Source organism: Tamandua tetradactyla, chromosome 20 (assembly GCF_023851605.1).
Source record: "Tamandua tetradactyla isolate mTamTet1 chromosome 20, mTamTet1.pri, whole genome shotgun sequence".
NCBI lineage: Eukaryota > Metazoa > Chordata > Mammalia > Pilosa > Myrmecophagidae > Tamandua > Tamandua tetradactyla.
The window spans coordinates 15,064,348-15,544,484 of NC_135346.1; the positions used below are offsets into that span (position 1 = coordinate 15,064,348).

Sequence of the window (480,137 nt, forward strand, 5' to 3'; positions counted from 1 at the left end):
CGACCCCATCTAACCTCTCTGAGCCTTGCGTCCTCACCTGGGAGATAGGTGTGTCCGACAGGGTTCTACCAGAGAAATGGGACCAGTAGGATATGCAACACATACATACACATATATCCTACTGGATGTGTACCCACACACGTGTGTGTGTGTGTGTGTGTGTGTGTGTGTGTGTATGTGTGTGTAGGGGGGTTGGCAAAGATTTGGCTTACACAGCTGTGGCAGGTAGCCAGGGCTAGTCAAGTCCAAAATCTGTAGATCAGGCCAGCAGGCCAGAAATTCTCAGGCAGGAGCTGACATTGCAATCTACCGATAGAATTTCTTCTTCCTCAGGGAACCCTCATTTTTGCTCCTAAGGCCTTCAGCGGATTGGGTGAGGCCCACCCACGTTCTCCAGGGCGCTCTCCTCTACTTAAAGTCAGTGGATAGGAGATGTTGGTTACATCTACACAATCCCTTCACGTAGCACCTAGATCTGCATTCGATTGAATAAGGAGGGACTATAACCCCGCCAGGGTGACACATGAACTGACATCACAACGAGGGGACTATAGAGCCCCGTGAGGAGGGAGAGGGACCTTGAGGGGTTAGCCCGTGGTACAGATTGATTTGTAGGTGTTTTCAGGCTAAAGCAACTCCAGCACCCACTTGCTCACTGGAACATGCCCAGCGAGGCATCTGCTGGGGGAGGGGAGTAAGGGGTGCTTCAGCCCAATGGGGAGCACAGGATTAGGGGCTTTCCTGCCTGCAGAGGAGAGAGGGCTGCCCCCAAAGAGCCTAGAGAGGGGGTGTCAGCGGACCTCACGCCCAGACAGCTGTCAGAGGAATTTTCCGGCCTGAAGACCTGGCCAGGAGCAGGCTGGGAGCTGTCAGTGCTTTGGAAATTCCCACCTGGCCAGGGGTGCCCTCGGCAGCGGGTGTCTGGTCAAGCTCTCCTCCGGGCCCTTTCCTGGGAGACCCAGGGCTTTGGGGATAACCATGAGACTCACAAACGCAAATCTGCCCTCAGACAGCAAAGCTTGTAACTCAGGAAATGACAATTTTCCAAATTTCTCCTAATTTCAGTCGGTTTTCTAAAAAGACTAAAGTTGTTATATATATATGACATATACATATATATTATATGCATCAAATATATCAGCGTTTTCCTCCTCTATGAAATGGGAATAATGGTATTTACTTCCCAGGGTTGTTATGAAGGCTAAGCTAGACACAGTGAGTGGGACACAAAATATTAATAGCTGATATTTATTTAGGACTGGGCTGGAGCCTAAGCCGAGGCTAGATGCTTTCCACACATTGTTTCAATTATTCATTAATAGAGCTCTTGACCTCAGTGGCACAGAAAGGCTTGGGGGTAGGTTGGGGGAAGAGTCCCTAAACTTTAAAACTAGTATGGAAAATTGTGTCTTGTGTGTATTTTATAGCAAAATTGTCCCATGATTTTCAGTCAGCCCCTCGAGTTGTTAAGAACTTCACATTTACGGTTGGACATTGTTAGAATAATTTCAGTGCTGTTTCAGCCTAATCAAGGACGTGTCACAGGTAAATAGTCACACCACAGAAAAACTTGGAGTTTCTAATAAAATATTCCTGACTTTGAACAAGGCCTGCCTCCCTACCTCTTGTAAGGAACTTTGCAAATATTCATTAGCTGAATTGGAAAAAACAAGAACAAAAACAAAAAAAAACCTGAAATAGTTTCCAGGGTCTGATAGGACAGAGACAAATGCAGCACTGGCTGACACTTCCACCTCCAATGCACTGGCCAAGGGAGAGAATGACAGAGAAAGGAGAGCTAAGGGAAGTCCACCTAGTGGTCCTTGCTTCTCCACCGCGCTGCGCCGAGGGCACCCTCGCCCTGCAGGGGTGCTGTGCCTTTAAGGTCCACAGGCTGCGTGATGTCAGCAGCCCGAGGGCACTTGGAGTGGCAGGCGCTGCAGCCCGCGCGGCGGGACACTTGGAGACTGGGGTTGGTGTAGGACCTGCGGCGTGCCCCGATTTCCCGCTTTCCTGCCTCGGGCGCCCTAGGGCCCCGCGGGCCATGCCCCGCAGACACTGAGAGGGCATTGGCCCAGCTCCGGGAGGACGAGGCGCCGCGCGGTACCGGCCATGGGCAGCTTCCAGCTGGAAGACTTTGTGGCAGGCTGGATCGGAGGTGAGTGTGCACAAGGGACCCGAGAGAGCCGGGACGAGCGTTGCGCGGGCCAAGTTTGCACGCCGAGCTCTCTGTCGGGAAGCTTTGCGCCCCGCGCGCTGCCCAGACACCCCCCAGCGTGCGCGCTGCTCACTGTGGGACGTCCCGGGGAACCACGCGCCCCCCCGGGGTGGCTTTTCTGCTCTTCGCGTGCTGCTGGAGCTGAACTCCACAGCGATTCACCCTGCGTTTACCATTTACCTGCAAGTTAGAGCCCAGAAAACTTGATCTGGTAATGATTAAACCGCCAGTCGGAGGCGACCGTCAATGGAACCTCCCAGTGTTCACACACCCTTAGGTGACCTGCGCAGCCGAGTTTGAGGATGTGGCTCCGGGGAACGTGCGTGCATGGACGGGGCTTGCCGTGGGTCCTCGGGAGGGGGGGGAGCCCAGCTTCGGGATCAGATGGACCCTAGAGGGTGCCCCGACCCGAGGGAGTGGAGCTCACAAAGCGGGCAGTGGACCTGCTAGACGCTGGGCTGCAAATGCAGACTGTCAAGAGAGGAACCCATCTGCCCTTCTTCAGACTCCGTCAGCCACCGCCTTTCTCCCAGGCCCCTCTTCAGGCCCCTCTTCTCCGCCTGCTGGGTCCCTTCCCACCACCCTGAGCCTTTCTCTAACGAGGCCTGGGACGGATTTGCTTGGGCAAAGAGTCGCATCCTTTCCCTCCCTTCTCCGTTCTTCTGTTTCTAGTTGGTCTCTCTCTCCTCCTTTCTCAGCTACTTGGGAGGGACAGGGGGTCGTTTGAGGGACTCCGCTTATTAATAAAAAAAAAGCATTCTTTCCTTTGGCCCCACCTAAGAGGCTCATCAGAAAAGGGATGCTGGCAAATGCAGCCCCTCCACAGAGAAAAAGTGAAATATAAAAACTGAGGTGCTGAGCCAGCTGCTGACACATTCATGCCCCCACCAAGTGTGGTAGGTTTGGGGGAAACAGAGAGATTCGTAGGAAAAAGAAAATAGGAACCAAAGGGTTCTTCTCCTCCTGGCACCCCCTCCCACCTAGCAGGGGTCTGCTCCCACAGGGGCTGCAGGGGCCCTCCTTCCCCTCCTGAGCAGAGCTGACTCCTGTGCCCGCAGGCATGCCTTGCTGGCATATGCACCCTTGTAATCTACTTTCTAGCTCTATACCTGTACCTTTTCTGGGCATTTCATGTGAATTGAACCATGTTTCAGGTAGTCTTTTGTGTCTGTGTATATCTCTTTAATTAGTACAACCCCCCTGGAGGAAGGTACTACTATTGCATTCCCATTTTACAGATGAGGAAATGGAGTCTGAGAAATTCAGCCAAGTGTCTAAGGCCGTGCATCCAGCAGCCCCTGGATTCCAGCCCAGGCCATCTGGGGCCAGGGTCTGCCATCCGAACCCTGAACCATCCCCAGCTCCTTAGTTGTTCTTTCTTTATGACCTTGCAGGGCAACATTTCACCACTATATCCTCCACGTTTGGTTTGAAATTCTATGGTTTTTTTGAAGTCCTGAGATCTGAAAACCACTAACCTGAAATTACCTGTTTTATCTCAAATGCCCTGCTCTGAGATGGACGGCCAACTGAGTGAGCAGGGAGGTACTTGACTTGAGGCTAGATCTGGGGCCACTGCCTGGGCTGAGGGATGCCCCCAGTGAGGGACACACCCACATGGCTGAGCGGCTGGGGCCCCAGTGACCAGAGCGCAGTCCTTCCCCTGCTGGGATGGGTCCCTTGAGTGTGAAGCTTCTCGCCAGCCGAATATATGGCTTCCCACTGCCCATCACCTGCTATGCCTCTGCCCAGTTCAGTGGGAAGCAGAGCGGGGCAGGGTCTAGAGGTTTTGGACAAAGGCACAGTTTGCTCTGGGATAGCTGTTTATTTGTCCCCTGTAAATATTTAATATTCCAGGATCGCTTAGCTGCCCTTACCTGCCTAAATCACCTCTGCCAGCAGACATTTCCTTCCTCATCAGCCTGAAAAGGAATTTGACTGAAGAATAGCTCTCCTTGCAATCTCTCTGTCACCAGGCTTCTATAACAAGGGTTTCTTAATTGGAGTGGCCTCAGGGCATCCTTGCCTCGCTCCAACATTGTACAGGATTTCTGAGTATGTGTGTGGATGGGCTTTTATCAGTGAGGGGAAACAGAGTGTCCATCATTTTCATTGGGATCTTCTTTACAAATAAATAAATAAAGACAATGCAATACTAATAGCATCTATTTGGGGGCATGCGCCAAGTGCCAGGCTCGCTGCTACGTACTTTGCGCTCATTATCTCATTTTATCCTCACAATGGAATAATGTTCTTATTATTTCCACCAAATGCATGCTCAAAGTGAGGCATAGACAGGTTAGTAAACTGTGGGTAACTGAAAAGTTTCTGGGTTTTCTCTTCAACTCCCTTCACTGGGGTGCTTGCTTCTTGTGGCAGGGCCAAGTGGTACTCAGTTTTCCTGCCCTCCCCTGGTCCTGGAGCAGCGCCGATCACATTGGGCTTCCCTGGCACTGGGCACTGACAGAGTCACTGTGTGTGCCTGAGCCCTCTGCCCCATTGCAAGAGCCCGCTGATGCATCTGGGGGCCAGGGGCTGAGTGACCAGGTGTTCCTCTCCTATCCACAGGTGCAGCCAGCGTCGTCGTTGGCCATCCTCTGGACACAGTCAAGGTACAGTAGCCATGTTTCTCCATTACCTCTTAGAAGGGGTCTGGAGCGGGACTGCCCAGGGAAATGCACCTGCTGTTTCTGATTCCCCAGAGAGTCTCCAGCCAGGGCAGGCTCTGTGCCACCAGCCTGAGTGGTGGGGGTGCCAGGCGGGCTGGTTTGGAATGGCCTTACCCTCATTGCTTGGCAGTGAATTTGTTTCTGTAACTGCCCTTACCCTCCCTCCAGTTTCTCATGAGCTGGTGGGGGAGGGGGCTGGGACACTGGTGAGTGTCCTCTCCACGTCCTCATGGAGCTGAGGAACTGAAAAGGCTTTGAGTATGACGTTGGCACTTGAGCCGTAACAGTTAAGGTTGGGTTTCAGGTGATAGAAAAGTTACTCTGGGCACAGAGAACAGCATGTGCGAAGGCACTGGGGTGGGGAAACTGGATGGGTCCATCCTTGGGAGAGACCCACTTGCCCGTTTTGCTGATGCATCAGGTTTCTGACAGCAGCTGTGGGATTAGAGTCCAGGAAAGATGGGCCAGACTCACTCCTCAGGGGTCACAAATGTGAGGTTGGGACTCTGGCTGTCAGGGAGCCATTACACCCTGATGAAGCACATGGTGTGTGAGGACTCTGGAGCTGGGAGGGCCATCTGGCTTGGGATCATCCAGCCCACTTGTCCTACAGATACAGAAGATGAGACCCAGAAAGGGATCACACAGCAAAGTACAACACTATGGAGTGAGATGCTACAAAGGGGCCTTCTTTGACACCCACCCCTCCCACCTGTACCCAGCAGGTGAGCAGAACTCTGAGCCACACACTGAGAGCATGGCACTGAGAACAGTGCCTCCTCGCCTGTGCCTTCCAGATCCAGCTCTAAGGCTCTGCTTGGATGGTGCACAAAGAGGAACCTCTGAGGCCCTTCTCACATGGCTGCTGCAGTTTTCTTTCTCCCCTGTCTCCCTCCCTCCATAGGTCAGAGCCCAGGCCCACCCTTCTCATAATGGGAAGATCAACCTACTGGTCTAAACTATATGAAGAAAGCCTTTGGGTGGTGAAGGGGTTATTTAAGGCGGTCCTGGCCCAAGGGGATGGTGGCAGGGCACAGTGCTGGAAGCCAGGACCACACAGCGTTGAGAGGAGCAGGCCCTCCTGGAGCTGGTATAATCCTTCCAGTTTACATGGGGGGAGTGTGAGGTGCAGACTTCAGGCACATGCCCAGACCTCACAGCCGGGATGGGATAGGTCCATGACTCAAAGCCCAGAATTGAGCCCGGCTCCCAGGCCAGCCCGCCTCACTGTCCAGTGCCTTCTCCCCAGGCACAGACTAGAGCCCAATAGATGTTCCCTGGATGAAGAAAGATGGCCACAGAGCCGGTTTCTCAAAGAAGAATGTCATGGCAGCACTGTTGACTTGGCCCCTGGGGACCAGCCCCCTGGATACTCCCAACCGCAGTGGACGGTACTAGGCTCTGCAGTGGCTTCCCTTTTTGGAAATCATTCTCTGGGCCACACCTTGCCCCAGGCTAGCAGAGCTCCGCCACTGTTTAAGGCTGCCAAGGACTGTGCCTTCTCCTTTGGCTGCCCGTGCCCAGGGGCTCGTTGGGAGTTCATGGAACTGCAAGAACAGAGGTACCCAGGCAGAATGTGGATTTGGGACACAGAAGGACGTCTCTGCCAGCAGGTGGCCCGGCGTGTGGGGAAGGGTGAGGGAGTGAGTTGAGCCAGGGGCTGCTGCAGATGCCAAGGCACAGTGCCATCACGTCAGGCCCTGCCTCCCAGCCAACCCAGCTCCTCTCCCCACAGCCAAAAGCAGTTGAGCGCTACGGTGCTGGGTCTGGTTCTCAGAAGGGCACTTGCAGAGAAAGAGAGGCTCTGAGACCCTCATCAGAGTAATGTTTAGTGGCCATTTCCATGAGACATGAAGACTTTAGAAAACTCATATGAACATTTGAGAGGAAGTGAGATGGGTCATTGATTTTTCCGATGTTAATATCACAGTCTTGATCATTAGACATGCAAGTGTTCACCATTTTTTGAGGATCTACCATCCAAGGCCACAGGCTGGTGGTCCTCAGACTTCATTGAGTATCAAGCTTCCTGGGGAGTCCCACCTTCCATTTCCCCCAAGAGATGCGGCTGCAAGGGGTCTGGGGAAAGGCTGCGAGTGCACTGAACACAAGCTTATGGGGGAGTCCAAGGCAGGGCTTCTAGGATGACAAAGGCTAGTCCAATCCCCCCATTTACTGATGGGCAAAAGGGCAAAGCCTTTGGGTCCATGAGCTGAGGTGGGGTAGCAACTAATTGAGGACTCCCGGGAGAGTGTGTGTGCTCCCAAAAGGGCCCAGGCTTCTGCTGCCCACGCTCAGGAGTAGGTGAGCCAGAGGCTCTTGGACTGGAAAGGTGAAGGATGAAGAATCTGTTTTGTCAGGAAGCACCCCAGTGCCCAGGGCCTGTTTGCATGCCTCAGAGGAGGTGGTAGAGGGAGGTGGGTGGGGCCACGGGGTAGAGGGGTGTTGGGCCAGAAGTCTCTCTATCGTGTTGTTGGAATTGGGGAAGGGGCCAGAGAGGGGAGAAGGTGCCAATGCAGCTAGCCCTGGAGACTCTGCAAGAGAGATGTCGGCACCCATCCATCCAGTACCTGTCCGCTAGGTACCATAAACACATCCAGGCTCTGAGGATTCAGCAGTGAGGGAGGTAAGGGGATAGATATTTTTTAGGAGTGATAGACAATAATTATGGAAGACAGTAAAGGCACAAGGCAGCTGCAGGCAGTGGTAGGTGCTGGGAAGAGTCACCAGGCTGTGAGAGAGGAGGTGACTAGGGCTTGTCTGTATCAGAGGGAGGGGAGGTAAGCTCTCTGCAGGGGAGGCAGGTAAACTGAGACCAAATGATAGGAAGAAGTCAGGTATACAGAGTTGGGGACACAGTGCTTGTGGCCAGGAGAATAGCTGGTGGCCCAGGGTGGGAACTGGCCTTGATATCTGTACTAAAGGAGAACAAAGAAGGCCAGTGTGCCTTTAGTGAGGTGAGCAAGGGTGCCTGAGAAACCCAGGAAGAACGGGTTTGGGGGGCAGGTTGATGTCATAGCCTTGATCCTCAGTAGTGTATTGATAGCTTGACTGATTGATCAGGAGGCGGCATGACTGAGCTGCAAAGAGCGTGGGCTTTTTTAGCACCACTTGACGGTGTGTTCTAGTGACTGTTCAACCCACTGGGCCTGGTTCAGAGGAAAGCAGAGGCAAAGAGACACATGGCTCTGGGGGATCTTACCATCAGAGACTGTGCGAACGGAGGTGGCGATGAGATAGGCTGGGAGTGGGTTTCCGGCTTCCTACCATTGAATGCATGTCCTCGCTACAGTTTCCAGGCCATATCCACTCAGCCTGAAACCCTAGTTCTCATGAAGCACCACAGATTCTCAATACTGGCTGTAACTTCAAATCCATTGGAAACTTTTGATGCCCAGGCCACAATCTAGAACATCTCCACTAGAATCCTTGCGGTGAGGGGGACCCAGGCATCAGTGTTTTTAAAGGTCTCGTGTGATTTCTCTGAAGTTGTACACCAATTCATTTCCTTGTCAATGCACATTCTCAGGAAAGAGAGTATTCAGAGACTTTGCCAGCTTTACATACAGAATGAAATCTGCTCCTCCATCTTGATCACCAACCTTGTAATGCTCCAATGCTCCCACTTTGATTAGTGCAATTTTACTGAGATACATTCACACACCATGCCATCCATCCAAAGTATATAATCAGCGGCTTGCTGGATCATTCCATAATTTCGTATTCTTCACATGATCATTTTTAGAACATTTTTATTGCTCCAGATAAAGAAATAAGAAGAAAAAACAAAACCCAGAACATCCCCTGCCCTTTCACCACTCCTATTATTGACCCCTACTTTTGCTGTGGTGTAATTTTTACTGTTGGTGAAAGAATATTAGGATGTTACTGTCAACTACAGTGCACAGATTGCATTAATTCTGTGTTTTCCTGTGTATGATAAACTCTGTAATGGACTCCTATATCTATACATTCTATAATAAATATCTCTAATAAGAGAGAGAGAAAAAAAAAAAGAGCGTGGGCTTTGGAACCATGCAGGCTCAGGGTTTGAATTCTGTCTGTGCCATTCCCTGCCTGTGTAGCCTTTTGCTAAACAGGTCTGAGTCCCTGCCTCCCAAGTTAGGTGTCAGATTGGAGGGGCCCTCCTGGAACCCCGCAGGCATTCAAAATTGGTAATTGCTGTCTTTCTCAATATCATCCTACATAAATTAAGTTATTCTTTGTTACCACTACCACGTGAAAAATGTATCTTAACCAAATTTGGAGAAGGCGTTTAAGTTCCCTGACTTAAATGGCGTAACTAAGTTTCCCTTCGGGGTTTCCCCGGGGGCACCTCCGAAGCCTGTGCTCATTGTCCAGTGGCATCTCTGCCGCCTGGCCGGAGGACCTGCCCCAGCACACGAGAGGATGCTGTTTGAAAGCTAATTTAAAAATGAAAAACTCTCTAAAAACTAATTGATTTGCTCAAAGGGAGTCGGTAATGAATTGTTGTTGAAATGGATATAGGAGATTTAACTGTAAACCATCGGGGGTATATTACTTTGCAGTGGCTGCCAAAAACAGATTGCCACAAACTTTGTGGCTTGAAACAACACAAACTTCTTCTCTCCTGGTTCTGGCGGCCAGAAGGGCAGCACTGAGGTGTGGGCCGGGTGGAGCCCTCGGGAGGCTCCGCGGGACAGACTGCCCCACGCCTCTCCTGGCCTCGGGTGGCCGATGCATTCGTGCTCCCCGGCTCAGGACACAGCTCCCCAGTGCCACCTGGCTGCACAGGGGCCTTTTCTCTGTCCCTGTATCTGCCCCTCTTCTAATGAGGACATGTCACTGGACCCACCCTAAATCCCGGATGATCTTATCTCAGTTTCCCTAACTTAACTACATTGGCAGTGACCCTTTTTTCCAAATGAGGTCACGTTCACAGGTTCCAGGTGGGCATATCTTTTATGGAGGCTCCCATTCAGTCCACCAGATGGAGGAATTCCTAAAATGTTTACTTAGAGCCTCTCTTTGGAGGGCTTCACAAGTGACAAATATCTTTACCATTCTTGCTGCTTCAAAGAAAAACTGAAATTGGACACTGTGGGCAATGCATCATGGGTATGTTTTAGTTTGCTAAACTGCCATAATGCAACACACCAGAGATGGATTGGCTTTTAATAAGGGAACTTATTTAGTTACAAATTTATAGTTCTTCAGAGAAAGGCAGCTGGCTTTCCTCTAGCTGCCTCTGCCCCATGGGAAGGCACACGGTGATGCCTGCTGGGCTTCCCCCCAGCTTCTGGGTTCTCACGGCTTTCCCAGGGTGACTCCGTTCTGCATTTCCAAACATCGGGTCTGAGCTCCGAATGCTGAGACAGGTATGCTGAGATGCTGAGCTTGCTTCTGGCCTCTACCTTTTAGGCCTCCAGCTAATTAAATTAAATGTCACTCCCTTTGGCCAACTGCAGATGCAGTCAGCCATAGACGAATTTCATGTGCTGATGATTTAAGTCCACAGCAACAGAACCAAGGGGCATCACCACCTGGCCAAGCTGACACCTGGACCTAACTATCACAGTGTGCTTTATGAATGAGCATAGCGTGATGTTTTCTAGAAATCATGTGAACCAGCAGAGTGGCCTAGCTGGTGGGAACTCTTGGCACAGGCCAGTGAAGGGTATTTCCTGGCTCCTTCACAGCCCTTATACAGAGCCCACCTTTCCCTCATATAACAAATGCCTACTGGGCACCTCCTCGGGACCAGGAACTGTATGGTGCTATGAAATCAGTGGTGGACAAGGCAAGCCCAATCCCTGCCTCCGTGGGTCTTACAGCTGTCTGACAAAGCCACCCTTTATCTCTTCCTGTTCAAGCGTCATTCCCTCTGTGCTAAGCCTGGGCAGGGGGCCAGTGGTGCCTGTTAGGGGCCCGTCCCCCTCTGCACCAGCAAGTCTCCCCCCATGGCCTGGCCACCTGTCCAAATGAGAGGCTGGGGCTCTCTTCTGTCTCTCCTGCTACCTGAACTCCTGGAGGGAACCCTTCTATCAAACTAAATCCAGTCTCTCTTCACCCCAAGAGCCTCCCCGCTGTGGGCACCAGCCTGGTGATGCCAACTGACAAGGCTGTGTCCAGCCCAGGGGCAAGGCCCAGAGTCCTTGCTGCCCCCAAGGACATCCTCCTGCTTTTCTTCTGGTCCACATTTCCTTCAGAGCCCCCGGCCACTGCGAAAGCCAAGGACAAGGGCTTCAGAGTCAGAACGGCCCAAAGACTGACCTCACCATTTACTCTCCCATGACCTAGGGCTCAGCACTTACCCTCTGTCAGCCACGATGCAATCATCTCTAAAGTGAGCAAGTAGCACCTACCTAGTGGGGCTGTTCTGAAGCTCAGTCCCTCAGTGTCTCCTTTGTGCAAGGCCCTGGGGAAAGAGCAACGGGCAAGGTGCTCCTGCCCTGGTGAACAGATGCAGGGGTGCAGGGAAGCCCCAGGACTAGCCCATGGGAGACCCAGGCTCAAAGGACTCTAACTCTGACCCAGGTCAGAGACTCCTCCCCTGCCCGCAGCTGCCTTGGCACAGGTGGGAGGCCCAGCTGCTGAGTTCCATGGCTGCTCGGTGGTTGTGGACTGGGAATGAGCTGCCCACCTGGCTCCTGCACAGCTGCGTATATGGGTTTATGCGTGGTGCAGCATGGCCATGTTCTCTAATCAGGCCTCAACTGCCTTTAAGACCAGCTGGATTGGGCGATTATAGGCTGGCTTCATGGGGTGTCTCCTCCCCCTCATGACCACCCTTGCTTTGGTCCAGCACAATCCCCACCATGGCAGTCTGCCCCCTCACCCATCCAGGCCAGCTACGGGCAGGCATAATGGGCCAGGACAGCCAGGGCATGGCCTGCTTCGTCCGGCCGATGGGGCTAGTGCCCAGCACTGAGGCAGCAGCCGCAACTCCTGCTCTCGCACTGGGCACCCATCCTTCTCTCCCTCTCGTTTTCTCCCTGGAGGTCCAGAGAGCTTCAAATGGGAAAGAGAGCCATCATCTAGAAGAGCATCAGCTCATAACGTCCTGGCTATAGAGTGCATAGTGACTGGGCAAATATTTCATTCATTTGGGGGATTCAAAGATAAGTTCTGTGAGCTGCCCAGCGCTTTCCCAGGCACACAGAAGTGCCCACTAAATGCCAGCTCCTGTTGTCATTGGGGGCCTGGAGCCTGGGCAGTGCTGCAGGACTCGGTGCCAGCTTGGTCGGCTTAGCTAGCGACCTTTGCTCTATCATCTGCTTGGCCATGATTCCAAGTTCCCTCGTGCATGGTCTGCTTGAGTGACTCAATCACTCAACCTTTTTAGTGGAAGCTTGATCCCACCTGGGGGGCAGTCAGCACCCAGAGAAAGTCCAGACAGAACTGGGACCAGCATCAAATGGGGCAGAGAGAGAGAAAGAGGTCCTCCCCACTCCCTGTGACCCACGTCCTTGTCCTGGTTGGGGGCATCCCACCCCAAGACAGCCGTCTGTGGCTCTGCTTAACAAGAAGGAAAGCCCAGTTTCCATTTTGCTACATCTTCCAGAGAATCTTCTCCACCATTCAGTTGAAATTTTAGTTCTTATCCCTCTTCCTTGGTTTATTTTCTCCATAGCACTTGTCGTCCTCAGACACATATTTACTTGAGAATTATTTTTTATCATCTCCGTCTCTCCACCCCACTAGGTTATAAGTTCCCTGCAGGGGCCTTTGTTTGATCATTGCTGAATTCCCTGACATTGGAACAGTGACTCTCAATAAACATTGGTTGAATGAAGGACCATACACATTTTTCTGATTATAAAAGTAGTACTTATGAACAGATACCCTTTATGCATTAGGCCTAAAAGACTACTATATATTTCCTATGGTTGTATGAACCGATAAAAATATGTAGGCAGATGCCTATCAAACTGTCCACTGTGCTGTTAGCCACGGTGTGCTCGGCAGGGGGGCAGAGGGGAGGGGCTTCAGGTTGGGTCAAGCTGGGATTTAGCCTTATATGTCATGCTGAAATGTTTTTATTAAGAGACTGTATTGCTTGTGCACTTAAAAGTTATTTTTTTAATTATGCAAGCTAAAAATTGTAACAAAAGTTATACCACCTTATAAGAAAGTTGAAAAATGCAGAACAGTTCAATGCGGAAAATCAAAATCACCCATGATGACCCCCTCAGAGACCATCGTTTTTGTGGTGTGAGCTCTCCCAGAGTCTTCTCCACTTCCCTGAGAGTCCAGCTCAGGTCTTTCTGTGACTTGCTGGCTGACTTCCCTGGGCCTTAGCACCCCACCAGGCACGGGGTTCGGGGTCCCGGGGTCAGGGCGTCTCCTCGTGCCTCTCGTGGCCCCTTCCTCCCCAGACACTGGCATGCCAGGGTGCTGAGGAAGTGTTCGGATGGACATCTAAGGAGGGATGGGGCCAGGGGGGTACCTGGGGCATTTTGTGGGCTCACTCAGACACTCTGCCAACTGCCGTCCTTGTCACCAAAGCTGGACTCCACCGGAGGGCTGCATCCCTTAACTTCCAGCCCCTCACTCAGCTGGTCACAGGGACCACTGCCAGCGGCTCACCAGGCCATGTGGTCAAGAGGAAGGACAGACAGACCATCTTGCACTACAGGAGTCCAACAAAAGTAAACGGAAAACAGATCATTGATGCTCAGACCCCAGAAGATGAGTGGGAGCTGGCGGCAGGGCCTTACAGGGGGAGCAGCAAGTGCAAAGGGCCAGAGGCAGCACAGAATTGGGGCTCCAGGGCCTGGGATGGTGCCGGTTTGGGGATTGCATAGGGCAGGGGGTGGAGACAGCAAGCAAGGCGGGGGAGAGAGAGGCTGGGGCTCCCAGTGCCTCCTGGGCTCTGGTAAAGAGTATGGGTTTTATTCCAAGTTTAACGGGAGGCCACGGGGGAGCTTTAAACAGATGCAATGTGATTTCATTGCTGTTTGGAAATAATCCCTGGGACTGTTGTATAGAAATAGACCAAGGGAGCGAGGGAGAAGCAGGGAGCAGCTGGGGAGACCTGAGAGCTGTTGTCCAGGTGGGGTGGGGCAGGGGGTGCAGAGAGCCGGTGGTCAGGCTGGAGGGGATGGACAGGAGCCGGACAGAGCTGAAGCTGCCTTGTGAGAGCCATGGTTTGGTTTTTGCACTGGATATCCCCAAGCCACCATCATTTTTTGCCCAACTAACTGATGTTTGTTCTTGCAAAGAGTGACTTCTGGTGCATTCGGCAAGGTCTGATCGGGTCGGATGAGGGCAGCAGGGTCTGTGCAGGGCAGAGCACCTGCCTGACCGGGACTGGCCCCAAGACGCCCTTGCTGGCCAGAGGCCCCGGGCAGGACTTCCCCTCCTGAGGCCCCTTGGGGGGGCAGTGGGTTCATGAAGGTGTCGGGCTGGGCCCTCACTGCCCTTGCTTCTCCCCACAGACTCGCCTGCAGGCGGGCACCGGCTATGGAAACACCCTCAACTGCATCCTCACGGTGTACAGGAGGGAAAGCGTAAGTGGCTGTGGCTGAGGGGGTGCCCGCCAGGGCTCCTATGAGAGATGGGGGGCAGGTGGGGGAGGCCCCAACACCCCCCATCACCGCAGCTCTTCTTTTCCCCAACCTTCTTGAGTATGGCGTGTTACCTAAACCTACCTGTCACCTAGTGCAGGAAATAACTGGTTTTGTGCAGCCTTTCTGGAAAAATTCTGAAAAACATAAAACCACAGTGTAGAAAATTCCAGGAAAAAAACCAAGGGACCTGTCAGTTTTTCAAAACTGAATGAACGGCTGGTAAGCCATGTGCGGATGGGCTTCCCTGAATTTGGCGAGGAATGGCTGATTCCAGACGCCGGGGAGCCAGCTTTGCACCAAGGCTGCTTGAGGCCATTCTTTTTCTTTTCAAAGGGAAGAAACGGAATATTTCTGTAGAAGTTGTATCCCATTCCCTTCTTGAGAATTCACCTGTGCATTTAGGAATACATTCTAAGGCCCCTCTTTAGGGAATTTGACATAAAATTAAAAATTTAGGACGTAATGACCTGTGGATTTAAAGAAATGGTCAGACTCAAACCCTGATGCAGACAGCTTGGACTTAAGTCACTGGAATTTTGGCCCCCCTGTGGGCTGTACCTATCAGGAATGCCCTAGAGCTCAGGAAACCTGCCTGTACCCTGAGGTTTTCCACGGGCAACATGGGTCTTGCTTCAGGTGTTGTTTTAATTCTTTCCATCACCTCCTTTAAGGTCAAGGAGGGGGAGCCCAGCAAACCGTGTCCTCGTTATTCCCAGGTAACGCTGTGGGCTTCCACGGTGCCCTGAAAGGCAGCTGTTGATCCTCTTTGCCCTTCCCAGCAGCATGTGCCCTGCTTCAGGGCTACTGGGGGGATCGGGCGTTTCTGTGGGACAGAGCAGCTCCTGGCTAAGCAGTGCCCTTAGTTATCTAAACGACCGTGTAACAGAGGAGGAGCCCGAAGCAGGGTGTGTGTGTGGGGGGGGGGGGGGCGTGCATGGGGACATGTGTGTGTGTGTTCACACAAGTGTGCATGTGCACATGTGTGTGATGTCCTGCCTCTGGCAAACAGGGTTACAGCCCACGCAGGTCAGCGTCAGCAGGTCTGAACAGCCTGGAGTCCGTCTTATGGCTTCTGGCTTTCTCGTATTTGACACAAGGGTTGAGGCGTGTGAACCGCCCTGACTCCTCCACGGGCCTGTGGAATTTCCCGTGAAGAACCCTGACCTCAGCACCCAGCACCCTTTTCTCAGCCTGCTGGGCCCCATGTGTGCCTAAGCCTCTTCTTAGGGGGCTACCGGGGGCTCCTCTCTCTAGCTACAAAAGTATCCTCTCCCAACCCCCTCGCCACAGACCTGCCCATTGTTTTGTAATTTGCCTGGCGGTTTGTCTGTACCCCCCTGGCCTCACCTGCCCCTAGAATTTGCGCTCAAGAGGGCAGAAACCGACTCCTTCCCGTTGCTGCCCAGCGCCTGGCATGTGGCAGGTGCCCGGAGACTGGTGGCAGGCCCGGGATCTGGGCACCACTGTACAGAAATCCAAACATCGTGCAGATGTCAAACTGACAAACTGCAAATCATATGCCACAATTGGTGCATGCATATCACTGAGGCTGGATAAGCCCATGTGCATATTGCATACCTGTGAAACGGCTAACACTACATATGTTACTTCCATAAGTAGTTTTACCCTGCATAAGTAGTTTTACCCTGCAGAAATCCCCTAGCCCATCTTGAATCAAACTGCAACCAGAACTTGCAAAGCAAAATACTTCATCGCAGACATTTGCTCAGGATTTTTAAAAATGCAAACATTATAATGCTTGGGGGACTTAAAGATTATTAAACATGAGATTAAAGTCAACACTGCTTGCAAAATACCTGACACGGAGAGAATATTCCACATATTCATGTAGATAGGACAGGAATGAATGTATATTACAGAGCCCTGGCTTCTTTCTGCTGTTTTATTCTAGCTTTACATGGTCTTGGATCCCTCAAACACGGAGATTTAATAAAATAATATTATATTAACTTTTTTCTATTCTAGTAAAAAACAAAAATAACAAAAAAAAAAACGGCATGCAGGACCCGGCTCCTCCCCGGGGCAGAGTCGCGAGCAGCCGGCAGCCCCTGCCCCCCACTGTCTCTCCCATCACATCTTCTTTTATTCTCCTCGCTGGCTTATTGGTTTATTTGTTCTGTGGCGTCTCCCCCACCAGACTGAAGGCTCCACGGGGCAAAAGGTCTTGGCGTGGTGACCTGCAGCCGGGCGAGGGGCAGCAGGGCGGAGCACCCTCCCCCTTTTGCCGCCCGTTTTGCCGCCTGGGTCCTCACGCTTCCCCCCCCCCCGCCCCCGCCGGGCTTCCCCGCAGGTGTTCGGCTTCTTCAAGGGCATGTCCTTCCCCCTCGCCAGCATCGCCGTCTACAACTCGGTGGTGTTCGGGGTCTTCCGGAGCACGCAGCGCCTGCTGAGCCGGCTCCGCGGCGAGGAGCTGGGGGCGGGCCCGGCGCGCAGCCTCGGCGACCTGGTGCTGGCCAGCATGGTGGTGGGCGTGGTCTCGGTAGGCCTGGGCGGGCCCGTGGACCTCGTCAAGATCCGGCTGCAGCTGCAGACGCACCCTTCTCGGGAAGGTAAGAGGCCGGGACTGGGCGCTGGTGTCCCCGGGCCCGTGACCCCTTCCGTGTTTGCTGGATCTAGCGAGTGGTTGCCACGTAGTAGTTTGTAACTATTATTATTTTATGATCTGTAGTAGTAGCTGTCATGGGTTAAGTATTTATTATGTGCCACACACCCTGCTAAGAGCAGGTGCTTTTATTGTCTCCATTTTACAGGTGAGAAAACTCCGGGCTCCCAAAACATTTAGTTATTTACTCAAGGACACACAATTAATGACTTGCAAGCCAGGACCAGCTACAGAACTTGCCTAATTTACATTCATAACATCAAATGGGAATGTGGTAGCTCCTTCTGGAAATGTTATTAAGCATATTAAAATGCAGCAGCAGAGCCTTAAGCCCACTGTGGGGTCCTGTGTGACTGCCAGATCTCATCCCTAGGAAGCTGGCCCTGAGAGCTGGGACTCAAACCCGCATCTCTCTTACTCCAAAGTTCGTGCTCCTAACCATTGATCTTTTACCTGGACTGGGCACAGAGGTGTGAAGGGGGCAGCTCCCGCCTCACCCTCGCCTGCTTATGAGCCCTTGACATTCCAGTTAGAACTTCATTTCTTGGTATGAGACGTGGGTACTCCTGAACAAAAAAACTGCATCTGTCATTTTCTCCTCCCTGGGAACGTGGGAATAGTTGTTTTGATATAGGATGTTACAATGAACAGGAGGGCACCTGCTGTATGAAGTGGACACTGCCAACTCTAGAGGGAGGAAAAGCTTGGGGTCTTAGAAGACATATTTCATTGCCTTAGATTCTAGGCTCTACCACTAATTTCACTCTGTATCCTTGGGCAAGAAACTGCCCCTTCCTGGACCCCAGTCTCCTAGTCTATATAATGGAAGAGCTGGGCCTATGCTCTCTAGGGCCACTTCTTGTCACTCAGGCATCCAGTCGGGGCTGACAGCCTCCCACATGCTTCTCAGCCCTCAGGATAAGCCCTTTCTTCCGAATGAGCCCCGTCTGTTCTCTCTGCCCACAGAGGCCGGGCTCAGCTGTGCCCCACACTGAAGCCCCTTCCCCTGGCCCAGCGCCCCTTCCCCCACTCAGCCCGGGTGTCTTGATTCAGGCTCCACCCCGTGCCCACCTCGGAGGTGCCAAGGACACACTGCGTACCCTCTGAGCACAATGCTGAGGCTCCCCAGGACCTGTGGAGGGGCTGGGACCCAGCTACCCTGAGGACCTGCTTCATGCCTGCTGGAGCACTCAGCACCCCCAGACCCGTGGTCACTGTCCGCCTGTGGGGAGGGGCCAGGCAACCAGCTGGTTGGCTCATCCAGGAGGTCACAGAGCATACGCTCTCAGGGGCGACCCAGGAAGATGAGGACAGGGGATCCCTGCCTTCCTCTACTGGACACATTGACTCGTGTCTGGGATAGTTGAGCTTGATCAAAGAGAGAAATATTTGACACTTGCTGATCTGGCCCCATCTCAGAGGCAAAAGCAAAACTGTAGAGGAATGAAGGACATCATGAGCAGGATTAGAACCCAGGAATCCTGGCCTCTAATCTTGGGCTCTTTGCTCTATTCTGTCTACTCCAGGAGCTCTTGTCTCAGTCTCAGGTGAAAAGGAAGGCTATACCCAAACCTTAAAACTCTTAGGGGGTGTTCTAGTTTGCTAGCTGCTAGAATGCGATAAACCAAAAGCAGAACGGCTTTTAAAAAGGGGAATTCCTTAAGTTGCTGGTTTTCAGTTCTAAGGCGAGGAACTGCCCCAATTAAAACAAGTCTATAAAAGTGTCCAAATTAAGGCACCAACAAGAGGTTACCTTCACTCATGACAGGCAATGAAGTTCAGGGTTTCCTCTCTCAACTGGAAAGGCACATGACGAACATGGTGACCTCTGCTAGCTTTCTCTCCAGGCTTCTTGTTTCACGAAGCTCTCCTCGAGGTGTTCTCCTTCTTCATCTCCAGAGGTCTCTGGCTGGGCAGGCTCTGTCGTGGCTCTAAAGGGACTTTCTCCAAAATGTTTCCTCTTTTAAAGAATTCCAGCCAAGGCCCACCTGGAATGGGTGGAGTCACATCTCCCTCTAATCAAGAGTCACCACCCACAATTGGGTGGGTCACATCCCCATGGATAATTGAAAAACTCCCACCCAGCAATACTGAATGAGGATTAAAGGACATGACTTTTCTGGGGTCCACCACAGATTCAGACTGGCACAGGAGGTCTTGATGTTGGAAGAGGCTCTGCAGTAAGGCAGCCTGTGCAGGTTCCTTGATTCCTGCAGGCAGCTCTGCCTCCTTCACTACCTGAGAGCTCTGTGCTTGGAAGGGGAGGAAATAGGGGTGGGCATGTGTGCATAGGATGTGTGTGTTATGGGAGGGTGGTCTCAGCCAACCTGGACCCTAAGGGAGGTGTTTCTTAAGAAATGCCTTCCTTTGCAAAACCTGGGACATTAAGAGCAAAATTAATTGCTGAGCTTTCTTGACAATGTTTGGCTCCATCCCAGCGTCCTGCCCACCCACCCACTCCCACCTTGGCCTTCAGGTGTTCGAATGGTGGCCAGCTTGGCACGCAGGAGCCTGAGCAGTAGGGAGTCCTGAGGCCAGGCTGGAAGCCCCTGGACACTGGCAGAAGCCTGGGTGGCAGCCAGGGAAGGGACCAGACCCAGGAAGGGCCCCAACTCTGGGTGTGCAGCTCTCTGCCATTTCAGAAAGCTGAGCTCCCCTCATTAGCAGCTGCCGCTGTTGTCACGTGCTTATTTTGGACCAGACTCTGTGTTAAGTGCTTTACACGTATCATCCCATTTAATGTCCACCATGACGGTGGGAGGAGGGAAGGATTACTATCCCTGTTTATTTATCCAGCAGATAATAGCTGTACAGCTGCTGTGTGCCAAGCCCAGGGCCAGGTGCTGGAGACCCAGAGGTGAATGAAAGATGCTGTCCTGTCTCTCTCCTAGAGCTCCATGCAGCTGAGCAACAGATGGGAATTGGGCCCCTACACACCGTGGTGTGTGGGAGGGAGAGGGAAGTGCTCTCAGCCTGGCGGAGGGTCAGGAAAGGCTTTGAGGAACAGGATGGAAGGAGAGCCTGGAGGTCAGGACCACGGGCCTGGGCAGGGCAGCCCTGAGGGTCACTCCCATGCCTGCCTCGCCGGGGGCCACAGGGGCCTGGGACATGGCCCGCCTGGGCCAGGGCTCTCTGGATCTGCCCATCTGAGAAGTCCAGGGCCTTCTAGGGTTTTGTCTCTTTGATAAGCCTTCGAGCGGTGAGAGCATGGGGACCATGCCTCTGCTGGGGGAGGCACCGACAGCATGGTGTCTCAGGAGGCACATGATACCCTGGCCCTCCTCGTGTGTTTAGCTTCCCATTGCCTCGGGTTGTCTGTTCATCTGTGGTGCCAGAAGAAAACCGGTTCTCTTGAATAAACTCCTTGAGGCAGCAAAAGAAAATGAACATGTGTTTGCTCTGTCCTTCCTTAGGGTACCAGGAAACTGGCCTTTGGGAGCGCACAGAAGATTCTTTGTAAAGGACAAAAGGAGTTTCTAGGGTGGAGACATTTCTCAGCCCTTCCAGAGCTCAAAGTCATTAGACCTTGTTTTAGTTTGCCGGCTGCCAGAATGCAATATACCAGAACTGGAATGGTGTTTAAAAAGGGGAATTTAACAAGTTACAAGTTTACATTTCTAAGGCCGTGAACATGTCCAAATTAAGGCAAGGCTATAAAAATGTCCAAATTAAGGCATCCAGGAAGAGATACCTTTGTTCAAGTAGGCCGATGACATTCGGGGTTTCCCTCTCAGCTGGAAAGGTATGTGGCGAACATGGCGGCATGTGCTGGCTTTCTCTCCAGGCCTCTTCAACAGCTTCACTGGGAGCATTTTCTTTCTTTATCTCCAGTGGTCTCTGGCTGTGTGGGCTCTGAAGCTTCTGTCATTTCAGGATCTTTCCAAAATGTTTCCTCTTTTAAAGGATTCCAGTAAACTAATCAAGCCCCACCTGAAATGGGTAGGGTCACCTCTCCATCCAGTCAAAGCTCACACCCGCAATTGGGCGTGCCACATCTCCATGGAGATAATCTAATCAAAGCTTTCCAACCTACAGTATTGAATCAGAGTTAAAGGAAACTGCTGCTCCTGCAAGACTGGTTCAGGATTAAAACATGGCTTTTCAATGTTTTCAAACTGGCACAGGCCTGGTCCCAGTGGCTTAACTGACAGACGGACACAAAGATATATTTACCTGAGTGAGTGGAGACTATGGCTAGAGGGTCCGCCACCAGCTGAGCCCCCACAAGCCTCTGCCCGGTACCCCCGCACCCACTGCCAAGTGGAGTGAGTTCAAAACCCGGCCATCTGCTCTGAGCCCACTGGTGACTGTTTTGCTTCTGCCCCGGGATTTGGTAGAAATGCAGACTGCAACAACTTTGGCAGCATTGGGCCACCTGGGCCTTTGCAGAAATCATCACACATGGAAGCAGCTTCAAACCGTGGGGGGGAGTGGGCTGGAGCACATCTCCAAGAAGTGTTCACGTCATGGGCATGGCTCATGGGTTCCCAGGTGTTCTTGTTTGCTAGCTCCCAGAATGCATATACTAGAAACAGAATGGCTTTAAAAAAGGGGAATTTAATAAGTTGCTAGTTTACAGTTCTAAGACCAAGAAAATGTCCCAATTACAACAGTCTATGGAAATGTCCAAGCTAAGGCATCCAGGAAAAGATACCTTGGTTCAAGAAGGCCGATGATCAGGGTTTCTTTCTCAAGTGGAAGGGCACATGGCAAATACAGTCAGAGTTTCTCTCTCATCTGGAAAGGCACATGGTGAACACAGTCAGGGTTCCTCTCTCATCTGGAAGGGCGCATGACGAACACGGAGTCATCTGCTAGCTTCATCTCCTGGCTTCCTGTTTCATGAAGCTCCCCGGGAGACATTTTCCTTCTTCATCTCCCAAGGTCGCTGGCTGCTGGACTCTGCTTCTTGTGGCTATGTCATTCTTCTCTGCTCTCACTGAATCGCTCTCATTCTCCAAAATGTTTCCTCTTTTCTAGAACTTCAGAAACTAATCAAGACCCACCCAAATGGGTGGAGATATGTCATCACCTAATCCAGCTTAACAACCACTCTTGACTAAATCACATCTCCAGGGAGATGATCTAATTACAGTTTCAAACATACAGTATTGAATAGGGATTATTCTACCTTTATGAAGTGGGATTTTGATTAAAACATGCTTTTCTAGGGACCATACATCCTTTCAAACCAGCATACCAGGGATGGGCCTGAATCCTTGGCTGACCTGGGCTGCCCCTCTGGCCATGGCCACTCTTCCTTACCTCCCTTGGGGGATGGTCTTGGTGACTCCAGATGCAGGGCAGGATGAGCTATTGAGGAAGGGGCAAGAGACGCAAGCAGAAGGTCACTGGGCAGTACTTTCTGCCTGGGAGCTCTTCAGAAAATAAGGAAGAATGTGATTTTTCTTTTATGTATTCCTCAGGAACCTTCTAAGCCAGAAGTGGCTTACTGGGATCAGGGAAGTAACATAAATGGGCAGAAGTGCCTGGAAAATGAAGCATCTCCCATTTTCCTTGACACCCACAACCCTTCTCATGTAAGCTTCATTTTTCCTCTTTTGCTTGAAATGTGTACACAGATTTTGTTTCACTTTCCCCACATAGCTCTAGCATTAGTAAATGAGCAGTGCAAATGCCTAAGTAGGTGGGAGGCACAAGGGAATGGTGGGGACTGTGGCAAGCTGGACCTGCATCTTCTCCAAGGGAGTGGCCACATCTCCGCTCCAGCTGACTGTTGCCAAGCGGCCTGACATGGCAGGACTTTTGATTTTCAAGAGAAAGCAGTAAGCTAGATTTTTTTTTTCCTGCAAGATCTTTCAATGGGAAATTATCAGGTGATTGAATTTAAAAAAGCAAATAAGCAAACGCAGCACTGTGCACCTAAAGCTCTGTGGACTGGATAGAACAGGTAGGAGCTGGGGCTTGTGCAGACCCATGAGCTCTCTGGTCTGGGTCAGGCCCCACTCTGGGTGGCAGATGTGCTGAGATCCGTGTTTCCACCCTTGGCCGGAACTTGCAGGATTGTTCGCTGCGTGTGGCTCTACCGCAAGATGGCCGGGGGCCACGTCCCGGGTGGTGGCCCCAGGAGGTGAGGCAAGCACCCTGAGCAAGGCACCAGAGGCCGCTGGCTTCTCTACTTGGGCTTGTGATGGGTGGGGCTGAGACCACGTTGAGGTGACAGTCCAGCTTACCTGGCGGAGGGACTCAGAAATAGAAGGCCAGTGAGTTCAACATGATTGTCAGCAGTAGTGACCCAAAGTTTGTGAGCTTTTATTCTAGGGGGATAAACAATATCTATGTATTTTTAATTTGCAAAACACAGAACATTGAAAGTATTACAGTGTTACCCACTGCTAACACCTTAATGCATTTCCTTGCCTATTCTATACTCGTAGGTTGGAGTTTAAAGGGGTTGTACCCATTTTATAGAAATGATCTCATAGCCTATTTTTAACTTAACAGTTAAAACACTATAACAGAAATATTTCCCGTGTTGTTAAAATAGCATAAAATTATTTAAAAGAGATGGAAAAGTAAGCTGGATATGCAGTATTCCATCAAATACACACACATCAAGAGAGTCAAGATACTGTAGTTGAGAACTCAGTTTCTGGAGTTGGAATGCCTGCTTTAAATCCTCCCTCCACTGCCGCTGAGGAATTTTGGAGAACTCACCTGCCATCGCCAAGCCTCAGCCTACTCATCTGTAAGGCAGGCACAGCAAAGTAGCCGTTTCACAGAGGGGGAGTATAAGAATGAAATATACACGGAGCCCTAAGCACAGTGCCTGGCACGTTGAACATGTGTTGCCGGCTATTATTATTATTAAATGCATCATTTAACAGTTTTCCTACTGGAAACATTTAGTTATTTACAATTTTCTACTCTTAAAAATAACAACGTGATCAGTAGCTGTGTCCATGAAGGGTTGCCTTCGTTTAGGGTAATTTCCTTAAATGTGCGGGCCTTTTGATTCATGAGTGGGTCAGAGGGTAGGGCCATTTTAAAGATTCTTGGTACTTATTATAATATCATTATCCGAAGGGTTTTACCAGATTACAGTGGGTACATTTAAAGAGAATTTCCATTTAGCAGAGGTTTTCTCCTGGGACCTCTGCCACTTGGCAAGAAGGAAGAGCTGGGTCCACAGGGAGACACCTGCGAGGAAACCCCTTTTACAATGGCCCTGTCCCTTTGTGGGGACCGGAGCCTCGCCAGCGCCATGCTGTGCCCACGTGGAGAGTTGGAGGTGGCCCGGCGTGGCCAGCGGTCCCTCCGCCGCCGCCTCTGCCAAGCCCCATCCTAGAGGCTGATGGCCGGTGCCGCTCCTCCCCCATCTGGGAGCTCTCAGGCCCGTGTTCTCATTAAGAGCTATTTAACGTGCAGATCACAACACCCACAGTGGGACAGGAGGGCAGAGTGTATGGCCTCAGAGGAGCATGCAGCGTTAACCCTGTGCTGGCCGTCCCCGTGGTTTCACAGGCCCCCCCATGCCCTCTCGTTCGTTCACACACATTTCTGGGGCCCCTGCTCTGAGCCAGGCGCTGAGTTGGCCCTGGGGGTAAAGCAGAGGTGTCTCAGGCACAGACCCTGCCTTCTGGTGTGATGGCGAGTCAGACGTAGACTGGGTGGGTAAGGCTCCCCTTGGGACTCAGGCTCTGTGGATCAGAAAGCACAGCGGAAGTGGCCGTTGATCGGGGTTTTGAGTGTTGGGTAGGATTTGGAAATAGGAACATGGGAATGGAGGGGTGTTTCAGGACAAGCAACAATGTAGGAGAAAAACCCAGTGGCAGGAAAATGCAGCCTATGGCCAGAAGTTGTGGCTTGGTTAGGGAAGACGTGCCTTGCAGGCAAGAAGACGCAGGTGAGCTGTGAAGAGCTGCGATGGTTTAGCTGAGGGTGGACTTGGAGTCTATCCAGGGGGCAGGGAAGAGTCTTGGACACCAGAATGTCACCCACCAAGCTGTATGTAGGAAGATGAATCCGGCCTTCAAGGAGCTGGAAGCTCGTGGGAATAGTCGAGTAGGTTGGTTTAGAAGCTGCTGCTGCAGTCCAGGTGAGAGGCCAGGATGGCCTGACCCAGGACAGTGGGTTTGGGAACAGAGAAGAAGGGCAGATGCGAGAGGCCTCGATGATAAAGAAACAACAGGCCAAGCATGAGGGGCAAACAGGGTGAGAAGAGTGTCTGAAGTGACCTCAGATTTCAAAGTTGGGCTCTCAGGGTGGTGGAACCAGCCACACAGGGAATTAAATGACAAATGAAGTTTAGGACAGAGCTGAGCATGGAGTAAGATCATTGCTTAGTGTCATCTCTGCTGCTGCTACTGCTGCTGCTGCTACTATTTTGGAACCTGGGTGGAGGTGCAGGCTTGGAGGAGAATATGATGTTTGACTTGTTTATGTTGTGTGAAGTGCCTGTGGGACTTGCGTTGCAAGTGTCAGGGCTTGGGGTAAAGACATGGGGTGATGGAAGTAAGAGTTGAAGTCATGGCTTTAGATGTGAATGTCAAAGTGAGCTGCAAAAAAAAAGGAGAGGTGGCCATCAATGAGAAGACCCAGGAAAGGAGTTTGGGAGGGAACAGAGAGTTAAAATTATTCTCGTATCTGTAGTTAATTATTGAGCACATACTATACACATTATACTAACATTCCATTATGTAACCACCACAGTAAATTTTATTATTATGTCCATTTGACAGGGAGAGAAACTGAGTCTTGGGTTACCTAACTTGTCCATGCTCCCACAATTATACAGTGAGGGAAGGAATTACCCCAGGGTGTCCAGATCCACAACTTCTGTTCACAGAGTCCTGAGAAACAAGTGTCACCAAAGTAGGATGCAGGAGAGTAAAGGAGAGAGAGCTGCTGAAGAGGCAAGGCTGAGGACAGAGACAAGGAATTGGAGAAGGGGAAAGCTGGGGGAGAGGAAGGAAAGAGAAAATGCAAAGAGATTTTTTGAGGGCAAGAGGAAGGAAGTTGAAGGAATTTACATCAGAAGGCATGAGTCCACCATATTCAAGATTATCTACATAGAATAAAGGGGACAAAAGCTTAGGTAGGGTTTGAGAAGTAACAGGTCCTCATTTCTGGACCTGCCAAGATGGGCCAAGCTGGACGGGATGGTGAGCAGCAGAGAGGGCCAGCTGGGGGTCCTCTGGACAGGGGATCATCTGAGCTGGTGAGACAAACAGACACACACAGTCCTTTTGATCCCAAATCTGGGTGGTAAGAAAATGGGGTAAAACCATATTTCTGGTTTTCCTGAATCCTCAGAGATGTCCAACTGGGAAGACCATTTGCTGGGCCTCACAGGCCCCGAATACATCAGTTTGTCTCTTTGGTAGTGTAGTCTTACTGCTACCGTAAAGATAAGTGCCGCCAAGAAAAATGTTCATCTCCAGGCAGGCTGGCCTTGTGGGTGAGGAGTCTTCAGGTATGGTGGATTTTACAAGACTTTCCTGGTACAGAGCAGGAATTATTGATGGTAAGTTCTCTGCAGGGGCACACATCTCTCCATTCAATTCCTGAAGAAGTTGTAAGGTAGAAACACTTGGAGCTTGACAAGAGGCACAAAACCTGGAGACAGCCCATGACTGTGCAAACTGGGCCTTCTTCTCAAGAAGACTGTGGGCTGCTAATGCGAAGGGAGGGCTGGAGCACCAGTAGACCAGAAATGCAGGGAGGGAGTGGAATGGAGAGGCCAGGCATAGAACCCTGCAGTACAAGAGGGGCCCCTGAGTTCTGGGCAGTTCACCCGAGTTCTTTCAAACAGTGGTCCCACGTAACTACCAGGGATTAATGAAGGTACACACAACATAACACACCACTGTACAAGTTATGTGCATTGATGACACATCTGTCTGTTCTCTAAATCAATTTACAAAAGCAGGTTATTGTCCTAATTTCAGGAGTTGACACCAATATCGGTAGTCCTCAGCCCCCGGTGGCATCACCTGTCTCTCACGGTAGACTTGGCTAAGGTCACAGCTGGCTGAGCTTGGCAGATCCAGCCCTTCAGGAATCTGGAGTCACATCAGCAGAGGGTAATGAAAATAGGAATGATGGCAATTGTCTTGAGTAAAGCAAATTTGCACACCACGCATTTTAGTACAGTACGTTTGCCAGCATTCTCATTTAGTTTTCACTAAAGCCAAGTGACAGGGACAGACCACTTGTTCTTTGATGATGAGCAAACTGAGGCCCAACAAGGTTGAATCCTTTGCACGGACTTGTACAATAAATAGCAACTGAGTAGAAACTCACATCCAGGGCTGCTTCTAATCTCGGGCTGTGTAGGCAGCAAAGTTCAATCTGCAACTGCAAAGGCTGCAGTAACTCAACCCAATTCAAATCTAACTCTACCTGGAGTTAGGCCACAGGTTGAGGGCCATCTTCTCTACAAGATTGTCCTTCAGGCACCAGTCACAAGTGAGGGGATGCATGCCATAGGCATGGGTGATCAATGCCCAGGGGTTGAACTCTATCTGCAGCCCACTCCCCTGAGGTCTGGGAGGTCTGGCTGAGGTGAAGTGGCCCAGGGCCCCAAACCCCTAGTCACATGGTTGGTCTTCCTGGTGTGGCCAGCCCCAGCCCCGTTGTCTCATTAGCCTTTGAACTGTCAGGTGTGGTCCTGGGCCCACCATGAATAACCAAAGACGCTCCTATCGCATGAAATTACAAAGATGTAGAGGTCACTTCTGCAGGAACTGGGGCAAAGACCAGCCAAGTTTTCATGATGCTACAGAGGCTCATTCTACTGAACTATCCTCCTCTCTTGGATTCTGAGGTCATGAAGAAACTGCTGACTCTTTAGAAACAAGAACTAGGCAAGTGCTTTCCAGTTGGTAATATCCTGGGGAAGTGAGCTGAAGGGTAGACCAGCCTGCTCAAACCCAACCCAAGGAAGGTAGGCCTGGCCTGCCCAGCTGGAGGACATGCACCCAGCGTTTCCATTTCCAGACAAACGTGGTAGATTCTTTTGCCTGTTGTGTTCAAATGGCTAATTCCTGAGACACCAAGGTTTCAAAGAGAGAAAAAGTTTATTACCATGCATGCAGCAGGAGATCGGATGGCCTATCAGCTCAGTTCCATCTCCCCTGAATTGCAGTAATTCTGATAGTTTTATAGAACTAAGGATGGGCAGGTTTTAGGATAATTGAGCACAGTGTCCCCAGCTGATATAATGAGAGGTGGTCTAATTATTCATCATGTGCAGATTGATTCCATGCTTAGTCACAGAACGGATGTAAGAAAATGGCACCCCTCATATGATGATGGGCGTGATTTTTAGTATTAGAATGAAATATAGGTGACCTGTAGGTTCAATTCTAATACTGCACAAGTCAGGAGGGCCTATTTTGATTAGATCCAGTCTTGGTTATCAAAATTACTTTGGACTTGGGGTGGATTCGTTCTAGGCTGACCTAAAAGCCTTCATTAATAAACATTAGGGGCTGTCTTTAGTGATTACAGGACTAAAAGTTGAAAAACTGGATAAATGGGTACAAGTGAAGATTAGTCACAAGGATTTTACAAGATAAGGGCTGTGCAATCGTAATCAGAGATCAAGGCAGCTGGATTACAATTTAGAGATTTCAGGTATTCCCTCTGTCTACTCCAGTACACCAGAAAGCAAAAAGGAACATCTGTATAATGATTCAGTAATAAAAATCATCCCTTAAATCCTAATTTCTGGGTTACATTACTGGACTCTTTGGGATGTCTTCTTAGCATCTTATATATGGAGCCATGTTTTGGGAATTTCTTTTTGTACCCCAAGTATTTGGCACAAGACTCGGGGCCAGCCTTTGATTGGTGCTGAGAATAGCAGGTGGCCTTTGAGAAGCCTCCGTGCCGACAGCTTCCGGGGGCAGACACTCAAATGTTCATTGGCTGGCTGCTGACACACACACACACACACGAGGCTCTGGCAGGGGCCCCCAGTGTGGGCCCTGCCATCAGGAGAGCCACTGCATCAGCAGGGGAAATCCGTGTGTTCAGAAAACAGCAAACCAAGAACAGGCTGTAGTTGACATGGGCCTCTGCCTTGGGCTGGGGACTCCTGGTTTTTCTAATGTTATGATGCCTTTTTAATATATAAAATGTGGTCCAGCCCATAGAATAGTAGCTGCATTTTAAATCTCTGTTAATAAAGAAAACAACTATGCCAAGAAGACCAATATGTTTAAGTAAATTTTTATTACAGCAGCACCTACACCTATGAGAGAAATGGTCAGACCTATCCCCTATCCATGTGGGATATTTTAGGAATTCTGTCGCCCCGCAACGTGCAGGGACTCTTGGCTTTCTGGAAGTGACTCCACGCTCGTGGCTTCCCGTCTGAGAGCCCCCCGGCCTGGGCCTGTTTGACCTCAGAGCACCTGCGGAACTGCAGGGCCTCACCTGTGGATGGCTGACTTGCCAGGATTTTCTGTAGAAAGTGACCCCTGGAGAAATGACGTTGTCTTCCCCCCTGCCCCCACCCCACCCCCACTTACACTTTTCCCTTCCCCCCGTGGCCAGGCCTTTGCATTCTCAAGGGCTGGGCTCTCAGAGCCTCGGGAATTAGCGCCCAGCCCTGTGTTGCAATGGCTTTTCTGTTTCCAAGATCCTGCCAGTTGAAGATGTTGGTTGAAGATATTGGCGGCATTGTCTGAGAAAGGGAGAGGCGTGAAATGCTTTGTGGCTGTGTTTGCAAGAGGCAAACACGGGGCGTGGCTAGGCCCCTGAGTTCTCAGAAGAGGGCAATGGTGGCAGATCCGCGGAGACCGCACCCCGAGGGCCAGCGGTTGCAGCCCCTGTTGGGGGGAGTGGCGGCGTGGGGACCTGTTAGGACTGGCCAGACCTGAAACTTCCGCACCTAAGGGGCCCCCTGCAGAGGCACCGGCCTGCGAAGGTGCAAACCGGTCCAGACGGAAGGCGGCAAGCAGGAGTGCCTGACAGCTACAGCTTGTGGGCTGAGGAGTGGTGGCAGACACTGAGCTGGACAGGGCTGGGGCTCCAGGGAGAGGCCACCCTCTACTCCCAGGGAAAAGTTGGGAGCAGGTGGGAGCCTCCTGCCAGTTTTGGTGTAGGGGACTTGACCTGGTTCTAACTGCGTCTGGAAAAACAAAGAAAACTACAGGCATCCCAAGTTTTGGGGAGATGGTACCTGCTACTCATAGTCAAAGGAAACACGCCCTTTGATTTAGAGAGAGCAGCAAACTGAGGCCTCAATGGCAAAGCACTCATGATAAGAAATATCAAAAAAAAAAAGGTTTTTGTTTTATTAGAGTGGTTGTAGGTTTACAGAAAAATCATGCAAAAAACAGAGTACTCACACACCACCTCCCCCCAAGGCACCCCGTTTTCCCTAGTATAATATTTTGCAATCGTGTGGTATCTTTGTTTCACTCGATGTTATTATAATTATACAATTAACCGTAGTTTACAGTAGGGTTAATTCTTTGTGTTGTACAGAGGAAATATCAAAATTTGTTTCCTACTTTTATCATCAAAGAACAAAAATTTCTAATTAATTGGATTTCACTCTAGAAGAAAATAGCTAGATTAATTCCATCACAGTCACATGTACCCCCTTAAGAACAAACACTGGCGTTTCAGGAACAATAGATTGGGAATCAGTGGAGTTCCTCGGGCAAATGACAGGCATGTCCACAGACTCCTATTGTGCATATGACCAAGAGCGACTTGCCAGTAACCTCCCTAGGTAGCTTATAAGGGCCACTGTTTTAGTTTCTGAGTTGCAGAATGCAATGTACCAGAAATGGAGTGACTTTTAAAAAGAGAATTTATTAAGTTGCACGTTTACAACTCTAAAGCCATGAAAATGTCCAAACTAAGGCACCAACAAGAGGTTACCTTCACTTAAGAAAAACTGTTGCCATCCAGAACAGCTCTGTCAGCTGGGAAGTCACGTGGCTGATGTCTGCTGGGGTCTTAGGGTTCTGGACACCTCTGTCAGCTGGGAAGGCGCAGGCGACATCTGCTAGCTTTCTCTCCCCCTTTCATAAGGCTTTCCCGGGGGTGCCTTCCTCCCCCATCTCCCAGGGTCTCTGGCTGCATGGGCTCTGGTAGCTCTCAAGCTTTTTCCAAAATGGTTCCCTCTTAAAGGGCTCCAGTAAGCAACGCCACCTTGAATGGGTGGAGACACATCTCCATGGAAACCATCTAATCAAAAGCTACCACCCACAATTGGGTGGGTCACATCTCCGTGGAAACAATCAAAAAGATCCCACCCGGCAATACTAAATGAGGATTATAATACTTCGCTTTGCTAGGGTACAGGACAGCTTCCAACTGGCACAGTCACCAACATTTAATTTCCATGAACTAAAATTAGTCCACTGCTGGATTTCCCAGGTCCGATGCGGTGCTCTCCGAAGGCGCCTGGCTGCCTGCCCCTGTACTGGGCCAAGCCGCAGAGCACTTCCTGGTACGTCTGAGCCCTGGTGGGAATTCCTGCTGTTTTCTGGAAGGAAGCTCTATTAGCCATTCAGTAGTGATGTCACCTTGCGCTGACCAGAGTTTGTCTTTGTTCCTGTTGTTGCTGTTTAGTTAGAAATATGTCTGAGTTCAAATTCGCCATTATTGTTTTAGGTTTTCGTGGCTTGGGGGATTAACCAATGGTGGCGTTGGATGCACATTTATATCATGTACATTGGGCTAGAATTGTCGTGACTGGCCTTTATGACATTCTACTTTTAGTCCCAGCATGAATCATCAGTGCCACTATTGTTAGTGCGGATGGGCCCTCAACAACCACCACCCAAAGGAAAGATTTACTTCTCAGTGAGTGTGAATCCCACTGATATCCCACAGTTCTTTTACCTTGAAAAGCAGGAGGGGGTGAGTAGACTGTGGACACTTTGCTCTGCCTCTATGGGCCATGATAAAAAAACAAAATTTTGCTTCAAGTATAAGACGCTGTGTTCTGGAGAAGATGCGGTCACACAGGTACATACAATTGTCAGAGCTCACTAACCATACACTTAAAAGCTGTATATTTTATTGGATGTAAATTATACATCAATTAAAAGCAAACTAAAAATAAAACAAGAATATAGGAGGTCAGAGAAGACTAGGGGCTCTTGTGACTGATTGATCTTCATGGAAGAGGAGGTGAGACTTAAGAAGCAGGAAGAGGCTGAGAGCGTATAATTCAACGTAATCACAAGGATACATCAGTCAAACCCGAATTGAGGAAAGTTCTGCGAAGAAGGAGGCAGTGTAATCTTAGAGAATGCCAGTGTCATAAAAGACAAAGAAAGGCTGTGGGGATGCTCCATAATAAAGAAGATCAAAGAGACAATCAGACTAAATGCATACTTAATTCTCACCTGGATCCTGAACTAAAAGAACATTCTGAGACCTAACGGCAATTGAATTGTCAACTGTAGGTTAGATGAAAATGCTGCCAGTGTAGATTTATGAAACTCATAACTGTACTACGATTATGTAAGACAGTAAATATCCCTGTTCTTAGGAAATGCACACTGAACTTTTCAAGTGTAAGGGCGCACGATATGTGTAACTCACTCTCAAAGGGCTCAGAAAATAAAATTATGCATGCATGTGGTGGGAAAAATGTGTGTGCGAGTGTGTGTCAAAGTATTTCCTTATTGCTTACTCGGGAACAAAGGAAAGCACAGGTCTGGTCCTGGTGGGGTCCCGGCTGACAAGGCTGCTTCAAGACTTGACCAGTGTTTTTCCACCTTCGGCACATCCCAGCGTGGAGGATGCTACCAGGACAGTCTGCGCCCATCAGTATCTCCTGAACGCCACGTCATAGCCACAGCCGATTCATGAAAATCTTGACTCCTGAGACACTGTTACCTGGAGATGAGCACAGCATAGATAAAGTTTATATGGGACAATGACATCTATTCTGTCTAGTTGCGAGCACATAATTGAGTGAGAAGGGAGTAGAGGGATAATAATAAAATAAAAAAGGTAAATGCTAGACCAGGTGAATCCAGGTAAAGGTCTATGATGGGTGTTTTTTGTACTGCTTTTCTTTTTCTTTCAGCAAATTCAAAATTATTTCCAAGTCAAAGTAAAGAAAAAAAAAATAGTGGGGATAAGGGGTAGAAGGAATTCCAAGAGCTTCATGGTATAAACTTGTGTCAAGAAGGCTGTGGCCTCCAGTTCAGACGCCTATCCGCATTCCAGGGGATGATAATCACCATGACAATTATATTGCTTTAATAGTTGTAAATGGGTAATTCTCAGCAATAAAAGCTAAATTGATTCTGTTACAAACCTGAGAGAGTGCAAGAGACTGTCCTTATTGCTTAACTTGGGTAGAAAAGAAAAACAAGGACAGTTTTGGTTCCTGTTGACAAGGCCAGTTTGAGGTTTGGCAAAAGTGTTTTTCCACCATCTGCACATTCAAGCCAGGAGGGTGTTATCAGGACATCCTCCTTCAATCAGTAACTCCTGCGAGCCAGCCCAGGGCTGATTCACGAAAACCTTGACTCCTGGGTCAGGCCTCTGTTTCCTGGAGATGACTGAGGCACAGGCAAAGGTTATATACGTTGGACAAAGACATCTATTCTGGCTAATGGCAATTCCCCACGAGGACCCAAGGAAGAAGAGGGACATCTGGTGACTTCTGGTGGGCCCTCGAAGGTCACAGTGTCTGGCCTTGCTCCGAACCCAGAGGAGCCTGGTGCTTTCAGAGGTGGCCAGCACCCCTGTGGGGTTCACTGAGGAATGAAATGAGCGCGCCTGGGTCTTCTGCACGCACTGCATTTGTACTAACGTGGACAACAGTGATTACTCTTTTCCTCCCACATGGATGGGAGGAGATACCAGATGAGTTCATTCAAGCACACTTCCCAGACAAGGGGCAACCTCATTCCTGACCTCAGTGACGTCTAGGATAGGTGAAAGTACAAGTTGCACTTTATGGCCAAATCTCTAGTTTGGACTGTAGGGTCATGAGCTGAGTGTCCTCTGATAAGGATGAGCCTGTCTTGGGGGACTTGGAAGTTCAACCACATAATGAAAGTGATTTGCCTGTTTGCCAGCACATATAAAATTGAGACCCTGTGTGTGGGAAATTAAGCCCAGGTGCCAAATGGGCTTGTACTCAAGACAGATTTAACCCCTTTCTTTCCTGATCATGCCCTATTAGTCTTTCAAGAAGGAAACATTGAGAACAAGAGTTTGCTTTATTTGCACTGGGATTGGGAGGTCTCCCTGGCCATGAGTCAAAGTTTTTCTGAAGGGCATGTAGCAGAGATGAAGAGGAAGGCGGCATCGAGAGGGAAGGGGGCGGCAGATGGGAGAACTAAGGAGGAAAAGACTAAGTCTCTGCTAGCCATGTGCAACCCTAGACTACGCCACAGGCATTGACCACATATGATCTGATAACATACACCTGGGGGCCAGAAGACAGCAGGCCTTGAGGTCCCTGAACTTTGAGACGCCAAACATTCTGGTGCAGCCCTACCAGCTGTTTCAAGGCACAGCCTAGCAAGGGCTGATGTGAGGCAGTGAGAGCCTGCCCAGCCCCCCAACTCAAAGTGCCCTCCTGTACCCGATTTATGCAGCCACCTCCTTCCCAGTAAAAATAGTCCTGTTATTACTTACTGAGTCTCTACAGCGTTCCAGGCGCCATGCTGCACTCTTTACATGTATTACCTTCTTTATACTCACAGCCTGTGTCCTCATTAAAGGAAACAGAGGCTCGGAAAGCTGACCTGCCATGGTCAAAAAGTTTGTAAATAGTAGAGCTGGGATTTTGGACCAGAAAAGTCTGGCTCCAGATCTTATATACATTTTTGTCACATTGTGCTCAGATAAACACACAGAGACCATGTGAGATTTTTCCAGCCTCTTCTTGGGATGCCTCTGGGCATCATAAGGCAACAGGTGTTTTGTCACCTGCCTGAGACTATCTCCAGTTTGGCTGTGCATGTTACCAGCAGCTCCTTGTTGTGACTTCAGAATGCTGGTTTGAGTTGCCAAGGTCAGGAGGTTTGATAAAAACGGATGAGTCCCATGAGTGAGAACTGTCAATGGACTGGGCGAGGCCGGTGTCCAGGGATGGCTCTCGCCCTGTGAGTCACTTGCAGCCTTCTCTCTTCTGTTCTGCAGCCAGCCTCTGCTCAAAGCCCAGGGCGGTGGCTCCCAGGGAGCAGCCCCTGTATCAGGGGCCTGTGCATTGCATCACCACCATCGTGCGGACGGAGGGCCTGGCGGGGCTGTACCGGGGGGCCAGCGCCATGCTGCTGAGGGACGTCCCCGGCTATTGCCTCTACTTCATCCCCTATGAGTTCCTGAACGAGTGGATCACCCCCGAGGCGTGCACAGGCCCCAGCCCCTGCGCCGTGTGGCTGGCAGGCGGCATAGCAGGTAAGGTGAGGTCCCAGCCCTGTGCCAGCCCCTGCCTTGGGGGCAGCTGGGGGGCCTGCCGTGCCCATCTCAGCCCTGAGTGGGGGGTAGGACTCATGCAGCCATACATCCAATAATTCTTCATCAAGTGGCTCCTACATGCCAGGCCTGAGCCAGGCCATGAGGGTGGGGATGGGAAATGTCCCCTCTTCCTTTGCCCACCCTCTTCCCTCTAGAGCTATGGAGATGACAAGTCCCTGCTTGATTCATTCAACTTTATGTCAACCAGTATATTTCGAGCACTTACTCTGTTTCAAGCACTGCTGCACTTTGAAAGAAAATCATGGTTTGCCTTTTTGGCTATCGGCACACGGCAAACCTTTCTAGTGTAAGGGTTTCATTCATTCAATAAGTAGGAATCAATCTCCCTATTTTTCAGATAAGGAAACTTCGGTTCAGAGAGATTAAGTAACCAACCCAAGGTCACACAGCTAGGGTGCAGACAGTATAGCAGGAGCTCTGCAGTCTGGAAAAATCCAAGTTCAAATCCTCACTTACTCATTTTGGGACCATGGAGTAGTCATTTAACCTCCCTGCGCTTTAGTTTTCTCATCCATAAAGTTGACATCATATTAGTAGCTTTGGGATGGGGTTGTGAGAATTCAAAAGACTGGGTATGATCAAGTACCAGGATCATTCATCAAAAAATATGTTTTGAGTCCCTCGTATGTGCCAGGCACTGTTCAAAACAGTGGGGATACCACAGAGAACAAATCAGACCAAGATCCCTGCTTTTGTGGACCTTATGTTAGAGAGGAGAGAGAGTTAGGTGGCGAGAAACGCTAAGGAGGCGAAGGGAGCAGGGAAGGGATGGGAGCGGTGCAGGGGCTGCCCTTTTAGACACAAGCCCTCCCTGAGAGAGCATTGTTTACAGACCTGGAGGGGTCTGGGCAGCGGGACTGGCTTGTACAAAGGCCCTGCAGTGAGGAGAGTGCCTGGCACGTTCGACTCATAGGAAAGAGTCCAGTGTGGATGAAGCAGAGTGAATTGGGGCAGAAAAAGAGGCTGGAGAGGTCATAGGGAGCCAGACCCTCAAGGGCCTTGAAAACCATTGAAGGACGGTGAAATTTCTCCCTAAGTGATGGGAATGCCATGCCCAGCTTAGAGTAGGACAGCAAGGTTTCAGGATTTAGTTGTTAAAGCGTTACTCTGGCTGTTGTGGGGAGAACTGATGGCAGGGGAACAAAGAGCCCTGGGGAGAAGGCTACTGCAATAATCCAAGCAAGAGAAGTTTGAGGTTTGGACCCAGGAGGTATCGGTGGAGGTGGTGGAAAAGCGGTGAAATTCTGGGAATATGTCAAAGGTAGAATCATCAGGACTTTGCAAAGGATTATACGTTGTTTGAAAGAGAGGAGCCAAGGATGCTTCCAAAACATAAGACCTTAGAAACAAGAAGGATGGATTTCCATTCATTGAGCTGGGAATGGAGGCGGGGCGGGGGTGGAGGGATGGGGGCTCGCAGCCAGTTAGCCAATTTGGGACATGCTGAGTGCGTGTTGCCTGTTTAACAATCCAGTGGCATTTCGAGGGGGACATGAGTCTGGAGTTGAAGAAAGGGGTCTGGGCTGGAGACATAACACTCGGGGGCCACCAGTATAATGTGGCGTTTAGTCACCCACTGAGTGAGGTCACCTGGGGGAATGGAGGGGGTGGGTCAGCGATGGAGCCCTGGCGCCCTCGGTCTTTAGAGGCCGGGCATGGGACAAGGACCCACGAAGGAGAGTGAAAAGGAGCCAGTGGAAAGGTAAGAAAGAAAGACAGGAAGGAAGGAAGGAATGAGGGAGGAAGCTTAGTGTGGCGTCCTCAAGCCAGGTGAAGAAAGTTTCGAGGAGGGAAGATGGCAACCACAGAGGTCAGGTGAGGTGCGACCTGAGAAGCAGCTATTGGGTTTACCCATGTGGAAGTCACGAGACTTCCTGAGAAGTCTTGCTGAGAGCCCTTTTGAAGGAGAGGAAGGTGGGAAAACCTAGTTAAAGAGGGATCAAGAGAGAATGGGGTGGAAGAAATTGGAGAAGCCAAGTACATAGAACGCTCCTGAGGCATTTTGCTATATAGGGGACAGAGACCTGAAGCCATGGCAGGAGGTCAGAGATGGGGGCTAAGAGAGGGTTGCTTCACGAGAAGGCGGCTGGCAGGGCACCTTTGATGCTCATGGGAAAGATCTGATAAGACGCTTGTTTGCTTTTATCCTCCTCCTCCTCATTAGCTAAGTTTTAAACTGATAACAAATACATGTCAAAGTCCGCATCTTTTTTTAATGTAATTTTATGGAGATATATTCACATCCCATATAATCATCCAGAGTGTACAATCATTGGTTCATTGTATCATCACATAGTTGTACATTCATCTCTACAATCAGTTTTTGAACATTTTCATTGCTCCAAAAAATAAAATGAAAATGAAAAGAACACCCAGAACATCCCATACCCCTGATCCTCCCTTCTATTTATTTATTTCTTATCTTTATTTTTCTTACTTATCTGCCATACCCTGGATAAAGGGAGTATCCGTCACAAGGTTTTCACAGTCACACGGTCACACCTTAAAAACTATATAGTTCTACAATCATCTTCAAGAATCAAGGCTACTGAAACGCAGCTCAGCAGTTTCAGATTTTCCTTCTAGCTATTCTAATACACTATGAACTAAAAAGGGATATCCATATACTGCCTGAGAATAACCTCCAGGATGACCTCACGACTCTGTTTGAAATCTCTCAGCCACTGAAATTTATTTTGTCTCATTTCTCTCTTCTCCCTTTTGGTCAAGAAGGCTTTCTCCATCCCATGATGCCGGGTCCCCTTATCTCGGGAGTCCTGTCCCACATTGCCAGGGAGATTTATACTCCTGGGAGTCATGTGCCCTGTAGTGGGGAGGGCAGTGACTTCACCTGCAGAGTTGAAAGCCCACGTCTTACCTACCAAACAACAGTGTCTTCCCTGAGCCCTCATGTTTCTGAGGCCCGTCTGTGCCTGGCTCCGGGTAAGTGCTCAGAAAGTGCTAGGCTTGGTAGGCAATCAACCCTCTGTTCTCATTTCAGGTGGGAGCAGGTGGGCGTGGCCTGGCAGGCAGCTCTCATTTTGTGGTGCCCACACCTGTGGGCTGAGGATGGGGAGCATGCAGGGGACCACTGGGACCCATGCCTGGGGAGGGCCCCCCTTTTATCCTGCAGGAGGGTGTAGAGTCCCAAGGGGCTCGCTGAGGGCTCTGGGCAGGAGACCCAGGGGGCTGGAGGCTGGGGTGGACAGAGGGCCCAGGGCAGGTGGAGGTCTCTTTTGAGAACCACAGGGCAGCAATTACAAAACCTTGCAACCCTGCTGCCCTGGACTTTAGCATCAGTTTGTTTTTCTCTCCGCACCCTAGAATGTGCCAGTTTCTGTGTTTACACAATAACCTGCTGTTATTTTCCTAGAGTCCTTTATAGTCACAAAAAGTACTCAAACCAGAATACCTGAGCTTATCCAGCAAGGCTGGCCCTATGGCTTCTATCTCACATATTTGGAAAAGAAAAGCGATTTTTAAGAATTAGCCCTGCTCTTTTTGCTAGGCTGGCCCTTCCTTGGGAAGCAGCCTCTCAGCAGTGTTTGCTTAGCTTTTCCATGTTCAGAGTAAATCCTGTCCCTGGAGTCACAGATTTTTCAGTCTCAGGCCTTGCCTGGGGCTCTGCCCTGGTGCCTGAAAAGGTGCTGCAGAGTATTTTATGGAGCCTGTTACTATTTCTCCAGTAAAAACTGTTGATAAAAGTTGCCATTTCTTCAGCCCCAGCTCTGTACCTGGCACTGTGCTAAATACTTTGCACGCCCCTGTTCATTTGGTCCTCACGGTAACCGAAGGCTTGGGGGAGGTAGGAGGGGGCGCCTCTGCACACCCCAACCCTGAGCCCTTTCCATGTCCCCCCACAGTCTTGTAACAGCTTATGAGGCCTCTCAGTGGTTCTCATTTCTGTCCTCAGGGAGCCAGGCTCCCTCCAGATCCCAACCGGTCAGCCCCTGACACCTGTTTGTCTCTCTCTTTACAGGAGCAATTTCTTGGGGGACAGCAACTCCTATGGATGTCGTGAAAAGTCGGCTCCAAGCTGATGGGGTTTATTTAAACAAATACAAAGGTGTCCTGGACTGTATCTCCCAGAGCTACCAGAAGGAAGGTCTTAAAGTAAGCGCGCCACAGCCCGCGTGGGAGTCCATTTCAGTCCCTGGAAGGCGGTTCAGGCATTTGGGGGATGTGAGATTATGGAGAAGGGCATAAGGAGATTGATTTGTCCGCGGTGGTCAGGCAGGCACTGCACCAAGCACCTCACCCCTGCTGTCCCGCCTCTTCCTCACCCCAGGCTGCCGCAGGAGGGGGTGTCCCCCACCTCACACAGGTTCGGGGAGCACTAGCAACCGGCCCTGGGTCACACCGCTGGTGCATGGCAGGGCCAGGACTTGCACCCATGTGTCTGTCACCAAAGCCTGCATTCTCATCGGGATAGGCTGGGAGACCTGCCCACTCACTGCTCGAGACTCACCCACCGCCTCCTCCAGGGGGCAAGGCCCAGAGCCCCTCCCACCCTTCCAGCCTGTGGGCATCACCCCCATCCCCTTCCTGCTCCCTGCTCCTGGCTCCTGCTCTCGGGCCCACCGGGGTCCAGATCGCCTCTCCTGCGGGCTCAGCTCTGGGACAGACTCCCCCCAGGTCCTGCCTTCTCTGTTCTCCCTGCAGCGAAGGGGCTGGTTCTAACCGCATGCCCCATCCCACCTTCAACCTGTCCCAGAACCGAGACCAGACTTCCACGCCTAGGCGCCAAGATTATAAACGAATTCAGTGCCATGCGCCTGGCTTCCCATGGCGTCTCCGAGCACCCTCTGGGAAACCATCGTGCTTGCTCTTCCTCCAGTGGGTCCCTCGCTTTCTTGTCGTTGCTCTCAGAGTCAGCGCGCTGAACAAGGCCTGGCTCCTGGCCGGCCAGCAAGGCCAGGGCCTCTTCTTCTCCGAGGATCACTTTTAGCAGGAAGCTCAGGGTTGCCTGTGGGTTAAATTAAATAATGCACATAAGAATGCTTTGCTTAATGCACGACACATAAGAAGCATTTAGAAGGATTTAACCGTCTGTCATTGGCATTAGCACCAGGGTGTTCAATATGTTTTGTTAGTGTTGCGCTCATCTCGGAGCCTTTTCTCCCATGGCTTCCTCACCCCCAGCCCCCCCAGGTAAATTCTACCCGTCCCGTGAGGCGAGGCCCTTGGCACAAAGCCTTCTGGTGCCTGTGCCCAGAACCCATGGCCTCCGCTGCGCTTCTCTGCCCTGCTCCTCACCCTTACAGCACTTCCTCACACCGGGGAGGGCACAGCTATTTCCGTACCTGCCTCCATCCCTTCTTAGAGCAGCTTTCCCGAGATCCTGCGTCCCTCCTCCCCCTAACTTGGGGAAAGACCCAGAGCTTCCAGGGCCCTGTGTTGAGGAGATAGCTGACATACGCACTCACGGGTGAAAGGACAACATTCAAAATACCCCTGAGGGCTGGATCGAAGGGCTAAGCCTAAAGGGCAGAAGTGCGTGGTAAGGAGGCCCCATAAAGCTGCCCTAGGGGCTCAGTGGTCACTCGCGCTGTAGAGGGGGGGCCATGGGCCAGCTGAGTTCACAACAGCTCCTGGGATGGGGGGTGGGGGAGGTTACCCGAGGGCTTCAGGTCTCCCAAGTTTGATATTAGTTTGACAGGCACTTATATTTAGAGTCCCTGGTGTGGACTAAGCATGGATCTAACAGTTGAGGACATAGCAGTAAACCACAGGGCAGAATCCATGCCCCCGTGAAGCCAGCACGCTAGTAGGGCCAGTGGTGGGACCTGGTCCCAAGGTGCCATTTATGGAAATAGGGCGGGCAGGGGGAGGGAGGGGGCAGGGGATCGGAGCGTGGCCAGACTAGCGCGACCACCTCTGCCTGCCACCCATGAAGGAGGCATCCACTGGCTGTGGTCCAGGGATGGAGACAGGCTGGGGTCTTGGAATTCTGCTTTGCATAAGTACAAGCGATGTCCATGGAACTTCGTTTCTATCTTTACACTTTCAGGATTAGAGTTTTTCCAGTTTCATTATTTTAAAAAGAGATTTTATATATAGATATTTTACAAGAGCTGTCCTGAAAGAAAGGTGGAGCCCAGGTTCAGCCTCGATTGTGTGTTGTCACTGCTGTTGAGTAGCAGAAGCAGTTTGCAATTTAACCAAGTACAGACGGACACAGCAAAGATGTGAAACTGAACGTTCTGTTTTTATTTGAGATGTTTTTGACTATTTCCCAAAATATTAACGTGCCATAAATCTAAGAAGTCTGTAGAAGCAAAATTTAACTGCTGCTATCTTTTCCTCCCCAAATTACTATGCTCTGTGAAAAAGCACAATTTGGGCTGGATGACCAGTTTCTTACTCCCGATGTGTTGGGTCCACAGTGCCTATTCAGGCACAGATTTAGAGACAGCCTTTCTCACCGTGATTAACTGCTGCATGCACCAGAGGCTTGCTTCTAAATTAATTTTTTGATTCTTTTTTATAAATTAGTTTCAAAGTAGATGAGAAATTTCACAAAGCACAAGAGTATATACTGTCTAAATGCCTCAAAGATAATCATTGAGATTCTTGTGGCATATTCCAAAATTAATCCCAGCCTGAGCAAGCAAGCATATGTGTGTGCATATGCAGTTTGTGTGTGTGAGCCTTTATATATGAGCATAAATAGTTACGTCTAAGAAACTGCCCCCCACCCCCCCCCCACGTAAAGTCCTGGAAAACTGGGTTGACTCAAAGGTAGAGTCTCAGCGGCAGCAGGAGGAACCGGACTCTTCCCTGAGCCCCAGAGGCAGCTCAGGTCCCAGCTGAACTAGACTCTGGCTCGATGCCACACCCGTTCTCACTTTTATTGTGGCTCCCTGAGGCATGAAACTCCGAGGCCGTCATCACCCAAGCTGGGCCCACTGTCCTGGGAAGAAGGACTCAGTGATACTAAAAAATTGTAAAGGAAGCAAATGGTGCCCAATTACGAAGGGAGTAAACCCTTCGTAACTCCCTTAATGGTGACCATGGAGCGGCCTTTATTATAGGGGACATTAAAAGTCCGTGGACTTGGGGATTATTCCCAAGTCAAAGGAGCAGAAAGGCCTGGTTGTTTGCAATGCTTTCTGGACGCTTCGTGGGGATCCCCTTGAAGCACACAGGCCGTGGGTCCCACTGGGAGGGTTGTTGTCTGAAATAAGGAGTCTCGGGGTGCGACCGTCGTAGCCCAGAGGTGGCTGCTGTGAAGGGGCTGGGATGATGGGAGGAGACAGACCCTCAGGAGTCCAGGAGGAGCATTTATAGGTGGAGAAGCTTCCTGAGGTGGCACCGGGCTCAGGGGTGGTCCTGTGGTGCTGCCCTCAGGGGTCCGGGGCCCTCTCCCAACTCTAGAAATCCCCCCCACCACCACCACCAGCTCAGAGACTTCCCGTTCAGGTCCGGGTGGAATTCTTTCATTCATCCGCTCGTCTGATTCATTTGGTCAATGTCTGTGGAAGGTCCAGTGTGGGACAAGCACTGGGCCAGGTGCTGGGGATTCAGAGGTGACCCACGTAGACAGCCCTGCTCTCAGCCACAACTGCTATTGGTGGGAAGACAGACAAGTCAGGGGTGATTGGAGGAAGGCGTGAGAAGTTCTGTGATGGGGAAGTACTAAGCGTGACAGGTCAGAGTGAAGCCAAAAGAAGCCCAGTGGTAGGAGAGAGCTGGAGCCTCAGAGGACGGACAGGACTTTTGTCTGCCTAGAGTGCCAGGACTGAGAGGCGTCCCAGAGAAGGGGCAGGGCTTGCAGACCGGAGAAGGGGTGTGGACCTGGCCGCTGAGGCCCATGGGGAGAGACTGGACTTAAGGCTTTAGGGATGAACCCGCAGGTCTGCTCTCAGTTTGCCTTCTCTGGACCTCGCAGCTGAGTAGAGCACAGCTGCTGGAAGGGGTCACAGCTGTCTGAGGGGCCCCCAGTTCTGCCAGGCTCAGTGCAGTGGGCAAGGAGGCTTGCACCCCAAGCTGGGTCTTGCCTGGCTCAGCCTTGCAGAGAGCAGTGGAGACCAGGGCCACAGGGAGCCTCTGTGGGCACCCCGCATGGAATTTTCCTCTAGGAGCCTAGTCCAGTTCCTTGCTGTTGTTTGGTCCCTCTGGGTGAGCCTGTGGAATTCCAGGAAGGTTAGATATGAGAGGAGGGCGCTCTGCCTAAGTCGCTTCAAGGTTTGGCTGAGCCACTTAGCTCACCCGGGAGCTCCAAGGCTCCCCCTCGGGTCCACCGAGGCCCTCTTCTCTCCCCTTCTCAACCAAGTTGCATCTCTGAGGCTGCTCCTGTGTCTCGAGGTGCAGGCACCTGTCCTGCAGGCTGGTCCCCGGCGTCCTGCCCTGACATCGCAGTGCCCAGCGGCTGCGGAAACCGGGCACACTTGAAGGGCTGGATGTCGAAGTGAAGAGTGCTAGCGCTTTCTTAGACTCAGTAAATCCTACAGGAGTCAGATAATATATGTCTGTTTCGCACAATTCATGGGTAGTTTATGAACAGATGGGCATTTGCTTTTACTAGTGTTGTTTCTCCCCAGAAAATAGAGTTTAGGGCATATGCCCCTACCCTCACCACCCCCCCTCCGCCCATCCCCCGCTGCTGCCACGGGGCTGGACCGGGAAGGCCAGGGGTGGCGGCTGGGCTGGGTGCTCGGTCTGCTGCGGCGATATGGGCGAGCAGCGGAGTTAGGGCCTCCAGCTTCCAGAGTGGGTCACTGGGTGAGAGTCGGTGGGTGTTGGTGGGACCGGGTTGCACTGTTTGCCTGTAGTGCAAGGACAGGTAAACCGGATTCTGGAAGCAGAAAGAAGGGCCACGGGTGACCGCGCTGCGCAGGGGCCGCGTGGGGGCGGCGCGGGGGCGACACCACCCACCCTCTGCCTACCCTCGGTGGTCCCCCCGCGGGGTGTGTCCCGGTAATAACCCGGCCCCTGCGCAAAGGTGTTTTTCAGGGGTATCACCGTGAACGCTGTGCGCGGCTTCCCCACGAGCGCGGCCATGTTCCTCGGGTACGAGCTGTCGCTGCAGGCCCTCCGCGGGGACCACGCGGTCGCCGCCCCCTGAGCGCCAGGTCAGTGCGCCCCTGCCCCGCCAGCCGGGCCTCCCAGGACTCCAGACGCTTTCCTTCCGCCATGAAAATGTTCGGCCTTCTGAAGCCTCCTCTGGCATCTGTTTCTGTCTGCTCTGGGTTAGTCTGGGGGGCTGGCACTGCCACCCTTCTCGTCGTCCAAGGCGCTTCCGACACGCCCCACCCCCACCCCGGTGCCGGGCGCCCCCCGAGTCCGCAGTGAGAGGCCAGCAAGGAACTTACCCGCTTACAGCAAACCGGCGATGTCCATTTTCCCATCCGGCAGCTTCGGTCTGTGCAGAGAGGCCTTTCCCGCTTCTCCTCCGAGGCTCGGCAGTGAGGACTTGAGCCAGGATGCCTGAGGGGGGCGCCGGCTCCCACCTCCCTGCTGTCCGCAGAAGCCATTGGGTTGACCCTAAAGCCTGGAGGGCAGGTCTCTGGCATCTGTCCCCACCTCCTGCATCCTTTCCTTTGCCCTTTCTCAGAAACACCACCACAGCCTGAGGGTTCTTCTGATCAAGTGACTCCCTTGCTGAAAGCCCCTCACTGGCTCCCTGTTGCCCTCCCGGTTTAACATCCGTCTTTCATACTTTCTCCAGACCCATCTTTCACTGCCATCCTAAGCATATTGTCTTCTCTCTCACCTCTAGAGCTTTGCTCATGCTTTTCCCTCTGCCTGACACAATTTTCTGACACCTCCCCTGCCCCCATACTTAGATTCATGGCTCCTCTGTCACTCAGGTCTTTATTTAGAAGCCTCCTCCTCCAGGCAGCCTCCCTGATGTCTCAGGGGGGGATGACTTGCGCCTGCTGTAGGCTCCCACCCACAGGTCCTGTGCATCCCCTACCACATCGCACTGTATAATCACTGCCTGCTTAGTTCCCTCACTCCACAGCGAGCGAGAAAGTTCCAGGAGCGCTGTAACTAGTTTTTTTCACTTCTGTGTCCCTGGTATGTAACGCAAAGCCTGGCACACAAGAGGCCATGCAGAAACCTCAAAAGACGGGTGGGTGATCAAACTCCAGTCCCCTCACTGCCTCCTCTTCTTCTCCTTGCTTTTCCTCCCTTGTTTCCCCTTCCCCAATCTCAAACTGGTTATCAGCCAAGCTCAGACAGCAAAGTGAGGCAAGTCACCGAATTTTCTAGTCAACTAAGAAACTGTTGTGCTTCCGCCTTCGTTACTGCAGATTCTTCCAAGAATTTTGGAGTGCACTTCCCTCCTTGGTCAGGGTATTCTAGAAGACCTCACTGCTGCCTCCCCTGCAGGCTGCAGAGGCATTTGTGGGGCAGCAGTCTTCCTCGGACTCGTGTACAGTGCGGGTGACAGATGTCGAGAAAGGACATGGTCCCTCGGGGTGACACTAGTGAGCCCAGGACAAGCCCTAGAAGTTGACTTTAAACAAAACGCTTTCAGCTTGTTACTAAAGCACCAAAATTGCAACTTTCCTGGCTTTTTGCCCTTTCTGATAAAAAGGAGAAGGGTAGCAACCCATTTTGTATAATTAAACATCTTGGGTAAAGTGTTATGGATTTGGGTTACATGCAGAACAGGGGAGAGAATAGGTTTTGTTCTTAAAACTGTGCTCAGCTATCAGCCCCTGCCTACACCCGCTATACCTGCCTCCTCGCCTTTTTAAAAATCCTGTAATAAAATCAATGTACTTTTATGTAGAAAAAAATAGAGAATACAAATAAACAGGAATAACCAAATTAAAATGCCCTGAATCCCAATACTTGCTATTTACTATGCCTCGAAGTATTTTTTCTGTATATCCCCCAAATGGGATCGTATTTTACACAGTATTTTATAATCCATTGTTCCCATTTAATAGTTCAGGACCCATTTTCTATATCATGAAATCTTCAGCTGCAAGCTGAAATCTCCAGGACCTCGCAGATCCCAGGACTGGCTGGACGCCGGCCCAGGTGATTTGCTGCTTCGGGAAGGAGGAGGAAGTTTCTAGCAAACCAAATCACTGTCACCCTGCCTTCCAGAGCAGTGACCGACCCAATTGGAAAGACTTTTTTTAGAAAGCGCTCCCGGAAAAGGGGTGAATGATGTGTCAAAAACTCTGCCCCCCTTTTCCTGCCCAGGGCAGGAGAGGAGGCTGGGGTCTCCCGGGGGCAGCAGGACATTTCCAGTGGGTCATCTGGAGCCTCGGCTTCACCAAGCGTCAGCCAAGGTCTTCCCACTCCCTGCCCTAACCCAAGAACACCATTTTTGCAAGTCCTGGGTTTGAATTTGCCGGGGAGCTCTGAGAATTTGGGCAGGTGGTGCTCCAGGCGGCAGTACCACCCACAGGGCCTCCCTCTCCGTCTAGACAAAGCGCGGTGCAGGGCTGTACCGGGAGCAGCGCCCAGGGAAGTGGGGGCCGGGGCCGGCTTAGGAGACCCTGAACGCAGGTGGCGGAAATTACGCAGAAACTGTTTCCAGGTGCCTGGAGGCTGTAGTCTCCAGCTCCAAGAAGCCTCCAGATTCCTTCCAACAAGCAGATCCAGAGCTCCCCCAACCTGCAGTCCCGGAAAGGACGAACCCTTCCATTCCCCTACTATGATTTCTCTCCGGGCCCGTACACATGAATGGCCCAAGGACAGCCGAGACCCCCGGTCCGTGCGGCCTGAGGGGGTTGCTTTGTTCTTGTGAATTTTTTTGTATTTACAGGGGAAAGCACAATCTGAGCACCCCGGAAAGCGGCCTTGGTGGCAGGGGCGGGTCCCAGCTCTTAGGCTGGTCTGAGGCCAGCAAATCCAAGTGCTCCAGCCCTGCCCGCCCACCAGGACTCCCTGTTCCCAGAACCTTCCTGGAATTCCGCTGCGCGCCCTCTGACCCGACGACACCCGTGTCCCCAATCTCACTGACCTACTTCCACGTTCAGGAAAATGCATGTTCAGGGAAAGAAGATACAAGCCTTCCGTGAGATGTTTTTTGAACTGTTATAAATCATCTCAGACGCTGCCTTGTGTTCAAGGCACTCCTTGGCCCATAGCTGCTTTGCAAAGACAAAGCTCCAAGCAGGTCTGGTCCCTGCATCCTGCTGGCCAGGAGGCGCCGCTGGGTGAGCTTCTCATCTCCCCCCCTCGCCCCGGGGCTCCGCTGCACCCACGCACCCGTGCGCACTGCAGCACCCAACCTGCAGGGCTGAGTTCACCGAAGCAGAGGGGGCGAAGGCTCCCCACTGCACCCCAGCTCTGTGCCAGGGGGCACCTTCGGCCGAGAGCACTGACTTTGAAGTCCTTTCTTTCACAACCGCCGCACTTTGTCCCTCCCCGCCCTGGCCGAGGCCTGGGAGGGGACCTTTGATGGGTCACCATGGATTTCCCAGGGGACTCGCGCCAGGTAAAGAGAGAGATAAGAGAGGCCAGGCCCCAGGTCCACCGTAAGTCTCCGGGAATTCCCTGAGGAACTGGGGTTGTATCTAAGTTTCCGAGTAAAAGCACTGAGGACCTCTCCAGGTGTTTTCTGTATCAGATGTCTGCCTTCCAAGAGACACCTAGCCGTCTTTGTGCCCACCTCTGCTCAGGCCTCGGTCCTGAGAGAAGCCCACCCGGGTACCAGGGCCCCGGGGAGCGAGGGGAGGGCCTGAGGCTGCAAGAACCGCCAATGGCTTGTGCTCCAACAATTTTACCCCATCCCATCATGGCCAAAAGGCAGGGGGCATTCAAATATTTGTTGAAGGAATAGTTGAGTTATTGGAGAAACCTCCCTGGACCAGCTGCTGTCTCCCAACCACCCTCCATCTTTCCTGCCTTTGTACTTTTCTTTAGCCTGGGAACCCTTACCCCCTTTTCCAGAAAAGGAAAGCACCCTGTTGTCCAAGACACAACTCAGATGCTACATCCTGGGGCTTCCTTGATTCTCTTCTTCCCCCAGCAACTTCCATGGTCCTTTCATGCATACGTCTCCTGGAGCACCGTGTCCCACCTATGCTGCAGTCACATCTACACCTTCTTTTTGCTACATGCTGTGCCCTCCCTGAGGACCAGGGCTGAGTCTTACTGTCTTTAGACCCAGTGAAGCAGCATTCAGTGCTTGGAATAAAGGAAACATGAATCAATGGGTAAAAACAGAAGTATAACAATGTTAATTAAGAATTGCTTATAATAAAAATATAGAAACTAATCTAAATGCCCATCAACAGAAGAGAGGATTAAATAACTTGAAGTGAACCCATCTCTGGAATGGTATAATGCAGGCACCAAAAAGAATGAGATAGATCTACATATATTGTCATGGAAGTATTATGTTGGTAATAAGTTAAGTGAAAAGAAGGAAGTTGCAGAAAAAGATGTATGGGGTTTTTCATTTTAATTTGTTATATGTGCATATTTCCCTATATGCATAATTATATAGGCGTTGAAACAGTCTGGAAGGATCCACACTAATTTGCTGATATTGAAGGCTTTCAATTTATAATTTGATGATTTCCTTGTGTCCCACTATAGTATTTCACGTTTTTTCCAGAGAGCATATACAGTTTTTATCATTTTTAAAAAATAAAAGCACATGTTTTTGCAGCGCTGGGGTTCCATGTTGGACACTTGATTTTCAGACTCTCAGCTGGCCCTGCTACCCAACCTCAGTACAGCTGAGCCGCAGCCCTTCTGCCCCCACCCTGCGTGCTGCCCCCTGCAGGTCACACACAGCCTCTGCACCCTTTGCACTTCCCCCCTCCAAGAGCATCTGTGCTGGAAAAGAAAGCACCCCAAGCTTCATGAAGAAGCTCACCCCCAGCCTAGCTAACCCCTGTGTGGGCACCAGTGACCGCCTCTGCCGTCTCTCAGGTTTTTCTGAAGAAGATAATCTGGTGGAATAGTTGGGACCAACAACTCGGGGGTTTCCCTCAATCAGTACATCATAGCCTTTCATTCAACCAAAAACAGTGGGTGCTGAGAGTGGCTCTGTGCTGGGTGCTGGGCTGACCATGGAGGGAGACTGCCTTCAGGTAGCTTGTAATGTGCATTGATTTCTGTGTCATTATCAGAAATGTTCTAAAATAAATAGAACACAATTTTTTAAAATGGCTGAAAACAGAATAATTCCAAGGCAGACATCGGTTTTGGCGTCTGCATTCAGTCTTGGCCATTTCGCCGTACTGAAAACAGCAAAAAGAGAACAGTGACCGTTACCCTCCAGTGGTAGTTCTCAAACATCTTGGTTTCAGGGTCCCTTTACACTCTTTAAAATTGCTGAGGGCCCCAAAGAAATTGTATGTGGATTTTATCTATCAACATTTACCAGAAATTAAAATTGAGACTGAGAAAAATCATTTGAGGTATTATAGTAAGCCATTAAATGTTAATATAAGTAACTTATTTTATGAAAGTAACTGTACTTTGCAAACAAAAAAATTAATGAGAAGAGTTGCAAATTTCTCAAATATCTGACTTCATAGAAGACAGTTGGATTCCCTTCTGTTATCCTTTAATCTGTTATGATATTACCTGTCATGTAGCCTTTGGAAAACCCCACTGCACACTCCAGAGCTAATGAGAGTGAAAAGGGCAGATAACATCTTTATTTGAAATTAGTTTTGACCTTGTAAGGCCCTCAGAGAATACGGAGCCTCCTGCACCCTCCACTGGAAATCTACAGAATCGCCACTTGGTGGCAGCAGAGGTCAGCTAAGCCCTTCCCTGGCACTTGTTCCTGGGTCTCACCGTCTCTCCACGGTGTTGGTGCCCTTTTCCTTCTCTATGGCGGAAAGACACTCAGAATAGGGAGACCCTCACCCTGTGTTTCAGTCCCAGGTCTGCCACCAGCCGTCTCCCTGCATGGCCTTGGCCAGCCTCTGCCCCGTCTGGCCCTCAGTTTGCTTGTCTGTGAAATGGTCACACTGGCTGTCCCCTTACCTACCGTCCAGGGCGCCCATGAGAATCAAGTGCACAAATGGTCTTATTAAATGTGAAGTGAAAAACGTACAGGTTGGGGGAAAAGAGGGCCATTTGTGATTTTTCTGATCTCTGTGAGTTTGGGTTGTTTGCATTTGGGGGGGGCGGTGGCTATTGGGCGTCTGCACATAGAGTCCTGCTCCCAGGTCAGTGGCCGTCTGATAAGCTTGCTTGGGGAGGGGCACAGGCAGATACTGGTGCCCCCAGTACCGGACAGGTTATTTGTTCAAGCCCTTAGAACTCTGAGCCCCAGGGCCCCACTCTGCTGTGATGGCATCAAAGAAGTTTCTGGCAAGCACTTAGTCCAGCAGAGGAAGACAATCCACAAAGACCAGGGAGCCAGAAAAGCCATTAGAGAAAGGCTGCTTCCCTCTTCTGGCTGAGAGCGGACGGGCCAGCCCGCCTCCTGCCTCCCATGAGCTCAACCAAGCATCTCCCCCTACCCAACACCTGTAGCCGCTCTGAAGACAGTAGCTGTGTCTTACTCACCTTTGCCTTGACTCCAGCACCTGGTACCCACTGAGTGCTTAATTAGTAAATACTAGTTAAGTTAAATAATTTAAATTTAAATAAATTAAACCACATCCTCAGGTATGCAAACAATACATGCATTTCCTTTGTGTTTCTCTCACTAAATTTGGTTTTATTTCAAGCCTCAGTTGTATCTGACAGCAGAAAAAGTAATTTTGCCATTTTAGGCTAAAACTCAGAAATTCTGAGTTAAACCCAGGCAGTTCAGGAGTTTCTCCTCCTCCCACCCTAGGACGGCTTTAGATTAGGGAGGGTTATTTATTGTAAAGTCTGAAATTTCAAGTGCTGCCTTTATGTCTCACAGGGGCCTCAGGCCTAGTGCCGAGCCCCCTCCCCCTTGCCAGCTATGTCCCCACCCAGCAGGAAAGGCCCCCCTGCCCCGCTCATTCCTCCGTCACTCAGACCAGCTGCACGTCACCTGGTCCTCAGCCTCGTGGTGTCAGTTTCCTGCCAGCACGAGGGATTATTCAGACAAACCCATCACATCCTCCTGCGGGAATCTGCGGCTACCCAGGCTCTCATCACCCTTTGTCCAGTGGCAGGTGTTACGCTTGGCCGCCTCATACTATTTATGGTTGGGTCTCGCTCCTTCACTGACAAGGTGAACAGGTGGTCACAACAGGTATAGAGGGAGGCTTCTGGCTTTGGGGAGGTCTTCTACCCTAACTGGGCATTCTTCTCTAGTCCATGGCAGCTTCTGCAGATGCACCTTCATTCTCATCGGGTCCCTGGCCCCAGCTTGCTGTATCTGCCACTCCTGAGGTCTCTTAGGTCTTGCAGTGCTCCATGACACACCCATACCCCTCTCTGTCCTGTGGGAAAAGCTTGGCTTCTCCATGGAGAACTGCAAGTGAGCTGCCTGGAACGGGAACATAACGTGGTGCCATCCCATGTGTCAGATGGTAGAGGCCATTCCCTCTGGGGACTGTCACCTCTCAGGACACCTGGATAGGACATGAGACTCAGGTGCCTGCCACCTCAGATCCTCAGCCCGACCCAGGGGCTCTGCCCCAGCACCCCGAGGCTCAGCTGGGGCCAGGCAGAGCCCCTGCTACCAGGCACTCATCTCCTCTGCCGTCATCTCCTCTCCGACTTCTCCTCCGCAGTGCAAAGAGCTTTTATGCCCTATATTTAGAATGAGAAGCTCCACTTTTGGAAATTCAAAAGTAAAAAATTAACGAATTTGATAAATAAAGGGAGAAATATGATTATCCCAATAGATGCAGAAAAAGCATTTGACAGAATCCTTACATGCTGAAAACTCTCGACAAACTAGGAAATGGAAAGAAATTTCCTCAAGTATCTGAAAAAGGCCAACTTCATACATAATGGTGAAAGAGCAAATATTTTACCACTCAGATCAGGGGCAAGATAAGTGTGTTGGTTCTTACCACTTCTGTTCAACAGTTTTGTGAGAAAATGAAAGAAAAGGCATTCACACTGGAAAGGGAGAAATAGGACAATTTGTATTTCCAGATGACATGCTCTTATATATAGAAAATCCAAAGGAATCCGTTTAAAAACTATTACACCCAATAAAGGGGGTCAGCACGATTTCAGGATACAAAATAATATGCAAAAATCCACTTAAGAAATTCCACTTAAAAAAATCCACTTAAAGAAAATTTCACTTAAAATAGAATTAAAAATAACAGTTATAATTTAACAAAAGAATTACAAGACTTGTACATGAAAACTACAAGACACCATTGATAGAAATTAAAGACAAATTAAGTAAATGGAAAGACAGTCCCTGTAGTGAAGCAGAAGACTTAATATAGGGAAGATGATGTTCTAGTTTGCTAGCAGGAAACCAGGAAATATGAACCCTCTGACTTTGTTCTTCCATTTCAAGATTGTTTTGGCTATTCTGGGTCCTCTGCATTTCCATCTGAATTTTAAGATCAGCCTGTCAATTTCTGTTAAAAAACCAGCTGGGATTTTGATAGGTGTTACATTGAATCTGTAGATCAATTTGGAGACTATTCCTGCAGTCACTTGAGACACTTTAATAAAATTTATATTTGCAAGTGTTCCCTGTTGATATTTCCTGGTTTCAAAATTACTAAAGATACAGTAATCAATACAGTGTGGTGCTGGTATGGGGACAGACAGAGAGACAGAGGAATAGAATTGAGAATCTAGAAGTAAACTCGTACATGGATGGCCAATTGATTTTTGACAAAGGTGCCAAGACCTCTGGGGGAAATAATCGTTTGTCTACAAATGATTCTGAGACAACTGGATAGCCACGTGCAAAAAGAGTAAAGCTGGACTCCCCCTCACACTCTATGCAAAAATTAACTCAAAATAGTTCAGAGGCCTAAATGTAGGATGTAAAAAAACTCTTAGAAGAAAACATAGGAGTAAATTTTCTTGGGTTAGGCAGATGTTTCTTAGATACAATACCAAAAACACAAGTGAGGAAATAAAAAATACATTAGATTATAATTTAAAAACTTCAGTGCTGCAAATGATACCATCAAGAATCTCACAGTATGGGGACACATTTTTCTTTTTTTTTCCCTAACATTTTTTATTGTTAAATATATATACAAAAGCAATACATTTCAAAGTACATTGTAACAAGTAGTTGTAGAACAGATTTCAGAGTTTGGTATGGGTTACAGCTCCACAATTTTAGGTTTTTCCTTCTAGCTGCTCCAAGACATTGGAGACTGAAAGAAATATCAATATAATGATTCAGTAGTCATACTCATTTGTGAAATCTTGCCTTCTCTGTTATAACTCGTCCTTCTCCTTTGATCCTTCTCCCTATCTTTAGGGGTATTTGGGCTATGCCCATTCTAACTTTTTCATGTTGGAAGGGGCTGTTGATAATATGGAATAGGGGGGTAGAACTATTTGATGTTCTTGGAGAGGCTGGGCCCTCTGGGTTTCAAGACTTATCTGGCCTAGAAACTCACTGGAGGCTGTAGGTTTCTGGAAAATAATCTTAGTGTGTGAAATTTTGTAGAATTTCAGATGAAGCCCTAGGTGTTTTTTAGGGTTGGTGGGAATAGTTTGGTTGGAGTTTGGCAAACCCTGGTAATTAGCAATATCTAGCTGACACTTGTGTAAGAGCAGCCACCAGCATAGCCTCTGGACTCAATTTGAACTCTCTCAGCCACTGATACCTAATTTTGTTACATTTATTTCCCACCTTTTAGTAAGGAAGGCATTGTCAGTCCCTTGGAGTCATGTCCCACGTGGCCAGGGAGACTTTCACCCCTGGATGTCATGTCCCACGTTGGGGGAGGGGGGAGGGTAATGATTTTACTCGCAGAGTTGGGCTTAGAGAAAGAGAGAGGTATTTTTGCAAACCATACCTGAATAAGGATTGTATCCAGTGTAAGAAATCTTAACAATTCAACAATAAAATGGCAAATAATCCAATGTATGAACAGGCAAAGGATTTGAGCAGAAATTTCTCCAAAGAAGATATACAAATGGAAAACAGGCACAAGATGTTCAATATCAGTTATTAGGGAAATATTAAAGTCACAATGAGATACCACTTAACATCCACACAGATGGCTATAATAAAAAAGATGGACAATAACAAATGTTGACAAAGATGTGGAGAAATTGAAACCCTTGTACATTGTTAGTGGGACTGTAATATAGTGCAGTCCCTTTGTAAAACAGTTTGGCAGTTCCTCAAAAAGTTAAACATAGAGTTACCATGTGACTCAGCAATTCTACTCCTGGGTATATATTCAAGAGAAATGAAAAGCATTCATTCTCACAATAACTTTCCCCTGAATGTGCATAGCAGTATTATACATAATAGCCTAAAAGAGGGGTCAATTCAGTGTTCATTAACTGACAAAATTAGGTATAGCCATACAACGGAATATTATCCATCAGTAAAAGGACGATAGGAAATGAAGGGCTGATGCGTGGTACAACATGTGCAATGTTGTATGCACCATGTTGAATCTTGAAAGCACCATGCTAAGTAAAAGAAGCCAGACACAAAAGATCACTATTCCATTTACATGGAACGTCCAGAATAGGCAAATTTGCAGAGACAGAACATATACTAGTAGTGCTTCAGGCTGGGGGTCGGAGGTGGGATGGGGAATGAGTGTTCATAGGTAGGGGATTTCTACTGGGGCTGATGAAAATATTCTGGCATTGGATAATGGTGATGGTCACACAGCCCTGTGAATATACTAAAAACCATTGGCCTGTACACTTTAAATGAGTGAATTGTGTGGTATGTGAATTATAGGTCAATAAAAAACTGTCGTGTTTTTTCTTTTTTTTTTTTAACATGGGCAGGCACTGGGAATCAAACCCGGGTCCTCTGGCACGGCAGGCAAGCAATCTTGCCTGTTGAGCTACCGTGGCCTGCCCTGTTGTGTTTTTTCAAAGTAATATTAGAAGAATTAACCTCTTTGAGTTATCTTTCCCTTTCTGCCGAGGTTTCCCTTTCAGAGGCAGGGAAGACACGTTTGGGGTGGATGAGGGGAGCAGGGTAGGGAGTGTAGCTCAGCAAACAAAGGAATAGCAGGGTTGAGACTTCATGATATTTTCCTCCCTCAGAATGGATAGGTGGATGGGCAGACGGGCCACTTTTCAGGCCAGATGTACCTGGGCTTGGCTTTGGTTAGCAGAAGGATGCACTGGTCGGGAATCTTTTGTAAAACTCTGCCAGGGCCTGGCAAGCTGGATGGGCCATCCTGTTTGTTGGATTTAAGAATGTGACTCTAGAGTCATTTACCTGAGCTGGAATCTTGGCTCCACTACTTGTGAGCTGTATGCCCCTGGCCAAGTTATGGAAACTGTCTGACCCTCAATTTCCTCATCTGTGACCTAATTACATCCAATACTTATATGCTTACATCATAGTATTGTAAGGACCTGTTTTAGTTTGCTAACTGCTGGAATGCAACACACCAGGGATGGATTGGCTTTTAATAAAAGGGGATTTATTTCTTTAGTTCTTCAGAAGAAAGGCAGCTAACTTTCAACTGAGGTTTCTTTCTTACGTGGGAAGGCACAGGGTGGGTGAACTCTGCTGACCTTCTCTCCAGGCCTCTGGGTTCCAACAACTCTCCCCAGGGTGATTCCTTTCTGCATCTCCAAAGGCCTGGGCTGAGCTGTGAGTGCTGAGATGAGGTATGCTGAGCTGCTCGGGCTGTGCTACGTTGAGTCTCTCATTTAAGCACCAGCCAATTAAATCAAACATCATTCATTGCAGCAGGCACGCCTCCTAGTCGACTGCAGATGTAAATCAGCAACAGATGAGGTTCACCTACCATTGGCTCATGTCCACAGCAACAGAACTAGGCACCTTCACCTGGGCAAGTTGACAACTGAATCTAACTACCAGGACCCAACTAGACAGTCTACAAAACAGGCTTAGTAGAGTGCCCGGTACAAAGAAAACCCTCAATAAGTGTCACTTATTCTTCTTCCCCTTTCTCATGACAAACAAAAGTGCCTCTTGATAAATGCCAACTCTCCCAGCACACGGGAAGAGTAATTACAGGGCACCTCATTGTGGCCCCACAGATCCTCTCTGAGCTTGCCTGCAGGGGTGTATCCTGTGGGCAAAGTGACTTTTGCAGAAAAGCTGAGGGAAACCACCAAGCTCTGCTGGTGATTAATCTGTGGCGGTGATTTTGCATCTCATCTCTCTGCCCGTCTCCAGCAGATCATGGTCCCAGGTCGTGTTCTCAAACAATCTGCTGTGATCTCCTGCTGGGGCTGAGCATTGCTGAGGTGGGTGTCTCCTGCTGCTGCAAGCGGTAAACCACATTGTGAAATGTGACTTGTCTGGGGCTTGTCGTTCAGAAAACTCAGAGGGAAGGGAAGAGAGGAGAGGGAAAGGCGCTGCAGCTGCCACCTGGACTCACCACGTGCCATGCCTCGCTGAGCTGTAAAAGGCTGGGCCCCGCCTGGAGACACCCAGCCTAGGAACTTTTCTTTCTTTCTTTCTTTTTTTTTTTTCTGTTTTAATATGTATTTATTTGATTTTAACAAGGAGATATATATATTTCATTTTTCCAATGTTACTTTCTTATGAAAACAAACACCCAAGACAAAAAAATCTACTCAGATTATTTTTTTTCATCGTTACCATTGCATACATATTCCGTTTTATATATTTACAACAATATCATGACCAGAAATTTGACTTCTACTTTTCACTTGTATACTATAAATAATTTATCATATGTTAATCTTTTTTTCATTCTCATCTTCTTTTACACTCTTGCAATGTATACCCTCTCTTTTTTTTTCATGTTTTAACAAGAAACATTTATTGTACATATTGCAGAAAATATAAACAAGGACATTAAAATTAATGATTAATTACACCTGTTATAAGAAAGTGCAGGCTTGAACTGAAAAAAAAGTTTTTAAATTTGACATTTTGGTCATTGTTTGGTTTGAATTTGAGGACCCCAGAAAAGCCATGTCTTTTAATCCTCATTTAGTATTGCTGGGTGGGAGTTATTTAATTGTTCCCATGGAGATGTGACTCACCCAATTGTGGGTAGTACCTTTTTTTAACTCTTTTATTGTATAGTATAACATATATACAAAGCAAATAAATAAAAAAGCAATAGTTTTCAAAGCATGCTTCAACAAGTAGTTACAGGACAGATCCCAGAGTTTGTCATGGGTTACCATACCATCCCCTCACATTTTTCCTGCTCCAGAATATAGGAGGCTAGAAGGCTTAAATATTTTTTAACATCACAATCGACTTTTTTCTTTCTTTTTTTTTGTGTGTGTATGAAAAATAACATATATACAAAAAAGCAATAAATTTCAAAGCACAGCACCACAATTAGTTATAGAACATATTTTAGCATTTGGTATGGGTTGCAATTCCACAATTTTAGGTTTTCACTTTGTGCTGGTTTGAAAAGATGTATGTCCCCTAGAAAAGCCATGTTTTAATCAAAATCCCATTTCGTAAAGGCAGAATAATCCCTATTCAATACTGTATGTTTGAAACTGTAATCAGATCATCTCCCTGGAGATGTGATTTAATCAAGAGTGGTTGTTAAATTGGATTAGGTGATGATGTGTCTCCACCCATTTGGAGGGATCTTGATAAGTTTCTAGAGTCCTATAAAAGAGGAAACATTCTGGAGAAAGAAAGAGATTCAGAGAGAGCAGAGCAGAACAACATAGCCATGAGAAGCAGAGTCCACCAGCCAGCAACCTTTGGAGGTGAAGAAGGAAAATGCCTCCCGAGGTGTTTCATGAAACAGGAAGCCAGGAGAAGAAGCTGGCAGATGACGCCGTGTTTGCCATGTGCCCTTCCAGATGAGAGAGAAACTGTGACTGTGCTCTCCATGTGCCCTTCCAGTTGACAGAGAAATCCCAACTTCATTGGCCATCTTGAGCCAAGGTATCTTTCCCTGGATGCCTGTGATTGGACATTTCTATAGATTTGTTTAATTGGACATTTTCTCTGCCTTAGAACTGTAAACTAGCAACTTATTAAATTCACATTTTAAATGCCATTCCGTTTCTGGTATATTGCATTCTGGCAGCTAGCAAACTAGAACACACTTCTAGTTGCCCTAAGATACTGGAGACTAAAAGAAATATCAATGTAATGATCCAGCATTCATATTCATTTGTTAAATCCTATCTCCTCTGTATAACTCCACCGTTACCTTTTATCTTTCTATCCCTCTCTTTAGGGGTGTTTAGGCTATGGCGATTCTAAAATTTTCATGTTGGTGGGGTCTGTCACTAATATGTAGTAGGGAGATGGAGCTATCTGATGTTATGGAGAGGCTGGGCCCTCTAAGTTTCAGGACTTATCTGGTCCAGGGACCCATCTGGAGGTTGTAGGTTTCTGGAAAGTTACTCTAGTGAATGGAGCCCTTGTGGAATCTTGTATGTTGCCCTAGGTGTTCTTTAGAATTGGCTGGAATGGTCCTGGTTGGAGGTTGGCAGGTTATGATAGGTAGCAAGGTCTAACTGAAGCTTGCCTAACAGTAATGTCCAGAGTAGCCTCTCAACTCGATTTGAACTCTCTCTGCCACTGATACTTTAAGTCCGGCTTCTTTTCCCTCTTTTGGTCAGGATGGAATTGCTGATCACACAATGCCAGGGCCAGATTCATCCCTAGGAGTCCTGTCCCACATCACCAGGGAGTCTTTCACCCCTGGATGCCACGTCCCACGTAGGGGGGAGGGCAATGATTTCACTTGCAGAGTTGCAGCCCTGGGAACTTTTAAAGAGTACCTCAGAGGATGTCCTCCCTCCAATTCTTTAATGGGGCTTGAACTAAAGAAAGAGAAATGCTGCTTTGTTAATGCAGGTCTGCAACCCCCATGGCAATTCTGATATCCAAACAGCTCTGAAAACTCAAGATTTTTGAGATTCATTTGGCTGCAAAATCTGATCACTTCACATGAATGTGCCTGTGTTTCGCTTCAGAATAGGAATGTGTTTAATTAGAGAATACTGCCCCAGGCTCTGCAACAGCAGCCAGATACTAGGTGTGCACGAACTTTCTAAAAGTTCAACTGTTTGAGTTCTGAAACCTACCTGGCCCCAAGGGTTCTGGATAAGGAAGCGTGAACCCATATTATCGGGTGAATCCATTTTACCCTCAGGCTATCACACTTGATATAAGCAGAAAAGGAAAAGAGCTAGATGGAAAGGGCAAGGATTTGGCACCTGCTCTAAGCCTTATCAGCTGTGGGATCTTGGAAAAGTCATTTAATTTTCTGAGCTTTGGTTTCCTCAACTTTAAAGCAAAGATAATAGTAACTGCGTTCTAGGGTTCTTAGGGGGTTAAGTGAGATAATGCATGCTTAGTACCTCCAGAGTAAGTGCTCAGTGCATATCATGCAGATTTTCTGATTCAATAGGACTTTTTCTCAGTACTTGCAATATGCCAGACCTGCAGTGGCCAGTGCTGGGGAGGGAAGGCCCCCGGTTCCTGGGAACCCACAGACCAATGAATTGTATGTTTGAAAATGGTTAAACAATGGGGAATTTTAGTTGTAAATGTATTACCAGAATAAAATTTTTAAAAGCAAGACAGAACTGTACAACACAGTGAACCCTAATGTAAACTATGGACTGTTATTAATAGTATAACTATAATAAAAGTTGTTTCATCAGTTATAATAAAAGCACCACACCAGTGCAAAATGTCAATAATAGGAAAAAGTGGGAGGGAGGTTGGAATATGGTAACTCCATACTTTCTGCATGATTTTTCTATAAACTTACAACTGTGATAAATTTTTTAAAAAATTATTTAAAAACAAAGCAAACAAACAAAAAAACCCCACTATGATTGGATGTCCCCATGCAGCCACAAAAAACCCCTCGTCCATCACCACTTTGCTAGGTGCCTCGGCTGCAGGCAGCAGGCAAAACTGTCATGCCCCATTGCTGAGGGATCCATGCAACTCCAGAGGCCAGGGCCATTCAGGTCATTGGACAATTCCACCTTTGGCCAAGGGCAGTTGGCAATGCTAGCCGCACCAAAATAATTGCTCAACATTAAAACTGATAGGAAAAAAAAAACCTGATAGAAAATAAAAGCCGAGCAATCATATTTTTATTTATTTATTATTTATTAACAAATATTAACATATTAACATAACAAATATTAACATATTTGTTAATAATAGGAAAAACTGGGGAGGGGGTTGGAATATAACTCCATACTTTCTGCGTGATTTTTCTATAAACCTACAACTGTGATAATTTTTTTAAAAAATTATTATAAAACAAAGCAAACAAACAAAAAAACCCCACTATGATTGGATGTCACCCTACAGAAAGTAGGGTTTAACAATGTAGTGTTTAATGATTCTGCTGAATCATTAAATTGATATTTCTTTTAGTCTCCAGTATCTTAGAGCAGCTAGAAGTAAAAACCTAAACTTGTGGAATTGTAACCCATACCAAACTCTGAAACCTGTTCTACAACTAATTGTGCTGCTTTTTGAAATCTATTGCTTTTTTTGAGTACAGGTTATTTTTCACACAAAAAGAAAATATTTAAAGAGTTGATTGTGATGATAAAAAAAATATTTATTTCTTCTAGCCTCCTATATTCTGGAGCAGCTAGAAGGAAAAATCTGAGAGAATGGTATGGTAGCCCATGACAAACTCTGTCCTATAACTAGTTGTTGAAGAGTGCCTTGAAAACTATTGCTGTTTTCTTTCTTTGCTTTGTATATATGTTATACAATTAAAAAAGTAAAAATTAAAAATTAAAAAAAAATTTTTTTAAGCTGAGCAAAGCCTTTTGAAGCACTGTATCTTTTTTGCGCTGAACTTCCCATGTTATTGTGATCAAAAGTATCCAAGTACAGTCTAGCCCAACAGGGAGGGGAAAGCAGTTCTGACCTTGACAATTCTTAAAAAGTAGATTGCTTCACAGTGGACTTTATCCGTTAAAAGCAGACAGCTGCTCTCAGGCTTCTAAGCCTTCAGGTGGAGGGGAGAAGGCCATTCAGATTATCACACCCCAGCCCCATCCCCATCCCCAGACCCTAACCTTCCCGCTGCTTCCAGCCCCGCCCATCGCACAGAGCCAGGGGAGCCAGTAGCTGGTGGCTGGCAGCTGCCCCCTCGGAGTGGCCAGGTCGCCTGCACCCAGACCTGGGCCCCGCCTGGAGGTATGTGCAAGAACAGCCCCTTTCTGAGTCTGGGTTGTGTTCCGGGCACCGCCTCTTCTCCAGGGGTGCACAGTCCCGTCCTAGACCCGAGTTTGTACTTTGCCTGTGCATCACAAAGCCTCCGCCATTCTGCCACCATTTACAGGGCGCCCGCTCGGTGCCAGGCTCGGTGCCAGGCTCGGTGCAGGCACGTAGGAGGCAGCAGTGAACAAAAAAAACACCGTTTGCCGCCCTCGGGGAGCTGGCACTGGTGGAGGAGAGGCAGTCAACAATTAACGCGCTCGAACAGCAAACGCTGGGGAGCCTTAGGGTGGGGGGCAGGCTGCGGTGTTGCGGCGAGAGGCCAGATGCGGCCCCAGCACCGCTCAGACCGCGAGGTTCACGCCTCCCTCAGTCTCCCCCATGGGAGCCGCGGCGGGCGTCTGTCTGCAGATGGCTCTCTGTGCGAGCCCTGCTTCGTGCCGTGCCCCCGAGGGGCTTCTCCACGGGGTTCTCTGGTTTAGCTTCAAGCACTTCCCTCCTCCTAAATTGGGCCGCGCCCACCTTCTTGAGTGGTCTGCACCTAGCAGACGCAGCGAGCAGCCGCCCGTCCCAGCGCAGGGGCGCGCTCGGGTTCTCAGGGCTCCGCACCCCTTGGCAGAGCCCGTGCTCCCCCCACCCCCGCGGACAGGTTCCCGTGTGCCTCGGCTCCCCGGACCCGATGGGCCACCCCGGCCGCGGGCACCCGCGGGACCGCGTTCCACCCGCCCAGCCCAGGCGCGTGTAACCGCAGGACGGTTTCCGGGACCAAGAGTCTGCGGATAATTTTTACGGGAGTCCTTGGCCCGCCTGCCTGCGCAGGGAAGTTGGAGCTCTCATGGCGCCGAGAGCTGCAAGCAAAGAGGAAGCACCTAGAGAACGGCTGACTTTTTTTTTTTTTCATATATATTTATTCCAAAATTAAAAAAATAAAACTTAAAGCACATGGTGCCATCGGCTCCCGATTTAGAGTAGCTACTTCACTTTTTAATTGCAACAATTTAAAGAGGAGGCGTCTTACATTCAATAAATACAATAAATAATATTTGGTCTTCATACTCTGCCACCCATCATTTCTTTCTGGAGAGCTTCCTGGAGACTCTTCAGAAAAGTCAGCGTGTTGCCTGCGGTGGTTTGATAGCATGGCTGGTCACAGGAAAAAAACTGTGGGAATAAGAATGGGCGAGGACAGAGTGACGAGAACCATGCTGCAGCCTCAGGGACCAGCCCTCCAGAGCACAGAGGGGTGCAGTGGGGTGGGGAGGGGGGTGGGGAGACTCTGGACTGGCATTCTGTGTGGATAGTGGCACTGGCTGGCTTCTGTGGCCCTGTCAGAAGACCTGAAATCTCCTCAGTAGAGGAGAGCTTTTCTTAGATTTCTTTGAGGCCTAAAATGGTGGCATTATCTCTTTTTGGTTGTCCTGCTAAGGCTAGCATAGCATACTGGCTGAATGGGTCCATTGGGGTCACACAGACCCAAGGTCAGATCTCAATTCTGCCCCTTATTAAATGTTGAGCCTTAGGCAAATATTTTGACCTCCCTGAACCTCAGTTTCATCCTCTATAAAGTGGGGGCAGTAAATCTAATAACTGTCCCCAAAGTAAGTATTCAATGAAACGGTGTATATTGAACATTTAGAACTGGCTGCTGTTGATGGTGGAAACGCAATGAGGTGAACATTTTTTATTTGACCTGCAGCTAAACATTTCTTATTTGACTTGCAACTAAACAGGGGCTTCCAGCCTTCTGTGGTCTCGTGGAGATGCTCAAGAAGCAGGTGCCCAGCAGAGGCCCCACACCTCCCCATCTGGCCGGGGACCAGGAGGGCGTTTAGGGCAAGCGGCAAGCCTCCACCTGAGCACGCTTCCCTTTAAGCAGCTTCTTTGCCAACTGAAAAAAATATGTCGTTTAACTTGTAGGCCACAACATCCATTCAGTTAGAAAATCGAATCTCTAGCATAATTTAGAATTGCGTGGCTTTGGTTTTGGCTTCTAATGATAACCAGGATGGATTCTTTCATTATTCAGTAAGTGAAGAGAAGTCAATGGTCGCATCAGTCTCAGCAGACTTTAAAATGCCCTTTACACCTAGGGGGGACGACGGGTCATCTGGAGCAGATCTCACTCCAGTTCCATGTTTCTGATGCAACTTCTTAGCTATCCCTTATCAATCTGGAACCACCAATTCCAACCTTATGATCCTGTCTCATTCTAACAGATATGGCATCAGCATTCGCATAAAAAGTCACTAATCATAGCATGTCACGTATAAAAACAAAATACACTCACGTGGCACTTTTTCTTCTGTAGGCGTTCAACCGTTCTTTTCACCCGATAGAAAATCAGGACGAATTTTGCTTCCACGGTGGTGTTGGTTATCCGTGACAGCCCCTCCTGGAAGCATGGTGTGGTGCAGTTGTCCTGGTAAATAATGAGGATTTATGAAAAGAAACACTCTGGACAGGCTTTGAGAACGAATTACAAAAAGAATGATTTCAGACACTGTTTTAACTTAACCAATGTAACCTAAATGTGCATTATTTTCAGGCTCCTTGCCAGTCTAGAAAATGATCTTCAATATTTCAAAGTGCGATCATTTTTTCCACAGTGTCACTCCCTGGAGATAGTTCCAGAATGTTCCATCCGGAGAACATGAGGCTGTGAACTCTGGAAAATAGCCCATCTTGCATCTTCTTTTCAACTTATGTCCACCTATGTTCCAAGTCTTGTAACTGTGGATTTGAAAATGCAGAGAAAGGAAGACCTTTCCACACCAGCCTGAAAGGAAGGGCCAACTCGGAATACAGCCGGACTTTCAGCAGCAACTCAAATCATGGATTGTGAACAGAGGAGCCAGGGGAGGTGGTAATAAATGTGTGGCATCTCCTACGAAGCCACCTTACTCTCATCTAAGACATGAATCCTGGTGGAGCACGATGTCTGGCTTCAGAGGGGGTGAGAAGCCTGACTCTCCTTGGCCTGGCTTCAGGACGAGGAGAGCACAGCAGGCTGGCTCAGTGCCTCCCTCCCCCAGCCACGTGCCTCCTGCTGTCCACATGACACCTGGGTTAGGAACGATGGCATCAAACCTTCTTGCAGAACCTTCTTGCTGCCCCTTCTTGCTGCCGAAGTGGAGAGTGACCTTCTTAGAGCCCTTTCCACTTCCTTTGATCTCAGAGGCTCCACCCTTCCAGCCTTAGAACCCTGAAATACCTATCCTCAATCAGCTAGATAAGATAGGAAGGGGGAGGGGGAGGGGGGGGAGGAAAAGGAGGTGGGGAGGAGAAGGGGGAGGAGAGGGGGGAGGAGAGGGGGGAGAAGATAGAGCACATAGATAAGCAGACTTTCAGGGAAAGTAATAGTCTATGCCAGATGAAAGATATTATTATTACTCGGTTTTTGAAAGAGACGATGTTAATGTGAGTGTTAGGCTCACGGTTAGGTTTGGGTTAATGTAGCGATGGCATTAGAGTTAGGTTGTGGGTTAGGGTTAGGCTTAGGCTAGGGTTAGGATCTGGATTATGCTTGGGGTGGGATCAAGTTGTCAGTTTATTTACAGTGTTCCCCAAACCTGGAGTTATAGGCAAATCCTAGAAAGCAGTGTGATGTGAACTCTATCATTGACTATACTCTTAGTTCCTGTTTGATTTCATTACGTGCATGGCCACTAAGCTAAAAGACATTCACGCTTCTTCTAAAAATGTTGAAAAATCATTCAAATTTCTCTAGGAGCAACCAGCTAACGAAATATAAAGAAACTTATATAGTATAGAATTTCAAGAGCCTGGTTTTAAAAGGAAATAGCAAACTGTAAAAATTGCAATTAAAACTTTCTTTCTTAAAAAAATTAAATAAAGCAATTTATGTTCATTTACGAACAAGATCAAGATTGCATGCTTTCATGGTACTTACAGAAGGGATGGGAAGACACAAACAGTCGGTCACCTGCAAGAGAGAATTTGCAGAGTGAAGATGGCAAACGTGAAACTTAAAACGAATTTTGAAAGTTCTTAGAAGAGCGTTCACTCACGTTGTCGCTGCAGTTGCATTTCGAAGGCGGATGTCCCTAGCAGGCAAAGAGACAGGAAACCTATTGAGCGGTGTGATTTTTCATCCTCCGGCCTTTCAAGACAGCAGCAGCTGTCTTTCCCTGCCCACGCCCACCTGTGGAGCGTACCTGCAGGTTTTGGAGGAGGTGGCTGACGTCTCTGATCCCCGGAGTGGTGTTGCACTGCTGGCTGCCCGTGGGGCTCAGGAGCAGGACTGCGAGCACTGCCACCAGGAGCATCTTTCCGCGGGGCTGGGGCTGGTCCTCAGATGCCTGTGAATCGGGTCGTATTTAAATCTCAAACATGGAAAAACCCTGACATCAAACTGATACCAAGGGCCCACTTTTTCTCTGTAAGTTTGGGTCATTCAAAATGGGGAGGAAAAAAGAAATCAAACTGAGTCACTTGACAGCTATCATTCCTCAGAAAAGATGCTCTTCAAAAGTTGGGCGTTGAAATGCTGGGGGGAAAGTTAAAGATCTTAAAAATCATAATTTTTTTTTCTAAGTCAGGGATTCTGGTTGTGAGAGTTAGAGAACTTTCCATGAAAGAGCAAGTCTGTAGTTTCCCTTTTTGCATTATTGGAAATACTGAGAGACGCGCCTGTCATGGGGGCTGTAGTACAGGGGGAATGAGTGATGCTGCAGGATAGTGTTTCTGTCTCGTGGGTTTTACTTTTAGCAATTGCAACCTTCTTTGAAATGGCTTTCAAGACTGGGGCCAGATTCCTCACCTCTTACAAGGGTATCTGGGAAGTATTCCTTTGTCCAAGCCTCTGGAGGAGGATTTCTTCAACTCTAAGCACTTAGAATGCAGCAATAGACACTCTTAAAAATAGCCTTAGGGATTCCTTAGTCTCTTTAGAGAATTTATGGAGCATAATGGGACATCAAATAGAAATTCAGGGCTTTATATGGGACAATAGCTAACATTTATTGAGCATTTACTATATACCATTCTTATCTCTTAATGTAACTCCCCCATGTAATCTGCACCTACTCCCTAATGGGGTAGGTACCAATTTGTCATCCCCATTGCTTATCTTTTAAAGCACTGTCTGTAGCTTAGCTCCCCAGCTCATTAGTGAGGCTGCAGGTATGGACCCAAAAGCCGACTAGGCACTGGACTGTATTACCCTCACTGTAACCCTATGGGAAATGTACTATCACCCTCAGTTTACAGATGAGAACACTGAAGCACAGAGAGGTAAGTAATTTTCCCTGGAGTCGCACAGTGGGGAAGCAGAAGAATCTGTATTTGACCTGTGAAGGCTGGCTCCCAGGTGCAGCGCTTTTTAAAAAAATTTATTTATTAATTAAAAAAAATTAAGAACAAACAAAAACATTAACATATAATTCTGTTCTATGTATATATTCAGTAATTCTCAATATCATCACATAGTTGCATATTCATCATTGCTTAGAACATTTGCATCAATTCAGATAAAGAAATAAAAAGACAACAGAAAAAGAAATAAAACAATAACAGAAAAAAAAAAGATTATACATACCATACCCCTTAACCCTCACTTTCATTTATCACTAGCATTTCAAACTAAATTTATTTTAACATTTGTTCCCCCTATTATTTATTTTTATTCCATATGTTCTACTCGTTTCTTGACAACGTAGATAAAAGGAGCATCAGACACAAGGTTTTCACAATCACACAGTCACATTGTGAAACTATATCATTATTCAATCATCCTCGAGAAACACGGCTACTGGAACCCAGCTCTGCATTTTCAGGCAGTTCCCTCCAGCCTCTCCATTACATCTTGAATAACAAGATGATATCTACTTGATGCATAAGAATAACCTCCAGGATAACCTCTCAACTCTGTTTGGAATCTCTCAGTCATTGACACTTTGTCTCATTTCACTCTTCCCCGTTTTGGTCAAGAAGGTTTTCTCAATCCCTTGATGCTGAGTCTCAGCTCATTCTAGGATTTCTGTCCCACATTGCCAGGAAGGTCCACACCCCTGGGAGTCATGTCCCACGTAGACAGGGGGTGGGTGGTGAGTCTGCTTGCTGTGTTGACTGGAGAGAGAGAGGCCACATCTGAGCAACAAAAGAGGCTCTCTTGGGGGTGACTCTTAGGCCTAAATTTTAAGTAGACTTGACCTATCCTTTGTGTGATTAAGTTTCATATGAACAAACCCCAACACTGGGGGCTTAGCCTATAGCTTTGGTTGTCCACACTGCTTGTGAGAATATCAAGAATTCAACTTGGGGAAGTTGCATTTCTCTCCGTTCTCACCATTCCCCGAAGGGGGCTTTGCAAATACTTTTCCACTCACTGATCGAATCACTCTGGGATTCATCGGGGCATCACTCTGGACAAACCAAAAAATCTCATGTCCTACCCAAGATTCCAAGTACTCATGGTGTTCAATCAAACTATCTAAGTAAGTTATATTAGGAAATGCACTAGTCAAAATATAAATTTTGTAACAAACATTTTTTGCTTTAGTCTCACACATAAGGTGACATTTTAAAATATTAATTACCATCTATTCTCAGCACACTGCAATAATGACATTCCTTTGTTCTTCCTCATGCAAAAATATTTTAAAAATCTGTACATTTAGTCACTATTATTATACACTGTAGGCATTCCTGGATTATACCATCTCAGTCTTTAACATCTATCTTTCTTTCTGATTTCATTTATGTCCCCGGCCCTCCTCCCTCTATCATTCTCACATGCAGCTTCATTCAGTGTTTTATCATAATTATATTACAGTTAGGTAGTATTGTGCTGTCCATTTCTGAGTTTTTGTATTCAGTCCTGTTGCACAGTCTGTGTCTCTTCAGCTCCAATTACCCAATATCTTACCCTGTTTGTATCTCCTGATGGTCTCTGTTACCAAGGAAATATTCCAAGTTTATTCACTAATGTCAATTCATATCAGTGAGACCATACAGTATTTGTCCTTTTGTTTTTGGCTAGTCTCACTCAGCATAATGTCCTCAAGGTCCATCCATGTTGTTACATACTTGATAAATTTATTCTGTCTTAAAGCTGCATAATATTCCATCATATGTATATACCACAATTTGTTTAGCCAACTGTCTGTTGATGGACATTTTGGCTGTTTCCATCTCTTTGCAATTGTAAATAATGCTGCTATAAATATTGGTGTGCAAATGTCCGTTTGTGTTTTTGCCCTTATGTCCTCTGAGCAGATAACTAGCAATGCTATTGCGGGGTCATATGGCAATTCTATATTCAGCTTTTTGAGGAACTGCCAAACTGCCTTCCACAGCGGTTGCACCATTTGACATTCCCACCAACAGTGAATAAGTGTGCCTCTTTCTCCACATCCTCTCCAGCACTTGTCATTTTCTGTTTTGTTGATAATGGCCATTCTGGTGGGTGTGAGACGATATCTCATTGTGGTTTTGATTTGCATTTCTCTAATCGCCAGAGACGTTGAGCATCTCTTCATGTGCCTTTTGGCCATTTGCATTTCCTCTTCTGAGAAGTGTCTGTTCAAGTCTTTTTCCCATTTTGTGATTGGATTGGCTGTCTTTTTGTTGTTGAGTTGAACAATCTCTTTGTAAATTCTGGATACTAGACCTTTATCTGATATGTCATTTCCAAATATTGTCTCCCATTGTGTGGTCTGGCTTTTTACTTTCTTGATGAAGTTCTTTGATGCACAAAAGTGTTTAATTTTGAGGAGTTCCCATTTATTTGTTTATTTCTTCAGTGCTCTTGCTTTGGGTGTAAGGTCTATAAAACTGCCTCCAATTATAAGATTTATAAGATATTTCCCTACATTTTCCTCTAACTGTTTTATGGTCTTAGACCTAATGTTTAGATCTTTGATCCATTTGAGTTAACTTTTGTACAGGGTGTGAGATAGGGGTCCTCTTTCATTCTTTTGCATATGGATATCCAGTTCTCTAGGCACCATTTATTGAAGAGACTGCTCTGTCCCAGGTGAGTTGGCTTGACTGCCTTATCAAAGATCAAATGTCCATAGATGAGAGGGTCTATATCTGAGCACTCTATTTGATTCCATTGGTTGATATATCTATCTTTATGCCAATACCATGCTGTTTTGACCACTGTGGCTTTATAATATGCCTTAAAGTCAGGCAGCGCGAGACCTCCAGCTTCGTTTTTTTTTCCTCAAGATGTTTTTAGCAATTCGGGGCACCCTGCCCTTCCAGATAAATTTGCTTATTGTTTTTTCTATTTCTGAAAAATAAGTTGTTGGGATTTTGATTGGTATTGCATTGAATCTGTAAATCAATTTAGGTAGGATTGACATCTTAACTATATTTAGTCTTCCAATCCATGAACATCTATTTAGGTCTTCTGTGATTTCTTTTAACAGTTTCTTGTAGTTTTCTTTGTATAGGTCTTTGTCTCTTTAGTTAATTTATTCCTAAGTATTTTATTCTTTTAGTTGCAAGTGTAAATGGAATTTGTTTCTTAATTTCCCCCTCAGATTGTTCATTACTAGTGTACAGAAACACTACAGATTTTTGAATGTTGATCTTGTAACCTGCCACTTTGCTGTACTCATTTATTAGCTCTAGTAGTTTTGCTGTGGATTTTTCAGGGTTTTCGACATATAGTATCATATCATCTGCAAACAGTGAGAGTTTTACTTCTTCCTTTCCAATTTTGATGCCTTGTATTTCTTTTTCTTGTGTAATTGCTCTGGCTAAACTTCCAACACAATGTTGAATAACAGCGGTGATAATGGACATCCTTGTCTGGTTCCTGATCTTAGGGGGAAAGTTTTCAGTTTTTCCACAGGGATGATATTAGCTGTGGGATTTTCATATATTCCCTTTATCATTTTAAGGAAATTCCCTTGTATTCCTATCCTAAAAGTTTTTTCAACAGGAAAGGATGTTAAATTTTGTCAAATGCGCCTTCTCTGCATCAATTGAGATGATCATGTGATTTTTCTGCTTTGATTTGTTGATATGGTGTATAACATTAATTGATTTTCGTATGTTGAACCATCCTTGCATACCTGGGATGAATCCTACTTGGTCATGATGTATAATTCTTTTAATATGTTGCTGGATTTGATTTGCTAGAATTTTGTTGAGGATTTTGCATCTATATTCATTAGAGAGATTGTCTGTAGTTTTCTTTTTTTGTAATATCTTTGTCTGGTTTTGATATGAGGGTGATGTTGGCTTCATAGAATGAATTATGTAGCTTTCCCTCCACTTCGATTTTTTTGAAGAGTTTGAGCAGGATTGGTACTAATTCTTTCTGGAATCTTTGGTAGAATTCACATGTGAAGCCGTCTGTTCCTGGACTTTTCTTTTTGGGAAGCTTTTTAATAACTGATTCAATTTCTTTTTGTGATTGGTTTGTTGAGGTCATCTATTTCTTCTCAAGTTAAAGTTGGTTGTTCGTGCCTTTCTAGGGAGTTGTCCATTTCATCTACATTGTTGTATTTATTAGCATAAAGTTGTTCATAGTATCCTATTACCTCCTTTATTTCTGTGGGGTCAGTGATTATGTCTTCTCTTCCATTTCTGATCTTATTTATTTGCATCCTCTCTCTTCTTCTTTTTGTCAATTTTGCTAAGGGCCCATCAATCTTATTGATTTTCTCATAGAACCAACTTCTGGTTTTATTGATTTTCTCAATTGTTTTCATGTTCTCAATTTCATTTATTTCTGCTCTAATCTTTGTTATTTCTTTCCTTTTGCTTGCTTTGGGGTTAGTTTGCTGTTCTTTCTCCAGTTCTTCCAAGTGGACAGTTAATTCCTGAATTTTTGCCCTTTCTTCTTTTTTGATATAGGCATTTAGGGCAATAAATTTCCCTCTTAGCACTGCCTTTGCTGCATCCCATAAGTTTTGACATGTTGTTTTTTCATTTTCATTTGCCTCGAGATAATTACTGATTTCTCTTGTAATTTCTTCATTGACCCACTGGTTGTTTAACAGTGTGTTGTTGAGCCTCCACATATTTGTGAATTTTCTGGCGCTTTGCCTATTATTGATTTCCAACTTCATTCCTTTATGATCTGAGGAAGTGTTTTGTATGATTTCAATCTTTTTAAATTTGTTGAGACTTGCTTTGTGACTCACCATATGGTCTATCTTTGAGAATGATCCATGAGCACTTGAGAAAAAGGTGTATCCTGCTGTTGTGGGGTGTAATGTCCTATAAATGTCTGTTAAGTCTAACTCATTTATTGTAATATTCAAATTCTCTGTTTCTTTATTGATCCTCTGTCTAGATGTTCTGTCCATTGATGAGAGTGGGGAATTGAAGTCTCCAACTATTATGGTAGATGTGTCTATTTCCCTTCTCAGTGTTTGCAGTGTTTGCCTCACGTATTTTGGGGCATTCTGGTTCAGTGCATAAATATTTATGATTGTTATGTCTTCATGTTGAATTGTTCCTTTTGTAGTATATAGTATCCTTCTTTGTCTCTTTTAACTGTTTTACATTTGAAGTCTAATTTGTTGGATATTAGTATAGCTACTCCTGCTCTTTTCTGGTTGTTATTTGCATGAAATATCTTTTCCCAACCTTTCACTTTCAACCTATGTTTATCTTTGGGTCTAAGATGTGTTTCCTGTAGACAGCATATAGAAGGATCCTGTTTTTTAATCCACTCTGCCAGTCTATGTCTTTTGATTGGGGAGTTCAATCCATTAACATTTGGTGTTATTACTGTACGGGTAGTACTTTCTTCTACCATTTTGCCTTTTGGATTTTATATGTCATATCTAATTTTCCTTCTTTCTACACTCTTCTCCACACCTCTCTCTTCTGTCTTTTTTTTTTAATTTTTTTAATTTTTTTATTTTTATTTTTTTATTAATTAAAAAAAGAATTAACAAAAAAATTAGAAATCATTCCAATCTACATGTACAATCAGTAATTCTTAATAACATCACATAGTTGCATATTCATCATTTCTTAGTACATTTGCATCGATTTAGAAAAAGAAATAAAAAGACAACAGAATAAGAATTAAAACAATAATAGAAAGAAAAAAAACAAAAAAAACAAAAAACTTATACCTCACATGCAGCTTCATTCAGTGTTTTAACATAATTGCATTACAATTGGGTAGTATTGTGCTGTCCATTTCTGAGTTTTTATATCCAGTCCCGTTGTACAGTCTGTATCCCTTCAGCTCCAATTACCCGTTCTCTTTTTTTTTTTTTTTTAATTAATGGAAAAAAAGAAATTAACCCAACATTTAGAGATCATACTATTCTACATATGCAATCAGTAATTCTTAACATCATCACATAGATGCATGATCATCATTTCTTAGTACATATGCATTGGTTTAGAAGAACTAGCAACATAACCAAAAAAGATATAGAATGTTAATATAGAGAAAAAAATAAAAGTAATAATAGTAAAATCAAAACAAAACAAAACAAAACAAAACAAAAACCTATAGCTCAGATGCAGCTTCATTCAGTGTTTTAACCTGATTACTTTACAATTAGGTATTATTGTGCTGTCCATTTTTGAGTTTTTGTATCTAGTCCTGTTACACCGTCTGTATCCCTTCAACTCCAATTGGCCATTATCTTACCCTGTTTCTACCTCCTGCTGGACTCTGATATCAAGGACATATTCCAAATTTATTCTCGAATGTCTGTTCACATCAGTGGGACCATACAGTATTTGTCCTTTAGTTTTTGGCTAGACTCACTCATCATAATGTTCTCTAGGTCCATCCATGTTATTACATGCTTCATAAGTTTATCCTGTCTTAAAGCTGCATAGTATTCCATCGTATGTATATACCACAGTTTGTTTAGCCACTCTTCTGTTGATGGAGATTTCGGCTGTTTCCATCTCTTTGCAATTGTAAATAACGCTGCTATAAACATTGGTGTGCAAATGTCCGTTTGTGTCTTTGCCCTTAAGTCCTTTGAGTAGATTCCCAGCAATGGTATTGCTGGGTCGTATGGCAATTCTATAGTCAGCTTTTTGAGGAACCGCCAAACTGCCTTCCACAGTGGTTGCACCATTTGACATTCCCACCAACAGTGGATAAGTGTGCCTCTTTCTCCGCATCCTCTCCAGCACTTGTCATTTTCTGTTTTGTTGATAATGGCCATTCTGGTGGGTGTGAGATGATATCTCATTGTGGTTTTGATTTGCATTTCTCTAATGGCCAGGGACATTGAGCATCTCTTCATGTGCCTTTTGGCCATTTGTATTTCCTCTTCTGATAGGTGTCTGTTCAAGTCTTTTTCCCATTTTGTAATTGGGTTGGCTGTCTTTTTGTTGTTGAGATGAACAATCTCTTTATAAATTCTGGATACTAGACCTTTATCTGATATATCATTTCCAAATATTGTCTCCCATTGTGTAGGCTGTCTTTCTACTTTCTTGATGAAGTTCTTTGATGCACAAAAGTGTTTAATTTTGAGGAGCTCCCATTTATTTATTTCCTTCTTCAGTGTTCTTGCTTTAGGTTTAAGGTCCATAAAACCGCCTCCAGTTGTAACATCCATAAGATATCTCCCAACATTTTCCTCTAACTGTTTTATGGTCTTAGACCTAATGTTTAGATCTTTGATCCATTTTGAGTTAACTTTTGTATAGGGTGTGAGAGATGGGTCTTCTTTCATTCTTTTGCATATGGATATCCAGTTCTCTAGGCACCATTTATTGAAGAGACTGCTCTGTCCCAGGTGAGTTGGCTTGACTGCCTTATCAAAGATCAAATGTCCATAGATGAGAGGGTCTATATCTGAGCACTCTATTCGATTCCATTGGTCAATATATCTATCTTTATGCCAATACCATGCTGTTTTGACCACTGTGGCTTCATAATATGCCTTAAAGTCAGGCAGCGCGAGACCTCCAGCTTCGTTTTTTTTCCTCAAGATGTTTTTAGCAATTCGGGGCACCCTGCCCTTCCAGATAAATTTGCTTATTGGTTTTTCTATTTCTGAAAAATAAGTTGTTGGGATTTTGATTGGTATTGCATTGAATCTGTAAATCAATTTAGGTAGGATTGGCATCTTAACTATATTTAGTCTTCCAATCCATGAACACGGTATGCCCTTCCATCTATTTAGGTCTTCTGTGATTTCTTTTAGCAGTTTTTTGTAGTTTTCTTTATATAGGTTTTTTGTCTCTTTAGTTAAATTTATTCCTAGGTATTTTATTCTTTTAGTTGCAATTGTAAATGGGATTTGTTTCTTGATTTCCCCCTCAGCTTGTTCATTACTAGTGTATAGAAATGCTACAGATTTTTGAATGTTGATCTTGTAACCTGCTACTTTTCTGTACTCATTTATTAGCTCTAGTAGTTTTTTGTGGATTTTTCCGGGTTTTCGACGTATAGTATCATATCGTCTGCAAACAGTGATAGTTTTACTTCTTCCTTTCCAATTTTGATGCCTTGTATTTCTTTTTCTTGCCTAATTGCTCTGGCTTGAACCTCCAACACGATGCTGAATAATAGTGGTGATAGTGGACATCCTTGTCTTGTTCCTGATCTTAGGGGGAAAGTTTTCAATTTTTCTCCATTGAGGATGATATTAGCTGTGGGTTTTTCATATATTCCCTCTATCATTTTAAGGAAGTTCCCTTGTATTCCTATCTTTTGAAGTGTTTTCAACAGGAAAGGATGTTGAATCTTGTCAAATGCCTTCTCTGCATCAATTGAGATGATCATGTGATTTTTCTGCTTTGATTTGTTGATATGGTGTATTACATTAATTGATTTTCTTATGTTGAACCATCCTTGCATACCTGGGATGAATCCTACTTGGTCATGATGTATAATTCTTTTAATGTGTTGTTGGATACGATTTGCTAGAATTTTATTGAGGATTTTTGCATCTATATTCATTAGAGAGATTGGTCTGTAGTTTTCTTTTTTTGTAATATCTTTGCCTGGTTTTGGTATGAGGGTGATGTTGGCTTCATAGAATGAATTAGGCAGTTTTCCCTCCACTTCGATTTTTTTGAAGAGTTTGAGGAGAATTGGTACTAATTCTTTCTGGAACGTTTGGTAGAATTCACATGTGAAGCCATCTGGTCCTGGACTTTTCTTTTTCGGAAGCTTTTGAATGACTAATTCAATTTCTTTACTTGTGATTGGTTTGTTGAGGTCATCTATGTCTTCTTGAGTCAAAGTTGGTTGTTCATGTCTTTCCAGGAACCCGTCCATTTCATCTAAATTGTTGTATTTATTAGCGTAAAGTTGTTCGTAGTATCCTGTTATTACCTCCTTTATTTCTGTGAGGTCAGTAGTTATGTCTCCTCTTCCATTTCTGATCTTATTTATTTGCATCCTCTCGCTTCTTCTTTTTGTCAATCTTGATAAGGGCCCATCAATCTTATTGATTTTCTCATAGAACCAACTTCTGGTCTTATTGATTTTCTCTATTGTTTTCATGTTTTCAATTTCATTTATTTCTGCTCTGATCTTTGTTATTTCTTTCCTTTTGCTTGCTTTGGGATTAGTTTGCTGTTCTTTCTCCAGTTCTTCCAAGTGAACAGTTAATTCCTGCATTTTTGCCTTTTCTTCTTTTCTGATATAGGCATTTAGGGCAATAAATTTCCCTCTTAGCACTGCCTTTGCTGCATCCCATAAGTTTTGATATGTTGTGTTTTCATTTTCATTTGCCTCGAGGTATTTACTAATTTCTCTTGCAATTTCTTCTTTGACCCACTCGTTGTTTAAGAGTGTGTTGTTGAGCCTCCAGGTATTTGTGAATTTTCTGGCATTCCGCCTATTATTGATTTCCATTTTCATTCCTTTATGATCCAAGAAAGTGTTGTGTATGATTTCAATCTTTTTAAATTTGTTAAGACTTGCTTTGTGACCCAGCATATGGTCTATCTTCGAGAATGATCCATGAGCACTTGAGAAAAAGGTATATCCTGCTGTTGTGGGATTTAATGTCCTATAAATGTCTGTTAAGTCTAGCTCCTTTATAGTAATATTCAAATTCTCTGTTTCTTTATTGATCCTCTGTCTAGATGTTCTGTCCATTGATGAGAGTGGGGAATTGAAGTCTCCAACTATTATGGTATTTGTGTCTATTTCCCTTTTCAGTGTTTGCAGTGTATTCCTCACGTATTTTGGGGCACTCTGGTTCGGTGCATAAATATTTATGATTGTTATGTCTTCTTGTTTAATTGTTCCTTTTATTAGTATATAGTGTCCTTCTTTGTCTCTTTTAACTGTTTTACATTTGAAGTCTAACTTGTTGGATATTAGTATAGCCACTCCTGCTATTTTCTGGTTGTTATTTGCATGAAATATCTTTTCCCAACCTTTCACTTTCAACCTATGTTTATCTTTGGGTCTAAGATGTGTTTCCTGTAGACAGCATATAGAAGGATCCTGTTTTTTAATCCATTCTGCCATTCTATGTCTTTTGATTGGGGAATTCAGTCCATTAACATTTAGTGTTATTACTGTTTGGATAATATTTTCCTCTGCCATTTTGCCTTTTGTATTATATATATCATATCTGACTTTCCTTCTTTCTACACTCTTCTCCATACCTCTCTCTTCTGTCTTTTCGGTTCTGACTCTAGTGCTCCCTTTAGTATTTCTTGCAGAGCTGGTCTCTTGGTCACAAATTCTCTCAGTGACTTTTTGTCTGAGAATGTTTTAATTTCTCCCTCATTTTTGAAGGACAATTTTGCTGGATATAGGAGTCTTGGTTGGCAGTTTTTCTCTTTTAGTAATTTAAATATATCATCCCACTGTCTTCTAGCCTCCATGGTTTCTGCTGAGAAATCTACACATAGCCTTATTGGGTTTCCCTTGTATGTGATGGATTGTTTTTCTCTTGCTGCTTTCAAGATCCTCTCTTTCTCTTTGACCTCTGACATTCTAACTAGTAAGTGTCTTGGAGAACGCCTATTTGGGTCTAATCTCTTTGGGGTGCGCTGCACTTCTTGGATCTGTAATTTTAGGTCTTTCATAAGAGTTGGGAAATTTTCAGTGAAAATTTCTTCCATTAGTTTTTCTCCTCCTTTTCCCTTCTCTTCTCCTTCTGGGACACCCACAACACGTATATTTGTGCGGTTCATATTGTCCTTGAGTTCCCTGATACCCTGTTCAAATTTTTCCATTCTTTTCCCGATAGTTTCTGTTTGTTTTTGGAATTCAGATGTTCCATCCTCCAAATCACTAATTCTATCTTCTGTCTCTTTGAATCTATCATTGTAGGTATCCATTGTTTTTTCTATCTTTTCTACTTTGTCCTTCACTTCCATAAGTTCTGTGATCTGTTTTTTCAGTTTTTCTATTTCTTCTTTATGTTCAGCCCATGTCTTCTTCATGTCCTCCCTCAATTTATCGATTTGGTTTTTGAAGAGGTTTTCCATTTCTGTTCGTATATTCAGCATTAGTTGTCTCAGCTCCTGTATCTCATTTGAACTATTGGTTTGTTCCTTTGACTGGGCCATATTTTCAATTATTTGAGCGTGATCCGTTATCTTCTGTTGGCCTCTGCGCATTTAGACAGATTTCCCTGGGTATTGGATCCAAAAGTTTGGAAGATTTTTCTGTGAAATCTCTGGGTTCTGTTTTTCTTATCCTGCCCAGTAGGTGGCGCTCGTGGCACACGTTTGTCTGCGGGTCCCACCAGTAAAAGGTGCTGTGGGACCTTTAACTTTGGAAAACTCTCGCCGTCCGGGAGGTTCGCTAGCCGAAGCGGCTTGAGCCGGCCCGGGGTCCGAACGCAGGGAGGGTTGCTGGCCGCCGCAGCCCGGGAAAGAGCCCGTCCAAATTTCCTAGTCGGCCCGGGGCGACAAGCGTGGAGGGAGGGCGCCAGCGGCAGTGGCCCGCCCGGGAGAGTGCACATTCCCGGAGAGTCATGGGTTTGGAAGGGGCCTCCCCCACCCGTCACCATTCTCCGCGGCCTGGGGATTTCCGATCCAATTCTCTCAGTTGGTCCGGGGGGCTGCGCGTGGTGTGGGCGCCAGCCGCCGCGGTTTCAGGGGACCGCCTGTCCAATTCTCCCAGCCGGCCCGGGAAGGGGGAAGGGAGTGACTCCGGCCACTTGCCGCCCCGCCCGGTGAGGCCCGTGCGCCTCGGTGATCTCACCTGAGCTGCTTCTCTCAGCCAGCCAGCCATTCCAGGATGGGGTACGCTGTCTTTTTTATCTCTGTTGTGGCTTTGGGCGCTTTCTGTATCGTTTCTACTCCCCTAGTAGCTGTCCTGGGGAAGAAACTAAGATCCGCGCGTCTTACTAAGCCGCCATCTTCTCCGGAAGTCTCTTCTGTCTTTTTGTATCTGTCTCTAGTGCTCCCTTTAGTATTTCTTGCAGAACTGGTCTCTTGGTCACAAATTCTCTCAGTGATTTTTTGTCTGAAAATGTTTTAATTTCTCCCTCATTTTTGAAGAACAATTTTGCTGGTTATAGACTTCTTGGTTGGCAGTTTTTCTCTTTTAGTAATTTAAATATATCATCCCACTGTCTTCTCGCCTCCATGGTTTCTGCTGAGAAATCTACACATAGTTTTATTGGGTTTCCCTTGTATGTGATGGATTGCTTTTCTCTTGCTGCTTTCAAGATCCTCTCTTTCTCTTTGATCTCTGACATTCTGACTAGTAAGTGTCTTAGAGAACGTCTATTTGGATCTGTTCTCTTTGGGGTACTCTGCACTTCTTGGATCTGTAATTTTAAGTCTATCATAAGAGTTGGGAAATTTTCAGTGATAATTTCCTCCTTTTCCCTTCTCTTCTCCTTCTGGGACACCCACAGCATGTATGTTCATGCGCTTCATATTATCATTCAATTCCCTGAGTCCCTTCTCATATTTTTCCATTCTTTTCCCTATTATTTCTGTTTCTTGTCGGATTTCAAATGTTCCATCCTCCAGTTCACTAATCCTATCCTCTGTCTCTCAAAATCTACCATTGTAGGTTTCCATGGTTTCTTTCATCTCTTCTACTGTGCCTTTCATTCCCATAAGTTCTGTGATTTGTGTTTTCAGACTTTCCATTTCTTCTTTTTGTTCATTCCTTGCCTTCTTCATATCCTCCCTCAATTCATTGATTTGTTTTTTGATGAAGTTTTCCATGTCTGTTCGTATATTCTGAATTAATTTTTTCAACTCTTGTATCTCATTTGAACTATTGGTTTGTTCCTTTGACTGGGCCATATCTTCAATTTTCCTGGTGTGATTTGTTATTTTTTGCTGGCATCTAGACATTTAATTACCTTAATTAGTTTATTCTAGAGATTGCTTTCACTTCTCTTACCTAGGGTTTTCTTGCTGGATGAATTTGTTGTCTATCTGTTCTTTGACATTCAGTTCAGCGTTTTCTGGACCTCTAGCTTAGGTTTTGTTTAACAGAGGATAATTTTTCGGTTCTTGTTTTCTTGTTACTTGCCCTGCTTGTATGGTGCCATTTCCCCCCGCCCCCCACCCTTAGGAGGGTCTATGTAGGTATTATAGACTCTAGCCAGGTTTTCCCGGACTAAACTGACCTCCTATCAGGGGGCAGGAGTCACCTGCGTCAGTTTTCCCTGAGGGTGAGACCCAGCGGGTTAAAAGACTTTCCTGTGAAGTCTCTGGGCTCTGTTTTTCTTATCCTGCCCAGTATGTGGTGCTTGTCTGACTGCAGGTCCCACCAGCATAAGATGATGCGGCTCCTTTAGCTTTGGCAGACTCTCCCTGCTGGGGGCATGGTGGAGACAGAGGAGAGGTTGTAGGCTGTTTTTTTTTTTTTTTTTTTTTTTTTTTTTTTTAACATTTTCTTGTTTTATTATATTTTGTTTTTCCGTTTTTTGTTACATGGGCTGGGGCCGGGAATCGAACCGAGGTCCTCCGGCATAGCAGGCAAGCACTTTGCCCGCTGAGCCACCGCGGCCCGCCCCTGTAGGCTGGTTTTAATGGCTTCAAATTGCCAAGCCCTGGGGTCTGACTTCCTTGATGGAGGGATTCCACCTGAGTTGGGCTTCACCCCTCCCCTGGGGAAGGCACATGTGGGGGACAAGCCCTGAGTGCAGCCTGTTTTTGCCTATGCCTGGGGCAGTTGCAGCCCGAGAAGTCCCACCACTGAATCCAGAGGCAGCTAAGCCTCCATAGAAACACAGCCACAAAAACCTCCGTTTGCTCCCCTTTGCTCTTTTTCCGTTAGCCCAATGAGCGACCTCCACTTTGACCAGGTTCATCTGAGCTGGGGGCCTATTTTTAGTAGTCAGAATTTGTTAATTAATTCCACAATTGGCGTTTGGTTGGGCTCAGCCCCTGCTGCTGGTAAAGTCTGTTTCCTTTCCCCTCTGGGAAGCTGCCTGTGGGAGAGGGGTGCCGGTCACTGAGGCTTGGGGATTTCATGGTTCTGCAGCGGCTCACAGCTGGTCCAACTGGTCCAGACTGGGGTACGCTGTGTGTCCAGTCACTGACGTGGCCCCAGGAGCTGTTCTGTACTGTTTCTGGTTATTTAGTGGTTGTTCTGTAGGATGAACTAAAACGTGCACATTGCTAGCCACCATCTTGGCCCCCCAGGTGCGGCCTTTAAACTCCCCACCCTCCTGCTTCTCTGTGTTTTGTGCCTGCCTCTCCCACAGGATATATACTCCACGGGCGCAGAAGCCCTGTGCATCAGGCACACCTTTATATTCTCGGCATTTAGGAAGGGGTCTGGGCAAACTGGGCTCTCACCAAATGGTGGTTGAATTGTAAAACATTAATTTGAAAAGTAGTTTGCGAAATAGTAAGAAAGGTACATATAAACTGGGGTTTTAAAAGGTCTCAAATGTGGTTTCAGGGGACATAGTTGGAGGTATATGCAGTAAGAAAATGCATCTTCCACTCATTGAAAACTGAAAGGTGGTGGGGGCGCGGTGGGGAGTTCTTACTGTAGTATTTTGAGACCTTCTCGCCAAAGGGACAAACTTAAGATTTTTTCACTGCTGTCATAAGTCTGCAGGCCAGTTGTTTTTCTCGTTGCATGTTGTTCCTTAGGAGTGGTGCAAGGTCAGCAGGGTTCAACTGCACCGTTGGAGATGCGGGTGGGGGCAGTGATGTCTTGGTGGCAGACAAGGTAAAGAAAAATTCTGATTGTCTTGTTTTTCCAAATTCCCAGAATTGCCCAGCAGCTCTGACTTCTATGCACGTTCACTGCAGACACTAAGGAGAAATGTCTCCCCGCCTTGGCAGACACTCTTCCAGAGCCCAAGATCTATGCCCAGTTCTTGCTAATAGAGCTGTGATTAATTCAGGGATGATAATGTATCCAGCTAAATACCTACTTTTTCAGCCTTTCTCACTGCTAAAGGTGGCCATGTGACATGTTCTAACCTATGCAATGTATGTAGACTTATTTTACTTTCCTGATAACAGGAGACAGAAGTGGCTGAAACCTGTCCTTTACATCTATTTTCAATTTGGACGTGGATGTGATGGCAGCAGCTTCAGCAGCAATCTTATAGCTATGAAGAAATAGACCAGTCAATTGCAGCCTTGGCAAGACTAACACTTTGCATAAATAGAAAATAATCATAAAACATTGAAAGAAACAATAAAAAGTAACAATAAGAAAACAAAAACGATGCTAACTTCCAGCTAGAAACCACTGCTTCCTGAAGACCCTGAGCTGTGAAACTTGATCTTCTTGTAAAAATGAAAAATAGGATGTGTTGGAGAAATGTTAAAGATATGATAGCATCAGCCTAGACATTTTTTCCTGATGTAATGGACTACTCGAAAGAGACTTGATAAGGTAATCATCTCTCTATGATGCATACTTAATGCTATATGTGTGAATGGCCTAACACATACCGTCAGGTATATACTTGTACACCTAGGTAAGCACTGATCAGCTTTACCTTCTTACTGTATAAGTGGGGCTGTGGCTCAGAAAGAGAAATCGGCTTGTCCTAAGCTGCCCCTCTAGGTATTGGTATAGCTACGATCAGGACCCGTGACCCTGGAAACAGACTGTTTAGGTTTGTATCCTCAGTCCTGAGGCCTTGGGCAGCTTGCTTGGCCTCTTCCATTTTCGGATTTTAAAATGAGATGGAGATGGGGGACATTGGGAATGGAGGATATCTGGGAGAGGGGACCTTGGGGAGCAATAAAATGTGACCTGCTACCATGCCCTAGGGTCAGATCAACAGTAGCACAGTGACACCAGGGGTAAATAATTGAATGGGGGTGGGGGCAAGAGTTAAGGGGAGGTTTGGGTTTTCTTGTTGGCGAGGGTGTGTTCATTGATTATTTTTCTCTTGGGAGCAATGAAAATTGTCTACCAATTGAGAGTGTTGATGATTATACCACTAAGTGAGGATAATGTGAGACCTGGACTGTTGACTTTGGACATTATCCATTATGTCCAGTGGATGGAGGTGGCTGAAAGATACACTGACTGAGAAGTAGAATGGTGAACTGTGGTTCTTACATATGATAGAATATTGTGCAGCTACAGAAAGGAACGAAGTTGTGAGGCATGCAGTGAGGTGAATGAACCTGGCAGACACTATGTGGTTCAAAATAAGCCAGAAACAAAAGAATAAATATTGTATGGTCTCATTTAGAAAATACTTATGAGAAAATTGGGGCCTAGATTGTAAGCTCTCATAGCAGCCATATTTAGCCCAGAACAGTAATTGTTATTTCTGGATTTTGAGAGGCTATGCTATATATGTATAACCTGCTACTTCTCTGGAACTTTGACTACCTGTGCAACACCTGAGACTCAGAGTAGGAGTTCTACAGGTCTGAAAGTCAGCATTGCCGCATACAACAGCTGTTAAAGAAATTGAAAAAGAGATCAGGCTTTAATTTGAGATAAGAATGAAGCCGATCAGGTTAGGACTAAGGTTAATCTGAATACAGGAGTAAGGAAAGCATTGTCTGTATTTTAGAACTTCACCCACTCTATGAAATGAGAGGAAGAGAGATTTATTTTGTCCAAGCCTAAATTTTCTGTAGCAAATAATCTAACTCAACCTGTCTGAATAGATCATTTAAACAACGCAAACCCAGGGAGCCCAGATGGGAATAAGGGCTTTTAACTCTGCATAGCTCCGTATAATACCCAGATACATCCCAGAGTATATTGAACTGATAATTTTAAAATATTGGCAAAGTCCCCTGAGGGATAGGAGTAAAAACATGGAACTATTAGACTTTACTACCAGGAAAGCCCATGATACTGTCTCAAATACTGGGGACTCCCAAGTCAATAGGCCAAGCCCTTAATCTTCAGGCTTGCTCTTCTGAAGCTTGTTTATGTAGCAGAGAAGGTAAGCTTATCTATACTTATGTCTAAGAGTTACTTCTAAAGGACCTCTTTTGTTGCTCAGATGTGGTCTCTCCCCCATTCTTTCTCTCTCTCTCTCTCTGCCCAACTCTGCAAGTAAAATATTACCCTCCCCCTGTATATGGGACCTGACATCCAAGGGTGAAAGTCTCCTTGACAATGTGGGATATGACTCCCAGAGATGAGCCTGGCCCTGGCACCATGGGATTGACAATCCCTTCCTGACCAAAAGGGGGAAAAGAATTATAATGAATAAAGTATCAGTGGCTGAGAGAGTTCAAATAGAGTCAAGAGCCCACTCTGGAGGCTACTCTTATGCAAGCTTCAGCTAGATATTGCTATTTATCATGGTTTGCCCAACCCCAACCAAAACCATTCCTGTCAACCCTAAAGAAGACTTAAGGCTTTATCTGAGATTCTACAAACATTTCATGCACTATGATTACTTTCTAGAAACCTACAACCTCTAGATGGGTTCCTAGGCCAGATAAGTCCTGAAACCCAGAGGAGCCAGCCTCCTCAGAACATCAACTAGTTCTATACTTCTATCCCATATTATTGACAACTCTTTCCAATGTGAAAAAGTTAGAATGGGTATAGCCCAAATATCCCTAAAGATGTGGAGAAAAATCAAAGGAGAAAGAGGAGTTGTAACAAAGAAGGTAGGATTTAATTCATGAGTCTGACTGCTGAATTATACTGCTATTTCTTTTAGTCTCCAGTGTCTTGGAAGCAGCTAGAAGAAAAACTTAAAATTGTGGAACTATAACCCATAGCAAACTCTGAAATCAAATTGTGTGGTGTGCTTTGAAATTTATTGTTTTTATTTGTTTTTATAAAAAAAGAAAAAAATTAAGGCAAAAAACAATCTAGGGTCTGGCCTGTAAGCTAAGGATAATGTTTACATTTTTAAAGAGATACAAAAAAAATAAGTAAGTAGATGGATGTTATATGGACAGATAGATATGTAATAGATGGAAAGGTAGATGATGGATGGATGGATGGATGGATGGACGGATGGATAGGTAGGTAAATTAGATAGATGATGGATATATAGGGAGGTGGATAGATAGATAGATAGATAGAGTGAGTGAGTGAGATAAAGAGATAGAGATAGAAATATAGAAGATAGAATAAAAGATAGAAAGGAGAATGTGCAACAGAGACTGCATGTGACCTACAAAGTCTAAAATATTTACTACCTGGCCCTTTACAGAAGAACTTCGCAAACTCCTGGTCTAGTTCACCCACTCCAGTCCTCATTTTTAGAGAATATTGTTATTTCCTGCCATACGAGAGTAGAGCTAGGAGCTGGTGGCCCAAGTGTCTCTCTTCTCACTGTCCGTCTGGTTATTTCTGCTCAGGCTTCCGCACAGAGGGGAAGGAATCCCTGGATCCTGGAATCCCTGGCTGCCGGAGTTTCTGAAATGGTGGTGCTAAAATGAGGAGTGGGACATTTCTAAGCTCTGAAAGTAGAGGTTTTCTTATCTATAAAACCCCTTCCTTTGACTCCTTTTCCTTGGCTATATGTGGCATGAGCTTGATGGTCCTATGAGCTGGAGGCCTTCTCTTGGTGAAGCCTGGTACCCTCAGCCAAAGATAGTTCAGTTGAGCTCAGTTCTATTAGGAAGAGCCACACATATTAAAATCAGGACAAAAGCAGATGAACTAACCGTCCTTTCTTCCCAGGCCAGGGCCTGGCCAGACCGGTTGCCCCTAAGTCTCCCACACTCCCACCCACGCCAAGGGCTGGGGCAGTGTTACTCAGCCTTTCCAAGTATTCACAGAGGGGAATCTGGGGCACATCGCCCAGCCCTGCCTCAAGAAGGGATAGGGATATTCCATTTGGAATACTTTTCTTAGCAATGAAATATATTTCCATTTGGAAATTTGATCTGGTCTGGTCCATGCCCATTAAGTACCATTGTTCCCTGACCTACTGCCCTCCAGTCCCATTGGTTTTCTGTCTACAACTGTCCTCCCCACCTTTGCACTTACTAAGCTCTCTCTGCCTGGAATGCTCTCCCTCAGCTCTTTCATTCATAGCCCTTCTCATCCTTCAGGTCTCAGGTCAAATGTCACTTCTTCCAGGGAGCCCTCCCTGCCTGAGTAATCATGGCAATCTGCATGTATTTATTTGTTTAGTGTCTGTTTATCCTAGTATAATATAAGCTCTATGAGGGTAAGTACCTCCATTCTCCTGTTCACCATGGTATTCCCAGAGCATGGTCTATATTCAGTGCTCAGGAGTCATTGGTTAAATAACTGAATGACTAGTACATTTAATTAGGAAACCATTTATCAAATTTATTTTATTTTTGAAATTACCAAGATGTGTTTCCTGTGGATCAGGAACAAACTAAAAGCAAACACAACATTTTAAAAACCTGAAAGCATGTGAAGAGAGATTAAGCAATAGATGGAGTAAATCTGTCTTCCTGTTCTGTAGTCTCATATGTTGGTTTAGGGTTTGAGAATTTCTCGAGTGCTTTTCAATCCATTCTCTCTTTTAATTCTCGTAGCAACTTTATGAGGAAGGCATGGCAGGAGTGGGGACTCCAACTCTGTAAAGGAGGGAACAGAGACAGAGTGAATGAGAAAGAGAAAAGTGAGTGGATGATTCTTCACAATTCTTCCCCATCTCCCCACCCACTCAGCTACAACAAAGAGACAAAGAATATTAGAAGACAGTGATGAAATTCAAAACACTACTTAAACAGCAGATGCTTATCTAGGCAAAGTCACTATAACTTTTGAGGTTTCGCTGCTAGGATTTCTTTCAACATCTAAATGTTAATATGCAAATGATCCCTTACAAAGGAAATGCACCAAGCCCAGAAATTAATTACTCACCTCTTTCAAAGATCAAGAACATTGGAGAGAAAGAAGCTTACCAAGACTTAACATAGATAACACAGTTTCCAATAAATGACAAGCGGCAATCCTCAACCATTTATTTGGTTCCAAAGATAAAGCTTGAAATTTTTGTTTTGTCATAAAAGCTCATGTGTCATGGATTATTTCTCTAGGAATAAAGTGAAATAATTATTTGTTCTAAGAAACCATGCAAAAAATGACACACAAGAAAAAGCACTAAATTTCTAAGTAAAACCCATTCTGCCTTTTACTCTAACCCAGACAAGAGATAACTAGTAATGAGAATACGAAAGCACTAATTTCTTAATCAAATAGTTATTTCTAGTTCACCATTTCTCTACCAGAGGTGATGGGGCACATCCCGCCGCAGTGGATGAACTGTCCTTCCTGTTGGGGCTGCTCCCCCCAAAAGGGTTATTTTTAGTGGACTAGCCTGGACCACTCCCCTCGTATCCCCCCTAAGAAATACCAGGCCTCTGTCCCTTGCACACAGGCCCAGTGTTCCCAGTTTGACTCCCATGTATAATTTTCCAGATGCCACGATGACATAGGACCCTTTCCTCTCCTCCCCACCACCTCCTGTCTCTTCACTCCTCCTCGCCCTTGGTTGCTGACAGTGCAGGCTACCCTTGTAAATGCAATTTTCACATCCTCTCATCAGCACAGTTCATCATTATCCGAAAACTGCCCCAGTGTTTGTGGGATTGCCTTTTTACTGAGATCCATCTCACTGAGAAAGCATGGGAACTCCTGTTCTAAATTGCACTGGGGAGGGCAGAAGTACTTGTTGAACCCTTTATGAATGCAAGGTAATATATTAAGCACTTTATACGTATTATCTCATGCAGTCCTCACACCAATCTTTATTAGTCCCATTTTATAGATGTGGAAATAGACGCTCAGAAAGGTTGAGAGAATTGCCCATAATCACCTGGCTGGCAGTTCAAAGGGGATTTATCTGATCTCAGAGTTTATGCTCTTGTCTGCTATACCAATATAGAGCTCTCCATTTCTGCTGATTCATCCATATAGACTGATTCCAAGCCCACTTAATACAATCAGAAAATCAAAGCTTGTGTTGGGAGTGGGGGGTAAATTCCAGAGATCATTTTAGACGCTCAGAGATTATGCATTGCTTACACTCTGATCAATAAAACAAAGATACTAAAATAGGACCGGGTGGTTTCTAAGGGCTAGACTGCCACTAAAATCCATTGTCCTATTATCTGTAAAACTCGTTATTGTGTCTCCTTTGGGATTTAATCCATTCCACCACATCTCAACTATTATGAATATTTATTTATACAAAACATATGTGCTGTATTTAAAAAAAAAATAGAAGAAATCTCTGTTGAGATGTGTTTATTTGTGTCAAGTCTCAATCTAGCTCCTCTGACCTGTTGGACGCAGTCAAGTGTTGTGACCTCATGGTGCTGGGAGTCTCTCGTTGGTGGGCCTCCATCTTGGAAAGGTTGAAGCTTTGCAGACATGGAATCTCAGAGTCAATTGACACTGTAGAATTCTGTAGGATGGACCCAACTGTGCCCCAGCCTCTGCCCTCTGTCACATGGTGAGTTTCCATCTAGTTCTTTTCCAAAGCACTGTAAGTAACTGAGCTCAGTTTTGACCTCCTGACCCTTCTCTGTCACTGAATATGGCCGAACCATCTTTTGGTCCAGTGGAGGAGGCTGAGATGCAAAAGCCTGATGACATCAAAAGCACACAACCAGGCGGGCCACGGTGGCTCAGCAGGTAGAGCTCTCGCCTGCCATGCTGGAGACCTGGGTTGGATTCCTAGTGCCTGCCCATGTAAAAAACAAAACAAACAAACAAACAAAAAGCACACAACCTCAAATGGGGTTGAAGTTATACAATGAAAGTTTAAAACTCCTTCTAAAAATAACTTTTTTTTTCTCTAGAAAACAAATAGAGCCATAGTGACTAGATAATTTGGAGTCAATGGCTGGCCTCGGGTCTTAGCCCCACAAGCATATAAGGGACTCCAACTATGTCAGACCCTCAGGAAATGTTCTTAAGAGAAAGTAGGGAATCTCTCCAGAACATCAACTAGCTCTAACCCCCATCCCATATTATCGACAGCCCCTTCCAACATGAAAAAGTTCGAATGAGCATAGCCCAAATACCCCTAAAGAGTTGGAGAAATTCAAAGGTGATGGTAGAGTTATACAGAGAAGGTAGAGTTTTAAAAATGAGTATGTTTGCTGAATCATTATACCGAGATTTCCTTTAATTCCAGTGTCTGGGTGCAGCTAGTAGTAAAACCTAAAAATGTGGAATTATAACCCATACCAAACTCTGAAATCTGTTCTACAACTAATTGTTGCAATGTACTTCGAAATTTATTGCTTTTTTGTATATGTGTTATTTTTCACACACAAAAAGAAAAAGTGAATTGTGATGATAAAAAGAAAATTAAAAAATAAAAAAGAAGAAATGGGGCAGTCCTGCAGAGAACACAGACCAGGGCCTGAAGCCAGCGGGATTTTAGGGCACTCCAAGCTCTGTCACTCACATCGCCTTCAGCTCTACCAACTCTGGAACTCCTAGGAGACAGGGCTGGGAAGAAAAGTCAAAACAGGAGAGCTGTGACAAGAGCGTATGGGAAAACCAGAGCACAAAATCATCTATTTCTACCCAAAAAGCATGGACTTCAAGTCAGAGTAGGGCATCTCCCTACCTGGAGTTGGGAGCCTTAGGGTAGGGATAAACGGTTGGGAGGTGAAGGAGAGGCTGCGAAGTGCCATTCAGTTTGGACTGAGGGTCAACAGAGAGAAGACAGCACCAATGGTAGGAGTGAGTGTGAGGCCTGAAGCTTTGCAGCAAGGAGGTAATTAATGAGGGGTATATGCAGGGATGAGATCCAAGACTCCTAGGCCAGAGGAGACAGCAGTCAGCCCAGGGAACCCTGTGGAAGTGAATACAGGCATGCAGGGGCTGTACTTCCAACAAGGTTTATCTTGGGAGCTAAAGATAAAGACCACTGTGTTACTACCATTGAGTCCCTGAATTAGTGTGGTCTCCAGAAATGGGACTAGAACACTGTGAAGCTTGTACTCTGGCATGCAACTGGAGCCTGAGAGTAGAGCAATTAGGAACTTGGACTTTGGAGCCAGGCTGACTTAGGTTCCAGTACTGACTCTGCTGTATGATCTTGGACAGGCTACTTGACTTTCCATGCCTTGATGTCCTCATATGTAAAGTGGAAATAAGAAGAATACTTACTTCCCAAGGTTTTTATAAAGATTGCATGCAATAAATATATGAATGTTTAGCTCTTTGCAAAGTGTCCCTAACAATTGGACATTGAATACTGTTCTCTGAATAATCATTACATTTGAAATTGCACATTATGGATTTCAGTGGAGAGTGACATTAAAAGTATAAGAAGACTTTATAGTCTTGAGATGATTCTTGAAGGACAGAGAGGTTTTTGACTGGGCAGAGAGTGAGAGTAGGACATTTTCATGTAAGAAGAACCCCATGAGACATCATGTGGTGCTGTAGATGAACATGCCATTTTCCCAGAGCAGGGGGGAAGCAGCTGAGCCCTGCAGAGATGTCTGTTAAGAAGTGGTGGGGAATAAGGCTGGAAGATTAGATGAATTGGATGAGCCCTATTGCATCAAAGATGCTTTGACCACAGGTCACAAAAACACTCATTTTCCAGTGGCTTAAACCATAAGGACATTTATCATCTCACAAAGTACTAAACCCGTGGATGGAGTGGGCCCCAGGACAATGGGATCCACAATGGGATTCCACAATGTGGAAGCCATCCACATTGGCTTCTTCTGTCTGTCTCTCCATGCTTTGGCTTTGCCCTCAGGTTGGGTCCCCTTGGCTTCTAGATGGCTACCTCAGTTCCTGGCCTCACATCCAGACGTGACATCAGTGTATTGTTGGATTATTTCCTGAAGATAAAAAATTTGAGATTTAGAATTGATGGCCAAACATTTTAATGCTTTTACTTTCAATATATATTGTCAAACTGCCCTCCAGAAAGTTGTTCTGATATATATTACTATGATTATAAATGATGATATCCCATCAGAGAGGAGTTGAGATTACTCTGAGGTTTGGGTCCAGAGAACTGAAAGAATGGAGTTGTCATTAACTGAAATAAGGAAGACTTTGGGGTGGTGGGGTGAATTTTGTATTGAATGGGTTTAGTTTGAGATCCCTGTGAAGCATCCTAGAGGAGATGATGAGTAGGTAGTTGGATATAGAAGTGTAGAGGAAAGAAGAGAATGTTTTGTATTTTAATAGCTACTGTGTATAGGATTATATTTTCTAACTGGATATAGCTGATATACTAGTTGATATACTAGCCTTTGCTGTGTGATGAGCAACCACAAAATTTTAGTGGCAGACAGCTTTGCTGATGTTGGCTGAGCTCACTTATTCATCTGCGAGTTTCCAAAGGTTGGCTAATCTAGGTTGGGCCTAGCTGGAGTATCTCAACTCCACATGTCCTGAGACCAGTGGATTAACCCAGATATGTTCTTCTCGTGGTGATGGAGGAAAACCACAAGCAGCATTAAGTGTTCCCCTTCAGCAGGAGGGGTCCTCACAGCCGTCCAGGAACTAGTCTCCTTAGCATTCCAGGTGGTGGCTCCTGTGTACAGAAGTAAGGGGGCACGCGTGTGTGGCTTCCCTGGCTTGGAGCTGCATGCCTGCAGGAGCCAATAGCTCCACTAAGACTCCATCAGCTTAACTTCCAAGGCTTTGGCACTCAGGGAAGCCCACAGCTATGGCATCCCATCAGAAATGTATAGTGCATTCACCATCCTCCCAGTCCAGATGTATGTTACCGTTGGGTTTAGTTGGTATCTTTATCTGGTTCCCAGGGGACCAGAGTTACTAATTAACAGAAAAGTCAAATTCTCTTCCAGAAGAGGAAAGTGAGTTCATTCTTAAATTTGTTCTTAATTTTCCTCTTCATAGCTTCTTGTTCAGGTTTTGGTTAGGGTTATGCTATCCTCATAAAGTGAATTAGAAATCTTTCCATCTTTCTCTAGACTTTGAAAAAAGTTTAAATAGCATAAGAATTTTCAATATTTTCTCACTAGAGTGTAAGCTCCATGGAAAACAGAAGACTTTTCTTGCATTCACCTTATTAAATGTAGCTCTTTAAAGAACCTACAGGTAAAATTTACTTCTTAAATGTAAAGTCTATATTTCTTTTCCTGTCACTTTTTATTCTAATAATGCATACATACAGAAAAGTATATAAATCTTAATGTAAAGCTCAGTGAATTATCACAAAGTGAATACAGCTGCACACACATACCACAAAGCTGCATACCACAAAGGTCAAGAAATAGAATTTTATCAGCACCTCAGAGCCCCGTCTTGCCCTCTTCCAATCACCCCTCCCTAAAGGGAGCCACCATCCTAACTTTTTATAGTTTTTCCTGCTTTTGACATTTACACAAATGCAGTCATACCGTATATTTATGTTTTGGTCTGGTTCCTTTTCTCAATATTATGTTTATGCAAGTCATCCATGTTCTTGCGTGTATCTGTTGCTTACTTTGCTGCAAAGGATTCCATTGTTTAAATATACCATAATTTATCTACCCATTCTACTACTAATGAACAGCAGTGGTTTCTAGCTTTAGGCTATTGCAAATAATAATTGCTGCTAGTGAACAATTTCATTGGACACATACTAAGAATTGCTTTATTGGAGTCATTGTCTTTTAAAATGAAAATTTAACTCATTTGCATTTATTTTGATGACTGATGTTTGGTCTTATACAAACATCTTATTTTATGCTTTCTGTTTGATATGCTTTCTTAGCTCTTTACTACCTTTTCTCTACTGATCATATCTTCTTTGTTCCTTCACTTTTTTTCCCTAAGGCCTATTTTGAGTCCACTAGTGATTACTTTTGCATGCCTAAAATCCATCTTTGAATCTATGTTTTTTAATATTATGTATAATAATAAGTAAATTTTTACTTATGAATAAAAAATAAATTTCCCTGTATGAGATGAGCACTTCAAAATGCTTTTCCTTGTTTCTTGTTTCCTTGTTTCTTCCCCCACATCTCATTTGAGTTAAAACATATATATATGGAAAAATAGTCTAGATTATTATTAATTTTATATCATGTGTTAGTACTTGTGCATCATTGCTAATAATCGTAAGTTCTACTGATTTTTTTGTTCACCATACCACAATTTTGAGTTCTTAATCTGAACTACTTTTCATTCAACTGGAGTACTTCGTCCAGACATTTTTACAGAATGAGTACTGAATGGCAATATTTCTGAGCCCCTCTATATCTCAAAACTTTATTTTGCTCTGATAGGAGACTAGTAGCTTAACTAGGTACAGAAATATTGGAACTTGGTAATCACTGTCCTGACTTTTAGTGTTGTGTATAATGAAATTCCCACTGGTTTTTCCTCTGTATGGAACCTGTTTGATTCTGCCTAGCTGCATGATTTTCATCCTTGAAACTCAGAAATTTCATGAGGCTTTGTCTAGTTATGACTGGGGTTTTTGTTATTCTGAATCTGTAAGTGCTTTTGGTTAAGATGTACAATCTTCCTCCAGTTCAGTAAATGCTTCAGCTGTTAGTTCTCTGATCTTTTTTCTCTTTTTATAAATTCCTGTTGTACATATGTTAAAATCTTCTAAACCTAGTTTTCATGTTTTGGATTTTTTCCCTTAAATTATCCTTATGTTTTTATTTCTTATTTCTGGGGGAGCTTCTAGATTAGGTCTTTTAATTCACCTTTTCAATTATCAGCAGTCTAATCTACTATTTAACTGCCTCTATTGAGATTTACTTTTATTTCTAAATTAATATTTCTAATTTAATATTTTAAAATTTAAATATGCATCCCCCAAAATACCTGACAAGCACAGAAGCTCATTTTGTGTTCTCTTTTACAAAAATGGGAAAGAAAAATGCTATACAAATGAATGATAAAGTCTCATAAAATGATCTTTAAATATCTGTTGTTTCCATTAAAGTTTTTCTTCCCTGGCTACAGTCCTTCAACTTCTCTTTCTCCAAAATCTAATATCGATTGCTAGACCCTAAAATCAGTTTTCTGGTTCCAACCTACTCTTCTCTACACCTTTCCTTAGCATCTTTCCCATTTTTCAAAAAATAAACTTTTAATTTGAAGACAGTTTCAGATTTACAGAAAAATTTCAAAGATAGTACAGAGAGTTCTCAGATACCGCACATCTAGCTTCCCCCATTATTAACATCTTATGTTAGTATGGTACATTTGTTATAATTAATGAATCAATATGGATATGCCATTATTAACTAAATTCCATACTTCATTCAGGTTGCCTTAGTTTTTACCTAACTTTTTTAAAAGTTTTTTTTTTTATCTAGAAACCCATCCAGGATACCACATTTATCAGTCATGTCTCCTTAGGCATCTCTTGTCTGTGACAATCTCTCAGACAATCTCAGAGTGACTGGGGTGGGGGGGTGAGGATGTGAGCATCATAAACACTCCAAGCATATATTCCACCACTCATTTTGGTGGAAAAGGAGGCTCCACTTATGGTTACAGTTCTACCCACTACAGAACCCCTTGGGAAACCAAGCATAGGACCCAGGAAAGACCGTACCCACAAAACCTTGTTTTTTAGTGTTTGCCTGAGAGAATGAAAGACTAATGTGCTTTCCAAGTTAATTTCAGAAAAAGATAAGCAATGCAAAGAAAGAAACACTCACCTGCCCATCATGATGCTTCATAAGAGGCAGACCAGAGGATCCCGTGGAGTGCCTCTAAAAGTTCTCAGTAAGAGCAGGGGATCTCCAATGGCCAATGCTCATTATTACTTCAGTCACTTGATGGGGTTTTGGTTTGGCTCAACAAGCTCAACATTTGCTAAACATAGCCTCATCTTTATTAAAAAAAATGATGATGATTTTATGAAGTTTAATTATCAATGGTCCTCTTAGATAACTTATTACTTGTTTTATTCTTTGCAGGTCATCACCATTATCTTTCTAAGGAAGAATTGAGGGTCTCGGTCAGGGTCAGGGTCACAGTTAGGGTTAGTGTCCCTTTACAGGCTTGAACTCTGAGCAGTGTTTGATACAGTTGAGTTCCCTCGCTCTGGGAACATGCTCCTCTCCTAGCTCCATTAACACCACTTGCTATTAACTTTCTTCCTATCTCATATACCACTCTTTGTCTCCTTTGGGGCTCCTTCCTACTTCGTAGTCTCTAAATGTTGGATTGCTCCAGTGCTCCACCCTGGGCTCTCTGCTCTTTCAAATGAAAGAGAAGATTTCTCTCCTGAACGCGATGACTGCATCGCCAATGCTTGCTGCCCCAGGGCAGGAGAAGAATGAACTAGGAGGAATGGAAAGTTGGAAGCCCAGTGCTTATGTTACCAGAGCATTATAGGGGAAAGAAGGTAGGGCAGAGGAAGCAAAGGGACACATATGGCTGCTGATCTCTCTGTGAACTTCTGCCCAGGCAGGGGCAGATGTATTATAGCTCTTGAGGGGAATGCTGAGAAGGGAAACTTTTGCCCAATTTATTCTGGGAACTCTAAATAGTAGATCATGGGCCAGCTGGCCCTTATGCCAACCTGGGTGGTGGCAAGGAGATGGTAGGTGAACATATCTGAGTAAAATCTGTGGTATGGCATAGTCAGGCAGAGACAGAGCTGAATTTTAGCTTTAGAAAGCCATCCTTAGTTCTTCTGTGGTGACATGAGACTCAGAAATCCCCACATTTCCCCAAGTTGTCCATGAGCCTTGGCTGGGGACATGGCTAGTGCCCATCCACAGGGTTGGAGGCTATGAGGGGCAGATGGACAGGCACCCCGAGCGCTGTACAAGACCAGCCGGAGCAGACATGAGGTTGAGTCAGTGAGGAAGTCCCTGAGCCTTGCAGAGCCCTCAGCAAGCCCTACTGTCTGCCATATGCAGTGGCGAATTCCACCAAGGTGAGCAGAGACCATGGCAATAAGGCACATTGCCATAGGGCCCAGTTATAGAGCTCACCAAAAAGATCCAAAGACCCCTTCCAGGTGCTGCTAGGAGGACACCGTAGGTACCCCTCATACACCATTTTGAGGAACAGAAATGGGATAGGAGGGGAAATCTGAGACATTGACCCTGTTTAAATTCTTTCTTCAGACAAAGAAGAAAGGCTAAACAAACCAGTTTCCTCCCCCTACTGCTCACCCATAATCCATCAGTAAGTCCTGTCAGCTCTACCTGCAGACATATCCTAAATCCACTCATTACTTTCTACCGCATCACAACCATTAAACCATGCAAAGATTATTGCCATAGCCTTTTCCCTGTTCTCACTTATGAGGCTGCTTCCTGCCCACCTGGTGCTTTGTGTGGGATAGAAAAAAAGAGCTTATTCTCCAGTTGAATATAGCCCCTTGCTGGCTGGACACCAGGGCTTGGTGAGTGGAGCAAGGGCCGGTTTTCAACCTCTACTCACCGTTCTGCCTGGCACACTGCGCAGGGCACAGTCTACAAAATCAGAGCCAGCAGCCCTCATCACTCCTACACTCGAAACCTGCAATCTACTTTCCACCAGCAGACAGTGATCTTTCAAAACAAACCAGATCTCAGTGCTCTGCTTGAAGACCCTCAACGTCTTCCCAAAACCCTTAGGTGAGTTTCAGCCTCCCACCATGGCCTGTGATTTCCCAAGTGCTCAGACTCCTGCTTCCTTCTCTAGCCTGATCCCACTCCCTCACCAATGCTTTCTCTCTTTGCCTCCTACGTGACCCCAGTCCATTCCATTTTGTTTGTTTGTTTGCTACGCTCTCGGACTGGAATATGCAAACTGGCTCCTTCTTGCCATCCAGGCTTGGACTCAAATGCCACCTCCTTAGTCAGGATTTCCCTAAATGGCTCTACTCCTATTACCCTCCTCCCACCCCCTTTTACCATACTACCTATTCTGTTTTCTTTACAGCATTCATCAATCTCTAAGATAATCTTTTTCGTTTATTTATTTGCTTGTCCCTTGTCTCTTTCCCCCGCCTTCTCTCCCCCACAAGAACAAAGGTTTCAAAAGCAGGAACCATTTCTGTCTGGTCCATCTCTATCTTCAGAGTCTTGAATACTGAATGGCACATATTTGTTGAATGAACACTCGAGTTAGAGAATCAGTGGTGCCATATTCCATGCGGTGCTATTGTCAGCATCTCATAAAAACAACAGCAACTCAGTGACATGGACCTAGAGGCACGCAGAAGGAGCAGCACAAGAAACCAATAAAAAATATGCTGGGCAGCGAGCCACATGTCCACTTAAAATTTTTTCAACAACAAATGACATGGCATGTTGATGTCAGCGCCATCAAGGAATCATAACACATTTCATTCCTAAATGAATTTTTATAGATACTTTGAAAGCTCAAAAATAGTTACTATGAGGCACTATGCTTAGAATATAAAACCATTGATGGAAACATTACTAAAAAAAACCCATTTGTAATGGAGACAAAACCTTCTAGGTTACCATATGAGTTAGGCAGATTATTTCTAACTAAAAGAAATCTTATTTTAATTAATAATTCACATGGTGTACTCTACTTTGATAATTCTATTGGGAGGTGAAATATCTCTCCCCTTCCTTTTTTTTGTAACGACTAAATTTTAACTATATATAGCATGGTAAAGAATGTCCTGTGATTGTATAATTATGACATTTAGGAATCTTTTGGAGTGTGGACTTTCTTTACTGAATTTAAAACTAGAAAATAGTAAGTTTTAAACTAGTTGAGTACTTTTACAAAGTCATGCAAAACAAGTTTAAAAAAATGCCGACTTTTTTTTCTGACTCAAACTTTTTCACAGCACTTGTCGGCAGTTTGTTTGTGGTCTTAAAAATCTGATAAAAAAGAATGATACATAACCTAACAGTCAATAGTTCATACAGAATAATCTTAAAATATATTCATGATCAAGTGTTCAAGTTCACTAAAATGTTACTTCTTGTGTTACTAAATCCAAGAAATACTCACTTTCACATAGTTTAATATGCAGAACTTGTAAATGAATATTACTAACTGTGACTGAGCCCTTTGTAATCAGTTCATAGAACTTCTATAATTAGGGCATTTATAAAGTGTCACCATCTTCTATTACCTCATTTGCTCCTAATCATCAGCTCTATCGAGATGGCTTTGTGGTCTGAGGCTCCTACTCGAGGTTTCTGTCTCACAGTTTCTTATGATTAATTTAGGAAAAGCAATAGTTGCATAGTAGACTAGGTTTAAAGGACATATTTTGAGAACACTCTAAGATATTAGTTATTAAATACCGACTTATTGAACAGTAGAAAAAGCAATGCATTTTTTTTACTTAACTCTCATTCTTTTTTTCTTCCTTATTTCCTCCCCACCCCTCCTTATTTTTCTTCCTGTCTGTGCTTTCCTTCTTCCCTTCCTCCTTCCTACCTACTTAAGAATAATTGTGAGCTTCAGTTATGCATGAATCCCAGTGTGAGGCAACTACATATGAATGCATTTATAAAATACCCAGCTGCAGTGCCTTCCAGGTAATAAATGTTCCATCGGGCAAAGAATAAAATCAAGCTCATGGTTTCTGCCATTGATGCCAAAATGATTAAATATTTTACTTGGATTTCTTAGACACAAATCAATTAGCCATATCATAGAATCCTTAGTAAATGGTCCTCCATCTTTGCTTAAATGATATAGATTTTTCCAATATCCAGTATAGATTAGAAAAAACACATGCCATCATTCAGAAAATATTGAGTAATTCACAGGCTGGAGTATATAAACCTCAGTGAAGTAGAAAATGCTTGGGAATTCAAATCAGCAGACCTGACTTCAGGTACAAATTGTAATTGTGTCTCCAATCTGCTGGGTAACTTTGAGTCAGCCACTCCCGCTGTGAGCCTCAGTTTCTTCATTTCATAAATTAGAAGGTGTATTACTCAGTATTCATTTAATCAAAAGTGATAGAACTCTAACTAAAACTAATTCAGGGGCGGGCCATGGTAGCTCAGTGGCAGAGCTCCCGCCTGCCATGCCGGAGACCTGGGTTCAATTCCTGGTGCCTGCCCATGTAAAAAAAATAATAATTCAGGCCAAAAAGAATTTACTGACTCAAACATCTTCGGCCACGAATGGATCCAGGAATTCAAAAAAATCACTAGAACACCCTCTGCCTTTCTCTCATCTCTGCTTATTTCTGTGTTGGTCTCATCTCTTCTCTTATAGATGGGCTTTCACCGTGGACCCAAAGCAAGAATAGACACTGGCAACTTCAGGCTTGTCTCAGCTTAGCTATATGAGAGAATAAGACTTTCCATGGTCTATTTATCAATCTCAGGGAAGAATTCAGATTGGCCCAACTTTGGTCACATGCCCATCTCGTGGACCTGTTGCTGTTGCTGGGGCACTACAGTACTATCATTAGCCAAGTATGGATTACATGTCCACCACTGAAATTGGGTTGGGGAAGGGATATTCTTTGATTGACAAGGAGTGCAAAGGGGTCAACCTCTCCCTCCCCAACCTCATTGCCTCCTTTGTCCTCTGTGATACAGAGAAGTCTCTGAGGGAAAATAAACTGTACTAGAGGTCTCTAAGGCCCTTTCTTATTCCAAAATTCTTCGATTTCCAGTGATATGAAGTTTGCCACTTCTTAGGACTATCAGTATCATTTGGGACAACTCTAGTGGTTAGAAAGTTCTCCTTTATTTTGATCCCAAAATATAGTTCTTTACAAATTCCACCAAATTATCTTAAGATTAGTGAAGATGTTCAGAGTAAAATCAATATACTTTCTATTATTTAACTTCAGTTTTTAACTTGATGAAATAATTGGCAATACCAGCTCTACTACAAAAAAAGGTAGACAAGATACATAAAAAGTTCCCTCCCCCAAATATTTCAAGGCATCAGAAACCTGCTGAGGCATTCAAGACATGAAGTCCAGAACCCGGAAAGATGGGAAGTTTATTGAATTGAATCCAGCATTTTGCACTCTGCTTCCTTCATAATATTTGCCAATTATTAATCAGGACAAGAGGCCTAAATGCTGGGCAGAAAGTAGTTCCTAAGAGGGGAGGAATCGGAAGGCAATATCATTGAATTGGAAAGATAAACATTGAAATTCAGAGCTGCCAAGAAAGTAAGGATTTGCAGGGTCAAGATATTGGAGAAATGAGTCTGAAACTGAGCTTTCCCCTTGAGGTATTTACTAATTAAATTGTACAAGATAAAAAGATAAGCAAAAGTGGCTGGAAAGCCAAGAGGACTTTTCAGCAGTTTCAAGGGACTAAGAAGATAAAATTGGAGTTCAAAGACTGCAAAATAAGAAGTGTTTTTAAAAACGCCTACATTCTCATTTTGAATCTTGAAGTTCTACACCGTAGGAGAGAATAAGAGGTACACTGAGGCTCCAAAAACTGCAAAGCAGCCTCAAGTCAAGTTAGTACCTGAGTAGATAAGGTGATATGACTCTTTTCTATTTGCCAGAGGATAAGGCAAATTTTTTTCAGGATAAAAACAACATCATTCAGAGTCTAGATTTTTAAACAATATTTGGCGCAATCAAAATTAACCAAGTCCAGAAATAGGACCAAGAGAAAGACAGAAAATAAAACTAGGCACTCAGGAGACCCATATATTAGAATTATGGGACAGAGATATTTTAAACAGATGGATGATTAGTTGAAGAATTTTACAGAAACTGGGATCTATAAAAAATAATTGAATGGAAGGTCTATAGCTGAAAAATACAATAACGTGAAGAATTCAATGGATAGGTTAATACCAAATTGGACCCAACTGAAGAGAGGCTCACTCAGCTAAAAGTGAAATCAGTAGAAAATATCTGGAATGAAGCACAAAGCAAAAAGGAAAGAAAAAAAAAAAAAAGACTGTAAGAGACACAGGGAACAGAAAGGAAAGGTCACACATACATGTAATTTTCAAAGTTCCAGAAGGGCAAAAACAATTGAAAGTATAATAACTGAGAATTTTCCAAAATATATTCACAACCTCAATGCATGTATATAAAAGAAATGCTACAAACCCCAGTCGGAGTTAATAGAGAGAAAACCTCAGAGGCACATTAAACTAAAGCTTCTAAAATCCAAAAACAGAGAGAAGAAGCTTCAAAGCAGCCCAGGAAAAAAAGTGGCATGTTACCGTTAAACACACTTTGCATTTAAATATCAATTTTAGAATCAGTTTGGCAAGTTACACCTATATGCATCTTGGATGTGTAGCACGGTTGAATCTTCGGGAACTGCAACTCTGGCCAATATCTCAGTGCAATAGCATGAGAGACTCTGCATCAGTCAGAGTTCAACCAGAAAAAGAGAAGCAGTTGGAGATAGATATATATTAAGAGATTTAGTGCAAGGAATTGGCTTACATAATTGAGGGAGCTGGCTAGACAGGTCTGAAATCCATCAAGTAAGGGTAAACAAGAATGCTCAGGTGGGGGCGGGGGTGGGGGTGAGGGGGTCCTGTCCACAGGTGTAACTTCTTATGTGTGTCTGACCCTCCTCCTTTTCTCCTGTGGTTTACTGGACCCGCCTGGATAATCCAGGATACTCTCCTATCTCAAGATCTGTAATTACATCCTCAAAGTCACTTTTGCCATGAAAGGTAACATATTCACAGGTCCTGGGGATTAGAAAAGGAATATCTTTGGCAAGGCAGGGGAATTATTCTGTATACCACAGATTCCAAGCAAAAGCTGTCTGGCAGAGTCCTTCCTAAATTCGCGGGCCACAGAATCCATGAGCATAATAAATTAATTGTCGTTTTAAGCCACTAAGTTTTGGGCTCCAGAGACATGAAGTAATGGTAAATGAGTTCTATTTCTTTTCTGTCAACTTTGATGAGTTGGGTTTGTCTAGGAACTTGTCCATTTCATCTCAATTTTCAAATCATCTACATAGAGTGGTCCATTTCCTCTTACTGTCTTTTTAAGGACTAAAGAATCTATGATGACATTCCCTTTTATTTCTGATACTTGTTATTTGTTTTCTCTCCATCTCAATAGATTTAGTAAGTTTATTAGTAATTTCAAAAATACTTTGTGGATTTGTTCATTCATTTTACTGTATGGTTTCTATTTTATTAATTTTTGCTCCTTATTTTATTTTTTCTATTTTCTTTGGATTTAATTCACTATTCTCTTTCTAACTTCTCAGGTGAGGTGCTAAGCTTGTTCACATTTAATATATACTTTGAACCAATGCATGTTTAAAGTTTCATCGCACAACTTAGGTACTTCCATGTTTCAGATAAAAATGTTTTCTAATTTTCATTCTGTTTTCTTTTAGAGCCATAAGGTTTTTAGAAGTAGAAGTGTATTTCTGCATTTCCAAACAAATAGGGATTTCATAAGTCTATGTTCACTATTGTTCATTGCATCATGATCAGAGAACATATTTTGTGCATGATTTAAATTCTTTCAAATATGTTGAGACCTACTTTATAGCCCCTTATTAGGTCCGTTTCTGTAAAAGTAACATTTGTGCTTAAAAAGTCTTGGGTACAGTATTTTATAGCATGCTTTTCAAAGCTCCTATATCCTTACAGATTTTGTCTACCTGCTTTTCAGATGACAAGTTTGTTCCTCCTGGGCTCGATTTGAAAACCTCATTTTTCTCACATATTAAATGAGTGGTTAGACTAAATGACTCTCAAGGTCCTCTGAAGTCTATAAATTATATAATTTAAGGCTTGTCTGAATTTCTTTCATACTCTAAACCTACAGGGCAGAGTGTATTTTAATAAGTAAAGCAGTTACGTACTGGAGATGCTTGGGGTGCTGTGGTTGTGTCTATTCTACTCGACTTCATCTCCAGGGCATTGGCAATCAAAGCCCCAACCCCCCAACACCCAACCCTTGCCTCCCCTCCAGAAAAGCCAATACAGAGGTCAGACCTTCAGATTCATTTCTGAAATTTTATTGCTGGCACTTCATTCCTTTTGCTTCTGGTTTTAACCTCTCCAAAAAGACACGTATGAACCTTAGAAGAGGAAGCTTGTTTAAACTATTTCCAGAGGCTTACCTGTGTGCTAGTTTTGAAAGGAAGAAGAACGAGGGTTCTGGGTCTCTGAAGAGGGGATTTAAGGTCCTGTGTGACATGCTGTTAGGAGACCAGAACACCAAAGCCAAACTCTAGATATCTGGCAAGTTTATAAAAGAACACCGTCTTTACATTATAGGTGGGTCAACCCAGAGCACACATGTCACACTGTGACCTCAGGAAGACACTTCTGGTTAACCACCAAGAGTCCTCCTCCGAGAGTAATCTGTTCAACAATGATATGCCAATGTAGACAGGAAGAACGAACTGAAGTTAACTGAGGTAACTGTCTCGTCCAAGGTCACCATTGTACTCTGTTGATAGTCTACAAGTCATTTTGCTTTTTCTTATGCTAATAACTCATGCAGCAATAGACTTTCCAAGGCTTAAATGACATATTGTAAATGTCAAACTGCTATTTGAGCTTCCCCTTTCATTTTCTGTTCCAATAAAAATGTGTCAAAAGCCACTGAGATCTTGAATCCATTAAGCCTTCTATTTCTACCTTCAGTACATATAATTATAGTACTTCTTTATAATACATTTTAAGCTGTTCAAATGAAAGGTATTATTTAATACTTAATTTCTGAAAAATATAAAATGTATAATGATTATATGCTGTCCTTAGACTAAAATGGGAGAATTCTGTCTGTAGGATTGGTACTTGTGCTGCTTTTCCTGGAGGGGTAGATAACGGTGGTGGCAGTGTCAGGTTATAACAACCTATCCACAGGATCTCTCTCCTGACTACTGAAACAATTTTGTTTCATTCACTTATCCCCTCTACAATTATTTATTTATTGAGAGCCCTCTGTGCCAGGCACTATTCTAAGTAGTGTGGACACAGTAGTGAACAAAACACAAAAATCCCTGCCTGTCTGGAGCTTATATTCAAACGGGGAAGATGGGTTAAAAAAGCATATAGTATATTATTCAGCAGGTGGCATTAGAGTAAAGCCCTAAAGGAGTAGAGGGAGCGAGCCTTATAGATATCCATGGAGAGAGACTTGAGAGTCGTAGGCAGAAGGAAAACTGAGTACAAGGGCCCTGAGGTAGGCGTGGGCCTGGAGGGTTTGAGGAACAGCAAGGAGGCTGGTGCGAATGGAGCAGAGTGATGGGGAGGTAGCAGAAGATGAAGTGTCCTGAGGGGAGGCCTCACAAGACATTGAGCTTTTAGCTAGGACTTGGCTTTTACTTGGAGTGACTGGAAGCTATTGGAGGGTTTCAGGCAGAGCGATGTGTGTTGACATTTAAACAGGACCACTCTGGCTAGTGTTTTAAGAATGTACTATAGGAGGCAGGGTGGAGGCAAAGAGACCACTGAGGAGATTGCTGCACACACCAGTGAGAGATGATGGCGACGTGAACCAGGAGGGTGGTGGTCAAGGGGTGAGAAGTATTCAGGCTCTGGGCATGTTTTGAAGGCAGAGCTGAGAGGATTTACTGACATTGATGTGGAATGTGAAAGAAAATAGAGGAGTCAAAGGTGAGTCCAAGGTTTTGGCCCTGAGCAACTGAAAATATAGAATTGCTTTTTATTGGGATAGGAGGACAGCAGAGAAGCAGATTTTGGAGAAGATCTGGAAGTCAATTTGGACACACTGTTAGAGGAACAACTGGGGATCCAAGAGAAGTCGAGCAGAGAATTGGACACGAGAGTCTGGAATTCAAGGGAGGGTCAAGGCTACAGACATAGATTTGGGAATCAATTAATGTAAAGATTGAGCTTAAATCCATGAGGGGTGAGCTCGCTGAGGAAGTGAGCATAAATAGAGAGAGGAGAAGTGCTCTTAGGACTGAGCCATGGGGTACCCCAATGTTTAAGGGTTGGAGAAATGAGGGCAAACCAACCCAGGACAAGAATAACTAGAAAGATAGGAGGAGAGGAATTAGAGACCAAGTTCACAGTCTTTTGTCATGGAATAGAACAAAACTAAACAGAATACAAAAATAACATTTTATAATACGTACTATGTTTGGAAAAATGTCTATGATTTGCGCTAGGAGCCAGAAAAACCAAACTTAAAAGAAGAGGATTATATTCTGTGGTCTCCTCACAGAAATCTATCTGTGCATGCCTGCCCATTATTTCTTCAACTGTAAAAGAAGTTGCACACTGAAGTTTAAAAAATAGAATATTTGATTTTAAAACTGTTTGGGGTTTTTTTTTTTCCCGCAAAATTCAGAGGTATAATCATAATTCTCAATATATTTCTATAAAATATTAGCAAAAATATTCTAAATTAAATTTTGTTTATTTGAAAATAGGTTTTGTATGATTTCCAAAATTTAGAAGAATATGAGTTTGTGAAAAGGATCTTTTGGTCTAATTCATTATCTTTTGTGGTTATATAATTCTCTAATCCCAAACTGAAAACAATTAGGAAAAGTGCTAGGGATCTATGAATAGTGTATGAGAAATGTGATTTATTAATTAATACTTCTAGCACAATTTTCTCTAGGTAGGTCATTTTAGAACGGCAACTAAATTATTATACTCAGGTCAATGAAGCAGCTGCATATGATCCACATCATTCATTAAAGACAGTGTGTGTATATCATTCCACAAACTTAATATTAGTGAATTTCCCTGGATTGAAAATGAAAGCTTTGTTCTAAAGGGAAATGCATCAATATAATAAGAATTTGACTGGGTTCTCTTCTCAAGCACCCATATAATTATCTTGCTATGAGTAGCAATACACATTCAAGATATGACTCAATACAATTTGTCTTTAAAGAAACCCATTTCATTCAGAAGCAGATAATGTCGTGATTTCCTCTCAAAGATTTGAAAAGTTCCCTAAATGTGTGATTGACATCGATAGGGGAAAATGAGTAGCAAAATTTCCTTTATGAAATATAAAGCCAAAATACTCAACAATGATTTAGAGATCTAAAATACACTCTTTCCCTTTCATTCAGCTCACACTGAATACATAAGCTGACAAAACCATTGTGGGAAGAAAGTTGCACCAAGGCACCCAGGTTGATCTGCTCCCTCCCTGAACACTGTCAAAAGACTGGTCTTCTCCTCAAAGCCCACTTTAGGGACCGCCCCACTATATATGCTGGATAAGCCTATGCTTAGGAAAGTCAAAACACTTAGATTTTTATTCGTACATACTCTGCATAGCTCATCCCATTTTTGAAAGGCTCAAATGAGAATACTCAAGAAAGATTTGAAGATGCAATTCTCCATATAAATGTCTAGCTTGTCTAGCTTTCTCCTTTTACTCAACACAGAGAGTTGAGCAAAATGGAAAATTCAGACAGTCTATGCTCTAATTTATATTTTTGTAATAATTTTAATGGCCATCACTATGTAGGAGACTCAGCAGTAGAGGTATGTGTGTTCAGAGACGACGTGACCAGTTGTGAATATGACATCTGTAAGTACCTAGCTATGTTGTAAACATGAGTATGTGGTTCATAGTTTGTTCTTTCTGCACTGTTTTCTGTCCTGGATTTGTTGTCTGGGTTATTGATTGGCAAACCTGGTTGATGTCTGTAAGACTGTTTTTTATAGAGTTTTAATAGCTTGGTAACTAAAAAACTGCCCTGTTTCTATATGAGTACTTAGTTAATGTGTTTGCTGGAAGTCTACTGCTATGCATTTTATATATTGTTTCCATTAATTAATATAGGATTTTTCCTATTTCCTCTAACAACTATTCCACTTTATGATCTTAATGTAATTGATTGGCAATACAGTATTTTTTGTTGTTCAAGGAATTACAAAAATTTTTAAAAATCATTTTTTAGTGAACCATTTAACATTCCCACCAACAGTGAATAAATGTTCTGATTTCTCCGCATCCTCTCCAACATGTATGGTTTTCTGTTTGTTTAATAGCAGCCATTCTTATAGGTGTGAGATGATATCTCATTGTCGTCTTAATCTGCATTTCTCTAATAGGCAATGAAGGTGAGCAGCTGTTCATGTGCTTTTTAGCCATCTGTATTTGGTCTTCAGAAAAGTGCCTTCATTTTCTCTACCTATTTTATAATTGGGTTGTTTATTCTTTTGTTGGGGAGCTGTATGATTTCTTTATGTACACAGGATATCAAGACTCTATCCAATACGTGGTTTCCAAATACTTTCTCCCATTGAGTTTGCTGCCTCTTCACCTTTTTAACAAAGTCCTTTGAGGCACAGAAGCTCTTGATCTTAAGGAGTTCCCATTTGTCTTTTTTTTCTTTCACAGCTCACACTCTAGGTGTAAAGTTGAAGAAGCTACCTCCTTTTACTAGGTCCTGAAGATGTTTCCCTACATGTCTTTTTCAAGAAATGTTATGGTACTGGCTCTTACATTTAGGTCTTTGATCCCTGTTTAGTTAATTTTTGTATAGGGTGTAAGGTAGGGGTCCTCTTTCATTCTTTTGGCTATTGAAATCCAGTTCTCCCATGCCCATTTATTGAAAAGACTATTCTGTCCCAATTCAGTGGATTTGGGGGCCATCTTAAAGATCAAATGTCCATAAATTTGGTGGTCAGTCTCTGCACACTCAATTCTATTCCACTGGACAGTCTGTGTGACACTACGATGCCGTTTTGACCACTGTGGCTTTATAGTAAGCTTTAAACTCGGGAAGTGATGGACCTCCCAATTTGCTCTTCTTTTTAAAGATATCTTTATCTATTTGAGGTCTCTTTCCCTTCCATATAAATTTGATAACCAGTTTTTCCAAATCGTCATTTTTCTTTCAAAAACCAGTGAGACAAATCGTACTGAACTTTCAATCGTACGTCAGATGCAAAGATTGTGAAGGAAGATAGGAAAACTTGACATAAACCAAGAAATTAAATTTTATTACCTTAAATGAGTTTAGTGTTTTTTAATAATACAAGGAAAATATTTTAGTATTGGAATTTTCCTATTGTTCATAAAACTAAGATTTTTATTTTTGCTAATGATCACTGTGTAAATTGGATTATGTATGCCCCCAAAAGGCACATTCTTAATCTTAAACCACATTCCTGCAGGTGTGACCAAACTGAATCAGGGTGGGCCTTAACCTATATTGCTGGTGTTCTTAATAGGCAGAAGAAATTCAGATGCCGTCAGAGAAGGCCACACAGGAAGTGAGAGGAAACCAGAAGGGCAGACACAAGGAGATGGAGCGCACCATGGACGGGAGGCAGAGATGCAAGCTAAGGGTGCCAAGGACTGCCTCAAGCCAGCACCACATTGCCACATACTCCCAGTAGAAAGCTTAGCCTTGCTGACAGCCTGATTTAGGACTTCTGGCCTCCAAAGCCATAAGCCAATAGATGCTTGTTGTTTAAGCCAGCCGATCATATGATACTTATCATAGCAGCCTGGCAAACGAAGACAGTTACTGGTATTGGAAAGTGGGATGTCCCTATTACAATTAATTGACCACGTGGAAGAGCAATTTGGCTGTGGAATTGGTTAATGGACAAAGACTGGAAGAATTTTGAGGCACTTGATAGAAAAAGCCTAGATTTCTTTGAAAAGACTATCAGTAGATATATGGATTTTAAAGGTATTTCTGGTGAGTGTTCAGAAATAAGTAAGAACTGCAGAGAATGTTTCTATCATCTTAGAGAATACATACTTTGCCCTGAGCAGAATGTTGGTAGAAATATGAAAAGTTAACAGTACTTCCAGTGAGGTCTTAGAAGAAAATGATGAATGTGAAATTGGAAATTGGAAGAAAGGCACTCCTTGTTATAAAATGGCAGAGAACTTTGTAAACGTATGTTCTGTGGTCAGATGGAAGGCAGAACTTGTGAACAATGAACTTGGATACTGAGTTGAGAAGATTTTCAAGCTAAGTTTGCAAGGACAGCCTGGTTTCTCTTTGCTCTTAGAGTAAAATGTGAGAGGAAAGACATAAACTGCGAACTGAATTCTTAAGCACAGAGGAACCAGAAATAGATTTGGAAAATTCTCAGCCTATCCAGACAGGGTGCCCTGAGACCAGGGTCAGAAGCGGCTCTATCAGGTCCTCCCCAAGCTCCCAGGAGGGGATATCCTAGAGAATGGGACTCTGTGCAGGGTTTAGCTTAACCGTCCTTTGCTAAAGAGATTAGGCATACGACATACGGAACCAGTCAGTTATCTCAGAGGATGCCATAATTGGAAATGTATTTGTCTAGGAAGGATCTGTGGAAAATCCTTTTACTGGGGCAAAATTCCTCTTCATCCGTGGACATGTGAAACCTAGAAAACATGTTATCTGCTTCCAAAATACAACGGTGGGCAGGCATAGGATAGACATTCCCATTACAAAGGAGAGAAATTACAAGAAAAACACCTGCCATATGACCCAAGCAAGTCTGAAACCCAGCAGGGGAAACTCCCTTAGACTTCAAGGCCTGAGAGTTATCTAAGGATGAATACTCTGACACCACTTGAACTACACAAAAAGCAGAAGTTTTTTGAGAATTTTGTCTGAGCAAAAGCACTGCCAGCCTGTGCTGAAAGGAAAAGAGATAGGATGAATTGATGGTAAAATTATTTCAAAGAAAGAACCATAGAAGCAGAGACCTGGACTGAAGAGATTTCCTTGGGCCAATAGAGAGGGGTTTCTATCCAAGGCTTTGGGTAGGGTGGGGTTTCATCTCCAGAACTTGGATCAGGTGAGCCTTCTGCCCAGGGTCTGGGACCCCATGGAGACTTTGGTTGCCACCCCAGTGCTTGGAGGGGTGGGGCCTATGCTCCAGCACTTGGCATTCAGGAAAAGCACAGCTGCCGCCCAAGCACGTTGAGACCATGGGGAAGCCACTCCAGCAGGCCCAGAGGACAAAAAAGTCATCACAGATGACTCTCAGGCCTTGAAACCTAATGGACTTTCCCCTGCTGGGTTTCAGACTTACTTGGGACACATGAGACATGTTTTTTCTTGCAGTTCCTCTCCTTTGAATGGGAACATCTATTCTATGCCTGCTCACCATTGTATTTTGGAAGCAGGTAACATGTTTTCTAGGTTTCACGTGTCCACAGATGGAAAGGAATTTTGCCCCAGGACAGAACCACACCCATAACAGATTTTATTAAACTTTATACTTAAAGTTGTTATTGAAATGACTTAAGCATTTTGGAATATTAAGATGAGGTGAATGTACTTTCCATATGAGAAGAGCATGACTTTTGGGGGTGCAGGGTGCAAACGGTGGTAGGTTGAATTATGTGCCCCAATAAGGGGCATGTTTTTAATCTTATTCCACAATCCTGTGGGTGTGAACCCATTGTAAATAGGACTTTTGAGGATGTCATTTTTAGTTCAGTTGTGGCCAAGCTAAGTCAAGGTGGGCCTTAACCTCTATTAGTGGAGACCTTGATAAACTGAAGAAATTTGGATTAAGTCAGCCAGAGAGAGCCACACAAGAAGCAGCCAGAAGTCAGCTGTAACAAAGGGGCTTTGCTGTGTCATGATGCCTCAGCATCTCAGACCATTTTTAGGTCTCCTGGTGACCACCCTGACACCTACTTATACAAAATAAGCAGCTTCTCTTCCCTCTCCTCCCCATATCCTACATGGGCTTGCACCCCTGCAAAAGTCAATGCCCACTCTTGTTGACCTGCTGCTACAGCTCCACCCATGTAATGTTATCAAGGCATAGTCCCCAGCTCCACTGTGACCTTTGGTTCCCCATTTGCTTGGTTGAGCCCCATGCTCCCGATGTGTTCCCCATATTACAGTCCTGCAAGACATGCTGCTCCTCTCTGTTCTAGGACCTGTGTAGAGGAATGAACTTTCATATGTCTGGTGTCACTCATCCGCACCATACCTGACTATCCATACAAAGACGCTAACAAAAACCGGTGGAACCTGGAGGAACAGATGCCAGGAGAGCGAGATCGCCATGTGACAGGAGCCAGAGATGCAAGTCGGGGAACTCCAAGGCTTGCATTAAGCCATCCCAAGAATGCCACAGACTCCCAGGAGGAAGCGTTACCTTGCTCATGCCTCCAGTTTGGACTTCTAGCTCCAAAACCACAAGACAATAAATACTTGTTGTTTAAGCCAACCCATTATGCAGTATCTGTCATAGCAGTCTGGAAAACTGCCTTTTTTTTTTTTAACAACTGACATTTTATTATTCAAATTAGCTTATAATATCAACACTAATGTGACTAAACATATATATAATAGACTGGATTTATCAATGGTATACTCAGTTGGCATTTGCTTGAAGGTTCCCACCTTTCAAAGCAATCCTTTCATAGATAAATGAAAATCCTATATTTTGAAGAATTTTAACCTTGGCCGGTTGAAGGCTGGGGCAAGGCCATGGCAAAGGCTTCTCTACGGGCAGGTACAAGGAAAGCAGCCATGGAGCAGGTGGGACATTGTACATATCGCACCTACTAGAGGCATCTTCGTACTCCTGCAGGACTCGAAAGTCAGGGCTTCAACATTCTTTAGGATTTAACAAGTCAAAATAAAAGCAAAACTGAAATCCAGGCAGATCAAAAGACTTCAGTTTCCACTTAAAGTTGGTGTTTTTCCTCCTCATAGTATTCACACTTTAAGAGAAAGAAAATTAATTCTGCCTACTAAGTTTTTTAAACATTGATATTGTAGGTTCCTTTCATATTGAATTTTAAGTGATATTGCTTTGCTCTCATTATTTTGGGCTATTAAGTGCTAAAAAACTTAAACTTCGATGAATCAGTACAGAGTTGGTAACATGGTGACCCTTTAAAAGCAAAGACATATAAAAGCATTGTTTTTCAAAGAATATTTTTAACAAACAGGGGTTCACTATGTATATACATGCCATAGCTAAAGACACAATTGTTATATTAAGGAACTAGCTATTTACTTTCACTAATTAGGGCTTTACTTATGTGTAGTTCTGGGGGGGTGTGCATGAGTGAGAGAGAGAGAGATGATTAGGATTGTTTTTCAGTTTAAGTAAGACTGCATCTTCCTGAGAATCCTCTATTTAGGTAAAGTACTGGTTATTCAGTCTTTAACCAGGAGTTATAAGAAAAGTATACCTTGTACACTCATGAGAAACTGAAACAGATTATTGCTTAATAAACTAATGAGATATCTATTTAAACAGGAGTTTCAGTTGAGAGACGTGTAAACATGATTCTAAATTGACAACTATACTGGTTATTCTTCCTTGTCAAGTAGGTTGACAAGGAAGTAAGTGTAAGCAGATTAGTCTGTCTGGAAAAATTCAAAGCATTACATAAATGCAGGTAAAGTAATACAGTAAAGTCAGTTGGCAATTATTTTAATAATTATGTACAGGGTCTCCCATTGCTTTACCTCCTTGCTCACATGCAAGTGACCTGAGTTACTTTATCCTCCTGATCAAACTGCCTATCGTCAACTCCCGTATGACATTGCCACTACTGCTGAACCTGGAAAAGCTGCTGTCGTGTGTTGGCCTCACCTCCTTCGTCCAACATTCTCTGGAAACAGAGAGGAGGCACTCTCGGGAGGCAGTCTGCTCTCAGTAGGTTGTGATGTGGCAGTGTCTAATCCAGCTTTGCTCTTATCTTCACCGTTTTTATGCCGGCTGCCTTTCCTCTCTGGTGTTTGAGCAGCTGAGTTCCCCACAATTGGCTTCTGAAGAAATGCGACCTGCTTTGTAGCCAAATTCCCTCCATCTGCTAAATAACTATTTTCATCTCTTTGTGTTCCTTCATGGTCTTGTTAAAAGAAATTTTAAAACAAAATAGAGTTTCTATGACTAAGAGATTTAAAATGGAATCAGGAGATCATTCTGGAGGTAACTCTTATCAGGTCTCAGCCAGTTATCACAATCTGCCAAGTGTGCAAAACCTCAAGCAAGGATGTCCCTCTGCCAACTACTTTTTGAAATGCCCTTAGAAATGGCAGATCCCCAGGACAGCTATAAAAAAGTTAGCTACTATCCTATTTTAAAGCGATTTTGAATGACTTTGTTTCTCTCAATGATCCCAGGTTCACACTGACAATCAGTAATTTAACCAGGTTTTGTCTTTCATAAATAGACAACAAAAATTATCTCTAGATTAACAAACTATTCCTATGGGACCTATGGAATTTTTAATTAAAATGGCAATAAACTCATTCGATGAAAGCTTTTTTGTTTCTTTTCTAAGCAAAGCATATTTACAGAATGTTTTACTTGAGTTAATGTCTTTTAGCATCTGGTAATCTACAAAGTTGGAAAGCCTGATTTCATGTCACCTTTTATTTTGAAGCCTTTGCATGGTAAAGGCTTAACTAGAAAAGCAGTAGTGAAAGCAAGAGGTTAAAAATGATTTTTCTTCTGTGTTTTAAAAAGTTATTGAGTTCAGATCCATAAGGCTATGCAAGACAAAGCTGCCATAAACCAGATAGAATGTGGTGTTAATAGAATTTTGAGCCCCACGCAATCATTTTGACTTTATTCACTCTGAAACAGGGTAATGGCTTGGAATCAATGCTGACAGTGTTGATTAAATCTGACCCATATAAAAATATTGATTTCATGATTTCCCTTGTATTCTGGGACTTCATACTGTGTATGAATTCAGTGCAAACAGCAGCAAGTTCTTCTATATTTAGAGATACGCTAGCTTTTGCCATTAGTAATTTTTAAATGCATAGCCTTTGTCTCTCAGTAAAGCTAAGTGGCTTCATTACTAATTTCCTTTGGGTATGCTTAATCTCAAGGAATATAAAGTAAAAGCTGAATCTCAAAAACCTTTGGGAGGGATTTTTGGCATAGGCAAAAATTCTTGACCTATTTAGAAAAGTGACTATAAAACTTTTTAAATAGTAAAACACCATTTCTTAAAAGGAAAGGCAAGATAAATCTTCAGTGCATAATTAAATTCATTTGCAGCATTTACATGGAACAAACTACAACAAAAACAAATCTTAGGGAGGCTTTTTATAGGGCTCTGTGTTTGGCAGTGTGCAAGAAGGAAAAAAAAGTGGAAAATGTACCTGAATTTTTCTCTAGGAAATGGATAGTTTAGCCAAAGATGGCACTGTTTTTTCTCATCACACTGCCAAAAATAAAGATTCTTTATTAGGTAGAAGATATTAGTATTACAACTCAAATGCATTTTTCTTTTCAATAGGTTTTATAGGCAGTTTCATTGCAGAGTTCTGAAGTGATGATGAGTCAAACATGATTTGATCCAGAAAAAGTGAGACATATTTTTATGCTTTGAAATGTTTTTGGTGAAATTTTGGGTGCAGAGTTTTCCAGTGTGACAGTCATTACAGCTATTCCCAAACACTCAGATTTCTTCTTCCAGGCATGTGATAGGATTTCACTTCCCTTGCCCGCTTAGGTGTGGCCATTCTGATTACTTTTGACCAATGACATGAGAATGGACTTGACGTGTGATTAGTAGCTTAAGAGGCAATGTATACTTCTTCTTGCCTCTTCCCCTCTCTCACAGACTGACAGTTTTCTAGACAGTGGCTGCTCCATCATTCTTGGTACCAGAATACAGACAACAAGGAAAAGAACTCTCAGCTGACTTGTGATAGAAAAGTAGCATGAATGAGAAATAAATCTTTCTGTGTTAAGTCATTGTGATTTGTGTTTTTTTTTTTGTTACTGTAGCATAACATAGCCTAACCTGACTCAAACAGCCAGAATCACTACTTGCCTGAAGGATGATAATGACTCTTCCTGCAAAAGGACTATATAGAGATGACCTCCTATTATTAATATTGACAGGATTCTGTTCTCCCTAGTTGGAAATGAAGTACCACAATTATCTGACAAATATTATTTTAGATGTGGCAGTTTCTATCAAAATCTAAAATCACCGAATGAACAATTCCATTTTCAGGAAGATTCTTCAGGAATACCATAAAAATACACCAAGATATAGGATCTTCACAGCATGCAACATAATAGTAAGAACTAATGCCCAGTTCAGAGAACAGTTAAAGAATTGTGTTGTTTCCATATTAAAGGGCTTCTCATTCCGCCATTAAAAGGTATGAGGAGGAGATTTCTCATTCCAACAAAGAAGAAGAAACAGGAACTGGATTTACCCTCTGCATAAAACAATAAAAAATATATTTGAAACAGTACTTTTGAAGACAAAGGACATCAGGCAACAGAAAACAATGATCCCTGAAGGACAGTCAACAAATGAGATAAGTCCTATGACTTCCCCAGTTTACTGCCTTGAGTGAGCTCCCAGACTGCCAAGAAGGAAGGTGGAAGTCAGGCTGAGCTCAGTGGACTTCCTGAATTTAGGAATTTGTGATATGCTGCTAAAGCAGCATATTATTTATACTATTTTAGCACTAAAGGCCTATATTAGAAGAAAGGTCTCAAATCAATGAACGCAGTTTCCTCCCTGAGAAACTAAAAGAAGAATAGAAACTTAAACCCAGAATAAGCAGCTGAAAGGAAATAATGGTCAGAGTAGAAATCATTGACTATAAAATAGAATAAAAAGAGAGAAAAAAGCTGGTTCTTTGAAAAGATCAAATTCATTGATAATCCTTTAGCTAGACTTAACAAGAAAAAAAGAATATAGACACAAATTACCAATATTAATAATGAGGAGGTGACATCATGCAGATTCTATAGACATTAAAATCATAATAAGAAAATATTGTGAACATTGTTATGCCAGTCCATTTAACAACTTAGATGATATGGACAAATTTCTCGAAGAACACACACTACCAAAGCTCATTATATACACTGAAAGCACAAGCAACAAAAGAAAAAGTAGATAAATTGGTCTTCATCAAAATTTAAAACTTTTGGGCATCCTAGGACATAATGATTAAAGTAAAAAGACAACCAATAGAATGAGAGAAAACATTTGGAAACTACATATCTGAAAAGGATTTAATATCCAGAATATATAAAGAATTCCTGCAACTCAACGACTGAAAGACGATCAACCCACTACAAACATGGGCAAAGGGACCTGAATAGACATTTCTCCAAGAAGCTGTAAGTACATGAAAAGATGGCCAATATTATAAGCTGTTAGGGAAATGCAAATCAAAACCATAATGAGATATCATTTCATACCCACTAGAAAGGCTGTTCTTAAAAATGAAAAGGAAAATAAGTGTTGGCAAGGATACAAAGAAACGGAAACTTTAGTACACTGTTTTGGGGCATGTAAAATGGTTCAGTGGCTGTGAACTTGATAGTCCTACATCTATTAAAGTAATTGAATTTGTTGATTAAAGATCTCCCCACAAAAAAAAAAAAAGACTCTGAGCCCAAACAGCTCAATGATAAATTCTATCAAATATTTAAGGAATAAATAATTCCATTTCTGCACAAACTCTTCCAGAAACTGAAGAAGAGGAAATACCTTCAAACACCTTCAATGTGGCCAGCAATTCCATGTATTAAAATTATAACACAAATTGAACACAAATACAAAATTACATATAAGAAAACTACAACCAATATCCCTCTGATTGTAGACATAAAAATACCAAACAAAATGTTAGCAGATTGAATCTAATTATACGTGAAAAGGATAATAACTCATGTCCTACTGAGGTTTATACCAGGAATTCAAGTCCATTTAACATTTTAAAAATCGATGTAATTCACCGTTTTAACAAATTAAAAAAGAAAAACCTTAAGGTCATCTCAATAGACACAGGAAAAGCATTTTGGCCAAATCCAATACTCATTCTTCATTTGACGAACTCTCAACAAAGTAGGTTAGAAGGGTAGTTTCTCAAATAGAGGAAGGGCATTATAAAAAACTTTTATAGTTAAAGCCACTTAATGGTGAAATACTGAATGCCTTCTCCCTAAGGTTACACACAAGGTGTCTGCTCTCACCACTAAGATTTCACATTGTACTGGAGCACAGGCCAGTTGTAATCAAGCAAGATAAAGAAATAAAAGACATTTATATTGAAAAGGAAGAAGTAAACCCATCTTTATTCTTAGCAACATGGCCATATATGTAGAAAATCCAATGGAATCCTTTAGACCCTGTGGTAGTTAGATTCAGTTGTCAACTTGGCCAGGTGAAGGTACCTAGTTCTGTTGTGGTGGACATGAGCCGATGATACATGAACCTCATCTGTTGCTCATTACATCTGCAGTGGGCTAAGAGGCGTGACTGCTGTAATAAACAATGTTTGATTTAATTGGCCGGTGCTTAAATGAGAGAGCTCAACGTAGCACAGTCCAAGCAGCTCAGCATACCTCATCTCAGCACTCGCAGCTCAACCCAGGCCTTTGGAGATGCAGAAAGGAATCACCCTGGGGAAAGTTGTTGGAACCCAGAGGCCTGGAGAGTAGGCCAGCAGAGACCATTCTTTGCCTTCCCATGTAAGAAAGAACCTCAGTTGAAAGTTAGCCGCCTTGCCTGTGAAGAATCAATGAAATAAATCCCCTTTTATTAAAAGCCATCCGTCTCTGGTGTGTTGCATTCCAGCAGCTAGCAAGCTAGAACAGACCCCAAAGGAAGCTACTAGAACTAATAAGTGATTTTATCGAGGTTGCAGGGTACAAAATCAATATACAAAAATCAATTCTATTTCTCTATATTAGCAACAATCAGTTGTATATTGAAAGTTAGAAAACAATACCATTTACAAGAGCATTTTTTAAAAATGAAATTCCTAGGGATATTTCTGACAAAAGGTGTTCCACTGAAAACTACAAACATCATTGAGAGAAATTAAAGAAGAGCTAAATATATGGAGGATTATATCAGTTTGTGGGTCAGAAGAGTTGATATTTTTAAGATGTTGTGATGGATTGCATTAATAACCCCAGGTTAGACATGTTCTTAGTCTTGGTCATTCCTACAGGTGTGAACCCATCGTAGACAGAACCCCTTGAAGATGTTATTTCAGTTAAGGTGTGGCCCAACTGAATGAATTTAGGCCTTACTCTGGATTACTGGATTACTTTATAAACAGAAAACAATCAGGCAAAGTAAGAGAGCCCAGGGGAGGAGCCAGAAGCAGGAAGTCAGTGGAACCCAGAGGAAACAGGAGAGGACATCACCACATGACAGCATCACTACATGACAGAATGAGCTAAAGTACCCCAAGGATTGCAACAGCCAGCCCAGGAGGCTACTGACCCTGGGGGAAGCAAAGCCTTCTTGCCTCTGAACTGTGGAACAATAAATTCCCTTGTTTTAACCACTCCCATGTGTGGTATTTGTCATAGAAGCTCAGGAAATCTAAAACAGATGTCAGTTCTCCCCAAAATGATTTCTAGATTCAAGGCAATTTCCATCAATATCCCAACAAGATTCTGTAAATATCAACAAGTTAACTCTAAAATTCATATGGAATGCAAATAACCTGGCTAAAATTCATTTGCAAATGCGAATAGCCTGGAATAGCCAAAACAACTTTGAAAAAGAACAAGCGGAGGGCTAAAACTAACTGATTTCAATACTTACTTAAAGTTATAGGAGTCAAAACAATGTGATATTGGTATAAAGTTTAACAAATAGATCAATGGATCAGAATAGAGAATCCAGAAATAGACCCACACATACATGGACAACAGATTTTCCATAAAGGTGCAAAGGCTATTGGGAAGAGAAAAATAATAGCTTTTTTCAACAACTGGTGTTGGAACAGTTTGAACACACACACACACACACACACACACACACACACACACACACACACACACAATTGATTAATACCTCAGACCATACACAAAATTAACTCAAAATAGGTTATAGACCTAAATGTAAAGTCTAAAACTATAAACCATACAGAAGAATATATAGGAGATAATCTCTGTGGGCTTGCCTTAGGCTCAAGTTTCTTATATTTGACCTCAAGCACATGAATCATAAAAGAGCAAATTGATAAACTGGACTTCACCAGAATTAAAGCTTCTTCAAAAGACACTTCAAAAAACTAAAATTACTTTTCCTCTAAATGAAAGAAAAGTCACAGACCGGAAAAAAAATAGTTACAATTGTATCTGATAAAGGACTTGTATCAAGAATACATAAAGAATACTCCAAAATCAATAATGAGAAAACAGTCCAATTAAATTGGACAAAAGATGTGAATAGACACTTCATCAAAGATGATGCACAGATGTACTAGTATTAAATAAGTACATTAAAAATTGTTCAATGTCATTATCAACTATGGAAATGCAAATTAAAATTACAGTATTATACCCACGAACACCTGTTAGATTAAACAGACTGACCACATCAATTGTGGGCAAGGATGTGGAGGAACTGGAACTCTAATATATTGTCCCTGGGAATGTAAAATAGTCCAACCTCTCTGGAAAGCACTCTGGCAGTTTTTTTGTTTGTTTGTTTCCCTGAAGTTAAACATATACCTATCATATGATCTGCCATTACACTCTTACTTACAGAAGAAAAATGAAATAAATGTCCATACAAAGAAGTATATAGGAATGTTCATAGAAGCTTTGCTTATAATAGTCCCAAACTGGAAATGATCCAAGTGTCACTCAACAGGTGAATGCATGAACAAAGTGTGTACATGCACACAATGCAATACTACTCTCCAAATAAAGAGGAATTGACTATTGATACATGCAACATGGATGAATCTCAAAACAATTATGCTGAGTGTGAAAAGCTAGACATCCCTCCCCAAAGAGTACCTACTGTTTCATTCAATTTATGTACAATTCTAAAAAATGCAAAAAAAAAAATCTATAGTGTCAGAAAGCAGATCAGGTGGGGCAGAGGCTTAAGGGATGGATTGCAGAGGTGCATAAGCAAACTTTTGGCGTGAGGCATATGTTCATTATCTTGATTGTGATGATGGTTTCAAGGGTGTACGCATGTCAAAACATCACATTTTAAAGTGTAGTTTATTTGGTTAATTATACCTTAATAAAGCTGTTTGCAAAAAAAAGTATAAGGGGATATACTGTTTATAGAACTATGTCTGTATGGCAGTAAGTGAATGAGGAAGCTCTAGAACATGATGTACTGTTCATTCTCAGATATTCAACATAATAAACAAGAAAAAAGCAGAACCCTCACCTCTATCAATTAGTTTGTGTGTGTACCGAAGGCCTGGGAGTTTTAAACACCAGATTATTGCAGGGTTTCCTCTGGGGACTGAAATGTGGTACTGGCAGGGAAAGGAAAGCTAATAAACACAGACTTAACACTGAGCTACTATCATTTTTGATACTGAAAATATTTCCTTTCAGGTATCTGTATATTAATAAAATAGTGCGCTTTTCAGGGAGTTAGGTTCTCGAAACTGGAGCTGTTCATTCACTCCATCCACTGCACGTGTTCTCCAGCAGGCTCCGCACAGCAATTTAATCGAAGACCGCGACGTCGAAGGCTTGAGGGTTCTGCAGCTCGGGAGCTCCAAGAGCGCGCCCGCGCCACCTCTCGAGACGTGCCTTATGCGCGGACGCGCGCACGTGTCTTCCCCAGATCCTGGAACGCTCAGGGAGTTAGCACGTGGGCGCATGCGTGGTGGTTGGCGGGGCGAGACACCGGAGCAGCGGACAGCGAAGGCGAGGTGAGTCGTGGGCCGGAGAGGAAGCTGGGCCAGAGTCTGGGGTGGGGGCGGGCCTTCTGAACACACACACACACACACACACACACTCACCACACACACACACACACACACACACGAGGAAGCTGGGCCAGAGTCTGGGGTGGGGGCGGGCCTTCTGAACACACACACACACACACACACACACACACACACACTCACTCGCCACACACACACACACACACACACACACACACACACACACACACACGAGCTCGCCTTTCACAAGCCGCTCATCGCTCCCTGTCAGGCAGAAGGCCTGGGTGGGGGAGGGGGCACCATGAGCCGCCTATGCAGCCCGACCTTAGAGTGCCAGGAGCCGCGCTGAAAACAGTCGTTTATGCTTTAAAAGGTAGAATTTGCTACTTGTGTCGAGGGTAGGCTCCCCAGGATGTGTCGGTGTTGCCCAGAAGGGGCCCCTCAAAGCTGTGTTCCGGGAGGCCGTGGGCAGCACTCTCGGGTTTACCTCAGGCGAGTGGTGATTTGGAGCCCAGGAGCGGAGGCTGGAAACCTGAGTCCTTAGGGGAGGAGGCTGGAAACCTGAGTCCTTAGGGGAGGAGGCTGGAAACCTGAGTCCTTAGGGGAGGAGGCTGGAAACCTGAGTCCTTAGGGGAGGAGGCTGGAAACCTGAGTTCTTAGGGGAGAAGGCTGGAAACCTGAGTCCTTAGGGGAGGAGGCTGGAAACCTGAGTTCTTAGGGGAGGAGGCGGCGTGGCCTCTCCTCAGCGGGAATCTGACGGCCGGGCAGTTTCTGGACACCCCACCCCCACCCCATACTCACCAGCCATACCCTTTATTCACGTCCCTGAGAAGCCCAGCATTGGACCCAAGTAGCTGGATTCAGTAACGCTGTTCATCTTAGAAAGAACGATGTTACTCTTAAACTCTTAAACGTAGGCTTGGTCTGAACCTGGCACTGTGGAATCAGCAATAGCATTCTGACAAAAAAAAGCGGGAAAGAAGTGTAAGAAATAAGGTATCAGTGGCTGAGAGAGTTCAAATAGAGTCCAGAGACTACACTGAACCAGGTAAGTCCTGAAATGCAGAGGGCCCGGTCCTTACAGAACATCAACTAGTTCCATTTCCCTACCCCATATTATCAATTGCCCTTCCCAACATGAAATTGTTAGAATGGGCATAGCCCAACAGGAGTGGAAGAAAGATCAAGGGTGATGGTGGAGTTCTACAGAGAAAGTTGTGTTTAACAAAGGAGTAAGCTTGCTGAATCATTATACTGATATTTCCTTTAGTCTCCAACACCTTAGAGCAGAGAAATAAAAACCTCAAATTGTGGAATTGTTAACCCATACCAAACTCTGAATTAGTTCTACAACTAATTGTTGTGATGTACTTTTAAATGTATTGCTTTTATGTACATATGTTATTTAAAGAAAAGGAGGGGTATAACAAAGAGGAAAGGATTTAATAAATGAATATGACTGTTGAATCATTATATTGATATTTCTGTTAGTCTTCAGTGTCTTGGAGCAGCTAGAAGAAAAAGTGAAAAATCGTGCAACTGTAACCCATACCAAACTTTAAAATTTGTCCTATAACTGCTTGTTGACTTCTGGGAAGATGGTCAAATAGAGTAGCTCAAGATTAGTCCTGCTCCATGGAAGTTAGAGAAGGGACAGGAGGGCAACTGAGGCAGTGATTCTGGAGTATGGCTGACCTGGAAGAGCCTTCTGCACGACATGGGGCAGCCCTAGTTGCAGAAGCCAAGGCACTGAGAGGCAGAACTGTGGATCCTGTGGGAGTGCACACCAGAGCCTGGGACTAGGAAGTAAGCCAGTCTGCATTCCTTGGGCACACTACCCTCACCAGGGCAGCCCTGTGACCAGCAACTCACCCCACACCCCATGCAGCAGACCCCCTTCAGTCACTCCCATTCCCTGCCCTCCAGGCACCACCACCCCACCAGCTCCCAGCGCACGTAGCTGCCCCACACCCACACCCCAAGTGCAGCCCAACCCACCTCTCCTGCTCCCCTCCTGAGCACTACCTCCCCCTCTCTCTTACTTGCAGGCTTTTGTCAGCATATAAGGCTGTAGGCAATAACCTCCATACCTAGACTACCCTTACCCCCCTGCCAATAGTGTTGCCCAGCCTCACTCTGCCCCTCCCCCAAACTCTGTGCATCTGTATCCATTTACGGCACTCCCAGGCCCACACGTGTATGGGCCCCCAATCACATTATTCAGCTCTAGGAATTGCTGTTTACAGCAGTCCTGGAACTGTGCATGTGCCCAGCCCTCAGCCTCACTTTTCAACTCTGAGAAAGTGCCCACCTGCACAGCCAAGTCACACCTGTTCCCAGTCCACAACAGCATAACACCGACCTGCGCCACAGCTCTAGACATGCACATAAAGGGCGCTGTGCCCTAGACCAGTGTACACCAGGGTTAACGCCCCCATACTGGTGCACCGTACATAGCCACATCCTCTCTGGCCACTTGGCACCCATGTTCACAAGCATCAGCATAACATCCCCAACCTGTACCTATACCTGCCCTGAAACAAATCACAATACTGAGGACCCCACCACATGTCCTGCTCCCTGCTTTACAACCATCCCACAAACACAAGTCCTTAGACTACTGAAGGAAATCAACTCCCAAAGTAAATCAATCAAGATATTTACATACCGTGAAGACAGCAGAAGATCACTAAGCATATCATACTGCAGACAGATATTGCCCTACCTAATGACCAAATTAAGACACCAGAGAAGACACAGGTATTAGAATAACTAATCAAAGATGTTATATAACTGTACTTAATAAAATAAGTGGGATAGCAGTTTACATAAAGAAGATCAGGAAGACATTAGAAGAGCATAAAGAGGAATTTGAAAGAATAAATAAGAAAATGGCAGAAATCACAGTAATTAAAGACTCTGTTGACCAAATAAAAAGCATACTAGAGGCACGCAACACCAGATTTGAAGAGACAGAAGAACGAATAAGTGATACAGAGGACAGAATAATTGACTTAGAAGACTCAAGACAGCAAATGGCAAAAAAGATGGAAAAAAATGAATTGGAACTCAGGAAAATAATAGACAAAAGAAAGTTCACAAATATAAGAATCATCGGTGTCCCAGAAGAAGAAGAGAGGAGTAAAGGGGTAGGAAGAGTAGTTGAGAATATAATAGGGGAAACTTCCCAACCCTCATAGAAGATGTAAATGTACAAGTCAAAGAACCCCAACACACTCCAAGCAGAATAAATCCAAATAGGCCTTCCCCAAGGCACATACTAATAAGTCTGCCAAATGTTGAAGAGAAGCAGAAAATCCTGAAAGGGGCAAGAAGAAAACAATATACTACATACAAGAAAAACCAAATAAGACTGAGTGTAGACTACTCAACTAGCATCCTAAGGGGAGAAGGCAGTGGTATGATATATTAAAGATCCTGAAAGAGAAAGACTTCCTGCCAAGAATTCTGTACCCAGCCAAACTGTCCTTCAGAATTGAGGGAGAGATTAAAGTTTTCACAGACAATGAAGTCTGAAAGAATCTGTTAACAAGAGACCAGCCCTACAAGAAATACTAAAAGAAGTTCTGCCAACTGAAAAAAAAAAATACAGGAGAGGGAGGTCAGGAGGAGGGCTCAGAATTGAAGAGCACCGCTAAGGGTAATTTAAAGAATACAAAGAGAAAGAGGGAAAATAATATATAGCTCTAACAATAAAATTTAAGATAAGATGATGGAATCAAGAAATGTCTTTTTCAGTAATAACTTTGAATGTTAATGGACTAAACTTACCAATTAAAAGATATAGATTGGCAGAATGTATTAAGAAATGTAATCCAGTGTATGCTGCTTGCAAGAGACTGACCTTAGATGCAAGGATACAAATAGATTGAAAGTGAAAGGATGGAAAAAGATTTTTCACACAAGTTGTAACCAAAAGAAAGCAGGAGTAGCTATACTAGTAACGGACAAAATAGACTTTAAATGTAAAGACATCATAAGAGACAAAGAAGGGTACTATATACTAATTAAAGGGTCAGTTCACCGAGAAGATATAACAATCATGAATTTTTATGCTCTCAGTCAAGGAGCTTCAAAGTACATGGGACAGATACTGGCAAAACTGAAGGGAGCAATAGATGTTTCAAAAATAATAGGAGGAGGTATAATACACCACTCTCCTCTATAGACAGAACAACCAGACAGAAGATCAACAAGGAGATAGAGAAATTAAATAATTTGATATATGAATTAGACCTAATAGACATATATAGGTCATTGCACCCCAAAGCACAAGGATATACGTTCTTCTCTAGTGCTTAGGAACGTTCTCCAGGATAGATCATATGCTGGGGCACAAAACAGGTCTTTATAAATTTAAAAACATTGCAGTTATTTAAGCACTTTCTCTGATCACAATGGATCAGAGAAGCTGGATCTCAGTAACCACCAAAAAATGAGAATATTCACAAATATATGGAGATTAAATAACACACTCTTAAACAACCAGTGAGTCAAAGAAGAAATTGCTAAAGAAATCAGTACCTATCTGGAGAAATGAGAATGAAAATGAGAATACAACTTATCAGAACCTATGGGATGTGGCAAAGGCTGTGCTGAAAGGTAAATTTATTGCCCAAAATGCCTATAGTAAAAAACAAAAAAGAGCAAAAATCCAGGACTTAACAGTACACACCCGGAGGAACTTGAGAAGAACAGCAAACTAACCCCAAAGCAAATTGAAGAAGAGAAATAACAAAGCGTAAAGCAGAGATAAATGAATGGGAGGACAAAAGAATAGAAAGAATCAATAAAGCCAAAAGTTGGTTCTTTGAGAAAAATCAATAAAATTGATAGGCCACTAACAAAACTGATAAAGAAGAAAAGAGAGAGGATACAAATAAACAAAATCAGAAATGAGAAGGAGTACATTACCACAGACCCTGAAGAAATAAGAGAAATCATAAGAGGATGAACAACTATATGCCAACAAACTAGGCAACAGAGATGAAATTGAGAAATTCCTGGAGACACATAAACAAGCTACACTGACTCAGAGAGAAATAGAAGATCTCAACAAACCGATCATAAGTAAAGAGATTCAATCAGTCATCAAAAATGTACCTTCAAAGAAAAGCCCAGGGCCAGATGGCTTCACAGGGAAATTTTATCAAACATTCCGTAAAGAACTAACACCAATCCTGCTCAAACTTTTCAAAAAAATCGAGGAGAAAGGTACTCTACCTAACTAATTTCATGAAGCTAATATCATTTTAATACCAAAATCAGGTGAAGATGCTATAAGAAAGGAAAACTACGGGCCAGTCTCCCTAATGAACATAGATGAAAAAATTCTCTATAAAATATTAGCAAATTGAATCCAAAAATACATTGAAAAATTTATACACCATGATGAAGTGGGGTTTATATCAGAATGCAAGGATAGTTCAACACAAGAAAATGAATTAATGTAATACAGCACATTAACAAATTGAAAGGGAAAAAATCACATGATCATCTCAATTGATGCTGAAAAAACATTCAACAAAATTCAGTATCCTTTTCTTATAAAAACACTCCAAAAGATAGGAATCAAAGATAATTACCTCAATATGATAAAATGAATATATGAAAAACCAATAACCAGCATCATACTCAATGGAGAGAGCCTGAAAGCTTTCCCCCTAAGGAAGATCAGGTACAAGACAAGGATGACCACTGTCACCACTATCATTCAACATTGTGCTAGAAGTTCTAGCTAGAGCAGTCAGGCAGGACAAAGAAATAAAAGGCATCCAAATTGGAAAGGAAGAAGTAAAACTCTTATTATTTACAGAAGATATACTATACTTGGAAGATCCTGAGAAATCTACAGCAAAGTAACCTGAGCTGATAAGCAAATTCAGCAAGGTGGCAGGATATAAAATTGATGTGCAAAAATCAGTAAAATTTCTATACACAAGCAATGACGTAGCTGAGGAGTCAGTTAAGGAAAAAAATTCCATTCAAAATAGCAACTTAAGAATGAACTTAATTAGGGATGTGAAGGATTTGTACACAGAAAACTACATAGCATTGCTAAAAGAAATCAAAGGAGATCTAAATAGGTGGAAAGACATTCCCTGCTCATGGATAGGAAGGCTAAATATAGTTAAGATGTCAGTGCTCCCCAAATTGATCTACAGATTCAACACAGTACCAGTCAAAATTCCAACAACCACTACTTTGAAGATTTGGAAAAACTACCAAATTCATCTGGAAGGGAAAGAGACCCTGAATAGCTAAAAGCATCTTAAAAAACAAGAAGGAAGTGGGAGGGTTAACACTCCCTGACTTTAAAACCTATTATAAAGCCACAGTGGTCAAAGCAGCATGGTACTGGCACAAAGATGGAAGCATTGGCCAATGGAATCAAATAAAGAGTGCAGAAATAGACCACCAAATCTATGGTCAACTGATTTTTGGCAAGGCCCCCAAATCCCCTGAACTGGGACAAAATAGTCTTTTCGATAATTGGGCATGGAAGAACTGGATGTCCATAGTCATAAGAATGAAAGAGGACCCCTATGTTAAACCCTACACAAAAATTAACCCAAAATGGATCAAACACCTAAATATAAGAATTAGCACCATAAAGCTTCTAGAAGAAAAGGTAGGGAAGCATCTTCAAGAGCTAATAATAGGAGGTAACTTCCCAAAGTTTACACCCAAAGCACAAGCAACAAAAGAAAAAAATAGATGCTTCTGTGCTTCAAAAGATTTTGTCAAAAAGCTGAAAAGGCAGCCAACTCAATGGAAGAAAATATTTGGGAATCACATATCTGACAAAGGTTTGACTTCCTGTATATACAAAGAAAGCATACAATTCAACAACAAAAGAAACAACCCAAGTATACTACTTGATGGGCTAAAGATATGAATAGGCATTTTTCTGAAGAGCAAATACAGATGACTCAAAAGCACATGAAGAGATGCTCATTTTCATTGGCTATAAGGGAAATGCAGATCAAAACTACAATGAGATACCACTTCACACCTATAAGGATAGCTGCTATTAAACAGGAAACTATAAATGTTGAGAGGATGTGGAGAAACTGGGACACTTATGCACTGCTGATGGGAATGTATAATGGTGCATCCACTATGGAAAAATGTTTAGCAGTTCCTTAGGAAGCTAAGTATCGAGTTGCCCTGTGACCCAGCAATAGCACTACTTGGTATATACCCAGAAGAGCTGAAAGCAACGACACAAACATACATTTGCACACTGATATTCATAGCAGCATTATGCACAATCACCAAAACATGGAAGCAAACCAAATGTCCATCAACAGACGTGTGGATCAACAAAATGTGGTATATACATATGATGGAATATTGTGCAGCAGTGAGACAAAATGATGTACTGAAGTACATGACAAGATGGATGAGCCTTGAGGACATAATGCGGAGTGAAGTTAGCCAGACACAAAAGGATAGATACTGTATGATTCCACTTTTATGACCAGTAGAAAGGTATAACCAGAGGCTTGTAATATAGAATATAGGGGACTTAGAGATACACAGAAGCTAGAGATGGGTGAACCATTGGCTAATGAGGTTGAACACCAATGTAAAGGAATATAGGGGTGAAGGTGGTTCTCTAGCGGGTCTATAAATAATATTACCACATTGAAGATGAACAAGATTGAAAGGGGCTGAAGTCCAGAGTGGTAATTTTTATTTCTGAATTTTAGAGGCTGTTATATGTATATATCCTGATATATAGAGATAGGAACAAAGCTGAACAGGTTGGGGTTAAAGTAATTCAGAACATGGGGTAAGGAAGACAGTGTCTATAATTTAGAACCATACATGCTGTTTGAGACTAATGGAAGAAAGGTTTACTTGACCTGGAACTGAAATTTTCTGTAATGCATAATCTAATTCAACCTATTTGTAAAGCTCATTTAAATAATTGTAACACAGGGAGCACAGAATAAGAAAGAGGCCCTTTAATCCTGTATAGATTATAGTAAAGCCTGGGTACATCCTAGAGTATATGAAGCAGATAATCAAAAAGTATATTGACAAAGTCCCTTGAGGGATGGCAGAAAAATATGGAACTATTAAACCTTGCCATCAGGGAATCCCCTGATACTGTCTCAAACTTGAGGGACACCCAAATCAATAGGCCATGCCCTTGATCAGGAGGTTTACTCTTGTGAAGCTTATGTAGGTAGCAGAGAAGCTTAGACTACTTATAGGCATGCCTAAGAGTCACTTCTGGAGGGCCTCTTTTGTTGCTCAGATACGGCCTCTCTCTAAGCCCAGCTCTGCAAGTGAAATCATTGTCTTCCCCCATACGTGGGACATGATATCCAGGGGTGAAAGTCTCCCTGGTGATGTGGGAGATGACTCCCGGGGATGAATCCAGACTTGGCACCATGGGATCAATAGTTCCATCCTGACCAAAAGGGGGAAAAGAAGTGTAATTAATAAAGTCAGTGGCAAAGAGCATTCAAATAGAGTCGAGAGGCTACTCTGGAGGTTGCTCTTATGCAAGCTTCAGTTAGAGCTTGCTACCTATCATAACTTGCCAACCTCCAACCAGGACCATTCTAGCCAATCCTAAAAAACACATAGGACAATATATAAAATTCCACAAGGGTTCCATGCACTGAGGTAGCTTTCCAGAAACCTACAACCTCCAGATGGGTCCCTGGTCCGGATAAGTTATGAAACCTAGCCCAGCCTCTCCAGAACATCAGCTAGTTCCATCTCCCTACACCATATTAGTGACAGACCCTTCCAGTATGAAAAATTTAGAATCGCCATAGCCCAAACATCCCTAAAGAGAAGGATGGAAAGATCAAAGTTGGTGGTGGAGTTATACAGAGAAGATAGGATTTAACAAATGAATGTGAATGCTGAATCATTAAATTGATATCTGTTTTAGTCTCCAGTATTTTAGATCAGCTAGAAGTAAAAACCTAAAATTGTGGAATTGTAACCCATGTCAAAGTCTGAAATATGTTCTACAACTAATTGTGTTTTGAAATTTATAGCTTTTTTTGTATATATGTTATTTTTTCACCAAAAAAGAAGGAAAGAAAGTCAATTGTGATGATAAAAAAATATTTAAGCCCTTTAGTCTCCTATATTCTGGAATAGCTAGAAGGAAAAATATGAGAGAATTGTATGGTAGGCCATGACAAACTCTGGGTTCTGTCCTGTAACTACTTGTTGAAGAGTGCTTTGAAAACTACTGCTTTTTTAATTTCTTTGCCTATTATATATGTTATACTATGCAATAAAAAAAAGTTAAAAAAAAAAAGAATTAGAGCTGATCTGGATAGTACTACGGTAGATAGAATACAGGGTAAAGGATAATATGGTCCATATTTTAAAACTTCAACTTCTGTGTGAGACCATAGGAAGAAATGTTTATTTGGTGCAAAATTTATAATTTTGGTAGTGTATTATTTAATTTAACTTGTATGGTCAGTTTATTCAAACACTATTATTACATGGAATCTTGAATAGGGAGTGAGATCTTATTGTTTGTACAAGTTAGTGTGATATCCCTATACACCCCAGAGTAATTTGAGCAGAAAATCAAAAAGTATTTGCAAAGTCCTCATGGGGGATTGGGGAGAAGGGAGGAAATATTAAAGTTCCCCATCTGGGGAATTCCTGATATTCTTGTAAGCAGTAGGGACAGCCACATTAGGTTGAGCTCTTGATCTTGAGGTTTGCCCCTATGAAGCTTATTCCTGCAAAGGAGAAGCTAAGCCTCTACTTATAATTATGCTTAGTTGCCCCCAGAGAACCTCTTTTGTTCTTCATATGTGACCTCTCTCTCTCTCTAAGCCAAGTCTGCAGGTGAACTCACTGTCCTCCCCACTATATGGGTCATGACTCCCAAAGGTGTAAGTCTCCCTGGCAACATGGGACAGGGCTTTGGGGATAAACTGAGACATGGCATTATGAGATTAAGAAAATCTTTTTGACCAAAAAGGGGAAGAGAGAAATGAGACAGTATAAAGTTTCAGTGGCTGGGAGATTTCAAACAGAGTGGAGAGCTTATCCTGGAGGTTATTCTTACGCATTATATAGATATTCCTTTTTACTTTGTAGTATACTGGAGTGGCAGGAAGGAAATATCTGAAACTGTTGAAATGTGTTCCAGTAGCCTTGATTCTTGAAGACAGTTGTATAATGATAGAGCTTTTGCAGTGTGACTATGTAATTGTGAAAACCTTGTATCTGATGCCCCATGTTATCCATGTAATAGATAAGTAAAAATAATAGGATGCAAAATAAATAAATAATAGGTGGTGGGAGTGAAAAAATGGGTAGATTGAAATACTAATGAGAGGGAGGGGGAAGGGGTCTGGGATATATTAATTTCTGTTTTTCCTTTTTATGGTGTGATACAAATGTTCTAAAATGATCATGGTGAAAAATACACAACTATGTGATGATATTGTGAGCCACTGATTATCTACCATATATGTACTGTATGTATGTGAAGATTTCTCAGTAATCATATTAAATAATCATGTTAAAGAAGAGACATAGAAGATTTCAACAGAAGAGAGTGGATCAGTAATCAAAAAGCTTCGAGAAAAACAAAACAGAATCAGAGGGCCTCACTGGTAAATTTTACCAAACATACGAAGAAGAATTAATACCAATCCTGCTCCGAGTCTTGCAGAAAGTTGAAGAAAATGGGACACTTCCTAATTCATCCTATGAGGTCAGCATCATCCTAACATCAAAGCCAGGTAAAAATAGCACGAAAAAGAAAATTGCAGACCAACATCCCTTATGGATATAGATAGAAAAGTCCCCAACAAAATACTTGCAAATTGAATCCAACAGCACATTAAAAGGATTATATACCATGATGAAATGAGATTTATACAAGGTATACAAGAAGGTTTCAATATTAGAAAATCAATGTAATGCACCACATTAATAGAATGAAGGGGGGGGAAAGGCATAATCATCTCAGTTGATGCAGAAAAGACGTGTGACAAAACCTAGCACCTATTCTTGATAAAAATTCTTAAAAAGTGGGAATAGAAGGAAACCTTCTCAAAATGATAAAGGACATATATGTAAAACATCCAGCTAATATCCTACTTGATGATGAAAAACTCATTAGGAAGATAACAAGGATGCCCACTGTCAACTATTATTCAACATTGTACTGGACGGTGTAACTAGAGCATTTAGGCAAGTAAAAGAAATACAAGTCATCCAAACTGGAAGGACAGAAGTAAAACTTTCACTATTTGCAGATGACATGATCCTAACTTTAAAAACTCACAATAAAGCTCCAAGAGCTAATAAATGAATTCATCAAAGTGGCGGGGTTCATCATCAGTGCACAAAAATCAGTAATGTTGGGTGCATGGGTACTTTAGTGGTTAGAATGCTCACCTTCCATGTGGGAGACCTGGGTTCGATTCCTGGACCACATACCCACCCACCCACCCCCAAAAAGGAAAAAAAAAAAAACAGTATTTCTATACACTAGTAATGAACTGTCTGAAGAGGAAACCAGAAAAAATTCCATTTATAATAACAACTAAAAGAAAAAAAATATTTGAAGATAAATTGAGCCCAGGAATGTAAAAGACTTATACACAGAAAATTACAAAACACTGCTAAGAGAAATCATAGGAGACCTAAGTGAATTAAAAGACATTCCATATGCATGGATTGGAAAACTAAATATTGTTAAGATGTCAATTCTACCCAAAGAGATTTACAGATTAAACACAATCCCAATCAAAATTCCAACATCCTTCTTTGCAGAAATGGAAAAGCCGGTGATTAAATTTATATGGAAGAGTAGGGGGCCCTCAAAAGCCAAAACCAACTTGAAAAAAGAACAGAATTGGAGAACTCACACTTCCAGATCTTAAAACTTATTACAAAGTGACAGGAATTAAAACACTGTGCTACTGCCACAGGGCAGACACATGTAGACCAATGGAGTAAAACTGAGAGATTAGAAATAAACCCATACATCTATGGCCAGTTTATTTTAACAGGGTTGCCAAGTCAACTCAATAGAGAAAGAATAGTGTCTTCAGCAAGTGGTGCTGGCATAACTAGATGGCCACATTGAAAAGAATGAAAGTAGACTCCTACTTCATACTATATACAAAAGTTAATTCAAAACAAATCAAAGAGTTAGATATAAAACCCAAGACTATTAAACTACTAAAAGAAAACATAGGGAAACATCTTCAAGATGTTGTGTTAGGCAATGGTTTCTTAGTCTTTATAACGAAAGCATGAGCAACAAAAAATAAACGGGACTTCATTAAAACTTAAAACTTTTGTACATCAAAGGATTTCATCATGAAAGTAAAAAGACAACCTACAGAATAACAGAATATGTTTGGGAACTATATATCTGAAAAGGGTCTACTGCCCAGAATAAATAAAGAGCTGCTGCAACTCAACAACAAAAAGACAAACCAATTAAAAATGACAAAATACTTGAATAGACTCTTCTCTAAAGAAGATGTACAAATGGTCAAAAAGCAAATGAAAATTTGCTAAACATCTTTAGCCATTAGATAAATGCAGATAAAAACTAGGATGGCTACTATTGAAAAATGGAAAATAAGTATTGGAGAGGATGTGGAGAAATAGGAACACTCATTCATCTTTGTTGGGAATGTAAAATGGTATATCCACTGTGAAAAGCAGTTTGATGATTTCTCAGAAAGTTAAGTATAGAATTACTATATAACCCTGAAATCCCACTTCTAGATATATACTCAAAAAAATTGAAAGCAGGGACTTTCAATTTCAACATTAGATATTTTCACACCAATGTTTGTAGTGGCATTATTCACAATTGCCGAAACATAGAAGCAACCAAAAGTCTATCTACAGATGAATGAATAAACAAAATATGACATATGTACACAATGGAATATTATTCTGCTTTGAAAAGAAATTAAGTTCATCCATATGTGACAACATGGATGAATTTTGAAGACATCCTGTTGAGGGATATAAACCTGATAGAAAAAGGACAAATATTGTGTGATCTTACTGATTTGAAATAATTAAAATAAGCAAATTCACAGAGTCAGAAACTAGATTACCAGTTACCAGGGGCCAGGCTAGGGAATGGGGAATGTGCCAGTTTGAAACTGTTACATATCCTGGAAAAGCCAGGTTTTAATCCTGACCCAATCTTGTGGGGCCAGACCTATTGTTTGTGATGAGAAACTTTGACTGGGTTATTTCCATGGAGATGCCACACACCCAGTCGTGGGTGTGACCTTTTGGTTAGATTACTTCCATGGAGATGTGACACAGCCAATTGTGGATGTGGTCTTTTGATTAGTTGGAGATGTGACTCCACCGTTTTAAGATGGGTCTTGATTAGTTTACTAGAGTCCTTTAAAAGGGGAGATATTTTGGGGAAACCTCAGATGCAGGTGCTTGGAAAACATTTGCTCCAGAACTGATAAAGACATGGATGTTTGGAGATACTTAGAGTGCTGTCAGAGAGAGCTGATGCCTAAACATAGGCAGAGCCCAGCAGATGTCACCACATACCTTCCCATGGAGATGCTAAGCAAGCCAGAACCCACAGTTATGTCCTAGAAGAACTAAGTGAAGGCCCGCAGACGCTTAGAGAGGAATCCATTGGCATCAGAAATGTAAGCAACGAACTGGAAACAAGGACCACAGATACTAGCCACATGCCTTCCCAGATCAGCCTTCCTTTTGCCAAGGGATCTTTTTTTGGATGCCTTATTTGGAAATATTTATGGCCTTAGAACTGTAAAATTTTAACTTATTAAATTCTCTTTTTAAAAGCTGTCCCATTTCTGGTATATTGCTTTCCAGCAGCATTAACAAACAAGGAGTTAATGCTTAATTGGTACAAAATTTCTGTTTGGGGTGATGGAAAAGTTTTGGTAATTATGCTTGTTTGAATGTGTGGACCCCGAAAAAGCCATGTCCTTTAATCGTCATTCAGTATTGCTGGGTGAAAGTTTTTTTATTATCCATGGAGATGTGTCTCCACCCATTCAAGGTGGGGTTGCTTACTGGAGCCCTTTAAGAAGGAAGCATTTTGGAAAGAGCCACAGAGCCCACACAGCCAGAGACCTTTGGAGATGAAAAAAGTAAACACCCCTGGGGGGAGCTTCATGAAACAAGAAGCCGGAAGAGATAGCTAGCAGATGCAGCCATGTGCCTTTCTAGTTGAGAGAGAAATCCTGAACATCATTAACCTTCTTGAACCAAGGTATCTTTCCCGTGAACATTTCTTAGATTGGACATTTCTATAGCTTTGCTTTATTTGGGACATTTTCACAGCCTTAGAACTGTGGACTTGCAACTTAATAAATTCCCCCTTATGAAAACTGTTCTGTTTCTGGTATATCACATTCCAGCAGCTAGCAAACTGTAACAGATTTTGGTACCGGAGAAGTGGGGTGCTGCTATGGTTTTCAAATACCAAACATGTTGGAACAGCTTTTTAAATGGATAAGGGGAAGATTCTCAAAGAGTTGTTAGGAGCTCAATAAAGAAGGCCTAGAATGCTTTGAAGAGACTGTTGGTAAAAATGTGGACTCTAAAAATACCTCTGACGAGGTTATATACAGAAATTTATGTGATAGGTACTGAAAACTAGAAGGTAGGTGATCCTTGTTTTAAAATGGCAGATAATCTGGCAAAATTAACTAGTGGCTTTGTCTGGAAGGCAGATTTTAAAAGCCATGAACATAGATATTTAGCAGAAGAGATTTCCAAATTAAATGTGGAAAGTGCAGCCTGGTTTCTCCTTGCAGCTTATAGTAAAATGCAACAGGAAAGAGATAAACTGAGAACTGAAGTCTTGGGCATAAAGAAACCAGAAAATGATGTTCTGGAAAACTCTGGGCTTCCAGGAAGGGAGACCCCAGAGTATAGTGCCCCACATGAGGATTTAACCAAATGTGGAACAAGTCAGCCATTTCAGAAAAAGCTAGTATTGGAAATGGAGTTATCCAGGAAGGATCTGTTGAAACTCCTGCTGTCTGACGGGCATAGTCCTTGCTTACTACATAGAAAGCCAACAAGAATGCTGTAGGACCTGTATAAACAGAACTGCTACCAGCCTGGACTGGGGAGGCTCAGAAAAGGGACAATGTGAAGGTAAAATAGCTTCAGAGGCAGAACTATAGAAGCTAAAGTCTAGAGTCAAGAAACCTTGGACCAGGACAGTGGACCCACCCAAGCACGTGAAGAGGATGACTGCCCTAAAGGCAGAGTATGGGCCTTCTACCTCATTGCACTGGAAGAGTGGTGCCGCCTCAGGCCTTAGAGAGAGTGGAGCACATTCCTTGGGGATTGGGGAGAGCCTGGCTGCCACCACATAGAGGGGTTAAGCGTGTGATCCAGAAATGGCAGAGAGCCTGGGTGCAGCCTGATGCTTGGAGAGAATGGAGCCAAGATAAAGGTGGTCTCCCCAGTGTCCCCCAGTTTGCATTCAGAGAGAGGCAGGCCACTGCATAGGCCCTTGGAAAGTGTGGGACTGTCACTTTCTAGAGCTCCAAAGATAAATCTCAGACTTTGAAATCTATTGGAGTTTGCCCTGCAAGTTTTCAAAACTGCTTGGGTCCAGTGACCCCATGTTCCTTCCAATTTCTTCCTATGGAAATGGAAATGTTTATCTTATGACTTTCCTTCCTTTGCATTTTGGCAGCAAAGAACTTGTTATGAGTTTTTACAGTTCCAGAGCCAGAGTAGAGTTTTGCCTTAGAACAGACCATGCCTGTAGCTGACTTTGATGAGATTTTGTAGTTTTAACCTTGATTGCATTTGTATTGTTACTGAAATTGTTTAAGACTTTATGTTATTGTGATAGAATGAATGCATTTTTCATTTGGGAAGAACATGTCTTTTTGTGGTCCAAAGGGTGGAATGTGCTAGTTTGAATTTGTATACACCAGAAAAGCCATGTCCTTTAATCCTCATTCGGTATTGCTGGGTGAAAGTTTTTTGATTATCCATGGAGATGTGACCCACCCAGTTGTGGGTGGTAACTTTTAATTAGGTGATTTCCATGGAGGTGTGTCTCCACCCATTCAAGGTAGGGCTGCTGACTGGAGTCTTTTAAGAAGGAGCCATTTTAGAAAGAGCCACAGAGCCTGCGCAGCCAGAGACCTTTGGAGATAAAGAAAGAAAATGCCCCTGAGGGAGCTTCATGAAACAAGAAGCCAGGAGTGAAAGCTAACAGATGCCGCCATGTTCACCATGTGCCTTTCCAATTGAGAGAGAAATTCTGAACATCACTGGCCTTCTTGAACCAAGGTATCTTTCCCTTGGACATTTCTTAGATTGGGCATTTCTATAGCCTTGCTTTATTTGGGACATTTTCACAGCCTTCGAACTGTGGACTTGCAACTTAATAAATTCCCCTTTTTAAAAGCCATTCTGTTTCTGGTTTATCACATTTCAGCAGTTAGCAAACTAGCACAGTAATGAATGGTGGTGATGGAAGCATAACATTGTGAAGGTAATTAACACCACTGAATTATGTATTTGAATATGGTTAAAGAGAAAGTCCTAGGTTGAATATCTGTTACTAGAATAAAAGTAATTAAAAAATAGGACTGTATGACACAAACATTGAATGCTATTGTAAACTATGGACTATATTTAATGTAATAATGATACTAATTTTTCATCAATTGTAACAAAGGTACAACACTAATGCAAAATGTTAATAATATAGGGGTATAGGCATGATTTTTCTGTGAACCTACAGCTTCTCTAATAATAACAAAAATTAATGGAAATTAAACTCCTCCCCAAATAATTGTTTCCCTAAAATATTTTGTGTCCTTATATAACATATATATGTATAAGATGATCGTATATACTTGGATATAGCTAGACCTCACATTTATTGGAACTTACTTGTGTCTCAAGTTGGCTAATACCTGGAGATTCATCATTTCTTTTTGTCAGGGAATATTCATTCCCTTGCTGTTTTTATATTTATTGGTGTGGGTCAAAATGTATTCCTCACACACTCTGTCCCTGCCCTATCCAGTTTTTCTAGAATGTCCGTGTCCCGAGTATTGTCTAAAAATTGTTGTAGATCATTTAACTTTCTGTTAGCAGGTGTAATTTGACTTGAGTAATGAAATTAGTTCAGAAAAATGCATTGGACAATTTAATATAAAGCAATAGCTACAGAATTTATTGAACACTTACTATGTGCTGTCATTTCTAAATATTTAATCTTCATTTTATGTGATAGGTACTGCTATTATCCCTGTATTTATAGATGAGGAAACTGAGGCTTAGATTAATTTGCTCAGATAAAATCACATAGTAAGTGGCACAGCTACAATGCATCCAAACCTATTTTGAATTACATTTTACTGTCTCCATTACCTCCCAGGAAACATCACAATTGCAATATGATGCTTCCTTCTCTGTTTGTCTTTATGAGATAGTAAGGATACAGTAATTTAACGAGAACATACCTGGGACATACACTGTTTGCTTGGACATGCCCTCTTGGAAGACTCCCCTAGTTAGCCCCTCCATGCCACACACTTAATCAGATGCCATTCTTTTATTCTTCCATCTCACCTTGTCTAGTTTGCTAGCTGCCAGAATGCAATATACCAGAAACAGAATGGCTTTTAAAAGGGGGAATTTATTAAGTTACTAGTTCTTCCATCTTACCTTGTCTAGTTTGCTAGCTGCCAGAATGCAATATACCAGAAACAGAATGGCTTTTAAAAGGGGGAATTTATTAAGTTACTAGTTTACTGTTCTAAGGCTGTGGAAATGTCCAAATTAAAGCTAGTCTATAAAAATTGTCCAAATTAAGGCACCAAGAAGAGGTTACCTTCACTCAAAAAAGCCAATGAAGTTCAGGGTTTCTCTCTCAACTGGAAAGGTACATGGCAAACATGGCAATGTCTACTAGCTTTCTCCCCCAGCTTCTTGTTTCATGAAACTCTCCCAGGGGTGTATTCCTTCTTCATCTCCAAAGGTCTCTGGTTGCATGGGCTCTGGCTGTCATCATTCTACTGTCATTCTCTGCTCTCTCAGAATCTCCAGCCTTTTCCAAAATGCTTCCTCATTTAAAGGATTCCAGTAAAGTACTCAAGACCCACCTGGAATGGATGGAGTCACGTATCTCTCTACTCAAAAGTTAATACCCACAATTCGGCGAGTCACATCTCCGTGGAGATAAAGTTTTCACCCTACATTATTGAATAGGAATTAAGAGAAATGATAGCTCCCACAAGATTGATTAGAATTAAAGCATGGCTTTTCTAATGTACGTAAATCCTTTCAAACTAGCACACACCTCATCCCAACTTTACTTTATCACTGTTTCATCCATTTGACCGTAAGCTATTCGAAAACAGTTTCTCTGTCTCTTACACATAGCAGTTTCTTTCAGTGCATGAAAGTGGAAAATTACTATTAAAAATGTTTCAACTAAACTGTTTTCTATTTTCTCATATAATTCTGTATAATATTTTCTGGTATATTTTAAACACAAATAGGTGATGGAAATGTGTAAAACAAAATTATAAAATACTTAATTTTTTTTAGGTATTTACAGAATGAAGTGGAACAATGTATCTGTTGTGAATAAAATTGTCAAATCTTCACTAGCAATGAAACAGCCAAAACTTGAGTTCTACTCTTCTCTCAACCAGGCTCGTATGTACACTGTTATTCTAGACTGGGGAAGTTTGCTCACCATGTAATACTGTGCATTTTTCAGTATCTTCCTTTAATAGACCAGACCCATGCGTCTTCTGTATGTAGAAGATGGAATGAAGTTTTTCTTATTCCTTACCTTTGGAGAAAGTTTGAATTTGAACTGAACCAGTCAGCTACTTCATATTTTAAGCCCACTCATCCCAATCTTGTTTAAGGGATAATTAAACAGCATGCTTCCCCATCTATAATATGTTAGCTTTAAGGTAAGAAAAATAAACATTAAGTACAAACAATGAAATTTTGTTAATAACATTCTCATATATCTAGATTCTCATTTTGAGGCAATCAGTGAAATTTGCAGAACTTTTTTCCCAAAGTATTTCCTGTTTTTCTGTAGTTATTTGCGTAGATTGAGTTATAGAACTTGGTCTATAAATGAAGATCTTATACTTTAGTTTGTTTCATCTGGATCTAGTTACAATTCACTTGTTACCTAGATAATATTTGAAAGTGTTAAGTGATTAGAAAGTTAATTTGTAATCTCTTTTAAAATTTATTATCTAAGTTTGTGTAAAGAAAAAATACAGCTTTATAACTTCAAGGGATAAACATGAAATAATTTGCAGTTTGGTTCTATTAGATAATTATATTGACAGCAACTTTCTAATAAAATGCCTTGAGAAAATCATTTATCTAAGATTTAAAATTGTCCTTATAGGTTAATGGTAGTACTGAGTCAGCACAACCTGCCTGTGATGTACTTTCTCAGTTGGTAAATTTTTCTATCCAGACTTTGAGCTTGATTTCAACGATGAAGCCAAGTTTTATGAATGTGTCAAAGGTAAGGACACTATGCTTTTTTTGTAAGCTATACTAAAATTTTTAAGTGTTGCTGCACTCGGAAGAAATCTTAGGTTTTTTTCCTTCAAGACAGACTACTACTTATATACAGAGCATTTTTTAACATTTTTATTGTGAAATAACATGCATACAAAAAAGCGTTAAATTTACAAATATATGGTAACAAGTAGTTATAGAACAGATTCAGAATTTGATATGGGTTAAAGTTCCACAATTTCAGGTTTTTCATCCAGAACCTCCCCACATCATGTAGAAGACCCTCTCAGGTCACTCACACCCTGAAACTTCTGTCCCAGTCATTTTTCTGCCACTTCTCTAGTTGTTCCATGGAGTAGGGTAAACTCAGCCTATTCTATTCCACCATCTTCCCAGAAGTACCCTCAAAGCATTTTTTAAAGCAGTTTTCTGGTGACTACCAAGTTTTACCAAAATAGCTTGTTCATGTTTTCACTCTTTAGGTATATTATGTTTTATAATTTTATTGCTTCCACAGTAGATGTCGTTTATATAAAATTTATATGTTATACTTAAAATGTTCAAGTGCCAGTTTACTTAGAATATAGGGCAACAGTAGATGTTATTCCTGAAATTCTGTAGCCTAGCCAGTGGGGGCAGAACAGAACTGAGTTCTTCAGCCATACCAGATGTCATGGAGAACCGGACTCTTTCAGTTTTGTCCCCAGCTAAAAATTGGGACTGGATTACCAAAGAAGAATGGATGAATATTAGTGAGGTGGCAACCAGCAGCATCTGCCACACAAACTAGTACCTGTCTTCTCTTCATTCATGCCTCAACTTGAATGCCATCTCCTCAGAGGGCCTTCCTTGACCATTTTTGCCAAAACAGCACCTTTTCCCACAGTTACTCTCTACTGTATTACAGTATTTTGTCTTCTTTATATCATTTATCAATGCCTGAAATTACCTTATTTATTTGTTTAATATATTTATGGTCGTCTCCCCACACCAAACGTTAGCTCCTTAGGGCAGGGATTCTGTCCATTTTATTTACCATTTTAAACCCAGAATTAAAATAGTACCTGATGTGTTAAGTACTAAATTGTGGTTGTGGTAAAACTAGTTAAAATAACTTTCTGCAGAAGAGGATGCAGGAAGGAGTATTAGTATCTTCTCGCTCATAAACTGGATCATGGCTCTCCTTTAGCAAGCATTTCCATTATCTTTTTATGAGATTTGCAGAAAAAACATGGGTCATTTGGGGAATAGAGTAATACAAGTAATCAGATGAAAACTTACTACTTTTTATTAATTATTTACTTTTTTATGATCTATAAAATCAGATTAGCCTGAAATTCTTCATAGATTCTAAACCTGTCTCTAATGTTGCAGATTAGCTTCCAGGGCCAGCTTCTAGGATAGCTGCTACAGTTACCAGAATGACACTCAAGGAGTCACAAGACCTAGTTTTAAGCTCAGCCTTCAGAGTAAAATGAGCTCTCTGGCTTCTGGCAAGGTCATGAATCTCTCTGAGCCTCAGTTTTCTCATTTGTCAACTAATTAATAAGATTAAAAATATAACTATTTTGACAAGCATAAAATGCTACCCAAATATGTTGTTATTATAATAAAATATGTACTCTCATGCTTAAATATGTCCTTCAGGACTAAAGAAGTCAGTTGGAATTTGCTTAAAAGGAAAATAAACCTTATATTTCTTAAAGAGAAAGGGTAATGCATTTATACATCTCTAAGAACTTATGACTATAAAATTTAGGAAAGATGTCATACCCTCTACCGTTTGGAAATTTGTTTACTACTAATGTAAATCAATATGTTTTCCTATAAATGAATTAGCATTTATAAACATTTGATTATTCTAATAGGGACACTAAAACCTTTGGTAGAATCCAAATTAATTTTGAAAACAGGAAAAGTGATCATACATGGTTTTGGTTTCCAGACTTTTCTACCTTTGCCAGAAAATACCGGATCTGTAAGCTTGTGAAATCCTGTACATTTTTGAGGCTAAACCATAAAAAAACTTTAGTTTGTCAATTTTCAAAGCATATAAATATTTAGACTTTCTTTCTTCAGATAACTTGTTAGCAAAAGAATATCACTTAAGATTGTAAAATATTTATTCATTCATTCGACAAATATTTATTGACCAAGTACTCTGTGCTAGATACTATTTCAGGTGCTGGAAATATAGAAGTCATTAAAATAGGTAAAAAGTCTTTTTCTTCTACTGCAGCGATCAGAGAGTCCAAATAGTAAATATTTCAGGTTTTGTGGGTCATATGGTCTCTGCTGAACTATTCAGCTCTGCTAATGTCCTATGAAAGCAGACATAGGCAATACATAAAATAATGGGCCTGACTTTGGTCTGATCATATTTTATTTATAGATACTGAGATTTGAGTTTCATGTAATTTTCATTTCACAAAATACTCTTTTTACATTTTTTTCAACCATTTAAAAATGTGAAAACCATTCTTAACTCACAAGCCTTGTGAAAACAAACTGTGGGGCTGGATTTGTCCTGTGGGCCATTGGTAACTAACCCCTGTCCTAGGAAATAAGTATAATCATATAATTTTAATACTAAGAAGGAAATCCTTGAAAATGAAAATAATTGGAAGGCATTCTTAGTATAGTATTTGAAACGTCTTCCTTTCCCTTTGTTCCATTTACTAATTGTATAAAGTATACAGCTAGACTTTGTTATTAAAGTGTCTTCTACTGGTGAATGGTACCATGAAAAGAGAGTAATATATTGATTGTTTTTAATGTATTTTTTCTGTTTGTTAACACAAATAGTTTTAATGAATTATCTGATCAAATCTATAAATTTTAAATAATGTTTTCATAATTTTTCTCTTATTGCCACGTATGCTGGTTTGTATCTGTAGTGTACCCCAGAAAAGCCATGTCCTTTAATCCTCATTCAGTATGGCTGGATGGGAGCTTTTTGATTATCCATGGAGATGTGACCCACCCAGTTTTGGGTGGTAACTTTTGATTAGATAGTTTCCATGGTCATGGAAATGGGTCTACCCGTTCAAGGTGCAGTTGCTCACGGGAGCCCTTTAAGAGGGAACCATTCTGGAAAAAGCTAGAGAGCCATAAGAGCCCACACAGCCAGAGACCTTTGGAGATAAGAAGGAAAACGCCCCTGGGGGAACTTCATGAAACAAGAAGCCTGGAGAGACAGCTAGCAGATGTCGCCATGTTTGCCATGTGCCTTTCCAGTTGAGAGAAAAACCCTGAACATCATTGGCCTTCTTGACCCAAGGTATCTTATAGCTGGATGCCTTACATTGGACATTTCTATAGTCTTGCTTTAATTTGAACATTTTCACAGCCTTGGAACTGTAAACTTGCAATTAATTAAATTCCCTTTTTTAAAAGCCCTTCTGTTTCGGATATATCACATTCCGGCAGCTTGCAAACTAGAATACCACGCAAGACACATTTTATATGGACATTGACAGTTGTTTCTGTCAACTTAAAATCATTATCATCAATCAAAACTGAAGACACACCCGTGGATGATCCTTCTTTGAAGATTCTTGTGGCCAATAAGATTGAAACTTTATAACTCCTAAAACTGACTAGCTGTCCTCATATTTATCTGATGGTAGGTTATATTATTTAAAGCTTGATTATTTTCTTTTTGTTATAGAAATAGTAATAATGCAGTTTCTTATTGAAAATTACATGCTGATGTAATATAATTCATGAAAGTAATTTTTTCTATAGAAGTCTTAATCTGCAAGTTAGATATGGTTTAAATTTCTTCTCCTGATAATATTTTAATTATGTATCAATATATTTCTTGGCAACCATCCTCTCAGAAACTAATTAGCAAATAATGAATAACTAATTTCAAATTTAAATTTATAAAATATTACATTAGTATCAGTATGATTCTTTGTTCTCAAGAATTTTTCCCTGTTTCCCACAGGAATCCTTTGTGTAGCTGATCATTATAAGACCTTAGAGAACTGGCATTGAATTATTACGTTCTAGGTGATAAACTTCTAGCACTTTCAAGTGAGACTCATGTTAAGCTTGAATGTCTTCGAATTGATGTTGTGAGTGAAAATCCTGGACAGATTGAATTTCATTCTATTAAAAAACAAAATTGGGATGTACTTATTAAACACTCCCCTGGAGTTAATGTTGTTATGCACTTTTTTTTATATGAAGAGGAATTTGAGGTATTCTTCAATGAAGAAGTCCCTGCCACTCTCCTTTATTTCGGTTGTTCAGTAAGCAAAATAATTCTAGGAGGGATAGATCTTAACTGTCCAAGACTAATTGAGTTAGTGGGATGTGCTAATGGTCTTCAGCCTCTTGATAATGAACTTATTTGTATTGCTTAACACTGTAAAAATGTAACCACTTTGGGTCTCAGTCAATGTGAAGTTAGCTGCAGTACATTCTTTGAGTTTGTAAGACTATGTGGGAAAAGTATTACCCAGCTCTCTATAATGAAGGAAGTGTTGATCCCTGATGATGCCTAGAGGAAACTCACACTGAAATCTCCAAATATCTGGGAACAAAATGGTTCCCTGATGAGATGCTTATCTGGTAATTTGCTACTAAACATTAACCTTTTTCTTAAATCAGTAAGATTAACTTCTTTCTGTTTGTGCAGTATTTTAGGTAAATTAGTTTATCATTTGCAAACTGTCTTAATGGATGCTGTTGAACTATTTGAAAAATATATGATAACTATGAAAAGCCAGAAATCTCTGTAAATAAGATATAGAGTTGGTTGATATGTTAAAAACTACAGATTGTTTCTAGGTAAGTTTCTCAGCCTTCCTTGAAGGCATATTTTTTTAGCTTGCTAAATCAATTTATAATACTGAACTTTGGATCCCTAAAGTTATGCCATATACTTTACAACTTTATATTATTTTAATTTCTTCTATTTCATCTTTCTATCAATATATTTTACAAAATATGTTGTATGAGAAACTAAGTAAAATCAGCATATAGAGACAGAGGCTTACTTAATTGTGCTTGTAAAGTTTTTAGCATGATAAAGGATTATCTTGTGATTCAAAAAATAATTTCTAATTCCTAATGTACTTTGAATTCTACTTTATTATATTAATTTGGGAGAAAAAGTTCATTAGATTAAAATTAAATAATGCTAATTCATTTTATAAAAATACAATGATTTTAATTGATTACATTAATACCGAAATAAAGAGGTAGATCTTGCAGGGTATTTGAGAAGGAATCAGTATTAACTCACCTACTACTTTGTATCTAGAGCTGTGCCAGATCCTTTGCATAAGTGACCTCATAATTTAATCAGCAACATAGTTAATACTCTTTAGTGGCTAACCTATTGCTTGTAGGTTGAAGATATATGCTTAAAATTACCTACAAGGCCCTAAAAGGCTCGGTTTCTCCCTGCCTCTTCACTTCCCTCCAAGCAACCCCCTACCCTTCTCTGTAGTCATAGAACGTTTGCACATATTCTTTCTACTTAGAATACTCTCTTTGTTCACTTAAATCTTTCCTCAAGATTTTACTTCCTCAGGGAAACCCTCCAAGACACCCAATCAGTCACCCTGCTCGTTGGCCAGGTCCCCAGTGAATGTGTTCTCAGCACTATGACTTTCCTTTGTAATTTGCCGTTTACTTATGTGATTATCTGCTTATCCCATTGCACTGTTAACTCCATCAGTGCAAGAGCACTGTTGGTTTTGCTCATTGTCACATCCCCAGCATCTTGCATCCATTTAACATATAGTAGGCACTTAATAAATTTTTACTTTCTTTTTCAAACTTGTTCCCCTCAGTTCTCCCTCCAATATCTTAAATTTATTTCTAAGAAACCAATTAAATTAAAAAATAGAAATAGGCATTTGCTCATTTTCCAGTCTTGAATACTTTTTAGTTAGGAAAATATTTTCGTATTCTCATCTATTAAGAAATTAGAATACATAGTGATTTTTTAAGTGATGGTTTTAAGAACTAGCAATTTTATCTCCCTTTCTTCTGAGACTGTACTTGTGCAGATGTTCTCCTCACTGCACTACATTCTTTTCCTATATGAGCTTGACAAGAGTAGGGATGGCATCTCATTCACCTTTGTGTTCACAGCTCTTAGAACAGTGTGGGGTACCTTAATTAGTACTCTATGCTAGAGGAGCTGATATTACTGGTCAGAAAATAAAGCCAATTTCTTAAAGATTGTATTACTATTGTAGATTATAAAATTTATACCTTACGTTCTAGGAGGTGCAGAGCAGCATATAATAGGGACCTTAAACTCTGATTAGCATAACAGAACAAACACAAAAGAAATGGCATGACTCATATGGAGGGATCAGAGTAATGTTACAAATACTGAAGAATGAAGCCTCTGGTTTCGCCTGGTATTACTTTAAAATTAAATAATGGAGCAAGGGGTCTGGGGGATATAACATCTGATTGGTAGGGTGATAAAATACCGATGGCATTTGAGTGACAGGATAATGGAGCAAAACAGACAGGAACAGAAAAAGGAGGCCAAGGAGGAGTTTCTCCCCACAGCTGCCTAGCACAGAGAGATAATGAGTGCCCAGGTCCACTTTCACACTGTGTGAGAAATTGCTGCTGTAAATTTTGCTGTCTTTAGTACGGCCAGTTGAACCTAGTGAACTAGGCACTATAATGAATCGTAGAACAAAACTCAGAGTCAGATTAATTAACTCAATTAAATTACCCTGGTTAGTCTGACTTACTGAGTTGATAACTTGAAAATCAAAGCATTTTTAAGACAGCTAGAAACAAGAAAATATAGAATATTTTTGATGCTTCCTTAAATGAAAAAGTCTCTGGAAAACCTTTAGGCTTTAAAAAATATTTTAATTGTGTAAGCAAAGTTACTCGTGTTAAAAATGTTTCTTTGCATTTGTTGGAGGAACTTCTGGACAAGTTAGAATAATTTTCTGAGCTAACAGAAAATGGTGAGGGGGTCCTTTTGCAGATTGCACCAAGGAAACCCAAAAATAAGATTCTCAAAATTTTTTCGTCCCTCATGAACTTTGCTGGCTTTGTTTGTGTGGTACTAAATAAATATTGGGGATAGAGGCAAGCAGATTTTTAAGTATGTATTGCTATTAATATGCCAGTGAATATGATGCATGTTGACATAAGGATATTAGAATTCTTCCTTCTCTAAGCCTGTCTTCTTAAAATTGGCCACATAAACTCTTATTTCATTAAATTAATTTCCTGCAGATAATTCAAAAACAGTTTCAAAATAAAAATTGACTTTGTTCACATTAATTTATAATTTCGAACTTGATAGGATATCAGACACCTCCATTTTTGACGTAAAGATGTAATCACTTTTACTAAGGAAAAAATAGCTCGGTACTATTATTCCTCTGTCATTTGAACCTTATAATACTTTAAGCTGAACATTTCAACACCCAAGCCCAAAAGATATGGGGGGTGGGGGTGGGGGAGCCCACTCTGATATAATCACCAGAGGGCACTCTATTCCACTTCTTCCTAAGAAAGTAGTCCTTTAGAAAATTTTTGTTTGCATTCAACAGCTATGCCTGTCCAGTGCTAGGCAGATGGCAACATTCTTGCTGTGCCTTGAAATTCTCCATTCCAGTTAATGAACCTGGTTTTCAAAACAGTGATAGTATCCAAATGTGTTTTGCCTCCTAAAGAATCACTTTAGGTGGCTATTTGTAAAGCTAAACATACTTCATTGTTCAAACATTTTAGAATTGCTTTTTAAATTGCCTTTAAAGACTTGTGCTATTCCTTTTTTGTATCCTCAATAAGAGTGCAGCGTTTGTTCTTTGAAAGAAAATGTAATTTCTGGAAACAACCTAAAGATTTTGGGCATCAAGGAGATGAAAAAGATGATCAGTCCAGATAGTGCTAGCTGTGCTTTTCTGTTTTTAACCAAAATTTAAATTCTTAATTTGTTAATCTTATATAAGATGTTATGAAACAGTAGAGAGTAGTATCTAACTGGATATAAGTACTACAAGTTGTGTGACACATGCTCTAAATTATCTGAGAGTCATTATTAACTCTCCCTGTTTCCTGGCCACTCACATGCAAGTACTGTTGCCCCTATAACATAGTATTTATAATAATAAATACCCATGAAATCACCTCCCAACTGCAAAACTTCAGCATTGATAGTAACTTAAATCTTTGTGATCCTCCTCTATCAGTCCCAAGATAACTACTGTTCATTATTTTCTTGCTTTCCTTTTCTTTAGTTTTGTCAAATATTTATGTATTCCTAAAAATTTTGTTTAGGTTTTCATTGTTTTGAATTTATATAAAAGAATAATTTGCTATAGGTGATTTTTTTACTTTTTTCACTCAAAATTATATTGCTATGATTCACCCATTTTCTTATGTGCAGCTGAGGTTCATTTATTATAATATTCCATTCTATAACTCTACCACAAGTTGTCTATTTCACTGTTGTTCTGGGTTGTATATGACAGATAGTGATGTCACAGATAATGTTATACATATGTCTTGGTATACAAATGTAATACTTCTCCTATGATAAAGTTCAATTAATTACTTTTCCTTTAACATATCTATACTTACAAGCAGAATCATTCTGCTGGAGTGTTCTGCATTCCAAAGGATTTAATCAAAATTCATTAAGAAAGTTTCCAGTTTATTCATTTCTTAACTGACTGGTTTAAAACTTAGGGAGCCATAATTATTTCTGGTCCTTCGAACATTTGTATGGTTTTATTTACTACCTGTTGTCAACATAACTAGAACAGAATAATACAATGATATGTGAAAATAAGTAGCTGTAATATGTATATGGCTAGAGGCAGACTGACTCAGTTCCATGAGATACTTTAGATGAGGGTAGACCCTTTTCTCATCCTGTAGTTTATCCTATATTCAGTCTCACTGAAACCTAGAATATTGTATATTTTCTTGACCTTCCATCAGTCTTTACCTAGAAAACCTACCACTTTTATAGAGTATGTGAGAGTGGACAGGAAAACCAGCAAATCCTGTCTTATTCATAGAAGCAGCTAACCCTTCAACCAATTTGATAAGCCTGAGGATATTGCTGAGAGTCTTCACTAGTTTAACTAAAAAAAAAAATCCTCCAATTTATTCAGCTAATATTTATTAAGTATAACTGTACCTAGCATTTTACAACACTCTATTCTTATAGCATAGAAACAGCTTTGGGCGTTTTCTTATTTTCCAGCAGAAAGGTAGCTGGTTTTAGAGATGTCAAAATGCAGCCTGGACCAGCTTACATTCATTTGTTTATGTATCCTATGTCTTTAGGACTGAGAAATTGAGGGTAGGGGTGGGAATGTATTTGGAGGAGAGAACTCAGATCGCATGGATGATGGAAAAATGAGAGAGCCCTGAGAAATGAGTTCACACCCAGACATCAAAGTCACAATGAGTTGAAATCAAGTGCCGTTTTCTTTCTTGCATGCATCATTTTTATTTGAACCCAAATTTTTTGTAAAGCAGGATATGAATCCAAGTTTTAAGAAGATTATTTTCTGTTTAGAAGATCTGGTCATTTGTCTTCCATTTACAGGAACTCAGTAGGATCACTCATGTCACAGTTTTCAATATGTACATGGGATTGTATGCCAGGATAAACTTTCTGCAAGGGCAGTAGAGTTCCCAGTCTTTCTCCCTTCTTGATAGAACCTTTAAATTTAATTGGTTTAATGTAGAACATTTTGATGCAAAATCCTAAAAGAAAAGAAGTATAGTTATTTATATTCTGAATTTTAGTAACCTTGAGTTAAAATTCAAAAACTAAGAACAGAAATGAACAATAAACAAAAAGAAATGAGAGTTGATTCTTGATTCAACTCAGAAAATAGAAATAAAACGACAAAATCGTATCAGAAATGAGATTAAATTACAAGATGCCCAAGGGAGAATATATTCAAATGCAAATTTAATAAAGTCACTGAAGAACAGTGGGAAAGAAAATAAGTGTGGCCTGGAAAATTGACCTAGAATGATCAACTCCAAGACATTCGAATAAAACTTAGATTTTGAAGACAAAAAAAATGGAAATAACTGGAACAAAAATACAAACCTTAAATATAAAAATAAATTAAAAAAATAAAGATACAAACAGGAGAGAAAGAAATACAGTTAATAGAATACAGTAATTGGACCATAAAACAATGTGACAGAATTGGGGCCAAATATATCAATCATATCTGTAAATATGAATAGGCTTAAATTGCCTATTAAAAATATTTTCATATTGGCTTGACAAGCAAAACCCAATTCTATGCAATATACTATAAAACAGTGACTCAAAAAGGCTAAAAATAAAGGACTGAATAAAGATTACCAAGCAAATGGATGCAGTGAGAATTCAGGCCAAAAGATATTGAATTAAGACAAAGGAAGACATTATAATGCTAAAAGCACAATTCACAATTAAGAGATTAGTTACAATTATTGAGGCACCAGATAACACAGAAACCTTTTATATAACGCGCAGAAACTACAGGAGATACAAAGAGAAATACTAGTAATAGTCCCACTAGTAATAGGAGACTTTCATACTCTACTCTTAATGCAAACAGATCAAGTGGACAAAAAAATACCTAAGGCTATAGAATTGTGCTCTCTACTTCAGTACCCAATAGCCACATGTGGCTACTGATCCCTTGAAAAGTTGCTAATCTGAATTGAGATGTTCTTTATGTACAAAATACTTAAGACATTGAAGGCACAGGATAAAAAATCTTGTTAATTTTATATTAATTGCAGGTTGAAATGATCATATTGTAGAGCTACGGGATTAAATAAAATATATTTTAAAAATTAATTTGACCTGTTTTTTTTTCATTTTTTATGTGGTTACTAGAAAATTTTAAATTACATCTCTGGCTTGCATTATATTTCTATTGAACAATGCTGCTATAGATGGTCTAAACAATCAAATCATTGAGGTATGTCTTATGAGTTTGTAATAAAAGATGTGCAAGACCTCTACACTGAAAATGATGAAAACAACAACTACTAATAAACAATGAAAGAATACCTAAATAAATGGAGGATATTACATCCTCATTAACTAGAGGACTCACTAAAGATGTCAGTTCTTCTCAAATAGATATTATATATTCAAAGAAATCCCAAAGTCCCAGTAGGATTTTTGATGGAAATGGACAAGCCGATTCTATAACTTCTTTGGAAATACAAAGGGACAAGAATTACCAAGACAATCTGAAAGAACAAAGTAGGAAGACTTCCGCTACCAGATACCGAGATGATAAAGCTATGGTAATTAAAATCATGTGGTATTTTTAAAGATTGACATACTGACCAATGAAAGACAAAGGAAAGGCCAGAAACAAAACCATATATGTTCAGATCCTGATTTGCAACAAAATATACTACAGTGCAGTAGGGGAAAATGAACTTGTCATATGAAGGGTGCTGAATCAGTTAGGTATCAGTATGGGAAAAGAGATAAATCTTCATCCCTATTTTATCCCTTACACAAAACCCAATTCCAGATGGATTATAGATTGAAATATGAAAGGTAAAACAATAAAGCTTGTAGATGGAAACAATATATTTATGACTTTGGGGTAGTCAACAGTTTCTTAAGCAAGTCAAATATTTTAGCAATAAAAGAAAATATTACTAAATTGGACTACATTAAAAATAATTTTTGTTTATCAAGTAACGACTTGAGAGGCAATCCACAAAGTGGGAGAAGATATTTGCAGTATATATCTCTGACAGAGGACTCATAGCCAGAATATATAAAAAGCTCCTAAATAACAGAAAAATACAATTCAGTAGAAAAATGGGTAAAATACTTGAGAGGTACTTTACAAAGTATTTCTCACAGCCTTAGAGAGAGGGATATCCTCTGGATTCACTCCCAGCAGGAGAGAGAGAGAGAGAGAATGTGTGTGTATTCATTATAAGACATGTACAAAAAAGTTTATAGCAGCATTTTCATGATTGCCTACAACTGGAAACTACCCATCTAGAGAGAATGGTTAGATAAACGAAGCTATAGGCATATATGGAATACTATGTATCAATAAGAATGAGCAAAGTAAAACTACATGAAAAAACATGGATGAATCTCACAAATATGATGAGTGAAAGAAGCACCCCACACACAAAAAGAGTACATGCTGTTTAATTCTATTTATATCACTTTCAAAAAGAGGCAAAACTAATACATGATGTTAGAAGTTCCCTCGCTGGAAATGATGACTAAAAGGTGGCACAGGAAGTCTCTGGGATTCTGGTAATGTTCTTTTTCTTGATCTGGGTGCTAGTTACACAAATGTATTCACTTTGCGAAAATTCATTAAGTTGTACACTTACTTGCACTTTATGTATTTTCTGTGTCGATGTTGTACCTCAGTAGAACTAAAGCAAACAACAAACCCAAAACCTGGAGTACCAGGAGGCCAAGATTTATCTAGAACATAAAGGCCTTTGATAACATTTCACATTGAATTCTTGCAAAAATGCCAGTGTTTTCAAATTGAAAGAGTTTAGCAAATAAATGAAATTATCCACAATGGTTTATATTGTTGAAAGTGATTTTCTTTATAGATTAAGCAAAACCACGTGGTCCATAGAAAAGAAGACCTTCAGTCAGCTGTAGAGTTTGGTGGAGTGTATGCATCAAGCAGATGATTTCAGGGAAAGTGATGGAACGTCTCTGAAAATGCATAAACTGTTATAGTTTGATACCCTATTTCCTTTAGGTTTTATCATTTAGAAGGTAGTTCTAAATTATGAGGCCTATTTAAATAAGTATCAACATCTCCAGTAGGTGTCCCACCTATCTTTCTTACCTCTTCCAGATATCCGAACACCATTATTGATAGCATTTTTCTTTTTGTAAGGTTTTTCCTGGCCCACAATTATTCCAGTGAAAGGTGCATACACAGTAGATCCATCAGAGCACAAAACATCCACACCCTGGTGAGGCCTCTGACTTCTAGGATGTAAATAGGAATGGACAGACTGAGGATTTGTCCTAGAAAACTTTATTGCCCAGGAATATGGCATTAACCGACTGCTTTCAGGTTAAGGTATCAAAAGCTGCCAGGACATTTTGGGATGTTCCAGGTTTCCCCTTTCTGTTTAACCCAACTTTAATCTCCCTAACTGCAGGTAGTGATAACCATATTGTAAAGATTAAAGCATTTAAAATAGTACTTAGTACATAGTAAACCTTAAACAAATTATTTGCTACTCTATGGCATTTTGAGGAAACGAGGCAATCCGTGTAAATATATTTTATAGTTATTTGGGAATCTCAATGCTTCAATTGTGTCTTTGAAAGGGTTTTTTTTATGGGAAACTTTATTAAAAGCATCCCATATTACTCTCGTTTTACTGTTTTCTCAGTGATTAAAAAAGTTATCATAGACAAATTTACTGTGTATGATATTTTGATATAGTGAATGATAACCTCTTTGGTTTATTAAAGTGAATAGAAGCACAAACACAAAAGAATTCCGAATTGTGAGGTTTCTTGAGCTTGTCTGACAGTCCTCCAGCTCTTGCCTTTCATGCTTACTTTTAGCAGTCTCTTCTGCCTTCCAATTATCTACTACCTGAAAAATCAGATTCACCAGGACTGTTAGAATTATAGATTAAATAGCATTAAGCATATTCCAGGTGAAGATCCAAAAGGTTATTGTATAAGTCAAGTGCATAAGTATATTATGAACTTTAGAGTATGAACTAGTTGAATTCCAGTTTGGCAAATCAGACTGTTTTCCCACATTTCCCCTCTCTTAGCCCTGTTTCAGGTATTTGAAGCTGTTTTGTAAGTGAAATCTGTAATAAGTACCATTTCCACTACAACTAGGATGGAGATTAATGTTGCAATTGGACAAATGGCTATTTCAACAGAGAATGGCACCTCCAGGACCATGCTGTGCATTATCGAAAATTCAGAAATATGCCCTCTGGTGGTCTAGAAGAGATTCAGACCCTCTTTTCCTTGCCTACAATAGGCTCCTGATGTTCATCTTCTAGAGCCTGCATCAGTACCACCATGGTTTGGGAGAGAGAGAATCCAGGAATCTGAATCCAACTTCAGCCTTCATCAGCTGCTAACCACCAGCCTTCACTCCCTGTTCTTAACATGTCTTAACTCTGAAACCTCAGTTCAAATGCTTCATGTGTAAAATGGAATACTAATGTTTGGATTTTCATCTCAGAAAAAAACAGGTGAGATAAGTCAATGTCTGAAAACGTTGAGAGGGCAAACATTGCATCTGCTTCCCTCTTTCTTATCCCATTCTCTGTCCCAATTCAGAGCCCATACTTGAAGCATAGTTCTTGGGCGTTGTTTCAAAGACAGTAATGTAGCTGGTTATATCTCTGAGTTTTCATGCTGTTAAAAGGTAATAACTATGACAACTTGAGGAAAACAGGACTATAACTCCAAAAAATAGAGGTTAGGAACCAAAAGAGTTTGGTAATTATTTGTGAAACCCCATACCTTTGGCCGGTGTACTGTCCACAGCCATGGCTATCACAGGTTCGAATTTCATTGGAAAACTTGCCAGCACATATGTTAGCCCATGGCCCAGCCAGTGCTAAAAAGGAGAGACACGAGAAACAGATTTTCTGACCCCAAATATTTCTACCCCCCAATTGTCTTAAAGTATCTCAGTGGACTTTTAAATTTGTTTCCACCATTGTTTTTTTCCCCCTAACTTATGGAAAGTTTAGGGAGTGGTCTTTCTCTAATTCTTGGTTCAGACTTAAAATCAGCTTTTTCCCTGCTCTCAGAATTTTGTTTTATGACAGTATCTGCAATGTGTTTATTTTTACAAGATTGACCTTCATCATTATACTTTGTTGGTAGATTACCTAATAAATGGTATAAACTGTTTTTTTAAAATTTTCTCTGTGCATCTCCTGGCATTGGAGACCACTGTGTTTAGATTTAGCAAAATAATCAAACATGGTTCAAGGAAATAATTTTTGAAATGATAAATTAACTTTGAAATGCTCCATTATTGTTAGTCCTAATAATTAAATCCAAACAAATATTTGAATTAAAGGAGAAACAAACTCTGAACTAGCAAAGTTTGTTTAATACTAAGTAAATCTCTCTAATATTTGCAAACATAGAAGTCAGTGGAACCAAGAGGGAGAGTCTTAGAAATAAGAAAATGTCAAACAAATTTGGCTGAGGATAGAAAGTGGAGAAAGGAAGTAGAAACAATTATATGGAAAATTATGAAGCATTAAAACATGGAGGAGAGAGGCTGGCTCTCTTAGTGTGTTTTGTGCAACTTTGTTTTAAACTCATCTCTCTTTAATAAGCACTAGACAAATGTTTCATTGAATTAAGTTGCCTGGATTTCAAACATTAACATTCATAGAGAAATGTAGTCAGCAAGCCTATCTTCAAAGCAGACAATCAAAAAATGGGAGCAAAAACAAGAGCCTGCTAATTTGGTTGTTGACTTTATTTAAAGATATTTTACTGTTTACTAATAGATGTACTATGAGAAGGTACAGAATATGGCCATTAAGTATATTCTTTAATTTCACAAATAAGCTGAGTTTCAAACATTCTCATATGTTGGAACCAAGTTTCAAATCAACATTTGATCAAGACATAATGCCAAAATTTTGGCAAACGAATGTTTATCCTTTGGAACTGAGGTATATATTAACAACTTATTAATTAATTTTTCTCTCCCACTGTGGCTATTACATGAACATCTCCTTTTCCTAATCCACAAGAGTCTCTGTATCAGAAATTTCCTAAATCATATATTTAAAAGTGGCTTAACAGCAAATTTTCTAACTTTTTATTTTCTAATTTAGTTCTAATTAAGTCCTTAGACCAACTTTGAAAGACTTCTGGAAGTTCTCCCATTTCACTTTAACACTTCTCTCATTAGAGAACTAGAACATTCCGATGGAATCCATTGAAAAACACCCCTCCTTCATATATCCCTCCCATTCCATTTTTAATAGCCTAGTACACAAGATTCTGCTGTGATTGTATTATTAAAGATTTTTCAGTCTATCCCTGAAATCCATTTTTAAAAATTAACCAAAGTATTTTGACTTACCAGTCGAAATCAAAACAGCCAAAAGGAGAATTCTTGTGGAAAACATTTGGTTTTTGTTACCCTTATAATCTTTCTTCTAATAATCAGAATTGCTCCCACACCCTCTTTAAAGAACATTCAAGTTTAAGATGTCCTAGCATTTAGCCTTAGAATTCTGCATCTCTCCTTAATTTAGTGTAAACAAAAAATATGTAACAGAAGGATACAAGTCAAATCCTAATATTCCATTGATAGCTATTTGATTCACAATTAGGATTTAATGTAAAAGCCCCTGAACTGAAGAAGCCACCAATTTTAATGGAAACTCTGACTAAATATTAACAGAAAGTGATAAGGCTGAATGCAGATTGACAGTCTTCTGGGCTGTGGTTGGTAGAAGAATGTCCAAGTGAATAACTGAATGTTTGGTATTATCTGCTAGTAGATATTTCTTTCATTCCCTGGGTTGAAAGCAGTTGCTCATTAATAATGTATGACCCTCCATACATTTGGTTAATCCTCAAGTTTGGGGGATTATGAATTCAGTTATGTTTCATCTGTATAACAGTTGCAAATAATTTTAATATTTTGACAAAATTAGATTTATTTCCTTTAAATATGTGATTTTTAAGTCCTTCAGTAGAAGAGAGGATGGATAAATTGTGAAATAGTCATATATTAGATGAGAACTCTTTGAGACCAATGGAAGAAAGATTTATTTGGTCTGGAACTGAAATTTTCTGTAGTGCATAACCTAATTCAACCTATTTGTATAGCTCATTTGAACAAATGAAATATAAGAAACACAGAATAAGAAAGAGGTCCTTTAATCCTGTATAGTTTATTGTAATGCCTGGAAACATCCTAGAGTATATTAACCAAATAGTCAAAAAGTATTGGCAAAGTGCCCTGAGGGAGGGGAGAAAATCTGTGGAACTATTAAACCTTACCATCAGGGAATCCCCTGATACTGTGTCAAACCTTAGGGATACCCAAATCAATAGGCCATGCCCTCGATCAGGAGGCTTATTCTTGTGAAGCTTATGTAGGTAGCAGAGAAGCTTAGACTACCTATAGGCATGCCTAAGAGTCATCTCTGGAGGACCTCTGTTGTTGCTCAGATGTGGCCTCAGTCTCTCTAAGCCCAACTTTGCAAGTGAAATCATTGCCCTCCCCTCTACATGGGGCATGACATCCAGGGGTGAAAGTCTCCCTGGTAACGTGGGAGAGGACGCCCAGGGATGAATCCAGACCTAGCACTGTGGGATCAACAATTCCATCCTGACCAAAGGGGGAAAAGAAGTGTAATTAATAAAGTATCAGTGGCAGAGAGCATTCAAATAGAGTTGAGAGGCTACTCTGGAGGTTGCTCTTATGCAAGCTTTAGGTAGATCTTGCTACCTATCATAACCTGCCAACCCCCAACCAGGACTATTCCAGCCAATCCTAAAAAACACCTAGGGCAATATATAAGATTCTGCAAGAGTTTCATGTACTGGAGTAGCTTTCCAGAAACCTACAACCTCCAGATGGTTCCCTGGTTCTGATAAGTCCTGAAATCTAGCCCAGCCTCTCCAGAACATAAACTAGTTTCATCTGCCTACCCCATATTAGTGACAGACCCTTCCAATATCAAACATCTGGAGTTGCCATGGCCTAAACGACCCTAGGGAGAGGTATGGAGGGATCAAAGATGATGGTGGAATTATACATAGAGGATAGGACTTAACAAATGAATGCGAATGCTGAATCATTAAATTGATATCTCTTTTGGTCTCTGGTGTTTTTAGAGCAGCTAGAGGTAAAAACCTGAAGTTGTGAAATTATAACCCATGTCAAAGTCTGAAATATGTTCTACAACTAATTGTGGTGCTGTGCTTTGAAATTTATAGCTTTTTTTGCATATGTGTTATTGTTCACAAAAAAGGAAGGAAATAAAAAGTCGATCGTGATGATAAAGTTTTTAAGCCGTCTAGCCTCCTATATTCTGGAGCAGCTGGAAGGAAAAATATGAAAGGATTATATGGTAGCCCATGACAAACTCTGAGATCCTGTAACCACTTTTTGAAGAGTGCTTTGAAAACTATTGCTTTTTTATTTCTTTGCTTTGCGTATATGTTATACTATATAATAAAAAAAAGTTTAAAAAAAGAATACATGAATGACCCCGCAGAGAACCTCTTTTGTTGCTCAAATGTGGCCTATCTCTCAGCCAACATAGAAAGCAAACTCACTGCCCTCCCCCTCTCTATGTGGGATATGACTCCCAGGGGTGTAAATCTCCCTCTCAATGTGGAACAGAAATCCTAGAATGAGTTGGGACCCAGCATCAAGGGATTGAGAAAACCTCCTCAATTGAAAGGGGGAATAGAGAAATGAGACAAAATAAAGTGTCAGTGGCTGAGATTTCAAATAGAGTCAAGAGGTTATCCTGGAGGTTATTCTTACACATTATATAGATAACCCCTTTTCAGTTTAAGGTGTATTAGGGAGGCTAGAGAGAAGTGCCTGAAAATGTAGAGCTGTGTTCCAGGAGCCATGTTTCTTGAAGATGATTGTATAATGATGTAGTTTTCACAAAGTGACTGTGTGATTGTGAAAACCTTGTTCTGATGCTCCTTTTATCTACAGTATGGACAGATGAGTAAAACGTATGGATTAAAAACAAATAATAGGGTGAACAAATGTTAAAATAAATTGGATAGAGGGAAATACTAGTTGGTCAATGAGAGGGAGGGTTAAGGGGTATGGTATTTATGAGTTTTTTCTTTTTTCTTTTTATTTCTTTTTCTGGAGTGATGTAAATGTTCTGAGAAATGATCATGGTGATGAATATACAACCATGTGATGATATTGTGAGCCACTGATTGCACACCAAGTATGGAATGTTCATACATTAAGAATGGTCATGTTGTATGTTGATTGGTTTTATTAATAAAAATTAAATATATATATATTAGATGAGGCCTGGAATTTTCTATGGAAACATGCCATTTAAATAATTTGTTAGTATCTGCAGGAGATTGAAATTGTGGCCCAAATTTTTCACCCCTCCTTGGCATCCACACCCTTGCCACTTATTTTCAGGGTCAGTGGGGTCTTCCCAAACCTTGATTTTTTGTCAGCTTGCTTTAATCGATAAAATGAGGCAGAAGGGACAGTGCATCAGTAGAGCCTGGGCCCTATGGGTTTTTGTGCTTTTTCACTCACCTTCTTATGTTCTGCTATCATTGTGAGAAAAGTATTTCCAGGCTAACCTGCTGGCATCAGGAAGAGAATGAAAGTCACATGATGCATAGTCACCCAGCTGAACCCAGCCTTCATAAATGAGTGACAGTAATAAGCAGTTGCCATTTGAAGCCACTAAGTTTAGTGGCAATGCCACAATAACTGAACTGTTCCAAGTAGATTAATCACCACTTTTTACTTTAGAGACAGCCCTTCAAAGAGACATTTAATGGATAAGGAGCAGAATCCCTATGCATCAAATATATCAAAGAACTGATTCAATACCTGTTTTAGTTTGCCAGAGCTGCTATGACAAATACTGCACACTTGTTGGCTTAAATAGGAATTTATTATCTCACAGTTTTGCAGGCTAGAAGTCCAAACCAAGGTATTGGCAGGACTCACTTTCTCCTCAAGGGTTCAATGTTCTGGTGGTGACTTACCAGTAATCCTTTGTGTGGTATCTCTGCCTCTGTCACATGTCGATCTGTCTCATTCTCTGGCTTCTCGTTACTGACTGTGTTGGAATTTTCTCTGCTTTTAAGCATAAACCCTGTTCTAGTTTGCTAGCTGCCAGAATACAATATACCAGAAACTAAATGGCTTTAAAAAAGGGGAATTTAGTAAGTTGCTAGTTTACAGTTCTATGCCCGAGAAAATATCCCAATTAAAACAAATCTATAGAAATGTCCAATCTAAGGCACCAGGGAAAGATACCTTGGTCCAAGAAGGCTGATGAAGTTCAGGGTCTCTCTCTCAAGTGAGAAGGCACATGGCAGAAACAGTCAGAGTTTCTCTCTCATCTGGAAAGGCACATGGTGAACACAGACAGCATCATCTGCTAGCTTCTTCTCCTGGCTTCCTTTCATGAAGCTCCCTAGGAGGCATTTTCCTTCTTCATCTCCAAAGGTTGCTGGCTTGTGGACCCTCTACTTCTCGTGGCTATGTTGTTCTGTTCTCTCAGAATTTCTTTTATAGGATCCCAGTAAACTAATCAAGACCTACCCAAATGGGTGTAAACACGTCTCCACCTAATCCAGCTTAACAACCACTCTTGATTGAGTCACATCTCCAGGGAGATGATCTAATTATAGTTTCAAACATACGGTACTGAATAGGGATTAGAAGAAATGGCTGCCTTTACAAAATGAGATTAGGATTGAAACATGGCTTTTCTAGAGTACATACATACTTTCAAACCAGCATGAGCCCATAGTGAATTAAGCCCATCTTCATTCAGTTTGACCATTAATATAAAAATATCTCCAAAGTCCTATTTACCAATGAGTTCACATCTCATGTGAACCCTGACTCACCTTAACCACCAACATATCCCATGATACTGTTTACAAATGGGTTCACACCCATAGGACCAGGGGGGTTAGGGCTTGAACATGTGTTTTGGGGAGGATATGACTCAATCACCAACAATGTCCTAGAAAACAAAACAAAGTTGCAGAAAAACCAAATTGTTGGTTTTAAAAATTTTTGTTTGTGTTAGATCAAATCCGTATACATTTTAATTTGTCAAAATGCAAACACATTCACAAAATCTGTAAATGCTTAGGTTTGTGGGACTATGTTTGCAGCTATCACAAACCATAAGGTGATACTATTAGATTCATAGAAACTTTCTGTTCCACAGGATCTCTAAGAACAAAAACTGTAAGAAATTAAAATGCAGAAGAATTGAGGCCACGGTGGCTCAGCAGGCAGAGTTCTTGCCTGCCATGCCAGTGACCCAAGTTTGATTCCTGGTGCCTGCCCATGCCAAAAAAAAAAAAAAAAAAAAAAAAAGCAGAAGAATTGGGCGCATGTTCCTAATCCTAGACCCAAGCACAGTGTTAATGCTTATCTCACTTAATTCTTACTAAAACCAGCAAAGAAGTCCTGTTTTTCCCATTAATGAGTCTACCTTAATACTCTCCTCCCATTGGTGGGGAATAGCTGGTGGGAGGCATTTAAGTCTTTGGTGCTAATTCTGTGATGAATTTCAAACACAGCAGCTAGTACTCTTGATCGATTATACTTCCTGTAGGCCTGGAAGGAGCACTCTCATGGCTGCCAGCTATATGTCACAGTCATTTTCAGAGTACTTTTTAAACTATGGTTAATATCTTTATTTTTCAAACACAGCTTTGATGATATTACTCACCTCTATTTTGCAGATAATGACCCTGAAGGTAGAAATCACTTACTATTTGCCTAGTGCTTTGCTAAGCACTTTGCATGGTTCATTTTATTTAATGTCCATGAGTTGCAGGTACTATTATAATTCCTGTTTTCCAGATGAGGAAACAAAGACACAGTTTAAATAGGTAAATTTGCTCAAGATCCAATAGCTAGGAAGTAGCAAATCTTGGGGTTTCAGGCCAATGGAGAAGTGAACAAAATTTGCTGTGTTAGAATCATCCAGAAAGGTTCTTTCTTAGGCAGCTGACATTGATCTAGGGCAGTGGTTCTCAACCAAAGCGATTTTGCTCCTCTAGGGACAACTGACAATGTCTGAAGTCATTTTTGGTTTTCATAACTAGGAGGGTACTACTGGCATCTAGAGGATAGAGTTAGGGATGCTGGTAAACAGCACCCCATGACAAAGAATTATTGGGCCCAAAATGTCATTAGTGTTTAGGATGAGAAACCTCGATCTAGGATATTTCCAGTATTTAGATTGTAAATAGATGAAGAGCATGTTAAATTAAATTTTCAATGTCTCCCTTAGACATCTACTTACAGGTTTAAAACATTATTATGGGCATTAGCACATTAAATTACTTGGACTGTATTCCTTAATATACATTAGAAAATTACTAGCATCTCAAAATTATTAAGCACAATAATTAAACTCCATTGTGCTTAAGTTAAAGCAAACATAAGTTAACTGACTGAATATTTGTTCTGAATTTGGGAGGCTAATGTCAATTTTAAATTGATATCCCAGGCCAAAAGACACTGTCCTTGTTCTTTATATATCATCAGTGATTGTAAAGAATGTTAAGACCATTGCAACATGCTAGAGATCTTTTGATTAGAAATACTGACCTGTTATTAGACAGATTTGAATGAGACTCTTCTGAGCTGTGCAGCTATGCTTCCTCATAAGGAAATATATGTGGAGGTAGAATTATTTTGGGACTACAATTACTGAAGGACATTTACATTTGCAATATAGAGTCAACTTCCAGCATTATAAGTTGACCTATTGTTTTTGCCCCATGCCTCATGTCTTGAACTCATGCTATTTTTCTTAGTACTTTGACCAAAAGGTAGAGAGGACAAGAAAGAAGAGGAGAAATTCAAACTGGCTATAATTCAAGTTTGATGGTAGTGGTGATTAAAACTATTTTTTTCCCAAATATTGAGATTAACTAAAAGGAATTATCTCTTTTAGCACATCATCTCATCTCTCATAAAAAGCCTGAGTGAATGAGAAAAAAATAGTGTAAAAGCTCAGCCAGTCTCAAAGACTCCATTGTTTCCGCCATCACGCCTACTTCTCTGTAACTCTAACTCTGTCTTGTGTTTCCTAGGAGGTAGGAATATTAGTTTGGAAGTTGCAGGAATGCAATATACCAGAACTGGAATGGCTTTTAAAAAGGGGAATTTAATAAGTTACAAGTTTATAGGTCTAAGCCTATAAAAATGTCCAAACTAAGGCATGCAGGAAAAGATACCTTAATTCAAGGAAGGCTGATGGCTCAGAAACACCTCTGTCAGCTAGGTGGTCACGTGGCTGGCATCTACTGGTCCCTTGCTCCTGGGCTTCATACTTTCAGCCTCTGTTCCTGTGGGTTTTTCTCACTTTGCTTCTCCAGGGATGGCTTTCGTCTCTTGGCTTCCCTTGGCTTTCTCCACATTCTGGCTTGCTTAACATCTCACGGCAATGTCTGCTGGACTCCAAGCATCTCCAAACATCTCTCTCTCTGTTCTCCAAGTGTTAGCATGTGTATCAGCTCTACTCTGAAGTTGCTGTTAGCTCTGTTGTTTCTGGTTACTCCAAAATGTCTCCCCTTTTAAAGATTCTAGTAAACTAATCAAGGCCCACCTAGAATGGGTGGAGTCACATCTCCATCTAATCAAAATGTCACACCCACAATTGGAGATGCCACATCTCCCTGGAGATAATCTAATCAAAAGTTTCCAACCTACAGTATTGAATCAGGATTAAAAGGAACAGATGGCTCCACAAGATTGAATCAGGATTAAAGCATGGCTTTTCTGGGGTGCATAATACTTTCAAACTGGCACAGCAGGTAATGAGTCTGTACTGAAGAATCCAAGTGAGGAAACTGGCTGTATTCCAAGAATTTAAGCACAAAATGATTCTGTTATTTTTATGTTAATATTTTATGTTGATTAATATTAAATCATAAACAGAGAATAATGGAAAGAAACTATTTGATAGAGATGGCACAGTTATAAATTTGAAGGTGAACTCCCAGTTTAGCACCCTATTCTCCTCAAGATTAAAAATACAAAACTCTACACAAGTTTACAGGTGTGATAAAATTTGGATGAATTAGTTAGAAGAAGAAAAGTCTAAGGGGACCCTGCCCACATACACCACTATGTTACTATATGTATATTGTATGACTATAATATATCATTTGGGGTCATTATACTGCTAATTACCCTCAACTTTTATCTTGCCTAGAAATAGGTTTAAAATAAGTAAAACTACCTTACATATGCTGCAAGTATAAGTGGATGTCCTCAGTGAAAAGATGTATGATAAAGAAAAATTAGGTTTAGTATTGAGATGACTTGAACACTTCTGCTTCCATAGATCAAAATAAAGCTTCAATAAATGTTCACAGAATTGATTGTAGGCAACCCATATGCCCCTTCAAAAAGTAGAGATCAAAGCAGAAATAACCACTTTGCTTTCTACTTTCATTGATTGACAGACTCAGCAAAAGTTAGCCTGTGTTAGACAAAAAGACTGGGGAATTCCTATAGCCATTTGTTATTGTGAGTGGCTCCTATCCATAAACAAAATATGGGGTAGCTCTTCCTGAATGCCAGTCATTGCCATTGTTTTCCAGTTAAAGTCAGAGATAGCATTTGTTATGTCAGACTGTTTCTCTCATTTGAAAAAGGCAGTAGGCTAGTGAGCCCGGAGTCATAAAGGTGATCCCTTTGTGGGTTAGTTACTTCTCTCTGTCCCAGGATCCTAGGTACGGCCCCCCTGTCCCTGGCCTGGCATCTCACAGATGGCACAGGCTTACCCACAGGGGCTGAACTAGAGCACGTGAAGTAATGAGAACAAATTTATTACTATTTGTGAACAAACAGCCAGGAAAGGGGACACTACTAGCAAATACAAGGGGATCTGAAAGGTATTACGTTTGATAGACTTTATAGAATTTTTTAATTTGGGCATTTGAATACTGGCCTGCACTCAGTATTTATTTCTGTCAGTGTTTCTGTGAATGATACCTAGAAGTAAACTAAAAAACATCATGAAATGTAAAATCTTCTTATACATTAGAAAAAGAATATATTAGTGGAACAATAAAGGAGATTCAATAACAGAAACACATACACACATTTCAGTCCATGATAAAGATGCCTCTTCAGACCATTAGGGAAAAGAGGAATCATTCCATAACTAGTACTGAGACAACATTTGACAAATAGCAAAAGCTGGATTGATACAAGTGAATCAAACATTTGTATGCCAAAAAAAGAAGGAAGGAAGGAAAGGAGCAAGGAAAGAAAGAAGGGAAGGAAGGAGGAGAAAAAAGAAAGAAATGAAGCCATACAAATACTGGAAGAAATTATGGATGATTTTTTTTTTTTTAACATGGGCAGGCACCGGGAATCGAACCCGGGTCCTCTGGCATGGCAGGCAAGCGTTCTTGCCACTGAGCCACCATGGCCCACCCTATGGGTGATTTTTAATGGTCTTAGAATGGGTTAGGCCTTGCAAAGTATGTCCAAAAACCTGAGAATCTATAAAGGAAAAGGTTGCCAAATTTGTTGTTATAATAACAAGAAACGTCTATGAAGCAAACAATACTCTGATGAAAATGAAAAGACAATAATTTGGGAAAAAGTATCTATAATATGACATGACAGGAGACTCATTTCCCTCATATACAGAGAATTCTTTAAAAAAAATAAAAATATATATAAACAAACTGATAGGAAAATGGGCAGAAGATATTAACAGATATATGCTACAGGTATAAGTGGATGTATATATAAAATATAAATTACCAAAAGAGGAAATATAAGTTAACAATAAACATTTGAAAATGTTTCTCTGCACTTATAATTAACAATTGTAAACCAGAATGAGGTACAGTTTATCACCTATCAGATTGGCAAAATTAAGGTATAGAGAAACAGGCACACTTATTACAGTTGTTGAAAGTATAAGTTGGTTTAACCTTTTTAGAGGACAATTTTGCAATAGCCCTCCAACTGTTAAAGGCACAAAACCTTTGCTCTGGAAATTCTATTGCATTTCTACCTGTGGCCTGCTTTCCTCCCTTAACTGTTTTCTTGCCTTCAATATTGATTCTTCCAACCCATTTCCATCTCTAAAGCCAGAGCAATCTCTAACTGCAGACGAGATAATAGAATTAGAATATCGCCATTTTGCAAACCTAGTGAAATACATCAATAATGGTGAAAAGTTGATGGGGACTTTACAATGGATAAGTCAGTTTGACACCTGAATTCACTAATGAGTCTTATTACCAGAAAAAAAAAGAGCAAGCAAGCACCAAGCATTTTGTGCCTCCTGATGGAGGTACACAACATTACCTATGAAGTTTTCTTGTTAAAAAAAATTGAACCCGAATCTCACCAAGCCTCCAGCTCTACCTACCAGTCCAGAGGAACTAGAGAGAATAGAGGAATGTGTTACATGATGCCACAGGAATAAAATTTAGCTAAATATGACTGTGGGAAGTTCTCTCCGATAAAGAACCTGCTTTCTTCAATAAATATGTTCTAAGGAGAAAAAAAAAAGGAGGGATAATCACTGGAATGAAAGAGATTTACAAGATTTATTAACAAAATGCAATGCATAGATGTTGTTTAAAGTCTGCTTCAAACAACCCAACCATAAAAACAGAGAGAAAGACTGAGACAAAGAATAGGGAAATTTTTAATACCTATTTGACATTCTATGATGATATTAGGAATTATTTTTTAATAATTTTAAGCCTAATGTATTATGTTTTTTAAATAGTCATTATCTTTTAGTGATACATACTGAATATTTATGGGGATTAAATCATATGATGTCCCAGATTTCCTTCAAAATAATCTATAAGGGTAAAAAATAATAATAATAATAACCTAGAAGGGTGCATGGGTGGTTCAGTGGTAGAATGCTCACTTTCCATACAGGAGACCTGGGTTCAATTCCTGGACCATGCACCCCCCCCCCAACAAATATGATAATAATATAGGGATCTGGAGAGATGTGGGGGGTGGCTATAGATTTTAAATACTGGCCATGAATTGGAAATTACTGAGGATGAGTAATGGGTCTCTGCTTTATGTTGAAATTTTCCCAACTGGTTAACAAACTTAACAGAAATATTTGTGGACAAACATATTGGAAAAGCAATTTGGTATTACCTTATGAGAGTAGAAATTTTCCATCCTCCAAGAAAGGGACTGGTTATTCTGTGACTATGGTAACATGTAGCCACCAGAACCAATTTTAAACCCTTTCAGTTGATCAATGACAACCTACTTCCTTGAACTGCCTTAGTAAGCCAACCAATCAGTGACAGCCCTTGCTTCTGAATTTCAGCCAATCAGCAACAGACTCACTCCAATAAACACATCTCTGGGTACCAGCAATCACCAAAAGTAACCTGGGACACCACATTTCTGCAAATGATGTCTATCCTCTCACACTCTGAAAGGCCACCAATTCCTGAATTCCCAGCTTCCAGAAAGCCATATATAAATATGATCAGTAGTCTCTTCTGCTTGGAGAGATTGTTTCTGACCAGCATAGCACTTCTTAACTATAATATAAACAATTCAGCTTTGTCTTCTTATTTCAGATGTTGCATTGAGTGGTGGTCCCATTATACTTTAATGTGTGCATGCCCTACAACCAAGCAACTCTACTCACTCCTAGTTATGATCTCTAAAAATTCTCACACATATACTCTCAAGAATGTTCACATCATAATACTTCCCATCAACAGTAGAATGGACACATAAATTATGGTGTTTTTGTTTAATGGAGTACTCTACAGCAATGAAAATGAATTAAATACAGCTAACTGCATCAACTTAGATGAATCTCAAAAATATATGTTGAGTAGTAAAACTAAACACAGAATAATATATAGTATTTGTTTATTAAATGGTCAAATGCACCCTTTAAATGGATAAACTTTATAGTAAGTGTCCTGGTTTGAACCTATTATGTATCCCAGAAAAGCCATGTCCTTTAATATTCATTCAGTATTGCTAGGAATCTTTTTTTATTGTTTCCATGAAGATATGACCCATCAAATTGTGGGTGGTAACTTTTGTTTTTTTTTGTTTTTTTTTTTTAGTACATGGGCAGGCACCAGGAAATGAACCTGGGTCTCCAGCATGGCAGACAAGAAGTCTGTCACTGAGCCACCGTTGCCCACCTGGTAACATTTGAGTAGATGGTTTCCATGAAGATATGTCTCCACCGATTCAAGGTGGGGTTGCTTACTGGAGCCCATTAAGAGGGAAGCATTTTGGAAAAAGTTTTAGAACCAGCAGAACAGAGAGAGCCCCAGGGAAGCCATTGAGGAAGTCTGGAGAGAAAACTAGCAGATGTGTCTTTTCAGCTGAGGGAGAAACCCCAAACATCATCAGCCTTCTTGAACCAAGATATCTTTACCTGGATGCCTTAAGTTGGACATTTTTATAGTCTTGCCTTAATTTCAACATTTTTACAGGCTTAGAACTGTAAACTTACAACTTAATAAATTCCCCTTTATAAAAGTCATTCCAATTCTGTTATATTGCATTCTGGCAGCTTGAAAACTAAAACAGAACTAAATTATATCTCAAAGCAATTTAAAAAGTTCAAATGCAGACAAAACTAAAGTACTGTTGTTTAGAAACCCAATCATTTATTTCACAGATTATTAATAAAATGAATAGCAAGAGAGAATTTATACAATGTGTGTACTAGTAACCTCTGGAAGAGAGAAAGAGGATGTAATAGGGAGAGGTACATGGGCCTCAAAGGTATTGGCGATACTCTGTTAAACTAGGTGGTGAGTATATAGGAGCCTATTTTATTATTACCCTTTAAACTGTACATATATGTTATGTATGTTTTATGAGTGTGTTTCACAGTAAAAAAATTAAAATACTTCTAGCATGAAAGAATGGAAATACGCTTACTGTATAGCAAATAAAATTACAAGTGCATTACCTGTATACATAATTTAATCCACTAAACCCCAAGAAGTAGATAATATCCTGGATTTTAAAGTTGAGGAAGGTGAGGCTCAGAAAACTTAAGTGATATGTTCTGTGTCACACAACTGGATATGCCAAAGCCAAAATTCAACCCAAATACGTCAGACTCTAGAATTGGTGTTCCTAGAATTTTGGTTATAGCAGTGCAATGAATGGCTCATCACTCACCCACAGCCATTTAACCCCTCTCATATTTTGAGATTTGACACCCTTGCAATCAATCAGTGGTCTTCATTTTACCATCTATCAAAAGGAGGATTCTTGTAAGAATTAAATAAAATGGTATTTCTGAAATACCCCAAATACTCCAAGCACATAGTAATCTTCATTCAATATTGCTAGGTGGAACACTCAATAAAGTTCACTCTCTTCTGCTTTATCCACTCTAAAGTGGAATTGGATATAAGCTTCAGCCTGGAACAGGAAACTGAACTATGGGGAAGATCTTATTATAAGATGACCTTATTTATAGGACAAATTCTGGAGGCCCCCATATAGCGTGTTTACAAGTGAGTCAAAAGGAATCTAAGGTCCATGTTCCAATTCTGTTGTAGACAAATGTTAAAGGTATTTACACTTCTGTTACGGGTAGATGGACATCTTTCCTTGTCAAATTGTCTTTCCAATTGTGATGTTTCTCTTTGGTAAGGCATTAGCCAAAGAAAGTATTTACCTTTATTCTTTTAAGGCTAATTGTGCCTTTAGTTTGGTAATTTTTCTGTTGATTTTTGAAAAGTAGCTCTATTTGTCATTGTGATTATATAAGTAATATAGTCTTATTGCAAAAATTACCAAAAAAATGGGTAAAACATAAATCCACTACTAACATTTTGCAGGTAAGAGTTTCTCTGTTTATTTTTAATTAGTCTCTATCATCAGGAAAATATCAATGTTTGATTATGTGAATTCTATCTTCAGATGATCATAGCACTAAAAGTTAAATGCTAAAAAGATCAAGGTTTTAATAGAATATTAACATGAGTTTGAGTGTTATGTCTGTGTGCTTCCATTTGGATAGAATTTACATGAAATCCTTTTGGTTTTACTTAACGGTGTGGTAATCATGGGCAAGAGGGAATAGAAATGATTTCTTCAATATCTTTGAGTTTTTATTTTATCTGCAGTTTTGAGCCTTTTTGGGAGAGAGAGGGGGCCGATGTACTTTGCAAAAGATTGTTGACTTGGATGACCTGACTAAACAGCCTGGCTCCCTCCCTCTCGCCTTCTCTTGTTGCACTAGAAAGAACCTGTCTACATGCAGCAGGCTGTAGTAGGCTACTGATTTATTAACCAATGGCATTCAGAATCCTGAAATAAATCCAGAACTGCTCTATTCAATTCTGAATAGTCATAACCACAGTCAGGAAGACATTAAACATTAACATGGTGATGAAAAACATCTCCAGAAAAAGCCTCTGCAGATATTTGACAAATAAAAGGACAAATCCCACTTGCTTAGAATTCTGGAGGATGGTAGAGACTGGAGAAGAACTCAACAAATGCTGAATCTAAAAAGGGAAAAATATCAGGTAGGAAAACTCTGTCTTAGACTGCCAATCAGTTCCCATTCCCCTCCCCCCTCACTCATTCCTGCACAGCTTGGGAATTGCACAGAGGCAGCATAGCCCAGGCCCCTCCCACTATGGACAGAGATTGTAGAGTAACTTGCAACAGTGAGTTAGATCTCCATGCATAGCCAGGCACAGGGACTTAAGTCACACAAACCATTGAGGACTTCTGCATACAGAAGGGCCCCCAAAAGCAAAAAAAAAAGCGAGAGAAAGAGACTGCAATAGAAATGCTGGTAAGAACTGTTGTGCTCTCACTTAATCCAGTTTCAGTTGGCAGAACCACCTAAAGGCAAAATGAACCTTTCTGGCATGACCCACCTATGTGGATTGATACCATCTGGCTCCCTGAGGAAGGATACTCTATCAGCAAGGAGACTGGAGGCAGAAAAGCATCATAGAAAAAAGGGGGATGGTTAAACTGAACTGCTGTAATATAGGACAGGTCCCAGAATTGAAAATTGTAAGAAAAACAAGGTACTGGTGAGAGACAGAATTTAAACAAATCACAGAAAGCTTCAGAGAAAAATCTGCATAGAAACAAACAGAAGAGATCAAAATTCCTGGAGAAGAAAGAGATAAAACAAAGTTCCTGGAGGTGAAACAATTGCACCAAAAGTGCAATCTTAAAAACTGCACCATATACCCAGGGTGAAGTTGAAGAACTAAGAAATTCTGAACAGTTAAACAAAGGATATTCTAAAGTTCTAGAATAAGTTAGACCCAGCATCAAAGAGGAGCCCTAACACAAAGCCAATCAACAACAAAACCCTAGACTAGAAGAAGAAATGGACCTTCAGAGTTAACTCATCAAGATAATGAGATGTCTAGACATCAGCAAAAAATTCCAAACCATTCAAAGAAACAGGAAGACATGGCTCAGTCAAAGGAACAAATTAAAAGTTCAGAGGATACTCAGAAGTTGAAACAACCAATCAAAGAAGTTAAAATAAATCTTCTAAATCAATTCAAAGGGTTGAAGGAAAATATGCATACAGAGATAAAGGTTATTAAGAAGTCAATGTATGAGAAGTTTAAAGTGAAAAAAGAAACAGCAGAAATTGTGGGAATGAAAGGCACAATAATAGAGATTAAAAATGCGCTAGAGGCATACAACAGCAACTTTGAACAGGCAGAAGAAAGATCAGCAAACTAGAAGACAAGATAAACAAAATCATACAGTCAGAAGAATAGATAGAAAAAAGAATAGAAGAATTTTAGCAGTTCTCGGGAACTTGAGTGACAGCACAAAGCACTCAAATATATGAATTATGGATGTCCCAGAAGGAGAAGAGTAGGAAAAAGGGACAAAAAAGAATATCTGAGGAAATAATGACTGAAAACTTCCCAACTCTGTATTATGAAAGACATAAATACACGTGTCCAAGAAGTACAACGTACTCCAAACAGATAAATGCTAATAGACCTACTTTGAGACACATAATAATCGAATGTCAAGTGCTCAAGGTAAGAGACAATTCTAAAAACAGTATAGAGGAAAATGATTTGTCACATACAAGGGATCCTCCATAAGAAACCATGGAGGCAAGAAGATAGTGTTATGATATATTTAAGGCAGTGAAAGAGAAAAACTGCCAGCCAAAATTCTTTATCTGGCAAAACTGTCATTCAAAACTGAGGGAAGGCTTTAAATATTCACAAACAGAAACTGAGATAGTTTTCAACAAAAAGTCTGCTCTAGAAAAATTGCTGAAGGGAGTTCTGCAGGTTGAAGGGAAAAAACAGAAGAGTGGCTTGGAATAGTGTGAAGAAATGGAGAGCATCAGTAAAGGTAACTAAAAGGGAAAATGGAAAAATCCAATAGTACTGTATCCTCAATGTACAACCCCACTCTTTAATTCATATAAGAACCAGAATAAAATTGAACAAAAAAGGCATATTCCTGATAGTGGATGTGCAAAATATAAAGTTTTAAAGTAGGACAAAATAAACATAAAGAGGGAAAACAAAGGGATTTAGGAGGAGAGAATGTGTATGCTATTGCAGCTAAGTTGGTATCTTTTCCAATTAGTAGGTAATAGATGTGGGTTGTGCAATATAAACCCGAGGGTAACCCCAAAGAGGGTAAACCACATATTTTTAAAATATGTACAGGAACAGAAATGAGAAAGGGAACAGTCAGATACATCACAAAAGATGAACTATATGGAAAAGGAGGTTGTAATAAAAGGAAGAGAGACACAAAAATATTTAAAAGATATGACATAAAACCAAGACAAAAAATTAAAAGATATGACATATAAAAAGAACAAAATCGCTGAAGTATTTCGGTTATAGTAAGAATACTGAATGCCAGTGGACTAAACTCGCCAATCAAATGACACAGGTTGACAGAATAGGTTAAAAAAAGCATGATCCAAGTATATGTTGTTTACAGGAATCTCACTGTAGACCCAAATACATGAATAGGTTTAAAGTGAAATGATGGCAAAAGATATTCCATGCAAATAATAATTTAAAAAGAGCTGGGGTAGCTATACTAAATTTAGACAAAACAGACTTTAAGTGAAAAATTGTTACAAGAGACAAAGAACACTATATATTAATAAAAGAAACAATTTACCAAAAAAAAAACCAATCATAAATATTTATGCAGCTAACCATGGTGCCCCAAAATATGTGAGGCAAGCACAGGCAAAAATGAAGGGAGAAATAGACATCTCTACAATAATAGTTGGAGACTTCATTATACCACTTTCATCAATAAATAAAATGTCTAGACAGAACATCAATAAGAAAACATAGTTTAAATAATATAATAAATAATATGATAAGTGAACTAGACCCAAGAGAAAAATACAGAACACTGCACCCAAAGAGTAAGATACATATTCTTCTCAATAGCACATGGATCTTTCTCCAGGGAAGACCACATGTCGAGTCACAAAACAAGTCTGGATAGATTCAGAATGATTGAAATCATACAAAGCATCTTCTCTGCTTATAATGGATGAAGCTGAAAATCAATAGCAAGCAGAATACTGGAATATCCACAAATATATGTGCGCTGGTTTGAAAGTATTACATATCCCAGAAAAGCCATGCTTTAATCCTAATTCAATTTTGTGGGAGCATCCATTTCTTTAAATCCTGATTCATAACTGCAGGTGGAAACGTTTGATTAGTTTATCTCTGCAGAGGCATGGCTTGCCTATTATGGGTGTGGCCATTTGATTAGATGGATATGTTACTCCACCCATTCCAGGTGGGTCTTGTTTAGTTTACTGGATTCCTTTAAAAGAGAAAACATTTTGCAGAGAGTTAGAGCTGACAGAGAGAGAAATGGCAGAGCGGACAGAGAGAGCCAAATCTGTTGCTTCAGAGCACAGAGACACGGACGTTTGGAGATGCTTGGAGCCCAGCAGATATTGCCATGAGATGTTAAGCAAGCCAGAACCTGGAGAGCACCAAGGGAAGCCAGGAGATGAATGCCATTCCTGGAGAAGCAAAGTAGGGAACCCCCACAGGAAGAGAGGCTGAAAGCAACAGAGCCAAGAGCAAGGGACCAGCAGATATTACTCATGTGACTTCCCAGCTGACAGAGATGTTTTCAGATGCATCGGCATTCCTTGAATTAAGGTATCTTTCCATGATTGCCTTAGTTTGGACAATTTTATAGTCTTAGAACTGTAAACTTGTAATTTATTAAATTCCCCTTTTTAAAAACCATTCCAGACTAGTGGTGATGGAGTAGGAGGCTGCGGGAGGAGGCAGAGAAGGCTGCAGCTGAAGAGAAGAAACTGTCAGAGATGGTTTGGCTTTAGAGTGTAGTGAAGGGTACTTTTCATGGTGCATGAAAGGAAAGCCAGTGTGCAGGTGTACCATCATTCGACCAAGAGAGACTGGAATGGAAGTAACAAGCCACTGCACCCTTAGAGACCCCAACACACTGCCGGAAGGGGTTCCCCAACCTGCCTGCATGCCCTATATCTTAGACAAGCACCCTCAACAAACCTTGGAAGTTATTAACCTTCTGAGAAAGGACCAGGAGCTATGCAATGTAGTGCTTGTTATGGGTGCTGGAAGATATATGCCCACTGAGTCATTTTATCAGCCTGTAATCCCTACTTTAGAGCTATATTTACAGGAGAATTGGCAGAGAGCCGTCAGATAGAAGTAGTGATCCAAGACACAGATGAGAGGGTTATGGAACTCCTGATTGACTTTGCATATACCTCCCAGATAACTGTGGAAGAGGGCAATGTTCAGACCCTTCTGCCAGCTGCTTGCCTTCACCAGCTAGCAGAAAAACAAGAAGCTTGTTGCAAATTCTTAAAGAAACAATTAGGTCCTTCTAACTGTTGGCTAGCCATTCGGCTTTTGCTGACATATTCATGTTGCCAGTTACTAAAGATAGCAGACAAGTTCACTCACTATAACTTTTTTTTTTTTTTTTTTTAAAGGAAAGACAGAGAGAAGGAAGGAAGGAAGGAAGAAAGGGAAACATTTTTAAACATTTTCTTGTATTCTGTTTCTCCGTTTTTGTTACATGGGCTGGGGCCGGGAATCGAACCGAGGTCCTCCGGCATAGCAGGCAAGCACTTTGCCCGCTGAGCCACCGCGGCCCGCCCCACTCACTATAACTTTTAAGAGTTGATGGAAAATGAAGAGTTCATGTTGCTTCCAGCCACTCAACTCATTAATGTAATATCTAGTAATGAGCTAAATGTTCACAGTGAAAAACAGGTGTTCAAATGCAGTGATGGCCTGGGTCAAATACAGTATTCAAGAAATAGTTCCTCAGTTACCCCAGGTACTGCAGCATATTTGTCTGCCTCTGCTTAGTCCAAGTTTCTGGTGGGTACTGTAAGTACTGTTCCCCTCATCAAAAGTCATGAAGAATGCAGAGACATGGTAGATGAGGCTAAAAACTACCTCCTGTTGGCTCAAGAATGACCTCTAATGCAGGGACCACGGACAAGACCATGGAAACCTATCCGATGTGGAGAAGTGCTCTTTGCGGTTGGTGGTTGGTGCAGTGGGGATGCTATTTCCGGCATCAAACAATAGGATCCTCAAACCAACAATTGACGAATGGTAGCTTCAATGAGCAAAAAGCAATGTGGAGTTGGAGTCAGTGACGACCTGTTATATGCAGTAGGAGGCCATGATGAATCCTCTTATCTCAATGATGTTGAAAGATATGACCCCAGAACAAACCAGTGAAGCAGTGATGTGGCCCCTACAAACACCTGCAGATCAAGTGTTGGCATGGCAGTGCTTGGAGGCTTTCTCTATGCTGTGGGTGGCTAGGACGGTGTATCCTGCCTCAATATTTTTGAGAGGCATGATCCAAAGGAAAACAAGTGGACTTGAGTGGCTTCTATAAGTACCAGAAGACTAGGAGTGGCAGTGGCTGTGTTAGGAGGGTTTTTATGTGCTGTGGGTGGCTTTTATGGGACATCTGTACTCAACACAGTGAAGTACTACAATCCTCAGGAAAATAGATGACACACCATAACCCCAGTGGGGAGCCAGAGGAAACACTTAGACTGTGCAGTGTATCAGGACATGATCTATGCCATAGGAGGTAAAGATAACACTACAGAGCTTAACAGTGCTGAGAGACACAACTCCAGAACCAGTAGGGGGTTTTGATAGTACAACATACTTGAAAACCATTGAAGTTTTCTATCCTGATGTCACATGGAGGTTATACATCAGGATGAATTACCATCTGCTAGAGGATGGCGTACGAGTTATTAAAATGACACATTGTGAGTCCCATATATAGTAAACATGTAGAAGACCTTCATATATTTCTCTTGTGTTCTGGAGAGCTGTGATTTTGGAGCTTTATGCAGCTGAAGAAAACATTAGAACAAATTTTATTAATTTGCCAGTCCTTCAACATATGGAAATGCAAATCTAATAAAGGTACTTCACCTGCAGGATGCCGCTTTGCACAATAATTTTTAATTATGTGCAGAAGAATATTTATTTTTGGTTTTAATTTATCATGTATATTTTTATACTTATCTTTCCCCTCACAAAAAAAGGAAAGGAAAAAAACACTAAAATTCAAAGCAGCAAAGCTTTATTTTTAAGGTATTGATTAAATTTGAAAATACTGATAAGGAGAGAAGGGCTATGTGTAATCTACATTATTTCTAGGTACTCCACCCGTATGACACCACAACTTATAAGAACTACCAATGACAAAAAAAAGTATGCAAAATGTATTAGCTAGCTATTTTTCTTGGACAAAAGCACTAGAAGTCTTGGAAATCTTTAAAAAAGGAAACATTTTAAGAAAGACATTTTAAAAGGAATATTAAGTCAATAAAATCAGGACTCAGATGCTGCAGTTGTAATCAATTGAAGTTTGAGTTGTTTCCTTCAATATGAATTTACATGTTTTTTGCTATAGTTAAAGCATTTTTTTCATAATATTCTCGCAGTTTCTGCTAGATCTTGAGCTCTGCTTAGTACCTCTGAAAAAACAGTGTGGAGTCTCATATGCTGTCTTGAGTATCCCCCAGTAGAATCATGTGCAACTTTATAAGAGTTTTTGCTCAAAAACCTCACTGACTGAAGAGCTTTCCTTCCTATTTCCTTATTGCTTCCAGGGACCAGGAAGAAGAAATGTCCTCTTTCCATCAGTGAATACTGTTATGCAGTTCTTTACACTTGATGCTCAAGCCTGGTGAAGCAGAGGCTTACTGTTAATAATAGCCTTCAAGATAATGAATTCTTCAGTTCATGTAACAGTATATGTTTATGAGTGTAAAACAAAGTCAGGCATTTTATTTATAATATCTTGGTTCTTTTATACAAACTATATATAATTTTCTTCATTCTGTTACTCCTTCTCTCAAATTGTACTTTCTGGTAAAAAGTGAAAATTTGTAAGGAAAACAATGATTAAAGTTTCAGTGGTTAAAAAAAAAAGTCATTCCAGTTCTGTATATTGCATTCTGGCAGCTGGCAAACTAACACAATATGGAAGTAAAATAACACACTCTTAAACAATCAATGGGTCAAAGAAGAAATTGCAAGGGAAATAAGTAAATATGTTGAGATGAATGAAAACAAGAAGACAACATATCAAAACTTATGGGATGCAGGGAAGGTAGCACTAAGAGGGAAATTTATAGCCCTAACTGCTTACATTAAAGAAGAAGAATGAGAAAATCAAAGACCTGACTGCATACCTTGAGGAACTAGAAAAAAACAGAAAACTAATCCCAAACAAGCAGAAAGAAATAAAGATTAGAACAGAAGTAAATTAAATTGAGAATAAAAAACAGCAGCATTCACAGGACCATAAGTTGATTCTTTGAAATGGTCAATAAAATTGGCAAACCCTTAGCTAGGTAGACGAGAGAGAGAGAGAGAAGACACAAATAAAATAAAAAATGAGAGGAGGATCATTACTACTGACCCCACAGAAATAAATATGATTATAAGAGGATACTATGAATAACTGTATGCTAACAAATTAGACCACTTAGATGAAATGGACAAATTCCTAGAAACACACAAACTGCTGATGCTGACTTTAGAAGAAATAGAAGACCTCAGTAGACCTATCACAAGTAAAGAGATTGAATCAGTCATCATAAACCTCCCAACAAAGAAAAGCTCAAGACCAGATGGCTTCACAGGTGAATTCTATCATTCAGTTCAAGAAATATTAATACAATCCTGCCCAAACTCTCCCAGAAAATTTAAAGAGGAAGGAACACTACCTAACTCATTCTATGAAGTCACCATCCTTTTCTTCTACAAAAAAAGAAAATTACAGACCAATCTCTATAATGGAATATAGATGCAAAAATCCTCAACAAACTACTTGCAAATTCAATCCAATAGCATATTAAAAGAATTAAAACTCACTGAGATCAAATGGGTTTTATCCCAGGTCTCAAAATGTAGTTCAAAACAAGAAAATAAATTAATGTAATACACCACACTAACAAAATGAAAGAGAAAACCACATGATCCTCTCAATTAATGCAGAAAAGGCATTTTACAAAATCCAGCATTCTTTTTTGATAAAAACACTTCCAAAAAATAGGAATAAAAGGAAACTTCCTCAGCTAACATCACACTCAGTGACAAAAGACAAAGTTTTCCCTAGAAGATCTGAAACAAGACAAGGATGCTCTCTGTTGCCACTTTATTCTATGTTGTGCTAGAAGTTCTAGCCAAAGCATTTAGGCATGAGAAAGAAATATAAGGCATCTGAATTGAAAAGGAAGAAGTAAAACTTTCACTATTTGCAGAAGACATGATCCTATATGTAGAAGTCCTAAAAAAATCTACAACAAAGCCACCAGAAATAATAAATGAATTCAGCAAAGTGGCAGGATACAAGATCAGTATGCAAAAATCAGCAGTGTTTCTGTATACTATTAATGAACAATCAGTAGAGGATATCAAGAAAAAAATTCCATTTACAATAGCAACTAAAAGAGCCAAATGTCTAGGAATAAATTTAAATAAGGACATAAAGGATATATACACAGAAATCTGCAAAACATTGCTGAAAGACATCAAAGAAGACCAAATACATTGAAAGACATTCCATTTTCATGGAATGGAAAACTAAGTATCATTAAAATGTCAATTCTACCCAAATTAATTTAAAGATTCAATGCAATCCCAATCAAAATTCTAACAGCCCACTTTGCAGGAATGGAAAAGCCAATAATCAATTATTTGGAAGGGAAAGGGGGCTGAATAGCCAAAAACATCTTGAAAAAAAAACAAAGTATGGAGGACTCAAACTTCCTCACTTTAAGCATATTACAAGCTAAAGTGGTCAAAGGAACATGGTACTGGCATTAGGATAGATATACTGACCAATGGAATCAAATTGAGAGTTCCGAAATAGACCCTTACCTCTATGGCCGTTTGATTTTTGGTGTCGCTGCCAAGTCCACTCAAGTTCAAAAGGCTAGTCTCTTCAACAAATGGTGCTGGGAGAACTGAATATCCATGTGCAAAAGAATAAAAGAGGATCCCTATCTTATACCATATACCAAATGTACTGAAAGTTGTATCAAAGACCTAAATAAAAGAACTGTAAAACTCCTAGAAGAAAATGTAGGGAAGCATCTTCAAGATCTTGTATTAGGCAATGGTTTCTTAGACTTGATACACAAAGCACAAGCAATGAATGAAAAAAATAAATGAATGGATTTCATCAAAATTAAAAACTTTTGTGCATCAGATGACTTTGTCATAAAGTAGAAAGACATCCTGCTCAATGGGAGAAAATATTTGTAAACTACATAGCCAGAAAGGGTTTACTAGCAGAATATATAAAGAAACCCTATGACTCAACAATAAAAAGACAAACAACACAATTTAAAAATGGCCAAAAGACTTGAATAGACATTTCTCCAGAAGATATAAAAATAACTGAAAAACACATGAAAAGTTGCTCAACATTACTGGTCATTAGGGAAATGCGAATCAAAACCACAATGAGATATTATTTCATACCCACTAAAACGGCTACTATTAAAAAAAAACAGAGAATTACAAGTGTTGGAGAGGATGTGGAGAAACAGAAACACTCATTCATTGCTTGTGGGAATGTAAAATGACATGTGTGCTATGGAAAACAGTTTGGTCATTCCTCAGGAAGCTAAATATAGAATTAGCATATGACCCAGCAGTCCCACTCCTAAATATATACCCAGAAGAATTGAAAGCAGGGACTTGAACAGATATTTTCACACTGATGTTCTTTGTGGCATTATTCACAATTGCCAAAAGATGGAAGCAACCCAATGTCCATCAACTGATGAATGGATTGACAAAATGTTGTATACACATACGATGGCATATTATTCAGATGTAAAAAGGATGCATGTGACATCAGGAGTCCTAATGCATGTGACAACATGGATGAACCTTGAGGATATAGGCTGAGTGAAATAAACGAGACATGAAAGGACAAATAGCGTATGATCTCACTGATGTGAACGAATAATAATAAGCAAACTCAAGAGGCAGAATCTAGAACATAGGTTACCACAGGAGAGAATGGGAATAGAGAATGTGTAACTTATGCTTAATTTGTACAGAATTTCATTTTTTGGTTGATAGCAAAGTATTAGAAATGGATTGTGATGATAGCACATTATTTTGAGTATAATTAGTAGTGCTGAACTATGTGAATGTGGTTGAAAGGTGGAATTTTGGGGTTGTGTATGTTACTAAGAATGAAAGAAGATAAAACATGGGACTGAATAACATAGTCCACCATGTTGTGGATGAAGGACTATTGTTAATAGTACAAGTAATAGTTCATGAATGTTCTTTCATGAATTATAACAAATGTATGACACTAATGCAAGGTGTTAATAATAGGGTGGAAGTTGGGAAAAAATAGATCTAATGTGACCTATGAATTATAGTTAATACTATTTTAATATTCTTTCATCAATTGTGAAAAGATTCAGACTCAGGAGGAATGATTCAAGTTGTCAAACTACTGGAGGCCAAAGAAATTATCATAGTGGTTTAAATATATAATTTTCATTGTAGATAATTCTTTTCTAATAGGGGGATGCCCCATTACCCAGGGTATTTCCTCCTTGATATTCAAACCTTGGGAAAGTTGTTTGGTGAGTGTGGAATAAGCAAAGAGAGGGGAAGAATTTTACGAGCTTTTCCAACCAACTGAAATCTGTTTCCTTCTCTGGGGACATTGGAATTTCTCCAGAAAATGGAAAAAGGTTGGTTGCCTAGGGGACACTAGATGGACAAATGAAGCTCTAGTTCCTGAGTTCCTTCTCTGGCTTTCTAGAATCCATGTTTTTCAACTGGGGGGAACTAGATACGAACCAGGTGGTGCAACAAGCCATAGAATGAGCATGGTGACACAGGACATCGCAGTTTGCTATGATAAATACCACAGAGTGGGTTGACTTAAACAATGGAAATTTATTGTCTCATGGTTTTGGAAGCTAAATGGTTTGCTTCCTCCCAGGTTTAGTAGCATTCTGGTGCTGACTTGCCACAATCCTTGCAGTTCTTGTGTTTGCATGTGTCTCGTGTCACATGGTGATGTCCTCTCCATTCTCCCTGCCCTTGTTTTCTACTGACTTCTTGATTCTAGAGTTTCCCTAGGGCTTTCTTTTCATAAGGCCTCTAATAATCCAGATTAAGGGCTAACCTGGTTCAGTTGGACCACACCTTAACTAAAAATAACTTCTTTATGAAGTCCTATTTACAATGGATTCAAGCCCACAGGAATGTAGATAAAGATTAAGAGCATCTCTAAATTGGGGTACATACTTCCGTCTACCATGCAGGACGTCGGTGCTTCTTTAGGATTTGGGTTCTGAAGGGAGAGGAATAGCCATCATTTTTATATTAAAATAAACTTGGACATCTTGTGGAGTAGATGAAAAAATCCACACTCCTTTGTAAGAGTGCAATATAAGACTTCAGTGACTTTTAACCCTTCCAGTATTTTACCTTTCTCTGCTCTCTTTGCTCATCCATGAAGTTATTTGGTCATCTCTGGCCATCAAAGTCATGACCCCCAAGGTAAATGTCTGTCCTTATGTAGAACATAAATGTCTTCCCTCTTTCTAACTACTGCATGTTACAGGCAGAGGATGAGGAGGCTACCTCTCCACACCTTGCTAAATTACAGTGTCTACCTTCACAGCTTACAACTACTAACATTTTACCTAAGGTTACTCTCAAGAATTATTATGAAGCAACTGAATGTCCATCAGTGGCAGATCTTTGAAATATCATTTGCTAAAAGATAGTGGTGATTATCTGCACTGAGGTCCATACGAAATTAAAAATAACATCGCTCCAGCCTATGAGATTTAAATTAAACATAACCTTTTCCCAATAAAAGCTTTCTTTATCCCATTGTATTTAAATATACAATCAGGGAAGATGACTCTATACCTACTCTTTATTTAAAACCAGTCTTTTCAGCAAGAGTGCACCAAGGCCCAGTCAATAGACAATCTTCACTCCAGCAAACACTTACAGAGGTATATTTCCTCACCCAGTTTCACCATCTGCTAGTACTTTGACCGGCAGAAAGCAAACAGCCCGGGCCCCCTGCCGCCCAGGGAAACACAGACTTAGATTACCCCAAACCATGGTAAACAGATGTGTTTGGCCCACTGAGTTTGAACCCTGAGATCACACCACACACAGACATGGTGAGATCATTGCCAGAGGTTACAACACACACATTCTTGGCACTGTTGTTTTGATCAACTCAGACCAGCTGAAGGTCTTAAAGTGAGTGATACTGCACTGTAACAATGGAAGAAATTATGCACTCCTGTTCAGGGATTGTACTGCCTCTCCAGGTATGACACCTCCTCACAATGAACAAAAACTGCTAATGTGAATGACTTTCGAAACCAGTTTCAATGCTCCTTCACTATTCAACAACTCACCCCATTACGTGCTCAATGTACATTGTGTGTGTAAGGTGCTGAACTAAGCACTGTGAGAATGTGAGGATGAGAAGGGAGGCAGGCAGCCAGGAAAGACTGACACACTGTGGAGGTCAACCCTGGAGGTGAGAGTGAGCATGAGTGCAGGTCCGAGGGGAGTGAGAAAAGTAGAGGAAGTACTGGTTGTCATAATTCTTTCTGTAGCTGGCTGAGCCTATGAAACATTTCAGAGGACATTGTAAATCAAGCCTAAAATTCCACCATGGGTTTGTTTCTAACAGTAAAGATGGAGTTGTTGTACTTCATTAGATTCTGGGGAGATTGGAACTGCTCCACGAATATTTTTGTTGGATTCTGTGAGAGAGGATATGGCAGTACTTAGTGAGAGCTTAAATATATTTGAGCAAGAAATAGATAAATCTGTATCTTTTTTTGTATTTTCAAAGTTTTTAAGAAAATTTTTATAAAAAGGTATATCAGCAGAAATATAAAACAATTCTTTCTATTATTGCTAAATAGAATACATCAAGAAGGGACTTGGTTGGCCCTATTGGGCTTACGGGAGTCAGAAAATGTGACTTTCAGAGTGGATCACCCTACCAAAATTGAACTTTAGCCGGACAGCAGGGTAACCTTCAAGGGGATTTCTAGCAGTCCTGGCAGCATCTTCTGAGATGCCAAAATCAGACAATTTATTTCTTTTGGAGATACTGTTTTCTTACAACAACTAACAAAAGAGTACCCCCATCCTAGCACCTATGTTTCAGGAACAAAAATCTAACTCTAGCCTTTGACTTCAAGGGTTGAATTATAACAGAATCAGTGCTTGGCATTCTGTGAGAGCTTGCAGTGTGCATCATAGCCTTCACGGGACTTCAGTAAATTTTGTTTTGTTAGTTTAATTTCTGGAAGTTTTATATACCTAATTACAATCTCATTGAAAGCATTCCTTATGGTCTGTTCAATTTAAAACTTTTGATGAGGAGTTAGAGGAGAGACATAATGAAAATGAGCCAGGGAAACGTCCCTAATTCCCATATTTCGTTAATATATATTGCATTTTGTCAACACCCTGCACATCTCTTTGCATTTTACCTGTGCCAAACAATGCAGAAACAGCAGGGCTGTAGAGAAGAGCAAAGAGTAGGTAATGTGCTATAGTAAGCAAAGAGAATCTCACATGGGAATATGCGTTCAGGTTAGCTTGACACCACCATATTTTTAATAGTAAATAGGGGCTTTTTCAACTTACCATTTAAGTGCAGTGTTAGTTGGAAAAGGGATTTCTAGACCAGGGTTAGTGAAACAAAAATCACCTATTAAATGACAGTGCTTTAGCGATCAACACCAAATATTTTAATGACTTTTTATTATCATAAATCACAGCTTGTCCCTTTCTTCTCCAAGCCTTGATGTAAAAGAAAGGTGTGAAACTTTGCTTTGCCAAAAATAGATGGGTTGCAAATAAGTCATCCATTTAACAATACAGGGGACTTTGTTCCTTGGTGTGCATCTTTTAATGAAAACAAAACCCTTTTTTATTTTGAATTTACTACCTCATTTGTTCCTGCTCCTTGCTCGTGTGGCATGGTCAGGGTTTACTCTGTTTTCAGTGTGCTGAGAATGATCAGACAAGTGATGGTTATTGAACATTGGCTCTTGGGAAGCTCTCAGCCTGTCTCCAAGGATAGTCCCTCTGAGATGAATTCTAATTCCCCATTTCTCCTGTCACTGGAGCTCTAGGCCTGAATATGTATGATAGAGATTTTTCCATGTATTTCTCACTTCCACCTCCAACACAGAATGCCCAAAATCAAATTGAGTGCTTTCTTCTGGGGGAGACTGAAAATGTGAGAGTGATAGGACCTAACCATGAAGCCTCACCTGAGGAGGTCATATGTGAAGGTGAGGGGCTGGTCTGGGACACTGACAGATTAAAGCAGGGACCAAACAAGTTAGGGAGCTCACATATATATAAGTGCCTCACTTTTCTGTGATAAATAGAAATTGTGTGGGTGGTGGCAAAATGACTGTGAGCTTGAGATTGAATATGGTTTGGGCTGACCACTGTCACTAGTGAATGAGAAATGAAAAAAAAAGATTGCCAAACAGCTGGCCCCAGGAAGCCAGACTCTGGGCCTCTGTCCAGCAGTATCTGGCTACCCTGGAATAGATGCAAAAAAAGCGACAGTGGTGGGAGGGAGCAAGATGCTAACGCAGAGTCAACAGCTCAGTTGGAAGGGCTGACCATGAAAGGCAAGAAAGGAGAAGTTACAGGGAACATGGAGAGGTGTCAGAAGCTAGAGCGAGGCTGTGGTGAGCAGTGGCATGACTACACAAAATATTCTATTTTTCCCCCAACGCCTTCATGCATCAACTATCACTATACCTACCCTGAACCCTCTCTCTTCCTACTTTCTTCTACCAAATGTCCTTCCCATCCTCAAAGCTCCGCTCAGGTCCCACCTGCTCCACAGAGTCCTTCTCACTGTTCTTAGATCTGTCAGTGTCCGGTCTCTGAATTCCCTCAGAACTTTGATTTGGGCCACTTCAATTATTTCAGTTATAGACTTATATTATGCCCTATGTGTACATCTCATTTCATTGTGAAAATGCGCCGCTTTTCTAGGATAAAAACTGGGCATTACACTGCTTTTATTTCCCTAATACCGTTAAATACTATTTGAACACATAAAATATATTTAATAGTAAGAAGTATCTGTTGATTATCTGGTAAAGAAATGGCATTACTATTTAAGAATTTGCAATATGCTGTCCCAATCACTCACGACAAGTTTAAAATAGCTGTCAATTCTTATTTCCATGATTACTGATCTCTATGAACATTTGCTTCCAGTCAAGCATTCCTGGGAGAGGGATCCCAAGCATTTATTTACAGTTGTTAAATTACGACAGAATCAAAAGAATTAAGAGTTTCTCCAGATGTTTTTTTTTTTATTTCCTTGGTTTAAGGATGGAGTAAGTTTGCACTTTCTTTTAATATGATGAAAGGCATCTTGCAACTAATAAATATTAAGAAGTAGGTTATGATGAAGGAAAACAGTGTATTTTACAGAAGATAAGTTCTTCTTTTCATGGACCAAAATGCTGGCAAGAGGTCAATTCTGCCTCTAACTATTTGGTGGACTAGGGGAAGGAGCTTCCTCTTTCTGCCTCACTTCTCCCATCTGAGAGATGCAAGGAAGGACTTCCAGCTTAAAGGGTGTGGAACTGTTGGTTTTCCTGCCTCCAGCAAGTTTGCATTCTCCACACGTAGTCTTCCACTAGTGGGCACCATTGGGCAAACTTCAGAATCCCCTGCCTTTGAGCTCAGACTGCATTTCTAAACCTGATTGACGCTTTTGGGTCTGAAATGGGCCAGGATTGTGAAAGTTAGTGGAATAATTCGATTCCATCAGCTCTTCTAAAGGTTTGGTTTTGAGTCATGCCCACACTGGAAGCTTGCAGTTTTGCTACCCCGGGCTGTCACCATCCAAACAGAATTCATCCTTGGTAGAAAATGCCGATCCTTACGGTGCATTAATCTCTCTCTACAATTTAAGAGACCTCAGTCTCTCTGAGGTCATGGGCTAATTTTTACAGGCAAAAACTTAGAGATGACTTGAGTTGTAGAAGTTTGGAGCAGAGGGAAAACATAGGAATCATTGTGCCAAGCACTGGGCTAAGCTCTCAGAACACTTCATGTCTCATTTCATCTTGGCTGTGCAATGTAGTATTTCAAGCACTGGCTCTAGGGCAGCAGATTTGGGCATAAGTCCCAGCTCCTTCTTAACAACCACATGGGTTTGGAACAGTGATGTACCTTTCCTGCACCTTATTCTCCTCTGCTATAATAATATAACTCTATTATATTAATAGATATATAATTATAGAACTGTCTTCCAGAAATGAGTATTTAGTGCAACAAATCATGTGAGCCACTCAGCACAGGACTTGGCCCATAAGAAGTACACTATGAACTTATAGCAATTGTTTTCATCAATCTTAGGCATTAGTTTTCTTCATATATACATGTAATCATCATTATATTTAGAATGCGAAGGAATTGTTTTAAATGTGTGTAACTATTGTTTTTCACTTCATATAATGATTTTTGAGGTGAATGCATCAAACCTAAAAATATATAGTATTCGTCAAAACAGTTTATTTTTTTTGGTGCCTCTCTTTGCCCTAAATTTAAAATAAATAAATAAATAACAAAAAGGACTCCAGATAAAAGGTATCACACTTCTTCCTGATAGTATTTATTTTATTTGTTTTAAAGATTGGAATTCTGTTTATGACTATGCCTAAATGTCCCTTTCTGCTTTAGGATTATGTACTTTTTAATATGTAGGAGGTAATTAATTACAGTTATTTTTTTTTCACAGAGGAGACAGTGAAGTCTTTGATTCCCCACATTGGTTAATGTGCATATGTTTCTCAGACCCATGCCTTAGAGCTCCGTAACAACATGATTACAAGTTACACAAGTTCTTGACAGTCATCAAAGTTAACACATCAGATCCTGAGTATTCTGCTTGAATTCCCTGGGACAGGCTGTTTGTAGTTTGGTGCATTTTTAACCTAAAATCTGGGTTCTATATATAAATAGCATGCACAGTTGGACAACAGCGTTGCCATCAGGGTGAGATCACTTCCAGGAAAACACTGAAATGTAGCAATGGGAATAACATCTGGCCTTTCAACAGTTGCATTTGATTTAGACTTGGATATCCTACATGAAATAGAGGCTGTATTTATTAATGACTTCAATTCCATGCAGTTCACTCATTTTAACTTGGAAAGCAAGACCTCCACAGTCTATTCATTAAAATGACTATGTTTAGGGTATGGATGAAAGCTCACTTGATTTAATAATTGCTTGCTTGTCTCTTCCTCCTTGGCCCATATATTCTCACCTTATACCACACCAAAGGAATAAAGACAGGAAAGTTTGTCTTTTCATTTGTTGGTAAAAGACTGGACTGGAAAAAAATGTCCATTAAATAAAATCATAAAATCATAACCTTCCAGCCATGGGAAAAGATCTCTCTGTGTGTCTTTCAGTATCTGGGTACTATTTCCCCAGTGTAATAATTGTACCCCCAATTTTTTTTCTGATTACACGGCCAACTAAAATAGATATAATTCCCAACCTTCTCTGGAATTAGGTGGGAAAGTAACTAAGTTTTGGCAAATGGGAATTAGCGGATATAGTACGTGGAAAAATTCTGGAAAGTGTCTTTAAAAGGGAGCTTGTGAATCCTTTTCTTCTCCTTCCTGTGTTTGAAATATGGTATCAATGACTGGGAGCTTCCGCAGACATTTTGGACCAGGGTTGGCCTTAAAAATGGAAGATATATAGTGGAAAGAACAGGATAGAAAGAGCCTGGACCTCTGACATTGTGGTAGGTTGAACTATGTACTCCAATTCATGTGTGGTCTCAATCCACATTTCTGTAGGTGTGAGCCCTCTGTAAATAGAACCTCTTGACGATGTTGTTTTTAATCACAGATATGGCCCAACTCAAGGAAGGTGATCTTAATGTGGATTATTGAAAGGCTTATAAATGGAAAGCCACAGGGAGGAGACACAGCAGGAAATTATCAGGAACCCAGAAGAGGAAAGGAGAGGAAATTGCTATGTGATGGAAAGCAAATAAAAAACCAAGGAACCCCAAGGTTAGTGGCAAGCCAGTACCAGAAAGCTAATAACCCTTGAAAGAAGCAAGCTTTCAAGCCCCCAAAACTGTGAGTCAATAAATTTCCATTGTTTAAGTCAAACCCATTGTGTGGTTTTTGTCATAGCAATCTGACAAACTGAAACAGATACCATAGAGGGTGTTAACAGTCCTGGACAGAACTTTCAGAATTTTGTGAAAAATAGCAAAAAACCAGAAATATAGACAAAACAAAAATGTACAGCTTAATGATTTGTCGAAAAGGAAAGCTCCATTAATTTATGACTAAACCCAATCTTAATAAAATACTCCATATATTTTTGGCCCAAAGCGGGATTATTGGATAATTTGACTTCAAAGACTTGCTCAGATTTAACAACAACAACAACAACAAAACAACAAAGTCAGAAAAAGAATTCTATAACCATTGCTTATAATGCACATTAAGACAATAGTTTTTAGGATAACCCCACTTATCTGCATCATCACAATCTATGTTTCTATACATGATGGTTTTTGCTTTCTGTTTTGGGTTTTTTTAATAGTAGGCTTTATTGAAGTATAATCCACATATAATAAAATTTAATAATTTTAAGTGTACAAGCTGGTGAGTTTTGACAAAAGGAATCAGGTAACCACCACCCATCATCATGATTTGCCAAAAATTTCCCTCAAGCCCCTTTGCAGATAATCCTCTCCTGCCATCCCATTGGTCAGCTTTCAATTACTATGGCTTTGCTTTTATAGAATGTCATAAAACTAGGATCATATAGTATGTAATCATTTGTGCCTTACTTCCTTCATTAGCATAATGCTTTTGAGATTCAACTATCCATGTTGTCCAGTGCATCAGTAGTTCTTCCTTCTATTGCTGAGTGGTATTCCATTGTGTGGATATACCTCAATATATATCGTCTATTCACTATTCATGGATATTTGGGTTAGTTTCAAGTTGGGATTATTATGAATGAAACTGCTATGAACATTCTTATGTAAGTCATTTGTGAGAATGTGTTTCATTTCAATTTGGTAAATACTTAGAAATGGAATTTCTGGGTCTTACTGTAATTATATGTTTAACTTTGAACTTTATTAGAAACTGCAAAAATGTTTTCCAATGTGGGTATGTTATTTTGCATTCTCACCAGCAATGTAAGAGAGTTCTAGTTCTTCTCCATTATCATAAAACATGATATTGTCACTTTTTGAAATTGTTACTTTTCTAATGGATATATGGTGGTATCTCATTGTGTTTACAATATGCATTTCCCTAATGTCTAGTGATTTGGAGGCTTATTTGATGCTTATCATCAACACCATTTTTGTTGCTGAAGTATCTGTTCAAAGATTTTCACATTTTTAAATTGGGTTGTTTGTCTTCTTATTATAGAATTTTAAGAATTCGTTATGTAATCTAGACATAAGACCTTTATTGGATCTATATGCTGTGAATATTTTCTCTCAGGCCATGACTTGCCTTCTAATTTCCTAATAGTGTTTTTGAAGAGTAAAATCTTTTAATCTTGATGAAGTGCAATTTATTGGTTGTTTTCATTTATCGTTCATGCTTTTTGTGTATACTTAAGAAATATTTGCCTAACGCAAGGTAACTATGTCAGTCTAGTTCCAGTCAGGAGGCAGAAACCACACAGTAATTTAAAGGAAAAATTTAATATAAATAATTGTTAAAATCTAGTAGGAAAGTAACTGTAAAGATGTAAAGAGACTTCTAAAGGGTGACCTAAGGCTAAGCGAAAGTACCCAAGAAAGGGCAGACTTGGAAGGGGGATCCCCTCCGTAAGATTGGCATTCAGACTTTGTGGAAGAAGGTGTGGCTGCAGCCCACTGAATAGTGGAGAAGTTTACTAGGTTGCCCAGAGTCATTGGACAAGCTGGAAAAACCTTTTGGGAAAGAGACAAATTGAAACAGGTACGTAAGCATGCTGAGGGAGTTGGGGTACAGCTGCAGGTACAAGGCCTGGAAACATGATGTCCAGGCCAGGAGAGCCACAGCAAGGCGACCACCAGTCCTAGGCCAGGTTACAAGGTCACCGTGAGACTGTGTGCTCTTAGGTCATGAGGCTGGGGCAAGATCACCACCAGATATCCCCATTCAGATACAGAGCTGCTGACTGTGTAGCAGTAGCACAGAAAAAAAAGAAAGAAAGAACACAAAACAAAAGAAAGAAAAGTCCCCTTTCTCCTCCAGTGTTTCTCCACGTGTCCACCACTGACAAAGCTCTCCATTGTGCTCACTGGAAAGAAAAAATGCTTAGAGTCCAGTCAGTTACCACACAGCAGGGACTGACGGGTGAATCTGGAACCAATAAATTCATAGCTAGTATTGTCGCTAAGAATCTCTCCTATATTTTCTTCCATATACTTTTTAGTTTGGGTTTATATATTTAGGCCTATAATCCATTTCAAGTTAACTTTTATAAAAAATCTTTAAGGCAAGTCAGGTAAAGTAAGTCCTCTAACATTTTTCTTCTGCAAAGTTGTTTTGGCTATTTTAGTTCCTTTGCATTTCCACATAAATCTTAGAATCAGATTGTTAATTTTTGCAAAACCCTGCTAGAATTTTTATTGTGATTGCATTGAATCCATAGATCAATTTGGAGAGAATTGGCATCTTAGCAAAGATGAGTTTTCTGATTGATAAGTATGGTATAGTTCTTTATATTCTTTAAGTTTAGCAACTTTATTCATTGTAGTGATCTTACATGTATTTTGTTAAATTTATCCATACATTTTTCATTTTTTTTCATGCTCCTGTAAATGGCATTTTTAAAATTTCAATTTCCAACTGTTCATTGCTAACATGTAGAAGTACAGTTGGGTATTTTTTTTCATATTGAGCTTATATCCTGAAACTTGCTAAACTCACTTATAGTTCTGGTAGCCTTTTTGAAGATTCTTTAGGACTTTATACATAGACAGCTATATTGTCTGCCAGTAAAAACAATTTTCCTTTCCAGTCTGAATGCCTTATGTTTCTTTTTCTTGCCTTAGTATACTGGTTAGGGCCTCCAGTATAATGTTGAATAGAAGTGGTAAAAGTGGATGTATTTACCCTGTTTCTACACTTAAGGGCAAAACCTTATCCTTTCACCATTAAGTATGATGGTGCCATTTATTGGGTGAGAAAGTTCTTTTCTATTCCTAATTTACTGAGAGTTTTATTTTTTATCATGCATAGGTATTGATTTTTTTCAAATGCTTTTTCTGCATCTACTGAGGTGATAATGTGGGGATTTTTTCTATTTTTCCAATATGGTACATTTTATTGATTGATTTTTGTCTGTTTACTTCTCTATTCCCAGCTCCTAGAACATTTCCTGACACATAATGTGTGCAAAAATTGTTATATTAATATGGTTTCAAGTTGGACTTACTGATTAAAGATAAAGATCATAATAAGATGCATCCCTCATACCCATTCCTTAGAATTTAAGCATACATGGAGTCCACCTGCTTTCCTTGAGTAAGGGACCCAGTAAGACTTGTTTAAAATGACCTACCTCTGCTGAAGAATGCACTGAGTGAGAAGTAGATTGGCAAATGGTAGTGTAATATAATCGAATATCGTGCTGCTACAAAAAACCCCAAAGTTGTGAGGCATGCAACATTGTGAATGAATCCATGGGACACTTGGTGAGGCAAAATAAGCCAGAAACAAAAGAGCAAATATTATATGGCCTCATTTAGGAAATACTTACAAGAAGATAGGGGCCTAGATTGTAAGTTCTTATAGCAGTCACATTTAGTCTGGAGTCTGTTATTTCTGGATTCTGAGGGGCTGTTTTATAGATGTGGAGCCTGGTATTTAGAGATGAGAACAGAGCCGATCAGGTCAGGATTGAGGTAATTCAGAACACAGGGGTAAGGAAGACAGTGTTTGTATTTTAGAATCTCATCTACTCATTGAGACCAAAGAAAGAAAGGTTTATTTTAACCAGAACTAAATTTTCTGTAGTACATAATCAACTCAGCCTGTCTGGATAGATCATCTAAACAATCCAGACACAGGGAGCCCAGAATAAGAATGAGGGCCGTTAAGCCTGTATATTTTAATGTAATGCCTGGATACATCCCTGAGTATATTAAGCAGATAATCAAAAACTATTGACAAAGTCCCCTGAGGGATAGGAGGAAAAATATGGAATTATTCATCTTTACCATAAAGGAAACCGTTGATACTGTATTAAACATTAGGGACACCCAAATCAATAGGACAAGCCCTTGATCTTGAGGCTTACTTTTATGAAGCTTACGTATGTACCTACCTATAGGTATGCCTAAGAGTTACTTCTGGAGGACCTCTTCTGTTGCTCAGATGTGGCCTCTCTCTCTAAGCCCAACTCTGCAAGTGAAGTTATTGCCCTCCCCCCTAAGTGGGACATGACATCCAAGGGAGAAAGTCTCCCTGGCAGCGTGGGAGATGACTCCCAGGGATGAGTTGGCCTTGGCACTGTGGGATCAACAATGCCTTCATGACCAAAAGGGGAAAATAAATGTAACAAATAAGGTATCAGCTGCTGAGAGAGTTCAAATAGAATTGAGAGGCTACTCTGGACATAACTTTTTTGCAAACTTTATTTAAACATTGCTACCTATCATAGCTTGCCAAACCCCAAACCAAAACATTCCAGCCTATCCTAAAAACCTAGGGCATTATATAAGATCTACAAATGTTCCATGCACTAGGGTAACTTTCCAGAAACCTACAACCTCCAGATGAGTCCCTAGACCAGACAAGTCCTGAAATGCAGAGGGGCCAGCCTCTCCAGAACATCAATTAGTTCCATCACCCATTTCATATTATTGATAGCCCATTCCAACATGAAAAACTTAGAATGGGTATAGCCCAAATACCCCTAAAAAGTGGGAGAAAGATCAAAGGTGATGGTGGAGTTTTACAAAGAAGGTAGAGTTTAATAAATAAGTATGATTGCTGAATTGTATTGATATTTCTTTTAGTCTCTAGTATTTTAGAGCAGTTAGAAATAAAAACCTAAAATTGTGGAACTGTAACGCATACCATACTCCGAAATTTGTTCTACAACTAATTGTTGTGCTGTGCTTTGAAATTTATTGCTGTTTGTATATGTGTTATTTTTTCACAAAAAAGTCCATTGTGATGATAAATGCACAGCTGTATTATGATATTGTGAACCATTGATTGTACACTTTGGATGATTACATGTTATGAGAATATATAATAAATGTTTCAATAAAAAATAAATATATATATATATAAAGCTATGACAAATCCATTTTAAAAAGAAAACCAAAATTTTTAAATAGGCAACAGACTTTAATATGCAGTTCACAAAGAGAAAATCCAAATGGCCAATTAACGTATGAAAATGTACTCAGCCTCATTATAGTCATAAAAATCCAAATTAAAAGCACAATTAGATATGATTACAGACCCACCAGAAATTTGTAAAATGCTAACAGCTGACAAAATCAAGTTTTGGCAAGGATGTGAACCACAGGAAGTCTTGTACAGATTTCACATCTGTATAACAAATTTGCCACTATCTAGCAAAGTTGAAGATCTGTACACACAGCAATTTCACCTTTTATGTACACCCCCAAAATAAATGTGTACATATTGCACCAAGAGACCTGTATAGGAATGTCTGCAGCAGCCTTAATTGTAAAAGCCAAAATCTGGGGAAAAAACAAATGTCCATCAATATGTAAATTGTACATATTCCTGCAATGGTATACTGTACTGCAACAAAAACCAAAGAACTGGAATCACTGAAAACAACATGAAAGAATCACATCATCATAATATTGAATGAAAGAAGCCATATTTAAGGACTATATGCTATATAATGCCATTTATAGAAAATTAGAAAACAGCAAAGTGAAACTCAGGGATGAATACTTCAAAGGTAAATGGGAGAGGCCAGAGAAGTTTCTGGAGTGCTGGTAATATCGCATGTGTGACCGAAGCAGTGGTTAGAGTTTTATGTAAGAATGCTTCATTAATCTGTATCTATATTTTATGTACTTTTCTTTGCGTTATAGTTTATAATTAAAAAGACTAGGAAAAAGAGCTAGCATTTTCCTTGCATGATAGTGTGTTAAATTTGCCGTCCTATTACAAGTAACTTATTCTATAGCCTACTACTTGAGTAGTATGGATAATTCAACTGTCTTCCCCTCAAACCAAACTTTCAAGAGAGACAGATTTTTCTATCCCTATATCCATCTAAATAATTCTCAGTAGTCCAGCACAGCTATATGTTCATATATACATGCCTACATATCACAAGGTTATCAATTCATCTTTAATCCCTGCATATACAAACAATTTTTTCTTTGCCTTCAGATTGAATTTTAATTTATTGTTAATTGAAAAAAAGAATGACCTACCTCACTATTTCTGGAATTTTCATGAATAATAATGCTTCTTCTCCACAAAGGTTAATTCCAAGAAATATGTTTTCCATAGTAAGGGACTGAACCCAAGATGTGAGAGGCGATGAGAAAGGCAAAAAAGGAAGCTGTCTTTCCTGTAAGCGAGTCAGCCAGTGGTAGTAAGAGTTTAGAGCAGTAGTTCTCAACCTTGGATGTCCATTACAATCACCTGGGGTGTTTTTTAAAACAATTCCAGTGCCCGGGCCACACTCCAAAACAAATCTGAATCTCTGAGAGTGGGATAAAGGCATGTCATCATTTAAAACTCCTGAGGTGATTCTATTGTGCAGCCATGATGAGCACAACTGAGAGAAGATTTAGCAAGGAAAGGATTAGATACAAAGTTGGGTTTTATACTGGTAGTAGAAATGGCATGAACTTATTGGTCCCTTTGAAGTAGAGAATAAAGCATTGAGTTGGATCAGTTTCACTGTAGGCTACTGAAAGGGGTGCCCTTCCCTCATTCAAAATTATTCCCTTAATTTTAGCAGTGTACTCATTCTCCCCCCAAGTCTTTATAATGTAGAAGTCCCTTTATTCAGCCCAATAACTAAGAGAGTCAAGAAGACTGTGGGCTTCATTATATATCTTTCTTTCTCTCTGTCCTAAAAACGTACAAACCCAATCTTAAAAATAAAATTGAAAAGTATTTGAGCTCTCAAAGCTGAAATTTGAGTCCAGCTCTGTGGTTCTCAAATGCTAGTGGACCTCCAAATCCTTGGTGAGATGGTTGAACAGGAATGTTTTGGGGCCTCATCCCAGAGGTTTTGTACACAGGGTGTTTTCCACAAGCTCCCTGGAGGGGTTTTGATGCAGGTGGTCCCTGGATCAGACCTTGTGAAACCCTTTTGTAACTGTGAATAGAAGGAGAGAACACTGAAGTTGCTGTAATCTGGGCAAGGTCCTTGGCTTGGTTCTGTTACCACCTTGCTCTTAGAATACGGGCAGGTCTCTGTGTGTTCAGATCCCAGAATAATTTAATCAAAGTTCCTGATATGTTTCCCCAATATACTCAGTGAATGAATATATGAAGTCAACAATAGTCACTAAAGCCAGCCCTAGTGCTGAAATTTTTGGTCTTTTCTGCGTGCCTAACGCTAAGGCAAGTTCTAAGTCAAGACCCTCTGGGATTCCCTCTTGGGCATGAATAGCTATTAGGACTATTTACAATAACGTTCTTTGTTGTCGAGTGAGGATTTCAACTTTAAGATCTCTCACCATTCTTAACAGAATCTGCATTGTCTTAGTACCATGGCTCCTGAGAATGTGAATCACAAAGAGACCCATTTGCTCTTAGCCAGCCTGGAGTTGTGTGAAGCCTCTGGCTGTCCAGGCACAGAGGACAGTCATCTGTGGGTGGCTTTATTGGCTAAATGTCAATAAAATGTATTAGTTCCCTGTATTCAGTCTCTTCACCCAGGTTGATATTTTGATTAGCCTAAAAATGGAACTGAGACCAAGGTAAGAAAGGGTTATTAAGTCATCCTAGGACATTTTCTGAATCAAGTTGTCTCCACCCTTGCCATTATCCAGTTTATGTTTCCTCTCTCTTCATCATATTTTTATGCAACTTTTTCTCTGGCTTTCCTATCCATGCTGAGAACAAATGCCATGCTACTGTGTTCAATTGGTATAATATGTGGTAACTTTAGAAAAAGTGCCAAGATCTGTAAGGGAAGTTATAGGGCAGTGGAAAGTATCCATAGCAATGTCACCCTGTTTAGCAAACATAACAAGAAGATTTATGCTGAAATAATCAAATCAGAGTTTAGAGGTATTCTGGCAGGTCCAAGTTAGAAACTGGTATTTTCCACTGGTTGACTGCAAGACAAAAATAATATTCATACACTTGAACCTTATGGCAATAGTGAGGCAAGCTTTCTGGCTATGGACAATTATCAAACTGCCTTATGACCTTGGCATGTAGCCATAACTCACAACAATATCAAATTTCATTTAGAACAAGTCTACACACCTTTTCCCTGCAGTAAGGTGGACTTTGATCATCTCTTATTCACCACATATTTCATTTTGTTGTTGTTTTCTTTTAAAATCTGCAAGTACGTTAAAATAAAAACATTTATGTGAAATCCAAAAATGCTTATTTGATTTAATCAGTATTTATAAAGAGTTTAGAGCCCTTGGCTGTCGCTCACCAGTGATGCATCCCTAATGCTATTCATTGAATCCTCCAGTGTTCCCGACAGAGGCGTTTCTATACACTTGGTACATTAGGAATTACCTAGAGTTTATGTCTCATCTAAACTTGGCACAAGAAGAAAGATTAAAAGCAATAGCACTGGTTCACCCAGAAAGCAAAGTCCTTTGTATGTACAACTACAGCTTTGAATAAGGCTTATATGTTCTGAAATGCAATCTCCTTTCTCAAAATTAGGACATGATAAGGGGATTGAAGGACTGTACAGGGTGCTGGGACAGCTGACAAGAGTGACCCTAAGCTAGTCTGGGGAGTTAGAGATCTTTCTCTGAGAAAATAACACACAAGTTGAAATCTGAAGGATGAGGAGATGCTGAGTAGTAGAGGGGATGGAGAATAATCTAGGCAGAGTTCAAAGCACATGCAAATGGCCTGAGGTGAGAAAGTGAAATAAATTTGAGGAGTTTAAAATGGCTTGTTTTATAGGGACAAGTCTAAAGAGGGGGGCAGGGATTTCCGAATCATTTAGGGTATCTTTGTTGGGGGGGTAGCAATAGTGGGATACAGTTTTCTAGTAGAAAATGGAAGGACTTGTTTTTGTGTTGGTTTTGGAATTGACATAAATTCCACTTTTTTACACATAAAATAAATCTAAATAAGTCAGGAACTGACCTATGAGTTCGTTAGGATTTGAATCTTGAATTCCAAACTTGTCCACCTAGAGACTGTGTACTTCAAAGCTATGAAAAAGTCTAAGAGGCTTTAAGGGTAGAAGTCCCCTAAGAAGTAGAAATTTGTAGCCACCCATCTTCCAATGATAAAATTCAGTAAGTGACCAGTCTGTAAGGATTTGTGTAGTTATGGCAACAAATAACATGCTGTCCTTGTTAACTGTAGATGATTCATTTTTGGGAGAACTTTTTCCTGGTATTGAGGGAGACATATCCTGAGTTAGACATATCCTATATAGTGGTATATATATATATTCAAAATATTGTAAAGGCATAAAATGTGCCCATTATCCAATTACCAAAAAAGCCATAGTTAATGTTTTGTTATATGTTCTTAACAATCTTGTGTGTCTTTTTTGTGATTCAACTGATTTCTTCCACCTAGTAATATACTATGAATAATTTACTATGCTGATGGAAACAATGTGGAATCTGCTTAGTTGGGATGCCATGTGATCACCGATCTTAGCATAGTGCTTAGTACATAATGAGTACTCAATAAACATTTGAAACAATAACTGACAAGGGCAGCATAGTATTATGGGGATTCTAGCCTTGACCCTTAATAGACATGCGGAAGTCTCTCTGTATGAAAGAGGTGGATAGTGTCTACTCTGCTTTCAGTGATCCTTGTAATTACCTCAGCCAGAAAAGTTGATCTTCACCTCTAAGCCTTTCTTCCTGCTGTTCTTTATCTGTGACTCCCTCTGCCAGAGTGAGCCCCGGCTACTCTGAGGAGGTGAGAGCCAGGAACTGAGTCTGTGGCTGCCTTTCTAACCCTGGAGTTTTCCTGCAGAAAACTACTAATGGTGGGGCCTTCTGTACCCCAGCACTTAGTGCATAGAGAGACGCATGTTCAGCATCTCCCCCATTCTTGAACCCTAGTTAGCACTTGGTGAATCCCTGGTACAGTCATCCTCTTCAGCTCACCCACCCCTACGCTCCCCAGAAATCATAGATAGTTGCCCAACTGAGTTAGTTACTCAGAACTCCCAACCTAATTTGAGATCAGCAGAATTAAATAACCTTATTCTATGTCAGAACACTTTGAGTCTTTGTTTGGGTTGAGTCATTTTCCAAACCATTTATCCCTCAGACCTACCACGTTGGATGAATGTTGTAGCTTTACTGCTTTATTTTCCAGGTTACAAAAAAAAAAAAAAAAAGGAAAAAGAAAACCTGAACTGCAGCTCAGTGATATTCCAGTAGGTAACATGAAAGAGAGAAATAAAAGCAGGGAAGCCAGAGGCCACATGAAGCAACGCATCACCTAGTTATCTCAGAAGTACCATTTGTCTTCAGAAGGACATTGTTCCTCCCTAGAAAATCATGTCTGGAATACTATTCCAAACAAGATTCGAAACAGTGACTTCAGATAAACAGACTCAAAGGAGTGAAAACCTGCAAAACAGGATTTCAGAACCCTTTGACTGCATGCACACTGCCAATTGTTTTCTGTAATTGTTGGGATTTTAGGTTTAGCTCACATTTACCACTTTCCTCTTGAATAAGTTTCTGGCCTGTACACCCATAGGAAGCTACTGTGAAAATGCCCTGGGAAAGATCTCCATATCACAAGAGGAGAAAGAGCACAAGACCACACTTTGACAGACATGTTACTATAAACCTTTCTCCCCTGTGGTCCATTCCCTTGCCAGCCTGGAATTTTCTATATACTCTGCTGTCAAAACTCATCAAAGACCAGACAATAAATCATGCATTTGTTGGTTAAAAAATCAGAATATAAATATTCCTTTCAAGTAGCTGTATTACTGTATCTCTGAAGCATGTAGGAAGTCTGCTCTGTGTCATTTTTCCATTAAAATGTAATCCTAACAGGAGAATTCCAGCTACTCAATAACATCTGCTCCAAATTTTCACATGATGTATGTGACCATGAGGCCAACTCCATGTATAAATAATAAATTCTGAGAAGGGATCCCATAGGTGGCAACTGTCTGTCCTCCATTCAAGTAAAGGAAGAAAGATAAGTATTTAATTGCATCATCAAATTTATTTTAGATCTTAGTGCATCACATTATCAACCAGATGTCCATTATCCAAACTTATTATTTCATGCCAGTGAAGCATAAGTGTGCTTTGGATGTAAATGTCCCTTGTAATTAATTCTGAATATTTTACATAAGCTATTCTTATAACGACTATGGGCAAGAGAGAAGAAGCAAATTCTAATTAGTCTGCTCTGCAGCTGGGGAAACTGAGTGATTACAGCAAATTAAGTAGCTAACACCCAGTTCTTTTGATTATAGGCTTACTCTTTGGAGGATGTTCTCTCTAAAAGAAGTTATACAATTGTTTTAGCAAAATAAAAAATAAGAAAGAAGTATATGCCCAAAATTGAGAAAGGAAAAGTGACAGTGCCACTAAAATATCAGAAAGTTCTCATTTCAGAGTGGCCCTCTTCTTTGGGATTCTGAGTTAGCCACTGTGGCCTCCATATGGAGAAAGATATATTGGAGTAAAAGAGTACAAGTGGGGAGCCTCATGAAGAGGAAGTGGCACTATTCCAGATTAAAAAGACTATAATACCTTGACCAGATAAAAAAGACTATAATACCTAATAAAATCAAATGGGCTTGCTAATATATTTAGATATGGATGACAAGATGAACACAGTGGGAAAGGTGACTCTCAGGTTCCTGGATGGATGGGCAGACAGTGCAGTAAGATAGAAAATTCCAAAAGAGACAGGTATGCCAGGGGTCAGATCAAGAGTACAGTATTAGAAAAAAAATGGACATGGTGTTGTGCCTTCAAGTGGAGTTTTCAATTAGTAAAGCAGGCAGATTACTCGGCCTCACCCCTACTCTGAGAGTTCAGCTGTGTCAGTTCTGTTGTTATCAGTATGATGAGTATTCTACTTAAAAAAAAATTTCAAGACTTAAACAACCAATGTGGTAAAGAGGGAATCTCAAGGGAAATTAGGAAATATCTTGTGGGAAATGAAAGTGGAAATACAATATGCCAAAACTTATGGGATGCAGCAAAGGCATTGCTGAGAAAGGAATTTATAACTCTAAATGCTTACATTAAAAAAGAAGAAAGATTTCAAATCAGAGACTTAATCTCAAAACTGGAAAAACTGAAAAAGAAGAGCATATTAAAACTAAAGTGAGCAAAAAAAGATACAACAAAGATTATAGCACAGATAAGTGAACTAGAGAATAAAAACATAATAGAGAGAATCAATGAAACCAAAAGTTGGTTCTTTGAAAACGTCAATAAAATTAACAAACCTTTAGCTATGCTGAAGAAGAAAAAAGAGAGGACAAAATAATTAAAATCTGGCATTACTACCAAACCCACAGAAATAAAAAGGACTATAAAAGGAAATTATGAACAACTGTAAGCCAACAAATTAGATAAACTAGTTGAACTGGACAAATTCTTAGAAACACACAAACTATTTTCACTGACTCAAGAAGAAATAGAACATCTTAACAAACCAATAACTAAAAGAGAATGAATCGGAATCAAGAACATCCCAACAAAGAAAAGCCCAATACATGATGGCTTCACGGGAATTTTACCAAACATTCAAAGAACTAATACCAATCCTGCTCACATTCTTCAAAAAAACTGAAGAGGAGGGGAGACTCCCTAAATCATTCTATGAGGCCAACATCACCTTTTATCAAAGCCAGACAAAGATACTATAATAAAAGACAATTACAGACAAATACTGCTTACGAATATAAATGCGAAAATTCTCAACAAAATACTACCAAACTGAATCTAACAGCACACTGAAAGAATTGTCCATCGTGATCAAATGGAGTTTATCCCAGGTATGCAAGCGTGGTTCAACATAACAAAATTCATCGATGTAAACACCACATTAATAAAATGAAAGAAAGAAAACCACATGATCATTTCAATTAATGCAAAAACTCCAACACCACTTCTTGATAAAAAATACTCAGAAAACTAGGAATAGAAGGAAACTTCCTCTGCATAAAGGGCATATATGAAAAACCCACAGCTATCTTCATACTCAGTGGTGAAAGACTGAAAGCTGTCCCACTAAGATCTGGAACAAGAGAAGGATGTCCACTGTCCCCACTGTCATTCAACATTGTACTGGAAGTTCTAGCCAGAGCAATTAGGCAAGAAATGGAAAAAAAAGGCATCTGAATTGGAAAGGAAGACATAAAACTTTCCCTATTTGCAGATGACATGATCCTTTAATCAGAAAATCCTGGAAAATCTACAACAAAGCTCCTAGAGCTAATAAATGGATTTAGCAAAGTGGCATGTGACAAGATCAACACCCAAAACTCAGCAGTGTTTCAACACAAAAGCACTGAACAATAGGCAGAAGAAATCCTTTGAGCATCTCCATGGACAAAGCCACCAGCAAGCAGCTGCAGAACCAAATTCCTTGACCAGAGCCTTCATTAAGACTTTTAAGATTACTGCAGAGCACTCCTATCCAGAGCAGGAGATTGTGAATCTCTTCATCCCAACCCAGGCTGTGGGCGCCATCATTGGAAAGAAAGGGGCACACATTAAACAGCTAGCAAGATTTGCTGGGGCTTCCATCAAGATTGCTCCAGCAGAAGGTCCCGATGTCAGCGAAAGAATGGTAATCATAACTGGACCACCAGAAGCCCAGTTCAAGGCCCAGGGACGGATCTTTGGGAAACTGAAAGAAGAAAACTTCTTTAACCCCAAAGAAGAGGTGAAGCTTGAAGCCCACAGCAGAGTGCCCTCTTCAACAGCCAGCCGGGTGATTGGCAAGGGTAGCAAAACTGTGAATGAACTGCAGAACTTAACCTGTGCAGAAGTCATCGTGCCTCGCGACCAAACGCCAGATGAGAACGAGGAAGTGATTGTCAGAATTATTGGGCATTTCTTTGCTAGCCAGACCGCACAGCGCAAGATCAGGGAAATTGTACAGCAGGTGAAGCAGCAGGAACAGAAATATCCTCAGGGAGTCGCCTCACAGCGCAGCAAGTGAGGCTCCCCAGGCACCAGCAAAACCATGGATGAATGTAGCCCTTCCAACACCTGACAGAAGGAGACCAAACACAGCCAGCCGGATTGGGAGCAAGCCAAAGACCACCCTGAGAAATGACAAGTCTGCAGAGGGGCCGGCCAGGGCCTCTGCAGAGGCCCAGAGGTCAGCCCTCAGGGCTGAGGTGGGGAGGGGCGGGGGGAGGGAGAGCTCAGCAGTCTCCCCAGGACCGCGCAGCAGCAGGCATGCCCACTCCAGGGTTCTGCAGGCTTCCCAGCCATCCACATCACCATCCACTCAGATCTCTCCTGAACTCCCATGACGCTATCCCTTTTAGTTGAACTAACATAGGTGAATATGTTCAAAAGCAAAGCAAAATTCATACCCTTTTCTTCTTTTGTGGAAAATAGTCTCTGTACATGTGTGTACATATTAGAAGGGGAAAGATGTTAAGATATGTGACCTGTGGGTTACACAGGGTGACTGCAGCGTTAATATATTTTAGAAATAATATATCAAATAACTCAACTAACTCCCATTTTTAATCAATTATATATATATTTTTTTCTTTTAAAGAGAAAGCAGGCTTTTCAAGACTTTCAGGAATAAAGTTGTTCTTGGAGAGGTCTAAAGCTATAATAAGGAACTTCAAGGCCACCCAACACAAAATTCACCCAGAGGGAAATCTCATCTAAAGGACACTCACAGCAGTTCTGGATCACCTGTGTATATCAACAGAAGGGATACCGTCTCTTTGAAGAAGAAACTCTGTCTCTCTTCATCCCTGTCTAGCTCACATAACCGTTTCTCTTTGCTTCACAGGTTTTAGACTGGTTTTTGCATACTGCTATATAATTCTGTCTCCCTCTGTTTATCTCTCCCCTGCTCTTTCTCCATCCCCTTCCTTCCCGTCCCCATTCTTTTTAATTCCCTCATCCCTCTGTCTCCATTCCCTGTATCTGCATACCCACTCCACCCCCTCCTCACTGCCCCTTATACCCACCTACCCCCCACCCCCAGCCCCCAGCAAAGCAATGCTCTGAGTATCACATCACACAAAAGGAACAAAAGCGAAACACACAAACCAGCCTCCACATACACTTGGTTACTTAAAAGAACAAGAATCAATGGTACTTGTCCTAGCATTTTGGAAGAGGAAAACAGGAACCCACCAAAACTGACCAGCCAACAAACAAAAATTCTACCAAGAAAGAATGTATTTTGTCTTTTTTACATTTTGGTATATAAGCCATCAGTATTTGGCAAAATGATTTCTTTCTTTTTGAAAAAAAATGTGGAGGAAAATAGAAATTTACTAGAGGTTGTTGGCCCAGGGCATTAAATTTACAGATTTTTTTTAAAGAGAAAAACACACAAAAAAAGCTACCTCAGGTGTTTTTTACCTCAGCACCTTGCTCTTGTGTTTCCCTTAGAGATTTTGTAAAACTGATAGTTGGAACATTTTTTTTATTTTTTTAATAAAAATGTGTTGGAAAAAAGAATAAGATATCAATTGCCAGCCTGGAGAAGTCCAAGTGTGCAACAACTGTTCTGAATTGTCTTCCGCTAGCCAAGAAACTTACATGGCCTTCTTTTGGACAAACCTTGAAAATGTTTATATTTTGAAAAGATGACAAAGAAAAACAGAGAGAGAAAATATTGGAGATGTCCTGAATTTTATAGGGTACGTGCCATTAGGACTTTTTGTGCTAAAGGATGAACATGAACTGGTTTATGTGAACAAGCCATTGTACCACCAGACTGCAATGCCAGTTTCCTTTACTGCAAACAGTGTTCTGTGACAAAAAAAATATATATCCAGCTAACAAGAAAAAAAAAGATTACTGCAGAGCCATAAAGGGGCACCCAGGACTGGCCAAAGGTGGGAAGGGAATGGAGGGGAGGAATCCTAGAGGTGAGAGGATCTGGGCAGTTACATTATACCTAAAATAGGAGAATAGAAAAGAATGCCTGGAAGATCTTGAGCACTGAGATGAGCAGCCCAAAATTGATGTCCCAGGCAAGAGGGAATGACTGCAGGTTTTTGAGCAGGGAAAGGACATGGGTGAAAACAGTGCTTTTGAAAGATTCCCCTGTCGTTGAGTTGTGAAATGGTTTGAATGGAATAAAGAATGAAAGGAAAAAAGAGAATGATGGGTGTTTATCTGACCTTGTTTCCCAGACTACTTCAAAGGTGAAGCCTGGACGGCCTCTCCAGCTGCAAAGGCAAGCCTAGTGGCACACTCAGCAGAGAACCCTGGGACTTGAAGTCACAGAACATGCCACTGACATGGTATAATAGTTTTCTATTGCTGTGTAACAAATCATCACAAATTTAGCAGCTTAAACCAACATACAGTTTTTTTTAAACATTTTTATTGTTTAATATAACATATATTCAAAGAAAAGAAAGAAAAAGCAAATGATTTTTCAAAGTATGCTTCAACAAGTAATTACAGAACAGATTTCAGAGTTCGTTATCGATTACCATTCCACTATTTCAGATTTTTCCTTCTAGCTGCTATAACACACTGGAGGCTAGCAGAAATATGTTTTTTTCTTTTTTGTGAAAAATTACATGTATACAAAAAAGCAATAAATTTTAAAGCACATAGCAATAATTAGTTGTAGAACAGATTTCAGAGTTTAATATGGGTTACAATTCCCCAACTTTAGGTTTTTACTTCTAGCTATTCTAAGATGCTGGAGACTAAAAGAAATATCAATAAAATGATCCAGCAGTCTTACTCAGTTGTTAAACCCTAACTTTTCTTTATAACTCCACCATCACCCTTGATCTTTCTCCCACACTTTAGGGGTATTTGGGCTATGCCCAGTCTAATGTTTTCATGTTGGAAGGGGCTGTGAATAATATGGGATAGGGGGATGGAACTAGTTGATGTTCTGGAGAGGCTGGCTCCTCTGCATTTCAGGATTTAACTGGTCCAGGGACCCATCTGGGGGTTGTAGGTTTCTGGAAAGTTACCCTACTACATGGAACCTTTGTTGAATCTTATGTAATGTCCTAGGTGTTCTTTAGAATTGGCTGGAATAGTTTTGGTTGGGGTTTGGCAAGTTATGGTAGGTAGCAATGTCTAACAGCAGCTTGCATAAGAGCGACCTGCAAAGTAGCCTCTCGACTCCATTTGAACTCTATCAGCCACTGATACCTTATTTGTTATACTTCTTTTACCCCTTTTGGTCAGGATGGCATTATTGAACCCATGGTGCCTGGGCCAGACTCATCCCTGGGAGTCATCTGCCATGCTGCCAGGGAAACTTTTACCTCTGGATGTCATGTCTCACATAGGGGAGAGGGCAATGGTTTCACTTGCAGAGTTGGGCTTAGAGAGAGAAGCCACATCTGAGCAACAAAAGAGGTCCTCTGGAAGTAACTCTTAGACATACCTATAGATAAGCTGAGCTTTTCTGCTACATACATAAGTTCACAAGAGCAAGCTTCATGACCAAAAGCTTGACCTATTGATTTAGGTGTCCCTAATATTTGACAAAATTTAATAGTTCCATATTTTTCTCCCATCTTTACCAATACTTTGTGTGTGTGTGTGTTACGGTGGGTATATAAGTATCCCATTATTGCAGCACCATTTGTTCAATTTTGGGGGGGAGTGGGGTTAGAAAGTGCACAGGCCGGGAATCAAACCTGGGTCTCCTGTATGTCAGGCGAGAATTTACAACTGAACTACCCTTGTACCCCCTGCCAATAATTTTTTATTATTTACTTAATAGACTCTGGAATATATCCATTAAGCTATACAGGATTAAAGGCCCTCATTCTTATTCTGGGCTCCCTGTGTTTCACTTGTTTAGATGGTATATCCAGACAGGTTGGGTTAGATTATGTGCTACAGAAAATTTCAGTTGTGGTCAAAATAAACCTTTTTTCCTTTGGTCTCAATGAGTAAATGGGGTTCTAAAATACAATGTCTTCCTTACCCCTGTATTCTGAATTACCTTAATCTTGACCTGATCAGCTTGGTTCTTATCTCTAAATACCAGGCTATACATATATAAGACAATCTCTCAAAATCCAGAAGTAATAATTACCACTCCAGACTAAATATAACTGTTATAAGAGCTTACAATCTAGGCCCCAATTTTCTTGTAAGTATTTTCTAAATGAGACCCATATAATATTTGCTCTTTCATTTCTGGCTTATTTTGCCTCACCAAATGTCCCACAGGTTCATTCACAATGTTGCATGCCTCACAACTTCATTCCTTTTTGTAGCAGCTCAATATTCAATCATATGTATACACCATTATTTGCCATTATACTTCTCAGTGTATCCTTCAGCCACCTCCTTTCATTGGGCATCATGTATAATGTCCAAGGTTAACAGTCCATCAGCATTCTCAATTTTCGATAATTTCATTGTGCCCAAGAGAAAGATAACCAAGAAACACATCCACACCAAATAAAAAATCCAAACCTCCCCATAACTCTTGTCCCTCCCCCCATTATTTACCCATGGCATCACACATTTTTTTAATCTCATAGTTTCTGTGGGTCAGAAGCCTGGGAACATGTTATCTGGGTTCTGACTCAGTGTTTCAGCAAGCTGAAATCAGTGTCAGTTGTGGCTGTGTTCTCATCTGGTGCTCAGAGTCCTCTTTCAAGCCCATTCAGCGTCCCCATTTCCTGGCAGATTGTCAACCTGGAGGCTTCCTTCAAGTCCTAGCCACGTGGCCTCCTCCATAGGTGGTTCACAACCTGACTGTTTGCTTTCTTTCAGGTCAACAGAAGATCTGCTGCTGCAGCTTGTCACTTTTAAGAACTTACCTGATTAGGCCAGGCCCACCCAGGATAATCTCCCTTTTAATCAACTCAAAGGATCTTAGTTACAGTCTGCAAAATCCCTTTTGCCATATAAAGTAACAAAGTTATGGGAGTGATAGTCTATCATGTTGGCAGGTCCCACTTACACTCAAGGGGAGGACGTTAGATGGGGAGGAGAGCCCCCAAGGAGTTGGAATCTTGGGGGCTCTTAGAATTCTACCTGCCACACGTGATTTCCTCTTTGACCTCCCTGTTACTCTTCTTGTAAAGAGAGGGACTCTGGACTAGATCCTCTCAGAGATTCTGTACTGCACTAAAATTCTGAGTCGGTGCTTTCCCCCATTTTATGTTTAGGGAGTCAAACTGGAAGCACTGTTACCAATTATCTTGTCCAAAGTGTGCTTCATAGGGTGTGATGGCCATGTGGGCAGAGATGCCTGAGAATCACTGAGAAGGTACAAGGTGAGGGGCAGGCAGGCAACATGTGTGGAAAGAGCGGTTGGTGTTGTTGTTAAGGATACTCACACATACTCTGTTTCTTCTCCTTCTGAGCACACAGTACCTCCCCGACATTTTTGCAATTTGGCATGGCTGTGTGATCTACTTTTGCCAGTGCAATGTGAGCAGGTATGATGTAACATTCTGAGCAGAAGTTTTCTTTTTTCTTTTTTTGAACATAGAAAATTATTTTATTGTATTTTAACCAATTTTAAGTGTACACTTTAATGGTATCAATTATATTTACAATGTTGTGCTACTATCACCACCACCCATTACCAAGAATTTTTCATCACCCCAACAGAAACTCTGTACCCATTAACCAATAACTTCCCATTTCCCTCGCTCCCTGGCCCCTGGCACCTATAGTCTACTTCCATCTCTATGAATTTGTGTGGTCTAGATATTTCATTTAAGTTCAGTCAGACAATATGTGTCCTTTTATGTTTGGCTCATTTCACTCAATATAATGATTTGAAGCTTCATCCATGTTGTAGTATGTGTCAGAACTCCATTGCTTTTTATGACTGAATAATATACCATTGTATGAATATACCACAATTAGTTTATCCATTCATCTGGCCATGGACACTTGGGTTGCTTCCACCTTTAGCCTATTGTTGAACAATGCTGCTATGAATATTAGAATGCAACTATATGTTCAATTACTTGCTTTCAATTTGGGGGAATATAGCAAGAAGTGGGATTCCCAGGTCAAATGGTAATTCTGTGTTTAACTTTCTAAGGCACCACTATGCTGCTTTCTACAGCGCAGCACCACTTTATATTCCCACCAACGACATATGAGGGTTTTTAATTTCTACACATCCTTGCCAACACTTACGTTCCATTTGTCTATTAATAGCCATCTTTGTGGGTGTGAGGTAGTATCTAATTGTGGTTTTTGTGTGCATTTCACTGACGACTAATGATGTGGAGCATCTTTTTACGTGCTTATTGACATTTGTATATCTTCTTTGAAGAAATGTCTACTTAATTCCTCTTCCCAATTTAAAATTGGAGTATTTGTCTTTCTTTTGTTGCATTGTAGCAGTTCTTTATATATATATAAAGTTCTTTCTATATATATAAAGTTCTTTATATATATAATATATATAAGGATATTAAACCCTTATCAGATATATGATTTGCAAATATTTTCTGTCATTCTGTAAATTTTTTCACTTTCATGGAAATGTCTTTTTTTATTCTTATTGAGAAATCTTCACACACATACAGTCCATTCATGGTGTACAATCAGTGGCTCACAATATCATCACATGGTTGTGTATTCATCACCATGATCATTTTTAGAATATTTTCATCACTCCAGAAAGAGAAAGAAAAAGAAAAAAGAAAAATCTCATATATCTCATATCCTTCACCCCTCCCTCTCATTGACCACTAGTATTGCAATCTACCCAATTTTTTTATGATTTTCTTTTTCTTTTTGGGGAGATACGTGGTCCGGGATTCAAACCTAGGTCTCTTGCATGAAAGGCAGGCATTCTAACCACTGAACTACCTGTGCACCCTACCCAATTTTTCACTCTTTATTCCCTTCTATTATTTATTTTTTTATCCTTATTTTTTTACTCATCTGTCCACTCCGTGGATAAAAGGAACATCAGACAAAAGGTTTTCACAATCACACAGTCACACTGTAAAAGCTGTATCATTATATATTGTCTTCAAGAATCAAAGCTACTGAAACACAGCTCAACAGTTTCAGGTACTTCCCTCCAGCAACTCCAATACACCATAAACTAAAAAAGGATATCTATATAATGCATAAGAATAACCTCCAGGATAACCTCTCAACTCTGTTTGAAATCTCTCAGCCACTGAAGCTTTATTTTGTCTCATTTCTCTCTTCTTTCTTTTGGTCAAGAAGCCTTTCTCAATTCGTTGATGCTAGGTCCTGGCTCATTCCAGGAGTTCTGTTCCATGTTGCCAGGGAGATTTATACCCCTGGGAGTCATGTCCCATGTAGCAGAGAGGGCAGTGAGTTCACCTGCCAAATTGGCTTAGAGAGGCCACATTTGAGCAACAAAAGAGGTTCTCTGGCAATGACTCTTAGACATAATTATAAGTAGGCTTAGCTTCTCCTTTGCAGGCATAAGTTTCATAGGGGCAAACCCGAAGATCGAGAGCTCAGCCTATTGATTTTGATTTCCCCACTCTTTATTCACTGCCCAGATTACTCTGGGATATATCAGGGCATCACACTAACCTGTGCAAACCAACAAGATATCACACCCTATTCAAGATTCCATGCACTGGGTGGGCCATGGTGGCTCAGCAGACAGTTCTCACCTGCCATGCCGGAGACCTAGGTTTGATTTCCGGTGCCTGGCCATGTTAAAAAAAAAACATCCCATGTACTTCTGGGTTCAACTGAACTGACTATACAAATTAATTTAGGTAATGCATTACCTAAAATATGAAATTTTGCACCAAATAAACATCTCTCCCTTTGGTCTCACACAGAAGTTGAAGTTTTAAAATGTGGACCATATCGTCCTTTACCCTGAACTCTGATTTTCCTTAGTCCTATCCAGATCAGCCTCATTCATATCTCTAGTTAAAGTCTGATCACTTTTTCAATTGAGCAGAAGTTTTAAGAGCTAGTGTGTGATTGTCTTACTTGCTCTTCCTCTGCCGCAGTAACAGGCAATGTTTGAGATAGTGGCTGCTCCATCAGGCTGGGTCCCTCAATGATGGTGATACCGAGCAAAGCCTAGCAACTTGCGATGGACATGTGCTGTAAATGGGAAATACATCTTTATTTTTTAGAACTACTGAGATATGGTGTTGTGACATAACCTAGTTTCTCCTGCCTGACACAAAATAGTGTAGTATTGATGTTAATTTTGCTGCCACCTCCTCTTTTTCTCTAGGAGCACTTGTGTTAGCCAGAACTCTGACCCAGTTACTTCTGTGAGCTAAGGCTCTAAGACCCAGTCCAAAACCTTCGTAATAGGTGATGGTGTTGCTGAATAGCCATGTATTTCTGTCATTCAAACAGAGCTACCCATATGCTTACTGAGGAAAGAGGCACTCTCACACCTTGGGACCTCAGCCCTCATAACAAACAAGCCATTTTTGTTTAATAACAAATAAGTATAATTAGCACATTCAGGTAAAACTGCCAGTCAAACACATCCTCACCTGGTTTAGACATGACTTGATGCGTTTTACTTGCTGTTTCTTTCTGAAAATCCCAGTTACCATGCAACCTTCACAGAGTCCTTGCTCATTTCTTTCACTCCACCTTTAATTTGTCAGTTGTGTAGGTATCTTTATGGTTCTCATTTTCCAGACTCCCATGTTGGTAATGTCTTTCTTTTAGGATCTTCCTTTTCTGCCATTATATCCAAAAGGCCACTGAACCGTTTCTCCTGCTTGAGCGATTTTGAGCTCTGTCCCTTCTTTGATGACTCAAATTGCAGCCACCTACACACCTGTTCAAATGCACCCTGCTTGCTCCCCTTCCTCTGAGGACCCTTTCACCCCTCTCTTCATAAGTAAGTCTTTGCAACACTCTGCTGTGGCTCTCTTCTCCTCTTACTCTCCCTTTATCGTCAAGCTTCATGATGGATCTTCTCTACTAGGGTCATATGCAAGTCATTCTCTGATTCAGAAGACTTTTGTACCTGCTGTGTAGCTGCCTAGTGAGGTAGGAAACCAGCTGTGTGGGCTGTCACACAGCAGTTACACACAGTGATCTCGACCCATCCTAAGGACATAAATCACTGTCAGAACAGATGGTGACTGCAGGTAGGACCACCCTCAAGCAAAGACTGCAAAGAGTTAGTACAATAAGAAGAAATTAAACACAAGAGCATGCCCTGGCAGAAAGAGAGAGAAAAAGACAGAGAGAGAGAGAGAGACTGCAACTATAATAATGATAATAACAGTTAAGGAATACTTATACTGTGGCAATCACTATGCAGACATTTCTTCATATGGATTATCCGTTGCAATCTTCATATTCCATGTGAAGCAGCTCTAGTTTTCTGCCCATGTCTGACCAGAAAACAGAGGCTCAGAGAGGTTACACAGCTCACTTGAGTAACGCGCAGCAAGTATGCAGAGAGCTAGTATAGGGGCCCACCTAGCCTGCCTCCGAAGCCAGTGCTCTGACTCAGGAAGGACTTGAAGGTCCTACCACTCCAGGATAGGGAGGGGCCTTAGCGCCCAGAATGGCCCCCCAATGGCTCATGTTCCCATGGTGACCTTGTGAGGAGGCCCCCAGCCCAGACCCTTCCCAGACCACCTGGCTGGGGCTCGCCTGCTGGGAGTGGCTTCAAGGCATGAGGCCTCCCGCTCTCCAGCTCCACCCTGGGAAAGTCACACGACTGTCCCAGCTCCTTCATCATTCTTCCTTCAGAGGCTGGTCACCGAGATCCTGCCTGAGCTTCTCTACACAATGCACACATGAACAAGCCCCAGGATGAACTCATCTTCCATTGCTGGTCTTAAGAGCTCAGGGGTCCAGGTCCACAGGTTCCAGGCTTGCTTTTCCTTAGCCACAGGGAGTGGGAGGAGAGTCTGAGTTTACAGCCCCGGGCCGCAGGCTCTCCGTGGAGTTGGACTGCCCTGCCTTTCAGAGTAGGGGAGAATGAATTATTATTGCATCAACTCCCCCGACACCCTGAAAACTATGGCCTCTCTCTTTCCTTCCTCTGTGGCTTTTCTTCGCCTGTGAAATGAAAAGCAGATTGCCTCGCCCTCGGCAGGAAGCTGAGAGGTGTGTGAAAGAGGGGAAGTGTGGTGCAGTCCCGCGTTCCCGCCATCTGTTTCTCGTTGACTTCGGTGGAGCAGCCTGGAGACAATGGGGCAGTGTGCAGCGCGGGGAGCGGCTGCCGCGGGGGACCCGGGGCTTGCTGGCCGGCTGGGGAGCTGCCCGCCCAGGCGCGGAGGCCGTGCAGCTTTCTAGGGCGTGAGGGCGGTTCCCCTCCCATCTGGCAATTTCTTCTTTTCTTCCTAGAAAGTGGGGTTTCAGAGGTTTTCCCAAGGCTCCTGGTAACTTCCTATAAAAATGATATGTGTAGTGTGTGTTGGAAATGTGATCTACATTCAATGCAGTAACCCTGGAAGAATCAAAAGAAGCAAAAACTAGTCAGTCCCACTAGCAAGAGTTTCAACGTATTTTTTGCCAGACTATTCCATTTTTTTAGCATTGTTTAAACAAAATGGCAATGCACACTTAAGTTAGATACAAATACTTTGCGTGAATTAACTCAGGCTGTATGCGTAGGTCAACCTTATAAGGTAAGTACATTTATTAACACCATTTTTACAAATGAAGACACTGCATTTTAGAGGGGGCAGGAAATTTGTCCATGCTTACTCAGTGACAGGGGCAGGATTCAGCTGGAGGGTGACCACCCAGATTCCACCGCTCATAACCCCCAAGGCACACACCATATGTGAAGCACAAACTAGATGTGTCCTGTCTCTGCTAAGCAACATGTCAGGACTACTTTCCCATTCAATGAAGAGTTCTGTACACATGCTATTAACAGCTGCATATATCGCGTAACATAGACAACCTATTTAGGCAATCCCCTGATTTTGGATCGTTTCAAATTTTGCCATTATACTCCTGAGATGATCACATGATGCAGACGTATTTAAGCCCATCTCAGATGATTTGCTAGAAGTGGAATTTCTATGTCAGTGGGTGTGCATACTTTAAAGAGTTTAGAAAGATGTTTGAAAATTGCTTTTAAGAGGGTGGGCCACGGTGGCTCAGTGGGCAAGAATGCTTGCCTACCATGCCAGAGGACCTGGGTTCAATTCCTGGTGCGTGCCCATGTAGAAAAAAAAAAAAGAAAATTGCTTTTAAGAAAGTGTGTTAGAGTTCACGAGAGAAACAGAAGCAACAGGATGGATGGATAGATGGATGGAAAGATAGATAGATAAAGGAATTGCTTATGTAGCCATGGAGGCTGGCAAGTCCAAACTCCGTAGGGCATGAGATAGTCTGGAAACACTGATAAAGATGAGGCCAAAGTCTTTAGTCTGCGTTCCCCAAGGGAAGCTGGCTGACTGGCAATTCTTGCAAGGGCCAATGCTTGAGTCCACATTCTTCTTTGGACCTCTGCAATCCTGAATTCTGACTTTTAAGATCTGCAACTGTTTGAATGAAGAGACTCCCCACATAGCTGAGGGCAGTCCCCTTTGTTGATCAGAGATGCATTCAACTGATTATAGATGCAAATCCCATTTTGAAATACTCTCACAGTAACAAACAGACTTGTCCAAACAACTGGACACTATAATGTAACCAGGTTGACAGATGAAATTAATCATCAAAGAAAGGATGTAGTCTTTGCAACACTGGGCTTTATAGTCTTTCAGCTATCAAATTGGCAAGAATTTTTTTAATTTATGACTCATTTTTAAAATTTTAGTTCATTTATCTAGTGATTGTGAGCTTTTCCATTAATTCATTGTCAGTTTTAATTTGTTCTTAACAGTGAATTCACTGTTCATGCTCTTTACCCAGTTTTCTATTGTGAAACTCATTTTTAAATTGATTGCAAAAGTTTATTATATTAATTTGACCCTTACGTTCCAAATATATGTCTCAGTTTGTCATATGCGTTTTGTCTTGCTTATGTAGTTTTGGTGGGGTTTCTTTGTATTTTTGTCAAAAGTTTGAAAATATTATGCAATTGATCTATCAGTTTGTTTCCTTGTACTTTCTTCCTTTACTATTTTATTTTTTAAAGTTTCCTTTCATCTCCCCAACAATATTATGTAAATATTGGTATTGAATATAGATTTTTTAATTTGGACGTTGGAAATTTGAACATAAATTAATTGTGTTGTTATTTATCTCACCATTTCTTATCTAATTAACAGAATGTATAGATATTTTCTTAAAAAAATCAGAATAATTGTTCTTGATTTTCTTCATAATTATTAAAAGCTAGCATTTTACCACTTTAAACATTTTAGCAGAGATAGAACTGCATAAAATCTCTCAGCATTAAAAGTTAAGATATAATCTATATTCCTGTCATGGAATTTCTAATTACAGAGTCCCATGTGTACCTCACCCTCCAACCCTCATCCCTAATCTCTTGTTGTTTTTCACATCTCAATTTTAGCCTTTTTTTCCCACAAGAAGGAATTGAATCCTATAGGTAAACAAGTTTTTGGATAGAGTCTAATTCTTAAAACCTTTAAAGATGACAATTTATTTACCTACATGAAGAAGAATGTGCAAAAAGCATGCAGGAGTGCCATCAAGTTTCTGCAGGAGTGGTCCACATACTGCTGGGAAATACCACAAAGAGCATTTCTAATGTTCCATTTGCATGCCTTCTCTTCCTCCACCCTCTGATCCTCCAGACACCCCCATTGGCCAAACCCAACCAGAGGCCAGAGGAAGAGATTCCAGGTGATCTGGCCTATAGAGCTTCCAGTGTCCAGGGACCAGGGAAGGATAGAGAAGAGTGGGAGCAAACAGAGAATAGCCAGGATAAATAATAGAAGAAAGTTAAAATCCCACAATAACCCAACATCCAGAAGTATGCTAAGGCTACCTGAGGTAGGTTTCTTCAGTAACTTTTTATTATGCATTACTTGTGTACAGTTGAGATCAAACTATATGACTGCTTCTTAAAGCATAGTTAACCAAGGAATAGAAGTAAAAAAAAACTATTTAAAGAAGGGCTTGATGGCAGATAATAACTCAATTGGGTGGTTTATTATCTTTCCCAGTACATTAAAACACACACACACATAAACACAAAATGACCCAAGTCACTTGATGGGAGATTTTTTTTAGGTGTACATTTTTTAAATGCAGAAAGTTATCATTCAAATTTATTGAAATAAAAATGGTCTTTTTATAGCATTATTGCAATTTTAATTTAATCTAAATTTTATTGCATTTATTACAATTATTTTGTGGACAGAATTGCGACTTTCTATTACTAATTTTTAAACCACAGTATCCTGAATATGTAAATCAGTGATAATAAATGAGTGACACATGTACTGCCATGGCCCATTATTCCTCAAGCCGGACATCACTCATTGATTCCCATATTCTTTCCCATGGCTCAGATGTGGCTCAGAATCCTGCTCAATACAATACAGTCTCAGTAACACTTGCCATCCTTCAAGTTTAGCAACAACTACAAATAAAATATGCTAATTAATGTTTTAAGTATCATCAACTATGGCAAGATATTTCCTTCTAAATTGTGGTATGAGAGATGTGGCATAAGAAATTCATTTCTTGTTCTCAATAAAATTGCAGAAGCAGGACAGCTAAGGGAAGTAATGAAGGGCTAAGCCTAAAGTTGCAGATTTCTTGGGTAATATATAATCCAACTGGGCTTCTGAATTTGGGATCTATGTTCCATAAAAAAGAGGAAATGTACATCCAAAATTCTCCGTTCTCCCCTCATTCTTTAAGATTATCCTCTTAGCCACTACTGTAAGTCTACTTTGAGTCCTTGAATATCTGAGAAAGTCTGCCTATTGCCTTAATGATAAAGGCTTCAGAATTATTGGGTCCCCAAATTATTGGATCTCCCTTCAAAACCCTCTCAAGACTGTTCCATATGGGCTAACAAAGGGAAAGTCCTAAGCCAGCCGATTTTTATATTCCTTATAAGAAGTTGGTTTTTGTTGCTTAATGCTTGTAATATAAAAGTAAATTATTCTTAAAATTCAAATATTTTGCTAGAATGTGTTTTAAGTGAAACCTCTGTGTTAGGGGTCCCTAAAATCACCTCTATGTTTGGAAATTCACTAAGATGACTCACAAAACTCAGCATATAGTTGTAAGATTTATTACAGCAAGTAATGAGAATATAACGCTAGTTCATAAAGGAAAAAAGGCACAGATGAAGTCTGGAGTAATCCATGGACAGGCTTTCTTATACTCTCAACCTCCCATGAGGGGGTCACAAGGCCATGCTCTTCCCCCAGCAGTGAACATGCTGCAGCATCCTGTGTGTGATGTTTCTGTGCAGGGAAGCCCATCAGAGCCCAAGGATTTTATTGGAAGCTGGTCATGTAGGCACCCTTTGCCCAGCACATACCAAAATTCCAGGTACCAGAGGGAAAGCAGATGTTCAGCATATAACATGGTTTTTTGGTGCAAACAATTTAGGCAGTGAGTTACCCCAATCTTCTAGGGAGAGTTTTGTGTCAGTGTAGGGAACTGTTTACCAGCCAAGATAGTAAGTAGTCTGAGACCTGCTTACGTTAATTCTTCTACACAGTAAATTTTACTTCTACTAAGTAAAATTATTTTGCTTAGAATGCTCTGAGCCCTTACAGTTTGCATATGAAATCAAGTTTTCTTTCATTACATCTATGACTGTGCTTTTGTTCCAGTTGTGCATGTTTCTGCCTTAAGAAGTACGATAATTCTTGGATATGATAGGACAGAAAATGAGGACCCAGCCCCTACTCCTCTTCCTTATCATTTTCATCACTTCGCCCTTCTCCTCTGCCTTCTCGTTTCTCATGCTTGCTCCCCACATTACTAAAGCAGTTTTCTATGGTATTTGCTCTTCTATGGTGTCAGCTATGAAGTTTGAGGTGTTTTTATTCTGATTGGGTTTTTTTGTTTGTTTGTTTGTTTTCTGTTAATGGAGTTTTTTCCCTGAGATTGCATTAAAAACTTCTTTTTAATTGCAAACCTAAGGAGCATTTTGTTGGAAGTTCCATGGTTAAATTCTTGTTTCTTTCCCCCTCATACTCATCCTCAAACAGAGGAAGATCTAACTGGTCCCATTAATTTCCACAAGAGAGGTTATGGGACTTCTGCTTGTGGCCCTTTCTGCCATCATGGGTATCTGTTAAAAGCTGCTGGTAAAGAGAGAGTCGAATAGCAGACAGTGGTGCACAGTTTCTAGGCCTGTTCCAGTGACCAGCAGGTTTTCATTTACTACATATCTGCTAACCTGAAACACTATCTCTTTACCTCCTGTAAAGTTCTCTGACATGCTAAAGAAATAGCATCTGTAGTCTGGGTCTGTAGTGCCATGTTGTAAGGACCGCCTTGGAACTCCTGTGGAACCCTAGTTCCTCCACATAGGCTTCCCAGTATATCAGAAGGGGGTGCCAGTGCAGGCAGAGTGTTCCAGGACAGCATTCCAGTGCTTTGGGTGACTCAGTTCTCGAACTCCTGGTTTTGGGGGGCAGGCTTCCTGACACACGGTATGGACGGTTCAGAAGTGGAATTTTAATCCAGTTCATTGCCTGGCATTTGGTTAATTATTGATCCCAATTCTCAGAATGAGCTTTTTACCTTTCTAATGTCTTTTTAGGTGTGTTCATGAGAAGCTGGGAGCAGTTCAATTATGGGGACTATTAACCAAGCATCATTTAAAAATTTAGTCCTAAGGAACCTTCTAATTAAGGAGCTATGTTGGATTACAAAAACTAAAGCTCCATGAGTACTCACGGGAGATTACAATCACATTAGGAAGCTAGGACAGATACACAACAATACCAAAGCAGTGTTTATGACATGCAGCGGGAGTGCAGAAGGCAGCGAACCAGGAACTCTGACTTCGCATTCCTGGCTCCAGCATGGGCTTGCCAGGTGACGTCAGTCAAGGCAGAGCTCCCTTCTGGAACTCTCTTGACTTGTTTACAAATGAGGGGATTGGATTAGAGGGTTTCCAATGTACCTCCAGCTCTGACATTCATCATCCATTTCAGCTGCTGCAGTTCAGTGGGAATACATAGAAAGGAGGGATTGGCTGACCTTGGGCTGACTGATCAACTCGAGGGGCCAAAGAAATGGCCCAGTATCCAGCCTCAGTGCCAGGGAGCTCCGGCATCCCACCAGACAGCTACTGTCTTTTGTGCCCAATTCCAGCTTCTCAAACTCGTCTCTTTGGCTGCTGGATTTCCTTAGACAAAATGGCCTATAAAGTGTACAAGTTTCTAATTTACAAAGGTATCTTTTGCATTATCCTGCCTTTGTGTATGTGTAGGTTTAATGTGGCAGAAAATGAATTTCAGGCTTCCTTTTTTTTTTTTTTTTTTAAAGAGAGAGGGAGGAAGGGAAGGAAAGACAGAGAGAAGGAAGGAAGGAAGGAAAACATCTTTAAACATTTTCTTGTTTTATTATATTTTGTTTGTTTGTTTGTTTTTTACATGGGCTGGGGCCGGGAATCGAACCGAGGTCCTCCGGCATGGCAGGCAAGCACTCTTGCCCGCTGAGCCACCGCGGCCCGCCAAATTTCAGGCTTCCTTTTAAAAGAGAAATTCATTCTTCCTTTTATGACTGACTCATAATTTAACTATAAGGAGTTGGATGTTGTGTCATTCTGATGATGAGCCATAATCTCTTTGTTAGGCCAAGTTTAGGTAAGGGGTCTAAAGCATGAGTGAGTAACTTTTGATGCATCAGGGTGTGCAGAGACTCCTCCAGCTCCGAAAACCTCAGGATCTGGCCTGGAGCCTCCTGTGTGCACTGGCAAATTGGGTGGTTTTTTTTTTTTTTTTTTGTATTCAGAATTCCATATTCTCCAAGAGTGTCTGACAGACCTGAGTCAGGGCCGATGATAAAGAGCAGAAGGGCACCCTGCTCTCTGGCAGAGCTGGTCTTAGGTGTGAACCTTTGGATCAATCAGATGGAGACCTGACCTGGGCCTCAGGGACAGGTGTGCTTTGTTCTTGCCCATGGGGGCAGCTAGTAGCTGGCTATTCCCCCAGTCATTCAATAGGCAAGAGGCCCCTCTGCCCTGTACTCTGTCTTGTGTGACATTTCCTTACCCCAGCCCAGTGCGGAAGTGAAAGTTAGGCGACATAGCAGATTACAAAACAGAGCCAAAACCAAGTATTCGGATAATGAAAAATCCAACTAAGGGACTATTATCTAATTGGCTATTGACATGCAAACAATAGAAAATCACAAGATTTCTCAAGTACTTAGTATTCAGACCTCCCACCTTTCAGAACAAACTGCTCACATTAGTCTTTTCCATACATACTCATGCCTTAGGAGGAAAGAAGAGTGGGGAGAATTGCTTTTATAATTCATATCTGTGAAATAATTTCAAATGAGAAGGAAAAACATCTACCTCCCAACTAATCTTTGTGGCTTTCCCTGAATTCACTACCCAAGTCCCTTGTGTCCAACAGAAAGATGGTCCTCTCCTCTTTGTTCCCCCAGCACTAGTGCACAGCTTGACCACAGTATTTAGCAAATTGCCTTTTTTTTTGGTATGTGGTATGGCCGAGGTCACATTTCATTCTTTTTCCATGGGAGTATACCATTATTGCAGCACCATTTGTTGAATTTTTATTTGTTTGCTTGTTTGTTTGTTTGTTTTTGGAAAGTGCATGGACTGGGAATCAAACCCGGGTCTCCCGCATGGTAGGTGAGAATTCTACCACTGAACTACCCTTGCAGCCCCAGCACACTGTCTTTTATTTGCCTATCTGTCCATCTCTCTTATTGATCAGAAATGGAGATTAAGAACCAAGCCCAGTTATTACCTCACACAGAGGCAATGCAAAATGGCTGCTCAGCAATGTTTTATTAAGGCAAATGAATGAGTCGATTCTAGACTTTGCCAAAGAGCTAAAAGGATGACATTCCTGAGAAGACGACCTGTATTTGTCAAAAAAAACAGCCTGATACATTCAATTTGTGTATCTGATAAGCATTTATTGAACACCTGCTATAGACAAGGCACTGTTGTAGATACTGTGAAATATAGAAGTGAGCAAGACAAATAAGGTTCCTACCCACAAGGAGCTTATATACAATGGATAAACAGATAAACAAACAAAACTATGAAATAGTAGCAGTTGTTAAAGAAATTAAATAGGGTGATAGAGAGTGATTGAGTCAGGGGAGACCTCTCTGAAACTGCCTCCTTCAAAGTAAGATCTGAATGACAAGAAGTCAGTCCAGGTGGAGAGGACAACTAGAGCAAAGGTCCTGACATAAAACTGGACTTGGAATGTTAGAAAAACAGAAAGAAGTCCAGAATGGCTGAAGAGCACAGAGTGGGAGTGGGGAGTGGATGACATAAGGTAGAAGAAACAGATAAGCTAGGGCCAGATCATACAAGATCTTACAGACCATGGGAAGGAATCGGATTTTATACTAAATGCATTGGGAAGCCACTAAAGTGCTTTGAACTGGGAGGAGAGGGGAGACATATCTATTGATGAAGGCATTTTAAGAAAACATCCTGGTAAAACCAGGGTCTGATTTTTCATGTGAGGGAATGACCTTCCACACCCATCTTTATACTGTTTTCTGGAAAAGAAGATGACTTTTGCTGCATCTATATCCTTTCTGGCTCAACCCCCCTGGTGCGTGTTTAGAGAGAGATGTCCTTGGCTGTAGGGCTGTGAGAAACTGAATAGCTCCCATGAGAATGGAAGAACACATTTGGTATTTAAAGCATTGAGCAATTCTGCATTGGCCAGGAATCCTTTAGTTGCAAGTGACAAAGACACAGTGGAAAGAGGCTCAACTCAGAAAGATAATTTGTTGGGTAGAACTGATAATTCTATGGGTAGAACTGACCTCAAGGGTTCATGTCAGCAGGAATGTCTTTGTCACTCAGTCTCTTGCTCTGCTGCTTTCTTTGTATTGACTTTCTTCTCTCTTACTCTAGGAGATCTTTCTTAGGTATAGCAAGTGGGGTCTCTGTCCTAGGCATGATGCCCCAGGGAGCACCATGCTTTGGAGTGTTATCTTTGAAATTTTCCATGTTCCCTCTGAACACTGGGACCAGCTGGAGCCAGCAGTGTTGTCTAGGTGGGATGTCCCAAGCCCAGACCAAGTTATTCTTGTGAGCCCTAGTCCTCTTTTTTCCCATTTGGGTGCTCTCTGACCCTCTTTCTCCTGTGTTGGGTTTACCAGATGCCCTGATTAACTTCTGAACTCAAATCTGTAAGGTTATCCTGGGGCTGGGCCCATTCTAGGAGGATGGGGCCTGAAGAATAGAGCATTCCCTGAAAAATGGAACAGTCTCACTTGGAAGCATAATATTTCATTTACAGATTCTCATGAGATTGGACCACCAGAATGGTGATGACATATTGGTTTAGGATGACTGCTTTACCCCTCTGATATAGGATAAGTTCAGAGCTGGACTACACAGAGATTTGGGCTGAAGCTGCTAGTGTCAGTCTCTCCTGTCCATGTCCTGATTGTGGTACTACTTGGTCTACAGCACATGAGGGTTGTGGGGGTTCTGGCAGGTGTCCTTCATCCTGTGTGTCCACTGCTGCTGTACCCAGGGTAGTCACCCCACTCTGCACCACATGTCAAACTATGTGCCATGTGTCAGAAGATCCACTGAGGGTAGCTGTGCCTGTTTCCTCCAAGTGCATCTGTAACACAATGGGCCATTCTGATTGATGTCCTCTCTGTTTGGTATGATAACTTTGTGCTCTTCCAGGTTGATGGTAATCCATGCCAGATGACCTGCAGGCATTCCTTGCATAGATCTAGATTGTAATAGAGCTTTGGCCTCTGTCCAGCTCTCACAGATAGTCAGTGGCCCCAACCAACAGCATCTCTCTACCCTGCATTTCCATCGACCTCTCCTCCATCCATGATTGGAAATATAACCTTTATATACCAGAGCCAAAGGTTCCTGTTTCAAAGAGATGGTATTCATAGAAACAGAGTTGATTCACCCAACTTACTTAAAAATGACTCAAATATTTTAATTTACATTCATTGCAAATCAAGAAAGTACCTAAGTATATACTTCACAGTAATTCTATGTATTTACCTGACTGTTCACAGTTACTCCAGAACATCTCTCTTCAAAGTTCTTACCCTTGCCAAAACTTCTCCTAGCCCTCAGCAAATATGGTTTTATTTCTTTGTTTCTACTCCTCCCTCCAGTAAGTTATATCTAGGTCTGTGCTTTCCAATACGGTGGCCACTAGTGACATGATTACTGAGCACTTGAAATGTGGCTGGTCTGAACTGAGATGTGCTATAATATAAAATATACATTGAATTTTGTAAACTTGGTATAAAAAAAGGAATGTAAACTACATAACTAATAAATGTTTATATTAATTACATGTTTAAATGATATTTTAGATATATTGGGATAATTAAACATATTAAAACTAGTTGTAACTGCTTTTTTTACTTTTTTAATAAGCTACTAGAAAATTTAAAATTACGTATGTAGCTCACATTATGCTTTTATTGAATACTGCTGCTCTAAATCAGTGAAGACTCCCTAGATGTTTTCTTTTTCTTCTGCCTCTGTATTTCTATCTTCTTTGCCCCAATATCTTTTTTTTAATACTTTTATTGACAAATCTTCACATGCATACAGTCCATACATGGTGTACAATCAATGGCTCACAACATGATCATATAGTTGTGTATTCATCACCTTGATCATTTCTGGAATATTTGCATCACTCTAGAAAAAGAAATAAAAAGAAAAAAGAAAAATTCATACATCCCATACCCCTTACCCTCCCTTTCATTGACCACTATTATTGCATGCTACCCAATTTATTTTACTCCTTATGCCCCCCTATTTATTTATTTTTATCCATTTTTTTTTTTGCTCACCTGTCCATACCCTGATATGCTCCTGAAAGGAGCATCAAACACAAGGTTTTCACAATCGCACAGTCACATTGTAAAAACTTTATTTTCATACAGTCATCTTCAAAAATCAAGGCTACTGGAGCACAGTTCAACAGTTTCAGGTACTTCCCTCCAGCCACTCCAATACACCATAAATTATAAAAGGATGTCTATATAATGCATAAGAATAACCTCCAGGATAATATCTTGATTCTATTTGAAATCTCTCAGCTACTGAAACTTTATTTTGTCTCATTTCTCTCTTCCACGTTTTGGTCAAGAAGTCTTTTTCAATCACATGATACCAGGCCTCAGATCATCTCGGGAGTTCTGTCCCACATTGCCAGGGAGATTTACACCCCTGGAAGTCATGTCCACATAGTGGGGAGATCACTGAGTTCACCTACCGAGTTGGCTTAGAGAGAGAGACCACATCTGACCAGCAAAAGAGGTTCTCTGGGGGTGAGTCTTAGGCATAATTGTAAGTAGGCTTAGCTTCTCCTTTGCAGGAATAAATTTCATAGAGGTAAGCCCCAAGATCGAGGGTACAGCCTATTGAATTGGTTGTCCCTACTGCTTGTGAGACTATCGGGAATTCTCCAAATGGGGAAGTTGAATATGCCCCAATATCTTGATTGTAAAACACAAAAATCCCAGCAAGTGTACAGAAGAAACGAAACTCTCTGCAGATGGGGATGTCAACAGGCAAAGGTTCTAGACAAATACATGAATCATTTTTGTCTCATCACACATTTTAACATAGCTTTTTGATTAAAATAGGCATTTGGGGAAGTAAGTGGTTTCACTGTCTATTGAAATTGCCATCATAAAACTTTACCACATAGAAAACAACACTGAATGGAGGAAAGAAACTCTTTTTTTCCCCCTGAAATTCTTATAAATCCACATTTCACTCTACAGTCTAAATTATTGCATTCATGAGGGAGCTTCTCTCTAACTTCTGTTCTTTCCAAGCTCTGCCACAACCTCATACTTTTTGGTTGACACTACCCGAATGAGACCATTGGCTCCTTTAATTTAAAATTGGAAAGCAACATTTTCCTATTTTGTTTTTCTTCACTTGGATAAATGTCAGTTCTCGATCCATCATCACCAATAACTTGACTCTTCTATTTATTCTTCACGCCAAGGAGATGATCCTGAACCGTGAAAGCAATGCCGCCATGACTCACCCTTCACATAAAATACGTCTGGATGTTTGGGAAAACAGCCAGAATTCCTACTTAATATATCCTTGTGATAAGAGATATAAGGTAGTTGGGAATACAAAAGAAGGATTTGTTCTAAGCCTTGAAATATTTTTGATCTGACAATCTTTTAAATCTTTTTTATCATTGAAAGGCAACACACACTGACAGCTAACAGGAAATTTATTCCAATATCTAAGTGTTCACATATGTGAAAAAATTTAATGTAGACTGAATAGATGCATTTGAAGCAAATCATGGCCAGTGAGTAGGACAGGATCTTTTATTTGATAATTATTCTCCCTGAGATGATTAGGGAGCAGCTTACATGGGTGGTTATAGCTATAGATTTTAAAACTACTTATTGTTATCTGTAAGTAGTGTTTCCTCAAAGAGGAGTTGGCTGTGGAGACAGGAGCCTGCGGATTTGAAAAAGACTCAGAAATAAACTTGAAAATGGTTTCAAGGAAATTGTGGAGGGGTAAGGAATCCCTCGGCTATTTGGCATTTTCTTCCTATAATGCTCTATGCTTTCCTTTGGTTTATACATAAAAAGCACACATATCAATTTTGGGATTTATTAGTTAGCATTTGCTGCTGCTTTATATACTTACTATTTCAAACAACTGCTTGTTCATGTTAATTGAGGAAGAAGAAGTAGAGTATTGTGTAACTAAACGGAATCTCAAGAATTAATGCTGGTATTTGGCAAACTATTTCCTCTTCTTATTATGTGTCTAATTCATGCTTTTCTAGAAAATGGCAAAATTACAGCTCTCATCAGAATTTTTGAATTCAAAATATAAATCTTTAAGTGTTTAGTAAATTTTGAGATATTTTCTTAAAGATTTTTTGAAATAACGAACAGTTCAGGCTTAGATGTTCCACTAATGTGTTATCTATGTAGAGACAAATGTACAGGTAGGTGCAAACAAAAGTCTCTTGGTGCTTGGACAGACAACTCTTATTTTTCCCTCTAGACTGAAATTTCTACGTGAGAGTGAAACTTCGGAGTAGAGTAGGAGTTATACAGCATATTGGAAACATTTCTTGAGATAAGCGGCGCTTGAGCACAAGTTAGAAAAGGAGGGAATTGAGGCTCCCTCCGGCCTGAGGCTGGCTGCACACATCACAAAGTCTGCAGGGGAGAAGCACTCTCCACAGTTCATTTTCCCCACCCCTGCCCTTTATGCACTGCTTGTCCTCAGCCAACTGTAATGGATGGTTGTATATGCTTGAAAATCTGGAATACCTCCCAGAAGCTTCTGCAGCCTGTTTCACGCCTAACACTGAAGAAGATCTTTCAGAGGTGTAGTATAAATTTGCCCTGCTCTAACCTGGGGCCCTTTGGGGATGCTAATCTTAACACTACAGAGACTGATTCGTTTCTTTGTTAAATAACCATTTTCTTAAGTTATGTGTACAAAAGAAGGAACACTTTCTAAATTTCTCTTGAGACCATATTCTTTAGTGCTAAGAATATAATGGGGGGGAAATGCTGGCTCTCTAACAACTCCTGCCATACACCTGCAGCTATGTCAGTAAAAATTCTGATCTCAGAGAAGAAATGAGCCTTTAATGTGACCCACGTGATACTTGTCAGACTCTTGTCTAAAACGCAGGCTGGCGAGGGCAGGAGGTGAAAATGAAGCAGGCAGCCAATGCTAGGAAGAGCAGGAGCTTGAATTACAAACGCTGGGGGGGAGGGACGGTGTTGGCCCCGCTTAGAGCTACGTGGTTGGCACTGACTGTGAGGTGACGTCCTCCTTCCTGTCTGCGATTTCTAGACATTAAATATCTGGTTCACTGCCTGAGTTTTATGAGGGCAGATTACTAAATGATTTCCATAGTGTGAAGGAAGAACAGAGGAGGAGTCCAAGCCCAAATGCTAACACCAATCTCTGCATTAAATGAACATTTATCATAGACTTGAGCTAAGTCCAAGTTCAGGTTGCCAGCGTCAGCTGGAATGAGCAATTGCAGAATGTTTCCTTTGAAGTTTGGTGGTCAGGTTTCTGCTGCCTGTGGGAATGAACCATCATGTCCCACCAAAGAGTTAGGCTATTATTTAGAAGGGAGGAACCCACATTTGAAATTTTGTATTAACATTGCTACAAATGATGTGGGTTTTGCGCACTGCCCTTAAGTAGTAATTTGGAAAGAGTTTTAAATTAATGAGACAAATTGGCATAGACATACTAAATAATCCTCCCATCATAGTAGACATAGTCTGCTGCATTGCAAGGAACATCAGATCCTGTCTGCATCTTATGGGCTCCCAAATCTTTCTATATCTGCTCTCTGTCTAGGGAAGGAGCAGGGTGGGAGGTGCAGTTGTGTATGAGAAGCTCCACTGTGCCCCACCAAGTGATGGGGTCCGACAGGATAAACAAGGGTGAGTGGGACTCTGCCCTCTCAGCCTGCAGTGTAGCAGGAGGGTGGAGTAGAGAAAGAAAAAGATACACAAACCTAGAGATAGAATGCAGATTAGTTGTAACCAAAGGATGGAAGAGAGAGATGGGTACAGGGTCTCTTTTAGGGGTGATGAAAAGTTTAGGAACTAGATAAAGGTGATGGTTGCATAAAATTTTGAATATACCAAAAATGGCCCTGAATTTTACAATCTAGAATGGTTGATTTTATGTTATGCTGTCTTTATCTCAATAAAAAAATTTCAAAATAAACTATTAGTGAACCTTTACTTATTTTAAAGAATAAGAAGAAAATGAAGAGGAAGAGACATACAATGTGAATACAAAATACAAAATATGAGGGGCCACAAGAACATTCAGATAAAACACTATGGGGAGATCGTGACTACGCAGAGGGGATTAGGTAGAGGAGATATATTCAAGATGTGCCTCAAAAGATGAGCATGGTTCGGACAAGATGTCAAGAAGAAGGAGGTCAAGGGTGGATATATAGGAAACATTGAGGCATTTTGGAGGAAGAAGAAGTCATCTAGTTTGGTTGGGAAGCAAGGAGGTGTTTGGAGAGAAGGGCCATGTTGTGGAGGGTCGATTAGGGTGGGGACAGGCTGGTGGCTACCATAGTAGTCCAAGTGAGAGCAGATGAGTATGAATGGACAGCAAGAATGCATGGGAGAGCTACTGCATGTGATCTGTGTCAGTGAAATCATCTGGGGAGCTTTAAAAAATACTGATGCCTAGACCACATATTCAGAGATTGTGGTTTAATTGGTTTGGGATGCATCCCAGACATCAGGATTTTTAAAAAGCTCTCAAGATCATTCTAAGATGCAGCCAAACTTGAGAACCACTGGTTTATAGCAGATGCTGATTCAATGGTGTGGGCCTGTTTTAGCAAGCTTCCAGGTGATGTCAGTGATGCTAGTCCATGGACAACTCTTTGAGTAGTAAGGGTTTGTAAGATTTGGCCATGCCATGTCATTAGGGCAATTTAACTTCTCTGGGGAAAAAAAATAGAAGAAACCTCTGACCTCTTTTCATATGGTATGCTCCGGTATGCTGGGCCCCTACCGAGAGTAGACAATCTCATTCACTGTTGTTTCCTGCCCTTCAAGGATGAGATGGCACTTTAAACTGGAACACATGTTGCTGGGGCTATAGGAAGATTTTTCCAGAGCATGTGTTAGCATGCATAGCTTTCAGCAGAATCAATTTCCAGATCCTCCACTTCCGCATGAACTCTTCTCTTATAACAGATCTGCCTAAGAGCTCCTCTTCTGCTGATTCTCCTTTCCTAACCTCCCCTTTCACACCTTACAAATGTAAAATATACCTTTGTTACATCTTACCATGAAGCATGTGCTAGGATGCAGAAGTCTCCAGGGTACCTAACAAAGCGCAATTAGAAAATTCAGGCATCCCCAAATGAAAGCAAGAAGTTTGAGCATCAGTTGAGGTATCAGTCTTGGTTTCATCCAGGTACGAAACCCACTGGCAAGGCATGAAGATTTGTCTCTCTCTAAGAATTAGAATTCGTGAGAGAAGATTATCACAGGGACAGGTAGAAATATGCTTATTTAAATTAAAAACATAAAATCATATTTTTCTGCTTTGACTAATTTTATTTTTATTGAGATGTCTTCATGCACCATTCAGTCCATCCAAAGTATACAATCAGTGGCTCACAATATCATATAGTTGTGTATTCATCACCATAATCATTTTTAGAATATTTGCATCACTCCAGAAAAGAAAAAAGAAAAAAAACGTACATCTCATACCCCTTACCCTCCCCCTCATTGACCACTAGTATTGCAATCTCCCCCCTCCTTTTTTTTTCACCCCTTATCCATCCCCTATAGTTTATTTTTTTCCTTATTTTTTACTCATCTGTCCAAACCCTGGAAAAAGGGAGCATCGGCCACAAGGTTTTCAAAATCACACAGTCACATTGTAAAAGCTATATAGTTATGCAATCATCTTCAAAAATCAAGGCTACTGGAATACAGTTCAACAGTTTCAGATACTTCCCTCTAACCACTCCAATACACCGTAAATTAAAATGGGATATCTATATAATGCATAACAATGACCTTCAGGATAACTTCTTGACTCTGTTTGAAATCTTTCAGCCACTGAAGTTTTATTTTGCCTCATTTCTCTCATCCCCCTTTTGTTCAAGAACGCTTTCTCAATCCCATGATGCTGGGTTCTGGCTCATCCTCAAGGAGTCGTGTCCCACGTTGCCAGGAAGATTTACACTCCTGGGAGTCATGCCCCACATAGTGGGGAAGGGCAGTGAGTTCACCTGCCAAATTGGCTTAGAGAGAGAGGTCACATCTGAGCAACAAAAGAGGTTCTCTGGGGGTGACTCTTAGACATAATTATAAGTAGGCTTAGCTTCTTCTTTGCAGGCATAAGTTTCATAGGGGTGAGCCCCAAGATGAAGGGCTCAGACTATTGAATTGGTTGTCTCCACTGCTTGGGAGAATATCAGAAATTCCCCAAATGGGGAAGTTGAATATTTCCTTCTTTCTCCAAAGTCCCCAAAGGGGACTTTGCAAATACTTTCTAATTCTGTGCCTAAATTATTCTGGGTTGTATTGGGCATCACACTAACCTGTACAAACCAACAAGATATCATTCCCTATTCAAGATTTCATGTAATTCTGGTGTTCAACTAAATTGACCATACAAGTTAAATTAAATAATGTGCTACCAAAAATATTAATTTTTAAAATTTTTTTTTACCAAATAAACATCCCTTCCTTTGGTCTCACACAGAAGTTGAGGTTTTAAAATATAGACTATATCATCCTTTACCTTGTATTCTGATTTACCTTAGTCTTATCCAGATCAGCTTCATTCATATCTCTAATAGAAGTCTGGTTATTTTTTTAACTTTTTTAACTGTTGCTGTATGAGGTAATGCTGACTTTCATAGCTTCAGAGCTCTAACTCTGAGTCTAAGGTGTCATACAAATACCCAAAATTCCGGAAAATGACCAGGTTATGCACAAATAGCTCAACATCTCAGAATTTAGAAATAACAGTTACAACTCCAGAATAGATGTGACTGCTGTAAGGGCTTAGAATCTAGGACCCTTTACAATAGGCCCCAGCCTGATAACCCATGTTCTCAACTTTAATTCTCCGTGTTTGTATATTAAAGTTAGTCCATATGAGTAGGCATGATAATATTTGTCTTTTTGTTTCTGGCATTTCATTCAACATACTGTCCTCAAGTTTCATTCACCTAGTTGCATGCCTCATAACTTCATCCCTTCTTGCGCAGCTCAGTTGTCCATTGTACATATACACCACAGTTGCCCCTTTTCCATTCTTCAGTCAATGTACCCTTAGGCCACCTCCATCCATAACAAATTGCAAACACTGCCACCATAAACACCAGTGTGCAAATGTCCATTTATGTCCCCACTGTCAGTTCCTTGCTTTGTCTAATTTTGAAACCAAGTCTGCTTTGGTTAATTTTGAAACTGAGGATTGGCTTTGCAATTAGATCTTATGATGACAATAGCAAATACCTATACAGCATTATAGATCAGTCCCTTTTCTAAGCAATTGGCAAATATTAACTCATCTCATCCTCCCACCAGTCCAGTAGTAAATACAATTATTATCCCCATTCACAGTGTCCTCAAAGAACACTGATGAATAAGATATTAAATAACCTGCCCAAGGTCACATGACTAATAAAGGGCAGAATTGAGTATGCAGACATTGTCTACTGCATGAACTAAATCTTCAGCTCCAATATTTTGACAAAAATATGATGTAATGCACATATTCAAAATACTGGTACCCTTGGTAACTATTTAAGTGTATAAGAATTTTTGATAGCAACTTAAAATATGCAAGAAGGGGCAGGTCACAGTGGCTCAGCAGACCGAGTTCTCGCCCACCATGCCGGAGACCTGGGTTCATTTCCCGGTGCCTTCCCATGCAAAGGAAAAAAAAAATATATATATATATATATATATATATATATATGCAAGAAGGTTAATTCTTTGAAAAGATACATAAGCAAAAAATTTAAAAATCACTGATTTTGAGCTAAAGAGCCCTGGGTATAACTCTTGTTTCAGTCATTGTGTGGTTTTGGGCAAATCCCACTCTTTCTGAAGCTGAGTCCCTCATCTGTAAAAACAGGGACAGCCATCTCTACTCAGCAGGGTTGTTGAAAAGATCAAATAAGAGAGCCCAAGCTGTGGCCTGGAATGCAGCCGACTCTCGGTGGATGGTATTAACAGGACTTGGCATCTGGAAAACTATCCTGGCATTTGGTAGGAGCTCCATGAATGTGAGCACCCTTTCCCCTTATTAATGGTTCCCAGATTTTATTCCCATGGAAGCTCAGACAGCTCATCTGAGGGGTGTGCACAAGATGCAACTTGGTTCTGGTTCCATGCTTCCCATGGTCTTTCCTTTTCAGATTTGCTCAAAGGAAACCTCAAAATGCACCTCTTCCAAGATGCCTCCCCAACTACAACACCCTCATGACTTTCTCTTTGATCATTTGACTGGCTAATGCTAGGTACTCCATAAATAAGTATATGAATTAATGAGTGAATTCTGGGAACAGAAAAGTGAATGAGGCAGACATTGTCCCTGCCCTCCCAAACTTGCCGTCTAACAAACAGAGAAGACAAACAAGTCTCCAATTACCACACTGATAGATGCTGTGTAGTAGAAGAAAGTCCTGAGAAAGGACACCTAATCCAGGCTAAGGAATCAAAGCAGGCTTCCTGGAGGAAATGTTGTCTAAGCTGAAATGTAATGGATAAGTGGAAGCCAGGCAACAAGAACATTGTGTTCATAGTCCTGGAAGTAAGGAAAAAGCATGCTGGGTTCTGAGAACTGAGACTATCTTAGTAAATGTGGTCATAGAGATGGTGTTTCCCAGTCTTACACTTGATTTCTTACATTTTCTTGGCCTGTTCCAGATCATGGTACACTTCTGGAATACAAAGAATCTTTTTTTAAAAAAATGGCTTTATTGAGATATAATTTTCATATCATAAAATTCATCCATTTAAAGAATACAATTCAATGGATTTTAGTATATTCACAGAGTTGTGCATCCATCACCACAGTGAATTTTAGAATATCTTCATTGTCTCAAAAAGAAACCCCATACCCTTTAGCTATCATCTTCCATCCAACCTCCATGCCTACATCCTCCCCTATCCAGATGTAGGAAACCACTAATCCACTTTCTGTCTTATTAATATCCCTATCCTGGACTTTCATATGAATGGAATCATATATTATATGGTCTTTTGTGACTGGCTTCTGTCACTTAGCATAGTGTTTTCAAGTTTCATCTATGTTGTAGCATGTATCAGTACTTCATTCTTTCTAAAGCTGAATGGATAGTCCATAGTATGGCTATACCACATTTTGTTTATCCTTTCATCCATTGATGGAGACTTGGGTTGCTTCCACCTTTTATCTATTATGAATAATCCTGCTATAAACATGTGGGTTCAAATTTTTGTGTGGACATGTGTATTCATTTCTCTTGGGTGCATACCTGGGAGTGGAAATGCTTGGTCATTTGGTAATCATTTGATGAACTGCCAGACTAGGGAAAACACAAATACTCTTCTTCATCTTTCTCATTTACCCCCATATTTGCTTGACTGTGCAATACCCACAACTAACAGTGAATGTTCATTGGATGTTTACCTTACTAGAAAAGGCCATCTCTCTAGAGTTTACCTGGAGCTTATCTCTTATGTCCCCTGGATCTGGGCAGCACTGTATGAAACCCAGACAAGCTGAGAAAGAGGCTAGCAGAACCCCATTGCTGGCCCCTAGGACATGAAGGCCTAGGAAATAAAATAAATAAAATATCTTATTTTTAAAAAGAAATAAATTTCACTTTCAGAGCAATTTTAAATTTACAGAAAAATTATATAGAAAGTGCAGAGAATTCCCATACACCCCACATGCACACACATAGTTTCATCTATTATTATTATCTTGTATTGGTGTGGTACATTAGTTAAAATTGGTGAACCAATATTGATACATTATAGGTAGCGAAAGTCCGTGGTTTACATTAGGGTTCACTCTTTGTGTTATATAGTTCTATGGGTTATAACAAATGTGTAATGTCAATTATCCACCATTATGGTATCATACAGAAGTGTTCCACTGCCCTAAAAATGCCCTGTGCTCTACCTGTTTATCCCTCTCCCTCCCCCTGAACCTGTAGCAATCACTGATCCTTTAACTGTCTCTATAATTTTGCCTTTTCCAGAATGTCAGCTAGTTGGAATCACACAGTACGTAGCCTTTTCCGACTGGTTTCTTTCACTTATCAATATGCATTTAAAGGTCCTAAAATATCTTGTTCATGCATTGTTCCCAAATCAGGATTATATGGAGCATTTCACCTCCAAGAGGTATATACACCCAGTGACCCAGGGCTGGGCTGTGGGACTGTAGGCCTGAGGGGTGAATGAATGGTGCAGTTTTTCTCAGCCTACATTTCCTGTCTGAAACTAAGGAAGGGTCAGCAGCAGCAATCAGAGAGCAGGATTATCCATTCAGCCTCTGGCTCTATCACTGGCAGGTCAAATGATCTGGTCACCAGCAAACAGACACAGCCTTTCTTACTGCCCCAAAGTGGTCCTTGTCAATCACAAGCTCTCCCTCACACTCCTTGGGACTTTTCTGTGCAGGTCCACAAAATTAACTCCTGCAAACGACTCAGGGAAAGAAACTGTGGTCACTGACAACTGGCTATTACTTTTGAAGCATGAAAGCAAAGATTTCTCTATGTTCTTTTAGTGTCTTCCCAGTTGTAGGATTTTTCTGGAAATCCACAAGTGCTGCTCATGCTCTAGAGAGCAATGAAATTCAGTCTCAGCTTACCAGCTGAATGTTATGGTTAGCTCCAAGACAGTCAATGATGCCACTACACAGCCAAACTTACCCCTTATCTATCTTTTGAGGAAGACCTCATCATGTGCCCTTCAAATGAATACCAGCAGCAGAAGGAGACTTCCCCAAAAGTCAGCGGAGGACTGAAGAACAGTAGGAGAAGCGTGGGCTCAGCTGGCTTGGTCTCATAGCCTCAGACCACTGCAGCCTGGAGGGAACATTGACCAACATCTCCCTACACAGGGAGGCCTACTTAACCATGCTAGAACCTGCCATAATCTAAGAGCATCTCTACTGGGTAGGACTGCCCTTTATGAGTCCCTTAACATACATGCTATTCAGGATGCCATCCCTAACAAATCTTGTCTGTCCCCAGTCACTCTTCTGGTTTGTCTTATGGGTACGTGACCCATCTCAGATTGTAAGCACCCTGAAGTCAGGAAAAGCTGTCTCTCACTTGCTTCCGGATCTACCCTCAGGTACTGTAGAGGAAATATTTCTTCAGTGGTAAGGACAGTGTATTAGTCAGGGTTCTCTAGAGAAACAAAATTGACAGGATATATATACATGGGAATTGGCTCATGTGACCATAGGCTTTGGCAAGTCCGAATTCTGTAGGGCAGATGTTGGAAACTCAGATGAAGGTGAAGTTGAATTCCCTGGGAGAAACTAACTACTGACTGCTGAAATCCTCAGTTCTCCTTTTAAGGCCTCCAACTAATCAATTGGATGAGGAGACTCCCTTCATTGCTAAGGGCAATCTCCTTTGGTGATTTTAGATGAATCTACCTTAGATGCAATTCACTGACTATATGTGCAAATCCATCTATGAGATAGCCTCACAGTAACAAGCAGGCCAGGCTTGCTTGACTGCAAAACTGGACACCATAATCTGGCCAAACTGACCCACAAACTTACTACTACAGGCAGGTCCTGAGCATGTGTACCATTTCCTTAGTGCTAGAATATTTTGACCTAGATCCAGCTCCAGTGTTTTCCCTATTGTTTAGGACTACTGTTATAAGTATGCAGTTTTCCACAACATTCTTTTTCAGGAGATACCTTCTCTGAGGTTCTTGTATTGTTCTACAATCAACTATGATTATAGTTAGTTGCCAGGTAAACACTCAAGAAGTACGTAAGCTTCTAACCAAGTGAGTCTTCTGAAATGAAAACAAAAACAGACCATTCTACCGGGACCAGTAGCTGCCTGCTGTGAGCTGGGGAGAAAGGCCTTTTATTAGTTATTGTCACCGAGCTGACACTGTGCCAATCCCCACATCTGGAAACAGTTATGAAGTAAGAAGAGTCATGAAAGCCTAGGCCTCATGACCCTGTAATCTTCCTTTCTGCTGTTTTATTTATTAATTTACTAGTTTAGAACCAACAACATGGGTCCCCTGAGTAAAATTATAAGAATCAAAGTTAAAAATAGGGCATGACTGTCACAACACTCTACAAAAACAGGCCAAGGTCTTATTTTGGGGGTCTCGAATGAACTTAGTATCCAAATAAACAAGTGTTTGAAGTTGCATATTGCTTTGTACTTTAATCACCAAGCCAAGTTTTTATGAGCTCTGATCTTGAGTTTTGTGACCTTCCTCAACTCGGCAGAGCTCTGCCATATCTGTCCTCAAGGGCTTGATAAGATTTGTAGGTATGTGATTTGTACTTCTGGGATTTATACACACAGCTAGGTCTGTTATTTGCATATCACACAGAGATACACATTCATTGGCCTCTCTTGCCTCCTTTAAACTGTAAAAAACAAAAAAGTTAAGGGATCGGAATTGTGTTTTGTGTGGTTCCAGTACAATGTGATTCCTCTAGTAAAGGTTGTTGATGGGACTTTGAAGATATAATTAGAGTCACAAGGGCTGGGGCCTGTTTCACCAGTTATTGGTTTTGGAGTTTGAAAAGTAACCTCACAGAAGACTATTGGATCTATTTTTTTAATGTTTTTTTTTATTATGAACTATAACATTTATACATAAAAGCAATAAATTTCAAAGTACATTTTAACAACTAGTTATACAACAGATTTTAAAGTTTGGTATGGGTTACAGTTTCATGATTTTTTATTTTTTCTTCTAGCTACTCCAAGACACTGGAGATCAAAAGAAATATCTATTATTTCAGCAGTCATATTCATTTTTGTTAAATCCTTTCTTCTCTACTATACTCTTCCTTCTGTCTTTCTTTTTTCTTTTTTGTGAAAAATAACATATATACAAAAAAGCAATACATTTCAAAGTACATCGCAACAATTAGTTGTAGAACTAATTCAGAGTTTGGTATGGGTTATAATTCCACAATTTTAGATTTTTATTGGATCTATTTTTGAGAGGGACAAAATCAGGCCTTAAGGTATTTAGCCAATTTCTATACAATGGAGGGGAAAAAAGATGATCTTAAACGGAATAATCAGGATAGCATTTTCCTTGGCTATTAAGAATGAATGCACAAAAAAGCAACTCTTTCAGGCTCTTGTATGTCTTGGGAATTGTAAAGCACTAACAAGAACCAGAAATCCAGACCAGCAATCCTGTCTCTTGCCCTAACCCTGCCTCCTGTTTCTGGTTTGATGAGTTGCAGTCTACCTTGCTGACTTGGCTCTGCTCTCTTCCAGATGATGAATCACCTCTTCTAGGAAGGATCCTGTTCCCTTCCTGCTTGCTCCTGGCCCACTCCCCTACCCCTGCCCCACTCCCTTTAGAGTTTCTTTTGCATATATACATACATTAGGCAGTTATTTCATTCAGTATGTGCCTGGCACTCCCACCAGACTGAGTGACTGAGGCCAGAGATGACTCACTCACTCATCTTTGGATCCACAGTACCAAGCATGCTGCTAGATTCATAGCTCAAGCTCAGAGAATGTTTGTGAAATCAGTCAAGTATGGTTTCTGGAGCAAGCTGATTGTCCCTACATCATCAGTAGTATTTCTTAACAGTGGTAGAATAACTTAATCTCTAGTTTAACTGTGACTTCAGAAATGTTCTAATGTAGGCCAATCTTTTCTATGATCATCTTAATTCTTTTGTTATCCTAGGATTTTGCTGTATTAAATGTTATATCACTAATGGGTGGTGGTGATGGTAGCATAACATTGCAAATGTAATCAGTATCATTGAATTGTACTTGAAAGTGGTTAAAATGGAAAATTTTGAGTTGTATATATACATTACCACAACAGAAAGCTTTTTTAAAAAGTTAATTAAAATGACCATGCCATTAGCTTTAAGAATTCTCATTTTATTTTATTGCTACGTGATCAGTAATTAAACAAGGAATAAAATAAATGTTATTTCAAAAATATGCATTGCCACAGTATCGTTCTATAAGTTTTACTTAACAGTAATTATCACATGTGGTACTGTACCAAGAACCCAAAAATTACCTTTACGTTCTTATTTTATACACTCTTGTGGCAGTTTAAGAGAAACTAATTGTTTAGTATAGATTAGCCCATCCCCAAATGAAATACATTAGGAAAATAAATGACCCATCTAACTAATCAAAAATTCAGACAGATGTAATTGCTTGAAGTACAAAAGTTTGCAAAGAGGAATCTAGATAATTACAACTGAATGACTAGCCCTCGTGGCTCCTGCTTCAGTATGCTGAAGAATCCCACCTGACCTGAGACCACAACACCTAGAGCCTAAATGACACCTGATGAGTGAAGTGGGATGGGTGGGGAATGTTCTCTTTGGGAAATCCCAGGCTACCGGGAGCCCAGTGTCAGTGCTCAGACTCTCTCAGCTGCCTACCCAGACCTTTACGCTTGCCACAAATTAAAAAAAGGCTATTCCGCTCTTGCTCTTGCTAGGTGAATGGTTTTGCTATCTGTTCAATTCAAAACCTAATTTGATTCTGGACTAGTAGCCAAGATGAGGTCAGAAAGTCTGTGGCCTGGCCAATCTTTGGTGTGTGCTCTTGCTTGGCTGATTCATAAATTTTATTGTTGTCTTGGTTTTCCGGAGGAATCTCTCCCGCATTCTTTCCTTCATCCATCACTCCGTGAAGAACAACATAATACCCAGAACGTGAGACAGCCATGGCCCCCGAGGGCTCATGGACCAGGGAATGAACTAAGTGGGCCTAGCATTACTCCACAATTTGTGGACAGGGAGTCAAGCTGCAGTTTAAAAAATCAGATCCTCTCTTCAACATCTTAGATGACTGGTGATATAAAAGAATTGCACAGTAAATCCTTTTGTAAAGTACATAATCAGTCTGGTTGCTGATTTGCCTCCTAAAGGTAGATTTTCCACACAGAACTGTATTGGGTTTGTATGCATCCCGGAGACTTCACCAAGGGAGGAGGAGCAGCAGCAGGAGCACTTTGGCAGAAATACCCTCCCTGGGACAGAAGTCATGTCTTCTATATCTAGGAAGCATTGTCTCACCAAGCAATCAACACCGAACCGCTTTTTTTTTTTTCAAGGTGGGATTAGTGGCAGAAAAGTTGTTGAAAATTGTTTAAATAATTCTAGTTGACCCATTCAAAGGAACACTGATTTCATGATGAAAATAAGTAGTGGTTCCATGTGCCAGCTGCTTTCCTCGTCAAGCCTGCCTCATTCACCAGAGTGATACTGGGGACTTGGGGGGGTTCATGAGTTGAACGTTTGTACAAAGGAAAGATGGCCTGAGGGCATTCAAAAAGACATGCAACCACACTTCCTGGAGAGGTGATACAGCCCAACAGGGTGGGTCAGCGGCGTTGGGAGATAGGCTGTCTCAGCTCAAATGCTGTCTTCTGCTACTACCTTTGAGACAGTCTGGCAAGTTCCCTTCCTCTCTCCAAGCCTAGCCTTCCCCATCTGTAAAGCACACAAAAAATAGCAGTACCTAACTCATGGAATTATTTTAAGGATGAAATGGCTTAAAACATGGAAGTTATTTAGAATAGTGCCTGACAATGGCAAGCTCTTAATTATTATTTAATAGGCTAGTGTTCTGTGTGCGTGTGTGTGTACATATCTGTTTTTCCTCTTCTAACTGCTTCCCTGCATCAGCCTTAAACTTACAGCCTTTCATAAACACACAGCCTTGTCTAGACAAGCCTTGGAAGCTAATCCCTGCTTTTGATGCCTTTAGAAGCACAAGTCCAAATCCCTTAACTTTCTCCTTTTATCATTCTAAACATTGAGATTCTGAACTATAAGATACTGTGTGCTTTTGTGGAGAGCACTATTAGTCCCAGTAAAATGGCCCGATGGCAGGAGCAGTCAGGATAAAAGATTAAGGAAAAAATGCTGGGAAAGACAGTGGCAGGAAGGGGGATGATGCAACTAGCTGACGCTGACACATCTGCCCTTTGGTCCTGTCCTCTTGGCTGGGCCCAGGTCCTGACTGCTGAGCAAGAAGGAATACAGAGTCCGGAGAAGGTTGGGATGTATACCCCGGAGTACTCCGTACCAGGTTTAATTTTATCCATTCATACCAAAGTACAGGTACTGAACTGGAGAAATAACATATTCCAAAATGTAAAAACCAGCAAGTAAAATTATGTGGGCCTCAACTCACAAGTTTTCTAATTGCACACAATTTGCCTTCCATCCTGTGGATTTGAGGATCCAGGGATTTTTTGTTTGAGAGGGGGTGACAGGGGTGTCAGGATGAAAACAAATGCTTAGCAGTTTTTAACATGGGTATCAGAATGGCTGCTCTGAGGCCAGCGGTCCTGGTTGTCTTAGCCTTCCTTCCTTCTTCTTGGTTTCTGGTGCTGGTCCAGCGAGGAAAGGATTAGAGACAAAACTGGTTCCAAGGTTAACACCGTGGGCTGAACTGTTGTCAGGAATGAAGAAATAAAGAAATGGAGCTGGGCAGAGAAGCCATGGAGATTACTCAACTTGTGAATGCATTGCCTCTGGAGAGTGTCAGTTTCTCTGGAGGCTTTTAAGGATAGGGTAGATGTTCAGGTACGGATGCTGTCTATACAAGAAAACTTGAAGGGAGCAGAGAAAAGGCAGGGGTAAGCTGTGCTCCTCAAACTGGCAATCTTCTGGTGCGTTCCCAACAGTGGGCATCGCTTCTTGAAAGTATCTGAGGTCAGGCAATTCAAGCAACTTCAGAAGTACCCCTGAATTTTTTCATTTAAGATATTTTATCTGAGTCAAATCAAGGCAACTCTCTTGTGAAAAGTCAGTTTTCCTGGAAAATAAAGTTGGGTTCTAACCAACAAGTACATTTGGCAAGCCCTGATTAAGAAAGCTACTGTTTAGAGAAGTTGTAAAATCAGCAAGTCATTGAGGAAAGTAAACACTGCAGATCTAATGCCATTTTAGGATTCTGACTGCTGTTCCCATCAATTGTGGAACCTTTGCTGCTGTTTGTTGAAGCTCTCGTTGTTATAAACCTGTGCAACCACACCCTCCCTGCCTTTGCTGGAAGATGGTCTGGACTGAACCAGTGAAATAGCCTTTCCCTGTTTGATGTGTGGAAGACACTGAATATCCAGCAGCTGGTCCTAGAGGAAAAGCTTCTTGCCAGCACCATTGTCTCTTCACAGGGCCCCACAAAGAAAAAGCCTAAGAATGAATGACTGGGCCTCAGCACGAGCTGGGATTTCTCCATTTGGTTGGAATGAATTTTCCAGTGTATTTCTTTCTGTCAATGGCTACTTTCCCGAAACATTTTACAGAAATTGAATCCTATTTTAAACTCGTCTAGGCCCTTAGCTATTTAACATGACCCTGTATGCCCATGCTTTTCAAACTTTGATGGTGATCTTATGAAACTTCAGTTTCTGACTCAGGGGGTCTGAGATTCTGCATTTCCCACAAGCTTGAGGGTAATGCTGATACTGCTGTCTGCAGGTCACATTTTGACTGGCAAAACTGGAAAATCCTTGAAAAACTAAATCCAAAATCTTCTAAAGGTGACTAATCACCTAATTTTAGTTAAGTGGGATTTGTTTCTTGCATTTTCTTCTTTAAGTGGATCAAATAATTGCTGTATATAAAGTGCTGTTGTAAATGCTGGGTTACACAAGGAAGATGGAAGAATGAAAAAAAATTACCAACCTACGAAAAGGCATGAGGAACCCTTAAATGCATATTGCTAAGTGAAAGAAGACAGTCATAAATAGAGACATGCGATATGAGTCCTATTATATGACATTCTGGAAATGGTAAAACTATAGTCAGTTAAAAAAAAAAGAAAACAGTGATTGCCAGGGGTGTTGGGGTGGGGGGTGGTGAGCCCTGACATCACTAAGAACTTCGGGAAGAATGACAAAAGGGCGACATGACAACACCACAAGCAAACTCACTGTCCTCCCCCTCTCCATGTGGGACATGACTCCTAGGGGTGTAAACCTTCCTGGCAATGTGGGACAGAAATCTTAGAATGAGCTGGGATTCAGCATCAAGGGATTGAGAAAACTTTCTCGACCAAAAGGGGGAAGAGAGAAATGAGACAAAATAAAGTGTAAATGACTGAGAGATTTCAAACAGAGTCAAGAAGTTATCCTGGAGATTATTCTTATGTATTATATAGATATCACCTTTTTAGTTAAGATATATTGGAGAGGCTGGAGGGAACTCTCTGAAAATGTAGAGCTGTGTTCCAGTAGCCATGTTTCTTGAAGATGACTGTATAATGATATAGCTTTCGCAATGTGACTGTGTGATTGTGAAAACCGTGTCTGATGCTCCTTTTATCTATGGTATGGATAGATGAGTAAAACATATGGATTTAAAATAAATAAATAATGGAACAAATGTTAAAATAAATTTAGTACATTGAAATGCTAGTGATCAATGAAAGGGAGGGGTAAAGGGTATAGAAAAAAAATAAGGGCCACAAAGGTTAAAGTATGGTGGATAGATAGAAATACTAGCAATCAATGAGAGGGTGGGTTAAGGGGTAGGGTATGTATGAGTTCTTTTCTTTCTTCTTTTTATTTCTTTTTCTGAATTGATGCAAATGTTCTAAGAAATGATCATGGTGATGAATATACAACTATGTGATGATATTGTGAGTTATTGATTATATACCAAGAATGGAATGCTCATTGGTAAGAATGTTCATGTTTATATGTTGTTACGCTTAAAAAAATTTTTTTAATTAAAGAAAAAAAAAGAGGATGGCATGAGGTTGGTCAGGCTGCAAATGCCAGCCCTCTCACCCACATGCCTAGAACAAATTTCTTTCTTAGGTTCCATCGTGGGGAACTGGTTGGAACTACTAATTCATCCTGATATTAAGCCCTGTTTTAGTGAACAATAGAGTTATTTCCAAGAATTAAACTGTTAGATAATCTTACATATACCGTAGGATGTGAAAGTAGTCATTTTTATGAAGTGCCCCCAAAAGTCTAGTAATTACTCATCCAAACAAGCCTTTCTTTTTCCTCTTTGATTGTTTAACATGGAAAGCAAAAAACTCCTTCCCAAATTAAAGATCTTTGGTGAGTTGTGATTCCCTTGATTGGCTCCCGGTCATCTGGGGATAGGGAGTCCCTGCCCCTTCCTCCAGCAGCTTCACCCCTGCCCCTGGTCCTCTGCAATAAAAACATCCCAAAGAAGCAGCAGCCTCTAGTGGTAGAGCATTTTTACCTTTAAAGAATTCTGCATTTTACATGGAGCCCAGAATGGCAATGAGGACCTTTAATCCTGTGGAGCTTAACGTGATGCCAGGATACATCCCAGAGTATGTTGAGCAGATAATCAAACAGTATTGGAAGAGTCCCATGAGGGATGGGGGAAAAATATGGAACTATTAAACTTTACCACTGGGGAAACCCCGATACTGTCTCAAACATTAGGGACTCCCAAGTCAACAGGCCAAGCCCTTGATCCTGAGGCTTGCCCTTGTTGCAGCTTGTTCCTGTAGCAGAGAACCTAAGCCTACCTTTACTTATGTCTAAGAGTTGCTTCCAGAGGATCTTTTTTGTTGCCCAAATGTGGCCCCTCTCTCTCTCTCTCTCTCTCTCTCAGCCCAAACCTACAAGTGAAATCATTACCTTCCACTGTACACTGGACATGACATCCAGGAGTGACAGGGGCAACCTGAGACATGGCTCCTAGAGATGAGCCTGGCCTTGACACCATGGGATTGACAATAACTCTTTGACCAAAAGTGGGGAAAGAATTGTAACAAATTAGTGGCTAAGAGTTCAAAGAGCATCGAGAGGCTACTCTGGAGGCTACTCTGACCAAGCTTCAGCTAGATGTAGCTATTTATCATGGTTTGCCAAACCCCAACCAAAACCATTCCTGCCAACTCGAAAGAATGCACAGGGCTCTAACTGAGATTCTACAAAGGACCTATGCACTATAATTACTTTCCAGAAACCTCAGGAAAGTAATGGTTCCTAGGCCAGATAAATCCTAAAACCCAAAGGGGCCAGCCTCTCCAAGAACATCAACTAGTTCCATGCCCCTATCCCATATTATCAACAGCGCTTTCCAACATGAAAAAGTTAGAATGGGCATAGCCTAAATACCCCTAAACAGTGGGAGAAGGATCAAGGGAGAAGGTGGAGTTATAACAGAGAAGAAAGGATTTAACAAATGATATGACTGCTGAATATCATTTTGATACTTCTTTTAGTCTCCAGTGTCTTAGAGCAGCTAGAAGGAAAAACCTAAAATTGTGGAACAGTAACAACACATGCCAAACTCTGAAATCTGTTCTATAACTAGTTGTTGTGGTGTGTTTTGAAATTTATTGCCTTTTTGTATATATGTTATTTTTCACAATTAAAAATTTAATAGTCTTTTATATTAAAGGTCATATAAGAAAAAAGAATTCTGCATTTTATGGTTTGGGAAAGGGGATGGACTATGGGGCATGGAGGTGGAGTTTTTTTTTTTTCTTACATCTAAACAGTAAGTGAAGTATTGCTTTAATCTCTTCACTGAGTTCATGGAAAATTCGTCATCAACGTTATTTTCCAGATGAGAGAACTGAGGTCCGGTGGGATTAAGCGACTTGCCTCTTGAAGCCTCTAAATCTTGCTGGAGGAAGAGTAAGGCTTCCAGCTCCTTACACTCAAGGGGCATCTTTCCTAGAAGTTGTAATGCAGCCAAATACTCCCTTTCCCAGAGGAAAGTTGAGCCTGAGCTTGAATTTCTTCGGGTGTGTCCCAATGTCCTATGCCAAGTGATAAGGCTGAAACAGAGGAAAGTTTTTTCTTTCAATTAAATGAGCATTTTCAGTTAATTCCATCTATAGTTACTAAACACTCATGTCGTTTCAGTGACCTCTACTATATGGAACAATTACTGGGGAGAGGCAATTATAATAAAACTCATATTTATTGGTCACTTTAATTGAATTGTAGCATGTAATCTACCCTAGAGTCCTGTGAGGTAGGTTTTATTGTCACCTCTACATTATAACCATGGCAAATGAGACTCAGAGAGGTTGAATAACTTGCCCAAGGTCACACAGCTAGCAAGAAGCAGGATTGGGGTTTAAACCTATGTCACTTGCCTCCAGAGCCTACACCTACCCCTCTTGCCAGGACCACCCGGATTGTATAAAGGAGTTATTTTAACAGGAACGCATATCTCCAAAGTCAATCCATTGAAGTTGATATGTTTCTAGAGCTAAGTAAGCCCCAGCCAATACAGCCTCCTCAGCTTGTGATCTTAGGGCCTATCCACCTTCATTCACTAAGGAGGGTTATTATCACTGCCACTTTTCGCTTTGCGTAATCACAGGCTGAGCTGAAGTTCAACAGATAGGATTTTTCAATGTGGAAATCACCAGTTTTTCCTATTCTGTTCCCTGGATTTTCTCTCTGGATGCTCCAAAACAAAAGAAAATGATAATAAATACCACAATGAAGGAAATGATTCACAGAAAAAGTGGACCCAAATCCCAGGAGCCTAAACCCAGAACCTAATCCAGCATGAGCAGCATTTTTGTCTCTCAAAAATTTGTTTTATGAGAAAGTCCATTTTTTCTGACTGAAGTATGTATTTGGCAGTCCTAGCAAGCAGTACAGACCCCATCTGGACAGACAGAGGCCAAAGGGAACATTTCCCCCAAAGTGGCAGAGGTCCCTAGCACTGGGACTGTCCCCCACAGGTAGCCAAGGGAGCAAATTTCCCACTTGTCCCTTCTAGGGATGGGGGGAAGGAAGGGGCAGGGAGGGCATCAAGGAGGACTTGACTCTCCCCAAGGTCAGTCATCAGAGAACATCTTCCAGTGTTCATTGCAGATGCTACAGGCTTGGGTTAGAATGTTACAGGAGACTTTCTACAGCCTGGTGGTCTTTGGTTTCCTGAGTACCAAGTGTACACTAAGAACCACTCATTGGTACACTGCAGTTTGGACTCTGCCTCATTTGGCAGTGATGGCTCTCTTTGGAATTCTCTTCTCACATTGCCTTTGTGGATTTCCCTCTTCAGGGTTCCTTCTCTGCCTGCCCCTCAACCTCTCCTACCTGGTGCTTCCCAGCATTCTGGTCTGCCGTCATTTCTTCCTCTTCCTCTCACTTGCCCTCTCTTCTAACCCATGTTCTTCAAGGGAACTCATCCAGTCCACAGCTTTAGCCACCACCTGCAGGCTAGTGACTCTTAAATCTGTATCTCCAATCCTCACATTTTTCCTGAACTCCAGACCCTGAGTGCAGCTCCCTCCTGTACATCTCCACCTGGATACATGGGTGTATCATCAGGTCCAATGTGGACACAACTGCACTCATGACACACTCCCCTCACATACCCAAATGTGCACTTTCACCAATATGCCCAGTCCATGGGTCCAATTATTCAGTCATTAGAGGAGTCACTGTTATCTCTGACACCTCCCTCTCCCTTACTCTCCCCTACCGAGTGGTTTCCAAGTCTAGACAGTGCTACCATTAAAAGCTCCCCTCAACCTGTCCCCTCCCTTCCACTCCCGATACTATTTTAGGCCCTCAATAGCTTTCACTGGCTCAACAACCCTGCCCTTTCTCCAGTCCCAAACTACTCTACTCCATACCTCTCCTTGCTCCTCCTCTCTCTCTGTCTCTTCTCTCTCCCTGGCTTTGACCTTTTCCTTTCCATCAACTTTTTAACATGTTGAAGCCTCTTGATTTTGTCTTTCCTGGTGCCTACCCTCACTTCTCAGACAAGCTTCTTGAATGAATTGTCTGTGCTCTATACTCACTATCTCCATGCCTTATCTCCTGCTGCCCCTCAAATCCCCATAATCTAGCTTTAGCCTCCCCACTGCCCTGACACAGTTCTCCACAGCCAGGTCCCAGGAGCAGCTGCTATGCAGGAGACCTGTCTCGTGGACTACACTGCTTGCTGTTAACAGTTCCCACCTCCCAGGACTCTCATTCCAAGACTGCTGCATATTCCCCATTTCCTCCTGCTGACCATCATCACTCCTTGGCCTCCTTTGTGGGCTATGCTCTGTACTCCTCCTCTCCATTACCTGTCATCACCCACCTCTCACTCCACATGCCCTCATTCCCATAGTTTCAGCTTTCTATATGCCATAGAGGCCTCCCAGGTCTGAATCTCTATCCCAGATCCTGCCTTGAGCTCCAGGTCTTTATATCCAGCTGCCCACAGAACATTCCACCTGGATTAGTACTCAGATTTGATGTATCCCAAACCACTCACCTGTCCCCAGCACACCTGCCCTTGGTGCCCCTCACTCTAAAATTGGCACCCCTACCCCACCAAGATAGCCATGCCAAAGACGACTTAGTCAGCTTCCCCCACCACTTCTATGCATAGCCTCTCAGAACTGCTCAGTCTACTGCTTCCTAGACACCCCTTGAATTTGCCCTCCTCTCTCCATCTCTCCCACCCTGTTCACCTCCAAAGTTTGAGCTCTCACACTGTCCCCCTCCTGGCTCCCTGATCACCTGCTACACTCTGGCCCTCCCCACCCTCATTCCCAAGACCCATGTTTCAGGCAACCAAATAACTTGAGTTCCCTGAATGCATACCTCACTCCTCATCCTCCAGGCCTAAGAGCAGATGTCACCTCCTTTCAGGGTCAGGTGCCTCCTCCAAATTCCCAAGCTCACCAGTCTGCCCTTCTCCACAGCACATTGTTTTTGGTTAGCTGCGGATCACCCCAACTGTGAGATATTTCAGGAAGGACCTGCACCTCATCCTTCTTAGCGGGGCTAGTTGTGCCAGGTAAAGGGTGGGTGATTAATAAGGCTTAGATGAGCACTTAAACCTCCACTATTTGGGACTCTGTTTACCTGCTCTGAGCTCCTCCAAGGCAGGCATCTTGTCTTTTTTTGCACAGCATCAAGCTGTCTATTGAAAGAGAGCCTAAGTGAATTCCAAGGTGGCTACTTCACCCTTCCCCACGGTGTCCATGAGTACCTTAGAGTCTAACAAAACCTGCCCCACATTTTTTGGCTTCCTTGAATCATAAGATTTCCTTTTTCTGTCTTTCAATTAGCAAGACTGGGGTGGGAAGGAGCTCCTGGGAACGTGGGAGCTCCTGGAATGCAGAGGCCTATCTGATGGGCGATTTAGTAACAGCTGCCCCTCACTCCCAGCTGCACCCTTCCGTGGTCCTTCGTGCCCGGGAGGCCAAGTGATGAGGGGAGAGAGGGTGAAAATGAGGAGGGCTAAGTGGTAAGCCAAATGGGAGCTTGAGTGGATGCCAAGCGGAGCCTGGAGGCCAGAGGGGGCCGGTCGCCACGGCGCCAGGGACAGCCCTGCCTCCCTGCGCGCTGGCCGGCCCGCTTCCCCGCCCCCTCGCAGCCGCTCCCTCCCGCTCGCCGCTTACTTAACCTGGCCCGGGAGGCGGCGGCGCTCTCACTTCCCCGGAACCAACTGCTTGCCGGTCGGTTGGTGGGTCAGCGCACGTCTTTGGCTCCATGGCGTTCCTCGTGCGGCTGCTGCCCCTAGCCCTGGCGGTGGCTCTGGGCCCGGCCACGACCCTGGCGGGCCCCTACAAATCGCCCTACCAGCTGGTGTTGCAGCACAGCCAGCTCCGGGGCCGCCAGCACGGGTAAGCGGAGCCTGCCTCTGCGGCTGGCCGAGGGACTGGACGTAGGGGCTCCGGTACGCACGCCCCTAAGGGCACCGAAGCGGGCCAGGGGCGCCGGGGGACAAAGCCGGAATGAAAAACTTGCAGCATGAGGCGCTTGGGGAGACCAGTCTTTAACGAGTTGGGGAGAGGGAGGTGGGGGACCATGGCAGAAAGCCTCGAGGCTGGCGCTCTACAGAATACGGCTGTGTGTGTGTGGGGGGGGGGGGGGAGCGGTAGCTGACCGATGACCCCCGGCTCAGACTAAGAGCATGAGATGGACTCGGGTTTTCAGCCTCTCTTCCCGGCCAACAGGAGGAGAGGGGGAGTTGGCAGCTGCCTTGCCCACAATGGTCTGGGAAGGTGGCTGGGGCAGTGGGGCGCACATGTTCCACCCCAGCCAGGTCCTTGTCCAGCCACTCTAGACATGAAACTGGTGCCAGAGTAGGAGGCGGCATCTAAAGCGCCCCAGGCACAGCGAGAGCAGAGTGGCCCCTCCTCTACTCCGTATGATGAGTGGGGGAATTCACTGGCCCCCATCATTCAGAGAGGATACACCCCTTTCCCGTGGTCCAGCCATATGCACTGGAGTCAATCTGGGAAGTTATAAATGTAGATACTCCTTTGAGACGGTGAAGATGTGTTGGCTTTAGGAAGCAAACCCAGGCAGAGAGTGAGATCTGATAAAGACCATGGAACAGAACCAGGCAGAGGTGACCAGTATTTCTACATCCCAAACCAGTCCCTGCCTGCCTCACACTCGGCCAGGCTTAGCTGCTGCTTCTAGCCTACCTGCCTGCACCACTTCTTTTCACAGCTGGAGAAAATTATCTGTGACAGAGTCAGGGAGCTGGCTCCTCAGGGGAGCCCAAATGCCTCTGGGGTCTGGCACTCATACCCAGGCAGTACCCAGCCCTCCAAGTGACTGGGCAGATATGTGCTGGGATCAAACTCGCTGCAGCAAGTGATTATAGCTGACGTCATAGGCCCTTACCAAGCCTTGGCTCCCCGTGCTAGGAGTGCTCTGGGGGTGGGTTTGGACCGACCCTGGTGGGCATAGTTACCCTTCTTTCCTCTGCCTTTCCAGGCTGAGGGAGAAGGAGGGCTTCGGCCAGCAGGTCTGGCCGCTCTGCAGTGTGAAATCAAGCTAGGCCAGGCCCCATTCACAGCACCTTCCTGGAAAGAGGAATGCACGGGGGAAGCAATGTTGGGCTGCTAAGGAGAGTGGGGGCATCACCTTTGATGTACACTGTATGTGCTAGAGGGTGAGAGGAGCAGGGCAGAGAAATGAAGAGACAAAGATGAGGCATGAAAGCCAAAATGTAAGCAACTGGTATTTTTATTATCTCTGCCCAGCTCACCTTTGGTCCCGCTGCCTTTCTTGACAGTGAAGCATATCACATTTGCCAGAGTCTGCCTGGGAAGTTTCTGTTGCTTCTGTATCTTAGCCTCTAAGTCAGGAGGAGACCCCAATAGCATGCCCTGCAGCACTGTGGAGGTCCCCAAAAGGTGTTGAAGGTGTTCCACCAAGAACCATTTCTATAGCAAACCTTCTTCTCCTTCACTTCAGCAGAAAAGCCACCGGCCAGCCAGAAAATGTTTGTTTGTTTTAAAAGCAGATGCTTTTTGTTATGAATTTCAGATCTTAGATCAACTTCCCCACTATATCCCTGCAGGCTAATATTCTTGCTTAGCTTCTTACAGTACAGTTGGAAAGACCCAAAGAAATCCATTGTGGGTTTTCTAAGAAATCATATATGTACCTTCTCCCCCAGTGAAGTCTGGGTCCTCAGACAGATGAACCATGAAAAAATAGTTTTGGGCATGGTTACATTTATTCTGATCTAACTGTCCCTGGAAATACCACAGGGCTGCCTGGCCTTGCATGCATGGGTGTGGTACTCTGTGCAAAAATGGATAACCTTGTTCAAGCTCCAACTTGTCATTCTAAGTGAGAACTGGTAAGAAGGGAAGAAAAATCTCTTTGCTATTTTAAGGAAATGTAGTGTGCTCCAAGATGTTAAGGAAGACATAAACTTTACCTTACTCATGGTCAGCTATTTATCACCCATCTTCTCAACAATACACTGAGATGGGTTGTTCATTTTCCCAATTTATAGAGAGAAACTTCAGTTTAGTGAGATAGACAGTCCAGAAAGCTGTTGAGAGAGCAGTGACTCTGACGTGGGTCTCTCGACTCCCAGCTGTGTCTGTGTGGCTATTAGGTAGGGGGAAAAAATACTGAGAAGCAAGTAAAAATGTGACCAGACTTCCGAAAATCAACAACGAAAAATTGGACCAAATTTTCTAAAGCACTTGGTTTTCAAATCCAAATTGGACAGCAACGCTTGAGGCAGAAGGCCCAGAAATGCCTTCATGGCTTGCTCATGTCAGTTAAACTTCAGCATAAATTCCCTATGTAGACAGCCCAGCCCCACACTCGCATGTAAGAGGGAGTGGGTCACAGCCACCCCCAGCCTCTGCTCCTGTCAAAGGGCAACAGCAGTGCAAGCTCACTCGGTAGAGGAATGCTGGAGCCACATGCACAGGAGATTCACTGAAGAGTCGCCAGACGCCTACAGAAGGTTGCAGGGAATTCATCGACAGTAATTGTTTCCTGCTTGGTCAGATAGAAGAGCTTCTAGGGTTGTACAGCAATAAACAGGACCTTGGGGCTGGGACTCCTGAGGGGTTGTTTGGGAACCACTGTAAGCTGTGAATCTGGTAGCATGTAGGAAAGCAAGGTATTTAAAAATCTGTTGGAAATAGCATTTAGTCAGACCCAGCTAGGACGGAGACGTGGGCTCTTCTTCCAGCTGGGTCTGAGGTTTCTTTCCTCTCCGACCTTAACTTCTCTCATGCTCAGGTTCCTGCATCAATTCACTAATATTTACCGTGCCTTCTTGGCCCACTCACCTTTGCCTATTAAATGGCACACTGGACAAGAAATGACAGCCATATGGTAGGAGAGATAGGTCAGAGAAGTAAAGGGTTTGAGTGACTCCCCACTCTATAACCTGACTCTGCATATTTAAGAATTGGCCAAGTTCCTACAGCTGATATAATGGGGGTGGAAAATGCAGCTCTCTCTGCAATCACTATGTACCTGAAAAATACCAGGCATACCCAATCAAGACAGTGGAATGAGACACTTCAAGGTTCTGTTCCCCACTGAAGCTTTGAGTAACCAGCAAGAACTTGCAGAAAGATCTTTCTCAAAGCTCCAGAAAGCCATTAAAGAACTGCAGTAACAAGGCCTGCACTAAATCAGGAAAAAGGCTATTTAAGAGCAATAGGATCTCATGGTACCCTGGCTGGATGCCCTCCTACCCTGCAAAGGCTCATTGTGAAGCCTGCCCATCTCCCAGTGCAGAAACCTTATCCTGGTTCCATAAGGAGCAGGTATGTCTGGCCCAATCTGTCTGGTGGAGACCTGAAGGACTCTCCATCCCAGAACTTGTCCCGCTTGTAGAAGGCAGCTCACCTAGCTCTCCTACAGAACCCAGTGGGAGAACAGTCAAGTGGATGCCTGGGGCAAAGGATTGCTGGCTCTAAGACACACAATGAAGTGCCCAGGACAATGAGGAAACTGTCTCCTAAGGAAAAGGGGATATTCAAACCGTATAAATGGGGGATTCTTAGGGTCACATGGGTATGCCCAAGACAAGACAACACTTTGGCCTGGAGCTGTTCTCTAAACTCACTATATGGAGAAGTCCTGAAGAAGAGTATTTGCACAGGTCAATCTCCCAAGGCTAGGAAAGGTGTTTTCTTTTTTCCTTTCTTCTTCTTCTTTTTTGTTAGCTTCTGGCAATGAAGGAAAGCTATTGTCATATCACTAGCTAAATACAAGGTAGGATGTCTCAATTTAAAATCCAGCAATAAAACATTAAAATATCAAAATATCCAGGTTTCAATGAAAGCTTTCAAAACATAAAAAGAAATAGAAATGATGGCCCAGGCAAAGGAGAACATGAAAACCATCAATGAAGTTTTAATGAGGAAGACCAGGACTGCATTAAACAGATCTGGGGCAAAGATTTTTTTTTGACAAGTTAATAGGTTTTTATTACAATGATGAACAATATCTATACAATCCTTCCTCAATGATAAATAACACACACAAGCATATATACACAACAATCACATGCACAGAGAAAAATAAAGTGGAGAAATACAGTAAATAAAAAATCTAATACATGTGGTAAGTATAGTCTACAGTGCATGAATTTTGAATATAAGTAGGGGAAATCATATTTATGTTAATGTATATCCATATGTCCCTAAAATAATGATGATAATGGGTTAGAGTATATTGGATAAAACAATTCATGAGTCTGTAATGATAGTCAAAAAAATCTAATGATAGGGAAAGGGGAGGGAAAGCAATTTTATTACATCAGAGTAACCACAAATATAAGTATAGAAAAGTGACTAAATTAGAAAATTTCCAATATACAAAGACAAACATAGTAATTGTCATGGACCAGGGACGATCAATAGATGCTAGGAAGTTTTAAAAGAGTATTAGTATAGAACAGGATATTCAATATCCTCAAGGTACCTCTCTCCAAGTTGCTTTATTATTTTTAAAAAAATATATTTTTACAATGCACACATCTGATGGACCCCTCCTTACCCAAATAACCACACTAAGATCACAGTTATGCTGGTAGACAAACTGGACATTCATCCTCCTAGTAGGATGCACTAGGATGCACCCAATCTTCTGGTGATCTCTTGAGTTTCTTACGCGAAATGTTAATCTGAATTTAGTCATGAGCAAAATAATCAGGCAGCTTCAGAATGTAGAATACTGCACCAAAAACCTGGCCTGGCCTCTTCAAAAAAGTCATCATCACCATGAGAACAACAATGAAACAGTAAGGACACACTTTTATTTCGAAAGTAATACAGAGTAAGTCCTGTGGACCTTAAAAATGGTCCTAAATATGCTCAGAGCTAAAGGAAAACATGGACAAAGAACTGAAGAAAATTAGGAAATCAATAGATGAACACAAAGATAGTATCAATAGAGAAATGGAAATTATGAAAAAGAACCAAACAGAGCTGAAGACCATAGTAATAGAAATTAAAAATTCCTTGAAGGGGCTCAACAGCAGATTGGAGCGAGCAGAAGAAGGAATTAGTGGACTTGAAGATAGGCCCATTAAAATAATGCTATGTGAGGAACAGAAAGAGGAAAGAATGAACAAAAATAAGCAGAGCCTGTGGAACCTGTGGGACACCATCAAGCACACGAGTATATGCCTTGTGGCAGTCCGAGAAGGAGGAGAGAGATGGGACAGAAAGAATATTTAAATAATGGCCAAAACTTGCCAAATTTAATAAAAGAAATGATGCTTAAATTTGGGCCCATTTTATGCCATGCCATGCCATGGCATATTATAATCTACACATTGTATGCCAAGGATAAAGAGAATTCTGAAAGCTGCAAGAGAGAAGCAACATGTCATGTATAAGGGCGCCTCAAAGATTAAATGCCGATTTCTCTTTAGAAACCTTGGAGACAAAAAGACAGTGGGAGGATATATTTTAAGTGCTGAAACTGAAAAACTGCCAAGCAAGAATTCTATGTCTGTCAAAACTGTCATTCAAAAATAAGGGACAGATTTAGACTTTCCCAGATAAACAAAAGCTAAAGGAGTTTGTCACCACTAGACCAGGCTTACAAGAAATTTTAAAGGGTTACAGGTTGATAAAAAAGGACAACAGATAGAAGCTGTCTGAACAAATAAAAGATCTCTGCTAAGGGTAATGAAAGGGGTAAATATAAATGCCAGTCCTATTGTATTTTTGGTTTGTAACTCCGCTTTGTGCTTCCTTTAGGATCTAAAAGGCAAATGCATAAAATGTAATGATTAATCAGTGGACTCAGAAAGTATAAATGTTAATTAATAATTAATTATTAATTAATAATGTGTATACACATTCCCACAATAAAAAAAAAGAAAAGCAACTAAAGAGACAATGATAATTAAAGGTAATACATGAGATCCTGGATGGAATCTAACAAGGAAGGAGGAAGAGCTCAAGAAGACGTTATTGGAACATATGAAAAACTGAAATATAGATCAAAAGCTTTATATCAAGGTAAAATGTCTTGAACTTTATAACTGCACTTAAGATGGATGCATAAGTGAATATCCTTGTTCTTAGGAAATGTATATGGTAGTATTAGGTGTTTGAGAAGCATAATGATAAATAGACAGATAAATGGGAAAATAGATTGATTAATAGAATAGATACAGCATTTGTGGCAAAATGTTAAAATTGGTGGATATGGGTATCTGGGGAGATAGGTCTTTGTTGAAGTTCTCTGTATTGGGTTTGTATTATTTTTGTAATTTTGTTTTCTTTGAAAGTATTTCAAAATAACAAGTTTTTTAAATGCCATGTATATCAAATAATGTCTATTGATTACTTTTGTAACAGAGGAACATGATATTAAAGAAATACTTTACCCTTTGGATGACAGCTGAAATTCTCTGGGCCCAGAAGTTTTGTGAAAACCCAACAATTCTATTTTCTTAGGCTCTACTTTAACTTGTGATTGTACCAGATAAACTATCTGCCACAGCTCAGAGGCAGGACTCCTTCCCATGCAATCACAGTAGTCCACTCCCCCACGCCCTGCCCAGGATACCTGACAAAGGCCCCACCATCGCTAGGCTTGTGCACAGTTTGTCAGGACTTAGAACAGTGAATGAAATACAGAGAAACAAAATCCCATAGCCCTGGGACAGAAAGCTTCCCAGCAAAATCCTGGAACATTCTGGAACATTTACACTCAGCTTTTCCACAGTTCCTGAGAATTCTTTAAGCTGGATGGTTGTGGGAGCAGTATTTTCAAAAATTTCATTCCAAGCTCCTTCTCTGCTCTGACTCAGTGCCAGGCTCCATCTAGAACCTAAATGAAAGAACAAAGCAAAACATTTGCCTTCAGTGTTCTTTTGAATATAGTTGAGGAGAGGAGACAAACATCCACATCTGCTAGCGGATTCTGTTTGACACCCAGCATCAAACAAGGAGTGTGGGCAGCTGTATTCCAGGTCAGAGGAAGGAAAGAAGAGTGTCACCTGGAGCACTGGAGGAAGGCTTTCTGGGGAAGCAGGCCTTGAGTAGGGATATGTGGGACTGGGGTTAAATGGGAGAGAGTCTCCTGTGATGGTCCTGACAGCCGACAGCCAAGCCCTCGAGTTCCCAGGACAGACACTCCCAGCAGATTGTCCCTGGGAGCCAGGCAGAAGGCCTAGGGAGGCACGCTGTATCTGTATGTGGAGCTGCCTGGCAGGAGGTGGGGCCTGGCCATGGCCACTGCCTCATGACAGTGGGCCAGCAATGTGCATGTCAGGGCCTACGGAAGTTGGGGCTCATTGTGGGGTGGGAGGTCAGAAAAAGGCTGGGGTCTTCTTTTGAAGCTTTGTTTAGCAAACACAGTACTTTTACTTTGTTAGTTTTCTCAATCTGTAACATGCAACGTTAAATTTTTAAGATGCTTTACTATCATATAAAATTGTACTAATATGTAAGACAGACTTTGCCAATTCTTAATTTGAGGGGAGCTGGTGGGAATCTAGGTCAGGGGGCCAAAATGTACCCCCAAGCCACCCCCTGCCCCAGTACCACCACTGAAATGGCTGTATCTCCCCTATGTCTAGAAAGTGCTCGTGACCCAGGACAGGCGGCCTGGTGGGAACATCCGAGTGGGGCAGACATGGTGACCGTCTTGCAAACACTGTTGCTTCTATTTTCAGCCCCAACGTGTGTGCTGTGCAGAAGGTCATTGGCACCAACAAGAAGTACTTCACCAACTGTAAGCAGTGGTATCAGAGGAAAATCTGTGGCAAACCCACGTGAGTATCTGTAACCCTCCAAGACCACCGAGGAGGCCGTGCTGTGTGCTTGCCAGCGGCACGTGCCCTGGACCTGGGCTCGGTCTCTCAAAGGCCAGGCTGCCTATGGAACCAGGAAGGCACGTGTGCAGACACATCAGGGAAGTGTGTGTTTGGGAGTGGCATTTTTTTGTAAGCTGCCCAATTTTGTTTTGCATTTTGCTGAAAAAAACTTGGATATATTGAGAGCTGATTTGGGATTGCAAGAAGCATGAAACATGGCATGTATTTGTGTGTGTGTGTGCGCACACACGCTTCTTAATCCTTACTAAATGATACAAATACTTAGTGGAGAAGCCACCAGCACGTGACTGGGAAAGAAAGACCATTGGTGAGTTTATAGTAAAAAGCACCACACCTGCTCTGAGTCCTAAGGACAAACCAAAAAGGCAGAGAGAACCTGCAACTAGGCACATTATGAGACAGTCCTGAACATTAAGAACATAGACTCAGTCTGCCTGGTGCATTCCCTGTTCCTGCCACTCACCTGGACAAATCATTTCACTTTAGGAGCTCTCAATTGCCTCATCTTTAAAATGAGAATAGCAATAGGACCTATCTGATAGGGTTGTCATGAGGATTGTATGAAATAGTGCATATAGTGCTGAATATGCTGCCTGGCATATAGAAAGCAGTCAGTAAATACTAGCTGCTATTACTGTTACCCCAGAATTTGCAAATCTAGGACGCACCAACAGAACTGAGAGTGCCAACAGGGTGTGAACCAGTGTGGTTCCAGTAGGACTTGTTGGTACCTCTGTCAGCCTAGAAGAAACAGTGTTCACCCCAATTGACTGCCCGCCTGCCTGGGGCAAACACAGTTGCATGCATGTTCCTACAGAAACTTTTAGAATTCCAGAGAAATCTAATCTGTTTTGGTGTCAGCTGTCAACAGATTTCGAAGCTGATTGTCTCCTGCAGATAGGAAGATGTGTTGTGGGAAACCTCCTGAGCAATTGTGAACCTGATCTTCCGCTTGTCTGCACAATATGAGGATTAAGAGATTTCAGTGTCTCTATCTTGAACACTTTCCAATGCTGGGGATTTTCATATTTATTGCTTGTGACATTGTCTTTGAGCAGAAATTTTTTCTAACTTAATAACCAACTGAAGTGAGAGAAAACACTCTTTCCTTAAAATATGCATGGAAATAAATACCCCAGTTTGCGACCCTGATTGTGTTAGGCAATTAGCAATCCTAGTTTAATGCAAAAGACATTAGGAATCTTGGCAGTGCTGGAGAGAGACCAAAAGTTCCTTGGTGGAGGGCCATCCCAGGACAGCTTACCCCCTGCCTGTTGGAGAACCCAGCCTCAATGCTGAATGTTGAGTCATTTTGGAGGATACATCTCCCAGGTTCAATGAACAAATGTCCAACAATAACTCCTGCCATTGAGACAAATAGAGATTATGCAAGTTCTATGCTTCATATCCTCCCATGGTGCCCAAATAATTAAAATTAAAAAAAGCCAGCCCCCATAAAATTGCTCCTTGGAAGGTAGCCGAAGTACTGGTGCCAAGCAAATAATTTTCTCCTGCATATTAGAGCTCTGGATTTGAAAAAGCTGAGACTTTTAGTTAATTCAGGTTTCCCTAAAGTGGGACCCAATTATGATGGCAAGCTGGCATTGAGGTGGCATTTGCCATCTTGATTTAGGGTGCCCTATATTGAAGCATCAGTAGCTTGATAATATTCCCCAAAAACTTCCAAGCTGAAACTGTTGTCAATGATGAATTGCCATGGATCATTGACTTGTCACCTACATTCTTCTCTATCTTCAGGTCTGAACAAGGCACAAGAAATATAGCTGTGTGTTGGCAAATAGTTCCTGCTGACCATGTTTTCCCCTCTGGGAGTGGGTTGGTGTGATGGCACAGCACCCTCACACCATTGAGTACAGAGGAGAGCCCAGGGTGGAAGAAGGAAGAAAGATGGGTGGGGTGTGGGTGGGACAAGTGAGGTTTAGCATGGAGACAAGCAAAGCCCAATGCCCGATCCCAGCTGTTGACCTGATTTTATAATACCGGAAGGAAATAGTCATATCCGACACTTTCATGTGGCCATTGCTTTTGGACAGCTTCAAAAAGAGGAAGTGAGGATAGGAAAACATGAGCTGATGTAAAATTTCATGAACCAGAAGAAGAGAGACCCTTCCTGAAACATCACATGCGATATCAGGAAGGTGGAGCTGACTTGGAAAAGATCCAGAGAACTCAGATAGAGAAAGAGGAAGAGGTTGAACTCATCTCTGTTGCCCAAAGAAAGCTGAATAAGAGCACCAAAGCAAGCAGTTCATGTGGGTACTTGGGAGCTGCCACCTGATCACCACATGGCCAGAATTAAGTGGCATGGGTGGTGAGGAAGAGGAGGGGAGAGGGCTGTGCAGGTCAGAGTCAGCATCATCCTGATGAAAGTGATCTCTGCCTGCATTTATTTGTGTGATGAACAGACTAGAAAGTGGGGAATCTGGTGGTCATTGGCACATTGGCCAACATGAACAATAGGAATTTTCCTAGCAAGACCCAGAGAAGCAGCTGGAGCAGAGGTATGTTAAGATGAAAGACAGCAAACTGTCACAGTGTAGGTGGCAGAGACAGGTCATCCAGGGACCAAGATTAGAAAGAGAACTTGAACTAGAACGCAGACAAGAGACACCAAGGACAGGGAGTGAAGGCTTTGTAGGCTAGATCACACACAGATAGGCCCAGGAAGATAGGATCTTGGAGTCACTTGTCTGCTGCCACAATGCCCTGAACTCCACCTCCAGGAAGAGGAGAGGACTGGCCACACTCAGCACTGTACTCATCAGGCAAAGTTACCTTGTTAACCCCATGGCTTCAGATGGTCACTTTTCTGCATGTCCCAAAAGAGAGGAACCTAAATCTTTGGTTCTATCTTTGAGTTTAATGTCAATCTTTTTACAGGAAATACTTAGAAATGGGCCTCTCATTAGTGAATTTTATTACTTGGAAATTCACTTTCTTTGATTTCAGATCCTAAAATGCACCAAAGTGATACAATGGCTTAATCAAATGAATGGGCTTAAGGGGAGGATAACATCCTACTCTGTGATTTCAGGACCCAGTCTGATTAGTGACCATAAAATGTTTACTTACATCAACTTGAGCAATGGTTCAGGAAATTGTAACCAGGAAGGCTTGCTGCCTCTCGACAGGCTATCTTTGTGTGAGCCTTGCCGAGAAGGAGACCTATTTAATGACCAAGTTGGAGTTGACATCATGAAGATGTATCAGGAGCTCAGATATCATAATTGTGACACAGAGAGGACCAGTGCTGGAGCAAGCAGAAAGTAGGGGTGGCATATGTCCATTCCAAAAGTCTGGAGATTGTTTTATGAGCAGCCCATTATAGCAGAGCAAAAGCCATTCCAGAGTTGAGATGAGCTAGCAGGACACTCCTATTTCTATAGTAGCAAACATTTCTTTGCCCAAGGGCTGAAATATTAATACTTCCTCAGTGCTGCATTAAAGTTTAGAATTAACTTTTACCAAAGCTAGCTGTTGTAGAGATGAGCTTTTCCATTAGCTGGCAGAGATATTTCCAGTAGATCTCATTCTGTGCAGGGCACCCAGAGAAATTTGAAGTGAAGCTGAGTGAAGAAAAGCCATCCTTTTTCTTCCTTCCCCACATTCCACAATCCTGGTCCTGAGTGGAAATAGAAGAAGCTGGTGAGAAGCCAGGCTGTCTCTAGTCCATATACCAGCACCTCCTTCCTTGTTCCATATTTCCTGTGCTGTGCTCCAGGATAACTGAGATTAGACAAACAGGGACTCACAAACACCTCCGTTGGGCAGTGCTTCCTGAAGGCTCTGTCCCATCCCTGTAAATGTCTGGGAGGCTGCTTATGTGACATGGAAACTGGTTCTGTTAACTACTCACAGGACTCCATGTACCCATTGTGGTAAGGCCCTGTGGTAGGCTGAATAACAAATGTCCACAAAGATCTACTGTGTATATGCCATGAGCATGTTACCTTACTTTGCAAAAGGGATTTTGCAGTTGTGAGTGAGTTAAGGATTTGGGGATAGGGAGGTTATCCTGGATTATTTCCACGTGGGCCCAATAGAATCATAAGGGTACTTATAGGAGAAACGAAGGAGGTCAGAGTGAGAGAGGGAGATGTGACAACAAAAGCTGAAGTTGGAGTGATATGGCCATGAGCTAAGGGTTGCAAGCAGCCTCTACAAAAATTAGAAAAAGCGATGAGTGAATTTTCCCCTAGAATATCTAGAAGAAATGTAGCTGGTGATTTTAGTCCCATAAAATCAATTTCAGTCTTCTCACCTCCAGAACTGTATTAAGCCACTAAATTTGTGTTCACTTGTTATAGCAGCAATGGGAAACTAATACAGGCTATAACTATTGATGTGTTATGGGGGATTTATTTATTTCAATGTGATTTGATCAGTGGTCTCATGCAGGACATTGTTTTCAATGAAGTTATTAACCAAACTTCAATTTTAAGGTTTATACCAGGAGTTTATTAGAAGATGCTCCACAACTGAGCTTCATAAATATCAGGCATTCTACTAAGTTCTTCTCATGTGTTAGATCATTCAATTCTTATGATCACCCTATGTGATCAGTTTGATTGTTAGCCCATTTACAAAAGGGGAGACTGAGCCTCAGAGAGCCTAAGTCACCTGCTCAAAGTCATCCAGCTGCTAAGTGGGGAGATCTGCCCACTCAACTGTGCTGCCTCTCAGGGAGAATCAAGCCTAGCAGTTTATGTTAATGGTATGGGGAGATCCCCAGTGAGTGGCCCTGGAGGCCCTAGATGAACTGCCCCAGAGAGCAATCTATAGCCCTCAACACCTGTGGTTGAGGGATCCAGAGACAGGCCCTCCTCAGGGTCAGCAGAAGCTGCCCCACCCCATCTCATTTTTTATTATGAAGTTATAGGTTTATAGAAAAATCATGCATAAAATATGTAAGATATGGAGTTATCATCTACCTCCCTATTATTAACACCTTGCATTACTGTGGTACATTTTTTATAATTCACAAATGAACATTTTTATAACTGTATTATTCACTGTCCGTGTTTACAATAAGGTTCACTGTTTTGTTGCACAACCTATGTTTTGTTTTGTTTTTAATTTCTATTCAAGTAATTGTTATACAACCTAAAATTTCCTCTTCTAGCCACATGAAATATGGTTAGAAGAGGAAATTTTAGAATGAAAATATGTATTTCAGTGCTGTTAATTACATTCACAATGTTGTGCTACCATCACCACAATCTAAACAGAAACACTATTTAAGCATTCACTCCCCATTCCCTACCACTAGCTCTGTCCCAGGTAGCTATATTCTAAATTCTGACTCTGAATTGGCTTATTTCAATTATTTCGCATCAGTGAGATCATACACTATTTGTCTTTTTGTGTCTGATAATGATATCTTCAAGGTTCTTCCAGGTCATCACATGAATCGGAACTTCATTCCTTTTTACTGCTGAATAACATCCCATTGTATGTATATATACCACATTTTGTTTAGCCATTCATCTGTTGATAGATACTAGGTTCCTTCCGTCTTTTTGAAATTGTGAATAGTGCTGCTGTGAACATCAGTATGCAAATTTCTGTTCGAGTCCCTGCTTTCAATTCATTTGGGTATATACCTAGAAATAGGATTGCTGGGTCATATCGTAATTCTATACTTTGCTTTAAGACTTGTCAAACTGTCTTCCAAAGCAGCTGCATCATTTTACATTCTCACCAGCAATGAATGAGTGCTCCTATTTCTCAACATTCTCTCCAACACTTGTAATTTTTTTTTTTTAATAGTAGTCATTCTGGTGGGTGTGAAACAGTTTCATTGTGATTTTGACTTGCATTTCCCTGATGGCTAATCATGCTGAGCATCTTTTCCTGTGCTTTTTTGCCATTTGTGTATATATATATTCTTTGGAGAAATGTCTATTCAAGTCTTTTGCCCATTTTAAAATTGGGTTTATCTTTTTGTTGTTGAGTTGAAGGATTTCTTTATATATTCTGGATATTAAACCCTTACCAAATATGTGCTTTCTAAATATTTTCTCCCATTGTGTAGGTTGTCATTTTACTCTCATCATGAAGTCCTTTGAGGTATGAAAGTGTTTAATTTTAATGAGGTCGTATTTATCTATTTTTTCTTTCATTGCTTGTGCTTTGGGTGTAAAGTCTAACAAAGCATTGCCTAACAAAAAGTCCTAAAGATGCTTCCCTATGTTTTCTTCTGGGAGTTTTACAGTCCGGTTCTTATATTTAAGCTTTTATCCATCTTGAGTTAATTTTTATATATGGTATGAGATAGAGGTCCCCCTTCATTCTTTTGCAAATTGATATTCAGTTCTCCCAGCACCATTTGTTAAAGAGACTATTTTACACAATTGAGAGAAATTGGCAACCTTGTCAGAAATGAATTGGTCTTGATTTGAGGGTCTATTTCTGAACTCTCAATTTGATTACATTGGTCTGTATATCTGTCCTTGTGCCAGAATCATGCTGTTTTGATCACTGTGGCTTTGTAATAAGTCTTAAAGTCAAGAAGTGTGAGCCCTCCAGAATTGTCATTTTTCAAGATAGTTTTGGCTGTTCAGGAACTCTTCCTTTCCAAATAAATTTGATGACTGGATTTTCCATTTCTTCAAAGTCAGATGTTAGAATTTTGATTAATTTTATTGAATCGTTAAGTCATTTTGGGTAGATGTGACATCTTAACAATATTTAGTCTTCCCAACCATGAACATGGGATGTCCTCCCATTTATTTAGCTCTTCTTTGATTGCTTTTAGCAAAGTTTTGTAGATTTCCACATATAAGTCCTTTACATCCTTGGTTAAGTTTATCCCTTGATATTTAATTCCTATATTCAAATATCAAGGGATAAACTTTATTTGCTATATATATATAGCAAATACATTTACTCTCTCTCTATATATATATAAAATAAATGGAATTTTTCTTGATATATTCCTCAGATTGCTCATTACTAGTATATAGAAACACTATTGATTTTTATGAGTTTATCTTGTACTCTGACATTTTGCTAAATTTGTCTATTAGGTCTAGTAACTTTGTTGTAGCTTTTTCAGGACTTTCTTTATATAGGATCATGTCATCTGCAAATAGTGAGAGTTTCACTTCTTCCTTTCCAATTTGAATGCCTTTTATTTATTTTCTTATCTAATTGCTCTGGCTAGAACTTCCAGTACAATAATGGATAAGAGTGGTGACAGTGGGTATCCTTGTCTTGTTCTAGATTTTAGAGGGAAAGCTTTCAGTCTTTCACCATTGAGTATGATGTTAGCAGTGGGTTTTTCATATATGTCCTTTATCATGTTGAAAAAGTTTCCTTCTGTTCCTATTGTTCTAAGTGTTTTTAAACAAGAAATGATTCTGGGTTTTGTCATGTGCCTTTTCTGCATCAATGAGATGTTCATGTGGTTTTTACCCTTCATTTTGTTAATGTGGCATATTACATTAGTTTATTTTCTTATGGTTAGGCACCCTGCATACCTAGGATAAATCCCACTTGGTCATGGTGTATAATTCTTTTAATTTGGTGTTGGATCCAATCTGCCAGTATTTTGTTGAAGATTTTTGGATCTTATTCATAAGAGAAATTGGTCTATACTTTTCTTTTCTTGTAGTATTTTTATCTGGCTTAGTATTAGGGTAACATTCCATGTTAGCCTCATGGAATGAGTTAGGTGGTGTTCCCACCTCTTCAGTTTTTTAGAAGAGTTTGAGCAGGATTGATATCTATTCTTCTTGAAATGGTTAGTAGAATTTCCCTGTGAAGCCATCCTGGGCTTTTCTTCATTGGGAGGTTTTTTAATACTAATTCAATCTCTTTACTTGTAAATGGTCTGTTAAGAGTTTCTAGCTCTTCTAGATAACTTAGGTTGTTTGTGGGTTCCTAGGAATTCATCCATTTAATCTAGTTTGTCTAATTTGTTGGCATACAGTTGTTTGTGGAATCTTCTTATGATCCTTTTTCTTTCTGTGGGGTCAGTAGTAATGTCCCCTTCTCATTTCTGATTTTATTTGTGTCCTCTCTTTTTTTTTCATTGTCAGTTTAGCTAAAGGTTTATCAATTTTTTTAATCAATTGGATGATGATTCTCATTGGCCTGAGGTTTATCAATTTTATTGATCTTTTCAAAGAACTAAGTTTTAGTTTTGCTAAATTGTTCTTTTTTATTCTCTATTACATTTATTTCTATTCTAATATTTATTGTTTCTTTCCTTCTGCTTGCTTTGGGTTGACTGCTCTTCTTTTTCTAGTTCCTCCTGCTGTGCAGTTAGGTCTTTAATTTTAGCTCTTTCTTCTTTTTTAATGTAAACATTTAGGGCTATAAATTTTCTACTCAACACTACCTTTACTCCATCCTATAAGTTTTGATATGTTGTGTTCTCATTTTCATTCATCTCAAGATATTTACTGATTTCTCTTGCAATTTCTTCTTTGACCTATTGATTGTTTAAGAATGTGTTATTTAACTTCCATATATTTGTGGATTTTCCAGTTCTCTGCCTGTTATTGATTTCCAGCTTCATTCCATTGTGGCCAGAAAAGATGCTTTGTATAATTTCAGTCATTTTCAGTATACTGACACACTTTTGTGATCCAACATGTGGTCTGTCTCAGAGAAGGATCCATGTGCACTTGAGAAGAATGTATATTCTGCTGTTTGGAGTGCAATGTTTTGTATATGTCTGTTAGGTCTAGTTCGTTTATCATATTATTCAAGTTTTCTAAGCCTTATTGTTCTTCTGTCTAGATGTTCTATCTATTGAAGAGAGTGGTATATTGAAGTCTGCAACTATTCTTGTAGAGCTGTCTATTTTGCCCTTCATTTTTGCCAGTGTTTTTGGCAAAATGTATTTTGGGGCACCATGGTTAGGCACATAAATATTTATGATTCTTATTTCTTCTTGGCAGATTGACCCTTTTATTAATATATAATGTCCTTTTTGTCTCTTGTAAGAGCTTTTGACTTAAAGTCCATTTTGTCCAATATTAGTACAGCTACCCCAGCTCTCTTTTGGTTACTATTTGCATGGATTATCTTTTTTCTCAGCTCTTATGTACCTAATTCTTGCCCTGGATATATGGCACAACTTTTAAGATGAACTTTTATGTGCAATTGCTTCACCTCAAGGAGAAAGCTTCCTACACTGTGTCCTTTCTCTGGGTATCCTGAACTGTTCTGTTTGTTTTCATGCAGAATTTTCTGCCCAGTTCTATGATTTGTTTAAATTCTCTCCCACACTCAGTGCCCCTTTTCATTACACTTTTCAGTTCTGGGACCCATTCTACCTTATAGCAGTTCAGTTCCCCACCTCGCTCTACCCCCTTTTTGTTTCCATGAGGATTTCTGACTTCTGGATACTTCTCCATTAGGGTATCCCAACCCAGGAGCCAGATGGGGTCAATCCAGAAAGGTCTATTTTGCATTTAGGTTGCCCAGCAATCAGAGACTGGGTTGTGTGTGTGCACCTCTTGCCAATAGTTCTGGCAACCAACAACAATTGTTCTGTTGTTTCCTGGAGGCACTTTTGTTTCCTGGGACACTTTTATTTGTGGCACTTCTCAGCTGTTTGTGTCCCACCCCGGGTCTTACAGACTTTGGACCCTGTGTCCGGATACAAATGGGGTCCTACCTCATGGCTGTGGGTGGCCTATAGTCTGCATCCAAGGCCACTCCAGAGGCTCGAGGCCATGCTGCCTCTGTGTGGCTCTAAAGCTGCATGGGCTGTGTGAGGGGGAGGAGTCCAGACTGGCAGGTCTGGGTCATAGATCTCCTACCTGTTTTGGGTGGTGCTTGTTTTTTTCTTTTTCTTCAATTCAGTGTTTGAAGTGAAGTTTCTAACCAATCTCTATCATACTCCAGAGTTCCAAGCAAGTGGGATTTGTCCATTTACTAGTCAATTCAGAGGGGAGACTCTTCCAGAGGATATCTTACATTGCCCTGTTGATAACGTCACTGCAAGACTGTAGAAGCCCCTTTCTAGGATCAGCAGAAACCCCAGGGTGCTGCCCAACACCCCTAGTCTGATGGAGGACATGGCATGTGAGGAGACACAGTCAGCATCCAGGAGCCTCCAAAATGCTCTCACACATCACACACAAACAAATTACCCCAAAATCTTAAGAACATTTTCTGAAGACTCAGCCCTCATCACTAACCAATCTCTGGACCCTGGTGAATGGGGTAGTGGTTGGGGCCTTTGATGATGGACTGGAGGGTAAAGCAAGCCCTGGTTTTCTACCTGGAGATCCTGAAGAATCTAAGCTGCAGCATTTCCAAGGTCAGGATTACAGAAAATGAGCCACTCTAGGCAGGCAGCCTATGGGGCATGTCGAATGTCTAGACAGTGTCGGTCTGTGTTTGCTCTGGGATTCTGCTTGGAAACCCCGACACACTGAGTAATTTACCTGCTGTTACAGGAGACTGGCTCTCAGGCTCCGTTCCTGGCCCCTCCCACTTCCCAGGGTTTAGTTAATCCCCAGGCATTTACAGCCACAACGGTAGTGCGTTTGGGAGAGAGTGATTGTTTTAACTTATTATATTAACTTATTGGAAAATATAATATTAACTTATTGGAAAATGAAATACCAATACTTCCCTTTTTATTCAGTCATGAATAAAGATGTTAGAGGAGAACAGAGACAAGCTCCCTGAACCATCTCTATTCCTAGATCTTGGATTGGGACTATATTTTGCCCCCTCTAAATGCCCTTCTTTTATCAGGCACCTTCCCTCACTCTCTTCTTCTGACCTGGGAAATTATTTTTCTGACCTGGGAAATCGGAACAAGGCAATTAATATCTCACTGCCCTAATACATATGTGTTTTCTGATCTGAGGCTTTTATTGCTACACTGTGTCTGGCAAAGAAAAGCCAGAAGCCTTTAATCAGAAGAGCTTTTGTTGATGAGATTAGATTCAGAGTCCAACAGATTGGTCCTTTCTGAGCAGGGACGCCTAGGAATTGGTGGGACACAGGCAGGTGGGTCTCTATGGTTTCCATCCTTTCCTGCATTCATCCTAGCGCAATATCATCAAACCCACAACTCTGCAGTTAATCCACAGCCCAGTATTGCCTCCAGGCCCGGAGAATGGTGGACTGGGAATAGGCAGGGGTGGTGTGGGCACTGTTTTGGACATCCCAGTCTGGAAACGTTTGGTCAAGATCATCTCGATGAGCAATCTTCTCTTCTAACTTACAGCTGCTCTCTGCTTCTCTGGGGCTATGCCGACGTGTTCTGAGAAGGGATGGTTTTGTTGGGACAGTTGGGAGCAGGTAAACCACCAGCTTTGGAACCATGTCAAACCACAAGGCGTGCCACTCTCAGGCTGCAAAGGCATGACTCATACCTGAGCCCTTAGAGAGTTGCAGAAATGCCAGACTGTGAGTCGCAGGAGTGCAGAGGAGGGAGAGGTCAGCAGAGGTGAGAGGATTCGGAGAAAGGCTTCCTGGCAGAGAACCACACTCAGTTAACCAGGAAAAGGCCTTCGGCTGCGGGAGGCTTTGTGGCATGGAGGACTGAGTCTCTGCTGTGCTTAGTGTGCCTGTCAGCTATTCACATGTGAAAGCAGAGCTCAGCCCTGATCAACCTCTGTGAAACATGGGTGTAGAAAGCCCCAGGGAAATCGGCACAGGGAGTGCTGACAAGGGCTAGCCCCAACTACATTTTAGGGTCCCTGACCCCTCCATATGTCAAACTTTCCGGATCAGTCCACTTCCCCCAAATATTTTTACTGTTAAAGGTAATAGAAAGAAATAATGTACCACATCAATACTAGAGGTCAGTAATAGAAGGGGGTAAGAGATATGGGGTGTTTTGTGTTTTCTTTTCTGTGTCTGTTTATTATTTTTCTTTTTGGAGTAATGAAAAAAATGTAAAATTGAGTGTGATGATTGCACAACTAGGTGATGATACTGTGTAACATTAATTTGCTTTGGGTTGATTATATGGTACATGAATATATCACAATAAATAAACAAATTTATAGTTAAAAAGAAAGCAATAGAAATAGGATTGAAGTTGATGAGAATAGTCCTAGGTCAGCCCTTCCCCAGCTGTGATCCGAAGAAACCCCTACCCCCTTCAGAGCTCTTAAGTTTTCTGATTTCATCCTAAATATCCTTCTCTGAGACTTTACTGCTTAGATTCGTCCTTTCCTTCCCAGTCACTCAGCACGCTTTTACCCTGGTGCCATATCTCCTTCTCTGATCGCAAGAACCAGTAAGTTCAACACTTGGGGAGTCAGATTTCTTTTGTCATTGGTGAAATCCTTGTGAGGCCACCTGAGCTGTTCAGCTCTCATTGTTTGGGGGCTAGAACTAAAAAGCTGGCACCATGGAAGAAGAATCTTCGGCCAGCTTAGTGGGGTCTCCAAACCATGGAGTGTGAAGCATCCATATGTACAGGCGCCCCAGGAGATGAGAAGTACCTTGAGAGTAAGATAGATCCTCCAATTCTGTCTCTCCAACTCCATGGCAGTGAACACTGGCACTTTGAAAAAGAAACTAAGCCTTGGGCGACTTGACCTAATCCCACCTCCCAACCGCAGCCACAGAGCACTGATACTTGTCAGAGAAGGCTTGCATGTCCCCAGGTCCTATTAGGTTCAAGAATGAGAGCCCTCCCTAGGTTTAGCTGAGAGAAGCTGATGGACAGTCTCCTTCCAGGTGCCCACAGCTGTCCCATTGGGTGCTGGGATGGATTATCAGGGGAAACGTGGCTCTTCTTTGGAAGGAAACTTAAAGGTCATCCAGTTTAACTTCACCCTATTTTATAGATGAAGAGCTAGAGACCCAGAGAAAAAGTTATTTTCATGGTCACCCTGCTACCTAATGATTTATCACAAACCAAGTCTTCTGACTCTGAAGCTGTTTCCATCATACCACACTGCTTTTGAAAAGTTGTGCATCAATCAAATCTCACTTTAGTTGCAGAAGATGACTTCAGTTTCTGAGGATAAAATTGTAAGTTGGTCAAGGTCAGTCCTGAGGCCACCAGCCTAATTAGCCTTATAAGGACAGGGGTGAAAGATTAGATAAGGACAGGATAGGAAGAGGGCCAGAAAGGAGGGAAAGAAGAAGGCAGGAGGTCAGAGAGAGCAGTCCAAACAAGGATACGCAAAGCTTGTCATTCTGCAGTCATTTCTTGGAGGGCCATTTTTGGCTGAGTGGCATGTTCAGCTCCCTGACAGCCTGAGAACTCTGGCTGATCTGTGTCTGAAACACCCCCCTGGATAACAGATAAGCCAGGCTTTACTCTCATGACTGACCAAGGCTTCCCTGAGAGGACTTCAATTGAATTAACAAGAGTACAATATCCCAGCACACTAAAAGCACAACTCCAGCTCCCCAGTGCCCATAGTTCTTCTTGATTTGCCAACGTCTTTTCTGCTGATGCCATTATACATCCTGTGAGAGTCCCGCAGTGAGCAGTTCAGTGGTAAAGCGCTGCAAATGAAGTCTTGAGTTCTTCCTTGTCCCAAAGGGCATAAGTATGCATAAGAAAGGAAGCAGAAGAACATGGCTGTCACATCTAAGGCTGCCCAGGAGTAGCTGTGGTCATGCTGTGGGTACAGGGGCAGCCTTAGTTAGAACTTTGGGGATGGATTTTTAAGCAAGTCTTTCTTAGGTTTAGACTTTTAGGACACTTGCTTCCTTGCACCGTCATTCAAAATGTTCAGTCTTGTGGGCTTCCCCAGGGTATTGTGTTGGCTGAGGCTATGTTTTCAGACCTTCCACAGTGGTAAATGATTCCTCATAGTAATTTGTTCCATAATGGATTGGTCTGAGTTAGCAAAGGAAAAGGTTTTTGCTTTTCTGACCAAACAATTTCAACATTTAAAACTGTATCCTGCCAATCTTGTTTTCATCCAAATGCAAAAAATAATCTACAAACTGGCTATATTGCTTGACTCTTGGAAGGACAGTGGGATGGCTGAAGAATGGGGGTGTTTGAGGAGCTCTTTACTGTATTATACTTTGTATATTTTAATACTTGAACCATTTAAATATTTTTACAGATTCAAAATTTTTTAATTGAATGTAAAAAAAGCAAGCACCTTGATAAGAGGAGATTTGTTTTTTTTATTTTTAAAGTTTTAAAGTTTGATTGTAAAATCTAGGGAAATGTGATGATCATATATATATACTGCCCTTCTTCTTGATCATTAAATCAGAAAGCTAGAAAGGACATGAGAGATTTAATTCAATGACCGCCTCACCATACATACATGTGTCTTGCAGATGGGAAAACCGAATCCCAGAGAAGCGAAGGGACTGGCTCTGGAAGTCCCAGCTGGTTAACAGCAGACCCAGAGCTAGAACTCCTGGTTCGGGGCTCCTGCTGCTGTTCCTGCTGCCCTTCACATGCACTAGCCATTGGGTTTCCCATGAATCATTCTGGAAATCAGTTCTCTGTGCAGTAATCACACTACAGAACATGCTGCTGCAGTCCTCTGACTGTTGCCCAGGTGGTCTCTGTAGGTGATGACAACCTACAAAGTTGATGAGGAGGGACAAGTTCCTGGCCAATGAAAGGCATAAAAATGGCTTAGCAAGTAAACTAATGAGAGCAGTCTATTTCACCCAGCATCCTGTTCCTTAGCAATGGAGGCAATTCTTCCTGGAAAAGGACCAGATGAAATATGAGGAGGAATCAAAGCCCTGCCTAACACAACATGTCTGTCTGTCTGATTGCAGAATCATCAGCTATGAGTGCTGTCCTGGATATGAAAAGGTCCCAGGAGAGAAGGGTTGTCCAGCAGGTGAGTAAGCCAGGCCTTGTGTGTTATTATGGATGGAGGGGACAGGTGGAAGAGAGAAACAAACACCCATGTAAAAGACAGCAGAGTCTCCCCAAGTGCTCACTGACCTCTAAGTTCTGTTTGAGGAGCGGAGGAATGAAAGCTGGGAACAATGAGCTTCTTACCCTGACCTTTCCAGTCCAAGCTTAGCTCCTTAGCCAGCTGGTAGAACAGACTGGAATTCTGACCTGCCTGTGTTCCTTTCGTCACATGCAGGTTCCCTGGCCTTGTTATCTCTAACTGGGAGTGATTCTCATTGCATCCAGGAGGGTTGGCCTAAGAGCCCTTCAGTTTCTGACCAGCCCTGCTAGGGGAAAGGTGGGATAGGCTGGGCCTCTGGCCGGGGTCAGAGTTGGCCCACTGGAGTTCCATAGGGAGGAGAGCACCAGTCTGGGTGGGCTTAGCCAGAGTCAACAAAGGGCCCACAGCTGGGCCAAAGACAGTGTGGCACCTGTGAATTTTATCAAAGCCATCCATTTAGTTCCACACCACCAGGGATTGTGCGGAGGAGTTTTATCTTGTTTTGTTTTGCTAACTTTGAAATAGTAGCTATTTTATTGGTTAAGAAAGTGAGACTGAGACTTAAAAAGGGTGAAGGTGGCAATTTCATTGGTGCCAAGGTCATGAGGAGAGTGTGGTCGGCACATTACTGACTTAAATGGGAGGATAGGTGGGGTGAGTGGAATGGGCAAAGTAGTCTGCCTTAGAAGGGAAGCTCACCTCTGCACATCAGTGTCACACCCTCTGAAGTGAACCTTATCCTTGCTGTCTGAGGACAAGGCCCTTCTAAACTTCAAGCTACTTTTAGGAAGTGAAGTATTATTTGCAAATACACGAAATACACCAAAGATTTGTAAAGTTCTTTCATCCTCGTAGAAGCCATTAGTGAATCAGTTTCAGTAACTAGTTTATGATGAGGATAGCTATTTCTGGAACATTCCTCCCTGTATTACTAAAATGTCTAAGAAGAGAAGCTTTTCTCTGTTGTCATCCAAATGACTAAAAATGAGCAATCCATTGGTCTCAAGTACAGAGTCTGTTTTAACTTGCCTGTGACAAGGTTTTTGCTCCCTAGCAATAGGCTGTCTCCAGCAGAGAAGGGTGTGGTCTGGTTGGGATAGGATCCCAGAAGCCCATTCCTCCATCTGTCCTCTGTCCCTGCAGCCCTACCGCTCTCAAACATTTATGAGACCCTAGGAGTTGTTGGATCCACCACCACCCAGCTGTACACGGACCGCACAGAGAAGCTGAGGCCTGAGATGGAAGGACCTGGGAGCTTCACCATCTTTGCCCCCAGCAACGAAGCCTGGGCTTCTTTGCCAGCTGTGAGATGCGCTCCTTCTGCCTAGGGGCCTTTCAGAGGGGGCGGCCTTACTTCCCAGAGGAAAGTAGGGTAGGAGGGTGGACATGAAGAATGGGATCCTGTAGTAGTTCACTGATTTCCAACTGTTTCAGAAAATCATTTCCTTAACCTCTCCATTAAAGCCATGAAATTGAGCTAAAATACATCTCACCAGGTATTGTTTCCCATACCTTCTCAGTCCGCCTGTACAGACAGACCTTGGTGCTGACTAAGAAGGGATCCTTGCAGATGGAAGCTGGGTTCACTGTAACTTGAGCATGTTTCCCAGGATAGCAAGGACCCATCACAGAGCTTGAATGTGGGGTCTGCAATCACCTAACTGTCACATTGTCCTTCCTTCTAGGAAGTGCTGGACTCCCTTGTAAGCAACGTCAACATAGAGCTGCTCAACGCCCTTCGCTACCATATGGTGGACAGGCGAGTGCTGACTGATGAGCTGAAACATGGCACGACCCTCACCTCTATGTACCAGAATTCAAACATCCGAATCCACCACTATCCCAATGGGGTAGGTAGGATGATGCCCAGTTACACAGCATCATCCATTACCCACAGTCAGCTCACTCCTGGCCTCATATGTAGGGCTGGTTTGCGGGGTCTTGTCCTGCAGCAGAGATAAGCTGTAGACAACCACCTGCCTCCTTCTACCTGCTTCCCCTTGGGCTCTTCAGTTCCATATTTTGTAGGGCCCACATTCTACTATGGTGTTTGAAAACACTAACACTGTTTTTCACCCCATGGGGCTTGGGGACTGTGCCTTAACTGTTCATACTTGCTTCCTCTCTGGGCAGATCGTAACTGTCAATTGTGCTCGACTGCTGAAAGCTGACCACCACGCCACCAACGGTGTGGTACACCTCATTGACAAGGTCATCTCTACCATCTCCAACAACATCCAGCAGATCATCGAGATTGAAGACACCTTCGAGACCCTTCGGGTGAGGAATGGCCCGGGCAGAGGCCCAGGCTAGGGACACTGCTTCCCAGAGGACCCTGGAGGGAAGAGTGGAGGATGGCTTTTGTGGGGAGGCAGGGGGCAAGTTTCCCTAAATGTCCATGAGCATGAAGAACTCAGTGGGGCTACAAGGAAATATCTTCATCATCTCCTGTGAAATCCCCTTTGCCTGCCTTCTTCTTTGTTAAACTTTCCCTTTTCTTGGCTCCCCTGGAAAGTCTAGTGGTTTGTGGTTGCAGCAGGATGGGTCCTTTCTTGCAGAGTTCTTTGAATCTTGAACTGCCTGGACCTGTTCCATCGGTTTTAGAGATGGGAGGGCCTCTTTTCCCCAGAACAAGGACTGAGTAAAGACCTGCCAGGTTGCATGATGCTTCTAGTCCCCACTTCCCCACTCCAGTCATATCCCTTTTTCTTTGGCCCCCAGGTCAGCAGAGAAGCCACCAGTGTCGACACCGGAGTCTGGATTTGATTTCTGACTTAGCTCTGATTACTCTGATTCCTTCCTCCCTGCCCAGCAGGCATTTTTCTTACAACTGGAGTGTGGCAAGAGGGTGTTCCTCTTGGCAACAGCTGCTCAGGAGGAAGTGAACACAGCTTCCCTGTCAGGGTTTTTGCCTGATGCAAGGAGAACTTCCTGACCACAAACAATATCACGTGGGACTAGGGTGGTTCCTCCCTTGGAGATCTCCAACACAGAAAGGCAAACACCCATGGACCAGGCTGGCATTGATGTGGCCCTTGGGGAGTGGGGGGCCGCACTTAGGTGGGGACCCTGGATCTCTAAGCTCTTCCTCCCTCCTTTGCATTTCTTTGGGGTCATCCAAAGGTCAGGGGTCTGCAAGAGAGTGATGTTCCTAAGAACTTGGCAGCACATATTTTTAATTAAATATGTGCCCCATTAAGTAAATTTCTCTTACTGTTTAAGTATGGCAAATATTCCTTCCTTCCTTCCTTCTTTCCTTCCTTCCTTCTTTCCTTCCTTCCTTCCTTCTTTCCTTCCTTCCTTCTTTCCTTCCTTCCTTCCTTCCTTCCTTCCTTCCTTCCTTCCTTCCTTCCTTCCTTCCTTCCTCCCTTCCTCCCTTCCTCCCTTCCTCCCTTCCTCCCTTCCTCCCTTCCTCCCTTCCTCCCTTCCTTCCTTCCTTTCTTCTTTTCTTCTTTCCCTTTGACCCTCCCAAACTCCCAACTTTCCTTCTTCCAAAACATACTTTTTAAGAACCTACTACTTCCTAGTTGTTGTTCAACATGCTGGGGTATAGAGGTGAATAAGACAGACAAATGTCTGCCTTCATGAAGCTTGTATTCTATCTGGGAAGACAGACAATAAACAAATAAATGAGGTAGCCACAGCTGTGATAAGTGCTGTGAAGTGGTAAGCAAGGTGGTAGGCCAATTGGGAGCAGGAGGTCAGGGAAAGACCCATTGGGGAGACAACATTTGAGCTGAGGAAGGAAGAATGAGAATGAGTCAGTTATGCAAAATGCTGGGACAGCAGCATACCCAGTGGAGGAGGGAGCAAGGGTAAGGCTCAGAGCCTTTCTCAGGAATGGCAAGGAGGCCAGTCTAGCCAGAGTGAAGAGCACTAGTGACCAAAAGTAGGAGGTAAGGTCAGAGTTGCTGGCAGGGGCCAGATCCCACAGGGCCTTGCAGACCAGGTGGGGAGTCAGTCCCCATTCGATGACCAGCAGGAAGCCATCTGTGCTTTTGAAAGCTCGTTCTGAGTGCTGTGTGGAGAGGAGGCCATGCAGATGGGATCCGTATGCTCATGGAACTCACAAAAATAATTATTACCAATACCTATTTCATTACGTGAGAAGGGAGCAAGCTGTGAAAGCATGTATAACAGGCCCATTCCTGTATGTGGGGGACAGTGGGAGGGGCATGGGGAGGTGTGTGTCAAACTGACTCCCAAGATAAATGATATTTTAGTCAAGGCCCAAAGAATGAGTAGGAGTTTGAGAAGCAAAGAAAAGGGAGAAGGGCAGAGGGAACAGCAAGGTAAAGGCCTGGAGGGGAAATGAAGAAGCCCATTAAGTAAATGAAAGATGGCCAGTGTGGCTGGAGCTCAAACCATGCAAGGCTCCCCTGGTGGGGTGGTAAGAGATGAGCATGGATTCTGCTTGTCTTTCCATCTTGGGCTTCTATAAACCCTTGAGCCTTCTGAGGAAGACTGTGTGCGTGTGTGTGAAGCACTAGTCTGCAGAGAACCCCAGGACCTTCATGGGGCACTTTCTCTCCCCCTCCCTATAGGCTGCCGTCGCCGCATCAGGGCTCAACACCCTCTTAGAAGGTGACGGCCAGTACACGCTCTTGGCCCCAACCAATGAGGCCTTTGGGAAGATCCCTGCTAAGACCCTGAACCGGATCCTTGGTGACCCAGAGGCCCTAAGAGGTGAGTGCCCCTCAGCAACTGCAGCTGCCTGATTGGAGCAGCCAGACTGAGCCTGAGGCCTGTACCAGACTGGGATAGATGCACCACTAGCCATAAGGTGACCCAGAATGTCCACCACAGAGGTGGCCTGCAGACCATCTCATCCCATGGCTCCCAGCCAGCCATGTCTCTGCAGAGGCCAAACAGGGTCCCATCCTGACTCTGAAGGGTGATTACAAAACCCAGCAGCCTTTGCCTAGAGACACAGCTGGGCTGAGAAGAAAGGAAGGGCTGGAGGTCTTGGTCAGACACAGAAAGAGTTAAAGACTTGAATGGCTGAAGTCAGAGCATGGCTGTCAGGTGGAGCAGCAGCTTGGAGGTATGGGACAGGGCAGCATGTCCTGACATCACTGATATGGAATCATCATGCCAACCCTTTAACTCTTCCTGTGTCTAGCCAGAAAACCTCATGGATAAGACAAAACAAACTGTCAAAAACAGTAATAATCACCTCTCAACTCTCCAGTGCTGGTTACATTCTCCCCTCTTCAGTGAGCTATTAAGAAAAGGGCCCCCTTTGACTCTAGGAGCTCTGAGTGGGGTTGGCTCTGCTTCTGGAGAGGGGATAGCAGTAAGCTGCTGCCTGATGAGCCCCGAGTTTCTGGAACAGGGAGGAGGTCCCAGGTTCACTCTGTACCCCAACTGTACTTATTCCTCCCAAATATAATCCAGGGATGACCTCGTTTCTTTTGAACCTATTTAAGTCCACCTTTGCGATATGCTATAAACCATGTCTAAAGCATTTCAAGACACCCTGTAAATTTAAAATGTCCTCCTTCCACCCACGCAGGGATGAGAAGGGGTATTTCTGAGGACATGGGTGCAATCTGCTTATGCATCTAGCAGACAGTTGTAGGCAGTCTCTGTGTGCCTTGCCTGTGCTGGGTAGTAAGCCACAGAAGCTTGCACCATACAAAAAGAGAAATTTTAGGTCATATATATGTTACTATAATACAAATTAAAAGAAAAAACCTAGGACTACACAACACAATGAACCCTATTGTAAGCGGGGGACTTTAGTTACAAGCACAATTATAAAAATGTTCTTTTATGAGTTATAACAAATGTGCCATGCTTTTTGCATTAGCAAAGTGTTAAATAATAATAGGGTGGTATATGGGAACTCTGGATTTTATATATCTTATGCATGTTGGTTCTATGAACCTACAGATTGTCTAAAAAAATATTAATTAAAAAAATGTTTATACTTCACAGTCTTTGCCTTCAAGGAAATTAAAGTCTAGTGAGGATTATAGGCTCAGACAGGTCACTGGAATATGATCTGGTGAACACATCATAGGGGACTGAGGGTAGGGGTTGGGGGACACACAGCCTAGGGTCCCCCAAGGGCCCCTGGACAGGATGAGACCTAGGTAGGTCTCAACATACTTTGCTTTACATTTAGTGCTATGTTCCCCCTTAAAAAAATGTTTTGTACAGAGCACATTATTATCTTCATAGATACCAGAATTCCTTATTATAAAGTGAGGCCAACAACCATAGCAAAAACCTAATTCATTCCTTCTGCAAATCTGTCTTTTCCTACTCAGTAACGATTTTAGTCAAAGTAAGGACCCTCTGTCTGATGCTATTAAAAGCTGCAGGACTTGAAGGCAGAGTTTTGAGTCCACTGGAAGAGCTGCTTTGTCTTACTAGCAATTTGGCAGGCAGGCGAGAAGCATCCCTGGCTTCCAGCCCTGGCCCCGCTTGCCCTCCAAGTGGTCCTGCTCGGCCACCACTGTCCCACCCCAGGCTTCAGTTTCCTTCCCCCAGAGGCTGAACCCCCAGGCCTAGATATCCTCCATGGCCTTGCCAACCTCTGCCTTCCCCTCTGGCTGAATCTGGCCAGCACCGGCTTTCCAGGCCATTGAGTCTTCTGCAGGAACCCATGACTCTGCAACCTCAGAACTTCCTCCTCAGTGTGGCAGCTGTTTTGGTTCCCACACCCAGGGACTGTTGGGAACTCACTCTCTGATGAGAATGCAAAGCAAAGGGCCTTGGGGAGCTTCGGGAGTAATAGTGAGGGAAACTGCTCTGCCTGAGGGCAGGGAACAAGGATGCATCCTCCTTGCTGGTCCTTGCCACTTCCTCAATCCAGCATCTTTGGGGCCCCCTGAGGTACAAAGCTATGACTGGGTTAGGAGCCATCTTATGGGCCCCCAACCCCTGCCCAGCCCCCTAAAATAACACTTGGACAAGTAAAGAAATGACGCTAGTATGTGATGGCAGAGACCAAAAGCCATGTCTTATTGATCACCAATCCCAGCCCTTAAGACAGCTTATGGAAATGAGTAGATTCTCGGGTAAAATGCATGAAAGCCCAGACAAGTAAAAGTATACAAATAATTTAAACTATCATTTGCTGCAGTTTTAATCTTTTCCTACCACATTTTACATTTTTTCTAAAGGTCAGTATATAAAAAAAAGGTCCCATGGTGGGCTTGAGTTTCCCCTTATTCCTAGCTTTTAGTATTAAGATAATTCATCCTGAAGTACAGGTACTAAGAAGCTAATCGCTGACATTTCTTGAGCATGTACTCTGTTGTCAGGCATGATGCTGGGTGTTTTACATTCAGAATTTCATTCATCCTTACAAGAGTCCTAGGAAGTGAATGCTATTATTATCTCCACTTGACCAATGAGGAAGTTGAGACTGACAAGCAATTAAACCACTTGCCCGAGGTCCCACGGCTGGTAGGTGGCGGAGTTGGAATTCAAACTCAGGCCCTCTGATGCCCAAGCCCGAGCTAGTTGAAGAGGGCAGGAAGGGACAGCAGGTCTGGGTGTCGTGGTGCCCCAGCCCCTTCTGAAGGTCAGCATTAGAGTTCACACAGTGAAGGGGAGGCCGTGAGCTGGACCTAGAGATCAGCCCATAGAAGGCACTGACTTGACCTGTGTCCTGTGTGGCCCCCAGACCTGCTGAACAACCACATCCTGAAGTCGGCCATGTGCGCAGAGGCCATCATGGCAGGGCTGTCCCTGGAGACTCTGGAGGGCACCACCCTGGAGGTGGGCTGCAGCGGGGACATGCTCACCATCAACGGGAAGGCCATCATCTCCAATAAAGACATTCTGGCCACCAACGGTGTGATCCACTTCATCGATGAGCTGCTCATCCCAGACTCAGGTAACCCAGGTCTCTGGGCGCCTGGCTCCTCCCAGGCCTGCAGTCCCCTCTGCCCCGGGGAGATCAGGGATATTTGAGGCCACTCCCCTGCCTGGACCCGGCTCACAGCCTCTTGGGAGAGAAGGCCTCTGCTCCCAGAGGGTTGTGGCCAGATTGTGGAGAATCTTGAGCCTCAGGCATGGAGTTTAGAAACTGTCTTGGGGCAGTGGGGAACCATTGAAGGTGTCTAGGGAGGGAGTGACATGATCACAGGAGCCTTTCAGAAGACCTGCCTGGTTGGACACAGAGGGCCATTTCTCAACACTGTGCCAGTCGTCCCATGATCCCAGGGTCACTGCCCCAGGGAGAAATGGGTGAGTGAACTTTGGCCTGTGTTTCAATCAGCATACTAGCCCCATTCTGGGATTCCAGGGAGGTCTACTGACAAGAGTAAAGAAATTGCACAGAAAAAAAAAAAAGCTCCTTTCTATGGAAACAGTCACTGGCATTATCTACTCTTCAGAAGACATAACATGGAGAATGCCACCTTCCTCCTCAGCACTGGACAGTGCCCTGACCCAGCTGTCCCCAAGGTGTGGGTCACAGACTGACCTCTCCTTCTCTCTCCTCTGCTGCACTGAGCCTCTCTTCACTTCTCTGGGCAGTTAAGTTTACTGAGTGACTGTTCCTCTTGATGACACAAGCCTGCCGTGCCTCTGCAGCCTTTGGAGAGGTATTTCAGCAGGAGGTGAAATTCCTATGCTATGTATCATCCTCTGAGATGATGAACAAAAACAGCATTTTTATCTTTTGAACCACTTTCTCCTTCTTTGTAGCCAAGACGCTATTTGAGTTGGCTGCCGAGAGTGACGTTTCCACAGCCATTGACCTTTTTAGACAAGCTGGCCTCAGCTCTCATCTGTCCGGAAGTGAGAAGTTGACTCTCCTGGCCCCTCTGAATTCTGTATTCAAAGGTAACACGGGGAACGCTTCCCTGTTAGTCTCTGAGGACAGCTGCCCCACCCACTGGCACCTCCACAAACCTCTCCCCCATTTACAGCACCCCATGGAACGTTAGAACTTCCACCTCAGCTCAGCTGAAAGCAGATGTTACTTCACCAGAGAGGCTCTGTTGTTTCATTTGGCAGAAAAGAGAAAACATTTGGGGAATGGTTCCTCAGAATTCAAGACTTTGCATCTGTCAGGAGAGTAGAGCATTCCCTTTTCTTAGATTTGCAGGGTCGATTGCCAGTGTGACGGAGAGGAGGTCAGAGTGAGCATACAGCTGGGCTTCAGCTCGGGGAGGCAGAGAAGGTGGCCAAACTATGTCCATGCCTTCCCTTCCCTTACAGCAAAACTCCAAACGGCCTCCATTATTGGGGACTTTTTAAAATTTTTTCCCAGAAAGATGCCAGATGTTAAGGAATCTTGGCAGCCTCCCTTGATTTCTCATCTCCATCTCCAAACTCAAGGAGGGACAGGCTTCCCCTGTATTTGTCTCCCAGCTCATTGTCTTCATTTCAGGAACATGCCTCCCTGGCCCTGAACGCATCTTCTCTTGCAGATGAAACCCCTTCCATCAATGCCCAGACGAAAAGTTTACTTATGAATCACATGATTAAAGACCAGCTGGCCTCCAAGTACCTGTACCATGGACAGACCCTGGACACTTTGGGTGGAAAAAAACTAAGAGTTTTTGTTTATCGTAATGTAAGTTCTGACTCCTAAATCGTGCTCCTTGTTTGGGTCAGCACTAAGAAATAGAAACTGTGTTAGTGTAAAAGAAAATGTCCTCAGTAAGCAGGAGCTTGCTTGGGAACTGGTTTCTAATAAGAAAGGAGAGAATTTCTGGAAAGTATATCTGATACCAGAATGGGATCCTGCAGAAGGATTAGTGTCTCCTTTGCTGGAGGCTTTGGAAATAAACCACTCCCCTCTCCGAGCGCAGAAATGGTTAAGCAGCAATCCACCCTGACCTCACAGAGGTGAGCAAAGGGGTGGAGGAATGGAGGGTTTACATTCTACTTCATGTGAAGGGGCCCCCGAAACAGAAAGCAGGCGTAGCCCTCCTCGGTCCACAGCTTCTCCTCTTTCTCCTCCTGTCTCCTCTCTCTCTTCTAACCAAACAGTTACCCTGAAATATCAGATAGGACACCCAACATGATGTAGGCTTTGGCTGGGAACAACCAGCACCATTTAGCTAAAGACAGCTGTCATCTATCAAATAAACAATTCTGTGCACTCAGTCTATTTATTTAATAATTGCTGATAGACCACCTGGGTAACATGATATTCTCACCACGGAGCCTCTGTGTAACTTTACTGGGGTCTCTGGGACCATAAAATTGAAAAGGGGGACCATTTTCTATTATTTTCTTTCCTGGAGAAAACACGTCATTTTACCCTAGTCTTAATGACCCACCCTGCCCTACATTCATTGATCTTTGTGGACAATGATGTCAGCACGTGGCCTGAACAAGTCCGAAGGAGAACCAGCCCTTTCTCTGTCCCTGTGCAGAGCCTGTGCATCGAGAACAGCTGCATCGCTGCCCATGACAAGAGAGGGAGGTATGGAACCCTGTTCACCATGGACCGGATGCTGACCCCCCCGATGGGGACCGTCATGGACGTCCTGAAGGGGGACAACCGCTTTAGGTAACTGGTCCCATCTCGGGATGGACCTTTGCTAAGTGGTTATGCTGGGCAGGATGCTGGCCTTAGCTGTGTGTCAAGCTCCCCCTCTCTGAGGGGTTTAAAAATGAACACTAGTAGTGTAGTGATGTGACCTTCCAGGCTTGGGATGTCAAAAGGGTGAGGTCACTTCGAAAGGTGAAGTTGGGAAAAGGGTTACTTCTGGGAGTGTGAGCTTCACATCCATGGGAGGCAGAAAGGGGGCCGACATTTTTATGACTGAAGTGCACGGAAAACATCACTCTCTCACTTTAAAGTCCCAAGTGAACCAAGAGCATGTGGCTTTGAGTCCTCACCCTTTGAGGACTATCTATTCATTACAAGAGAAGATTGCTTGCTGCTCCTACTGGGCTGCCGCATGTCAGTTTGTTTTCTTGCCCTGCTTTCTGCATTTCTGGCTGGCTTACTCACTACTGTCATGTTAGAATGTGTTTTCCTATCATGGAGTTCAGCTGCCCACACGAGAGTGGGGGATCACACAGCTCTGCCCTCCCCAGAATCACATACCCTAGAACCCCAACGCCTCTACCAGTCTCTTGGCCAGCCTCTGACCACTCTCTCTCCCTCTGCTGCCTCCTTCCTCCTCTGGCCTCCAACTTCTGCACTTCACATTTATGTTGGGATGGAGAGAAGATCCAGGCTGGAATATCTCCCTCTTTGTGCAAGGGAGGGTGTGAAATCCGATGGTCTGAGCTCAGCTTACCCCCAGCGATGGGATATTCCAGGAAAGCGCCCTGCCCATCCTCCCTGACAGGCGGGTGACCTTTTCTGTGCACATGTCCACAGCATGCTGGTAGCCGCCATCCAGTCAGCAGGGCTGACCGAGACGCTCAACCGGGAAGGGGCCTACACCGTCTTTGCTCCCACAAATGAAGCCTTCCAAGCCATGCCACCAGAAGAACTGGACAAACTCTTGGGTAAAGACCAACCTAAGTCTATTTTTCAATTTTTGTAAAGGAATGGTATTGGTTAGCGACCTAACAAGAAACAAGTGGCCCATTAAAAAGGGTTTAACTTTAAGGAACTTAGCTGTGAGACTATTTTTAGAGGTGCAGACAAGATTAAGGGAACCAGCATAGGGGGATGATACCTGGACTTGCCTCCATTCGAAGCCTTTGCCCCCACCCCATGGGCCTGGGGAAGGGTGGGCGGGTGGGAGCCACAGAGAGTCGGGCCCTGAGTGAGGGGCCACAGTAGCAGGAGCCAGGTGCAGCCACCACCAGGACCACGGCAAGGGGGCCACAAGGTGCCCAGCCTCCATCTCCTCCCATCCCAAGTTAGCTGCGGTGGTGAGAGGATTCCAAGGGGCCAAGGGAGCCTGGATGATAGAGGTCTGCCTCCGGGGCACCAAAAGGGCAGAGAAGAGTAGGAGAGGGCTTGAGGGTAGACAGCAGCCCAGCCCACCCACCTGGGCGTGTTTTCCACTGGGACCTGTAAGAGCAGATGGATAATGACACCGTTGACCTGCATTATATGCTCATTAGGACAAAAGCTTTCCAGAGAAATTCTTCCAGCTGGCTAGGGCACAGTCTCCCAGATTTCCTCAGGACAGGTTGTGGTGCTGGCTTGTGCATTGGCCAGCTGAGTGACCTCTGGCAAGTTGCTTAACCTCACTGAGCCTCAGCTTCCCCATTAGAAAAATGTGGATAATAAGAGTACCTCACTCATCAAGTTGTGAGGAGTAAATGAGGTGGTGTGCACAGTTCTGGGCACATGCCCTCAATCAAAATAGCTGTCATGAGGGTGGGTGGGGGTGGGGGGTGGGTGCTGAGCTCTGATGCCCACCCGGGAGAGACTCTCCCACCCACCCCAGCATGGAGGAGTGAAGGCCAGGGCGCAGTCTTGGGGCCCACACCCCATACACCTCCCTTCCCTTTCATGCGTCGAGCACAGAAAGCTCAGGCTGCAGGCAGCTCAGAGCCGAATTCATGTCCTGTTTAATTTTCTTTATTGCTGTGTCTGTGATGCTGACGTATGTTCCTAAGAAGAGGGGAGAAGTTCATTCTGAAAGTAAACTTTCCTTCCTCCCTCTATCCAGCAAAAACAGACGATTCCCCAGGTGGCCTGAGCCTGACCAGCTTCCATTTCATTTTCGATTGAGCAGGAGCAGAGGAGGGGGTGGGAAACACATCCCCGCGCACCTTCCCCCTACGCCTGCGGGCAGGATTAAACCCCCACACTCCCGGTGACACTCCCGGTGAAGGGGGGTCAGCCCAGTTGTAGGAGATTTCCAAAGAAGGAGGCCCCTCACACCTGGCGGTCTGGCTTGGCTCTTTATCTTCAGGCAGTATTTTTTGGAAGGGGAGCTCTTGGCTCCAGGATGCAGAATGCTTGGGGATCACTTGGTACCTGATGGCTCTGTCTGCGGCACTCATGTGGATTTGTCAATTACCAAGTGAACTCTCCAGCATGCTATAAAACTTCCTCTGTTCTCAGTTTCAAGATGCTGGAAATAGCTGTTCATACACCCTGGGGAAATTCAGCCATTTGACTGGTAATGTGAGTGTTAGCAGCAGCCTGGATGGAGATGACAGGGCAGCTGGCGGCTTTAAAAATTGCCTCCCACACTTAATTTGGGAAATGCCTGCGCACCTTTATGAGCAATAGGATGCTTTCCCCAGTTGGTGGAGAAACTGATGTAGGCTGGAAGGAATGCCGAGACGCAAGGAGGAGGGTTGCTGGAGGGAATACCACCCTCAGCCCTGACCTCATCGGCTCCGTGCTTCCTCCACATTGCAGCTGTTGCCACTTTTAAGTTCTCCCTTCAGGAAACAACCATCTCAAACAGAATCTGCATTGAGGGTAGAATGTGTAAATATGTCACTACTGCGTTATAACTGTCAGGAGCCTCGCTGATGATGAAATGTCCCAGATGCTGGTGCCGGGAAGGACCCAGCTCTCCAGGCAAATATTTAGCTCATGGAGACATGAGTCATGCTCACAGAGCAGTATGGATTAACTCCTTCTCAGCTGCCAGGCAGCCCGGCGTCATTGAGAGCACAGGTTTAACCCAGCTGCCCGACTGCGAGGGCAGAGTCACGGCCGCGGTCATATGCCTTGTGCCTGCTGATCATGATGCCCTGAGCCCATCAAGGGTGTCCAGGGAGTGCTTAGCAAACCAGGGGCTTCTCCATCTCAGGGACTGACCACCTGCGTCTTCTCCTGAGCCCTCCTTGCCCGTGGCAAAGACCAACTTTGGGTTTAACTCTACCTCCTTTCCCCACAAACCTGCAGGAAATGCCAAGGAACTTGCCAACATCCTGAAATACCACATTGGCGAGGAAATCCTGGTTAGTGGAGGCATTGGGACGCTGGTGCGGCTGAAGTCTCTTCAAGGTGACAAGCTGGAAGTCAGCTCGGTGAGTGTGTCTGCATACAGAAAGCCAGGCTGGCACCAGGGGCCAGGGCACATCTTCCCGGGATGGTCTTAGACACACACAGCCTTTAAGATGTATCCTGAACCTCTGAGAGCATTTTGTCTGCAGAGAGAGAGAAAAGAAAAGGGCCTTCCAGGAAATCAAGTGAGATAATGTTTAGACATGATTAAGAACTTTCAGATTTGCAGGGGAAATAAAGCATATGATTTTGCATCTGGGAGAAACTCTTAGATCCTCCTCCTCTTAAGACGATGCTAGGCAATTAATCAATTAATTCTGTGTCCTGAATCATGAATCCGCTCCCCCACCCAGGGGCTCACTGAGCTGAACTAGACCGGCCCAAGAGGCTTTTCTCAGTCCTGGTGCCTGGTCTGCGAGCCTGCCCTCACTCTGCATATTGGTGATACACATCCCACTTTGGAGCTGTGCTCAGGGGGTCCCCACTGGAAGAGAGAGAACAGATAGTCAGCCCCTCCCGGATCCTGCCTGAGACCTCACTGTCTGCCCCAGATGAAACCACTGACCCTCCCTGAATAAGGACCATTCTTCCAGCATGTGGCTGGCCCCACTTCTGCTCCTTCCTTCTCTCTCCTGACCTTCAGCCATCCCGTTGCCTGCCAGGGAACTCGGGCTGCGAATGACTCATTTGACCTCTGCAGGTCACCTGAGAATCTCCCAGAACCCAGTGTTGGGTGTGGGGTCCTATCTGTCTCAGGCTCCAGTTCTCCTCTTCCCCTCATGCCCATTTCATGGGCTGTTCGGAAGGCCTGAGCTCTATTTACCCTGGGTGGGCCTCCTGCAAGAAAATCTTCAGTGAACAAGAGAACTTGCAAGAGCCCTTCACCTGGAGCTGGACACCCAGCTTCTCTTCCCAGCATACCACCTGATTAGCTTAAAGGAAGCCTTTCTTAAGCCTCAGTCTCCTCTTCTATTAATTGGGACAAAGCTGCCTACCCTTCTTACCATACACAGTTGTGAGGATTAAATGAGTAACACATAAGGACATTTTGTACAAGAGCATGTGCCAGGCCCACCCACGGGGTTCAAGTACCCCACCATGCTGGAGGTGTGTTGAGGGCAGCAATTGCTCCATTCCCCGAGAGTAACCCCAATGCTTAGCCCAAGACCTGGCATATGTAAGTGTCAGTAAATGTTTGCTGAATGAACAAAATAGGTATGCTCTATGCTCAGGGATTGTTGTCTCTTTGTCCCTTAGAAAAACAATGAAGTGAATGTCAATAAAGAACCTGTTGCTGAAACTGATATCATGGCCACGAACGGTGTGGTCTATGCCATCACCAGTGTCCTCCAGCCTCTAGGTAAGTCCCTCAGGGAATCCACTTCCACAGTCTGGAGCTGGGCTTCCTCTACAAGTGGCCATTGGTCCTCAATGGGAATACTTTCCAAAATAAAGAGATAAGAATAACTTGTACTTGGGACATTCAAACTGTGCCTGTGCAGATGGCATCCCTGTGGCTGGCTGAAAAGTGAGGATTAGGAACTGTTGGTTTCAAATGCCCTATACTAAGGAACTTGGGGGACAGATTTCTTTTTACTGGATTGCCTAGTTTTCTTAGCCCCACTCAAACACAGATGCTGTGTGCAGATGCGTGAATATGATTCAAAGAATCCCTCTTGTGAGTCTCTCTCCAACTGTTTGCTCTCTTTACCAATAAAGTTCAAATTTATTGAACTTCAGTCTAACCTCAATCCTCACTTATGCATTCACCTTTCTTTAGAGTCTCTTCCCATGGCCAGATCCTATCACAGGCCATAAAAAGTTACAAAGGACAAATTCATGTGAAAATATAGGCCAGAAAGCCCAACCATGACCCTCAGTCATGGTTGATATGGATGACGTGCAGATAGCTTCACTGTCTTACAAAAGTTGCCTTTTCTTTCCTTTCCAGCCAACAGACCTCAGGAACGAGGAGATGATCTTGCAAACACTGCACGTGAAATCTTCAAACAGGCATCAGCATTTTCTAGTGTAAGACACCTGCTAGGTTTGCCCGTGGACTGATCAGCCTTGGGTCCTCTACTGGGGACCACGGAGGAGGCCCTCTAGGTCCAGGGAGGGGGCTTGGGAGGCTCCTATCTTCCTTCACTGCTCTCCATGAGCTCCCTGGAACCTTCTTCCCACTCCTGTTGGGTATCCTCAGCCCTGGCCCATGTGGATTCAGGGTCAAGAACCCAGGCAACTCCTGCTTTCTTTGATGGTCAAAGCCCATACCTTAAAATAGAGGCTTCTGAGCCTCAATCCATGGAGAAGCCATCACTAGCCTAGTGAGAACAGATACAGCTCTGGAATCCATCTGCCCAAGGAAGGCAGATCACCTTGAGCTGACCTTGCAGGGGTCTGGCCTGCCCTGAGCCTGGGCCTCTGAGTCTCCACTCTGTATTCCATCACATTGCCCATCTTGGGACATGCTAAGGCTGTCCTGGGGAAATGGGGGAGGTTCTGCACAGTGATACTGAGCCTGTGTATGGAACTTCCTTTCCCTGCCTCATCCTTACCTCCTTCTCAGAACCTCTCTGACTCTTTTTGTTCTTCTTTTCCTGCCCCCTACTGGTCCTAGGGACCCCTCATGGTTCTGCTGATGCCTTGGATTAGGTGGGGCTCCTGGAAAATATGGGGCACCATACAAAATGTTCACATTTCAAGAAGAGAGGCTGTAGGGGGCAGTCCTTAACCCAAGGCTGGGAGCTTAACACACCACTTCATGTTTTAAACAGAGGGGTCTCCTTACTGCCTATTAAGAAGGGTTCTTGGTCCTTAGCTCGTACCCCTGGGAGCCACCCCGCTACAATCTCAGCTCCAAGCTGTGGTCTCTGTGGACTTAGAGGTCTCCCAGGGACACCCTTCTTAGACTCAGCCTGGTAGAGGCTGCACAGCACTTGGCACTGCCAAGGCCAACTGAGGACTTTCCGGAGCCCATCAGGTCTACTCTCTCCGTCCTCTTCCTCACCCCAGCTCTTTTTCTGAGTAGGGGAGTCAATGGGCAAAGCCACTCCCATAAGCAGATGCAGGTATAATTTTCACTAGAAAACCTGATGCCTTATGTTTTCTTTCAGGCTTCCCACGGTGGTGTCCGATTAGGTAAGTCTGGTCTGGATTTGAAGTCTTTACTGGCTTGTTTGGGTCTTCTCCCCTAAACAGGGCCAAGCCCACCAGCTGCTGTATATAGATAAGAGCATCATGGTGTTATAAAAACAAGCCTGGCCTTTGGGGGGGGCCTCAAAATATGACCCAAGGGGTTGGCAGGGGCCCATGACGAGGATGTGATTCCAAGCTAGTAGATGTAGAAAATGCCAATGCAGAACACTAGTGGGCGAATGAGAAATGCAGTTACACAAACCAAAAAGCACCTGCTGTGTGCGGGAGAACATGGCCGAAGGAAGCCACTGAGCCCCTGTCCTCAAGATTTGACAGTGTCCTAGAGCACCGTGGGGAGTCTGCATCTTCTCCACCTTTCGATCTCCTCTCTTTCAGCTCCTGTCTACCAGCGGTTATTAGAGAGGTTGAAGCATTAGCATGAAGGACCAGAGGAGGAATTCTCTCCAGCAGCTCCCCAGCCATTTCCCTCACTTTGCCAAAGAGACTGAATGTTTTTTAAACCAAATATCACACTTCGATGTAGATGGGTCACTCAATAATGGGATCTGAGCCTCCGGTGGTTGGGAAGAGGAGGGAGGGATGTATTTTTCATTTTCTCCCCCTAGAGGGAGGGATGTATTTTTTATTTTTTTCCCCCTAAACATGGCTGTTAAACCACTGTATACAGAGACCTGATGTCACAGCCTGACATTCACTCCCGGAAAGGACCCGTTCCAAATGCGGAGCGTCCCATCTGTGCCAAGTATTCTGGAAAAGGAAGCCACGGTTTTGTGAAACTCACAAAATATGAATTAAGCAATCAAGCATTATTAAAAAGTCCCAACATGGTTTTTTTAAAGCTCTTACAGTTGGAGAAATGGCATCATTATAAGCTATGAGTTGAACTGTTCCATCAAGCATGTTTCATATCTACACAGTCTGGACGTGTCTATGTGGCCTTACTTGATAGAAAAGGAGGGATATGCAGAGCAGGCAGAGGCCCAGGATTTCCCAAGGAGAAGGGTGGCAGAGCTGTGGTGTGTTTGTAATAATAAAACCAGCGAAATACGCCCGGCGTGAATCATAGTATGTGCTGGCCTGTGTGTTCAAGAGAGCTGCGCCTTTGTGTCTCGCACAGAAGCTTTGTGACTGCAGTGCCCTTTCAGCACCTTGATTCCCGGTAGGATGAGCTCAGGAAGGAGCCCTGAGGGATGGTTTACGGGACTATCCATCAGCTGGCCCTCCAATACCCAGACAGCTGGGGGCCTGAACCCCAGCCTTTGTTGGCCATGTTTGCATTTCAGCCTCCACCAGCCTCTGGGTCTCATGTTTTCAGTTTTCAACTTGTCCTGTCTTTGGCTTCCTCCTATTGGCCTAAAGTCTTCTTCCAGTGTCATGACCCCTGCCTCTGTGTTGTACTTTCAAATCCTCAGCACTACCCTGTGAAGTGATCCCCATAAAGGGACTGAGGAAAGCTGCTAACATGGAAAGTGTCTGAGCTGGGATTAGAACCCATGGCTCCGCTGCCTAGAGGCTTATACCATCTATGACCACCCACGTTCAAATCCCTGCCTGCTCCCCTAATCTCTACCATCTGCATGTCGTCAGCCCTCTGAGAGGCAGTATGGAGTGGCCATGGCATCGCTGCTCACCACCTGTGTGGCCCTGGGCTGGCCACATAACCTCTCAGTGCCCCCTGTTTCCTCACCTGTCATGGGGAGAGGACAGTCGTGCTTCTGTCGTGTGGATGAAATGAGGTGACTCATATGAACTGCTCAGCACAACGGTAGGCAGTGCTCTTGTTACCTTAAGCTGTCTGGGGCTGCTCAGGGTCAGTACAGCTGAGGGCCTCTTTTTGGTTGTCTTTCCCCTGGGTGGCCCACTTTCCTGGAGAACAGGATGGTCCTCCACCCTCCATCTCACTCTGCTGAGATGGGCCGGCCCCAGCAGTCCTTTCTCATCTCACTCCATGGACCCCACAACCCAAAGCTTTATCTGCAGCACAACTGCTAACCCATCCACATGGCAGACAGTCCCTCCTTAAATAGCTTCCAGTCTGGGGAAAGACAGGACAGGTAATTCACTCAAAAAATGCATCCATTTGTTCCACAAATCTTTACTGAGGGCCACCTATGTGCACCCCGTGTTAGGCCCGAGGAACAGGCACGAAGCCTCCCAACTGGAGGGGAGGAGACTCGCCCGTCAGCAAACACACTACCAAGTACATCTCCCCTGGAGTCAGGACCGTGGTTCTGTGACAGATGACAGTGAAGGGATTTGAGCAAGTGGGCACTGCAGAAAGGGACATCTGGGAGCTCCCGGAAGTGAGGGGGAGGGAACTGAGAGGAGTTGAAGGAGTTTACTTGGAGGGTAAGGGGCTCAGGCTAGAGAAGTTTCGGGAAGAATTGTCCGGAGAAGTGAGATTGGCCCTTTGTCCCGCACTGGGTGCCTGTCCCTTTCCCGTGGCTCTGCCCTGCTCTCTCCAGCTCCCGGGAGGTCACACCAGCTTGAGCTGCCACTGGCAGCCTCCCTCATGCTGGGGTAATGCAGCTGCGCTTCGGTGTTAGCACCCAAAATACACACACCTGGAATTCACCAAGACAAAGAACCCAAAGACGGGATTATTATAAACTTTTAAACATTCTTTAATTTAAAAAAAAAATCACCACAGGTTTTCTTAGAAATACTCTCGTGTATTTAAAACAGGATTCTCAGAGTGCCTGTTTGACAAAAGACCCTTCCCACTTCTGCCTTCCATTCGCCCCTGCAGTCGCCACGCCCCTCTCCCTGCCTCCCAGCAAGGGGGTCCACTCTTCTTTAAACTCTCCCCTGAGAGCCCTCCTTACGACTGACAGCCATGCACAGCTGTTGCTCACCACCCCTCTGAGAAAGCGTCAAGTTCTTTTCCCTGGCCCCTAAACCACCCCCACTTCTCATAGGGGAGGGTAGTTGTTGGAGGGAAGTATGTGCCTCTCCTGTGGCCCACCCCATCGGAAGGCCCGGGAGAGGTTGGAGGTTGCCCAGGCTTAGCCTGAGCCCTGCCTGCTGAGCCCTAACCAAGGAAGGAGGAGAAGGAAGGGGAAGGGGCTCTGCTTGGTTCACTTCTCTCTTTGTCACTCAGAGACTGCAGTGCCTTCTGGGTGTAGAGAGAGCTGCAGAGACTCCCAGCACTGAGCCCCAAGGGCCCCTCAGGAGGGCCAAGCCTCCTTGGCCAACTGAGAGGTCAACTCAGCTCTGGGGCTAGAGGAGCGGTCACTGCAGCGGGCTCTGCCCTTATTCTCACCCCTACCAAGAGGTCATTTCTGAGAACCCTGGCCACACAAGCTCTGTGAGAATCTCAGTTGGCATTCTACAGAGAGGGAGCATCCTGGGATGTTCCTTTTCCCCACGTGAGGAAAGCCCCATCTTCCCAGGGGGAAGAAACCTTTAGCTTTAGGCCTGGAGGGAGGAGGATGCAGTCTAGGAACCTGCCAGGTGCAGTAATGGGGCCGCTCCCTCTCAATTAATCCAGGGTCTGAAGTCACCAAAGCCTGAGAATATGCCACCCCCATCTTCTTCTCTTGCCTGATTCCTTAGTTCTATGAATTTCCATCACTAATGGCCTAGAGGCCTTGGTGGGGAGAGAGCGCGCAGTTAGGTTAGGCGACAGGGGCTGGCTAGGGTAGCAGCTGTCAGTCTCTCCCTTCTCCCAGTCCCTCTCACTCATCTGCATTTCTTTCACACCCTCTTGAGCCAGCATCTCCTGGCCTCCCCACTCCTACCCTATAGGCGGGACTCTGAACGCCTGCTCAGCTAAGTCCTGTGGCAGATTGTATTTTCAAATAATGGCCGCAATAATATTTCCAATCTCACATGCTTTTCAGAGCCTTGTCACTCTTCCATCAAGAGGTAAAGGCTATTTCCCCTTGAACCAGGGCAGGCCTCTGTAACTGCTTCAATAAGTATTTGCAGGGGAACTCATCACTGTGACTTGTAAGACCCGGTCATAAAAGGCAGTAGACTTTCTTCTGGCTCTCACTGGCATCTGCTTTCTGAGGTGCATCAGCCCCATGCTATGAAGAAACCCAAATGAGCTCATGCAGAGCAACTACACAAAGAGGCCTGCAGGAGGAGGCGCTGAGGCCCCCAGCCAGCGGCCAGCACCAGGCCTGGGAATGGACAAGGCCTCAGGCGCCTGACTCCCTGGCCCTCGTCTTCCAGCTGCGGTCCCAGACACCGTGGAGCAGAGACAAGGTGTCCCTGCTGTGCCTATTCCAATTCCTGACCTACAGCATTTGTGAGCATAATTAATGGTTGTTCTATGCCACTAAGTTCTGGGGTGATTTATTACACAGTCATGGTAACTGGGTCAGACCCTCAGCTCTTCCAGGGTTCTAAGTGGCTAAGCAGCCTCCCAAACCTCCCGGCAGATTCGTCCAACCAGGCCGCACCCATGGGCTTCTGTGTGCCCAGCCCGGAGCTGAGTACCTTTGAAGACAGAGATAGGTCATGGGTTCCCAGAGGTCAGAGACTAGGGAGGGAGACCAATCAGGAGCATGGGAACCCTGGGCTAGGAAACGCCCATACCTACGCACACAAATAATAACAGCAACAGCTGGAATTTACTGCACGATTACATGTGCCACACATTATGCACAGAACATTTTTCTATTTGTTTTCTATACATTTTTTTCTGCTGCAGAAATGGACACTTAGAGTGGTTAAATCGTTTGCTAAGGTCACAGAGTAGGACAAGGCCAGACCACAAACCCCGCCTGTGTGGCTCCAGAGGTCACACTCTCTACACTCCCCTCCCTTCTGCCCCATCCACACTTGGGCCGATGAAGGGCAGGTGGAGTGGGCAGCCCTGTGCAGGCAGGACGCGGGGCGAGGGGACCAGACCGGGCTTGCACCCCTGCCGCTGAGAGGCCGCAGCAGGCCTGGCGTCTGCTTGCACTGCCCGGCCTGGAACTTGTTCACACGGAGCTTCCAGATGGGGCAGGGGCCCAGCAGCCACCTCAGAAGACCCAGCACCACATGGATGTCAGAAAAGAAGAGAGGAGAGAACGATTTCGCCTCCAGAGGAAAATACCTCTATGTTTGAAACCATAATTCAATTTTATGCTCTGAGAGGAGCTGCCTGGAATACTGGGCTCAGAATTCTTTCCAAAAGCCAGGAGAGAAGGCCATGGAATGCGGGATGGGCCTGACGCCCCGGCCAGAGAAGTCAAATAAGGCCGCCGCGGGCCATCCCTGCCTGCTGAGGAAAGAGACATCCATTCCAGGGATCTTTTGGTTCATGTCCTGACCAAGCCGGCAAAGAGAGTAAGTGGGGAGAGGGGGAGGAGTGTGGGACACTCATGCACGGGCCTCACCACACCCAGTGCTCGCAGGGAGGGGTTCTAGGGCCCAGGGGCGGAAGGTGGCAGCTGAGGGGTCGTCGCCCCCCAGGAACCTCCCAACTATGGCTTCAGGCCTGTTGGGAAAGGCTCCCCAGAGCCATCCACAGGCACTGGGGCCCCTGCTCTTCTGAGGGGCCCGTGGTGGGAGAGGCGGGGGGCCTGTACCCTGAGGCCTGAAGGACGATGACGAGGGGGAAAAAATCAGGCTGAAGGGACACGAGCCTGCAGTCTCAGAGGCACTTGTGAGAGGGTCGTGTGTGGCTGGAGCAGGTTCTCAGCACAACCAGAAGCCACAGAAGGGCTGTAGCTGTGGGTTGGAAGGGTGGGCCATGATCAGATACATAGTTTTTAAGACTGCTTTGGCCGTGGGGTGGAGGGTAAGGGTGGAAAGTGGGAAACCAGTGTGGAGGCTGATTCCATCATCCAGGCCAGAGATGAGGGAGGACCCGGTGAGGGCACTCGAGATGGAAAGGGGAGGATTTGGGATATATTTGGGAGGTAGAACAGACCAGACTTGAATATGGATTAGAGGAGGGGGTTGAGAGAAAGGAGGAATTCAGTGATGACCCCAAGTGTTTTGCTTTGAGCAAAATGTGGAAAAATGTGGGGAAAGTTGAGGAACATTAGGAGTTACATTGACTATTTTAAGTTTGAGAAGTTAATTAAACATCCAGGTGGGATGGCGAGAAGGCTGTCAGGTATGCAAGTCTAGAGCTCGGGAAATTGGTCAGGGATAGTGGGGGTCTGGAAGTCATCAGATATGGGTGTTATTTAAAACCAGTGACTGGTTGAGGTCCCTGAGGGAGAAAGTATGAGTGGAGAAGCCTGCCTGGAACAGAACCCTGGGTTCCTCCATATTTAAGAGTTTGGTAGAGGAAGCGAAATCTGCAAAGGGGCCCAGAAGTGTGTCTGGGGTCCTGGAAGCCAAGAGGGGAGAAAAAAGGAGGCACTGGTCAACTGTGTTGAATTATTGGTGTTCCTCCATTCAACATGGCGCTCTCAGGCCCCTACTGCTGTCAGGAAAGGAAGAGGAGCTTCCTTGGATACTTGGGGTATCCCCCTGGGGAGCTCTCACATGTGTGGGGTGCAGGAAACCTGTCTACAGCTCTCCTCAGACGTCTCACAGGAAAGCAGAGGGTCGCGTTATGGCTGTGACCATCCACAGGCACCTTCCAGCTCAGCTCTGCTTCAGACAACTTCGGCCAAGAAGACTCCATAACCAAGGGAGGGCACCTATGGGTCAGCAGGCCACGGCCCAGGAACTGGACACACGGCTGCTTAACTGCACTCCAGAACAGGGCACTTTGTCTCAAGCAGGCAACCTGACTCCCTGGCCCTTCTGGGGAGGACTTTCTTGCTCAGAAAGTTTCCCCCCATTCTTAGGCTCCTCAACTGCCAGTTCTGTCAGGAAGAAGAAGGTCTGAGATTTGGGAGCAGAAGAGAGACAGAGGGAAAAGACTTCTGATTAAATATCCTCATTTGGGTGGAAATGAGTTTGTGAGTCAACAGATGGAAAACCACTCTCTTCCCATCAGTGGAACCAGTGAGTCCCCATGGTTTCTTGGCAACAGCCCACAAATAACTCATTTCAAGGAAACTATCTAAGGGCAGGGTCCTTCCCTGCTGATGAGCTCTCAAACAGGCTCCCAGAAGTGGAGGTAGAAGGCAAAGGCTGGAGAGGAGCTGTTTTCAGTCAGCTTGGGGTGGAGAAGGCTTTGCCACACCCATGGTGGGGGGCAGGGGGATAAAAGGGCTCTAGGTGTAAGCACTCACCATAGCCCTCAGTTCTCCACTTCTGCAGGGGCAGCTCCTGAGAACATGCCTGAGAATTAAGGAAGAGTGGGATTTCAGAACTGCCAAGATGCAGACTCAAATTCCAGCTCTACTTTGCAAGGAAACACCTTGGTACAAATCCTGTTAACACTCTATCTAGAGCAGGTGCTCCTCCTAATCTTCCTTAAACCAAGAACTCCTGATTGACGCAGTGGGTCCTGTCCCCAGGAAAATGCACAGATGCCCACCACACGCAGTTCTGATGGCCCCTCCCCCCTTGAGCCCCTACGCTAACTGCAGTTCAAATAGACCTTAATTCCGCTGCACTACAAGCTTCTTGAGTGCAGCAAGCAAGTCCAGTGTAGACACTGCCCACACACAGAAGCTATTCCTCAGTGGTTCACTGACAACCTAATAGCAAGAGGAGAGAGAAAAATAATAAAACCAGGTGTGATGTGGCAAGGCGCAGTCCACCTCAACAGATGTAAACTAGTAAAAAGCCCTGCAAGTGTCAGGAATGTGGGAAGCCCTTTACTCAGAAGGCAAAATGTTTTCAACATCCGAGGATGCGTGCAGGCGGGAAACCCTGTGAATAAAAGTAACAGGACACATTCAGGGTTTCTAGTTTATGTAACTCAAGATAATTCATCCAGGAGAAATACCCCATAAATAAATTAAGCCTTTGGAGGCATTTATCAATAAGAGCCTGTGATAATTTGGACCTATATGTACCTCAGGGAAACCGTGTCCTTAGATTTAATCTATTTCCAGAATGTGACCCCATTGTAAGCAGGATCTTTTGAAGAGATGAGCTCAGTGAAGGTGTCGCACCGCAGTCAGGTTGGGTCTCAATCCCCTTACTGGAGGCCTTTATAAGAGAATGAAATTCAGAGAGAGAGAAAGCCACGGAAGCAAGAAGCTGGGATCAAGGAAAATCGGAAGATAAATGGGGAGACCAGCAGACACGACTATGAGCCTTGCCTGTGGCCGAGGGGCCAAGGATCACTGGCAGCTGGTTTTGGGAAGACAGCATCGCCTTGCTGATGCCTTGATTTGGACATTTTCCCCGCCTCACACCTGTGAGTGAATAAATTCCCATAGTTTAACCTGCCCATTTCATTGCATTTAACTTTTGGCAGCCTGAGAAGCTGAAAGGAAGCCTGTATCTTTTTGGGAAATCATAGAATTTACACTAATGAAGGATGAAAAATAAAATGCCTGTCAACTATATAATCATATTTTTAATATTAGATCAATCACATTTACAAATTTAGTTCATAATATGCCTATTTTCTTTTTACCTTAACTTTTTAGTCCAATTTGACTACGATAAGACGGGAATTCAGGGTCCTAATAATTTCCCCTCAAAATTGTATCCCACTTCCAGGAATTTAATCATTTCCTTCTCCTTTGGGTTGTTCTGCCTTGTTGGCCATATGTTTCATTCTTATTTGCATCTGCTTGTCTCAGGGCCATATTATCTGTTCCTTTGATCCACATTACGTGTGCTTGCACCTTTACAGCACCATTTAAATCAGTTGGTGTTAAATTAGTGCCTCTTAACATCTCATAATCACATCTCTTTGTTTTTTAAGATGGCTTTTTTTCTTTTTTACAAAATTAACACTTTCTCCTTTGAAATAATATTAGAAAATACAGAGAGGCAGAGAGAAGAAAGTAAACATTGCCTATGATTCCAACAGCCAGTGACAACCATTTTTTTCAAATTATAGGAGCAGATCCTTCCAGATTTTGTTTTTATGGAAAATGTGGGCATCATACATACTATACTGTAATCTTCTTTCATTTTATCAAAATATATTATTAATCAATTCCAAAGATAAAACAAGCATTGTAGGAACAAAGTTTTAAGATGACCCCTTACTTTTTGCCCCCTAGCATTTTCCTTGATGGCAAAGGGGAAATTGTCCAGGTGGGCCTAATCTAATCAGAAGAGCCCTTTAGAAGCTAAGTGTTTTCTCCAGCTGGGGGCAGCAGAGGAAGACAGAGAGTTCAAGCTTGAGAAGGGTTGGGTGCAAGGCTGCTGGTTTCAAGGTGGAGGGCGCCATGGGCGAAGGAGTGGAAGCAACCTCTGGGAGCAGAGAAGGCGGCCCCCCCACTCCCTACTGACTGCCAGCAGGGAAATGGGCCCCTGGGATTCCAAGCACAAGGAACTGGGTTCTGCCTGGGAACGGAGCCTCCAGGTAAGAGCCCAGCCAATGCCAAGTGGTCAGCCTCGTGGGACCCTCAGCAGAGAACCCAGCTGAGTCCACCCAGAGTTCAGACCTACAGAGCTGCGAAGGAAGCAAAGGGTGGCACCTGAATCACTAAATCTGTGGTGATTCATTTTATTTGTAATCATTTACTGGTATTAAGTACGGGCTTTAACGCCAGTAAGTGATTAAAAATAAAAGCCCCTTTTGTCACCTTTCTAACTATATATTTAACCTTAGAAAAATCACATTTGGGAATAACCCCATGGGTTTAGTTTTATTTTATTTGCTCGGCATCTGCAGAGGCCTCTGCGTTGCTTCTTCCCTGGGGAAGCCTGGGTCCTGGGCCAGGACGGAGTTCTTGGGGCTGGGAGTACAGGCCAGGGTGAGTCCCAGCCCGAAAACTGTTCCAGACCCACCAAAGACCTGCTCAGAGCTCCGAGCTGGGGGCAGAGACTCCCTCGGGACTCTGGCCACCCCTCTCCCCTCCATCTGTGTTCATATCTTCCTCCACGGTGGGCCTGCTGTCACACACACACACACACACACACACACACACGGATTGTGCGACTACATTTAATTGACACACTGTGAGCCCCGTCAGCTGAGCCTGGGAGCTTTCCCAGGGCCTTCTAGGAACAAGATGTTTGCCTTTTCTTACACTTGACATTCTTCAAATTTCCGCTCAATAGTAGCAAAGGGAGGTCACAGGACTGGCTGGTGAGATAGCAATTCAGCCATAAAGGGCTGTGGAGCCCCCACCCCCACCCCCCACCCCGTCTCTGGTGCCAATACTGGCGATCAAGCATTACTGAAGGCCTAGTTTCTCGAAAGCCCCATGCTAGATATTCTACACTCACATCCTCTTTCGTTATCTTCTTCGTCCCACTTTACAGAAGGGGAATCCGAGGTTCAGAGAGGTAAAGTAACTTTCCCCAGGAAACTCATAAAATAAGCGATGGAGCAGGATACTGACCCAACTCTGGCTCTAGACTCGGAACCAGGACCCGGGCCGCCGGAGGGGAAGGTGTGCACACAGCTCCAGGCAGCCCTGAGAAGTAGCTCTCAATCTGGGCACGTGTCAGAACCCTCCGAGGAGCTTTTAGGACTCCCCATGCCAGGACCCCAGCACCAGAGGTTCTGATTTATATTTGGTCTTAAGGGAACCTGCGCCTCAGTATTTTTAAAACCTCCCCACGTGGTTTTAACACGCAGAGCGCTGGCCTCAGGCATTATCATGCTTAAGAACCACCCAGGTGCCGGGTTACATGGATGGATTTTTAGGCCGGCCCCTGAAAAACTGTGTTCCAGTTGGGGTGGTCTGAAACCGGGAATTAGCACATTAAATGCATAAACCAGCTAAGTGCCTCTCAAACTCTTTGAAAGGAAGAGTCTGATTCAATAGGTCTGGGATGGAGCCTCAGGTTCTCTGTTTCTAACAAGTTTCCAGGAGACACTGCTGCAGCTGATCCAGGGACCACAGCTTGAGTGGCCGATGCCCCAGCAGGGTTTTGTAGAACTGCCCTAGACCAGGTTTCTCAAGGTGTAGTCTTGGGACAAGCAGCATCACCTGGGAACTTGCTAGAAATGACATGTCTATTGAATTTCACTATAGACCACTTCAGGTCTATTGAATCGAACTCTAGTGGTAAAATCCAGAAGTCTGTGTTTTAACACCCCCAACCCACCCCCCGCCAGGTGATTCTGATGCAGGGTACAGTTTGAGAACCCCTAGTGGTAGAAGGGGCCACATCTGCAGGGATAGCTGCCCAGGACCAGCAAGGAAGTGATTCAGAAGTCTCTGCTTTGGGCTCCAAAGGCAAAACTCGGTTTCTCCCGGCAGTGGGGCAGGGGTGGGGTGGGGGAGGGAGGGGGTGGGGACAGCTTAGGTGGAGCAGGAAGCCTGCCACATCTGGGACCCAGCATGAATTCTCCAGTTTCCTGACAAGGTCAAAGATAGCCATGTTGGTATCATTATGCAAATATGCAAAAAGCAACAGTTTTGAAGGAAAACCACTGACTTTGTGATTTTATTAGATCTGGCTAAGTGGTCTTTCCAGATATCTTACTGCTTCAACCCAGCAGCTGCGAGGGCAGTGCAATATAGAGTTTTGTTTTGTTTTCTCAATTTATGCATCAATTTCTGGAGATTAAAGACCCATTTCTGGAAAGCAGCGGGATTTCCCTAGCCTGGGGAAACAGGAAATGTTAGCACCTCCCTGAAGAGACAGGGTAGAATTACCGTTATGAGCATTCATTCATTCAACAAATATGCATTACATGCTGTTATATACCAAGTGCTGTGCTAGGAACTGGGGTGAGAACTGGCAATACCACTTATTGTGTTAATTAATCATCTTCTTTCTTATCTCACCTCTATGAGATAGGCAATATTATTATCTGCCCCTCCCCCCCATCCCCCACCCCCATTTTGCAGATGAATGAACTGAGGCTCAGAGAAATCATCACATGCGCTGGGACACAGTGTCAGCCAGTTGTGGAGCCAGGGGTGGGGATGAGGGAACAGGACTGCTTGACCTGTTGCATCTGTTCCTGCAGAACTGTGGATTAAGGCCCTGGGTTGAAGACCCCATAGGGAATGGGGTTGCGAAGAATTAGCTAGCATCTGTCAGCTAGGTTAGTCCACGCTGAATCCAAATGCCTCCACCCCACCCTATCTGCACCAGTTCCAGAAGAGCTACAGAAAGAGAAGAGACTTTTAGTTCCAAATGTCCTTCTTTTGGGACAAGCGTCATCTGGCGAATCATCTGTACCTTTCATGTATTCACCATCTTTTCATTGGCTCTTATCCCATGCCAGGCACAATGCCTATCACCAGGGACACAGTGGGGATATAAAAACAAGAGAAGGGTGGAGGGGACAACTTGGGTTCTCTGGTCCAACTGTCAGAAGTGGCAGGATCCTGCAGCATCTTCTTCTCTCCATACCACTGGCCTCATACCCACCTCAGAGGTCAAATACCAGGATTCCCCCTGCATTAGGTCACCAGATGTCCTTTCCAAGGATATCCCTCTTCCATCCTGGGTACTACTGGCTACTAGGGAGGCACCTGGGGGTGGTTCTAAACACAGAGGCTGGAATGGCTGTGCCTCTCTATGCTGGAACCCTTGCACCGCAAGCTAGGGTGTTCAATTGCAGCTAAACGCAGTTGGAGCAGGAGACATGGGTAAAGGGTCCTTGACCTTTGGGGGGCAGAGGTGGCTCCTCTTTCCTTCTTGGAGAGCAGACCTAGACCTTCAGTTCCCCAGCCCCTGACTCTGAGGACATCAAATGCAGCTCACACTCAAAGCCTGGTTCCTCTGGCTGGCCCTGCCAGGGAAGCTTTTAAAAACCAGAACACCAGCAAGATGGGTGTTTTAGGTAGCAAGCTTCCAGAATGCAATATACCAGAACTGGAATGGCTTTTAAAAGGGGAATTTAATAAGTTACAAGTTTACAGTTCTATAAAATTGTCCAAACTAAGGCATCCAGGGAAAGCTACCTTAATTCAAGGATGGCCAATGGGTCAGGTGGGTAGTCATGTGGCTGACGTCTGCTCACCCCTTGCTCCTGGGTTCCTGGGTTCCGTTGCTTTCAGCCTCTGTTCCTGTGGGGTTCCTCACTTTGCTTCTCCAAGGATGGCTTTAATCTCTTGGCTTCCCTTGACTCTCTCCGGGTTCTGGCTTGTTTTGCATCTCATGGTGATGTCTGCTGGGCTCCAAGCATCTCCAAACATCCATGTCTCTGTTCTCCATGTGTCGGCATCTGTGTCAACTGTACTCTGAAGTTTCTGTCGGTTCTGTCATTTCTAAGCTCTTTCCAAAATGTCTCCTCTTTTAAAGAACTCCAGTAAACTAATCAAGACCCATCCTGAAGGGGCACAGTTACATCTCCATCCAATCAAAAGGTCACACCTACAATTGGGCATCATACATCTCCCTGGAGATAATCTAATCAATGGTTTCCAACCTACAGTGTTGGATCAAGGATTAAATATGGCTTTTCTCTCAAGATCGGGTCAGAACTAAAATATGGCTTTTCTGGGGTACATAGTAGATTCAAACTGGCACAATGGGTGAAGCATGCATCAGGGCACAGTCCCTCTCCCTCCACCGCCATCCCCAGAAGTCTCTTGAAATCTGAGGGATGTCCCCTTCACAGAGAAGAGAAGCTACATTACCATGATGCTGTGTCCTAGACCAGAAACAAAGGGAGCATCAAATATGACACACCAACAGCTGGCGGAAAGCAGCTAGTTAGAACTGCGCTTGGGCAGAGGAGTGGGCTTTCTCCATTTCTCCTTTTGCCAAACGCACACATTTTTTTTTTTTTTTTTTTTTACCATCCAGTGTTTCCTCCTGGGGCTCCTGCTTTATGATGGGAAGGGTCCCCATCCATTCTCCTGAGGTTCACATTTGGGGATTCAAGTCAGGGAAGTCATCTCCTCATGTCCTCTGGGTCAGTTCACTTCTGTAGCCTTCTAGCATGACCTCATTGACTCAGCATTTTCTTGCTTTTTGGCACAAGAAGTCCAGACGCACCTTGTACTTCTCCTGCCCCAACCATGGAATTGGCCATTACTCCGTGTATGACCTTTATCATAATAGAAAATTGGAGAAGATTACTCCGCTGTGTGAGAAATGGATTGTAGGATGCTACAAAGAAACCAGGAAGCCCAGGTGGATGGCTGTCAAGTAGTCAGGTGAAAGGTGATACGAGGTTGGGATTTATTTGGACCAGGTTGCCGTGGTGATGAAAAGTGACTGACTTAAGGATATGTCTTAGAAGAAGAACGAACAGGGCTTCTTAATTGATTAAATTTGAGAGGCGGGGGTGAGGAAAAGAGATCAATCAAGATAACATCCAAGTTTCTGATTTATGCCACCGAGTGGACGGTGTTGCCATTCTCTGAGATGGGAAGAACAGTTCTGAGGGGGATGGGGAGTGTAGGAGGGGCCAAGAGTTTTGATTTATCAAGTTCGAAATATCTCTGAGACATTGCAGGTAGGCAATCAGAAGTAGAGTCTGGGTCAGAAAAAAACCTGGGCTTGAGATAGACTTTTGGAAATCATCACCATACAGTCAGGGTTCAATGTCCTGAGACTGAATAAGGTCTTGGAGGAAGGGAGTAGGGATAAAAAGCCTTGGAGTCCCCCAATATTTGCAGGTCTGAGAAAGGAAGAGGCAGCAAAGAAGACCTGGAAAAGTAGCCAGTGAGGTGGGAGGGAAAAGAGAAGGACAGTGGAAAGGAAGCTTAGAGAAGAAAGGGTGCTCAAGTTGGTGAAATGGAATAAGATAAGTAAAGAGAGTTGGTCATTAGATTTGGGCAGATGTGCCTTGAGTAGAAGCTAGGGGAGTGGTAGAACGAAAGGCCATGTGGAGTTGGTTGAGAAGAGAACGGTAAGCTAAGAAATCGAGACACGGAGATGCTTGATTTGAGGGGAGCAAGGAAATGGGAGTTATTAGGCGGAGAGATGGGTTAAAAGGAGGTGTCTGCTTGGTTGCTGTGTTTGTCTTCGTGGGGTGGCTCATAATATGGTGAGTTCCGAGGTGACGGGGGATGGAGGTGAGGCTCCTCCGGATCACAGCAGGACAGGTTTAATGTTTGTTTTTATTTACATTATGTAATCTATTTTCTTAACTGAAAGTTTTAAAATGCGGATTGACTAAAAGGTCACATGTCATCGAAGTCCTCCCCGGTCCCCCCCACGGCTCCGGCATTTCACTGCTGAAGCCTCGGCGTGCGAGCAGGCTCTAGCTGGGCAGGTTCCCTCTCTCTCCGTTCTCTTTCCCCTCTCGCCAAGTTCCATTCCGGCTTGCAGGTGCGGCCCCCCTTCCTGCCACAGGACTGTTTCTCCCCCAGATGGAGGCCGTCCGCACCCCTAGGTCTTGCCGGCTGGAGTGGGCTGTACACGGGCCCCCGCGGCTCCAGGCGCAGCAGGGAGGCAGCCGGGACCTGGCCCGACCCGCGGGGCCCTCGGGGCGAGCAGGCGGCCTGGGGGCTCCTGAACCTGCCTAGGGCGTTGGCCAAAAGGGACGGGCGTTCAGGGACCGCGGGGTGCCCGGGCCTGGGCAGAGGTGTCCCCGGACCCTGGCCAGCTGCTCCCGAGGGGCCCCGAGAGCCGAGACGGGGAGTCTGGGCGGCACCTCCCAGCCGCCCCCCAAGAGCCCCGCGGGCCCCGGCACCGGCTTGTGCGCAGTCTCGGCCGCATCCGGGCCAGAGGGGTTCCTCCCCGGAGAAAGGCCCTTTCCCATACAAGCAGGTGTCTAAAGCCCTAAACATGTGCCGCTTCCGGCCCAGCAACCCCACTCCCAGGAATTCGGTGTGAAGAGCGCTGTTCCGCGCCCCTGTGTCTTCTCTCGGTCGGCAGGCACCCGGCAGAAGCGCCTCCGAGGTGCCAGACGCTGCGGACACAGCGAGGGCAGAGGCCCCTGCAGTCTAGAGGGGATCCTAGTAAACAGAAATTACATGAAATGTGTGTAAAGTGTGGAAGGAGCTACGAAGGAAACAAGGGAGGGGTGGAGGGGAGTAGGAGGGAGGACTTCACGGGCGCGGGGGAGCACTCCGTGGGAGCAGAAGCGCACAGGCGAAGCTCGCTCAAGACCCTGAAAATGTTCATGGAGACCGGGATGGGGTGGGGAGCGTGGGGGGACAGGGTTCCCACCCACTGTAGTAGACCAGCAGGTCCTTGTGGGCTGCAGGACCGGAAGAAAGCAGTCGGCAAGGATAAAATAAGAATGAGTGTCAGCAATTGTAGTTGACGTTCTGGACGCCGTCCTACTGCTGTGCTTAGAATGAAATCCTCACTCCACGGGGCTCCCCAAAGGGCCCCGGGCTCCGACCTCCCTAATTTGTTTGACCATGTGCATCTGGCTTTGCAGCACAGGTTGGTCACTCCGCCCTACAATTAGGCAGATTCTGGGCGGAGGGGAGACTCGCATCACACTTTATCAGGACCATCACATCCCTTCTTTAGGTATCATTTGTCCATTATTTAACCATTAATTATGTAATCGAGTCCAATGAAAACGGCAAGGAATGCAATCAAAGGATTCAGGGTGATAGGATTATACCCAAGTGGACAATAAAAAAGGGAGGATTATTCCCAAGTGGACAACGAAAAAGGGTCAGGAAGCGCCCGCGGGTCTCGAACCCCACAGAGGGATTAAACAGCAGAGAATTCCACCGCAGCCGAAGTAACCGCTAGAGCTACAGCTGACCCGGAAGCATCCCTGTGCCAAGAGCCTCTAAACTGTCACGGAGTGACGTTGGTGCCAAGCAGTTCCCGCCCCACCCCACCTCCGCGGCTGGTGTCAGCCGTCCTGCCCCGGCTCCACGGCCCCAGGTGGACCTTGACCTCGCTGGAAACCTTTAGGACTTCCCACCCTCCACCGGCGGTCTGTGCTCTCCAGGCAGCCAGACCCCGAGGCGTCTGCGCCTCCCTCCGGGATGGGGCTAGCCCAAGGCCCCCCGTGAAATAGCCCACGAGCAGCCCGTGAGCTGGCAAAGGCAGAGGCCAGTGGTTTCATCTGCCAGGGCCAGGGGGCACGGAGTTAGTGGTGAGCAAATGCTTTGGGGACGGCAGTTGAATGAATGAATGATTGCTTATCAGGGACCCTGGGCCCGGGAGAATTAGCCCAGGCTGGAGTCCCAGGCTCAAAACTTCTGCAGCTCGTAGCTCTCGGGGAATTTCCTGACAAGAGAAAGTAAGGTGGATCATTCCTCCTTTCCCCCACCCCAGGTACAAATGTCAGCTCCCCACCCCCTTGTCTTCCCTTTCCTTCTGGAGGCTTCAGACGCTAGTGGAGAAGTGCTGACAAAGGGACTCGGGCCTCAAGGACAATAGTCCCCGTTTATTGGGCAGACACCGCGGGCAGGCTCCCGGCTAAGGTCTTACCTCGTTCACTGGCCAGAACAGCTCGGCGGAGGTCCGTACTATAACCCCATTTTGCAGATAAGGAGACTGAGACTCGGAGGGATTAAGTAACAGAAAAATCAGGAGTTACAAAAAGTGACAGAACCAAAGCCTGAACTCTGAGGGAAGAGGAAGTTACTAGCAGCGTCTTGCTTTAAAATATTTCAAACAACCAGAAAGCTGTACTAGACAGAAATCTTCCATTTTGTTCTTTGCTGACTCCCCGGGAGCTCGCACCATTTCTGGCGCACAGGAGACACTCAATGAACATTTATTGAGGGAGTGAGTCTGACTGGGGAAACTAGGGCGGCAGTAAACTAGCAACAGTTGCAGGCAACCTGGACGCCAATCCTCACCCCCTGCCCCTTCCTAACTGTGCGACTTGGAGCTCCAACTCTATTTTTATATTCATTTTTGTATTAAAAAATAAAAATACTGGTACAGGGCTGCCGTGGCTCAGCAGGCAGAGCTTTCACCTGCCATGCTGGAGACCCGAGTTAAATTCCCGGTATTTGGCCATGCAAAAATTAAAATACAATAAAAAGGATTTGAGGGGGTAATTGGAGTGGCCCAGCCCTCCTTCAAAAAAAAAAAAGAAAGAAAAATACTGATAGAGTAAAAATTTAAACCAGTACAGGCAAAGTGAAAACCACCTTTGTTCTAACCTTGGCTACTCATTCAGACTCATCCTCAAACATAACAAGCTAATTTTTTAAAAAGTTTGCTGTCTCCTAGTTTTCTTTCTTTAATTTTACATATAATGGTAAATAAAAATATATAGCTTTACTTTGGTTATGACTGTGCTTTTGTTTTAGTTTTTGCTGTAGTATGACGGGGCTGTTCTGTAGGCATGGTTTTGCCCTTGCTTTGTGGGAAATGCCACCGTGTGTCTCCCCGTGGCTGGAGACCTCTCATTATTTATAACAGCACCCCAAGAGTAGATGCATCAGGATTTCTTTTGCCATTTTCTGGTTAGGACTGGGCATTAAAGTTGTTTCTAGTTTTTCACTACTTTACACATAGTGCCTCATTAAACATCTTTGCACAAGCCTCTTTGTGAATGAATACCCACAACTCTTTCTCAAGGATACATTCCCAGAAGTAGAATTGCTGGGCTGAAGAGTATAAGCATTCAAAAGTGTAATTGCCAAATTGCCATCCAAAAATGGGGCTAATAGTATGCCTGATAAAGGCATGGGCATTTGTGTTGAAATAATGTGCCTCATTCAGGCCAGGCACATAGTAGGCTCAGTAAACAATTAGCATAATTGCCAGTGATCATTTCCCTGCCTCTCCGGTCAGTCCCTAATCTGATCAAGCCCTGGCTTTGGGGCCTGGGGCCTGGGTTTAAGAACTGGCCCAAGGAAAGGCAAGGACACAGAGGTGCATTCCAGGCGCTCCCCCTGGTGGGGAAAATGTGCCTGGACAGCAAGGAAAACCCCTGATCTTGGTAAATCCTAAATGAGACCACATTCTTTCTGCTCAGAGTAGAAAGCACTCAATATTTGTTAAATGAATGGATGAATGGACAAATAAATGATACTAACAAGCAGAGTAGAACTGAAATCAAGGGCTGATAGAGAGTGAGGCAGGACATTCCTCAGAGTCTTTCTTACCCTCCAGAGGGGGCCGTTCATGAGCAATAAGAAAAATCCTACCTGGGGAAGCCTTTAGCCAGAGGCATTATCCTGAGGACCCTGAGGTAGAGGGAAGGGAACTACAGGCAGCGGATGGAAGCCCGCCTGTACTTGGTGCCTCCAAGGTTTCCACACCTTTGCTTCTATAATCCTGCAAGGCGGATCCTATTATTTGCTGGATGAGTAAAGTGAGACTCAGAGACGTAAGGTAGGATGCACAGCTAGTGTCAAGTTCAAAGTATGGGCATGAAAGGTAGGATGCACAGCTAGTGTCAAGTTCAAAGTATGGGCGTGGCTTGTGAGAGGACGGATTTAAAGACAGTCTCTTCCTCTAGTCCAAAAGGAAATGCGGTGGCTTGCCGACTGGCATGGCAGCACTTCTCAGTGGAGAAATCTACACTAACTGGAATTGGGTAGTGAGCCCATGCATTCAGCGCACCTTTAAAGGTCATCTACTGTGTGTCAGGCTCTTCAAAGACGAACAAGGGGTGACATCAGCTTTCAAAAGCCTTACAACCGGGCTGTGCAGTGGTGGCTCAGCAGGCAGAGTTCTCGCCTGCCATGCCGGAGACCTGGTTTGATTGCCGGTGCCTGCCCATGTGAAAAAAAAAGAAAAAGAAAAGGACTTACAACCAAGATTTGCTTTGCACGTGTCAGATGATATGTCTGGAGTCTGTGCAACAGGGATGCCGTATAGGACCAGGTCGCGCATGGTCCAAATCTGGACACTGCCATTCAGAAGGACTACGGTGTGAAGGGTGTTCCCTGCAGTCACGCAGTGCCCGACCTGCGCGGACACACGTGGCAGCCAGTGGTGGTGAAATGAGTCATTGGAATTGGGGTATGAGTCTGAGTGAAAAAAGAAGAGAGAAGAGATCTCAGAGGAGCATTGATAGGTGGGAAGTCTGTGGAGGAAGGAAGAACCAGAGAAGTAGGAGGAGAACCAGGCCATCTTAGAAGTCCACAGAGGAGGCAGCAAGAAGGAGGCACAGCCAACAGGGCTAAAGACTGTGAAGGGTCCATTGGAGAAGGGGTCCCAAGTGGCTGAGGCCATGCAGAATTTGCTTTATGAACTTGGCAGATGGGAGCCAGATTCCTGTTTGTTGAGGAGTGAATGGGATGTGGAGACAGGGTGTGCAGGGCTTGGTAGAAATTAGGCTGTGAAAGAAGAGAAAGGATAGGGATTTTCAGTGCCTTCAGGACTAAAGAGAGCTTTGTTTTGTTGTGAGTCTTTAAAATGGAAGCCTTGAGCATATGCAAATGCTGATGGAAAGGAGGTAGTAGCAAAGAGAAGTTGGGAACACATTAGATAGAGGATGATTGACACAGGGGTGGGATTCATAGTGAGTGAGGAGTCCAGGTGATGGCTGGTCAGGATTCCGGAGGGCTTCATGGAGGTGGTGTGCAGTGCCAGCCTCAGACGCGGGCAAGAAAACCCCTCACCCTAAGCCTAGTGCTCTAAAGAGCTCCGCCTGCAGCTCTCTCCGCAGTGTGAGGAGTCTGAGGAACCAAGAGAACGTGCATATCCAGAGCTCTTCTAGACCAGATTACAAGTAACTACAACCCGAAATTACTTGCCAGAATGGCCCGACCCTGGTTACAGGATCCAGGTGGGCCTTTTTCCCAGGGCATCCTCCCAAGAACAGACCATCCTCAAGGGAAACCAAGGGATCATTGGGGATGTGTGCGGACCTTGGACCCACAGTCTGGGTGTCCACACACATGCATTCAAGGCCTCTCATGGCACAGAGGAGGGTCCAGGGTGGGGAGAGAAGGGCCTCAGGCCGAGGGCAGGGACGAGATCTCCCAGCACCTCACAGGAGCTCCAGAATTCTCAGTTCAAGCCTGACTTTCCAGGGCATATTGTAAAGGTATATTTGTCAAAGGAAGAGAATGGAACATATTTTATTTGGGTTAAGTCAAGTTGTTTGTGGCTTTTAAATATGTAGGCATATTTATGGCATATAATAAGGGATTTCTATTTCCAGCCAAGACAGTGTAACAGGAACTGGATTTATCTTCTTGCCTGAAACAACAAAAAAAACCCTAGACAAAAATATGTAAAATAATGGTTTTCAAGACACTGGACACAAGGCAACAAATGGCGGTGATTCCTGAGAGATGGGAAGTAAAGTGAGTCCTAGGATTGCCCAGCTCGCTGAATTGACAGAATGTCTGGGCCATGTTGCAGGGAGAAGGCGCCATTGTAGAGCATGGCTGACTGGCTGAGTTGAAGTGGCAGAGCTGAAAGTCTGGGGACACCAAGGCAGGTAGAGTTTGCAGGACAGAGAATTGGAGAAGAGAGAACTGCATGGAAAATGAGCCCCGAAGTCTTTTTTTTGGGCCCACTCAAGTATTCAGCAGAGTATCAGCAAATGCATGTAAGTAAACTACCTGACACCAAGGGGAAAATCATCCAAAAGTATTAGAGGGAACAAAATCTGGTATTCACACAGAGCAGGGAACAATGCCTGCCCCCAGCAGTCAGACTGGAAAACTCATAATTCATGGGGCATTGGATAGGGCACTCAGAAGGGTCTTGCCTCAGTAATGGAAACTAACTAGCCTTAGACTAAGCATAGCTCTGGTCCCACCTAACAAATATTAGGAGTAAGACTTAAAAGGACCAAAGGGTTTCTAAGTAACTGAACTGCTTCCCAAAACAAAGCTCAAGAAGATTCATAGAAATATAAAAATATCCCAATCCTACAAGGTAAAATTCACAATGTCTGGCATTGAATCAAAGCTGACAAGAAATGCAAAAAAGCAGGAAAATACAACTCATAATGAGAAGAAAAATCGATACCTAAAACCAACCCAGAATTGATACAGATGTTATAATTAGCAGATGAAGGCATTAAAACGTTATTTTAACTGTATTCCATATGTTCAAAATGATAAGTAGAGTCATGGAAGATATCTAGAAATATCCAAATAGAACTTTTAGAAATGAAAACTAAAATGTATGAAATGAAAAATACACTGGTGAGATTAAAGGCAGAATAGCCATTGCAGAAGAAAAAATTACTGAAGTTGAGGCATACACTAGAAACTACCCAAAATGAAAACACAGCAAGAAAGGAATTTTTTTCTATAGGCAGAAAAACGAAAAACACATTAGTGAGCTGTTAAACAAAATCCAGCAACCTAATATATATGAAATTGGAGCCCCCAAAAAGGGGAGGAGGAGAGAAAAAAAATAATTGAATAAATGACAGTAGAAAATATTCCAAATTTGATTAAACTATGTACCTTGAGATCAAAGAAGCTCAGTGAATCCCAAGCACAAAATATATGCAGAAAATGTCAGCGCATATGATAATAAATTTCTTAAACCCAATAAATAAAGAAATAAATAGGCACTTTACATACAGAGGAACAAAGATAAGGGAGCAACCCATTTCATTATGAAAATGATGGAAGAGAGAAGACATTCTTAACGCATTGAAAGAAGAAAACTGTCAAGCTGGAAATCTATACCCAACAAAATGATCTTTCAAAAACAAGAGTACCACGAAGACTTGTTCAGACATATAAAAGCTACAAGAATTCACACTTCACTACCAGAAATCTTAAAAATAAAGCCATCAAGTTAAATGAAAATGATACCCAATGGAAATATGGATATATACAAAAGCGCCAGAAATTAACTACATAGGTGAACAAAACTTTTTTCTTGTTAGTTAATCTCTTTAAAAGATAATCAGGTATTTAAAATAATAACAATATATTGTAGAATTTATAATACATGTATTTGTACACTTGTTTGACAATAATAGTATAAAGTTAGGGAGGCAAGAAATGGAAGTCTACTATTACAAGATCCATATATTCCCCAGGAACTGTGTTTCTTGAAGATGATGATGATGTAGCTTTTGCAGTGTAACTGTGTGATTGTGAAAGTCTTGCGTCTGATGCTCCTTTTATCTACGGTTTAGACAGATGAATAAAAAATATGGATGAGAAATAAACAAATAATAGGGGGAACAAAGGTTAAAATTAAAAAAGATTCATATATTCTGTGTGACACCACCAAAGAAGATAAAATGAAATTTAAAAAATAGTCATAATTTTGGGCCTACACACCCCAATCAAAAAGCAAAAATTATCCAATTGGATATAAATAGCAAAGTCCTACTATATAATGCATATAAAACACTTTAAATAAAAAAACACAAATAGATTAAAGATAAAGGAAAGAAGAAAGAATATGCCATTCTACTGCAAATGAAAAGAAAGTTGGAGTACCTATATTAATATTAGAGAAAATAGATTTCAGAACAAAAAATATTACCAGGAAAAAAGAGCATTCCGTCATAACAATGCTAAACATTTATTTACATAATAACACATAATATTTATGTGTTAAATGTTATAATAATAACATTTAAAATGTTATTATTTACATAATAACAGCTTCAAAGTACGTGAAGCAAAAAGTGATAGAACTACATGAAGAAATAGTCTAGACCTCAATTATGCCTGTAGATTCCAATACCCCATCTCAATAATGATAGAACAAGTGTTCTAAAATCAATAAGAATACAGGTGACTTGACCATTACTATGAAACAACTTGACCTAATTGACATTTATAGAACACCCCATCAAGAGCAGAATACACATTCTATTCAAGTGCAATTTACTGGTATATTTACAAAATAGGCCAGCATTTTGAGCCATAAAACAATTCAATGTAAAAGGAGCCAGGCCATACAAAGCATATTCTCTGACCACAATGGAATTAAATTAGAAATCAGTGACAGCACAACACCAGGAAAATTCCTAAATCAAAAAGGGAGAGTAGAAAGTATTTTGAACTGAATAAAAATGAAAGCACGGCATGTCAAAATTTGTGGTATGCTGCTAAAGCAGTACTTAGTAGAAAACTGATAGTATTAAATATCTGTATTTGAAAAGGAGAAAGGTCTAGAGTCAGCTACTTCAGCTTCCACCTCAACTAGAAAAAGAAGAAATGATGAAACCGAAGATGAGCAGGAAAAGAAAGGGTAATGACTAGAGCAGAAATTAATGAAAGAAAACAAAAATTCAGTAGCAACAATCAGTGAAACCAAAGACTGGCACATTGAAAGAATTCATAAAATTAATAAATCTGTGGCCAGAATGATCAGGGGGGAAAAAAGACATAAAAACAATATCAGGAAGGAGAGACTTGACATCACTACAAATTGTACAGGTATTAAAAGGATAATAAGGGAATATTATAAACAACTTTACACCAATCAGTTTTAAAATTCAGATAAAATGTATGATTTCTTGAAATTCACAAACTTCTAAAACTCACTTAAACCGAAATAAATTGTCTATCCCTTTATCTCATAATTTGAATGTGTAGTTAAAAACCTTCATACTCCAGGCCCAGATGGCTTCACGGGTGAATTCTACCAAACATTTAAGGAAGAAATGATGCCATTTCAGCACAAAATCTCCTAGAAAATTGTCGAAGTTTTATGAGGTGAGGATTACTCTAAGACTTCAACCAGACAAGCTCATTACAAAAAATACAAAACAAACAAAAAACCCACAACAGATCAATATCCCTTATGAACATAGGTACAAGAATTCTAAAGAAAATTTTAGCAAATAAAATCCAACAAAAAGGATAATAACATTCAAAAAAAATCAATCAACAAAATTCACTATTTTAACAAACTAAAAAGAAAGAAACATAGTATCAAGGTAAAGATGTGGAAAAGTCATTTGAAAAATCCATCACCCATTCCTGATAAAAGTTCTCAGCAAAGAATAGAAAGGAACTGCCTCCACCTCTTAACAGGCATCTATAAAAAACTTAGGGCTAATGTGATATTTAGTTGTGAAACACTAAATGCTTTCCCCGTAGTATCAAGAACAGTGATATCTGCTCTCCCTACTTTTATTTGAATATTACTGAAGGTTCTAACCTGTGCAAGAAGTTAAAAAAAAATAAAAGTCATTCACATCCGAAGGGATTAAATAACACTGTTCTTACTGGCAGATGGTGTGTTCATCTACAGAGAAAATCTAATAGAAGCTACAAAACAGCTACTAGAACTAGTAAGTGAGTTTAGCAAGGCTGTAAGAGGCAAGATCAACATGCAGAAGTCAATTTTATTTCCCTGCACTAACAACAAACAACTGGAAATAGACATTTAGACATAGCTTTACCACAGCACCAAAAACTATGAAATTCTTAGGGTTAGAATGACCAAAAATGTGCAAGACTTATATGTGGAAAACTGCAAACTGTTAAGAGAAATTAAAGAGAACGTAAATAAATGGAGAAACATAGCTTGTTTGCAGGTTGGAATACGCAATATCGTTCTTTCTCCCCAAATTGATCTGTAGATTCAATACAATCCCAGCTGGCTTTTTTTTATATTGGCAAGTTGATTCTAAAATTAATATAAACATTAAAGGACCTAGATTAGTTAAAACAACTCAGAAAAAGGACAAAGTTAGAGAGCTAACTATCTGATTTTAAAACTACAGTAATCAAGACTGTGGTACTGGCATAAAGGTGGACAAGTCAATCGATGGAATGGAGTAGAGACTCTAAAAAAAGACCTACACATATATATACAACTGATTCTTGACAAATCAGAAAGGCAATTCAGTGGAGAAACTATAGTCTTTTCAATATATGGATCTGAGAAAACTGGTTCTCCAGATACAAAAAAAGAAAAAGAAGTTTGAGCCATAGCTCCTACTATTTACAAAATTAACTAATGATGGATCACAGATCTATATGTAAAACTAAAAGACCATAAAACTTCACTTCTATTTTTCACCTTGAGTTAGGCAAATATTTCTTAGCTATGACACCAAAAGCACATCTTTAGAAGAAAAAAAAATGTGATAAATATTACTTAAATTAAAACCTCTATTCTGACTTTGATAAGAGAAAAAAAAGGCAAGCCATAGACTGAGAGAAAACCTTGCAAATCATACACCTGATAAAGAGCTTGTATCCAGAAGATATAAACATCTCACAACTCAAAGGCAAGAAAATAAGCAGGGCAATTTTTTTTTCATGGACAAACAGATTTTTAATTAGCATTTCACCAAAGATGGTATATGGATGGGAAATATGCACATGAAAAGAAAATATTCAGCTGTGTTACTCTTTAGGGAAATGCACATTAAAACCACAATAAAATATCAGTACACATTTATTAGAATGGCTAGAATGAAAAAAAAGGATGACCACTCCAAGTGCTGGCAAAGAGGTATAAGAACTGAAACTCTCATACACTGCTGAAGTGTAAAATGGTGCAAACACTTTGGAAGGAAAAGAGTTTGGCAGGTTTTTTTAAAAAGCTAAACATGCACCTGCCATATGACACATCCATCCCATCACTAGGTATTTAGTAAGAGAAAAGGAAGTATGAATAGAAACAAACACTTGAACGTGAATATTTGTATCAACTTCATTTGTAGTAGCCCCAGAATGGAAACAACTGAAACTTCCATTAACAGTTCAATGGATGAATAAACTGTGTTATAGTCATATAACGAAGTGCTAATAAGCAATAAAAATTGAGACATGCATCAATATGGATGAATCTCAAAATAATTATGCCAAGAGAAGCCAAACAAAAACAGTACATACTGTATGGTTCCATTTATATAAAACTCTAGGAAATATAAGCTCATCTATTCTGACCAAAAGCAGAACAGTGGTTCCCTGGGAATAGAAGTGATGTGTACAGGGAGGGGGAGTGGAATGAATGAACGACGAAGAGGCAGAAGGGAACTCTGGGGAACATTAGATATGTTCACTGTCTTGATGGTGGTGATGGTTTCACCTGGATATGCATATGTCAAAACCTATCAAATTGCACACTTTAAATATGTGCAGCTTATTGTGTCACTCACACTTCAGTAAAGCTGCTTTAAGAGGAAAGACTTAAAAGTACCTAAGTCTCCCTTTGTGCTCTTGTCTTGGGACCCGGAGATGTTAGGAATAAACGTAAAGGTAGGACATCAGTGGAAAAGAGTTCAATATTCTGAAAGATGAGCAAATAGTCTTTCCTGAATGTGTATGTGTGAAAGTGCTATATTTGTGAGAGACAAGAAGAAAAGACTTTTCAAAAAAGCATGGTGTGATCTAATTAACACCAAATATTTATTTATCAATCGCCACGACCCCAGTCCGGAGACAGATTTTTTACAAACACATACAGGAATCCTTCTGACCCTCCCAGTGACTTGTGTTATTATTCTGACAGTTTAGAAAATTGAGACTCAGAGACCTCCAGTCGGCTGTCCAAAGTTGCACAGCAAGGAAGTGGCAAGGTCAGACCCCCCCAGGGCTGGTTTCCTCTCTCTCTCTGTGGGCCCCTCCTGCAGGCCCCTCCCAGCTGGGTGCTGCAGGTCTCTGGCTGCACGTGGGTGGGCGTTGAGACAATGGACCAGGCACCTCCAAGCCTTCAGCCCTCCAAGGTTAGCTATTGTGCCTGCAGCTATATATAGCTGGGTGTTGAGAAGAAAAAGAAACAAGATTTACTTTCTGGATTTAGGCAACCTGAAGGCCTTTGCAGACCAGGCCTGAAGAGTCATTGTCTTCGCACAGTTGGAGTGAGGTTTCTTGGCAAGGTGAGGTGTCCAACACGGAGAGGTGTGACTCGGTCCTCTGCTCACAATAGGGACCTGTCGCTTCCTGAGTGGAAGTGGGCGGGGGTGGGAAGGCAGCCCCATCCCTACAGCCCCTGACCACTGGAGGACCTGGCAGCCGGTGGAGAGTGGGAAATGGGGTGGATACGCAGGGTCCCTGAGGGACGCTGGCTAGGGTTGAGGGATGACAAGGGCAACAGGATAAGCTGGCGGGGCTGGGAGGGTGGGGCGAAGCCGGCAGGCCCTCTCGGAAGAGGGGAGCGTGCAGTGAGCTTGGAGGGCTGAGTGGCGGTGGCCCACACGGATGCCCTGCCAGGGGAGGCCCGAAAGCTCGGCAGTGCATGTGTTGTTGAGCTTTGGGTTGCTGGGTGTGGAGGGAGTTCATGGTTCCTGTGCAGGAAGTGACAAGAGAAGGGTCCGGAAAAGGAGGCAGAGTCCGGACAATGACCGTGGGGATGTGAGTGAGCCCTGGTGGGGGGGGGGGGGGATGATTTTCTAGGTGCAGGAGTCTCGGCGCTGCCTTTGGTTTCATTAGATCCTCCGCAGGATCCAAGTTGGAACCGGCTCCCAGACTGCCCGCGGCTGTCTGCGGTGGCCGTGGCTGTGAAACTGGCTGGCAACTGGCCGCTGCCCAGAGCCCCCTAATGACCCCCCACCGCGCCGGCTGCCCCTGCCGGCCCTGCGCACTCCTGTGCCGCCCGTGCACCCGGGTCCCGCAGAGCACGGCCGAGGCGCGCAGAGGCCCGCCTCCCTCTGATCGGTTGGTTGGTGGGGCTGTTAAATATTTTGATTATTGTCCTTGGCCCGATCCAAAATAGTAACAGCAATAGATTGATATCTGCTAGGTGCCAGGCACCACTCTGCATTAACAGCAATGATAATGACGAAAATCGCTAAAAAGTGTCAGGGGCTCATGAGGTGCCAGACACTGTGCTAAGTGCTTTATCGAGATGTGCCATTTGATGCCCACCCAATCGCAGTAGCTCTGTGTCGTGGGTTCACACATTATCCCCATTTTCAGAAGGAGCAATAACAACAAAAAAAAAGGCCAAGGGAAGTGAAGAAAGTACCTTGCTCTTGGTTGCAGAGCTGGTAAGTGGGAAGTAGGAGGGGCCAATTCAAACCCACGTTCAGGCTGATTGCCAAGCTCTTGCGCTGGTGACACTTTCTAGTGGAAGAAATAATACCCACAAAAGCTCATAAAATTGTCTTGAAAACCGTGACTCTAATTTTAAAAGCGCTCCCTTTTCTTCTGTTCTGAGAGTCCAACACCTTTCTCAGGCAGTTGGTCTCTGTTATTAAAATGTCTCTAATGCATCCTCTGAGTTTGATGGATAGCATTTTCATGCTGTGAAAATAAATTTGATTGTCCAAGGAGTTTCCCAGTTAATCTGATTCCGCAGTGGCCCCAAAGCACTCTGCACAGAGGAGGCAGATGCGTGCTGGGCAGTGTCTGCAGGGACTGATGGGAATGCGGAATCTTTCCCCAGCTCGGTGTCATCCATTTGCTCTCTAGACTCTACAGCTTTCCTGGAAACTCTGCTTCCTGATTGTTTTTGTTGTGCTGAAGTCAAGTCAATGCAAAGGCCATTAATCTAGGCAGCATCTCATTGGCAGACCTCATAAAAGATGCTCTGTTCTTGAAAGCACGGCTCCTTCTGTGTTCCAGGAACTGTCCAATGTATTAATGGCTGGTCCTGAGCCTGGACTCATCCATTCAACAAATACCTAGTGAGGGCCAACCACACATCAGGCATTGTTCTACATCTGGTCTAGAGCCACAGCCAAAATAGACCCCACCCCTGCCCTCATGGAGCTTGTCCTGTAGGGAAAGAGAGATCCTACAAGTGTTTGCAGAAAGACAGCTAACAGTGTAACTGTGTTTTGTGATAAGTGCTAGAAAAGTAAAGAGAACAGTGCAAGTTGACCTCATCCTAGATTGCAGTGCCAAGGAAAGCTACAAGCTATATTGAGCTGACACATAAAGAGTCAGCCAAATGAAGGATGTGGGGAGCCTCGGAAGAAAGTTCCAGGCAACAAAAAATAGTGTGAGTGAAGGCTATAAGGTAGGGTTAAAGTTTTGGCATTTTTTGAGATCTTGGAAGAAAACCAGTGTGTCTGAAGTTAGAGCAAGGGAGGAGAAGAGACTGGCCAGTGGCGGAGTGGGTGTTTGTGTGCAGGTTTTCTATGAATGAGGATCTCTTTTTGGGCATAAGAAAGGAGGATTTAGGCCTGAGGGGAGCAATGGATGGTCCCAAAACAGCACCCCTTGGCAGAAGATCAGACAGACCACTTGATAGAGTTAAGAGCAGGAGCCCAGAAAAGCTTTACTTATTCATAAGGGTACTTGCTTTATAGAAAAGTTTATCTTGGGCTAAAATCATCTCATACTGTCACAGAAAAACATTCTTGATTAAACTAAACCCAGAGAGGCCATGAGAGTCAGCAGGTCCTGGGCTTTTGGAGGCTGAGATGGTGTATTAGGATTCTTTTGGTTGAGTGACAGAAATCAACTCAAATTAGCTTAAGTACAGAAAGGGAGATGTAGTGATTCAACTAACTGGGGAGTCCAAAAATGAAATAAACAGGGCAGGCCATGGTGGCTCAGCAGGCAAGAATGCTTGCCTGCCATGCCAGAGGACCCGGGTTCGATTCCCGGTGCCTGCCCATGTTAAAAAAAAAAAACAAGAAGAACCCGAAATGAACAGACTGGAGAGGTTCAAACACATCATCAGGTCTCTTTCTCTGTCTCTTTTGGCCCCTCTGTATCTCTCTGTTCCTCTCCTTTGCCCTTTCTCTCTTCACTCTGCTTTACCCTGAATTGGTTTCATCCTGGAACAGGCAGAGATGACCTCATGATAATTCAGATAAAAGAGCTCAACTGTTTTTTTAATTCTGAATGTCCTTGTTTCATATGCCATCTCGGAACCAATAGCCAGGGGGACAGAGCAAGCGGTGTCATTGCCCAGGGTGAGTCCCGCCCATACCACACGGATCACAACAGCGGGAGGGTGAGGTGAGGGAGGGTCGTTCCCCCAAAGGGGTCCTGGCAGACAAAAACAAAACCCCGCTTGTCCTGCCTCCAAAGGCAGAATTTTAAAAAATCTTAACAATTTACTTTTTATTAGAGAAGTTGTAGGTTCGCAGAAAAATCATGCAGAAAGTACAGAGTTCCTATATGCCCCCCCCCACATGCAGTTTACCCTATTACTAACACTTTGCATTAGCGCGGTACCTTCATTACAAAAATGAAATGCTATTATAATTTTAACTACAGTTTACATTAGGGTTCACTGTGTGCGTTATAGAATTCTATGGTCTCTTAAACATTTTTATTTTAATAACATATATACATCCTAAAATCTCCCCCTTTAACCACATTCAAATATATAGTCCAGCAGTGTTAACTGCATTCACAATAGTGTACTACCTTCATCAACATCCATCATTAAAACTTTTCCATCACCCAAAACAAGCACTCAGTGTCCCTTAAGTATTAACCTCCCTTTCCCTTGCCACACCTTGGGCCCTGGTAATCTTTATTCTAGTTTCTGACTCTGTGAATTTGCTTATTCTAGTTATTTCATGTCAGTGAGGTCAGACGATACAATATTTGTCTTTTTCTGTCCGGCTTATTTTACTTAAAATGATGTCTTCAAGGTTCGTTCTTGTTGTCACATGTTATCAGAACCTCATTCCTTTGTATAGCTGTAAAATATTCTATGGTTTGTGTGGTAGTTTGAAGCTATTATGTACCCCAGAAAGACCATGTTCTTTTAATCCATCCTCTAGGTGCAGACCTATTGTGCGTGGGACCTTTTGATTAGGTTGTTTCAATTGAGATGTGACACAGCACACCCCATTCATGGTGGGTCTTAATCTACACTCGAGTCCTTTATAAGAGGATAAAGTGCACACAGAAGCTAAGAGATGAAATTAAGAGAAAAGCCCTGGAGAACTAGAGAGGATCCACAGAAACTCAGAGAGGAAGCCACTGGAACCAGAAGCTGAAAGCAAGGACACTTGAGAGCAAAGGACCAGCAGGCGCCAACCATGTGCCTTCCCTTGTGACAGAGGTACCCTGGATGCCAGCAGCCTGACTTTAGAGTCCAGGTGTCGTCCTGTTGATGCCTTAAGTTGGACATTTTCAAGGCCTAAGAGCTGTAAATTTGAGTTAATAAATTCCCATTGTAAAAGCCATCCCATTTCTGATATATTGCATTCTGCCAGCTTTAGCAAACTGAAACAGTATATATATATATACCACATTTTGTCTTCTTGTTCACCTCTTGGTGGATACTTCAGTTGCTTCCATCTTTTGCCAATTGTGAATAATGCTGCTATGAACATCGGTGTTCAAACGCATGAGTCCTTGCTTTCAATTATTTGTGGGTATAGACCTAGAAGTAAAATTGCCAGGTCATATGGTAATTCTATCTTTAACTTTCTGAGGAACTACCAAATTTTAACAGTTTAAAACAAGTTTAAAATTTTGACGAAGTCCCATTTGTTTATACATATTTTTTGTTGCGTGTGCTTCTGGTATAAAGAAACTATTGTCTCGCACAGGATTTGGAAGATGCTTTCCTCTGTATTCCTCTAGGAGTTTTGTAGTTTGGGTTCTTATATTTAGGTCTTTGATCTGTTTTAATTAATTTTTGTATATGGTGTGAGGTAGAGGACCATCCTTATTCTTTTGCATATGGATATCCACTTTTCCATTTGTTGAAGAAACTATTCTTCCCCCATTGGATGGACTTGACCATACGTTCTGTGAAGAATGCTGTGGGAAGCCAGTGCTCTTCTTAAGTCCAACTCTTAGCAGTGGTTGCTGACACATCCTCCAGAACCACGAAAAGCTGGTTTTCTTTCCTTCTTTAAACAAAGAACTTTCATATTTGGTGGAAAATTCCCCTGCTCTTAGTTTACACTACTTTGTTCATTGTCAAACACATCACAATTCTCCAAATACAAGTATTATTTTTAAACAGTTTTATTCATACCCCATCCAATCCATCCTATGTGTACAATCAGTGACTGTTGGTATAATCATGTAGTTATGCATTCACCGCTACAGTCAAGCTGAGAACGCTCTCATTTCTTACAAAGAAGAAAAAAACCCATGCCCTTTATATTCCCCTGTTATTGACATTTAACTTTGGTACAGGCCCTTTGTCACAATTAATGAAAGAATATTACGAAGTTACTATTATTTACCTTTGTTTAATTGTATTTTTTGCCATATGACACCCCATTATTAACACATTGTAATAGTGTCATTGGTTGGTTCTACTTCATGTTAGGACTTTGTTTTATTTATACAATTCATTACCATCGTTGTCCACTTTATAATTCACTAAATTATACAGTTCCAGTTTTTTATCGTCCAGCTTTCCTTCTGGTGACATACATGACGCTAGCCCTCCTCCTTCTACCATGCTCACACTCAGTTTTGTTAGTTACACTTACAGTATTGTGCTACCATCACACAGTATTGTGCTGTCCATTTCTGAACCTTTACAATCAACCTTATTGAACATTCTGTACTCCTGAATCATCGATTGCCTGATCTCTGCCAACTTTCTCTTTTCTGGTAACCTATGCTCTCAGATTTAACTCTCAGAGTTTGGTCATCATAACTGTTCATTTTAGTGAGACCATACAATATTTATCCTTTTGTTTCTGGCTTATTTCCCTCAATAACATGTCCTCGGTGTTCACTCACAGCATTGCAGACCTCACGGCTCCATTCCTTTTTACAGCTGCGCAATTTTCCATTCATAGGGATGCATCACAGTTTGCCCTCCTCTCATTGGTCAATGGACCCTTGGGCCGCCTCCATCCATTGGCAATCATGAATAATGCTGCCTGAAGCACTGGTGTGCAAATGTCTATTCATGCCCCCCCTTTCAGTTCTTCCAAGTAAGGATTACTCAATCATATGGCAATTTAATACCTACCCTCCTGAGGAATCACCACACTGCCCTCAAGGCATGCTGCACAATTCTACTTCTGTATCAGCAGTGACTACGTTTATCTCTTTCTCGACATCTTTTCCAGCACTTGTAGTTTTCTATTTATTTTTTTAAACAGTTTATTTCATACACTCCATCCAAAGTGACAGTCTATGGCTTCTGGTATAATCACATAGCTATGCAGTCACCACCACAATCTACATGAGAACATTCTCATTTCTTCCCAAAAGAGAAAGGAGAAAAAAATCCCATACTCTTCCTTTATATCCCTGTTTTACTGACATGTAGCTCAGGTAGATTGCCTTTGTTACAATTAATGAAAGTATATTACAATACTACTATTAACTATAGATCTTAGTTTGCATTGATTGGATTTCTTCCATATACCACCCCATTTTTAACACCTTGTAATAGTGACAGATATTTGTTCTACTTCATGTAAAAACTTTCTTATATTTATAAAATTAATCACCATCATTGTCCACATTAGATTTCACCAAGTTATACAGCTCCATTGTCTACTTTAGATTTCACTAAGTTATACAGTTCCAGTTGTTATCCTCTAGCTTTCCTTCTGGTGACTTTACATGCCTCTAGCCCTCCTCTTTCTACCACGCTCACACTTAGCTTTCTTCATTATACTTAAAATATTGTGCTACCACCACACAGTATTGTGCTATCCATTTCTGAACCTTTACAATCGACCTTGTTAAACATTCCGTACTTCTTAAGCATCATCTCTACCCTCTTTCTATATCCCCCAATAACCTGTGTTCTCAAATTGAACACTCATTATCATTAGTTCATATTAATGAGTCTACATAGTGTTTGTCCTTTTAGTTTTGGCTTAGTTCACTCAACATAATGTCCTCAAGTTTCAGCCACATTTTTGCTGGCATCAATGACTTTATTCCATCTTCAGCTACGTAATATTCCATTGTATGTAAATACCACAACGTGCTTATCCACTCGTCAGTTGATGGACGTTTGGGCTCTTTCCATCTATTGGCAATCGTGAATAATGCCGCTGCAAACATTGGTGTGCAAATGTCTTTTCGTTCCCTGCTTTGAGTCCTTTGGAGGAGTGTATATGTAGTAATAGGATTCCTGGATCTTATGACAGTTCTATACTTAGCTTCCTGGGGAATTGCCAAACTGCCTTCCAGAGCAGCTGCACAATCTGCATTCTTACCAACAGTGAATGTTAACTATTTTTCCACATCCTCGAGATGGTATCTCACTTTGTTTTTGATTTGCATTTCACTGATACCTAGTAAAGTTGAGCATCTTTTCATATGTTTTTTTCCTTTGTATGCTTTATGGTGGGAGTCACATTTCATTCTTTTTCCATGTGAGTGTCCCGTTGTTGTAGCACCGTTTGTGGAATTTTTGTTTGGGGGTCGGGGAAGTGCAGGACCGGGAATCGAACCCAGGTCACCCTCGTGGCAGGCAAGAGTTCTACCACTGAACTACCCTTGCACCCCCTTCATATGTTTTTGAGCCATTTGTATTTCCTCTTTGGAAAATTTCTATCCATATCGTTTGTCCGTTCTTTAAATTGGGCTCTTTGTCTTTTTGTTACTGAGTTGTGATCTCTTTATATTTTCTGGATATTAAATCTTTATTGAGTATGTGTTTCCAAATATCGTCTCCCATTGTGTGGCCTACCTTTTTACTTTCTTGACAAAGTCCTTTGATGCACAAAACTATTCAGTTTTAAGGAGCTCCCATTTATCTACTTCTTTTTTCATTGCTTGCACTTTGGGTATAGGTCTGGGAAACCACCTCCTACCATAAGATCTTTAAGATATTTCCCTACGTTTTCTTAAAAGAGTATTATGGTCTTAGCTCTAATGTTTAAGTCTTTGATCCATTTTGAGCTAATTTTTGTATAAATTGTAAGATAGAGGTTGGTCCTCTTTAATTCTTTTGGATATGGCTATCCAGTTCTCTAAGGACCCTTTGTTGAAGAGACTGTACTGTCCCAGCTGAGTGGACTTGGCCACCTTGTCAAAAATCAATTGTCTGTAGATGAAAGGGTCTATTTCCAAACTCTCAATTCTATTCCTTTGGTCAATATTTCTGTATTTATGCTAGTACCATGCTGTTTTGATCACTGTAGCTTTGTAATGTGATTTAAAGTCAGGTAGTATGAGACCTCCAACTTCATTTTTCTTTCTCAAGATGTTTTTACCTATTCGGGACACCCTGCATTCCAAATAAATTTGATGCTTGTTTTTTTCTGTTTCTGCAAAATAAGTTGTTGGGATTCTGATTGGTGTTGCGTTGAAACTATAAATCATTTTGGGTAAAATTGACAATCCTAACTATATTTAGTCTTCCAATCCATGAACACAGTATGTCCTTCCATTTATTTAGGTCTTCCTTGATTTCTTTTAGCAATGTTTTGTAGTTTTCTGTGTATAGGTTCTTTATGTCCTTGGTTAAATTTATTCCTACATATTTGGTTCTTTTGGTTGCTATTGTACAATAAAACTATTTTGAAGAGAAAAAGATTAGTTGGCCATAGATGTAAGAATTTAGTTTTGAATTCTCAATTTAGTTCCATTGGTTTATGTCTGTCCTTGGGCAGGTACCACGCAGTTTTGATTATTGTAGCTTTGTAATAAGTTTTAGAATTAGGAAATATGAATCCTCCAGTGTTGTTTTCTTTTTCAAGATGACTTTGGACACCCAGGGTCCTTTGACCTTCCATATAAATTTGATGATTAACTTTTTCATTTCTGAAAAGAAGGCTTTTGCAATTTTTATTGGGATTGCATTGAATCTGTAAATCACTTAGTCTATAACTATCTTAACTGTTGTTAAGATATCTTAATAATGTCTAGTCTTCCAGTCCTTGGAAACATATTTTCCTTCTTTTTATTTAGGTCTTCTTTGTTTGTTTGTTTTTTTTAGCAATGATTTGTCATTTTCTGTGTATAAATCCTTTACATCCTTAGTTAGATTTATTCCTAGATATTTGATTTTTGTTTTTGCTACTTTGTAAATGGAATTATTTTCTTGATTTTCTCTTCATATTGTTCATTATTAGTATATATTGAACAGCTATATAAAATACTGATGTTTGCATGTTGATCTTGAATCCCATACTTTGGTGAATTCATTTATTAGCTCTAGTAGCTTTGTTGTGGATTCTTCAGAATTTTCTGTACATAGAGAAAGTTTTACTTCTTTCTTTCCAATTTGGATGCCTTTAATTTCTTTTTCTTGCCTACTTGCTCTTCGCTAGAACTTCCAGTACAATTTTAAATAAACTGGTGAGGGTGGGCATCCTGTCTTCCTCCTGATCTTAGAAGGAAAGCTTTTACCATTGAGAATGATGTTAGCTGTGGGTTTTTCATATATATTCTTTATCATGTTGAAGAAGTTTCCTGCTATTCTAGGTTTCTAAGTGTTTTTATCAAGAAGTGGTATTGGATTTTCTGCATCAGTTGGAATGCCCATATGTTTTTTTTTTTCTTTAATTCTGTACATGTGGTGTTTACATTGACTGATTTTTTTATGTTGACCAACCTTGCACACTGGGGATAAATCCCACTTGATAATCATGATGTGAATTCTTTTAATATACTGTTGGATTTGGTTTGCTAGTTTTTTGTTGAAGATTTTTACATCTATATTTGTAAGAGATATTAGTCTGTAATTTTCTTTTCCTGTAATCTTTATGTGGCTTTGATTTTAAGATGATGCTGTTCTCATAGAATGAGTTAGAAAGTATTCCAACTCTTCAGTTTTTTGGAAAAGTTTGAACAGGATTGGCATTCATTCTTTTTGGAATGCTTGATAAAAGTGTCCAGTCAGCCATCTGATCCTGGGCTTTTCTTTTTGGGAGGTTTGTGATGATTCAGTCTCTACTTGTCATTGATCTGTGGAGAGCTTCTGTTTCTTCTTCAATCAGTGTCAGTAATTTTTGTGTGTCTAGAAATTTGACAGTTTCGTTTGAGTTATCTAATGCTTTGGCATACAGTTTTCACAGTATCCTCTTATAGTCCTTTCAGTTTCCATGGAGTCAGTTGTTATGCCCCTTTCATTTCTGATTTTTGTTATGTGCATCCTCTCTCTTTTTTTCTTTGTCAGTCTAGCCCACAGTTTGTCAATTTTATTGATCTATTCAAAGAACCAACTTTTGGTTTCACTGATTCTCTCTGTTATCTTTTTATTCTTTACTTCACTTATCTGTGCTTTAATCTTTGTTCTTTTCTTCCCTCTGCTTACTTTGGATTTAGTTTGCTCTTTTTTTTTCTATATCCTTCAGTTTTGAGGTTAGATCTCTGATTTGAAATCTTTATTCTTTTTTAATGAAAGCATTTAGAGCTATATAGTTCCCACTCAGCAGCCTTTGCTGCATCCTATGAGTTTTTGGTGTGCTGGTTGGTATGTTTTCATATTAATTTGCTTCAAGATATTTCCTCATTTTGCTTGTGATTTCTTCTTTGACCCATTGGTTGTTTAAGAATGTGTTAAGTTCCACATATTTGTGAATTTTCCAATTTCCCCCATTTATGATTTCCAGCTTCATACCATTGTGATTAGAAATGATACATGATAGTTTCATTGTTTTTTAATTTATTGAGACTTGTTCTGTGACCTAACATGTGGTGTATCCTGGAGAATGACCCATGTACGCTGGAGAACAATGGAGAATGTGTATTCTGTTGCTGTTGAGGGAAATGTTCTATGTATGTCTGTTAGGCCTTGTTGGTTTATATTATCATTCAAGTCTTCTGTTTCCTTATTGATCTTCTATATAGATGTTCTACCCATTATTAAAAGTGGTGTCTTGTAGTCTCCTAGTATTAATGTAGAATCATCTATTTCTGCCTTCAAATCTGCCAATTTTTATTTCATATATTTTGTGGGCTCTGCCATTAGGTGCATATGTATTTATTATTGCTTGTCTTCTTGTTGAATTGACCTATTTATCATTATAAAATGACCATCTTGGTCCCTTGTAGCTGTTTTTGACTGAAAGTCTATTTTGTCTGATATGAGTATAGCTACCCCAGCTGACTTTTACTTACTATTTGCATGTTACACATTTTTTTTCCCCATCCTTTTGTTTTCAACCTATTTGTGACTTTGAATTTAAGGTGGTTCTTTCAAAAACATCATATAGTTGGGTCATGATTTTTTATCCATTCTGCCAATCTCTGCCTTTTGACTGGAGAGTTTAATTCATTTACACTTAAAATAACTATTGCTAATGCAATACTTTCTTCTGCCATTTTGCTGTTTGGTTTTTCTAAGTCTTATAACTTTTTTGTCCCTCAATTCTTCTCATTAATGCCTCCTTTCATAATTATTTGATTTTTTGTAGTGTACCATTTTGAGTTATTTATTTCCTTCTGTACATAGTTTTCAGAATTTTTCTATGGTTATCATGGGGCTTAAATTCAATATCTTAAATCTATAACAATCATGTTTGATTTGAAACTAAATTAACTTCAATAGCATACACATTCACTGTTCTTATAACTCCGTCCCCCCACCTTTTTTGTTGCACTTGCTACAAATCATATTCTTAAACATTGTATATTCCAGACCACAGCTTTATCATTATTTTTATGTACTTGTATTTTATAACCTATAAGAAGTAAAAAGTAGAGTTACACACACACACAAAAACCAATACATTGGTACTGAAATGTATAATTTTCCATTTGGTTACCCTTAGAAGAGTTCTTTATATTTTCATGTGGCTTTGCTCTGTTGTCTGTTGTCCTTTCCTTACAATCTCAAGAATTCTTTTTAACATCTCTTCTAAGGCTGGTTAGTAGTGAAGGACTCCCTTAGCTTTTGTTTATAGGGGCTTGTTTTTGTTTTTTTATCTCATATTAAGATTTTATTGGTTGTTCTGAAGATGAACACACAGACATCATCTACAATTTGCACACAATTATTAATGTATGTACTGAAAATCTACAAAGCCATGTCGTTATTTTTTTCGTAAGTTATTCCAGTGACTTTCCAGCTTAAAATTTGGAAGGAAGTTTTCCCTTCAAGGTAATCAAGTAGCACTAGCTTCAAATGTTGATTAGCTGTTCCATCATAAGTCCCACTCATTCAAATTGAATGTCATACACACCACATACATTTCCAGTCTTCGCAGCATATAACAAAGTTATCAGGAAAACTGGACGACCACAACCAAGGATGTGACAGCGTGCACACAGGTCTGACTGGGAGAGCAAAGATTTGGGAGCAGTTTTAGGAAACAATTCTATTAAAAAGTACAGGAACAGAAGTCATTTAAAATGTTCAACATGTACTACATGCATGACTGCAACTCCAAATCATCGTTTAGCATATGTTGTATCATAGGGTATGAAAATGGCCACCCCCTGCCTATGGAATGTTAAATTGACATCCAAGACAATCAAAGCCTCCCTTAGGTCAATACCCACTATTTTCTGGTTGTAGATGAACAACTAGCAAATGCCTTCTGCTCTTAAAAAAAAAAAGCACTTAGACCAAAAAAAAAAGAAAAAAAAAGGGCAGGCGGGAATAAGGCGGGACTTCAATTTCCTTCATAAAAATGTCTCTTTTAGAGCTACTAAAAATCTTGCATTTACAAAATTGTTGATAAAAATATCCCTTTGGATCGTATAAGAAGAATTGCACTGGTTAGACATGGTATGCAACATTCATCAGACTTGGCTTCTTTCTCTCCTGCTTCATCAGAGGCTGGACTTTGTTCATTTTTTAGTGTTTCCGTTTTCTGCAGGAAAATCTTAAGCTACTTCAGCTTGTTTTCCTTTTGCTTCCCTTTAGGTTGCACTTTTTGGTCTGAAAACGTATCCTTTTGTTGGTTTGTTTCCACCTTCACAGGAGCAGGTTTAGCTGATGGCCTCGCCCACCTCTTGGGCTCCCCCTTCCCTGTGCCTTCTGCCCAGCTAACCCCCATTTTGGGCATCTTGGCTGAGCAGCCACGGCTGGGTGCTGTGAGCCTCAGTGCACTGAGAGCCTTCACGAAGCCCGACCGAGCTGCTGGGACCACGGTGGGCTGTTCCGTATGGGCTTGTTTACCTCTCTCCCTCGTTTTTTAATTTTTATTTATTGTTATTATTTTCTGTTGTTATTATTTGTTTTGTTTTCTCTCCCTCATTTTTGAATGACATTCTCACCAGATATAAAATTCTTGGTTGGCAACTGTTTTCTTTAACGTTTTAAATATTTCATCCCATTACCCCTTGCTAACATGACTTCTGATGAGAAATCGGCGTTTAATCTTATTGGGACTTTTTCTTGTACATAACACTTTGCTTTTCCCTTGTAGCTTTCAGCACTCTCCCCCTTGTCCTTGGCATTGGACGGTTTGACTGCTGCTTGTCTATATGTGGTCCTTTTCAAGTTTGCCCTGTTACCAGGTCATTGGACTTCTTGAATGTGTATATTCTTGTCTTTCATTAAATTTGGGATTTTTTTCTGTCCTGTTGTCTTTGAATATTCCTTCTGGCTCTTCTCTCTTTCTTCTCCTTCTGGGAATCCCATAACATGCATGATGGTGTGCTAGATGCAGGTCTTTTAGGCTCTGGTCACTTTTTTTCACTTTTTTCTCTTTCTCCTCCTCAACCTGATTCATTTCAATTGTCTTGTCTTCATTTCACAGATTCTATCTTTTGACATTGTCAAGTTGCTGTCAAAACCCTGTAGGGAATTTTTCATTTCATTTATTGTGGGGGCTTCAACTCTAGTGTATCTGCTTGGCTCCTTTTAAACATTTCTATCCCTTTATTAGATTCTCATATTATTGTTTCATTACTTTACTTATGTCCTTTAGTTCTTTTTCATATCTTCTTTTAGCTCTTAGATCTGAAGATCATTTAAAAAAAAAAAAAAAAAAGCTCGTATTTGTATGACCAAAAATCTGATTTTCTTTGTTAATGGTTTGTAGCATTTAATGTTATACCTTTGGATGGGCCACCATTTCCTGTTTCGTTTTGTCTTATAACCTTTGCATAGTGTACATTTTAATAATTTAAAATGTTAATTCTGTGATTTAGTCCCTGAGCTGTCAGTTCCTTAAGTTTATATCCAGTTAGTAATACAACAGAGATTTCCTTGAGTGCCGGGAATAACAAACACAAACCAACCAACACAGAAAACACCTTTCAAACTCTTTGCAGCTTGACTCTGTGTTGGTTAGTTCTGTTCTAAATTAAGCCTTCCTATCAGGATCAGCCTGAGGTGAAGATGAAATGTGGATTCCTCTCGGCCTTTTCTGAGCCCATCTTGTCTGGGCCTGTGCTTGCTTATGGCTTTAGGAATTCACAGGCTTACAGGAATTCAAACACTCTCTCCACTCCCTAGGAAATAGATTTTCCTCCCCTCCTGGGTGCTCTTGCATGTGTCTTAAAGCAAGTAATCCTTTGCCCAGGCTGCTTTGATTTGTTTCTTACACTGCTTTCATGGTCTGCAAGCTGTATCTGCCTGTGGGACAAGTTCTGGGAGGGCAAGCCAGAGATGAGTTTTCAGGTTGCATCTTTCAGCCTCCCACCGGATAGACTGGCATCGTCATGCAGGTGCCACCACAGTGTGCATGATTTAGTTTCCTAGATGCCAAATCTTATGCCATGCAATGGCTTGACTTAAGCAATGGGGATTTATGGCTCACAGTTTTGAGGTTAGGAGAAGTCCAAACTCAAGGCATCCTCAAAGTAATGTTTTCTCCCAGAAGACTTTGATGTTCTGAGGCTGGCTGCTGGCCGTCCTTGGCCCTTGGCTTTTCTGTCATGTGGCAATGCACATGGTGGCCTCTCCTGGCTTCTACCTTCTCATCTGGGTTTTATTGACATTTAGCTTCTGGCTGCTCCCTGTGGCTTCTCTCTCTGTGACTTTCTCTGTAAGGCCTTCAGTAATAGAATGAAGACCCATCCTGATTAAGGCGAGCCATACCTTTCAGGAAGTAACCTGATCAGAAGGTTAGCAGGGCATGAGCAGTGTGTGTCTTTTGTGCAACTAAGAATTTGACCAGTTCTTTATTTTTAAAATGCAAAATTTTCTACAGCTTAGAGAAGATATCTTGGCTTATTTCTTTATTGTTTTTCCCTTCCTTTGCCCTTCGCCTTAAGGATCTCCTGTTATTTACATATCAGATCTCCCAAAGCTACCCTTCAGGAATTTTATCTTTTACTCATGGTTTTCATTTCCTCATTTTGCCTTTTTTGTGTGTGTGTTGCTTCTTTCACTTGGTTTTCCAGAGCAAATACTCTATGTTCAAGAGTAATTACTCTCTTTTTCCAGTTCCTTGGTTGATTTTTTTTCCAGTCTTCATGTTATATCTTCTTTACAATTTCCAGTTTTAGAGCTGTCTTGTCACTCTTCCATCAGAACTGCCTCTGTACGTACCTGAGTGCCTCTTCGGGACGTAGCTTTCCTCTGTACAATGATTTCTGAACTTTCTCTCCTCAAACTGCTGTCAATTTTACTCTATTTTCTCCTGCTGTTTAGATCTTCTGAGAAAAAGGTCTGACATAAGCCTGATTTCTTGTAGGATACCAGTTTTCTTTTGCCCAAGTGCCTGGAAAGCTAGAATTGGGCTGTGCAAACGAAAGGGTGATGGGGTGCTGCTCTCACATTGGTTAGGGGAAGTGATATCTAATAGTGGTGGACCCCACTAAAAGAGTTGGGAGTCTCCTATTATTTTTATATCTGTGATCCCGCAATCTGCCTTTGGGCTTTATCCATTTTGTCATTGCTAGAGAATCCACCCGATTTAGAATCAGTGCCCAATAGCTAGGTGTGTGATAGCTAATGAAATGCTGTCTTTCTCTATTGTTTTCATGAATATTTCTGTAAGAAGGTAGGGTGGAGGCAGGAGAAGTGATTCAGTGTAACGAGTAGTCAGAACTCATGACTGAAAACAGGATAAACTCTCTGTTGTTTTATCTGAAAGCTATGGGGTTGCTGGTAGAACTGAAGCAAAGACTGGAGAAGGAGGCTTGGAGCGTGGATGGGAACCAGTGGAGGCGGGGGAGCTGGGGCCATTCTGGTGATGGTACTGTGGCCACCTCCGCTGCTGGAACCTCACTGTGCTGTTTCAGCTGGGCTCTCAACTTGACCGCTGCTACCATGAACCTCTGTGATGGTCCTGGTATCACACACAGCAGGCAGAGCGTGCTGGCCCATTTGGCTTTCACAGTGGGGAGGGGGCCCAGCCTCCCTCAAGACCCACAGATTAAAGGATCTTCTCCACAAGAAAGGGGTTTTAAATACCGGGTGGTCTGAAACTGGCATGTGTCCAACTAGGCCAGCATCAGTAGATTTATCATTTTTTCCACTAACTAGGAAGCCTTCAATTTTGTTTGGGAATTGTGGTAGTTAGATTCCGTGGTCAGCTTGGCCAGGTGAAGGCACCTAGTTCTGTTGCTGTGGACATGAGCCAATGGTACGTGAACCTCATCTGTTGCTAATTACATCTGCAGTCAGCTAGGAGGCATGCCTGCTGCAGTGAATGATGTTTGGCTTAATTGGCTGGTGCTTAAATGAGAGAGCTCAACGTAGCACAGCCCAAGCAGTTCAGCATACCTCATCTCAGCACTTGCAGCTCAGCCCAGGCCTTTGGAGATGCAGAAAGGAATCACTCCGGGGAGAGTTGTTGGAACCCAGAGGCCTGGAGAGAAGGCCAGCAGAGACCATCCTGTGCCTTCCCACGTAATAAAGAAACTCAGTTGAAAGTTAGCTGCCTTTCCTTTGAAGAACTAATGAAATAAATCCCCTTTTATTAAAAGCCAATCCGTCTCTGGTGTGTTGCATTCCGGCAGCTAGCAAACTAGAACAGATTTGGAGAGAGCAGAGAATGCTATAGCACCATGAAGCAGAGTCCACCAGCCAGCGACCTTTGGAGATGAAGAAGGAAAATGCTTCCCGGGAAGCTTCATGAAACAAGAAGCCAGGAGAAGATGATGCCGTGTTTGCCATGTGCCCTTCCAGATGAGAGAGAAACTCTGTGTTTGCCATGTGCCCTTCTACTTGAGAGAGAAACCCTGAACTTCCTCGGCCTTCTTGAAACAAGGTATCTTTCCCTGGATGCCTTAAATTGAACATTTCTATAGACTTGATGTAATTAGGACATTTTCTCAGCCTTAGAACTGTAAACTAGCAACTTATTAAATTTCCCCTTTTAAAAGCCATTTCCATTTCTGGTATATTGTATTCTGGCAGCTAGCAAGCTAGAACAGGAATTGTGACCCTTCCAGAGAAATGATGACTCGAATGCAGTCATTGTCCTGCCTGCGTTCCCTCACCCCCAGGCCACCGGCCCTTGTGGCTAAACGTCAAGGGCTAATCACTCCCAACATCTGCACCTCTCCCTGAGAACATTCTGTTTTTCCAGCTGCAGGCACTTTAGACAGCACAAGTTGGGAGAGCCAGGTACATACTGACCCTGGATTCAATTCTCAAACAATAATAGGACATGGACGTAATAGATAAATGCCCCAGCTTCTGTGTCCCGCAGTTGGGGTAGCAGTGGAGTGTGTGCCACCCTGTCCCAGAGTTTCCTAGCAGGACTGAGCCCTAGTCGTCCAGAGAGAGGTATGGTTTAATAACACAGGCCTTTCGCATTCCTGTCTCATTTCTGCACTACCCTACTTGGAGCTTCTGAGATCACCTCCCAAATAAACTCCTTGCGTGAAAATCCTTTTTTAGGGTCTGCTGTTTGGGTTCCCTGAACGAAGACAGTTGGTGAGGCCCTTCTTGAGAACTGGGACAAGGAAAAGGAATCCCTGATCCCTTTCTGATCCCTTTCCCCACTTCCCACTTGGAAATGTTGAGGGAGTGTTTGAGCTTTCTTCTGAAACTTCATTCCGAAGGCATATGCCTTGGACTCCGTAGTTTCAGTCTTGGGTGTTTATCTTACAGAAGGACTCGTCTCATATGCAAAGATAACACAAGAAGATGTTCATTGCTTTGGTTGTGATAGAAAATAAACTGGAAATACTTAAATGTTTATCAATCTGTGTTCTCATTAAATAAATTGTGGGGCATCCCTACAAAGTAATGCCGTGGAGTTATTAAAAATGTTATGGATTTCCAGTACTTGTACGGAAAGCTGACCAGCATAACTGTTAAGAGAAAACGGTCAAGTTGCAAAAGAGTATTGTGGTCTTGTTTCAAAAGCAGATATTTTGGTAAGTTTTTATTGAATTTTGTTAAAAATTTTAATGGAATTTTTATAAAATTTTAGTGAACGCCTACTATATGCCAGGCTTTCATTGTCCCGTGTTTCAAATGTCATTTGTTCTATTTCCTCAATTGTGTTTTATTTGAAGAATAACTTCTAAAAGACGAAAAAGGAGGATTCAGAGTTGATTTTGAAAACTCTTTAGTGTTAATAGTTTGAATACTTTAAGCAATTTTCCCATATTTCTCTTAAAAAACCTAATTTGAAAATAAATATTAAATATGCATATGTATATTTGTGTGTGTGGGTGGGTGTTTCTGTTTATCATAAAACCTGGATTACCTTATTTCTTTCTGAATTGCTTGAATTTTTACCCTGAAGAATTGTTTTATTGGGGGGAGGGGTGGGGTGGGGTGCATGGTCCGGAAAAGAATTACTTTTATAATATTAGAGATGTACCAGTTAATAAAAAGCAAAACCTCCCACACAGGCACATAGATTTTTTTCTCTCGAGTCTCCCTATTTGGTAACTTTCTGCCCTCTGGAAGCCTCGGCCCCTTGCTGTTCACTGCCAGATGCTTCCATCATCTCCTTTGAACTGCCAGCTGCCCCACTGGGGCAGAGAGTCATATTCCGCCAACCTGATGTGATTGTTTTCTTCTTTTCCAAGTGCCCTAACAAAGGTATCTCTTTCGAAGATATTCAAAGAATGCAGGGGAATTTTCTAGAACCATTTAGAGTTCATAGCTTGAATACCTTAATAAAAGCTTACAAAAAATTTTTTTGTTTCGCCAAAGCCTTGAACTGAAGAAAATCTGATGTGTAATATTTTCCCCTGAGCCCCGCCCGGTGCATGACTGGCATCAGAGGTTTTTCATTGTAAAGCAATTGGCTCTTCTGACTCCTTCCGCAAATTAATTTACCTCAGGAAGCCACGTTCCTCCATAAAGGGGGAAAACAATGAGGCCTTTTACCTTCTCAGTGGTATGGTGCTCATTAGCTAAATGGCGACTTTGTTGAGCTCTGAGACAGAACGAAATATCCTAAAGCAAGGTCATGACTGTAGCAGCCTGGAAAGGAGGGAGACCCCACACCTGGGCCCGAGCCCGGGGGCAAGGGGCAGGCTGGCCTGGGCTGGGGCACAAGGGATGATGCTGCCAGGCGGCCCCTTTCCCCTAGGCAGGGGGGACCCCAAAAGATGGTGGGGATGATGAATGGGGGCGGAGGACAGCACTAAAACCTCCGGGGCCAGAGAAGTCGGACAGTCTTACTCATATTTTTTTCCACTGTGCTCTTTTGGTCACAGCTTTGTCTATTGGAGAAAATGTCTGAGGATACACTCCAATACATATAGCACTGATATACTGAATATCTCATCAGTGAAAAAATGTGAAATCGAAAAGGTTGAAATTAAAAAAAAATAAATATAAGGAGAAATTTAAATATAAAGACCACTTCTACCGACAAAGCAGAAGCAGAGCTTGTGGTCCTCGTGGTCCCCAGTGGGTCATGATATAATCTGAGGTCTTCCCGCTTTAAATACCGCATGGCCAGCAAGGAGCCTTGGACCGACTTCTGTCCTCTACTTCTCACCAAAATATGTGTGAAGAAACAGAAAGGACCCAAGGCTCATAATTCCTGACCTACAAACTAAATTTGAGGAGAATTTCTGCCAAAAAGATGACCAAATGGAGTATTGGGGGAAAAAAATGGTGGCACCCCTACTTCACCCCCTGAAACAGAGCAGCCCTGGCTTCCTAGAAAGCTACTTCAGCAACCTGTGTTTTCTACCCCTCTAAGAGGATTTACAACAGCCAGAAAATCAGGCAGACAGTTTAGGACACCAGGAGGCTGGCTGCCTTTTGAAGTGCTCTGAGGACGAGGATGGACAATCACTTCTTATTCTACCCTCCACCTCCATCGTGTTTCTACATCCAATCAGAGGCTGTAAATCCTAGAAAGGACTGAGTAGAGGGTTTGGGGTGGGCAAGAGAGACGAGAAAGAAGGGTGGTTGGGTCCATTTTAGGAGACTGAGAGCTAAAGGCCAGTGCTGTGACAACAAGGAAGAGAGGTCATCGTCACAGCAGTTCCACGGGAGGGCTAGCACGTCTCGTGTATTCCATTCATTCAACCCACCATAAAGTCAGAGACTAGGCGATAGGAGAAAATGTACCTTTGGATAAGAGAGGAGCCCTAGAGCATTGAGGCTCTGCAATCAGAGCTTTATGATTTTATAGATTTTTATATTGCCGTTCCAAGTAAGATTGTTTTCTAAGGAAAGGTTCTGCTGAAAACCACGACAGTTATTCCTGCTAGACACTGGAATTGGGACGTGAAATATTATACCAATTTGCTCTACTGCTGATTTCGTGAAAAGGGGGACCTAGCCCTCCACCCACTCACTGTCCCAGTATTTCTCTCAGTGTACAGAGCAAAGTGAGAAAGGGACAATTTAAACCCTAATGAAGTACACGGGAACAGAAATAACATCTTGAAAATACAGAGCAGGAGCATAACAATGCAAATATGACAATGATTTGTGACGAAACCCAGAAGAAAATTTTGGAAAATAATTGGGACCTTCCATAAACACAGCTTCTATGAAATAGGAGTAGACAGCCGTGTGGAAAAAACCAGACGAGATGAAAGAGCACATAAGGAGGGCAAGGAAACTCATATATTAATGGTAAGATTAAAATCATCTGAATTGGAGGCAATAAAAAGTAGAATTAATGCCCAGAAAATTAAATCACTGACATGGAGGATAAACATTAATGGTCTTTACAAAATGCAGAGGAAATGGGAAAAGCAATAAAGATTATGAGAAAGGAAATGATCTGCTTGGGGGATAAATAATGGAGACAAGTTCCAAGAAGAGTAGGCTAACCGAAGCAAGAATGAAAATCAGTTGGGTGTAGAACCAGTAAAGCATCATTGAATTATGTATTCCAGAGATTTAAATAACGTATGAGTGTGCGAAGCAAAAATAAAACCATAAAAAAGAAAGAAAATATAGGTGTTTATTGATGTTAGGCTGAGCAAGAACTCCGTAAACAAATAAACAATAGCAACAATGAATACATATATATATATGTAAAGATTAATAGATTTGGATGCATTTTGCCAAGTTTAAAGAACATCAAAAACATTGAGGTAAATTATAAATTTGGAAAAATGTCTGTGACAAAGACAGACGGTTAATATACCTAATCTATGAGGTGCTTTTCAAAATAAGAAAAATACTAACACCCCCCCCCCCCCCAGTATGAATGTTGGATAGTGGTCATAAATAAAAAAATTAAAGGAAGACTCAAATGACCAATAAATATTTGAAAACATTTAGCCACATTAGTAATCAAAGATATCAAATTCAAAGACAAGATAGTACTAGATAACATTTCTGCTTTTCAGATGTGCAGATTTTTTAAAATTTGGTTCTGAAAATCATGATTTGAATAGCACTCCCCTCTTGCACTTGACTGGTTCCTCTTCTCCTTGGGGTTTCAGTTTTACCTTCACTTCCGCCAGGGAGTTTTCTCTGACCACCCAGGCTACGTCATGTCCTCTAATTGTCATTTTTCATTGCATCTTCTACTTTGTGGCATTCATTTCAATCATATTGTGACTGTGTGTGTGAGTCATTTGTTCAGTATCTGGCGCCCCAATGAGACTGTAAAGATAACTAAAGCTTACATTGAGAATTTACTCTGTGCTAGGCAATATTTAAGTGCTTTTTGAATGTTCTGCATTTTTCTCCCAATATGGAGTCTCTGTGCTTGTTTAAAGAGGAGGAAACGGTAGCTTAGCAGAAGTTCAGCCCTTGTCCAAGCCCTGCCGGCTGGTACCTGCCTCCCTTGGCTAGAGGCTAGGGCTCCTGGCCTGAGAGCTGCAGGGATCTTTTCCAAACTTTTCCCACCCAGAGTGATCATTCAGAGGCAAAGCCCCTTCCTCCAGGAAGGGACCAGGTCTTCCATTCTGGACCTCATGCCGTACCATGACATCGTCTGAGACTACGATAGGAAACCAAGCTTACTTCTCAGAGTAGTCTAGTTAGAGAACACTCAAAGTTCACCTTCATTTTTTTGGTTCCACACAGCAAAACCTTTCACCATGGCACTCATCTCCGTATTTCAAGATGCCACATTCCACCATAAAGTTACAAAAGAAAAACTGTGGGGTGGGGTGGGGTGGGGGGAGGCACTGAGGAATTCATGATTCATGCATCCAAATCCTTTCTTGGATCCCCAGAGGGAAATTGCATGCTACCTTTATTATGATGCTTTGTCATCGCCAAATAAATAACAAGAGAAGCAAGGGATTTTTTTTTCAAGATAAAGGAAAGGTTAGAATTATTTAAACTTAAATCAAGTGCAGACAGGTTTATCTCCCTTCCTACCCAAGGAGATAGAGTCCAGGACTGGGTGAGCTGGTGGTAGGGACTCCAAGATTGGAAGAGAGCAAATGAGCAGCTGGAACAGAAAGAGGGAGAGTTTCCTCATGAACCCAAGTGGCTGACAGGGAGCAGAGAAAGGACTGGAAAAGGCTTGCTGTTTTGTAGGATAGTGACACTTCTAGGACCTTCTAATCTGCTACAACCCCCTTAACACAGGATTCACAAGAAACAAAGTAGCACAGTTGAGTTGTTTAAGAACCCGCCTGTGCTTGGCTGTTAGCAAGGTCTGAGTTTAATTCCCAGCTCTCTCTCCTTCCTGCGTGCCTTAAAGCTTCTTAACCTTATTGACTCCAACTCTCCCATAAAAATGGGATAATAAAAGGGGCTGCTTCATGGAGTTGTAGTGTAAGATAAGGACGTAGCATAGAGCTGGCATGTTGTAAGTTTTCAGCACACGTTAAGCATTACTATTTCAGATGGGCAACCTGGCCTGCTGGCAAAATGGATCTCTTTCTTTAAACCTGAATTATTTGTAGTGGAAGTATTCTAAGCTAAAGTGTATATTTTACAGGCTTATTAAATAGAATACTCTAAATATAGTCAATGCTTTTGCTTTTATTGAGCTTTTCTTATACTTAATAAACCTCGTTGTACAAACACGGACAATGCAGGCGCGTATAAAAGTGAAATTGGAAGCCTGCCTTGTCTGCTTCTCTTCTCCAGGTAACAATCCTTAACAGTTGGTGGCATATCCTTTCTGACTGGATTTCCTGAACGTTCCATCAGGCGCTGTGTGGCAGGGAGGCGGCCATCTGAACAATGCAGGATGCCAGCCTGTGGCGGCTTCACATCAGCGGGCCTGCGGGCCCCTCCCGTGTGAGTTAAAGTTGCATATTTCATGATTATACCACAGAAAGAGCGGTAGTATCTTAGAAATAGCCCTAGAGGAGAGACCTGAAGCTCTAATTCCCAGTCCTCATCCTTACACTTATGACCTGTATGAACCCAGAAAAGTCACTTTACGCACTAAGCCTCAGTTGCCCCCTCTGCAAAATGAGATTTATGAACTAATTCATGGTTACTGATTGTATACTATGGGTTAGGCACATTGTGAAACAAGACAGACAGCTTTCCTCGAGTTTGCATCTTAGAAGGAGTAAAAGGGTGATAAATCAAATACATCGGCAAGTGAATATCCGATGAGGCTATGAGGATAACAGCCAAAGAGGGTGAGGTGATAGGACATGACAGGTTGCTTATCTCCCAAGGTTGCTGAGACTCCAAATAACTTTCCTCAAAGGGTTTTGTAAACTAAACGCATGATATAAAATGTAATTTAATTCTTAGGAAAAAAGAAAGGACCCGTATATTTGTAACACCAACCACCCACGATACTGTGATTCTTGAAGGAGAAAGGGGCCTCAGGAGTGTGTACCATTGAGAAGTGCTGCTTTAGAGTTGATAAAACACTTTGTCCATACTTTATCTCAATCTGTCCTCTATGCTTGCCAAAAGTCGCAAAGATATGGAGGCAGGGAGTGGTGTGAGAAAAGAGAAAAACTTTTCTTTTCTACAGACCAAAGCCCACTTTGTATAGTACTTAAGTTAGACCCTCACCGCTAGTACTGGAATGCTTGCAAAGCAGTAAATTAGGGGGTGGCATCCTGGAGCCCGAAAGACCAAAGTGCTGCCACATCCTTTCCAGGTGCAGCCTTTCCGGTGTTTACACTTTAACAGCCGCAGAAACCCAGCACAGAGTGCTCTGAGCCCTGACGGAAGACCAGTAAGATATTACTATGAAGTCAGTTTTACATCATAATGATGAAGCACATTTACAGAACTTGATTTGAAATTTTCATCTTATACTGTGCTGCAAACTGGCACTGGGTGAGTTTGGTATCACTCTCCCATGTTGCAGATGAGAAGACTGAAATTCATAGAGGAGAAAAAAACCCTCCAAACTGGTGGCTGAATGCCCTCATTGGGTCAGCAGGCTCCTGTTGAGCCCATCTCTCCCCAGGATCTCAGGCCACACTGGTTTACTTCTTGGGTTCCCCCCGCCCCAGCCTGTCCATGCTCCTCCCCATTTCCACCTCCCTCTCCAAATTACATCCTCCTGTCAATTTTTTTCTTCTACCATAGCACACTTTTGCTTTCCCTGTGCACTTATGAGAAAACACCATTATATTTTCAAGTGTGTTTATTTGTGTATTGCCGGTTGTTCCCGTGATGAACCCCACGTCCATGCCTCTTTGGTTCACTGCTGAATTCCCAACACCGGGGACAGAGCTCGCGAAATATTTGCTGGATGAAGAATGAAGGAGGAAAGGAGGGAGGGCCAATTCGTCGCTTTTATTCGAAGGTTTAAACATAAAACATTACCCCCGAGATAAAATCAAAACATTTCCCCCTGATATTGGATAATGAAGATGTTTGAACATGTAGAAAAGTGGAAAGAATTGTGCACTACTGAGTCAACAGTTGTTAACGTAGAAGAAGAGCTGTTACCTGAGTATTGTCAAGGACAACTGAATGTAACGCCAGGCTGGCTGATTATGACTTGACTATTCTTTGGAAGCGACTGCTTTGGGAGCCCTCACGTTCAAATACTTCGTTCTGCAGCAGTGATCCAGAGGCGGCACCGGGCATAGGAGGCCTATGGGCGCCCACACACGCGGCTCAGTCCTCTTTGCGGCTCGTGGCAGTATTAGGCGTAGGAGGGACAGGTCTGGGCCTTAAGGCCTCATCAGTTATTTCTCTTTCCCGAGTCTGGTTTCTCTTCTGTGAAAATGGGGATTCATATACCCGATCTGCCCACGCCATCCCTCACCAGGCCAGGATGGTGGGAATCAGATGTAGGACACTGTCCTTTGTAAAATGACAAAGCAGGAAGTGCTGGTGAAATGTAGGGGAGTATTGCAGCAAGGGGGCACACACAGAACCCCTGGGTATCCGTTTGTTTTCCTTCTCACTCATTTGCTGTGTTAACGAAGAATTTCAGGTTGACTCTGAGCTTCTGTCATCTGGCAGAACTTTGGATCACAGCCTCGTGACTCCTCCTGAGCACATGGACTTGAGCCAAAGGCAAACCTGTAAGGGCCTCTCAGATACTGCCCACTCCCCAGAAGCTGCATCGCTTTGAGTATTTTGCCAAATCTCCATCCTGCTCTTGGAAGAGGACTTGAGCGGAGAGAATGGAGGAATAGTTGTCTCTGCCTGCCCCTTCCCCAAACCCCTGGCAGCAGGATTCCTGTGCCATCTACCCTCCCACTCTCTTTCTTCTCCCCCCTGCTAGACTAAAACTTGTAGGGGAACTTTGGCCCTGAATTTCAGCAGGAAACACACCCAGCAGCCAGATGTCTGACTTTTTCACCCCTTGGCAAGGATTAGCCATCTTCCCTGTAAACTTCCGGCTTTTCCTTTCTGTTAGATCTTTCAGCTTCTCCCTTTTCTATCTCCTTTAGTTCATAGACATGGACACTCTCGAGAGGAGAAGCAAAAGGTAGCTTGCAAACTGCTGCAGACTTGCTGAGTGTTTATATACTCCATTCGGTAAGTTCGTTGTTGGTGAATGTTGGAGAGTTGGGGGGTGGGGGACGAGGAGGGGGTGGAGTGGTGGAGGGGACCCGGTCAGCATTCAGACTCATTTTGTCTGTCACTAAATGTATATCCAGTGAAGAACCGGTGCCTTTCATGATGATCAAACAGGACAGATAATTAGATAAATTCACAACTTAAAATAACACATGAAGGAAAATAAGTGCAAATTCTATTACCATCAAAGTATTTGAGTGTGAAAAAATAATAGGTAAAACAGACCTCTCAACTTCAGGCATAATGAAAGAACCAGCTCTTCTTTGACAAACGAATCAGACCTCAGAGAACACCTCATCCACTTCCTTCACTTTCCAGGTGGAAAACTGAGGTGCCGGGAGGGAAGGACTTGCCCCAGCTCTCTGACCGATGGTGAAATGCGGTATCCTGGCCCAAAGGCTCACACTTGGCTCTGTTGACATCTCTCCAGAGATATTTCTGGAAAAGAAGGATTGCATTCGCAGGCCTGGGCCTGCCCTGCCCACTGTTCTGTCTCCTGTCCTCCTGCTCCCGGGCCGCTGGCCCCGCCTCCCTCTCAGAGGCCCTCTCTGACCTACAGTCCCCGCCAGGAAGCAGCAGCTGCAAAGGGGACCCGGCTTTTCTCTCACGTATGCACCAGTCTTCCAATAAACACCTTGAAGCGGGAGAAGCAGAAGCCTTTTTTAAAAAGTGTAAGAGGAAACATTTCTAGAAAGAACACTGTCTTCCAAGTCAGTACTCTTAGACTATTCTCCATGCAATAAGGGGCAAGTGTTTCCCAAAGAAATGCATGAAAAGCGGGTCATCACAGGAAACCTTTACAACGAGATTTTGAGAAACTGAATTATCACTTCACTGTACAAAATTGTCATTCTTTCCTTCTCACCAGTTTTCGCCTGATATATCTCCCTTCACTAGTGTGAATTCCCACTCCACCAGGCCTGACTGTGTGGTTTTGGTAGTCACTGCCCCTCTCTGTGCCTCAGTTTCCTCACCTGTAAAATGGGGATTATAGTTTTGATTTCATATAGTTGCCCCAGGGATTGTGTGAGATGAGGGCGAGCATACTTAGCATGCGGTTGGTGCTTACTAAATGCCCTCTGAAATAGAGGCCTATAACTATGTCCCTTACCTAAAGGGCTCTAACAAACAGGAGGATTCCTTTTCGGCAAGCCCCGCGGCACTTCGTTGGGCAGCCCCGGCTGCCTGCAGGAAGGAGGACAGGTCTGAGCCTGGAAGGATATGTTCAGTGGCAGCTGGCAGGGTTCCTGTGAAACCCGAGCTCCTTCTGTCCCATCCCTGATGTTTCTAATTGTTCACTTCAAAAACTTGGATTTTGCTTCAACAACAACAGAAAGGAGAAAACCTGGGCCCCAGCCTTAATGTAAATAGAATTCTGAGGCGGGGTCTTTGGGCTTTGGGCTCTGAACAGTGAGTTAATTGAAAGTGGTGAGGAGAAAAAGCAACTGGTCAGAAAACCATGGGCAAAAGAGCTCAATTCCTGCAGCAGCCAGTGAAAATTCAGCTCTCCATTCCACCAAGATGTCAATGTTTCTGAAAATCCTTGCCTGAGGAATGCACATCCACAGGCAGGTATTGTCAGCTGGCTGGGACTCACCTGTGATGGCCCAGCGCCCAGTGCTTGGAACCATGAGAAAGCGGTGTGCTTTGAGGCTCTCCCTGAATCCTAGGACAGACATCCAAGACACAACCTTAACTGAGGTGTCAGCGAAAAAGCCCCAAAGTCAAAGATCCTGCCTTTCATTTCACCTCCACCGAGACTCCTTTGTGATGGGGATGGAGGCAAGACACACACCTCCTGGCCTCAGTGCCCCAGTTGAGTCAGTTGAGTGCGGGTATGTACAGCCTTCCAGCCTCTCAGCATTGCTCTGCTTGAGGGTCAAATGAGACGACGGACAGTCATCATGCTTTATAAGATAACAGATGTGTTGTGCAAATAGGAGAGCGCAGCAGAGTGAGCTCTAGGATTGAACTGTCTGGTTAGACTCAGGCTTCACCAATCACTAGTTGTGTGACCTTGGCCTTATTGCTGGGCCTCAGTTTCCTCAACTCTAAAATGGGTATAATAATTCATAATTCATACCCCATAAAATTAATTTGTACCACATAAAATAGATAAATAAAATAATAAATATATAAAGTATTTTGGAACGGTGGCTGGTATGATAAGCACTGAATGAATGATAAGTCTTATTCTGGGCTATTATTTCCAGGGCTGCCTTGTTTTATAGTGACTAATCCAAGCTTATGCCCAGAGCCCCAGTTTGGGCTTGTGCTTTTCTTCTTTTTCTAATCATTTTTGATCACATGGATTGAAACTCATTCTGCTCACAGCAATCCTTCATCAGACGAAGAGGGGGTAGGCTGAGTATACAGAGCAGTGAAGTATTTTGGATTCAACGTGGTTCCCAACACAGCTGAGATCTAACCATTCCGAAAGCCATTTCTTTCCAGAACCCAGCAGTCGCACTGAACTGTGAGCTCATTGCGTGTTTGTCCACCTGCAGGGAGGGCCAAATAGGGATGTAATGGGACCTGCAATGAGCCTTGGACCATTTATCCGGACAAATAATGGAGTCCAGGGCACAGGAAGCTGTGAGAAATATAATGGTGTGCACACTCACCTGTGTGTGTTGGATGGGAAATGTGGAATATCCACTAAGGAAAAAATGACACTCTGAGTAGGAGAGAGGGCACTTCACACAGGGAATCTCCTCCCTTATGTACCTGTCTACTTCCCTCCTGCCTCTGTCTGTCTCTCAGTGCGTCTCAGCAAGCTGGAAGTCTCCTTAGATCATCTCATGATTCATGTGCAGTCTCAAGTGGAACTTGCTGGCAGGTGCCGAGTGGTGTGGCACATACCTACGTGCCCAGCATAGATCCCACGGCAAGTGCAGGGACCGAGTCCAGACGGCTGGGTCTCAGCATGTCCTTCAGTAACAGCCAAGGACAGCATTAAAGCTCAAATGAGCGATTTGCACACTGCCAGCAGGAGTAAAATTGGCACAGCCTTTTTGGAGCATAATTCGGCAGTATTTGTCAAAACTAAAGATGCAGCTACCCCTTAAGCCAGCAAATCTACTTCAAGAAATCTGTCCTGCAGAAACACGTGCGTGCATGCACAGAGGCCTCGGCGCAAGCCTGTTTGTTTGTTACCCCATGCTATAATAGAAAAGAACTGGGAACCACCAGAGTGCCCATCCAGATACACAAAGATGCATGGATGCGCATTTCACCAGGTTTGTAGGAGTAAAAAAAAAGACAATGAGAGATTCATTTATAGGAGTTGTTTACAAAACTGAGGTGATTTATTAAGTAGACAACAGTAACATGGCAAGATTCCAAATTATATTAAGTGGAAAAGTAGATTGGAAAATATTAAATGAAGTGGAACCCCCTTTGTTGGTATAGGCATAGAAACAAACGGAATGAATATATGTAGAACGAGTATTATCTTGGTAGGAGAGAGATGAGAATACAGGGAACTTGTATCTTCTACATTATTTATTTCTATGACGTTTGAATTCTTCACCATGTGGACATAATAATCTGGAAAGATATAAATCGCCAGTAGGGACGATGAAGGAAATGCACACCAACCTGAGATGAAATCAGTCCTAGGCACTGTGGCCAGAGCGCGCATGCGTAGCCTTTGGGGAGGCATGTGCCTCAAGGATCCAGGTTGGGGCTGGGGGTCATGGGGATTTTGGGTGGGGTCTTTGGTAAGCAGTGGCCAAGCTGGACCCGGGACACAGGATCTGCGGTCCACTGAGGGGAGCAGACTCCAACCAGGGCGTTCTGAGTTGCTCAGTGATCCTAGAACTGTGCTCCAGACAGCAGAGGGGCGGTTGAACCGATGCCCGAGCAGCCCCGGGAAGACGGGGCACAAAAGGCAGTGGTCAGAGCCTGGCTCGCCCCTGCGAGCAGACGGTCTGCAGAGCAGAGGAGAAGAGGCTGCCCCAGACCTCTGTCCCGTGCTCAGGCTGGGCGTGCCGTCCCGCACCCCTTCCCTCTTCCCTTCCTCCCGGAGGCCGCCCGGAGGCTCTCGTGTTTCCCCGGATGGCCCTCTGGTTTTGCACGTTTTGTTTCAGGGTGAACTGGATAAGAAAGCTCTGACTGCACCCTGGGGGCCTGCCAGTTCCGGGAACAAGGGGGCCGGGAGAGGCTCCGCTGCCACGCGCACTGGGTGGGAGGAAGCCAGTGAGTGCCTCAGTGGCATCAGCCGGACCTTTCGAAGGTCAGTGGGGTGCGACGTCTTTGGCCTCTACTCCCCCTTCATCTGAGGGCCTCCATCCTTGCACTGCTGCCTCCGATGAAAGTCCAGATTTCTCATTTGAGGCTTTGGACACTGAGAAGATTTTTTTCTTTTTTTTTTTGGTGGGGGGGGGTTGGCAGCAGGGTAGGACTTGGGTCACAGGGACTGCCCTTAAGTATTTAAAAGGCCACCCCACGGAAAAGGGCGTTAGACCCTTTCTGTGATTTCCAGCACATATGCATCCTTCAATAATGGGTGTGAGTTATAGCAGAAAGGGAGAAATTTTTGACTTTAGGAATTAAGTTTCCAAACTCTGAGTAAAGAAAGGAATGGGCTATTTCCTGCGGCAATGAGTTCCCTGTCGTAGGACGCCTGCAAGCAGAGGGCTGATGGTCATTTGCCGGGCTTGTTAGAGGGTGTCGAAGACTAGTTAGGGTGACACTGTCCCAGAACTGTGTTAGAGCGTGAGCTTCAGGAGAACAGGGCCTGAGCCGTGAAGGCAGAGGATGGTCCGTGCATATTCTTTTTTTGACCTGGAGAATAAGAGGATGAAGGAGAGAAGGACTTGAAGCTGCGATCCTCTTTACCCATTACGTATCCTCTTACACAGCCGTAGAGACTCGCCTTTTGGACTGTCTGGTTGGACCCACAAAATTCTTTAAAAAAAAAAAAAATTCAGATTGCATGGTGGTTGGTTTTATTGATAAAAATTTTCTTAAAAATTCTTTTCTTTTTCCATAAATCTGAGTTGACATCCCCACCATATGGAGACTTGTAAGCTATGCAACCTTCAGAGTTATTCAAATTTGTCTGCATTTCAGAAGCAACTCCTCAATCTTGTAGATGAAGTTGACTTTAAAAAAATTCAGAGCTGGTCTGTATTCAGGAGACATAGCAGCATAGCAGGTTATTAACTTACTGAGCTGCGGGTCCTCCCACATTCAGATGTTGGAGGCGCAGATTCACAGTTGGCTCGGTCACTTAAAAGTACGACCTTGGGCGGGCGGGTTCACATTGCTGTCAACCTCAGTTTTCTCTCCTATAAAACAGGGGTCATAACAGCATCCAACACAAAAGGTTGCTTTAAAAATTAAACGAGCTGATGCACTGTAAATGAATAGCCCAGTGCCCAGCGCGGAGCGAGTATTCCCTGAACCAGTGCGAGCTTGTCTTGCTGTGTTTCCTATTTTGTGTACCCATTTCACAGCCACAAGATGGAGGGCTCTGAAGTTCCCCTCATTCTAGGCTCCTCATTTCTGTTTGTCCCTGAGTGTCTCTTTGTCAGAGCTGGGAGGCGACTCGCATCGTGGGCCTGTGAAAGCAGTTTGGAGAAAGGATCTGGCTTCATCAGGGAGTTGTCAGGCAGTGAAAGCTGACGGGCTAAGAAGGACAAGATTGTTACACCAAGAAAAGCACTTTTGGAAGCGGATTGAGGGAAAAAATGCCTTCTTCTGTTCAGAACTCCTTTAATGCCCTGATAATTGGGGATGAGGTCTGCCCTGCTCAGAACTTCAGCAGGACTCCAGCAGAAGGGACTGTCCTCGTACGGGAGGTGGTGCCAGAGAGATTGGGCACTTGACACACTGCTGCGTGCGAGGAGAGGAGCACAGTGGCTGCCTTCATGAACACAGCTGTAGGGGGATCCCCCCAGGAGAGGGTGATTTAGCAGGAGGTGTGGGGGGGTGCTGGGACTGGAAGCTGCCCATAAAGTAGACATCTGTGAGGGTACAATCTTTGGGAGACTGCTGTCTTCTATCAGCCAGGGTTTCTGCCCATAACCATAGCTGGAGAACTTTTAAAGGGCCTCTAGATCATCGCTGCCATGAACTAAGCCAATATTAGAACTAGGTTAGTTGACTTCTGGGTGTAGGTTTTTGCCTTTCATCCAAGGAGGGCACGCTTGTAAAGTTCTGGGGTCCTGTGTGAAGTTCTGGGGTGGGGGAGAGTGTTCTGAAACATTATTGAGTACCCACTCTGTGCCAAGCCTGACAGTAGGCTTTGGAGGCACAGAATATAGTAAAAAATTTCATTTCTTCATTTTCCTGGCACATATTGATTGGCTGGTTCTGCACTAGGCGCCGTGCTGGGTGTTGTATACGCAGAAGCAAGTGGCTATTCATTCTTCCTACAAATAAACAGTTAACTCGTGTTGCATGACCCTTTGTGCTGGACACTGGAGCAGATGAATCTGAGACAGTTTTCTGCTCTGGGGGAGCTCACGGTCCAGGGAGAGACGGATCCACAGATAGAGCCACATGTAAAAGATGCCCTTACTGAGGCCTGGGCAGAGCATGGTGGGAGTGTGACGGAGGGAGGGATGAGTTCTGTCTGCGGTCTCTAGGGCATGGCCCACGGTGGGAGACCTCAAGATGGGTTAGTGGCTGGTGGCCAGGCAGAGAAGGGCCTGGCGTGCTAAGGGAGTGGCATAGGTGGGTCTGAGTGACCCAGTGTGTGGTGCCTGGGCAGATGGTAGTCAATGAGGCCGCAAAGGTGCTTTGATGCCTGACTGTGAGGGCCCTACTGGGATGGCTGAGCCTGGCCAGTGGAGAGCTACTGAGTGATTTTAACCCAGGAAGTGGCCTGCCGAGACTGGTGGTCTCACTGGCTATTGTGTGAGTTGTGGAGCATAGAAAATGAAGCAAGGGGCCGGGGGGTGGCGGGGGGGGGGGAGGGAGGGCAGGAGGAAACAGTTGTTGTCTCTCCAGATGAGAGAACACAGGCCTCTACTTGGGGAGGGGAAGGGGGTAATGAAGAGAGATTAGCTTCTGAGCTCCTCCCCTCCCCTACCAGGCTCTTCCTTCCCCTGCAGCTCGTGGGGGGTCTGGGTCCCAGTAGGAGCTCCATGGATGAGGGAGAAATAGCAAATGGGGACCAAGAACATGCCTCAAAGCCCTGCCCACAACGCCACTGCAGGAGGGGAAACAGGGGAAGGAGGGTTGGGGACATGCCAGAGACCTGACAACCTCTGTCTCCGCTGTTTCAGATAATTGAAGGGTTGAGAAGATGGGGCTGAGGGAGCTGGGAAGCAACCTAGGTCATTTATTCAAGTGAATTCAGCCAGTTGTTTCTGATCTGCCTTCCTCTTCACGAGCCTTACCCCAGCCGTCACATCTGGGTTTTCTGTCCTCCCCGAACTTTACCCCCAGCATACTGTTGACTAGTCCCTCCTTCTCAAAATGCTCTCTTCCTTTGGTGTGCACAAGCCACAGCCTCCAGGATTTCTCATGATCCTACAGACCACCTCACCCTACTTTGCTGGCTCTTCTTCCTCTACGTGACCTAAATGGTGCTGCTCCTCAGAGCTCTGCCTTTGGTATCTACATTTGCTCCCTGGGTGGATTCCCTTAGTACCATGGTGTGGTAGATTGCAAGACAGCCACATATTCCTCCTGAACCTGCAGAGATGCCCCTATGCAATGTGACTTTGACATCCTTCTTGGCAGAGTCTATTTTCTCCAGTGCTTGGAGCTGGGCTTGCTTTGGCCAATAGGTAATTAACAAAAGCAATGCAAGCAATGGCTTCAAAGCATGCATGCATTAGATTTGTCTTCTCTTTCTGTGCTTTGGACACTGCAGCCACCCGAGTTAGCCTTTTGGAGAGGCCACATGGAGAAACGAGGTAGTCTGGCCAACTGCACAAAAACTTGTGAGCGAAGCCATTCTAGACCATTCTAGCCCAGGCAAGATCAGCAGGCAAACCTCCCAGCTAAACCTAGACCAAATTACCCACCCACAGAATTGTGAGCTAGTAAATGATTGTTGTTTATTTCTCTAGGTTTTAGATCATTTGCCACGCAGCAAGGGCTTTCTCATCCCCCTGGCTTTAGGCACCACCTTTATATGGACAATAGCTGAAATTCACAGCTCTGCCTCAGACTGCTCCCTGAGCTCCAGGTGCTCAATATCTACTGGAATATCTCACAGTCATCTCTCATTTAACATATCTAAAACAGAACTCTTCATGTTTTCTCGCCAAACCTGCCCTTCCTTTGATTGCTCCCATCTCTGCAAATGGCACTTTCACCACCTCATTATTCAAATCAGAAACCTGGGAGTCGTTCTTGAACTTCACTGTTGTTCACCACTGAGCCCACACTTCGTTCATCACTTAGCCCCTTCAGCCCTGCTTTAAAAATCTTTCTTTAATGTGTCCTCCTGCCCATTTCCACTGCCAACACCCTGGCCCAAGGCATTAACCATCCTCTCGCCCAGACAACTGCGATAGCCTCCTAACTATGCCCCTCAACTTCTGTTCTTTCCATTTCTAAACCATTCTCCGCCAACAGATTGGCTAGAGTAGATCCTGTCATCTCACACACCCTCCCTCCGATTTCATAGATCCTGGGGATAAGTTTGTGTTTACCCTTGCAATTTGTCTCCTTTACTACTGAAACTCCCTTCTTTTCAATTTTAAAGAATCAGAACAATCCAAATGTGACAATGAGGAGTTTTCTTGGTTTCTTTGTGTTTGTCCTCATTGTGTGCTGTGAAGGAAAACACTGCATATCTTTTGTTCCTCCTTGGAGCTGTGAAGAGTCTCTAAAGGTGGCATCTAGAAACCCATTCAGCGCACAAGTCCTTTAGCATCTGTTTTCCTGATTTGTTCCTTTAGCTGTGGGCAGTAGCCTGCTGATGTCACTGCTCATGACATCCTGGTGGTTACAGAACTGTGGGGTCTTTAAGGTGAAATAGCACAGCTGGACGAAGAAGTGTTCTGATTGTGACCCACTGGTGATCCCCAGCACCCTAAGTGCTAAATCCTTCAGTAGTCAGTGTAGGTGTGGGTGCTTGGGTGCCTGGCTGCTTCTAGTTACTCCAGTTTGTTTGTGGCTGTGTCACTGTTACAAAAGCAACAAAAGCAAGCATGGCTTGACTATCTCTAGTTCCATGAGTTTTGTTATAGACTTCAAAAATGAATTCCAGGTATGTGATGATGAGGTGAGTAGAGGGAGAGAAGAAATTGCAGTTTAAAAATTTAGCTCAGACAAAATCAATCAGTTTGAAAGGATCTATGTACCCTAGAAAAGACATGTTTTAATCCTAGTCAATCTTGTGGAAGCAACGGTTTCTTCTAATCACTATTCAGTATTATATGTTGGAAACTTGATTAGGTTATCTCCATGGAAATGTGACTCAATCGATTGTGGGTATTAAATTTGATTAGAGACATATCTCCACCCATTCTACATGAGACTGGGATCCTATAAAAGAGGAGACATTTTTGGAGAGAATGCCTTTTGAGAACAATGAGAAAGCCACAGCAGAGCTGAGCAGAGCCACGAGGCCAAGAGAACTACAGAATCCACCAGCCAGGGACCTTTGGAGATGAAGGAGAACGCCCCTGGGGGAGCTTCATGAAGCAAGAGGGCTGGAGAGGAAGCCAGCAGATGATGCCATGTTCGCCATGTGCCCTTCCACTTGACAGAGAAACCCTGAACTTCGTTGGCCTCCTTGAATTAAGGTATCTTTTCCTGGATGCCTTAGATTGGATATTTCTATGGACTTGCTTTAATTGGGACATTTTCATAGCTTTAGAACTGTAAACTAGCAATTTATTGAACTCCCCTTCATAAAAAGCCATTCCATTTTTGGTGTATTGCATTCCAGCAGCTAGCAAACTGGGACAGGGTATTTGGGATCATCTAAGTTAGGCAGTCTGAATTGGATCTCTAAGAGCTTAGTGCAAAGAGATGGAACAATTTACATCTGACTCCTTGATTGCATTCCCTTTGAGCAGGGGCCCTGTCTCTTTTTGCTCTTTAATCCATTCCCAGTGTCCACCCCAGGGCCCAACATGGAGCGGGTTCTCAGTGAATGTTGGTTGAGTGAATAATTGCATCAGAAAGGAGGTTCAGTCATGAAGCCAGAGATCAGAATAGAGAACTGACTGAAGGAAGAGATAAGGAGGACAGTCCAAGGAAAAAGGTTCATGCTGTTTTCCACTGATAACTTTATCTTTATTTTATAAGAAAAAATGTCCTTATTTTTCATGAAGAAAGGAATGTGTGTGATAATTTCCTTACAAAGACAGTGCCTGGTGTATAAAAGGATCTCATCCAACAATGGTAAGCAAATGAAATACATATTTTAACCTATATGAGAAATAGACTTCTTTCCTGTGGTCCTGAAAGCCAGAAACAATCCCCAGATGGCTTTTTCTCTGGCCTCAGAGCCATCATAGGTAGGACCATGTTGGAGCTCGAATGTCATATAAATTCTCATTTTTTGGCAGGATGACCTGGCAGGGGGACCCTACTACCCCATCCATAACACAGTCAGAGTGGGGGACTTAGTGACTTCTTACCTTATTTTTAAAATGTTTGAACTCTGGTTTTCAGTACCCACTGCAATAATGCGCTTACAAAAGCAAGCTTATGCAGCCACCCAGATGAGATCGACCCCCCCCCCCCCCGACTACTTAGCACTCCCCTTTGCACTGGAAACATTATACTGCAGGCTTGTATAGCCAGGTTGTCTTAGAGGAGCTTAACTGATTTGATTTATCAGTTCAGACCCCCTTTAATGGGGCACATTAGTAATGCCACCATATTGTAAGTGATACAGCCACAGAGGCATTAGTCATTATACAAATAGCATTTATAGGGTTCACTGCACTTCAACATAAACATGTTGGAACAGTAACGTCATTCACTGAGGGCCTTTTTTAACTTGCTCAGGGCTCTTACCTGACTGTTAGAATAAATACAAAGTTTTATGGCCTACTTGTTCTGTGTGACTTCACCATGACCAAATGATACAAGTTCAGTTTAGAAATTGCAATTGTGCACATTGACACATTTATTTATTTATTCTCTTCCTCAGTAACCTACTGTTCTCCAAGCTCAGCTCACAGAGTATTGTGGTTCCCTGACATTTATTATAGGATTCAAAAGAGCCATTTTGTTGGGGTATGAGAGTGGGTCAGGAGAGCAGGCAGTATTACATAATGGCTTGATCAGGAGTTTGGGAATCAGACTAAACTGGATTTGAGTTCTGATTCCATCCAAACTCAGGAATTGACTTCTCTTCTCTGAACTTCTATTTCCTTATCTGTAAAATGGCTATGAACCCCCTCACCTCTTACCACCTCTACATTCATTGCATGTATCTTTTACTTCTTAGGCATCTCCCATAATGCCAAACATTAAGAAAAAAAAAAAAAAACACAAAAAATGGACAGGCTTCAGGAGAAAACATTACCTATAAGGGATACAGTGAAAGTAAAGGTTTGTGGATGGGAATGAAAGTTGGGAGCAGGGGGGTGGCAATAGGTAAGCCAATTTAATGGCAGGAGAAAGGAGACTGGTATGTGGAGTAGTGGGAGAGGCTGGAAAAGAGTGGATTGTGGCAAGCAAAGAGTACAGAATTTTACTGGATGCATGGAGTGAGGAACAGGTCTTTTACTGTATAACCAAATTCTGTTATATATTACAATTATCAGCAAAGCAGGTTGCATGCACCAACTCTTTAAAAAAAAAAATCACCTCTAGCCCTGCTCCAAGATGGCAAAATTAGCACCTCAGAGCTTCATCCTGCCACAGAAGCTTTGAATGACCAGCAAGAATGGGCCAAAACATCTTTCTCAAAACTCCAGTAAACAGTTAAAGGATTGCAGTACAGGGTGAATGCCTAATCAAGAAAAGGCTACTTAAAAGCAGAAGGATTTCGTGGTGCCCTGGCTGGCTCTCCCCTGCCCCTCACCAGCTGGCACAGAGCTGGCCCACATTTGCAGTGCAAACCCCTGGTCCCAGTTCCCAAGGGGGAAGAGTAATGCTTGTGTACATACTGGGAGCATGTATGTCTGGCCCAATGTGTTGGGAAGTGGCCTGAGGGACTTGTCATCCAGAAGTTGCCCTGTATGTAGAAGGAGGTCGTGGAGCTCTTGTACAGAAAGCTGTGGGAGAGCAGTCAAGTAGATGCCTGGAACAAAGGATTGCTGGCTGTAGGACAGTGCAGTGCCCAGGACTGTGAGGAAACTGTTTTCCAGGGAAAAGGGGACATTCAGAACAATGTAAATGGGAGAATTCCTATGGCTACGTGTGCATGGACCAGGAAGACGCCAAGAGCTAGTCTCTAAACTCGTTGTATGGATAAGCTCAGAAGGAGAGCTCTTACACAGGTCAATCTGCAAAGACTTGAAAAAGCATTCTTCTTCCGCTTTCTCTTCCTTTTCTTCTTCTTCTTTTTTGGTTAGCTCCAAGCAATCAAGGAAAGATCTGTCAACTGGATACAAGCTTAAGGAACAGACACCTCAGAATCTAAATTCAGCAACACCATATTAAAATATCAAAATTTCCAGGTTTCAACAAAAGCTTACAAAACATACAAGGGATGATTGCCCATGCAAGGGAGAACATCAAAGCATTAGAAATCATCAATAAGGAGGACCAGGCCTGGGACAAAGACTTTTTAAAAATCATCCTAAATGTGCCCAGACAGCTGAAGGAAAACATGGACAAAGAACTAAAGGACATCAGGAAAACAACAGATGAACATAAAGAGAATATCAAGATAGAGGTGGAAATTATGTAAAGAAACCAAACTGAGCTGAAGACCACAGTAGCAAAAATTAAAGATTCCTTAAATGGGTTCAACAGTAGAATGGAGCTGGCAGAAGAAAGAATCAGTGAACTTGAAGATAAGACCACTGAAATCTTCCTTTCTGAAGAGCAGAAGGAAGAAGGAATGAAGAGAAGTGAACAGAGCTTGAGGAAGCTGTGGGAATCAAGCATACCAATATACATATGTGGGAGTCCCAGAAGGAGAAAAAAAAGAGAAAGGGGCAGAGAGAATATCCAAAGAAATAATGACTGAAAACTTCTCATATTTAATGAAAGACACAAACGTACATATGTAAAACACTCAGCAAACCCCAAACCAGATAAACCCAAACAATATGCTGTGGTATACTATAATGAAACTGTCACAAGCCAAAGATAAAGAGAGAATTCTGAAGGCTGCAGGAAAGGATGCCTCAATAAGACTAAGTGCCGATTTCTCATCAGAAACCCTGGGGGCAAGAAGGTAGTGAGAGGACATATTTAAAATGCTGAGAGCAAAAAACTGCTAACCAAGTATTCTATGTCCAGAAAAACTGTCTTTCAAAAATGAGAGAGAAAAGAAAAAAAAAAAAGAGGTATTGTTTAAGACTTTCCCAAATAGATATAAACACTGAGGGAGTTCACCATCACTGAAACAGTCCCACCAGAGATACTAAAGAGAATTCTGGAGGTTGAAAGGAAAGGGAAATAGGTAGTTGGCTGAAGCCACTTGAAGAATTAAAGATTTCCAGTAAGGGTAATGACAGGTAAACATAAATGCCAGTACAAGTGTATTTTGGGTTTGTAATTCTGTTTTTCACTTCTCACAGGATTTAAAAGGCAAATGCGTAAAATGTAATGATAAAGCTGTGGTTTTGGACTCAGAAAGTGTGAACTTTAATTTTTAACAAGAATGACATAAAGGTAGGGGGCCAGAGTGGTATAGGGGCATAGTTATGTATACTATTGAAATTAAGAAATTAAATTGGTATAAAAGCAAATTAGATTGCTATAGATTTAGAATGTTAAATTTTAACCCCATGGTAACTACTAAGCATAGATCTGAAAATATGTCAGCTCATAGAAACAGGAATTTGAGTATGGGTTGCCAGTGGTGGGGGCCAGAGGAAATAGAGAATTAATGCAAAATGGGTGTAGGATTTCTGTTTGGGGAGATGAGAGAGTTTTAGTAAGGGAAGGAGGTGAGGGTAACCACAGTTTAGTAAATGTGATGGATCTCACTGAATGGTGGGCTGGGGAGAGATTGAGATGGGAACCTTTCCATTGTATATGCACTCCCACGAGAGAAAGAAAAGAAGAAAGAAGGAAAGAAGGAAGGAAGAGAGAAGGGGGGGGGGTGGAGAGAGAAAGGAAGGGAAGGAGGGAAAGCAACTAAAGATTCAATGACAATTAAATGCAGTACATGATCCTGGATGGGCTACAGCAAAGGAGGTTAAAAGACTCAAAGGGACAGTGTTGGAGCATATGAAAAAATTGGAATGTAGATAGACTGTAGGCTTTATAGCAATTTGAAATTTCTTCAACTTGTACAACATATAGGGTGGATACTTAAGTAAATACCCTCGTACTCAGGAAATGTGCATAGCAAAAGTAAGTGTTCGAAGAACAGAATGTGTTCAACCTACACTCAACTGTTTTAAAGATGGATTGATAAATAGAGAGGATAGATAGATGGATTGGTGGATAGATAGAATGATATGGCAAATGTGGCAAAATGTTAAAATTGCTGGATCTGGGTATCTGGGGGCAGGGGATAGTGTATAAGGCTTTGTTGGAATTCTCTGTATGGGGTTTGCGTTGTTTTTGTAGCTGTCCTGTAAGTTTGAATATATTTCAAAATTAAAAAAATTTTAAATAAAAATAAATTAATAAAGACAACTTTCAAGGCTGGGTTATAAACACTTTTGGGAGTTGTAAACCCACACAGACTATAGAAAGATGTGTCTTCACAGCATCTAGTTTGTTAATGGCTTTGTGGCTTCATTTCTTCATTTATGAAAGTAGGAGTAGTGTCTAATTTTTTTATAATACAGTACAGTGTTGTTGCACACATATAGTAATAGTAACTACAGAGTAAGGTCACTCTGCTGTTTACTGAAGAATATAAAGAACATTGCTTTGTGCTTAGCATAAAGTGAGTGTTCGATTAATGTTAGCTGTTATTATATGTATGTATACATGGAGAAACATCTAATAAAATATTACATCATTTTATGAACCAAAGCTATTTCTAATTCATGGGACTTAAGTAATTTTTACTCTCGGGCTTTTCTCAGTAATTTGAATTTTTCTAATAAATATGCATCAGTTTTATAAAAACAATAAAGCTATTTTTAAAAATATATATTTAGCAATGCGACATTTCAGAAAATATAGTCCACAGGGATACAGCACTGCCTGCAACAGTCTCTTAAATTATAATTCCAAATAATTTAACCCTTTAGTGTTAAAAGCTCCATTTTAAAAAAGGGTCTGTTTTACATTTCTGTGACTGATTGGTCTCTATTTGAGACCTTTTAACAAAAGAAAGAAAGGGGATCCTCAATGTTGAGAAGGGTCTTCCCTACTCAGGATACTTGGGCCTATAGCTTTAAAATGACAGACACTGATTTTCTGTTTTCTGACTCTTCCTAACATATGTTAAAGGATCTTGAAGACAGGAGAAAACTAAACGCATCAGACTGTAAGCTTCACTGTTGTTTTCCCACTACTCAGCACATAGCAGGTGTTTCATAAATACTTGTAAATTGAATGAATGAATAAGTAAATGAATGACTGTTAAATATAAATACTGAGTTTCTGCTTGGGAGAAGTCTCACCCCATTATATATTAAACTTTGATTAGGAAATTTAAAAAAAATTAAATGGAAACAAAGCAATTTTAACCAGGAGCAAACACGAACCCAAAATTGAAGCAGAAAATCAAGCCTATTTATTGAGGGCCCGATCTGATCAAAAGTAGTGGGTTCACTGCCCAATGCACTCAAACAACCAATTCCTGAGACATCAGTGTTTCAAAGAGAAAAAGAGTTTATCGCTAAGCATGAGGCAGGAGATCAAGTGGCCTATTGACCTAAAACTTCGTCTCACTGAACTCCAGTCATCTGATGGCTTTACAGGCAGGTTTTAGGATGATGAGCATAATGGCTCGAGATGTCCAGGCTAGAGATGATCTAATTATTGAGCATGTACAGACTGATTACCTGCTCAGTCACAGAATGACATGTTGTCACTTATAAGTTAGAATTTCAGCTACAGCACACGTCAGGCTGGCCAATTTTGTTTAGATCCAACTCTGTGCAGCAAGAGAGTTCTGGACTTGGGCTGGGTTAGTTCTGGGCTGACCCAAGCCCCTTCATTAATAAAACAGGGGCTGTCTTGAGTGATCACAAGACTCTGAAGTTGAAAAATAGGAGAAAAGAGTACAAGTGAGGGTCAGGCACAGGTTTTTACATTCATAAGATAAAAGCTAAATAGTCATACAATCATTATCAGAGATCAAGGCAGCTGGATTAAAAGTCATGGATTTCAGGTATTTCCCTTTTTCTATTCTAATATACCAGAAGAAGGAATATCTCTATAATGATTCAATAATCATAATTATCCCCTAAACCCTGACTTCTCAGTTACAACTCCTCCCTCTCATTTGATCACTGTCTCAATCTTGAGGAGTATCTGGGTGATGACCATTCTAACTTCTTCATCCTGAAAGGGGCATCCACATTTTATGGGGTAGAGGAAAGAAACTGGTTGTTGTTCTTGAAGAGACTGCTACCTCTGGGTTTCAGGGCTTATCTGGCATAGGATCAATCTGGAAATTTTAAGTCTCTGAAAAATAAACTTAATAAATAAAACTTTTATAGATTCTCTAATAGAGCTCCAGGTATTCTTTAGGTTTGCAGGAACATTGTTGGTTGGGGCTTGGCATACCATGGCAGTTTACAATCTCACTAAAACTTGCATAAGAATAACCTCCCCAGAATGACCTTTCAACTCTATTTGAGATCTCTTAGCCATTGAAACTTTATTTGGTTATATTTCCTTTCTCTCTGCTGGTCAGGGAAATATTGCCAGTCCCACGATGCCAGGGCTCATCCCTCATAGTCATGTCCCACATTGCCAGGGAGACTTACACCCCTGGAAGTCATGGCCCACATGGGGTGGGGGAGGTGGTGAGTTTATTTGCAGAATTTAGTTTGGTGAGAGAAACTACATCTGAGCAACAAAAGAGCAAAAGAGATTCTGTTGGGTGACTCTTAGGCAATCATTATATGTAGGCTTAGCTTTTCCATTACAGAAATAAGTTTCATAAGGGTAAGCTTCAAAATTGAGGGCTTGGCTTACTAAATTGGGAGCCCCTGTTTCTTTAAAGAATAGCAAGAATTTAACAAGTGGAGAAGTTTAATTGTCCCACACCTTCTTTCTCCAGTCCCGCAGGGGCCTTGCAAATACGTTTTCATTTTATGCCCCAAACACTCCAAAATCCATCAGGTATTAAATCAACTTATACATAATATTAAAATCTCATTCCCTATTGTAAGGTTCCATGGCACATAAAGCTGATTTAGAGTGTTTAAATAAAGTGACTATACAGATTAAATTAGATAGTGTGCCACAGAAAATTTAAATTTTGAAAAAAAAATCTCTTCCTTTGGCCTCACACAGAAGTTAGTCTTAAAATAACAGACAATATCATCTTTTACCCTGTGTCCTAATTTACCTTGGTCCTAACCAGAGCAGCTTCATTCATATCTCTAATTGAAGTCTGATGTCTTTTTCAGCTTCTTTAACAGTTGCCGTATGGAGTAATGCTGACTTTCAGAACTAGAGGACTCTAACTCTGAGTCTCAGGTGTCACACAAATACCCTAAGTTCCAGGGAACTAAAGATTATACATAAAGTGCAAAGCATCTCAGAATTTAGAAATAACGGTTAAAGCTCAGGTATAAATGTAACTTCCATAAGAGTTTATAATCCAGGTCCTAATTTTCTTATAAGCATTTTCTAAATGAAGCTATTTTCAGAAATAAAAACATTTTGCCATTGACTTATATTGGAGTCATCAATCACAAACAGTAGCAGAAGTTTTGTCTTGTCTCGCCTTTACGCATTTACCAGTGTTATGTTAATTAACAGGAAGAACATAATTTGCATCTTTCCCTCTCCCTTTTTGTTGAATATAAAGTTCTGACATGTAGCTGATCACATAAACTTTTAGAGATGCAGTAGAGCAAAGTAGTGTAACTGACAAGTAAATTTGGTTGTTTCCATGATCTGTAATCTTCTTTTAAGAATAACTAAAACCATGCCTAACAACATCATATAGTGTTGTATAACTCCTGATTCTAAATTTTATTGAAGCCAGACAGTGTTATAGAAGAAACCATTTTTTTTTCATAGGCTCGAAACAAATCTTTCCATTTTTTCAAAATACAGTCCAAAGGCCTATATTCAGGAATGCTATTAGAGTTAGAATTTCCCATTTTAAAGAATTCTCATAATCAGTAGCCAATTAGGAGTACTTGAACAGTAGAAATGCAGTGATATGCCAAGTAATTAATTAAACTATTTAAGTAATACACCAATTAATAACTCGACTGAACACACCGATTTAGAATTAAACATGTATCATATTAAGTAACACAAACAGGCACCATACACATACTTGATTTCTTTAAATGCCAATTAATTTTTGGATTATTTATTTTTTAGTAGTATACTCAACAGATAAAGTCTTGAACTCCCACAGAATGGTACTCAGAAAACAGAAAAATGTCAAGGTCAGAGCAAAGAGGGGGATCATTCTGGAAATGGGACCTGGTCTCAAACCCAGGTCCAGGGGACTAAAACCCACTGACTTCTGACCAACTGTTACCTTGATGACCCATTCACCCAGTCTAGTGTCTGGACTTGGAACTGGGAGCAGTTTCTCTCTTTGAAGTTTTTTGTGGCGCTGAGGTTCTGGAGTGCCAGCAGAAGAGGAAAAAACCAATTGCTCAGCTGGAATGCAATATATCAGGAATGGACTGGCTTTTATAAAGGGGATTTATTAGGTTACAAATTTACAGTTCTTAGGCCATGAAAATGTCAAAATTGAGGCATTAACAGGAGGATACCTTTACTCAGGAAAGGTTGATCATGTCTGGGTTTCCTCTGTCACATAGGAAGGCACATGCGACGTCTGCTGTCCTTCTCTCCTGGCTCCTGGTTTCAATAGCTCTCTCAGCTTCTGGCATTTTGCATAATGTCCTCCTTCTGCATCTTCAAATGGCTTCATCTCTCTGCCCTGTGTGTCAGCTCTGAGCTCTCTATGTTTTCTGCCTTTTATTCTCTTCATAATGGGCTTTAGGAAAAGAATTAAGACCCACCTTGAGTAGGTGGGGTCACATCTCCATCTAATCAGAAGGTCCCACCCACAATTGAGTGGGTCACATCTCCATAGAAACAACCTCATCAAAAGGTCCCACCCAACATAGTCTGCCCTCATAAGACTGGATTAGAGGAACATGGCTTTTCTGAGGTATGTGACAGTTTCAAACCAGCACACTGAATCTTTAGAGAGTCTATTGGCTGCAAAAAGCTTGATTATCATGTTTACTTGTCCTGCAGGGTTTCCAGAACTTTAGGCAGTGGGACTCCTTGCTTCTTAGGAAACTTTGTCCCTTCTGGGGTCGCCAAATTGATACTGATCAAAAGTGGTGGGTTCTCTGTCTGATGTGCTCAAATGACTAATTCCTGAGACACCAAGGTTTGAAAGAGAGAGATTATTGCTAGGTACAAAGCAGGAGATCAGATGACCAATTGGCCTAAAAATCTGTTTCCCTGAACATCAGTAACTCTGATGGCTTTACAGTACCAAAAGACGGGCAGGTTTTAGGATAATGAGCACAATGGCTTGAGACGACAAGGCTGGAGATAATGTAACTATTGAGTGTGCACAGACTGATTACATGCTCAGTCACACGACGTATTGGTCGCTTTTAGGTTAAAGTTTCAGCTACTGCATATGTCAGATAGGCTAATTTTGTTTAGATCCAGCTCTGTGTAGCAAGAGAATTTTGGACTTGGGGTGGGTAGGTTCTGGGCTGACCCAAAGCCCGTCATTAATAAACATTAGGAGCTGTCTTGAGTGATTGTTCTAGTTTGCTAGCTGCCAGAATGCAATATACAAAAACCAGAATGGCTTTCAAAAACGGGAATTTAATAAGTTGCTAGTTTACAGTTCTAAAGCTCAGAAAATGTCCCAATTAAAGCAAGGTTAGAGAGATATCCAATCAAAGGCATCTAGGGAAAGATACCTTGGTTCAAGAAGGCCGATGAAGTTCAGGTCTCTCTCACATCTGGAAAGGCACATGGTGAACACAGTCAGGATTCCTTTCTTATTTGGAAGGGCACATGGCGAACATGGCATCATCTGCTAGCTTCTTCCCCTGGCTTCCTGTTTCATGAAGCTCCCTGGGAGGCATTTTCCTTCTTCATCTCCAAAGGTCGCTGGCTGGTGGACTCTGCTTCTCGTGGCTATGTCGTGCTACTCTTCACTCTCTGAATCTCTTTCATTCTCCAGAATGTTTCCTCTTTTATAGGACTCCAGAAACTTATCAAGACCCACCCAAATGGGTGGAGACATGTCATCACCTAATCCAGCTTAACCACCACTCTTGATTAAATCACATCTCCAGGGAGATGATCTGATTACAGTTTCAAACATACAGTATTGAATAGGGATTATTCTGCCTTTACAAAATGAGATTTTGATTAAGACATGACTTTTCTAGGGGATATACATCCTTTCAAACCAGCACAGAGATCATATGGCTCAAAGTTGAAAAACAAGATAAGAGTGTACAAGTGAGGGTCAGGCACCAAGGTTTTTATAATCACAAGATAAAGACTATATAGTTAAACTATCATTATCAGAGATCAAGGCAACTGGATTATAGTTTCCTAATTTCAGGTTTTTCTCTCTGTCTACTCTAACAGAAAATAAAAGGATTATCTATGATATGATATGATTCAGCAATCATAATCATCCCTTAAATCCTAACTTCCCAGTTACAGGCCTACAGCACCCCAGACAGTTTTCTAAGTGCTAAGGAGTCAGTTGGGAAGAGGAGCTGAATTCCAGTGGGGAATACAGACTTTCTGCAAGTCATGACATGTAAGAAGAGAGTCTCAACAGGGAAAGATCTGCATCTTTGGAAATGTGTCACAGAGGGACCTGATCTAGACAAGGTGTGTGTGGTGGGGGGGAGGTGAGGGTAGTCCTCTGTAAGAAAGCGACATTTAAGCCGAAACTTGAGGTCACTGAGGAGTTAGACAGGCAAAGAGTGGTAGGCAAAGCATTTCAGAAGTTACGAAAGTGGGAAGAGAGTACGAACAAAGAGAGCCATATGTACAAAGGCTCTAAGCTGGGAAAGAGCTGGTGGCATTTGAGGAACAGAAAGAAGGCTGGTATGAGCAAGGCATAGGTAATGAGGGTGATGTCAGGGGGTGGGGGGCCCCTAGAGGTCATGGGAGGTAGTTTGGAGTTTACCCTGAATGCATCAGGAAGACCTTTAAGAGCTCTAATGTGAGAATGACCATAACGCTATTCACATTTTTTTTTCACATGGGCAGGCACCAGGAATCGAACCTGGGTCTCCGGAGAGGCCACCGTGGCCCACCCTTATTCACATTTTAAACATGTAATAGCTTTTGGGCTGGAAGGGGACTGGTCTGAGGCTCAGTGAAAGCAGAAGATAATTTAGTCCAGGTGAGAAAGGACAGTGACTATCTGCAGAAAATGAAGAAATGGGGAGAGATGGGTAGATTTGAGATAAGCTTGAAGGTAGAGTTGATAAGATTTGTTGCTGGATCAGAAGTGGAAGGACAAGGCTATGTAAGCCTGCCTACGCTGTTAGACCAGCAGCCATTCCTTCTCCTCAGCCTTGCACTTCCTCCCCACCCCTATTCACGAGTCTGTCTTTCTGTATGGTATCATACTATATGATATATTTTACTTGTTTTCATATTATTGTATTGCCTATTTACTCAGTTGGAGCTGTTGTTTGTGTCTGTTTTGTTTAATGTCTTTTCCAGGTATCCAAAAACATTTGATACATGGAAGGTGTTCAAACTGTATTTGTTGCATTATTGAACAAGGGAGTTAATAGATGAATAAACAAATAAGAGCAAGAGCTGAGAGTAAGTGAAGAAGGTGTTAGTTTGTTGCTGCATAGCAGACAACTCTAGAATCTCAGTGGTCTGCCACAAACATTTATTTTTCTTACTCATGGATCTGTGGATCAGCTTGGGTAATTGTGCTTCAGGCTGCTGATCTGTTAAGCTTGGCTCCAGGCTAGGGTCAACCCTGCTCTGTGCTTATCTTCATCCTTCTGGGATTAATGGCTACCTAGGGTCTGTTTTTCTAATGGTTAAGTGGCGAATGTACAAAAGAATAGACCAAACTACCAAGCACATGTAGAAAGTCTACGTCCGTGCTGTGTCTACTGGCCAAACCCAACATCGAAAGGGAAAGTACATTCCACATTCTCCAGTGGAAGGTGCTGTACAGTCACATGGAAAAGGGCATGGATCTGTAATTCCACAAAAGGAGGGGTGTGTGAAGAGTTAGTAACAGTAATTCAACCTGTCACAGATAACTGCCAGGTATGGCTTGAGCAGCTGTGTAGATGGAGTTGTCATTAATTAGTTATTATTATTAGTGTATTAATATGGAGCAGTAACAAGTTGGAGGAGGAATCACAAGGATTAGGGGTTCAAATTTGACCTGATAAATCTGGCGAAATTCCTAAGGGTAAATATTGCCTTGGGAGATGCTTAACTAACTTAAACAAAAGCAGAATATATTGGCCAATGTAATTGTGAAGTCTAAGGAGGACCTATAGCGCTTCAGGCAGAGGTGGACCCATGGACTCAAACCTTTGTTAAGAAGGCTTTGTTTTCTCTGTATCTCATTCTGCTTCTATCTCTTTGGCTTCATTTCCAAGGAAACGCCTTACATGCGGTGGCAAGATGGCTGCTCACAGTTTGAGGGTCAGCCTTTTTAGCTTAGCAATGAAGGAGAGCTTCTCTCTCAACATCTGTACATCAACCCAAGGGACAATATATACTATTTTGCTTGAGCCATATGCCTATCTATGAACCAATCAGGGTGGCCTGGGTGTCTGGGGTACTGTGATGAACTCTTCTGGGTCATGTGCCCATTTCTTGGTGCTGTGGTTAACGTAAGAGGGAATGGTGCCACAAATGAAGCACAAGTAAGGGGAATGGAAAGTCTGGGAGGCAGACATGATGCATAACTACTGCATCCAGTAGAGTTGTTCAGAGGGTACTTGAACTTAAGTGTGTGGAATTCCTTAGCAAAGTCCAAGATGGAAACAAGAATTTGGGAATTGTCTTCAATAAATGGTACCAGAGGTCTGGGAATGAATGGGATTACCTATAAGACTAAGAAAAGAAGAGGGTCTATTGCCCAGTAAATGAATACACATTTTATGTAATAAATGATTTTGTCCAGTATATTTTAGAAGTAGCTAGTGTATCAGGGGAAAATGCATGATTTTTAAACATTTTTTAGCACTTATCTGCCAGGCATCATTTTAAGCTCCTTGCAAATCTCTATCCATCTAATCCTCACAGCAATTCTATTAAGTTGATTCTTCTGTTACCCCCATACTACAGATGAGGAGACTGAAGTGCCATTTGGTTAAGAAACTTGGACAAGATCTCACAGGTAGTAAGTGAGAGGGTCAGTGACCACACCCAGGAAGTCTGGCTACAGAGATGTCACAACTAAATGTTTTAGTTTGCTAAAGCTGATGGAATGTAATATACCGGAAATGCGTTGGCTTTTACAAAAGGGATTTATTAAATTACAAGCTTATAGTTCTAAGACCATAAAAATGTCCAAACTAAGGCATCTAGGGAAAGATACCTTGACTCTGAAGAAAAGGCTGATGGCATTTGGGGTTTCTCTGTCATGTGGGAAGGCACATAGTCACATCTGCTGGCTTTCTATCCCAGCTTCTGGTTTCAAATGGCTTCCCCGGGGGCATTTTCTTTCTGCATCTTCAAATGTTTCTGTCTGTGTTGGCTCTGAGCTTTTTCCAAAATGGTTCCCTCTTAAAGGACCCACCTTGAATGGGCAGAAATGCATCTCCTAATTAAAAGGTTCTGTTCACAATGGGATGGGTCACATCTGCATGGAAACAACTTAATCAAAAAGATCCCATCTGAGCAATAAATCTGCTCCCACAAGATTGGGCTAGAAAAAAGAACATGGCTTTTTTGGGGTACATAATAATTTCAAACCAGCATGCTAAGATTTGAAGCACTTACAGGGAATCCTAGAGAACATGAAGTTTTTGTCTCCTTCCTTTCTCCTCAACTCCATAACACTTGCAGATTTTCACCTGCTGCTCTGGACACATGCGGTTTGGCTCATCTGAGACTATGTCCCTGAGGATGAAAATTGATAATATAGAACAGTGGAGGTCAGTTGAATTAATTTGGGGTGTGTTTGCCATCAAGAGGAACAGATGCTGTTTAGGTCAGAAAGAAATGAGTGTTCACTCCAAGTCTTGCTTTAGAAAGCCTCTTTGTTTTATGACTGTGGGTGCAAGCAACCCTTTTAATTTTGTGTTTTGGATTCCAGCCATAGGAGGCCTTCTTTAATGTAACAGATGGCTGTAGACAGGCAAGCCAAGTTTCTACACTCTACATCAAGCAGACTTCCCTAGAGAGGAGTCTCCTAATTATGTTGCTCAGAAAAAGAGAAGAAAAGAAAACTTAAAATGGACACATTAAACTTATACCACGTGTAGAGTAACTATTGCTTAAAGCATCTGCAAACATTTGAAGGTCAGGAAACCTTTTGAGACCCTGATGAAAGCTACAGATTCTTTCTGCAGAGAATTTGTACAGATCTCTCTGTAAAAATGTGCATATTAATTCCAGGGGCTCATGGATTCTGTGATATCAATCCCTATAGATTTGAGGAGTCTTGCTGACCAGATTCCTATGTTTTAAATGAAGGCAGCTGCTTTAAAATTTTTTTTTATTTTATTTTACGTCTCTTTTTCAATACGTTAAGACTCTCAGCTTCGGAGTTGTGAAAATAAAGGGTCTGTGGAGCACTGAAGAAACATTTCACATGGGATCATTGAAGCTTTACTGGAAAAACTGTCTTTCAAATATTGGATAAAACCTCTTTAGTCTGTTCTCTGGCACAGAAGCTTGGTTCATTCTGTTAAAGATCGATATGAAGGCCGTTTTGAAAATTGTCAGGATAATTTTTTTCTCTCTGGATTGTGGAGTGTGTCTCTGACCATCGTTTGTTTGGAAACTCAGTCTTCTCGGAACTCTTCTCAGTTTAGCTCTGATTCGTGCACTGTTTCCAGTATTAAGGCTTGGGGGTGGGGGCAGGCTGCCAACTGAAGAACATGCACTGAATTCTCAGAATTTGAAAAGGCAGCTTTATTGTTTCCATGGACAATGTCGGGAGGAGTCATACAAACTTAGGCATTTCTTCCTCTGATGTCCACTTACCATGAGAACCTAAGGAAGTGAGAAGTCTCTGAGGCAGCTACGGGGAACTTTTATGGATTCCCCAGGATGTCACTCACGGATGCTTCTAAGCTGGGTGACTTCTCTAAACATCAGTACATTCTTCCAATTCTACCGGATAGGCACTGACATTTAGGGAGAATCTTCCCAGCTACAACGAAGTGTGGAATTGAGATATTTATTAAGGATATTGAAACCAAAAAATAGTTTGCCTCAATTACCCTAAATTTAAAAACAAAACTTTAAAAATATGGAAAGACTTATTAATTACTCCAATTTTCCGTCTTCCATATATGATCTCAACTTCCTGAAAGTCGCTTCCTCTTTGGATTTGGAAAATTCAAAGTGAGAGTAGGTCACGGGCTAATTATTTAGGTTGATTATATTAAATTAATAATTTGAAGGATCACTGAAGAAAATATAAAAAAGCCCATTTTCTCCCTAAACATCAACCCAATTTAAAAAAGAAAAAGCTGTTTGGGCTTAAATCAGGTTTCTAAAGCTCAGTGTATTGACATTTTGGGCTGGATCATTCTTTGTGTTGGAGTGGTGTCCTGGTCACTGTAGGATGTTTAGCAGCATTAGCCTTGCTAAGGCTGTGACAATCAAGAATATCTCCAGACTTTGCCAAATATTCCCTAACCCTGGGGTCCAGGTGAGGGGTGGGCACAATCACCCCTGCTTGAGAACCACCGACCTCAATAATCTAGAAATAAGTTTTTCTAGAAATAAAGTAAAATGGAGTATTTGAAGCTGCTTAAATCTTATCTTCCTGATTATGTGAATGTCAAACTGAAAATTCAGTGCATCTATTTCGATGGCCCACTGACTATATCTGTGTGTTCAGAACATCGTGTTCTACATTTTTTCTTAGATCCAACTTGATTGCCCTGAACAGGGATTTCCTTATTCTATTCCTATGCCTCTGGCAGTCTGGTTCATTTGCTATTTTGATTATAAAGATACTTAGTCATCCCTCTGATTTTCTATACCCTCTGAGGTCTAATTTCTTGGGCCCTTCTAAGGCATCTGTGCTGCTGCTAAAATTTTCTAATATTCCCCACTATGTTATCATCTTTCTGTTTTAAGACTAAGCTGAGCCCACACAGAAACTAAGAGAGATTGGAGTCTGGCTGGGATTTGATCAGTTTATGGACATATAGTTCAAGAAGCAAAATTGTTGGCTTTGCGATAATAAATGTGATTATTGCAAGGAATCCTGCACTCATAAATTATTTCTTTCAAATCTGCAGTGATGCCAAAACAACAAATTTTGTATTGGGCAGTATTTTACGGGCTGTTTGAAGTGAGGCATGCCTTGAGCATACAAAATATTTAAGTCAAATTATTATATACCATCACGTACAACAAAGAATTCTGCAAACGCCAGTTCTGAAAAAAAGTATTCTCCAAGGCAGGGTTATTGGCACTTCTGGGAGCTATAAACCTATGCAGTCTCCAGAAGTTTGTGCCTTCTGAGGTCTGGAAACTTCTGAATTAACAACAAACAATCAGTGAGTGTAACAAAGAGTTAATGTACACAGACTTTACTTTCACAAAGTTTACAGTGTAGTAAAGAAGTTTAAGTTGTAGATCTGAGATGGCAAACTGATGGCCAGTAGGCTAAACCAGGACCGTGGGTTTATTCTGTTTGCCTTATACAGGGAAGAAAGAAAAGAAAGAAAGGGGGAGAGGAGAGAGAGGGAAAGAGAGAGGGACAGAGGGAGGGAGAAGGAGGGAAGGAAGGGAGGGAAAGAAGGAAGGAGATGCTAAACATATAAAAACTGAGATTTTTGCATAAAAATTCAGATTTCCAGCTGTTCTTGAAAAACCAGATCTGCCAACACTGGGTCCTTATTACCAGATTTCCCCATGGCTACGGTTGACTGGAGTGGCTAGCAGCTGCCCCTTTGAATGGGGCAGGCAGTCTTTGGTTCCCCACCCTATTCCACTCCCTCACCAGGCCTCTGTGGGTATTTGAGATGGTCATCGTAAATGAAAAGATTTATGCAACATTTACTTAGTCCTCTTCCCCATGGAAAAACCTGCTGGAGCCTGGAGCAAAATAGCAGCTGACTAATTTGTATGTCAGGTGAGAGATGCCCTTGGTGGTACCACTGTCATATTCTGGGAAATGCCAACCTTGGCTGGGACAATTAGGGGACTTTGGCGGGAAAAAGCATTGAGAAGAACCTTCAGTTACGAAGAAAAGAGCATCAGCTCTAGCCCCAGAGGGATATTAGCCTATGGATGCCTGGATTTAAAGTCTCTCTGCACCTCAATGGCCTCACCTGTCCTAGGGCTGAGTCCTTAGCAGCTCTCCCTTCTCCTAGGAGGTGAAAAGGGTGTTTATCTTGAACCGTTGGAGTTAAGCCCCAGGGCAGGCCGGTCCTCCGGGAATTCCTTGCAGGTCTGCAACGGGAGGGGTTGTGGTGCGGTGGGGGTGGGGGTTAGCAGCAGTCTAAGATCTCCATATGGGTGGGCCTTTAGGGACGCCTCCAGTAGGAAGGGGTAGGGGTCTTGGCTTGAAGTCATTTTTGCATAGAAAGAGGCCTCTCTTCAATCAGATTTATGTTACAAATCAGTAGAGATATCAAAGTCGAATCCAAAGATGCCTTTATTTACTGTATGACTGAGAAAATCTCCAGTTGACTCTATCAAGGACAATTATTATTTTTTAATTTCGGCTGATTTGATTAGTGAAGGCTACTCGTGGTTATTGTGGTGGCGGAAGTTAACCGATCCCCACTTCTAGGCCTGGCCATTGACAAGAGAGGCTTCCGGCAGCCGAAGGTGCCGCGCTGACCGCACCGCGGAGGTTCGCTTCCTTCAGCCGCGGAATCAAGGCAGACCTTCCGCTGCTCCGGGCTGCGGCCACTTACTCCTTTGCGCGCATGCGTCGATCCCAGCGTTCTCCCAGACTCGTTCCCTCCCCCTCCCCCCCCCCCCGCCTCATCCGGGTCCTGGGCGAGCGGGCGCCGTGCGCGTGTCTCGCGGCGGAGCTGCTAATAAAGTTGCGCTGAGGGGTAGCGCCGCGACGGCGCCGGGGAGTGCGCCCAGCCGACCCGTGAGTGACTGAGGGGCCCCGGGGCGGGAAGGACCCAGGGCTGCCGGCTATGCCCGGACTAGGCTCGCATTCATTCCCCAGCGGTCGGAACCGGACCGGGCCGGGGGCGTTCGGCTGCGGGGGTAGCGGCGGGGACCCGGGGCCTGCGGGGCGGGAGGTAGGCCGAGCCCCAGCCTGCTGGGGTCCCGACGGGCGGGGATGACGAGGCCGGTCCGGCTGCGGAGGCCTCGCCTGCGGCCGGGGCGTCCTGAAGCGAGGCGGGGCGGAGGCTAGCCCTCGCCCCATCCCAGCCCTTACAGCTTGGACTGTGGAGGGAGGCGCTCGGGACGTCCTCATGGGGGATTAACGTCTCGGCCTCGCTTCTGCCCAAAGGAGTGATTTGTTCTCCTGCCTCATCTCAGCACCCCCCCACCCCACCCCTCAGTACACAACCCTGGTAGGATTGCCTTGCTTGGCTAAGCGGTTTGGTCTCCAGCACTGCAACGCCATGCAGTGGCTTGATGAATCTGTGCTGCCGTCGCTTTGTGTTTCAAAGATAAGGATCCACGCTTATCGGTGGGAATTACACTCTAGACAGTTGTGATCTGCTATTGCACTCAGCCGGTATTTGACTGGCTTCTGCCACTTGCCATGCCCGTTTTCACCCTTGCAAAAATTTCTTCTACTTTTACTACTGCATTGCTGTAAGGAGAATGCCAAAGCAGTGTCTCTTTTCCCTCACCATTTTCTCCCCTGCCCGGGTTTTTCACCTTAACAGCAGTATTGAAATTCACAAATCTAAATCCTGGTGTTCCTCTCCCCCTCCCCCCTTCTCCTCTTTTCTTCCCCTTTCTCCTGCGCTTACTACGTGGAGTTTGGAGCCTAAGCTTTGAAAACTCCCATGTGGCGCCTGCTTTAAGTTGGAGCACGTTCAGTAGCCACAACAAATTTTGGTTGCAGAAAGCTGGTGCGAGGATAGTCGGGCTTTTTGGGCATTTGCCCGCTTTCTAACAAAATGTTCCAATTCTGGTTTTGATGGCATAGTTGAATGGAGCTGTAGATCAGCCTGGAGGTGAGGAATGCCTGAACACCCAAGCCAGATCTCTATCTTGATTGTAGGGACATTGTTTCCTGACCAACTGAAGGTCTGGGGAGAGGGGGAGGGACCCAAGCATTCCTGGCTGCTTGTGAGTTTAAATGGGTGGGGTGCTAAGTATATCTTGTTTACCTTATCTTTTGGTGGAAAAAGTTTTGAAGTCTAGTTGGGTTTGTCACATCATGCCTGTTGCCAAGCACTACCCAAAGTGTTCTTATCTAGCAACAAAGACTGAATAGGTTGAGGTTCTATCTTGGCTTCAGTAAATTGAGAGGAAAGGGTACTTACGTTGTTATTCTACCATTTTTTTAAAGTGAGTGTTCCTGGATTTCCTTAACCTAGAGTACCTAAATTGCCAGTTATTTTTTTAATTTGAATTTGAAAGCTGAAAAGTTGAAAATCTTAGTCCACATAGATTTAGTAACATTCCAGATAGTTTTAAATTTCTGCTAGATGCTATTGCAGTAGTGTCTGTTGTGCAGACTATAATACCTAGTCACAGTGTGTCAGTTTAACACTTACTGATCTTAATATCATGAAATGAGTATGTTCCAAATTCAGTAAATAGTTACTTGAGGGCCTGTAACAAATTATTTTATATTCTTTGTATCCTTTCTTTTACTCCTTTCTTAAATATTTAAAAAAATTCACTCTCAAGGTGAACCCTGAGATCATAAAATTCAGAACAACTCAGAACAGTTTAACAAAAGGTAAGCTTCGTAAAGATTGTACCTATCATTTTAAAGATTTTTAAAAATTAATTTTTATGATTGTTTGCATGACCTTTTCCTGTAGCATCTTCTTCCCCATCCCTTTCTATGCTGCTGCTCCCTTAGTCAGTGTGCCTTTCCTTTTCACACAGCTGAAGTTCTTATCTTATAAATTTTCCCCTGTATCTTCATTACATGTATCCATTCATCATCACTTTATGCTCCATTCCTTTCAGATCATAGCTGAAATAGGCAGTAAAAGTTAGATGAACTTTCTCAATTGACTTTTCTCTTATGTTTTAAATTCATCCATATTTTATGGTTTAGTTAAAAGGAGCAGTGAACTTTTAGTGAGATCTGGTGGTATTATCTGTTTGTCTGGTTCACAGTTAGGCGCCATAGAAATGGGTAGATTGGCTACATTTCTTTCCCCTCTGGCAAAGCCAGCTATTAATTTCAGTGGGAGACAGTGGCAGAATGTTGTTACTAATGAGGTTTGAATCAGATTGTTGTTTACTGTTGGTTATGTAACATGTTGCTGAGAGTATTATTAAAAGTTGCCTTCAGTAGCAAGGTTGAAGCAAGTAAGTTTTGCTTACCCTCTTCACTGGATTTTAATTCTTGGCTGAACCTGAAGGCGCATTTGACTACAACCATAATTATACCTGGGCAGCCTGTCTGTTTCCTGTTTTCATCATGAACCCAAACATTATGATTTGCAGTGATGAACTTTTTTGTCCTTTGCATTAAACAGAGGCAATGTGTTTTCTCTCTTGACTGAAAACAAAATTTTAACTTGGTCAAATCAGAGATACTGGCTTCTTAGTGTTTTGAAAGCTAAGCAATTCAAAACTAGTTTTTTTTCATTTCTTAGTAACTTAAATTGAAATACCATTTTAAAACCTATTTCACATATATTTTTTGTTGTGTTTTATATAAATTTTAATGTTGCTCGTTTGTTGAATCTTTGAATTAAGAAAGCCCTTTTTGTTTATGACTTACTAGAATTACCAGATTGTATATATTGTTTTGGGCAATGTGCCACACATTTGGGTGAATTTCAGAGCTAACTTGAGTACATTTTAGGATATAACTGCCTTTCTTCTCCTGGTTTATCAGTCTTCCCTGGTCTCTTTATTTCTTGAGGGTCTATGTTCCTTGTCTCTTTTGTGCTTCTTCTTACAAAGCACAAAGAAGAGAAGAGAGTTTATTTCTTCAGATGTTACAGACACCTTCTGTCTTATGGATTTGCCAGTCTACTCATAAAATAAAAGACATTGGAGATTCTCTTTTATAAGGGACAGTAGCGGACTGAGAAATAATTCTGTTCTGCACCACTGTGGATATTCTGGAGAAAACCATATCTTGGAGAGTAGGACTGAAATCCAAGAAGGCTAAGAACTACAGAGATAGGGTGCTTCTCCACCAAAGATGATGATGAATGATCCCATGAAACTAGCCATGTCTTCTTACACCTTATTTTCTCACTTACACAATTAATAGAATAGTATTAATTGAAATTTTTAGTGTTGGGTTATCCAGTTCATTGCTGTTATCATACACCCTTTATCTCTAACTAGAACTCTCTGAGAAGTGATGTGTATACCAAAATGGAAGGTCAGGATTCAAAACTCTTTTGGAAGAATTTTTAAAAACTAAACGTTGGGGTGCACAGATGCTTCAGTGGTAGAATGTTCACCTTCCATGTGGAAGTCCCGGGTTCGATTCCTAGACCATTCACACACACACCCCCCAAAAAAACCGTAAATGTTGTTGATAGGGCTTGCTAATTTCCCAATCTTGTAGGTAACCTTTTTATTCTAACAACTTTTAATGTTTCACGACTTTGAAAAGATGGGGTAGTTAAGAGTTATTAGATTTTTCATTAACAGCCAGTGCTGAGCTTTTTATTTCATTTTGATATTTTTTGCCTTGAGCAGCTAGATAGGAAGGTTTTTTGGCCCCATTCTGGAGGGAGGTGATTTCAGAGACTATTCTTGCTTTTACTGTATCTTACCTTGGTTGAGGTAATATTTTGGAAGAATTAGCTCTTTACTAGACAGGAGTGTGCAATATTGTAATTTCAGGGAGCTTGTAGGTAATGGGCATTTTGTAAATTTTACTTTTTTTTTTCTCTTAAATCTTTTTGTGCACCAGTCTCCACCTATGATGTATATATAATTTACAAACTAGTATTCCTTGGAAATTTGAAAATTTGATAGGTTATGATGAGATTTTAACTGGACTTTTCCTTTTGATTTATGTTTATATATATTATTATTACTGGAAATAATAGTAAGAAAAAACTAACTTCACTTTCCACCTTTTTCTGAGTATAGCAACTGGAGCTCTTGGAGGAGGCTTATACTTTTCAAATTTAGCTGTGATCTCAGAATATGGCTGGTTCTTTCAAGGCAAGTTTTGTTTTGTTCAGTTTTGTTACATGATGTGTTAGGGTTTGTCTAGAATCCTATTTGGTAGGCTGTACAACTTGAGGTCCACTTATTCTGGTTTGTCTGTTCTAAGGAAGAGTGAATATTGCAGATATATTCCAAAGCCAGTATTTTTTCTTCCCCCTTATTCGCATCTTTTGCTCATTGATTGAGTGTCCATTTAACTCACTGACTGTTTCTCACTCTTTGGAGTTGAAACTGTATGTTAAATGAAAGTAGGGGATTTGAACTTTGGGGTGCACTGAAGTATCTGGAGAGCATCTTCATAGGGCATATGTTGTGTACACAGGTTAGCTCTTTGGGTTCCATAGATACATTAAACAGTAATGATTTGGTATCTGCACTTGATTTTATAATTTAAGGGAAAGCAATATAAGATTGACCAGCTCTGTGTCTATTCCTGTGCCTACAAGCCTACACAAGCATACACAAACACATCTGGTAGCAATGTAGGGAGTCTCGCAGGCTCTGTGGGGGTGAGTGATACATCTAGATCAGGCTCTGCATAATTAGAAGACTTAAGAGGAGCAGGTGAAGTTTAAAGAGTGATTAAAATCTGGGAAACAAAAGTCTGGATGTAGAAGATGAAAATGTAGAGAGTTGTGTGGGCACAAAGAGGGAATAGACATGAAGATTAGGCTGTAAGAAGTGTCAGGGATCATGAGTTCAGCCACTGAAGAAGGGCTTTGAAATCCATTATGAGAACTTTTGATGTCTTTGAAAATCAGGATCCACAATTGGGAAGAGTAGTGGTTTAAGTGTTTCTCTGGGAAAATAATTTTGATGCCCAATTTAGGAGAGATTGTGAGCAAGCTTATGTTTGATTTCTTTTTCTGTGTCTGCCTGCAGTCATAGATGTGGTTTACATGTTTTGTAGTAATTGTATACCTGGATTAGAATTGCTTTAACAGAGGATAGTTTACTCCTGCTGAAACTTGGTGACTGCTATTGATATTAGAACCACAAGGGGTAAGGAAATTTTAACCCACCAATCCCCAGAAAGTTACCCTTAGATAAATTAGGCAAGTGGCTTTCTTCCTTTACAGTCGATCCTAAAGCCTTAGTTCCGAAATCTGCTGCATAAAAATGTGGGAGGTAGGGTCTTACTCTCAAACCTAACTAATCTGAATTTTAGGGAATGGTTTTGAGGAATTTGTTACTTCAACACCCCACCTGTAATTCTTTTTTTTTTCCGTGAAAGATCACACAAAATCGTTTATTCATACTGTAACACTTGTAGGGCAAGTGAGAACTCACGCTGTATAAAACCATTATTGGTATTATGAATAATATAAACATGTTCTTTCATGAACTAGGACACATGTATATCACTATTAACAATAGAATGGTGTATGGGAAAAATGCACCTGTTGCAAACTATGGGCTGTAGTTAACAGAAATATTTTAATATCCTTTCATCAACAATAACAAGTATATCACACTAATGCTAAGGGTCAGTATGAAGGGATAAGGGTTATGGAATTTTAAAACATTTTTTAGGAATAATGACAGTGTTTTAAAATTGATTGTGGTGATGAACGCACAATATGTGATGATAATATGGACATTCATTCATGCGCTTCTGAAGGACCAAATGGTGTGTGAATATATCCCAAACCTGTTATTCTTTTATATAGTTTGGCTGAGGTGGTGGTGGTTTGTGACCCATATGGACATTTTATTTGCATGGTTGATGTGCTCAGGAGATTTTGTTTTGGCTAACAGAGCTGGGAGAAATTTGGGGGGTTGTTTCTACTTGCCCCTTATTATAGATTGAAGCAATTAGAAGCAGCTGTTTCTATGCATTTACTTTGTAAGTCTGGTGCATGAGCAGTGTACTTCAGGGCTGTAGTGACAAGAGTGTGTTACAGAGTTAGAGAGCATTCCCTGCCTTTGCATTAAACCCAGCACTGCTCTGCACGTAAAGGATTGGCTGCTCTGAAATCATCTTGAGGCTTTCTTTTAAGAGAGGGAAATGAGGCAGAAGAGGAGGGATGAACTGGTGTCTAATGGTGCCTGTAGCTTGGGAACTCATATAAAGAAATTCATTTGAGTACTTGCAGAAACACTTAGGAGGCCCTTTACCTGCTGGGAGCTGTGTGTGTGTGTGTCCTCTGTCTGTCTCTGGTAGGGAATGAGGGTGGTTTCTGGGTATGTATATGGGAGTTGGTCAGGAGGTCCTATTTCAGTAACTTGAGATAAGACTAGGAACTTTGAATTACTAATGTTAATATGCCTTCACTTGAAATGAAGCCTGGTGAATCTTAGCATATTTTATTCACACATTTAATATATAAAATGTAACTTCTGATCTTCCTTTAGCTCCATATCAGCCTCCCCCAAATTAGTTGATGACAGCTCCCTTCTTCTGGTTGCCCAGGCTGACACCTTGGAGTCATTGTTGACTTCTCTGTTCTCACACATCCATCCCATATCTCTTCCATTAGGAAACCTATTATTACATCTAGAATTGTCCACTTCTTGCCACCTGTGGTAGTATTTGGTTGTCAGCTTGGCCAGGTGAAGGCACCTAGTTCTGTTGCTGTGGGCATGAGCCAATGGTACGTGAACCTCATCTGTTGCTCATTACATCTGCAGTTGACTAGGAGGTATGCCTGCTGCAATGAATGATGTTTGATTTAATTGGCTCGTGCTTAAATGAGAGAGCTCAACGTTGCACAGCCCAAGCAGATCAGCATACCTCATCTCAGCACTCTCAGCTCAGCCCAGGCCTTTGGAGATGCAAAAAGGAATCACCCCAAAGTTATTGGAACCCAGAAGCCTGGCAAGAAGGCCAGCAGAGATCACCCTGTGCCTTCCCGTGTAAGAAAGAACCTCAGTTGAAAGTTAGCTGCCTTTCCTGTGAAGAACTAATGAAATAAATCCCCTTTTATTAAAAGCCAATCCATCTCTGGTGTGTTGCATTCTTGCAGCTAGCAAACTAGAACAGATTTTGGAACCAAGAGTGGGGTACTGCTGTGGTTTGCAAATACCAAACATGTTGGAACGGCTTTTTAAATGAATAAGGGGAAGATTTTGGAGGAGTTTTGAGGAGCTTGATAGAGAGGGCCTAGAATGCTTTGAAGAGACTGTTGGTAGAAATGTGGACTCTAAAGCTACCCGTGATGAAGCTCTAGACAGAAATGAGGCGCTATTGCACACTGGAAGGAAGGTAATCCTTGTTTTAAAATAGCAGATAATCTGGCAAAATTGACTAGTGGCTTTGGCTGGAAGGCTGATTTTAAAAGCCATGAGCTTGGATATTTAGCAGAAGAGATCTCCAAATTAAATGTTGATAGTGCAGCCTGGTTTCTCCTCACAGCCTATAGTGAAATGCGACAGGAAAGAGATAAGCTGAGAACTGAACTCCTGGGTACAAAGAAACTAGAAATTGATATTCTGGAAAATTCTGGGCCTCCAGAAAGGAAGAACCCAGAGAATAGTGCCCTGTGTGAGCATTTAACCAAACGTGGAACCAGTCAGCCATTTCAGAAAAAGCCGGGATTGCACATGGAGTTATCCCAGGAAGGATTTGTAGAAGTTCCTCATGTCTGATGGGCTTAATCCAAGGCTACTGCATAGAAAGCCAACGAGAGTGCTGTGGGACCTGTGTAAACAGAGCCACTGCCTGTCTGGACTGAAGGGTTCAGAGAAGGGACACATTGGAGGATAAATAATTTCAGAGGCAAAACTTCAGGGTCTGAAGTCAAGAAGCCTCAGGCCAGGAGAGTGGACCCACCCAAGCCCATCGAGAGGGGAAGCACATTCCTTGGGGTTTGGGGAGAGCCTGGCTGCCACCACATGGAGGGGTTGAGCATGTGCCCTGGAGATGGTAGAGAGCCCGGGTGCGGCCCCAATGCTTGGAGAGGATGGAGCCGAGAAAAAGGTGGTCTCCCCAATGTCCCCCAGTGTTGCCTTTGGAGAGAGGCAGACCTCTGCATAGGCCCTTGGAAAGGGTTGGACTGCCACTTTCAAAAGCCCCAAAGATAAATGATTCTCAGACTTTGACATCTAATGGATTTTGCCCTGCGGGTTTTTGAAACTGTATGGGTCCGGTGACCCCTGTGTTCCCTCCTCCCTATGGAAACATATAAATGTATCCTATGACTGTTCCTTCTTTGTGTGTTGGCAGCAAATAACTTATGAGTTTTCAAAGGTCCAAAGCCAGAGGATAATTTTGCCTTAGAATAGACCATGCCTGTAACTGACTTTGATAGGAATTGGTACATTTCTAACTTTGTAATTCATGTATATTGCTACTGAGATGGTTTAAGGTTCTCTGCTATTGTTATGGAATGAATGTGTTTTGTGTATGGGGAAAACATGCTTTTTTAGGGTCCAGAGGGTGGAATGTGCTGGTTTGAAAGGATGTATGTCCCCTAGAAAAGCTATGTTTTAATCTAAATCCCATTTCATAAAGGCAGAATAATCCCTATTTAATACTGTATGTTTGAAACTGTAATCAGATCATCTCCCTGGAGATGTGATTTGATCAAGAGTGGTTGTTAAGCTGAATTAGGTGATGACATGTCTCCACCCATTTGGGTGGGTCTTGATAAGTTTTTGGAGTCCCATAAGAGAGGAAACAAACATTTTGGAGAATGAAACATTCAGAAAGAGCCCGAGAAGAATGACATAGCCACGAGAAACAGTTAGCCCACTAGCCAGTGACCTTTGGAGATAACGAAAATGCCTCCCGGGGAGCTTCATGAAACAGGAAGCCAGGAGAAGCAGCTAGCAGATGACGCCATGTTCACTGTGTGCCTTTCCAGATGAGCAAGAAACTCTGTGTTCACCATGTGCCCTTCCACTTGAGAGAGAAACCTTGAACTTCTTAGGCCTCCTTGAACCAAAATTATCTTTCCCTGGATACCTTTGATTGGACATTCCTGTAGACTTGTTTTAATTGGACATTTTCTTGGCCTTAGAACTGTAAACTAGAAGCTTATTAAATTCCCCTTTTTAAAATCCATTCTGATTCTGGTATATTGCATTCTGGCAGCTAGCAAACTAGAATACCACTCTACTGTTATCAACCAGTCTTGGCCGTCATCATTCTTACCTGTATTGTTGTATCTCTGAATTGGGCTCCCTCCATTATCAGTGTCACTGCCCACTCCACAAACCATCTCCCTTAATTCTAGATACACCAGCCAGAAAAATTCTTTAATGATACAATTCAGAAAATGTCATGTTTCTACTCAGAAACTCGCAGTGGATCTCCATTTTACTTGTAGTACAAGCACTTATTCCAGTTGGGGTTCTCTTACCTTTTTGACCCCATTCCTTATCTTCTCTCTCATGCTCACTATATTGGTCTTATAGTTCTTTGAATGTGCCAGGCAAGTTCCCACCATGCTTCTGCCTGTTGCATTGCCTGTTACCTTTACCTATAGTGGGTATCCTCTAGAGGTGTGCATGGCTCACTGTCTTATTTCTTTAAAGTCGTGACTCAGTTGGCACATTCTCAGTGAGGCCCAGTTCAAACACCGTATTTAAAATTATACCTAAAAAAAAAAAATTATACCTGTCCCCCAGCACTCCCCATATGCCTTCCTCTGCTTTATTTTTCTCTATAAAACTTTTAATCTAATTTTAGCTTAGTTACTAATTACGTATTGTATTTTTGTCTCCCTTCACTAGAATTTAAGCATGGATTTATTCACGTCTATATTCCCAGCTTCCAGGATACTACCTCAATAAATATTCTTTTGAATGAATAAATGATTTGAAATAATTTAACAGGTTCTCTCAATGTACTCACTGTTATTTCTTTAAAGATTACATTGTAGTGGGAGAGACAGACAAATGAGAAAAACAAATGAAAGAACACCTAGTTACAAATTAGTTAATACCCTGAAGAAAATAAACATAGTATTGGATTAGAGAATTAGGGAAAGCCTAGTTTATGTATCAATGTGGGGTGATCAGGAAAGTCCCTGAGATGACACCTAAAACTGAGGCCTGACTGATGAAAGAGCTAAAAACTAGAGATTGGAGTTTAGGGAAAGTGGTCCAGGCAGTGAATGGCTTTTGAAAAATCTCTTGAGAAGCAAAAGACATTCCAGTACAGGAAAATGCTTTTGAAGAATTCTTATTAATATTTATTGGAAGCAGGAATAACATTTCCAGTTTTATTCCATTGTTCTGAGGAGCAGTGTCTTACTTGTATTTGTAGTAAGAGGATGCGACTGTGAAAAGTGCCATTTGGCTGGATAACTTGCTGAGTTAGTTGCCCTTCCTCTGTCCCTTTTCTGTTTACTTAATGCTTTGTACATAATTACCATATAGTGTCATAATTGTCTCTTTTGGTGTCTGTCATGCTAGATTACTCTTTGGAGGGAGACACTATATCTTTAGCGTTTTTGTTATCGCCTCATCCTTATAGAGCCTTTGATTGGGATTTTAGAGAAAGGCACTTTCGCTTAGTCCAGCCAACTACCCTCATGCAGCTAACAGTCTTCAAAGCTTGCTGGCATAGCTCTGATTGATCCCCCCCTGCACATCCCACAATGTCTCGTAGATAGTAGGTGCTCAGTAAATGTTTAATGATCCATAGCTATGTAGAGCAGGTATTTAAATTAATTTCAGCCTCCAAATGTGTATGGCCCCAAATATATTGGAGGGAATCCTTTTGAAACATGAATGACTATTGTATGGACATATGTATCACTAAGTTTATAGTGACGAGTAAAAACAAGTATGGCTCCTCTCCTCATGGAATTTATATTCTTTTGGGGGCATATTGCACAGATGAATGTAAAAATAAGGTATGTCACGTGCCCCAAAGTAGAGACATGTGCCATAAGAGTATGTAATAGGGGAATTTCACCTTGACAGATATGGGAGGTTTGCCTGTAGAAGTGATGCTGGAACTGAAAAAGTGAGATGTGTATGTGTGTATGCTTTGTAATGTGATAGGTTCTTTTATAATGTGTAGTGTGTCTTAGTTTTATAAGGTTTTCATTTTTGACTGAGGTACTATTGCATTTTTCTAGATTTCTGAGTTGCTGTTTAATAATTGTAATTTTTCAGAAGAATTTCAGAGAAGCTACCATGGATTTCTAAATCGTACTATTGCTTGGTTTTCTTTTTAAATCTGAGGTCACTTCTCTAAGAAATGACAAAATATATCAATAAAGGGTATTATCAAGTCAGAGGTAAAGTACATAAGATCAAGATAATAGCAGATAATGGGTTTCCAGTTGTATTCTTTAGTCTCTCCAAGTTCTGATATAAAAAATAACATACATTCCTGTTTGGTCAATTACTGGCCCTCTGTGCTTGCTGTTCATTTTTAAACTCTCTAATCCTCTAGTTTTGTCAGCTGTCACATGGAAGTAAATTTGTGGTAAAACTAAGTGATATACTAAAAGGCATATGAAGTGCTTCATAGAACCTTCTTTTCTTTTCCATTACTCTTTAAGATCTGTGAGATTATGGATATTGTCTTTTAAGACTGAATTCCTAGCAAGGAGCATTCGTGGCATATGGTAGGCAGTCAGTAAATTTGAAATAAATCAAGTGTTCTCACAGATTCACCTTTCACTTCTAAGCATACTATCCTCCAAATCAACATATTCCTTCTCTTCCATGCTTCAATTTCAGATCTGGCCAGATAAACAAATTGTTTCCTTGGGCGCCTCTGCCATCACATTCCTGCCTCATTATCTTATTTGTAATGTCCCTCATATTCCTTTTCTATCTCTCCTATCACCATTTCCTTAGTTTGTGTCTTCCTCTCATAGTCGGGTTGCAGGTATGTTTTCTCTACTCTCTTTGCCTGTCTAGTTAGTCTCTTCCTTGGTTATGTCCTACTACCATTTTTGTATTCTTGAAATGCCTCTTTGAATATCTCTTTTTAAATAGAACTTTACACTGCATGAAAGATTATTTCTTAGAGCCTGACTCCTTAGATTTATAGTCACATTGTTGCCTGTTTAGCCTTTTTGTTTCACTATCATACCAGCTGATTATCCCCTCCATCCTTTCCTGCTTTGTTTGGCTGGTGGATACTTGGTTTTCCTTTTTATTGTCCTTTAAAACTAGCTGACTTGCAAATTGCAGATTGTTATATTCCTGTTTAGAGCTCATGGTAGGCACCCCCAAAATTTGTGCTAATATGTCAAACGGTTACTTCCATCTCATCCTTAAGGCTTTTGTTCACCTAGGTGTATCCTGTGTGTATATATGTGATATGAGGTAAGGGGAGCACAAGGAGGGGGAAAGGAAGATATGAGCTAGCTCTTTTTTTTTTTTTTTTTTTTTTACGAAAACAGAAAAAAAAAAAACCCATACATACCATACCCCTTACCCCTCCCCCTCACCAATCACTAGCGTTCCAAATTGAATTTAACAGCAGTTCCCCCTACCATTATTTTTAAAATTTATTTATTAATTAAAAAAAATTAAGAACAAACTAAAACATTAACATATCATTCCGTTCTACATATATAATCAATTCTCAATATCATCACATAGTTGTATATTCATCATTTCTTAGAACATTTGCATCAATTCAGAAAAAGAAATAAAGACAACCGAAAAAGAAATAAAACGATAACAGAAAATAAAAGATTATACATACCATACCCCTTACCCCTCACTTTCATTTATCACTAGCATTTCAAACTAAATTTATTTCAACATTTGTTCCCCCTGTTCCTTATTTTTGTTCCATATGTTCTACTTGCCTGTTGACATGGTAGATAAAAGGAGCATCAGATACAAGGTTTTCACAATCACATAGTCACACTGTGAAAGCTATATCGTTATTCAATCATCAAGAAACATGGCTACTGGAACACAGCTCTGCATTTTCAGGCAGTTCCCTCCAGCCTCTCCACTACATCTTGAATAGCAAGGTGATATCTACTTAATGTGTAAGAGTAACCTCCAGGATAACCTCTGGACTCTGTTTGGAATCTCTCAGCCATTGACACTTTGTCTCATTTAAAGGTTTTCTCAATCCCTTGATGCTGAGTCTCAGCTCATTCTAGGGTTTTTCTCAATCCCTTGATGCTGAGTCTCATGAGCTAGCTCTTTTTTTCCCTTGCGTACTTGTTACGTTTTCCACTTTTGTCTGTCACTAACCACTAGCAGTGCATTTGTTTCCTTCTTAATAGTCATACTCACAAGTTTATCTTTTTACTTTTTTCCTTTCCCCTATTTTCCAGTTACGGATATACCTCAGAGATATTCCAGGTTTGACTTCAGACTACTGCAATAGAGTGAATATTGCAGTGAAGTGAGTCACACGAATATTTTGCTTTTCCACTGCATATTAAAGTTATGTTTACATTGTACTGTAGTCTTTTAAGTGGGTAAACTGGTTTGAGGCTCTTGTGTACCCCAGAAAAACCATGTTCATTTTCCTAATCCAATCTTGTGGGAGCCGACCTATTGTTTAGGGTGGAACCTTTTGGTTAGGTTGTTTCCATGGAGATGTGGTCTACCCAGTTGTGGGTGGGAACTTTTGATTAGGTGGTTTCCTGGAGATGTGACCTCATCCATTGAAAGTGGATCTTAATCCATTTACTGGAGTCCTTTAAGAGGGAACCATTTTAGAAATCTTCAGAGCCAACACAGACTGAGATATTTGGAGCTGCAGAAAGAAAATGCCCCCCGGGAAAGCTGTTTGAAACCAGAAGCCAAAGGACCAGCAGGCACCAGCCACGTGTCTTCTCAGATAAGCCTTGAATCAGTGTCCTTCACTCCATGCCTTAGTTCAGATATTTTTATGGCCTTAGAACTGTAAACTTGTAACATAATAAGTTCCCTTTATAAAAGCCAGCCCATTTCTGGTATATTGCATTTGTGGCAGCATTAACAAACTTAAACAGTGTGTAATATTATGTGTGAAAAAACAATTGATATACCTTAATTAAAAAATACCTTATTACTAAATAATGCTAACCATCATCCGGGCCTTCAGTAAGGCGTAATCTTTTTGCTGGTGGAAGGTCTAGCCATATCGATGGCTACTGATTGATTTGTGGTGGTGGTTGCTGAAGGGTGGGGTGACTCACGCTTTCTTAAAATAAGACAACAGTAAAGTTTGGTGCTTCAATTTTGATTCTTCCTTTCATGAAAGATTTCTCTGTAGCCTGCTTTGCTGTGTGGTAGCATTTTACCCATAGTAGAATATCTGTCAAAATTGGAGTCAGTTCTCTCAAACTCTGCCACTGTTTTCTCTCAAACTCTACCACTGTGTTGTCAATTAAGATTATGTAATGTTTTAAATCCTTGTCATTTAGACAGCACTCATAGCATCTTCACCAGGAGTAGTTTCTGTCTCAAGAGACCACTTTCTTTGCCCATCCATAAGAAGCAACTCCTCATCTGTTTAAGTTTTATCATGAGATTGCAGCAATCCAATCATATCTTCAGGCTCTACTTCTAGTCCTCTTGCTTCTTCTAACACATCTACAGTTATTTTCTCCACTGAAGTCTTGAATCCTTCCAAGTCATCCATGAGAATTGTAATCAGCTTCTTCCAAACTCCTGTTCATAATGATATTTTGACTTACTCCCATGAACCATGAATAGTCTTAATGGCATCTAGAATGGAGACTCCTTTCCAGAAGGTTTCTAATTGCTTGCCCAAATATCTTAAGACAGCTATAGCCTTATGAAATGTAGTTAAATAATAAGACTTGAAAGTTGAAATTACTCCTTAACCCATGGGCTGCAGAATGGTTTCATATCTGCAGAATAGTGTTAGCAAGAATGAAAGCAACTTTAATCTCATTGTACATCTCCCTCAGAGCTATTGGGTAACAAGGTGCATTGTCAGGTAACAAAATAGCCATCATATTTTGAAAGGAATCTTTTTTTTTCTGAGTAGTAGGTCTCAACACTGGGCTTAAAGTATACAGTAAACTGTCTTATAAACAGATGTTCTGTCATCCAGGCTTTGCTGTTCCATTTATGGAACATAGGCAGAGTAGATTTAGCATAATTCTTAAGGGCCCTAGGACTTCCAGGAATGGTAAATGAGCAGTGGCTTCAAGTTAAAGTCACCAGCTGCATTATCCCCTAACTAGAGAGTCAGCCTTTCCTTTGAAGCTTTGAAGCCAGACATTGATTTCTCTCTTGCTATGAAAGTCCTAGATGGCATCTTTTTCCAAAAGAAGGCTATTTTCATTTACATCGAAAGTATCTTGATTAGTGTAGCCATCTTCATCAATAGTCTTAGTGAGATCTTCTGGAAAATTTATTGCAGTTCCTACATCAGCATTTGCTGCTTCCCTTTGTACTTAAAAAAAAATTTTTTTTTTCTGTTAGGGTTTATGGGTTATAGAACAAGCACGCACAAATATAGGATTCCTATACACCATTCCATTACCAACACAATGGCATTCATGTGGAATTTTATTACAATTTATGATAGCACATTTTTTGTGTATTTTAAACAGTTTTTTATTCTATAACATATATACAAAGCAAAGAAAGAAAAAAGTAATAATTTTCAAAGCATTTCAGCAAGTAGTTACAGAATAGATCCCAGAGTTTGTCATGGGCTACGATTCTACCATCTCAGGTTTTTCCTTCTAGCTGTTCTAAAACACTTCAGGCTAGAAGGAATATTCATATAGTGATTCAGCAGCCATACTCATTTGTTAAATCCCATTTTCTCTGATATACCTCCTTCTCCTTTGATCCTTCTCCCAATCTGTAGGGAGTTTTGGGCAATGTCTTGTTCTGACTTTTTCATGTTGAACAGGGGTGTTCACACTAAAGGACACCCTTGTTCAACTGAGTTTCGGGATTTATCTGACCTAGGAACCCTCTGGGAATTATATATTCCAGGAAGTCAATCCTAGTACGTGAAACCTTATAGAGACTCAGTTTGAGCCCTAGGTGTTCTTAAGAGTCAACAGGAGTGTTATCGATTGGGGTTTAGCAAAACATGGCAGTTAGAACTATCTTAACAGAAGCTTGCATAAGAGCAGTCTCCAGAATAGCCTCTTGACTTACTTGAACTCTGTTGGCCACTGATGCCTTATTTTATTATACTTTTTTTTCCCTTTTGGTCAGGAAGGCTTTGTTGATCCCATGGTGCTAGGGCCAGACTCATCCCTGAGAGTCATGCCTCACATCAGGGAGATTTTCACCCTTGAATGGCTTGTACCATGTAAGAGGGAGGGCAGTGATTTTCCTTGTGGGGTTGGGCTTAGAGAGAGATGCCCATCTGAGCAACAAAGAGGCTTCCTAGATGCAACTCTTAGGCTGCGTTGTGGATAGTCTTAGCTTCTCCCCTGCAGAAATGTTCCAAAAGGGCAAGCCTCAAAATCGAGGGCTTGGCCTATTTTCTTGGGAGTCTGCAGTGGTTGAGAGGGTACCTGGGGTTTCCCAGGTGAGAGAGTTTAATAGTCTCATATATTTTTCTCCTTCAGATACTGAGGGGACTCTCCCAGTACTTTTTTTTTTCATGGGCAGTCACCAGGAATCGAACCCGGGTCTCTGGCATGGCAGGCGAGAACTCTGCCTGCTGAGCCACCATGGCCTGCCCCACAGTACTTTTTAATTATCAGCCTGTCATAGTCTGAGATGCATCCTGGTATTTTATTAAGCTCTAGAGAGTTAGAAGGCCTCATTCCTGTTCTGGACTCCAGGAGTTTGGGTTGAATAAATGAGCTATCCAGAGAGGTTAATTTAGAATATGTGGTACAGAAAAATTTAGTTCTGGACATAATAAACCTCTCTGCCTTTGATCTCATATAGTAGCTGAAGGTCTAGAGTATATACCCTATCATCTTTTACTCTGCATTCTAATTTACCTTAAACCCAGCAAGATTGGCTTTGTTTTCAACTCTAAGTGAGGGCTGATCTCTTTTTCGATTACTTTAGCTGTTGTCTTGTATAGCTATGCTTACTTTCAGGTCTGCAGCACTCCATTTCTGGGACCTAGGTGTCACAGAGCTACTCAGAGTTTGAGAGAAATATCAGCTTGATACACATATAGCTCAGTGTCTCAGAATCCAGAAATACATCTGCAACTTCAGATCAAATGTGACTCCTATGAGGATCCGCAATCTAGGCTTCCATTTTCTTGTAAGTATTTTCTGTGAGAGACCTTAGCATATTTTTTGAACTTTTTTATTATACAGTATAACATATATGCAAAGCAAAGAAATAAAAAAACAATAGTTTTCAAAGCAGTCTTCAACAAGTAGTTACAGAGCAGATCCCAGAGATTGTCATGGGCTACCATATGATCCTTTCAGATTTTTCCTTCTAGCTGCTCCAGAATATAGGCGGCTAGAAGGCTTAAATATTTTTTTATCATCACAGCCGACTTTTTTCCCTTTTTTTTTTTGTGAAAAATAACATATATACAAAAAAGCAATAAATTTCAAAGCACAGCATCACAGTTAGTTTTAGAACATATTTCGGAGTTTGACATGGGTTACGATTCCTCAATTTTAGGTTCTTACTTCGAGTTGCTCTAAGATACTGGAGACCAAAAGAGATATCAATATAGTGATTCAGCATTCATATTCATTTGTTAAATCCTATCTTCACTGTGTAACTCTATCATCACCTTTGATCTTTCCATCCCTCTCTTTAGGGGTGTTTGGGCTATGGTCATTCTAACTTTTTTATATTGGAAGGGTCTGTCACTAATACGGGTAGGGAGCTGAAACTATCTGATGTTGTGGAGAGGCTGGGCCCTCTAGGTTTCAGGATTTATCTGGGCCAGAGATCCATCTGGAGGTTGTAGGTTTCTGGAAAGTTACTGTAGTGCATGGAACCCTGGTAGAATATTATATATTGCCGTCACTGTTCTTTAGCATTGGCTGGGATGGTCCTGGTGGGGTTTGGCAGGGTATGATAGGTAGCATGGTCTAATTGAAGCTTGTGCAATATTAATTCTTTCGTTTCTGGCTTATTTAGCACAACACATCGTCCCCAAGGCTTATTCTGTTTGTTGTGTGCTCTCAACATCCCTCCTTTTTGTAGCTGCACCAAATTCCATCATGTAAATGTATAACTGTTCACCATTCTGCTTCTCAGTCATTGTATCCTTCAGCTCCCTCCATCTGTTGGGCATCATTGATAATGTCCAAAATAAACTATGTCTTACAATATCTTCATTTGGTAGTACAATCAGCAGCTTTCTCAATTTTAGACAATTTTTGTTGGTCCATATGACAACTGGCAAATACAGCGTCACTAACTACTGAATCAAAACTACCCCTTATCACTTGTAGTGCTCTCCCCCCACCCAGTAATTACCCCTGGTAGTGCTGTGGTACTGATGTCTTCCTGTTAACTATTGGTCATCGCATGCATTTTTAGTTTTCCTCTTATATCCCTCTGCTGTTGACTCTTTGTCTACTATTGAACCATTGAAGTAGCTCATGCCAGAACTTATTTATAGTCATAAATTTAATCAATGGGATACATGGCACTATACATCCTCTTTCAATCATATTCACCCTCAAGATGGTAGTGTTACTTATAAACCCTCTAATTTCGTTAACATCACTTCTGTCTGTTCTTTCATTTAGATTCATCCTCTTTGGGTAGCCTTTCCTCTGTCTCTAGCTTTTGTGTACGTCTAGGTCTGCTATATTTTATAGTGTAATCTCTGAGATTACCTTTACCAGAGTCATAATAGCAAAATCATGAAGTATCTCACCTTTTATGCATGATTTATTTCACTCATCGTTGTGTCCTCAAGGTTCATCCACATTGTCATATGTTTCAGGAAATGATTTTCATTTTACTGCTACAAAATATTACATCGAATGTTGTATAGACCATGTTTTGTTTATCCACTTGTCTGTTGATGGGCACTTGGATTGTTTCCATCTTTTGGTATAGTGAATAGTGCCACTGTGAACATTGGTGTGCAGATACCTGTTCCTGTCACTGCTCTGAGCTCTTCTGGGAATATACCAAGTATTGGTCTTGCCAGGTCATAGGGCAACTCATTATTTAGTTTTCTGAGGAATCGCCAAACTGTCTTCCACAGCTGCACCATTATACATTCCCACCAACAGTGAATTAGTGTTCCTGTTTCTCCACAACACGTCCTCTACAACATTTGTAGTTGTCTGTTTGTTTCATAGTAGCCATTCTTACAGATGTGAGGTAATATGTCATTGTCCTCTTAATTTGCAGTTCCCTTATAGCTAGTGAAAATGAGCATGTCTTCATGTGCTTTTTAGCCATCTGTATTTGTTCTTCAGAAAAGTATCTATACATATCATCTGCAGATTTTATAGTTGGGTTGTTTGTTCTTTTGTTGTTGAACTGTATGCTTTATATCAACAGGATATTAAGCTGATATCTCATATGTGGTTTCCAAATATTTTCTCTCATTTAGTTGTCTGCCTTTTCACCTTTTTAACAAAGTCCTTTGAGGCACAGAATCTTGATCTTAAGAAATTCTCATTTGTTTATTTTTTCTTTTGCTTTATGTGTAAAGTTTAAGAAGCTACCTCCTATTACTAGATCTTGAAGATATTTCCCTGCATTTTTTTCTAGAAGTTTTTTGATACTGGGCTCTTCCATTTGAATCTTTAATCCATTTTGAATTAATTTTTGTATAGGATGTAAGGTGGGGGTCCTCTTTCATTCTTTTGACTATTGAGATCTAGTTCTCCCAAGCCCATTTGTTGAAAGGAATATTCTGTCCCAATTCTGTGGATTTCAGGGCCTTATTGAAGATCATTTATCCATAAATTTGGTGGTGTATCTCTGCATTTTTGATTCTGTTCCATTGGTTGATACTTCTACCTTTGTGCCAGTACCATGCCGTTTTAACCACTGTGGCTTTATAGTAAGATTTAAAGTCAGGAAGTGATAGTCCTCTGACTTTGCTCTTCTTTTTTTAGAATATCTGTAGCTATTTGGGGTCTCTTTCCTTTCCAAATAAATTTGATAGACAGATTTTCCAAGTCTTCAAAGTAGGTTGTTGGAATTTTGATTGGTATTGCATTGCATCTGTAGATCAGGTTGGGTTGAATTGATGTCTTTTTTTTTTTTTTTTTTTGGTATTTTTATTATAAGCAACAAACAGACATACAGACATTCTTGGCATGCAAACATTCTTGACATGGTTGCAATCAGTGGCTCACAGTATCATCACATAGATGTTTATTCATCATCATGATCATTTTTTGAACATTTACATCTCTCCAGCTAAAGAAAGAAAGAAAGAAAGAAAGAAAGAAAGAAAGAAAAAGCTCATACATGCTATACCCTTACCACTCCCTTTCATTGACCACTAGTATATCAGTCTACTCAATTTATTTTAACTTTTGTTCCCCCATTATTTGTTTATTTTTGTACCCGTATTTTCTACTCATCTGTCTATACCATAGGTAAAAGGAACATCAAACACAAGGTTTTCACAATCGCATAATCACATTGCGAAAGCTATATCATTATACAATCACCTTCAAGAAACATGGGTACTGAAACATTGCTCTGCAGTTTCAGGTACTTTCCTCTAGCCATGCTAATACATCATAAACTAAAAAGAGAATATGTAAATAATACGTAAGAATAACCTCCAGGATAACCTCTCCACTCTGAAATCTCTCAGCCACTGACACTTTATTTTGTCTCATTTCTCTCTTCCCTCTTTTGGTTGAGGTTTTCTCAGTCCCTTGATGCTAAGTCCCACCTCATTCTAGGATTTCTGTCCCAGGTTGTCAGAGAAGTTTACATCCCTGGGAGTCATGTCCCACATAGAGATTGGGAGAGCAGTGAGTTCGCTTGCCTTATTGGCTGAGAGAGAGAGAGAGAGAGAGAGAGAGAGAGAGAGAGAGAGAAAAGGTCGCTCCTGAGCAACAAAAGAGGTTCTCTGGGAATGACTCTTAGGTCTAATTTTAAGTAGGCTTAGCCTATCCTTTGCTGGGATACATTTCATAGAAACAAACCCCAAGATTGAGGGCTTGGCTTATTGATTTGGTTATCTCCACTGTTCGTGAGAATATCAGGAATTCTCCAAATGGTGAAGTTGAATTTTTCCCCTTTCTCTCCAGAATTGACATCTTAACAACAACCAACCTGCCTATCCATGAGCATGGAATGTCCTTCTATCTATCTAGGTCATTTTTAATTTCTTTTAGCAATTTTTTTGTAGTTTTCTGAGTACAAGTCCTTGACATCCTTGCTTAGGCTTATTCCTAGATACCTAATTCCTCTGATAGCTGTTTAAAATATATATTTTAACATATATTTCAATATCACATGTAGCAAGCAGGCAATTGAGTAACACAATTAACATACTTAGCCAAATTGACATCTATAGAATGCTGCACTGTAAACCAACAGTGTACATACTCTTTTAAAAAAAAAATTAATGCAGTTTTATTGATATATATTATATATTCATATACCGTGTAATCATCCAAAGTATACCATCAGTGGCTCACAGTTTCATCATATAGCTGAACATATCGTCATCACAAATGACTTTTTTTCCTTTTTTTGTGAAAAATAGCATATATACAAAAAAGCAACAAATTTCAAAGCACACTGCTATGCTACAATTAGTTGTAGGGTAGATTTCAGAGTTTGGTATGGATTACAATTCCACAATTTTAGGTTTTTACTACTAGCTGCTTTAAGATACTGTACACTAGAAGAAATATCAGTATAATGATTCAGTAGTCATACTCATTTGTTAAACCCTACCTTCTCTGTATAATTCCACCATCTATTCTGATATTTCTTTCAATCTTTAAGGCTGTTTGGGCTATGCCTGTTCTAATTTTTTTCATGTTGAAAGGGGTTTTCAGTATGGGATGGGGGATGGAACTAATTTCTGGAGAGGCTGGCCCCTCTGTATTTCGGGACTTGTCTGGTCTAGGAATCTATCTGGAAGTTGCAAGTTTCTGGAAAGTAATCTGACTGCATGGAACCTTTATAGACTCTCATAAAAAGCCCTAGATGTTCTTTAGAGTTGGCAGGAATAGTTTTGGTAGGGGGTTGGCAAACTATGATAGGTAGCAATGTCTAGCTGAAGTTTGTGTAAGAGTAGCCTCCAGATTAGCCTCTCGATTCTATTTGAACTCTCTCAGCCATTGATTCCTTATTTGTTATACTTCTTTTCCACCTTTTGGTCAAGACGGCATTGTTGATCCCGCGGTTCCAGGGCCAGGCTTGTCCCTACAAGTCATATTCCACCAGGGAGACTTTTCACCTCTGAATGTCATGCCCCACATAGGGATGAGGGTAGTGATTTCACTTACAGAGTTGGGCTTAGAGAGAAAGAGAGGCCACGTTTCAGCACCAAAGGAGGTCATCTGGAAGTAACTCTTAGGCATACATGTAGGTAGGCTAAGCTTCTTCACCACATAAATAAGCTTCACAAGAGCAAGCCTCAAGATCAGGGGCTTGGCCTATTGACTTGGGTGTCCCTAATGCTTGACACAGTTGCAGGGGTTTCTTTCATGGTAAAGTTTATTAGCTCTATTTTTTCTTCCATCTCTCAAGGGACTTTACCAATACCTTTTGATTATCTGCTTAATATACTCTGGAATGTATCCATGCATTACATTAAGTTATATAGGATTATAGGTCTGCATTCTCATTTTGGGCTCTCTGTGTTTGGGTTGTTTAAATGATCTATCCAGATAAGTTGAGTTTAGATTTTGTGCTACAGAAATAAGCCTTTCTTCCTTTGGTCTCATAAAGTAGGTGAAGTTCTAAAATATAGACGATATCTTCCTTACTCCTGTATTCTGAATTACCTTAATCCCGACTCGATCAACTTCTTTCTTATCTCTAAATACCAGGTTATACATATATAGCACAGCCTCTTAAAGCCTAGAAATAACAGTTACTGCTCCAGACTAAATATGACTGCTATAATAGCTTACGATCTAGGTCCCAATTTTCTTATAAGTATTTTCTACCTGAGACCATACAATATTTGCGCTTTCATTTCTAGCTTATTTTGACCCACAAAATGTCCCACAGGTTCATTGACAATGTTGCATGTCTCACAACTTCATTCCTTTTTGTAGCAGCACAATATTCCATCATGTGCATATACCATCGTTCTCCATTCTGCTTCTCGGTCAGTGTATCCTTCAGCCACCTCCATCCATTGGGCATCATGTATAAATGTACAAAGTCAACAGTCCATCACCACTTTCGATTTTAGATGATTTCAGTGCCCTCAAGAGAAAAATAACTTGGTTGCTATTTTGAATGGAATTTTTTCCTTAATTGTCTGCTCAGACAGGTCATTGCTAGTTTATAGAAACATTATTGATTTTTGTACATTAATCTTGTATCCTACCACTTTGCTGAATTTGTTTCTTATTAGCTCAGTAGCTTTGCCATAGATTTCTCAGGGCTTTCTAAGTATAGGATCATGTCACCTACAATAATGAAGGTTTTACTTCTTCTTTTCCTACGTGGATGCCTTTTTTTCTTTCTCCTGTCTAATTACTTCAGCTAGGTATTTTAGTACAATATTGAATAATAATGGTGATAATGGGCATCCTTATCACATTCCCAATCTTGGGGGAATGCTTTCAGTCTCTCACAGTTAAGTATGATGCTGGGTATGGGTTTTTCATATATGCCCTTTATAATATTGAGGAAAGTTTCCTTCAATTCCTAACTTTTGAAGTGTTTTTATCAGGAAAGGATGCTGGAGTTTGTCAAATGCTTTTTTTTGGCATCGTCGATATGATCGTGTGATTTTTCCCTTTCTATTTGTTAATGTGCTGTATTATGTTGATTGATTTTTCTTATGTTGAAGCACCTTTGCGTTGGTGGTATAAACTCCACTTGGTCATTCCTTTAATGTATTGGATTCAGTTTGCTAGTATTTTGTTAAGAATTTTTTCATCTATGTTCATTAGGGAGATTGGTCTGTAGTTTTCCTTTCTTGTAGCATCTTTGTCTGGTTTTAGTATTAGAATGATGTTAGCTTCATTAAATTAGTTAAGTAGTGTTCCTTTTTCTACATTTTTTTTTGGAAGAGTTCGAGCAGGATTGGTGTTAGTTTTTTTGGAATGTTTGATAATGTTCACCTGTGAAGCCATCTGGTCCTGTGTTTTTCTTTGTGGGAAGATTTTTGATGACTGAATCTCTTTACTTGTGATTGGTTTGTTGGAATCTTCTGTTTCTTCTCAAGTCAGTATAGGTAATTTGCATGTTTCTAGGAATGTGTTCATTCTAGTTGTTGGCATAGAGTTGTTCATAATATTCTCTTATGATTTTTTCATGATCTGTGGTAATGACCCTCCCCCATTTCTGATTTTGTTTGTGTCCTCTCTTTTTATTTATTTATCAATTTTATTGATTTTTTTTCAAAGAACCGACTTTTGGTTTTGCTGGCTCTTTCTATTGTTTTACCATTCTCCAGTTTGTTTATTTCTGTTTTAATCTTTGTTATCTCTCTTCTATTATTTTCTTTGGGGTTAGTTTGCTGTTCTTTCTCTAAATTTTCCAGGTGAGCAGTTAAATCCTCAAGTTTTGCTTATTCTTGTTTTTTTAATATAGACATTTAGTACAATAAATATCTCTTTCAGCCCTGCCTTTGCCTCATCCCATAAGTTTTGATATATTGTATTCTCATTCTCATTCATCTCCAGATATTTACCAGTTTCTCTAACAAGTTCTTCCTTGACCCACTGATTATTTAAGAAGGTATTGTTTCGTCTCCATGTATTTGTGAACGTTCTAGTTATTTGGTGATTATTAATTTCCAGCCCATTCCTTTGTGGTCAGAGAAGGTGCTTTGGATAATTTCAATCTTATTAAATTTATAAAGACTCTATTTGTGTCCCAGCATATGTTCTGTCCTGGAGAACATTCCGTATGTGCTAGAGAAGAACGTATATCCTGTTGTTTTGGGGTATAATAATCTATTTGTCTATTAGGTTTAATTCATTTAAATTATTAAATAATAATTTAATCCTATTGTTTAGGATTTCCTTGTTGATCCTCCAATATCTAGCTATAGTGGAGAGTGGTATATTGAAGTCTGCCACTTTTACCGTTAAAATGTCTATAGCTTCCTTCAGTTTTGCCAAAGTTTGTCTCATGTACTTTGGAGCGCCTTGATCGGGAGCATAAACATTTATGATTTATTTCCTCTTGGTGACTTGTCCCTTTTATTAATATGTAGTGTCCTTCTTTGTCTTTTATGCCATCTTTACATTTTAAGTCTATTTTATCTGATATTAGTATAGCTACTTGTTCTAGTTTGCTAGCTGCCAGAATGCAATATACCAGAAATGAAATGGCTTTTAAAAAGGGGAATGTTGTGGGGCACACTGAAAGAGAGACCACATAATTCAAAACTGCAAGTCAATTTGGAGTCTTTATTAGCCGGCTGGCAACTGCCTCAGAAACTTCCAAGAAGGAAGATTCAGAGAGCAGCCCCTAGAACTTTTCAAGATGTGCTTATAAAGTCTAAAATGATGCTGTGGTTTTGCCGTTGCTAGCAAGCAAGCGTAATCATAGAAGCAGAAAAATGCCGTTAGCTGTTGCCAAAACACATCCCATTCTCTCGGTTCCCTAACATTGGTTATTGTTTAGCTCTTGGGGACATTCTGCCCCAGTGTTGTGGGGACTTTCCCTGCTTGGGCCTGATTGATTGCTTCTGGCCTTTCATAGGGAATTCAATAAGTTGCTAGTTTATAGTTGTAAGGCCGAGATAATGTCCCAATCAAAGCAAGTCTATGGAAATGTCCAATCAGAGGTATCCAGGGAAAGATACCTTGGTTCAAGAAGGCCAGTGAAGTTCAGGGTTTCTCTTTCAAGGGCACATGGTGAACACAGTCAGGGTTCCTCTCTCATCTGGAAAGGCACATGGCGAACACGGTGTCATCTGCTAGCTTCCTGTTTCATGAAGCTCCCCGGAAGGCTTGTTCTTCTTCATCTCCAAAGATTGTTGACTGGTGGACTCTGCTTCTCATGGCTATGTGATTTTGCTCTGCTGTTTCTGAATCTCTCATTCTCCAGAATGTTTCCTCTTTTATAGGACTTAGAAACGTATCAAGACCACCCAAATGGGTGGAGACATGTCGTCACCTAATCCAGTTTAACAACCACTCTTGATGAAATCACATCATCAGGGAGATGATCTGATTACAGTTTTAAACATACAGTATTGAATAGGGATTATTTTGCCTTTGTGATATGGGATTTAGATTAAAACATGGCTTTTCTAGGGGACATACATCCTTTCAAACCAGCATTTTTTTGGGTTACAAGTTGCATAGAAGATCTTTTTCCATCCTTTCACTTTCAAGTCTAATTGTGTCATTGAGTATAAGATGGGTCACTTGTAAATACCGTATAGGTAGATTTTGTTTTTTAATCCATTCTGCTAGTCTGTATCTTTTACTTGGTGAGTTTAGTCCATTAATGTTCAAAGTAATTACTGTGAAAGCAGATCTTGATTCTACCATCTTATCCTTTAGTTTTTATTTGTCAGTTCTGTATATTCTTTTCCTTCTCTCTCTCTATGTCCTTTAAATTATTGTTACTCGTATACTTCAATTCCTGTGCTCTTCTCCAGACTTCCCTTTCCTGTCTTTTTTTTGCTGATAGGACTCCCTTTGGTATTTCTTGTAGGTCAGGTCTCTTGCTGAGTAGTTCTCTCAGTCTTTGTTTGTCTTTGAAAATTTTAATCTTTCTCTCAATTTTGAAGGATAGCTTGGCTGAATAAAGAATTCTTGGCTGAAAGCCTTTCTGGTTTAGGACCTTAAATTTATCCTACCTCTGCCTTCTTGCTTTCGTGGTGCCTTTTGAGTAGTCCAAAGGCAGTCTTATGTGTTTTCCCTTATAGTAGGTTGCTTTTCTCATTCTGCTTTCAGGACTTTCTGCTTCTCTTCAACATTTGACAGTTTGATTAGTATGTGTCTTGGAGTAGGCCTATTTGGATTTACTCTGTTTGGAGTTGAGCCTTTTGATTTGTGTGTTTATGTCTTTTGTAAGGGTTGGTAAGCTTTCACTGATTGTATCTTCAGCTAACTTTCCCAGCCCTTTATTCATCTCTTCTTTTGGAATACCAATGATTCTTATATTTGTGTGTCTCTTGTGTATCCTTCCCCTAAGATTCGGTTGCGTTTTTTCCATCTTTCTTGCCATTTGTTCTTTTGTGTACTCTGGTTCAATTGTTCTGTCTTTTAGCTCACTTAGTCTTCCTCCTGCTTATTTGAATCTGGTTTCATGTTAGTATATTTCTAATTCGATTTACTGTATCTTTCATTTCTGTGAGATCTAACATTTTTCTAGTAAATCTTTTGAATTCTTCTTTGTGCTCTTCTAGTAACTTCCTAGTATCCTTTATTTCTTTATACATATCTGAATAATTGTTCCATGTTTTGTGCGCACCCTGGAATTTTTATTTGATTGGCTGGGCTATTTCTGCTTATATTTTCACATGCTTTGTGATTTTCTGTTGTGTTTGGGGCATTTGATTATCTTAATATTTTGCAGATTGGTTTCCTTCACTTGTCTAAAGTTTTGTGTTTACTTGGTTTTGCATTGAAGGTTTCGTTTTGTACTTGGTTGGCCAGTTATTCCCCACCAAACCAAGGTCTTGAACTCATGGAGGAATACAGTTCAACTTGAGGGTCTGTGTTCTAGTTTGCTAGCTGCCAGAATGCAATATACCAGAAACAGAATGACTTTAAAAAGGGGAACTCAATAAGTTGCTAGTTTACAGTTCTAAGGCTGAGAAAATGTCCCAATTAAAACAAGTCTACAGAAATGTCCAATCAAAGGCATCCAGGGAAAGATACCTTGGTTCAAGAAGGCCAGTGAAGTTCAGGGTCTCTCTCTCAAGTGTGACGGCCCATTGTGAACACAGTCACGGTTTCTCTCTTGGCTGGAAGGGCACATGGCGAACACAGCTTTCTCTCCTGACTTCGGTTTCATGAAGCTCCCCAGGAGGCGTTTTCCTTCTTCATCTCCAAAGGTCACTGGCTCCTGGACTCTCTGCTTCGTGGTGCTGCAGCATTCTCTACTCGGTCCGATTCTCCCAGAATGTTTCCTCTTTTATATGACTTCAGAAACTAATCAAGACCCACCCAAATGGGTAAAGACATTTGTCTCCTAATCCAGTTTAACAGCCACTCTTGATTGGGTTACATCTCCAGGAAGATGATTTAATTACATAGTACTGAATAGGGATTATTTTGCCTTTATGAAATGGAATTTAGATTAAAACATGGCTTTTCTAGGGGACATATATCCTTTCAAACCAGCACAGTCTGTTAGAAGCTGGTCTGGGGTGCATGGCTACTTCAGTAGTAGAACCGCTGCCCACCACGTGGGAGACCCAGACTTGACTCCCGACTCATGCACCCAGAAAAAAGGAAATAAAGGTAATAATAAAATAAAATAAGTATATAATAAAAATATGAAATAGCAAGAACAACAACAAAACACCTCGATGGTAGTAGGCTCCAGAGTCAGAAGGAGACACACCAAGATATAATGAGAGTGAACTCACACTGGTGCCTGGGAAAGGGAGAGCAAATTTAAGGAGAAAATAAAAATAAAATTATGAAATAGGATAATAAAAAATAATATATAAAATAAATAAAAATAAAGAATAAAAATATAAAGCATATATAAAACGAAATCAAAAGTAACAATAAACAATTATACTAATAAAAATATTTGGAAAAAATGTATTTAAATAAAGGGGAAATAGAAAAAAGATTATTAAGGTAAAAAAAATAATAAAAACCTAGGGAGATAGGTTGTTAGCCTGCCTGCACTTAGCCCTTCTCCCTAGGAAGTGGCTATTCCAAGGCACCTCCTCCCCTTAGGCTCTCCCCTCTCCAACTGTAGCAGCTGGCCTGTGCTTACTGGTTTATCCCAGCAGGTGGCACTCCTGTGGTTCCTTATTTTTCAGGCCTGCCCCTTCCGAACTGCAGTGGTTCAAAGATAGGGTGCACAACGGGGGCAGGGCCTGCTCCTGGCCAGTGGCAGCTAGATGGCTGGTCTTGGCCCTTAGGACTGGGATAGTTACGTGTTTTTGTTTTTGTTTTTATTTTGTTACCATATGTACAGTCTTAACATCTTCCCTTTTAGTAATTGAGAACTATATTTCAGTGTTGTTAATTGTGTTCAAAATGTTTTGCTTCCATCAGCCCCATCCATTACTAAAGCATTCGATTATTCCAAATAAGAACGCTGTACATTTGAAGGCTTAACTTCCCATTTCCTATCCCCACCCATCCCCTGGTAACCTGTATTCTAGATTCTGACTCTATGAGTTTGCTTCTAATTGTTTCAAATGAGTAGATCATACAGTATTTGTCCTTTTGTGTCTGGCTTATTTTGCTCAACATGATGTCTTCAAGGTTAATCCAAGTTGTCACATGTATCAGGACATCATTCCTTTTTATGGCTGAATGCTATTCCATTGTATGTACATGCCACATTTTATTTATCCATTCATTGGTTGATGGACACTTGAGTTGCTCCCGTCTTTTGACATTTGTGAAGTAACACCGCTATGAAGATTGGTGTGCAAATATATGAGTTCCTGCTTTTAGTTCCTTTGGGTGTATACTGAGCATAGTGGGATTGCCAGGTCATATGGTAGTTCTATACTATTTGATAGAATTCCCCTGTGACGCCATCTGGTCCTGGGCTTTTCTTTTTTGGGAGATTTTTGACTAGTGATTCAGTCTCTTTACTAGCAATAGTTTGTTGAGATCTTCTATTTCTTCTTGAGTCAGTGTAGGTAGTTTGTGTGTTTCCAAGAATTTGTTCATTTCATCTGGGTTATATAATTTATTGGCATTCAGTAGTTTTTAACATCCTATTGTAGTCCTTTTTATTTTGGTGGGATCAGTAGTAATGCCCCTTTTTTCATTTTAGTTACTTGTACCCTCTCTTCATTTTTCTTTGTCATTGTAGGTAAAGGTTTGTCAGTTTTGTTGATTTGTCAATTTTATTGATCTTTTCAAAGAACCAACATTTGGTTTTGTTAATTCTTTTTTTTTTCTATTTCATTTGTCTCTACTCTGATTTTTGTTATTTCCTTCCTTCTGCTCACTTTTTTTTTTTTTTTTTTAACATGGGCAGGCACCGGGAATCGAATCCGGGTCCTCGGGCATGGCAGGCAAGCACTCTTACCTGCTGAGCCACCGTGGCCCACCCTCCTTCTGCTCACTTTAATTTAATGTGCTCTTCTTATTCTATTTCTTCCAATTTTGAGGGTTTTTTTGCTTTTTTAATATAAGCATTTAGAGCTATAAATTTCCCTCTTAGCACTGACTTCACTGCATCCCATAAGTTGTGTTATTTTGTATTTTCATTTTCATCCACCTCAAAAATAGTTCCTAATTTTGCTTCTAATTTCCTCTTTAACTTACTGGCTTGTTCTAGTTTGCTAGCTGCTGGAATGCAACACACCAGAGACGGATTGGCTTTTAATAAAAGGGGGTTTATTTTTTAGTTCTTCAGAGGAAAGGCAGCTAACTTTCCACTGAGGTTCTTTCTTACGTGGAAGGCACAGGATGATCTCTGCTGGTCTTCTCTCCAGGCCCCTGGGATCCAGCAACTTTCCCCTGGGTGACTTCTTTCTGCATCTCCAAAGACCTGGGCTGAGCTGCGAGTGCTGAGATGAGGAATGCCGAGCTGCTAGGCTGTGCAACATTGCGCTCTCTCATTTAAGCACCAGCCAATTAAGTCAAACGTCACTCATTGCAGCAGACACGCCTCCTAGCTGACTGCAGATGTAATTAGCAACAGATGAGATTCACATACCATTGGCTTATGTCCGCAGCAGCAAGATTAGGTATGCTCACCTGGCCAAATTGACAACTGAATCTAACTATCACATGGCTATTTAAGAGTATGTTGTTAACGTTAGGGACTCCCAAGTCAAAAGGCCAAGCCCTTGATCTTGAGGCTTGCTTTTGTGAAGCTTAGCTACCTGTAAGAATGCCTATGAGTTACTTCAGAAGACCTATTTTGTTGCTGAAAAGTGGCCTCTTTCTCTCTCAGCCCAACTCTGTAAGTGAAATCATAGCCTTCCCCCCTACATGGGACATGACATCCAGGGGAAAAAGTCTCCCTGGCAATGTGGGGGTTGACATTACCTTCCTGACCAAAAGGGGGAAAAGAAGTGTAACAAAGATGGTATCAGTGGCTGAGAGTTTGAGGGGCTACTCTTATGCAGGCTTCAGCTAGACATTGCTACCTCTCATGGTTTGCCAACCTCTAACCAGAACCATTCCTGCCAACCCTAAAGAACACCTAGGACTTTTTATGAGATTCTACAACAGTTCCCTACACTAAGATTACTTTCCAGAAACCTACAGCCTCCATGATAGGTTCCTAGGCCAGATAAATCCTGACATGCAGAGAGGTCAGCCTCTCCAGAACATGAACTAGTTCCATCACTCTGTCCCATATTATTGACAGCCCTTTCCATCATGAAGTTAGAATGGGCATAGCTCAAATACCCCTAAAGATTTGGAGAAAGATCAAAGAAGAATGTGGAGTTACACAGAGAAGGTAGGGTTTAACAGATGTGTATGATTACTGAATCATTATACTGATATTTCTTTTAGTCTCCAGTGTCTTGGAGCAGCTAGTAGTAAAACCTGAAACCTGTATTTTTTTTTCCTATCCTTTCACACTAAACTTATTTGTATCTTTGCCTTTAAGGTGAGTTTCTTGCAGACACCATATGGTTTGGTTATGCTTTGTTATCCATTCTTCTAATCTTAGTCTTTTGACTGGAAAGTTTAATCCATTTATATTTAAAGTCACTACTGACAATACAGAACTTTTTTCTGCCACTCTGCTGTTTATCCTTTGTAGATCATACCTTTTTTTGTCCCCTCATTTCCACTAAAGCCTACTTTTATATTTATTTGCTTTTTTATGTTGTACCACGTTGAGTGCCTTTTCTTTTCTGTTTGCATATATTTCTCATGTTTTTGTGTGGTTACCATGGGGTTAAAATTTAACACCTAAATATATAACAATTATATTTGGTTTAATATCAACTTAACTTCCATAGCATGCACATATATTTTTCCTATAACATTTTTTCTATAACTCCTTATACACCCCCCATTTTTTTGTACTTGCTATGACTTCTATTTTTATGCATTGTAAGTCCAAAACCATAGATTTATCATTACTTTTTATGCATTTGTATTTGAGGACCTGCAGAAAGTACAGCGTGAAGTTATATACCAAACAATACAGTAATACTAACATTTGTAATTACCCAAGTGGTTACCGTTACCTCAGATTTTTTATTTCCTTATGCTGCTTTGAACCATTGTCTAGTGTCCCTTTGTTTCAGTCTGAAGAACAACCTTTAGCATTGCTTGTAGGGCAGGTCTACTGGTGATGATGTCCCTCAATTTTTGTTTATCTGAGAATGTCTTAATCCCTCCTTCATTTTTATAAGAGAGTCTCTCTGGATATAAAATTCTTGACTGGCAGTTGTTTTCCTTCCATACTTTAATTTCAGCCCACTGACTTCTTGCCTCCATGGTGTCTAATGAGAAATCTGCACTCAATCTAATTGTGACTCCCGTTTGCATAAGATGTTACTTATCTTTTGCAGCTTTCAGAACTGTTCTTCTCCTTTGAATTCATTTGATGGTGTAATCAGTATATGATGGGTGTATTTTTCTTCATATTTATCCTTTTTTAGTGTTCTTTAAGCTTTTTTGATATGTATGGTCTTTTGCTAAGTTTGAGAATTTCTCTGTCATTTGTTAGAATATTCCTTCTGCTCTTTGTGTGTTATGCATACATTGGTATGCTTGATGGTGTCCCAGAGATGTTTCAGTGCATTTTCACTTTTAATAATTCTTTTTTCTTTCTGCTTCTCAGCTTGACTCATTGAGAGTGTCTTGTCCTTGAGTTCACTGATATTTTCTTCTCCCAGCCCCAATATTCTTTCTTTACAGAGAAATGAAGTGCTTTATTTCATGGCTGTCAAGAAAGGAGACAGGAGTAAGAAAAATCTCAATTCTCTCTCCCCTAGTCTAAAGAGGTTAGGGTTTTTATGGATTCAACCAATGGGAGATGGAGCTATTACTCTTACAATAACAAGTAACTAAGCTAAAATAGCCATTACAATAAAAAGTATGAACAATTGTAGTATAATGTAAAGGATTGGACAGTAATATTCCAGTAACATATATAAAAAGCAGTAATTAAAGGAGTGGAAAATAACTATTACAGAACAAGTCCAAACAACTACAATATCATGTAAAGGAGTGGAACTAAGCTGAAATAACCACTACAATGAAATTACATGTATAAACACTAGGAAGCTTTAATATTTGTGTTAGAATTATCTACTCTATCAGAAATAATATTCCATATATATTTTTTTTTTTTTTTTTTAATTAACGGAAAGAAAAAAAAGAAATTAACACAACATTTAGAAATCATACCATTCTACATATGCACTCAGTAATTCTTAACATCATCACATAGATGCATGATCATTGTTTCTTAGTACATTTGCATCAGTTTAGAGGAACTAGCAACACAACAGAAAAAGATATAAAATGTCAATATAAAGAAAAGAAATAAAAGTAGTAGTAATAGTAAAAAACAACAACAACAAACAAACCAACAAGCAAACAAAAACAAAAAAAAAACCCTATAGCTCAGATGCAGCTTCATTCAGTATTTTAACATGATTACTTTACAATTAGGTATTATTGTGCTGTCCATTTTTGAGTTTTTGTATCTAGTCCTGTTGCACAATCTGTATCCCTTCAGCTTCAATTACCCATTGTCTTACCCTGTTTCTAACTCCTGCTGAACTCTGTTACCAATGACATATTTCAAGTTTATTCTCGAATGTCCGTTCACAACAGTGGGACCATACAGTATTTGTCCTTTAGTTTTTGGCTGGATTCACTCAGCATAATATTCTCTAGGTCCATCCATGTTATTACATGGTTCACAAGTTTATCTTGTCTTAAAGCTGCATAATATTCCATCGTATGTATATACCACAGTTTGTTTAGCCACTCTTCTGTTGATGGAGGTTTTGGCTGTTTCCATCTCTTTGCAATTGTAAATAACGCTGCTATAAACATTGGTGTGCAAATGTCCGTTTGTGTCTTTGCCCTTAAGTCCTTTGAGTAGATACCTAGCAATGGTATTGCTGGGTCGTATGGCAATTCTATATTCAGCTTTTTGAGGAACCGCCAAACTGCCTTCCACAGTGGTTGCACCCTTTGACATTCCCACCAACAGTGGATAAGTGTGCCTCTTTCTCCGCATCCTCTCCAGCACTTGTCATTTTCTGTTTTGTTGATAATGGCCATTCTGGTGGGTGTGAGATGATATCTCATTGTGGTTTTGATTTGCATTTCTCTAATGGCCAGGGACATTGAGCATCTCTTCATGTGCCTCTTGGCCATCCGTATTTCTTCTTCTGGTAGGTGTCTGTTTAAGTCTTTTTCCCATTTTGTAATTGGGTTGGCTGTCTTTTTGTTGTTGAGTTGAATAATCTCTTTATAAATTCTGGATACTAGACCCTTATCTGATATGTCATTTCCAAATATTGTCTCCCATTGTGTAGGCTGTCTTTCTACTTTCTTGATGAAGTTCTCTGATGCACAAAAGTGTTTAATTTTGAGAAGCTCCCATTTATTTATTTCCTTCTTCAGTGTTCTTGCTTTAGGTTTAAGGTCCATAAAACCACCTCCAGTTGTAAGATCCATAAGATATCTCCCAACATTTTCCTCTAACTGTTTTATGGTCTTAGACCTAATGTTTAGATCTTTGATCCATTTTGAGTTAACTTTTGTATAGGGTGTGAGAGATGGGTCTTCTTTCATTCTTTTGCATATGGATATCCAGTTCTCTAGGCACCATTTATTGAAGAGACTGTTCTGTCCCAGGTGAGTTGGCTTGACTGCCTTATCAAAGATCAAATGTCCATAGATGAGAGGGTCTATATCTGAGCACTCTATTCGATTCCATTGGTCGATATATCTATCTTTATGCCAATACCATGCTGTTTTGACCACTGTGGCTTCATAATATGCCTTAAAGTCAGGCAGCGCGAGACCTCCAGCTTCGTTTTTTTTCCTCAAGATGTTTTTAGCAATTCGGGGTACCCTGCCCTTCCAGATAAATTTGCTTATTGGTTTTTCTATTTCTGAAAAATATGTTGTTGGGATTTTGATTGGTATTGCATTGAATCTGTAAATCAATTTAGGTAGGATTGACATCTTAACTATATTTAGTCTTCCAATCCATGAACACGGTACGCCCTTCCATCTATTTAGGTCTTCTGTGATTTCTTTTAACAGTTTTTTGTAGTTTTCTTTATATAGGTTTTTTGTCTCTTTGGTTAAATTTATTCCTAGGTATTTTATTCTTTTAGTTGCGATTGTAAATGGGATTCGTTTCTTGATTTCTACCTCAGCTTGTTCATTACTAGTGTATAGAAAAGCTACAGATTTTTGAATGTTGATCTTGTAGCCTGCTACTTTGCTGTACTCATTTATTAGCTCTAGTAATTTTGTTGTGGATTTTTCTGGGTTTTCTACATATAGTATCATATCGTCTGCAAACAGTGATAGTTTTACTTCTTCCTTTCCAATTTTGATGCCTTGTATTTCTTTTTCTTGCCTAATTGCTCTGGCTAGAACTTCCAACACAATGTTGAATAATAGTGGTGATAGTGGACATCCTTGTCTTGTTCCTGATCTTAGGGGGAAAGTTTTCAATTTTTCCCCATTGAGGATGATATTAGCTGTGGGTTTTTCATATATTCCCTCTATCATTTTAAGGAAGTTCCCTTGTATTCCTATCTTTTGAAGTGTTTTCAGCAGGAAAGGATGTTGAATCTTGTCAAATGCCTTCTCTGCATCAATTGAGATGATCATGTGATTTTTCTGCTTTGATTTGTTGATATGGTGTATTACATTAATTGATTTTCTTATGTTGAACCATCCTTGCATACCTGGGATGAATCCTACTTGGTCATGATGTATAATTCTTTTAATGTGTTGCTGGATACGATTTGCTAGAATTTTATTGAGGATTTTTGCATCTGTATTCATTAGAGAGATTGGTCTGTAGTTTTCTTTTTTTGTAATATCTTTGCCTGGTTTTGGTATGAGGGTGATGTTGGCTTCATAGAATGAATTAGGTAGTTTTCCCTCCACTTCGATTATGTTGAAGAGTTTGAGGAGAGTAGGTACTAATTCTTTCTGGAATGTTTGATAGAATTCACATGTGAAGCCGTCTGGTCCTGGACTTTTCTTTTTAGGGAGGTTTTGAATAACTAATTCAATCTCTTTACTTGTGATTGGTTTGTTGAGGTCGTCTATTTCTTCTTGAGTCAAAGTTGGTTGTTCATGTCTTTCCAGGAACCTGTCCATTTCTTCTAAATTGTTGTATTTATTAGCGTAAAGTTGTTCATAGTATCCTGTTATTACCTCCTTTATTTCTGTGAGGTCAGTAGTTATGTCTCCTCTTTCATTTCTAATCTTATTTATTTGCATCCTCTCTCTTCTTCTTTTTGTCAATCTTGCTAAGGGCCCATCAATCTTGTTGATTTTCTCATAGAACCAACTTCTGGTCTTATTGATTTTCTCTATTGTTTTCATGTTTTCAATTTCATTTATTTCTGCTCTAATCTTTGTTATTTCTTTCCTTTTGCTTGCTTTGGGATTAGTTTGCTGTTCTTTCTCCAGTTCTTCCAAGTGGACAGTTAATTCCTGCATTTTTGCCTTTTCTTCTTTTCTGATAAAGGCATTTAGGGCAATAAATTTCCCTCTTAGCACTGCCTTTGCTGCGTCCCATAAGTTTTGATATGTTGTGTCTTCATTTTCATTTGCCTCTAGGTATTTACTAATTTCTCTTGCAATTTCTTCTTTGACCCACTTGTTGTTTAAGAGTGTGTTGTTGAGCCTCCATGTATTTATGAATTTTCTGGCACTCCGCCTATTATTGATTTCCAACTTCATTCCTTTATGATCCGAGAAAGTGTTGTGTATGATTTCAATCTTTTTAAATTTGTTAAGACTTGCTTTGTGACCCAGCATATGGTCTATCTTTGAGAATGATCCATGAGCACTTGAAAAAAAGGTGTATCCTGCTGTTGTGGGATGTAATGTCCTATAAAATGTCTGTTAAGTCAAGTTCATTTATAGTAATATTCAGGTTCTCTATTTCTTTATTGATCCTCTGTGTAGATGTTCTGTCCATTGATGAGAGTGGTGAATTGAAGTCTCCAACTATTATGGTATATGTGTCTATTTCCCTTTTCAGTGTTTGTAGTGTATTCCTCACGTATTTTGGGGCATTCTGGTTCGGTGCGTAAATATTTATGATTGTTATGTCTTCTTGTTTAATTGTTCCTTTTATTAGTATATAGTGTCCTTCTTTGTCTCTTTTAACTGTTTTACATTTGAAGTCTAATTTGTTGGATATTAGTATAGCCACTCCTGCTCTTTTCTGGTTGTTGTTTGCATGAAATATCTTTTCCCAACCTTTCACTTTCAACCTATATTTATCTTTGGGTCTAAGATGTGTTTCCTGTAGACAGCATATAGAAGGATCCTGTTTTTTAATCCATTCTGCCAGTCTATGTCTTTTAATTGGGGAATTCAGTCCATTGACATTTAGAGTTATTACTGTTTGGATAATATTTTCCTCTACCATTTTGCCTTTTGTATTATATATATCATATCTGTCTTTCCTTCTTTCTACACTTTTCTCCATGTCTCTCTCTTCTGTCTTTTTGTATCTGACTCTAGTGCTTCCTTTAGTATTTCTTGCAAAGCTGGTCTCTTGGTCACAAATTCTCTTAGTGACTTTTTGTCTGAGAATGTTTTAAATTCTCCCTCATTTTTGAAGGACAATTTTGCTGGATATAGGAGTCTTGGCTGGCAGTTTTTCTCTTTTAGTAACTTAAATATATCATCCCACTGTCTTCTAGCTTCCATGGTTTCTGCTGAGAAATCTACACATAGTCTTATTGGGTTTCCCTTGTATGTGACGGATTGTTTTTCTCTCGCTGCCTTCAAGATCCTCTCTTTCTCTTTGACCTCTGACATTCTAACTAGTAAGTGTCTTGGGGAACGCCTACTTGTGTCTAATCTCTTTGGGGTGCGCTGCACTTCTTGGATCTGTAATTTTAGGTCTTTCATAAGAGTTGGGAAATTTTCAGTGATAATTTCTTCCATTAGTTTTTCTCCTCCTTTTCCCTTCTCTTCTCCTTCTGGGATACCCACTACACGTATATTTGTACGGTTCACATTGTCCTTGAGTTCCCTGAAACCTTGTTCAAATTTTTCCATTCTTTTCCGGATAGTTTCTGTTTCTTTTTGGAGTTCAGATGTTTCATCCTCCAAATCACTAATTCTATCTTCTGTTTCTTTAAATCTGTCATTGTAGGTATCCATTGTTTTTTCCATCTTTTCTACTTTATCTTTCACTTCCATAAGTTCTGTGATTTGTTTTTTCAGTTTTTCTATTTCTTCTTTATGTTCAGCCCATGTCTTCTTCATGTCCTCCCTCAATTTATCGATTTCGTTTTTGAAGAGGTTTTCCATTTCTGTTCGTATATTCAGCATTAGTTGTTTCAGCTCCTGTATCTCATTTGAACTATTGGTTTCTTCGTTTGACTGGGCCATATGTTCAATTTTCTGAGCGTGATCCGTTATCTTCTGCTGGCGTCTGGGCATTTAGTCAGATTTCCCCGGGTGTTCGACCCCACCCGAACGTTGAAAGATTTTTCTGCGCAGTCTCTGGGTTCTGTTCTTCCTATCCTGCCCAGTAGGTGGCACACGTGGCACACGCCTGTCTGTGGGTTCCACCAGCGAAAGTTGCTGTGGGTCCCTCAACTCTGGAAAACTCTCGCCGTAGGGGAGGTTCGGCAACCGAAGCGTCTTGGAAGAATGTCAGCCGGCCCGGGGTTCCAAACGCGGGGAGGGTCGCCGGCTGTCGCAGCACAGGAGAGCGTCCGGCCAAATTAGCTAGTCGGCCCGGGGCACCAAGCGTGGCGGGAGGGCGCCAGCTGTCGCAGCCCGGGAGAGTGCACTGCTCCCAGGCGACGGGGGAGTCACGTGTTTGGAAGGGATCCCCCGGTCACTGTTCTCCGCAGTCTGGGGATTTCCGACCCAACTATCTCAGTTTTTCCGGGGGGCCTCGTGTGGTGGGGGCACCAGCCGCCGCGGCCTAAGGGGGCCGCCTGTCCAATTCTACCAGCTGGCCTGGGAAGGTGGAAGGGAGGGACTCCGGTCGCTTGCTGTCCCACCCAGGAAAGCCCGTGCCCCTTGGTGATCTCACCGGAGCTGGTTCTCCCAGATAGTCAGCCGTTCCAGGATGGGGTACGCTGTCCCTTTGATTTCCCTCGTGGCTCCGGGAGCTGCTCTGTATTATCTCCACTCCCCCAGTAGTTGTTCTGGAGGAGGAAAGGTGAGGGCGGCAAGGCTGTCGAGGCTGGTGGCGGAGGAGCACGGTGAAGGCGGGGGAAGAGGGCACCGTGTTGGTTGGAGAGCAGCCGGAGCAGGAGGGGGAGGAGGGGGGTAGGGAGGTCGGGCGGCTCGGCTGCTGCGGGGCGCGTGCGCCGCGCGGCGGTCCGGCGGAGAGAGAGAGGGGGTAGGGAGGTCGGGCGGCTCGGCTGCTGCGGGGCGCGTGCGCCGCGCGGCGGTCCGGCGGAGAGAGAGAGGGGGTAGGGAGGTCGGGCGGCTCGGCTGCTGCGGGGCGCGTGCGCCGCGCGGCGGTCCGGCGGAGAGAGAGAGGGGGTAGGGAGGTCGGGCGGCTCGGCTGCTGCGGGGCGCGTGCGCCGCGCGGCGGTCCGGCGGAGAGAGAGAGGGGGTAGGGAGGTCGGGCGGCTCGGCTGCTGCGGGGCGCGTGCGCTGCGCGGCGGTCCGGCCCATATATTTTTATTGTTCACAAAACAGTTGCATATTTATTATTTCTTACAATATTTACATGTATTTCTCTTATAAAGAAGGGGAAATGAAAATAGAAACGCTAAGCAATTTTTCCGAAGTCACTTGGTAAATTGTTGAGGCAGAACTATATAACCCAGTCTTCTCTTGAAACCCTCCTGGAGATGTTTTCATTTCAGTTACTGTGGTCTTCAGCTCCAGTAATTCAGTTTTGTTTTTTTTTCTGTTCCTTAATAAAACTCTCATATTGCTCATGATTTGTTTTCCTGATATCCTTTAGCTCTTTCTCAGTGGTTTCCTTCATCTTCTTGAGTTTTTTAAAGACCATATTTAAAAGGCTTTGTTCAGTATGTCCACACTGGTCTTCTTCATTGTTGTTTTCAAGATTTTTATCCTCTTCCTTTGGATGGGCCATCATTTCTTGTTCCTTTGTCTTGTACTCTTTCATTGCATACTGTGCATTTTAATATTTTTAAATGTTAACTCTGGAATTTATTATTTGAGATATCTGTTTCTTGGCTTTGTAACCAGCTGGTGATAAGAAAGAGATTTTCTTAAGCTTCAGCCCTCCTATCAGGAAGGTCTGCCCAAGGCAAATTAGAGTGTGTGGGGTTTTCCTTGTTTTTCTGGGCTTTTCTTGTGTCCTGTGCTTTTGCTTGCTAGTTGTTTTGGGGATCCCCTGTTTACAGGAGCTTGGTTGTCCCCTCTGTTTCCCAGGAAACAGACTCTTCTCCTAGGTGGTTGATGCAGACAGGCCTTTGTCTCAGAATGTCCTCCTCTAGTTTTTTACATTCCTTTAGTTGCTTTTGCCTGGAGGGCAAATTCTGAGAGAAGGACACACGGGAGAGGACTTTCCAAAAAAACTCAAGCTTAATCCTTTCTAGTTTTTTACTTAAAGCAGGATACTTGTGACTCTTCCTTTCACTTAGCACAATAGTTAGTTGTAGAACAGATTTTAGAATTGGTGTGGGTTACAGTTCCACAGTTTTAGGTTTTTACTTCTAGCTGCTTTAAGATACTAGAGACTAAAAGAAATATCAGTTTAATGATTCAGCAATCATATTCATTTGTTAAACCCTACCTTCTCTGTATAACTCCACCATCACCTTTCATCTTTCTGTCCCAGTTTTTAGGGGTATTTGGATTATGGCCATTCTAACTTTTTCATATTGGATGGAGCTGTCAATAATATGGGGTAGGGAGATCACACTAGCTCATGTTCTGGTAAGGTTGGGCCCTCTAGGTTTCAGGATTTATCTGTTGACCAGTGGACTTTTGAGTTATTTTTCATTTTTTAGTGTTTTAAACAGTGATGGTTTGAGCTATGTGTTATCTCTGGGTTCTGATGCTTTTAGGATTTATACCTCAGGCTTCATTGGCGCTTCAGCTCTGTCTTTGCTCACTACTAGATATTTCTAGCAAGCATTTGACTTCACACCTACTGTGCCCCAGCCAAACTATACTAGTTTCTTTTCCCAAACAGTTCTTCCTTCTATCCCTTATATCTCTGACACTGGCATTGTCATTCTCCTAACCACAGTAGATTAGGAAATCCTAATCATTTTGTTTAGATAGCAAAATATGTGTGAGTTATTTTCTCAAGTGTTTTCCCAGTGGTCTATTTAGGATAGCTTTAATGTGTTAGGTAGTCCAGGAATAGGATGGCTGAGGCACAAATGCAATCTAGTCAGAAGCCATATTTTGTCCACAGCATTGTGTCACATATTTGGACTTTAAAGAGCATCTTCTTTAGAAGGGAACCCAGAAGTAAACAAGTTCTAGAACCAAAGGTGCAAATTACACTTTTAATTCTTTATTTGTATTGTGAAAAATAATATATATATAAACAATAAATTTTAAAGCACATCACAACAATTAATAGAACAGATTTCAGAATTTGGTATGGGTTACAATTCCACGATTTCAGATTTTGACTTCTAGGTGCTCTATGGTATTGGAGACTAAAATAAATAGTCAATATAATGATTCAGCAATCATACTCATTTGTTAAACCCTACCTTCTCTGTATAATTCTACCATCACCTTTGATCTTTCTCCCACTCTTTAGGGGTATTTGGGCCCAGTCTAACTTTTTATGTTGGAAGGGACTATCGATAATATGGGATGGGGGCTGGAACTAGTTGATAATTGCAATCTTTTGGAGACAGAAGAAAAGTTTCATTCTCATTAGGTAGTTTAGGTATTATTATATAGCAGTTGTGCTTCCCCAAAATCAGTACTGATGAATGGAAGAGAAGTGATGGGGAATAGAGAAAGAGAAGGGCTAAAGAAATGAGAACAAAAGATGAGGAGTACAGTGTGTACTGGTGAGAAGTGATAGGAAACATCAGAAAGGACTTTGGGGGAGGAGAAAAGAAAAAGCTACCATACTTTGTTCCAAGAGGTATATATTATTAATGTTTTTCATCTCTTAGCATCTCTGAAATTGGAATGTGTCTCAGAATCCATTGCATCACTATTACTTTTGGCCAGGTGGTGAAAATAATCTAGACACAAAAGGACAAATGTAATTATCATTGAGCATGCATGAACTTGGCCTTTGCTGTTTATATTTCTGTCATTTCAGTTGTGTTATGTTCATTGTTGTAACTTCTCATGGTGAAGAATTGCCATTTAAAAATCACTTATATTTTTGCAAATCATCCATTTACACCTTCTAAAAAGACCCAACCAAGCACCAGCATCAAAAGATGCAGCATGGTGTCAGGAACTTGATTCTCTTGAAAGAGAATCCTGGAACAGTATTAGACCAGTCTTAATGGCAGACCAAAGTCTTAATGTCAGAGAGGATGGTACCGTGAGGAAAAATTTAATATAATATGAAACCATTGTGTCATAGCTTAATTTGTGGTTTTTCTCCTTCAAAGTTCATAAAGTAATGGTATCTCTTAGAGTTGATTGTTTTGTATATTTGTCAAAATATAGTACAGCTATCATTGTCCTCAGCCTGTTATCAAGATTTTTTTGTGATAATTACAACAATAACTATAGTTACCCTTTATTGAGTGTTCACCGTGCCAAACACTGAGTTAAGCTTTTACCTCATTTAATTCTCAGAACCATCCTAAAACAAAAGCCATCCCCTGAATTTCTTTTAGTATCCTTTACACCCTTAGGTCATCTACTATTCTCCACTGTGTACAGTACATACCATCTATGTATTGTAGATAGGTATGGGCAGATCTTAGCTGTTCTATTAATTTGTAACTCTTAAAGTTAAGATCTAAATCCGATCCTCTTCCTCTTTAACCCTTCAGCATCTTAGTGCCTTGCCTTTTGTAAGGTACTCAGTAAATATGTGTTGCATGAATACAGCTGTATGTCTGAGATTAAGTTTAGCCCTGTTTATGTGTGTGTGTGTGTGTGTGTGTATATATATATATATATATATGATTTCAGTAGATTCTGAAAGCATTGTAGGAAGTCCTTCCAGAGAACCAGGTTTAACTGCTTAGCAGCCTGTAACCTCCAAAGGGTTTATTGCCTTTCAAAAATTTCTTTTTACCGGAATAAATTTAGTGATATCTCTAGAAAAGCACTGTAGACTGTTAGGTACACAAGCAACTGGTTGAAGATGCTATTCCCACTGTTCCTAAACTTGCTTTCTTTAATGAAAGGCAAAGGGGGCATGAAAAATACAGTGAGCTTTTCAGTAAGATACTCATAAAATGAAACCTTTTGGTTACTGGAAAACCTAATCATACTCTTAATTTCAGGGGTGATGCATATCCACCTGTGGCTCTTATAGCGGATGCTAACACATGCAAATTAGAGAAAGTATCTCATTCTGTGTGTGTGTGTGTGTGTTTGGTATACTCAGTGAGAGATTCTTTCACCTACGACTTATGTTAGGATAGTAAAATAGCTCTTGCTGGATCCCAAGCTGTCTGATAATTTTATTTCAACTTGTGGAACAAGGTGTTAGTTTGAATATGATCTGTTCTTCAGACAAGGTTACAGGAGAAAGTTGATATAACATTGGTATATAAAGAGAAGTTTTAATGCCAGTATAAATATTTCGTTTTTGTTACAAGTGATTTATTGACTTAGAAAAATAAATATTAAATGTTATGGAAATGGATAAGTGAATATCATTGGGCCATTAAAATAATTTTGCAAGTTGTGTGTGTGATTTTTTACAATATATCTGGCAAATGAGTGTGGTATTAAATGAAAAGTGAAAAATACCAAGTGGTACTATGGTATACCCTCAATCATGGACAGGAGTGAAAGAGACTGTATACACAGAGAAAAATATATAAGGAAGTAGGTATATCAGATATTAATATTTGTTCCATTGGGATGGAGTGGTTGTAGGTGAGCATATTTAATAAGTAGATATTTTATAATTTGAAAAAAAATTAAAGTAGTGCATTGTCTTATTTTTGAGATGATTGTGCCCTAGTGATAAGTATGCCAAAGATGTCTTACTGTATGATTGGAAAGGCTTTGTAGTAAGACTGCCATAATAAACATAAAATTTTATATAGTACTGGCAGACATATAGTTCTTTTATTCCTACTGACTGAGTTAACCCAAATAAGAGAAGAATGGTTTAAAGTTGATAAGCTATGTTGTATTAGTGGTGTAAGAAAATCATTTGAAAATGAACTCATTGAACTGGATTATCTTTGGTCTCATGCTGTATAATCTTATTTTATGACCATATATGACAATTTGAATGGTTTGGATACTCAGAGGGATAGGGAGAACAGTAGAGAAGATCATCTTTGAGGGAAGAAAGTCCTTGACAGGAGGCTTTCTTTTTAGATTACTTGGTGTGTGGGTTCTGAAGCCGAGTTCCCAGTGTTCAACTCCTGGCTCTATTTCTTCCTATCTGTGTGACTAAACATGTTACATTTAATTTTCTTTTGTCTCTTTTCTCATTTGTAAAATAAGAATAGTGGGATTTCCCTCATATGGTATTTTAAGATTTTAGGTTTCTAAATGACTGGTCCTTGACTGCTTGGCACAGTGAGTGCTCAATAAATGTTATTGTTATTATTCTCATTATCATTGTCCAAGAAATATTATTTAGCAATTGATTTTGTAGAAAGGAAGCTGTTGAAATTCTTGAAATAGCTATCTTCTTTTAAGAAGGTCAAATATCCCAAAATCTACCTAATATAAATAACTTTTCAAGAGCATTCATGTCCTTTTGTCTCCTTAGTCAGTAACAACACAACCTGTATTCTGTGCTTTCTTTAGAAGATTTTCAGCACAGCCCAGTAATAGGTTCGTAATGATAACTGAGAGAAAAGCTCATGTTAGGTCCTCTTGAGCTAATGATAATTGGTCTAGGAAAAAAACATTTAAAATGAGACCATTAAAATGCAGACCAGTATTTCATACTAAATGGTGAATAAAAGGACTGATTAGGACTTTATCTTGAGAAATGAAACTAAAATTTTGGAAAAATTTTTAGGATGTAATTGTGTCCATGGCATTAAGTCTTACAGTGAGCAAAGAATGAATCAAGTATGAATGGTAAAGGTGTACTTTTTCCTCATAAAATAGTATCATGCTGTATCTTAATATGACATCCTACATGCTTGACCTGTGGCACTAGCATTAAGGGTTTTTTTTTTGGTTAACAATATCTGTAAAAGTATATATTAATTTTTCCAGGGACCTCTGTTAATCCTTTGATATTCAAATTATTCTGGTTTTAAGTACTAATTGTATTGTAATGCTATTTCATTTTCTACCTTCAGTTTTTAACTGATTCAGTGCTGCCATAGAGTTAATTATCAATGATCTGCCATTTTTTGGTTGGGAGAGACAGTACTCCTTGCACCTTTTGTGCTCCTGCATGTCTTGCTGAATGTGCCAAAACTCTAAGGCCCTGGTCATTCCTTCACCTGGGCGATTTGTCAGAGTTGTTCATGCAGCCCATAACCTTGAAAGATCAGTTAACACCCTCCTTCCCTAAACATGCACACAAATACACACACACCAGACTATACTTGCTTACTGATTACTATAAAAGTGATAGATTGTTGAAGCTCAGCATTACTCCACGATGTAAAACCACTGCAGGAGTACCATCTACCTGGGCCATGTTGCTTCACCTCCTTGGGTCTTAGGGGTAAAGGGAGTTGCAAATGTCCTGATACTTTTGCTATTTGCTGTGCTATGAGTAGTAAAGTCTCAGACAGGAGTTTCATGTTCTATGCTAGCAACCATGAAACTAACAGACTAATTTATTAGCTTGTGAGTAGGAAAATCAAATCTCAGGCCCGACATTGTTTGCTATCATTTTTATAAACTGAAATCCTGGAGTTTCTGCAAAATTTGCAATATCAGTTGTAGTTTTTAAGTTATCGTGAGAAACTTAAATCACTAGCATGTGACTAATTTTCTAAGTAACTAATACACTAGTAAATTTTTAAGATTTTTTAATATTGAAGTATAAGTTAAAGTGCACACGTCTTAAGTGTGCAGTTCACTGAACTTTTACATATGTACACACCCACGTACCCACGAACCACATCAATATAGGAAATTTCAAACCCAGAAGGCTCCCTCATGTCCATCTTAGTTGTACCCCTTATTCTGGGCTCTGAGGCCATGGGGTGGTTTTGCCTGTTTTTAAATGTCATATAAATGGAATTATGTAATGTGCGGTCTTTTGTATTTGACTTCTTTCCCTCAATATTATGTCTGTGTGGTTCATCCATGTTTTTGCACTTATTAGTAGTTTTTTCATTTTCATTGCTGTGAAGTATTCCATGTATGAATTTATTATACCACAACTATTTGCCCACTCTACTGTGTATAGATGTTTGGATTGTTTCCAGTTTGGTACTATTATAAATAAATGAACATGTACTTGTCTTTTGATGAATGTTAGCACTCATTTCTATTGGGTATATACCTACAAATGAAATTCCTAGGTCATAGGGAATTTGTTTAGAATGTATTGTTAAACAGTTCTCCAAAGTAGTTGGGCTAATTTATATTGCCTCTGTCAGTATATGAGAGTTCCAGTACTGTATTCTCACCAATATTTAATCTTTTATATTTATATTAATTTTTTAAGATTTTTTGCCATTTTGGTAGATAAAGAATGATTTCATAATAGCACATCTCTGATAGCTAATGATTTTGAGCCCGTTTTCCTGTCTAATGGCCATTTTGCTGTCCTCTCATGTGAAGTGTCTGTTCAGATGCTTTGCCTATTCACTAAGTGAATTTTTAGGTTGAATTTGGGTTCCTATTAAGTGGAGACTTAGGTAATGAGTACTTGAATAACTCACACATGCCATTTATGCAGTTTGGAAAGTATGTAAAATCTTTTTAGAAATGATTCCATCAGATGTGCTTAAAAATTTTAATGCTTTCTTATTTAAATAGTTTAGTACAGAAATAAAAAATAAAAACATCAATCAATAAAAACAAAAATAAATTTAAAAAAAAAACAAGCAGAAAGAATTAAGTGCAGGATTTTTCTCTACCCTTCTGCCAGTGCTTGTTTTTAGGAAGTACTAGATTTCTGTCTTATGTTTTTGGAATCTGACACCCATTGTTCTTACCAAAGCCAGTCTCTTGAAGTTTCAACAATGATATCCCCATTTACCAAATTCACTGGCGTATTCTTCTTCTCTTTAAACTCCCCCTTATGTTTAATCTACAGTACTACTTGTCTAGTTCTAACTTGTTTTCCTGTTGTTGTTTTTTTATAATTGTTTATCAGTAAATTCTTTCTCCTCTTTCCTAACAGTGAAGGTTCACTAATATTCATGTGCTTACTTATGGTTTTACTCCATTGAGAACTTATTCGTTCTCACTGTTCTAGCTCTTTTCTTCATGCACAATCTTAAATGTTTCTCATCTTTACTTTGTTAAATCTGTATGTCCAGTCATGTCCTTTTTCTAGTGGAGTTCATCTCTACTAGTGATGCCACCTTCTAAGTGTCCTTAATGAAATTAATATCTTAGTCACTTGGGTTTGAATTTTGAAGTTATCTTTAATTTTGAAGTACAGTTCATAAAAAATTAATGACCATTCATAGAATATCCACTTGGTATATGGTATCATGAATGGAAGAATGCCAAGGGCTGAGGACTTATTCCTGGAAGTAGTTTTACTCCATTTGGGAAATTAAGCTATATTCTTACCAGTGTCATATATTATTAATTAGTTTTTATGATAAATATTCAGTGACTATAGCCTTTTCAGGGTGGAATGGTGAGAGTTGTTTTCACAGAGGGGGATGGATTTATGTTCATCATTAGGATGACTAAAATTTCTCTTGAAGGGACACAGATGGGCAAAAGTGTAGGAATTTGGATTGGACCAGAAAGTGTATATAGTGGTACATTGTTGAATAAAGTTAGATTGGAACTGGATCCAGCCAGTGTTTTAAATCTTGACTCTACTTTCTGAGTACTAATGATCATAATTCATGTTTGAGTGGCATTTCTCAGTTTTTAGAATATGGAATTGATAGCATTTTATTTTATTACCTAATTTCAATGACTTAGGAACCACCATCTCAATTTTACACAAAAGCTAATAGAAAGCTAGGCTTAGAAAGAGTGATACCTGGTCAAGATCATATACCTGTTAAATGTAGATTCTGATCCCCTTACATTTTCATTATACTATTTTAAAAATAGTGAATTTTTTTAGTTATGAAATATTTAAGCATACAGAAGAATAGAGAAAATAATATATATGTGATGTACCATCACAGATGCTTTCTAGTTTTCTTCCAATCTGATTTTAAAAGAAATGCAGCTAAAACTTTTTCTATCCATTTTTCATCCTTCTTTCCCTCCTCATCAGAGGTAAAGAACATTCAATTTCCTGAGGTTTGTATGTGTCATTTCCATGTATATTTTTAATCTTTTATTACAGTTCCTTAAATAAACTAATATTTTTTGTTTAAATGTTATATAAATGTCTTATAAAAGTATGTATATTTTTGCACATTGCTCTTTCTCCAGTCATTCATCACTCATTCATATAATAGGCACTGTTCCAGGTCCAGGGGATCGAGAATACGAGGCTACCTGCCCTAATGGAACTTAACATTTCAGTGGGGAAGGGATATAGTAAATAAACAAAAATGATAAGATATATCAGATAAGAATAAATGCCATGAAAGAAAATTGAAGAGGATCAGGGTATAGAGAATGTTGTACAAGTGAAATGTACAAATTTGTGATAGAGGAAATTTCTCCTTCTAGACATATTTTTTGTTTTACTTTGTAATGCTTTTCTGCTCTTATTTTAAAAATAACAATCTTTTCAATTATACTGATTTAAATATGTATAAATTGCATTGATTTAAATTGGGATTCTTAACCTCCCCCCCCCACCCCCTTTCTCTTTCAGAACTTGAACTAATGAAAGAAGTGTATGGCACTTATGAAGATAAATGGCCCCTCTCCTTTTTTAATTGGAACTTCTGTATAGGAGTTGTATATGACTTTTCATCTGTGATCTCTTCATTCCTTAGACACTGACTTTGGGTTGCAGGAAAGTTTCTGAAGATTATATCAAATGACGTCAATGGCCAGCTTGTTTTCTTTTACTAGTCCAGCAGTAAAGCGATTGTTGGGCTGGAAACAAGGTGATGAGGAGGAAAAATGGGCAGAAAAGGCAGTAGATGCTTTGGTGAAAAAGCTAAAAAAGAAAAAGGGTGCCATGGAGGAACTGGAGAAAGCCTTGAGCAGTCCAGGACAACCAAGCAAATGTGTCACTATTCCCAGGTCTTTGGATGGACGCCTGCAGGTTTCTCACAGAAAAGGCCTACCCCACGTCATTTATTGCCGTGTTTGGCGCTGGCCTGACTTGCAAAGTCATCATGAGCTAAAGCCATTGGATATTTGTGAATTTCCGTTTGGATCTAAGCAAAAAGAAGTTTGTATCAACCCATACCACTATAAGAGAGTGGAAAGTCCAGGTAGGTTTTACTTTTCTGAGAAGGGAAAAAAACCGAAAAACAGAAACTACTGTCCTTGATTTGCTTTTAACTAGAGTTAGTAATTAAAAGCTTATATTGGCGTTGTGTTTCCTTTTTAAAGATTTTAGTCTTGAAGGAAATACTGGATTTTGAATTTGGCTTTTTATATGGAGGTGATATAACCCCCAAGTGGCTTATTCTAATTCACTGTTCACTGTAAGCACCCATACACACACCCTGCCTTTCTGGTAGATGACCTATTTCTGTTTATCCAGGCTCCATGTGTGCACTTGATCCCACTCTTTTTTTTGTATGTTCAAGAACTTTGTTCCTAGAATTGTAACCTTTCTCTTCAGCATAATCTTATGTTTCTGATAGCATGTAAGCATGACATAATATTGCCTATTCTAAAAATAAAAGTTAAAAAAAAATTTCTCACTTCCCATTTTTTCTTGACACCAGCCCATTTAGTGTTTCTTCTTTACCATTTGACTAGTGACTGTCTTCTTGCAATCTAGGTCTAAATTTCTCAGTCCTCATCTTATTTCCCCTCTCAACGTTGTTGATCTTCTCTTTCCCCACCTGAAACTTTTCTTTTATTTGGACTCTAAGACAATAATTCTCCTATCTTACTGGCTTCTCTTGTTCAGTCTCTTCGCTGGCTCATCTTCCTGTTTGCTGGCTCAGTCCTTAGACTTTTTCTCCATCTGTATTGACATGTTTGAAAACCATCTATAAACTGATACTCACATTTTGAACTCCAAAGTCACTTTCTCCCTTGAATTGTCAATTTGCTTATCCAGTTGCCAACTTGATAACTCCACTCAAATACCTAAAAAACATATCAAATTTAATATGTCTAAATAAAACTCTTGATTTTTCCCACCAAATAATTTTTTTCTCCATTTTTTCCTATTGAAGTAAATGGCACCAGCATTCATGTAATTGCCAGTGCCCTAAATCTGAAAGTCATCTTTGATTTCTCTCAGTTAAGTCCTGTTTTGAGCTATGAGTAAATGCTGTTAGCCTACCTTCAAAAATACATCTTGATACTACTTACTCTCACCATCTTTACAGGTATAATTCTAATATAGTCCATCATCATCCCTCATTCACCTTAGTCTCCTAGTTGATCTCCTTGCCTATTCCAAACCCCATTCTGTTTTCTACCCCATTCTGATTTCTGTACAGCAGCCAAAGTGACCTTAAAATATATATATATATATATATATATATATATAAGTAAAATCTCAGGCTTTCTGTGTTCCTTGCATCCAGATTTTTCTTTTTGCCTTTTCCTTTATCTAGACCACTCTTCCCCACAGTATCTTTTTTTCCGGAGATGGGGGTGGGAGTGCATAGGCCAGGAAACAAACCACAGACAGGATCTTTTTTGTGGCTTACTTTCCATTCCATTCAGTCCTGGCTCAAATACCTATATCGCCACTTGGCAATATGTATGTATTTATTTTTTTTAGCATCTGTACATTTATTTTTTAGCCTCTGATGTGAGTAGGGCCTTCCTCTATTTCATTTACTGCTGCATACCCAATGCCTAGGAGATTATTATCATCTGGCACTTAGTCAATATTTTTTTTTGTAATGAGTGAATTATATACGTTGAAATACTAGCTGTTGCTATTTAACATTATCACGAGCATAGCTTCTTAACACAACACACATTTATTATTACACAATTTCTGTGGGCTAGGGGTCCAGGCGTGACTCAGCTTGGGTGCTCTGCAAGGTTGTAATCAAGGTCTTGGTCAGGGCTGGGTATCATCTGAGGCTCAACTGGGAAAGGATTTACTTCCAAGCTTTCCTGGTTTTTGGCAGAATTCAGCTATGCAAGCTGTTGGACTTTCCTGCTGATAATCTGTAGAAAACTGCCTCCAGTTCCTTGCCACCTGGTTCTCTTCATAAGTAGTTCTAGTTCTCTTCATAGGTAGGCTGCTAGCTTCTACAAAGTCAGTAAGGGAGAGTGTCTCCTCACAAGATGGACATTGTAATCTGATGGGATATGGCCACATACATCCTGTTACCTTTACCATATTCTTTTTGTTAAGAGCAAATCACAGGTAATACCTATACTCAGTGGGAGGCGATTATGTGAGGACAGGCATATCAGGAAGTAGGAATCATGGGGACTGCTTTAGAGCCTGTCCACCACACTGGAATTCAGTGTGGTAAAAATTCTCTAACCTAACATTGAAAGTGGAGGATAGTAAAAAGAATAGCAGTGTTAGTGGCTGGGCTGTCAGGGAAAGTTCAGTTTAGGAGCTTTAGAGCTGCCAGTAGGTATGTGAGTGATTCTGAATTTTATTGAGTCCAACAACTGTAGCCTGAAGGAATTGGTGAAGAAAGAAAGATATGAGGATATAATAAATAAGTGTAGTCTGTAAAATTCCTAAGCTTTATATTTGATAGGAGTTGCTAAAAAGAAAGTCCAGGAATTTAGTGTTTTTCCTCTTAGAGTATTGGTGATAATCAGCTGGGAGAAATGTATTTTTTTGTAATCCCTATTTCTTAGCTCTGATTCATTTTACAGAAAAAAATAGGGCATAGCTCTGGTACTTTTAAGTGACATAAAAGTCACTTAATTAGATCCAAAATTTGCTGCAGAACTGCATGTTTTAACTATTTCCTGCATTTAGTTGGTTATCAAGATCTTGTCAGTCTTATTTTGAGACTTATGGTGTGTCTCTCTGTCCAAGATAATTTGACTCAGGACCAAATATAGGGTTTTTAGAGTCTTTTTCCAGTAGTTGAACTGAAAATGTGAAATTTGGGAAAATTGGGTGAGAAAATATCTTGGGCAAAGGACAGATTGGTCCAGCTTCATTAACTTATTTAACACCTAGATCAAGAAGCTATGACACTAGACAAATTTATACAAGGCAGATGCTAATAAAAATAGATGTGGCTATGTTGACTTTAGATTAAATAGGACACAAGGCAATAACAGAGGGGTGAGTACTTATGAAAAAGCACAGTTTGGCAGATGGATTTTTGGGGGCTTTTTTTTTTTAAACTAGAGAAGTAAATGTACAGAAAGATCATACATGAAATATAGTTCCCGTATACCTACCCCCATCCCAACCCCTGGTAACTTGTATTCTAGCTTCTGACTATGAATTTTTGTTTATTCTAATTATTTCATATCAGTGAGACCATAAAATTAAAAAAAAAGAAGCCATGACATAGGATGGATGACTTTATCGTTCTAGTATTAATACAAAAATAAATAGTCGTATCGATAGTAACAGTACTACCAGTTAACAAATATTGAGCACTTTGTACTAGGCATTTTTCAAACCCTGTGAGGTTACTTTGATCTTACAGATAATGAAACCAAGACTTAAAAGGACAGTAATTTATGAAAGATCACACAGCTAGTATATGATGGAGCCAGAAAGTATTACAAAAAGATAAAAAAGATGGGAAATACTGACAATGTAATAAAAAGATAAGAAAATTAAAGGGCCAATTCAGGTGATCTAATGTTTAATCTAATAGATAATACTGTCTAGTGGTTCTGGAGCTTGACTTTCCAAATTTGAATCCTAAATTTTACCGCATGTAACCCATGTGACCTTGGGCAAGTTGCTTTACCTTTCTGTAACTTAGTTTCCTCTTCTGTGAAATGCAAGAATAGTACGTATGTCAGTGTTTTTATGAGGATAAGCTGAGCCAATGCATGAGAAATACTTAGATTAAGCACTAACTAGCTCAGAATATGTTTCAAATTAAGTGTGAATTCTAATTGATAATAAATTCTGGAAATACAGCAAAAGGAAAGAAAGCAGAAAGAAAATTATAGAAGAAATACTATAGAGCAATTTTTAGAACTGAAGATTGAAAGAGCCCAATAATCGAGTAACCAAAACATGGAATAGAAAAACACTCACTCATGAAATTTCATTGTAGGGATAAAAAGATTATGAAAGTCTCCAGGGAGATATGATAGGACACATACAAAGGACTAAGAATATTGAATTTCTCAATCCATTTCTGAATTCTAGAAGAAAATGCAGATTGCCCTTGAGATTCAAAGGGAAAAAATTATCCTAGAATTTTCTCTGTAGACAAAGTTCAAGACACTTTCACATGTGCAAGGACTCAAAAAAAAAAAAAAAAACCAACTACCTCTCTTTTAGCCTTTCTTTGGAAGCTCATAGAGGATGAGGTCTAAGAAATGGAGTCCAACAGAAGAGAAAGGTTGAGAAGTCAAAGACTACAGGTACATAAGAGATTTAAGTAGCCAATCTAGATTGGAGCAAAAGAATGAAGGAGCCAGGGAGGAAAAATGGAATCGATAGGTTATTTGATTTGGGGTATCTGGAAAATAGTATTAATAGGTATTTGACAGATCTGTTGGCATCTGGAAATATTAGTGATACATACTTAAAATTAAGCAAATGAAGGAACATGGCAACAATTAATTTCTGTAAAAGCACTGTTCAAGAAAATATAATCATAGTATATTATTTGACTTAGTGAATTTTATATATAATGTATATGTATAAATATATATACATACACATGCACACCCATAATATAAACACTTACGTTGATTTAATCAACATTTTTAATGTAACTTTATTGCAGAGAAGGAAAATAGGGGGTGAATAGAATGATATAAGAAAACGACTTCATTTTCCACAGCAGCAAGTGTACAAATAATTTCTTGACCAATCAATAATAGCAGTAAAAGTTTATCATTTAGTATTTTATAAAGTAAATGTCAGAAGAAATGACTAAGAAGAATTTAAATTTGTTGTCTCTGAAAGCAATATGAGAAGTCTGGGGATTGTTATTTTTGTTATAGTCTCTTTTATCATCTATCTTTATAAACTGTACATATTATTTGGGGTGAAAATAAAATCGTTGTTTTAAATGATACACGTAGATAATTTCCAAGTAAGAGAGAAGCCAGTGATTTTAGCTCTGCCTAAAAAAAAAAAGTCAAGAAATACTAACTGAATTGAATTCCTAAGTATGCTATTTCACTAAGTCTTTCTTAGATTGCTGGCCAGCAAACAGGTATTCTTATGGTCTAATGCCCAACTCTCCAATGGCAGCTACCACATCACTTGGTAAGGGGAACAACAGCTGGTAATGCACAGTAGAACAAAACAGTTGCAGCCAGATGTTAACCATATATTTACAACACAACTTCGCAAAGGGGAAGTATGACCTAGTTAACTTAAAAGCAACTTGATTTTATTGCCACTGAATGATATCAGAATCAAAATGGGATTTTTGAAAGTGAAATTACATTGACAAATATAGAACAGTTTTAAAAGAAATGAATTGGTATCATAATTATGAGTTTAAAGAGTCAGGTTTGTTTTACTTTCTATAGGGAAAGGTAGTTAGATCTTTGTGATTGATCACTTAGGTCTTTAGAGAAAGTGAAAATTTGAATATGGTTAAAGTTTATCTTTTAAAAAATAATATCTCTTTAAGTGTTCAGGCTTTATTGTATATGGTTTCATTGTGATTGTATTTAAAAAATAGATGTGAGATCTCTCAAACTAAGAAAGATAAAATTGTTCAAAATTTCAAATGTGGATGCTTTTAAGATATAATTAACTTCAATTTCGCTCTCTAGTCTTAGCCCTTAGTTCAGTTTCTAGGCCAAATGACTGTATCTTTTCTCATCTCATCTTCTCTGCCTAGAGTGCCCCATCTCCTTCCTCTCCCTTTCCCATGTGGAAATGCTTTTAATTCTTTAAGGTACTATCAGATGTTATCTTTCCCATACTATTTAGTTTGATTCCCTGCTACCTGAGAGCACTCACCTTCCTTGAACTCTGGTTGCATTTAATTCTGGTTATTAGGTTATTAAATTATGGTTGTTTTTATAATATACCTTCTCTCTCATAGAACATCAACAACATCTGTTCTGAGATTTCTGTCTCCTAGAGTAGCTTAAACAGACTAAATACTCAGAGACCTTTTAGTTATTATGTTAACAGAGATTCAAGGTTCTACAAAGCAGCCCTTCCTATAAATATGTTGTTTTATTTAATAAGCTTTTAGTCTTACCTGAATCCTTTCTATCTCTCCCTTCCACCACCATGTTAATAGGTTTGAGATATTTACCTTAGTCATTCCTGACAGATTACTTTTGATTTTTGTCTTTCAGTTTTACCTCCAGTATTAGTGCCTCGTCATAATGAATTTAATCCACAACACAGCCTTCTGGTTCAGTTTAGGAACCTGAGCCACAATGAACCGCACATGCCACAAAATGCTACGTTTCCAGATTCTTTCCACCAGCCCAACAACACTCCTTTTCCCTTATCGCCAAACAGCCCTTATCCCCCTTCTCCTGCTAGCAGCACATATCCCAACTCCCCTGCAAGTTCTGGACCAGGAAGTCCATTTCAGCTCCCAGGTAAGAATTTAGTTTACTGGTACAAAAAATTATCCCTGAGAATCAGCAATTGTTCTTTCTGAGTGAACTGTTAAAATGCTAAGATCTACCTGTTTTTTATTCTGTTTTCTTTAGATAATTGTTCATTTTCCAGGAGAGTTTGGGTTTTATTTTGCTAAGAATCATTTTACTAGTATATATGTTTAAAACATGGGAGCGCTATACTTGACTTACATTTATTTATTTAATTTATAATACAGTACTAACTGATATGTGATAAGAGCTATTATACTAAATTTAATCTTCAGAATAGTATGATATAGATGTTTGCCTGACTCTAAAGTCTGTGCTCTTTCAACTTTTATTCATTGACTTTCAAGTCATTTTAAGCACTAGAAGTTTCAAATGAGCTCCATTATGTTTTGTTAGTTAACTTATAAACTAGAGGTTAAGATAATAATTAGATTTTATAAAGTTCTTAAATTTTGTTAATGGCATGTCATGCTTGAACACATCATTGTGTCATACTGTCAAGAAATATTTAAATGCCCACTATATGTCAGGTAGAATTATATGTAAGTATATGGTTTTTCTACTCGAGGAAATTGTCAGCTCATATATCACAGTTCCTTTTTTTTTCAAAGGAGAATTATATGTCAACTGTTTAACTTGCTGTTAGCAGTTTGCTCAAAAACTATTTCTATAATTTGTCCTAGATTTAGTGCTGATTGTAGCCTTGTCTCAAAATACATCCTGTACAAACCTTCGGGTAAAGACAAATTACATTCAGTATATTATAGTTATTAAGGAAAAGAAGCATAGTTGTAGCTTTTGCAAAGTGTTGCAAAACCATGAATGTTGGAACACAGAAGATTTTCTGGTTAACATTTTATTTTCTAAGAAAATTACTTGGCCATTTAATAAGATGTAGCAGCTATTTTTGGAGGTTGTGAAAGAATTATAAAATTGCTGTTAGTGATGGTGCAGATATGATGGGGCAGTTTTACTTTTCCTTTTTAAATAACAGTATCAATGTATAACAACCTTGATAATTTAAAAACATCTCTGTTGATATACACACACTGTAATCAGGAATTTAGGATTTGAGAAATCATGGTACTGAATCATATAGCTATTTCTTTTTATTTTCTACTGTATTAGAATAGCAGAGCAAAAACCTGAGGTTGTTTAACTGTAGTCTGGATGCCTTGATCTCTCATAATTATTGTATAAAAATAGCCTTTATCTTGTGATTGTAAAAACCTATGACTGACCCTCACTTGTACCCTTTTATCATAAGTTTCAACTTTAGAGTCTTATAATTATTAAAGCCCCTAATGTTTATTAATGAGAGACCTTGAGTCACCCCATTTCCAAAACCATCTTCATAGACAGAGCTAGTTCTAACAAAAATTGGCCCATCTGACATGCGCAGTAGCTTGAACTTTAACCTACAAGTGACCCATACTTCATTATAATACTAAAAATCACTGCCATCATCATTTTATGGCTGCTGTTTTGTTACGTATGTTCTGTAATCAGTCTGCGCATGCTTAATAATGCGATCATTTCTAACCTTGAGCCCTTGTGTTCCTTATCCTAAAACCTGCTCATCTTTTTTTTAAATTTTTAAAAATTTTAAAAATTTTTTATTTTTTTATGATCATTCCATGTATATAATCAGTAATTCACAATATCATCACATAGTTGCATATTCATCATCATGATCATTTCTTAGAACATTTGCATCAATTCAGAAAAAGAAATAAAAAGACAACAGAAAAAGAAATAAAATGAAACAGAAAAAAAAAATTATGCCTACCATATCCCTTACCCTTCCCTTTCATTGATCACTAGCATTTCAAACTAAATTTATTTTAACATTTGTTCCCCCTATTATTTATTTGTATTTCCTATGTTCTACTCATCTGTTGACAGGGTAGATAAAAGGAGCATCAGACACAAGGTTTTCACAACCACACAGTCACATTGTGAAAGATGTATCATTATTCAGTCATCATCAAGAAACATTGCTACTGGAACACAGCTCTACATTTTCAGGCAGTTTCCTCCAGTCTCGCCATTACTTATTGAATAACGGTGATATCTACTTAATGCGTAAGAGTAACCTCCAGGATAACCTCTCGACTCTGTTTGGAATCTCTCAGCCATTGATACTGTGTCTCATTTCACTCTTCCCCATTTTGGTCGAGAAGGTTTTCTCAATCCCTTGATGCTGAGTCTCAGCTCATTCTAGGGTTTTTCTCAATCCCTTGGTGCTGAGTCTCAGCTCATTCTAGGATTTCTGTCCCACGTTGCCAGGAAGGTCCACACCCCTGGGAGTCATGTCCCACGTAGACAGGGGGAGAGTGGTGGGTTTGCTTGTTGTGTTGGCTGGAGAGAGAGGCCACATCTGAGAAACAAAAGAGGCTCTCTTGGGGGTGACTCTTAGGCCTAATTTTAAGTAGGCTTGACCTGTCCTTTGTGGGGTTAAGTTTCATATGAACAAACCCCAAGACTAGGGGCTCAGCCTATAGCTTTGGTTGTCCATGCTCATCTTTTGATACTATAAAACCATCAGAGTTACTGGAGTTTCAGGAGGCAGATATTTAGGCCTATAGGCCTTCTGATCACCTGCTTCATGCCTAGGGGAAAAACTCTCTTTTAAGTCCTAGTGACTCAGGAAATGGTCATCTGAGTGCATGAAGACCCACCACTTTTGATGGGTATCAAAACTAGGACAGTCTGTATCCTTCAGATTGATTTGCAGAAGCTACAGTTTTTCCCATATGATGCTAAACAAGTTCAGGCAAAATTCTTGACCTTGAATTCTACTTTAGCACTGATCCTATTTTCCTGGATTGCCAGTGTTCTGAACAAATTAAATGTTGGGTTATAATAAGTTTTCAGAAGATGTTAGATGTGCTGTCTTTTCTCCTTTTCCCTTACCCTAAGGTGGAGTCATAAAATTTTTGATGTGACATTCATAATGAATCCTCCTAACAAGCTTATGAATCTTTTAATATTTTCGCAGTAATAACTTTCAGCAAAATGAAGATTTCAACTGTTGTGACTTTAACTTTTATCATGTTTTTCCTTTTAGCTGATACCCCTCCTCCTGCCTATATGCCACCTGATGATCAGCTGGGTCAAGATAATTCCCAGCCTATGGATACAAGCAATAATATGATTCCTCAGATTATGCCCAGTATATCCAGCAGAGGTAAGAGAAGTTCTCACTGTATTTATGTTGTTGTAACCTGTTTTTTTTAAGCTATTTCTTGTCTACTTTATTGAAGTCTAATTTACTTATACAATTCACCTGCTTTAAGTGTATGATTCAGTAATTTTTAGTAAAAGTAAAATTTTTAGTAAGAAATTTTAGTAAAAGTTTTGTACCATCTCTAAAATATAGTTTTAGAATATTTTCTAACACTAAAAGAATTTCTTGTGCCTGTTTGTCAGCTATCCCTAACTCTACACGCTCTGCTTTCTGTATCGTGAAGCAGAGCATCTTTTCATATGCTTTTTTATCCATGTGTATTTTCTCTCTAGAAAAATATCTATTCATATCTTTTACCCATTTTTATATTTCAATGTTTTGTCTTTTTATTATTGTCAAATTTCTATATATATATTCTGAATATCAAACCCTTATCAGATATGTGCTTTCCAAATATTTTCTCCCGTTGTGTGGATTGCCTTTTTACCCTTTTGAAAAAGTCCTTTGAAGCACTGAAGTATTCAGTTTTTACGAATTTCCATTTATCTGTTTTTTCTTTTGTTGGCTTTTGCTTTAGGTATCAAGTCTAAGAAACTACTGCTATCACTAGATCTCAAAGATGTTTCCCTACATTTCCTTCTAGAAGTTTTATGGTACTGGTTCTTACATTTGATCCATTTTAAGTTAATTTTTATACAGGGTGTGAGATAGGTGTCCTCTTTCATTCTTTTCATATGGATATCCAGTTCTCCCAAAACTATTTATTGAAGATACTATTCTGTCCCAGTTGAATGGACTTGGGAGCCTTGTCAAAAATCAATTGGCCATAGATCTCTGAGGGTCCATTTCTGAACTCTCAGTTCGATTCCATTGATGGATATGTCTGTCTTTATGCCAGTACCATGCTGTTTGGACTACAGTGGCTTTATATAATGCTTTAAAGTCAGAAGAGTGATACCTCCCACTTCATTCTTCATTTTCAAGATGTTTTTGGCTATTCAAGGCCTGTGACCCTTCTAAATAAAATTGAAACTAGCTTTTCCATTTCTTTAGAGTAATCTGTTGGAATTTTTATTGGTATTGCATTGAATCTGTAGATCAATTTGGGTAGAATTGACATTTTAACAACATTTAGCCTTCCAGTCCATGAACACAGACTGTTTTTCCATTTATTTAAGTCTTCTTTGATTTCTTTTAGAAATGTTTTGTAGTTTTTTTGTACGAGTCCTTTATCTTTATATTCTTGGTTAGGTTTATTCCTAGATATTTGATTCTTTTAGTTGCTATTGTAAATGGAAATTTTTTTCTTGATTACCTCCTTGGATAGCTCATTTCTAGTGTATAGAAACACCACTGATTTTTGTGTGTTGATCTTGTATACCGCCACTTTGCTGAACTCAGTTTATTAGCTCAAGTAGTGCTTGTCATTTTTTTCAGGATTTTCCAAATATGGGATCATGTCATCTACAAATAGAGACAGTTTACTTCTTCCTTTCCAGTTTGGATGCCTTTTATTTCTTTTTCTTGCCTAATTGTTCTATGAGGAACATCTGACCTGCTTCGATTTTTATAAAGACCTCATTGAACTCTAATTTCATTTTTGATTTGTTCTTTGTGAATGTATAGAAACACAATTGATTTTTGTACATTTATCTTATAACCCTCTGACATCGCTGATTAGTTCTAGTATTATTTCTAGGTTTTGTGTGTTTGTGTATGTTTGGATTCTTTAGGATTTTCTATGTATAGGCTAATGTAGTCTGTGAGTAAAAACAGTTTAATTTCTTCCTTTCCAGTCTAGGTGCCTTTCATTCTCTCTCTCCTTTATTGTTAAAGGGCAGCTATGAAAAAATCTGCAGCCATCATCATACTAAATGATTAGACTGAATTGCTTTCTCCCAAAGGTTGGAGAAAATAGAATAGAAATGGCTCTTACCACTTCTATTCAAGTTGTACTAGAGGTTCTATTCAATAAGGTACTAGTTAGTTCCCTTATACTCCTAGTTAGTTGAGAATTTTTATAATGAATAGATGCTAGATTTTATCAAATGTTTTTTCTGCATCAGTTGAGATGATTATGTGATTTTTGTTCTTTTCCCCCTCTAGTGTATTACATAAATTGATTTTCTGATATTAAACCAGTCTTGCATTCCTGGGGTAAATCCCACTTAATCACTGCAATAAATTCTGATACTAACTACAATACAATTCTGACTCTTAACTCCCTGGAGTTAGGTCAGACTATCTTGGTTAAGGGCATAGTCCCAAGACTGCTCTTACTTCACATACCAGCTGCACGTTAAGGGGTTCCTCTAGAATGACTCAGACTTCAGGAAGGTACTCTCCTCACAGCTACAGTTTTATTATAGCAAAAAAAAGATACAAATAAAATGAAGCCAAAAGAAGAGACACATTGGGTGAGGTCTGGGAGAGTCCCACCCTAAGCTTCTACGTCCTTTACCTTACCCTTCTGGCACATATATTAAGTTACCAGTCAGGAAGGTACACCATGAGCTTTGGTTTTTATTGGGATTTTATTGCATATGCATGACTGATTGGATCAGTGCCTACGTGATTGGAATCAATCTCCAACACCCTTACTCTTCCTGGAGCCAAGGCTGATATGACATGGTTTACAGGTCTAACCCCTTAATCACATGGTTCTTTTTTCTGGTATGGCCAACTAGACTACTAATGTGAGTGGCCTCACTCTGAGTCATTTCCTTAGCATAAGCCATCATGTATTGTCCTTGCCCGCCATGAATAACAAATAACATTCCTGTCATGAGAAAGTTTGAAGTTTTAGAGGGTATCTTCTAGAAACCAGGGACAAAGACCAGCCAACTTATTTATTATACAACAGTCATGTTGTGTAATTCTTTTGATATATTGCTAGATTTGGTTTGCTCGTATTTTGTTGACTATTTTTGCTTGTATATTCCTGAGGGATATTGGTTTGTAGTTTTCTTGTGATGTCTGTGTTTGGAATTAGTATGAGAAAATAACGTCTTGCTGGAATGATTTGGGAGGTGTCCTTCCTATTTTTGGAAAGATTTTGAAGTATTGGTATTGTTTTTTCTTTAATATTTGATAGAATTTGCCAGTGAAGGCCTCTTGGCTTAGGCTATACTGTGTGGGAAGATTTAATTACTGACTCAGTTTCTTTACTTGTTATGGTTTTATTCAGATTTTCTGTTTCTTGAGCCAGTTTTAGTAATTTGTGTCCTAGGAGATTGTCCATTTCATCTAAATTATCTACTTTGTTGGCATAAAGTTTTTCATACGTCCTTTTGATTTCTGTAGGTTTGATAGTGTTCTTCATTCCTGGTTTTCATAATTTGGTCTTGTTTCTGTTTTTCTTTTTGTCAATTTTGTTAATCAGTTTGGTTAAATAGATTTTTCTCTATTAGTCTTTTTCTCTTTTCCCTTTCATTGATTTCCCCTCTAATCTCTAACGTTTCCTTTATTTTGCTTGCTTTGGCTTTAGCTTGCTCTATTGTTTCTTAAGAAGAAAAAATCTTAGGTTATTGATTTAAAATGTTTCTTTTTTTTAACATAGATATTTAAAACCATTAATTTCCCTTTAAGATTGGCTTTAATTGCATCCCATACATTTTGATATGTTGTGTTTTATTTTTATTCAGTTCAAAATAGTTATAAATTTTTCCTCTGATATCCTCTTGGGTTATTTAGTAGCATGTTGATCAATTTCCAAGTATTTGGGGATTTCCAGAATTTACTTCTGTTGTTGATTTCTCATTTAATTCCATTGTGGTCAGTGAACATACTTTTTGTGATTTCAGTTCTTTCAAATTTATTGAGACATGTTTTATGCCAAGTTTTTGTATAGCCTGTGTACTAAAAATGGCTTTTACATTATTAAAACATTTTTTCTCCAAAAAACCTTTTAATAATGAACATTTTTAAATACACATACATATTCTATGTTATTGAAAACCTTTTAATAGGGTGCATGGGTGGTTCAGTGGTAGAATGCTCTCCTTTCATGCGGGAGACGCGGGTTTGATTCCTCGGCCATGCATACCCAAAAACAAGAACAAAAACCTTTTAATAATGTAGAAGAATATGCAAGGGAGATTATGTGTAGCCTGCAAAACCTAAAATATTTTTATTTCTGGGATAAATCCCATTTGGGTATGATATAAAATTATCTTTCTTATGTTACTGGATTTGGTTTGCAGAAAAAATGTGCCAACCCCTGGCATACCTTATGATCTATACTAGAGAATGTTTCACGTGTACTTGAAAAGATTAGTCAGTCTCGTGTTGCTGGATGGAGTGCCCTACAGATTTCAGATCAAGTTGATTGATAGTGTTCTTCTTTACCCTTGCTGATTTTCTTTGTAATTATTCTACTAATTACTGAGAGCAAGGTATTAAAGTTCCCAACTATAATTTCATAGTTTAATTCTCCTTTCACTGCTGTCAGTTTGTGCTTCCTATATTTTGGGACTGTTGTGTGTATATATTTATAATGGTTATGTCTTCCTGGTGGGTTTACCTTTTATCACTATGAAAAATATTCCTCTTCGTCTCTAGTAATATTTTTTTTTGGTCTTACAGCACATTTTGCATGAGTTAGAATAGCTATTCTAGCTGTCTTGTGGTTACTGTTTACATGGCATATCTTTTTCCATCCTTTTACTTTCACCCTATTTGTGTTTCTCAATTTAAAGTGTATGTACATGTGAACCCATCTGTAATTAGAACCTTCAAAGATATTATTAGGTAAGATGTGCCCAAACTGATTGAAGGTGGGCCTTAATCCAATTCCTCTTAAGCAAAGGAAATTGGACAAAGGTGGGGGATCAATGGAGCAGCCAGAAGCTGAAGTAAAAGGAACCTGGACATGAAAGGAAAAGATGTTGCTACATGTGTTGCCATGTGACTGAAAAGCCAAGGAACCCCAAAGATTGCCAACTAGCCAGAAGATACCAACCTGAGGAGGAAACAAGCCTTCTAGCCCATGGAACTGTGAGCCAATAAATTCCGGTTGTTAAGCCGACCCATTGTATGGTAGTTGTTTAAGCAGCTGGGAAGCTAAGCACATGACCACTTGGTAATTTTATATTTAACTTTTTGAGGACTTGCCAAACTGTTTTCCACAGCAGATACAACATTTTACATTCCCGCCAACAATTGACCAGTGTTCCTAGTTCTCCACATCCTTCCCAACACTTGCTATTTTCTGTTTTTTGTTTGTTTGTTTTAAATAGTAGCCATCCTAGTGGGTGTGAATTAGTATCTCATTGTGGTTTGGGTGCATTTTGTTAATGGTTAATGATGTTGAGCATGTTTCATGTGCTTTTTAGCCATTTGTATATCTACTTTGAAAAAATGCCTACTCAAGTCTTTCACCCATTTTTTTCACCCATCTTTTTGCTGATTGTAGGATTTCTTAATATATTCTTGGTATTAAGCCCTTATCAGATGCATGGTGTATTAGAGTTCTCTAGAGAAACAGAACCAACAGGGGATATCTGTAAATATGAGATTTATAAATAAGTGTTTCACACAACCGTAGGGATGCATGACTCCAAAATCTGTAGGGCAGACCACGAGGTTGACACTCCGATGAAAGACCTTGATGAATTCCACAGGGGAGGCTGGCTGAAGAAAAAGTGAAAATTCTTCCTCCCTTAAAAGTCTTCAACTGATTGGATTCTCTCCTTGTGGAAGACACACCCATAGTTGATTATAAATGTAATTAGCCACAGATGCAATCACCTGACTGATGATTTAATACCAGCCTTCTGGTTTATCAACCAACCATGAAATATCCTTGCAGTAACTGTTAAGCCATTGCTTGCCTGACCAGATCACTGGGCACCATCACCTGGCCAAGCTGACACCGGAACCTAGCACACGATTTCCAAATATTTGCTTCTGTTTGGTAGGTTGTCTTTATACTTTCATAGTAAAGGTCTTTGATGCGTGAAAATTTTTAATTTTGATGATGTCCATTTATCTGTTTGTTTCTTTTGTTGCTTGTGCGTTTATGGCCCAAGACACCATGGTGTGATGCAGTCGTGAAGATGTTTCCTTCTAGTTTTATAACTTTGTTTCTTATATTTAGGTCTTTATCTATTTTGAGTTATATTTTGTATATGGTATGAGGTTGTGGTCTACTTTCATTCTTTTGCGTATGGATGGTAAATTTTCCCAGCACTATTTGTTGTAGAAACTAATAGTTCCCCATTAAATGGACTTGGTGTCTTTGTAAAAAATCAGTTGATAATAGATGGGATAGTTTATTCTACAGCTCTCGATTCTGTTCCATTGGACTATATGTCTGGTCTTGTGCTGGTACCATGCTGTTTTGATTACTGTAGTTTTAAAATAAGTCTTAAAATCTGGAAGTATGAATCCTCCCCTCCAACTTCATTCATTCTTCTTTTTCAAGGTTATTTTGGTTATTTAGGCCATTGCCCTTCCATATAAACTGGATGATTAGCTTTACCGTTTCTGCAAAGAAGACTCTTGGAGTTTTAAATTGGGATTGTACTGAATCTATAAATCACTGTGGGTAGAATTGACATCTTAACAGTATTTAGTCTTTCAGTACATAAACAGAGTGTCCTTCCATTTATTTAGGACCTCAATTTCTTTCAGTATTGTTTTGTAACTTTCCATGTATAAGTCCTTTATATCTTTGGTTAAATTTATTCCTAGATATTTGATTATTTTAGTTGCTATTATTAATAGAATGTCTTCATTGCCTTTTCAGGTTGTTCATTACTAGTATATAGAAACACAACTGATTTTTTTTTTCCCACCCCACCTTTCCACTGTTGATTTTTGTGTGTTGATCTTACATACTGCCATGTTGCTAAATTCATTTATTAGCTCTAGTAGTTTTTGTGTGGAGTTCTCAAGATTTTCTCTATATAGGATCACGTCATCTCTGCAAATAGGGAAGATCTTACTTCTTCCTTTCCAGTTTGGATGTCTTTTATTTCTTTTTCTTACCTAATTTATCTGGCTAGAACTTCCAGTACAGTGGTAAATAAAACTGGTGACAGTAGGCATCCTTGTCTTGTTCCTGATCTAAGAGGGAAAGTTCTAGTCTTTACCATTGAGTTTGATGTTAGCCATAGATTTTTAAAAAAAATACTTTTATTGAGAAATCTTCACGTACCATACAGTCCATCCAAAGTATAGTCAGTGGCTCTACAATATCATCGCATAGTTAGGTATTCATCATCATGATCATTTTCAGAACATTTGCGTCACTCCAGAAAAATAAAAAGAAAAAACCCATACATCTCATTGACCACTAGTATTGCACTCTATCCAATCTTTTTTACTGCTGGCCCCCCCATTATTTATTTATTTTTGGTCCTTATTTAAAAATCTGTCCATTGTCTGGATAAAGGAAGTATCAGACACAAGGCTTTCACGATCACACAAACACATTGTAAAACCTATATATTTGTACAATTAATTATCTTCAAGAATCAAGGCTGCTGAAATACAAAACAATTTCAGGTATTTCCCTCTAGCCACCCCAATATACCATAAACTAAAAACGGTATCTGTATATTGCATAAGAATAATCTCCAGGATATCCTCTCAACTTTGTTTGAAATCCCTCAGCCACTGAGACTTTATTTTGTCTTCTCTCTTCCCTTTTGGTCAAGAAGGCCTTCTCAGTCCCATGTTGCCAGGGAGATTTACACCCTTGGGAGTCATGTCCTACGTAGCGGGGAGGACAGACCCATGTTTCATATATGTCCTTTATCTTGAGGAAGCTTCCTTTATTCCTAGTTTCTGCGTGTTTTTATCAAGAAGGGGTACTGGATTTTGTCAAATGGCTTTCTGTATCAATTGAGATGATGATGTATGTTTCCTTTTCTTCTATTAATGTGATGTTTACATTGATTTTCTTATGTTGAACCACCCTTGCATATCTGGATAAATTCTTCTTATTCACGGTATATGATTCTTTTAATATGCTGTTGGATTCAGTTTCTGTTATGTTGTTGAGGATTTTTGTTTCTATATTCCTATGTGATATTGGTCTGTAATTTTCTTTTCTTGTGGTATTGTTATTTGGCTTTGGTATCAGGGTGATGCTTCCCAGAAGAATTGAAAGAAGGCACTCAAGCAAATATTTGCACACCAATGTTCGTAGTGGCATTATTCACAGTTGCCAAAAGATGGAAGCCACCCAGGTGTTCATCAACTGATGAATAGACGAACAAAATGTGGAATATGCATAGCCAATGGAACATTATTTAGCTGTAAAAAGAAATGTTCTGATACATGCAGCAACATGGATCAGCCTTTTAGACAGTCATGTTAAGTAAATAAGCCAGACACAAAAAGACAAATATATATGATTTCAGATATGAAATATTAGAATATGCAAATTCATAGAATCAGAAATTAGAATACAGGTTACCAGGGGTCAGAGAAATGGTGGGGAATGGAGAGTTAATGTTTAATTGATACAGAGTTTCTGTTTGGGGTAATGGCAAAGTTTTGGTAGTGGATGGTGATGATGATAGCACAACATTGTGAATTAGTTTAACACCACTGAAGTGTATGTTTGAAAGTGGCTAAAATGGGAAATTTTGCTTTACATATGTTACCAGAATAAAAATTTTAAAAAGCCATAGAACTGTACAGCACAGTGAATCTTAATGTAGGCTATGAAATATGGTTAATAGTTTAATTATAATAATATTATTTCTTCAGTTGTAACAAAAATTACCACACCAACTCAAAGTATTACTAATAAGGAAAACTGCATGTGAGAGGATGTATATGGGAACTGTACTTCCTGCATGATTTTTGTGAAAATTAACAACTTCTCTAATAAAAGAAAAAAATTAACCACTTTCCACAGTCTGTGGAAAACTACCAAGTTGTTCTCTGACATTTTTTTTTTATTTATTTTTATTTTTTTATTAACGGAAAGAAAAAAAAAAGAAATTAACACAACATTTAGAAATCATACCATTCTACATATGCACTCAGTAATTCTTAACATCATCACATAGATGCATGATCATTGTTTCTTAGTACATTTGCATCGGTTTAGAGGAACTAGCAACACAACAGAAAAAGATATAAAATGTTAATATAAAGAAAAGAAATAAAAGTAGTAGTAATAGTAAAAAACAACAACAACAAACAAACCAACAAGCAAACAAAAACAAAAAAAACCCTATAGCTCAGATGCAGCTTCATTCAGTATTTTAACATGATTACTTTACAATTAGGTATTATTGTGCTGTCCATTTTTGAGTTTTTGTATCTAGTCCTGTTGCACAGTCTGTATCCCTTCAGCTTCAATTACCCATTGTCTTACCCTGTTTCTAACTCCTGCTGAACTCTGTTACCAATGACATATTTCAAGTTTATTCTCGAATGTCCGTTCACATCAGTGGGACCATACAGTATTTGTCCTTTAATTTTTGGCTGGATTCACTCAGCATAATATTCTCTAGGTCCATCCATGTTATTACATGGTTCATAAGTTTATCTTGTCTTAAAGCTGCATAATATTCCATCGTATGTATATACCACAGTTTGTTTAGCCACTCTTCTGTTGATGGAGATTTTGGCTGTTTCCATCTCTTTGCAATTGTAAATAACGCTGCTATAAACATTGGTGTGCAAATGTCCGTTTGTGTCTTTGCCCTTAAGTCCTTTGAGTAGATACCTAGCAATGGTATTGCTGGGTCGTATGGCAATTCTATATTCAGCTTTTTGAGGAACCGCCAAACTGCCTTCCACAGTGGTTGCACCCTTTGACATTCCCACCAACAGTGGATAAGTGTGCCTCTTTCTCCGCATCCTCTCCAGCACTTGTCATTTTCTGTTTTGTTGATAATGGCCATTCTGGTGGGTGTGAGATATCTCATTGTGGTTTTGATTTGCAATTCTCTAATGGCCAGGGACATTGAGCATCTCTTCATGTGCCTCTTGGCCATCCGTATTTCTTCTTCTGGTAGGTGTCTGTTTAAGTCTTTTTCCCATTTTGTAATTGGGTTGGCTGTCTTTTTGTTGTTGAGTTGAATAATCTCTTTATAAATTCTGGATACTAGACCTTTATCTGATATGTCGTTTCCAAATATTGTCTCCCATTGTGTAGGCTGTCTTTCTACTTTCTTGATGAAGTTCTCTGATGCACAAAAGTGTTTAATTTTGAGGAGCTCCCATTTATTTATTTCCTTCTTCAGTGTTCTTGCTTTAGGTTTAAGGTCCATAAAACCACCTCCAGTTGTAAGATCCATAAGATATCTCCCAACATTTTCCTCTAACTGTTTTATGGTCTTAGACCTAATGTTTAGATCTTTGATCCATTTTGAGTTAACTTTTGTATAGGGTGTGAGAGATGGGTCTTCTTTCATTCTTTTGCATATGGATATCCAGTTCTCTAGGCACCATTTATTGAAGAGACTGTTCTGTCCCAGGTGAGTTGGCTTGACTGCCTTATCAAAGATCAAATGTCCATAGATGAGAGGGTCTATATCTGAGCACTCTATTCGATTCCATTGGTCGATATATCTATCTTTATGCCAATACCATGCTGTTTTGACCACTGTGGCTTCATAATATGCCTTAAAGTCAGGCAGCGCGAGACCTCCAGCTTCGTTTTTTTTCCTCAAGATGTTTTTAGCAATTCGGGGTACCCTGCCCTTCCAGATAAATTTGTTTATTGGTTTTTCTATTTCTGAAAAATAAGTTGTTGGGATTTTGATTGGTATTGCATTGAATCTGTAAATCAATTTAGGTAGGATTGACATCTTAACTATATTTAGTCTTCCAATCCATGAACACGGTATGCCCTTCCATCTATTTAGGTCTTCTGTGATTTCTTTTAACAGTTTTTTGTAGTTTTCTTTATATAGGTTTTTTGTCTCTTTGGTTAAATTTATTCCTAGGTATTTTATTCTTTTAGTTGTGATTGTAAATGGGATTCGTTTCTTGATTTCCCCCTCCGCTTGTTCATTACTAGTGTATAGAAAAGCTACAGATTTTTGAATGTTGATCTTGTAGCCTGCTACTTTGCTGTACTCATTTATTAGCTCTAGTAATTTTGTTGTGGATTTTTCTGGGTTTTCTACATATAGTATCATATCGTCTGCAAACAGTGATAGTTTTACTTCTTCCTTTCCAATTTTGATGCCTTGTATTTCTTTTTCTTGCCTAATTGCTCTGGCTAGAACTTCCAACACAATGTTGAATAATAGTGGTGATAGTGGACATCCTTGTCTTGTTCCTGATCTTAGGGGGAAAGTTTTCAATTTTTCCCCACTGAGGATGATATTAGCTGTGGGTTTTTCATATATTCCCTCTATCATTTTAAGGAAGTTCCCTTGTATTCCTATCTTTTGAAGTGTTTTCAGCAGGAAAGGATGTTGAATCTTGTCAAATGCCTTCTCTGCATCAATTGAGATGATCATGTGATTTTTCTGCTTTGATTTGTTGATATGGTGTATTACATTAATTGCTTTTCTTATGTTGAACCATCCTTGCATACCTGGGATGAATCCTACTTGGTCATGATGTATAATTCTTTTAATGTGTTGTTGGATACGATTTGCTAGAATTTTATTGAGGATTTTTGCATCTGTATTCATTAGAGAGATTGGTCTGTAGTTTTCTTTTTTTGTAATATCTTTGCCTGGTTTTGGTATGAGGGTGATGTTGGCTTCATAGAATGAATTAGGTAGTTTTCCCTCCACTTCGATTATGTTGAATTCTCTGACATTTTTGATCCCTGTCTTTTCTTGAAAGAAATTTTGCCTGATTTCAGCTCTGGGAAAGGCAGTTTACTAGAACTAGATTAAAAACTTCCATATTCCCCTCCCATTTACTGTGTCCATTATGGATTATGGAGTTTTACCGTAATGAGAGTTTGACCAGTATTTTATATTATGTTTAAACCTGTTCCATAAGACAGTTTTGGCACTTAACATTTAAATGTGTACCACCTTTTATCTAAAGATAGTGTTCATTTAGTTTTTTAGTTCATTTTTTTCTTTTTTAGAATAGTTGTGTAGTTATTGTATAGTAAATTATTTCAGATTGCTGTAACAGTGGTTTTAGATTTTGTTGTAAAAACTATCTAAAATGTAATGTTGCCTATCTTTATGTTCCTAGAATTTTTTGAATTGACATATTCAAGGCTATTTCTGGTGTCTGCTTTTGGATACAGACTCAAAGCCAGAAAGGACTGTAAGATTTAAGTGAAAGATTCAAAGAGTCTGATAATCATTCATTGAACTTTTTCTGTTTCATCTGTCTGTTCACAGATGTTCAGCCTGTTGCCTATGAAGAACCCAAACATTGGTGTTCGATTGTCTACTATGAATTAAACAATCGTGTTGGGGAAGCTTTTCATGCATCTTCTACGAGTGTGTTAGTAGATGGATTCACAGATCCTTCAAATAACAGAAGTAGATTCTGCTTGGGGTTGTTGTCAAATGTTAATCGTAATTCGACAATTGAAAACACTAGGCGACATATTGGAAAAGGTAGTCTTGCTATTTCCTTACACTATACTGAATTCAGTTGTTTATCAGACTTGCTGTGTACCATGCATTGTGTTAGGTACTAGATGCTTCCAAGGAAGGTGAAGGGGTGATCTCTGCCCTCAAGGTACAGAAATTGAGGAATATAGTAATCAAGTAAAGAGACAGTCACCCCCCCTTTTCCTTCTCCTACTTTAGTTTTTCTCCGTATTACTTAGGATCTGAAATCATGTTACTGCTTTGTTTGATTTTAGAGTATTTCCCTGACTGGAATATAAGTTTTCATAAGAATGGGAATTTGCCTCACTAACAACTGCATCCTCAGCAGCGAGAAAAATGCCTGGCTTATAGCAAATGTACAATATATATTTGTGGAATGAATGAATGCTGGTGAAGGATTAGAACTATCTTATTATGGTATTTATAGAATAGTTTGGGTTAAGATGACTTTTAAGTTTCTGTATGTTGAAGGAGCAGAGTTGCAGCTAGGAAATCCAGTTTGAATGACATAGTCTTCAATAGCTTCACCATCATCCCTACCCCCTTTTAAATTCAGGTAACAAGATTTTATTTATTATTCATTCTTTGAGATAGCTGTCACAGCAAACAAGGAACTTTTCACACAGCAATGAAATGTCAAAGTCGCAAAGTAGTCAGAAAGGAAATTGATCTCGGGTTGAGAGTATCCGTTGTCTCTTAAGTTTTGTTTTTACCACTTGCTTTTTTGCTTTTTTGTCCTGAGAGTCTTAGTAGAAATTAAGAATAAAGGGTAAATAGCTATAATTGTGATGGAATTTCTTATAGAAGAGATATAGAAAAACGCTATGGCCAAAAATAAGTTAAAAACAAAGATTTTCTTCTCTTTGACTTAACCACCAATTTACTATGATTTTTTAGGTGAAAAGTCTCAGTCCTGTGCATTTTCTCCACTGCACTAGAGTAAGGGACATCTGTCTGTTTGGTGAATTCATAAGTTTTAGAAACGATTTTCCTTTTTTCCCCAGTATCCAGTTCTTGGACCCTTTCCTCCATGGGTAATTTTTGTTTGTGTAGCAACAAAATGCATTTTTTAATATCACAGGCTGACATAGGTCTGTAACACACATGTGCACAGTGTTACGTATTTACATGGATGTTCTTTGTAGCACTTTGCAGTAGTGAAAAGTGGGGAACAATGTAATGTTCTTTGTAGAATCTTAAATAAATTGTTATATTCATTCTAGAATTATGTACATCATTTAGAATATGTACATATACAGTGATAGATCTCTGTTTTGGAACATTGTAAAATCTCCAAGATATGTTGTTAAGTTAAAAGAGCAAGTTTCTGATTAATAGAATATGATACCATTTATGTTAAACAAAACAAAACAAACACGTCCCGCAACACACAAAACCATACAAAAATATGTAGGAACATATATATGTAGTTAAATGTATATTTAAAGGTTTGAAAGAGTACATACCAAACTGAGGTACTTCCTTTTTCAAAAAGAATTTGAGGGGGAGAGCGAGTATGTTGGGAAAATTGTAGATGATGTTCACATCATCTATATAATTTGAATTTTTAACATTGAGATTGTGTTTGTAATTCATTATTTTTAAATACTAAAAAGAAAATAGTTAAAGAAAAGTAAAATAAGTGCATTTAAAAGCTCCTTCTGTTACCTAAAACTCCATATATAACTTAGGGTTTTTTTAAAAAATGCTGCTGTTGTCCTCTCTGTTAGCGAAAAGAGAATCTGGAGCTTTTTGCCAAACTCTTTATGATAGTTGATGGCACCAAGCATTCCTTTGAAAGGACTCACCTTAAGGTGCTTTTTTCCCCCCAGCGCTTTCTCTCATAGAGAATTTGCATGGTTATTGCAAAAGGAAAATCCTAAGAACGGATAACCTAATTTGCCAATTTGAGACATCTGTTTGTTATTTGAGACTGTTTTAGAGCTAGGCAGACATTAACTTCTTCTTGTAGTTGACTGCAGAAGGCCATCTAGTGGCAGCTTCTATCTAAAGACTGGAGTTTGCTATGGATTAGTGGGTATTCTTAGTTGTACCTCATGCACCTCTTTGATTTCCTTATAGTGCTTTGTTAAGCTGATTTTCATGTCGTCTATCTTTTTAAGGTGTCCATCTGTACTATGTCGGTGGGGAGGTATATGCGGAGTGCCTCAGTGACAGCAGTATATTTGTACAGAGTAGGAACTGCAACTTTCATCATGGCTTTCATCCCACTACAGTCTGTAAGATTCCCAGCAGCTGCAGCCTCAAAATTTTTAACAATCAGGAGTTTGCTCAGCTTCTGGCTCAGTCTGTCAACCATGGGTTTGAGGCTGTATATGAGCTCACCAAAATGTGTACTATTCGAATGAGTTTTGTCAAGGTGAGTGGGTTCTCACCTGTAACAATTTGAATCACTGTAACTATGCATATTTTATTTCGGCAGGTTATATTCTTTAAAGGATCCTTTGTTAAATGAAAGGTGATATTTACTTTTGGTAAAAATTCTTGAATTTATAACTTTTACCACATGGTAGATTTTATCCAGACATTATAAATGCATGATATTGATATTGAGTAGGGGCTAAGTTGATTAAGAATTTTGGTTAAAGACTAAAGTGCTGGAAAGCATGTAACATTAAAGTTTCTTTTTGGTTCCTTAGCCTCAACGGTTTTAATTGTTGTTATATCCCATTAGAGTGATTTACAGAATTCTTTTGAGTGCTAAAATTACTTGTATCTAAGCTATGATGTTTTTAAGGATTTGCGAAGTTCAAAGAAGTTTTCAGATTAATTATTTGCTCTCTTGGCCTGGTTTTAAAAATGATGGTTCATGAGCAAGATTGGGAAAGAATTTTAGTGATATATTAAAGCAACTTATACTGAATTGACATGCCCTTAAGGATTTAGCCAAAGAAGATAAAGTGTCCAGTGCTGTGGTTTATTTCTTTTTGGTGTTCAGTCTTACCCTCCAGTGTTGCCTCATTCCTTTGATGGAAATCTCTCGTATGTATCAGTTTACCAGTTGTCCTGAAGCATCCCCTGAATTCTATAGAAGTGCGACTTTTGCATATTTAATCTATAGTCCCTCAGCCCTACCCCATATTTCCTGGACCAGGAATAAGCATTAAAGCAGAGGTCCAGGCAAAAAGAGTAAAAAAAAATTATATTTAAATTTTTGTCTGGGTTTTTAGTCTAAAGTGTTTCTCAGCTCATTTCATCCCAGTGATTTTCCATCTTAATGGAGAATTGATATGTAATTGCCACATTAAATTATGTGCATTCACCTGATTATATATATAATGCCTTATCTCCTATTCCAAAACAAAAAACAAACCCTGCAAACCAGACAAAATCTGACCTGAACTTACATGGGGCTATTTATGGTTTTATTTATGCCATTAAGTAAGAGTATATTTCACTGCAGAAACATTGTTGTTTTAATTATGAGCTATTGCACTGTATTACCTTTCTAAAATCTAAAAATCAATTGAATTCTGAAACACGTGGCCCCAAGGATTTCTGTTAAAGGAATGTATGTTACTTAAAAAAATTATAGCTTTCAATATTGTAGCTTGTGTAGCTTTCAATATTATGTAGCTTTTAATTCCACAGTGAAAGATAAGGTTGATTTTGTGATAATTTCTTTAAGTATATTCTGTATACTTCTACTATTGAACTGTCATTCTGTTATTATTGTGGTGAACTTCATTTAGACTGGTTGACATTTGAAGAAATATTTGCTATGATATCTATTCGTTTTCACAGGGCTGGGGAGCAGAATATCACCGGCAGGATGTTACCAGCACCCCATGTTGGATTGAGATTCATCTTCATGGGCCTCTTCAGTGGTTGGATAAAGTCCTCACTCAGATGGGCTCACCTTTGAACCCCATATCTTCTGTTTCCTAGTGCAGAAGTACTCTTTACATTTAAAATATTAGTGGACTTGTTTTAATTTTAGAGAAACTTTCAGTACAGATACTGTGAGATTACATGGAAAACAGATATTACAGCTTTTTTTTTCTATATAATTATGACCAATACATTTGTATTTTGTTCTACATTTGCTTTTGTTCATATTCATGTGATTAACTCTCAAAAGTGTCACGGCAAAAAAAAAGTGTCATGAAAGATGGCCGAGTTAAGTATTATGAGTATGCCCCAGTTCAGAATTTGGCATTGATCTTAAACTGGAACGAATGTGCTTTTATCTTATTGTCCCAATACTTATTTGTTAGTTTTTTTTTTTTTAAGTAATACACCACATGGTGGAAAATTTTAATCGTTAAAAAGAGGGTATTACAATCAAAAGTAAGTCTTCCTCCTATTCTTGATCCTCCACACACTATATACTTGTATCAGTTTCTTTGTCCCACCAACTTTAAAAAAGTTTCATTCATTGTTTTGAAAAAGCATATGATAGGGGCTTAAAGAAACTATAAAAATACTTTATTTTAAAGAACACTATGCGCTGCCCTAGCAAGTAGTATTCAGTAAAAGCAAAGTGATACTTTTCTAGATAACATCGTTAAAATTTACATTTAATACAGCTAAATGTTTGTCAGTATAATGTGACTTCCTTCAGTATATCTTTTATAAAACATTTCTTTTAAAAAATTATTGCAAATATCTGATCTCCATTATATGTCATTTATTCAAATTCTGTCATAAGGACTACTTTATACCTAGTGACAGTGTATGCATGGCCTCGTTCAGCTGTGTTTGCTGTTTTGGGTCATTGTTGCAAGAACTCTAATTTTGACATGCATTAACCTTTTATTTTGCACTTTTGTGGGTGACAGTTTTTAGTGTAACCTTTTGGTGAAATACACTCAAGTGACTTGGATTTAAATGCTTGTCCTTATCTCCTTTATACCCCTTTTGTGTTAAGCACTGCAATTTAGAGATTACCAGTTGTAGGAAGTTATGCTTTTTCTACCTTTTTTTTATTTTCAGCTTAGATTATATTATTCTGTAGCTCCAACATTTTAATTCCCCACAATTTTATGGATGCTATTAATGTTGAGAAACATGTACTTAATCCTAATGCTTTTATGTGCATCAATCTCCCCATGCAAGAACCTGTGCATTGTAGCCATAGGAGGCTCTTCGGTTGGGCCTCAAGGTTGAGACCACAGCTCTGATACTTAAACAAATCAGCAGTGGATGTTGGTGTTTTTAAAATTCTCCCAGTTACCATGTACACTCTGACATTTTCCATTTTTTAATTCCTGCATTGAAGCTAGTTAGAACACAATTCTGAGACAGGAAAAACATGAAAACTCTGAAATACCCATTTGATCATTGATGCTTAAAGTCTAAAGGACTTAAAGGATAGAAGACTCTTAACTACTTTTTTTAGGGAGCAGTCAGAGGGACACTTAATTATGGCATGAAAACCAAGAAATTATTTTTGAAAAAAAATATGATTTTTTTTATCAGAAGAAGCTTTATTTTCTGATGCCTTTTGAAAGTATACAGATTCATCATTCTTTTGTTTAAAATATTAGTTTGGTTTGACTTTAGACTTTGCCCTTTCTGCTTTTATGAGAAAAGAAGTACATCTTTTGAGGAAAGGAGAATATGATTCCTTTTGTTTTCTCTGACGTTATTTATTGCTTTTACAAAGTGTAGCCAATAGATGGTTTAGTTCTTTGAGATTACCATATGTATTTAGGCACACAGTTCTTTGTTGGGTAAAAGGAATGTATTCAGTCACCCGGGGCTTAAACATAAGTATTACATGGCGTGCATTCTCAATCTTCCAGAGTTGTGTCTGCCTTATGGAAGAAGAATTATTTCCTTAGCAATAGAACATGGTTATTTTCATCATTCCTTTTACCTACCAGTCTCATAGGAAAGTATTTGGGACAAGTTGGTAGAAAAAGTCACCCACATTGATTGACAGATTAACATGTAATCAATCTCAGTGAACTCATACTGGTGGAAACTGTTGAGTTGCTTTTGTTGATGTTTTTGATTGAGTTAATTAAAACTTGTCTCTATTTGGAAATCCATATTCACATCACAGCCTTAGAGTTAGCAGGATTTTATGTAGTTAGCCTCTTCTTTGTTTTTTTCTAGGGAATTGTGTTTCACAAATGACAGTACTGAAACTATTAACCTGTAAGTGTTTCATGGAGAAGTATAAGCCTGTTGTATTTCCTTAAAGTTGTCATTTCCACACCCCTGGATCTTAAATGAAAGCTTTGTTCATTTCAGCTGTTTTTGTAATCCAGTCCCTGAAGATGCCCGTATATCCATGGATGGGAAATAAAAATTTCCAGTAGGATAAAAAAACTCAGTAACATGCTAGCCAATGAAAGGAAAGCACCTCTGAAACCATTTCAGAAAATTAGTTTTTTAAAAAATCTCCAGAATGGTTTATAATCAAATTTATGAAAATATCAACATCACTAGAATAAACACATTGTATAGAATGTACTCTGTATGCCAGCTGAAAAAACAGAGTCTGAGAATAATAAAATTGCAACCAGTTTGGTAAATGCAAAAAAAAGGAAAAGGATCAAAGTGAATCTCATTAGTAAATTTAAGCAACAAAAAGATGTTTATTTGGAGAAAGAAGGATTTCCACAGTGGATTTGACCAAAATGTCTACATGATAAAAGTATTATGGTCTGGTTGGTATTGCATGGCTCAAGTTCTGGGATGTAAAATAGTAGGCTTGTTATTGATATACTGAAACTAAGAATACTTTTTCTTTAGAGGAAATTTAAGATAAGGACATCAATCAGAAATGCCAAATACATGCATGAGAATAGAAATCATTTTTCACATTTCATTATTGCTATATAAGAAAACTGGTAATAGAATTGTCTGGGTTTCTGGGGTGAAATCTAGAGTAAGAGTAGTAGATAGTTGGTTCTACAAGCCACACTTATTGGTATAAAAAGAGCATCTAACTATTTTATATTTTTATAACGTTTGAGATTAAGATATCCTTTTAGGATATAAAATGATAAATAATTCAGATCTAAAATCTCTTGTCAAGATAAGAACTGGAGCTCACATTATAAAACCTTATATGTTACCTGAGGGCACCTGTGGAGGAAATTTACGTAAAAATGAAATCCTACCTATAGCAGAGAAACTCTAAAGTTTGATGGTACCTGTTAAAGTGCTATACTTCTATTATAGAGAACATGTAACTAATACTTCAGTTTACAGCTATTTCTTTATACTTTTGCAGTCATGTGTTGTACTTGGAATCATTTATAAATGTCTTTAGTACTTCCTGAGGAAGGAGTACTCTTTTAATAATTATTGTATTCATCCTCCAGTGATGACTTACATTTTGGATCTGTTAACTTTTAGGAGGGTCTAGGTCCTTCTTTGTCTTATTTATTAAATCCTCACTTAATCTCTTGGGTAAAAATGTAAATGTGTCTTCATTATACCCATCAGCTAAACAAGTAAGGATATTTTGAGGTAGTAGATAGCCTGGTTATTTTGGAAGTGTTTGGTGATTTTTATGGGAGGGAGTTGTCCTATTTGGTGGTTTATAGAAGATGGTTGTAACTGCGATAGTTTTTTGGAAGTAATTTCAGTTTTGTTGCCTGTTTCCCCCAACCCAGCAGCATTTTCCTCACTAATACCAGTGGGATTTTTGGAGTTATTTTTCTCACAAAGGCTGCATGTATGGAAAGTGAGGATTCAAGGTATTTCTTCTGCATAAACAAAGAATTGTATGTCTTAGAAACTTTGGATAATTCTTTGGAATTCACTGGATTGCAGTTTAACATGTTCTAATTACATGTATTTGTCAAGCCTTTGACATATCGGATTGTTTGTAGTAGACACTTGAGACCTAGCTTCTAAAACGTAACTATTTTATAACTGAAGTAACACCATAAAATTGGATGGTTTTACCAATGCCAGTGAAAGATTTCACAGATCGATTTTATTTTTAAGTAAAAGTACATACTATAATATTTGCTGCAAGAATTGATTTAAAACAAGTGGTAAATTGTTTTGTTGAAGAGATTTAGTCCTGGAGCAGAATTCTTCTGTCATTCATGTGAAAAAGGTTTGTGTGGTTCACAAATAATTGGATCAAATAATTCAGTTTTTAAAATTATTAAAAATCATAAACCATTATCCTTTCATGATTTATTTGAAGATGATTCTAAAAAATAAAAGTTCAAGTTAGTAACAGTTACAATAGGTCTGTAGCAAAAGAATTTTGTTTACGGGAAGATTTTTTTCCCCCATTAACAGGTAGTGCCTTCTTAATACTAGCTGGTACTAGCTATAATGAAACTCCAGTTAGGCCAAAGAATCCTAAGATCATTGTGAAGGAAGAAATCTTTTAGGGTCAAATTTCCCCTGCTAATACCATTGGAGATGATGTTGCTTTGATTTATTCATAAGGTCTTTGATTAAATAGCTTGATTTAATTAGGGATCGCTGAAGAAAATGGTTGGGCGAGTGATTTTCTTTTTAACTTGGTTGGTATATTTGCATTTTTAAATTCACTTATTTTAAAATTGTGTAGGGTTGTAATCATAAACAGTGAATGTTTGTATATGTCTGCCTATGTTCTTTGAAATGATATTTCATATACAGATGATAAAGACCAAACCAATGGCTGCACTGTAGGTCTGCTTATTTGTACTTGATCTGCCCATTTATGTTGTAGAAAGTGAAATTATAGCAACACACTTCAATTCTGTTGTCTTTTTGATACTTATAAAAATATATTAGTTTTTGCTATAATGTGCTTTTGAAAGCCATAACTCTTAACTCTGTTTTTGCATATTGCTTGCTAATACTTTCTTTTAATAAACCTTGAAACCTTTGTAATGTGTCTTTTTTTCTTGGTTCTCTCTTTTGACTTAACATGTTTCATTGAGTGTAGTTATATATAAGGGATTTGATTTATCAGTTGCTGTGAACTGCTGTATTACCTGTGTTGGGCCTTGGTGATAGAAAATGAATATACTGTGCTTTTCCACTCAGCATTAGTTTTGTTCAAAATGATCAGTTTACTTCCAATTCTGTTTTGTAAGCAAGTTGATTTTGTTGTTGTTTTGGTATATAGAGGGATTTGGGTTTATAGCCTGGCATTTTAGCTTAACCACCAAATTCTCTTCTCAGTGTGAGTATCTTATAAATGAGAGGGCTTAACTGGATGATTGGGAGGCAGGAAAGCTGGATAGCTCATAGGAGAGCTGGCTCTGGAGCATGCCTGCCTGCATTTGAGTACTGGGCCTCATAGCTTCTTTAGCTCTGTGACACTAGGCAAGTTGCTTCACCATCTGTGCCTCAGTTTCCTGATTTGTTTGAAGTTTACTTTAAAGGATTGTGGATAAAATTAAATAAGGTATTACAAATAAAGTACTTAGAACAGTGTCTGGAACATAAGAACTCATATATTTGTTGTTTTTGATGTTATTACTTCTTACATATTTTCTAGTCCTTTGATTCAGAATAATTATTTCTGAAGCTGCTTGACCTTGGTAGATCAACCCCTGGTTATCCATTACATGAATTAACCTTTGTCTTAGTTTGCCAGGACTGCTATAACACATACCAGACTGGTTGGCTTAAAGTACAGGAATTTATTGTCTCACAGTTTTGGAGGCTAGAAATCCAAAATCAAGGTGTCAGTAGGCAATACTTTCTCTGAAGCCTGTAGAGTTCTGACAGTGATTCAGTTTATGCCCCCTGGCATGGTAATCTTTCTCCTCCTGTCTCTTCCACTGGCTTGTACTTCTGTGGCCAAATTTCCTTTGCATTATGAGGATTCCAGTCATATTGGGTTAAGACCCAACTTGATTCAGTTTGGCTTTTATTTACAAATGAGTTCACGCCCACAGGAACAGGACTGGGTTAGGACTTGACCATATCTTGTGGGGGGACATGACAACCCCCAATAGCCTTGTTTTCTTTTCCTTCTTTTGTCTTTTTTTCCCACCTCCCCCACCTTTTGTTAAAAATTAGATCATAGACTAGCTTTATTATCCCCACCATGGTGTGTACTTTTACCACCCATCCTCGGTGTTGTGTACACATGAAGTGCAAACTGATATTAGTAAGGGATGGTAAAATTTCATGTGCCCTGGCTAGAATAAGTTTTTAAAAAAAACAAAAAACTAAAAACACAAAACTGAATATTTCAACCTATAATGATACATACAAAAGGTTTTCTTCTCCTTAGAGAAAAGACTTCCTCAAAATACTGTATTTTTGCAAATCATTTCCTTCATAAGCCTTTTTATTTGAAGTAAGGCATCTTTTTTTAAGTTAGGGAAGTTTTAAGTTTACAGAAAGATCATGCAGAAAATACAGAGTTCCCAGATACCCACCCCTGTTAGAAGTATATTTTCCTGGCAGAAATCTTCAATGAACAGGGAGAGGTGTTGGCCTCTCTCTAATTTAACATAGTTTTAAAATTGTTATAACTAACAGTTCAGGTGATGAGGGGATCAATTGTGACATCTGCTTCAGTTTCTCTTGGACATGACAATGGCTAATGCTATTCAGCAGTTTTGATGTGGCTCTTTTTTAATCAGTTCTTCTAAGAAGACTCTGCAGGCTAGAGCAACCCTTACAAGAAAGTACTTCGAGTTCTGTGGTATACGTTGAAAAAAGCAAATGTTAAAAAAATCAAAACCCTTTCCCCATTTAACATTTTATATATCATTGTGAGTTTTTGTTGAATTTCTAAACCTAACCTTAATAAACTGACTTTTGTAAAGAAAAAAAAAAATCCTGTGTTCTTTTGGTCTGAATCATCTTTGTTGGCAGGTTGGTTAACCATCTCCATCTTAAGGTATCTTGGATGGGAGGTTGGTTAGGGGGGTTTAAGGGAGTGGTTAAGACTTTCTTTACCCATATTGTTTCAAGTGAACGTGTGTGTTTTTCCCGGGGCAGTTTTTATAGTGTTTGGAGAGAATTTTGAAAGACTCATTATACTTTGTCCTGTTCTGTTATCCATTCCCCCAAGCAATAAAAACCTCACCCACTGTTTCATTTTAAGTGATATTTTTATCAGAATAAAAGCTGAGAATTTTAACAGTACAAAAAAATCTAAAACCCCAAAATCAACACCTAACCACTAAAAGTATATGCATGTACCCCTCTAAGCTGTCCCAGTATTCACGCTACATCATTCTTTTCCCTAGTAAAAAATTTGGCTGATTGTGGTTGAAACTATAAATCCTTTTTTTGAAACGTTCTCAGAAAAATAGGTTTGGTTGCAAAATATTTCTTGAATTCTCTATACCTGAGAGGGCATCATCCTCTTTTAGCTATCTCTTATTTTGTTGAATGGTAGATTTTAATGAGGTTGTGGAAGTGACAAGAAAAAGCCATTTGGATTAATCTAGGAAGGCTTTAAGAAAGAAGGAAGGTAGCCTTCATTGGGCTCTAGCAGCTCGGCTTCCTGCTGGTTCCTATAGTTGCTGCTGCCTTCACTTCTTTTTCTCCCATGGACCTAATAGAAGAGAAGGAGGAGGAGGAAGCATGGGTGCTGCTGGCTCTCAGGACTCTGCCACCTCCCTGTGTCCCCAGTCATCTGGCACACTGACTTGGCGTTGCTGATGTGCCCCCCCTTGGCTTCAGCAGCTGCTTTTGCTGAGATAATCCTGCTACCCTTCAGACTTGGGTTAAACGGATGGGGCACCATTATTTTCAGCTGCTTTGTTTGCATTGGACAGGTTTTTTTTTTCCCCCTCTGGGTGAATATTTAATGCTTTTTGGCTGATGGAATTTGAAAGGTTTGTGTTTGGGATTGGTGGGGAGTCCTTAGCAGTGGCTCAGAACACATGCTGTGAGTTGGTTTAAAGGCAAAGAATTAAACCTGGTGTTTGGACTCCAACTTAGCTGGGTTAGAATTGGCAGTACAGTAAACATGACCCTCATGGGATGCCTGTAATCTAAGATTGAAGCTTTGTTGGGTTCTGCAGGTCACACAACTCTTGGTGTCACACTTACGATAGGGGTTATGATGTGCATTCTTTCATTCATCTCTGTCTTGGCCCTTGCTTCCTTAGATCAGAGAGCAGAAAGAATCCTTCATAAAGAACAAGGGAAAACAGGGGACTTACTAGCTGATGAATGTGAAAGACTTCTCCTTACCCTTCTGGCTCATATGTATCATCTGTGTCTGCTATTATGCCCCTTTTATTGGGCTGGGGAAAGGTTTCTCTACAGAGAAATTTGGGTTTTCCTCCCAGGCGACAAGTGCGATTAACAGTGTTGTATATGTCATTTCAGCTCCCATGTCCCCAATATTTGGGCTCCTGGTAGATAAAACAAAAAAGAACATCATCCGGCTTCTGTGTGCAGTAGCACCCAACCTTGCTTCCCACCTGATGTTGGCCTTTACTCTGTGGAACCCTTGGATTGCTGGGTGCCTCACAGGAGTCTCCTACTCAGTGCTTGCCTGTGCGCTGTGGCCAATGGTGGCATTCGTAGTTCCTGAACATCAGCTGGGAACTCGTATGGCTTCATGCAGTCCATCCAGAATCTTGGACTGGTGATTATTTTCATTAGTGCCGGCATACTGTTGGATACTCGGGGATATTTATTTTTAGAAGTTTTTTTCATTGCCTGTATTTCCCTGTCACTTTTATCTGTGGTCTTGCTGTGTTTGGTGAATTGTGCCCGAGCTGGTAACCTAAATTATTCTGCAAGGCAAAAGGAAGAAATAAAACATGTTTTTTTCATACTGAATGAGAAGTTTAGAGAACAGTGTCATAAGGTGGATTGAATGCCATTGTTTGAAAATCTCCAATTTTTAAATTTAGAGTTTAGTCATTAGGGAAAAATAACGGACTGAAAAGTTACTATATTTAACTTTTAAATATACCTTTTGCAAAGTATATTTGTAAGGATTGTTTTAGTCTGTTCCCTTTGAATTGGGAGTTGTTGAAGAATTCTGTTTTAGAATGTGTTAATCAACAATGAAGAGTTTAGAAAATTGCTTTGGAATATCCAGGTAGATTCTTTAGTATGGGCAGTAAATAATGGAAAATATTGCATCTTACATTGAGAGAATTTTCACCACATGTATGTTAGGGATATGGCCTTTATTTTAAAGCAAAAAAAGGGGGAGGGGGCTTTTGTTGGGGTAGTAGGGTTCTGTTACATAGAATAAACTGCGACATTGAGCTTTCATTCCCTTTTATAATAGGGAATAATAATAATAAAGAATATGTGAAAGCTTTTTTATGGGGGAATTCTTCACATTCACACAAAAAAACATTATATTCTACATTCTTGAGTTATGTGATGTTGCTGAGCAGTGGCCCTTTCAAGATTCTTTACACTCAGATATTGAGGGCCCTAATTCCTTAGGGACATAATTTTGTACTTTCTGTACAGTTTTTTCCTTAAAATCTAATAATTAAAAAATATCCTACAAATTATCATGATAATTGCATATCTACATGGATAAATAAAAATACTGCAAAAGGAAAAAAAAGAGGAAAATGAGATCATGAAAACTAAGGAGGAATATAAAAAAAGGCATTTGTCACCACCCAACATAAAGTATGCTTTACTTTTTTACCCTATTAATTGACTGTCTCATCTCATGAAAATGTAAGCTCCATGAGGACAGACCTGTGTTCCTACTCTAAATTGGTAGTTTGTAGTCTATCAAATACTTGTGGAATGAGAGTACTGAATCAAGATATGATATTTTAAATACTAGAATTCACTTTAAAATCATATAATAAGACAATTCTTAGTTGAATGGATTCTAGCTCAGCTCTTTAAATCTCTTTCTGTTTTATAAGAAAAGAAAGTTCAATAGAAATTAGAAAAGTTAGCTCTTCTTACTCAGAACTTTTTGACCTTTGCCCCAAAGTTATCATGTACCTGGAATTGTTAGTGAGAGAACCTACAGTCAAGTTTACAGTCAAGGTGAAGCTTTAGCCTGTTGACATTTAATATTTTCCCGGAGAAAGGAACGGCCATGGTTTCCATGATGTATTTGACAAGAGAAAATAGCCAGAAAAGGTGTGCTTTTTATTTCACTAGAGTAGGGATGTTAAAAAAAACAGTAGTTTGATATTAGAGCCCTGGTCTATACCCCAAAATATCCTTCCCCAACTCCTGTGCCTAAGGGACAGGTCAGATGGGGCCTCACAAGCAAACAATAGTGACCTATATTTGTACTAAGGATAAAAGATTAATAGAGCTGAAGGGTGTGCATGGGTAAGGTAGGGGGCGAAATTCAGGAGGTAAAAAATAAGTGTTTGAAGGGATTTGACAGATTTACCCACTTCATAATTTTGCCAACATTGAAACTTAATTAATAGAAAACATCACCTGATTGCCTTTTCTTTATATAAAATCCTGTGAAATGTAGTTTTCATTAACTTGAAAATTTAGGTCAATGATTGCAGTGAATAATGCAAGCACAAACTATTAGTGTATAAAACACTGCAAAGGTGACCTTTTGACCTTCATATGAATAAAAGTAACTTTCCTTATTGTCTGATAGACTGGCAGAAGTTTACAATACCCATAATCATTTAATTTTAGAGCACCTATGCCCAGCCGGATACCAGGCTAGGCATGGTCACGTGACTACGTTCTGGCCAATAGGGTATGAACAGAAATGATATGTGTTACTTCCAGGTTGTGTCCCCAAAAGGAATGGCATGCCTTGTTCTTTTCTTCTTTTCATTGGCAAGAATGCAGCTAGGAGGGCAGGAACAAAGAAGCCACCTTGAGCTTGGACGTGGAAACTGAGGGATGATGATAGAGCTGTGCTACCTCTAGAAGATTTTGTGAGGAACTTTTTTGGGTGTAGGGGTGGGGTATTTATTAAAATAGCTTAGACTGTGACCTAACTAATGATTATTTGCTCAGTCATCACTCCCACCAAACCTTTATTGATGCTTATTATGAATCAAGCATTTTGCTAGGCAGTGGAACTGCAGCAGGAGAGCCATAATGCCTGTTCATGGGAAATGACGCTATGACATAGTTTAGTGTATCCACTCTCCAGTAGTTAGGCTTATCTGATAAATTTTAGAGGGTGGAGGAGAAGCAGGAAAGGACTCAGCTCCTGTTTTTCTGAATATCTGTTTTTTTTCTGGCCCAGAGCAGTATCAGGTGTTTGTTCATTTGTTCAGCTAATATTCGGGGACATAATAGATATCAAGCTGAGGATAATAAAACAAAAAAATGTTTCCCTTTGAAGCTTCATTTTGGTTGAAGAAGAAAAAAAAAAGTATATGGTGTGATTAAGTGCTAAGGAGAAAAACTAAAGCAAGAAAGGGAGATATGAAATGTCCGGAGAAGGGGTAAGGCAGTAGGATTGAAATTTTAGATGAGTGGCCAAGGGAGGTCTCACGAGAAGGTGACCTTTGACCAAAGTCCAAAAAAGTGAAGAACTTGTTGTGTGAAGTAGCGATTTAACCAAACCACATTGTTATTGGTTAAATTCAGAATGCATATGAATGATATTGCAAAGAACTGGAAAAAAAGTAATTCAAGCAAAAATAGCTAGAAGTATAAACTTTTTTTTTTTTTTAGGTTTTTATAGAGACATAATTTTTGTTTCTTTGGAATAAAAGTCCAGGAGTGTAATTGCTGGGTCATATGATGTTCTAGTTTGCTAGCTGCTGAAATACAACACACCAGAGACGGACTGACTTTCAATAAAAGGGGATTTATTTAGTTATAGTTCTTTAGAGAAAAGGCAGCTAACTTTTCTTAGTGGAAGGCTCTGCTGGCCTTCTCTCCAGGCCTCTGGGTTCCAACAGCTTTCCCCGGGGTGATTCCTTTCTGCATCTCCAAAAGGCCTGGGCTGAGCTGCGAGTGCTGAGATGAGGTATGCTGAACTGCTTGGCTGTGCTACGTTGGGCTCTCTCATTTAAACATCAGCCAATTAAATCAAACATGGTTCATTTCAGCAGGCACGCCTCCTAGCCGACTGCAGATGTAATCAGCAACAGATGAGATTCACATGCCATTGGCTCATGTCCACAGCAACAGAACTAGGAACCTTCACCTGGCCAATTTGACACCTGACTCTAACTGCCATATATAGTAAATGTGTGTTTCATTTTTAAAGCAACTGCCAAATTATTTTCCATAGTGGCTCTATCATTTTATATTCCTACCAGCAATGCATGAGAGATCCAGTTTTTGCAACCTCCTTAGCATTTAGCATTGTCATTATGTTTTTTTAAATTTTTTTTTTTTTTTTTTTTTTTACATGAGCAGGCACTGGGAATCGAACCCGGGTCCTCAGGCATGGCAGGCAAGCATTCTTACCTGCTGATCCACCGTGGCCTGCCCCTAAATGTTTTTTTAATTATTAAATGTGACATATACAAAGAAAAGAAAAAAAAGCAATGATTTAAGAGTACAAACTTTTAAATTCCATGTTCTAGTAGTCTTGGCAGGAAATTCAGTAATAACTGAGGTGTATATATATACATGGAGACAGGAAATGTCCGTTGCTAACAACTTTGTGGATTACCACTCCCAGGAAACTCGTCGCTTGGAGGACCAATCAAGAAGGAGAATTCAACTCAATATCTCATCTCATACAAGTTTGATTTAAGGTAGAAAATCAAAAGTGTTTAGATGGCAAATTTACCTAAACTTCTAGTTCTGTCTTTCCACTATATTTCACTAAAAAATATCGTGTTCCTATTTTGCATTGAACACATGCAAGGCAGATGTCGCTGACCTTATCCAACTTCCATGTTAGTAGAGTGAGAGATATGAAGCTACTAATTATTCAGTTAAATAACTGATACAGGGAAGTGTTTGGGGGCTATGAGAGAATATAACTAACCTTTTCTGAGGACTCAGGCAAATCCTTTTAGTGGAAGATATATTTGAGACCCAAATGATGAGAAAGCATTAGCCAGATCAAATAGAAACTGTTTAGGCAGAAGAATCTTAGGAATTGAGAGGACACTGCGACTAAAGCCTGGAATAGAGCAGCGTGAAATGATGAGGTGGGAGAATTTGGTGGGAATCTACTTCCTGGATCTTGTAGGCCAAGGTTAAGGTTTGATGTTTAATTCTGAGAGCACTGAGAAGTCATAGGAGTATAAGCTAGGGCTAGAGGCAGATACTATGATCCGATTGGTGTCCTGGTGGGAGAGAGGCAAAAGTAAATGTAGAGCTTGAATTGGGTTGGTGATAGTGGAGATAGAGGGGGATAGATAAAGTAGAATGGTGTCTAAGACATGATGAGTTGCATGTGGGAGGATGACAAAGTATTTGGGATCAAGAATGACCACCATATTTTTTACTTTCGGTAACCAGATGCTGCCATTTGTTGAGATGGAGAAGGCTGGAGGAGGATCTAATTTAGATGGGAAGATGATGAATTTTAGATATGTTCTTTGAGTCTCCCCATGAGATCGCCAAGTAGAGGTGTTGAGTGGGCTCAGGGATAAGATCTGCAAAGAGTCATTTGATAAGTAGCTAAAGCCATGAGAGTAGATGAGATAGCTTAGGGGGAAAGTGTGTAGATGAGAAAAGACCTAGAACAACTGCCTTTCACTCTCTAGCCATACCTGCTGGAAAGTGGCAAGCCACTTTACTGGTTTGTGATAGAAAAGGCCTGAAAAAGAACTGTGAATCACTGAGACAAAGTAGTTATTGTTTGTGCTGCTGCAGGCCCTTCTGAAATGATCATCCTGGTTAATATTAATCTTCGGGGCACTTACCAAACACGTGCTAAACATTACCTACAATGTCTCACTCAATGTTGAAAATCCTGTGAGGCAGGTACAATTATTATTTCTATTTTGCAGATGAGGATGCTAAGGCCATCAGAAATTCAGGAATGTGAAGGCCCACAGGTGCTGCCTAAGTCCATAGCTCAGTTATAATAATAGCTAATGTTTGGGTGCCTGCTGTGTGCAAACATGTTACATTGGCTATACAACATTCTACCCTGGAGAGCTAGGTGATATAATTCGCATTTTACAAGCAGGTGAGGCTCAGAAGGATTAAATTACACAAGATCACAAGGCTAGTGAGAGGGGGAGCTGGGATTTAAATCCAGATAAGTGAACTCCAGAGCTAGTACTTCTAACTGCTCTGCACATTACCTTCAGATCAGGCCATCTGGAGATGTGGTGAACACTCTACATCTACACCCGCTCCTACACCTCAGACCCTCTCCCCCCCACCCCACCCCCAGATCAAGGCTGAATTCTCCCCCACAGCAACAGTGTGTGGTTTCAGTATGCCAGCCAGGGGCCCTCACCTCTCATCACATTTATTCCCATCCAGTTCTCTCTGCAACCAAGGTTCACGTAGATGATTGGATTATTGTGACTGCAGGCTGGAGAGATTTGGTTTAAAGACCAAGCTAAAAATGTCTTCTGAGATTTTAAAAAAATTTTACATTATTAGAGCCTGGCTGGGGTTTGTTTTCAAAGGCCAGGGACAATCAAACCGAGGGACAGCTTCCCAGGGCAAACACTGTCTACCCCCAGCTTCATGGGATAGGAGCCAGGAGGGAATCTTGAGCACTGGCTGAGGAAAAGTACTGGTGGGGTAGGAGAGGTGGGGAATCCTGGGTGGAAACTGGAACCCTGGCAAATCTCTCCCGAGCTTCACCTTGAGCCTCTAGGGTCCTTAAGGTTTCAGGAGATCTGACAACCCTGGCGAATGATTTGCAGAATTGTGTGCCTGTGTGCATTTTACCCAGGCTAAGAGTCTTGAGTGTTTTTCAATTTCTAACAGCGGGAGGGACTGTCAAATGGTATAGAACTACTGGATTTAGGTAATCTGTGAAGTTCCTTTTTTAAACTAACCTCTAGGATCTAGTGTCCCACTGAGCCAGATGACTCCTGAAACTACTTTAAATCCTAGAGAAAGACTTCCTAGATGTAGATTAACTTTGTAAATGTCCATGGTTACCATAAACCTTTCTATTCCCTTTTGGGCTCTTTGAAATCCTTTTACTAAAACTGGGTTTATTCATCCATTTCTTTCCCGATTGGTTCTCAAGAGCCAGCCCTTGCCTACTTTGGGGAGAAGTTCTGAGCAGCTGTTCCCACACCTTACCCCCAGCCCTTCTCATGAGACAGTTCTGGCCAAGCAATGGCTTTTCTGAGGCTCAAGCCTTGGGAAGTTCTGAGAGCCAAGAGGATGCAAGGTAGAAGGAACTGCCTTGCAGGGAGGTCTCAGTGGAGCTATTACTAGGAATTTATTCAACACCTCAGGCAGCAATTTCCCCCCTTGAGACCTGTCCAGAAAAAACTTCCCAGAGCAAATAACAGACTGGGTAACAGCTGGGGTGGAAGTATCAATCATCAAACCGATCTGGGCCACCCAGGGTGGAAAGCACGTAGAGTCGCCGGGCTGGAACTCACTCCCCCCTCCTCCCCACGGGGAGGTACATGGGCGGGGAATCCAAACTGGGTCTTCCGCATGGCAGGCGAGGATTCTGCCACAGAACCACCCGCACACCCTCTCATCCCCCTTAATGAAGGACAGCAGCAATGATCAGCGCATTCTCAAGACTGGGTTTAATTCGGTTAGGGTTTATTGGAGGAACGCGGCCCCTGGAGAAAAGGGCCTTCTTAACTGCCCCTGCGCCACCCGTGCCCGCAGAGGGAACTGATCTTTGGGCCCGGGTAGGTCCCACCGTAACCCGGTGTCCCGTCACTTCCCTGGGGGCACCCGGACTCCGAGGGCCATCGTTCCAAAGTTCGGCTGAGTTGACGCTCGGAATTTGGTGGGGTTCTCAGTGCCAAGGAGTGAGTGAGGCAGTAGCAGCCGCTGGGAGACGGCGCACTGAGCCAGGCAGTCCAGACAGGCCGCTCCCGGCTCGCTGTGCGCTCCCCGGACTTGCCCCTGCAGCCTATAAAGCGAGGAAGTCCGCGGGCGGCGAGTAAGGCTCCTGCGCGGAGGCGGGCGCAAAGTCTTTCAGGAAGGCCCTGGCTGGGCCGTCTGCCCAGGGGAAGAAAGACTCGGCCAGGGCATCCGAACCTTGGCGTCCCCGAGTATTGGCCTCGGGACCCTCGCAGCCTCCTAAAGCTTCCGCCACCGTTTGCGCCCCGGTTGCCGCTCTAGGTCGGAAAGGTCAGGGTGCAGGTTTTCCAGGGACCAGCGCCCCCCCCTCCCCCCGCGTCACTCCCACCCTGTTCGGCTCATACGGGTGGGTCTAGGCGAGACTTGGGCAGGGTGCCCGCCGGCCCGCTCAGTCCTCCGCTACACCGGCCGCGTCTTCCAGGGCGCACGGGCGTCGCGCAGAGAGCGGTCGTGAGGCAGCGCGGCGAAGGCCGAGTGGCGCAGCTGGCAGCCGATGAAGAGGACCACGAGCGCCACGGAGAGCAGCAGCAGGAAGAAGAGCAGCAGGTAAGTAGGTAGGTCGGGCTTTGCGGCCGCGCCGTCCCGCACACCGCGCGCCGTGGCCAGCTCCAGCGGCAAAGCGCCCTCTGCCTTGACCGTGGCTCCCGGGGCCAGGGCGCCGCCTGCCGCCGCCTCGGGGCCGCCCGTGGTGTTGAACACGTCGCCGTACATGGCCTGAGGACCCCGGCCGGACAGCCTCACTTCGCCTTGCTCGGGTCCGCGCGCCCCGGCGCCTCCATGGCGCGCCCCTCCCGCCCTGCTGCGCGCAACTGACCGAGAGTCGGTGCCTTGGGGTCAGCTGGGGGCGCACAGAGTCCGCGACGCGTCCGCTCGCTCGCCTTTGCGCTCAGCTACCTTTCCCGCGGGGCGGCGGGCTGCAGGGCTCCGGGCTGCACAGCTCCGCGCCCGCGACCCTCGGGTTTTCTCAGTGTCTTGTCTTCTCCACGAGCCGGCCGGCCTCGGCTCGGATCCCCAGCCCGGGCGCCTCTGGGTTGCAGCGGTGACGAGAGGTGAGCGCGGCCACAGAGCGGGGTCCCCCCACCCCAGCGCCCGGACGCAGAATCCACCGGGGGCGGGGGCCGGGGAGTCCGCCGCGTCCGCCGCCGCCGCCGCCGCTGCTGTGACTCGGGGCAGTCCTGCCAGTGCCTGTCGAGACGCCCGATGCGCGCTGAGGCTGTCCCCACCGGCTCTGGCTGCTGCGCGCCGCTCTCCGGCAGGAGACTGAGGTCTGAGGCTGCTCCGAGCGCTCTCAGGTCCCAGGCGCGGGGCGGGACCGGCGGCGGTTGCCCCCAGGGAGCGTCTGTGAACCAATGAGGGCGAGAGAGGACACAGCAGCGACTGCCCCCCGCTTGATCGCACATCACTCACGGACAGAAGGACATACCGGGAGAGAAAGAAAAAACAAAAACAAAACTAGGGGTCACAGTAAGACTGACGGACAAGAAGATACGGTTACAGACCTGTGAATAGAGATAGACAGTTGTGGACGCAAACCAACTCAGAGACAGGCTCAACCGGGGACACCTGCTTTCATCTTCCGCCTTGATGTTGTCCCCGCTGGTAGCACATCCCTTCCCGGGGACACCCGGTACAAAGGCCGAGACCACCCAGACAAGCGCCTTTTAAGGTGAAGCTGGCTCCACCGGTCCGGGCCTGCTCTCCACTTGCACCCTGAGACAGGGGTGCCTCCCTTACAGTGAACGACTCCCCTCAACTGTCTCCTGCCTCTTCTGCTTGGGTATAGAGGGGCAAGAGGAGGACATGAGGCTGGCGACAGCCTGCCTGGCCTTGGCAGCTGTGGCAATGGCTCTGTGGCAGGGACAGAGGTGGGCAGTTAGCTGGACATCCAGGAGCCCAAACGCCTCATTCCTCTGAGAAGTCTTCCAAGCACCCCCCCCCCCCCCCATTAGAATAAGAAGCACTGTGCCTGCACTGCCCCTCCAGAGGTGCTTACTGCCCCAGATTGTCATGGCCTGGCAGGATTGGAGCTTGGGGGGAGCGAATGAGGTGCTGAGGGAGTGAAATTGAAGAGGGCACTTGCTCTCAGGACCATACAAATGAAGGGTCAGGAGTGAGTGCCTCCTGCAATTCTGAAACCTAGGTGCCTCACTCCCTCACCCTGGCTCTGCTGCCTGGTCACTTAAATGAGCCCCCTACACCATCAGCCAACGTCACCTGTCTCTCTCCCTCCCCCACTGAAGTGTATGGTCTATAGTAAAGGCCTGGTAAACACCACTGAATGAACAGGTGAGAGAAAAGCTCATTGTCCCCTGCCCCCACCCCACCCCACTGCACACCTGACCACAGGCAGAACAGGAGCAAGCACGGTGCTCCAGGCCCAGGGGGAGAGCTCCTCCCCAGTCCCCACTCAGCCCAGCAGAGACGCCTCGGGGACGTCTTTGTCTGAAAGGCCTGACTGCAGAGTGACTTCAGTGTGGGGTGCAGCAATGCTGAGAGAGGCCTCCTCTGTGCTGCCCTCCTTGTCCCATGGGTGGGCCCGCGGGGTGGAGGGCAGGATCTGCAGCCCTCAGCACTGTCCCATTACCCAGTCACCATCCCAGACACAGCCCTCTCTGGTCCTGGGGAGCTGCCCACTGGGCCCCAACAGACACCGTCTTGGCTGCTGCTTAGTCTTAACGCTTCATTTCCAGATGGGAAAACTGGCTCAGAGAGGGGCAAGGGCTTAGCTGTGTTAGCACAGGACAGCCACCACTGGACAGGGAGGCGGGGGCAGCAAGGACCGTGGGCCACCAGCCCAGGGCAGGGAGATCCTTCCTCTGAGGGCCTGACCTATTTTAGACAAGCTTTTCCTCAGCTGGCAGGCTCGCAGGGAACGTGATGTAAAACCAGAACAGCTCTGGGGAGGGTCAGCGTGGGGGTTGGATGGCTAGTTTTAGCCAGGCGAAGCCCCTGCCATCAGTCACTTTCTGGGTTGCACTAAGGCTTGAATGCAGGGCTTGAGCAGCTTGTTTGTTTGAGCAGCTTGTAGTTTGGCATTGGGCCTGGAACTTCCTCCAAGGGTCTGTATGGGGAGTAATATGGCCTTGCTTTCCCTGCTTCCTCTCAGGTTATGGGGTCAGGTAAGAGCCAGGACAGGGGGCAGGGAGCCTGGGCTTCTTGTTCCGACTCAGTCGAGAGGTCCTGAGTGGAATCTGGAGTAGGGCCCAGCCCTTTGGGTTGCAAGACGGGGGTTTGCTGTCAGTGATCTCTGGTTCCGTTCTAGAGAGGTACTCAGGGGGTCTACAAAAGTGAGTCCCTTCAGCTCAGAGGAGGGCTTTGCTCACTCTTTCCCCACAGTCACTGTTTATTATAGACACTGTTTTACAGAAGCCAAATAACACACACACAGCCTCAAAGGCTGTGAGTGGGGAGGTGAGGACTCGAACCCCGATACCAGAGCTCCAAATTCCACACACCAAACCACTGCAATAAACCACCTCTGGAGGAAAAGTGGTCCTCATGGCCCCTATTCATCGGAGTCTTACCTTAAGCAGAGCACTGAGCTTGTTCTTTGGCATTACCTGCTTTCTCCTCACCGCTCTGGGAGACGGGCACTGCAACCAGCCTCATTTTCCCGAAGAGGAAACTGGAACCAGAGAGGTAGTGTCACTTGCCAAGGTCACACAGCCACTTCATGGTACAGCTGGGCCTCACACTCTCCAGCCTGTGTTGGTTCACTCAGTCTTAGGTTCCTTCATCATTTGTGAAACTGAACAAAGAGCTTGTGCTCAGACTGCTTTTCCTTTTGGTAAAGTCGAAGGAGGTAGCTTATCCTTTTTTGGGGGTCCTTTTGGTTCTGCGGGGAGGGCCCTGTTTCTTTTCTGAAAGATATCCAGAGCCCCAAAAAGGGCAGTCCTGTTCCCTGAACATTCCCAGGCAGGAAATTAAACAAGGCTGGACTGAGTAAATGCAGAGATGAAGTATACACAGCTTTTTATACAAACGAGAGCGACCTTCCATTAAGGGAGCTTTGTGGGCCCATACATTGAAGCCCTTGCAAAACATTATAAAAGGGGCTTGGAGGTTGGCTTTGACAGGCAGAGGTCACAAGGCGGGACCTGAGGGCAGGCTCTTTCCCATTGCACAGTGGCGGAGGGACACGTGTGCTGCGACACGGTTGGTGTGCGGGGGGCGGGGAGAGGCCGCAGACGGCGCTCTTCCGGCCACATTGCAGCCTTTTGGCCTCCACTGAGCGGTGACTTGGGAGACCGGGAGCTGTAGAGGCGCAGGGTTTCATAAACGGTGCCACGCCGGCCTCGGCTGCTCGGGGAAGCTATTTTTGTTTCTTCTGCACACAAGGGGAATTATTATTAAGCCGCTCAGCCCAACACCGAAGCTGCGGAGGGAGGTCAAGAGTGAGAAGTGGCTCTCGGGGCGCTGGAGTTTGTTGGCGCTGCTCCGCGGGCGCGGCCGGGGAGGGTGCGCGCGTGGGTGCCGTGCGGGGGGTGGGGGGGGCCGCGCCCCCGGGGAGGCGACCAGAGCTGCAGGCCTTTTGGTTTTTCTGCTGCTTTTTTTGCCATGATGTCTTTGGCAACCGTAGAGGATGGTGACTTCAGGTGGCATTTTAGAAGGGCCGTTTTAAGAGCTAAATAACAGGATGGATTATATGGTGTGTGAATAAAACTATTTAAAAAAAACCCAAAAAACTAAATAACAAGTGAGACAAGCCCAGGCTCTGAGATTAAATAATTCTCCAAAAGGAAATGGGGCCGCCGTGGGCTTGAGGAGCGGCCACGTCAGGGCTTTGCGAGGTGGCTGCGCCCGTGGGGTGGGACAGCGGTAGGCAGGGCGGGGCTGCGGCAGAGAGAAGCCTGGGCGGGGGAGGGAGCGCAGCAAACAGCCTAGGCGCCTCCTCCGGAGAGGGCATCGCCTGGCTCTGTCCTTTGATCTCGTGGGCCTCTTTGTCTCCTGTCTGGATCAGATGGTGGGATGGGAAGAGTCAGTCTCAGATGCCTGGAACCACCTGGTACTGGGATGGAAGGTACCAGATAAGGGACATACCTGGGCCTGGAGGCCGTGAGCACTGGCTATGACTTGGTGACAGGATGACTTTGGACATGACATTTTCTTGGACGAAGTCTCACCACTCACTGTTAGGGCATCAACAGCCTTCTCGTTTGTCAGGACAACGTCTGACCTCCCCTGCTTTGCTGGATCCCTTTAGCTATTTGGCCCCTAGCCAAATACAAGGCTTCTAAGCTCCTGGGACCGATGGCAGACTGATGGTCACCCCCTCGGCCAGAACACCAGCCGTCCCTGGGAAAGATGAAGGTTTGCACAATGGTGAAACTGCACCCCTCTTGCTGCCTGGGCCTGTACGGGGGTACTGGGGTGGAGTCCTGAGTGGGGTCACTGCCTGCTTAGGAGCAGGCCATCTCTCTGGCCAAGGATGGGAAAGTAGGTGAAGCTGGGATAGAGCCAGCATATGCCAGAAGGAGCCACGAGGTCTGGGAACAGGACTGGTTGTTTGGGATCAGTAGCTAGGCTCAGGGCCATCTGGCTGGGTCCCCCGGTCCCTGTCCGTGCACTTCCAGGGGAGGGCTGCTTCGCCTGAGTGAACACGTTGGGGAGAACTTGAGCTGGAGGGGTGTCTCAGCCCAGCGGTGGAGACAGGCAGCACGGCAGGGTGGGGGAGGGGTGTCCAGTCAGTTAAGGGCTACTTCAGGGCACAGTCTGGGACTTGCTGGTGAGGTCAGGGGCAAAAAATAACTCGGCCAGGAAGTTTGTTTCTCTCTAGGCTTAAGTTTGCTAAATTTTGGTATGCATACTTCAGGAAGGAGGCAGTATTACTTCAGGGAGTGCATGGATGTAGCATTAAACATCATTGAGTCACCCAGTAAGAAAGTTACCGCCTTTTAATCTGTTTTAATTATCCAGATTATGGCAGGAAGAAAAATCCGGTTTTGTGCCATGTGAGCTTGTGTCCTGTGAGAAGCACGTGCGAGAGATTTATTGGGGGACATGCCTGTGATGAACGAGGGGTGAAGGAACAGCAGTAGGCGGGGAGAGCGCTCAGCTCACCGTGCAGGTCTGACCCCTGTGAAAGCCGAGCATGAAGGAAGGACATGGGAGGAAGAGGTTCAGATTTTAAAGTCTTGTCGGGCCAATCGAGAGTCCTAAGCAGAAGTTGCCAGTCAGAAGCAGCCCCTGTCCGACAGAATGCACGCAGCAGTCCGGCAGTGCTGGGCTCGGTGGTCAGGAGTAGAACAGTCTCTGCAGAGGAGCTGATGAGTCCTGAAGGAGAGGGCAGGTGCCAGAGGCTAAAGCCCCAGCAAGACTCCCCTCTCCTCCGAAGCCCCCTCTCCCAGCCCCTGCCCTGGACTAACCCTCCTTTGGGGACACGCTCCTAACCTGGGTGGGACCCAGGCAGTCCCCAGCTGTTTACTGCTGGTTTGGACATAGGCCTCAGATTCAGTCTCTTCTAAGGGTGAGAGTCAGGGCCTTGTTATTTGGGTTTTGGCCTCTGAGTCTGAGACTGAGGTCAGCAGAACCCAGGGTCTCATCTGGACCCCTGCCTCCTGCCAGGGCCTCGTTTCTGTGGCTGGCTGTGCAAGGCCCACGTGTGGCCTGGGGTGTGCATCCTGGCGAGATCTTCTTTTCTCTCCTTGACGTCGGTGTTTCCACAGGAATTGCGGCTGCCCAGGCTGGATGCTGAGGTCACAACAGCCTCCTACCCTTCACTCTCCTTTTCTCTCTGAGAATAAGCCCACAAAATTGGGCTTTAAAGTGAATATTTATTTAGATTGGGAAACAGAATCAAAATACACTACAACTTTTAAAAACCTGACAAAGATCCAAACTACATAGAAGTGATGCATATTGACTTCTGGTCCCATGCTTTCAAATCTCAGTTCCTCTCCATCCCCACATTGTCTGCTGACAGGAGTTGAGGACACCTTCCTATCAGGTTCCCTGGGAGCCTGTGACTTGTGTGCCGACACCACGAGCTGACATAGCATTAGTGGGAATGTTCCTGGAAGGTACTGCCAAGTGCCTGAACCATAATAACCGAAAGTCACATAATTACCTCCACAAACACTCAAGCCCAGTGCACCTCCCACTCAGCTTCCCCTCTGCTGGGTCCCCAAATGCTCCTGGGCTCTTTAGCGCCATCTAACTCGAGGAAAGTTGTGGCAGAGAGGAAGATGCAGTGGATGAGATGGTAGTCCTACCGGATCATGATTAAAATGCCTTTTGCAGATTTCACAGAAATTCATGACTGTGTGAACTTGAGCTGGGCCCTGAGGCTTCCGTTTCGTTGGCTTCTTGGTGAACCCTCTCAGCTCCGCCCTGCGTGCATTCCCTGCCAGAGTGAGTCCCAGTCATCTTCAGGACATGGCTGGACTCAAGCACTCAGTGGCTCCCCACTGACCTTTTTCAAATCAAAGTCATCTCCCCTCGATGTTCAACCTAGTTTTAAAAGTAATATTTGGCCATTACTGAAAACTGAGAAAATGTAGACATGGGTAAAGAAGAAAATCAAAAGCCATCAGAGAGTCAACCCCGTAGGCAAGTAGTAACCATTTAGAGATTCGCCTCATCCCCCATTCACTGCCAGGGGTCTTACATTACATTAAGGCAGAGAGGTTTGAATGTGCAGCCATGAGCGCACGGGCTGGCCTTGTGTTCCCCCCTTCAGTCTGGCTGGTGGTTGTAGGACATTCCCGATTGTCCACCCCCAATACCGTTCTTACCCAGACTTCATGGTTCCAACAAGCGCGTGATTAAGAAACATGACACAGTTGGGATCTTTAGGAGCGAGATGTCAGTCTTGGCTCCAGCATGTCTGAGACGGTGGGAAGCGGTCCGTTCCTCGTGTACAGAGCCAGGTCTGTGTGTCTGAGGGTTCCCAGGACCAGAGTAACTGAGGCCTGGTCCTGCTTCCACCTGCCAGGAAAGCCTGATGTGTGAGGTGTGGAGGACAGGAGGGACAGTGGAAGGACTGGGAAGGTGGGAAGGGCCAGCTGTTCCTACTTTGCAGGGATCCGGAGCCAGGCCTGTGTGGAGACAGGGAAATGGCCCAGTGGACCTCTCACCCCACTCATGGTCAAGGGCAGCACCAGCCAGGAAGACTTGGTCCAAGTTAGCAAGAAGCTCTAGGATTGGGGACCTGCAGGGAGGGGTGTTACCGGCTCCTTGTACGTCCTTGTCTCTATCTCCTCCAGAATCAGCCTTTGGCCACTTTGTGGAGAGCTGGGGCCAGGTTGGGGGCCGCAGGAAGTACAGGCTTGAGTTCTCTGCCACCATAGTCTGCTCCATGAGCTAGTGACAGGATGGGCAGTTGGAGGCCCCTCTTCCTTCTCAGGGGATGAGGCCTGGCCCTGCCAGAGCAGGCACCTCCCTCCCGACTCAGCCCGCTCCTCCTGAAGACCTGGGCGAGCTTACAAATCTGCCTCTCCAGAGTCAGATTTAGGGTCTTCCTTCTCTCCGGAGCCATTCCCTCTGGCTGCTGTCTGACCTCCTGCAGACCCTGTCTTCATGGGCACAAATCCTAAGGTCACCTCCCAAGTTAGTGTGATCACTGAGACATCCTTCTGACAACATTGGCTCCTCATGTTTTTCTCCTCTTCTCCTGTTCCCACTTCCACTGCCACTTAAAATATAAAGAAGGATTCCATATTTGACTAGAAAGAAGAAAAAAAAACCAAGTTTACAAAATTTAGGAGCATTTTCTTTCAGGGTTTGAGATTATGTTGTTGTTCTCCCAGAGGTTAAAAAAACAAATCAAAACTTGGTTTCTCTTCCTTTAGCTCCCAGGGTTCCCAATCCCCTTGACTTCAGATGTGTCCTTCCCTACAGCCAGTCCCCCCCCTGCTCCACACCTTCCTGGTGGCCAGTGTCTAGAAGACGTTTCTTGCCTCTTGTTTCTTTCCTGGTCCTTCCTGCAGCTGGCCGGGTCAGAGTGGCTGCCGGAGGCTGGGATGGGAGGCCCTGTGGTCGGAGGGCAGGGACCAAGGGGAGCCCCTGACCTTCTGGGGAAGCAGCCCATTAGGCCCCAGAAAATCTGAGGAAGAATATGCTTTTCACTCTCAGTGCTTGACAGGGGAAAATAGGCCCATGGTTTGATTCATGAGGAAATGTGATTATTTTTAAAAAGTTTTAAGTGAGAGAACTGAAGCTGTCCTTTACATGGTATTTTAAAGCCTAAATTAGGAACCATATTAGCATTGCCATTTTATGCCGAGGTGAGAGAGATCCGGCCTGCTCCTCCCTCAGACTCCCAGGCCCCACGTGAGGCTGTCTCCAGCCAGAAGTTGCATCCCCACCCCCGGTGCTGCCAGGGAAGGGGCTTCTCCCCCACCCCCGACCCAGCGAGGGCTCCCTGCCCAGCTCTTCTCCCGGAGTCCTGGGATGCAGTGAGCCGGATGGTCTGGAATAAGCAGAGGCCTGTAGGTGACGCTTCTCCAGAACAGGGAACCCACCAACTGGAACCAAATAGAGAGCGCAGGGTGATGCTTGGGTTGTTAAGGACATTTCAAGATATGACGAGTCACCATCCAGACCCTAGACGGAGGCCCAGAAATTGGAACTCAAAGGCCAATGCTTTGACTCCTTGAGGAATTGGGTTCTGCCTTGTCGTCCCTTCCCTGAGAATGTGGCCGTCATTTGCCTGTAAGGAAGGATCACAAGTGCCAGGAAATGCGGGACATGCTCTGGTTAATTCGTAGCCAGGTCTCTTTCTCTCTCTCTTTCTCTCTTACACACATGCACACATGCTTGGACACACACACACACACACACACACACACACACACGCTCGCAGGGACAAGTACTGGACGTGAATCTCTGGAATAGGGAGCCAGGGTCTGAATTTTTTAAAAAGCTCCCCAGGAGATTCTGAAGGTTCAGAATGGGCGAGGGTGGGGCACCCTGAGCAGCGCCCACACGGCCCCACGTCATGGGTGGCCCTGGGTGGGAGGGGATTTTTCCGTGCCTGAAATTAGAAGAGGTCTTTGGGACGCTGGGGGTGGGGAGGGACGGGAGGAGGGTGATGGAGAGAAAAAGCAGCCTTAGGTGTCGGTGGTCCCTAAGGGGACAGAGAAACCCATGTAGATTTTTATTTATTTATTTTTATATTTTTTACCCCGGTAGTTTTGAGAAGTGCAAATACCCTTCTTGAGTAGAGCCTATGGAGGGAGGGCTTTGCCCTGGGGGTGACATGGCCCTCCTGCACCCTGGGAAGTGGGGTGATGCGGAAATTCCTGCGGACGCAGCTCCGTGTGATGAGGGGCTGAGGGGTCCGTCCTGGTACCTCCTGCCTGGAGAGGTTTGGGGTCTCAGGGGGCTCCGGGAAGTGCCCAGGAACTGGGCCGGCCTTTCCCATGGGAACAGGGTCCCTGGGGCAGTGGGGGGGAGGGGTGGGGGGTGGCCTTAGGGTGCAGCTGGGCCACGGGCACCTATGGCTGCAGGACGCAAAGGCCTGGGGACCCGGCACCCCGAGGCACAGCCAGGCAGCTCCGGGAAGCGGCCGGGGACTCCCAGGGGCTGAGCGTAGATTTTCACCATGGCAGGGGAAGGGGTGGTAGGTGTGTGTGTGTGGGGGGGGGGCGGGGTGGCGCCTAAGCCTTGTGGGTTGGCATCGGCAAAGAAAACCACAAGTAAATACCCCTCGTGATCATCCTAGCGTGTGGGATTAAGGGTGTTTTCTATTTTCTTCTTTCTGGGTGCCGAGGGTTTTGAAAACCTCTCCAATGACTCTGATTTACTTTGTTTTTTAAATCCCCATCCCCCTGATTTACTTTTGTGATGAGAATAATAATTAACACACACACACACACACACACACACACACACTTACACACACACAGCATAGAGCTACACAACCAAAGTCGTTTGCTTTTTTATTTTATTTTCTCTCCCCTCTCTGGGCCTTTGTGTCTTTAGAGCCTCTTCTGGGTCGCCCCCCTCCCCCTTCCCCTCCCGCATGCCGGCTGGACTGGGGGGCTGAGGACTGGGGGCGGGGCGAGGGACGGGCGGGGCGAGGGGAGGGGGCGGGCCTGCCGCGGTGGGCCCCGAGGCGCAGAGACATGGTCAGTAAGGGACAGGTTTCCATCCCCTCTACGCCCACTTGAGGGGACAGTTGGGGGCCACGGTCCGGCTTTGGGGAGAGGGTCTCCCCTCGGGCTCAGCGGACAGAGGGGCTCCGGCTCTCTCTCCCAGGCGTCTTCTCTGGCTCCGCCTCTCCGGCCCCTGGGAGGCCTTGCCCGGAGCCCCCTCGGAACCGCAGCAGCAGGGAGAGGGCCACCTCCGTCCCACGAGGGCCCTTTGGGAAGAAAGGGAAAGGATGACAAACCCGCTCAGCCCTATAAAGAATCCCCACCTGGGAGAGGACGGATGAAAATAGATGCGGGAGGCTGGAGGGGAGGGTTAGTGGGCTGCAGGGAGAAACATGCTGATTATTAAGGAGCAAATTACCTGCATCTAATTGTGAACCCACGTCCACAGCACATGTCCTCCCGGGACAGATCGGAAGCGGCTCCGTTTCAATCGCAGCGTTGGAAAGGGTGATAGAAACCAAGGTAGCGCTCCAATCCAAGGAAACAGCCCCTTCCTAAAGCTTTTGGGTGACCCCCCTGCCCCTCCCCATTAAATGAATTGATCCCCCCCACACGCACCCCTGACTCCTCACGCCCCCACACCCCTCACTCTCCAACCCTGGGAAGTCCTGACTTCCCAGGACAAAGCAGGGAGTGGCCCCTCCCCACCCCGGGGGCAGGAAGACCATCACCTCACTTCCAAAAACCAAAGACAAGATCCAGCCCGGCCGTCCCTGGAGAATGCTATTGCCCCAAACCCTGTCCCCGCTGTGTCCCCCCACTGTGAGCTGTCACTCACCGATGGTGGCGGGATTGAGCGGTTCAGCCTGTTTTGATGTCTCCAGTGCGCTATCCCCCTTCTTTTCTGCATCCCCAAATCACACACGTCCTTCCAAAACGGGATCATTCCAGCCTGCTCAGCGAAGCCCAGAAAACTGGAAGTGATGCTGGCAGGGCAGCGGCTGGAGCACTGGACAGTGAGTCCCTACGGGTCAGGTGACCCGATGATCAAGTCATTCGGCAAGGAGGCCCTTGTGGCGACCATGGTTGACCGTCCGAATTATCGGGTTTCCTGGGCCCCGTCCCCGGCCGCGGATAGATCAGTGTCCCGTGTGCAGTGGGAGGTCCTGGGACCACCCTGAGAAACAGCCCCCTCAGGGTGCCTGCCAGGGGCAGTGCTGCCCACACCCGGTCCGGCCTGAGGACACTCCTCCCATTCAGCTCTGCTTGGGGACCCGTGAGCACCTGCCCTGCACCCAGCACAGGGTCCTGGAGCTTGAATTTCCAGTTCCTGGGGCTCCCCTCAGTGGGACCCCTGCACTATTTAAGCTCGTTCTATGAAAAGGGTAATAAGTCCTGCCCTGCCTCCCTCACTGGGTTCTTGTTATAACGAAATGAGCTAAGGATGCAAAATTCAAAGATGTAAGAATGGGCATCTAAGGGAGGGTGTCACTGTTCTTTGGGCAATGATTTACTGACTATCTCGTGACATTCATTTGCAGTGTTTACCTCTCTTGTTTAAATCTCTCAAATCTGCTTAACTGTTCCCAGGCTTACTTCTTTTCTCTGCAAGAGACTGCAGGATGCTCAGAGCTGGGACAATGTGGTATCTGTCCTTCTTTCAATCCTTTGCACATTGCAATCAATGTGCAAAAACGAAGGCTTAAAACGAAGCTTTCTTATTTCCCGTGATCCTGTGGTTGACGGTGCCCCCGCGGCCGAATTGCTCCTGAAGCTGCTCTCAACTGGGAGCGTGACCAGCCTGCAACAGGCAGCACCCAGGGGGCAGGGGCCGGGGCCCGCCCTGCTTTGTCCAAGAAGTCCGAGACCTGTCCGGTCAGTCTCTAGCCCACTTCCTCACAGTGTGGTGGCCGCCTTCCAGGAGGACAAGCCCCAGGGGGCACGAGCTTATCAAACCACTGCTGGTGCCGTATGTGCCAACGGGACCTTGACTGAAGCAAGTCACAGGCCAAGTGCAGAGTCAGTGTGGGGGTGGAATCTGCAACACAACTGTGCCAGCAGGCAGGTTCCCCGGGGGTCATGGCCATTACAGGTTACTGCCCCCGTGTTTCCCTTTCGTGGGGACCCAAACACAGAACAGAACAGCAGCCGCGCTAGGCACTTGTGTTTTCTTGGGAAATGGAGCATCTGCCTGCAGCCCCCAGGCCCACGAAGATGAAGCAGGCATGTGGCCTGGCGCACCTCCCTGGCTGCCTCTAGGTCTCTGTCACCGGGCGGGATCCTGCGGGAGCACGTGGGGTACTCATGCTCCACTTCCCTCATGCGCCACTTCCCTCGCTCCTGCGTGCTGCTGGCCTGGGGTGCAGATCCCATTCTACCCCCCCTTGGCCCCCTCCTCATCTGGGGCCGTGCAGTGCAGTACTGGGGTGACCAGCAGCCCCTGCAGGCGTGGGGCCTGCCGTCCGTCTCTTTAGAGTAGCTGCCTGGCCCACAACCCTGACACGCGTGGGGAACGTGGGTTCCCTGGGTTTCGCGTGCATCTCCGTTCTTGTCTCAGACTGTCGGCTCCATTTACTAGAAGGCGTCCCTTATGTTTCCCCTTAGGCTGAAGCTTTCATGTCGCAGGTACAGGCAGTTGGCAGACTGGAAGATTCTAAGGATCAGGAAAATGGTTTTTCTACCCGTTGGGAGAAAAATTGAAATCTGTTCAGTGACAGGAATACTGATCTCTGCCATCCCCTCCCTGAGCCAGGACCCCGTGGAAATCAGTCACCCCCAAGCCGATGCCTGGGGACGGAGAGGCTTGGAAGCCCCAAGGCACAGCCAAAAAAGGTCCCTGTATCTTTGAAGGAGAAATATCGTGAGAAGTCAGTGCCCCCTCCTCCGTGGCCTTTGCAGAAGCACAGAATATACACATTCTGTTCACGCTGTTGGTGACAGGCGGCGATGCTGTGAGCGTCTTTACACGAAGATGTGCTGTGCCTAAAAAGCCAGCCTCATCTCTCAGAATGCTTGCGTTCAGGGCTCCACAGACTCTGGGGGCTGTTCACTTAGGAAGGCCCAGCGGCTCTGTTTTGCTTGCGTGTCCATCTGAGGTTGGCTTGAGCTGAGCGTGGAGCGTTGGGGTTCTGTCTGTCCTATCACTGAAGAGATAGTCTGTCTGTCCTATCTCTTCTTTCTCCTGCCTGAACCTGCTCCCGACCGCTCTGGGTACCCTCTGAGTCAGTGTCCAGCTGTGGGGGTTCATGCAGCTCTCAATCATTTGTACCCGCGGAAAGCAGCAGGAGCCCGCTGTGGTGGTTTGGAGCTGCGGACCCCAGAAAAGCAGGTTCTTAAACATAACCCATTCCAGTGGATGTGGACTTGTAAAAAAAATCTCTCTGAGACGTTTCAGTTGGGGTGTGGCCCACCTGAAGCAGGAGGGGGTCTTAATCCTATTACCAAAAGCCTTGCAGGGAATGCTGTAGAGAGGGAGCCAGGGAGGGAGCAGCCGGAAGCTGAAAGTCAGGGGAACAGGAAGAGAACAGAGAGGCCAGGAGAAGCCGCCATATGCATCTCCATGAGACAGGACAGCCAAGGCCCAAGGGTGGCCAGCACCCAGCCTAAGCATGCCATCGTCTTCTGCAAGAGAAAGCACTGGCATGATGACATCTCGATTTTGGACTTCTCCTAGCCTCAAATCTGTGAGCCGAGACATTCCCTCTGTTTTAGTTGATCCACTGGCATGGCATTTGATTTAGCAACAGGCAACTAAAACATCCGTTGAATCCAATGGTGAATTGTGTTTATATAATGCAAATAGTCCACTTCACCGGCCTCGACCTAAAAATGAGGTTACCTTTCCTTTTTATAGCAGGAACCTCTCGCCGGCAAGAAACTGGGCACCCCAAAGTGTCTAGAGGTTATTCCTGGGAGTGTCCGAAGGATGCGCCTGCAGACAAGGGTGACAATATTGTATCACCCTGGCTGCCTCGCGCTTCTCTTGGCTTTGCGCCTTCTAGGCCGTTGCGAGGTGCCTCAGTGGGACCCCCATCCGCCGCAGCGATGCCCAGCGCTCACACCCGGGTGCTCAGTCTGGACACTCTAAAAGCTGGGGGCTGGGCAGAGGCAGGGGCAGGCTGTGCCACCAGCCCTCACACCCGGGGCGCCACAGCAGCCCTGCCTCCGCCCGCGGTCTTGTAGGTTCTCTCTCACACAGCGTAAGCAGCTCTGCGCCCTCATGGCCCGCTGTCCAGAATCAGGAAAATCACCAATTTCAAGGAGAACGATCCTAGTCCCTGCTCCTCTACTCAGATGCTCAAAACCAAGCTCAGGGGGAGGTGGGAGAGTGAGGCCCAGCGTCATTTCTGAGCTCCTCAGGACTCTGGGGACTGACGGCAGAAACTTAGCTCAAACTAGCTTGAACAAAATGGCCTTTATTTGGCGGTGGCGCTGAGCTTCTGGAGGGCAGAGCTGCAAGAAGCAGGCACCGCAAGACCTGGACTTGCCGCCTCTCCCTCGGGCTCCCCTCGTTTCCCTCCTCCCCTCCCTTCTCCCCTCGCCTCCCCTCTCCCGCTGCTTCTCTCCCGTTTGCTGAATTTGCCTACAGCTCCTCTCTTTGCAGTGGGGACTTGGCTACCTGCATCCCTGATTTGCATCCCTCCTGTTCAGTGTCCCTACTGGGAAAAGGGCTTCTCTTTCCCAGTGTCTGCATATAAAGCTCAAGGAAGGGGCGTGATTGGCCCCGCTCAGGTCCCATGGGGATTGCTGGAGACCCTGAATGGCTGGGTTGGATTGAGGGCACGATCCCTTAGCCGCCAAGGCACAGCCTCCATACCCCACCCTCCTCCCTCGCGCTCCTCCCCTCTCGGATCAGCCTCTGCCCCCAGCCATCCCTGCGGGCTCCAGGGATACACGCTGCCCCCGGAGGCGGGTGGTTGGCGATGGTGAAGCCAGGTCGAGGTGTTATCTCCCCACGAGTGCCTGGACCTGCACTCGGACACCTAAACCCGTCCCGTTAAATCTTTATCTGGGGCAAATAAGTTGCTTTCTTTTGCCTGTTTCCCCACAGCGCCACCCTGTCTGCCGGGGGATGTGCAGAGCCAGGAAGGCAGCAGGCGGCCCCCTCCACCTGCCCCCAGGTGTCAGCTGCAGTGGGACCCCCCAGGCTCTTTTGTCAGTCGGCACAGCTGCCGCCTCATCCATGCCAAGACTATCTGAATTGAAATACTAGTGGGCAATGAGAGGGAGGGGTAAGGGGTATGGGAAGTATGGGGTGTTTTTGTTTTTTTTTTTTATTTTTTCTGGAGTGATGCAAATGTTCTAAAAATGATCATGGTGATGCATACACAAGTATGTGATGATATTGCAAACCGTTGATTGAACACCATGTATGGAATGTGTGCGTGTGGAGATATCACAATAAAAATATTAAACAAACAAACGAGTATGGTTGCTGAATCACTATATGCCTTCTAGCCTCCCGTGTTCCAGAGCAGCTAGAAAGAAAAATCTGAGATGGTGATCCCATGACAAACTCTGGGATCTGTTCTGTAACTGCTTGTTGAAGTGTGCTTTGAAAATCATTGCTTTTCTCCTTCTTTGCTTTGTGCATATGTTGTTTAGTTTGCAATAAAAAAAAAATTTAAAGAAAACCAAACACCTCTACCGGACCCAATATTTTCTGACTTGGACACTCCGAAGACCTTCCATAAGCACTTTTCAAAGTTGCTGTAAGGAGAGGACGGTTGTCCCTGTCTGGGGAGAGGAGGCCCCTGCGGGGTCCCAGGGGCCCGGGCCATTGACTCCCTGTGAGCAGCAGGGGGGCTTTTCTCACCGGGCGGCCCATGGGTCGGTGCCCTCCAGGGCAGCTCCCACCTCCTGGCCCGTGGCCGCAGCTCCCATTCCCTCTTGTCCCATCTGCAGGAAGCCTTATGGGGTGGGGTGAGCCCTGGGCTCCTCCAACGCCATTCCTCCGGCCCTCCTGATGCTCCCCCAACTCTCTCACTTTCTCTAGGGCCCCAGGCCTTTGGAAACAGAGCTGGGGATACCATTATGGGTTTCCCCCCTGCTTTCTGTGCCATTTGCTCTCTGAAGCAACGGGCATAGAATGATAGCCTGGGGAAGCGAAGGGAGAACTCAGGGCCAACATGTGGGTGCTCCTACCATATGACCCAGCACCGCCCCCAACTCCCACCCCATGCGGGCAGTTCAGGTGCTGGCCCAGGAAACCAGGGTGGGAGGTGGTGACCCTGCAGAAGTTGATTTTATACCTACTTCTTCCCTGGGTTTCTTTCCCTCCAGTACTTTCACTCTTGGAGGGATGAAGGGAGGAGATGGGATAAACATAGAAAGGGGGCGTGCCTCCTGCCTCGGCAGATCTGAGCTCCTCATTCCTGCCAGCGTCTGCAGGCCCTCAGCCCTGCACTGCAGACACGCAGTAATGAGCGCTTTGAGGAACCACGGGCCGAGGAGGCCGTTTATTTTTAACCAGCGCGGGGTGCTGGGAGCAGGGCGGTGGCTGTGCCTGCGGGGGCCCGGCCCAGCCTGGGGTGTGCACCCCTACGTCTGGGGTGGGGGCAGGTCCTCGGTGATGGCCAAGCCGGGTGTGCGCTCTGGGCTGTGTGAGCACAATCCTTGAGGAACAGCTCTGGGGGTTAATTGGGGGGTTTTGTCCGGGAAGTGTCACTAGGATTTGTCGAGTCCTCTTACACGCCATCGGAAGGTGACAAGTCACTGGAGAATTCACTGCTTAACCACTGGTTCCCCAGGGACTGGACAGGGGCTGCCGCCCCCCAGTCCCAAAGCCCCCGCTGCCAGGTTCCCACTGGGGTTGTTGGCTGCGCAGAGTTTGCTCTCCTGGGGGAAGGGCAGCTGGGCCTCGCCACCCTGGGAGGGGAAGGGAAACGGGGCGCTTGTTTCAGCCGAGGTGGGCTGAGGTGCAGCGGGGGTCGGCTGGCATTGGCCCTCTGCAGGCACTTTAGAAACCGGCCTAGAGAGGGCCTGGCTGCGACTGATTAAGCGCTTATCCTCCGGCCTCGCCCGTACACTGCGGTGAGTAAACCAGGTCCAGGTTTTACCTGGCGCTGCCCCTTGAGCTGTGAGACCGACTGACCGCATACATTCGAGGCTACAAATGAAACGACGACAAGCTTGCGGAGGGCTGCAGGGGACAGATAAATGCTTGGGAAGTGTGCAAGGCTGTGAGCTTTTCATGGAGGACCTGGGCCCTTTCCCCTTCCCCCATCTCTCCTCTCAGACCCATTCCTCAGCCTTCCTGCTTTGTTTTCCCAAGAACTGCTTCCCCCAATGGCTAATTCAATC

At 42.0% G+C, this 480,137-nt stretch overlaps 6 protein-coding genes, 1 long non-coding RNA gene and 3 pseudogenes across 16 annotated transcripts; 7 read left to right on the top strand and 3 right to left on the bottom strand.

Annotated features, from left to right (window-relative positions):
* The first annotated feature begins 1,884 nt into the window (after positions 1-1,884).
* SLC25A48 (solute carrier family 25 member 48) lies at positions 1,885-50,909 on the top strand. 3 transcript variants are annotated; one of them, XM_077138513.1, is made up of 8 exons: positions 1,891-2,158; positions 4,787-4,830; positions 14,310-14,381; positions 16,753-17,011; positions 35,170-35,427; positions 39,488-39,621; positions 44,453-44,582; positions 47,243-47,331. In XM_077138513.1, exons 1-7 carry the CDS (start codon positions 2,113-2,115, stop codon positions 44,573-44,575), a joined length of 936 nt encoding a protein of 311 aa, XP_076994628.1. In that variant the 5' UTR covers positions 1,891-2,112; the 3' UTR covers positions 44,576-44,582; positions 47,243-47,331. The 3 variants fall into 3 exon arrangements, with proteins under 3 accessions (XP_076994627.1, XP_076994628.1, XP_076994629.1); XM_077138514.1 differs by lacking the exon at positions 47,243-47,331 and adding an exon at positions 45,768-47,217; XM_077138512.1 differs by lacking the exon at positions 39,488-39,621 and having other exon boundaries at positions 1,885-2,158; positions 47,243-50,909.
* A 10,513-nt stretch (positions 50,910-61,422) lies between these two features.
* On the top strand, positions 61,423-110,895 carry LOC143664988 (uncharacterized). Its single transcript, XR_013166702.1, has 3 exons — positions 61,423-61,627; positions 64,255-64,601; positions 110,575-110,895. It is a non-coding gene; the product is annotated as an uncharacterized LOC143664988 (long non-coding RNA).
* IL9 (interleukin 9) lies at positions 62,699-65,934 on the bottom strand. The gene is made up of 5 exons (XM_077138519.1): positions 65,824-65,934; positions 65,677-65,712; positions 65,559-65,591; positions 63,936-64,067; positions 62,699-62,809 (listed from the first exon to the last, which is right to left on the bottom strand). The coding sequence occupies exons 1-5, from the start codon at positions 65,932-65,934 to the stop codon at positions 62,699-62,701; spliced, it is 423 nt and encodes a 140-aa protein (XP_076994634.1).
* A 9,323-nt stretch (positions 110,896-120,218) lies between the features above and the next one.
* On the top strand, positions 120,219-288,854 carry TGFBI (transforming growth factor beta induced). Of its 3 annotated transcripts, XM_077138515.1 has the most exons (19): positions 120,219-120,307; positions 153,883-154,099; positions 188,127-188,293; positions 255,773-255,871; positions 270,653-270,717; positions 271,921-272,081; positions 272,463-272,627; positions 272,911-273,057; positions 275,322-275,463; positions 278,417-278,629; positions 279,445-279,582; positions 280,173-280,318; positions 281,127-281,263; positions 282,086-282,216; positions 284,534-284,658; positions 285,893-285,995; positions 286,587-286,666; positions 287,752-287,776; positions 288,170-288,854. In XM_077138515.1, the coding sequence occupies exons 3-19, from the start codon at positions 188,157-188,159 to the stop codon at positions 288,208-288,210; spliced, it is 2,055 nt and encodes a 684-aa protein (XP_076994630.1). In that variant the 5' UTR covers positions 120,219-120,307; positions 153,883-154,099; positions 188,127-188,156; the 3' UTR covers positions 288,211-288,854. The 3 variants fall into 3 exon arrangements, with proteins under 3 accessions (XP_076994630.1, XP_076994632.1, XP_076994631.1); XM_077138517.1 differs by lacking the exons at positions 153,883-154,099; positions 188,127-188,293 and having other exon boundaries at positions 120,240-120,307; XM_077138516.1 differs by lacking the exons at positions 120,219-120,307; positions 153,883-154,099; positions 188,127-188,293 and adding an exon at positions 247,750-247,976.
* On the top strand, positions 140,547-153,874 carry LOC143664703 (F-box/LRR-repeat protein 21 pseudogene; annotated as a pseudogene). The gene is made up of 3 exons (XR_013166576.1): positions 140,547-140,625; positions 143,826-144,673; positions 153,665-153,874. The product of XR_013166576.1 is annotated as an F-box/LRR-repeat protein 21 pseudogene (transcript).
* On the bottom strand, positions 149,185-156,222 carry LECT2 (leukocyte cell derived chemotaxin 2). Its single transcript, XM_077138518.1, has 4 exons — positions 155,968-156,222; positions 154,374-154,470; positions 152,710-152,855; positions 149,185-149,602 (listed from the first exon to the last, which is right to left on the bottom strand). Exons 1-4 carry the CDS (start codon positions 156,011-156,013, stop codon positions 149,436-149,438), a joined length of 456 nt encoding a protein of 151 aa, XP_076994633.1. The 5' UTR covers positions 156,014-156,222; the 3' UTR covers positions 149,185-149,435.
* On the top strand, positions 173,352-175,947 carry LOC143664454 (kelch-like protein 20; annotated as a pseudogene).
* Positions 288,855-339,682: 50,828 nt separating the features above from the next.
* Positions 339,683-448,244, top strand: SMAD5 (SMAD family member 5). Of its 4 annotated transcripts, none has more exons than XM_077138521.1 (8): positions 339,683-339,712; positions 341,290-341,377; positions 419,339-419,909; positions 426,061-426,312; positions 429,395-429,514; positions 441,805-442,026; positions 444,147-444,403; positions 445,789-448,244. In XM_077138521.1, the coding sequence occupies exons 3-8, from the start codon at positions 419,507-419,509 to the stop codon at positions 445,930-445,932; spliced, it is 1,398 nt and encodes a 465-aa protein (XP_076994636.1). In that variant the 5' UTR covers positions 339,683-339,712; positions 341,290-341,377; positions 419,339-419,506; the 3' UTR covers positions 445,933-448,244. The 4 variants fall into 4 exon arrangements, with proteins under 4 accessions (XP_076994636.1, XP_076994635.1, XP_076994637.1 ...); XM_077138522.1 differs by lacking the exons at positions 339,683-339,712; positions 341,290-341,377 and adding exons at positions 369,802-369,869; positions 371,603-371,654; XM_077138520.1 differs by lacking the exons at positions 339,683-339,712; positions 341,290-341,377 and adding an exon at positions 369,757-369,869.
* A 5,047-nt stretch (positions 448,245-453,291) lies between these two features.
* LOC143664990 (lysosomal dipeptide transporter MFSD1 pseudogene) lies at positions 453,292-455,000 on the top strand (annotated as a pseudogene).
* Positions 455,001-461,496: 6,496 nt separating this feature from the next.
* Positions 461,497-465,809, bottom strand: SMIM32 (small integral membrane protein 32). 2 transcript variants are annotated; one of them, XM_077138525.1, is made up of 2 exons: positions 465,324-465,809; positions 461,497-463,201 (listed from the first exon to the last, which is right to left on the bottom strand). In XM_077138525.1, exon 2 carries the CDS (start codon positions 462,508-462,510, stop codon positions 462,199-462,201), a length of 312 nt encoding a protein of 103 aa, XP_076994640.1. In that variant the 5' UTR covers positions 462,511-463,201; positions 465,324-465,809; the 3' UTR covers positions 461,497-462,198. The 2 variants fall into 2 exon arrangements, with proteins under 2 accessions (XP_076994640.1, XP_076994639.1); XM_077138524.1 differs by having other exon boundaries at positions 462,507-463,201; positions 465,360-465,809.
* Between the last annotated feature and the right edge of the window lie 14,328 nt (positions 465,810-480,137).

Excerpts from the sequence above, each read along its gene's own strand:
- SMAD5 (XM_077138521.1), top strand. The coding sequence starts at position 419,507 with ATGACGTCAATGGCCAGCTTGTTTTCTTTTACTAGTCCAGCAGTAAAG. Across the intron at positions 419,910-426,060 it reads TAAGAGAGTGGAAAGTCCAG|TTTTACCTCCAGTATTAGTG; the intron begins GTAGGTTTTACT and ends TTTGTCTTTCAG. Across the intron at positions 444,404-445,788 it reads TTCGAATGAGTTTTGTCAAG|GGCTGGGGAGCAGAATATCA; the intron begins GTGAGTGGGTTC and ends TCGTTTTCACAG.
- SLC25A48 (XM_077138512.1), top strand. The coding sequence starts at position 2,113 with ATGGGCAGCTTCCAGCTGGAAGACTTTGTGGCAGGCTGGATCGGAG. Across the intron at positions 14,382-16,752 it reads CGGTGTACAGGAGGGAAAGC|GTGTTCGGCTTCTTCAAGGG; the intron begins GTAAGTGGCTGT and ends GCTTCCCCGCAG. Across the intron at positions 17,012-35,169 it reads GACGCACCCTTCTCGGGAAG|CCAGCCTCTGCTCAAAGCCC; the intron begins GTAAGAGGCCGG and ends TCTGTTCTGCAG.
- TGFBI (XM_077138515.1), top strand. The coding sequence starts at position 188,157 with ATGTGGATTATTGAAAGGCTTATAAATGGAAAGCCACAGGGAGGAGAC. Across the intron at positions 282,217-284,533 it reads AGAACTGGACAAACTCTTGG|GAAATGCCAAGGAACTTGCC; the intron begins GTAAAGACCAAC and ends ACAAACCTGCAG. Across the intron at positions 287,777-288,169 it reads CCACGGTGGTGTCCGATTAG|CTCCTGTCTACCAGCGGTTA; the intron begins GTAAGTCTGGTC and ends CCTCTCTTTCAG.
- LECT2 (XM_077138518.1), bottom strand. The coding sequence starts at position 156,013 with ATGTTTTCCACAAGAATTCTCCTTTTGGCTGTTTTGATTTCGACTG. Across the intron at positions 154,471-155,967 it reads GGCTGTTTTGATTTCGACTG|CACTGGCTGGGCCATGGGCT; the intron begins GTAAGTCAAAAT and ends TCTCCTTTTTAG. Across the intron at positions 152,856-154,373 it reads GGACAGTACACCGGCCAAAG|AAGTCAGAGGCCTCACCAGG; the intron begins GTATGGGGTTTC and ends TTTACATCCTAG.
- IL9 (XM_077138519.1), bottom strand. The coding sequence starts at position 65,934 with ATGCTCCTGGTGGCAGTGCTCGCAGTCCTGCTCCTGAGCCCCACGGGC. Across the intron at positions 65,713-65,823 it reads ACCTCCTCCAAAACCTGCAG|GGACATCCGCCTTCGAAATG; the intron begins GTACGCTCCACA and ends TTTGCCTGCTAG. Across the intron at positions 64,068-65,558 it reads TGTGTCTTCCCATCCCTTCT|GACAACTGCACCACACCATG; the intron begins GTAAGTACCATG and ends ATTATTTACCAG.
- SMIM32 (XM_077138524.1), bottom strand. The coding sequence starts at position 465,408 with ATGAGGCTGGTTGCAGTGCCCGTCTCCCAGAGCGGTGAGGAGAAAGCA. Across the intron at positions 463,202-465,359 it reads GAGCGGTGAGGAGAAAGCAG|TGATGTGCGATCAAGCGGGG; the intron begins GTAATGCCAAAG and ends TCTGTCCGTGAG.